The sequence below is a fragment of the Myodes glareolus genome, chromosome 1 (genome assembly GCF_982192425.1).
Source record: "Myodes glareolus chromosome 1, mMyoGla1.1, whole genome shotgun sequence".
NCBI lineage: Eukaryota > Metazoa > Chordata > Mammalia > Rodentia > Cricetidae > Myodes > Myodes glareolus.
In genome coordinates this window covers 16650202-17204043 of record NC_142026.1, presented here as the reverse complement: position 1 = coordinate 17204043, position 553842 = coordinate 16650202, and the positions used below count along the sequence as shown (strand labels likewise).

The following is a 553842-nucleotide window of genomic DNA, read 5'->3' as shown; positions in this document are numbered from 1 at the left end:
GGGGGGGGTCCTGCATGTGTATGTGAGGGAGCTGAATATACTGGAACTTGAGTTACAGACAGTTGTGAGCTGCCATGTGGGTGCTGGGAATTGAACCTGAGTCCTCTGGAAGAACACCTGATGTTCTCAACCACTGAGCCATCTCTCCAGCCCCAACAGGTATAATTTTTAAGAATGGGAGATCTTTGTTGAATGGGTTAGGGTGCCTTGGTAAAGGAGATAGAGGTGAGGAAGAAGGAGAAGGAGACAAGGGAAAGGAGACAAGGATATTTGTCCCAAGGGGACAAAGGACTGCCTCTGGATAGAGAGGAGACAGACGTGTTGCATAAGCAAATGGCGGTTTATAAAGGTAAAGGGGGAACTATCTTAGGATGAGGTGTTTAATTTTAATTGGATATGTTAATTAGGTGAACCAAAGTGGGCTTCTGATTATTGGACAACTTTGGTTGTCAGCCTCAGGAGGAGGAAGTGGTCATGTAAGGGAATAGTCCTTGGTGGCTAGCTTTAGAAATCGAATCTGATGGTTTTTAGAAAGGCAGAGAGAATGGGGGAGAAGGGCCAGACCTGCCAGAGCCATATTTGTCATGATCAAGCTGGCCAGAGCTCCTTCAGGAAGGTCTTTCCTGATATGATTCTGCACGAGAGGAACCTTGGCAGGTGGGGTCTAAACCATGACAGATGAGAGCCCACAGCAGGTGAGGGACAGGCATGTCATATAGTGGGAGTTTCATTGATATAAAGGAGGGGGGGGGAGAGAGAGAGGGATCAGAGAGCAGCTTGCTTCTTTATTCATAACATTGGGAAGAGAGTGAGAATGGGCAGAGCTTGTCTTTTTTTTTAAGATTTATTTATTTATTATGTATACAACATTCTGCCTCCATGTATGCCCACATGCCAGAAGAGGACACCAGATCTCATTACAGATGGCTGTGAGCCATTATGTGGTTGCTGGGAATTGAACTCAGGACCTCTGGAAGAGCAGCCAGTACTCTTAACCACTGAGCCATCTCTCCAGCCCCAGAGCTTGTCTTTTAAAGGGACCTTTTGCACTGACCTACAGACTAGGAAACGTGAGGTAGCAGCCTTAGGACCCTGGTACTGCCTGAGTGCATCCTGCCAAGTGACAGGGGCCAGCATAACACCTGAATCCTAACATTTCCATCTTCTAGTGTCTTCTTAAAGTTTCCATTGTACAGATCTTCCTTTGGAGAGGCTCTTTGTTTTCCAATTGTCTTTCTGGTATCCTTTAAAAACATTGGATTTCAGTAGGTGCGTGGGTTATCTAGGTCTTCTATTCAGTTCCATTGAGCTACATTGGTTTTCAATAGGTACATGGGTTATCTAGGTCTTCTATTCAGTTCCATTGAGCTACATTGGGTTTCAGTGGATTCATGGGTTATCTAGGTCTTCTATTCAGTTCCATTGAACTATGTGTTTATTTTTGTGTCAGTATCAGGCTATTTTTGTTACTTACTATTTACTCAAGCCAGACACACGACAGAGTTATTGTGATTATGAGCACTTTTGTTTTGTTTTGTTTTGGAGACAGGGTTTCTCAATGTAGCCTTTGCTGCCCTGGAACTCACTCTGTAGACCAGGCTGGCCTCTAACTCACAGAGATCCACCTGCCTCTGCCTCCCGAGTGCTGGGATTAAAGGTGTGCACCACCACTGCCCAGCGAGCACTTTCTTTCCAGACCTCAGCTCTACTACCTGGGTGATTCTTCCACTCTTCAGTGCAGGGTTCTCAACCTTCCTAATGCTGTGACTCTTTAATACAGTTCTCCATGTTGTAGAGACCCCAAACAACCTGTTACTTCATAGCTGAAATTTTGCTACTATTATGAATCGAAATGTAAATATTTGATATTTAGGGTATCTTATATGCAACCTCTAAAGGGGTTTCGACACACAGGTTGAGAACCACTGCTTCAGGGCAAGGAAAGCTGGCTGTCAATAATTCAGTGGTTTGTGGGGCTTATTCCTCTCTCTACCTCATTCTACATCTGAGCCTCAATTTTTACAAAGAACTATTATTGTTCTCTGCTGTGGCATCCCATTTCTGAAGAGAAATAATGTTTAAAACCTGAGACTGCTCCCCTGCAGAGATCTACAGTCTAACTCCTCCCTGTGCTATATTTAATAAACAAGCTGAGTTTCCAGGGTGTGGTGTAGTCTCTATCAGAGCCAGCAGTCCATATGACTCCAATTTTTCTGTCCGTGTCACTGCATGTCTTTCTTTCCCTTACTTGCCACAGTCGGGTCAAAGTGCCAAGAAACGACACGCCATATTCCAGCCATTGCATCCTTCATGGTTTGACCCATGATGGAAGAGACACTGGGAGAATTACTACCCTCTACTACTTAGGGATGAGGTTTTCTATCTTTTGGCTTGGAGTATTTTGTTTTTGAGTCAGGGTCCTATAATCCTAGTTGGTCTAAAACTCTCTACATAGACCAAAATGGACTTGAACCTGCTGTGATCTTCCTGCCTCTACCTCTGATAGGATTATAGGCGCGTACCACAAAGCCCAGGTAGGCTACCTATCTTGAAACAAAAGAATTCACTAGAACAAGAGGTACTGTCTGGGAAGTTGAGGAAGCCCTGAGTGGCTGTGTATTGTTGACAAGGGCACAGCCATATTAAGGACCCAGTGCCTCAGACACATGGGAATGGCAAAGCTGTCCCTGTACAGATGAGGTTCAGAAGGGTTCAACAGCCTTCCTCTAGTCCAAGTGTAAATGTTCACAGTATGTGAAAATACTAGTGTTTAAGAATGACTCATCAGTGTGTGCAAGAACTAGCAACTACAGCTTCCTCCTTATGGATGTTTTCAGCTGGAGACTGCTCCCCTGCAGAGATCTACAGAGACTATCTCCTCTCCCTGTACACACAAAGTGAACAAGCTGGGTTTCACTAGAGTGGTGAGTCCTGGTGCTCTCTTAGTGCCAGCACGGCTCACACCACAACCCCAGCCTTTTTGTGTCACTGTGCGTCTGTCCTTCATCCCTCACTCACCAGTCAGGTCCAAGTGTCAAGCACCTATGGATGCAGAGACGATGGAAATAGCACAGCTTCATTAAATAAAATGTTGACGTTTCAATAAGAGACGAAAGCAAGTCATAAAACCCTTTTAGCACTCTCTCACGACTGGAAGGATACATAGAATGGTGATAAGTCATATACATTTTATTTTCTTTACATTGCCTGGTATGTTTAAATGAATTGTTTTAGAATAAGAAAAAATTCCTAACACTAAAGTACATGGAGCATGGAGTCTCTGTCAACTTTACTTGTGATGAATTAATATCTAGAATACATAAAAAACTTTTTAAATCAAATACCAACATCCCCAGTCAGCCGATCAATGGGCAAATAAACTGAACAGACAGTTCTCAAAAATAATTACAAATAGTTGCACTAACACTTAATTTAAAAAAATTACTAATGGCCAACTGTTCAACATTCTTAACAATCAGAGAAATACAAATTAAAAGACTATGATGAGATTGCATTTCACCCGCTCAGACTGGCTATCATTAAGACAACAAATGCCATTGAAAATGTGGGGGAAGAGGAACATGACACGCTGTGGGTAGGATGTATTAAGTGCAGTCGCTATGGAAATAAGTATGGTGTTTCCTCAGCGAAAACAACTACCTAACTATACTCCTCATGGGGAGACACCCAGAGGAATCTAAACACACAGCAGAGAGACCTGCGAATTACAGCGGAGCCAGTCACCACAGCCAGACAGGCCCATCAGCAGACACACAATGGCATTTTACTCATCCACACAAAATGTACCTGTGTCATCATCTGCAGGAAAATGGATGGAGCAGGAGACCATGATGCTAAAACAAAATCAAAGCTGGGTGTGGCACACACTTGTAATTCTAGTACTGATTAAGCCGGGAGGATTGCTTCAAACTCAAGGCCAGTCTGGGCTACAAAACCAAACCAAACCAAAGCCATAAAGAGCTTCCAAGATGGAAGGGATGGCTCAGTGGTTAAAAACTGTTGCAGAGAACCCTAGCTGGTCCTGAATACCCACATCGGGTGGCTCAGAACTGCCTGTAACTCCAGCTCCAAAGGAATCTAACCTCTTGGGCCTCTGAAGGCATCTGCACTTTATGTATACACACACAAATTAAATAAATGTATTTTTTCTTAAAAAAAATCTTTCCACAAACACCGTTTTCTCACTCAGTGTAGCCTTTATTCAAAGCACACACACACACACACACACACACACACACACACACACACAGAGCAACTATCAGTGAAGAGGAAAGAGACCAGAAGGGGAGCAGAGGGCCATGGGAGATAAATATATATGATGAAAATGTTATAACAAAACCCATCATTTCCTAACACAAATAAACTAGTAATAAAAGGAATGAAGTGTTGCCTTGTTTGACAAAGTGAACGTTGAACTCATGCTAAGTCAGATAAGCCAGATACAAAAGATCACAATTCTATTTATGTAAAACATCCAGAATGGGTTACCCTATAACAAGACAAAGATTGGTGATTCCTATGGGCAGGGGGAAAGGGGAGTGGAGGAGGAGCAACTGCTTAATGGCACAGTCTGCTTTCAAGTAGAAAAATATTCTAGAACCAGGGGAAGTGAAAGTTGTCCAATATTATACTACTGAAATGTACACTTAGAATGCTAAAATTTAACACATCAACTTCATTTTACAAGATGCTGTTTACAGATGCACAAGTCTTACATACACAACTCAGTAGGTTTTAGCAAGCACGCCATCCACAAAACCAAAACCCATGTTGTAGGTAGCATTGTTATCAACCCACAAGGTTCCTTCTTTACCATTGTTATAAAGGTAACCACTGCTGCTTTCAGCATCCACGGCTGAGTTCCCCTCCAAATTTCAGTTACCTGTATATATTATGTCTTCCTATGTCTGGCTTCTCTCAATGCTTTGGGTCACAGGTAGATATCCTGTCTTTATAAATTACTTCAAGGATTTAATTGTGATCAACATCTTATGCTCACACAAGTCACATATGTAAGTTGCAATGGCTTTACCCATTCCAATTGGTCACAGCCCTACCTTTCAATCTTAGCTGTATTCCTGTTACTTCCTTGTGACCACGGTTTTAATGTCTATACCTCATGAAATGGGAGTGTGTGTGTGTGTGTGAGTATGCGCATGTGTGCTGTTTTTTAACCAGCTTTGGGCCAAGGAGTATGGCTCAGCAGTACAGCCCTTGTCTAGCACTGTATGAGACCTTGGGTTGGATATGCAGCACTGAAAAATAAGGAAAAAAAAATTTTAAAGGAAAGAATATCAACTTTATTTACTTAACATATATACTCATTTCAACTGTACAATTTTGATGTCTGCCAACTATATAAAGTTATGACAACCACAATTAAGACAAAGAATATTCCAATGTAGCTCTTTCCATCCCTCAAGCCCTCAGTCATATACAGGCAATCCCCAGGCAAGCCCTGCTTTCTATGATGCTCATCTCCTTTTCTAGAATGGAATCAGGAAGCATACACACTTGTTTCTGACTTCTTTCATGTATCCCAGTTTTTCCTCTTATGTCTAAACTGTATATATTGAACAGATGTGCTCACCTATTCTTTTCTGGCCACATGAGATGTTCTAGAACCAAGCTGGCAATCAATGAACCTGTGCATCCTTGCCGACAATACAGGCATTTCTACTGATGACTGCATTTCCGGGCAGGGGCATTTCAGTATTTGAGCCTATTAGTGCAAGTTTTACTTGTGCCCCTGGCAGCTGATAGGGCTCTCAACTTTCAAGCTAATTATCTTGGTCAAATCCACAGCTCTCATCTCCCATGGACAGAATCAAAGCGAGTTCTTCAGTCCATGTGGGGGTTGGTTCTAGGACCTCCCAGTATTCAAAGCACATACGTTTCAATCCCTTAGGAAAATGGAGAACCATTTGCCACATTTAACCTGTGCACATCTCTGGTGGACTTCAAATGGTGCCTAGATTATTATCATACTCAGTACAATGCAAATGTTAAACAGGTGTACTGTTTAGAAGCACTGACAAAACAAACAGGTCGGGCCCTGTCGGACACAGATACCACAGGCCCGAGAACATTTGCTAAGCTGTCACAGATCTGCCCTGAAACCCCTGCTACTGCTGCTGCTACTCCAAGGATATGGCTTGAGGAGCATCGATATTTTAGGAGTTATTTGAAATCTGCACTGTGAGGCATTTTTTCTTTAGATGTCTTACACTCAATCCCCATAACTACATCCAAGAGATTGATATACCTGGTAACTAAACTGAAATTCAGAAGATAGAGAAACATTTCAAATGTTGGCTCCAGTGGTAATAATCCCTGGTATTCCCAATTTCTGCACATCTGCTGGCTAAGGCACAAATGGGTCTTAGAATGCCACATTGCTGCCGACCCTGCTGTGATCTCTCCATAAGAAATCCACTAAGACCGACCTAAGACCGTTTGCTGCTCCCACTGATCTGAAGCTGATGGAGGGAGGTCAAGTGAGTCCACACAGGTCCCAGGTATTAGAGGAATGTTCAAGGCTAAGTGTTGCTGGAGAGGCTGGATCAAAATCCCAAGTGACAAAATACAGCTCTCTGAAAGTCACTGTTTCCAGGCCCAAAGCAAACACGAGCAGTAATCAGAGAGAACCTTCAGCACTAACAAGAAGCCAACAGGGGATGCTCCCTAGCAGCCTCTCATCACCTTATTCCAGGTGACGAATTCTGATGCAGGACATGGAAACCGCTGTGTGTGGATTAATCTTCAATTCAGTCGTGCTGAACTGCCGCAGACACCACCAAGAATGTTTTTTGGCTATGGTGATGGGAAGTCACCTTCAGCAAAATAGATGCCATCCTGAGAATGGACCTGAAGTGACACCATCCCGACAGCGTTGCTAGATCCACGCAGCAACTCTCTGGTTCCTATTGACTCAGGTCTTCTGTGCTGTTTGTCTTAGACACTTGGTACTCACTCACTCACTCTTATTATTCTTTGCCAATCAAGGGGTGCTTGGGATAACCAAATTACCAATTCATACACATGCTGTAAAGATTAAACCGGCCAAGAGATTCCCATGGGAATAATGAAAATTGTGCTTTGATGAGCACTAGGTGAAGAGCAGCGAGGGTCTAGAAACCATTCTGGCCTCTTCTAGGATAGCTCTGTAGCTGTGCCCCTTCCTTCAAGGAAAAGCTTACTGGTCTGCCTTTGCTTCCAATGTGCTGAGATTAAGGGAATGAGCCACCATGCCATTTCAAGGGGAGATTTTTACATTTCTTGCACAGACTAATTCTCGGTCCTTTTGTTTGCTTAGTTTTTTCACAACCCTGCAGGGTAGGTCTCACATTCACACTACAATGAAAAAGACTGTGTCATTCCTTGACTCGGGAGCATGGGTAAGTTCTTACCTTGGGAAAACAACTGATGCATTCTGATAATTCTGATGTATTTATTCAACTACACTCCCTCAGTTCAACTGAACGATATCCATTGTTAACCAGTCAGTGCTAAAATATGCAGTGAAATAATTTACCAAGATTTCACTCTCTTGAGAATGTAAGGAAGATACAATACAGTGTGTGGCTGGGCACAACAATGCACAGACTATCCTAGCATTTGTGAGGCAAGCCTGGGTCACAAAGTGAGGCCTTTCCTCAGAACACAAAACAGAAACTGCCAGTATACTGCTGTCTCATCAGGAGCTCCCCAAGTCCCTCCCCCTGGTGGGCCCCAGTCTGCTGCAATGCTGGTCCTTCTATGCAGTTGTGGGGTTGGACACTGACTGTTAGTGGGAACCAAGGAAAGTTCACTTTCAAGAAATAAACTGGCTCAATCAGGCCTCTGCCCAGAGACATGCATTAGGCACAATGCGGCTGAGTGGAGGCCTGTTTTCTCTTTGTCACGTGTACATTAGAATACTGTAACCAGGAGGACAAGAGGGTGGTGGCTATTGATATCAGACTTTCCAGAACTCTCCCTCCCACTGTGGACCGATTTTGCAGTCTTTATCATTGAACAGAAAGTACTGAGGACTTTGCTATCCAGCTTTCTTCACAACTGTCAACACAGCCTTAGGACTGACAGTCACTTCTACCTACTCTGTAACCTTGAACCCAGTCATGTATCTCATATCTTTCCAGGTTCTGAGCCAATTGTCCACAGGACTCCAGGACCCATGAAGAAAGAAGTTTCCCTCTTTCCAAAACTCAAAAGAATGAGTATAAGATCAAGGTGAGACTGAGTTGATGGGCTTCCCACCCGGTGTGCAAAGGGCAGACATGGGGCCAATTGGCTTCTTACGTGCTCCACTGCTAGAAGAACTAGAGAGACTGTAGGTCCCGGGAGGAGGAGTGCTAGGCTAAGGAAGACCACAGTTTAGTGAACCTCTTCCCACCGTGGGCTTCCTTGGGCTCTACTTGTCCACAGTGGGGAGAACAGTAGTGCTTCTGGCTCAGAGGCCAGTGTCCTTGGAGAGTTGTATGCACAGTTCAGTCAGTGTTTATTTGGTGCTCAGTGTTTACTGAGTCCAGAAGGGAGGTAGATTTAGCTGAATATTAACTGTCAGAGATGAGAAGTCTGTCCACAAAAATGATTGTGCTAAAACCTGGCTGCCAAGGCACCAAACCCTGCTCAAAGCAATACTGACTAGAAGACTTGCTATGTTGAGAAGAAAACAGCCATTCCACCTGCTCTACAGAATCACAACTAAAATATCTAGGCTCCTTCTCTGGAGCGCTGTGAGAGTTGCAGATGACAGAGGGCCCCTTACTGGGTGGAACCTTAACTGGAGATATGTTATGGAGGTCACCTCAAGACCAGAATGCAGGAAATGGGTGCAGCCTGTCATGGTTTCCCTGCTTGTCTTCGAAGACTGGGAGTTTCTAAAAATGGCTCTTCAAGACAAAGATGTGTAGGGAACAAAAGACCTAAGGAAATCAAGACCTTCAAGGAATCCCTCTCAATCACAGAAGAGACTTCTGTCTGTTTAGCACGTTTTCTCCTCGTGAGCAACACTCAAGCCCTGCACGAGGGCCTCAAATAAATCACACATGGCTCTCAGAGTAGAAACCAAACCCTGCTTTATAAGGCTGCTTGGCCATCACCGGCATCTCTACTGAGATATGAGGCGCCAGGCAGGCAGTGAGGTGACAGAGGGTGAACCTTCCTCACCTTCTCCCCATCACCACCACCCCTCCAGCCCTCCAGATGCCCATATCTACAATAGAACCACTTCAAAAAATACTCTGATGAGGGGCAAAGTGGAGGGGAGAGAGGCTTAGGCTGGTCAGCAGGTCGGTTCCCTTGAGGTAGCTGAGTGCTCCCATGTAGGAGACCAGTCATGGGCTCACAGCAGTCTGGAGGGAGTCACCGGCTGACTGGGAAGCGGAGGAAGCAGAAAGTCTGGAATTCTGCCCAGAGTACTTGAGTACAGGTAACACCTGGGTAGAGTGGGCAGGCTGTTTGCTGATGTCCTCACTGTTCTTTGAGGATGAAGTCTTCCTGGATATGCGGGAAAGGCCAGCTTGACTCTTCTTGGGCTTAGATGTTGTCCCATCTTCAGAGGATGACATGTTTCCCTCAGAGCAGCTTTGCTTTCTGAAGGAAAAAACATTGCTGACACTAAGTCTAACATGTAATTTATGCCCCTCAAGTCCAAGGCAAGCACCCACAATGTTATGGATATATTAGTAGCCATAAAATATATTTTATTACTGTGGCAGTGAGATCTCAAGTGCAAGGGTCAATTGGAGGAAAGGGTAAGAGGCCAGGACTTCCTACAAGGGCATAGCTGAAAAGTGTGCTTCTGCAGTTGGGAAGAAAACAGTGCGGCAGTATATTCTGACACTCCTACCAGTCCCTAGGTGGAGAATCCTTTCACTGTCACAGTCTGGGGAAAGAGGAAAGAAACTCTAGCCCCCCAATTCAATAGGCCTCCCTTGTTGAAGTAGCACTCACCTTGACTTGATGCGTTCTGATTTGCTGCTGGCACTGGGTGTCCCATCACCCTTTGAGGCAGTCGTGAGTGATGTTGGCAGAGACCACTAGGAACAAAGACAGCAATGAGGGCCAGTTGAGTCCAAGAGGGAATGCTCAAGATCTCAGGGTTGTTTTGCTTTGTTCAAGACCAGTTTCTCTGTAGCATTTTGGAGCCTGTTCTGGAAGGCTCTGCAGACCAGGCTGACCTTGAACTCATAAAGATCCACACCTGCCTCTGCTTCCCAAGTGCTGAGATTAAAGGCATGTGGTATCTGTTACCACTGCCCGCCCGGCAGATCTTAGGGTTCTTGTTCAGCTCTGCCACTCTGTAAACACAGGGCTCCACCTGCCCTACCCTATACATCATGAGCTCATAACTCTTAGTTCTCTCCCAAAAGAGATAGAAAGTTAAGGCTACAGCTGACTTTTTTGATCCTTCAAAGACAGGCATCCGGTGCATTTTGCAAATAACTACATCCTTAAAAGGAGTCAAAGGGGTGGGGCCTAAGAGGGAAGAAGCGAGGGGTAGTTACCCACATATCCACAAGCCAACCATAAGGCATTTAGAAGCTTGAGAAGAAGCTACGCTCTACACTGGTACACTCACCAGTGGAGCTGAGTCAGAGACGATCCCCGTGTGGAAGCCTTTGTAGCACCAATTCCGGAGCAGATCTACTCCTAGAACAACATGAGCAGAGGTTGGGACTTAACAGAGAAGAATCAATTGCTTACCTCCTTTCCAAAGAAACCTATTTCTTGGCCTAATGAGATTTAATCTTCTATTAAATATGGCCTCCCATGAGTCAGAAAGGTATATTACCTTTGATCTTGTTTCCATGGTACTTCTGTTCCCACTGGGTGGTGAGAATGTTGAAATATCGTGGCTGCTCAAAAAAACGAAGATAACGAGAAGAGATTCGAGAAGGAAAAATTCTTTCAAATTGACCACGACGAGAAAACTCATCTTCCATCTCAACCAGAACCCGAACATCATCTGGTGTCAAGACATCCAGCACAGATGCATAGAAGTCCTGTGGCCCAAGGAACAGGAAGAAAGGCAATGTGACAGTGTGAGCCAGACACTGAAGCAAGCAGCTGGGGTCGGGAACAGAGCTCTAGGGTGCTAGGGCTCCAGGACTCCCACAGAACTCCCACAGCTGCCTCATCTGAGGTGTGCCAGATCTTCGCCTTATCTCTTCCTAAATCCAATGGGCTGAGCTCCTGGAGGAAGGCACTCTTGGCTAGGGCCAAGGAACCATTTGGGCTGAGGTAAAAGAGTGTGTTGCTGAGTCAAGGCTAGTGCCCAACAACTCAGATACGGCAGCCAATGCCGACCTTTCTCACATCCAGACCCCACATTTACTCGAGATGCTCAGACCTCCTGGGTCTTGCGATGGCTCTTAGGGGAAGAAGTCCATAGGATAAATGTGAGCTAAGATAGCACAGTGCTAAGGGCCTGGTGACAACCATCCACTTTCCTAGAAAGATATAGGTGCCAACAAATCTCTGTGTATCACAAGATCCTACTTCTTGGTAAGAGACTCTGATCTAGACAGGAAAGCTGATATTCCTAGAGTCTTCAATGTTTGACTGAGGGCTGTTGGTAACTGGAGGGAAGATAAATCTCTTACCTGGTCAGGAACTTTCTGGGTCAAGTAATAAGCTTTCTTCATCTTCTGTGCAGTAAAATGCTCTGGAGTCATTTGACATTTGTCCCTAGGAGAGCTTGGCAGGCTAAGACAGGTGGACAAAAAGTAACAGGCAGGTCAGCAGCTTCTTGTGCAAGAAAACACAGAGAAAGGATCCAGTGCAAGACTCCTTCCCAAGCACAGATGAAGACACATGGAGATGCTTGTCCCTTGAATAGATTACTCTAAAGTATACTCCATTCAAAGAGCTTGTCGTCCACAACCAAGTACCACGGGATAACTGGAAAAGGCAGGCACACCAATTTGACAAAAAGAAGCCTGGAGTAAGCCTAACTACAGGATGCTTTAGTTAACACTCACCACAAATCAAGCTCTGCCCTATTGGCTGGGGAACCCTGGGCAAAACACTTTATCTCTGGTACTTCAGTTTCATTATGACTTTTTTAACTTTTTGAGACAGAGACTAACTCTGGAACTCAGGATGGCCAGGAACTCACTATGTAGTCCAAAGCTAGCCTTGAATTCATGTCAATCCTCCTGCCTTCTTATTTATGGGATTATAGACACGGGCCACTACTTGGCTATGGTCACCTTTCCGATAGTCCTTTTCCTAAAGGGGCTTGAAGGAAGTTCCTACGTGATAAAGAAGCAGTCCATGCCAGCCTCTAGGCTCGCTCAGTCCCTGCTCACAAGCCCGACCCCAGCTCACAAGCTCCCTTTCTCCCATTCCCACGTAACCCTAGAAAAAAAACCTCATTTCTCTCGGTTTTCCCTAGGAGAGAGCCTTGGCAGCTCAGAGTAAACTTCCCTTCCACCCAGAGCGGTTTTGTTTACTGAGCCTAATTTTCATTCTTCTGGTGCTGAAACCCCAGGAATGGCATAAATGAGCACCCTTCCAAGGAACTTGGCTACCCCGAACCAAGATGCTGATCTGACTTTCCTAAGGTATGAATACAGATCAATTGTTTCTACTGTCTTTTGCCACCCACCATATTTGGCCTCATTCCAAATTTTGTCTTGGTCTCTCTAGCGGGTTAAGTGTCACCCTGGAGCAGCATGCTTTGTTTACTATTACTACAAAAGGCACACCAGAGTGCCAGGAAGCTCTTCCCCTGCCCGCCCCCCTCGCCTTGGGCTCACTCACAAGGACAAGGGACACCTCTCCTCTGTGTTTTGAAACATTTCTCTTTGACAAATTTCGCATTCTGCTTGGAGACATGCCAGATGGAAATTCTTGTCACAATGACACTTTATCCACCTCAGTTCAGCTAGTGTTCTCTCGCCTTCCTCTAGGAACTGCAATTCTGCCTGGGCTCCCACTGCCTGTTCTGTTCTATCTCTTCCTTTAAGCCCTCCTAGGTAGTTCCCTCCTCGAGCAGAGCTCTCCCCACAGGCAGCACAGCCTGCTTACTCCCGTTACAGAACATTTGTTTACACTGTGAAGATGTATCTTTGCCAAGGCACCTCCTGATTGGTTTAAAAAGGAGCTGAATATCCAAAAGCTAGGCTGGCAGTCCAAAGATAGTTCAACAAGAAAACTTGCTATATATGACGCCCAATGTGGCCATATATATCCAAGAAAAGCCCGAAAAGGCTTTAAAAAAAAAAGTTATCAAACATGGCCTCCTGGCAACCACGGTATCTTGGGTAGGCTCAGCATGCAGAGGCACGGCTCTTCTAAGAGACCTGCTGTGCAGCAGAGTACCTGAGCAGTCAGCCCACTCAGTAAAGATGCCCGCCACATCAGCACATTTCTAGAGCTGGGACAGTAACCAAGGCTCCCACTGACACAAGCTGACATGAGGTCAGGTTCTCACAGAACTAAGGAGGGCAGAGCAAGGCCACCAGAGCTGCAGGTAGCAGCCTAGCCATTTAAGGTTTGTCTCCCAGTCAGAGAAGGCTGCAGATGCACAGTAAAATGGTCCAGAGGCCACCCAGGTCCACAGGATGAATTCCAGGACAGCCAGGGCTGTTACACATAGAAATCCTGTCTTAAAAAACAAAACAAAAACAAAGAAAAGAAAGAGAAATGTCTTAGCTTCAAAATGAAAGTTGGGAAATTTGTTACATTGAAGGAGAGGTTAGAAAACAAAAAAATTATGGTTCTATTCAAAATTAATAAAGATCAGATTGATTGGGAGAGACCTGAAAAATCTTGGCTACAGACATGTTAAAACAAAAACAAAACAGAACTGCCAGGCGGTGGTGGCACATGCCTTTAATCCCAGCTCTTGGGAGGCAGAGACAGGTGGATCTCTGTGAGTTTGAGGTCAGCCTGGTCTACAAGAGCTAGTTCCAGGACTGGCTCTAAAGCTACAGAGAAACCCTATCTCAAAAAACAACAAAATAAAACAAACAAACAAAAAGACTACAGGACAGGCAACATATACACTGAACCCTCTGCTATGGGAACAGCTGAGATTGGAGACCGGATGAAACATAATAAATCTTGTTGGCTACAGAGTCCTTATGCCAGTTTGGTTATACAGTCTAAATGGACTTACAAAGTTTACAGGTGCTTTTTACCTCCTCAAACACAGAACAACAAAAAAAATCATCTTAAGCTGACTTGTGCACAGTGCGCATTCCATTCTTGTATTAATGCAGATAATGTACCTGTAAAAGTTTGTGTTTTCAAAGAAAGGGCCAGACGCAATAAAGACAAGATGATAGCTGAGAAGGTCTAGCCTCACAGACTACCCAGAGAAGACTTACACAGAGAATAAACTAAAAATAATAGAGCTAGTTCTCCCAGGACTTGACCATTATTGCAATTTTCTCAGGGTCCCCTTAAGATGCTGGATCCCCCAGACAACAAAAAGCAGTCTAGAAAACACGACCTCCCATATTCCCAAGAGGTGGGGTGGATGATTTTTGGTTGTTTGGTGAGTTATAGATGTTTGTCATCATCTGGAGGTGGGGAGTTGGTTGTAAATTATCACTGGTCATGGTAAGGGAAGAAACTTAAGCAAGAGAGGTTAGATTCAAGAACTTCTTTCTGTAAAAAAGGGGGGAGATATAGGAATGCTAGGATATAAAGTAGATTATTGAATCTAAACTAAAAGGCAACTATTAATCGCAAATATTTTACATTATTATTGATTTTTATTTGTTGATACAAACTTATTTTTGTTAGAAAATACATGTTTTGGGCTGGAGAGATGGCTCAGAGGTTAAGAGCATTGCCTGCTCTTCCAAAGGTCCTGAGTTCAATTCCCAGCAACCACATGGTGGCTCACAACTATCTGTAATGAGATCTGGTGCCCTCTTCTGGCCTGCAGGCATACATGCAGACAGAACACTGTGTACATAATAGATAAATAAAGATTTATTTGAAAAAAAAAGAAAATACATGTTTCTACTTTTGCTTAAGATAATTCTGTATATTGGTATAAATTTTATTTTCATTATGTGTGTGTGCTTCAATTTTTTAAAAAAGATTTACTTTTTATGTATACAGTGTTCTTCCCTCATGTATGCCTGTAAGTCAGAAGAGGGCACCAGATCTCATTGTTTATGGTAGTGAGCTACCATGTGGTTGCTGGGAATTAACTCAGAACCTCTGAAAGAGCAGCCAATGCTCTTAACCTCTGAGCCATCTGTTCATCCCCTACATGTTTCTACTTTTGTTTTGTTTAAGGTATTGTACCTATGCAACTCATTTAACAATGTAATGTAAATTTCTAGTCCTTGAAATTTATCATAATAAACTATTCAGGGTAAAGTAACAATCAAATTTGTGACCATGTTAAGTATATTTTCAAGGTCAAACAGATATTATTTTTATATAGACAGATGGTCTTCAAACACTTCAGAGACTTACATAATATGGCATTTAAGATGTTTTAAAACCCTAAGGCTTTTCATGATAGTATGACACATCTGCTCCTGGTAGCATCAATTTACTTAAAAAAAAAAAAAGATGATGGACATCAAAGAACCTCCATATAGAGTTTGCTTTTATTGTGGCAAAGTTGGCCACTGGGCAAGAAAATGCCCTTGCCTTGACAGCTGACAGTATGCTGTCCAAATTGGACATGCAGGACAAAAAAAGTGACTGCTGAACTTTAACAAGACAAAACTTTCTTGTTTCACAAAAAGTCTGTCAGAGGGCTAGTGGATGGCTCAGAGGTTAAGAGCACTGGGCTGCTCTTCCAGAGGTCCTGAGTTCAATTCCCACCAACCACGTGGTGGCTCACAACCAATTATGATGAGAAGTTGCACTTTTCTGGTGTATACTCAAACAAGCAGGCAGAACACTGTACACATAATAAATAAATCTTAAAGTCAGATATTCTAGATCTATAGGCCCCAACATTGCAAAGGAACCTTGGGTGACTGTCTAGGCAATCAGCTGTTTCACTTCTATAGTCTGGAAGTTATTTGTTCTGTACTTCCTATTACTCAGGTAATAAATACATCCTTCTAAAGTGTCGGATGGCATTAAAAACTAGATAGAAACTCATAAAAAAGGCATAAAGTATATTAAGGTTGAGAAACAAAAACTTGTTTAGCTAAGAAAAGGGTTTATTTTGTTGTTTTGTTATTTTGTTTTGTTTTGAAGACCAGGCTTCTCTGTGTAATAGCCCTAGTTGTCCTGGAATTAGCTCTGTAGACCAGGCTGGCTAAGAAAAGGTTCTAAGGTCTAAAAAGATACTTTTAGGATAGTAATACAAGTTATGATAGCAAATGGTTTAGGTATAAGACTTTGAACTCACTAAGGTAGGATACATAATACAATACTTTCTCTGAATTTGCCAAATACAATGGACAGGACATTGTGAATGTAATTCTTACCTGATACTTATCCTTATTGTATATAGTTAAACCCTTCCCTTTTTATTTAGACTGTAAGACTTTAAGACAATTCTGAAGCCATTTCTGACAATTCTGAACCCTCTCAACCTTCGTGCCTCAGTGCTTCCCCTCCTCCCCTGGGAACCAAGGACCTAACAGCTACACATGCACGTACTCAGTTCCTGAACAATTACCCATACACGTATGTTTTGACTCAGTCCCCTGGGAAACAGGGTCAAAATGACCTCTTACCTCATCTGATCTGACAATAGCTCTCCAGCCAATTATTGGTATTAACCCTTTTCGAATAAGCCAATCATAATGGTCAAAGAACAACCCCCCTTGTTTCTATGGCCTTCTCCTTTAAAAGTAGACTGTACCAGCTATTCGAGGTCTCTCAGCTTCCCAAATGCTGAGGGATCCTGTCATGACAGAATTAATAAAATCCTCATGCTTTTGCATTGGCTGTGGTATGTGAAGTGGTGTCTGGGGGCGACTCTTTCTTGGTGTTTGGACACTAGAGTCCAACAAGACAAGACTTGATAACTGTTCTTATTGTATATAATTTAACTGTGTTAGAGTTAAATCTTATCCTTTTTATTTAGACAAAAAGGGGGAAATGTTGTGGAACATTTGTTTATAATGTGAAGATGTGTCTTTGCCAAGGTGCCCTCTGATTGGTTTAAAAAGGAGCTGAATGGCCAGAAGGTGGTGGCACACACCTTTAATCCCAACACTTGTGAGGTAGTGACAGGTGGATCTGTTTGAGTTTGAGGCCAGCCTGGTCTACAAGAGTTAGTTCCAGGACAGGTCCCAAAGCTACACAGAAACCCTATCTTGAAAAACCAAAAAAAGAGATGAATGTCCAATAGCTAGGCAGGAAGAGGTAAGGTGGACTTCCAGGGCATTGAGAAGTCTGGGAAGAAGAAAGGTGAAGTCAGGGAGAGTAGACAGGAAGTGAAAGATGGAAGACTTAAAAAAATGTGTTAATTTAAATTATGGTTGAGGCTGGGTAGTGGTGCCGCACGCCTTTAATCCCACCACTCAGGAGGCAGAGGCAGGTGAATCTCTGTGAGTTCGAGGCCAACCTGGTCTACAAGAGCTAGTTCCAGGGCAGGCTCCAAAGCTACAGAGGAACCCTGTCTCAAAAGACAAACAAAACAAAACAAAACAAAACAAAACACGACCTAGTTGAGATGAGCCTAAACTAAAGGTCAAACTTTCATAACTAATGGTAAGTCTCTCTCTGGGGGTCCAAAGAACGCTTGCTACACTCCCCTCCTGTGGAATATCATTTTATACCCACCCCCAGCTCATCTTGGCCTCAATACAGATCAATGGCCAAAGATTGTATACTTGCTTTTCATATGGCAACAACATTTGCTACCGCACAAGTGATCCCCAAATCACTTATATCTAAACTTGCTCTGCTCTACACTTCCAAGTCTCTTATCTTTAAGGTTTTTCTACTTCCCAGCTAAAAATCTTTATTTCTATGATTTCTCTATGTTCTGCTCTCAAAAAAATTTTAAGACTGCTGTAAACTCTCAAGATTTTTAAGTTCATTGGTCAGGGCTAAAAAAAAAAAAAGATAAAAATCTTTATCCAAATTTGGCTTAAAACATAAAGGCTTATAGGCTTATAGCTAAAAAAAAAAATCTTACGTGGGTAATCTTAATTTCCTACAATTTATTACACATGTAACTTGGATTCAACTCTTGTTTAAAAACATGGACCTACCAAAACAATAACAACAAAAAACGGTATTTTAAATAGTAACTACATGTTTGGCAGCCATCTTTACTAAGGTTAAAGGATAGATGCCACATGACTTCACCATTTTAAGATGACTACTAAGGCAACACCTATAGAACCTCTTAGTCCTACTGAGCCTTTGGTTTATCACTGTATCTCCTTTTAGACTAAGGAAGCAACAGCAAGTCTCTAAAATATTTTGAATTAGTACGAATTTTTGTACGACTAGAAATTACTATAGTTATAAAAGTATACTCAAGGGCTGGAGAGATGGCTCAGTGGTTAAGAGCATTGCCTGCTCTTCCAGAGGTCCTGAGTTCAATTCCCGGCAACCACATGGTGGCTCACAACCATCTGTAATGAGGTCTGGTGCCCTCTTCTGGTCTGCAGACATACACACATAAAGAATAGTGTATACATAATAAATAAATATTTTAAAAAAAAGTATACTCAAGTTAACATGACTTAGAAATATAAGTCTAACCCCTTATGTCTGCTAACTCTGTTCAACCTCAGACTTCTAAATAAATAAGGAACAACATAGGTATGTTTGATAAATAAGGCTTATAAATTCCTATCGTCTACTCAAGTTCTCAGTAATATATGTTTAACCTCTTTGTCTTTGTTAACTTTGTTAAGCTTCAAATATTTGGATAAACTGAGTCATACAAGAAACTATGATATTCTATAATGGTTTACAATAAAAGGCTAACTTGTAAAGATTATATAATTCATTTAGTGACACACTTTATTTAGCCTGCTGTATATGTTTAAAGCAAGTAACTTAAAACAAGTTTGTTTAAATTAGGTATACTTAATAGATGATGGTCCTCAAACTCTTCAGAGATCTACTGAATATGGCATTTTAAATTTTCAATAAAATAACTTCCCAAGATAAGATATAAACACCAGCTACTAGTAGGAACCCTGAGATATCCAAGACAGATAGGGCATGACTCCACTTGATTTGTGGCAACACTAATCTCTGGGCACAACTTCTCCACGCCTCACTTGCCACCAGAGTATGGACACTGCTGGGCTGACTGCTCTACTCAAAGTAGCGTCGGTCCCACAAGTTCGGCTACAGAAAAATCTCTCAGACCTGGGTTTGGTAGCGAAAGGCTGATGCTACTCTATTTTGTAGCTGAAGATTTAATGCTGTCCTGTATGGAAGTCAAAAGCAGACCACTGCCCCAAAATGAAGCCACTGGAACCTAGGGCAACCTTCTAGGTAGTCGATAAGTTTCTATCACTTTAACTGATATGTAGGCCATTTGGATTATATTTCCTGCTATAATTTATGCCTCTCAGATCTCTGGAATATTGACTGACTAACTGTATTTTTAACAGCAAGCTTCTTCCCCAAGGCTACAGCTTCTCCTCATATGTACAACTCAGGTCTCAGGCCTGGCTTTCCTAGAGTTACTAGGTCTCCAGCTGAGGAGGACAGATGACCTTGATCCCAGACTCGGAAAGGAATAAACTCACAAGTGCTTATAACACAAAATCATTTTTGTTTCCAAAGTTTTTACTTGACTCAAAGCCATGAGTCTATCTATAGCTTTCTCTCCAAAGTGGATTTCTCTACAGATAATGATCAGTGGTAGATAACGCTAACACACATAAAACTTTTCTTTTTGTAAACTTAAAATGTTCTTGTAAGCTTCAGGAAGTCCACTTGGATCTACCTCTCATAGGTCAGACAGAGAGAACTGACTCCCTTGTGGCACATGGAATAACTCAGATAACTGCAGAACAGGGCCAAGTACACCTCCAGAAATACACGGTGGGTAAAGTAGGTCAGTCACCAAGAATATCACCATTTTTTTATTTTTTGTGTTTTAAGTTTCACAAACTAATCTCTAACATGCATACGCTACCCTGCCCTGCACCTCCTGCTGGGATCACAGGTGGGAAATAGCTGCTGGAAGTCAGCACTCTACCCCCTCACTCTCTTGGGCTGAATGGCCCTGGATTGATTACTGCTATAGGATCTTCAGTGTCCTTATCTATAAACTACAATACTAATATGAGCCCTACAGAGTTGAGTAGACATACTGTATTTCCTTAACTATCCCAGGTACTTACTAAATATTAGTTTCCTCTCCTCAAGAATAGTTTCAAAGCTTTGGAGGTATGAAGGAAAAACTCCAAATTGAGGTACTTCATAAAGACATCTAGAACTAGGCTTTGATGGATAGGCAATCTGGATGAGGGGCATCTTTAGAATCTCAATCCTTGAGGATCTGCCAAGGCACCAGAATCAGGCAGAATAGAAACAAACACCCAGGAAAAGTAGCTGGAGCCTCCAATGTCCGAGTAAGGAGGTTGGATTTGATCTTTGGTCCCCGTGGAGATTTCTGAATAGAAGTAAAGTAATCAGACTTACTTTCAGTGTACTGATGTGGCAGTGGTGTGTGGATGGACAGCAGAGGAAGTTTGAGTCATAAAGACCAAGCAGGAGAGAGGTTCCCAAACACATTCCCTTCCCAAATCACAATGGGCTGCTCATGCTGCCATCCCAACCTAGGGAAGCTGAGAGGCAGACCTTGTGCTAGAGCCGCTGGAGCTGCTGGGGCTGCTGGAACTGGAGAGGATATCCTCCATGTTGGGCAGAACAAAGCCTGCCAGGTTCAGTAGATCTCGGATCATCTGGCCTTTGATGCTGATGTCCAGGGGAGAATTGGAGTGGAGGCTGCAGGGGTAGAATGCAAAACAGGGTCAAAGCAGCATTCCAGAAAGATTCTGGATCCTTCATCCAAATGAGGGCTTCTTAAAATACCCACACGTGTGAGCATCTTCAACAAATATGCTCAGCTGGGAGATGGTGGCGCACACTTTTAATCCCAGCACTTGGGAGGCAGTAGCAGGTGGATCTCTGTGAGTTCAAGGCCGCCTGATCTACATAGTGAGTTCTGGGACAGCCAGAGCAACAATAGAGAAACCCTGTCTCAAACGAACAAAAAACAAACAACAAGACAAATACCCTCAAAGACAACAAATAACCTCATGAAGCTTGATGAATCTGCCCATGCCCTTGGTTTGCTAGAAAATGGTAGGGATCAATAACTTTTAATAACCCCTCTCTAGTCTTAAAGATCCTAAGTAACAGCAAAGAATCAGTGAGTAAGTAAATACAGACCATGACAAGAAAAAAGTGAAGGAAGACTTTCCCAGGTCAAAAAGACAACAATGACAGGGATCCTGAGGATGAAAGACGGGCTCTACTCTGAGGAACACCACCACCTACCTTGGCGAAATGTTGACTTCGAGGACCCAGGGTTTTAGGTTCTCATCAAGCATGATGTCAAAACCAAAGAGTTCATGACAGCTGTAAGGGCGCCGCACATACAACTTCAGTAGGTTGGTCACGTAGGGCTCTGACCTGACAGTGGGATATCTAGAATTAGGAGGGCAGAAGCAACTTTCTCTTTAAAAGTGCCTCCTCAGAGTCAGCATGGGAATACATGCATGCAATCCCCATGTAAAAAACAGAGGAAAGTAGAAGCAGGGAAGTTAGAGGTTCAAGGCCAACCTTGGCAACATCAGACCATCTCACGATGGTCAATATCACGAACACCATCCCTCCCCACCCCGAAACAGTGGCTCTTAAGGGATGTGCCTGATCTGGGCCATCACCTTGATGAAGTTTGGTAAAATGAGCAGTGTGGTGGTTTGAATGAGAACAGTTTTCCATAGGCTCATATATTTGAACAGCTGGTTCCCAGTTGGTTAACTGTTAGGGAAAGATGCCTTGTTGGAGAAGGTGTGTCACTTGTGGTGGGCTTTGAGGTTTCAAAAGTCCAAGTCATTCCCAGTTCTCTCTGCCTTGTGCTAGCTCCCTGGAATCCTAGATCCCAAATTAAATGCTTCTATAAATTGCCTTGGCCAAGGTGTTTATCACAGCAACAGAAGAGAGACTAAGACAGCAGAATTTAACTCTGCTTCTTCCTATCTCCTATCCTCCAAACTGAAACAGAAAATGGGCACATCTTAGAGCACAGGAAAGAGGCAAAGAGAAAACATGAGGGTTCATGGCACACCCAACAGCAAAGTAGCACTGAAACTCACGAGATGATGGTTTTGACAACAACATCCTTTATCTTCTCCCAGATGGCATCACTATTAATTCCCTTCTGGCTCAGATAATTCCACAAAGCTTTCAGTGCCCTGAAGGGGAGAAGGAAGTATTTGGGGTTATGTCCTAGAAATGAGTGACAAGAGAAAAAATAAGGAGTAAGAAGCTAAAGATACCTTCTTTGTATCTCCCCAATGATATTTTTAAATAAGAAAGAGATGCATCTACATGCAAACAAACCAATTCTGAAGTGACAAGTCACTATACTCCTCAACTACAGACCCAAACCTCCCAAAGGCAAAGCCCTACCTAGGTTCAAGACAGAGTTTTGATAGAGACACACTGCCCTCAGTACCATTTGTGGCCCTGGCAGGCTGTCTCATCAGCATTGGCCTGGTATTCCGCATTCTTTTTATTGACACTGTAGTTGGTCAGGTGCATGAACTTGTTGCTAAGACTCTTCATGGAAGGGGAATACCTGGAAGTGAGAAGAATGGCAGAGGCAAGATGGTAAGAGCAGATGGAAACCAGGCAGCTATATCCCCAGGAAGGAGATAAAGGACAAGTGCACAGATTTGTTCTGCTCCTGAGGTCTAGAACAGCACAGCTAATCTACTTGGTAACCTCAGTACGTCAGGTACTCTTTCCTCATTTCCCACCCTCCCACCTTCCTTACTAATGAAAACCACCAAGATATCTGTGCCTTTTCTGCTCAGAGTCCTCATACCAACCAAAGAAAGAAAATCATCCAGTGTCAGGGGGAATGCCTCACCACCAGCACATACTTGCAACTGGCAAAGCGGACGAGTCCATCCGAAAAGAGGTAAATCCGTAGAGGATCATAAGAAGTAACGTAAACATAGATCCGAAGATCAAATTTGCTGCCACTAATGAGGTAGGGCTTGTGTAGATACCTGCAGAGAGGAAAGGCTAACTTTACACCCAGCCAGATGAATGAGCAAGCTGTGGTGAAAACTCTCAGCAGTTGACTAAGGAAGGTCTTTGGCTGGGAGGTCACAAGGAAAAACACTCTAAGGTAATTCAGAAACCAAGAAGACAGGAAGATGGAGAGAGGAGTGTGAGCTACACAGGCTCACCTCTGTACCAGGAGGGGCCTGCGCTTGGGGAGCTGACTCCATTTGTGAATGACCTGAATGCCAATGCCTCGAGCAGATGCTGGCTAGAAGTCAAAGGGGAAGGAAATGAGATTCGCTGTTTTCCCACCTTTGTCCCGTCATCCACTTCTCCCTTTGCCCCACTCACTGGCTTTACAATCCACTTCTGGCGGCTGCTGCTCTCCCATGCTTTGCGCAGGAGCTTGGCATCCTGGGGCAGGATAAAGGACTGGGGGAAAAAACTGAACTCTTTCTTGCCAAAACGGCTCTGCATGCGAGACAGGTTCCGCCACAGCCGGTCCTTCCTCCCAATCTGGAAGGAGCCTGGAAAGTGGTTTAGCTACAGAAGGGACAAGAGGCAAGCAGAGGGAAAGGGCAGAGGTGAGACCAAGAGAAACAAGATAAGCCCCATCCCATCATTCCAACATTCCCTGCAAAACAAAATTCACGTTCCTTTCTAGCTTTTCTTCTGCCATCTAGACACAAACTAGAGTCACCTGAGAAGAGTGAACTAATTAAAGAATTGCCTGCACCCGACTAGCCTGTGCAGTTTCTTGATTAACTACTGATGTGAGGCTCACCTTGGGCAGGGCTATCCCTCAGTAAGTGGTTCTGGGTTATATGAGAAAGCAAGCTGAGCAAACCCTGGAGAATGAGCAAGGCTTCTCCAGAGTCTCTGCTCAGTTCCTGCCTCAGCTTCCCTCAGTGATGGACTGTAAGCTGTAAGCCAAAGTAACCCTTGCCTCCCCAGATTGCTTTTGGCCAGTCTTCACCAGTGAGAGAGGCAGACTAGGACAGTCATGACAGTCACCTTGAGTACAATAGGAAAGCTATCACCATTTTCTCGTGACAGCATGTGAGACAAGGAGAGGAAAGCACCAGGCCATGGGGAGTCTAGGGGCACAGTGTTCCAACAGAACCACAGAATCCTCTCTACATAAATGTAGTTTGCAGAGAAGAAGCAGTTAGCGGTGGTAACGGGAAACTTATCAACTAAAAACAGACAAGGCCTCTCAAGACATGGAGTGAAAAGCACCTGGGCAGCAACAGGACTGGGGTGGGAGACACTTTGTTGAGACCCACACTGTGCTCTCTAGAACACTCCTCTGTAACTGTCCTCACCTGAATGCCCTTCCAACACTCCCTCCACTGCCCCAACAACACTCTCATCCTGGCCTGGTCAGTGGGACAAACAACTTGGAAAGGACCCACCTTCTGATGCTCTTTAATGGATCGAAAACCAGGAGACTTCATGTGGTGACCCCAGCAGCCCAGCCAGTCATCATTCCCTGCAGAAAGCAATCAGGAAGTCAGTCTCACTTAACAGCTCAGGCAGACTCTGGGACGGAACAAGGCCTCACCACTGAACTCAGAGTTACCATGGAGCTGCCCTACATGAGGCTTCAGGACCAGAGCCAAAACAATGATCTCCTGCCTCCCAATTCTGAACAACTGGCTCAGCCCAGAGGACTTTCAGAGCTAGGAGGTTGGAAGCTCCAAGACAGGGTCCCCACATACAACAGGGGGTCTCTAAGGCTCTCCTCCTGTCCAAAACCCATCTGGCAGGGCACACAGTTCAGAGGAACTCACTCTTACTGATCTTGAAGTGTGACCGTCCAATGGTCTGCTTGACAATGTTAGGAGTCACTGTGCTCATCTTCCACCGGAGCAGCTTCCTCTGTTCCCAGGGAAGTTTCTCCACTGGGGAAAGGCAAGGGCAGAGGGTCATAGTGAGGCGATGAAAAAGACGGCGGTGGTGCCCATTCTTTCCTAGACAGACAAATCACTACAAATTGCTTCAGATCAGGTTTAGAGAACTGCCCTTTATGGAAAGGGGGCTGTGCAGGAGTGAAGAGCAAAGCAAAGGCTGAAGCAGAAAAAAACCAAATAGAGGCCATGTGCTAAGCCAGAGATTATGAGACTGAGAAAGGTCAAAGGACAGACAAGTAAAGTTCACAATAGAACCTACATCCTGTGGAAACCGAGCACAAAAAAAGCCATTCTGGAAGAGCTCTCCCATCTTGTCCCCTCCACCCAGGTTAGCTGGTATCCTCTTGTGAGTTCCTCTGGACTGTGTCCCTTGGTTACAATTACCTCTTTCATCCCGAGTTCCAAAGTAGATGGTAGGGGACACATTGGGGAAGAGACTGTAGATGAGGGCTGGCCGCACAACCTTCTCATGATTGGAAAGGGATTTGGACATTAAATCCACACAGCTCCTGTGATGAGGAACAAACAGAATGAGAAAGGGACAGCTCTGAGGTTTTAACAGGATTGCATGTGATTCTGAAAAGACAAGTGTTTGACAGTCATGCTGCAAGCATGAACTCATACAGTGCTAGAGCTAATCTACCTATAGATTTGTATATCATTAAAAGCTACCATCAAGAGTCAAAGAGCCCAACGCCCTGATAGCACATCTCCAATATCCTGTGATAAACTTCCCCACCATGGTCAGGGAAGACCCAGAAAGGGTTCTGGAAGAGGAAGTGGACACTAGAAGACTGCTATACTACAACAAAGAGAGGAGGAGAAAAAGGACGGCAGGGGAACTGAAAGGAAGACACAGAAATGTTTTTGTTTCTGTTTTGTGTTTTGGTTTCTTCAAGACAGGGTTGTTCTATGTAGCTTTGGCAGTCATGGAACTTGCTCTGTAGACAAAGCTGGCCTCAAACTGATAAAGATCCATCTGCCTCTGCTTCCCAAGTGCTGGGATTAAAGGTGTGCACTGCCACCACTCAGCCCATAATATTTTAAGTGAGAAAAGAGCAAAAGAAAGAAAAGCAACAGTGAAACTTCTGACCTGTTCTATGCTTTAGTTCATGTGATGACAGACAGCCCACAAATGAAAACACAGCCACTCTTGTATGTGAAAAGGTAGGACTCATTACGTCTATGCATCTTTCTCTTACGGCAAATGGAGGTACTTAATTGGTATCCAGTATCTGCAACCAGAACCAGCTTCACTTTTATAAAACCAAGATAGGGTGGGCTTAAAAAGACAAATTATGCAACAGACTGGGAACATATTCCAGGATTTCTGTTCCCATCATAGAAAGATTTATTTCTTTTGTTTTCCAGATACCTCTGCCTTCATCTTCCTGGCTTGATATTTTAGAGTCAATAAAGCTGCTGCCACACCATCATATTTACAGACATGGGCAGCTTTGTTCATGCTAACCCAGACACAGAGGGTCTTCTCAGCTACAGGTAAAGCAGAGCAGACACACAGAAAGTAGCCAGTGTCAAAGTATGCTGGCAAGCCTCGATAAACAAGGCTAGATTTTAATTAAAAATGAGAACAGATATTTTTGCATTAAACACAAAATTCGAATTTTTTGTTCATTGAGTTTATTTTACTTTTCTAATTTTTTAAAAATATTTTTATGGTTTATTTAACTTTATGTGCATTGGTGTGAAGGTGTCAGATCCTCTGCAACTGGATCTTCAGACAGTTGTGAGCTGCCATGTGGGTGCTGGGAATTGAACCCGGGTCCTCTGGAAGAGCAGTCCGTGATCTTAACCACTGAGCCATCTCTCCAGCCCCTACTTTTCTAATTTTTTACATTTACTATGGTGTGTGTGTGTGTGTGTATGTGTGTGTGTGTATACATGATTGCCAGTGTCATTCACATCAGGGGGACAGTTGAGGGAGTTGCTTCTCTCTTTCATGTGAATTCTGGGGCTTGAACTCAGTCATCAGGTGTAGTAGCAAGTGCCTTTACAAGCTGAGCCCCCTTGTTACCCTTAATTTTCCATTCCTTTGTATTTTTAGAACAGAAAAACCTTCAATATTCAATAATTCAGGAGTTCTTTTTATTTTTTAAACAAATAATAAAGAGTTTAGTTAATTAATGAAGACAAAGCCTAATTCTGAGACAAGGTTGGAAGGGAAACAAAAAAGATTATGATGGAGGATGAGATTTATTCTGTTTTTTGTTTGGTTGGGTTTTTTTGTTTTTGTTTTTTGTTGTTGTTGTTGTTTTCGAGACAGGGTTCTGGCCTGGAACTAGCTCTTGTAGACCAGGCTGGCCTCGAACTCACAGAGATCCACCTGCCTCTGCCTCCCAAGTGCTAGGATTAAAGGCGTTTGTCACCACCATCCGGCTTTATTCTTTATTTTTTGGGCTAGTATTTTGTATAGGCTGGCCTCAAATTTACAGTATTTATCCAGCATCAAATTCTGGAGTACTGAGACTAATGCCATGGCACCTAGAACCAAAAGAGTCTCATTTGGGGCTAGAGAAATGGTTTCAGCTTTGCAATAGATCTGAGTTCAATTCTAGCATCCATATCAGGCAACTCATAACTGTTTATAGCCTGATCTCCAGGTAATATAACACCTTCATCGGGACTCTAAAGCCACCTGCACTGACTTACACTAAGCAAGTCAGGAGGAAGGAGCCAGGTAAGACATGTTCCTCCAAGGCTTCTGTTTAAGTTTGTGCCTTGAGCTCCTGTTTTGACTTCCCTTCATGATGGACTGTGATATATAATTGTGAACTGACATGACGTAAATCCCTTTCTCCCCAAGTGACCTAACAAGTGCCTTTTTGCTTTAGTTTTAATTTTTATAACTTATTTACTTGTGTATGTGTGTGCACATGTGTATGTGAATGTGCTGAGGGGTGCACACATGCTACAGTGTATATATAGATAACAGAAGACAACTTTTTTTAAAAAAAATTTATCTATTGGGGGCTGGAGAGATGGCTCAGAGGTTAGGAGCGCTGCCTGCTCTTCCAGAGGTCCTGAGTTCAATTCCCAGCAACCACATGGTGGCTCACAACCATCTATAATGAGATCTGGTGCCCTCTTCTGGTCTGATGGCATACATGCAGACAGAACACTGTATACATAATAAATAAATCTTAAAAAAAAGATTTATCTATCTATCTACTTATTTATTTATTTATTTATTAAGTATGCAGCATTCTGTCTGCATGGATGTCTGCAGGTCAGAAAAGGGCACAAGATCTCATTACAGATGGTTGTGAGCCACCATGTGGTTGCTGGGAATTGAACTCAGGACCTTTGGAAGAGCAGGCAATGCTCTTAACCTCTGAGCCATCTCTCCAGCCCCAGAAGACAACTTTTGGGGGAGGAGATTGGTCCGCTTCTCCCAGCATGTGGGTTCCAGGGATTAAACTCCAGTTCAGGCTTGGAAGCAAGCACTTTTACATTCTGTTTGGTCTAAATGTGTTTTAAATAAGAGTCCTTAAACAAGTTCTAAAAGCCTTTTACAGAATAACATGCTTTAAAAAAAAAATGCTTCCAGTATCTCTTGACATAGCATTCCAAAAGTATTTGTTCTACAAAGGACTTAAATAAATGGAAAGGCATAATGGTGTACATTACTGATCAAAGCACTCAGGCAGGTCTCTGAGTATATAGCTAAGACCAGCCTTATCTATACAGGGAGGTCTATGACAGCCAGGGCTATGTAGAGACCCTGTCTCAAAAAAAAAAAAAATCAAAACAAACACTTCTTAAACTACAGTTACATATAAAAACAAATAAGAAACTTGATGAGAATGAATTAGGGTTCTCAGGGCCAGTTAGGATAATGTCATTACAACCTTCAAGCATCTGCCAATGATCTGCATAGCACTCACCGAGATATTATTGCCACCGACTCACTGGGGGAGACGATACTTAAGGAAGAGCACTCTGAGTCTCCTGTAGAAGAAGAACAGAGAAATCCTCACTAGAAGATGGTGCTGCATGTGTACCCTCACCAAGCCCAGGCAACTATGTCTGTAACATCCTGGGTTCTGCAATGAGCACCACCTCTGCTCTGCAATGCATTCCTCGAACTTTGCAGGAGAGGAGGCAAGAGCAGTGGGACAGAGGGGCTAGGGACCAAAGCCCCTCACAAACTCCTAAGTTAGGCCCCCACAGCAGTGACTGCTGCAGGATGTGAGTCAAGCCTGGCACACACTGTTATCCCCCTTCCCTAGTGGATGGTGACTAAACCCCACAGTTAGAGGCAAAAGGATTCCTTACCCTCCTCTTCTTCATTTTCATCATGGCTGCAGCTATCTTCCAAATCTAGTTCATCTTCTGTATCTTCAGGCTCCACCTGGTTTGGCCGGAGGTCAGTAGCTGAACTGAAAGAAAAGAGTCATGCCTCCACCCAAGCCAGCTCCATAAAAGAAGCCACATTGGAGTCTCATTCCTTCACTGTTTCCCAGCAACAAGCAACAGTCTCCTCATCACTATCTGTTATCTCTTGTCTGGACCACATAAACTATTTCTCATGTCCTCAGAATTTAGGTCCAGCCACAGTTCCTCAGCTTTACATTCCTTATCTGCACATCATTTTCTCTGAAGTCTGCTTACAGTATGTAAGTTTAAAATTCTGCATACAAAAAGCATCAGTAAGTATCTGGTAATTTAATGTCCTTGGGATGTTCACTGGGAACTCAGACGGCCTTGGTGGATCGAGGTTCTGGAACAGTAATAAGACACAAGAGAAGGAATCAACTATGTCTGTCTTCAACTCTGAATGGCTGTCATACCAGGAATGCATGAGAATGCAATCTAGTTTGTAGTAAGTTGAAAAGTCATAGACCCTAAGATGTGGTGTCTGGAATTCTTACTTCTCCCCTGGTAATAACCTAAAACAGAGATGGGCAAATTCTCCAAAGGAACTATCAGTAAATATGTTCAGTTTTATACGTCGTTCCATCAGAACTTTCCAACTCTACTGTTGTAGCAAGAAAGCAGTTAAAGACAACAGTAAAAAAAAAAAAAAGGACAAAGTTGCATCCAATAAAACTTTATTTGTAAAAGCAAGGTTTAGTCTACAGGTTAGTTTTCTTTCCCCACCTTAAAATGAATCCCTACGTTAGAGTGAAAACTAAAACTTGTAGGACAGCTAAAAAATAAAGCCAACTATTAGAGATAGAAAGCAGCAGTGTGCCCAGATTATGGTGTAACTACTGTTCTGTTCTAAAGGAACCAAAGACAGGGTGCAACTTACTGGCTATCCGTAGCACATGAGCTCAGCTCCTTGGCTTCTTCAGATTCCTTCCCAGGCTGGCCAAGATGGACAGAAGAAAGGCGAGTGGCCACTTCAGCTACACCTAGAGGCTGGAGGGAAGAAGGGGGAACAGGAGCTCGGTCTTCTCCAAGTAATTGGGGGTCAATTACAGACCCACAGGTAGGGCTGGGGTTGAGCCCATGGACATGCGAGGCAAGGAGGTGAATGCTGATCCTTTTGGTACAAAAGACTGTACTGTCCAACCCCAAGGTGTCTGAGGCACCAGGAAGGATCCCACTGTCTAATCCAATGTCCTCCTGAGGAAACCGCTGGCCCATCAGAGGTTTCCACCGCCTGCTTCTATTGAGAAGACCCCACTGGAAGCTGGGGTTCACAAAACAAGCCTGTTCAAACTGGTAGCCTTGCCGTGGCATCTTCTCAAAGCCTTTTGCAGTCAACTTCCTCACAGCCTCAGTGAAGTGTACCTCTTTAGCAGCGCTCTGGGAATCCGAGTTCTCATCCAGGTCACAGGGATGTGCCTCCATCCTAAAGTTACTCTGACTGCACTGGGAAGAGGTAACACTGGCTGTGGATATGTTGAGTGTACTAGGGGTAGATAGGGTGGTAGAGGCAGTGGCATCATCTAAGACAGTGCCAATGCTTTGGGGCCCCTTATGGTCACCAGGCTGGGGTACACAGTCTCCAGTACCCCCTGAATGATGCCAGGAGACAGGTTGGATCTTGGGTGAGGATACTGGCTTCAGGCCATCTGTGGCTTGTGATAAGGGCACTTTAGTGCTATTTGGCCTCATGAAGGAGTTGTTGTTCAGCATGGGCTTGTAGGACAGTGGAGGAGATGCAATCTTCCCTGAGATAGCTGAGGAAAAGCTCTTCCTTGAAGGATTTTCCCCAGCGGCTGCCAGTGAGAGGTATGGATCAGTGGGTGAAGACGCCATGGGCTGGGCCATGGGGAAGACTGTAGAAGATGTGGCTTTATTGGCAGTGACACTGACAGGGAGACCCTTTTGGGGGAGAGAAAATGACCTTTTCTCTGATGGGCTGGAACGCACGCAGAAAGATTCCAGTTGCTGGTACGGTTTCTGCCTCACGTTGGTGCGGCGGTACAGCAGAGTATTGCTGAACAAGTCAGGGAGAGACTGCAGGCAACAGGGACTGCTGTGGCCTGCAATGACAGCTGTGGTTCCAGAGCTACATAAAGTGCTAGGGCAAAAGAAATAGGCTGGCTGGGGTGGGACTCCCAAGAAACTGGTGCCCAGCCCTGCTGACAGCGTGCCTACGTGCTTCCTTTCCAGCTTCCAGATTGGCTTCACCTGCTGATGGGCCTGAGACCAGACTTTGACCTCTGAGGGTTTCTCAGGTGGTGAAGCAGACACTGTGCCTGAGGGACGTCTCTGCTTGAAGCTGTTTCCTCGGCGCAGGCCAATATGGTAGTGTTCTGTTCCTGCTGAGGCCATGAGGGGCCCACATCATGGCAACATGGCCTCATGGCCTGGCTCAGGTAAGCTGCCACACACCTCTAGCACCAGCTGCATCCTTGTATCCGTCAGCCTGCGGGGAGAAAAATGATTGGAAATGCTGCCAGCTTGTAAGGATAGGTGCTATACTATGTAAGTAATAGGATCTTGCTTCCGTTTTAGTGACCAGTCTTAGTCATCATTTGGGGCCCTGAGAGAAGAACACATTTCCAGGGAGCTTGCAGAGGCCTTTCTGAGGCCTTCGTAGGATCAAATCTGGCTTTCTCAAGGATTAAGACTTTAAGGGTCTGCCAGTGCGAGGCTGCTCATGTATCCACATTCTCAGAAAGCTTGCCTCTCTCCAAAGAGAAGTAGTTGTTGAGTAGATATGATCAAGAGACACACACATATAAATATGGAACTGTCAAAGAAAAAAGTTGAAGCATGTTATTTTTTGTTTAAAAGCATCCTGGACTGCGGCTGAATGGCTGCCTTCTCTACCTAATATGGCAGGTCTGAAAGTGGCAAAGGTCAGACTGCACCCCCTCTCAACTCACTCAGAAAGCATTTGCTCTATTGTTCTTGCTCCACCTCAACATTTTTTAATCCTTAAAAAAAAAAAAAACAAAAACAAAGCAACAAACAAACAAAAACCAAAACAAGGCAAATTGAGAAAGAAACAAAAAATTTCCCAGCTCACTCTGAAATCTGAGCAGAGACAGCAATTTCATCTCTTCAAGAATCTTGTCAACCATTCAGGCTAAAATTCCAACCTACATATTGAAAACACGGAAGCTGAAACGAAACCCCAACACTATCTTTATCCTCAGCAGCCATAATGGAACAGAGGACTGAGAAAGCAGCAGAGGGGGGCAGGAGAGACTTCCATTCCAGGACCCAGACTGCAGTTTGGCTGCTCTCTGGGGTGGAGAACTTGTCTTGTAAGTCTTCTCTTCCAAATTTTTCTATAAAGCAGTATGTGCCTCGTCTTGTCTCACAATTTCTTCAGCATGCTCACTGTCTAAATAGAACTCACAAATCACTCTAATTTTTGTAGCTGTGGGAAAAGATGGATCTGCCTACATGACTACACCCAGAGGGAAATAACACCTATCTATGCACCTCAGAAAATGACATCCTGATACCCCTATCAAGAGAGCTAGAGAGAAGGAATTAGCAGGGAGAATTTTGTTCAAGTTGCATTTATGATATAAAAATAGGAAGAGATTTTACATTTTGATCAGAGTATTGTCCAAGACCCCCGTCTACAATTATCAGAGGGAAGGTGCCAAAGAACCTGACGAAGTCATGCAGCATTGCCCTCCTTTCCTACAAATGCTGACCTACAGGGTTTTTGTATCCTTTTCAAGAATACAAAAACATAACAACATAACAAAACAATAATGAGCTAAAAACAGTTTAAGTGCTATAAACAGTATTGAGGTCAGTATCCTCAAAAAGAAGAGACAAAATTCCACTCAAGACCAAACGGCAGAAATCACGTTTAAGAGACAATTACTCTGTACAGGTTCAATAAAGACTAACACTGAAAGAGCCAAGCCCATGGCCAGGCGGTGGTGGCGCACGCCTTTAATCCCAGCTCTCGGGAGGCAGAGGCAGGCGGATCTCTGTGAGTTTGAGGCCAGCCTGGTCTACAAGAGCTAGTTCCAGGACAGGCTCCAAAGCAACAGAAAAACTCTGTCTCGAAAAAACCAAAGAGTCAAGCCCTACCAATGACTTTGTAAAATATAGCACATGTGTATGTATAAAAGAGTGCTGGGTATACTCAAAACTCATAACTCAGCTCAGTCCTCTTCAGGAAGCCACATCTTGCCCTACCAATGCAACACAACAGATACCCCAAAGCAATAGAACAAAAGAGCTAAGGAAATAAAGCCAGAGATCCCTTGAAAAGCAATTCCACTAATGGTTCCCTATCCACTTCCATGCTTTTGTAAGTTCTGGTCCAAGCCTTCATAGGTGAAGTGTCTAAACGCATGCCATAGATTTCTCACCTAGATCAGAGACAGTCCCACTTTTCCCCACTGCATAATACCTCAGAACTAGACAACCCAAAGAAGAGATCCTTCCTTCTGCACATACTACTCACATTTTCTTCTCCGCAGCCCACCAGGTATTCCTCTGTGTCATGACACACAGACACCAACTAGTTTGATCTTTGTTTTTTGACAGGGTCTTACTATACAGTTTTGATGAGCCTAAAACTCAATAATATAAACCAGGATAACTTCCAGCTCACAGATTTTTGCTTGCCTCTGCTTCCCAAGATCTGGAATTAAAGGCATGTGCCACTACAATTGACTGGCTTGCCTTTTAATACAACTAAGGAAGAAAGAGTCTAAAGATTAAAATCCCATCCTCTTCAAAGGCTAAAGGCAGTTTGCTCCCATATGATGTCAAGCTGGCAAGTTGAATTAGCTCCAACGAAGGTGAATTCTTTTCTCACTGATGAGATACTCATGTCTCTGAGACAATCATTTCCACTCCTCTGTTCTCTTGTAAGTCCCATGGTGTGTAGGGTAACAAACTAGAGGAAGGCCTTTGTCTTTAACAAGAGTGTCTGTATGTAAGGTCCAGGGAGGTAAGATGGTTTCTTTAACTACGACAAAGAGTTCCACAGCTCATAACAGACATCCAGGGTTGGCTAGCATGGCGGTGTCAAGCAAAGACAAACCTGTGTCATATACTCTGTTGACAGTGGCTCCAAGAACACAAAGTGAACAATACCACTCCACAACAGAACTGCATAGAGGTGCCTCAACTCTGTTTTAGTGCAGAAGTAGTTTCTGGTTCAAACAAGGAAATGATGTTTGCTAAAAGCAACTTCTTTTTCTTTGTGGAAATCCCTAATGAAATCAAAGCTCAGTGTCCTGGGAAGCAGAGATTTAGTGACTATTCAAGTAGCCTGTGACCTTACCACTGCCACAGGTCACAGTTACCTGTGTGATGCCCAGTGCCTACAGCAATGTGAGTGTGAAGCTTAAAAAAGGTTTGAAAGGGTTCAAATTCTAAGAATTTGAGGAAATAAGCTAACACTAAGAATGGTGAGTTCTCATAGGCATAGTGGCTCAAGTCTTTAATCCCAGCAATGGGGGTGTGCGGGAGGCAGAGGCAGGCTTGAGGTCAGCCTGGTCTATAGAGTGAGTTCTAGGACAGCCAGGGCTACACAGGGAAACTGTCTCCAAACGAAACAGAACGAGAAAAAGTGCTGAGCTCTACTATCAAGTCAAAGTCACAGAGGCAAATACTGCCTGGCACCCAGATACCCTCACAAGGCAGCTTCCTGCTGGGTCAAGCCCATCCCCTTAAGTTTTCTCTTTATTTCACACACAAGCTTTTTCCCAGCGCCCCCCCCCCCCTTAAATTCGTAAGTGTATGCCTTTAGGATCCAAGGAACAGATTGCCCTTCTCCCAAGCAAAACGTTAGGATGAGTCAGCTGGGGAAAGAGAACAGGGAGAAAAGATATTAACTAGTATATGTGGAAGGCCATGCACAGACCATTGGTTTGGTAGAAGTCTTTCTTCACAAATACCCAAGTTGGCCAGGCGTGTTAGTGCACGCCTTTAATCCCTGCATTCAGGAAGCAGGTGGCTCTCTATGAGTTCAAGGCTAGACTGGTCTACACAGTGAGTTCTAGGCCAGTAAGATCCTGTCTGAGAGCAAACAAAGACAAATACCCATTTTAGCCAGTCATGGTGGCACATGTCTTTAATCCCAGCTTTCGGGAAGCAGAGCCAAGTGGAGCTCTGTAAATTCCAGGCCAGCCTGGTCTACATACTGAGTTCCAAGTCAACTGGCACTACATAGTGGGACCCTCTCTCGAGATAAAGAAAGAAAACCAAAATCCCCACAACTTAGCATGCAAACGGTGTGCATATAAACATATACTGTAAGATTTTAGACAATTCTGAAGCCATTTCTGACAATTCCAAACCCTCTCAGCCTCTGTGCCTCAGTGCTTCCCCTCCTCCCCTGGGAACCAAGGACCTAACAGCTACACATGCACGTACTCAGTTCCTGAACAATTACCCATACACGTATGTTTTGACTCAGTCCTCTGGGAAACGGGGTCAAAATGACCTCTTACTTCATCTGATCTGGCAATAGTTCTCCAGTCAATTATTGGTTTTAGCCCTTTTCAAATAAGCCAATCATAATGGTCAAGGAACAATCCCTCTTGTTTCTATGGGGCCTTCTCCTTTAAAAGTAGACTGTACCAGCTATTAGAGGTCTCTCGGCTTCCCGAATGCTGAGGGACCCTGTCATGACAGAATTAATAAAATCCTCATGCTTTTGCATCGGCTGTGGTATGTGAGGTGGTCTCTGGGGCGACTCCTTCTCGGGTTGGACACTAGAGTCCAACAATACATGTAAACAAAGTCATATACATAAAACAAAAATATTTAAAAGTAGTCAACTTAAATCAAATTTCACCAAAGCAATTGATTAATTAAGCAAATTAAAATAAAATTTTCTGAGGGTGGAGAGGCGGTTCAGTGGTTAAAATGTACTGGTTTGCTCTTCCAGAGGACCAAGGTTCAATTCCCAATACCCAAACGGCAGCTCACAACCATCGGTAACTCCAGTTCCAGGGGATCTGTTGCCTTCTGGTTCCACAGGTGCCAGGCACATATGGAAAAACATGTAGGCAAAACAGCCATACACATAAAATAAAATTTTTAAAAGATAATTTTCCACAAACTCTATTATTTAATTTATATACTTAAAACACACATACCTTAAAGAAAGCAAAGGCATTTGTACTTATTGTCTCTGCCAATAACAAAATGACCCAGCACTTCCTGAACCTTCAAAGAACTTAGAGAGCCAACAAACTGAACACACCTGGAAAACAGCAGTTTGAATAATCTAATGTCTTACCGAGTCAGTGAAATTATATGATTCCTGTCCCTATATATTATCCCCGAGGAACAAGGAGATCTAAGAGGAATAGGGTGTACTCACTAAGCTACTGCCTGTAGAGTTCAGGATTAAAAGAATACAAGGCTAAGTTCCACCATTTAGGCCTAAACAGGAAACTGCCCAGCAGAAAGGAAAGTAAAAGTTAATTAAGAGCACAGTAGAAGTTGAAAAGGGAATTCTTGGAAAGTATTTCTGGAAAACTTTCAGGGCATCTATTTGTGTAAAGACAAAGGGCTGGAAAAATACACACCCCACTGTTAGTGGAGTCATCCTGAGCAGAGGGATGGAATAAAGGATCAGACAGGGGAAGGTGAGGGGGATATCTGATAATTTACTTCAAGACACCTGCATTATTTTTTGACATTTCAAACAAAAATACGCATTACTTGTGCGAAGTTTTCCAAGAGTCTCCAGGGTACTCTTCCCAGCCACACTGCATTAGCAGCACCACCTCCCAGGAGCTCCTGCCCAGCAGAGCTCTGGTGGGCAGTTCATCACATTCAGTACTCAGCAATTAGTCACTTTCAGTGCTGGGCCTCTCAGCTGCAGTATTCTGGAAAAGCAGGAGAGAGGAAATAACCATAACCCTACTAAGAGTTAAGAAACCAAATTTTAAAATTCACATAAGGCACAGAAGCATGGTATATCAATGGGCACGATAGCACACCCATAACCATAGAATAGGCAGAAGGTTGTGAATTTTAGACCATCACAGTTCCTGATCCACAATACACTGACTGGCCACATTGTCATTGATACCTGCCCTGTTTTTATTTGATTTTTTTTTTTAAGATTTATTTATTTATTGTGTACACAGTGTTCAGCCTCCTTGTATGCCTGCAGGCCAGAAGAGGGCACCATATCTCATTACAGATGGTTGTGAGCCACCATGTGGTTGCTGGGAATTGAACCCTGAACCCAGGACATCCGGAAGATCAGCCAGTGCTCCTAACCTCTGAGCCATCTCTCCAGCCCTATTTGCTTGATTTTGTCTTTTGTCAGCTTGACCCAAGTTAAAGTCATCTATCAAGACGGACCCTAAATTGAGAAAATGCCCATAAGACTGGCCTATTGGCAAGTCTGTGGGGCATTTTCTTGATTAATGATTGGTGGGAGGATCCAGCCCATGGTGGGCAGGTGGTCCTGGGGGTTGTGTAAGGAAGGTAGCTGGGCAAATCATGGAGCACAAGCCAGTAAAATAACACTCCTCTACGGTCTCTGCTTCATCTCCCGTCTCCAGGTTTCTGACCTGAGTTCTTGTCCTGACTTCCCTTCAGGATGGACTACAACTGTAAAACGAAATAAACCCTATGGTCCCTAAGTTGTTTTTGATCATGGTGTTTTATCACATCAATCAAAAGCTAACTGGGGCAGTACTCAAAGACCCTATCTTTCCCCTCGTTCTTTTTATAATCTGCTATGAAAGAAGAAAAATAGAAGGAACAAATGATTGTTCTACCAAGAATTTCAATTTTAACTAGGACAAGCAATGTTCTCTTATACAGACATCACTGGAGCAAGGCAGAGTAGCTCAGGCCCATAATCCTAGCACGTGGGAGGCTGAAGTAGGAGGACTGCCTCGAGTTCTAGGACAATCTGGGCTATGCAGTGAGTTCCAGGTGAGTCTAAGCTACAAAGGGAGACACTGAACAAACAAAAAGACATAACAGCTCTTCGGGAGCTTTTGTGACATTTACTACCAGTATTATACTACTAGTACTTAAATTCTTTAGCTAGAATATGATTTCCCATTAAAACATACCAGAAAGGTCACATAGCTCAGTAAATAAAGGTGTTTGCCTCCACGACGAATGACAAGTTCGTCCACAACTTGGACGAACAACTTGGTCGTACAAGTTCCAACCACAGTACCCACATGAAGAAACAATTTCAAGTTGTCCTCTGACCTTCTCATATTCATCTCATATTGACATGGATGGGTGGGTGGACGGACAGAGAGAGAGAGAGAGAGAGAGAGAGAGAGAGAGAGAGAGAGATGTAAACTTAAAAATTAAAGACAATCATGCCAGGAGGTATGTGGTAAACTAAACCCCTTTCTGTTCTCTTGCTTCTGGGTCTTACTGGCTTTTACATAAAAGCTTTTACAGGCTTTATGATTTCTGACACCGCATGAAGAGTTTAAAAGTTGGGCTAGAGAGATGGCTCAGAGGTTAAGAGCACTCACTGACTGCTCTTCCAAAGTTCCTGAGTTCAATTCCCAGCAACCGCATGGTGGCTCACAACCATCTGTAATGAAACCTGGTGCCCTCTTCTGGCCTGCAGGCATACATAAAGACAGAATACTGAGAATACTGTACACAAATCTTTAAAAAAAAAGTTTAAAAGTTTTTACTCAACCACTTCCTAGACTCTGTTTTCTAAATGCCATTTGTTAATAAGTTAATAAAAAGAGACAGAGTCATCTTAAAGTGGATGATTCCAGGTCTGGGGTTAAAAAAAAAAAAACCAGGAGATAGGCCTTTAATATTTGCTGTCACCAAAAAAAAAGGGAAAGAAAATGGTAACCCCAAAAATGGTACTGTTCTATAGCTAAGAGGGACATCAAAAGATCCCCAAAATAATAGTGAGACAATGGGTGCCTTCCCAACAGCACTAGGAAGGAGGCAAGGATGGCCATTTATCAGTGTTAGTCAACTCTGTGCTGGAAGGCAAAAGGAAACCAAGGAACCAGGTGGTAGAGGCACACTCCTAATTCCAGTGCTTGGGAGGAAGTGGCAGGTGTATCTCTATGAGTTTGAGGCCAGTTTGGTCTACAGGGCTGTAGTTGGAATTTTCTTTGGGCTGCCAACCAGCTCCCAAATAAAGACACAGGGAATTATTAATTATGAATGCTTGGTCTTACCTTAGGTTTGACCCACTAGTTCTCTTAATTTAACTTGTTTCTATTCATCTACATTTTGTGTAGGTGTTTTTTACCTTTCTTTCACTCTGTGTGTCCTACTTTCCTACTTCCTCCATGTCTGTCTGTCTGGCCCCTGGCATCTTTTTTTTCCTTCCCCCAGTCTAAATTCCTCCTCTTACTTATTCTCCCTGCCCAGAAGTTCACCCTATACTTCTCTTTCTTTCTTCTTCCTTCGCCATTGGCCTTTCATATTAGGCAAATCAGGTGCCTTATGCAGGCAAGGTAAAACAGCAACACATCTTTATATAATTAAACAAATATTACACAACATAAACAAAAGCAACACATCTTTGCATAATTAAACAAATACTCTGCAACAGAGTAAGTTCCAAGACAGACAAGGCTACCCGAGAAACCCTGGCAAGAAACCAAAAGGAGGGGAAAAGAGGAAGGAAGAAAGGAAGGGAGGGAGGGAGGGAGGAAGGAGGGAGGGAGGAAGGAGGGAGGGAGGATGGAAGGAGAAAAAAATGGAAAAGAGACAAATAAGAATTTTTGTTTGTTTGTTCGTTATTCCCAAGCAGAAATAGAAACCCTAAGAAATTAGGCCAACAAGATGGCTCAGTCAGTGGGTTAAGGCTCTTGCTGTCTGTCAAGCTAGAAACCACTCAAGTTCAATATCAAAATACACACAGGCGAGAATCATCTCCCACAAATTGTCCTCTGATCTCCACGCATGCACTAAACATGCTCACTTATGAATACACACACACAAAATAAACGTTTAAAAAATTTAAATTCATAGCTGGGCATGGTGGCACATGCCTTTAATCCAACACTCAGGAAGCAATCTCAACCATATCTCTGTGAGTCCAAGGCCAGCCTGGTTTATAAAGCAAGTTCCAGGACAGCCAAGAATGTTACAAGGAGAAACCTTATCTTGAAGAAGGAAGGAAGGAAAGAAGGAAGGAAGGAAAAATTTCTAAGAAATCAATAAAATTCCAAGAAGTCTACCAAAAAAACCCTATTAGAATGAAAAAACAAGTTTAGTAAGGCTATAGGGTACAAGACTGATACACAAAAACAACTAAAAGTTTTTAATTCATCTTTTGTGTATGCATGTGTAGGTCGGCTTCAACCTTGTTTAAAACAAGAGCTGGATTTTTTTTTTTTTTTTTTTTTTTTTGCTATTTATGCCAGGCAGAGGCATGCGGATCTCTGGTAGTTGGAGGCCAGCCAAGACTGTTACATTGAGAAAGCCTGTAGGGTCAGGGGCAAAGAAAACCCAACAAAAACCATCAAACTTTCTTTGAAGCTGGCATTACTTGTTGATTGAGTGGAAGAGAAGGTCAGCGGAGGTAAGGCTCAAGTCCTCATTACTGCTGACAGGTTGTAATTTTCTTTGCCAAACAGATTTCTGTTCTGGGGCTGGAGACCCTCTCTTTCCCTTAGATTTTCTTTTTTTTTTTTTAGAGAGTGGGTCATTCATGTAGCCCAGGCCTCAAACTTATGCTCCTCCTGCCTTAGACTTAAGAGTGCTGAAATTTTGCATCATTGCCTCCATTCCTGGTTTTGATTTTTGGTATATTAAAGTCATAATAGAGAATATCATGATTTTGGAATATCAGCCTCTTTCCTGCCCCTGATACTAATTAAAGTTTAATTGGGCAGGGAGGAGGATTGATTCATTAGTGTCGTTAGTACTCCTCTCTTGTCCTCTAATGTGACTTCCCAAACATTTGGCATTCCCATCTACTTTCAAAAAGATTAAAAGATAATTTGTTTCCTCTTGAATGACAGTGGCTATAGAAACTCTTGAGTTTCTTCCCACAGTGCCTCCCTTGTTTCATTAGCACTAGAGACCCTATCTCAGCCTCTTAGGTTCCTGTTTCTCAGCTGAGTGTAGACAGCATCTAGCATCTCTGCTGAGAACAAGACTTGGGTTTTGTGGGCAGTGAGGTGTCTGTAGTGAATCAGGTTTTAATGGCATTCTTCAGGCAACGGCACCCCCGTAGCTTGTTGATTGGCACCAGAAAGTGCTTTGTTAAGCTTCATCTGCCAGGCCCTGGTGTTTGTCTCCTCCTCTAAGTTGGGAACCAGAGTTTGCAAGTTTACTGGCAGGCGGATTTAAAACAACTACATTTAAGACTTCTCATTTGGACATGTGACTTTGCTCTGTACTTTAGAGCGTGGCAGGTGGGTTCCTGTAGGTAGTGGAGTGTGCATGAGCATCCTGTTGCATCAATATCATTTGTTAAAAAGATGAACCCTTTATGTAATTGCCGAGGCAACTTTTAATTGGTCAGAACGTGGTTTATTTCTGGACTCTGTTGTGCCCCATTGGCCTACATGTCTATTCTTAACACTAGACTCATAGCCTTGTTCTAAATTGTGAAATTAAGCAGAGTAAGTCTCCTAGCTGGTATGTCTCCTGTTCTAGATCTCTTTGTATATAGATTTTCATATCCACTTGTCAGTTTCTTCAGAAAAGCTCCCAGGTGCTGACATTAAAGGCGTGCAGCGGGCTCAAAGTAAGTTTGCTACTTAACTGTCCCCTATCTGCAGTCACTACCTTAACCAAGCAAGCCACCATCATCTGCCACCAGTTGAATTCTCTACTTCTACATTTACCCCTCCTTAGAATCTCCTCCATTTCTTTTTTGTGTTAGACTAAAACCATCAGATGCTCCTGAGCCTGCCAGGCCTGACAGTGTAGACCTGTAATTCTAATTACTGAAGGATGATCGTGATGATCATGGGTTCAAGGCTTTTAGGAGCTACAGAATGAATTCAAGACCAGCTTGGCCAACTTAGTGAAAGACTGCTCAAAATAAAAGGTAAGATATAGCCGGTCAGTGGTGGCACACACCTTTAATCCTTGCACTCAGAAGACGAAAGCCAGGAAGATCTCTATGCATTTCAGATTAGTCTAGGCTACACAGAGAAATTCAAAATAAAATAAAAATAAACCACCTTTAAACTGGGCAGTGGTGGCACACGCCTTTAATCCCAGCACTCGGGAAGCAGAGGCAGGCGGAGGATCTCTGTGAGTTCAAGGCCAGCCTGGTCTATAAGAGCTAGTTCCAGGACAGACTCCAAAGCTAAAGAGAAACTTTTGTCTCAAAAACTTAAAAAAAAAAAAAAGTGTTGGGATATAGCCTAGAACAGAGCGGTTGGTTAGTTGCCTGGGCATGCGCAAGGTCCTAGGTTCAATCCCAAATCATATTCTCTTTCACACACACACACACACACACACACACACACACAGAGAGAAAGAGAGAGAGAGAGAGAGAGAGAGAGAGAGAGAGAGAGAGAGAGAGAGAGAATGTGTGTTTCAGAGTCTACTCTGTTCTGTCCAATCTGCAGGGATACTTTTGCTCTGTTTCCTTAAGCAAGTGAGAACAATTAGTAGCCTATGATGCCAAAGAACCTACCTATGCTGTCTCAAAACAACCAAGTCTCTAGGGGCCAGACCCAGATAAACTTGAACAAGCACCTATTTCTACAGAAAGCAATTATTCATTATGCACTGATTAAATCATTATCTTGGATAACTGCTGAGATCTGTAGTTTCTTCCACCTAGGTGTTTCTGTAGGTCACCTGGGGGAATTTGGAACACTGGAAAAGGTTCATCATCTACATACAATCTACAAGGTCCCTGATAGGATCCCTTGCTGTAAGTAACTCACCTGGCAATGGACAGGGTTGAGTGACTGAATCAAGCCCACTTCCTCTGACATGATAATCCCAAGTTCTAGCTACCCAAAGTAAATTGAAGAAGCCATTTATTTGATTTCCCATTATGAGTATGTGTGTACTCATAGTATTAGTAGATATGTGCACATCGGTGCAGGGACTCTCAGAGGCTCCTGGAGCCAGAATTACAGGCAGTTGTCAGTGACCCAGTATGGGTGCTGAGAACTGAAGGTAGGACCTTGCTTGCAGTAATAAGCTCTCAAGACACTGAGTCGTCTCTCTTGGCCCAAGAAAATGGATTTCTAGAAGTCACACGGAAGTCAAACTCCAGTTTTTATAAAACGGAAGGTCAGGAGCCAGGCGGTGGTGGCAGAGGCAGGTGGATCTCTGTGAGTTCGAGGTCAGCCTGGTCTACAAGAGCTAGTTCCAGGATAGGCTCCAAAGTTACAGAGAAACCCTGTCTCAAAAAACAAAAAACAAAACAAAACAAAAAGGTAAGGTCAGTATCACTACAAGCGAAGGTAAGTGAAGTCTCGGGTAGTTTGCCAGAGCACAGTGCAGGACTACAAACTGAAAGAGTAAACCAACAAAAAAATACAGTTCCCAACAGCTAGACCCAAGAGGGTAAAGCTACAGATTACTGACAAGTGAAACCAGCCAAAGTTTCATATGACCAGGTGAAGTTCTGAAAGTTCTGATTTTTATCAGTTTCCACAGACACCTTCTTCCTCAGGTAAACAGCAGTCTTCAGAGCATGGTTCACAGAACCTGAGGGAGCCCTGAGACTCTCTTGGAGGTTCTGCTAGGTCAGAACTATTTAGATCAGAAAGAAGAGGGTATCTGCCTTTTCCACTGTGATGGGGCAAGGAAAACAGCAATGGGTAAAGTCACTGCCACCCTGGCCCAACGCAAGACAGCAGCAGCTTAGCTTCTCCCACAGGATGTGTTAACCCGCAACACACTGGAAGACTGCCAATTTTACTTCATAGTACTGCAATACATTTTTTTAAAGGTTTTAAATATTCTATGTGACAAAACAGGCAGGATCTGAGGGTACAGCTCTTGGACAACACTTGCCCAGCAAGATGAAGGTCTACTTTCCAACCCCAGCACCTGATGAGATGGTGAACAAGAGCACTTAAGATACACCTGGGGGGCACGGTGGCACAAGTCTGTAATCCTAGCACTCCCAAGGTGGAGGCAGAGGTTTAAGGCCATTCTCAACCACATGGTGACTTCCAGGCCAGCCTGGTCTACATGAGACCCTTTCTCAAACAAAACAACACCACTTAAGCTGCATACAGATGACTGTCTCTAACCAAAGCACTTGTGTGACTAACTGCCAGATTTTTCTGTGGAACACCATGTTCACTTGAAAGAATGAATGACATAAGTGACAAAGTCCTTCAGACTTTGGTATCTGGCAGACACTTCTGGAAACTGAAACAAAGTGAAGCCTGTCACTTCAAGTAAAACAGCTGACAGTAGTTGGTGCCAATGAGAAAATTTGAGCTTCCAAGAGAAAAATCAAAATTTTGGCAAAACTGTATCCACCACTTGAAGCATGACTGCTTTTCTAAAAATTGTGATGCTGATACAAATGACTTCTATTTTACTTTATATAAACTTTTTAGGATTTATGTATTTGTGAGTATGTGTAGATTTAAGAGTCACAGTATAATGTGGAGGCCGGAGACAACATTCATAATTCTCTCTTTCCATTAGGAGGGTTCCAAGGATTGAACCCAGGTCATATGGCTTGGTAGCAAGTGCCTTTAGCTGATGAGACTTTCAATGGCCCATTTTTGGTGTCTTCAGACTAGGTCTTGCTATGTAGCACGTTTGGTCAAATGCTGGATTTAATAGGCCTAGTGGTGCCATCATGCCTCCTTTCAAATTACAGTTTTAATTCTGTGTAAGAAAACATGACAGCATTTGGAAGAGTCGTATAACTCAATCAGTGCCTACCACGTGAAGTCATGGAGTCAAGAATACAAACTGGTGTGGTGGTTATTCTACACTTGTGAGACTGATGCAATAAAATCTTACAATTCTAGAAAAATCTGAGCTACCCAGCGAAACTTCAACTCTGAACAACCAAATAACAAAGCCCTACCAACCAAAAGTTGATCATTCTTTTATACAATACCAAAGTATAATACCCACAAACTCCTTGTGTTTCAGCCCTTTTAACCATTTGAGGGCAAATTTTCTTCTCATATATATATTCCCCCAAGACATGGTTTCTCTGTAGCATTGGAGCCTGTCCTAGAACTAGCTCTTGTAGACCAGGCTGTCCTCGAACTCACAGAGATCCACCTGCCTCTGCCTCCTGAGTGCTGGGATTAAAGGCCTGCGCCACCACCGCCCGGCCCTTTTTAATATTGTTGTTGTATGTGTATAAATACTCTGTCTGCATCTATGTCTGTGTACAAGGATGCAGTGCCCAAAGAGGCCAGAAAAGTCATAGTCAGCAGTAAGTCTGGTTCTCTGGAAGAGCAGTCAGTGCTTTTAACCACTAAGCCATCTCTAAATTTTCTTCCTACCTCAAAAACAAACATATCAAAATAGAATTGAATGCAGAAATAAGTATGAAAATCCAGTTATCTTCTCCTAACCTAAAAAAAAAACCCCACCCAATTCTTTCTCAAAAATGATTTAAAACATTAATTTATACTAACCATGTTAATAAAAGACCTATTAATTTTTCTAAATGAATTTCAGTTTCTATAATATGGTAAATTTGAGATATACCTCCTATGTTACAAAAACAAAAAATCAATGCCATATATAGTGGACCAAGCCTGTAATTGCAGCACTTGAGAGGTGGAAGCAGGTGGAGTAATGGCAAGTCTGGTCTACATATCAAATTCCACAGCCAGGTGTACATAAGAAGACCCTGTCTCCAAAAATCATCGTCATCTTCTTCATCATGGTCCAGGGATAAAATCAGTGGCAAACTGCCTGACTAGCATGTATAACTGATTGGGCACAATCTCTAGTACACACCCTCTCCAATAATACTGGAGCGTCAGAATACTCAAAGAGTTTTCTGGAATGCAGAAAAAAAAAAAATCAAAGGGGGGAAAACGTCTGAGAACAGCTGGTCCAGAGCAGCACTGCCAGTCCATGACATCCAGGAGGTGTCTAAATGACAAGGTTCTTTGTATTTCAGGGCCCAAGAGAAATTAGCATTTCCAGTTTCCAGCTCTCACAGAAAAAGTAAAACGTTCAGGGTATTGGAGATAAAAAAAAAAAAAACAAAACAAAAAACATCTTTCTTTGTCCTTCACTAGCAGATCAGGATATCTGATCCCAACCTAAAATCCAGGGAGATTACAATCAAGCAATTGCAAGGTCATAGAGTCTGATGGGGAAAAGGAACCCCACCTCCATATCTTAGGTATGGAACACACCCTATAGCAGATGCACTTTCTCAGTAGGGATGGCCTTCCATCCGCATGGCCACTCTTTCCTTGGTACGCACTCCTGCCTTCCTTTCCCATGCTCACCCTTCCAATGCTGCTCTTCTGAGCTCAGTCTCCTCAGTTTGCTTGGCACAGCAAAAAAAATAAAAAAAAAAAAAAATAGGGTCATTGCAATCTTCACTGCCACTCTCCCCCAACTACAGCCACTTCCTACACTCAAGAGCTTCCGCCCTTCTTCCTAGATGTTCTGGGAACAATTCTGCTCCAAAATGTAACTAAAATCTTATCCTTCACAGCTGTGTGTGGTTCTTATTACCAATTTTCTGACCCATGTGGTCACTAAAGTTGGAATCCCACATGATTTCACTTAAATCCTTGTCTTAACTTTCTACATTATTCTGCCAGCAGATTGTCAATTCTGCCAGATTTAACATCTTTCTAAGCTCTGCATTCCCATAGTGCAACCATAAACTCTTCACTATCTCTGGACTGCTATTTATTCACTGGCTCCTTATGAGACCAAAAGTTAGACAAGATTCCTTGGTAGGCAGAAAGATGGCAAATTTCCAAGATGGTCAGCTTCTTCCTTAACGTCCAGCCTTGAGAAAAAAACAAAAACAACTGCCACATCTGCTGCTGATGGACTGGCACACGCCCAAGGCCTGATTAGGACATGTCGCACTACAGTTGAGGACCAACCAACCATCCTGTCTTCCAACTGACCAGAGACTGGGTTCTCGGGGTTTCCGAGTCGCCCCTGGTTTTGCAGAGATTTTTTTCTGTGTGTCTGCTTGTGCATGATTCCGCACCCCCATAAACGCCTTCCTTTAACTGATAGTCTTTTTGTGGCGCTTAAATTTCTCTGCTGCTACCTGTTGTGCTTCAGATTTTTCCTGCCTTTTATTTCTTTAACTGGTAGAGAAATGAACCAATCAAGATTCCTAAGCTTTCTCATTTCTAGACTCTTATCACTTGGATCTAGTCTGAAATCCTTAGTCAACCTACCCAGTAGCCCTTCTGTACTTCCGACACACAACTGATGTCATTTTCCTGCTATTTACCTTTACATGGAATAATATACTTATGATTTTATTCATTTCTTCCCATAAGATTTTTTTTAATTGTGTTTTCCAAGCCAGACCCGTTAACTCGCCCACAATTACAACCCTGAACTACTTACAGTGAGTTCAAGGCCAGCCTGGGCTACTTAGATAACCCCATCTTTAAGAAATAACCAGGGGACCAGGCATTTGTGGCTCATACCTTTTGCGCACCTTTAATCCCTGCACTCAGGAAGCAGAGGCAGGCGAATCTCTGTGAGTTCTAGGCCAGCCTAGACTACAAGAGCTAGTTCTAGGACAGGCTCCAAAGCTACAGAGAAACCCTGTCTCAAAAAAAAAAAAAAATAGCCAGGGTAGAGGCAGGTGGGTCTCTGTGAGTTTGAGACCAGCCGGGTCTACAAGAGCTAGTTCCAGGACAAGCTCTAAAGCTACTGAAAAACACTGTCTCAAAAAAAAAAAAAAAAAAAAAAATAGCCAAGGCTACATAAGAGAGACTCTGTCTCAAAACCAAAACACCTCCCCTCCAAAAAAGGAAAAAGAAATCACAGCTAGGCAGTGGTGGCACACCCCTTTAACTCTAGCACTCTGAAGACAGAGGCAGATGGATCTCTGAGTTCAGTGCCAGCCTGGTCTACAGAGCAAGTTCTAAGACAGCCAGGGCTACACAGAGAAACACCATTCTGAAAATGAATGAATGATAAAACAATAAGAAAGAAAAGAAAGAAAGAAGGAAGGAAGGAAGAGAAAGAAAGTCTAGTCACGTTTAACTGTTCAGAATAGCCACAAAACAACAATCTGCACACAATCTGCACAGCAAACTGTGTCTTAGGGAAAGACAGGAAGGAATGTATCAGGGTTTAGAAGGTAGCTTAATCACTAGAGGTTTCCCTGTAATCAACAGCTCCAAAGCATTCCTAGTTTGGCATTTAAGAATTTTTTTTTTAACTTTCTCATATAAATCGTCAATATGTGAAAGATACATCCCTCCCTTTTAGGACCCTCTTTGAAAAGAGTTACCTAGAAACTGCAAGTCAGAAAATGGATTCATTTAAACTTATACGCGAAAACTTAGGCCCTAATAACCCCAGGTGCAAACCCACCGCGCTGAACAGACAGCGCTAATCTAGCAAAAAAGCCCGAATAACGTTCCTCTCGCCATCTGCTACAGAAAGCCCCCAACAAACACAACTCAGTGCTGCTTCTTTTCAGGCCTTGCTTTATCTTTTCTAAAGCTACTTTGTAACTTCAATGTCTCCCCACCTCTTGATTTCCACAGAACATCTGATAACATTTAAAGACAGGCTTAGCGTCCAGTCAGTAAGTAGCCAGTAATATTCCCGGCAACAAAGGGGATAGTTTTATGCAAAAAAAAAACAAAACAAAACAAAAAAAACAGTATTTATTGCACCAAATGAAAACATAGGATCGGATGGCATCTTCTCAAAGGGTCCTCCAGATCACTGCAGATTGGTCAAATCAATAGGCGCTGAAATTTAATTAGAGATTTGGAATATCCAACATGACTCCATAAAGGATGAGTTTCAAATAAGGATGAAAATATTTCCAAGATTCAGAACCGGAATGTAAAGACTGGAGGAGGGGTGACGTATTTTTCCAAACAAGTCTCTGTTAAGTGTTCCACTTCTACCACAGCACATACCAAGTATGGCAAATACTTACTTGATTATTTCCCCGTTCTGTAAACTCTTCGCTCATTACTTATTTGTTGATGTTTATAAAAACTGTTTGTAAATGATTAAATGAAAAATATGGCTGGATTAATGTGTTCAATTACATAGGATCACAGCTCCTGCTTGGACTCTCGGGAAGTGTCTATGGAAAACTCAGAGTGGGGTCGAGGAAAAGCAGGCCTTGAGAAGAGCCTGGGCTCCAACCCAAACCACATTTTAAACCAGAGCGCAGCGGGAAAGAGGACATGCTGTAGCCAGGACCGAGTAGGCTGCGGGGCTCGGGCCGCCCGAGAAGCCAACTAAGTTCTCCCCGCGTGGCGGCTGCCGGGGAGGACTCGAGAGCGGGCCGGGAAAGAGGCCGCAGTCCCGGCCTCACCGGAGAATGGCGAAGAGGCGAACCGGAAGCGGTGCTGGGGGCCCGTGCCAAAGGCCGGGGCAAGCGGGAACGGCTGACCAGGGTCTGGCCCCATCTCGGCGGCCACACTCACCTAGGATACCCTGCTTCACCGCGGCTTGGCACCAGCTCCGCACTGCTTCCTCGCTGCGCCTGCTGGGCGAGCGGGCGACCTCAGGTGTCCCTAGCAACCACGCTCCGCCACGCGCCCCGCGCTCCGCTGCCTCGAACAGCGCCCGCCCCTAGCGGACAGACCGAAGGCCAGGAAGGGACGGACGGGGGGCGGGCCCGAGGCAGGCGCGCCGAATCCCAGCACTTAAGCTGCCTAGAGAATTGGGGGAGGGGTGGGGTAGGTCTTTTTTTTTTTTTTTAAGTGCAAAGGATTTACGCACGCGCAGCCTTGGTGGCACGCTGGAACTCTGCGGGCAGAATTCTGGGAACTGTAGTCCTACAGTTAATGGCTCCGTTCTGGGAATCCACAATTCAATTCATTCTACCAACCGCTCTGGACTCTCTTTGACCTTGGCGCGCCCAGACTCTATTAAAGAATTTCCACTAAAATTCCACGACTTTGAGACAGATAAGAAAAGATAGCTGAAGCTACTTTGACTCACTCCAGCTCACATTTCTCTAAATTCAACCACCTAGAGGGACAGGACTAAGCCGGACATAGGTACAACGATCTGCTTTATGGGCTTCGAGTGACATCTTTAAGAACATGTGAGTCCCTATATTATCTCCCAGCACAGAAAAGATCTGCCGCCTGTTTCAGATGTCGTTGGACCTATTGAATTTTGAGAACTACAGAGACAGTTGGAGGGCAAAAGGATCTTTCTCAGACAGCAAGTTACAGAAATTTAGAGACTAGTCAATGATAAGACTAACCTAATGAAAACAACTTAGATCCATAGCAAAGATGCTCAATAAAATATTTAGGCAACAGTCATTGGTGGATGTTAAACTATTAAAGGACTAGCTACCAAGCTTAGATCAGCAAAGTGAAGGCAATTGTCCAGTTCGTGTCCTGATGTGATTTGGATTACATGGCAGTATTTGTGAAATACAGTATATTTTATAAAATGTTAATTTTTTTTAAAAAATCATCTTATTGGGTTTTTAATATTTATTTATTTATTATGTATACAATATTCTGTCTATGTGCATGCCTGAAGAGGGCACCAGGTCTCATTATAGGTAGTTGTGAGCCACCATGTGGTTGCTGGGAATTGAACTCAGGACCTTTGGAAGAGCAGGCAATGCTCTTAACCACTGAGCCCCCAAATGTTAAATTTTTTAAGATAATTTTAAAAATTGAATCGAAATCCAATCAAGCATTGGCTTTAATTTCCAGTATATAAGAACTACTGAATACTGCTATAGAGTGATACAAATGCAGAATTTAAACCAATATGCAGTATGAATGAACTTTCTTCAACAAAATGGAAGAGCTGGAAATAAAAGGGGGAAAAAAAAAACCTCATGGTTAAGAGCACGCTGCTCTTGCAGAGTACCTGAGCTCCATTCTCAAGATCCATGTTGTATGACTCACGATTGCTGTAACTCCAACTTCATGGGATCTGACACCTTCCTCTCATGCCTGAGGGCACCTGCAGTCACTTGGCCATAACTACCTGCCACACACACAGAGAGAGAGAGAGAGAGAGAGAGAGAGAGAGAGAGAGAGAGAGAGAGAGAGAGATTTTTTAGGAAAGGAAAGAAGTGTTTTAGATGATAATATGTAAAAGATCAGGTCAACTAGATGACTCAGCAGATAAAGGTGATTCCCAGCAATCCGGAAGATCTAAGTTCAAACCTTAGGACTGATATGGTGGAAAGTGAGAACAAACTTCCCAAAATTGTCCTCTGACCACCACGACTGACACATTTATAGTAACTTCCTATGAAAGTCACAGGTGACTACACCAAGTATTTCAACATTTTGGTGATTTTGGAGATATTCTTGTTTTCCAGGAAGCAAAGTAGTTCTGAGGGTATAAATGGCATAATACTAGAAGTTTACTATTGTTTTAAAAAAAACTACAGGAAGGGTAGGGGAGGTGATTCGGTCAATAAAGTGTTGAATAAGTATGAAAAACTAAGTTCAGGCTGGGCAGTGGTGTTGCACGCCTTTAATCCCAGTACTAGGGAGGCAGAGGCAGGCAGATCTCTGGGAGTTTGAGGCTAGCCTGGTCTACAGAGTTAGTTCTAGGACAGCTAGGGGCTGTTACACAGAGAAACCCTGTCAGAGAGAGAGAGAGAGAGAGAGAGAGAGAGAGAGAGAAAGAAAAACTAAATTCAAGCTAGGAGGTGGTGACACATGACTTTAATCCCAGCACTTGGAAAGCAGAAGCAGGTGGTTCTTGGTGAGTCTATGGAGTGAGTTCCAGAACAGTCAAGACTATACAGAGAGACCCTGTCTTGGAACTGCACCCCCCAAAAAAGAAAAAAAAGAGTTCATATTCCTAGCACCCACATAAAAAACTGGGCACAGGGATTGGAGAGATGGCTCAGTGGTTAAGAGCACTGACTGTTCTTCCAGAGGTTCTGAGTTCAATTCTCAGCAACCACATGGTGGCTCACAACCACCCATAATGAGATCTGGTGCCCTCTTCTGGTCTACAGGCAGGATACTCTATAAATAAATAAATATTTTATTTTTTGGTCAAATAAGACATTTACTCTTACACATCACTGACATATCCACACAGCATCAATGAAGGCCAAGATCATAAGGATGGTGAAAAAGTTTCCTATACTCTCTATTGAGAGTATAGGAAATACCTATATAAAATTATTTGAATTACAATTCAGGAAATACTCAAAATCTGTGAGCTCAGTCATATTTATATAACTGCTGGTTTAAATGAGGTGTGAGTTTTATGCATTAATTGTTCTGACTATAATTGCATGGAAAAGCTTTTTCATTCAACCTCATAACCATTTATTAAGGCACTACCATGGAATCCTCTCCGAACAGTTGCTCGATCCTGAATTCACAATCATAGCTGTCTACCTGCTTGAGGTAATCATTAACCTTCGCAACAGGCTTTAATGAAAAGCAGAATGACGCATTTTCATTATCTCAAAACATAAATCACTTGAGTATGATGCTACCAAAAGCCATAAACTCTATTGGCCAAAAATAAATGGCTTCCTTTGTTACCACGGGTGTGGTTCTAGGCCCCTGGTCCACATCTGAATCTTTTTCTCTGACTCAGACGAGCTTCTGTGCTTCTTTTCATCTGCAGCAGCCATTTATGACTGCTGGATACTGAGACACGTTTACAACTTCATTCCTTTACAGAATCTAGAAATACTTCTGTAAATCAATTAGTTCATTTATTGAATCAGTATTAGCTCTGACTATGCCTAAATAAATAAATCTTAAAAAAAAAAAAAACTAGGCACAGTTGTACAAGCCTATAATTCCACTGCTTGGAAGGTAGAGACAGGAGGATCCCTTCCATTTGCTGGACAGTTTATCTACCTTTTTGGTTGGCTGCAAGTTCAATAACAATCTGTATCTCAAAAATTAAGATTGGAAGTTATTGGAAGCCACTTCACATCAACTCCCTCGGAATGTGAACATGCACATGCATTAAATGTAAGTAACCAAATAAAATGGTATAGGAATGTCAAGGGATACAGCTCAGTGGTAAAATGATTACCTAGAGAGTATGCCCAAGGTGATGGATTCAGTTCCCCCGACAAAAAACAAACAACTGGACATAGTAGAATACACTTTTAATTCCAGAGTCAAAGGTAGGTGGTCTCTGCCAGTTCAAGGGCAGCCTGTTGGAAATAGAGAATTCTATGCTGTCAGGGACCAGCCTCAACAAAAATACTTCTCGCCAGGGTAAGGGCGTGGGGATTTAGAAATATGGTAAAGAATATGAAGACACGAATGAAAACAATAAAACGGAGAAACATACAGGATAGTATCGGGAGAGAGTTTCCATGAGTACTGAAGACACACTGCATTTAATTTCCAACTGCTTAAAATACCCCTTACCCCAAAAGGTAGGAGTAAGACTAAAGACTGCATTAACATGATACAAGGAAATAAACATACCAATTGAGAGTCACGGGCCCATAGTTAAACATTCTGTTGCTGTTGAACAGTGGTGGCACACACCTTTAATCCTAGCACTCGGGATAGCAGAGGCAGGCGGATCGCTGAGAGTTCGAGGCCAGCCTGATCTACGAGAGCTAGTTCCAGGACAGGCTCCAAAACTACAGAGAAACCCCCTGTCTTGAAAAACCAAAAAAAAAAAAAAAAAATTCTGTTGCTAGAATTTAACAAGTCACCAAGTCACACTCATGCCAGTGACCAAAACACTCTGTAGGCAAACCACTCCCTGGGTAGAATCCCAAGTTATCTCCATAAGGGGAACTGGAACTTAGTTGGATCCTTAGACTTTTGTTTGAGGTAGGAGCAGATCTGCTTCTCTCTTCCTGGAACACAGGGTCTGGCAATTAGCCACACCTGTTAGACAAAACATTGAGAGAGCAGAACTCTTGAATCAACATTTAGGTGGAGCCTTTGAGGTAGAAGCCCAATAACCTTGTAAATTCCTACTTTCTGATCTTTGGTCAGTATGGAACTAGGTTCATAATTTTGGGCCTCCACACCAGGCCAGCCAGAACTACATAGTGAGACTCTGTCTCAATAAGTAATTTAATAGGTAAATAACCAAAGCAACAACAGTAAGAAACCCCAACACCGGGTTGGAGAGATGGCTCAGCCGTTTTGGCTCACAATCAAAAATATAAGAGTTCAGTTCCCAGCACCCACAGCTGTCTCTCCAGTCACCAAAGAATTAAATTTTTAGAAAGAAAAAGAAAAAAAGAAAAAGAAACCCCAACACCTACAGAAAACACACCTTAGTAGTAAGGAATAAAATTATCATCTGTAGTGGTTTGCTCTGTCCCTTTAAGAGACAAGCCACACCCACTCCCTCCCCTGTCTGCCAAGGCAAGCTGATCTTTAGCCTCCAGCCTGAGTCTTTTCCTTTTCCATCTCTGGAAGAGGCAACTTCTGTCTCTCCTTTCTCTCCCCACTTCTTCCCCCCCCCATTTCTCTCTCTCTCTCTCTCTCTCTCTCTCTCTCTCTCTCTCTCCTCCCTCTTCCCCAATCTCCCCTTCCCTTCCATAACCCACTAAATAAATATCCAACTTCACTCTGCATGGCGTGTTTATCCATGTCTCTGTCTCTCACTTGCAATGTCTGGGACCAGCTGCCTTCAGAGACCTGCAGCATGGTCTTGTGGCGTGTCTATCCGTCTCAGTCTCTCACCCACCATGCAGCTCCCTTCCTGGGACTCGCTGCTCCTCGTGGCCTACAGGTCACTCAGGGGCTCACTGCCTGGGACCTGGCTGCCTTCGTGGCCTGTCGTGGTCTCAGAACCCACTGCCTGCTGCCACTTCAGGGACCTACACTGTTTCTGGTGCTGTGCACCGTTTCTGGTGCTGTGTCCCTTCAGGAAACTGCAGCATTTTCTTTTACCATTACATCATCTAGGTATTTCCTTATCTCCTGTTGTGGGAGTAACTTCCGCTGCCTCAACCAATAATCACTGAAGCAGGAGCCCACAGTGCAGCGGGGAGCGACTTCCGCTCCGTCAGCCAATAGCTGCTGAAATACCAGCCCACTGGGGCGTGGTATATTTCTCTTTTAAAAAGAGAAGCAGTTCCGAATAAGGCTCTCTTGGTTCCGGCTCTTGGTTCCGGTGCTCGGTCTCGGCTGCTGCTCCCGACTCCTGCTCCAGCGACTAGGCTCCCTTCCTGACGGTTTATGGTGTATGTAAGTTTTACCCTCACCAAATAAATAACCCCTTAAAACATAACTGGTGTGGGATTGATTCGCTAATAATCTCCTTTCTCTCTCTCTCTCTTTCTCTCTCTCTCTCTCTCTCTCTCTCGTTCTTCTGTTTGGTTTGGTTTGATTTGGTTTGGTTTTCTAGACTGGGTTTCTTTGTGTAGCCTTGGCTTTCCTGGAACTTACTCTGTTGATCCAGCTTGCCTTAAACTTAGAGGTCCTCTGCCTCTGCCTCTGCCTCCCAAGTGCTGGGATTAAAGATGTGTGCCACTACCTCATGCTATCATCACCCAACCCAGTCAGGTTTTAGTTTCTAATACTTCTTTCCATGAAAGGAAACCAAGCATCTTTGGAAAAGAGATTGATTCTAGGCTCCAGCAGAAAATATACGAGCCTGGATTATCTTGTCATCAGCAAAGGAAACCTTGCACACAGCCACATGCGCACATAACCTCCCACAATGGTAGGAAAGAAGTGTGTCACTGGAATTAATTGAAAGAGCTCCCAACAGACAAGGCTAAAACAAATTAAAAAGAAAGTAAAGAAATTCTACTTCCTAACCCAAATAGACATGTGTCCTTGGAATCATTTGGTACCTTGACAGAAAGAACAAATCTGAAGAGAAGAAATCTTAACTATGTAGACTCTCTATCTTGAGGGAGAGAGGAGTACTCCCTCTCCTTAATTATGGGTTATGCCTGTGTGGGGCAAAGAGATATTTTACAGTGGAGAAATCCTACAAACAGAGTAAGATGTGGAGCTGTATGCCTATTACCTCAGCACATGGGATACTGAGGTGGAAGGATTATTTGAGGCCTGCCTGGGCTGCATGGTGAGTTCTATGTTGGCCAGAGCTGCATATGAGACCATGTTGTAAGAGGGCCGCTTCTGTGTTCCCAGCTGCCCTCTGCTTGTTCGTTTCTCGGCCGCCCAAATTCCCAAAATAACCAAACAGAAACTGTATTAATTAAATCACTGCTTGGCCTATTAGCTCTAATTTCTTATTGGCTATCTTTTACATCTTAATTTAACCCATTTCCTTTATTTTATATTTTATCATGAGGCTTGTGGCCTACCGGCAAGATTCTGACATGTCTGTCTCCAGCGGTGGATTCATGGCTTCTCCCTGACTCTACCTCCTTTCTTCCAGCATTCAGTTTAGTTTTCCCCGCCTAGCTCTATTCTTTTGTCCTATCACAGGCCTAAGACAGTTTCTTTATTAACCAGAAGTATTCACAGCATACAGAGAGGGGGAATCTCATATCAAGACCATGTCTTAAAATTAAATCATGCCAAAGACTTCAGCTGATTGGCCAAGGTCAGCATCAAGACATGAATCAAGTTCATGAGTTACTTTGGAGATGTGGGCATTTTGTGCTTGCTGTCGTATGTGGCACTGGCTTCTGCTTTGTATATGTGTGTGTTTATACAGAAGTGAAAGGAAGCATCGGTGATGAAATTAGAAAGGGGATGTGATGGATCTTGGTTATCAACTTGACTGGAATCAACTAAAGTCCTTGTGCAAATGTTGAACCCTAGTGTCCAAACACCGAGAAAGAGTCTCCCCCAGAGACCACCCCTCACACCATAGCTGATGTAAAAGCATGAGGATTTTATTAATTCTGTCATGACAGGATCCCTCAGCATTCGGGAAGCCGAGAGACCTCGAATAGCTGGTATAGGCTACTTTTAAAGGAGAAGGCCACAGAAGCAAGGTGGGCTGTTCTTTGACCATCATGATTGGCTTATTTGAAAGGGCTATTATCAATAATTGGCTGGAGAGCTGTTGCCAGATCAGATGAGGTAAGAGGTCATTTTGACCCCGTTTCCCAGGGGACTGAATCAAAACATACATGTATAGGTAATTTTTCAGGAACTGAGTCAACATCTTAAAGGTTATCTTGCCCCAATTTCTGGAGAACATATGTGCATGTGTAGCTATTAGGTCCTTGGTTCCCAGGGGAGGAGAGTAAGCACTAAGGCACGGAGGCTGAGAGGGTTCAGAATTGTCAGAAATGGCTTCAGAATTGTCTTAAAGTTTTACATAGTCCTGTGAGGGACTTCCTTGACCACAAGTCTTCAATCATGAAGACCCTCCAGACCAAGGCCATGGAAGAAGGAAGCTTTTGCCTTTTCCCTGCTCATCTTCACTCTTGCTGGAGAGTTTGTGTGTCCTGTCATTACTGCACTCTTTCACTGATATTAAAGCCTGCTTCTTTGGGCTTCCAGTGTAGACTGAAAACCAACAGCTCTCCAGGAATACTCTAGACCTTCAACGCCAGATGGGGGGCTGCCAAGACATTCAGCCTCATGACTTGGACAACTATAGGATTTCAGGTTCTCTAGTGTGAGGCAGCCATTGTTAAACTACCCAGGCCATATTGTGTAAGCCAATGTAATAAGTCCCCCCTGGGCCTTCCCCCCCGCAAGACAGGGTTTCTCTGTAGCTTTGGAGCCTGTCCTGGAACTCCTTCTATAGACCAGGCTGGCCTTGAACTCACAGAGATCTGCCTGCCTCTGCCTCCTGAGTGCTGGGATTAAAGGTATGTGCCACCACCACCCGGCTAATAAGTCCCCTTTTGATACACACATTCATCCTGTCAGTTCTGTTCCTTCAGAGCAGTGGTTCTCAACCTTACTAATGCTTCAACCTGTTAATAGACTTCCTCATGTTGTGACCCTCAACCATAAAATTATTTTCGTTGCTATTTTATAACTATAGTTTTACTACTGTTATTGTAAAACTTTAAGACAATTCTGAAGCCATGTCTGAGGCCTCTCAACAGTAGTACTCCCCCATTCCCTGGGAACCAGGAATCTAACAATTACGCACACACATACTGAAATATTGAGAACTTTCCATCTCCCTGAGTCTTTGTGAATGTTTTCCAGAAATTGGGGCAAGATAACCTTTAAGATGTTGACTCAGTTCCTGATGTTTTGACTCAGTCCCTGGGAAAGGGGTCAAAATGACCCTCAGATGTTCCCCTTTACCTCATCTGATATGGCGACTGTTCTCCAACCAATTATTGATAATAGCCTTTTGAATAAGCCAATCATAATAGTTAAAGAACAACCCCCAGACACCCCCTTCCTTTTGTGGCTTTTTCCTTTAAAAGTAGCCTGTACCAGCCATTCGGGGTCTTTCGGCTTCCCAAATGCTGAAGGACCCTGTCATGACAGAATTAATAAAATCCTCATGCTTTTACATCAGCTGTGGTGTGAGAGATGGTATCTTGGGACGACTCCTCCTCAGTGATTGAACTCTAGGGTCCAACATTATAAATCATAATGTAAGCCAAAAAGAAGGAAAATCTGAGAAACTGTTTTATCCAAGAGGAGCCTGAGGTGACACCTAAATGTGTGTTGATCCTAGAACAACAATGAAAGAAAATGAAAGGATATTGGATAAAATAAATTAATAAGGTATGGAGAGATGGCTCAACAGTTAAGAGCACTGACTGCTCTTCCAGATGTCCTGAGTTCAATTCTCAGCAACCACATGGTAGCTCACAACCATCTCTAGTGGGATCTGATGCTCTCTTCTGGCTTTTAGATAGGACACTCATATACATAAAAATAAATGGGGGGATAGGAGGATAGGAAGGAGGGGAAACTGCTGTTAGAGTGTAAAATAATAAAAAGGTTTTTTTAATCTTTTTTTTTAAAATTTTTGAGACAGGGTTTCTCTGTAGTTTTTGGTGCCTGTCCTGGAACTAGCTCTTGTAGACTCATGGAGATCAGTCTGCCTTTGCCTCCCAAGTACTGGGATTAAAGGCATGCATCACCACCACCTGACTAAAATCTTTTAAAAAATACCTTTATTTAAAAAAAAAAAGCCAGGTGTGGTGGCACATGCCTTTAATCCCAGCACTTGGAAGGCAGAGGCAGGCAGATCTCTGTGAGTTCCAGGCCAGCCTGGTCTACAAAGTGAGTTCCAAGGCTGTTACAAAGAGAAACCCTGTCCCAAAAAACAAGCAACAAAAAGGCTAATAGTCAGCCAATATTATATAATACTTTGCTAAGTATTAACAAGATATAATATGCAAAATGCAATATCCTAAATAATAGAGGAAATGGGGACAGTATAAACCCACCCAATCTTTCTACAAATTGAACTCTATTCTAAAAACAAAGTATACATTTTAAAAAATCCATCAACGAAATCTGACGATATATTAACTGAGTGATCAGGAGCAACTTCATCAATAATGGCAAAGATCGAGCGGTTGGAGCTGACCCAGGATTGTTAGTGCTTTCAGACTCGCTCAGTTAAGTTTCTTCTTGCTGTGGGTATTGGTTCATGCAGACACCCATAGCTTGTCAAAATACTGAGAATAAGTGACTTCTGAGTACAAAGCCACAGATGAGGTATCTGTATCAATTCCATCCCTATCCCAGCTGCAGGGAACTTTGCAAAAGTTAGGGTAGGAAGGATGCACGAGCTGTGCCAAGTGGTGTGTGACTTTAATACCAAGACCCGGGAGGCAGATGCAGGAACAGATAGATCTCTGTGAGTCTGAAGCCAGCCTGGTCATCAAGCCAGTCAGAATTCCAGCATGATTGCTGATGGGCTCCTGAGGCCCCACCCCCACCCAAGGAGCTCTAGGCAGCTGCTGGCTGCTGAGGGAGAGTCACTTTCTTTGGGGGTGTGGTCTCTGATGTTGCCCATGGTCCAGTGGATAGCTCCACACCCTTGTCCATGTGAACAACACTAACTGGGCTCGATTGGTTACTTAAAAATAGAATAAAAAAAACCCATAAAGCTGATAAGGAGAAATGTAGGAGGGGCAAAGGGAGTTTGGGACAAGGAGCGAGTATGATCAAAATACTATGTACATGCATGACATTATCAAAGAATAAATTAGTAGGTTTTAGTTACAAAAGGAGCAGCAGGCTGCGTTCTCACCGGGATCCTGGATCCCTGGCTAGTTTACACCCGAAATAGTTACACGGAAACTGTATTCATTTAAACACTGTCTGGCCCATTAGTTCTAGCCTCTTATTGGCTAACTCTCACATCTTGACTAACCCATATCTAATAATCTGTATGCCACCACGAGGTCGTGGCTTACCAGCATGAGTCTAGCCAGTGTCCATCTCGGGAAGGGGAATCATGGCGTCCGCCTGACTCTGCTTTGTTTTTCCCAGCATTCTGGTCAGTCTACTCCACCTATCTGAATTCTGCCCTATTAGAAAGTCAAGTTTCTTCTTCTTCTTCTTCTTATTATTATTATTATGTATACAATGTTCTGTCTGCGTGTATGTCTGCAGTCCAGAAGAGGGCACCAGACGTCATTACAGATGGTTGTGAGCCATCATGTGGTTGCTGGGAATTGAACTCAGGACCTTTGGAAGAGCAGGCAATGCTCATAACCACTGGGCCATCTCTCCAGCCCGGCAGTTTCTTTATTAACCAATGAAAGTAACACATAGACCGAAGGCCCACCTACTCCAGGTTTTCTGTAGCCCGGTAATAGGTTTCTCCACCCATGCAATAAGCCAGATCGAGCCAAATTGAAAAAGTAAAAGAACAGGTTTCTTTGAACAAAGCAACTTCCAGGTGAGTTCTGCAGTCCCAGAGATTGAGGCTCGGGAAGTCTCATGCTGGAACTAAGGCGGGGAGTGCATATAGGTTGTAGGTTCAAGGTAATGATGTCTGCTGCAAGCTGGGTTTATGTCCAAGCGTGGTCAAAAGCTGACCGCTTTAGGCAGGGACTTGGGCTGCTGGCAATTTCAGGGGAGGAGCTCCTAAGGCTCCAAGAATGAGGAACTGGGTTTTTTGTTTTGGGTTTTTTTCCCCAGGAAAATAATTTATTTCATAAAAATTAATCTCATTACAAGAGGTATGCTAAAGAATCTTTACAGGTTGTTTATAGAATGAATGGGTGGGGCTTGAGCCATCCCCAGCATATTGGAATTCAGGGACAGAGCCATGTTCACACCTTTGCATCCAAGTTCCCAGCCACCTGTTCTCTAAGGGCGAGTGGAAGGGGCTGACTCAGATGCCTGGGAGCTTCACATGGGGATCAGAGTGCCCTGGGAGATCCAGGGACGAGGAGGGGCCTCATCCCTCAGGAGGTGTCTGGCCAGGGCTCAGAATCATGGGCCCCATAAGAGGACAGGAAAGGCACATAGGAGATACACTGCCTGACCCTGTGACCCAGGGAACAGCAAACTGGCATGCCCACCCCCAAGTGGATCAAGCCTGGGCAGAGAGGCCATGTCCACATGTGGGATCAGTTGTGTGCGTTCTGGAAGGGGTGTCCTGATGTGCCCAAGTTGAAAAGCACAGACACACACACACACACACACCCTGCAGGGCCCTGCAACATTAAGCTGGCCAAGAACGGGAGGAAGAGGTTTGAACTCATTGGAGGCAGGAGTGGAAAACCCAACCTAACAGTCCTGGCTCAGTCCATAGCTGGGAGATATTACCTGGGTTGCTGCTACCAAACTGTCCACTTGGAGTCCTGCCCCAGGCTCCAGCTAACTGGGACCCTCTCACCAAGTGCTCCCATTAGGGCCCAGACAGGCAGGTTTCTGAGGATGAGCAAAGGAGGGCTTACAGACCACAATCAACTTCTCTCTACTTGATTCCCTTCTGAAGCCTAGAAACGTGTGAGACCCCAAGGGGCCTCATGGAACTTCCAGGATAAAAAGGACCTTGAAGCCCAGAGAAGGCAATAATGTGCCCAAAGTCACACAGCACAGCTAGAACTTGGTTCCTGGTCTTGACTCCCACAGTGCAGATGGACAGAGGTCCCTTCTGTGCATGGGCTAACAGTGACCAGCAAGATCTTGCCCACAGGGATGGGCATCTTTGGCAAGAAGAGCTCAGAGCCACTATCTGAGGCAACATTTACCTAGGTGCCAGGGGCACATTGGTCTCAAGTCTCAGAGGCCCACCTCAGGAGTCACAGCAGAGAAGCAAGTTCACAGATGCTTGCTGGGTCTGTGATCATGAAACCTGCTTCCCTTCAAAGGCCCCAACTTTCAAAGCCCAGGACATACCCCAGAACTGTTTTGGTTTTTGGCTTTTTTTTGTTTTGTTTTGTTTTGTTTTGGTGCCTTCCCTTTGCTTGGAGATTCTCTGAGTGGGCAGGGTTTAGAGAGAGAGAGAGAGAAAGAGAGAGAGAGAGAGAGAGAGAAATGAGATCATGCAGGGTCAAGCTAGAGACTCCAGCCGAACATAAACACTATTTTTGAAGTGGCAAAAAGTGACCTGACACGGTGTACTAGGAAAACATATTACCTACCCTACATAGTGTCCCTGCCAAACTGACCAACAGAAAACAAACCTGAGAAATATCAGGTAGCCCAAACTTGACCTGTTCTCTTTGAAAGCATCAACCAATGTCATAATAGACATAATAGCCAAGGTTATTTGATGGCTTTAGGGGCTGAATAGATACGACTGGCAAAGGTAACATATGATGGATGTGGACTGAGGCAACATTTAATTATGACACATAGATTACAATATTTTAGAGATGTTAACTTCCTGAATTAAGTATACCATAGTTACATACAGAATATCCTTGCTCTTTACAAAAAAAAAATTGTACGTTATCTTGTGGGGGGTATTAAGATGGGTTTTTGTGTAACCTAGGCTGTTTCTCTTGGTTCAGTCTCTTATGTTCCGAGATTACAGTGGTTGCTATGCCTAGTGTGATGGTTATTCTTGGTTGTCAATTTGACTAGATCTGGAATGTTACAATCATGATCCAGAAATGGAGGGCACACTTGCGATTTGGGTCTTGAGGCTGGAAGGCACACACCTTTAATCCAGATCTTGAGGCAGGAAGACACACCTCTAAACTGGGCCACACCTGCTGGAAGTCTGTATAAGAACAAGAGAAGAAGGAAGGTTCATTCATTCCTTCTTCACCTGCTTGCTCTCACTTTCTCTGCACATCCATTTCTTCACTGGCATTGAAGTCTCCTTCCTTGGGATCCCAGCCTATACTGAGCAACGACTGGGTTCTTGGACTTTTCATTAACAGCTAGCCATTGCTGGACTCAGCCTGTAATCATCCCAATAATGTGTGTGTGTGTGTGTGTGTGTGTGTGTGTGTGTGTGTGTGTGTGTGTGTAGAGAGAGATTCATTTTATAACTTCCATGACTCTAGAGAACCCTGATTAATACACGTAGCTTGCACAGTTAACTATTTAAAGGTAAAGACTCTTGATATTTACAGCTCCCATACAGATCAGAAAACTATAAAACCAAATGTGACAAATTATTATTATTATTATTATTATTATTATTATTATTAGTGGGGGGTGTACAAGTGCACGCCCACCACAGCGCCCCTAGAGGAGGTTAGAGGACAACTCTCGGGAGTCAATTCTCTCCTGCCTTCTTGAGGGATTCCTGGATTGAACTCAGGTGATCAGGCCTGTGTGAGGTACCTCTGTCTGCTGCCTGCCCCTGTGACAAAATATTGTGTCGGGGAATATTATTTTAAGGTGTGTTACTTTTGTTTATGCTGCATTTGTTTAACTCTGTGAAACTGTGATTCTTTGCCTGTCTAAAACACCTGATGGTCTAATAAAGAGCTGAACAGCGATTAGCAAGGCAGGAGCAAGGATAGGCAGGGCTGGCGGGCAGAGACTATAATTAGGAGAAATGAGGAAGAAGAGGAGCAAGAGAACAAGGAGAGGATAATGTCAGGGTCAACCTCCTAGCCAGCCATAGAATAAGAGTGAAAGTAAGATTACAGAAGTAAGAAAAGGAAAAAGCCCAGAGACAAAAAGTAGATGGGTTAATTTAAGTTAGAAAAACTAGCTAGAAACAAATCAAGGTCAGGAATTCATAAGTAAAAGTAAGCCTCCATGTGTGATTTATTTGGGAGCTGGGTGGTGGGCCCTCCAAAAAGCCAAAAGAGCAAATCAGCACAAACATTTTGGTACCCAATATGGGGCTGAATTTCCATGTAGGACTTAAGAAAACTGGGGGAATGCCGGGCAGTGGTGACGCACGCCTTTAATCCCAGCACTCGGGAGGCAGAGGCAGGCGGATCTCTGTGAGTTCGGGGCCAGCCTGGTCTACAAGAGCTAGTTCCAGGACAGGACAGGCTCCAAAGCCACAGAGAAACCCTGTCTCAAAAAACAAAAACAAAAAACAAAACAAAAAACCAAACAACAACAACAGCAACAACAGAAGGACACAGTGCCGCTGTTCAGCCTGCAGCGCTAAACAGAAACTAGAAATGGCAAACTAAGTAAAAGCCACACGTGGCAACTCAGGTGCCGGTTTCCATAGCTATGAAAGTTTCAGGCTGGTCTCAGTCACGTGCCTCCGACCAGCTCTCAAGCTTTGGGCTTGGCTTTGAACCAACAGGAGAGTAAGCAGAGCCAACCTGTAGAGGAGGATCCAGGTGTAGCTTAGCAGTCTAAAGTTTTCTTATGTGATAAAAAAAAAAGGCTAAAAGAAATTCAGTAAAAGAGGTGCAGAAGGAAAAAAACCTCTAAACAGGTTCCAGCGTGTTTTACAATGTGCAGAGCGTTAAGGAAGAAAGAAAATCGGTATAGGCAGTCATAGAAAGAAATAGACTAAAAATAATAAAGTCTTTAAAGAAACTAAAAGTAATGTAAAAGAAAAAAGACACATAAAGATGAGAAACACACAGGGAGTCTGGATCCTGTGTAGTATTGTGTTGGTTTTGAATTTTTCAACTGCTGAAAAGCAAATGAAAGTTGCTAAGAGACAGGGAATTGAAAGAGGCCTGGGGAAATAAACCAATCTAGACATTTTCGGAATGGTTTAACTTTTAAAAAGTCAAAAATTGTATTTGTCAAATGGAAATCAAAAATGCTTTTGGAGAAGAGGTTTTGCTTTTGTTTCTATAGGAGACAAGAGGCTGTGGATTCATTCCAGGCTGGTTGGGATCTGGTTTGATTAGGGGAGACTTCCCGAAATGTGACAGGTGTTATCTATCAATAAAGGTTACAGCTGGTCTTCCCAGGACTTGGCCATTATCTCAAAATTTCTCTCTGAGACCCTAAAAATACTTCATAACAATGAGACACATCTGCTCATTTTACTTCACCAATTTACTTCAGGGAAGATATGAGCATTGAAGAAACTTCTTATAGAGTTTGTTTTCATTGTGGCAAGGTTACCACTGAGAAAAAAAACTGCTCTTGCCTTTGACCGCCTGTGTGTGTGCTCCCAAAGATGAGGGGCTCATTTTCTTACTGTTTCCTTTTACTCAATTATTGTTCTTTATGATAGTGTCCATCAAATTTTTATATAGCAGGTAAGATATTTCAGGCTAGTATTTAGTTAACTATCTTTCTTTTCAGTTTTTTTTTTTTTGCTTTTTTTTGTTTTTGTTTGTGTTTTTTGAGATAAGGTTTCCCTATAACTTTGGAGCTTGTCCTGGGACTAGCTCTGGTACACCAGGTTGGCTTTGAATTTACAGAGATCTCTGCCTCCCGAGTGCTGGGATTAAAGGCATGTGTCACTACTGCCCAGCTGTAGTTAACTATCTAAATAGGGGAATATTTCTTAAGTTCCTCTAGTTTATCTTTGAGGGAAAATAGGCTGCAAAATACAGTCATCAAACTGAATTGTTAGCCAAAGGGGTCCCATGGGATTCCCCCAAACAACCAAGCTGTTGCCAAGACTAGGTTTCTCTCCACAAACTGACAAGGCCTCGTTGCTGAAGACAACACTGAGGTATGAAGCTAGTACCTACATGGAGTCTTCATCCCTATGTTCCAACATCTTTGTTATAGGAAAGTGCTCCACACACTATCAAAAGAGAGAAACATAAGCACCAAGCCAACCCCAAACCCTCTGCCTACAAAGGTGTACTACCTGCAAGATATGCTAGGGCAATCATGGCACAAAGCCTGTGGGAGCAACCAACCAGTATCTGATCTGACTTAAGGCCCACTCCATGAGAAGGAACCCATACTGGACACTGCTTGGGTGACCAAGAACCTGAGACTAGATAGCCCAAGGACCTATGGCAACAAATAATAATAATAATAATAATAATAATAATAATCTAAAAAAAAGAAAGAAAAATACAGTGCCTGGTTCAACCATCATCAGAGAAGCTTCCTCCTGCAGGAGATGGGAACAAATACAGAGACCCACAGGCAGATATTATGCAAAAAGTGAGAGTCCTTGGAACGCTCAGTCCTAAATAGGATGTGACCATCAAATCCCTGCCCTAAGAGCTCAGGTAACCCTGCAGAAGAGGAGGCAGAAAGAGTGTAAGAGCCAGCGGGGATAGAGAGCACCAGTAAAACCAGACCTTCTAAGTCAGCACGAGCCAAGCTCATAGGAACTCGCGGAGACTGAGGCAGCGTGCACAGGGTGTGCATGGATCTGCACCAGGTCCTCTGTCGTTGTATTATGGCTTCCATTTAGTGACTCTATGGGGTTCCTGAGTGTGAGAAGGAGTGGGTCTCCTATTCTTGTACCTTCTCTTGGGTTCCTTTCTTTCTGTTGGATTTTCTTGTTTGGCTGTGATATGATAGTTTTCGTTTTATCTTATTTTATTTTTTAAAATATAAACCTAGCCACTAGGTTAATGGTTAATGTTATGCCCAGATCTGCAAAGTCCCCCCAAAACCAACAAGGAGACCAAGTCCTATATGTAAAAGCAAAGAGCCCTTATTTTATGTAAGTTTGCAAATTCGGTCTTTCCGTGTGTCCAACATGTTGGAATAATCGGAGAGCCCCAAGTTCAGTTAGAGTTGGGTTTTTATAGTAGTAAAGGTGGGGGTGAGTGGTTTCTGAGGATCAGGATCCCTGATTGACTGACATTTGTCTAGGGGTGTCCTGGTGAATGTGTGCTGGCAAGTGATCCTATCTCCGAGGGTTGGAACCTAAGGAATTTCCTTTGGATGGTCTGTTCTTGGGTGGTGCCTAGGTAATCTCAGTTTGTGGTCCTTCCTGCAACCAGGTATTGCCTCAGGGTAAAGTACTGAGACTCAGGCCTCCATTAAGCTTATCAGGGCTACACTGGCAGGTGATAATGGTTGGAAGTTATGAACTTCCTTTGGGTGGTCCTTCTCATGGCTGGGTCCTACAGTTAACAATGGAGTTGTCATTTATATCTGCTGGGAGAAGGCAAATCAGTTTTCTTCAATAGAATAACACTCCAGGGCATATCTAATGTTCAGTGGTAGTTGATTGATCAACAACAACAACAAAAATGGGCTCTACAGGTTTTTTATGTGCATTTTTATTTGGTTACAATTTGGTGTTTGTTTTGTCTTTTTCTTTTTGGGTGATATTATATTTTGTTTTCTAGGTTTTGAATGTTTTGCTGCAGTATTGGAATTTTGGCTTCAAATTTACAATCCTGCTCCTGTCTACCTAGAGATGGAATTACGGCGTGAGTCTCCACGCCCGGCTGCCTCTTCACCTTCGCTTTTTTGGAAACTGGCTTCCTGACAGCTCCATGGCAGGCATGGTATCAGGGCCTTTGAAATGACCGTCCTCGGTGCCTAGGTCTTTCCCTCGGATGACTGCACTGTGTACTCTACTTCCTTCAAGGGTGAGCTCAGCTGCACCTTTTAGGTAGGGGCCCACCTGACCCATTCCGCTTAGTACTTTTTCCCAATTAATTGTTTACTTGTTTTACATCCTGGCAGCATTTCCCCTCCCTCCTCTCCTCCCAGTCCCTGCCCCCTCCCTCCTTCCCTCTGCTCCCAACCCCAATCCACTCCTGCTCTGTTTCTGTTCAGGAAAGGGCTGGTCTCCCATGAGCATCAACAGGACCTGGCGTATCAACCTGCAGTAAGACTAAGCACCTCCTCAGGTATTGAGGCTGGGCAAGGTGACCCAGCATGAGGAGTAGGGTCCCAACAGACTGTAAAAGAGTCAGAGACAGGCCCTGTTCCCACTGTTTGGAGTTCCACAAGACCAACCTACACACTGTAACAAATGTGCAGAGTGCCTAGGTCAATCCCATGCAGGCTCCCTGATTTTCAGTCTCTTTGAGCCCCTATGAGCCCAGGCTAGTTGATTCTGTAAGTTTTCTTGTGTCCTTGACAACTCTGGCTCTTACAATTCTTTCTCCTCTTCTGCTCTTCTGCAAGATTCCCTTAAATCCGCCTAATGTATGGCTATGTGTCTGCATCTGCATCAGTTGCTGGATGACTCTCTCTGATGACAACTGGGCTAGGTACCAACCTGGTCACAAGAGATGGGCCAGTTCTGTCTTTGCCAGCAGTCTAAACTGGGGTCTTCCTTGTAGATTCCTGCGAGATTCCCTTGTACCAGGTTTTTATAAAACCCCGAAACGCGCCTCCCATTCCAGTAGTCCCTTTCAGTACTCCCCACGCCAACCTGGTTGCTCTTGTTCAACTTGTACAGTCACTTTGGAAATCAGTGTGGCAGTTTCTAAGGAAACTGGGAATTAGCTTACCACAAGACCCAGCTATACTGCTCTTGGGTATATACCCAAAGGATGCTCAGTCATACCACGAGGACACTTGCTCAGCTGATTCATAGCAGCTTTATTTGTAATAGCCAGAATCTTGAAAACAACCTAGATATCCTTCAGCAGAGGAATGGATAACGAAAATGTGGTATATTTACACAATGGAGTATTATTCAACTGTTAAAAACAAGGAAATTTGAAGGCAAATGATGGAACTAGGAAAAAAAAACCATCATCCTGAGTGAGGTAACTCAGATCAAGAAAGACAAACATGGTATGTACTCACTCGTGAGTCAATATTGGCTGTAAAATAAGGATAACCATGCTACTACAATCCACAGCCCAGGAGACGCTAGGCAGACACCCAGATCTCTGTGGGAAGGGGAAATTAGAGATTTTGTGAGTGGACTGAGGGCAGGTGGGGATGGGAACATGACCAGCTTGGTGATTCTTAAGCCCTTTTCTCGACCTTTTTTTTTTTTTTAATTCCAGACCATTTTAAAAATCACCTTTCTATGTAGTTTATCTATGTAGTTTATCTAATTAGCTTACTTTGTGAGACTGGCTCTTGTTATGTTGCTCAGGCTGGTCTTACACTCCTGAGACTGTGATCTTCCTGCTTCAGCCTCTTTAATGGTTGACATTCTACCCAGCTTCAGTTCACTTATTTTAATAAGTTCTGTTCTTCTGGTCAGAATGGAAACTCTGTGACAGGCACAGTATCTGGTGCACAGGACAGTGAGTGTGGTGTATATGTGTGTATGGTGTGTGTGTGTGTGTGCGTGTGTGCATGTGTGTGTGCTGAATTAAAATAATATGGAGAGCAGGAAATTAAGGAAGGTCTTAGAGAAATCCTACTTTTGCTCAAATGTAACAGTAGATAATAATAAAATTCCTTATAAAATATAGATAAGCACACTTATCTTTCATTTCTTACAAACCTTAATCAAGGAAGGACATCAAGGTACCCCTTTTCCCCCTTCCCTTTCTGCTGGGGACTGAACCCAGAACCTCATACATAAGCAGCAAACACTCACCACTGAGCCACGTCAAGAGGAGTCTCCCCATTTACTGGATGGAGAAATCAGGGCCCTGGAAGCTTGTCTCAGTTAAGCTTCCTAATACACATACTGTTAGATTCTAACTAACGCATCTGCCAAATACCATTCCTGGTAAATTGAAATGTCCTGTCAAATTTGATTTTAATTGATGGGACTGTCAAACACTCTTCTGGCAAATCCCACAGTCTCTATAAATAGCCGCTCTTCCAAAGCAGCTAGGATTCCATATACACTGACACTGCACTAAATATTAAAATGACTGTATTATCATCTCAAAGCACCCTGATTTACCTCTTTAGTCCCAGTCTTCTCTGTATCAGCTCCCCTGGCCTTGCCTGGAAAGGTATAAACAATTCTCCAAACCAGGATTTTGTGTGAACAGGGTCACAAGGCTTCCAATGACAAGAGATGCCAGAAGAGGGTCTGAGCACCCTCCCCTTACCTTGGAAGCTTCAAGTAGGATCAGGCACATTTCCAATAAGTGTTTACAAGTAGAATATATACATACATATATACACATACATACATACATATGTAATTTATACACACACATACTCCCCGCCCATGGGAGGAGTGTGGGCTAAGGGCTAAGGAACCCCTAACAACAGGGGAGATGACATTCATCTCCACAGGCTAGACCTGAGATGGAGACTGCTGTAAAGGGGCTAAATAGCTAGGCAGATCACAGGAGATTCAGAAAGGAAGAGATCCAGCAAGGCAGATATGTTTTCCTAAGGCCTGGCTGGGTGGCATGGTCCTGGGGTTAAAGGCACATTGTGGGAGAAAGACCCCTGCATGTAGACAGGACGGAATTTCCTCTGGAACCAACAGTGATGAAGTTTACTGAATCAAATCATCATGAATCTAGGGAAAGGAAAGAGCTTTAATACGAAAATCTCTTCTAGTTTCTTGCTCGCAGGGGAGTTGGCAGCTTATCATTCTCTTTCAGTCTCTTCAGCTCTCGGCTGAGTTAGTACCTCAGGTAGGAGAAGAAGGAAGATTTGACAGAATGAGGATAGTGAGCCCCAGGGATCTGGGGTCATGTGCTGTGGGTTGGCCTCAGGAGGTGGATGAGCTTCCGGCAATGTCTGGCAGAGGCAAGCTTGGCACTGCTGTTCGGCAGTAACTGATTTCCTAAAGAGAGCAAGGCTAACTTCTCACTGGCACCCAGGGACACCAGCACCTGTGGAATAGGAAATAAATGGCAGAATATGATGTAAGGGTGAGAAATGGTGGTGCTGGCACATTCTTGGCACAGTCACAAAAAGAGAAATGGGCCTTTGGGGGATTCAGGATAGACTGATTGAGACAAGAAATCTCGCAAGCTATGAATCAGTAAGACCCAGGTATTTATTTCCACTCTCTTTGGTATTGGGCATAAAATCAACACACCAAGTGATCTGGGCACTTGTTGCCAGTAAGAGGTTAAGGAAAGCAGCAGTAACTGACAGGCAGCCTGAACGTCTGCTTCCCAGAGGGTCTCTCATTTCCAACCCAGCATCCCTTTTGATGTTTCCCTACATGGACTGAGGGAAACTCTTTTAGTGCCGGCACCACCCTGTCAAATGCCATCATCCTAATGCTACCACACTGACGTACTCCACTCTGTGATCGCTCAGATGCGACCCCCCCCCCGGGTTTTTTAGAGACTCAATATCAAGCAGAGGAAGCAAAATAAGATAGTATTTGATGAGTACAGACTCTAGACCCAGACTTATGGGCTCAAAAGCCCAGTCTCACCAGGTAGCATTGTAACTTTGACAAGTCACTATTTTGCTTCGGTTTCCTAGCTTACAAAATCACGGTAATAATAGCTTAAACCAGGTAATAAAGGTCAAATGCTTAGCACAGTACAAAAACAGTTGGCATCTTCATGGTTTTCCCCCATCTCCCTCCTGTTTTGTGTCTGGAAGAGATAAGCTACAATTCTTGTGATCTCAGGTATGTCCTAGCTCAGTGGAGCCTTCCAGATACCTTCCCTTCTCCAGGGCGGCAGAGGGCAAACGAGAAACCCATCTTCAACAGACTGTCTGAGTTTCTTACACCCAGACAGGGACATATTTTGTATTTCTAGGTGTCCTAGGTCCTCACAAATTACACTAGAGAAATGCTGTGAACTGCAGGGGCCTCATGGCTCATAAGTCCCCTGACTTTACCTGATGAATACAGGGCTCTTGTCGGAGGCTACGAAGGGCAATGAGGGCGGCCTCCTTGACAGCTGGCTGAGGATCTCCACATGCCATTTCTAGGAGCCGCTGGGGTACTTGGCACTGTAACAGCTTCATTCCCAATCCTTCAAGTCCCAGATTGCCCAGAGCCGATGCAGCATTGCGCCGGATACCATCCTGAGGATCTCCAAGCAGCTGGGTCATACTGGGCACTGCAGCTGCCAGGGCAGGTCCCAAGGGACCAGCCTGGTAGGCTGCATTGCCCACAGCGAAGCTGGCACTGCGCCGCACGGCAGGGTCCTTGTCTCCCAGGCCTAGCAGCAGAAGGCTGAGCAGTCCAGCCTGGCTCTGTAGTGCCCCACGCAGGGCCATGCTGTGTTGTAACAGGTGTCCCAGAAGCCCATAAGCACGGACCCGCACAGTGTTCTCTGAGTGGCCCAGGAGGCTCCGCAATGGCCGATAGGATTCATCAGAGCCAGACAGGAGCTCTTGGATAAAGGACAAGTGGTTGGGGGACAGGACCCGAGCTGTGTGGGTCAGCAGGGACAGAAGGTCAGAGATCATAGGAGGCTGGTCACTCAGAAGAACAACAGAGAGGAATGAGATGATGGTTGTAGGAGAGGTAGTCACTGTGTCCACAAACTGTTTGAGAGAGGTAGGATCCATGAGGGCCAGGCGTGTAAGGAGACCAATGGGCAGCTCGGCTTGTAACAATGGAAGGTGGTGGCAGCAGACCTGGGAGAAAGGAAAGTTCAGGTAAAGGGGTTCAGGAGAGGGGAAGGTACATTGCAATGGGGAAGGGAAAGCCCTGAAGCTGGGCAAGAGAAATGCCAAGTCAAGGAGAGAAACACTCCTGGAAGCAGAGCAGAGCCCCATAGCAAAAGCAGGAAACTCATGTGAAGCTCAAGAGCAGGTCCTTTCTACACTTACACCTGGCTCTGCAAGGGCACAATTGCTGTCTCCAAATATCCAGGGCAAATTGTCAAAGTAATTCCTGACCAAGGAGCTGAGCTGTAGCGCCTGGCCTCCCTAGTGAGTTCCAATAGAACCAGGCAAGAGACCAGTGGACAGAGGAGACCCTTCAGGTGCATGTCTGTCTGGGTCTGAGTGCTGCCTCCTCTGCAGCACGTTGGTCAAGCTGATGCCCTCCTCTGTGAGGGCCTCGGAGAGCCCTGGAACTATTGGGATGTGAGTCAGAGGATACAACATTGGCCATCTTCCTTTCCCACCATCACACCTGAATCACCTCTCCAAGTACCTGAAGCAGGTAGACTGCAAATTCTGAGTCCCTGAGGTCAGCCAAGATGCTTACAAGGAGGTCAGCATCCACATCCAGGGCAAAAGGGAAGCAGAGCAGCTGGCACACGGAGAGTACCACAACAGGGAGAAACTTGGGCCCCTGAGGCCTAGGAAGGGAACAAAACAGGCTTACTCTTTGACGCTTCCCTCCCTCACTTCATGTTTTCTCTCCCAATCTCAGCAACTCCTTAGGTGTCCAGCCTAATCCTTACCCCACTTCTAGTAGTATAAATCAAGCTGTCGGCTACTTCTCTCCTGCCCCCACCTCCACCTCCCCTTTTGGCTCTGACTTTGAGTCTCCTGTTTCTAACTCAGACTCACGCTTGACTCAGGTGATGCAAGAAGCTGGGAGAAAGCAGGTGCTTCAGGGTCAACATGAGGATACTTCCATCCTGGGACAGATGGCTCAGGCATAGCTGGGGCTCCTGGGTGAAGATGGCCATGGCGAGGCTCAGCAAGGCTGCCATGCCTGAAAACAACAGAGAATGCACACCTAATAAAGCAAGCAAGATGACCAGATGCCACTGATCACCCAAGGATCCCAGAACTTATCTGGTCCTTTCTGTTCCCTATTGGTAAGAAAGTCCATTATAGACTCTACTACCCTCTCTGAACACAGTAGGAGCAATTATCTGTGGGCTAACCCAGTTCTAAGTTCCTCTTTTTGAAATGGGACCTCTACAAACAGAGCTATGATAAAGACACCTTGGGGTGAAATCAGTGTCCAGTCAGGCTCCAGACTGGGTGGACTTGACAGTGACAGATCGTCTTCCTGTACAGTCACCTCCTCAGGTAGCCTCAGGGCCATGGAAAAGCGGTGCCACAGGATGGTCCACACCTCAGAAGCAGCCACATCCCTGACCAGGCCAGGCTTCCCCTGTTAGAGAGGGGGTATGCACAAGTCAGGAATCCAGATTCCCTTTGTCATTTCTGTCCCTAACCATACTGGGAAATGGAGTCACTGAAATCACTCCTTCTGTCTTCCTAGATAATATTTCTGTTTTTTCCTTCCTTTCCTTTCCCATTTCCCCTTATCTTTCCTCCTTTTCTCCCCCCTCCTTCATTTTAGAAAATAGCATCTTATTATGTATTCAAGCTACCCTCAAACTTGGGATCCTCCTGCCTCAAGCTCTCAGACCCTAGGATTGTAAATCCACCACCATACCCAATTTATGTTCCTTTCCTATTATAATCTAACTCAATCTCTCAACCTCTGTATGCGCCCATGGAAAACCAGGAAATTATCCTGTTCAGATCAGCTCATGTCAAGGTCAAGTTGTGTACAAGGCTTATTTAAAAACATTTTTTTTGGTATGTTGAGACAGGAGCTTATATACCTCAGGTTAGTTTCAAACTCACTACATGGCCAAGGCTGGCCTGGAACTCCTTGATCTTCCTACGAAAAATTTCATCCAAACAACAATAATAAAAATCCACAAACCCAAACCCTAAATCCAGACTCCAGAGAAGCTCTTTTCTCCCTGGGTCCCTGGGGGATGCAGCTGAACAGCTCACTTCAAGGGTCCTGCTGAGGGTGGGCGTGAGGTTCAGGCTAGTAAGGCTAACAGCAGTGTGAGAAGACAAGCAAGCATGGGCTGCCTCCTCATTTCATCTGCCAGTGGCTTGGAAATACGCCCAGTTCCTCTCTCTGCTTCTCCCCAGCTCACAGCACACCTGTACCTGGGTAAGGAGCTGAAGCAGAAGAATGAGGAGGCCATCGTAGAAGCCACAGCTGCACGGTGGAGTCAGCCGGACCTGTTGGAGAGAGGCAAGAGGAACATAGATATTCAAGAGAGAGGAGGTAGCTCCCCAGACCAGGCTCCCAGCACTTTGGCCTGGCAGACGGGACAAGCTTTAGATTTATAAGTTTTGGTTCTTTACTATTCTTCCATCATGTTCCTAAAGACAGACAGTCTAGTAGGAGAAGCTTTTGGGTCCAAAACCAATTCCAGTTTAGGAAGATGATTGTTAAACAAGAAGTTAGCTACACAGTTGAATGTGCCATCAGTGCCTCCTAGAGGCAGAAGACGTTTTAAAGGCAGGGCTGGACGTTTACCAAGGTTGTGTCAGGCCCTGGGTTCATTCTCTAGCACTGCAAAATAAAGAAATAAGAATGTAAAGACAGAAGAGGGAAGGTGTCCTTAGAAAGGCAGGATATTCTGAGAAGTGCAGATCATAGCACACAGGAAAGCTGGTAGGCATACACGTTCATACTCAATTCTGGAAATGAATGCAACCCTTTATAGTCCATGGGTCTTAGACAGGCCGTGACAGTCTACAGCAGGGGTTCTCAACCTCCCTAACGCTGCGACCCTTTACCACAGCTCCTCATGTTGGGCTGACTCCCAAACATAAAATTATTTCATTGCTATTTCATAACTGCAATTTTGCTACTGTTGTGAATTATACTGTAAATATCTGATATGCAACCCCCAAAGGGGTTGCAATCCACAGGTTGAGAAGCTCTGGTCTACAGCCTGAACTGTTTCCTATAAGCAGTGGGAAGCCAATGAAGATTCACGCAGTAGGACTTAGGCTCCACATTAGCACTAGTTGTAAAATACCGCATCCACTGTTTTACTATCAGAATTTAGAATAGTACAAACACTCAACACACAATTCTATGTTCAAAAAGCATTGAATGAATGGAAGGCCATATTTTTCCTTTAAAGTGCTCACTCTGGTGGCCGTGAAGAAAACAAACAATAGAGGGGGAATCGTTGAGTAGCCAAGAGGACAGGACACACAAGGCACAAATAAACCCGGGCAGGTCGGTGATGGTGCCACAGAGCGACAAGACAGGATCATGGGAAGAGGAACTGGGTGAGTGTTACTGCCTTAGCTAAGGAAACAATCCCTCTGAAAGTCAGCTTTCTCAAGGACAAGCAGGCCACTATTACTACTTTTGTTGTGTCTAAGCTTCCAAGTGTGTTTGTGGGAGATGTGATACGTTACAAAGTACAATAAATTCTATATATGTAAGAATGACAATTATATGAAATCTTTCCCTTTTCCAAAATGAAGGAATTAAAAGTTCCAAATTTATGTGTGTGGAGGAGATAACTTTTGCCAGGCAGTAGTGGTGCACACCTTTAGTCCCAGCACTCAGGAAGCAGAGGCAGGTAGAGCTCAGTGAGTTCGTAGCCAGTCTGGTCTACAAATCAAGTTCCAGAACAGCTAGGATTACACAAAAAAACCCTGTCTAGAAAAGCCAAAAAAATCCGGGTGGTGGTGGCCCATGCCTTTAATCTCAGCACTTGGGAGGCAGAGCAGGCAATTTCCTGTGAGTTAGAGGCCAGCCTGGTCTACCAGAGCTAGTTCCAGGACAGCTAGGACTGTTACACAGGGAAACCCTGTCTCGAAAAACAAAACAAACAAACAAAAAGAGTTTCAAAGGGCCTGAAAAGAAAAAGCAAATCAAGAGGCCACATAATGGCCCAGGTTCCTAAAGAACAGACAGGGTATCAGCTACTTCTCCATGCTTATCAAGAAGAAAAAGCAGAAAAAGCAGAGTGAGAAGGGATAAGGTAAAAGAAAGCATCAGGAAGGACTTCAGACTCCTGGAGGGAACTGAAGCAGGCAGGGGACTCTCTCTCCTCAGGTAACTGGACAAGGGGAAGCTCTCACCTCAGATAACTGGACAGGGGGAACCTCTCGCCTCAGGTAACTGGACAGGGGAAGCTCTCACCTCAGGTAACTAGACAAGGGGGAAGCTCTTGCCTCAGGTAACTGGACAAGGGGGGAAGTTCTTACCTTAGGTAACTGGACAAGGGAAGTTCTTGCTTCAGGTAACTGGACAAAAGGGAAGCTCTTGCCTCAGGTAACTGGGCAGCTTCCTTTCTTTCCCTCCCTGCCTCCATCTTTGAAGAGGCCCTGATCAGCCCTGGCTTAGAGCAGCTCATTGTTTGGTGGCAAAGGAGAGGAAGAGGGGTTTCTTCTTCTTCTTCATTTTTTTGTTTTTGTTTTTAAAGACAGGGCTTCCTTGTAGCTTTGGAGCCTGTCCTGAAACTAGCTCTGTAGACCAGACTGGCCTCAAACTCATAGAGATCTGACTGCCTCTGCCTCCCGAGTATTGGGATTAAAGGCGTGTGCCACTACCACCCAGCTAAAGAGGGGCTTACTGGATCTGGTCTTTTCCCAGGGGGGCTGTCCTGGTGTTGGACTCAGAGGAGCCACATCTGGCCCTCCGCAGTACCTCACCTCTGCAGGGGCAGACAAGGCATGTGCAGTTGCAGCCATCCATTCCTGGGGTTGGAGGTCAAAGGTCACGCCCTGCTGACCAAGCTGTCCTAAGAGACAGGCTGCCGCATTCTGTGGGAAAGGTAGAGGAAAAGGAGGGCCATCTGAATCCGAATGGTGTTCAGGACATGACAGATGTTTGCAGAAACAGCTGCAAATAGGACAAAGGCCATCTGCTCCCAAGGGGGTCAGAGGAAGGGGTGGAAGGCGAGGGAGAAGAGCGAAAGCTCACCACGAGAGAGACGATGTGTGAGCGGGTAAAGAGCGCAGCGACCTCACTGCCTAGCTTCTCCATCCTGGAATAGAGAGACCATGGAGGGTTACAACGGGCTGGTCAGTGTCCCCCCTCGCCTGTGTACTGCACTCTCCACCCACGCTGCATCTACCCCCAGGCCCAGAGGTGATGACAATCCAGGCCTGTTCTTTGTTCTCTCTGTCTCAGCTCCTTCTAGGAAAAAGCTATGTGTCAGGGATAGCTCCTAGGGAAGAAGACTTTAGTGGAGAGGCCTGACTTTATGACTCACCCAGAAGGCAGATCTTGGAGCCGAAAGACAAGAAGGGACAGGAGATAGAGTGCCACCTCAGTGGACTCTTCCCAATCTGCTACTTGTACCTACAAAGGAAACCTGAGCTATCAGAACAACTTCTGGGAGAGATGGAGCACCATGAGATACCCAGCCGTGTCGGTATCGCTGGCTTACCTTGCCCTGGACCAGCATCAACAGTGACTCCAAGGCCAGGGGCTCTTGCCCCAGAATATGGCACAGACGCTCACTGATATAGCAGCAGGAGTAGAGAACCTAGGGAAGTTGGAAGGAGCCTGTCAGTGGACAGAACAGCCCTGCGGTCCTACAGTGGAAGGCTCAGCTGAAAAGCAGGCAAGCCTCTCAGTAGAGCTGGTGTCCACACATGGGGTTGTGACAATTTGGACAGTACTATGACTGGAGTAAGAAGGACCTAAGTAAAGCACACCTGAGTGTTTCTGTGAGGGCCTTTCCAACGCGTGGAAAACCCGTCCTGAATGAGCATATGGCAGTATCCCACAGGCTGAGGCCTGGACGTAATCAAAGGGAAAGAAAAACCAGACGCCAGTGCACCATACCTATTCTTTCTCTCTGCTTCCTGGGAGCCATCATGTGATGCTCTTCTCAATCACCCTCCCCATGGAACTTTCCTCCTCTGGAGTTCTGGCTGACTCAGAACTCACTATGTAGACCAGGCTGGCAGGCTGGTCTCTGACCCACAGAGATCAGCCTCCCCCTGCCTCCTGAGTGCTGGGATTAAAGGCCAGCATCACCATCAGTTACAGATAATCTCTTTTCTCTCTCTCTCTCCTTCCCTTCTTTCCTCCCCTCCCTCCCTTTCCTGGGAGTTAAAAGAAATCCCAGGCATTGAGGGCAGTGGGAAGAAAGTACCTTGAGAAGGTGGAGGCATAGGATATGATGCCGCAGACCAGAGACAAGGGCTGGCCTCAGTTGGCTGTTGTCTTCAGTCAGCTGATTGGCCAAATGCCATGAGACCTATGGTGACAAAATCGGCTCTATACCATCTCCCTTATTCTATCTCCATTCCTTGCACATCTTCAATTGGTCAGAAATCTCAGACTCTTGCTGGACCCTCTTAGGTTCACTAGAAACCTCAGGCCCCGTTCTATGCCCAGTCTCCATGGCCAGTGGAGAACCGAATCCTACCCAAGTTTGGCCTTAATGTAGGCAGGCCTAAAGGGAAGTGCTAGTAAGTAACAAGGTAGGGAAGCTCAATCTGTGTGACCCCTGACCCTGGAGAAACATAATGACTTCCAATTGGCTGCCCTATCACCTGGGCAGTTACTGCTGAGCCAGGTAGCCAACATATAGGAATTCTAGTCATATTATTATTATTATTATTATTATTATTATTATTATTTTATTGTTTTTATTGAGCTATATCTTTTTCTCTGCTCCCCTCCCTTCCTCTCTCCTCCCATTCTACCCCCTACCATGGTCCCCATGCTCCCAATTTACTCAGGAGAGCTTATCTTTTTCTACTTCCCATGTAGATTAGATCCATGTCTGTCTGTCTTAGGGTCCTCTTTGTTGTCTAGGTTCTCTGGGATTGTGATTTGTGGACTGGTTTTTCTCTGCTTTATGTTTCAAAGCCACTTATGAGTGAGTACATGTGATAATTGTCTTTCTGGGTCTGGGTCACCTCTCTCGAATTCAAGTCATCTGTGGCGAATAAGTGGCCCAGACCAGCAGGAGAGTGTCTGTTTTTGGAAATACTGAGCAAGGAGAAGCCCAAAGCTTAATTTTTTTCTGTTTCTCAGCAGCAAGTATGGCCAGACTCCCTGGTTCCCAAGTTGCAGAGAAGAAAGCAAGAATTTGGATCTCAGACCTGCTCCTTGGCATCCCAACAGCTCGGCAGCCCCACAGGAGCAGTACACATGGCTGCCAGGGCAGAAGAAATGGCTCCGGGTATATCTTCACACTGCTCCTGCAGTGGCTGGCTCACTTGTGGGGCTCCTATGGAGAGTGGAAAGGCATACTGGTAAGGTCTGGTTGTTTCTCATAGGCTCCCCAAGTCAACCTTTTAGGATTTTTTTGTTTTGTCTTGCTTTGCTTTTTGGCTTTTTTTTTTAAAGATTTATTTATTATGTATACAACAATCCTTCCATGGATGCTTGCATGCCAGAAGAGGGCACCAGATCTCATTATAGATGGCTGTGAGCCACCATGTGGTTGCTAGGAATTGAACTCAGGACCTCTGGAAGAGCAGTCAGTGCTCTTTACCTCTGAGCCATCTCTCCAGCCCTGCTTTTTGGCTTTTTTGAGACAGGGTCTCATTATGTCCCAGTCTGGTGTAGGAGGTCCTTCTGTTTATGTGTTGCTTTCATTGGTTAATCTGCTTGGCTTGATAGGGCAGAATTTAGGTAGGTGGAGAAGACAAAACTGAATGCTGGGAAGAAGGGCAGAGTGACAGAAGCCATGGATCTCCTGCCTGAGACAGATGCTGGTTAGAATCTTGCCGGTAAGCCACAGTCACATGGCGATACACATTAATGTAGATTGGTTAAGCTAATATGTAAGAGTTAGTCAATAAAAAGTTAGAGCTAATGGGCCAAGCAGTATTTAAATAAATATAGTTTCTGTGTGATTATTTTGGGTGTAAGCTAGCCAGGCTGCCAGGAAGGAACAAAGGGCCACCCTCCTCATGCAACACCAGTCAAGCCTTAAACTATGAAGTTGAAGATAACTTTGAACTTGATCCTCCTGCCTTTGCCTCCAGAGTGCTGGGATTACATGCATGTGCCGTCAAGGCCAGGGCTTCGTGCTAGGCAAGCACTCTACCTAACGAGCTACATCCCCAAGCCCATTTACACTTTTGTCAAGTTCCAGGCAGGCACCATTCTAGTGATGGAAGTAGGAAGGACATAGGCTGACCTATGCATGGAACAAGAAGGTCAGATCACCTGGCGGTATGTGGAAAGGAAGCTGTGGAGCTGTGAGGCCATGAAGGAGCCCATCCAACACCGCACGCTGTGTGGTCAACAGACTGGAGTAAAAGGCACTGGAGATGGCCCGGCTGTTCCCATCCACAGCTTCACACAGCGCAGCAAAGCACTGAAGGGAAAAGAGTGGAGATATCAGGGTATCAGAAACCTGAATGGTTCCAGGAAATACCCCCAGGAACCCGGGAAAAGGGTTAAGAGTCCAGGAGACAGTAGTCTAGCCTAAGAATTCTTCCCAGGGGAAAAAAAATGCACCCACAGTCTTCCTGGTTGACAAAGGAAGATTTGGGGTGAATTCTTCCCTTTCTTTTTCCCCTCCCATGGCCACTCTCTCCCTTTCTCTCTCTTTTTCTCTGTGTACTGGGATTCAACCCCTTGTACACACTTTGTTGTTGTTGTTTTGTTTTCCGAGACAGGGTTTCTCTGTAGTTTTGGAGCCTGTCCTGGAACTAGCTCTTGTAGACCAGGCTGGCCTCAAACTTACAGAGATCTGCCTGCCTCTGCCTCCCGAGTGCTGGGATTAAAGGCGGGCGCCACCACCACCCAGCTCCCTTGCACACAGTCTTACATCTGTCCAATCAACCCTTCTATTTTCTCATCAGCATCTCCCTAGATGACGTTTCTGAAAATGTGGAACAAAGGTATAATGATTCAGAAATTCAGGAGGAGGAACAATTATTTCAATAATTGTTCAGTACTCAATAACATGACAGGTGATGACTGGTAACTCCGGCGACGAACTACCGGCCAGAATTTAGTCTAGCCGTCCAAAGCTTTCTGACCTGAAAGGAAGAAGATGAAACTAGACTCTCAGGCAACAGGCTGCTAACTGGAGGCGGAAAATTATCCCACAGCTATGTTCCCAATGGCTAGTTTCAACAACAACCATACAATCGTCTTCTTTGGACATAAGTGTCTGTGTCCTCCCTGACCAGTGACAACGCAGCTATCTCTCACTCAATCCTCCACTCTCTTGTCCTTAGCTCAGGGTGTAAGGAAGAAGATTAGAGGAGCTCATGAGTCTGTTTCATAAACAAGGCTGGAGAATACTAGCTGGTCTGCAAGATGTTTCATCTTTTTTTTTGTTGCTTTTTGTTTGTTCTGATCTCCAAACAGGGTCTCACTATGTAGCCCTGGATGTCTATATGTAGACCAAGCTGGCCCTGAACTCAGAGAGCTGTCTCTGCCTCCCCCTATGCTGAGATTAAAGGTATGTGTCACTATGCCTGGCTTTTCAATTATTTATTTATTATCTATCTATCTATCTATCTATCTTTTAAGATGCTTATATTTATGGCCTCTGATATATGTTAAACTACTCAATGCCTTCACATTTTAGATATAGTGTTCTTTCTATCTAAAGTGGCCTATCACCTTCCCTGCTCCACCCAAGCTGGCAAGCTACTACTTTATTTATTTATTTATTTATTTATTTATTTATTTATATTTTTGGGGTTTTTTTGGACAGGGTTTCACTGTGTTGTGTAGTCCTGTCTGCCCTGGCTCTCACTCTGTAGACCAGGCTGACCTCAAACTCACAGAGATCCTCCTGCCTCTGCCTCCAAGTGCGCGGATTAAAGGCAAACACTGCTACTACCTGACTGCTGCTATGTGTTCTTGAAAAGCACACATGACTTCAGTCTTCATATGAGGGCTCTCCATGCAGAGCTCATGGCATCTTCCTTAGTGGTTCCTCTGCACCATGTACAAAGTTCTAATGGACTTCACTTTCCCTGCTTGGCTCTTTTTCTTTGAGACAGGGTTTCTCTATGTAGCTCTGGCTGTTCTGGAACTCACTATGTAGCTAGCCTCAAACTCAATAATCCACCTGCTTCTGCCTCCTAAGTACTAGGACTAACCAAAGGCATGTGCCACTACAACAGGTGGAGACTCTGTTATCCATGTGGCACACAGTGAGAATTCAGCATTTGTTAAATTGATACAATCACAAGAAAGGAGCTGGGAAAAAGACAGGAAAAGACAGTAAAGACAAAATTCGAAAGTGGGAGGAGATTACCATAAGGCTGTCCCTTCGAAATGCCTGTTCGGAGTCATCTGATTGGGCCAGCAGCTTCCCCAACATGTCCAAAAAGAGACTGGCAGCCTCCTGAAACACCTGCAGGCTGGGGAAGAATAAACCCACGCTATCTTTCCATCCTCCCACTAAAAGCCTGGCTATGGCATGGCAAATGGGTCAGTTCTGGAAACCTAGGAGATCTTTGCCAAAGAATACATCAGAATGTTCCTCGTTCCAACTCTGCTAACAGACACACAGACAGAGGATGGGGGGAGGGAAGGGGAGATCTCACAAACACTGCTAAAGACCCTTCTCAGCTGTTTTCACATTTGTCCTTCCATTGAGGCCCAACTGTGCTGGGTAATTGCTGACTCTTAGAATCTGACTGTCGCTGGGCAGTGGTGGTGCACACCTTTAATCCCAGCACTTGGGAGGCAGAGACAGGATCTTTGTGAGTTTGAGGCTAGCCTGGTCTACACAGCAAATTTCAGGACAGCTCCAAAGCTACACAGAGAAACCCTGTCTCAAAAAACCAAAAAAAAAGGGGGGGGGCAAAGCTGGAAGTGGTCCTTATGAGATCCACTAAATTCTGAAGGCTAGTCAGCTCGTCTCTAACCCTGTCACACAGCACCACTTCTCACTTGGTCTCCTCCTAATGAGGAGCAGAAGAAATGGAGTAGAAACTGAAGCCACACTGCCACCCTGGCCAGCGAGGCAGAAGCGTCTTTTCCCCCACCTGTCACCTGTCTGGTTCCGCTCCAGATTGAAGGCACAAGAAAAGTAGGCCTGAACCACAGCCACCAGGTCCCGTAAGAAGGCCCCATACCAAGGTTGCTGTGAAGAAAGGAGCAAAGGGCAGCGTGAGGAATGAAGACCAAAGGCAGAAAAAGCAGCAGCAAAGGCATGCAGAGCGCCAGTCAAGGGACCAGGTGGAGAGAGTCAAGCGCTGTCAAAGAGTCACAGACCATCTGCAGACGCCACTTGACTCGGGCCGCATGCTGGAGTGGGGGACAAAACTATCCTCTTAAGTTCCTTATATTTATGAGTTCAATACTTAGCAGCAGAGGACAGCATCCTAAGGGCTGCCTACCATGCCTGCATCATCTGGGGGAGGGGGAGGGGGAGCTGTCCTCTAAACTCAACCATGTCAGGGCCCAATGCAGGAAGTAGAGGTTTGGCCCCAGACACACTGAGTCTTGATCTTAGCTCTCCTACCTATCATGTGGCCATCGGCAGTGACTGCAGGGACCAATCTCTGAACATCAATGACCTGCTTTGAAAACAAGGTAACAGCCGGGTGGTGGTGGTGCACACCTTTAATCCCAGTACTCAGGAGGCAGAGGCAGGTGGATCTCTGTGAGTTCGAGGCCAGCCTGGTCTAGTCTACAAGAGCTAGTTCCAGGCCAGGCTCTAAAACTACAGAGAAACCCTGTCTCGAAAAACCAAAGAGAAAAAAAAAAGAAAAGAAAAGAAAACAAGGTAACAAAGCAGAAGTCCAACCCTCTATAGCAACTCTTCTCAATATCGAGAAATTACCCATTTAAAAAAAAAAAACTCTGGGGATTTGGAGAAATGGCTCAGTGGTTAAGAGCACTGCTTGCTTTTCCAAAGGTCCCGGGTTCAAATCCCAGCAACCACATGGTAGTTCGCAAACACCTGTAATGAGATCTTGTGCCCTCTTCTGGCCTGTAGGTATGCATTCAGGCAGACCACAGTATACTTAAATAAATAAATCTTAAAAAAAAGACACTAAAATAAATAAAATAAAAATAAAAAAACTCTGATTTTTATCTTCTGTTAGAAAACAGATTAGGTACACTGGCTTAAACTCTCACATGACGACAATGGGCTGGGGTTGAGAAGATGCCCATTTAGGTTGGGATGACTAATATGCTCCCTACTGCTTAGACAGCTGGATGCCTACCTCGTCTTCTTCACTGACTAATACTACTTGTTTAGACCCAGAAGGCATCAGAATTTGCAAGTGATGGTCTGGTAATTAGAAAAAGAAGGCTAGAAAAGAAGAGGCAGTCGGGTCAGACAGACGGCAACTCCAGAAGAAAGTAAAGAAAAGCGGCTTGTCTTCAGAGCCGCTGGGCTGGGTACCTGCTGGATACTGCTGCTCTGCTGGCTGTGCCGGAGGAGGCTAAGGGGCAGCCCGGGCAGTCCTGCCTCCTGGCAGAAGAAATACAAATGCTCAGAGTCGCTGCAGCTGGACAGGAGACTGCTCAGGACACGGAGCGCAGGAAGCAGCTGGGAAGCACCCTTTAGGATGCCTTTCAGGATCTGAGGGACATGAGAAAAAGAGACAGCAATTGGTATAATTATAGGTAAAGGAAGAAGAATCACAAATACCAAACAACTCAAAGGAGTTAGCAGAGTAGACCGATGTCTGCATTCCTACATGGAGGAGTTGAAAAGCCAGGGAGGAAGCACAGAAACACAGGGGAACTGCACCAGAGAAATAACTAGGGAAGGTCACCTGACATGGAACATCAGTGACCAAGGGGCAGGGGACCTCAAGATCTGTCCACCAGGCCCAGTACCAATATTGTTCATTTCCTCCCTTTGATGGCCCTTCACCTTAAAAACAACAATAGCAGCAAGACCACCACCACCACCACCACCACCACCACCACACACACACACACACACACACACAGAGTTTTCTGGGGGAAAAAAAAAACAGATATGAAACGATGTTATTTAACTCCAGAGAAGCAAGACATCATTCAGCTCTAGAACAAGGACTGCCCACATTTCTCATGCCAACTTTAGCCCAACATGTATCTGTATGCAGCCTGCACTCTAAGGAAAGTACCATACGTTTACATGGCTATTCTTCAAAAGAGTAACACTGATACCAAATGCCTCAGAGTTTGCTGTTCTCAATTCGGCATTTACTCTCCCATCTCACAGTGAGATGGGAGTAAAGAGAACTGCTCGTCTTAAAGACAGAGAATGGATCCATCTATACAGATCAGGGCCCTAGCATAGATCAATAGCTAGGTCTTTGTGAATTCTGATCCACAAATCAGAAATCTTATCTCAGAGGCCAAAACCTTTGTTTTCTGAGGGACGAAGGCTAGGCTGGTGAGATGGCTCAGCAGGTAAAGTGCTTGCTGCATAAGCCTGATGATCTGAGTTTGATCAGAACGCATGTAAAAGGAGAACACAGAACCAGGTCCACAAAGCTGCCTCTGAGCTGAACTCATGCACCACAGCATGTGCCCCAAATTCATTCATAATAACTGGTTAATTTTTTTTTTAAACAGAGGTTCCATTATGTTGCCTAGGTCAGTTTCATGGTTTCAATCCTTTGGGTTCAAGAAACCACCTGCACCAGGTGTGGTGATACACACCTTTAATCAAGGCGGGGTAGAGGCAGGCGGGTGGGGGGTAGATGGGGACAGGGGCAGATGGGGGCGGGGGGCATCTTGTGAATTCAAGGCTAGCCTGGTAGATACCGTCTCAAAAAAAAAAAAGAGGGATTGGGAAAGAAAGAAAAGAAACCATCTGCCTAGCCTCCCAGGTTAGAAACAGAGATTTTAGCTGGCTTTCTCACATTAGAAGTGCTCCAATAGCCGGGCATGGAGGCAAATGCATTTAATCCCAACACTCGGGAGGCAGAGGCAGGTGGCTCCCTGAATCTGAGGACAGCCTGGGCTACAGAGAGAGTTCCAGGGAAGTCGGGGGATTTACACAGAGAAGCCCTGCCTCAAAAAAACCAAAAAAGAAAGGAAGGAAGGAAGGAAGGTAAAGAAAGAAAGAAAGAAAGGAAGGAAGGAAGGAAGGAAGGAAGGAAGGTAAAGAAAGGAAGGAAGGAAGGAAGGAAGGAAGGAAGGAAGGAAAGAAGGAAGAAAGAAAGGAAAGAAAAGAAAAGAAAAAGAAAAAAGGAAAAGAAGAAAGGAAGGCAGGGTCCAATAGTAGGATGACAATTGTTAGATCCAGGAAATAAGAGCAAGGTAGCAATATAATTCAGTGGGAAAAGAATTTTTTTCAAAAACACACAAAGAGATGAACTTATTTCATGTACAAACATTAACTCAAAATGGGTCAGAGATAGAGATCTTAATGTAAAGCTAAAACTATGAGCCAGGCGGTGGTTACGCACGCCTTTAATCCCAGCATTCAGGAGGCAGAGGCAGGCAGATCTCTGTGAGTTCGAGGCCAGCCTGGCCTACAAGAGCTGGTTCCAGGACAGGCCCCAAAGCCACAGAGAAACCCTGTCTTGAAAAACCAAAAACCAAAAACAAAAAAACCGACAACAACAACAACAACAAAACAAGAAAAAAAAGCTAAAACTCTGTAATGTAATGTCTAGAAAAATCTTCAAGGCCGGGCCATGGTGTCCCACGCCCCACACCTTTGATCCCAGTACTCAGGAGGCACAGGCAGGCCGATCTCTGAGTTCTAGGACTGCTATGGGATGTCTTTCTGTATACTGTGAATATGTGTTGTTCTCATTGATTGATAAATAAAGCTGTTTTGGCCTATGGCAAAGCAAGATAGAGCCATGCAGGAAATCAAAGCAGAGATACAGTAGAAGGGTGGGGGTTGGAGAGATGGTTTACTGGTTAAGAGCACTGGCCGCTTTTCCAGAGGTCCTGAGTTCAATTCCCAACACCCACATAGTGGCTCAAGACCATCTGCAATAGAATCTGATGCCCTCTTCTGGCATGAAGGTGTACATGCAAGCACTTATACACAAAATACAAATAAATAAATAAATAAATAATAAATAAATAAATAAGGGTGGAATCTGGGAGACACAAGCCAGGCACATAGGAAGCAAGACATGGAGAAACTGAGGTAACACCAGACTACGTGTCAATACATAGATTAATAGAAATGGATTAATTTAAATGTAATAGCTAGCTAATAATAAGCCTGGGCCATCAGCCAAACACTTATAAGTAATATTAAGCCTGTGAGTGGTTATTTGGGAACTGGCAGGCATGGGAAAAACCTCTGTTAGACAGGCTCTCTGTCTCCTTAAGGTGGTGACGTCATTTCTGAAGACTGTCCCATCATCTTTCACAGAGCAGCTTGTTACCTGCTCGCCCGTCCCACGCAGCTGACTCTGGATGCGCTGGCAGAAGTCAGGATTGCACAGCAGAGTGAGGGGGGACTTCAGCTGGACGGGCACAGGCTCGGTCGTCTCTAGCAGGCACTGCCACTCGTCGTCGCTGTCTGGCTCCTGGGCGTTTGGAGTGAAGAGGTCAAGAGGAGTCACCCCAGATTAGAAACTGAGTGACTAATGGGGTAACAGCGAGCAGCCAGTGGCTCCTTCAGCATAGGAGTGTTCATAACTGCTGAGCTCAGCTTTCCAGCCCCATGATTATTCAAGTTGAAATTATTTCAAAATTTAAAAATTAGAACCCTAAAAGTGACACAAAGGTTAAGGAAGAAATACATGCTCTGATGTAGAAACAAGCCCTACGCTAGATCATATGGTAAAAGAAGCACAATGCAATAAATAAGATAAATCCAATAATGCAGAAACAGCCAAACTGCACATAAAATTATATGTGAAGTTCAGAAAATCTGAAAGGAAACAGATTAGTAATGATAGCCATCTCTGGAAGTGAGGTAAGGTTCAACAGAGACCTTCATTTTTATTTATGATTTTGTTGTTGTTTTGGTTTTGTTTGTTTGTTTAGATAAAGTTCCATTTTGTAGCCCAGGCTAGCTAGATACTCCTGGGCTCAAGAGATGCTCTCCCCTCAACCTCCCAAAACACTGGAAATAGGGAATGTGCTAACATCTACCTTAAATTTTATCTCTGTATTCTAATTTTTGAGAATTATATGTTCACATAATCTGTAATTAAAATCTATAAACCTATAACAAAGCCATTTTAACACAAAGGGAGCTTGTATTTATTGCTCATACTGTTCTAGAAAAGCACTCATCTAATGTCTCACCTCATTTTCTAGATATATTACATCAGGGCTCTGCCGGCCCATCGTCTCTGGCCTCAGCTCTGGGAACGCTTGCTCACACTCCAAGGTGATGTGGTTTTCCCTGCCAAAGCAAAGCTGGGAGTAAGATGACTTCCAGACCTGTGAGGCTTAAGGTTCATTGCCCTGTATAGCCCTCTGAGCTCAGGAGAAGGCCTAGGAGAACCAGGCAGACAAGTAGATTATGGGATGTGGTCAGTTCAGTAAGTGTTAACATCCACACACAGGTTCTCACCCTCCCAGCTAGCTCTTACTCTCAAGTAGACCTTGATTTTTCACCCGTGCCCTTCCACTCCAATTATTTTCCCTCTCAGACAGAAATGGCCCTTGTCATTTCAAAGCACAACTGAGACAGGAAGACGAAATCCTCAAGCTTCCTGATGAACTAAGAAACAATGAGAGGGCTGGCGAGACGGTGCCGGGGTTAGAGCACTGGCTGCTCTTCCAGAGGTCCAGGTTTGAGTCTCAGCACCCACACAGTAGCTCACAGTTGTCTGTAACTCCACTCCCAGGGGATTCAATGCCCTCTTTTGGCCTTTGAAGCCGCTGTACACATATGATACACAAACACACATACAGGCAAAACACCCACACATATGAAAGAAAAAGAAAAGAAAAAAGTAAACTACAAAGAATTAGAACCCAAGAACCTTGGACTCTCACTCCTAAAGCCCTATCTATGTCAGGGCAATGGCTAGTGACAGAGCCATTTTATGTTTGCTTTGATTGTAGCCAGAGTTCTACTGATAACTGTCTCCCTCCCCGACACACACAAACCACTTTACCTTTCTCCCTGAGGCGTAGGCGGTGCTTCTCCAGCCCCCCAGTCTTCCCAGTTGCTCTTCATTTCTGAGTCTAATATACTAGCCAAGAGGCTTGGTTCCTGAGGAGGAGCCTTTAGTCCAGGCACAGGGGCTGTGCTTGCTGTCACCTTGCTGGGCCTATCCTCTTGTTCAAGGGCAGGTCCTGCATCCTGTTCTTTCTAAGAGGTGGGTAGGAGACAAGAGAACTGTTTGTGCAGTGTGGATCCCATCCATAGTCTTTTGCCAATTCTCTGAAAGTCACCTCTTCCCCCGGCTCCCCCAAGTCACTAGCCTGTCTGTGTCATCGTTTCCTCTGATTCACACACCTTCTGCCTGGTTTCTTCAGCTGCGCGCCTACAGGCCTGGTGCAGGATGCGAGACTGGCTACCCTTGGGTGCCAGCCGATGGGCCTGTTCATCCTTTAGGACCTGAAGTTCTGGAGGCAGACGACTAGTAAACGGAGTGCCCAAATCTGCACCTGCTGGTTCAGTTATTACTGCAGAGGGGGAAGAGGAGAGGGCATGATTATTCTAGGGCTGTGGCCACCATGTCCTCTTGACCAGGACAACTTCAGTGTCTGTAGGCCCCTGTGGAAAGAGGCCATTTTGACAAAAAGCAGGAGTGGTAAAAGCTAGGCTACAGGAGGAAGAAGTCCGAGGTGGGGGAGGAAGGTGTATGGCATCCAGACAGTGAGGAGGGAGGAAGACTGGAGAAATGCTAAGGAAGGTCAGAGCCCTGGGAACCCTGGTGACTCACTGGTGACACGGCCCGCAATAAAGGGGTGATGCAAGAGGTCTGGCCATGACAGACGCTGCCGGGGGTCTTTGGTGAGCAGCCCTTGCAGGAAGTTCTACGAAGAGAAATAAAACTTCATCAGCCCTCCCTGCCCTTCCTCCAGGCTCCCCCTAAACACTCATTGGTGCTGGCAAGTTGACTCCTGCGTCTGTTCTTACAGCAGCTCAAACACACTTTTAAAAACTCATCCCTTAGGATTCAATCAGACCACTGCCTTCATCTGGGGGTGGGGAGACACCGGATGGGACACAACTAAACTGAATGCTGGAAAAAGAAGGCAAAGTCAAGGAGAAGCCATGTAGCCGCTGCAGGAGACAAACTCCAGATGCTAGATGGCTACAGTAGGCTACAATCACGAGGCAATGCACAGATTAATAGAGATGGGTTGATTTAAGATGTAAGGATTAGCTAGAAATATGCATAAGCTAATAGGCCAAGCACTATTGTAATAATACAGTTTCTGTGTGATTATTTCAGGTCTGGGTGGCCAGGAAACAAACAAGTGGCCTCTGACTACAAACAAATCTCCATGCCACTTTGAGGAATAGGGAGGAAAATCTGGAAGAGAAATGTCACTTCCACAGTCATCTTCAGAAAGTAAACATTCGTAGTCACAGGTTGTTTGTGGAAGGAGATGAATTGATGCATTCATGATTAAACACATACACAAACAAGCAATGGTTCAAGGATGTGTTTGGGAACACTCAGTGAATTTTCAGATGTGGGAAGGGTCAGAAAGGGTATATCTGTTAAGAAAAAACCCTTAATTAGGCCTGCAACAAGAACAGAAGGTAGGCACTGGAGAGAGAGCTCAGTGGGTAAAAGCACTTCCAAAGGACATGAGTTTGGTTCCGAGCAGCCATATCAGGAGCTCACGACTGCCTGTAATTCGAGCTTCAGGGGATCTGAGGCATCTAGCCTCTGAGAGAGCTTGCACGAACACATACACACTTAAATAAAAATAAATCTTTTAAGAAAGAATGATCTGGGGGCTGGAGAGATGGCTCAGAGGTTAAGAGCATTGCCTGCTCTTCCAAAGGTCCTGATTTCAATTCCCAGCAACCACATGGTGGCTCACAACCATCTATAATGAGGTCTGGTGCCCTCTTCTGGCCTGCAGGCATACACACAGACAGAATATTGTATACATAATAAATAAATAAATATTAAAAAAAAGAAAGAATGATCTTAAGAAGCTACTAATAGGCTATGAGCACTGTTCTAAAATGTGGTGATTGTATAACTATAGCTGTTGCTGAAGATTCCTGCAAATCTACCTAAGGAAGAAGGAAGATTCTAGGGATACAACCCTCATTTAAAGCTCCTTTAACTTTTTTGAGAATTATTTGAGCATCCCCAACTATGTAAGTTAGGGGAAATTGTGTCTCCCTTCCACTTTCGATAAGCCAAAGGGAACCTGTAATGAAATTTTATTCTGAGAGAAGACTGTATTTGAATTCTACTGAGGCCCACAACCTTGCCCTAGATAAGAACAACAAACTCCTCTTTCTCTCCCCACCAACCTGCTGGGACATAGCTACAATGAGGAGGTGCCACTTCCTGTCACCCACCCCAACCACCAGCCCCTCTAATAGCTGAAGAACACTGACACCAGTGTGACGAGCAGCGAGACTGCTCCCTACACTGCCACTAATAGTGGGTCAGTGGGACTGGGGCCACATGAAGCCCAGCTCTTCCTTGCTGGTGCCTCGACATTACTTCCTACTGTGATAGAGCATTGCCTGCCTGCATAGATTTTGAGAAAGGGGCAGAGATAGAGGAAGGCAGGTTTCTGATATAAAAGTCACCCCCTTTATCTCCTATCACCTTGAAGCAGGGACTGATGGCAGAGGGCCAGCGCACAGGGTCCTTGAGAATGAGGTTAACTAGCTGAAAGATGCTGGTGGTGTAGAAGGGAGGCGTGCCTACAGCCAGCTCATACAGGATGCAGCCTACAGACCAGAGGTCTGCCGTGTGGTCGTAGGGTCGCTCCTCCACCAGCTCTGGAGACATATAGAGTGGTGTGCCTTTGATGGACGTCAGCACCATGGTGTTAGTGCTCATGGCTCGGGCAAACCTGTGGAGGTGACAGGACTGAAATGAGAAAGATCTTCTTGACCTAGTCACAACTAGAAAATTACATCTGGGGACAGTGACTGGTGTGATTGATGGCTCAGTGGTAAAGGGACCTGCCATTATGCCTGATGACTTGAGTTCCATCCCCAGGATTCATATGGTGGAAGGAGGGAACTGATTCCTGCAAGTTGTCCTCTGATATCTACAACCATGCCATGGCATATGTGTGCCCACACCTCCACATGCACAATAAATAAACGTCATAAGAACATTTTTTAAAAGAAAATGAAACCTGACCACTTACTACCTGTTAGCATATGGGATAACCTGAACCAAAGCAGACACAGTACCTTTGACCAGTTCCAAAGACCCACTCTCCAGCTCTGGTTCTAACATGAGGCTTTGGGTAGTCTAGGGCTCCCTGAAGGAGAAGCACAGATGGAAGCTCAGAAAACCCTACCCAAAGTCACAAAGCTTGATGCCACCGCCCTTGGCGAGAAGAATGTTCTGAGGTTTCATGTCCCGGTGTAGGATGCGGTGGGAATGCAGATAGTACAGAGCAGACACCAACTGGGCAGCGATGGCCTGAACCTAGGGTCCAACAAGTGAAAGAAAGGTCAGAGGAAGGGCTGGAGAGATGGCTCAGAGGTTAAGAGCATTGCCTGCTCTTCCAAAGGTCCTGAGTTCAATTCCTGGCAACCACATGGTGGCTCATAACCACCTGTAATGAGATCTGGTGCCCTTTTCTGGCCTGCAGACATACACACAGACAGAATATTGTATACATAATAATAATTCAAAAAAAGGTCAGAGGAAGAAGCTGCTAAGCCAAGGGCTTCCAGTACTGAGGCTAATTTGACTTTCTGTTCTTTCCTTCCCTTCTAGAGTCTCCATTACACTATACCCTCCTTGGTTCTTGTTCCCCTTAATTCATCCTTTCATTTGCTCAAGGAAAATCTATTCTCTCTTATTGGCCTCATTACCATGAACAAATTATTCTGTGTTTCCCAGAGTCATCATCTATATAATGTGACAATAATGGAGCATCTACATCCCACGACTATTGCATATATTAATGGAATGAAAGCATGTAAAGAAGTGCTCAGAATGATACCTGGCATGAAGGAAATTGTGTGTGCATATTAGGTGTTTTAAATAGGGTAAAACCCCTTTTAAACAGTCACTTAAACAAGGCAGACAAAACAGTAAAATGATTACTTTTTTGTTTGCTTGTTTGAGACAAGAGTCTCATGTATCCCAGGCTGGCCTTGAATTTGCCATACAGCTGAGGATGACCTTGAATTTCTGATTCTCCTGCCTCTACCTTACCAGGGCTGAGATTATATGTATGTGCCACCAAGTCCAGTTTTATGTGGTTCTGGGAATCCATCCCAGGGTTTCATGGAAGGCAAGTACTCTTCCGAGCTATACAGCCCCAGTTTAAGGTGACTACTTGGAGCAGTGATGGCACTTCTGGGGTTGGAGAGGACCTACCTGTTGAGAGTAAAAAGAAACACCGAGAGTGAATGTAGTTGGATACTCCTCAACCAAATCCCATTGCCAGCCTCTTTGCCCTAATGGTGAGTCCTGTACAACCACAATGCTTCTCTTACTACTCTCTCTAATACTGGCCTTTTTCCTTGAAGAAATAATAACAATGACCAATACCCGCAACATCAATAACAGTTATTTATCATCCTGATGAATTAAATCATTAATCCTCAAAGAGCCTTACAAGGTAGATATTATTACTAACCTCATTTTACTGAAGAAGAAACCAAATACAAAGACATAAGAGTTATTTGTCTGTGGAGACCCAGCTAGTGAGGGGCAAGCTTTGTGCTCAAATACTGTGGTCCCGGTGTTCCGATATTTAACTCTCACACTATACTGCCTCTACATATATCTAGAGTCTTCAAAGGTGGCTGGTGAGATGACTCAGTGAGTAAAGGGACCTGATGCTAAGCCTAATGACCTGAGTTCGATCACTGGGACACTCATGGTGAAAGAGGAGAACTGACTCTGACTCCTGCAAGTTTTCCTCTCACTCCACATGTGCTCTGGTCTGCAGGTACATGCACATACCCACCTCCAACACAAAATATATAATAATTTTTTTAAAGAATTGTAAGGGTTGAGGAGACGGTTCAACTGGTGAAGTGCCCATTGCATATGCATTAGGACTTGGGAATTTGGATTCTCAGCATCTATATTAAAAGCTGGGTATGATTCTTAGACAACAGAGAAATAACTCTGAGATTCCATCTTACACCTGTCAGAATGGCCAAGATAAAAAACACTGATGACAGCTTATGCTGGAGAGGATGTGGGGTAAGGGGAACACTCCTGCTTTGCTGGTGGGAGTGCAAACTGGTACACCCACTTTAAAATCAGCATGGCGATTTCTCAGAAAATCAGGAAACAATATACCTCAAGATACAGGAATACCACTTTTGGGTATATACCCAAAGGATGCTCAACTGTACCACAAGGACATGTACTCAACTATGTTCATAGAAGCATTATTTGTAATAACCAGAACCTGGAAACAACCTAGATGCCACTCTACTGAAGAATGAATAAAAATGTGGTACATTTACACAAATGGAGTACTACTCAGCAGTAAAAAATAATACATTGAAATTTGCAAGCAAATGGATGGATCTAGAAAAAAACATATTGAGTTAGGTAATCCAGACCCAGAAAGACAAATATAATACGTACTCACTCATAAGTGGCTTTTAGACATAAAGCAAAGAAAAACCAGCCTACAGTCCACAACCCCAGAGAACCTAGACAACAAAGAGGACTCTAAGAGAGACCTACATGGATCTACATAGGAAGGAGAAAAAGATGATCTCCTGAGCAAATTGGGAGGGTGGGGGTCATGGGGCAGGGTAGAAGGGGAAAGGGAGGAAGGGAACAGAGCAGAGGAAACATGTATAGTGCAATAAAAATAAAAATTCTAGAGAAAAAAAGCTGGGTATGGCGTCACACATCTGTAGCCCTGGTGTTGGGGGAGGGGCTAAGATAGGCATATCCTTACAGCTTGTTGGCCAGAGATCCAATCCAGAGTCTGAAGGTCAATGAGAGCTCTAACATCAAAAAATAAAGGTGGAAAACAGTTGAAGAAGACATTGACCCTAACCTCTGGACTCTGCATGTATGCACATGTATGGACACATGAGCCTACACGTATTTGCACATACACAAATATGCCCTCATATATATTTTACACACACACACACACACACATGAACCTTGACGCCCTCAGCTTGCACTCCTAGCTCTTCACCCAGAGAGAGATTCAAAGCATAGGAACGTTGAGCCAGGAAGCATACCTGGTCTTCAGGAAGTTTTCCATCATCTTCCAGAATCTGAAAAAGTTCTCCCTCGGCATAGTCTGTCACCACCACCACCTGCGAGGAGAAGGCAGTGCGATACGGATGGGGCAGTCATGCACTCTGCGGTTAACAAATGTCTGGGGCCCTTGGGCTTGGAGAGAGGCCACACAACACCCTCCAAACACACCTCTTTGTCAGTCTCAAAGCTGTCGAGCATATGCACAATGTTGGGGTGCCACAGACCTCGCATGATTTCAATCTCTCGCTGCAGATTCCTTAGCTCTTTCTCTGAGCGCCCCAGTTTGGGGATGAACTTTAAGGCCACCACCTGTCAGCGGTAAAGCAAAGAACCAAGGCATAACCACACCATGGAGAAGCACAAAGAAACTCTCAGACCCAGTGAGCTGCCCAAAAGAGACATTCTCCATCCTGTCAAGGTACCTGTAAGGAGTGCGGTGCGCTCCAGGTTTTCAGTTTTCATGAGCTATCACACATGCTGGGGTGGGCTTTGTGATACTGTTGTCTTTGAGTCACTTCTGCTCCTGTAACTTCCCACTTATACTCCTTTAAGTAAACCCAATAAAACTGAAAAACTGATTCTCCTTTCTCTCTCTCTCTCTCTCTCTCTCTCTCTCTCTCTCTCTCTCTAACAGGCACACACAATGCAAATATTCCAAGCTTTATCTCAGAGCTCCACAATGCAAGATTTATACTGCTTGACCAATTCTTAGTATGAATACTAACACATGCTAACCTCCCACCTTGACTTTCCCCCAGGGTACTGTGGATTTACTGTTTGTCTACCCATCACCAGGGGGAAACAGTTACTGCCAAGTAGATCCCTCTGATGGATTCTGGGACAGGTGTTCTGACCGAAGCAAAGGACTCAAGGAGAGATTTAGGGGAAAGAGAAGGAAATGTGGGTGGAGGGAGCGAGTGCAAGTGGCTTATCTTTTCTGAGGGAATAAAAAGAACATTGACAGTTTGTGTTGTTTAGCAGGGGTCAGGCATTGGGCTAAGTAATTAAGTGTGAAACACCTTTAATGCTCAGACCTCATCTATCCTTCCCCCCCATGGTACAATTTGGGGGAAACAGAAGCATGGAGTGGTTAGGTAGTTTGTCCCTAGTTCTAAGGCTTGGATCTGACTCCAAAAAATAAAATTTCAGAGTCTAAATATCCTAGGAAATATACTGGAGTCGTGACCGAGAAATATACACTGTGAAACCCTTCTGTCCCAGGTTTCTGCTGGAGTAGGTGCACTGGATCCCACTCAGAAGGTATCTCTGTTCACTACCTGAGCACTATATTTCTTTCGGCCCTTATACACTCTGCCAAAAGAGCCTTCTCCAATCATCTCCAAAACGTGGTACTTTTCCATGGCAAGGGTTTCAGGGTCTCTCAGACGGCAGAAAGAAGACGGTGGCAACGAACTGTAGCTCCAGGGGCAGTTCCACACATCTGCGAGGCCTGACTTGGAACATGGAAGAAAGATATACGTTATCAGTCATGCCTTTTCCAACTTTTCACAATAACCCAGTCCTCAAAAACATGATTAGGATGGAAAGATGATCAGATCTTGAAATCGGAACGCCTCGAGCCTCCCACTCAGGCTAGGTGCCCACAGCCTACCGTGTCCCCTTTCCCCTCTCCACCAGCGTTGCTCACATGCTCCTTCTCTAGCTCCCGAGTTCCTGACATCCTCAGCTCCCCCAGCGCCGCTGCTCTTGACTCCCATCGCGAGCCGAGGTTCCCCAACATTCCCCCACTCTAGATACTCCAAGATTCGCAGGCCGAGGGCTGGGGGCCCCGGGCCTCTAACTGAGTCCCTACCAGCTGCCTGCTTTCCTTTTCTCCATTCCTCATTGCTGCTCTCGTTAGTTTCCCACTCTTACCAGCTGGTCAGAAGTTTAAAGGACAAAACTCTCAGAGATGTGTGACAGACACGAACCGCCCATTCGCACTTTCTAGGGCACATCTGTCGCTTGGCTATCGGGCCCCACAAAGGACCTAGAGTCTTCAGTTGCCTAGAAACGGCTCCAGCTTTCTTTACCCCGCCCCGCCCTAGTTTTCCGCCTCTAACTTCCCAAAAGGTATTTCCGGTTCCGGCTAAGAGCCGGAGAAGACATGGCGGCGTCTGCGTCGGCAGCTGCTGGGGAAGAGGACTGGTAACTTTGGGTCATAGGTTTTGACTGGCTGCCTGGATCTGGTGCTGGGAACTAGCAACAGCTTCTAATCGTCCGAACCGCGGGCATGAGGGGTGAATCAAGGGGCAAGAGGTGGCAGAAACCTTGACATCCTTTCCTAGGCGAGCTACTGGACCGGGAGCGGAAGGTGGAGGGACACTGACCTGAGAAGGGACCGGGTCTGCGCCGGGTTGGCCACTTGGGCCCACGCCTTATCGACCCAGTTGGCCCCTCCTACGGCCCTATCCCTTCCGCTTCTCCCTGATGTGACTTTCTGGGGTCTGGAGGATGGTTGCTCATCACACCTCCCGCCTCTCGGGACGGACGTCCTCCTCCACGTCGTGTCCCTCGTGCCCCTAGGATTGTGCCCTTTGGCCCAGATCATTTCTGCCTAAGCTTTCCTCACCCTCGCGTATCCCCGACAGCACTAAGAACTATTGTCAGAAGAGCCTTACTCCCCACATAAGCAAGTCCCCCTACTCTCTCTCGAGCATTCTGAAAAAGAGACCAAAGGCCTTTAAGGACTTGAGTTTGGAAGCTAAAGATGTGCTCACTTCTTATTTAATTAGCTGGATGTGATGCTGACCAGACCAGCTAGTTCCTGTGAGTCGGTGTCAGCTGTTTAAAAAAAAAAAAAAAGTGGGCGTGGCATTACTTCAGAGTAGTTGGGAGGGTCACTGTGGATTTGTAACGTTCATAAAAGCCTGCTTTTTATTAATTGTTGAAGTATAAGCCCTCAAGAGACTAGATAACCCAAAGGACGTCGGTCTAACCTAAGGCCTTATACTCTAAGTGCTAGGATAGCCCACTACCCACACACCCCTCTTCTGTCACTTACGACCTTGTCATTGTCCCAGTCTGTATCTTACATCCAAGACCCAGGTCACCTAAGGTGGTTAAAATACTGAAAGATGTCCTAACTGAGCCTGTACCTTGGTGTTACGTTGGTTCAGGGAGGCCACCCAGTAATTTCCTTTATAAAGCCATGGAGACTAGTGCTCTTTGTTCTTGGGAAGATTATGAAGGGAACACCTGAGCTAGGAGAGAGTAGCAGTGGTTGCAACAGTCTATGTCAGCCAGAATGTCCTTTTTATTTGTGAGATAATATAAGCTTTGTATTTTAAGGTTTCTGCGTAAGGCTTAAAAAGAATGCTAAAAGTAGTATAATAACCACCACTAATAAAGGCCATCCTGGGTGCCTTCCCTCTTGGTACAGGCTTCTGTATATCACCTGGGTAGAGCCGTGGACCCAGTCGCTCATCTTCAGTGCCTTTACAGCTGTTGTTGCATGTTTAAATGTTTACCCTGTACTAGACGTGATGATGGGGTTAACTATACCTCCAGTGTCATGTGTGCTCAGATTATGCCCTTCTCTTTCCTCTTAAAGGGGGAGAAAGATCACTTAAGCTACATACTGTGTCTCAGACACTTGGGCACTTTGTATAAACAAATCATTTTTAAGTCTCCCAGTAGTCCTAGTGAGTATGTTGTATTATCTCTAGGTGGTAGAGAGTGTAACTCAGGCTTCTAAGTGAGCTGACTACATGTTTCTGCCTGCGGTTCTTCTGCTGCTGTTTCGCTTTTAGGTTCCTTAAACCTGTTCATCTTGGTATAGCTTTTAGAAATGCTTAGACTGACTCGTGCTGGCAAGGTTATTGGCAGTACCCAGGGTACAGGGGACTGTGCTGAACAGTAGTGTAGGCAGACGGGAGTAGTAAACCTTGGTAACCTTGTTAGTAATGAATGAACGCCATGTATGTAGGTCAGAGAGGAGCCACCAAAGGATAAGCAGCTGTCCAGCTAGAGCAGGAAGTCAGGGCCTGGCTCTGACTGCTCCCTTTCCTCCTCCTGTCTTAAGCCTTGGTTCGTTGTTTCAACTCTGTGGGACTCTGTTTTCTCAGGTTGGCAGAGGTGAACTCTAAAATCTAATTCCCATTCTTTCTACCTGGCCAGTTGACAACTTAAAGAAACATTTCCCAATTTTACAGGGTAATTTGACAAGGGAATGTATTGAGACAGATTCCTTTTTTTGTTGTTGTTGTTTTTTGTTTTTTTAAGTCAGTCTTCATCAGCCTTGGCAGGCTTCAGCAGGCAAAGCTATAGTGGTGACTCAGTGTCCCCCTTACTCTCCAGGGTCCTTCCTTCTGAAGTTGAAGTATTAGAGTCTATCTATCTGGATGAACTACAGGTGATGAAAGGAAATGGCAGGTGCGTATTCAGTTATGGGCGGGCAGGAGTCTTAGTGATCAGACGATTCTGCACAGAATCTGGGCTTAGGGTGCTATGAGCCTTGACTCCGAGGTGATGCTCGGCATACAGACACTAGTCTCTTACTCCCCCCACACCCCGCAAAGAAGCAAGTCCAATGTGCATTCCTCTACCTGCTTTACTATCTCACCCCCCCTCCTCCCTAGCTTTCAAGCCCCTGCCCAGTCACATCCTGCGTCTCCACCTGCAGATCTTCACCATGGGAGATCTTTATCACTCTGCACCCTGCCACCGCAGAGGTCCAAGATTCTCAGTTTGTCTGCTTTACTCTGGTGCTTCAGGTCCCGGTGCAGGTGAGGCCGCTGTATGACTGTAAAGGGAGGAAGGGGAGAGTCCCCCGAGCAGTCACTATAATGACTGGGTGTTGTTTTTCTGCACTAGTACCCCCATGAGGTGCCACAGATCTCCATCCGTAACCCCCGAGGGCTTTCAGATGAGCAGATTCACAAGTAAGTTGGGATAGTTGGGGCAGGGAGAACTCAGAATTCAGCTCTACCTGTTGAAGGAAAGAAGTTTTAATATTGGCTTCATTTCTACCCTCCCAGGATCTCACAGGCACTGGGCCATGTGGCCGAGGAGGGGCTAGGCACAGCCATGCTCTATGAACTCATTGAGGTAAAATGTATGGTCCGGGAAAATGTCCTTCCTTTCAGAGCATTTTTGTAGTCAGTACATTTAGTCCTTGTTTGTTTAAGGCCTCAGTTAGAAAAAGAACTCAGTATTTAAAAACAGAACAACAACAACAAAAAAACCCTTCAAACTATAGTTGAGTAGCTTCCCTGCCTCTGCCTCCCTAGTGCTGGATTAACGGTGTGTGCCACAATGCCAAGCTAGAAACATTATTTTTATCTCCAAGTATATTAAAGGTGACTTAGTAAGAGGAGAAATAATTTACTTAGATTTTGAAACCAGGAAGGTCAAATGGGCAGGGGTGGGGGATGCATAGAGAGGGATTCTTGCAAGTAGAACATTACCAGGATAGGATTGCATAAACGATAGGTAATAAGCTGGCTTGGTGGATGTCACACCCAACCAGTCACTCCTGGGAGAAGTACATGGATTGTGTTCACAATCTTCTCTCCTTTCAGAAAGGGAAGGAAATTCTCACAGACAACAATATCCCCCATGGTCAGTGTGTCATCTGCCTCTATGGTTTCCAGGTGGGTTTCTCAGCTGGAGCTGGAGTGAGCTTGGGCAGACAGGGAAGGGCTAGTGAGTGGGCACTGATACAGAACTCCGCTTCTGTCTCCTTACAGGAAAAGGAGGCCTTTACCAAAACACCCTGTTATCACTACTTCCACTGCCACTGCCTTGCTCGATACATCCAGCACATGGAACAAGAGCTGAAGACACAAGGACAGGAACAGGAGCGACAGCATGTTGTCCCCAAACAGGTAGACATCGCCAGACCCGCTTTCTTGCTTGGTACCCTTATACCTCACATCCGTCTCCATCCCTCCAGTCTAGTGGCTTTTTGTCATTTAGAGATACCTTTGAGGCTGAATCTCACCCCTATGCAGAAAGGCATCCCTGAGTACACTGACACATTGCATGCAGCTTTGCAGTCTCTCCAGACCTTTCCTTAGGCTGCCCTGTCCTCCTCCCCCCTCATGCTGAGCAGCTAACGCTTGTGCCCTTCAGTCCCAGCCCTGCAGACTGGGCTGGCTGACAAGAAGCAGGATGTGACTTCTCCTCTTGTTTTAGAAGGCAGTCGGTGTGCAGTGTCCTGTGTGCAGGGAGCCCCTTGTGTATGATCTTGCCTCGCTGAAAGCAGCCCCTGAACCCCAACAACCCATGGTAAGGGATTTCCTTCTGGTCTAAGCCAGGCATAGTGGCATTCTAGAGAGAAATGGCATCTTGTCTGTGCTGAATTCTCTGGAGTTGGGTTTGACTTGCATAAGACTACTCTGCAAAGCCGCAACCCCCACCAGGAGCCTAAGACTTCAGAAGCCCAACTCTGAGGAAGAAAACCAAGATAGGAATGTGGCTCATTTGGTAGTACACTTGCCTAGCATACACAAAGTCCTAGTTTCGATCCCCAGAACTACATTAAAAAACCTGGTACAGTGGTACATTCATGTAATCCTGGCATCCAGGAAGTGGAGGCAGGAGGATAAGCAGTTCAAGGTCATGCTTGGTCATATGGTGAGTTTGAGGCCAATCTGGGCTATATAAAATTCTTGTCTAAAACCAAACAAAAAAACCAGGAACCTTGTGCAACTCTCCTAGGACAATCAAGTCGTCTGCTTTCTCATTTTGTTTTTTTCTCCTGTCATTCTGCTTCCTTTCCTTTAAGGAGCTTTACCAACCCAGTGCAGAGAGCTTGCGCCAACAGGAAGAGCTCAAGAGGCTGTATCAGAGGCAACAGGAGAAGGGTGGCATCATCGACCTTGAAGCTGAACGGAACCGGTACTTTATTAGCCTTCAGCAGGTGAGGAAAGGAAAGGGCTCCCCTCTTGGCCTCAATGCCTCCAGTGTTCTTATGAACACCATGGCCCTAGGGTGTGCTTCATTCTGCATGGGGAGGTTACAGATTGGTAATGGTTGGGTAGAGAGGGGTCTTCCTTGATGCATTGCCTCTCTTCTTCCCAGCCTCCTGCTGCTGTGGAACCCGAGTCAGTTGTAGATGTCTCCAGAGAGCCCCAACCACCTAATGCCCTTTCTGCAGAACAATCTACTTCCCTAGCTGCCCAATCAGCCGTTCCAACTCCTCTACCCATGGCTACCCAGTGTGTGTATGAGAAGATTCCAGGGGCTGGCCCAAATCAACAAAGGCTGGGTGAGACCAAGAAATCCATGCTAGATCCTCCACGATCTGGTCGTGGATCCTGGCGACGGTATGATCGGAGGCACCCGAAAGGAGGGGAGTGCTGTACCGCAAAAGGTACCAGTGATATCCAAGAACTGCCACCTCCTGAGAAGCCTCTCAAAGAGCCTGTGGACTTAAAACCAGAACCCCGTAACAAAGGGCTTACAGGTCTCCCTCAGGAGAAGGGGCCTGGTAGCTGGCAGGGCTCCACAGCTCGCAGGACTCGGGACTGTGCTCGCTGGGAACGCTCCAAAAGCCGTACACCAGGTTCTTCCTATTCCCACCTACCTCGGGGCCAGGGAGCATACCGGTCTGGTACTCGCAGGGAGCCCCTGGGCTTGGAATCCGAAGAAGGTTCCTAGCAGTACTGTGGGGGGACAGGGAATTGGGGGTGGGAGGGAGGCAATAAAAAGATTTGGCCTTTGCTTAACAGCACCTAGCTTGTATGGAATGGCTTTTTTTTTTTAATTATTTTTCTTTTATGTGCACTGGCGTTTTGCCTGCATGTATGTCTGTTTGAGGGTGTCAGATCACCTAGAGCTGGAGTTACTGACAGTTGCAAGGTGGGTATGGTTCTTCATAAATTGCTACAAGATTTGGGTATGAGGGCTGGAGAGATAGCTCAGAGGTTAGGAGCTATCTCTACCTAGCTACCTGAGGTCCTGAGTTAAATTCCCAGTCACCACATGGTGGCTCACAACCATCTATGAGATCTGGTGCCCTTTCCTGGCATGCAGGCAAACATGCAGACAGAACATAATAAATAAAATAAAAAAATAAAAAGATTTGGGTATGGCAGGGGGTTCTCACCTTTGCTCCTAGTCTGTTCTCCAAAAATGCCAAGGTGAGAAGGGTCTTACTTCCCTGCCAGTGTGGTCGTTTTGAGATTACGGTTGACATTTGGGCAGTACCACAGCATATAACTCCCTGTCCATACCCACATTTACAGGAGTGCACTGTTGACCTGTTGGTTGTTTGGAGATAGGGTTCCATGTAGCCCAGACTAGCTTCAAGATTTATGCAGTTGAAGAATCCCTGCTTCACGTCATGAGTGCTAGGGTTACAGCCATTGCCATCATGGCCAGTCTACGAATGCTAAGCAAGCATTCTGCCACCTGAGCTACGTCCTAAGCCCCTTGGTTGTTTTGAAGGGAAAAAAGGTCTTACTGCGTAGTTCAGGTTAGTCGTGAGCTTTTTGCAATCTTAACTACTTTAGCTCTGGAATTAAAAGTATGTGCCAAATGGCACACCTTTAATACCATCATTTGGGAGGCAGAGGCAGGTAGATTTCTGACTTCAAGGCCAGCCTGGTCTACAGAGTGAGTTCCAGGACAGCTAAGGCTACACAGAACTCTGCCTCAAAAATAAAAAAACAAAAACAAAAAACAAAACGTGTGCCACATCGGGCAACAAAGCCTCTTACTTGGGTGGCCTTTTGTGAACGCATATATTTTCCCCATTCATGTCAGTCTCTTCTTTCCCTCTCTTGCGGCCATGGCCCCATCATTTGTATATGCGTATCTTGTGGCACTACTATTGCAACCCCTGTTTTATTCTCAAGTACAAGCGCAGCAAGGGAGGGAGGAAAAGTCACATTAGTCAGATTAGTGTGATTGGTGTTTATGGATTTTTTGAGAGCAGATAGTGGCCTGGTGAATCACCTCAGAGATTCAACATTCTCAATAGCCCCCACAGGGTCATTTTTATACAGCATGAAGTAGCCTTGCACCTGGGCAGGACTAATCTGGGATGTAGCTTTAAGGACATGTTCTGCAAAGTTCTCAGCCAATGAAGGCGCTTGCCCCGGGTAGAACCTCTGGAACATCTGGGTCAGCTGCCAGTGTGAGCAGTAGCCTACATACTCCTTCAGATCTACTCGCCCAGGGCGTATCAGGGCAGGATCCAGCCTAAGAGGAAAAAGCAGAGTCACAGCCGATACTCCTGCTAGCACCCAAAAGAGACAGTCTCCTCAACACCCCCCCCACCCCGCCACACACACTCACCCAAGGCAGAGCAGTGGAGTTTTGCCTTTCTTCTTACCTGTCAATGTGGTTGGTGGTCATGAACACAATGCGAGCCTCAGTGGAGGCAACGCCATCCAAAGCATTGAGCAGTCCACTGAAGGTGAGACGACCTAGGCCTTGGTACTTTACAGGGTCTGGAGGATGACAGGAACATGAATGGGCGTATCTTAGCTAAACTCCTGCTGCAGTCCCCTCTGCAGTTACCTCCTTATCAACACCTCTTGTTGCTGACTCAGGCCTCCAAAAACTCTTTTTTTTTTTTTAAAGATTTATTTATTTATTATGTATACAACATTCTGTCTGTGTGTATGTCTGCAGGCCAGAAGAGGGCACCAGACCTCATTACAGGTGGTTGTGAGCCACCATGTGGTTGCCGGGAATTGAACTCAGGACCTTTGGAAGAGCAGGCAATGCTCGTAACCACTGAGCCATCTCTCCAGCCCCCTCCAAAAACTCTTGCTTCCCCTCTTCCTCATTTCCTTCTGACCCTCAGTATCTTAAGTACGAACTACTTTCCTGGGTCAGGGAGAAGGCTCTATGATCAAAAGTGCTAGCTGCGCAAGCCTGAAGATCCAAGTCTGGTCTCAGAATCCAGGTAAAATGCTGGATGCAGTGGCACAGATCTAAGTCTTACGGCATGTTGACATTGGAGACGGGAGTATGGCAGAACCCAGAGAGGCACTTCTTCAACAAGGTGAGAACTGACCCCACGTGCATGTGCCCACACACTAAATCAGCTAAACAAAAGAGTCCCCGTCCCCAGCATCTTCTACTTACTCTCCACGGCCAAGTCTCGACTGAGAAAAGCAGCATCCACATCCTCCAGGAGCACCAAGCTTTGCTGGGGGGCGACACTCAGCAGATGGTTGAGCCGGTCATCTGAGAGGCTAGAGTCTGTGAGGCTGAGAAGGCAGATGCTGTGCTCCAGTTCTCCAGCCAGAGCGGTTCTGTGGACAGACACACAGAAGGAGGGCCTAGGCAACCTGAAGGCTCTTTGGGACTCCCAGGAGGTCTGTGTATATCTCGTTTCCAGACCCAAGCCTCTCTCCCCACCCTATCAGGGCAGTTCTTCTGCAAAGACTGAGGTTCAGAGTCGAGAGAACTGGACTACTCACATAAAACTGCTCTTCCCACAACCAGGGGGCCCATAAAGAAGGTAGCCACGTCTGTAGGGAATGCCTAGGGACATAACCAAGACAAACAAAACCTAAAGCGAATCCTGTACTCTGGTCCAGGTGTTCATATTCCACCTCAGCTCTATTCCCTATTAGTCTGGAGGGCTTAGCATCAGAAGAAACAAGGTTTCTTCCTCTTTTTCCGGAGCTAGGATTTTCTGTCACCTCATCTGGCTACAGACTAGCCGAGATCCCAGGTGCTTCTTACCTCTGTCAATGTACCACTTGGGATTATCAATGAATTCCCGGATATCTTTGACAATTCGGTCAGCAAGACCCTGCTGCAGGACGACAGAATCGAGTGGCCTGCGGCGGCGTGGATAACCAAAGGTACGCCATTCAGAACCCACGGCTGTGTACATCACTGTCTTTCCCTCCTCCTGCTGCAGGGCTAGTGCTCGAGCTGCAAGCAAGGAAATGAGACCATAAGTCTCTTGATCACAGCTGATTCTGCAATTAAGGAGAGTTCTGTCCTGGTAACCTTCTCCCAAGTATTTGGATTCTTATTCCTCTTCTTCAAGCTGTTGATGCCCAACGGCCCCATTCCTGAAAGCCCCAGCAAAAGCCTGCACCTGCCAGTACCATCTCATACCTTCTTCCAGGATGTTGAAGAAAATCTTCCGGTCCGTGCCCAGGGCTGTGAAGGTGACGGATTCCCAAGGAGTCCCCGTTTGCAGATCTACCATCTGCATGTCTCGATTTCGTTGTACCCGGATCCATTTCCCCTGATACCTGAATAAAATTGTCAAAGTGACCCAGTTTCCTCCACCAATCTATCCTGTCTTCAGAGCCCTTCCTAGCTTCCAGTCTTACCAAATGAAGTGGTTTCCAGGGCTGGGGATAAATTCGAACTTGGTGGAGATTCGGCCACTTTCGTGCTGAAGGTATGAGGTTTCAACACTGAGGTGCTGAGTGCGGGTGCTGTGTCGGGTAAGCCAGCTAAGCAACCAGGCATAGCTTCTGTCTCTAGCAGGGACTTCCAGTGTGATCATGTAATGGCGCCGGAATGCCACTAGACCCAGCTGGGCTCCTTTCCGGGCCACAGCCAGAACTGTGCCCACACCTACCAGCCCAAATCCAGCCCCAAAGTAGGGATTATCTTTTAGGGCCAGAATAAAGTCTGTTAATGGCATCTTGAAAGGGAAAAAAACCAAAAACGACAGATGCTTACAGGCCCCGAGACACTGTCAAAACCTAGGGGTGGAGAGAAGCAGAGCTGGGAGAAAGCATAAGACTAGTTTAGAAGCCAGACCCATCAGATTTGCCCCACTTCCTCCCACAGAAGCAAGACGACAGGTCAGCAGTGTTGTGTGCTTCAGTATCCTTTCGGGGAGTAGATATGGTGTTGGAATGCCAGGGCAAACACCCCAAGCTCTCCAATCCATTTTGCTCTTCAGATAGAAGACCTTTTGCCAGAAGAACAGGTTTGGAGATTTTCTCAACTCCAAAAAGCAATGTAACCAGTTTCACATCAGGATACGAGAAAGGCAAGACTTTGGTCCCTGGCAAAAGCTGAGACAGAAAGAGTCCCCATTGGGTGGAGTCAACAAAGGTGATTTTTTCCATTGAGCTATCAGTGACCACATGCTTTACTATCAGAAATGCCCTTCGAATATCCTCTTACACCCAGTTCCTAATGAACTGTTTGAACTTTTGTTACTCCCCACCTAAGCTATTACATGCAAGTTAAATTTTAGTTCTCGAAGTGGCATTTGAATGGACCTTCAGTGCTTGCATCAGTAAGCCACCGTTCCGGGACCCTCTCCAATTCTGTCACATTTTTACTCCAGCACCCTCGGTGACTTTCTTCCATTGGATTCAAACACAACCGGATACGCAGGAACCTCCACATTAGGACAGCTATCTTTACCAGCAGTTCAACAAATATGCAAATCACTACCTACCTCTGGCCCATTCAGTTCTGTTGGTTCCGAATGCCCCCTTCTTTATTCCCGGCATTCTTATTGAGATTTCATAGGCTACTTCCTCCACGGAGCCTTTTCCAATTTCAACCCAGTAAGATGTGACTAGGCCTAACTGTAGAGCATTCCCAAAGGAAAAGGACTAATTACTTCCAGCACACCTCTCCTGCGACACTCCACCACCGCCACTTTGTCCTATGCCTGGCTCTCGGGCCACCGGTGAACTGATAGCGGTGACCTCCACTAAGGCTCGGAGCTGGGATCTAGGGTTCCAAAACACCTTTGCATAGAGAGCCACTGACGAAAGTCTTCTGGCTGCTGGTTCCCGAGCCCGACACGCAGCAGCTGTCTCCCAGACACGCCACACAACACAGCTCGGGCTTCCAGGAACGTGGTCGGGGGAAACCTGTCACTCCGCCCCCTTACTGCAATGACTCTCTGGCCCTCAGACTCGATGGTAAAACCAGGCCGCAATCGGAGGTAGCGCCGCTAGGCCCTGCCCCCGAGTTCTACAACTACTTCCCGCCACACCCACCACGAAGTCTGTGCCACTCTACCTTGTGACTCTCGGTGGTTCCGCTTTGGGCCTCCGAGCTAGGGTACTCAAGGACATAAGGGGGAAACCATAGAGTAGCATCGGGCCCCGAAGAGAGACAGAGTGACCGCCTCACGTCAGATTCCCAGAGGCGCGTGGGGCGAGGGCGGCCACACCAAAGGCCCCTTAGGAGCCGCTCCAGTAGCAGTGAGACCATAGAGATGCGGCTCCCGCCGGTCCTGGGGTAGAAGGTGAGAGAGCGGCTGTCGGCGGGAACCAGGGGAAGTGCGGGTGCTGCAAGCTGGAAGTAAAAGTTTCTCCAGCCCTAGCGTGAGTAGGGTCTGGGAAGTGGAACCCCGTGGAAGGAGGTGCTGAGGGGGAGCACGCCAACGAGAGGGACCCAGGCGCATCTTCGCGTCACCGCCCTGGGCTCCGCCCGGGTATCCGCTACCTCTCCTCAGGACCATAATCGTGACGATGCATCATTCCAAGCCTTGCAGGTTCCTAAACGCCTTTCTCCTTCGCTGGATCTCATGACTTGTCTGTCGCCGCCTCCACTTTACAGCTAGGAAAGCTGATTCCCAGAGAATCGACGCGAGTGCTTCTGTTCGAGGCCGCACGGTGAGTCAAAGCCCAGAGGCGCGTGGGAACCGAGGTGCCTTGTCCGGGGCGCCTTGTTCCCAGGCTTTCGTGTCTCTTGGTTCTCCAGTCACAAAGAAAACACGTTCCTTCTTTCTGGCACACTCCTACCTCAAGCGGTGCATCTTCTTGAGGCTGCGTGATGGAGCTGGAAAATTGGGCAGAGCAGCAATTATAAGCCGTCGGTGGAAGCTATAGGTTCCAAAGAGCCTCGCTAACCGTGGAAGTGCTCTTCCGTGTCACCTTCAAAACTTCTGTGTGCTCTTACTGGTTTGAGTGGAGGGATTCTGCAGAATAAGGAATAGTGGCCCTCACCTGGGTCTCATTCCACCTTGGTGACCCGATTTCATCAAGTAATTATTGTCATTCCGTGTTGGTTAGTTGGTTGGGTTTTTGAGGCAGGGGTTTTTCTGTGTAAAAGCTTTGACTGGCCTGGAATTCACTTTGTAATCCAGGCTGGCCTCGAACTCACAGAGATCCACCTGCCTCTGCCTACTGAGTGCTAAGAATTTAAAAAAGTATCTCACTTATTTCAGCCATGTCTAACAGGGCCTTTAGTTTAATTTGCTTCTTGGTTGTGTTAGGTTCTGGAGGCCTTGGTGAGTTCAAAAGTTACCTTGTATGTGAGGGAACACTGGTTTGACACCTTGGTTTAAAATATCTGGGTTTACTTCAATTCAGCTGGTCACTAGAATTTTTGTATGTCTGCCCTGTGTAGCTTGTTGATGCCTTGTGCTCGCTAAAGTGAGAAAGCGCCGCATCCTGTGTTGGGATATATAGTAACTCATTTGTAGAGTGCTCGCCTCGCATGCACAAAGCCCTGGGTTTGATCCCCAGCACCGCATTTTAAAAAAGAAAGGGGGGGGTGAGGTTGGAGAAATTGTCCAGTGGTTAGGAGTGAATGCTGCTCTTTCTGAGGATCTGGGTTCAGTTTCTAGCATCCATTTCCAGCGTCTGACAGTCACTCCAGCTTCAGGGGAATCCAGTACCCTCTTCTGGACTCTGCGGGCACCTGCACTCATATCAACACACATAACTAAAAATAAAATCTTAAAAACAAGTGTTGTGTACACCTGACTTCCCAGCACTCATTAGCTGCGATACTAGGTGTTCAAAGTCATCCTCAGCTGCGTACCATAGTTGAAGCTAGTTGAGCTGTACAACTAGGAAGAGAGACGGATAGGGAAAAAATAGTGCAGGATGGTTTCTGCTGGAGTTACATACAAAGGCTGTCAGGACCCCAAAGAGAGGAAATCCAGAATATTAGGAAGCAGTCACAGCAGAAATATTTTCTTAAGGAGTAGGTGTGTGTGATTGGCTAGACAAAGAGATTGAAATGCACTGAATGGAAGAGGCAAGAAAGTGGGGAGCAAACAAAACAGAATTTAACGAGTCAGAATATAGCAAGTCATCTGGTTAGGGGGGCGGGGAGGGGGTTGTCTGAGAGGCAGGGCAACAAGGACTGCAAGTGAAGCAGTGGCTTTATATCTGCACTGAGAATAATGAGATTCTCCGGCCCTGCTTAGTTTTGTTGTAGTCATCACCTAGCTAGCAAGAAACATAACCTGCAGTCTTTAATGTTGACCTCAACTTGTTGGTTCTCTACTAATACTGACTTCATTCTCATTTTATGCTCTGTGTTCAGTGTTGCTTTGAGAATATTTAGGATAATAAAGTATAGCATGTTGCCACGAATGGAAATGCCTAAATGTGTGGGCCAACTTTGGAGAAGTTGAGAGTTCTAACCATATATGTATGATTTTTTTTTTTTCCTGGCTGTTTGTCAGCAATTTAGGAGACCACAACACAGAAGTCAATGATAATGACAGACCCTGTGTTGGCATCCCAGCTGGCTAACGGCACTGGGGAGATGGATGGACTATGCTCTGAGCTATTGTTGATTCCCCCACCTCTCTCAAACCATGGAATCCTGGGCCCTGTCCAGAATACCTGTGCTTCTGGGGAGACTGCATCTTTGCCTGCTGACCCAGGCTGCCTCCTGGTAGAGGCCACAGCTACTGAAGAGAGTTCAGGGAACATGGAGATCATTGTGGAAGCAGTAACTGAAACCCTGACCCCAGGAGCTTCTGGAGACACCTCAGGTACAAACATAGTTGCTACCAGGCCAGTGGAACACAGCCTGAGATTTTGTCTGTGCTATTTTTGGTCCTTCTCTTTGAATGTGATGAGAACACAAGGTAGCATGCTATTTTTATACCCGGAGATGTTATAATTTGGTTTGCAGCTGATACATGTTGATGGAAGGCTGGCAGGGTAGCATACAGCCTTATAACAAACTTGGCAAAGTTTTCCCTCTGAGAGCTTCGTGTCTGCTAGGCAGTAATTCAGAACAGAAGACTTTCCTGACACCTGTGTCTATTCTGGCTTGATCTTGCTCTGATAGTCCTTGGGGATTCTTTATTCCATACTGACCCTAAACCAGCCAGTCATTAGGTCAGAGGCCCAACCTGATCGACCATCTTGAGTTTTGCAGGGCTTTCCAGAAGTCTCACGTGTTTCCTTGTCCTAGTTTCATGTGTATAACATACTGTACCTACCCAGGGCATGTTGTTTGTCTGAGTAGGAAGTTTCCCTTCATTCTTTCTACATCTAAAAAATCCATTTTAGGAAACGTCCTATGCTTTAACTGCTACTTTTCAGTAACAGCTGTCTTCTGACAGTATAGGATAATAGCAAAGGATGCTGGGAAAAATTAGGTCATTTGACCATGTAAGAATTATAAACTGAGCCGGGCACTGGTGGTGCATGCCTTTAGTACCAGCACTCAGGAGGCAGAAGCAGGAAGATCTCTGAGTTTGAAGCCAGCCTGGTCTACAGGACAAGTTCCAACAACCAGAGCAACACAAAGAAACCCTGTCTTTAAAAAACAAACAAACAAAAAAATCTTTAACTTCTCTCTGGTGGAACAAAACGAGAGCATGAACAGACTGTGTGTGGCGCACACTTGTAATCCCAATACTTGGGAGACAGAGGTTGACTGATAGCTGGAAATTCAAAACCAGCCAGTGCTACATGGTGAGACCCTGTGTCAGGTTAAGGGGTCTGGCAAGGTGGCTCAGTGGATAAAGGTATTTGCCACTAAACTTGATAACCTGAATTCAATCACCAGGATCCACATGGTAAAAGGAAAGAACCAACTCCTACAAGTTGTTGTCTGACCTCCAAAAATACGCATGCACATATAGACACATCTCATATAACTGAATGTTTTTAAGAAATAAAAAATAAAGACAATATTTTTAAATTTTAGAGTTCATTGTTTTTTGTTTTTTGTTTTGTTTTGTTTTTTCCTGTACACACCTCTATTTCCAGAACTGAGGAGGATTGCTAAATATTCGAAGCCAGAGTCTACATAGTGAATTCCAGGCCAGCCAGGGCTGCACAGCAGGATGCTGTCTTGAGGGGAGAGAGGGAATAAATGAATGGATATGAATTACTCTGCATGCAGTTCTTAAAGAAGAAATAAAGATAAACAATAGCCCTATGGGAAAATGCCTAATTTCACAAGATGCTATTTTTGCTTCTCAATTTTGGCCAAAACTAAGTATTTTTTTAAAAAGTTTGTAGAGTAGGCCAGTCAGTAGGCCAGTCATTGGTGGCACACATCTTTCATTCCAGCACTCAAGAAGCAGAGGCAGGCGGATCTCTACAAGTTCAAGGCCAGCCTAGTCTACAGAGTAAGCTCCAGGACAGCCAAAACTACTTCTTTCTCTGAAGAAACCCTGTCTACACCAAAAAAAAAAAAAAAAGAAAGAAAGAAAAAAAAAACACTCCTAGAGTTGGAGAAGAGGCTGTGTAAGGATATATAATATCTTGCAACTTTGGGTTTTTGCTTGTTTGTTTGTTTTTGATATGAACTCACTATGTAGCTCTGGTTGGCCTGGAACAGAGATCTGCCTGCCTCTGCCCCCGAGTTTTGGAATTAAAGGTATATGCCGCCATGCGTAGCTACTACAATCTTGCAACTTTATTGATTGATTTTATTGAGCTATACATTTTTCTTCACTCCCCTCCCTTCAACCCTCTCCCGTGGTCCCCATGCTCCCAATTTACTCAGGAAATCTTGTCTTTTTCTACTTCTCATGTAGATTAGATCCATGTATGTCTCTCTTAGGATCCTCATTGTTGTCTAGGTTCTCTGGGATTGTGATTTGTAGGCTGGTTTTCTTTGCTTTATGTTTTAAAACCACTTATGAGTGAATTCATATGATAATTGTCTTTCTGGGTCTGGGTTACCAGACCATGTTTTCATGGAGCATGTTTTCTAGCTCCATCTATTTGCCTGGAAATTTCAAGATGTCATTATTTTTTTCTGCTGTGTAGTACTCCATTGTATAAATGTACCACATTTTCCTTAGAAGAATATAAAATAATTCTTTTTTTTTTGTGTGCTGGGGTATAGAACCCAGGTTCTACATGGTAGCTAATTATTGTACTATCACCCAGCTGCATCTGCAACCTAAGTTAAGCTTTTGAAAGTCAGTTTAGTTACATAGTGAATTTGACAATAGTGCACATTCTGACGTAATAACTCCACTCCAGGAACCTCTCTTATAGGAAGACCATATATGCATATAGGGATGAGATGTATAAGGCAGCATTATTGTTTTGTTTTTATTGTTGTTAGAAATATCTTGGTCCATCAGGGCAGAATTTCAGTTTGATTTATTAGTGCTCTGAAATACCATGAATTGGTTAAAAAGATAAGGTATATTTAATAGGTAGTCACACACAAATATAACTTTGATAGGTGAGTATGCTGGTATGTGTCTGTAATCCAAGTATTCCTTTAATCTTAGTACTCAGAAAACTGAGGCAGAATGATCTAGAAATTCAAGCCTCGACTAAGCTACATAAGTCAACCTGGGTTACATATTATGACCCTGTCTCATGGGTTTATGAGATGACTCCGCAGATAAAAATGCTTGCCACGGGGCTGGAGAGATGGCTCAGAGGTTTAGAGCACTGGCTGCCCTTCCAGAGGTCCTGAGTTCAATTCCCAGCAACCACATGGTGGCTCACAACCATCTGTATAATGCATTCCGGTACCCTCTTCTGGCCTGCAATGCAGGCATACATGCAGGCGGAACACTGTATACATAATAAATTAAAAAAAAAAATCTTTAAAAAAATGTGCTTGCCATGCAACCCTAGCAACCTGAATTTTATCCTTGGAACCATGTCAAAACGACTTATAGATGCAGTAGCTTGGATCTCTAACCCAGTATTCCTTTGTGAGATGGGAGGTGCAGACAGGAGAATCAACCCATAAACTTGAGATCAGGTGAAACCGTGTATGCAGTGCCCATTGTGTGATGTTGGTACACAGCAAAAGCCCATGCCAGCCATCACCTTCATCACCATTATCACATCATAAGGATGGAAGCCATCTTACTAGTATGCAGCAGTGTATGTGTGTGCCAGAGTCAGGGATCTTCCTCAGTTGCTCCCTCCATTTTTATTTGTTTCTTTTGCATCTTATCTTACCTGTGCTGGGTGTGGGTATGGGTGTCTGTGCGTGTGAGCAAATAATTTGTGGGCTTCAGTTCTCTCCTACCATGTGGGTTCTGGGAATTAAACTCAGGTCATCAGGTTTGGTGGCAGAGGTCAATACTGGCCAAGTCATTTCGGTTTCTTATTGACCCTGGAGCTTATGAGTTTGGTTTGCCTAGGCTAACCAGCCAGTAAGCTCCAGAAACAGAAACCTGCCTGTCTTTGCACTATCCATGCTGGGGATCTGAACTCAAGTCCTCGTGCTTCCAAGGCAGGCACTTTGCTGACTGAGCCATCTCCCTAACCCCAAATTTGCTTTTTCTTAATGCTTTCTGGATTTTAGTGTTTATTGATTCATTAACACACTAAGCACACATCTTTCGCCAAATATTTTACTAGATACTAGAAATCCAGACACATTCCAGACAGGCTTTCCCTGACGTTATAGTCCAGGTACAAAGCCAAACTTGAAATCTATCTGTACTCCATGACTATAAAAAGATTTACCTACATTTCTACTAGTGACTAACTCTTTCAAGTCTTGTTCCATCTGATTCTGTGCCTCTCTCTGTCGGTCCTCTGCCTGCAGGTGTCCTGGTAAAGGTGGTGGAGGTATACTTCTGTGAGCGCTGTGAACAGAGCTTTGCAGAGCCTACTCTGCTGTCCCTGCACCAGTGCACTGAGACCCATATTCAGGCTGTGCAGGACCTCTCTAGCCCCCCGTGTTCTGTAGAGCTGCCCCCCAGCAACCTCACCCTCCATGGCCCTCTGCAGGACCCCAGCCTGCCAGATAGCCCCCTGCCATGTCCTGTATGTAGACAAGAGTTTGTCCAGCCCCAGGCCTTGAAGAGCCACTTCAAGATTCACCGGGTCACTCCCAGCACATTCTCCTGCCCAGAGTCTGGCTGTGTGTTCTCTGCTGAAGATCGCAAGGGTCTGCAGCATCACCTGAGACAGACCCACAAGGCAGTTCCTGTACCCTGTTCATTCCGGGGCTGCTCCTTGCTTTTTGGGAGCCAGCAGGGAATGGAGCTGCATCGGCAAGCCCATTACCCTTTCCACTGCAGCCATTGCAGCTTCATGGGCTCCAACGTCAAACTCTTCCGGCAGCATCAGCGGAGCCATGGAGCCAGTACACGGGGAGAACTTTCTGCTGCTCAGGGCCTTCCATCCCAGGAGCTGCTGCCAGGTAGGGGACCAGGGACCCACTAGTCTCGTGCCTAGAATGTATCCACATTTGGTCTCTTATAAGACACCCCATTTGTTTCCAGTATGACTGTTCCATGAGTATGGCTTAAGAAGATGGAATTACAGCTGGGCTGTGGGGCACAGGCCTTTAGTCCCAGCACTTAGGGGCAGAGACAGGCAGATCACTGTGAATTAAGAGGCCAGTCTGGTCTACAGAGCAAGTTCCAAGATGGCCAGGGCCACACAGAGAAACCCTGTCTTGTAAAACAAAAAATAAAAATAAAAAATAAATTAAAAGAAGATGGAAATACTGGTGATAAGGGAAAGGCTCTAGAAAACTTGAATCAATTAGAATACATGAAACAAAAGGAAGCCTTTGTAACACTGAGTAAAATTTGATTTATGCAATATGTAATCTGAAATTATTTTAACAATATCCTCTATTGATCCATTTCATCTAAGAGTGAAAGTGCCTGTTAATGACTATTGCTACTAGCAGAACATTTATAGATTGCCTTTAGAATGAATGAGATTGGAGTTAGATCAAATGGTATATGCCTGTAATCGTAGCACTTGAGAGGGTTAGAAATTCAAGGTCATCTTTAGCTATATAGCAAGTTCCAGGCCAACCTAGACTATGTGAGATCATGTGTCAAAAAAAAAACATAAATAAATCATGAGAGTGGGCAGAAAGGAATAGGATTGTGTAAAAAAGAAATCTCGCTGGGTAGTGGTAGCTCACGCCTTTAATCCCAGTACTTAGGAGACAGAGGCAAGCAAATCTTTGTGAGTTCAAAGCCAGCCTGGTCTACATAGTGAGTTCTAGGACAGTCAGAGCTACACAGAGAAATTCTGTTTTGAAAAAAACAAAAGAAAGAAATCTCAGCAAAGGTGATACTTCATCGGTTTCTCCTTTTAGTCTCAAAAATAACAAAACCAGCATGAAGTGAGTGGAGGAGCAGGGAATAGAGAACATAGTCCAGGAGAGGACAGACTTGAGAACTTGACTTACTGAGCCTCTTTCTTGTTCTTACGTCTAAAGAGAAGACTTTTCAGGGGCAAGGTATGAGCCTGAAGTACAAATTTGGCCCCTCAGTAAACTGAACAGTCAGGGTATTGTCTCTGCCTTGAACACCCAGCCTTTGGCTTTGGAGACCTGGACAAAGGAAGTACATTCTACTCTTGTCTACCTCTTAGCCCCTGCCCCCTTTCCAGTGACTTCAAACTTCTGAGCTTCAGTGGATTTGAGTTTGTTATTTTCGTAGGTTTTTAAGATAGGTTTTTACTCTTGGTCTTCAGATCTCTGCCTTGAATAAGAATACATATATTTACTTAGCATCCAAGATTCTGCTAAGAGGAGAGAAGGATAATTCTGCTTGCCAGTAAGTATAGTACCAGCATTCAGTACTGTCATTGGCCCTTGTGGACTTCAAGTTTTATGTGTCCCCAGTTCCCAAGCTGCCTCCAGGAGAGGGAGAGCCTTCTGAGGAAGCGGGTACACCTTTGCCTGGACAGGAGTCAGCCGAGGAGGACATAGAGGAAGAGGAGAGTGGCACCCAAAAGGACTCCCACAAAGTCTCAGATAAAAGCCAAGGAACTCAGCAGTTGGAAGGTAATAACATCACTGAGGCTGAAGCTCTTCATGGTAGACAGGAGTGGATAGTGGAGAGCCTGACATTTAGGCCTTAGGATTAGGTTTTCCAAGCTTTAGTTCGGATCCATGTATTCTTTCTGTTACACTTAGACTCAAAAATCAAGATCTAGGGCTAGGGAAATAACAATAGAGTGTTCCCTCAGCATTTGTGAGTCCTTGAGTTTAATCTCAAGGACTTAAAACCAACAGCAAAGTCAAATATGCAGCGATAAATAGATCAAGTAATCTATTGTACACAGAGCAGTGGTACAATACAATTTATTCTTGTAGGCAAGGTTTCTTCAGCCAGTGTCTTAGCTAGGGCTTCTGATGTCGATGAAACACCATGACTATAATAAAGCAAGTTGGGGAGGAAAGGATTTATTGGGCTTACACTTCCGTATTACTATTCATCGTTGGACGAAGTCAGGACAGGAACTCAAATGGCACCTGGAGGCAGAAGCTTATGCAGAGGCCTTTGAGGGGTGTTCCTTGCTGGTTTGTTCCCCATGACTTGCTCAGCCTGCTTTCTTATAGAACCCAACCTGGGATTGGCTCCACCCATAATGGGCTGGGCCATCCATCAATCACTAATTAAGAAAACGCCTTACAGGTTTACCCACAGCCTAATCTTAAGAGGGAGTTTCCAATTGAGATTCTTTTCTCTCTGATGACTTTAGTTTGTGTCAAGTTGACATAAAACTATCCAGTACAGTCATAGGCCTCTTTAGCAGGAAAAAGGGATTCTGTTCATAGTATAGATATCACAGGTTATTGATGACCAATCCGTTTTGTCTAGCTCCCTAAGACTTTTTTTCTGAATCTTTTGTTTCCAGTTTCAAACTCAATAGAAACACTTGAAATTCATCGTGTTTACTTATGTCTGGTGAATAATTTTTTTAAAGAAAAATCTGATTGTATTTCTTACCAGCTCTCAATTATTTTGAGCTTAGTGAGCCAGTACTTGGAAGGTTGGGGTACTTTACCTTTCTTTTGCTCACTCATTTTGAGGCTCTTTCTTTCACAACAGCCCTGCTGATCTTTCTGCTTGTCTGTATAGAGCAGGGACGGCAAGGGCATGTGGCTTCCAGTACTGAGTCCCTCTTCAAGACACACATGTGCCCAGAATGCAAACGCTGCTTTAAGAAGCGGACCCATTTGGTAGAGCACCTGCATCTCCACTTTCCAGACCCAAGCCTCCAGTGTCCTAACTGCCAGAAGTTCTTTACCAGCAAAAGCAAACTCAAGACCCATCTGCTGCGGGAGCTGGGTGAGAAGGCCCACCGATGTCCTCTGTGCCACTACAGTGCCGTCGAGAGGAATGCACTTAACCGCCACATGGCCAGCATGCATGAGGATATTTCCAACTTCTACTCAGACACCTATGCCTGTCCTGTCTGCCGTGAGGAATTCCGCCTCAGCCAAGCACTCAAAGAGCACCTCAAGAGCCACACAGCAGCAGCTGCGGCAGAGCCGTTACCCCTCCACTGCTTTCAGGAGGGCTGCACTTATGTAGCTCCCGACCGAAAGGCCTTTGTAAAGCACCTAAAGGAGACCCATGGAGTACGAGCTGTGGAATGCCGCCACCACTCATGTCCCATGCTCTTTGCTACCGCTGAAGCCATGGAAGCCCACCACAAGAGCCATTATGCTTTCCACTGTCCCCACTGTGACTTTGCCTGCTCCAATAAGCACTTGTTCCGCAAACATAAAAAACAAGGCCACCCAGGCAGTGAAGAGCTACGGTGCACCTTCTGCCCTTTTGCCACCTTCAACCCAGTAGCTTACCAGGACCACGTTGGCAAGATGCATGCTCATGAGAAGATCCACCAGTGCTCTGAGTGCAGCTTTGCCACTGCCCACAAGAGGGTGCTTATCCGACACATGCTGCTGCATACCGGTGAGATGGCTTCTATCCCTATGAGGATAGAAGTGGTGGTGAAGGTGATGGCTGGCATGAGCTTTTGCTGCAAGCATCACACAAAGGGCTTTGCATACATTGTTTCACTTGACCTCAAGTTTATGGGCACAACTCTAATATTCCAAGTTTGCAAGGATGTAAGGCAAAAGTTGAATATCATTCAACAAATAAAATAGTCAAGTTAGTGAATCCATGCACTCTGATTTTAGAACCTGTTTTCTAATACTAGAAAATTTTTTTAAAGACTATCATTCCTTACCCTTAAGTATTTGTCCAGTTCTCCCCACCCCTAGTCAAGTGCAGATGGGTGGATATCCAGCCTTTTATAGAGTGAAAACTTCCAGACCAGGACCAATAACTTCCTTTATAATTCAAATTTTGAGAGTGTTAGAGCAGGAGAAGAGAGGGTAATCAGCCTTCCCTATGCATGTGGCTTTCCTTAGAACTGAACATGGTCACATCTAGTGACTTGAAAATTGATTTGTTTTATCTTGGACTTCTAATTGGTTGCAAGCATTACTGAAGCCTTAGATGACAGCTAAGTCAGGCTTCCTACTACAGTATCATCTCTGATCTCTGCAAACGTCTATGCATTGATGAACCATAAAGCCAATTCCACAAATAGCTCTGGGTAGAAAAATAATTTTTAGATAGTTTGGTCAAAGCTATTGTTGTTCCTGTATAAATAACAGTTCATTTCTGCTCAGTTTTGTCACAGAGTGTAGTTTCTAAGGCCTTTTCCTAAAACCTGTATCTGTGTAGTGTTAACATAGTTTAAAATGTTCTTTTGTATGTATTGGCCTGTTTTGTCCTTAACAATCTTATAAGCAAGGCAGGTAAAGATAACAGACAAGAATTTAATTGAGAAGTCAAATTTAGATAGAGAGCTGTTGTGTACCCTTTGCCCTTTGCCATACAGAGGTGGCTGGAGCGGGAGGCGGTCCTGAAGGAACATGGCCACCAGCCTCTTAGTGCCAGATATTAAACAAGTCCTAGGACAGCTCATCCTTGAGTTCTTACTGTGCACCACTGGCAGCTTTGTTAGGTTGTGTTTAATACTTACACCAACCTTATGAGGTCTGTATTTTCCTGTTCCCTTTCTGGAAACAAGGAAACAGACTGCCCACCTTTTAGTAAAATGGTTTTGTGATTTCTCTGTGCTTTGATTTTCCCATCTCTAAAACAAAGATAATAATAGCACCTTATAGTGTTGTTATGAAGATTCACTGATAGGAGGCAGTTTATGCAAAGATCAGGCACATAGTGTGCATTATATAAATGTTGGCTGTTCTGGCCTTACTGTATTGGAATCTAGAGTTCCAATTCTATTTCTTCTCTTGCTCTAATCTCTACTTAGGAAATGAGAAGGGATTGAGTTACAGGTGCCAACTACCTTTTTCTAAAAATCAGAGGTAAGCTTGGCACGCACCGCACCTTTAATCCCAGCACTGGGAGACAGAGATAGGTGTATCTCTTGAGTCAAGGCCAGTCTGGTCTACAGAGCAAATTCCAGGACATCCAGGGTTACTCAGAGAAACCCTGTCTCAAAAAAAAGGCAGACTTTTAATTTTCTTTGCTTTTCCCTCCTCTTCATTGGTGTAGGAGCTGGAAGAACTGTCTGTGACAGCTATAATGTAGCCTTCTTTCTTGTGAAGTTTGCTATGTGTCTGGTGGCACATACAGCCTTTGGTCCTGTCTGGCATCATAGCAAACTTGCTGGAAGAGATGATATGGCCACTCACTCAAATCTGTATCTGACCTGTGTTCTTTCCCCTATGTATAATATAAGGAGAGAAACCTCACAAGTGTGAGCTGTGTGACTTCACCTGCCGAGACGTGAGCTACCTATCCAAGCACATGCTGACCCACTCTAACACCAAGGATTACATGTGTACTGAATGTGGCTATGTCACCAAGTGGAAGCACTACCTAAGTGTGCACATGCGGAAACATGCAGGGGATCTCAGGTACGAGCACACGTTTCCATCTCTGACCCCATTGCTTTCTCTATTCTAACATCATTCTCTGCTCCTACTATCTTAGCTCCATCACCTACAGTTGAGCCCTGTGTCTGTGGCCCATTCTGCATGGTGAGAGCATTCTGGGCCAGGAGAAGGAAAGAGATCAAAATGTCACTTGAGAGACTGAGGAAATAGCTCAGTCAGTAAAATGCTTGCCTGCAATCATGAAGGTCTGATGAGTTCAATCCTTAGAGCCCACATTTAAAGTATTACTTGAGTTCTCAGAATTTGGTCTCAGGAAAATGGATCTACATTTAATGGCACCAAGTAGTCACTTTAAGATCCAGGAACAGCTGGGCAAGTTCGCTAACCTATAGGCATATCTGCCCAGGGGCTTGCCTTGGTCTGTAGCTTTTATGTCTTCACTGGGGAATAGAACAAAGTACAGAAACCTGCTCCATGGGGCTTTCAGTTACTTAGAAGTCAAGTGGGTACTGCCACCCTGGCACACCTGCCCCACTTGGTGTAGGGGGTAACAACACGACACACACATGCAATATGAAATAGAGAGAGCCCCAGCCCTGAAGCTAAGCTGTCTCTGCCCATCACTTCCTTTGGGAATACCTTCAGGCAGACTCTTAACTTCAGTGCCTTGGACTCATCTATAAAGTGAAAATATCTACTTCACAGGATGGTAGAAGGCAGGTTAAATCAAATGGTTCACGCGCAGCACAGAGCATAAACAGGCCTACGGTATTTAATCAGTAACTGTTAACTGTTATGATTTGTTGTGATTGACTCCTCTTTGTCTTTCTCCCCAGATACCAATGCAACCAGTGCTCTTACCGCTGCCATCGGGCTGATCAGCTGAGCAGCCATAAACTGCGGCACGAAGGCAAGTCCCTCATGTGTGAGGTGTGTGCCTTTGCGTGCAAGCGCAAGTATGAGCTCCAGAAGCACATGGCTTCCCAGCATCACCCTGGCACACCTGCCCCACTCTACCCCTGCCGCTACTGCAGCTATCAGAGCCGCCACAAGCAGGCCCTGCTGAGCCATGAGAACTGCAAGCACACCCATCTCCGTGAGTTTCATTGTGCCCTCTGTGATTACCGTACCTTCAGCAACACCACACTCTTCTTCCACAAGCGTAAGGTCCATGGCTACATGCCAGGGGACCAGGTTTGGCAGTTGTGCAATGCCAACCAAGAATCAGAGGGGGCCAGACAGTGCCTGGCACCTCCATCAGACTTAGGGTCTTCTAGCCAGCTGTCAGCCCAGCCTGAGAGACAAGACCATGAACATGGGATTGTGGCAGTCTCCAGTGTGGACCAGGCTCTGCCAGAGACAAGTGATGAGGTCAGCACCAAAAAACAGGATGGTATTGAGGCTCCTCAAGGGGATAACCTGGTTGGCAGCCCCAGCCCAGGGGAGGCAGAGGAGGGTGGCTGCACACTACACTTGGAGGCCCTGAGGGTAGAGCTAGAACCTGTGGCAGAGCCACCACCCCTTGAGGAGCTTGCTGAAACAGCACCTGTGGAGTTCAGGCCTCTAGATCCCTCAGGACCACTTGAAATGGAAAGACCAGATGGGCTGGAAGAGCCGGAACTGTCCAGCTTTGAAAGTGTTGGGGTTCCTGGCTTGATTGCTGAAGAAGAGCCCATTTTGGAGAAGCTAGTCTCTGAGCCCCCCAGAAATCCTCTAATCTCTGAGGAGACCCCTAGTACATTCAAGGCAACTCTGTCTGCTGAGACTGCACCTCTGCCTCAATTTCCTGAGTCAGAGTCACTTCTTAAGGCCCTGAGGAGACAGGACAAAGAACAAGCAGAAGCCCTGGTGCTGGAGGGCCGGGTCCAGATGGTGGTGATCCAGGGAGAAGGAAGAGCCTTCCGCTGCCCACACTGCCCTTTTATCACTCGCCGAGAGAAAGCCCTGACTTTGCACTCCAAATCGGGTTGCCATAACCGCCGAGAACCACTGCTATGCCCCGAGTGTGGAGCTAGCTTTAAGCAACAACGTGGCCTCAGCACCCATATGATGAAAAAATGCCCTGTTCTTCTTAGAAAGAACAAGGCTTTGCCCAGCCCTGTTTCTCCCACGCTACATCCTCAGCTTCCAGGTAGCCAAGCCTCACAGGATGCTGAAAGCGAGAAACCCCCACCTTTACCATCAAAGGTAGAGCTTCTGCTTCCAAAAGATGTTCCTTCTGAGCTCCCTGGGGAGACAGAAGTAGAGGAACCTCATCCCACACCCTCTGACTTCCCAGCCTGTCTTACAGGAAAGTCCTTACCCACAGGGACCTCTGAGAAGTTCCACTTTGAGCAAGGCAAGTTCCACTGCAGTTCGTGCACATTCCTTTGTTCTCGGCTCTCCTCTATTACCTCTCATGTGACTGAAGGCTGCCGAGGGGAGCGCAGCCGAGGAAGAAAGCGCGGACGCCCCCAGACCCATCCTGTTGTGGCTCCCCTAAACAATGGGGACTCAGCTGTCTTGAACAGTAAAAGTACAGAGTCCAGCCCTGGGGATAGGGACACTGCTGTGGTTCAGAAACAGAAGAATGCCCTCTTCTCCTGCCCCACGTGTCCTTTTAGCTGTCAGCAGGAACGGACCCTGAGGACTCACCAGACCCAGGGCTGCCCCCTTGAGTCTGGAGATCTGCGCTGTGGTCTCTGCCCATTCATTGCTCCTGCTGCTGCTGCTCTGAGGCTCCATCAGAAGCGGAGGCACCCCACTGCAGCCCCAGCCTCTGGCCCCCGGCCCCTTCTGCAGTGTGGGGACTGTGGCTTTACTTGTAAGCAAAGCCGGTGCCTCCAGCAGCACCAACGACTCAAACATGAGGGTGTGAAGCCACATCAGTGCCCTTTCTGTGATTTTTCTACTACTAGACGGTACCGGTTAGAGGCCCACCAGTCTCGACACACGGGTGTTGGCCGCATCCCTTGCAGCTCCTGCCCACAGACATTTGGCACCAACTCAAAACTGCGCTTGCACCGACTGCGCGTACATGACAAAACACCCACCCACTTCTGTCCACTCTGTGACTACAGCGGCTATCTTCGTCATGACATCACTCGCCATGTCAACAGCTGCCACCAAGGCACCCCATCCTTTTCCTGCGCTCAGTGTGAGGCCCAGTTTAGCTCCGAAACAGCGCTGAAGCAGCACGCTCTGCGCCGCCACCCGGAACCTGCACACCCATCCCCTGGCTGTCCTGTAGAGGCCACTGAGGGCCCCTTGCACTGTTCCCACTGTGGCCTGCTCTGCCCCAGTCCTGCCAGCCTACGAGGACACACCCGCAAACAGCACCCGAGGCTGGAGTGTGGGGCCTGCCAGGAGGCCTTCCCTAGCCGGCCAGCGCTGGATGAGCATCGGAGGCAACGCCATTTCAGTCACCGCTGCCAGCTCTGCAGCTTTGCTGCCCGGGAGCGAGTAGGCCTGGTGAAGCACTACCTGGACCAGCATGAGGAGACTTCAGCGGCCACCTCGGGTGGGGATGGGGGTGCTGGCCAGCCCTCTCTTTGTTGCCCTTTTTGTGACTTTTCCTGTCGCCATCAATTGGTACTGGATCACCATGTAAAGGGACATGGAGGCACCCGGCTCTACAAGTGTACTGACTGTGCCTACAGCACCAAAAATCGGCAGAAGATCACTTGGCACAGCCGTATTCACACTGGGGAAAAGCCTTACCGCTGTCACCTCTGCTCCTATGCCTGTGCTGACCCTTCTCGCCTCAAGGTAAGGTCAATGGAGGCTCTGGATTCTGTAACTTTTGTGTGTGTGTGTGTGCGCGTGTGTGTGTGTATGTGTATACAGGAACCTGGTGCCTGTAGAGCCAGAAGAGGTGTTGGATCCTCTAAACTAGAGTTAAGGACAGTTTTGAGGGCTGCTATGCGGGTGCTGGAAGCTAAACCCTGGTTCTCTGGAAGAACAACCAGTGCTCTTAATTGCTAAGTCATCTATCAAGTATCCTGGATTCTGTAACCTTAACAATTACACATATTCACTTGTGACTCTGAATAGGTCCCTTAACTTCTCAAAACTTAAGAGAATCCTCATCTGTAAAAGGGATAATACAGGGGCTGGAGAAATGACTCAGTGGTTAAGAGCACTGACTTCTTCCAGAGGTCCTGAGTTTGGTTCCCAGCAGTCACATGGTGGCTCACAACCATCTGTAATGAGATCTGACACCCTCTTCTTACCTGCAGGCATGAACACTGTATGCATAATAGATAAATAAATCTTTAAAAAAGAGGGGGAAATAATACAACTCTATGCACTTTCGTAAAGATAAATTCCATAACTTTGCAATGTGATAAGAGTATTTAATACTTTGAGAATAATCTGGGTAGTAACTGTTAACATTTATTGACCACTTATTTTTATGCCTAGTACTGCAATTTTAATCATTTGAAAATACAACATAGGTCACTGGCTAGGGAACTCAGTAATAATAATATTTAAAATATACATATTAAGTATTAATAGTCCCCCACATCACATGCATACACACAAAGAGACAGATACTTGTACTATTACTTGTGTTACAGATTATTAAACAGAATTAGGGGTTAGCTTACCCCACAGCATAGCTAGTAAGAAACAACTGAGCCCTGTGGGAAGCTTCCTGTTATGGGGAGGAAACATTCGCATTTGCTCTTCCTTCCAGTACCACATGCGGATCCATAAGGAGGAGCGGAAGTACCTGTGCCCTGAATGTGGGTACAAGTGCAAGTGGGTCAACCAACTCAAATACCACATGACCAAGCACACAGGTAAGTGTGTGTGTCGATTCACTGTCTTGCTTAAAGGGTTTCACCAGCCCAGTGAAATGTGTTAGACATCAAAGAATGGGTAAACCTAAAGGCCTGGGCAAGTGTATTTGCAAAAGCTTTCCCGGTGATTATGATACAAGTTCACATACACAGAGACCCTCCAACTCAGTTTGAGTGACTGCTGAGAGATACTTGGTTTCTGTGTGAATGTGGTAGAATGATTATAAGTGAGGAGAAAGATGAGAGCTCCCACCCCTGCTTTTTTTAAAATGTGCATTGTGGTCTACCTGCATGTCTGTCTGTCAGGATGCCAGATACTCTGGAACTGCAGTTATAGACGCTTGTGAGCTGCCATGTGGGTGCTGGGAATGGAACCCTGAATCTCTAGAAGAGCAGTCAGTGCTCTTAACTACTGAGCCATCTTTCCAGCCCTAAGTTCCTTATTTTTATTTTTTTTTATTTTTATTTTTATAAAAGATTTATTTATTAGGTATACAACATTCCTTCCATGTATGCTTGCATGCCAGAAGAGGGCACCAGATCTCATTATAGATGGCTGTGAGCCACCATGTGGTTGCTGGGAATTGAACTCGGGACCTCTGGAAGAGCAGTCGGTGCTCTTAACCTCTGAGCCATGTCTTCAGCCCAAGTTCCTTATTTTTAATTTGTCTTTCCTCTCTAGTGTATGGAATTCACAAACCATGGGTTCTCTGTAAAAGATTAATGATTGGGTACCTTTGATTGTGGCATATGCTTCCCCCATATACGGAGGAGTATCTTTATCTCTTCTTTTTTTTTTTTTGGAACATTTTTTTCTTCGTTTTTTTTTTTTGTTTTTGTTTTTATTTTTTTTAAAAATATTTATTTATTTATTTATTTATTATTTATACAATATTCTGTCTGTGTGTATGCCTACAGGCCAGAAGAGGGCACCAGACCTCATTACAGATGGTTGTGAGCCACCATGTGGTTGCCGGGAATTGAACTCAGGACCTTTGGAAGAGCAGGCAATGCTCTTAACCACTGAGCTATCTCTCCAGCCCTGTTTTGTTTTGTTTTGAGACAGGTGTTCTGTGTATGACCCTGGCTGTCCTCAAACTCACATAATCAGCTTGCCTCTGCCTCCTAAGTGCTAGGATTAAAATCATGTGCCACCACCATCCGGTTAGTTTCTCTTATATTTTTTTAGTTTGATAAGAAAGTATATTTAATGAGCCGGGCGGTGGTAGTGCACGCCTTTAATTCCAGCACTCAGGAGGCAAAAGCAGGTGGATCTCTGTGAGTTCAAGGGCAACCTGGTCTACAAGAGCTAGTTCCAAGACAGGCACCAAAGCTATAGAGAAACCTTGTCTTGAAAAAACCAAAAAGAAGAAAAAGAAAAAAAAAGTGTATCTAGGGGACTGGAGAGATGGGTCAAGCACTATTAAGAGCACCGGCTGCTCTTCCAAAGAACCCGAGTTCAATATCCAGCACCCACATGACCTCTCACAACTGTCTGTCACTCCAGTTCCAGGGGATCTGACACCTCATACTAATGCACATAAAAGAAAGTTAAAACATTTTTTAAAAAAGTTTTAAATTTAAAAAAAAAAGTGTCCCAGTGGAGTCTTTAAGTTCTATAGTGTCATATGACCAAGGAAGTTTGGAGTTTCCCATTTAATAACCCTGTCATAACTGAGTATTCTTTACTATAAGGAAGACTAGTTGACTAGAAGTTCAGTTAGTCATCAGCATCCACTGTGACCTGTGTATCTATAAGGACTCAGTGGAGAAGGGCACCAAAATGTCAGAAAAGAATGGTCATTAGCTGTGCTGTGTTCTTTATATCCAGGTGTCAATACTGACTTTATGAGCCACAGATCCTTGTTCTTCCCTCTTCATGGTTGTGTGTATTTGTCCTATAGGACTGAAGCCATACCAGTGTCCCGAGTGTGAGTACTGCACCAACCGGGCTGATGCGCTGCGTGTACACCGGGAGACACGGCACCGAGAGGCACGGGCTTTCATGTGTGAGCAGTGTGGCAAGGCATTCAAGACGCGCTTCCTGCTGCGCACCCACCTACGCAAGCACAGTGAGGCCAAACCCTACGTTTGCAATGTTTGCCACCGTGCTTTTCGCTGGGCTGCTGGCCTACGACATCATGCCCTTACCCATACCGACCGCCACCCATTCTTCTGCCGCCTCTGCAGCTACAAAGCCAAGCAAAAGTTCCAGGTGGTCAAGCATGTGCGCAGGCACCACCCTGACCAGGCCGACCCCAGCCAGGGTGTGGGCAAAGACCCCACTACTCCCACAGTGCACCTACATGATGTGAAGCTGGAAGACCCTAGTCCTCCTGCTCCTCCTGCTCCCCCGACTGGACCTGAAGGCTGAACCCCTCCCCCATCTCTGGCTTAGGAAGAACATCAAGTCCCAGATGTGCAAACTGGGACTGTAGTAACTTAAGTCTAGGGCCTGAGGGAGCTAGTGTGGCGGGAACACACTCCCACCCTTGGAACTCTGGCCTTTAAAATTAACAGCTATAAAAAAGATAGGCTAGGACTAAAACGTTGATTTCTTGAGTAGCACTATGGTTTTAGCTTGTGCCTGGATCTCCAGCGTCTACCATTGTTGCACCAGAGCCCCTGACTATAAGGGCTCTGTTTTATTCACGCCATCATCTCTTCCTTCTTACGGTTTCAAGTCCGATTTTCTTCCAGCATTTTCTGAACATTTGTACCTAATTGCATGTGTTCCTGTGTCTAGTGCTCTGTAAGCATGTGAAACAGAAGATTACCAGTTAACAGACATGTCTGGATCCCTGTTCTGTCTTCCTAGGTTGTCATCAGGGTTTGCCCTGTCTCCTTCCAGGCCTCTCCTGTGCCCTTCCTATGCAGCACATGGAAGAGAGCCCTTGGAAACCTTGTTTCTCCACATGCTCCTCCGCGCCCCCCGCCACACACACACACTTCCCCTTCTTGCCCGACAGTGACAGACCATACATCCACCTGATTACCCAAATGCTGCCCCCACCCCCACCCCATACATCCCCTTCTTGCCTAACAATGACAGACCATACAGGAGCCAGATTGGACAGAGGAGCTCTATTTAGACCAGCTAAGGAGCAGCAGTCCAGTGGGGACTCAGGGCTATGTATTGTTCTCATAGTTCTGGGGTCAGGCATCCTTCCCCAACCTTTGGGAGCCTTGATCCTTGATTGATCCTTTCGTTGGCTCTGGATTTTGAGAGACTTGTAGGTTGGAGGGGATAATGTTTCTGTAGATTTTTCTGCTTCGAGTCCCTCCTTGTGTTTCTAGTCAGAGATGATGGGAGAAATTAACAGAAGATCTGAGGATGGGACTAAGCCTAGGGTAAGAATAAGGAGGGAATTCCAGTACAGAGTGCACAACAGTAAAGGGCAGGAAAGACTAGATGAAAGGTGGCTGGGGAGATGGCTCAATGGTTAAGAGCATTGACTGCTCTTTCAGAGGACCTAGGTTCAAATCCCAGCACCCAAATGGCAGCTTACAACTGTCCGTAACTCGGGACCAGACACCTATGGCAAAAACACCAATGCACACAAAAAGTCCTAGATTTGCTTAAGAAGGGCAAAGTATACTGGGGATAGTAGCTCATGTCTTTAATCTCAGCATTCTGGAGGCAGAGGTAGATGGATCTCTTGAGTTTGAGGCCAGCCTGGTCTACATAGTGAGTTATAGGACAGCCAGAGCTACATAGTGAGACCCTGTCTTAGGGGAAAGGGGGGGAAGGGGGCGAGGCGATTTTGTGCCTTGATGTTTGTCTACTCTTGCTGTGGAATACCCACCTCAGGATTCATCCTCCTCCTCCAAGTCTTCCCTCATGCATATATACACAAAGATGGAAGCTGGGTGGAGGCTAGTGCCATCCCTGGAGAGCAAGGATATGTGTCGGTAACCTGGAAATGGGCAGAAGGGCTGTGTTAGGAAAGGAGCCAGAGTTGGGATATTGGCCAGGAGTTCAAGGATTGCCTCACCTTGTTTCACGCAGGTCCAGGGCAGGGTGTATTGACCAATAAAGTTATTCCGGGATTTCCAGTTATAATCCTTTACCACAAAACGCAGTATAACAAGTTCAGGCACTTGGACCCGGAAACAGAATGTCTGCCCCCAGTATGGATTAAAACCTGAAGTGGAGATAGGAATTAGGCCATACTTAGTTGCTTTCCCAGAATTCTCATTTAATCTAGACTGCTAGTCGGTATTTTGCAACTGAGGACTCAGGTGTTAACACGCAGAAGCAGGGGCTAGACAAAATGACTCCGTAGTTAATAGCACTTGCTCCTTTTCCAGTGGACCTGAGTTCAGTTCCCAGAACCCACATTTGATGGATCACAGCTACCTATAACCCAGTACAGGGAATCTGATGCCCTTTTGGCCTCTGTGGACACACACAGGTGGCATGCACACACATAGGCATAATAAAAATCTTTTTAAAAGCATAAAGACTTTTCCTAATTCACAAGCCTGGAAGGGAGGACCAGGATTTCCTGGACTGCACCAAATGGAGGACAGGCTGGAGAGGAATTGGCAGTCTGGTCCCACACGTCCCATGCCCAGTCTCACCGTTGTTCTCCACATAGCTGGTTTCTTGCTGCCTTGTGTCTTCAGGAACACCAAAGAGCTCAACCTTCACCAGTGGATCCACCACGGACGTCTCTTTGGTGCTGTCCACTTTGGGGAGTCGTTGGCCACTGATGACCTGCAACCAGGGCACTGGAACTTCATGAGACCCTGCTCAGCCCAGCCTTCCCTCTCCCAGCCTCACCCTTGGGAAAACCGGACTGGCATTATAGCTTCATAGTTTGCAAAACTAACCCCTCAGAGATGGCATATTCTCTAATTTCCGACCTGAGATTTTAAGTGAGTCAAGAGGCTTGAAAGTAGGCACACCAATGACAACAGCCTCTTCTATAGCATGAGTGTGCACCAAGGGTTGTAACACTTTCAACAGGTAGTCCTCACAGCCCTGTGATGGAGGTGAGTTTACTTAGGTGACAGAGAACTTGCCTAATGTTGCACTACTAAAAGTGATTTAAAACTAGGCAGTTGACTCTGACGTCTGCAACTGAATCAGGCTAGCCTCCCTCATCTGAAAAAAAAATTATTTTATATGGCTATTTATTCATTTATTTGAGTCTGTCTCACTGTGTAGCTAAGGCCTGGGATTAAAGGTGTGTGCTATCACTCCTAGCAAAGAATTTTTAACCAATTACATGCCTGTCAACTTGAGCCAGCACAACTCCCCGTCATAGGCACACATACTCCTATTCCAGCTATTCCAGGTTCTTCCCAACAGTTTTTGTCATACCTGGACTAAGAGGACCTTGGCCTGATAAAGACTAATGGGCCTCTCAGGATCAAAGGAACTCTGGATATCACACAGGAATTCTGGCTTCAGCACGTAGCCAGAGCCACCATTCTGGCGGAAGAACCCATCACAGATATCCATGGCACTCCCTGCAGTCTGCATATTCATTGCCACTGAGAATCCCAAGAAAAAGAAAAAGTCACCTTGGGGACTGGATGTGATGCTACAGGTAGACTCAGGAGGCAGAGGCAGGAGGACTCCCATAACACCATCCTAATTTACACAGCAAGGTCTAGGCCAGCCAGGGCTACATACCATTTCTCCCCTTCCCCACTCTCTCCTCTCTCCTTCCCTCCCCACCCCATACACATGCATACACATATTCTCCTTGGCCTTCTAGCCCCTCTTTCAGGGAAATAAGAGGACAGTCAGGATGCCTGCTGGAGCTGGGTAACACTTGAAAGACTGAGGAAGGAGGACAAGGTTTGAAACCAGCTTAGGCTATAGAGCAGAGTATGATTCTCAGTCAGTGCCTGCTGGAAACACTCCAGTAGGTAGCACCATTTATCTCAACCTTTCTTACCCTAGCGCTCCTTTAAAACATCCCCCCCCCGCCCCATTTCCACTAGAGAATTTACTTCCCATCAGCTGATCCTCCACTCCCTCCCAGTCCCTTCTATCTCCTCACCCATCTGGCAGCCTGCATTCCAGAGTTCCTGGGGGTGAAAGTTTGAGGAATCTGTCCTCAAAGCACTGGGATACACACGACATAACTGCCTGGCGTTGTGCTGTACAAACTCGTTGCCTGTAAAAAGGTACAGGGAAGGAGATGGAAGTTCTGTCTCTGAGGTAAGTCTTCCCCTTCCCTGACCCCAAGGACCCTTTCAGCTTACTTTGCTCTTGTTGAAATCTGAGGCTGGCTCTAGGAAGGTAACCACCTCCCCCAAATTTTCCCCTCCTGAGAGCTTTGTGTCCACTATTCACAAATCTTTTCCTTCATGAGTTAGGGATGTAACTTAGTCAAGTGCTTGCCTAACAGGCATAAAGCCCTGGATTTGTATCACAGCACCGCACAAACTGGAAATGATGGTATACAAGGTAATCCTAGAACTTGAGCAGTAGAGACAAGAGGATCAGAAGTTCAAGGTGATCCTCAATGAAAGAACAAGTTTGACGTCAGATTAGGTTATGGGAGACTATCTCTAAAACAAAACCACCTTTCTCATTGCCTGATCTGAACAGTTTCTTAACTCCTTTATCTCTCTGTTGCTTCCTTGTTCTGTTTCTTGGGACTAGCCTGCCAAACCTGAAGCTACCTGTCCCGCTTCTCTCCTGACCTGCCTCCTTGACAAGGTGCCTGGCCTTGCTCTCGGAGAAGGATGACATATCATAGATATGATAATTTTCTTTGGAATGAGTGAAGCTGCAGAAGGGGACAGTCCTTAAGTAGACAACCAGGGCAGACAGGTCTGGGCACAAGATGGTCGTGGAATCCTGGAAAAGAAAGTGGACAGGAAGATGGGATTGAGCCTGGCGTGATCTGGAGAGACGAAGCCGGTGGCCATCCAACCTAAGCCTCTGCCCAGTGCCTCCCACTGGATTCTCCCTCCTGCCTCACCTGATCGGACAAGAAATAGGACTCAGGAGTGGTACTAGGAGCCTGGGCCAAAACGTGACCACAGATAAGCAGACAAGACACCGGACACGCCACAACCTGGGGATGAGGATGGGAATAAAGGCAGTCTGCATATACTGCTCGGATCAGTTCAGCTCTGGCTTTGGAAAGTCTTCTCTGTGCTACTTGGGTAACCAGTCTTTATTATTTTTTAACAGAGAGGCATCAGTCACCCTACCTCTCTTAAAAATAAATGAACAATAACCTTTGGTCAAAATGTATGCATGATCCTTGCATGATGGTGCATGCCTTTAATCCCAGCACTCAAGAGACAGAGGCAGGTGGGTCTCTATGAGTTTGAGCCTAGCTTGGTCTAGATAATGAGTTTCAGGTCACTCAGGGATACACATCGAGACTGCCTCAAAAACAAAAATAGTACATAAATCCAGTCAGATCATATCAAAGTATGCAGGTGGTCCCAAAATCCACACCTGTAAGGTGAGGAGCCCAGAGCATTATCTTTGGATTTATCTCCTAATTCCCATTGTCATCCCTACACATGACAACAGGTTTAAACACCACGGCCTCAGCACAGGGTAAGTCAGAAGTCAGCTGAGTAAGCCATGCAATTGCACAAGAGAAAGAAATATGGACTTCACACCTGGATCTCAGAGGTCCCACCAATGGGACCTTTCCTCACTTGGCCTCCCCATATCTGGATACTTCCAGCTCCTCCTCAAACTATCCTTTCCAAAACATGTTCTCTAACTTATCCCATTGTAGCTGAGCCTGAGGTCCCAGCTATCAATGGTCCAGTAACTTCTTATTCAGCCAATAAAATAGCTACATACACACAGAGTCAGAGATAGAGCGGGAGAGACTAACCAGTGGCCTTCAGATTTGCCTTTAAGATTTTGTGAAGAACAGAGTTGTGTCCAGAGTCATTTAGGTCCTTCATCTCCCCCTGCCTTCCTTGTCTTCTTTCTTGAACTCACCTACCTACCCATCAGGCTTGAACCACCGCATGACACTTGGACCCCAGAGAGAGCCAAGTGAGGGCTTCAACTAGAATGGTTCTACATTTATCCATTTTGAATAAGAAGCTTTGTCTAAGATTTCATGATCCAAGAAGTTGGAGAGTCATAGCAATAGCTATGTAGATGGCGATGTATCTACACATCTACACATAATGATGTGTAGATGATATAACACACAATGATGCTGCAGATGTACTTTTAGGCCTCTTTCATTGAGCGGAAAGACCATTGTTCTCCTTGGGTCTCTACCTTACCTGGCTCTAGACTCTTCAGAAGCTGGCCCTTGGTTTGTGATGCATGCAGACCAAATGCCATTACAAAGAACTAGTCCTGATTCACCTTCTTAATGTGCTTGCTCCGAGAGGTCAGTTCCTGGGACTCAGACTGAAGCAGAGCATCCAACACAGGGTAGGGGTCTGCATCCAGCTCTGACTCCTGATTGTTCTCCAGTTCTTCCTCTTCATCAATATCCTCAATATCCTCAATTGTGCTTAACTTCTTTCCTTTCACCAAGATCTTCCCGCGAAGCTGCTAGGGAACAAAAATAAAGAGACCTGTCTACTTGTCTGCTCAAGCCCCTCCCCATGTCAAACGCCAAAGGGAGTGAGCTGTCAGTAGTTTCCCAGAGGGTTTGATTCCTCCATACATATGGTGGAAAGACACTTATTCGCAAACAAACTCATAAAGACAATCACTAGGTCCTCTCTCACATTTCACACACTGAAAACCCCCTTAGGTTATTACCTATACAAAGCATAGAGGATATGGAGAGAGAGAATGCTTTCTGAATGGTCTTATCATGGAAGAACCTTTAGAAAGCATAGAATCAGGAGGCAGACCCTCAAGCCTGCAGTTCCAGCACTCTGAAGGAGGCACCCAGGACTATATGCTAAAACATGCCAAGCATGCTAGTGTATGCTGTAATCCCAGCACTCAAAAAACTCAGAGCAACAACAAGAAGCCCTTCTTTTCAACGTTTTCCATTATGAACCATCTCACTATGAACGGTTTGTGGAAACAGAGGAAAAGATAAGAGGCTGGAGATGTAATTTAGTGCGCAGAGTGCTTTCCTAGTATGCACAAGGCCCTGGGTTCAAATAGTGTCTAAACCTGGTGTGGTGGTACACACCCATCATCATCCCAGCACTCAGGAGGTAGAGGCAGGAGGATCAAGGGTTCAAAGGCAGCCTCAGCTACATGAGACCCTGTCTTGAAAAAAGAAAAAGCTGGGCAGTAGTCGCTCATTCTTTTAATCCTAGAACTTGGGAAGAAGAAGTAGGTAGGTCTCTGAGCTTGATCTACAGAGTGAGTTCCAAGACAGCCAGGCAATACTAAGAAACCCTGCTTCAAAAAAACAAAAAAGAGGAAAAGATATTTATAAAAATATACTTATGATATGAAATATGAAAATATGGGCAGTAATATCATTCACAGTTTTTCTAATATGAATATGTACATATATATGTTTATTAAGCTTAAAAAATCTATTAATGGTGCTGAAGATGTGACTTGGTTGGCAGAGTGCTTCCCTGTCACGGACAAAGCTCTGGGTTTGAGTTCCAGCATATCATAAATGGGGTGTGTGGCACATGCCTGTAATAGGAGTACTTGGGAGGTGGGGGCAGGGAAACAGAGGTTCAAGGAAAGGGCTCCTTGGCGACATAACAAGACTGAGATCAGCAGGGCTTCATAAGAACCCATCTCAAGGAGGGAAAGGAGGAAGAGAAAGATAATGAAGAGGAGGAAGTGGTTGTGGTAGACGGAGAGAACCGACTCCGATTGGCCTCTACACTCATGTTTTGCCATAGCACATGCACCATCACCACCTCCTACCTCAAAATAAACAAACAAATAAATAAATGTAATACTCTTAAAAAATCTATTGATATATACTGCCATGAAAGTGTTTGGGGGCTGGAGAGATGGCTCGGTGGTTAAGAGCAATGGCTGCTCTTCCAGAGGACCTGGGCTCAATTCCTGCATCCACATGGCAGCTCACAGCTGTCTGGAACTCCTGTTCCAGGGCACCTGATTCTGCACACAGACGTATTTGCAGGAAGCACACCAATGTATATAAAAATAAGAATAAATAACTTATTTTTTTAAAAAAATGTGTTTGGGATCATAATGGGGGAGAATTTCCATGCTCAATATTGCTTGTAAAGTCTGTACAAATTATAAACTATCAAAAACTATCAAATAACTAGGGATGGAGCTTAGTTAGTACAGTGATTGCCTAGCATGCACAATGCCCTGGGCTTGATCCCCAGAACCACAGAAATTAGGCATGTCAGTGCATGCCTATAATCAAAGTACTTGGGAGGTGAAGAAAGGAGGATCAGGAGTTGAAAGTCAGCCTTGGCTACATGAATTCTTGTTTCAAAACAAAACAAAATATCTATAGGTATCTTAAAAAGCAAGACAGCCCTTCTGAAGATAGAAGGGGACAAGAGGAATGCAGGAGCCATAGTGAGGGACTGTGAAGCCACAGTAGCGCCTGGCTGGCCACAGCATCCCTACCTCTGGAGACGGCAGCTTATCCATCAGCAGTCCATCTATGGTGGTACTCAGCAGCTGCTCCCCCAGGATCTCAGTCAGATGTTGTGCCAAGGTCTTCTGCTGCTCCCAGGTGCAGTGGTTCTCCAGAGACAGGATGAGGGGGTAGTCTGAGAGCTGGCAGAGAGAAGGGCATGGTGCCTTCAGAATTATAAGATCCTATAAGCCCCCACTCCAAATCTTGTGTTCCTAAGCCCCCATTTATGAGTATACTGATTGCTAAACTCCCCCAGCCCCATTACAGGGCTCTGTGAGAACTTGATAGCTCTCAGGTCCACTGCTTGGGACATGCCCACACCTAAGGGTCACTCATGAGACCTCAAATCTTGTAACGATACCAAATCTGGTCCAAGTCCTTCTGAGACCTTTTGAGTTTTCAGTCTCAGTGCGGATGACAGGCTATTCCCCTAGTTATGAGCTCACATTACCCTCTTATCTTTAGATCCCTATTGTCCCCCAGCCCAACTCACCACTGTCTGTTGCCCTATGCATCCTCCCCTATATAGGTAACAGAAAATTTTAGAAGTAGTTACTAGTGATTGATTATCTGTATGGATACTAATTACTAGTAACATATCCAACACTGAGTCATAGTAATCCTTTACTATTTGTCTCATGCTTCAGAGCTTTTTTTTTTTTTAAAAAAAAAACAAACTCCTTTTATTGGCTGGGTAGTGGTGGCACATGACTTTAATGTCAACACTCTGGAGGCAGAAACAGGCAGATCTCTATGAATTCGAGGCCAGCCTGGTCCACAGAGTGAGTTTAAGGACAGCCAAGTCTACACTGTAAAACTCTGTCTTGAAAAAATAAAATAAAAAAAGAAACAAAGAGCCTTCTTTTGTCTCTATCATGCCATTTGCACTGTCTCCCTGCCTCTCCACCCTCACCAGACCAAGTCAGTCACATTTCCCTCAGACCTTCTTGTGGTGTGTGTGTGTGTGTGTGTGTGTGTGTGTGTGTGTGTGTGTGTGTGTTGTTCCCAACCTGAGGCTACTACCTGGAAGGCATATTGTGCCAGTGTCGCCACGACATCTTTGAACAGGATACGAGAGGTCAAGGTATGTCCATGGTAAACAATGGGCTCTCCTCCAGGTCCATCCCATACATCCACCTCCACACAACGGCACCCCCGCTTCAAGGCTCTGCAAGAACCCCAAGCCCCCAGAGGCAGGAAAAGGTCAAGGTGCGATCTAGCTAGGGAGTCAGCTCTCGCTGCTCTGGAAAGAGCGGTGCTCACTAGCATTTGCCCATCCAGACCACTTTATGTAACATCTTCATGGAGACATCTCAGGCCACCATGACTGTAGCTCTACCTAGCCCCAGTTCATAATCCTCCCTAGCAAGTCATTACACGTTACCTCCCAATATTTCCACTGTTCTGGATGTATGTCCCAATATAGCACCTGGATCATTCAAACGCCTAGAAAATCCACCCCCACTGATGTTTGAAATGGGGTCTTTTACCAATCAGCTGGAATTTACAACCTTTGTTTATGCTGGGATTGTAGGCATGCACCTCTCTCTCCAATAGGATTAAACACAGGGCCTCATACATGCTTTGCTGAGCTACAAGTCCTTGTATCCTTCAAGCTACCTGGTCACTCAGTTGCCAATGCTATAATACTGCCTTGGCTTTTCAGTCTTGTCTTGATTAATCACAACAATGGCAACTACCACTTATAAACTACTGACTCACAGATTGTGCCCTTCGGTTTTCACAAAAACCCTGACAGAATGGGCACTGTTATCATCTCTATTTTGCAGAGAGACATACAGAGGTTTGTTAGCTCCCAGAACACCAAGTGAGCTAGAATTTGACCTAAAGTGAACTGATTCTGAAGCTTATGTTTTTTTTTTTGTTTTGTTTTGTTTTATATGAGGTTTTTTTTTTTAAGTTTATTTCTTATGTATAGAGTGTTCTGTCTGCATGTGTGCTTGCACGCCAGAAGAGGGCACCAGATCTCATTATAGATGGCTGTAAGCCATCATGTGGTTGCCAGAATTGAACTCAAGATCTCTGGAAGAGCAGTCAGTGCTCTCAACCTCTGAGCCATCTCTCCAGCACCAAGCTTATGTTTTTTAACTCTACATCCCACTGCCTTTCTTTGAAAGCAGTGGTTCTCAACTTGTGGGCCTCGACCCCTTTGGCAAACCTCTGTCTCCAAAAATATTTACACTATGATTCATAGCAGTAGCAAAGTTAGTTATGAAGTAACAAAAAAAATAACTGGTTTTTTGTTTGTTTGTTTGTTTGTTTGTTTGTTTTTGCTTTTTCAAGACAGGGTTTCTTTGTAGCTTTGGGGCATGTTCTGGAACTCGCTTTGTAGGCCAGACTAGCCTCAAACTCACAGAGATCCGCCTGCCTCTGCCTCCCAAGTGCTGGGATTAAAAGCGTATGCTGCTACCACCTGGCAACGAAAATGATTTTATGGTTGGGGTCACCATAACATGAGGAGCTGTATTAAAGGACTGCAGCATTAGGGAGGCTGAGAATCACTGCTTTAAAGAATTCCATTTACTAGCTCAAAATAGACACTAGGACCCCTGAATTCTCAGAATATCCTAGCCTGTGACAGAGAAGAATTCCGTTTATCTGTAGGATTTCATTACCATTCTGCTTATAGCCAAGATGTTCTCCGAGTCTCTCAGGTACCCAGGGAGCTGAGGTCCCAAAGCTCTGTATATCTCAGAGTCCCTGTTATCCACCCCTTAGTTCCCCACAGATAGTCCACCTCATGAGATGGACCCCTCATACTGCCACTGTACCGGATGTATCCTTCCACGCTGCTCTGGCCACAAAGCTGGTCCCTCAGTAGGTAGGTGTTGTGAGAGGAGTTGATGTAGTAGTGGCTCAGAGGCTGAGTCATATCCTGGTAGACAGGGAGGCAGTCTTGGTTGAAGATGTTCCCGTCCTTGGAGCAGAGATAGCCGAGGAAGCCGTCCTTGCTTAGCACATGCCGCAATCTGCCTAGAGTGTGGAGTGTGGACCACAGAGGGAGAAACTCTAAGTGAGAGCCTGGCATACCCATAAGCTTCTTCCCTGGTCCCCTCCTTGGGGTCCTACCCCTTAGATGCTGATTCCCAGTCTGCAGATTCCAAATTTGCCACATGTTGTACCTTAAAGCAGACCTTTCCCAGCTATCTAGCCTTTTTCTTTCTTTCTTTCTTCATTTCTTTCTTTCTTTCTTCCTTTCTTTCTTTCTTTCTTCCTTCCTTCCTTTCTTTTTCTTTCTTTCTTTCTTTCTTTCTTTCTTCCTTCCTTCCTTTCTTTCTTTCTTCCTTCCTTCCTTCCTTTCTTTTTCTTTCTTTCTTTCTTTCTTTCTTTCTTTCTTTCTTTCTTCCTTTCCTTTTTTAAAATCAGGTTCTCACCAACTAGCCCTAGCTGACCTAAAACTCTCTATGTAGACTAGGCTAGCTTCAAACACAGATAGATCCAGGTGTGATGGCACACACCTTTCATTTCATCACTCAGGAGGCAGAGGTAGGTGAATCTCTGAGTTTTAGGTCAGCCTGGTCTACATAATGAGTTTCAGGACAGTCAGAGTTACATAGTGAGATCCAGTCTTGGAAACGAAGAAAACAAAAACCAACCACACAGAGATCCTTCTGCCTCTCTTATGTGCTTCGGCTTAAAGGCGAGTGCCACAATGCCTGGCACATGCTCTCCTGCCCCCACCTGCATGCTCTCGTGCTCTCTCTCTCTTTACATTTATTACTTTCTTTGTGCATGTGTGTGATGTGTGTGTAAGGGGTACACTGCTATGATGTGTGTGTAAGGGTGCATTGCTATGATGTGTGTGATGTGTGTGTAAGGGTGCATTGCTGTGATGTGTGTGATGTGTGTGTAAGGGTGCATTGCTGTGATGTGTGTGTAAGGGGTACACTGCTATGATGTGTGTGTAAGGGGTACACTGCTGTGATGTGTGTGTAAGGGGTACACTGCTATGATGTGTGTGTAAGGGGTACACTGCTGTGATGTGTGTGTAAGGGGTACACTGCTATGATGTGTGTGTAAGGGGTACACTGCTATGATGTGTGTCTAAGGGTGCATTGCTATGATGTGTGTGATGTGTGTGTAAGGGTGCATTGCTGTGATGTGTGTGATGTGTGTGTAAGGGGTGCGTTGCTATGATGTGTAAAGGGTGCATTGCTATGGCACAGTTGTGAAAGTCAGAGGACAATTTGTAAGCATCGCTTCTCTTCTTTCACCATGTGGGTCCCCGGGCTCTAACTCAGGTCATCAGATTTGGCAGCAAGCACCTTGTCAGTCTCCACCTTAATTTTTCTGAGTGATTTTCTTTTTTAAATAAATTGTCTCTATTTATATCAATAAAAAATATTTTGTCAGGACCTGGTGGCACATACCTATAATCACATCACTTATGAGGCAGAGGCCATGGGATATTGACTTTGGGTTCAAAGCCTTGGCCACATCATAAAGTCATGTCTTAAAAAACTAACAGACCACCAGGCGGTGATGGCGCACACCTTTAATCCCAGCATTTGGGAGACAGAGGCAGGCAGATCTTTGTGAGTTTCAGGCCAGCATGGTCAAGAACTAGTTCCAGGACAGGCTCCAAAACTACAGAGAAACCCTTTCTCAAAAATCTAAAAAAAAATAAAAAGTAGAAAAACCTAACAGATCAAACATTCTAGTTCAGTGTTATCCAACACAATGGTCCACAACCATGAGAATGCTCTACTCTGCCTTGTCGGACACAGCGGCCCTAGATACACGGTCCACAACCATGAGAATGCTCTACTCTGTCTTGTCGGACACAGCAGCCCTAGATACATGTATCTATGAACACTTGAAATATGGCTTGTGTGCCTGAGACAGTAATTTTATAATTTTAGTTGATTTTGACCCATTTAAATATGCATAGTCCTTGGAGTTCACAGTTACCATAAAAGTACAGAATTCCATTCTAAGGCCTAAGTATATACCTAGAAAAGTTATCAGCAATCTGGCCAAAGTGTCCATGCTTTCTTCCTTGAGCTATGCAGCTATATGCCCAGTGCTGTGACCTGTGGTATTTAGGGGGACATGTCAACTTCTCCTTAGACTATACTCTTGCTGAGGACATGGCCCTTTGATTCCTTCAATGCACCTCACTTTTCTTAGTATGGACTTCACACAGTAACAACAGTGACTAGTAGTTATTGGGCACTTGCTCCACACAAGGACATTATGTATTGCAGCTAACTAACACAGTAGGTCAGTATTGCAATACAGCTACTTCGGCAAGTTAGACAGCTTGCCCTAAGTCACATGGCTATTTTAAGTGAAGGATCTGAAATCTGAACCCAAGTAGTCAGATGCCAGGGTCATGCCTTGGACTGCTGGCCTGTGAAGCTCACTGAGTATAACTTAGCTGCAGAGAGGCTTGGTTGGCAGGAACCCCAGTGTTCATTACCAGCTTCCTAGATCTAGGTTTGACAAATTATAGAGTGAAGAATGGCAGGAATTTGGGGAGGAAGTTTCAACTGAAGGCCCCACTTCTCGACATGATGATGCACTGTTGAGAATTCAGTTCTTAGCACATGTGTGTTAGGGGACACACTCAAGTCATGACAGATGTAATTGGTGTCATTGATCCCGCTCTGAAACGAAAGCGCTATTTTTTTCTTCAGACTTCTTCAGTCTTATTTCCTGGCCAGCATGATTGTACACACTTGCTTTTGTTTGTTTTGTTTTGTTTTTAGAAGACAGGGTTTCACTGTGTAGTCCTGGCTGTCCTGGAACTTACTCTATAGACCATGCTGGCCTTGAACTCAGAGATTCACCAGCCTCTGCCTCCAAAGTGCTGAGATTAAAGACATGTGCCATCACACCCAGCTTGAAATCCTATTTCAAATTTAAGAAAAGATTTTGTTTAGAGTTTTTTGAGGGGAGGCAAATATTTTTGTTTAGAGCAAAAAATTTTGCCTTAGAGTTCCTATTCTTCTCTGAGTACACCCATAAATCACTGATACTCTAACACACTGTTTGACTCTGAGTTGCACGAGGGCAGTGTTCCTGTCTGGTCTAGGCATCATTGTCTCTATGGTGCTTGGCCTAGGTCTTGACATATTATAGTCAATAAGAATTTCTCACTGGGTGGTGGTGGCACATGGCTTTAATCCCAGCACTCAGAGAAGCAGAGGCAGGTAGATCTCTGAGTTCAAGGCTAGCCTGGTCTACAGAGCAAGTCCCAGGGCAGCCAGGGCTACACAGTGAAACCCTGTCTCAATAAATAAATCAAATAAATACATAAATAAATAAAAGAATTCGCTAAAGTGGTGAATGAATGAATGAACGAACGAACCAATGAACGAATGAACAAGTGGGAGTGAAAGCTGAGGCCCATAAATCCTGGTCCCTTGGCCACCCCGATCATCCTAGTCTTTATTCTCATGAGAGACACTACTTGGAGGATGATCTGGGTCTGGATTCCAGTTCCACTCTCACTAGCTGCTGGCTTTCGGAAAGTTGTTTAATCTCTTTTATTTGCATTTTATTGTGTTTGTGTATGAGTGTAGTATAAGTGCGTATGTGTACAAGTGTGTGTGTGGTGTCCAGAGTCCCTCTACCATTGAGACAGGGTCTCTCACTGAAGCTGAAACTAGGCTGACAGCCAGCAAACCCTGGCGACTGCATCTCTGCCCTCAGCCCGCTGCTCTTGAGGTTACAGCCACACCTATAGCCATGCCTGGCCTTTCACATGGGTGCTAGGGTCTGAACTCGGTCCTCAGGCCTGCACAGCCTGCACTCTCCCCTGTGGAGTCACCTCTCCAGCTCCCCATTTGATTCTTTGAAGATTTGAAAATCTCTGTTTTACTATTTCTAAAACTGACTTAATAATAGAGTCTATTTTATCAGAAGGCTAGGACAAGCCAAGAGTGCAGAGATGCTGGCACATTGTGGGTTGCTCAGTGAAATCCCATTTTCCATTTTACAAAGCTGCAGTGAGGACTGAACTAAGTAAGAGTGTCAATGTGCTTTGAGGATATTTTACTATTGATATAAACTTGTCACGTGCGGATGAGAGTGGGGGCGGGGAAGTGAGTTCACTAAGAGCAAAGGAGAGGAGAGCTTAATGGTAGAGAGAGGGTGTTTTAGCTGTACCTGCCAAGAGCAGGATACTTGGCCTCATCACTGCCCCAGGCCTAGGCTGACTAGATTCCTGATTCAGGAGCTTAAGGACGTGAGCAAGATGACCTTAGAGAACTTCCTGGAATAATCAGGAAGCTAACACTTAAAAGCACAGCAGCCAGGAAACATGGGGCAAAAGACTCACTGCATGGGAGGAGGCGAGAGTGAGGCAGCCATGTTTTCTTCCCCCACTGAGGGCAAAGTTAGTGTGGTGGGGAATTCTCCAAAAGCAAAAGGATGTGGAATGTGAGCATCTCCTCCTCGGAGATGAAAATCTGTTTCTGTCTTATCTGACAGGGAATGGCTGCTCTCCAGGAGAGTGGTCCAGTGAGATGATTGGAAAGGAGGCCAGAAGAGGGGTAGACTCAACCTTCCCTACATTAGGAGAAGACTCTGTCTCTGGGTCTTTCTTTGTTTAAGCCCCCCCCCTCCCGCCTTCTCTATATCCAGCATCTATGCACCCAGGTGTCCTTACCATTCTCTGAAGGTTCATAGCGGTCAATGAATTCCAGAGCAAGGTCGGGGGCGTGGTCTTTTTCTTTCTGTTCCTCTCTAAGGAAATCCACAAATTCCAGCAGGGTCAGCTTCTGTCCATCTGATGAAAAGTTCTCAAATAGTTGCTCAACCTCAGTACGCTTAGTCAGTGCCTTATAGAACTGAACAAATTCTTCTCCATCTAGAGTATCAGACTGGGACACATTTGCTGTCTGTAAGAGATTTAACAGGGAATAGATAAACACTGGGAAATGGTATGCTCCTTTGTCCTGTAGGGTTATGGCCAACAAGTTTCAGGAATCTCTCTTTCTCTCTCTCTCTCTCTCTCTCTCTCTCTCTCTCTCTCTCTCTCGGTGTACTCCCTGACACAGACACCATGCCTGACCTTTTTACACAGATGCCAGGGTAGACCATGAGTCCTGTTCTTACATGGCAAGCACTTTACTACCAGGCCTGTAAATGGGGCATCTTAGCATGTGTTTATAAAAATCTCACAAACTCCTGACATTTCATACAAGTCACACTAGGAAATAAAAGACAAAGTTTTAGCCCTATAATTTGCTGGAGGAGAAATTTTTAACCAGAAAGGTTATATCTCTCAAAGGTCCTCGAATGGTTAGAAAAGAACTGGGAGCAATGGTACATGCCTTTAATCCCAATTTAGGATCAGGAGTTTGAGAGTGAGTTTCAGGTCAGTTTGGGCTATATTTGACCCTGACTCAAAACAAGCAATCAGCAACACCTAGTCACAATCTATCATCTCCTCTTTAGTCACATTGCAGATGGAATTTTTTTGGTTTGCTTTATTTGCTTGTTTTTCAAGACAGGGTTTCCCAGTAGCTAAGGAGTCAGAGTTCCAGGAAGCTCTGTAGACCAGGCTGGCCTTGAACTCACAGAAATCTGCCTGTCCCTGCTTCCCAAGTGCTGGGATTAAAGGTGTGCGCCACCACTTCCTGGCTTGCAGATGGAATTTTGTAGTGGGCACCTGTGACACTCTGCTTATGGATAGGAAGTCCAATAATAATATATTGGGGTTTTTGTTTTGTTTTGTATGGTTGAGACAGGGCCTCTCTATGTAGCCCTGGCTGTCCCGGAACTCTCTGTAGACCAGGCTGGTTTTGAATTTAGAGCTCCACCTGCCTCTGTCTCCCAAGTGGTGGGTTTAAAGGCGTGCGCCACCACTCGACTCCAATAACACACTGGTTTTGTTGTTTAGTTTTGCATTTTTTGGTTATTTGTTTGTTTTTTGTTGTTTTTGTTTTTTTAAGACAGGGTTTCTCTGGTAATAGTCCTGTCTACCCTGGAACTTGCTCTGTAGACCAGGCTGCCTGCGAGTGCTGGGAGTAAAGGCGTGTGCCACCAGTGCCCAATAGGTTTATTTTCTTTTCGGAGGGATTATGACTCATCCTCCCAACAAGACAGAGGGGCCAGCATCATTTCCCACACCAGTCCCACTGAGCTTATTACGGTAATAGAGTATACAGTAAAGATTCAACAATGAATGCTGGCTGCTGAGCAGGGTCAGGGGCTTTCTGACCAAGGGAAAACATGGTCTGGCTGTCTCCTGCAAATCCCCCTCAGCAAACGTACCTGAAAAAGACTGAGGGCATAGTCCTGGTCCATTTCCACGTTCATCAGGAGCAGCAGCCGCTGGGCTTCACTGAAACTCATCCTGCCGTCCTGGTTTCTGTCCCCTCGTTGGAACCACTCTCTCACCCATCCAGCTCTGAGTCAAGGCAAAAGTCCTGCGTGTGCCGTGCTGTGTGTGCTTAGCCACTGACACCTCTCCTGTCCTTGCTGCTAGTCTCCCTCCCAAGCCAATCCATCCCCTACATGACTCCTAGAATAATCCCTCCCCAGCATAAATCTATCTCGTCATTGTAGGGCTCAGGTGCCTGCAGGGACTCACCTCCCTGTGGTCTATAGAAAGAAACCTAAATTCTGACAGAGAAGTGACCCTGACCCTTGTGACCTGATCTGGCCCAGCCCAGTCCAGCCCAGCCTTCTCTGGGTATCTGCATTTGTACTTCTGCCAGTCTCAGCAACACCATCCCCCACCTGCTTCCTTCAGTTTGCTCTCTGAACCTTCACCTATGCTATCCTCTCAGACAGGAGTGCCTTTCCTTCCTCTTTCTTCAGGTTTGAATTATGCCGCTTTTCTTTCTTTCTTTGACAGGGTCACATATAGCCAAGGATGACTTTGACCTTCTGATTCTTCTGCTTCTACCTCCTGGGTATTGGAATTACTGGCACCAGTTACTATCTTAGGGTATTCGGTGTTGGGATTGATCCCAGCGCTTCTTGCATGCTCGGCAAGCACTCTTCCAACAGAGCTACATGTCCAGTCCAAATTTTAAGGACTCAACTCACATGCTACTTCTCCCCTGGCACTTTCTCAGAACACTCTTACGTAGAGTCAAGTATTCCTCTAATTTGGTACTTAAATTATTTACACGAATTGATTCTCTCCACTAAGTAAAGTAATAAATGTGGTCTCATTAATCTTGATGTTCCTAAAACTAAGCATAATGGTGGCTAGCCTGGCTAATTGGTGCCGAGTGAATATTTACATGAAGTTCTGGACAATCTAGGAACTGCTTTTCCATTTATTGGAGGGTGGGTCCTTAAGCTACTGTATGTTGAGGTCATGGGTATTAGAGGACTGGAAGTCAGTCCTCCCACTACGTGGGCTCCAGGATTGGATTCAGGCCGTCAGGGTTGGGGAAAAGCACCTTTCACTGACTGAGTCACCTCACTGGCTTCAGTCTAGGAATCTTAGGGAGCCTGCACTATGGTACTCTCTGGGAGTTGCTTTCCACACCTGGGTAGTGAACACCACTGGGGTATCTGTTCAGTTCACAGGAGCAGCACCTTGCTTGCTCCTTTTCCTCCTCTTGCTGGCCCTCCCTCCTAGCCTGGACTCGAACTCTTATTCTCAGACTCTGACTGGCAACCACTCATTTCTCTTTCAGAATCATCAGCTCTACTCCGGCCTCTGTTCCTCTCCACACCATCTGGATCCCCTGGCTTTCCTATCTCTGCACCCCTCCCCATCTTCCCCGGGTCTGTAGCATCTGGCCCCTTCAGGAACTTCTGTCCACACCCTAACTCCATCTGGCTGATACTGGTCCAGTTGCTCCTGGTGGTCCATGCTGGCAACAAGATCCACCAACAGCTGGAGTCCTCGCATCCAAATCTGGGCCTCTTCAGCACTGTCGGCTACTAGGTCCAGGTTGGGGCGGCGACCATGAAAGACAATGGTGAAGCCTTGCTCCAGGGGGAACTCTTCTATTAGATTGCGCAGCAATTCGGAATCATGGCCCTTACGTATTGTCTCCACATCAGAGATTGAAACTGTCGGAGAAGAAACAGGTGGGAGCCCTAAGGAAAGGAGCTTGACAGATAGCAGAGGATGAGGAATGACCAGAACCCCTTTCTCTATGAAGACATAGAGAGGAGAAACCTGAGCTTCTGAGGGCTGCATCCCAGGGACGTGTGGACAGGGTGCTGGAGACCCAGTGGTTCAGGAGTTGGCATGAGTCAGCATTTTCTTAATCAGCACAGCAAAGAGGTTCAGCTAGACCCGGCAAGACCTGACTCCCAGTCACCAGATGGAAGTGTGAAGACCCAAACTTAACCTCTCAGTGTCCACATCTTAAACAGTGGGTGGTCCCCATTCACCGCAGGTCTCAGTGGCTCCCACGGAAGAACTAGTGAGGAGGACAAATATATCTGTAGAATAGCTACATCAAAGAGTATAGCGGATGCCTATGTTTCCGGTTTGAAGGTTTCTTCTTTAAAGGTACATAGAAGGGAGCCGGAGAAATTCCTCCATTCCTTACCTCAGCTCGGGTGGTGTGGTTCGTGACTATTGATATGTCTCTAAACAGACTGCTTATTCTGCGATCAAGTGTTTACGGGTATAAGAGTTGGTCAACAGGATGGCCTATTAGGGTGCGCTCTATGCTCTGAAATACCGAAGTGGCTGACATTTATGAACTTTGCCCAGGTTTCAGATCTCATGTTAGATGTTTCGTAATTAGCTCATCGAGTCTCTATAATTTACAGGTAGGTGCAGGTTAACCCTCATTTTGTAGATGAGTCCAAATAAGAAATTTGTCCAAAGCTACTCACCAAGAAAGTGGCAGAGCCAGGGTTTTAATCTAGATAGTGTGATCACAGTCATGACCCTAATAAATAACCTATTATTTATAGAGATTTATCACATGCCAGGGCTCTTCTAAGCCTTCTATGTGTAATAACTAATTTAATCCTCATTATAGGCTTGTTTGTCATCTTGTATAGAGCCACACAAGCAGGCCTGCACAAGAGACCACTATCACAGGATCCTGGTCCTCCCCCTGCCCTCAGACTTCTGGATTCCTCCGAGACCTTTCCGCCCATATGCCCACACACAGCTATTAAGGTCACTCACAAGTGGGCTTGGCTTCGCCATCGGCTTGCCGTGCATGCCAGACTGTCATGCCGTCATTCTGAAGTCTGAAGAATCTTAGCTTCTTCCAGAATTTGGTCCTCACCTTGCGCATCATCGTGCCTTCTTGCATCAGCAGCAGGTCCTGGTCAGTGGTCAGTCCTGAGCCAGGAAAAGCAGGGCTCAGTTAGCCAGCGGAGAGGCTGGAGGGCCCCGAGCAGCTCTGTAAGCAGCACCGAACCTCCTTCATTCCCCAGGTTTCCCCCCAAGACCTACCCTCCTGCAGGGGTACTCACGGTCTTGAATCTGAGATGCCATCACCCACTGCTCCACCAGCTGGTGCCAAAGTCACCTAAAGGAACAAGGAGGAGCCAAGGGCTTTGGGTGAGTCCTAGAGATTAAAAGAACAAAAGAAGGAACTCAGGGTTTCCTTAGTGGCATGTATCAGGTACTTCATCTAGTCTGTAGCTATCTGTACTTCTGCATTTGCTGACTCTGAGGCTTAGCTAGGTGAAGAAACCTGTCTCAATTCATGCACAGATTAGAATTTAAGATACACAGTCCTATCTTTGTTAGCTAGTTCCCATAGCTATCTCCAGAGAGGGCTAAAGCAAGACATGTTCCAAACCACTCTCTTGCTACCTACACTCAATAGGTAGTGTTACTCCACATCTTGCTCATCCCCCGTGTTTTTATTATTATGGTCTGCCATCCTGTAGCCAACAGTTATCAGAACCTTGAATCTGTCCACACCCTAGCTGTCTCTCCTTCAGGTAGGATTATCCCAGCTTTTTCCTTCCTGGATCCCTGTCTACATTCTCATCTATATTGTGTCAAATTCCTAAAGAGCTAAGGCAAACTCTTTTATTCATTCTTTCTTTGAGCAGAGTCTCATGTAGCCAAAGACAGGTCTTGAATTCCTGATCATCTTGTTCCCACCTACGGAGTGCTGGGGTCACAGATGGGAATCACCATGCCCAGCATCACCTAAAAGACAGTCAGTCCTTCCTATAAATGTTGGCTTCCACCTTGTGGGCCTTGGGCTTTGAAGAAGACAGAATTACCTTCTCTGTTCCTGTGTCCAGGAGCCTTACATGTCCTGGAACATGGGAAGCCTGAGAACAGAGCCCAGGAGCCAGAACAGTTTCCCAAACCAGCCTTGGAAAACCACTTTGCCATTTTCCCCCATCCAACCATTCCAGAGCGATGGTTTTAACATGTAGCTATGTGATATATGGTCAAGAGAATGCCAGCAGCACCTCAGGGAGCCACAGCATGTGAGACCTGAGTTTCATGGAGGAGACTGGAGGCCAGGAAGATTGGCTGTCCTGCCAGAGTCAGTACAACTGCAGTAGAAAGCAGGTCTGTCTATGACCAGTGCAGAGCTCACCAACGCCTCCCTTAGAAAGAGCCTCCTCCAGAAGGCAGGTTGAAGGAAGGCCAGGAATCAGTGAGGGACGCTGGTGATCTCTCTCTCCTCTCTATCATCTTCTGGGTCCCCTACATCCCACCAAACAAGTTCCTTTTCTTCCCATTTTCTTGACTTCATGCCTGACCTCTTTCTTTTCCTTTCTTCCTAGCTCACTCTTTTCTCTCTCACAATCCTCTCTGTGCACTCAAGTCATGCTTTCTGTGTTCTCTTCTTGTCCTTCTCCTCATCCTTTTCCCCATCACCTTTTCCTGCCATTCTCCTCCTTTATCTCCACTAATTCCCAATAGCTCCGATTCTCAACTCCTTTACGGATTTTGCATCTAGAGTCCAGGAGAGAGAACACGTTGGTCTGGACACTCAGTAACATGCCCCTCCTCTCAGTCTCACTTTTCCCTGTATCCTAGGAGACTGACTAAACAAAGTACCCAAAGAATGTGTTAGAACCTAAATGTTCTAGGGCTTGGTGTCTCCGCTGGTGTCTGAAAGGGAGGATGGTTACAATGGATGCAGGTGCAGTGGGGTGAGAAGAAACAAGGGGTTTGGGAGAGGGGCCACCAGTAAGGACACAGAGGGTAAAATCTCAAAGTAAGAGGGATTGGGCCAGCTAGACACGATGGGAATCTTAACACTTGGGAGGTTAGAAGTGGAAGAATCGGGTGTTCAAGGTTATCCTTGGCTACATAGGAAGTTTAAGGGCAGCCTGTGTTCAGAGAGAGAGTAGAGACAGTAACACATATACGTCTATTTGGAATCTTTGAAGATACAGATAATAACTTCTGTAATAAAGACACAAACTTTCCTAGTACTAGTGGCCCAGTATTACAGAGCAAGCAATATTTGATCCTCTCCCTCCAGGCAATGTTGTATCACCTACAGATGGGGTTCAGAAGTGTCAACATATATGCCAATAACATTACAGTAACATTCAGGGTATCTCAAATGTCTTTCTGAGGGGCAGGAAGTAAGAGAACTATTTTATCTAGTTCCTCCCTTCTAAGAGTCTCTTAGAATTTGTCAGATCAAAATTTCCAAGGATAAGGTGTGAGGATATTTAGTGGGCATCTTAACAAGCACTCCTGGTACAAAGGCAAGTCTGGGAAGCCCTAAGTTCCCCCATTACAGATCCAGAAGCTGTCTGCGGTCTGAAGTCCCATAGCACACAGCAGGCTGGCGTACCAAGAACTTGCCCTGGCTCATTAAGCAGGCAAGGAACAAAGCACAGAACTCAAATCCTGGCTCTTTCCAAGGATGTCTTAAAATTGTCTCCCTACTGCCAGGAGTTCTGATGTCTTGTGGGTTTTGGACAGTCCTTATTTGATAACCCTCAACAGTCTATTAATACATCTTTATTGATGAGTAGCTACTCTTATTCTGCCTCTTCTCCTATTGCGGTGGTTTTACCTCTGAGAAGTGGCTAGCGTCAGCACTCATGGCCCTGGACAGATAAGAGTTTTCTCTATAAAAGGGTTGTTGAAGCCGGGTGGTGGTGGTGCATGCCTTTAATCCTAGCACTCGGGAGGCAGAGGCAGGAGGATAGCTGTGAGTTCAAGACCAGCCAGGTCTACAGGCTCCAAAACTACAGAGAAACCCTGTTTCAAAAAACCAAAAACCAAAAACAAACAAACAAAAAAAAAGTAACTGATACAGCCAGAAATAAAACTGTTTAAGCCTGGCGGTGGTAGCAGCACATGCCTTTAACCCCAGCATTTGGGAAATAGAGGCAGGTGGATCTTTAAATTCAGCCTGGTCTACAGAATGAGTTCTAGGACAGTCAGGGCTACCCAGAGAAACCCTGTCTCGAGAAACCAGAGCAAACAAACAAAACTGAGTCAGAGGATAAATAGAAGGGAACCAGGGGGAGGGAGAGAGCCTGGTGGAGCCTCAGGGTGAAAGAAGGAGCCTAGTTTAACCTAATCAAGATGGGTATGCACCTGTAGCGCTGAGTTAGGACTCAGGCAGGCGTGGATAGAGGTTGGTTAGAGCTCCAGGGCCCTTACCGCGGGTAAGATTGTAGCGATCCTGTCTTCGAGCAATGCCTCCGGAGCTCTGCAGTGCTTTCCACGGAGACCGGGAAGGCTCAGCCTGGCTCCTCTTCTCCTTTGCACTTGACTGCTTCCACCTTGACTGCAGTCTTCAACTGCAGTTTGCTGCCCTGACTGGCAGAGTTACAGCCAAGGAGGAGGAGTGGGGAGAGGTGGGAGCGCTTTCCTCAGTCCAGCCTATCTAACTCTTAAAGGCCCAGGACACTGGTCAACGTGAGGAGTTGTGGGGGTGGGGTGGCAAAGAAGTATTAAGGGAATGGATTGAGGTTGACAGGCAACACATCTCCAGGGAGAAGGCGCCTGGCTGTCTTTTATCTTGTTGCCTCTCTACCGGTACCCCTTACTGACTGACCCCAATCCCGCAATTGCTCTCAAAGAGAAACCCAAGGCTGTCTATTGCAGCTTTGTGAATCACGGCTTTTCATTCTGGTCAGCGTCTGTGTGGAATACCACTGTCTTTGCCCTCATTTCCTCTGGCTGCTTTCCACAGCGCCTCTTTCTGCCAGCTTGCTCCTGTGTTTCTGCATCCTGTCTTGCAGGGCAATCAGTCTAAGCGTGTAAAGATACAGGAACAGGGCAAGGCGGGGAGAAGGGAAGAGATCAGTTTGAAGGACAGTTTCTATGCACTTGTTACACAGATCAGATCGTTTATATGATTGATGGGTGGTTATTTTGTTTTATTGGGGGAAGGCTTTTTTTTTTTGGCACAAACTAACCTTGAACTTAATATGTACTTGAATTTGGGTGTAGCTGGGGATGACCTTGGACTCTAGATCCTCCTGCTCCCACCTTTTGAGTGCCGAGATTCATGTGTGGACCACTATGTCCGGTTTAAGGGGTAGCGAAGATGAAACCCAGGTCTTCTCAGATACTGTGCAAGCACTGTGCTGACTGAACTACATCCTCAGGCCCCTCTTTCCTTTTGTAATCATTTATTCAATGCTAGGGTATTTATTTATTTTTGAGATGGGAGTCTTGCTATTTAGCCAAGCTGGCCTTGAACTCACAACCTCCTGCCTCACTGGCCTGAGTGTTAGGATTAAGGACAAAAGCCACCATGCCTGGCCATGCGTAACAAAGGTATAGAAATAAAGTAAGGTATTAGGGAAGCCCACACCCATGCGCCTATATTTTTTGTTTGTTTGTTTTGTTTTTTGTTTTGTTTTGTTTTTTGAGATAGGGTTTCTCTGTGTAACAGCCCTGGCTGCCCTGGAAGACACTTTGTAGACCAGGCTGGCCTCGAACTCACAGAGATCTGCCTGGGATTAAAGGTGTGCACCACCACCGCCCGGCCCAGGTATTTTTCTTACTGAGCACCTTTCTATTTTGTACTTAAAAATCACTGTTAAAAACATTTCTTGGGGCTGGAGAGATGGCTCAGTGGTTAAGAGCACTGCTGTTCTTCCAGAGGTCCTGAGTTCGATTCCCAGCAACCACATGGTGGCTCACAACCATCTGTAATGAGATCTGGCGCCCTCTTCTGGCGTGCAGGCATACATAGAGGAAGAATGTTGTATACATAATAAATAAATTATGAAGTCCAACTTTGCTAAAAACAAAACAAAGCCCAGACGGTGGTGGCGCATGCCTTTAATCCCAGCACTCGGAAGGCAGAAGCAGGTGGACCTCTGTGAGTTTGAGGCCAGCCTGGTCTACAAGAGCTAGACAGGCTCCAAAGCTACAGAGAAACCCTGTCTTGAAAAACAAAAAACAAAAAAAAAACCCAAACCAAACCAAAACAAAGAACAGTAGAGTGGAGCTGGAAGGACACTCATAAAGGAGCAAGCTCCTTCCGAAGATGGATGATAGCTAGCGGGCACATAAATCAAGATGGAGGAAAGGGAGCCAAATTAGGTGAGGATGTTATACTTCATGGATGAAAACTAAGGTCCTGGAAGTTTCTAGATGAAACACTGAAGACAGCTGGCCCTCACACATCCCCAAGCACTGCAGCTAGGCTCCGCTTTTGCCTTGCCTTGGGAAGACTGCGACATGTGGTTTTCTGGACCAGCTGATGACAGGCAAGGCAGTTATGTGTACAGGACACATATATGGAACTCCTATGAGGTTCTTTTTCAGTGGTGTATTTTAGTCATGGGCACAGAGGGAGCTGGCTTTGTGAAATGGTATGATTTTTAGTGTACAGAGTTCTGACTGCCTCTCCTAGTTCCCTCAAATACCTCTCAACTGCCTAAGAGCCTGCCATTAGTGGTTATTTATAGCTAAATTTTAAGTTCCATTAAAATAAAACCCTCCTAAGTGATGACTACAAAAGCCAGGATGTCGATTACTTTAGGAAAGAGTTGTGGCAGAATGGGTGCATAGCTGGGCAAGGTCTATTTTTAGTCCTGAGTACAAACAGGAGTCTTCATTTTATAGTAATTCACTCAGTCATTTATTTTCTTTTTGTAGTTCTATATTGCTTCTGTTATATTTTACAATGAAAGAGATTTAAACTTCGGCGATTAATTTTTTTTTTGTAAAATGGGAATCTCCTTATGTTGCTCGGGCTGGTCTTGAACTTGTGGTCTCAGGTGGGCCCCCCACCCTCATCTCAGCCTTCAAAACAGCTAGGACAAGGCACGTACGAATGCCAGTGCCTCCTTGCAATCTCTGAAGCCTTAGTAGTTTTACTTGATTTATCCAGATAATGGATTGACTATTTATTGATTTATTTTACTGACAGCAGGCAGGTTTGTTTGTGGCCATTTTGTTTTGTTTTTGAGACAGGGTTTCTCTGTGTAGCCCTGGCTATCTTGGAACTTACTTTGTAGACCAAGCTAGCCTTGAACTCACAGAGAGCCACCTGCCTCTGCCTCCCAAAGTTCTGGGATTAAAGGCGTGCACCACCACCACCCCAATCTTTTTTTTTTTTTTAAAAGACAGGACTGATTGTAGTGTAGCCAAGGCTGTCCTTGGCTGGGGATGACTTTGAACTCCAGAACCTCCTGCTTCCACTCCCAAGTGCTCCGCGGACTGCTCTCCTTGTTTGAGAATTGGCTTTGGTAGCCGAAAGCATAGTCCAAAGGGAAGATAGACATTAAAAGGGAAGTTGTTCTTGGGGAGTAGGAAAAGTAAGGACATCAAAATTAAACACCAATTTTAGATTTGACACTTGACTTAGCAGAGGTTCCACCTCAGTGTGACACACCTGTCCTGCTCTCCCAGTCCCACTTGCCTGTCATTATAATCTTCTCCTTTCACAGCCCCCTCTTCCATAATTCCTCTTGTTACCCCAGGTCTATATACCTTTTGCCTCTTTCTCATCAGCTCAGTGTTACCCCAGCTCCTGGGTGATGTAGGAAAAAGGGTGTTACTACAACTAGATTTCCTGGGAGACAGTAGGTTCCAAATATTCTCCTCCTGTGTTCTCGTCAACACAGCCCTACTTCTTAACCTTCTCAACCTCTGGGTTCTGATTTGGGGGTTGAGTTCATAAGTGATTTCCCAAGATCAGTTTAGCTCCTGAAAATGCTGGGAAGGAGCTTGGTGAGGGATGGCTCAGTGGAGAAAGGCACTTTCTGCCAAGCCCGGCTACTTTTTTCTTTTCTTCTGTTGTTGTTTTTCAAGACAGGGTCTCTCTGTGTAAAAGCTCTGGTTGTTCTGGAACTCACTTTGTAGACCAGGCTGGTCTCGAGCTCACAGAGATCTGCCTGCTTCTGCCTCCCGAGCGCTGGGTCTAAAGGTGTGCACCACCACCACCCGACTTCACAGTTGTATTTGCTATCCAAGACCCACATGGTGGTAGGTGAGAACTAACTTCTAAAGTTGATTTCAAACACACACACACACACACACACACACACAAATGGATAAATGCAAAATAAACAGAAAGAGTTCTCTTAGAGAGAGCTTGGGACTTTGTATAGATCCAGAAGGCAGCAGACGGGGCTTTGGCACAGGAACTGTCCAGCTGCTTTGGTAATTCCCATGTCTGCAAAGATCCTGGCCCTTCCCCCACACTTGTCTATTATTAACAGATCCAGAAACCTGATCGGGGCAGCTGCAGAGGGACTTTCTGGGAACCATGCCCAGGAAAGGCCTAGAAGCCCTAAATTGAAATGAAGTAGCAGGTGGCAGAGGGAGACCCAAACATCATACCCTTAGTCTTCCATCTATGCCTGGCTGAACTCCTCTCTTGGCACTCGGGCCAAGACTTCCATACCTAAACACTGCTCAGGACATTCAGGTTGGGGAACTTGAGTCTCCTTCCCCAACCTCCTCAATGAACTCCAATTTCTAAGATAAAGCATCTGTTTGTACTCAAAAGACAACGCAAGATATTAGACCGCAGGGTTGGGAGACGGCTCGCTCAGTCAGTAAGGCGCTCGCTGGGAAAGCACGAGTACCTGAGTTCAGAACGCCAGAATCCACAAACAAGCCAGACTGGGGAACAGGCTTGCAACCTCAGTGCTAGGGACATGGAGACCCGGCGATCTCTGTGGCTTGCTGGGCAGCTAGTCTATCCAATTCAATGAGCTCTAGGATCCGTGAGAGACCTTATTTAAAAAAAAAAAAAAAAAGGTGGAGTCTGGGAAAGGGCCCTAGGATAAAGCACTTGACTTAAAAGCTGGCGACCTGAGTTTGAATCCCCAGAACTCATGTATAATTTGGTAAAAGTAGTGAGTATTTAATCCCGTGCTTCAGTGGTGGCATAGGAGGTGGAGGGAGGATCTGCAGACGCTCGTGGGTCAGCTAGCCCGGTGTACACAGAAGCAAACAACAACAAAGATGTGTCTTAAGAAGCTGGCTGGTGAGAATGGACACCAGAGATGGTTCTCTTCCCCTCACACCTGTGCTTATACTCCCATACATGAATCTTCACACACACACACACACACACACACACACACACGCACACACGCACGCACGCACGCACGCACGGAGAGGTTTGGGAAGTGGTACCATTGGTAAAGTGCTTTTAATGAGGACCTGTATCCACATCCCCTAGTACCCTTGGGAAAGCAGGCATGCTAGCCCACCTTGTAAGCCTACAGCCGTGGAAGCAGAGACAGCGGATTCTTGGTTTAGTGAGAGGCTGTCTCAAAGGACAAAGTGGACTGGCAAAATGACTCTGGAGTAATGCCACTTGCTGCCATGACTGACAGTGAGCTGGGCACCTAGAAACCTACACAGCGAAAGAGAATCAATGTCCACCATTGCCGCAAGTGTCCATACACATTCTCACACAGACACACATGCACAATTTTTTAAAAACCATGGTGGAGAGTGCTTGAGGAAGACATCAAATATTAACCTCTGACTCCCACAGCCACAATCACATACAAACATGCACACCTACTGTACAACTGGGTGTGTGTGCCTGCGTGCCACACGTTGGGGGGGCGGAGACTGAGATTCCATCTGAGAAATCGCTGTGAAGACTACCTACCTGTAAAAACCAGTATACATAACTTCAGAAGACCAGGAACAACTGTTCCTCTACTCCAGCAAAACTATGTCTTGGCACTATCATTTTATTACGTGGAGGGTGGGAAGCTGCAGGAGGTATGAAAAATAAAAACCCCAGGGCCCCAGATGATTGCTAATAAAATAAACAGTATGTGCTGTAAGATTCCAAACTGATCCAAAACTTCAGAAAAGACCATTAAAATAAGATATGCACGTGCTATTTTTATGATGTCCTGTTTACAAAAGGTTAAAGAGACCTGCAAGTAAAAACGCTAATTTCATTTTTAGTCAAAATTTCCTTGGCTGTTTGGGTAAAATTTCAGAATCAGCTTCTCAGTTTTCACAATAATAAGCCTGGTGTGATTTTCCTTTGAACTGAGTTGAACCAGCAAGCAGGTCAACTTGAGGTAATTGACATCCTTACTCTGTTGTTCTTCAACACACGGATGCTATGTGTTTTCTTCCATTTGTCTTTCTTATTTTAAAATAATTTATTTTTATTTTATGTGCATTGGTGTTTTGCTTGTATGTGTGTGTCTGTATGAGGATGTCAGATCTCCTGGAACTGGAGTTACAGACCATTGAGAGCTGCCATGTGGGTGCTGGGAATTGAACCCTGGTCCTCTAGAAGAGGAGTCAGTGCTCTTAATCTGCTGATTCATTTCTCCAACACCCCCAGTCATCTCAAAGAATGTTCACTATTAGTGTAAAAGCTCTCTGCACCATTTGGTGTCCTTGTTAGTCTATTTCTTTCCTAATTATTTTTAAACATTTTAAAAGATTTATTATCTTAAATTATGTATAGAATCCTAATTATGTGGAGCATTTGAACCCCTAGAGCTTGAATTAAGGATGTTTGTGAGCTGCCCTGTGCGTGTGGGAGTCAAACCCAGGTCCTCTGCAAGAGTAATGACTATTCTCTTTCTTCCTGTTTCATGTTTTTGGAAATTTTATTTTTATTTTCTGAACATAGTTCTTCACTTGAATGTATGTTTGTGTGAGGGTGTCGAGTCTCATGGAACTGGAGTTGCAGACAGTTGTGAGCTGCCATGTGGGTGCTGGGAATTGAATCCGGGTCCATTTGGGAGAACAGTCAGTGCTCTTAACCTTGGAGCCATCTCTCCAGCCCCTCTTTTTTTCTTAAAAAATGTATTATTTTAGTTGGGCATGGTAGCACTTTAATCCTAGCACTCCAGAGATAAAGGCAGGCGAAGCTCTGAATTTGAGGCCAGTGTGGTCTACAAATCAAGTTCCAGGATATCCAGGGCTACACAGAGAAACTTTCTCGGAAAACCACACACACACACACACATTTTAATTTTATTGGTGCCCCAGGATGTCAGTTCTCCTGGAACTGGAGTTACAGATGGCTGTGGGACAACACATGCAAGGGTGCTGGGGGTCGAATCCAGGTCCTTTGGAAGACCAATCAGTGATCTTATCGGCTCAGTCTTCTCTCCATCCTGCAGCACATACGCTTAACTGCTGGGCCGACTTTCTAATGCCATTTATTTACTTTTGAGATATGGTTGCTCATATTTGAGGGTGACTGAGAACTTGATTCTCCTGCCTCTGTTCCTTGTAAGCTAAGTTTACAGGTGTGTGCCACCACATCCAGCTTATTGTACATATAATTCTTGTAGCCACAATTTTATTTTATGCACGTCAATGTTCTGTCTGCACATATGTCTACCATGTGCATGCCTGTGCCCTAGGTCTGAAGAGGGCATTGTATATCCTGGAATGGAGTTATGAGCACTTGTGAGCCACCATGTAGGTGCTAGGAACTGAACCCACGTCCTCTGGAGGTGTAGTCAGGAACCTTAACTACTGAGTCATCTCTCCAAAGCCATAATATAATGTTTTGTTTTTTTTTCCAGACAGGGTTTTTCTGTGTAACAGTTCTGGCTGTCCTGGAACGTGCTTTGTAGACCAGGCTGACCTCGAACTCACAGAGATCCACCTGCCTGTCTCCCGAGAACTGGGATTAAACCTATATTTTTAAAGTTTCATTTTGTCTGTATTATGAAAAAACACCAATTATTTTATTAACCTTGCCTTCTATGATCTTCTAAATTCGCATGATTGTAAGCATTTGTGGAGTTCCTTTTGGTTTATTTCTACCCATTATTGTTTTGTCTGCGTATATGGAGGTCTTTCTCCTATACGCCACCCCCCTCCCCATAAACCACACTGGTTAGGAACTAATAATGGAGGTATGAGACTGGACATCCTTGTTTTTCTTCATCTCAGGGAAAATAGCTTTATTTCTTTTTAGACAGGGTCTCATGTAATAGAGGAGGGCTCTTGGAGCTCCTGCCTCTGTCTCCCTAACGTTGGGATCATAGGCATGTACTTGGTTTATGGAAAATAATTTCAACATTTTTTTGAGATTTGTTGTAGGTTCTTTGTTGATGCTTTTTTTAAATTAGATTAAAGATTGCTTTATAACCTAGGTTTTTTTTTTCTTTTATGTGCATTATGTGTGAAGGTGTCAGATCCCCTGCAACTGGATCTTCAGTTGTGAGTTACCACGTGGGTGCTGGGAATTGAACCCGGGTCCTCTGGAAGAGCAAGCAGTCAGTGCTCTTAACCACTGAACCGAGGTGTTCTGTTCTTCTTTTAACTCTTCTTTGTGTAGTGCTGGGGATAGGACTCAATGCCTTACGCATGCTAAGAACATGCTCTATCACTAAGCTATATCCCCTAGCTCTAACCTCAAACTCTGTAAGTATCAAGGATGACCTTGAACTTCAGAACTTCCTGCCACCATTGTTTGAATGGTGAGATTACAAATGTGTGCAACTCCACCTGTTTCTTTAAAAAAAAAATTATTTTTGAGATAGGTTCTCATTAGGTACCCAAGGCTGGCTTTGAACTTAGGCATCTGCCTGCCCTTGCCTCATGAGTGATGAAATTAAAGGCATGTGGTAGACAAAATTAAAAAAAAATCATGTTAGGTATTTTTTGTTCATCTAAGTGATTGGTTTTTTTCCTGTTGTGAACCACACTGACTGGCTCTCACAGATTGAATCAACCTGGAATTTTTTTTTAACAACTACTAATCTGATACATTATTATTTATTTACTTAGGTTTTCCCGGGCAGGGTTTCTCAGTAGCTGTGGAGCCAGCTCTGGAATTCGCTACTGACCAGGCTGGCCTTGAACTCAGAGATTGGCCTGCCTTTGCCTCCCCTAGTGCTGGGACTAAAGGTGGATGCCACCACTACTCAGCCTGATCCATTATTTTTACACACTGCTAGATTTGATTATTTTGTAGGGAAATTTCTGTGGTGCCATAGCTCAAATTTAAGATCTCAAGTATGTGCTTTATCACTAAGATATACCCCTTGCTTCCTCATTTTTCAGTTAAAAAAAAACATTTATTTTTATGTATATGGGTGATTTGCTTGCATGTATGTCTGCACTAATTGCATGCCTATGCCTGTAGAGGCCAGAAGTGGGTGTCAGACCTCCTGATCTACATCCAGACAGTCGAAAGCTGCTCTGCGGGTGCTGGGAATCAAATCCAGGTCCTTCAAAGAGCAGTCAGTGCTCTTAACCACTAAGCCATCTCTCCAGCCTTATTGCTGTTCTTGAGACAAGGTGTCTGTAGCTAACACAATCTAGAACCTGTGAAGACATGGCTGCTTGACCTCTCAACAGTCACTGTCTCAGCTCCCAGCTGGCATTACAGGTGTGAGACACCTCACCCAGTTTCTTATTTTCATTTAAAGACACTGGTCCTCACCACTGTGTACAGTCGCACACGCCTCTAATCCCAGACTTTGGGAAGCTGGGGCAGGAGAATCACAAATTGAGGACTAGACTGAGCTCCATGAATTTTGTCTACATTCATGGCAGAAGTTGGTCCCTAACACTCCCTGCAATGTCCTTAACAGACTTTGGTGGATGGGTGCTGCTGCTTCAAAATGTATTGAGGGGCTGGAGAGATGGCTCAGAGGTTAAGAGCATCGCCTGCTCTTCCAAAGGTCCTGAGTTCAATTCCCAGCAACCACACGGTGGCTCACAACCATCTGTAATGAGGTCTGGTGCCCTCTTCTGGCCTGCAGGCATGCACACAGACAGAATATTGTATACATGATAAATAAATAAATATTTTTAAAAAATGCATTGAGATCCATCTATCCCTTTGTAACATTTACCCCATTGGCGATTCTAAGATATGAACGGGTCATGTGTAGGCTGATGTTTGGGGAACTTTTTCTCTCTCCTTTTTAAAATACTGTGTATATGTTTGTGTGGGTACATATGCCATAATCTGTTTGTGAAGCCTACAGGACAAATCTGTGTTCTTTTCTTCTACCTTCTACATGGATTCTGGGAATCAAACTTGGGTCATCTCACCAGCTCCAGCTTACTTTTTGAGCAGGTTCTACCACTGAACCTGGAGTTCAATATTTTGGCTAAACTAGCTGACCAGGAAGGCCCCAGAATCCATCTGTCTCTGGCACATAGTGCTAGAGTTACACATACACACTGTCAAAAGTTTTTATGTGCATCTAGGTTTGTGTAGTGTGTTGGCTGGGTACGTGGTATTAAAACACACACACACCAGGCAAGCCAATTAGTGTTCTTCCACAACTTTTGCTTCAGTTCCTGACTCAAGGTTCCTTCCCTTGAAGATAGACTATAATCTGTAAGGGTTAAGCCCCTTTCTCCCCAGTTGGTTTGGTCATGGTCTTACCATGAAACAAAACTAAAACAGAGCAAGCACTTGGCCTCCTGAGCCATCTCCCAAGCCCCAGTGCAAACTTTCATCCCATATCGAAAGCCATGTATTAAAAAAAAATTCTGATTAGTCTTTAAGGGGTTAAATTCAGTAGTGTTTTCAAAGTATATTTTAGTTTGTAGCACCCCGCCCTTTTGCTGTTATTTTTTTTAAGATTTATTATGCATACAATATTTCTGCCTCCATGTATGCCTGCATGCCAGATCTCATTACAGATGGTTGTGAGCCACCATGTGGTTGCTGGGAATTGAACTCAGGACCTCTGGAAGAGCAGCCAGTGCTCTTAACCACTGAGCCATCTCTCCAGCCCTTGCTTTTATTCTTATTGAGTTTGCCAGTCTCCATATGAACATGAAGCTAGTGATTTTTAGTTGTGATGTGTGAACTGGATGCTATATATTTCATTACATTATTTGTGTGTATGTGTGGATATGTACAGACCACAGTGCCCCAGTTGAGGTTAAAGGATTCCTTGCTGGAGTTAGTCCATGATGTGGGTTCTAGGGATCGAAGTCATTAGGCTTGGTGGCAAGCTCCTCCAATGAGCTTTTCACTTGCCCATTATGTTTTGGGTTTTTTGTTTGTTTATTTTGGTTTTTCCCAGACAGGGTCTCACTATGTATCTCTGACTGTCCTGGAACTATGTAGACCAATCAGGCTGGCCTCAAACTCAGAGATCCTCCTGTCTCTGCCTTCCAAGTGCTGGGATTAAAGACATGTGCTGCCACTACCACCACCACCACCACCTGGCAACATTGGTCATCTTTTATTTTTTTCCACTTTATTTTTTTTTAAATTTCTGAATGACTTTTTTTTCTTATAATATTTATTTATTATGAATACAATATTCTGTCTGCGTGTACGCCTATAGGCCGGCCAGAAGAGGACACCAGACCTTATGACAGATGGTTGTGAGTCACCATGTGGTTGCTGGGAATTGAACTCAGGACCTTTGGAAGAACAGGCAATGCTCTTAACTGCTGAGCCACCTCTCCAGCCCCCTCCACTTTATTTTTTAAAGATAGGGTTGCTATGTATTGTGGCTGGCCTAGAACTCACAATGTGACTATCTGTACTAAACTGGCCTTAAACTCACAGATTCACCCGCCTCTGCCTCCTAAATGCACTACCATGCCTGGCTTCCATCTTAACTTTTTTGAGCCAGAGTCTCACTTAACCCAAAGACTGCTGGACAACAAACCCCTAGCATCTTCCTGTCAGTTGGGATTACAGGTGTGCTGCTATACCCAGCTTTTGATAGGGAATCTGAACTCAGGCTCCCATGCTTGCATGACAAACACTTTAACCAATGAACCATCCATATTCCCAGCCCTTCTATGGGTTTTTGGTAACAGCTTTGTTCTCTTTTTCTGGGCTTTAGAGCAGCATCAGTAGCAAGTAGGGAAATTCTATATAGAAGAAAGGCCTTCTCTGAAGCCTGCAGATGCCTCTCCACCCTGTCTACTAGAACAGTACAGTTCTAGTAGTAGTTTTCTAAAAACCTTGAAAATAGCTGGAAATGGGCTGGTTGTATCCTATTAAGCCAGGCACAATATCAATTCTAAAGATGTCCTGAACTCCACAGCTGACATTTAAAGCCCCTAATAAATGTAAATACTGCAGAAAAAATTTAAGTACTACCTCTTTACTTACAGAAATCTCTCCTACCCAGGCACGCAAGCCAGGAGTGAGGTTCTGCCTGTGCAAGAGACACTATCAGGTAAGGGCCACCATCCCAGACCCCCAAATAGCTTTCATGATCAGTTGTAGCTTTCTGGCCACCTAAAAATCTTCCCACAAATGAACTATTGTTGTCCTCTTAGCAGGGCAGTCTGTGTGTGTAAGCAGACATGGTAGAGGTAGGTCCAATAACGATCACCAGATTATATTTAAAGTGCTTAGATATCTCTATACTGACAGAATAAATTTCCCATTAAAAGAAAATTTTTTTAAAAAACCAGAGCATGTTTTATTTCAATCCTGATGAGGGAAAGGGATGGAAAACACATAATAAGGGGAGGGGTCTCTTTATATAACACATACAACATGAGGGCCAATCATAGGGAATGAGACCTACTGCACCCTCCCCGTCCAACTCCTACGCAGGTTCTGAAGCCAGCTGAGGATAGATGGGGCATAAACTAAGACACTTGGCACAGTAACATGGCCAATGCACCAAAAGATGGAGAGACTGTCCTAGGGAGCAAGGCCCCAGGCCTCAGCTGCTCCCCTAGTGGAGAGGAATGAGAAACTTTGGCTCAGCAGGAAGGCAGATTTCAAAAATCAGGGTACCCTTGTTAAACTTTACAGATCAAAAATTGGAATGAGTCCAAACATCTATCAAGTTGATGCAGTTTCTGTTTTCTCTAAGACCTTTCCCCTTCAGACCCAAGTTCACGGTCTCCTCTTCAATTGGAAGGCAGGGGAGTAAGTGCTTATTCTAACCTTCCTAAATCTAGGCTACTTAATTACTACTTTCTTGGCTCTAGAGACAGAAGCCAACTAACAAGGCCGACTCCCTTTGTGAAAGCCGGCTTAAAGAGCCCTTGGGTTGGCTCAACTGCCCCTAAAAAGGTTTCTATGAGCATCCATCCCTTTATACTACTTCCACAAACTCGGTACAGACATCTTCAAGCATGAGAGACATGGGCTGAAGACTTGGTCTCTAGAGTTGGAGCAATAATCCCATCTTTGGAGATAAGGATGAGAGAGAAAGAGCAAGTGCTGAAAATGGGAAAGGTCACAGAAATAAAGGCAGTTTACAATAGGTTATAGATTCAAGCCCATGGAGATGAAAGGGGAACTCTGACACATTATCAACAAGTAAAAATATTTTAGTGGCAACCCTGTAGTTTCCATAGACCATTAAAAAAAAATGTGTTAGAAGGGGGAGAGGAGACTGAGCCAGCAGAATCCAGCCATTCATCTTAAATCTGGAGAAACTCATTCAGCTAATACTGTTTCAAGTATAATCATGAGTAGAGATGGCGTTGTTGAAAGGGATCACAGCTGACGACCTGGACCCAGGGGTTTGCCTCCCTCGAGAAGACACTGAAAATTGTCTTTGAAGACCTGGATCTGAAGACTGCCATCCCTCCTGCCCCAGTACAACACTTTTAGGAAGGTTGGGAAGTTGGGTAAATTAAGACATCTGCTTTAAGTTTAAGTGGTTAGAAGAAGGGGAAAGCGCTGAGATTTGGAAAAGCTAGCAGCTAAAGTCAGAACCAAGGTTAAGGTTCTCACGGCAGCCAGGCTTGGAGGCTGAGAGAACGGGAACAGAGGGGAACAGGTGGAGAGCTCCTACTTGTCCTTTGGCTTTCCTCTTCCCCTGCCTCCCATTCCACCCGACAGCCTGATGCAGCTCTCCATCTGCCAGAGGGGATGCAATGCCCAGACCAACTTTTTATTGAGCTTATGCAGCTAACAGACTTGTAAACAGTGCCAATTGACAAAGTTTTGCTGAAAACCACAGCTTGTGTCCATTAAACACACCCCTCTCTAGATTAAAAACAACAAAAAAACCCAAAGTAAACAAATACTGAGAGAATTAAAAGACACATCTTGAGTCTTCCAGGAAGGCAAAGTTAAAAAAAAAAAAAAAGCGCCACATGGCTTGTGGTCCCAGGCGCTCACCATGCCTAGAGTGTTGCTGCTATTACCATGTCTCCTCTCTGCCAGTGGCTAGGTAGAGGTTCAGGAGCGGGGTCATCTTGGGCATGCTGCAAATACAGCATTTGCTGGTGTTGACATCCTCCTGGGGCTGTGGTGGCAGACTGCTGTGTCAGGAGCCCAATTCCTGGGAGCAGCAGGGGGATCCAGGACCTCCAGTCAGCCCACACACCTCAGTGGGGTACCTTGCCCTTTCTCTCCAGTGCAATTCAGCATTGAGGTTGTCTACTCCCAGTCGGCAATAAAACCTGAGCTGTTTTCCTCATAGGTTCCACCCCACTCCCCAACTTATGGGAGTAGTGGGACGGAATAGAGAGGATCACTGAGGGGGCAGGGGAATTCCCCGGGGATCTGTGACCTGGCCCTCTTGCAGATTCTTCACCAGTTGTGCAAGCCAGCGTTTCGTGGTGGTGTCATCTTTTAGCACCTGGGCAAAGGTTGTGTCCTTCAGCTGGTCAGGGAGGCACTGTCTGAGTGCTTCACGTGCCCTACATCAGAAACAAACAAACCAACCAGGGAGACAACAAATAAACCCACATTTTGGGGCTTGGAAGAGCCCCTTTCTTAGATATAAATATACAGCTTCCTAGGTAGGAATCTATGCTCTGTTAAAATAATCAAGAATCTACTAGAATCCCTTAAAGCAGGTCTTATGCATACGTTCAGAACGTGTAGTCCACAAATATTTTCAAATACCCCAGTGCAGAATTTAATGCAAAATGGAATAAAACAGTGCAATAGTTTACTTCACTCCAAATTTTGTTTTGATTTATTATAATAAATACTGTCAAAAAATCATTAAGCATAGTTTATGGTAAGTGAAATTAAAAATTGTACACCGACAGCAGACATGACCTCATTTGTATGATAAATCAATTGATTTTAATTCTACACCAACATCAGTTATGTCTTTAAGGAAACACTTCAGTTTTGTATTTGAAAACCTTAATAAGAGACGAATAGTAAAAACTATGGCAACATTAGTACCTAGAAGCCTGAAAAGGGCAAATGCCAACTCCAGACAGGCTGTTCAGAACAGTTACAGCTCCGATACTCAAACAGGAAGAATTTCTAAGAAGTATATTGCAAACTTGGGAGAAAATAGGAATTACTGAAAAATAGGACAACTTATAATCAAATAGCTAGGGCTTGAATAACCTAGTGGCTACAGACTGAATTCACATTAAGTTACCTGATTCCTAGGAACTCAGAAAGCACTCCATTATGTGGCTTGGCAGAATCTGAGCATGTAGCTTTCAGCATAAATTATGGATTGATAGGACAAAAGGTCAAACATTTCTGAAGTGCGTTACATCTACAAAGTGCATGATGCTGGCAGATATCTTGATCACACCAAGAAAAAGCAATAAGCTCTACACCTTACAGGAAGCGGAGAACTGCAAGAGTAAGTAAAGAGCCTCCGGGCTACCGAGCTTTGCAACTATACTTATCTTTCTGATTACTTGGAGTAGTCATAGAAAGCCCACACAAACCACATGATATGGCCTCACTTGAAACTGTCTAGGCTTTCTGGAATTTCAGGGTAGGACAATGGGAAGATCTAGCTAGGGGATATTCAAAGTAAGAACCTTTGATTTTAATAGGAAAGTCCATCTTAGATAAACTAAGACACAGGACCTGAGCCACGAGACTATTTCATTTAAGTCCTGAGTCCTGCAAATCTTTACCTGGGATTATCTGAGAGTCGAAGGTAACATCTTACTACATGCTTCAGCAGACGGGCAGATGGTTCTTTGGATAGCTGCAGGACCATTTTACCCTGTTTTACCCAAAACAAAGGTGGGAGGGAAAACCAAAAATAATGTTAATTGACACCAGAAATCAGATCATCTAAGAATCATTAAAGAAGTTTCCAATATTTTTATTTTTTCCTTTTTTAGACAGGGTCTATGTGGCCTTGACTAGCCTAGCACTCACTATATAAATCAGGACTCAAACTCACAGAGATCTATCTTCCTCTGCTTCTAGAGTTCAGAGATTAAAGGCACTTATTATTATGCCAGATAGTATTTTAAAAGATTTATTTATTTATTTATTATGTACACAGTGTTCAGCCTCCACGCCTGCAGGCCAGAAGAGGACACCAGATCTCATTACAGGTGGTTGTGAGCCACCATGTGGTTGCTGGGAATTGAACTCAGGACCTCCGGAAGAACAGTCAGTGCTCTTAACCTCTGAGCCATCTCTCCAGCCCCCAGATAGTATTTTTGAGACAGGGTATATTATTTCTTCACCTGGCTGGTATGGAACTCTTGCTGGCCTTAAGCCTGCAGTGATCCTCTTGCCTCTCTGTCTTATAAACACTGGGATGACAGGCATGGGACACCATGGCTACAACAGTAATTTCTAGTTAGAAGACTAAGTTTTCAGCCAGTTACAAAGGGACTAAGTTATGTGATCGGCAGTTGTAAAGAGAGTAAAGAAAAGAACTCACCAAGATCATGGCAACATGGGAAAAGCGCTCATACGTCTGACATATATAAGCCAAACCAGTGTCATCTAAGAGAATCTTCTGGAGGATGAATGTGGCAACCTAGAGCAAAAAGAACAAATACTATCACACTGAGCAATTACTGTATGTCAGATTTTTTTCTAAAGGCTATTTATAGGCCTTATTTTTCCTATTGAACCCATCAAGTATATACACCATGATTTTCATTTTACATAAAAGGGAAAATCCTAGATGATTATTAGAATTGCCTAAAATTTCAGGCCAGTCTGAGGTACTTAGTGAGGATCAAACCAGCTCAGAATGGACTTAAAACAAAACAAAACAAAAAAACCACAAAAACCAATGACTACACCCGCCAAACCAAACATCCTAATTTAAATCAGACAATCATTGTGGAGAAAAAGTTTGAGACAGAATCTGTAGCCATGGCTAGCTAGCCTCAAACTCACAGTAATGCTCTTGTCTCAGCCTAGTAAATGTTGGGACTACAGTCAAGAGTCACAATGCTTGCTCGCAAAGGATTAGGATGATGATTATCTTTCTTTGGTGTCATCAGAACTATTGTTACTGTTTTACTGAGGTATGCCACTGCGAGGGGCCAAATAATATGCCTCCATAAAAACAGCCAGTGCTTGTAATCACTGAACCATCTCTCCAACTCCATCCTTGTATTTTAAAAATACTTTCCAGGTTATTATATTATTTATAATAGCTTTGACCAAGAACCTTTATTTCAAAGTGTGCCTACTATGAGCAAGGTGTTATAAGTGCTATACAAAGAAAGCTAAATATAAAGCCTAGTATGGTGGTGCACGTCAATAATCCAGTCCTCAGGAACCTGAGGTAGAAGGATTATTCCAATTATTCCAAATTTGAGGTCTGCCTGTGCTATACAGTATAGGACAGTAAAGGCTACACAGCAAGACCCTGTCTCAGAGAGCAAAGGTAGAAAGACAAGAGAAGCTATTAAGTAAAAAAAGATATCTGTGAGAACTACTCTTGTTGAAGCATAAAAGCCAATAGAAACCTAGAGACAGGAATGAGTTAGTTCTAGTTTTGGACACTTGGAAGTAGGGGGTTCTTGAAATTGGGACTAATCAAGTTGACTATAAAATTATTTATAAAAATAAATAAATCTTATCTAAAAAAGGTTAAATTCTGTAATCCTACTATTGTGAAAAATTATTATAATCTGAGGCATAAATTCCTCCAGATATATTCTTCAATATAAAAATGTAGTGGTAATAGTTAATTAGACTGGCAGGCACTTCACCTAAATGTTTTCACATCAAACAAAAGATGTGTGTGTGTGTATACATATACATACAAGCACTCACCCCAGACTGGTGAACTGTAAAGAAATGTAACAGGATGTAAAATACTTGACTTAAAGTTCATACTTTTCCCTACATTTCTTTCAACGAACCTCAATCCTTTATAGAACTATTCCATATAGAAATGGAAAAGAACTCCAAAATATTAAAAACAACAACAACAACAACAAAACAATAAAATGGGCTGGAGAGTATGCTCAGTGGTTAAGAGCATTTACTGCTCTAGTAGAGGACCTTAATACAATTGTCAGGACTCCAGCTGGGCAGCTTATAGCCTCTTGTTCAAGGGATCCAACACCCTCAGTTCTGACCTCAAAGGGCATCTGCATACATGCAGCACACACAGACAGAATCATGCATGAACACATAGACATACACTATCTCACCCCCCCCTCAAAAAGCAGAATATGAGTATAAGAAAAAATAGACATGAAAGACAGACAATACAGCATAACTAAAGTTAATGAAACAAGAGGCTAGAACAGATAAAAGAAAAATATAAAAAGGAGAGTCATGGACAAAAGAAAAAGATAGACTTTAACTTTACTACAACATTCAATGTCAGAACACAAAAAGGGCTTTGGCAACAGAATTTTCAGCAGGAAAAAATGAGGTAAGAATTTTATACAGTCATTGTCTTGCTGAAGCTCGAGTACACATGCCACACTCACAAGATAGAAAACCAGAAATAATGTATTTGACCTGAAGATGGCACAGTGGGCAAAATTCTTGCTGTACCAGCTTATACTGACCCAAGTTTGGATCCCCAACACCCAGTAAATGCTGATGTGACATTGTATCTGCAATAGCAAAACAGTGAGTTCCAAAGACAGAAACATAGGAGAGCAGTAACGAAGACACCTGACAGTGATCACTAGCCTCTACATGGACATCTTCCCAAATACTTTTTTTTAAAGGTTTATTTATTTATTATGTACACAGTGCTTTGCCTGCACGTATGCCTGCAGGCCAGAAGAGGGCACCAGATCTCATTACAGATGGTTGTGAGCCACCATGTGGTTGCTGGGAATTGAACTCAGGTCCTCTGGAAGAGAAGCCAGTGCTCTTAACCACTGAGCCATCTCTCCAGCCCCCACAAATACTTTTTATATAATATTTTTATATTGAAGAACATGTCTGGAGGACTTTATGCCTCAGATTATAGTACGTGTATTCACATGTATGGGCAAGCACACACACAAAGGAATTAACTATTAACCTGACATTCTTCTGAAAGGTCTGTTTTGTTTTGTTTTTAAAATATTTTTTATTTATTGCGCATACAATACTCTGTCTGCATGAATGCCTGGAGGCCAGAAGAAGAAGGCACCAGATCTCATTACAGATGGTTGTGAGCCACCATGTGGTTGCTGGGAATTGAACTCAGGACCTTTGGAAGAGCAGGCAATGCTCTTAAACGCTGAGCCATCTCTCCATCCCAAAGGTCTGGGGTTTTAATGCCTGTCTTTTGAGACAGTGTCTTGCTATCAGCTCAATTTGGCCATGAACTTGTGATCTTTCTGCCTCAGTTTCCAAGGTTTGTGATTTTTAATGATCATCTGATAGTTTTTACATGAAAGAGGAAAATATACAGGGACCCCAGAGACTGTTCAGCAGACAAAAGCAATAAAGCAGTAGTGTGTGTACTGACTAGTTTATGTCAACCCGAGAGGAGGAAAACTCAATTGAGAGAATGTTTCCATAAGACTGGGTTGTAGGCAAGCCTGTAAAAAAAATTTCTTAATTAATAATGATTGATGTAGGAGGCCCCAGCATGTCATGTCTATCTTTTTTCTTATATCCTTACAATCATTTTCCTTTCCTTTCTGGGGAAGAGGAGAAAGTGTGTGAATTTATGTGCACTGTATGTGTACATGTGTCTTTTGAGGCCAGAAGAGGAGGTGGTCATGGGTGCTGTAAGAGAGAAGTTGAGCAAGCTACATGGAGCAAGCCAGTAAGGAGCATTCCTCCACGACCTCTGCATCAGTGCTTGCCTTGACTTTCTGCTCTGACTTCCCTGGATAACAGACTACAAGCTGTAAGAGGAGATAAACACTTTCACCCCCAAGTTGCTTTTGGTCACAGTATATTATTACAGCAACAGAAACCTTAACGAAGACACCGTGTAACCCTGATGACCCAAGTTTGACTCCTAGAACCCACATAAAAAGCCAGATGTGGTGGCATGCATCTGTAATCTCAACACTTGTATAGTGAGATGGGAAACTGCCCAGAAGCTGGTGGACTAGCTCACTCACAGCAGTAGAAACAAGGTAGACAGTGAGCACCAACTCCCCAAAGCTGTCGTGTTCATAGGTGTCCTATGGCTCAGTCACTCACACCCACACAAGTACATACATTTCAAAAGAAAAAAACTATTTCTAAAGGTAAAATGTCTGGAGAGGCAGAAAATGATTCTAGAGCCACAAAGCAGTAGCTCAAGAGCTAAAACAATGCTGAATCTCACTTAAAAGCACGCACCGTTTTAGAAAGCTCACTTCCAGATTCCATGATGCGCAAACACAAAGGGATGATTTCTGTTGTCAATAAAAAGTTGATTACTTCTTGTTCGTCTGTTTTAACCAAGGCCCCTAAAGAAAATATGGACAAATAAAATTACTTTAGAGAAATGATTTCTAGTTACATTTACTCTGCAAGTTAAGGAATTAAAGTAATATGATATACAGACTGCAGTTTCTGCGTCAAGCAATCAGTTTCATATCTACTTGAACAAAAACAACAATAATCATGAGTGTAATTCCAGTATTGGGAAGGCTAAAGCAGGGAGATGTTGTTGAGTTCCAGATCAGTCTGGGCAACTTAAAGAAACATTGTGTCAAAGTTTAAAAAATAAAAATAAAGCAAATGGGGAAAGTGCTCAGTGTTAAGAACACTAGCCTAATACAAGGCTCTGAGTTATTTAACTAAATTCATTCAACTTAGTTAAAATCAAATTATTCTTTATTCCTTTATAATTTGATGCTAAAGACAGATCTTGATTACATTTCTTTTTCATTCTTTTTTCTTTTAGTTTTCCGTAGCTTTGGAGCCTGTACTGGCCTTGAACTAACAGAGATCTGCCTGCCTCTGCTAGGATCAGATCTTGATTATTGATCCTCACCTTTGTTATCAGCAACATTGAGAATGGTGCTTGATATATTTGCAAGCACTTACTAATAAATGAGATGATGTCAAAGACAAAAAATAAATAAGCTGGAAGAAGATGAACAAAACTTATTAACTTAGACCACTATTGTCTGTAAGAATTTCAGGCTTACAAAATGTCCCTAATAACTTACCTAGTCAGTGTGTTTCAGTTGGTAGAGTGCTTGCCTAGCATGTACAAAAACCTGGGTTTGACCCCTAGCATTGCATTAAGTATGGTGATGTATATCTATAATCCCAGCACTTGGGAGATGGGTGTTAAAGGAAAAAAACAATTTTAAATAAAAAATTTAAGAGTATACTCAGGTACATAGCAAGCCTGAGGCTAGCCTATGATATACAAGACCCTGTCTCAATAAAAACAAAACAAAAATAATAAAATCACTTACCAATAACTCCAAGGCTGGTGAGCCGAAGATACTCAAAGGGACGAGTTTTGCTGACTGTGTGCAAAAAGGGGTACAAAAAAAGTGGGATGTGTGCTGCAAGAAAAGCCGACCTAAAAGAAAAAACAGTCACATTTAGAACCCAGAGTTGACTTCTAACCACCAAGCCTGAAACAATATGTGAGTTTGCCAGAGTAAGGAATCTTAAGAAAAGAAATTTATTGGCTTTTTAGTCTTGACCAACGTTCTGAAATGTGTAATTTTGTACACTAGGAGATGTGTCAATGTTTGGAGATATATTTGATTGTCAGAAGTAAGAAATGTTGAGGGCTATCAGCATACAATTACAGAGGCCAGAGATGTCTACAGCTTAGAATAGTATCCTCCTGCCCTCACTGACACATTATATACACTCAGCTCAAGGCATCAATACGCAACATCCACCCAGGCGAGGGTGATTAAGGCAACACAATCTACCTCAGTATGTACCAGATATCTTAAAAACTGTATAGTCGAGTAAGTACTCAATTATAGGTTAAAAAGAGGATCAAGTCATAAGTGTTAAAGCCAATGTGTTGCTGCACACCTAGATAGAATCCCATTATTCAGGGGCCTGCCTAAATTAGGAGAATCATGGGTTTGGGGCCAGCCTGGAGACACTGTCTCCAAAAGAAGAAAAGAAAGAAAAGAGAGGAGGGGAGAAGAGAGGAGAGCAGAGCAGAGAGAAGGGGAGGGGAGGAGAGAAGAGGCTATATCAGTGCTAAAGAGATTTTTCCAGGAGGCTGCAAAGATGACTCTCGGTGGTTAAGAGTATTTCTTGGGACCTGAGCTGAGGTTCCAACACCCATATCAGGTATTCGACAACTGACTCTGGAAGCCAGAACTGCAGGGGATCTGATGTTTTCTAGTCTCTGTAAGCACCCAGAAAGAGGTGGTAGACAAGCATGTGTGTTTGCCCTCTAGCACATGCATGCACACACATTAATGCCAGGTGTGGTGGTGTGCACTTTTAATCCTAGCACTTGGGAGGCAGAGGCAGGTGGATCTCTGTGAGTTGGAGGCCAGCCTCGTTTGTTTACAAAGAGTGTTCAAAAATGGGGGAAGGGGTCTTTTTAGATCAAACTTCACTGCTGTAAGGTGACTCCGATTTAATTAAACATAAAATAATTACTTTTTTTTTTTTGAAACAGGGCCTTACTCTGTAGCAAGCCTCTTGTTTTTGCTTCCTGAATACTAGAATTACAGGTATGAACTACCATGTCAAGCTTAAAGCTCTGATTTCCTATTTGGGATTAAATCACTGCAAGAAAATACTTTTAAGGTAAAACTAAGCAAATCTTTCCTCTTTTCTATTTTTATTTTTTTATAATTTATTTAACTTCAGCACTTGGGAGGCAGAGGCAGGTGGATCTCTGTGAGTTCGAGACCAGCCTGGTCTACAAGAGCTAGTTCCAGGACAGGCTCTAAAGCCAGAGAAACCCTGTCCCCCCCCCAAAAAAACCAAAATAAATAAATAAATAAATAATTTATTTAACTTTATTTTATGTGCACTGGTGTGAAGGTGTCAGATCCCCTGGAACTGGAGTTACAGACAGTTGTTAGCTGTCATTGTGGGTGCTGGGAATTGAACCTGGATCCTCTGGAAGAGCAGTTAGTGCTCTTAACCACTGAGCCATGTTTCCAGCCCGCAAATCTTTCCTCTTAGAACATAACAAATTACTAAACTTGTTGATCTGCTTATGTTCAGAGTGTTTACTACTATTTTGAAAACTGTTCCTATGATGTTCAAAGTATGGAATTGTATTCCACTTTATTTTAAAACATATTACTCTTCCCTCAATCTGTAGCCAGAGACTAAAAATAGCCATCAAACTTAACATCATAAAAATATATATGTCAACTGTCAAAGAAAAAAAAAGAGAAAAATGTGCATGGCGATATACAACCATAATCCTAGCAGCACTTGGCAGCATACGTAGTAGGATTAAGAGTTTGAAGCCAGCCTCAGCTATAAAAACCAAAGCAAAAACAAACAACCCTAACCACAAATAACCACAAGGAACTCCAAAACCAGCCAAAAAAAAAAAAAAAAGAGTTCTGAAGACTCACATCCACACGCCACATTGCATGCCCTTTCTCTGATTACTCAGCAAGGGTATCTAAGTTCCTTGGAACACTAATCTGCCCCCATTAACTGTACCAACACGCTCACAGCACTTACCTGGTCTCTGGGTGTGAGGCCACACACTGCAGCAATGCTAAAGCATTGCAAACTCTATTAGACTGGTGTGCTGTCAAAGTTGGAGGGTTGATAGACGGATAAATATTTACAATTTCCTGAAAAAATGCAAAGAATCCCAGAGAGCAATTAATCACAAAATTATATCACAATGTCACAGCATAGTAACTTTAAAAGACCACTTTATTTCCTGCAGAAATTGAATTATCCTTTTATCACAAGCATACAGGAATACCTAGGCAAGACCTTTCTCATGTGTCTCTAGGAATACTGCTATGGCAACAAATGGGTCTCCTCCACTTCCTCCTAGATTTTGTGTTGATGTTTTGTCTGCATGTATGTCTGTGCACCATGTGTATGCAATGCTCACAGAGACCAGAAAGAAGGTCTTGAGTCATAGCTGGTTGTAAGCCACAAGGTAATCATATCCAGGACTTCTGAAAGAGCAGCCAATATTCTTTACCATTCAGCCATCTCTCCAGCTCCCATAGCTAGTCTTTTAAATTGAGTGACCCTTATATAACATTTTAACTTTAACTAATATTCTACTTTATAAAGACGAAACCCATACCGAACACAATAATTTAGTTTAGCTGCAAATCCTTCCACAACACCAATAGATTCTTGGCTACAAGTGTTGAATTTCCTGAACAGATTTGAAAGACTATTAGTAATTTGGGGAGGAACTTTATAGGATGATTATTTTATTATCTTGATACCTTGAGATAGTTTCATTTTAATTTAATTTATTTTCCACCTATAACCACTTTGGCCTGATTCGAATTTTCAGTTATTTACTCTTGGTCTTAACTTTGTTTGTGTGGTGTGTGTGCACATCACAGTACAGATGTGGAAGTCAGAGGACAACCTGCAGGATCCAGACCTCTCCTTGTACTGTGTTAATCCCAGGGGTCAAACTCAGGTTGTTAGGCTTGGCAGCAACCAAATGCATTTACCCATAAGCCACCTCACCAGATGCAGTGTTTAGTTTTTAAAAACACAAAGATATCCGCTTTTAATGCGATAGCTGATACACCTTTATCTCAATATTTTCTTTCCTCAGCCACATCTATGTGGTCCTTATGCTATTTCTATGTTCTTCCCTGCTATACAGATCAACCCGTTGTACATCTAAAAGCTGTGTCAAACACAGATTTTAAGGTCCACCTCTCAAACCAGCTAAATTCAATCTTCAAATTCAATCTCCAAAATATGCATTTTAACAAATACTTCTGCTTTTAAAAAATGGATTGTTACAAATGCTAATATTTAAACAATCACTGGGCGGTGGTGGTCCACACCCTTAATCCCAGCACTTGAGAGGTGGAGGCTGAGGCAGGTTCAAAGGCAGCCTGATCTACAAAGCAAGTTCCAGGACAGCCAGGGCTACAAATAGAAAACCTGCCTCAACAAATAAACAAAAATTTAAACAATCATTCTTCTAAAGTCTTCAAAAAAATCATGAGTCAAGGAAGAAGAAAACACACAAAGTGAGAAATACAACTTAACTCCTACCTGTGAATACACACCCACCTGTAAAAGTGCTGCAATAGTACCGAATGAATGCCAGAGCATGGGTGCAAGGTCAGGGACAGATTCTCGCTTCTTGCTTAGCTCCAGCAAAGCATTTTCCCTTGTTTCAGGACTGGACAGTTCATTGATCCACTGGTAGATCTTCTCTCTGTCCACTTGGGCCAGTGCAGTTGGCACAGGCTTCAGGGGAAAACAAGAAAACAAATGTCAACTTATTACAGTTAAACCAAGTCTTATCCTGCAGTAGTGCTTTAGAAAATCTATTTTCTAAATAGTAGGACCTTTAATAAATTCATATATTTGATGTAAAGCAACTCAATCTGTTTCGCAGTTAATGAGCCCTTTAGGAGTTTGTTAAAGGTGTATTTGGGCTGCACTGAAAATATAGCAGTATGCTTACTACTAAGATGTCTTAAGACAGAAAACTAACAAACAGATTTCAATAAGACATGACTTAAATATATCTTGGTGCATCTTCATATTGGAATATTATGTGGCTCCTTATGAAAAGACATAGCTCAATATAGATCACATTACATAAAAATATAAAAGCATGCAAAATACATTTCCATAAAAAGTAAGGATACATGTTTAGGTCATTAGATCACCTTTAAAAAACTAATGAAAACAGGTACATTTACATTTTAGCTTTAAGTCCTTTGCCTAGCTCTCATAGAAAAAGTACTAACAAAACTAAATAAAATAAAATAAAATAACCAGTAAACCAAACTACCTTCACAAGTCACAACAATTCAGTTTAGTCATTTATAGAGTTGTGTGGCCTAGGGTAAGCCATTCAATTTTGTCATGGTTAAAGTGGAGCTACTGTACTAACTACCAGTTTCTAAAAAAACTACCAGTTCAAGAATATCTTAGAAATTATTTAGATTGTTGTAAGAGGGAAGCATCAATTTTATATAAGTATATTTCTCATACAGTAAACGCACACCATGTTAAGTAAACATTGCAATGTGACCGTCCTAACAATTATGATATAGATTACTTCTATTATCCAAAGTTATCCCCAAAAGTTCTCCAGGGCCTCTTTCAGTAACCCTATGTAACCTGGTCTAGACAACACAAGTATTTTCTGCTACTGCAGAGAAGCTTATGCTGTCTAGGAATTACTATTAGAAGGTAAGGCTTCCTCACTTTATCCTCTAAGCTAAAAAAGAGGTTAATAAAGGTTTAACAATATCAATGTCAAACAGTGACTGTACGGCCGAGTTCAATTTACCTAACAGCACTTCCTAGAATCAGTGTCCGCACGTAGTCTATACAATTGAAATCACAAACGTCCCTCTCCAAGCTGAAGAAATTATTTCTTACAACTAACAGAACTTTCTACAGTCTATTACAGTACAGTTCATTAATAGTTGGATTTGTATAGAGTTGAACTATTAATATATACACAATATCATCTGAGAAGTTTAATTTAGAATATTAAATACTGTCTGGAGAGATGGTTTAGCGGTTAAGGGCATTAGCTGTTCTTCCAGGGGATCCAGGTTCAATTCCCAGCACATGGCAGCTCACAACTGTCTTCAACCCCAGTTAAAGGGACTCTGACACCCTCACACAGACAAACATGCAGGCTAAACACCAATATACATAAAATAAAAATAAACCTTAAAAAAATTCATTTAAAGGGCTGGAGAGGTTATGAGTTCAATTCCCAGCAACCACATGGTGGCTCATAAACATCTATAGTGGGATCTGATGCCCTCTTCTGGCATAACAGTATAGAGGCAGATAGAACACTCATACATAAAATAAACAAATGAATAAACCTAAAAAAAATTAATTTAAAAACAGTCAGGCAATGGTAGCACATACCTTTAATTCTAGTACTCAGGAGGCAGAGGCAGGAGGATCTCTGTGAGTTCAAGGCCAGCCTGGTCTACAAAGTGAGTTCCAGGACAGCCAGGGCTGTTATACAGAGAAGCTCTGTCTCAAAAACAAACAAACAAAAAAACCAAAACCAACAACAACAACAAAAAGAAGAGTATTAATTACTTAATAGTCAGACCAAGATTAAAACAGGGCTCTGTTCTGGTGCATATTATATCATTCCTTGTAGCTCACTAAAGACAATAGTCTTTCCTTTTAATAAATGCATTTAAAATATTATCAAACTATATCAAACTAGCAGAAAGCTGTTCTCCCTTTTGTGCTGAATGTTTTGTATGCATAAAATATATTTCAAATTAATTTTTTCTTTCAAGATAGTCACCGAAGTAAGCCATCAATAGCTAACTATAATTATCACAAACCCAATGTAAAGAATCGAAAGACATTTATAAATTATTTTAAATAAACAGTAAATTGTAAAAATAATTTTTCTCCTTTGGTAAACTGAAAATCTGATGTTGATGATTTCTTAAAGAGAAAACAGCTTTATGTTAGGGTCAACATGGCTTACTGTCTTCCTGATACGACAGTGAATGGGGTTAGATTTAACAGATTACATTTCAAAATTAGGTGGCTCACCATGGACTTTCATTTAACTCCCTATACATGTCAACCCTGCCTTGAACTCACAGAAATCTTCCTGCCTCGTCCTCTTGAATGCTAAAATTACAGACTGACTACACTAGGCAACGTACCTCTGAGTATTAACATAAAGAAATATGATTTAAAAAACTTTATAAATCACACTGAAAGTACTGTCTATCCTTATGAGGACCCTATTTTTTTAAACAAAATTTGTAAGTTAGGCTTTCATTATATAGACCAGATTGGAACTTGTAGTGATCTTTCTTTTTTTGTAAAGATTTATTTATTAATCATGTATACAGTATCTGCCTGCATGTATCCCTACGGGTCAGAAGAGGGCACCAGATCTCATTATAGATGGTTGTGAGTCACCATGTGGTTGCTGGAAATTGAACTCAGGACCTCTGGAAGAACAGTCAGTGCTCTTAACCTCTGAGCCATCTCGCAGCCTCCCTTGGTGATCTTTCTATATCTGTCTCCTATGTCTTGGGGTTATAGGTTTATGTCAGCTTCAAAGTGACTTTAAAAAAAAAAATCAAAGTAGGTCCAGTGGGATGACTAGCTGGTTAGGCGTGCTTGCCATCAAGACTGACTCTCTGAGTTTCACCATCAGGACTCAACATGGTAGGAGAGAGCTGATGTGTCTGTCTGTCTGTCTTTCTCTCACACTAAACAAATAAATGAAGTTAACCAGTAAAGAGAAGCTACATTCTTTGCCCTGAGATTAAATAGGAGGTTTAGCAGCAGTGAACCAATTTTATTTGAGTACATTCCTGCCAAGTGTAGGGCATCTGGGAGTCAATTAGTTTAAACACAAAGATAATAAAATGGGCCAGGAAAATGATTCAGTATGTGCCTATAGCTCAAATCATGAGGACCTGAGTATGAACCCCTAGCATCCAAAAGCTAGCTAGACATGCAGACACACTACCTTGGGACCAACTCACAGGTGGAAGACTTGTTGATCAGCTAGTCTAACTGAAATGGGCGGCTCCAGGTTCAGTGAGAGAACCTCTTTCAAAAAGAAACAAGAGGGCTGGAGAGATGGCTCAGCAGTTAAGAGCACCTGTGGCTCTAACAGAGAACCCGGGTTTAAGCCTCCATGGTAACTCAAAATCATCTGTAATTCCAGTTACAAGGAATTACAGAATCCTTTTCTGACCTACAAGGTCAACAGGAATGCATATGGTGCATATACATACATGCAGGCAAAAGAGTCATACACATAAAATCCAAAAAAAAAAAAAAAACAAAAAAAAACAAGGTGGAGGTCTGGGAAGACGGCTCAGTCAGTACAGTACTTGTCACACAGAGGGGCAGATATTGGGATCTCCAGGACCCATATAAAAAGCCCTGCAAGTGTGGTTGCCTAAAACCTAGCATTCAGGAAGCAGAGATAGAAAATCCCAGGGGGAAGCCAGTCTAAATGTTGTCACAAGCTCTGGGTTTAAGAGAGAGGCCAAAAAGATATCTGATGTCAAGTTCAGGCCTAAACACAGACACCTGAACTTGTACCTGCACACTTTGAACTTACCATACATAAAAGAAAACATCTGAACTTTATTTTTTTAATATTTATTTATTTATTATGTATATAATATTCTGTGTGTATGCCCACCCGCCAGAAGAGGGCACCAGACCTCATTACAGAGGGTTGTGAGCCACCATGTGGTTGCTGGGAATTGAACTCAGGACCTCTGGAAGAGCAGGCACTTGAACTTTAAAAAGCGGACAATCACAGAGGAAGACATGACGCTGACCTCTGGCTGCCACACATGCACCAACAGTCAACTCATATGCATACAAACACACAGAGTAATTCAAGTGTTCAGAGATGTTAAAATTACCAGTTGAAATCAGTAAAGAATTTTTTATTAAAGGTTTCTCTAATACCTCTCCTAAAAGTTTACTTCAGCTGTTTTATGACCAAATAGCTACTACAGAAAACTCAATGCCATACTTCCACTAATCTAAGTAACCCTTGGGTCTATAGAAAAGTAATCTTACTTTATTAAAACAGAAATACGTTTTTTAGCTAGTATATGAACGCAGCCAACGAACAACTACTTAAGTTTTTTTCCCACTCACTTATTTAGTGTATGTGTCACGGGACACGTGTGAGCTGAGAAAAGAACCCGTGGGAGTCACTTCTCTTTTCCCACCATGTGGGTCTGGGGACAACCTAGATCATAAAGCTCGGAGGCAAGCATCTTTACCTCCTGACCCACCAACTCACCTGGCTAAATATATTTTTTCTCACATTATTAGCATCCTACTTTTTTACATAGTGTGTGCAGGACAGAGGTGTGCACAGAGACCTCCTCAATCATTCTTGGTCCTATTTCTTCGAGGCAGGGCCTTTCACTGAGATCTGTGCTAGGCTGTCAGTTAGCAACCTCTAACTTCTATCTCTAACTCCAGAGTTCTGGGTTACAGACATGAAGTCACAGCTGGCTTTTTATGTGAATACTGAGGATCTGTCCTCAGGTTCTCATGCTTGAGCAGTGAGTGCTCCTACCTGCTCAGCCACCTACCTTTATCCCCTTACATTTTCTAATTTTGTGAACAACTCTTCAGTGTTTACTGTCCACAATAAAAAAAAAAAACAACAAAAAACCAAAACCAAATTTTGTTTTGAAGATAACGGAGATGTTAGAATATATTCCATAATGACGAGAGCACAGTATAATACATTTCAACTACTTCAGTGTCTTTTGTTACTATCTCTCCAGTAAATAAGACCTGCATTCATTGTCCTTTAATAGTACTTCCTATCTTCCTAGCTATAGTATGGTTTCTTTGCTATATATTAAAAAAAGAGAGCCGGGTGGTGGTGCACGCCTTTAATCCCAGCACTCAGGAGGCAGGCGTATCTCTGTGAATTAAAGGCCAGCTTGGTCTAAAGAGCTAGTTCCAGGACAGGCACCAAAGCTACAGAGAAACTCTGTCTCGAAAAAAAACCCAAATAAATAAAATAAAAAAAGAGAAAGATAGACCCTATCTCAAGTACCACTCCAGAGGCACAACTTCCAAAGTTGACTCTGGTCTCCTCACATGCACACACTCAATATGAACACATAGAAGTTTCATTATTAAGCAAAAACCAAGTGTCTTTTCAATAGACTTAGGCTATTGTGGGCATTGCTGCATGTAATTTTCCTCTCAATTTCTAGTAAATAGCATGTCATTGTTTTCTGCCCAGATCAAAATAACGTAAGTAGTTTGGATTATGGGAATAAGGGATTGTGAAGGATTTGGCTCAAATTTTTATTCTTAAATCTTGTCACCAACCAAATAGCTTACTTAATGGTGAGTGGTACAAAAGAACCTGTCAGAGCTGTCATGTGGGTCACACAGTATAACAGATGTTCAAGTTTTTAAATTTATGTAAAGCACTGTAAATATAATTGAAGAAATACCTTTTCTTTTCGGTTTTTCGAGAAAGGGTTTCTCTGTGTAGCTCAGGCTGTCCTGAATTTGCTCTGTAGACTAGGCTGGCCTCGAACTCAGAGATTCGCCTGCTTTTGCTTCCCAAGTGTTGGAATTAAAGGCGTGCACCACCACCACACAGCTTGGAAGTGTTCTTTAACTATCCTGCTTCCCATATGGTTGAGTGGCTATTCAGTCAGCATTATTTAAGAGCTTACCTTGTAATAGGAACTGTCCTATCAGTGGAGAAACCAAGTAAACAGGATTCACAACAACACCAATATACATATAAACTAATATAGATATTATACAGATATAACACATTGTGTGTGTATATGTATATATATAAAAATCTGCCCCTGATCTCGAGAGGAAGACAAACAACCCACAAGTTAAAAAATAAAAAATTAATTTCCTACATACTAGGAAATGAATACTCTACAAGAGAAAATGTTGGGGTTACAAGCTACTGTGAACATAGTCTGAAAGTTACTGAGGCAGACTTGTATTTATGGAGGTAGTCCTATGAAGGTAAATTCCAGGTAACCAGAGATCTGTTTCTTGCAGCGAAAAAGTGATGTACTTTTTGTCGGAGCTTAAGGAGCAAGTGACAAAAACCGAGTCCATAAACATGACTAAGAACCTCATCATACCGGGTTTGTAGGCCTAGAGTCTACTTTCTCTAAACGTAACCGAAAAACACAGTATGACTTCAGGGAGGTGTAAAACGTGATTAGCTTTTCTTGTTCAAAGATAAAATGAGATTTGCGAGGAAGGATTCAAACGCAGAGAACTCTAAGTCAGATGCAATCATCCTGAACTTCGGGTCTCTGGATTTCTACATGTAAAGCAAGTAGATTGAGTTAGAAGCCATTTCCTTCCCACTGAGATGCCCCTAGGCGAGGGGTTCCAGGAGTAAGGAACCAGAGCGAATGGCCACGGAATTATCCTCAACCCCGCCGACGCCCAGCACACAACCGGCGTCCAGAAACTGACGCCGAGCTCCAATGAATCAATGAATGGCCTACTTGGGGCCCGCCGCGCGGGACCAGGCCTCGGCGCCGGAAAAGAACGCAAGAGGCCGCGCGCCAGGCCAGGAGGGGAGCCGGAGGAGACGGGGATAGCTGGGGGTCCGACTCCGCCAAGGTCGGGGCGCGGTGTGGAGATCCCGGACCTCCGGCTAGGGGAAGGAGCTGGACTCGGGGCCCGGCTCTGGGAGCTAGGAAGACTGGTATCCGGGCGCAGCCACTCACCGCTGCCGTCGCCAGGCTGTGCATGTTGGGAGCGGCCGCCGCTCTCCTCCCGCCGGACACGCCGAACCCACGTCTCTGCTTTAGCGGCTGTGCAGCCCGAGATGAAGAGCCGCCATCCGCCTCCGGTTCGCTCCTCCCCCTTCGCAGCCCTCTGACCTCTCACCTCTGACCTTCCACTCACAGAGCACTTTCCCGCCTCCTGGCCCTCGACCTAGCTAATAGTTCCAGAGTGTGTTCTCTGACACTTAAGATACAGGATCAAAATGACGCCTGCAACCTACTGGTCCTCGTATTCCCCTGGCATCGCAGGTATATTCCCAGAGGAGCGTGAACTCCGACTTTTCCCCCGCTAAAGCCAGAGAAGGGCGGGAAAAGGCCGGCCGTATTGGAAAGATACCAATTGCGCATGCTCAGCCAGGTTGAGCTAGAGGGAAAATGGTGGGAGGTCCGAAGTCGGTACAACGGAGAGTGCGCATGTGTACTACCAGGTTGTCACGGCAGGGGGCGGGCCGCCCGGCTGAGAGGCAGGGCGTGGCGAGGGGCGGAACGAATGTCGGCGGGGCGGGGCTTGGGTGTTGACGCGCACGCGCCCAGACTGGTTGCGTCGAGAGTACGTGCGTGCGTACGTGTTTGCGTGTAGTCACAGTTCCCGCCATCAGCGGGTTCAGGTGTGTAGGAGAGAGCACGGTGTCGCCTTCTGGGGCCGGGAGCGCCCCTTCCCTTTGAGCCCCTCGGTTCCTCCCCCTCCGCGGGAACTGGGTGCTACCGGCAGGTTCGTCCCGGGCTCGGATCCTCTGGCACAGGTAAGCGGGCCGGGACAACTCCGGAGTCGAGCCGTTTTCTCCAGCCTCACCCCCCCACCCCCCGTGTGGTCCGCCCACTCGGCGTCCACTCCAGAGTTCGCCCGGCTGCTACTCAGCCTGCACCGGGTCCCCGGACGCGTCCTGTGCCTTACAGGTGCCCCGCTCGAGTGTTTCCCCCTCCGTTTTCCCTCTCCTTGAACGCGGAGCGTATTGTCACTCCCTTTCCGCATCCTCAACCTGCCCCCGCTTTGCTCGGGTTGTGGTGGTCTTGGCTTGCCTCCTAACGAGGCCTGATGTCTCTCCAGGTGACTCCCGATGCCACACAGCCCTCAGACCTTGGGTGCGATACTCATTCGCTCTCATGGCCATTCTTTACTTTCCTCCTCCTCTTAAACAGTGCTCACGAGAAAAGTCTGAGAGTTGATTTTTTTTGTCGTGCATTTGGTTGCTATCCGTATCTAGCCACTCCTGTTAAGCCCAAATCCGTGGGTCCCCACAAAAGCCAACAAAGGAGACCGAGTCCCATACGTAAAAGCAAAGAGCCTTTATTTTAATCAAGTTTGCAAACTCAAACTCTCCGCATGTCCAACATACTGACTGGAATATCCGAAGAGCCCCGAGCTCAGTTAGAATTGGGTTTTTATAGTAGTAAAGGTGGGGGTGAGGGGTCTCAGAGGTTCAGGACCCCTGATTGGCTGACATTTGTCTAGGAGTGTCCTGGTGAACTGCTGGCAGGTGTTTCTATTTACAGTGCTTCGAATGCCAGGAATTTCCCTTGACTGTTCTGCTCTTGGGTGGGGGTCAGGTAATCTTGACCTGCCAGGCATTGTCTCAGGATAAACTATTGAGACTCCAGACTCCATTTAAATTTATTGATGGCCAGAGTCCCAGGTGATAATGGTTGGAAGTAAAGAAACTTCCTTTGGATGACCTGCCCAGACTTAGCTTATCATGGCTGGCCCTCATACTCCGACGATGTCCAATTTACCAATTTTAAATCAAGATCTGGTTTTAAAAAAAAAAAAGAAATGGTAAGTGGTAATAAAAGTTCCGTGTCTTTGGAGAGTTGTACTATAGTGTTTTTCGGGTATTCTTTTGGCGAGTTGCAGTATCTAATGAATCTCCAGCTGAAAGAGATAATCTAAGAGAATGTTGAGGTGGTAAGGAGACATTTGGGTTTATTGAATTACAGATTAGAGGAGGGTTTTGGGCCACACATATAGATAGATACATATGTGTTTGTATGTTATGTGTGTCATTTGCCTTGTGTAAATTTGGAGCCATGTGTATATATGACATTGCCTAAAGAAGAGTACAATGCTAGAGAAGGGTACTTAGGTAGCATTGAGATGCTTGGCGTTTAATAGCGAGTGGAGGAGGGACTAAAGAGACGAAAGTCGTTGCATACTGGCAAAAGTAAATGAGGGACTGAAAAACCCGCCACAAACGTAATCATTTGTCTTGGTGAGAAATTTAGGCAGGGTAAAATGATTCCGATTCGGGCTGGGGTTCTCTTCTGTTGCCGTTCCATTCCTCTCTAAGTTTTAAATTTCACTATATATTGATAATTTGAGAATTTTTATTTTCAGCCCCCATATTCAAACGGCTGTCTGCTTAACATCTCAACTTAATTTCCCCAACTTAGGAATTTCAAATGTAACACCTCTAAAACCAGAGGTTTATGTTGTTGTTGTTTAGTTTTTTCTGTTTTGCTTTTGGAGAGTTTCTCTGTGTAGCCCTGGCTGTCCTGGAACTGCCTCTGTAGACCAGGCTGGCCTCAAACTCACAGAAAACCGCTTGCCTCCTTTCCCTGTGCTGAAATTAAAGGTGCCACTGTGGCTGCCCCGCCTTTTCTTTCTTTCTTTCTTTCTTTTTTAATCTTTTACTTTGAGACAGGGTTTCTTTGTATAACAACTCTGGTAGCCCTGGAACTTGTTTTGTAGACCAGGCTGGCCTTGAAAGCTCAGTGGTCCACCTGCCTCTGCCTCCCAAGTGCTGGGATTAAAGATGTGAAATAAAACCATAGTGTTGATCTTTTTCTCTATACCCAAATTCTGACACTTCCAGTGTCTGTGTCCATAAGGCATGTCCATTTGTTCAGTTACACTGGGTAGAAGCTTTAGAGGCATTCTTGATTTCTTCATCCTGTATGTTCGTATCCTCCCCAAGTTTTATTTTACTTCCAGTATATGTCTTGCATCTGCTTCTGACCATCTTCACTTTTACTTTTCTAGTTTAAACCACAGTTCTTTTTCATGTGGGCTTGATCTCTCTGGCTCCTGTTCTCACCTGTAAAATGTAATAGGAGTTCTCACCTGTGGATTGTTATAAGTGCTATAAACTTGATAAAGTATTAACATACAAAAATTTGCAGGTAAGAATTAATTGTTATTGTAATTATGAATTAAACAACACTACTTTCCTATCTGATCTTCCTTTTTTCTTTTCTTTTTTTTTTAACTCATTTTCTCTGCTTCCCAAACTCTACTTCTCCATTCATTCAAAAATAACGTATAATTTCTTTGCTTGAAATCCTTCAGTGACTTTCCCATTGCCACGGTGCTTATTACTTTAAGAAAAAATTTAAAAGTCCTGTTCTGGGTAATGGTTCAGATGCTGAAATGCTTGCCTAGCATGCCCAAATCCCTGTGTTTGAAGCCCCAGTGTCATATAAAGCAGGAAAGACAGAATCAGGAACTCAGAGTCCCCCTCAGATAAACCAGCTTAGGCTACAAGACATTCTTGATGTGTGTGTGTGTGGGGGGGGAGTTGATTGAAATTCTACATAACCTGGTTTTTGCCTACTTTATTAGATTTAGCTTTATCTTCTGACCTCTTCCTTTTTTCTTAATTAACCTTCAGCCACACTGATTTAATTTGTGTTGACATACAACATTTCTAGCTTAGACCTTTCACACACACTATTCTGTTTATCTGAATTGTTTAATCCTTCAATCAAATAAACCTTCATTTTCAGCTTAAGAAATACTTTCTGAGTAAAGCCTTCTCTGGTTTTTTTCCTCCTCTACTCTGAACCCCCAGGTTGGATAAAAGCTACTTTAGGCAGAACCCAGTCCTGCAAATATATCTGATCTCTTACACACACACACACACACACACACACACACACACACACACAATGTAAAAAAAAATAAAAAATAAAGCAACTCACTTTCATTTTCATTTCTCAAGAACTGGTTAAATGAATCAAATTGGAAATTGCCGTTAACTTATAGAGATGTGAGATGATTTAAGAGCCGTCTTGTTTGAAAGCATAAGTTTTCTGATACTCCCATTAGAACAGACACCCCATTCTGCAAAGGAAAACAGATGGAGTATGCCTCGGCTGTAGGGTGCTCACTTACCATGCTGGAAGCCTGGATTCTAGCCATGGAAATTTGAAAATGAGCAGGGGACAAACAGCAACAAAGGGTTTAGGATATTTTTACTTATTCCTGTGTTATCAAATCATTTTCATTTTTTTTTCCTATTCGTTTTTTGAGGCAAGATTTTTCTGTGTAGATTTTGGTGCCTATTCTGGAACTTGCTCTGTAGACCAGGCTGGTCTTGAACTCACCAAGATCCACCTGCCTCTGCCTCCTAAGTGCTGGAATTAAATGTGTGTATCACTCTCTCCACCTCCCCCACCTCCACCAAATCATTCAGATTTTAGACAGTCTAATGGAAAGAAATCTTTTCTTTTGTAGATTAGAGATAAATCTTACTTAGATCAAATTTCTTCTTTCCTTTATAACAGTAACTTTATCTTATTTGTGTATTTGTTTTATGAACTTTAAAAATATTGTATTATTTGTGTGGTGTCCGTGTACATGTCCATCACACGGTTGGGTGGGTTGGGTGGGTTGGGTGCATGTGTGCCGGCGTGGTTAGAGGAAGTATTCGGTTCGTTCTCTTCACTTCGGGTCCAGGGATCGCACTCATGCCATCAGGCTTGGGTAGCTAGTGCCTTTACCTGCTGGGCCATTCTTATAGTCTCTGTTTTATGATTTTTTTTTTTTGGTTACAAAAGAAAGTCATTGAAAGTCAACAGAGTGGTTTGTTTATTTATTTTAGCAACAGGTTAAATTGAGACTAGTAAAAATGAGGTTTCTACAAATAAATAAAATAGTTTTTGCTAGGTAAGGAAGTCAATTTTAAAATTTAATGACATGTTTTAAGACTTAAAGAGTTTATACTGAAAACAATAAATAAAGTGTATAGATGTCAAAATTTTTATTTTCTAGTTCATAGTGAAGAAGTTAAAATGTTTATAATGGAGTTAGCAGTATTAATAGCAAGTACTTAGAACTTAATGTTTATTTTGCTGGAATATATCAGAAGTTTACCTAAGTTCTTGTGTCTGATTAGGGAGAAAGCTGTGAAAACAACTAGTGTCACTTTAGTTCCTAAGGAGGGTGAGGGGTAGGAAATGGTTCCTAGAAGACTATTGTAGAAAAGGATTTATTGATGGGAAAATCCTCGGAGAGTGGTGGCTGGAAAGTGAATCATACAATGCTGAGTATGCACTGTGGTAGTGGTTATAAATTTTGGTTCCAGCCTGGTGTAGTGGTGTATGCCTATAATCCTAGCACTTTAAGAGTGGAATTAGAAGGAACAGTAGTTCAAGATCTGCCTCTGCCTACATAGTTCAAAACCAGCCTAGGCTACATGAAATCCTGTTTCAAAAAACAAAGTAGGGAAAAGGTTTTGAGTTTGGGCATAGTTTTGTCTTTTGGTGACTCAATATTAATTTCTTTTCCTTTTTAAAAGATTGGTTTACTTTTATGTGTGTTTTTCCTGTATGGAGTATGTTTATATGTATGTATACCACATCTGTGCCTATTGCCTGTGGAGGTCAGAAGAGAGTGTCTTTCTCCAGAACTGGAGTTATGGATAGTTGTGAGCCATCACGTGGTGTTGGGAATCAAGACCAGGTCTTTTGTAAGAACAAGTGATCTTGACTACTAAGCTAACTCTTTAGCCCTGAGGATGTGGATGTCCTGTATATGTGTTGCTTTTATTGATTGATGGATAAAACTGTTTTGGCCAATGACTTAGTAGAGTAAAGCCGGGCAGGAAATCCAAACAGAGATAGAGAGAGTAGGCAGAGTCAAGGAGATGCCATGTAGCTGCTGAAGGAGAAAGATGCTGGAACATTACTGGTAAGCTACAGTCTTGAGACGATACATAAATTAATAGAAATGTGTTAATTTAAAATGTAAGAACTAGCTAGGAATAAGCCTGATTATTCGGGTCTGGGTGGCCAGGAAATGAAAATCCAGTTTCTGTTTACACCCCCTGCATAATTTCTTAATTTCTGAAAGCCTCAGTTTCCTTTATGTGTAAGATACAGTGATAAAACCTGTCCTCTAAGATTATTAATATTAAATCAATAATGTTTGATACTTAGCACTTTGTTTAGTAAATATATAATATTTATTGGGTGAGGTGATGATTTAAAGAAGTGAGTTTTTAATGAGTTAACTTATTTATTTTTGAGACAGCCTCTCATGTAGCCTAAGATGGCTTTGAAACTCACTACATAGCTGAAGATGAACCTTGAATTCCTACTTCACCTCCCAAGTGTTGGGATAGAGGCACACCAGTTAATCTTTTGCTGACAATGAATTCCAGGGTTTCATGCATGGTAGACAAGCACCCTACCAATGGAGCCACATCCCTATCCCAAAGTATGAGTTTCTGAATTAGGGAAGTACTTTTTGTTTTTTTGAGACAGGATTTCTCTGTGGCTTTAGAGCCTGTCCTGGAACTAGCTCTTGTAGACCAGGCTGGCCTTGAACTCACAGAGATCTTCCTGCCTCTGCTTCCCAAGTAAGCTACCACTGCCCAGTTTATAAATCATTTTTCTAAATGAACAGAGTTAAAAGTTGATGTTGTATTCAAAATTGTGGTAGAATTCCAGAGAAAGGTTTAGAAAAACCTAAAATTAAGAAATTTTTGTTGTTCATTTTTTAAAGAACTTTCTGAAAGGTGGTAAGGATAGCCGTTCCCCAGCTTTTAAAAACTACAGATCGACACAACTTAATATTTTCCAGCTTTAAAAACTATAGATCGACACAATTTACAAGCCATCTTTTAGATGGTTATGATGCAACAATGTTTCTAAAGTCAACAAAGGATGTACTTTTTCACTGACTTAGTTTCAAAATCTAAGAGCAGTACATAAAAGCAAGACACCAGGTGATGGACTTTCAGACTCTTCCTGAGTTCCTCATTCTGTGTTGTATTTTAATATTTTCAGTAAGAGTGATCTTTAAATGAGTCTTTTTGACATACACGATTCATTTTTTTCTTTTAATTTCATATGCTGTAATTTCTTAAAGCACACTTCTGTTTTCTTTAGCTGAATTGATAACTGACTCCTGGAAGGATCACTGATAGATCTGGAGAATATGTATAGTTTCTCAAGAAAAGTACATTGCTTTTGGCACAAGAAACAGAATAAAGGAGAATTGTTATTTTGTGGAATTTTTCAGTAAAAGTCACTGAAAAGTAAGTATTGGTTTTGTTTTGGTTCTGTAAATAGGCTAGAATTGACAGTTTATTATACATTTGTGTTTTAGCATAATTTCTTTACCACAGAATGCCTGATATATATGCATTTAAGTAAATGACTACAAAAAGCCACCTTGTTTGCAATATGAGCTTGCATGGAATCTCAAACTTGGATAGTCAGAGTTCAAGGAATCTTTATCTTCTGTTTATAGGAAGTTTAACTAATGCTGGGCATAATGACTCACGCCTGTAATCCCAGCACTGGTGTGTGTGTGTTGGCTAAAACAGGAGCATTGCTATGAGTTTGAAGCCAGCCTGTAATATACAGTGATTTCTAGACCAACCTGGGCTACAGTGTAAGACCATGTCTTTAAAAAAAAAAAAAAAAGTTTTTGGTTTTTTTTTTAATTGTTTCTGTATGTACTTCATATTGAAAAAGAAACTTTTTATCTTCAGCAAGTAGGGCAAGCTCAGGAGTGGTTACTGTTCATTCATTTAGTACAAAAGAAATATTGAATGTTTTTATTGTATTCTCTAGTTTTATGTTCTGTATCTTTCAGTTTTTTCATTAGAAGAAAACAAAGCTGGTAGTTGAAATGGATAAGAAAATGTTCAACATATGAAGTCATGAAGTAAAATTTTATACTCGTAATCAAAAGTTGTGTTTAGAATTAGATAGAAATAAGATTTTTAAATATCTAGCAGCTTGAGCCGTGGCTCAGCGGCTAGTAGCGCCAAACGCTCCGCTCTAATGCCAGGGGACACGGGTTCGAATCCCACCTGGTGATGATATCGATAATCAATCAATCAATAGGTCGTTATCAATCAATAAATCGGAAAAAAAGATTTTTAAATATCTTGTATACTTTAGTAGATGTGAAATTTCATTTCTAAGTTTTATTTAATAATGATATTCTAAATAACACCAAGATAATGGTGTTTTATAGTCTCATAATGAGCTGTAGAGAAAGAAGAAAACATTTAATAAGACATAAAACTTTTCAGGGAGAGGTAGATGGAAAGATGAAAAAACTGATAAGACATAAAATCTTTCTTGAGATAGACTTACTATGTATGTTTGATATGATACTTGTTATATAGGTTAGACTGACCTTAAACCCACAGTAATCTTCATTCCTCTGCCTCCCAAGTGCTGGTGTTAAAGGTGTGTGCTACCATCTCAGCTTGTTCATCCTTCTTGAACAGTGATGCTTATTGAGATTAAAGAACACATTCCCCGTCTTCAAATAATACAGGTAGAAACAAAGGAATAAATAACATTTGTAATAGTGTCATGTGTCTATAAGCACAAAGTACAACAGGAATATGGAGAAGGATTTAAATAGCCTCAAGGGGTTGGAGAAGTGGCTCAGCGGTTAAGAGCACTGAAGCTCTTGCAGAGGACCTGGGTTCAATTCCCAACGCCCACATGGCAGCTCACAACTCTGTAACTCCAGTTCCAGGGGACCTGACACCCTCACACAGACGTATGTGCAGGCAAAACACTAATGTTCATAAAATAAAAATTAAAAAAATTAAATAGCCTCAGAGTGTGAGTATGAGGAAGAGAACCAGTGAAAAGTAGTCAGGAAAGCTTCTTAAAGACAGTGACATCTAAGTTGAGCTTTGATTTTAGAACCAACAGAAGGAATTACGGCAGGTCAGGAAGGGAGAATACATGAAAACTTATAGACATGACCACAGTGTGTAAAGATTCATTGTCATGAGAATACATGGGTTTGGGAATTCTTTTTTAGTTGAGATGACTGGATTGAGGGGATGCTTACGTTGCCGTACAAGAATTCCACAATAGCCTGAAATGGAGTATAACAAAGGTTTATTTTCTGGGATAAACTCACAGAAAGAGTAGTGATCCTCATCCTCTGTGTGCACTGGGAACTGGGACTGAATCCAGCAGCCAAGAGGCCTGCTCGTGCTTCTCATCTGCACTTCCAGTACATGAGACCATCCCAAAGTGGGCCAGTGTCTTAAAGGCTGTTTGACTGAAGGAGTTCCCACAGCACACTTAATTGAGAATAGATAATGAGGGCCTGAGGCCTTGATATCATGTTAATGAGTTTGTATTTTATTGTAAAGACATTTAAAAACCATTGAGTAATACTGAGATGGAGAGTAAATCTATTTGATTTGTAGTTTCCTTAGAAAAATACCTGAAGGCATATGAAGTTAAGAATTCACAGAATTCTAACCTCCCTTTCTAGTCCAACCCCAAAATATATAAGAAGGTCAAAGCTACTTCTAATGATTCTGGCTTGGGAAATGGGTGTAGAAGAGAAACAATATATTCTTTCCAATCCTGATAGACAGAAAGGAAAGAAATGTCAAGGACTTGTGCAAACAATAGAGCCACAAATAATAGCTAAAATATATTACAAGTGCAGGTGGCTTATTCAAGTTTCTGTAGGGTTACTAGTTTGAGCAAAATGTCACATGAATAGGCATAGTAATAAATAATAAACTTTATTGTTTTTAATTTATATGTCCAGTAAATTGCTGATTTTTAAATGTGACCACAGTTGGCTCTCAGAAAATTTTGAGGGTGTGAATAAATAGTAATGAAGAACTTAAGATGCATAAGAGCATTGAACTCTCAAAGTGTTTTTAAATGTTTTCTTTGATTCCTAGTTACTTTCCATGCAGTAACTATAGGCTTTAAACTCGAGGACCCCAGACTTAACACCTCCTTCCTATAGGTGAGTTTTGTTTGATGGCTTTTAAAAATAAATTTGAATTTATTGCTTACAATATAAAATGAGTAATTTTATATGAAGTTCATTTTTGTGAAAAACAAACAAGAAAAAAAGGTGAACTGGCAAATCAAGGTTCATATGCTAGCAGTTCACTAGATTTGATTGCACCTGAACATATTTTATTTGCCTCAGTCATTTCTCTTACCTGGCTGACCTTATAGGAGTTAACTCCTGTTAACATCTGATTTATTGAGGTCTTTGAAAAAAGGGATATTATGTAGAAGGAATAATTTAATTTATAGCACATGGTTGCTAACTCCATCAATGTTAATAGTACTATCTGCTGAATATATGTTATTTCATCCCCCAACATGTCATTGTCGCATTGTATGATTGACAGCACTAATATCAGAGAAAGAAGTTACAAGTTAGTGACAAGATTGGCTCCTAATTTCTAGACCTAATATCCATTTTATACTATCTTTTCTAGATTTTCCAACCAAACCATCTAGGCAGAAATTATGTTATAAGCTTATCAGCAAGAATACTTATAATTCCTACAAGTATTAGAAGATGAAAATACATAAAAAATCTGGTTTAGCGATTTTAGATATTTGCACCTTTATATATATGTAATACTATTTGCTAACATCTATTACTATCATTTTATTTGCAAGTCTAGTTGAGTGGTGTTAGGTATCTTATCCTATTATTGATTGTTATAAATCATTTATAAGTATTAGAAGTTCATTCAAGAGGTTGGGAAGATGACTCAGTGGATATAGTACTCAGTTACCAAGCGTGATGACCTGAATCTAATCTCCAGAACCCACATAAAAGCTGGACAGAATACATACATGTCTAGAATCACTGGAAGCTTATAGGTACACTAGCCTGGTTAATGCAGCAGTGAGCAGAAGGAACCTTGTCTCAAACTGTTCAATGTGTGTGCCTCACTAATACACACACATTATACACATACTCACCAAAGAAAAGAATATTGTTTATTCTGGAATCTTGAATAAATTTGAATATTGAAGTTTAAGTTAAATTGCTTTTTGGAAATGGTAATGCTGAATATGGATGTATTTTAGAGAAGGGTAAGTTTTTTTTCTTTAGAGAGTAAATGATTTTTTTCCCCAAATGGAGAAAGATATAAGATGATTTATTAAGTATCCTCTTTAAAATTCTGTTTTTAATCACTTGTAACTTGTTGTATTTTTCTTCTTTAGAATCTGTCAGGTGAACATATATTTTTGCTTTTTAATTTCATTAAAAGCAATTTATTTTTAAAGAAAATATGTCTCCTCTGAAGATAAATGGTCCTATCAGAGTTCGAAGTATGCAGACTGGAATTACAAAGTGGAAAGAAGGATCCTTTGAAATTGTGGAAAAAGACAATAAAGTCAGCCTAGTTGTTCACTACAACACTGGAGGAATTCCAAGAATGTTTCAGGTATAACATATTTTGATTTGGAGTGGTTCTTTAGTGAGATCCTTTACTCAATAGCCACACTGTGTCATAGTTTCATAGTTGTAGTAAAGTGACCCTGAAAGGTTTAGTACTTCTATGTGTTGTTTTATAAATTACTCAGTAGTATTGTTAGGTTTAATAAAGAATAGGAAACAGTCACCATTGTTGCAAAGAAAACTAGTGGGAAAGAACTTAGAGAGGTTTGGGTACCATATATTTAAGCTATTTCAAAAGCCACATTAACATTCGTGAACAGTGATGCGTATCTGTAATCCTAACACTTGAGAGGTAGAGGAAGGAAGATCAGCAGTTCAATGTTATCTTGAGTCACAAAGCAAGTTTGAGGCCAGCCTGAGCTATATGAAATCCTGTCTCAAAATATAACGTGGAGCTATAAACTGAAATCCACCCCCCCCCAAGGGAAAAAAAAGTGATAACAACAACAAAACCCCATTAGGCCAGATTTTGAAGATACACTCCTATGATCCCAGCACTTTAGAGGCTAAGTCGGTAGTAGTTGTAATACACGTACAATCCGAGCTACCTGGTCAGAATTTTTTCAGATGAGATTAAGATACATATCACAGAGTGATAGGGCCATGAAGGCCTGTCTGGGAAAATGTGGGATTGAATATGAGCTAAGTGGTAGCACTTGCCTAATGTGCTCAGAACCTGGGGTTCAGTCTCTGACAACACACACACACACAAATTAGATAATCTTAGCTCATCTTTTTTTTTTTTCTTTGAAGTAATTGCTAGAGTCATTTAATGGATTTTTTTTAGTGCCTTCTAAAAGTAAGCATCTATGTCCTAAATAATCCTGCCATATGTCATGGTCTTTAATGGATGATTGTTCAGGTCATCTTTATAGCTATCTTCCTCTAACTGTAAAAACTTGTCACTATCTTTAAAAGAATATTGCTATTTGGCCGGCAAGATGGCTCAGTAGATTAAGACACCTGTCACAAAACTTGGTGATCTGAGTTTGTTTCTTAGGACCCATAAGGTGGAAGGAGAGTATCAATTCCGACAAATTGTCTTCTGACCTACACACACATACTGTGACATGATACACCATATACACACACATATATATGCACATAAAATATAACAAAAATTTAAATAGTTAATTTTCCCCTTTTGTACTACTATTGTGGACCTAAGAACTGCTAATCTTTGTGGGAGTTGAATTTAAGAACATAGCTATGCGTGGTAACACATTCCTATAATTCCAGTATTTGGGAATCTCATACAAGAGTGTTATAACATCAGGCCTAGCCTGGTCTGCATAGTGAATTTGAGGCCAGTTTGGGGTGCATAGTGAGACTGTCTTGGGAGGGAAAAAAATCAAGGTCTGGAGACTAAAGGTCTCAGTGACTAAAGAAACTATGTGTACCTTTAAAAGATCTGTATTCATCAGACCTTGAGAGATTGCCTGACAGTTAAGAGCACTGGGTGCTGTTGAGAGGATGTGGGTTCAATTCCCAGCACCCAAATGGTAGCTCATAACTGTCTTAACTTCAGTTCCAGGGAATCCAATACCTTTTTCTGGTTTCTGAGGGCACCAGGCAAGAAATATACATGAAGACAGAATACCGATGCACATAAAAAATAAATTTAACAGCCAGAGATACACAGAGATGCCCTGGCTTGAAACAAACAAATAAACAAACCAAATAAATAAATTTACCTGGAAGGTGGTGGTGCACGCCTTTAATCCCAGTACTTGGGAGGTAGAGGCAGGAAAACCTCTCTAAGTTCTAGGACAGCCAAGGCTACAGAAAGAAATCTTATCTTGAAAAATAAAAATAAAATTTTCTATTTATTAGTTTTTCAAGAAATATATTTTAAACTTTATGCTTGTATGATTGAAATAAACTTTCCAATTGTTTATACTTTTGAACTGTGAAAGTAAGTTGCTGACGCTTTTGTATATCACATACATTCTACTATTATGGTGTAGTGGTTCGTGCTTGTAATTCCAGCACTGGGGAGCTAGAGACTGGAAAAAGAGAGGCAATACTGGACTACTGGACTTCATTATGTAGTGTGTTCAAGGCTAGCCTAAGTTATACATAAGATTGTCAGACAAAACAGAGGTCAAAGAGGTGGTTGAAAAGGTGAAAGAATAGATCACATGGTGGAGGGAAAACCAGTTACCACAGGTTGTCTTCTGACCTCCATTGACATTCTGTGGCAGCGCCCCCAATACTCATAAATTGATAAAATGTAGTAAAATGCTGGTTTTAAAAGCTAAATGTTAATTGGGCATGGAGACACATTTAATTCCAGCACTCAGGACGCAGAGGCTTTGTAGTTAAGGGCAGTGTGAGTTTAGAGGCCAGTCTGAAATACATAGTGAGTTCTAGATCAAGTAGACTCTATAGTGGGACCTAATCTTTAAAAAAAAAAAAAAAAGAAAGAAAAGAAAAAAAGTGATTTAGCAGTTAAAAGCACATACTTATTTTTGCAAAGGGCCCAGGTAAATTCCCAGTATTCATGTGGAATAGCTCATGACTGCCTATAACTCTAGCTTCAGAGAACACAATGTCTTCTGACTTCCATAAGTGCTACTACCTAACCACATTTAGATATGCATGCATCCATATAATGAAACATGGAAATAAATCTTTTCGCAAAGGTTATATATTTGAGTAAAATTTATCAAGAAAGAAGAAGAAAGAAATGGAAATGGAAATGTATGAAATTCAGCAATTTTTAGACAGCTTAATTATACTTTGTTGTGTATTTTGGGTGAAAAGATAATTTTTTTCTTCTTTTAGCTAAGTCATAACATTAAAAATGTGGTACTACGTCCCAGTGGAACAAAACAAAGTCGCCTAATGTTGACTTTACAAGATAACAGCTTCTTGTCTATTGACAAAGTACCAAGTAAGGAAGCAGAGGAAATGAGGTTGTTTCTAGATGCAGTCCATCAAAACAGACTTCATGCAGGTAAGTACTAATCATCTCATGAGTCTGACATTAATAGGTCTTAAAGAACATGATGACTGAGGGTGGGGGGTGTGGCTCATTTGGTAGAGCCTACAGTCTGCAGGAGATTGTGGAGTCCCTAACAGATCAGCACACAGAAGCCAGGCATGGTGGGCATACGTATAATTCTGGCACTCAAATAGAGGCAGGAGATCAAAGTTCAATGTTTTTCTTTTTTTTTTCCCGATTGATTGATCGATCGATAGCATATTGATCACTGATTGATCGATCGCTAGCAGCGCCAAAGGGACTCGAACCCGGGTCCGCTGGCACTAGAGCAGAGCGTTAGGCGCTCCTAGCCGCTGAGCCACAGCTCAAGCTGCTGAAGTTCAAGGCCAGCCTGAGCTATATGAGGCAAAAAAATATGATGGCTGTATACCAATTTTCCTGATGAACACTGATGGGGAAATCCTCAACAAAATACTGTTGGGCTAAGTTAAGTCTCACCATACAAGAATTATGCTAAATTTATTTCTGGAATGTAAAACTAGTGCAGCATGAAGATCAGTCTATATAATGCACCACAATAAAAGACTGAAGGACAAAGCCACGTAATCATCTTGTGAAAACAAATGACAAGTTTAATATTCTCTCACAATAAGTACTCTAAATAGACTAGGGAGTAGAAGAAAACTATGTCAGCGTGATAAAGGCTGTGCATGTTATGCCTACACTGGAACACTTGGTTACAAAAATCTGGAAGCCTTTTCTATAAAATCAATGAGATGATTGAGTAATGAAGAAATAAAAGGTGTTCAATTGAAAAGGAGGAAGTAAATATCTCTGTTCCCTGATAACTTTTATCTGAGTTTTTTTGAAGTTAAATATAACACAAACAGACTGGAGTTGTAGCTCTAATAGAGCAGGTACTTAGCATGCACAAGGTCTTGTACACGAAGATGTGGTAGTATGAATTTTCTTATGTTTACTTGATATATTACACCATTCTTACAAATTAATAGCTAGCTATTCGTATGTTTATGCTACCAGTCTTGAATTACGTTGACTTGAGTATTAGCAGTACTGAATGCAAACAAATGGGGCATAATGGCAAATGCCTGCTGTCCCGCAGCTAGGAAGCTAAGGCTAGGGGACTGTTTAAAGCCACTCTGTTTGTCCAACCCTGTTGAGAAAAGGACAGGAGAGAGAACAGGGGAAGGAGGTGTACAATAGTGGCACATATACTTGAACTGTAGCACTTGACACTTGAGAGGCTAATGGCAGTAGGATTTTGAGTTTGAAGCCAACCTGGGCTAGATAGCAAAACCCTGTCTCAAAAAAGCATTTGAATATATCACTTTTTCAAATCTTAAACAATGGTATTGAATCTATATTTCTTTCCTATTTTTTTAAGTCTACCGTAGCCATCAGGTTTATTAATTAATTAAATAACAGGCCCTTCTCCCACCTTGAGACAGTGTTTCTCTATATAACAGCCTTAGCTGTCCTGAACTAGCTTTGTAGACAATGCTGTCTTTAACTCACAGAGATCTACCTGCCTCTGCTTCCCAAGTGCTGGGATTAAAGGCATGTGCCACCACTGCCTGGTTTAGAAAATAATACTTTTTAAATAAAAAGTTTACTTGTTACTATATCTGATGTTTTCTTGACATTGGTATAAGTATTCATGTCCTAGATACAGTGATTTACTTTTCCATACTACTAATTATAAAATACCTTCCGTCTTGTAAATTTTTATGCTAGTAAGTGGCTACCTCTTGTGTTACTTATTCTTTTATTGGAGCTCTTTTCCCTAAATATTACTGTGTATCTCAGTTGCACAATCTGTCAGAGAGAATTGGCTATTACTTCCATTTCTGTATTGTTTAACAACAATGATGATGAATATTTTTATTAAGCGGTTTGTTCATTTTTGTCTACCAGCTATGAAACCTTCTCAAGGGTCTGGTAGTTTTGGAGCTGTTCTGGGCAGCAGGGCCTCTCAAAAGGAAACTAACAGACACCTTTCTTACTCAGACAGTCAGGTATGTTCATTTGAATCTCTGGCTTCTTAAAAACGCATTTAGCATAGATGCATTAAGTAGTTACATGGTGTGGAATTTAGATAACGATCTCTAATGTAGCAATATCACAGTGGTGCTTCGACATAGCTGATCTTTGTCCTTTTGGCTACCTCTACCTCTTTGTTTTTCTAAAAACAGTTTCTAAGTATTATCGCAGTTTTACCTTTTTTCTCTCTCTTCGTTATTTTCCAGACACAGTTTTTCTGTGTTAGCCCTTGCTGTCCTAAGCCGTTCTCAGAGATCTGCCTGCCTCTGCCTCCCACGTGCCTGGGATTAAAGGTATACACCAAAACTAATTTCTGTCTTATATTTCAATTTTACCTTTTTACATAGTTTTACTTAACCTTTACTTGATGGTCCCATGATCATCAGAATGAACCATAGTAGTTTTTAGAACCAAAGATGTCTTGTTATAAAATCAAGCAAGAAAAGCTGGGCAATGATGGTGCATGCCTTTAATCTCAGCACTCAGGAGGCAGAGGCAGGCAGATCTCTGAGTTCAAGACCAGCCTGGTCTTCAAGAGCAAGTTCCAGGACAGCCAGGGCTGTTATACAGAGAAACCTTGTCTTCAAAACAAAACAAAAAAAAGCCAGAATGTAGTACTGCCACTTAGAGACATGGGTCATTGATTGGTGAAGCTCAAGTTTCCTGACAGCACCAACATCTTCTGAGATAGTACCACATAAAAGGGGCTGCTGGCTGTGTGCTGTAGTACTAGAAACAGCTTCAGAATGTTTGCTGCTATTTCTTTTGATGCCTTTGCATCTGTTGTGCATGAACTTTGGCTTTACACTATATGATACCAAACTATTTTAGTGATATCTTCCCTTTGCTTTGAAAAAAGTTTTTATTCATAATATTGAGCAAGCTGAGAGACTTGGTGTACACAAGTAAATAATCTTATTGCAGTTTAGCAATTGTTGTCTCTTTTAATTGGTTTGCGAAGGAAGACTAGGTATAAAATCAGAAACTTCAAAGTTCTGTAAATATATTTGTACAGAGAGGTGATTGCTTAGGTAATACTTACTTGATTGAACGATAATTAAGATCTAAATGACTTTTCAATTCTTTCCATGGTTTTGCTTTCATAGTAACTTTTTTTACATTTGTGTATGTGTATTTGTGTGCAGCTGCATGCATGCCACAGAGCATGTATAGACGTCAGAAAAAAATTTTGTAGCGTTTGTTCTCTTCTTCACTTTTGCATGCTTCTCGGAATTGGTTCAGATCATCAGGCTAACTTGGCAAGTGCTTTTAGTCCCCTAAATCATCTCATCAGCCCCAAGAGTTTCAAGTTTATAAGAATGCTATGGGAGAGTTAGATGTGATTGTATATCTCTATAATCCCATCACTTAAGGCTGAGGCACAAAAAGTGGTGTGATTTAGGCTAGCTGGGACTGCAAAGCAAGATTCTTTCTCAAAAATCGTGGATGGATGGATGGATGGATGGATAGATGCTACAAGAAAAGAGAGATACTACAAACTCAATTTCTCACACTTGAGTATATCAGATTCTTCTGGAGAGGTATTTTATTTTGTTTGTTTTTTGCTTTTCATTTTGCATACTACTCCCAGTTGCCACCCTCCTGGAGAACTTTCTTAATCCCTCCATAAGAATTGGTGGTTTAATTGGCTGGAGAGATGGTTCAGTGGTTATGAGCCCTGGCTGCTCTTCAGAGGACCCAGATTTAATTCCCAGCACCCACATGACAGCTCACAAGTGTCAGTAACTCCAGTTACATGTGATCTGACACTCTTACACAGACATAATTGCAGGTAAAACACCAACTCACAGGAAATAAAATAAATTTTAAAAAATCTTATTTATAATTGTACTGGGGACGTAGCTCAGTTGGTAGTAGGCTTGTCTGGAATGCTTGAAACCTAGTGTTTGGTCCTTCAAACCTCATAAGCCAGACATAGTGATGCATGTTTTTAACCTTAGCACTTAAGATGTGATGGCTGGAAGACCAGTTCTATCTAGATAGGTTATCCTCTGTCCTTAGTAAGTTTGAGGCCATCCTGAAGTTTATATGTGATACTCTCTCAAACAAAATGTGTTTTCACTTCAAAGATTTAACTGTCTTACATTTTATTTTTACAGGCCTCTTCAAAAAGAGGAAGTTTAGAAACTAAAGATGATATTCCATTTCGAAAAGTTCTTGGCAGCCCCAGTAGAGGATCAATTAAGACAGTAGCCGGAAGTGGAATGGCTGTTAGCCGGACAATTCCTTCTTTGTCGCTGACATCAACACCTCTTAGATCAGGATTATTAGAAAACCGGTAGGAAAAACTGAACCTGTTTGTAATTGTCTTTTTGGACTTTTAGGAATTCAAGGAGAGAAAAAGTAGCAAATATAAAGTGTACTTTTCATGTATAATTAATTACAAAGATTTATCTTCAGTTTATGTCAGTGACATGTGTTGAACATGTGGACAAACCAGTATATTAAGTAGAATGTAAAGAATCAGGCTGTTATAGTCTTATTTCCTATCTTTGAGTAGGTTTTTAATTTTTTATCTAGGTGTGGATGGAAGTGCATGTATAAATGTGTGTGTGTGTGTGTGTGTGTGTGTAGGCCACAGGACAACTTTGGGGGTCATTTCTCAGATGCTGTGTACCCCTTTTGAGAAAGGGTTTCTCACTGGATTAGAACTTACTCTGAAGCCCCAGGGACCTTCCCAGCATGGAATTGTAGGTGCACATTACCACATCCAGCTTTTCGTGTGATTCCCAGGGTTCAAACTCAGATCTTGTGCTTGCAAATCAAGCACTTTACTGATTTTAGTTTCTTCCTAGCCCTGGTTTATGATTTTTGATGGTATGAATTATGGCTTTTTAAAAGTAGTCCTTATTTTTGTTTGTTTGTTTAAATCTGTTCTCCATAGCACTGAAAAGAGGAAAAGAATGTTATCTGGCTCAGAGCTAACTGAAGATTATCCTAAGGAAAATGATTCGTCATCGTAAGTTGCTTTAAGAGTCTTTGTGGCACTTGACCAGTACTTTTTACATCAATTGTTCAATATTCAATTGCAACAATATTCAATTTGTGATAATTCCAATTATAGAAGACTAGAATTTAAGATGTGTTGGTGTCACTAGAGCAGAGACTTCATCGGGTACTCCAGATCTTGTCATTCTGTTGCACAACTCCTATCCTGCCTGTTGTTGCGGCACTGAGAGGAAGGATGAGTTGAAGAACTGGAAATAAATAGTTCTTTTGTTCTTTGGGAGTTTTGTTGTTCGTTTTTGTTTTTTGAGACAAGATCTTGAAAGGTATGTACTGGCCTTGAACTCATCAGCCTCCTGTGTGCTGATATTACAAGTGTATACCACTGTCCAGCTCAGCAAATGTTTCTTGTTGGTCTTCTGGGTTAGTGTGAACCTTCCTCCCTTTCTTTCTGGTAAGTGAGTGAAAGAGATCAAGAACCTTTTCTCTACCTCCAAATTATTTGTTGAAGACATCATCCCAAAGTTGGGTTCGAAACTAGACTCTTTTGGAATTAGATAAGGTTAATAAAGTGGAGCTCTGACCCAGAAGGACTGAGACTAGGAATCCACACTGTCCATATGATGACATAGTGAGAAGGCAGCTCCATCCATAAGCCATGAGGAGGGGTCTCACCAAAAACTAAAATTACTGACACTGTGATCCTGTATTAAAGCATCCATACTGAGAAAAATCAACTGGCGTAGTAGCCAATCTGTGGTGTTTCATTGCAGCAATCGAAGTAGGCCGATACAGACTGTTTGATTTTTCCTTTGGTTTATTTTCCAGAGACAATGCTAAATTTCTGGGACTGTTCTAAAAATCATTGTAAACTTGGCCAAAAGTTAACCATCATTTATTCCTTCACAGTTCAGGTCATCACACTTTATCCACCAAGTGATCTCTGACTCATTTGTTGTCTTTTTCTAGGGTGGAAGTAATTTGCTAAAATCATTTACAACCAAATGAAGACTTGGTTTCATAGGAGGCTAAATCAGAGCTCAGCACCAGTCTGTGCTGTTGGCCATTCAGATCACTATAGCAGTAGCCAAGCTTAGATGAGGGGAAAGCTATACTATAGGTTCTATCTCTGCCACTATAGCTGTTTTAATTGGACCTCTGGTGAAAAAATCGCTAAGGACAGATTTGCTGACAAGTTATCCTTCTGATTGTTGGCTGTTTTCCTGGTGAAAATTAGCATATGACTCAGATCTTTGTCCTTTATACACTTATCCATATAGTTCCTTTGTACATCATCGTTTCTTCCTGATCTTCCAACACCTGATCATTCATCTAAACCCTTTGCTGCCAGCTAATAGGTAGTTGTGACCTTCTTTCTCTATCCACCCAGAGCCAGTGGTGAGATACTTTCCTTAGAACTCTTCCTCTCTTGTCTTTTAACATAGTCCTTTACTAGGGTTGTAGTTGATTTTCACTTTGTGCTAGTGTCCAGACTGGTCCGGGTTAATTATTACTCTTTCAGTTGGTCTTAGAGAGTCATTGGCCCAATCTTATATATTTAATTCCAGGTACAGTTGTTTGTGGCTATGCCCCTTTGAGCTTAAAGCTGTATGGTGTGATAGCACCAGTTCTTGATGCTCCTGGTAACATAGTTCCTTAATGACTGCTCATCCTCTTTGAAGGCCTTTTCTTACAAGAGTAGTATACCATACTTCATAAATAATTTATAGTTTTCATTTGCAGACAGAATGGTGTTGCTCTACAATCCTAAGGCACCTGCTACATTCTGCTGGTCTTAGCTAAACCTATGTTCTCTCTCAAACAGATCAGTACTTATAGTAACAGAAAGCCGGTTCTGTCTTCTTTATGGTTATATTTTACCTCACATCCTTGTAGCACTTACCTATTATTGTATAACACATTACTCCATATAGTGACTTTAAATTTAAAAATATTGCTGCACAGGCATGCATGGTGGTGCACATCTTTAATCCCAGCACTTGGGAGGCAGAACTTTGCAGACCTCTGTGAGTTCAAGGCCAGCCTGGTCTACAAGTGTTTTTCTAAGACAACAGAGCTGCATAGAGCCTGTCTCCAAACAAATAAACAAAAAAAACAAAAAAAAAAATCAACAACAAAAGTATTACTTGAATTATAGTGACTCGCGTACTTCAGTTTATCTGAACTTGGCTTAATCAGTTATACCTAGATCCTTTGATCTTTTTTTTTTCCTCCCAATAATCTGTGGTCAGTATAGAGGGTTGAGAATCTGTGAATAGTCTCACTCATGGCTGCTCCTGGAGTTGCTATCAGCTGGGGTAATTAGGCCATGTATCTTCCAACATCTAACAAGCTAGCGTAGAATTATTTATATATCAGTGGTAGAATTTCGCGGAATTGGAAATCTCAAAGACATTTTTAGGCTTGGAATCAAAACTCACAAACACTTCTGTTAAGTTTTTTCAGGAAAAGAAAATTAGTTAAAGGGACAAACTCGTTAAAGGTTGGAGAGAGGGAGACACAAAATCTTACACAGTCCAGTCTGATATCAAATTTACTATGTAGCCCAGACTGGCCTTGAGCTCTTGCCTCCACCTCCAGAGTGCTAGGATTAGTTATATTTAATTTTGATTTTTGAGATATGGTTTGTCTGTATAGCCCTGCCCATCCTAGAATTCACTCAGTAGACCAGATTGGCCTCAAACTCACAGAGATCCACCTGCCTGTGCCTCTTGAGTGCTGGGATTAAAGGTGTGCACTACCACCTCCAGGCTTAGCTATATTTCTTAAAGAGAGGCTATAGAGTGAAGATGTAAAGCAAAGGACACAAAAAAAATATTGGCAACGCAATAGCATTGTCTACTACAAGCTTAATTTATGGTGATTCCCCTAAATTAGTAATTTCAATCTAAACTTGGAGATTTTATCTTTGTGGACCTTCTTCCTTTAGTACTTGGAAATAAAAGGGAGGAATTTCGCCTGGTGTAATGGCGAATACCTTTAATCCCAGCCTACAAGAGGCAGAGGCAGGTGGATCTCTGTGAGTAGTACACAGCTACTTCTGGGACAACCAGGACTATATAGAGAGACCCCATATAAAAAGAAAGAAAGATATATTAGCTTTGTATTCCTGAACTTAAACTAGTAAAGATTACAAGTTGAATTGGAGCCTATCCTGGAACTTGTTTGTAGACCAGGCTGGCCTTGAACTCACAGAGATCCACTTCTCTCTGCCTCCCGGAGTGCTGGGATTAAAGGCATATGCCACCAACTCCTCAGCTGAAATGTGTGTATTTTCTAAGTAGCATTTAAATTATATGTGACATAAAAGTATTTTGGATCTTATTTTTGAAAACTGCAAAGTATCAATACTCACTGAATAGTTTTCATCTTTAACTGATTGTTTTTGTCTCGTAAATAATTTTAAATTTTATTACTGTGTGTGTGTGCGTGTGTATACCACAGTTTAGAGGTCACAGGACAACTTGCAGGAGTTCGTTTTCTACCTCACTGTGGTATTCTGACATCATACTTAGATCATTGGTTCTTCATGGAAAGCACTTTTGCTTACATGAGCTGTCTGGCTAGCCCCTGATATTGCTTTTGGTTAAAAAAAAAATCTATTATCTTGTGTCTCTTTTTGACTTTCTTAAAAGAAAGTATTTTTTATTTTGCTTTATTTCCTAGAGTCGTCTCTCTGTGTGTGTGTGTGTGTGTGTATTGGTTCTTGGCTTAATGAAAGGTTATTTTCATTGTTCTTATTTCACTGAGAATTAAGAATATCTTCATACATTCATTTTATTGATTTAAAATTGTTAACTATAGGAACAACAAAGCTATGACAGACCCTTCAAGAAAATATTTAACCAGCAGTAGAGAAAAGCAGCTGAGTTTGAAACAGGCAGAAGAAAATCGAACATCAGGTAAGTTTTAGTCTTTAATTAGGGCCTCATTTGTTTACATAATATACTATATTAAACTAGCACATGACTGTATAATGTTCCAGAATAGTGGATAATCTAGTGTTAGTCTTTAGTCACCAACTTGTACCCAGTAATTGACTCGAGTGTTTTAAAGAGGGCCACCAAGCCTGAAGACCTGAATTTGATCTCAGTGACCCACGTGGTAAAAGGAGAAAACTCACTTTAGAAAGTAATCCTCTAACTTCCACATGTGTTCTGTGGTATACACACACAATGTGTGTGTGTGTGTGTGTGTGTGTATGGAAAGTTATCCAAGAATAATGGTACATACTTATAATCTCAGCACTCAGGATGTAGAAGCAAGAGAGAAGTGGGTTCAAGACTAAACTCAGTTACATAGTGAATTTGACACCAGCTGGGGGCTACATGAGACTGTCTCTCAAAAAAACAGCAATAGACAGCATGGTGACTTACACCTTAATTCCAGCATTGGGAAGACAGAGGTAGCTGTATTGTTTGAGGTCAGCTAGGAATACATAGTGAGGTGTGTGTGTGTGTGTGTGTGTGTGTGTGTGAGTGTGTATGTGAACTTATTTTTATATTTTGTTTTTCTCTAAAAAATCCAGCATTTAACCAAGTGTGACACATGCTTTTAATCCCAACATTTGGGTAGCAGAGGTAGGAGGGTCTTTGAGAGTTCTAAGACAACTGATGCTACAGAGAGAGACCCTGTCTTAAAACAAACAAATCCAGAATTTACCTTCTTTTTTTCTCTATTTCAATGTGTAGAAATAATCTAGTGTTAAAGTACCATGACCATAGACTGATGCTGGGCAGTGGTAACGCATACCTTTAATCCAAGGGCTTGGGAGAGAGAGTCAGACAACTCAGTAAGTGTGAGGGCCAGCCTTGCTCTACAAAGCAAGTTCTAGGACAACCAGGACTGTTAAGAGAAAAACCCTATCCCGAAACAAACAAAAAGACCATAGACTGAATCAGAAGTTACTGCGGTTGAAATTAATGTTCATCAGTATTGCTCATCATCACTTAGACCACATTAATAGGATTTGTTGTTTGAAGACCATCTTAACAGCACTTATTTTAAGCAATTATAACTAACCAGCAATTAGCAAACAGAAATAGTAAATACATTATAGCCATCTCATTACTATGCAAATTGCTGTTTTTAATAAATGGTAAAATGTATATACTAAAAATTGTTTTTAAAATTTATTAGTGACTTACTATTAGTAATTGGTTATTTTAACTATAGTTCTAAAAAATTGCTGTAGCAAATTGGAAGGTTTAATAACTTCTGGTATGTAAGACAAAAAACTAAGCTGTAGAAACCAGTTAGACTAAACTCTGGGCCATACCCAAAGAAGACATGAGTGTAAGAGGGACACTTCTTGGTAAGAAGGAGGATTTGGGCAGGAGAGGTAAGAGATGAGAGAGGGGAATTGGGAATAAAATTACTTCATTGTATGCATATATAAAACCACTCTTGAAGAATAAAAAAGTAGGGGGAAAGGGATTAGAAGCTAGAAAAGGACCTTTAACAGTTTGCTGGCAGAGGAACAATGCTTTGCTATTATAACTTTTCCCACAGTATTGATATTTTTAATGGACATGTATTAAGAATAGAATTAAATACAAGCAGATCCAATTGTGTAATATTATTAGGTGAGTTTGAATGGTTAGTCATTAAGTTTTCTTTCATGTGTTTTATAGGGCTTTTGCCTTTGCAGTCATCCTCATTTTATGGGAGCAGAGCTGGATCCAAGGACTACGCTTCAGGTGGCACTAACCTAGACAGGTATGAATTAGTTGTAGAATTATAAATGTAGAAGTTGAAGGGCTCTCTTTTTTCATAATCTTGAGTGATGAAACTGGCTATTCTTTATACTCTTAGCTAATGCCCTAGTTTAAACACGGCAGAGTCAATTCCAATCATAACGTCATGATACTTTAGTTAGGAAGCAGTCTAGAGCTATTTTAATTTCATCTATTTTGAAATGTGTCTAACAGTGAATAAACTGAGATTTGGAAAGATTTATATCAATGTTACCCATGTTGACTGGCATCATTAGAGTCTGTCAAACACTGCATTTCCCATCCTCTCAAGCATGGGCACATTAAAGACTAAGGGCATTTTTACATTGCCTTTGTTTTCTATGCAGTTACTAGACTAACTTGCAAAAATTAACAGATTTTTTTTTTCTTTTAAAATCTAAAGCCTCATACAAATATCTTTCATTGGAAAAGTTTTTCAGACATTTAACTTCTAGCCAGGTATGAGTGCATGTTTTTAACCCCAGGAGGCAAGTAGAAAGTAGAATTAACACAAATTCAAAGCTGATATGGTCTACAAAGTGAGTTACAAGGTTAGCTATGGGTACATAGCAATACTTTCTAAAAGTGTGGTTGTGGGAGTTGGAGAGATTGCTCAGTGGTTAAGAATACGGACTGCTCTTGCAGAATGCTGAATTTCAATTCCCAGCACCCCACATGGTGGTCCACAGCCATCTATAACTCCAGTTTCAGGAAATCTAACACCTTCTTTTGACATTCATGAGTACGAAGCATGCACATGTTGCACAAAGGTGTGTTTGTGTAGGCTTCTCAGAACATTAGACACTGTATGAAGCTGGTTTCTAGAAAAGCCATATTTAAGCCAAGGCAAACATTCTTATAAAGCTTCCAGGAGTTGGAATGATTGATGTGTTCTTCCTGGGGTTTGTTGAGTAGAGAGCAAGGATACAGACCAGTGTTACCTGCTCTCATTTCACTTGATTTGGAAGATTTACAAGGGCTGGTGAGATGGCTTGGTGGGTAAAGGCATTTTCTCCCAAGCCCTATTTTCAGTTCGATCCCTAGCACCCACCTGGTAGAAAGAGAACTAACTTCTGCAGATTGTCCTTTGACCTCCAAATGAGTGCCTGTATACACACATGTTATGCACACATGTACATACATTCACACACACAAATATTTTTTAAAAGTGAATTAAGAATCTGTAATATAAAATCCTCTGCAAAAGTTCAGGACCAGAGGGGGAAGTAGTATAACACTTGGCAATAAGGAACATCATAGAATACAGCAGTGAGGTAATATTAATTGTAAATGCAACTAAGAAACTTAGTTTGGGAATACCCTATGTCAGTATAGAACTTTAAGAGAAAAGAAGAATAGATTCAAGGATATTGTAAATGAAATAGTGGATGAAAATGCTGAAACTCCTCACATTGAAAAGCTTCAACAAATGCCAAACAGCAAGTAATATTTAAAGACCCATATGGGAGCCAGTTGTTCTGGCAAATACCTTTAATCCCGGTAGTCTGGAGGCAGAGGCAGGTGCAGCTACAAGTTCAAGGCCATCCACGTCTGAAAAGCAAGTTCCAAGGCAGCAATAGAGAAACCCAACAACAAAACAAAAAGGTCCACATGGGTAAAATAGCATTTTGAAGCTATGAGAAAGAAAATAAATAAGATATAAAAATAAAGCAGATTGACATTTGCAACAAGAGAAACAGATGTAACAGAATAAAGCATAAAAGATACTGTACACGAGTAAATTATAATCTAGGAATATATACAAAGAATGTTATTTTTATCCAGGATGATGGCACACATCTGCAATCTGAGCATCCAATATGGTGGGCATATTTCAGTGAGTTCTAGACCAGTCTGATCTACATAGAGAGTTTAGGCTAGTCAGGGATCCATAGTGAGTCCCTGTCTCAAAAGAAAGGAAAGAAAAGGGAAAAAAAAAAACACATAAGAATATGAAAGACCATTTCAGAGAAATATACAGTACAGAAATATGTTCAGCTTCAAGTATAATTAGAGATGCAAGTTAAAATAGCATTGAAGTCATGCTACCAGACTAGTAAAAGTTAATACTTGTGATGATAAATAATAGAAATATGAGGAGATGGAAATTCATTCAGGGAAGTGACACTTGCTTTAACCTTTTTGGAAAGCAATAATATATAGAAAAATTAAAAATGCCCCTTCTGTTTACACCTTCAAACAAACATTTAGTACCTTTCTTTAAAGAAATTAAGAAATTGTCTATGTGATTTGAAGTGAAGAATATACTAACTTTGTCCATAACTAGGTAAACTGATGTGGCATCCATAAAGTGTATGAAAATGAAATAAAAAGTGAAGCTGTATAGCCTTTCTGAATCCATAAGCTTGGATTGTGTAGTTTGTAGATGAAATATGTAAACTTCTTAAGCCTTCTGTTTTGTTTTTGTTTCTCTATTAACAGTTAAACTTGAGGTTTTCTTTTAAGTGACTGTTATTATTATACTAATATTTCCCTTAAGTCTAAGACTGTTTTTCCCTTTGACATTGATTTCTCTGAATCTACTACAGAAAAAAGGTGGTAGTAGTAAAAATTTTTATTTCATTTTTTTGTTTTTAGGAGTAATGTTTCAAGCCAGACTCCTTCTGCCAAAAGAAGCTTGGGGTTTCTTCCTCAACCAGCTCCTCTATCTGTTAAAAAACTGAGGTGTAACCAGGATTACACAGGCTGGAACAAACCTAGAGTGCCCCTTTCCTCTCATCAACAGCAGCTGCAGGGGTTGGTAAACTTGCTTTCTTACAGAGTGATTCAACTGAGTTATTCTTCATTTGTTATGGATATTAATATAATGTTACATAATATTAATAGAAATTTTATATGTAATGCATCATATATAAATATATATATAATGTTGTTGTTGTAAAATATTTAGAAATTGGGTCACTTATTAAAGATTTGTCGTAGCTATAAACAATAAGTCCATTGTCTGGTCTCCAAACAGTTTTCAGACCTTGACAGTGTTTCTACTGTGGGATGATCTTTCTGTACACTATGAATATGTATTCCTCTCATTGGTTGATAATAAAAGCTGTTTGACCAATAGCCAGGCATGATAAAGTTAGGCAGAACAATCAGACTGAGAACTCAGATGAGGGAGATGCCAACCAGCCGCCAGATGAACAAGATGTATTAAAGCACAGGTAAAGCCACAAGACACAGGACAGAACATAGATTAATAGAAGAGGGTTAATTTAAAAGTCAAAACGCTTTAGTAATAAGCTTGAGAAATAGGCCAAATAGTTTGTAATTAATATTAAGATTCTGTGTGATTATTTGGGACTGCGCGGTCAGGATACAAAGCTCTGCCTCTGTTTACATGTTTCTATCTGTCTATCTGTCTTTCTAATATCATCTTAAAGGAGAAATGAGTATTCTCTAACTCCATTTATTTTGGCCGACTCTTCAGGTGCTTTCAACATTTTTTTATATATTTTCTTAACACAGAAATGAAATTATAGTGGCAGTAATAATAGTAGGCGCTCAGAATTAAACCCAGGTACTTTCTAGAAGCTGCCTGGTGCTCTTGACTACTGAGCCAGCACTTCTCAAGGCTCCTTTTTGTTTTGAGATAGGATTTTGTATAGTTAAGGATGACCTTGAACTCCTGATCCTCCTGTTTCCAGTTCTCAAATGCTAGGATTATAGGTATGTACCATAATATTTTATTATTCTTGTAATGTTTCATGAATTTCTTTTAGGATGAAGTCTTGGCAGAATTGTTAACACTGAGGCTAAGAATTGGGTCCAGGTCTTCTGGAAGAGCAACCAGCCACCCCCCACCCCCACCCCCGGCCTCCCTTGGTTTTTCAAGACAGTGTTTCTCTGTGTAGCCCTGGCTATCCTTCCTCGGTGTACTCACTCTGTAGTCCAGGCTAGCCTCAAACTCAGAGATTCACCTGCCTCTGCCTCCCAGGTCCAAGGATTAAAGGCATCACCACCGCTGCCAGGCAGATAACATTTTACCTGTCTTATTTTGAGGCCATCTTACCTTTCTCTTCATTGATCTTTGTCTCCTTTCCATATTGTCTCCTCTTACGTTCTTTACTTTACTGGTCTGTGCTTCTCTATTGACAGTCTCATGAGTTGCCCATTTTGACACTCTAGATTCCTCTGGTGTTTTTTCATTCCTGCATAATATATGTACCTATCTCTAGAAATAAATCTTCTTTTCAGAACTCTTTCAGAGATTACAGAATTTTAGGTTGTATTACTCACGTCCCAAGACTCCTCTAAGGGGTGGAGCACATGTAAAAAGAAACTTTGGAAGACTCGAGGGTAATATAGGCTACCTGATTCTATTGTTTGTCATGAATCCTCTAAAACAGGCACGCACACGCACACACACACACACACACACACACACACACACACACAGAGAGAGAGAGAGAGAGAGAGAGAGAGAGAGAGAGAGAAGAAATTCAAAGAAATACAGCTGTGCTTCAGCTCTGCTGGGAGACATATGTTTAATACATTTCTAAGTGTACGGGCAAACCCATTTCCTTCAACGTTTCTGTTTTCCATTGTCTAAACTGTGGATGCTCAGAGTTGGGACAATAGGCTTATATGAAAACTAATATGTGTAAGGGGTGATAAAACATTAGAAAAAGAAAAAAGTCACTTCCAGAAAGTCTTAAGTACCAGGATAAGGCTTTTGCCAAAGTGAAAGGAAAGCAAGACTTGCTTGCTCCTCTTCCTCCCCTCCCACTGTCACCACTACTATGATGGTACATTGAAGAGATTTCACCTTACTAAACTAACATGACAGGACGAAATCCTCTCCACAAACAAAATTGGAATATAAGAAAGACGACTACTTCCTTGCAGAACAGTAGTAAGACAAACATTAAGAAAATTATTAATTAAGAAAAAAATTAACTAAAATGTTTTAGCAGATAAAGATTCTCTCAAAAGCAGCCATAAACATAACTGAACTAGTGGTTTATTGTCAATAAACTTGAACTATAATTAAACATTCTCAAACAAGGCTTTGGAAATAGTACAAAAAGTACCATGAGTCAAGATTTTAAATTATAGTAAAAATCAAAGACCCTGTCTCATTCATAAATAAACTACTGATATGTATGTAGGCAGACCAGTAGAATAGAAGAGAAAATCCTAGTTGTAATGAAGACGCACTTTTAAAAGAAATTATAATATCCAATTTTGAAAAAGATAAGTTCATTATTAAATGTGTACAAGAATAATTCTAATAGAATCAGAGAAACCTGTTGTAGAAATTTTTTTAAGTCTGGGCTAAAGAGATGACTCTGCCATTGTAAGCACATGCTGCTCTTGCAGAGAACCTGAATTCAGTTCCCAGGACCTTCATTTAGCCCCCTTACAACTTGCTGTAACTCCAGCTTCAGGGAATCTAATGGCCTCAAAGGGGGGGTACCTGTATTTGAGTACACATACTCAAACACAGACACACATGTGTATAATTAAAAATAAATTTTAAAATCTTTAACCTCTTCAGATACCAGATGTTATGGGTAAATTTTTCTATTAACTTTCATGTAGGGAGAGGCTTTATAAGTTTGGTTCAAAATCAAGATGCAATATAAGAGTGATAAATTTGAGTAATGCTAAATTTTGCATAGGTAAGCACCAAAAAAAAGGGCCAGTGAAATATTGGAAGTAAAATTTTACTGCATATAAATAAAAGGATGGTACTTTTATTATACAAAGAAGATAAATTGGAGGAAGTGGAGGGTAATAACAAAATAATGCGAAATGATTCCTTTTTAGTTTGTCTTGTAAAGTTATAATTGTTTTTAAAGCAGTTTCTCCAGGTCAGCAGCAGCTGATGGCTTGTTAGAAATGTGTGTTTCCCTGCACCCCTGTTTTCCATACCTACTGAATCAGAAACGGGGTCCAGTAGTATGTAGTTTAACAAACCATCCAGGTGGTTTTGAAACCTTTATGCATGCTGAACATCAGACACTTCTTTCCTTTCCAGATTCTCCAACTTGGGAAATACATGCTATATGAATGCTATCTTACAATCTCTGTTTTCACTCCAGTCATTTGCAAATGATTTGCTTAAACAAAGTATTCCATGGAAGAAAATTCCACTCAATGCACTTATCAGGTAATGCTAATATATTTTACTGAATAACCTCAGTGTTTTTTAAATAATAGGATTGGGGCAGTTACATAATTATGTATTGTTGTTAGTAATTAGTCATTAAAATATGCCATCAAATGTTTTTAAAATTTGCTAACCTGTCTCTTTTATTTATCAGACGCTTTGCAAACCTGCTTATTAAAAAAGATAGTTCTAATTCAGAGACCAAAAAAGAACTACTCAAAAAGGTTAAAAATGCTATTTCAACTACTGCAGAAAGATTCTCTGGCTATGTGCAAAATGTAAGTGTTAATTAATTTTAAATGTTTTATATACAGAAAATTGAAATTAGTTTTTCACCTAATTTTCATTTTAAAATGTTACCTGTGTAATGTCACTTTGGATGGTAAAATCTAAGGAGTTATCGTAACTTTTAATATGATTCCTGTGCGTTTTATCCTGTTTGGATTTTGTTTTGTTTTGTTTTTGAGTCAGTGTCTCATGTAACCTAGGCCAGATTTAAGCATGATATATGTGTGTATGATTTATAGCCAAGAGTGACTTTGAAACTCTGGTCCTGCTGCCTCCACCTCCCAGATGCTTGATTACAAGTGTTATCACTATGTTTGGTTTATGTAGTATTATGGATTGAACCAAAAGCTTTATATATTCTAGGCAAGCACTCTACCATCTGACCTACATCCTCAGCCTCCCTCCTTTTTTGAAACAGGTTCATGCTGTGTAGTTCAGACTGGTCTAGGACTCTCCTTCGCAAGAGGAGAGATTATAGGCTTATTCTACCATGTCTAGCTTTAGCATACTTAATTTATAGATGCAGGTTGCCTGTGAAAAATAACTGGAAAATTTTATCTTTTATTTATTTGTTTGTTTATCCATTTATTTATCTATTTATCTATTATTCGTTTTTCGAAAGAGGGTTTCTCTGTACCCTTGGAACCTCTCCTGGAACTAGCTTTTGTACACCAGGCTGGCCTCAAGCTCACAGAGATTTGCCTATCTCTGTCTCCTGAGTGCTGGAGACATGTGCCACCACCTCCCAGTCCAAAAAAAAAATCTTTTTTAAAGAAAGAGTTGTTTCTTTATTTATGACAATACAATTGAATAGTTAAAAATTTCAATTCTAAAGACTGGAAGCTGGCTTAGCGGTTAAGGGTACACTTACTGCTCTTAAAGGGGACCCAAATTTTGTTCTCAGGACCCATATCAGATATTCAACAATTGCCTATAATTCTAACTCTAGGGGATCCAACACCTCAGACTATAAGTGCTTGTAGTGCATTCATAACGCACATAACCCCTGCCACATACACACACTAAATCTTATATACATACTAAATCTTAAACGTTACAGTTTTCCGTGGTTTGTTAAGGTTTCTTATTAGTCGGGTTGGTTTGGGTGTGTGTTGTTGTTGTTTTGTTTGTTTTATTGTTTTCTTGTTACTGTTTGGTTTGTCAGGGAGAGTTGGTGCTGGGTTTTGAACCCTAGGACTCAAACATGCTAGGCAATTAATTGTTCTTCCACTGAGCTAAATCTCTAAACTTGTACTTTTTCAAAAGCTATAAATACTCGAAATCTTATCAGAATAAGACTGACCCTGTTCAGGTATCTCTTGACTTTTAGGTGCTTTAGTTTTATAAATATTTTGATAAGCTATGATGAGAAATGATTTGCTCTGATGACAGATATTATCATCTTTTTAGGATGCTCATGAATTTTTAAGCCAGTGCTTAGATCAGCTGAAGGAGGATATGGAAAAACTGAATAAAACTTGGAAGACAGAACCTATCCTTGGAGAAGAAAATCCACCAGATGCTTCAGCTACTAAAGTGTTCACTTGCCCTGTTATTGCAAACTTGGAGTTTGAGGTTCAGCACTCCATTATCTGTAAAGCGTATGTAATTTCTAAGCAAACTTTTAACCCTTCTTAGTCCTGTATGGCAAGTGGCTAAAACTTTCCTTGTCACATATCAAGACTTATTTTTTGATTCTTTTGTTTCCCCAGGAAAAATACAAATCCACAAATACTATCAGAACTTTCTTTTCTTTCAGTCTTTCAATTCTTTTGGGTTCGGGATTTTGAAACAGAATCTTACTATGTAATGTAGCTCAAGCTGTCCTAGAACTTGGCATATTCATTTCGCAGCCACCCATTGCTGACGGACAGTGCAGACGTGATTTACACCTGTTGTTCTTTTCTTTTTGCTTCATTTTATTCATTATTGATGGAAACAGGCAGAGGACAGTTTTTTAGGTTTTTCTTTTTGTTTTGTTTTTGTTGTTTTTTAAAATATCTATCTATCTATCTAGATATCTATCTATCTATCTATCTATCTATCTATCTATCTATCTATCAATCTATCATGTATGCAATATTCTGCCTGTGTATTTGTCTGCAGGTCTGAAGAGGGCACCAGACCTCATTACAGATGGTTATGAGCCACCATGTGGTTGCCGGGAATTGAACTCAGGACTTTTGGAAGAGCAGGCATTGCTCTTAACCACTGAGCCATCTCTCCAGCCCTTGTTTTTTGAGACAGAATTTCTCTGTATAACAACCCAGGCTGTCCTGGAACTGTTTTGTGGATCATGCTGCCTGGAACTCACAGAGATCTCACCACACCATGCTTGGTTATTAGACTTTTTTTTTTTTTCAGCAGTCTCTTTTACCACTGATTCATCTTCCTTGATCACTATTTTTATAACAGTGCTTAACAAAGTAATAGCCAAAGATAATTGAAACAGTTCTTGATACACTTTTTGTTGTTTGTCTTATGACCTATATGTCATACCATATAGGTCAGGGTAACCTTAAGTAACAGATCTGCCTGCCTTTATTTGCAAATCCTGAGATTAAAGGATTACTTATCACAACCAACTGTGATACACTTTTTTTCTAACTCAATAGTTAGTGGTTGATTTGTGGGTTGCTTTTTGTTTGATTTTCTGAGGCAGAGTGTCTCTTTGTTGTCCTGGCTGGCTTAGTTCGTTATGTAGACCATGCTGGCCTCAAATTTGCAGATATCCTCCTACCTCTGCCTCCTAAGTGCTGGAATTAAAGTGTGCACCATCACACCTGGCTGATTTTTTTTTTTTTCCCAAGGCAGGATGTTACTATGTTGCCTCAAACTTGTGGTCCTGCTGGCTCAATTTTTAAGTGCTAGAGTTACTGGTGTTAGCTACCATACTTGACTGGAAACAGTTTTTTGGTTGGTTGGTTACTCTTTGTTTGAGGTTTACTTATTTTATGTATATGTGTATTTTTCCTGCATGTTTGTATATGCAGAGTTCAGAAAAGGGTATCACATCCCCTAGAACTAGACTGTGAATGGATGGTTGTAAGCTACCTTATGGGTGTTAGGAATAAAATCTGAGTTCTGTGTAAGAACTGAGCTCATTCTTCAATCATTAGAAACAATTTTTTTAAAGGCTATAAGAATATATTTTACTAAGATTCTCTCACAGGCAGAATTCTAAGGTGATCTTCCGCCTTTGTATGATTCTGTATTCTGAGTATGTAAAGTCCACGGTGATTCTGAGCTGTCACTCCTGTGTGGTGAGACGTTATCTAGCTGTAAAAGTTTTGCTTATATGATCAAGACTACTACTCTTACCCTTGAGTTACTATTATTACTTTTTGTAAGAGATAATCTTTATGGGCCAGAGCAGATCACACTAGCTGTTTAAATCTGGATCTAGAGGTCGAAACAGGACATTTTAGTAGAAGTCAGAGGTGTGCTTCTGTATGGAAGAAAATTATTAACTTTGTAGTGTGGAAACCAGAAAGAAGGTTCTGAGATTAAGAGCACTGGCTGCTCTCTTCTTGAGGTCCTGAGTTCATTTCCCAGCTACCACATGGTAGCTCACAACCATCTATAATGAGATCTGGTGCCCTCTTCTGGCACGCAGGCATACATGCAAGTAGAACACTGTATATAATTTATAAATCTTTTTTTAAAAAGATTGATTCATGCTATTCGTGTATATTGGACCTTAAGCTCTATAGAGGAAGAAGGTATGAACTATAGTTTTCTTTATCTATGGATTTTTATTTGTATGTATATAAATATGTACATATTTATAGGTATGTATTTTTATAGTTCCAATTTTACACTAATCTCATCTCATCCTTACAGGTGTGGAGAGATTATTCCCAAAAGAGAACAGTTTAATGATCTCTCCATTGACCTTCCTCGGAGGAAAAAACCTCTCCCTCCTCGTTCAATTCAAGATTCTCTTGATCTTTTCTTTAGGGTAATATCTTTGATATATTCATATAACTCAGTTTTATATTTATAGATGTTTTCTTTAAGACAGAGTTTGACTAAATTATTTGCAGAGAAAATTAATGAAAGTATTTATAAATAATGATAAACTTGGTTAAAGCTGCTAAAGAAGAAAACTGGCTTCCTAAATAGATTGAATGTTTAGCTAAATGCTGCTTATTTTAAGGAACCTTAAAAAGGCTGTTTCTTGTTGGGCACTGGTGGCACACGCCTTTAATCCCAGCATTTGGGAGGCAGAGTCAGGAGGATCTTTGTGAATTCGAGACTAGCCTGGTCTACAGAGCAAGTTCCAGGACAGACTCCAAAACTGCAGAGAAACCCAGTCTCAAAACACATACACACACGCAAGCTGTTTCTTACTTGTAAACAAATATGAATGCAAAGCATTTGAAATGATCTTTTGTCAAATTTGGCAACATGAATTAAGTTTGGAGATACAATATGAGTTGTTATGAGAGCTGAGGAATGAAAAGATACTCTTTTCTTAGGTTGTGTGTCCTAGTAGGAACAAGAAGGGAGAATCAGGTGTGTGTGTGTGTGTGTGTGTGTGTGAGAGAGAGAGAGAGAGAGAGAGAGAGAGAGAGAGAGATTCAGAAAGTTTCTCGGGGGGCATAGTCAGTGTGACCTTAGAACTGGTGGGAATTTGCTAAGATTTCTTCTTCATCTGTATTGGTGGTCCTTTTTTGTTGTAGCAAATTGGCAGGGTTTTCTTCCTGTAGCTTAATAAAAATTCTGTTCTTTAAATGGTGACTGTTGAATTTCCTCAGCAGATGGCTGCTCTGTCTCTTGCTGTTGTTTTACTCATTCTCTACTATTCCTGTCATTATCTCACACTGAAGATTTTCTTGTGTGTCTTTATCCCTCTTTTAAGGATTTCTTGTTTCAGTTTTCTCTAGGTAATGATATCCACCCCAAACTTTGGTCCTTTTAGAGCAGTTGTTCTTAGTGGGCTGTCACCAGAAGATTGAGTTCCATTGTAAGAAAGGGGTAGAGTTACACCTAACAGACCAGGAACTCCGCCTAACCTGAAGGTGATCTTATCCCTGCTATAGCCAACTGTTAAAATCTGGATATACTCTTGGCAGCCATTCTTGTGTATCCATGGGGAAAAATTAAGATCTGCTTCATTAGAGTCTAGTTACTATCATAAATTGAGATGTTTCCTTGGTAAAGAAGGAATTAGGAATTCTGAAAATAGGAGCCATGATATCATAAATAAGTATTTTAAAGATTAGGTCTTAACTTTGTATTTCTGTGGTTCCACGCATAGCATTTAAAACTGGTTCAGAGTTGTCATCCCACTGAACTAGTGAAACTAAAGATTATTTGCATTTAGTGGATTAATGCCAATTCAACTTCATCCTTATTTTTCTCTTTTATCTTTATAGGCAGAAGAGCTTGAGTATTCTTGTGAAAAGTGTGGTGGAAAGTGTGCTCTTGTCCGACACAAATTTAACAGACTTCCCAGGTAAATTTGTTGCCTTTTTAGAAGTGTATATCTCTAATTCACTGGGAATATAGTTTGGGAGTATACAGTGTTTACCTACTATGTACAAAGCCCTAGATTTGATCCCTAAACTCAATAAACAAACAGACAAACTTAACATTATGAATTCATAAGGATCTTGAAAACTTGTGTATAAAAGGAAGATGGACTAGAGAGACAGCTCAATAGTTAGGAGCTTTAGCTACTTACTCTTGCAAAGGACCTGGATTCATTTCCCAACACCCATTTGTTGGCTTACAATCATCTATAACTTTCAGTTTCTAGGGAATCAATGCCTAGATATACATGCAGGCAAAACACCCATATACATATATATATATATATGAAGGAATAAAAAGAGAATTTTGAATACTTTAGGGAAAGTAGTCTTTGAGTCTCTGGAAAATGATAAAAGAGGATGCAGTTAGTAACACTGGCTCTAAAGTTTTCTTTTGATAATATTGTAACAGTTGTATAGCTTAAGGATCCCTTCTGGAATACTCACGCCAGAAACTTTTTGTATTTTGTAATATGCATCATGAAATTCAGGGTTGGAGTGTGTGCAGGTCTAAACACTAATGTTCATTTATATGTACATTATGCATAGTCTAAAGAAAATTTTATATAGTATTTTCAGTGTCCCTGCTGTTTTTGTTTTGTTTTTTTGAGACAAGGTTTCTCTTGTGTAACAGGCCTACTGTCCTGGAACTCACTTTGTTGACCAGATCCTCCTGCCTCTTGCCTGGTATTAAAGATGTGCACTGCCACTGCCTGACATGTTCCTGCTTTTTGCCTGCCTCTTTTCACATAAAATAGGTAGAGAATTTCTCACTATAGAATTATTTAAGTTCTCTAAGTTTCAGATTTGGGAGCCTATTTGATTTTGAATTTTTTGCATTAGGGATGTCATTTGTTTTTGCTATAGTCTCCTTCTCTTATCCATCAGGAAAAAAAAGTGCCGCAGACACAGTATGGACATAGGAGAAGCAACTTCCTACATTTTGCGAATTCCTTTTTCAAAGGATCTTAAAAAGTTATTAGATTTCCTGTAATCATAGAAGAATTTTCTGCCTTGGATAAAATTGATTTACATTGTGTTAGTGCTGTACATGAAATGAAGCTAGGTGCAGAAATTATGATGTGGTTATAAGATACCTGTTAGTGCTTCCCAGGATTAGAGCTCTCTACCACACACAAGATGATTGTTACCATTAAATATTTATGTGGCGCTCTGCCTGTACCAGAGAGCTTTAGTTTCTTTTATTAGCTTCAAATTTTCTGTAAATGTATCCTTTCTGGAATCTAGGCTCCAGGAAAAAGTTCTTTTGCATTCTGTAATCCATTCCTTTCTAGAAAATAAGTTTTCAGAGAAATTACTTTTCAAGTCATAGCAGTATTATCATTTTTTTGTGTTTTTAAAAGATTATATTTATTAATGTTATGAGGCAATAAGGGAAGAAGAAATTTGAAGACAAAAGATTAATCACTAACTTTATGAAGTTGAAAATACTGAGGTGGTTCTGGAGAGATGGTTCAGCAGAGTACTGGGTGTTCTGCTAGATGGTCTAGGTTCAATTCCCAGCACCCACTTTTGTGGGTTTTTTTGGTTTTTTTTGTTTTTTTGAGATAGAGTTTCTCTACATAGCTCTTCCTGTCCTGGGACTCGCTATGTAGACCAGGATACCCTTGAACTTAAAAGATCTACCTGCCTCTGAGTCCTGGGATTAAAAACACGGGCCACTGTACCCAGCCCACATGGTGACTTAAAACTGTCTGTAGCTCCATTCTCAGAAGATCTATTTTTTTTTTTCATTTTAAAGTTTTTTAAAGTTTCCCCTTCGTCCTCTCCTCCTGTCCCCTCCTCTCACATCAGATCCCCTCCCCCCATCTTCTCCCCCTGTCTCCATTCATAAAAGGGCAGGCCTCCCATGGGAATCAACAACTGATTCCTCCTGCACCAGGCACACGGTGGTGCACAGAACACAACGTGTAGAGAAAACATGCATGCATATAAAATTAAAAAATTTCAAATAGTGTAAATAAAATACTAAGTAAAAGAGATATATTTCCCTCTAGTAGTGTACTTGTATTAAGTGTCAGTTTGTTCTAAACTTGTTATATGAAATAGATGCCTCTGAATCTTAAACACTAATTATTAGTCCTCCAAGCCACTGTCTTCTTTTGCCCTGCATGTTTTGGAACTCACTGTGTAGCCCAAGATGACCTTCAATTTGCAGTAATCTTTTGCTTTTATCTCCTAAATCCTGGGATTACAGCTGTGCACCACTAGGTCTAATTCTACATCTGTTTTATATTTTGGATCTTTCTAGTACTGGAGTTGAAAGCATGGCCTCTCACAAGCCAGTCAAGCCTATGCCACCAGGCCACTTCTCAGCCCTCTGCTTTATCATTGAAAGGCCTAACACCTTTATCAAGACTTACTTTTTTATTCTGCCTCAACTGGATCATATCCTTTTACATTGTAAATTAGGAGGCCACGAGTTGAAAAAAAAATTCTTTTTGGTGTTGGAGGCCTAGCCCAGGGTCTCATGCATGTAAGACAAATATTCTACCTATGAGCTATAGCCGAAGACTTTTTAAGTTTTTGTAGTGTTTTCCTAAGTCACTAAGATGGACCTTGAACTCGTAATTCTTCTGCTTCAGCCTTCTGAGTTCTAGAATTAGAGTCCTATCCCACATAAAGAGAAATATAATCATTAATTTCAGCTTGCAAATATTTTGAGTTTGTGGTTTTTTGAGTTTGTGGCTTCTGTGATAGAGGCCTGTGCAGAATGAACACACAGAGTTTTCTAAGGCGAGACAGTTTTTTGCCAAAACTGAAGCTTAAATCTGATAAAATTTTTTAGTTTCAAATTTAGAAGTTCTTATGAGCTATGAAATGTATTTAATCTATCAGGCAGAAATTAGGTGAAATTAGATGACAGCTTACAGTAGTAATAACAAAAAGGAATAAGAAGAACTAAATGGGGGCTGGCGAGATGGCTCAGAGGTTAAGAGCATTGCCTGCTCTTCCAAAGGTCCTGAGTTCAATTCCCAGCAACCACATGGTGGCTCACAACCATCTGAAATGAGATCTGATGCCCTCTTCTGGCCTGCAGGCAGACACATAGACAGAATATTGTATACATAATAAAATAAAATAAATATTTAAAAAAAAGAACTAAACGTCGTTTTAGATTCAGACAAGAGTCAACATGCAAATGATTTACATAATGCTTTTGTTAGTGGGTAAAGTTTTCTGGTTTTTCTCTTAGTTTTCTCTAGAGACAGTGCTTCTAAAATAAGACAATTAGGTCCAGTAAAATGGCTCAAAGGATAAAGGTGCTTGCTGCCAAGCCAGTGATTTGAGTTCAGTTCCCCAGGACCCACTTGGTAGGAGAGAAGTGGCTCACAGAGAGTCTGATTTCCGCATGGATACCATGACCCACATTCTTATACAAAGCAAATAAATATTTTTATGATTTTTTTTAAAAAAAATGCTGCAAGATCCCCAGCAGCAGTAGGCAGCAAAAATGCTGTAGGTCCCAAATGGTGGTAGTGGGCCATGTGGCGGCAGACAGCGGGACCCTGGGAACAGCCAGTCCCAGGCAGAGACGGCTGCTGGTTCCAGAGCGGTGGCCCAAGCAGTGGTGGCAGCGGGCCATGTGGCAGCAGGCAGTGGGCTCTGGGAGCGGCCAGTCCCCGATCAATGGCTGGTCCCAGGCAGGGAGACACATGATGGGTATGCAGGAGACAGAGACATGGATAGACACGACATGCAGAGTGAGATTGAATATTTATTCAGGAGGTTATGGATATTTATTCAGGAGGTTACGGAGGGGGAAGGGGGAGGAGAGAGAGAGAGAGAGAGACAGAGACAGAGAGGGGAGGAGGGGGAGGAGGGGGAGGAGAAAGAAACAGAGAAGGGGGAAAGCGGAGAAGTGGGGAAAGAGGCAGAAGCAAAGCTGCCTTCCAAGAGGAAAAAAGAGTGTGAGCTCAGGCTGGAAGCTGAAGATCAGCCTGCCTCAGGGGATGGGGGAGGGAGTGGGCATGGCTTGTCTCTTAAAGAGACAGAGCAACCATTACAAGTATAGTAAAATAAGAATAATCTCAATGGCTAGAAAATTAGCTTCATTGAGAAAATGCTTGAAAGGTTTCCCAAAGTGCAGGAAACCTTTTAGGTTCAATCCCAGTTCCCACAAAACCTGTCTTTGTGACTAGTGTCTGCTATCCCAGCTCTCTTAACACTTGAAGGTAGAGGTTGGAGGACTGAAAGTTCAAGGTCATCCTTAGTTTGTAGCCAGCCTGGACTGCCAGAGACTCTAGCTCTAGATTAAATAAAAATAATTAATCTTGAAATACCAGAGAGTTGGCTGACGTCTTAATCATAGCACTTGGGAATCTAGGAGGGTTACTATGAGTTCAAAGCCAGCCTGGTTTGCATTGAAACTTCCAGACAAGCCAGAGTTAAAGATTACTTGTTAAGGCTCTATCCAAGACAGTGAAGGAGTAGAAGGGTGGAGGGGGCAGGCCTTAGATGGGAAGTAGCAAGGACTGGGAGGTGAGGAGGGTGGAGAAACTAATTGATATGTAAAATAAATGGAAAAAAAGTTAGTTTAAGAAAAAGGCTGGTGATAGTGGTGCACGCCTTTAATCCCAGCACTGGGGTGCAGAGACAGGTGGGTCTCTGAGTTCAAGGCCTGGTGTACAAGTGCTAAACAACAACAAAATAATCCCAACCCCAAAAAGAAAAATCTTGAAATAATGTTGGTCCCATTATGCATAAGGGCTACTATATAATATTCAGTCTAATAGACATTTTGCCTTATGATCATATATGACCTATTTTAAATATATAACACTTGAATAAATAATGTTAACCAAAACCCAATTGACACATCTAAAAATTTAGTTCTTTGGTCTATTGTGTGTTTATGGTGGGAGGGTTTCCTAGAAACATTAGATGTACTTTATCTAAACTTCATTAATCACTGGATCTAAGGTTTTTATATCTATCCACACCTTTGTACATGGCAAATATTTAGTAAAAATTTCTTAAAGTACGTTTAGTTTGGCTAAGTGTGTGGGCTTGGGTTGAGAGCGGATGTTTGAAGCAGTTTCTTGTTATATAGCCTTAGCTAATTTGGAAAGCTTTGTGTGACCAGGCTGGCCTTGAGTTTATAGAGAACCACCTGCCTCTGCCTCACAGGTGCTAGGAGTAAAGGTGTGGTCACCACCACCCAGCGTGACCAGCTCTATCTCTCAGTCGGATTCGACTTGAGTGTACCTGTGTTCCATATGAATTAGCAGAGCCATTCTCTTGTTTTCCAGGGTCCTCATTCTTCATTTGAAACGGTACAGCTTCAATGTAGCTCTTTCACTTAACAACAAGATAGGACAGCAAGTCATTATTCCAAGATATCTGACCCTGTCATCTCATTGCACTGAAAATACAAAGCCACCTTTTACTCTTGGATGGAGTGCACACATGGCAATGTAAGAGACAATGCTTTTTACCTTTACTTTTGAAATGGGTTTTAATATTTCAGAGATTGGCCAAACTAGATAACAACTATCAGGAAAGATAATCAAAGGAGATTTAAATTCTGCATTATTTTAGAATTTTAGTATTAAACTTCTGTCGGATAGAAGTAATTAAAGAAAAATGCTTACACAAAATTCTTCCAGATTTAATAAATGCCTGTTATAATACAGTACTTTTTTGAAAGAGTGTTGCTACTCTTTTAGAACAGCAAAAAAATAAAATAAAAGACCAATTGACATACTTGGAAATATAACTGAAATGTGGTAATCTAGACACTTAAAGTATTTATTTCTGTGTTCATCTCTAGATGTTCTACTTCAGGATCTGAATGGGGCTTGGGAATCAGTGTTCTTAACAAACACCTCAGTGCTTTGGGATATGCAGATTTGAGAAATCAGATATTAAACTAGAGCTCCCCTCCCAGAAAGACTGATCGTTCTATAAGTAGGCATTATGCCCAATGTGAATAACAGCAGAGACTCCTAGAAATGTTTCAGAGAAAAAGAAGTCCTCTTGGCTTTAGATTTTGCTTTGTCATCATGGATGCTGGAACCTTTGGCCTCCTGAATGCCATTCTCTTCTCCGTGCATGTTTAACGTGGAGCCCTATGCTGCAGTTCTTTTTCATACAGTCATAAAGTCCTGAAGCTGTAGTAGTGAAACGAATTTTTGAAAATTCTGTCCAAATTCTTAATTTTACCAAGAGATTGATTTTACTGTTAGTAATAAAAAGGCCCTAGTCTTGTCAGGTATGGTAACACATGCCTGTAATTCCAGTCTAAAGCAGAAGGATGCTTCAAGAACAGTTTAGGCTATGTAGAATGTTTGAGGCCACCCTGGGTTAAATAATAATACTCTGTCTCCAAAATGAACAAGGAAGGATAGTGTCTTGGCTTTTAAAGTAGTGTTACAAAAAATAAACAAACATTTCCCAAAATTAATTGATACAATTTATAAGCTATATTTATCTTTGGATTTATAAAGTACATCATGTAAGTTTGCACTAATGTCCTCATGGGTTTACTATAACAAAGCCTGTGCCCAGAGAGTTTTTAGTGTATGTAATTGTTTTGTTTTTTTGTTGTTTGTTTTTTCTGTTCTTATTTGAAGAGAATGTTTTTACTTGGTGTAAACTGCCCTCTACTGGTAGAGCTGTTAGTGCCTCTGACGACTGTATTTCTTTTCTTTGTGACCACTGACCTTAAGTGCAGCTGTCTGACTACATTTTAATGCAATTTTAGGCTTTACAACCTTGGAAAGTTTGACTTCTCTGTGGGAAAATAAGATTGTTGTAACCATTAAGTACGGTAGTACATACAGTGCTTGCCATCTAGGAGAGCTATTATTATTTTATTGCTCAAAAATAAATGAGATAGTTTTCCCCCAGGTTCTTGTCATATGTGTTCCACTTGACTTCTTTGTAAAGCTGTTTATTTCAATTAGATCAAGAAGAGCCAGAGATAATTAATTTTTCCTCTGGGATTTTATGGTTATTTTAAACTATTGATTGCTTTTCAAGAGGATATAAGAGATTTACAGTATAGAATAATTAACTTTACCAGTTAAATATCTACCTTTAATGATGCAATTGTATATATTACATATTCTCTAATTTTCTAATAGTTCTAGACCATTGAAAGCCTCTCAAATGGTGAATTCCTGCATCACCAGCCCTTCTACACCTTCAAAGTGAGTTCTATTTCTTATGTACCCAAATTTTGTCTAAGGATTTGGCTCACCCTAATCTCTAAAGTTACTCACTCCCCTTTTCTTTATCATTTCTTTTTGCATGCCAGTTGCTCAGTATTACTCATACTTGGAAATGTTCTTGAGTCTGGCTTAGATATGATCTAGGGCTTTTTTTTTTTTTTTTTTTTTTTTTAGCAATCAAAAAAGGTTCCAGGATTATTTTGTTTTTAAATTTCTTAAAAGATCTTTGCTGATAGCATTATTTTCATCCTAAAACTTAAGAATTGACTCTAAGGTTTAAAGAAATAAAACAACTCCTGTCTAGATACCCTTCCTCGTAGATAGGCACAGGACCCCACCTATTGTTGCATGTCTCCTTGACACTGACAGGAAGAATTCTGAGAGGAAACAAGAAACAAACAAGCACTAGAATGCAGCTATTTTGCAAAATACTTGACATTTTTAAAGACCAGAAGCTTAAGGAGGGAAACTCGCTCTCTTTTTTTTTTTCACTTTTTAAAATTGTGCTTCCTAAGAGGTCACCAGAATTTCTGATTAGACCCATCTTTTAAAATTAGACCATTTAAATTGACTTAGTTGTCAGTTCACTTCAAAATGCAAAGAGAGCAACATGAAGCAAATTTGATGTCCCAAAGTCCTTTTAAAAAAAAGCACAGTTTTATTCTTTAAGTGCTTGTTTGGAATTTTAGTATCCATAAGACAACATTTAGGAACAACTGTTTTCTTTTTCTCCCGTCATTTTTCAGTGCAATAAAACAAGATAATTAACTTGACTAGAAATCTGAGTTGTATCAATATGAATCTTCTTGACTGCTTAGAAAGTGAACAAGTGATGAATTTAAGGACAAACCTTTTTCACTGCTACAGGAAGCTGCCTTCTGTAAACATTGTCCTTACTCATGGATATGCACAAATCACAGTGGTTCCAAGAAACAAATTATTTCATTGTATATTATTGTACGTTGACATAGCCATTTTTTCTTTGGGGTCTAATGGGATTAGAATTTGAAAGTTGGCTAATAAAAGGTGATTAGGGCCTTTAAAACCCAACACGCAGATCAGATTTAAAAGAGGCTAAATTCTAAACTAGGCACCATTGATTCCTCTATAATATTCTTTGTCACATTTGACTGTGGTTAAACATAGCTAGGTATCACCCCTTTAACAAAGTATGTACCTGATAAAAAAAAAATAGTTGAGGTTTGCCTGATGCACATGAAGTCAAAAATTAGGAATCAAGAAAGTTAATTAAAGCTGGGTGTGGTGGCATACATCTTTAGTCAATCCCAGCACCTGAGAGATAAAGGCAGGAGGCTCAGGAATTGAAGACCATCCATCTTCATAAATAGCAAGTTTGAGGCCAGGCTGGGCTATATGAGATGATCCCAAAACCATTGGTGGGGAACTGATTTGGCGATTTTTAAGTTACCCTGGAAACTTTATAAACTTGTTATAGGCAGTTATTCAAGTATATGGGCTTGATATCTGGCTTGGCATCCAATCCACTTTTCAGGTGTCTTCAGTCTTCACACTGGTCTCTGGCCTCTTTTCTTTCTTTTTTTTTTTTTAAGATTTTTTTTTTATTATGTATACAGTATTCTCAGTATTCTGTCTGCATGTATGCCTGCAGGCCAGAAGATGGCATCAGATCTCTTTACAGATGGTTGTGAACCACCATGCGGCTGCTGGGATTTGAACTCAGAACCTTTGGAAGAGCAGGAAATACTCTTAGCCACTGAGCCATCTCTTCAGCCCCATCTTTTCTTTATCTTTGTTTCTATGCTATCCTCTCTTCATGCCATGCCTACTTATTTACAGTTTTCACATTTAAATCACTTATATTTTTCAGATTTTCATTTTTTTTAACTATTACTTATGAATTTATTTTAACATCCATCAAAGGAAGTTCTTGTTCTTTGATCTTTGCTACTTCCTCCTTTAATGCGGTAGCACTTTATCTGGTATCAATAAAATTGTTTCATATAGATAAATTTTAATACAGCTAAAGCTTGCCTTTTAAAGCATTTATCTCTTAACATTTTAACCATATTAGATGAAATTTTTCTAAAATGTGTTAATGCTGTTCTCTATTTATTCATTTTGGTTTTTGATGTTGTTTCTCTTTGTAGCTTTGACTGTCCTGGAACTCGCTCTGTAGACCAGGCTGGCCTCAAACTCAGCTCCGCATGTCTGCCTCCCAGGTGCTGATATTAAAGACATGTGTCACCATGCTCAGTATGTTGTGCTATTCTTATATACTTTGATACAGTTGCATATTTCTTAATGATTTAAAATTTGCATTATGGGACTGGAAAGATGGCTCAATGGTTAAAAGTACTTGTTGCTCTTCCAGAGCATTGAAATTCAGATCACCACACCCATGTCCACTGGCTTACAACCAGGATCTGATACTCTCTTCTCAAGGCCTCAGCACTTACACACCTGTGGCATACCAGACACGTGGCATTCTGACACATAGACATCCATACATATTTGTACAGAAGGAAAGTAAATCCACATTCTAAGTATCAGTATTGCATTGGGTTTTGCTTGTTTGTAGTTTTGTGTTTTGTTTTCAGGTAAAATCTTGCTATATAATTCAGTCTGCTCTCAAATCTGCAGTTTTATTGCCTCAATCCCCCTAGTGCTGCCTGTATAAATGTATCATGCCAGCTTCACTGTTTTTTAATATTAGTATTATTTGCCTTACATTAAACAACTTTTAGTTCTTTCTTTTTCTCCCCCTTTGTGATTATCCGCCCTCATTTCATAGCTCTCATCTCTCATGAAATTGCTATATTGAAAATACATCATGTCCTATTACTGTGTTGGGATTTAGAACTGCCTTCTCAGATTTTTTTTTTTCCCCTTAATTTGGAATGTCCCTTCTGGAAGGTAGAGAGGTTGCCAGAAGTCTGACCTCGAAATAATAAAACAAGTGGATTGTTGCTATCAGTTTTAAAGTGCATAGAATTTTAAAGGTCAAAAATTAGCCCTTATTTACTTTTGTCAAAAATAGTGATTTGTAGCCGGAAATGGTAATGCATGCCTTTAATCCCAGCACTTTAATCTCTGTGAGTTCGAGGACAGCCAGGGCTATGTAGAAAGACTCTGTCTCCAAAAAAACACCACCATCACCACCACAAACTGATTAATTGCTTGCTATACCTTCATGGACTCAATAGAGTAATTGCTTTATAAAGACAGAAACAAACTACATTTTGAATTAGTCATTTAAAAAAAGGCACAAAGTTTACTGGTAATAAACAATAGCTAAGTATTTTCAAACCATGACTTTTTAGGAGGTCATTAAAAGTAATGCTTAAGTATACTTCTTTTGATACATATATTCCCTCTGTTAAATAATTTCCCATAATGGAAAAACTTTTTGGTGTTTATACATCAAAAATAAGCAAATTAAATAGACTTTATTTATGTATATATATAATTACAGGAAATTCACCTTCAAATCCAAAAGCTCCTTCACTTCATGCCTTGATTCTGACAGTGAGGATGAACTGAAACGCTCTGTGGCCCTCAGCCAGAGGCTTTGTGATATGTCAGGCAATGAACAGCAGCAGGAAGATGTGGAAAAAGTAAGTAATGGTTCATCAGAATATCTGACAATATTCTGTTTAGTTTAGCTATCCAAACAAATGCCTCAGCAAATTAAAGAAATTCACAACATAGATCTCAAAATTAATGTCTCTGTTTGAGACACTGGTTTTAGAGAGTGCTTTTTCTAGATAAACAAAGAAAAAACAAAACCCAACAGTCTTGTCTGAGCAGAATGGTATAGGTTTATTGTCCCAGCACAAAGAAGACTGAGGCAGAATTCTAGGTTCAAGGCCAGCCTGGTCTACATGGCAAGACACTGTCTCCAAAAAAAGCAGTTTGTTTTAAAAACAAGTGAATGCTACTGGGGATTTGGCCTAGTGATGAAGTACTTGACTAGCATGTGTGAGGTTCTGGCTTCAATTCCTAGTTCCTCATGCAAGGGTGGATGACACCAGGACTACTTACACATTCTAAGTTTCTTCTCTTTGATTATAGGATAGCTATTGTTTATAGGAGGAAATCATAGTAAGTATTTTATATCAACAGAGCAACTGGGTAATTTCATTTGTTAAATACAGTGATGAAGACACAACTGCATCTATTACAATCCTCAATAATTAATACTTCAAAAAAAGTAAGCTTTTCCAGGTGTTTGCATCATTCTATAGAGCTATAGCAGTTACTTGTGTTCTGAGTTGTCCCATCTTACAGTAAAGCTGAAGGAAGTTTGTGGTTGCTTCCCGTAAATATGAAAATAAAGTCGGAAATTCTCCTAGAATAAAAGTTACTCAGAAAATATATCTTTATTTACAGAATCTTGTGTGACCTTTATTTTTCTCATTTAAGACTAGACAACATTGCTAGATGATGTATGCCTTTAATCCCAGTACTCAGGAGACAGAATCTGGTGGATGTCTGTGAATCTGGTCACATGGTAACCTAGTTCCAGGCCCAGGAAAGTCCACTATACTAAGTTCCAGGCAAGTCAGGGCTGTATAATTGTACTCTGCCTCAATTTAAAAAAAAAAAAAAAAGACTAGCCAGCATTTAAAATTGAATATGAACAAAATGTTTATAGTATACTTGATATATATCTGAACCAAAATTCTTAAGACTTATTATCTCTGACTAATCTTTTTTTTTTTTTTAAAGACAGAATCTCATGTTATAGCCTAGGCTAGCCTAGAACTTACAGCAGTTTTCTTGCCTCTGCCTACTAACTACTAGGGTTACAAGCATGCACTATCATGCCCATTGACTTACTGTTTTAAGTAATGTACTTTAGCAGTGTTTATCTTCCAAATTTTTATAGAGGGTATGCTTTGCACCTGTCATAATCAAGAAACACTGTTCGGCTTGGAGTTGTGGCTCAGTTGGTAAAATGCTTGCCTAGCATGCAAAATCTGTGAATGTGAGCTCCAGCACAAAATAAACCAGGTGTGGTAACACACAAATTTAATTCCACATTCATATTTTTTAATTGTGTGGGGGAAGTGGGGATTTGCTCTTGAAAGCCAGAGAGAACCAGGCTTGGGAACTGAGAACAGAACTTGATCCGCTGCAAGAGTATTATGTGCTCCTGACTGCTGAGCCATCTTCCAACCTCCAAATTCCCACTTTAAACTCTGGGGTATATTAAATATAGTGTTCAACATTAGCTGTATTAATTGACATCCATATTGGTAGACATTAGCTATATTAATAGATACTTTGGCTTCTTGTAAAAGCAGTTCTCTTCTTCAGGATTCAAAATTGGAGAACTCAGGATTTGACAGAATGAGTGAGGAAGAGGTGCTGGCAGCTGTGTTAGAGATAAGTAGGAGAGAAGCTTTGCCCGTGCTCTGCCGTGAAGATGATGATAAGCCAACCAGCAGCCCCGACACTGGATTTGCAGAAGATGATGTTCAAGAAATGCCTGAAAATCCAGATGCTATGGAGGCTGAGAAACCCAAAACCATCGCTGAGCCAGGTCGGTTTCATCAAGATAAGTGTCTGTTATACAAAATGTTGTTCTAGAGCCTTTATTGATATGTGTCTTCTAAATAGTGCAAGCCCTCAGGTTTATAAATGGAAGTCATAGCAGAATGTCACAAGATTGTTTTCTAGATTTGTAGAGTCAGAGCCTCTTGACTTATTTTACATGCAAGTAAAATAATAATTAGTTCATCCTCAATTTAGCAAGAAACCAAAATCTGATGAGGTTCTTATGAGGTCTTTATCCCTCTTAGTTATGTATCCCCTGTTGTTATTAGTCACTGTTTAATAAATATCACTTGTTCATATTAATCCTTTGTTTTCAGAACTATTACTGTGGATCAGTGCTTCTAAGTCAGGGTCTTTCTCCCCTGCCCTGAAATATTGTACATTTTTGGTTGTCAGAAGTAGAGAGAAGTGGGGTTAAGGATTTAGCTCAGTGGCAGCAAACACAAGACTCTGTGTTTGCTCAGCTGGAAAGGGGTGGGGACGACAAAAACTAAGGTAACAAGTAGAAAGAGCTACAGACTTCTGGCATCAGCACTCCCATATCCATAATTGAGAGGGATCTTTAATTCCTGTCAGGTGACTCAGTTAAAGCTCTCCTATCCCTGGTAGAGTCTGGGGATCCTGCTAAAATTCACAGCATACACCCCTCTCCATTTTCCCCTTCCCAAAGGCCTTACTTGTATCCCAGTCAAATTATTAGTGGAGCTGAATCTGAGAAATTCCAGTATAGATGTGAAAAGATGAATGTTTGGTCCCCAAAGGTTGTAAGCAAGGGCTGGGAGTATTCCTTGTTTAGTAACAGGCATGCCTACCATGCACAAAGCCCTGAGTTTGATCCCCAGCACCTCATAAAACCAAGCATAATGGTGCATACCAGTAATTCACACAAGGAGTTGGAAGTGGAAGGTCAGGGTCAAGGTCATCCTCAGCTACTTATCAAGTTCTAGGCCTTAGACCCTAAAGTGTTAGGCAAGAGCAGGGCAAATTACTCTCTCAACAGTACGTGTCACTAGAGTTCACCAAAATTCAGGTGTTTTGGTTTTTTTTTTCCCCCAAAATAATATTCTGCTTCTTTAGATCCTGCTAGTTTTTCTGAGATAACGAAAGACTGTGACGAGAATAAAGAAAACAAAACTCCAGAAGGCTCTCAGGGAGAAGTTGATTGGCTCCAGCAGTATGACATGGAGCGTGAAAGAGAAGAGCAGGAACTGCAGCAAGCACTGGCTCAGAGCCTTCAAGAACAAGTAAGACACTCTGTTACTGCTTTCTCTGTTCTTCTCAAACAGCAAGTCAGTTACTAATGTGTTAAGCATGTATTGTGTGTCGGGCATTGCTCCTGAGTATTTATGTGCAGTTAGTTATTGAGGGGGAAAAGGAAAAACTGTTTGGGCTTGCTTTAGACTTGAATGAACAGTTAAACTAGTAGATTTTTTATTATTAAAATGTTATTAGTCATGCTATATGCTGTAGTTGATTGCATTTTAAAGCAAAATGACATGTTAAAGGTTGTTCCATGTTAGCTTTATTCTGCAAGGTGTCAGCACATCCCTCAGCATGATTTTATGAGATATATCAAGGCAGTATACTTGCTTGGTTATTTTCTTACAATATATCTTTTATATATTATTTGATAACAAATTTCTCAGAAATATCCAAAATCTATCAGCTCATTATATATAGCAAGTCTGTACACAAGTGTTTGTTGTAGTACTGGGGACCAGACATAACATTGACTACTCTAGGTTATATCCCTAGTTCTCAATTTTTACTTTAAAGATTTACTTTATTTTATGTGAGTGCACATTTTGTCTGCGTGTATATGTGAACCATGTGACTGTCTAATGCCCACAGAGGCCAGAAAGCATCAGGTTCTCTGTGATTGGAAATTACAGATAGTTGTGAGCCAACATGTGGGTGCTGGGAATTGAAGCTGTGTCTCTGCAAGAGCAGAAAGTGCTCTTAACTTTCTAAGCCACTGAGCCATCCCTCTGAATCCCCAATTTTTACTTTTGTTTGTTTGTTTTTTGGTTGGTTTGGTTGAGACAGGGTTTCTCTGTTTAACAGCCCAGGCTGTCCTAGATCTCACTGTGTAGACCAGGCTGGCCTTGAACCCACAGAGATCCACCTGCCTCTGCCTCTGCCTCCCAGGTGCTGAGATTAAAGGCGGGTGCCACCACTGTCAGGCTCGATTTTTACTTCTTTATATTAGTTGATTTGACCTGTTGTATCGTCTAAGATACTTGACTTATACAGTTAAACTAGTAGATTTTTTATTATTAAAATATTATTGGTCATGCTATATGCTGTAGTTGATTGCACGTTAAAGCAAAATGGTTTCATGGTTGTCTGATATAAGATAATCCAAATCATGCTAATGAAAATTTCATGAGACTGGAAATGTAGATCACCAGTAAAGCACTTGCATGGCATTATGCACGGTCTTCGGTTCCATCCCTCGCAATGAAAAACAAACAAAAGTTATTAAGACTCCTTAGAATGAATTCTTGGGTTTGGTTTGGTTTGGTTTTTTAAGAGGCCAGTTTTGAAAAAGAAACAAGCTTCCACTCCACCTTCCTTCCTCATAGGTTGTAGTTCAAATCTCTGTAAAGCTAGAGAAAGCATGGTAAGCAAATGCTCCCAGAGACTTTTGTTTTCCCTTAATCAGTTGTGTCTAAGGAGTACCCCTTTAAATACGTTAGTTTCATTCTTTTCTCTTTAGGAGGCTTGGGAACAGAAAGAGGATGATGACCTCAAAAGGGCTACCGAGTTAAGTCTTCAAGGTATGGAGATTATTTTAATTACGTTTTTAAATGGAAAAGTATATTAATACATAGAAGACATTTTAACTGTATTGATTTTAGACAAAATCTCATTTCGCCTAAGCTTTGGAACTCTCTCCATAGCCAAGGATGGCATTGAACTCCTCCTGAGCCTCTGCCTTCTGAATGGTGAGGTTACAGGTATACACTAACTGGTTTATGCAATGTGGGGATCACATGTGAGGCCTTATGTGTGCTAAACACTCAGTCAACTGAGCTATATATCCCTAGCCCTAAAGTGTTTTAGTTTCTTTGTTTCTTTGTTTTAATATAGTAATAAATATGAACACTTCCCAGGTATAGAGAAAGAATCTTGGAAGTTACATATGTATCTCTTTTCTCTCTCTCAGAGAAAATCGCTGTTGTAATACTTCCTTTAGCTTTATTTTTGTATATTTACATTATACAATATATATTATTACATGTCATATATTAATATGCATATGATATATTGTATATAATAAAATACAGTTATATATTATACTATGTTTCTATTATACTAATATGAAATGAGTGTGTGTGTGTGTATTTTTATAACTGGGGCTCAAGAGATAACTCAGTGATTAAGAGAAACAGTTGCTCTTCAGAGATCCCAGGTTTGATTCCCAGCACCCATATAATATCTTACAACCATCTGTTACTCCAGTTCCACAGGAAATAATGCCCCTTCTCACCTCCATGGGACCAGGCATGCACATAGTATACATAAACACATGCAGGCAAAATACCCATATAACAAGTAAAAAAAAAGTATATACGTATTTTTAAGTTATTTTATTATTGTCTGTATCAGAATAATTTTTAATCTAAAAACAGCAACACAAAATACTTAAAGATTTATAGTGCCATTTCTAAGATTTCTACAAAAATAGATGGCTTCAATTTTCCAGTTGATTTTCCAACTGCTCATTCTCAGGAAGTCAGTTGGCAGAGCCAGGAATGAGGACACAGTAGCAGAAGATTCACACACGGGGGTGGAGGGACAAACAAGAATAGTTCCGTGAGTAAGAACAACTTGGTGCATAAGCATAAGTTTGAATCCCTGCACCAAGTTAAATAAAAACATCCAGGCCTTCTCACACAAGTGCTTGTGATCCTAGTACCATGGGGTGGGGAGGAGAGATGCAAACTGGACTGACTGGAGCTTGCTGCCCTGCCACCCTACTTCGAGTTGGTGAGGGAGATCTACCTCACGGGAATAGGTGCAGAATGACAGAGTCGGATACATACACAAATCATACAGCAGAATTAATATGTGAGCCAAGTACTGGACATTCACGGAGATTTGACTAGCTCTTCAGCTATATTTCTAAAATGCCTTTGGTTTTCCTCCTGTCCTTAGAAATAGAACACTTGGGTAGTATGAAGTGAGTGTTCTGGCTGATCTGAAAAGCAGAATCCAGAAGAGAGAGTAAAAATTTTGCCAACACTATAGTTAGGATAAAGGCATAGACAATAAGCTAGGTTTCTCAGGCATTCTCTCTTCAGGACAAGCTGGGTATGGGTATCCACACCTATAATCCCAGCCCTTGGGAGATGGAGCCAGGAAGATCCAAAACGGGGGTTAATCATCGGTTCCATAGATAATTTGAGACTAGTCTGACCTATATGAGAACCTGTCTCAAGAAAATAAAAATAACTCTCGCCAGGTGTCCTCGTTAGAGTGACATCATCTTTAAACTCTGCGTGGCAATCCCTGACTCACCGCCGTGATGCCCAGGGAAGACAGGGGACCTGAAAGTCCAACTACTTCCTTTAGATCATCCAACTTTTGGATAATTATCCAAAATGCTTCATTGTGGGAGCAGACAGTGTGGGCTCCAAGCAGATGCGGCAGATCCGCATGTCCATGCGAGGGAAGGCTGTGGTGCTGATGGGCAAGAACACCATGATGCGGAAGGCCATCTGGGGGCACCCAGAGAACAACCCAGCTCTGGAGAAACTGCTGCCTCATATCCGGGGGAATGTGGGCTTTGTGTTCACCAAGGAGAACCTCACTGAGATTAGGGACATGTTGCTGGCCAATAAGGTGCCAGCTGGTGCCATCACCCCATGCGAGGTTACTGTCCCAAAACACTGGTCTGTGGCCCGAGAAGACCTTTTTTTCCCAGGCTTTAGGCATCACCACTAAAATCTCCAGGGGCACCCTTGAAATTCTGAGTGATGTGCAGCTGATAAAAACTGGAGACAAAGTGGGAGCCAGTGAAGCCACGCTGCTGAACATGAACATCTCCCCCTTCTCCTTTGGGCTAATCATCCAGCAGGTGTTTGACAATGGCAGCTTTTACAACCCAGAAGTGCTTGACATCACAGAGCAGGCTCTGCTCTCTCGCTTCCTAGAGGATGTCCGGAATGTTGCCAGTGTTTGTCTGAAGATTGGTTACCCGACTGTTGCCCCAATGCCACACTCTATCATCAATGGGTCCAAGCGGGTTCTGGCTCTGTCAGTGGAGACTGAGTACACCTTCCCACTTGCTGAAAAGGTCAAAGCCTTCTTGGCTGATCCATCTGCATTTGTGGCTACTGCCACCGCTGCTGCTGCTGCTGCTGCTGCTGCTGCTGCTGCTGCTGCTGCTGCTGCTGCTGCTGCAACAGCAGCCCCAGTGAAGACTAAAGGAAGAGTCAGGGGAATCAGATGAAGATATGGGATTTGGTTTCTTTGACTAACCCTCTCAAAGCAACCAATTCAGACAACTTAATCCAAGAAACATGGAAATAAAAACTTGTTTCTGTTAAAAAAGAAAAGAAAAGAAAAGAAAGATAATACATTGGTGGCAGTGATGGCTCTCTCAGGTTACATTATCACAATCTGGACTGCCTGCCTTCTAACCATGTACAGATTCTGTGAGATCTCCCAGCTACCACCTTCTTCCTAAAAGTCTCCCTATCTTTATTTTCTTTTTTTTATTTATATATTATGTATACAATATTCTGTCTGTGTGGATGTCTGCAGGCCTGAAGAGGGCACCAGACCTCATTACAGATGGTTGTGAGCCACCATGTGGTTGCCGGGAATGGAACTCAGGACCTTTGGAAGAGCAGGCAATGCTCTTAACCACTGAGCCATCTCTCTAGCCCCCTCCCTATCTGTTTTCTTTATTGAGATAAGGTATCATATAGCATGACCAACCTTAAATTCTTAACCCTCCTGCCTCCCCGTCCCAAATGCTGGAATTACAGGCAAGTAGCACCGTGGCCTACTCTCTTTTCTGTCTTTGAACCTTTTGTTATCCAGGAGCTGGGCTAGCCCATTCCTCACCTCTTCTACGTCTGGGTATTTTCATCATTTCCTGTGCTGTCAGGAAGCTCTCCAGCCTCGTGTAACTCCAAACTTCTGAGTTTTTGTTTCTGTCATGTCTGTTTGACTGTCAAGAGATGTTTTGTGCTCTTTTATGCCTTATTTTCACTTGTTTCACAGAAGTACTATCTGAACTGTGAGGCCATACATACAGTTAATTGGCTTGATGGTTTCTCTCCTGAGTAGACTTGTTTGCTTTAGATTGGTATCTGATGTGTTTGGTCTGCATAGTCCTTGTTAAAAGCTTGTTCATATACTAATTATTACTGTTCATAATGAAAACAAGGGAGCTAAAGTGATGATTGGAACCTGTAAGTATATGAATAGGTCAAATTTAAACCAACTTTAAGTCTCACTCTAAATCAGACTAGCCTTGAGCTCACAGTTATCAACTTGCATCACTATCCCAAATGCTGGAATTACAGGTGTGAACCACTGCTGCAACTTTGAGTGCTCATGAGTGTTAAAGTTCCTGAAGAATTTCAAATCTCTTACCTTTGTTCTAAAGAGTTCCAAGAGTCTTAAATATAGTAACAGCTGGAGGTGTGAGTCACTTACATCATTCAGTTCACAAACTAGCATCTGTCATGAATGACCTCATCCATGCTTCACATCCCTTAAACTAGAGACTGTTTAGTCTCTTCAAAGAATAGAGGTCTAAAATTCTGTCACTGTTTAGTTGGGCTAAATGGTATGTTTTCTTTTTCCATTTTTTTTCCATTCTTGGGTGTTCCTGTCTTAAATATCTTTCAGCTATGATTTTTTAATTTGTCATAAACAAAGAACTATTTAGAGATAGCATCCCATTATATAGCCCTGACTGGCCTGAAACTGTAGGAACAGTTTGACCTTGAACTCACAAAGTTCTGTCTGCTTCTGCCTCCTGAGTGCTGAGGTTAGATGCCTGCCAGGTTTGCTCTCTTTTGTGGGGGATAAGTAAACTTGGGTTATCTATATAATTATGTATTATTTTTTTCGGTTCATTATTTCTTATGGTTAGATACCTTCAAGTGTGTATGAAAGTTTTGCTTATATATGTGTGTGTATGTGCATGTATGTACGCACACTATGTGTGTACCTGTGGAGGTCAGAAAAACTAGAATTATTGACTATTGTGAGTTGCCATGTAGGTGCTGGAAACTGAACCTGGGTCCTCTGCAAGTGCTCTTGAAGATTGGGCCATCTCTCCAGTCCCAAGATACCTTTAAAGAAAACTCTTGCTTGCTATACAAACTTGAGAACCTGAGTTTAATCTCCAGCACCCACCTAAAAAGCAAGGTGTGGTGATACATGCTTGTTTTGTTTAATATGATATTCTTAGTAATTCTTTGATAATTTTATGCATTCATACAATGTATCTTATTCATATTCCAACCCTCCTCTTTATTCTTCTCAGATCTACCATGTCCCTACAGCACCCACCCCAACTTCATATTTTTCTATATAACCAATCAAGTCCAAATGTCTACCCTTATATTACTGAGTGTAAGATCATTCGCTAGAATATGATCAACATACCAGAGACCATACTTTTAAAGAAAATTGACTCTCCCTCCCCAAGAAGCGATAAACTTTTCATAAATCCTCTTTTAGGAGTGGTGCCTCATAAGCCCCTTCCCCTTGTGATAGTTACTTTTCTGTGGTTGTGATAAAATACCATCACCAAAGCAACTTATAAAAGAAAACATTTAGTTTGGCTGAGTGTAGCTAGAGGCCGCTTGTTTGTTTTCCAATCACCCAGACCCGAAATAATCACACAGAAACTATATTAATTGCAACACTGCTTGGCCAATGACTAGCATATTCCTAGCTAGCTCTTACATCTTAAATTAGTCCATTTCTATTAATCTGTGCATCGCCACATGGTTGTAGCCTATCTGTCCGGCATCAGGATGTCTATCTCTTAAAGCAACTACATGACTTCTCTTTTTTATTCCACCTACTCTCTCCTCCTCTGTCTTCTTGGAATCTCTGCCTTGCCCTGTTTTGCGCTGCAATAGGCCCAAATCAACTTATTAACCAGTGATATTCACAGCATACAGAGGGAAATCCCACATCAGCTGAGCATTATGGAGTGTTGGTATCCATGGTGGTGGAGCAAAGACATGACAGCAGGACCAGTTGAAAGCTCACATCTTGATCCACAAACATGAGGCAGAGAGCAAGCAATACACTGAGAATGGCACCTCAAAACCAAGTTCTAGTGACACAATCCTCCAACAAGGCCACACCTCCTAATCCTTCCCATACAGTTTCACCAACTAGGGACCAAGTATTTAAACACATGAGCCTGTGTATGGCTGTCCATTCTCATTTAAACCACCACATCACTCCATGCTAAATTGTTGATTGTCTTAATCTTGGGCAAACAATCATAGCTATGGTGAATTCCTAAGTAGAGCAGCCTGACATGTCCAAAGATAACTATTTCACTCCAGTCTTCCTGACCTTTGACTCTTAGGCTTTCCATCCTTTTTCTGTGGTGGTCCCTGAGCCTTGGGAGCAGGTGGTATGTTATCAATGTCCAATTTGTGGCTGAACACTCCACAGACTCTTTGAGTGGTTGTTAGTTTCTATGTTAACCACTGTCTACTGCACACAGAAAGTTCTCTGATGAGGACTGATAGCTACACTAACTAAAGAGCATACAAATTTAGAGGACAGTTTGATACTATGTCCATTTAGCAAAATAATAGTAGTAAGTTTACCCCATGGGCAGATAAGCTCCCCAACCATTGGTTCTTGGTCAGATTTATGGTACCTAGTGTGAGTTTCCTAGGTCTTAAACCAGTTAAAAAGCAGATGCCACCTTACCATTCATGCCACTATTGCACCCATTGGCATGGCTTGCCATGTCAGTTGTTACTATAGTTTCAGTTCACAGCTGGGTAAAACTGTTGGCGCCTGTTTTTTCCCTCAGCAGCCTCTGGTAAGCTAGGTAAAGTATACTTGTAATCACAGCGCCAGGGAGGTACAGTCTCACCAGAGCCTGTGAGAGACCTAGTCTTAAAAATCCAGGTAGAGGGGTTGGAGGAATGGCTAAATGGTTAAGGACACTGCTATTCTTCCAGAAGACCCAGGTTCAATTACCAGTACGCACATGGCAGTTTACAACCATGTGTAACTCTAATTCCAGGCTATCCGTCACCTTCTTGTGTCTGAGGGCACTAGGCATGCATGTGGTGCACAGAAAATACATAGAGACAAAATATCCATGCATATAAAAGCTATTTTTTTTTTTAGGCCAGGCAGTGGTGGCAACACCTTTAATCCCAGCACTGGAGAAGAAGAGGCAGGTGAATCTCTGTGAGTTCAAGGCTGGCCTCTTCTACAAGAGCTAGTTCAGGACAGGCTTCAGAGCTACAGAGAAACCCTGTCTTTGAGGGGGGGGAGTAGAAGGCTTCTAAGGAACAACCCTAGAAGTTTACCTCTAGAAGTTTACCTCTACCGACATACACTTGCATGTTCAACTGAATGTACATGGACATACAGAAAACAAGGAACACTTCTTTCATAGATGCCTACATATACAGTTACTTCCTAAGGTGCCTAAGTTAATTGGAACCCTGTTAATAAAATATTTATGTCTTGGGATGTTGAAATGAGTACTTCAAACTGGGTTTTTGGTTTGTTTCGGTTTGGGTCTTCTGAGATAGGTTTTGTTTGGTAGTCCATAGTGTCCTCAGACTAGCTACCTTCGTACTTCCATCTCTGGTGTTAGCATTGCAGGTGTGCGTCCTCATAGCTAGCTCTACTATTTTATCTTCTCGGTCATCTTATGTCTATTTTAAGAACTTTTACCAGGCCCATCTTTCTGTTCTTCAGAGTTGAACAACCCTTTTCTGGATTCCCTGGGCTCAGATGAAGACTCTGGAAATGAGGATATTTTTGATATGGAATACACAGAAGCTGAAGCCGAGGAACTGAAAAGAAATGCTGAGGTGAGCCTGTCAGTGTCCCTTCTGCTCCTTCTCTTTAGAGACTCCTTCAGTGTGGTACAGCTTCAGTTCTGCCCTCAGCTGCTGCCAGGGCACCTTCATTTTCTCTTAGCTATCTTTTGTTCTTCATCTCTTATTTCTATCTTTCTTTTTTGTTTGTTTGTTTGTTTTTTTCAAGACAATCTCTTTGTGAAGCCTTGGCTGGCCTGGAACTCACTCTGTAGACCAGACTGGTCTCGAATTCACAGAGATCCACCTGTCTTTGCCTCCAAGTGCTGGAATTAAAGGCATGTGCTACCACTGCCCAGCTTCTTCATTTATTTCAAATAAAACAGAAATACATCCTGATTGTTCTTGCTAGATAACAATATATATGTTCATATAAAGGCATAAATATATTAAATCATCTTTAGTTCTACCAAGTAACTACTATCTTTATATTTAGTGAAGACCATTCAGTTGATTCTGTAATAGTGAACACATTGGTACATTGGTATCATTTCCTTCGCGCGCTCGCTCGCGCTCTCTCTCTCTCTTTCTCTTTCTCTTCTTGAGTTTTCAAAACAGGGTTTCTCTGTGTAGCCCTGGCTGTCCTAGAACTCACTCTGTAGACCCCAGACTGACTTCAGACTTAGAGATCCCTCTGCCTCTGCTTCTTGAGTGTTGGAATTAAAGGCGTGTGCCACCACAATGTCTGACATCCTTCTCTCTTCGTAAATAATTGCTTTCCCCCCAAAAAATACTACTTGGGATTCTATTCTTTTAGCGCACAACTATTATTAGAAACTATTAATGTATTATTTTGTCATTCCCCCTTCACATGTGCTTAAAAATGTTATAACCTAACCAGGCGGTGGTTATTACTTAAGGAGAGTTTTTATTCTGCTGCTAAAGACTATTAGCTGGACACAGTGGCTTATGCCTGTAATCTCAGGATTTGGAAGGCTGCGACAAGGCCAGCATACACTACAGTGTAACAAAAGAAAAAAAATATTATTTACAAGTTTTTTTGTTTAATTTTATTTTTTAAATGAAGTCTCCTTTAGCTCAGACTGACCAGGAACCAGCTTTGTAACCAAGAATGACCTGATCCTATCATGTGTCCCTCCCAAGTGTTGGAATTTTGTTTTTTGAGACAGGGTCTTGCTATGTAGTCAAGTTAGCCTAGAATTCAGACCTTTCTGCTAAGTACTGGGGTTACAGTGATGCTTCCCCATACAACTTCAGTTTTTATTATAATAAATAATGTGTTGAGCACCTTATGATTATAGTGTTTTCCACATTTTGAATTTTCTACTTAAACTTCCTAAGGTAAACTACTTCATCAAAATTTATGAACATGCTAATGGTTTTTTATTTTCTTAAAGCTATACTCCTCTTTGGGTTTCATTTTATTATAAAGTATGTATATGAATATTACTTATTTTTTTATTAACTATTTTAATTAGTATTTAAAATATAGAAATCTATCCGTAACTATTGCAGTAACACAGCAGCTTTCCTTTTCATTCTGTTGTTTAGTAAGTAACTGATCATAACTGTTTCTATAGGGCTGTAGTTATTATGTGTGCTCATGTGGATCTGAAAAATAAGCTAAGAGAGGACTGGAGAGATGGCTCAGTGGTTAAGAGCATTGCCTGCTCTTCCAAAGATCCTGAGTTCCATTTCCGGCAACCACATGGTGACTCACAACCACCTGTAATGATGTCTGGTGCCCTCTTCTGGCCTGCAGACATCCACACAGACAGAATATTGTATACATAATAAATAAATATTTTTTTAAAAAAACAAGCTAAGATGGGCAGTGGTGAAACAGGCCTTTAATCCCAGCACTGGGAGGCCTAGGCAGGCAGAGCTCTGTGAGTTCAAGGCCAGCCTGGTGTCTACAAGAGCTGGTTCCAGAACAGCTAGGACTACTACACAGAGAAACTCTTGCTGTAGCATTTCATTTGTATTTTAATAAATAAAAGCTTGTCTGAAGATCAGAGAGTAAAACAGCCCCACTGGTCAGCCTTACAGACCGAGCAATGATAACACACACCTTTAATCCCAGTAGTCACATTAGTTGCCATAGAAACCAGGACATGCATGCTCTCACAGTCTCATTCTGAGATTCATGGAGTCAGGATCGCCATTGCAGACTGAGGTAGAGGTGAGAGCCAGTGGCTGGCTGTTTTGCTTTTCTGACCTTCAAGTTGAATCCCAGTTTTTCTCTCTGAGTTTTTATTAATCATGCTTCAACCCTGTCTCAAAAAAACAAAAAAAAAAAAAGAAAGAAAAACAAGCTAATATGTTGCTAATGGATATAATTTTTCTAATTTTCTATAAAGCTAAATAATATATATAATTGCTCTACTGCTAATCAGTCAACTCTTACTGAATATATTTTAACATCATTATAATGTTACAGTGAATATATAATTTATATTTATATATTTGTTTTGTTTTGTTTTTCAAGACAGGGTTTCTCTGTGTAGCTTTGGTGCCTGTCCTGGAACTAGCCCTTGTACACCAGGCTGGCCTCGAATTCACAGAGATCGCCTGCCTCTGCCTCCCAAGTGTTGGAGTTAAGGTATGCGTCACCACCGCCTGACTGTAAAGTATACTTCTTTTTAAGACTTATTTTTGTGTTGGGTGTGTGTGTGTCTGTGTTCATGAAGGCCAGAAGAGGGCTTCAGATCCCCCGGAGCTAGAATTTTATAGGTTGTGATGCCTATGTAGGTGCTGGGAACTGAAGTTGGTTCCTCTGTAAGTATTAAGAAGGACTCTTTTCTGCTGAGCCATCTCTCTAGTCATACGTTTATTCCTTTCTTTTAAATTATTTTCGTAGGATAGTTCCTGGAGATAGAGTTTATACATGAAAACTTGCGTAGGGCTTATAAGCAGTGTGACCACTAAGGTTTGTTCTGACTCGTACCACACTATGCACTGAAGATTCTGTCACCTTTGACTAATAAATTTAAATTCAGCATTTTACTTTTATTCAAATGAAGAGCTATACACCTTCTGTTTTCAGACCGGAAATCTTCCTCATTCCTATCGGCTCATCAGTGTTGTCAGTCACATCGGGAGTACCTCTTCCTCAGGTAAATGGACATCGTGATCTCAGCATTTGTTAACAAAGTAGCTACCATTTGCCCTTTTTGTTATTATTTGTCTATCTTTGTTAGGTGTAGGTTGACTACATTAAGAAAAATTTAAGAGGCTAGGGATGTAATTGATAAAGTGCTTGTCTCCTAGGTTTTATCGCCACCACTGCATAAACTGGACAGTGAGGTACACATTCATGGAGTGGAGGTAGCAAAATCAGGAATTCAGAGCCAGTCTGGGCTACATGAGACTCAATCTAGAAAAACAAAACAACAACAAAAAGCTTAAAATTTCTCCCTTTAATAAACACTGAATTATACAAGTCAGGGTAACTGTTTTCATAAATCATGAAAATTCCTCTGAGCAAATACATTTATAAAAAGTTGTCTTGGCCTGGAGAAATGATCAGTGGATAAAGTACTTGCCCTCTAAGCATGAGGGCTAGAATTTTATTCCAGCACTTCCATAAGAATCCAGTGACCAGTCTGGAATCACAGCCTCAGAGGAAGCAGACATAGAGATTCCCCAGGGGAAATCCAGCTAGCTAGGTCAGTGAAAGCTCAGGGTTCAGTAAGACTGGACCCAGCCACAGTAAATAAAGTGGGAAGTGATTGAAGAAGACACATGCATGCCATACATGGAAAAAAATAAAGTAAAAAGTTACTTCTCTCAGTTTGGTATATTTCTGTAATGTTCCAGACACTGAGAGGAGAGGCAGAAGCAGCATGGTAGAAAAAACTCAAGACTTTATAGGTGAGTTCAAGATAACTTAATTTCAGATTTTATCTGTTTCAGGTCATTACATTAGTGATGTATATGACATTAAGAAACAGGCATGGTTCACATACAATGATCTGGAGGTCTCTAAAATCCAAGAGTCCTCCGTGCAGAGTGACCGAGATCGGAGCGGCTACATCTTCTTCTACATGCACAAGTAAGAAACCAGCCCACCAGGTAGTTACCACCAGCTAAAATTACCCAGACTTTCTTGAGAACAAGATACTTCCATCATTTTATTATAATTCCAGAATATTCCCTCTGTTAACTCCACATTATCATCTCAGAAATATCTGGGAATTACACTTAGGGCACTTTGTTCTGGGGTAGAACCTGTCCTATCATGGTTTGGTCTTCTGGTTGTCAGTGAGGTCTGCTCATGTGAAGGGAACTGCACAGCATTTTTATAAAGCTAACTGCTGTCTCTTCCTTGTTCTCAGAATTAGCTTCCAGTGTTATGATGCTCAAACAAGTAAACGGCTAATTTAGTGAAATTTAGGTGCCAAGTAGGATTTTGCAAGTTTTATCAGTATCCATTTCCTGTCTGCACCCCCTCACCTTGCCTCTTCTCATTGAGTTCTGTTTATTTTTTGTTTATTTTAAGGGAGATCTTTGATGAGTTGCTGGAGACAGAAAAGACCTCTCAGGCACTTAGCATGGAAGTGGGGAAAACTACCCTTCAGACCTCGTGAGGAGCAAAGGGCTGGCAACATGAACTGCAATTCTCTCACTGCCACCCACCTCACCTTTCCTCTGCCCGAAGAGAATTTGGAATTCTCCTTGATTCAGGAGCAACAAACAGCTCAGGGCCAAACCAAAAGACAAAATTCCATCATGTGCAACTCTCCATGCTGTTTTATGGGAACCTTGGTCTCATCTAAGCTGATTAGCCTTTTTCTCCTACAAGAGTGACGCTTCCTTTTGTCTTAAGAATACATGCTGTAAATATATATATGTACATACCCACACATTTTATGGAATGACTGGAGCCTTAAAGCACTAGGATGAGCCACCAGGAGTAGTATGTCTGCTCATAGTGAATACCACAGCTGTTTGGAGGAAGGCGGGAAGTGTGGAGGTGCACATATCATTTGGCTTGAACTTTTGTGTTTTGAGTGACTTAACTCAAGTTCAACCTTTCATGTTTCTTATGAGTAAAGTTCACTGGAAAGCCAGTTATACTAATAATAGTTTGTTCTCCCTGGAAGAGACATTTCTGTAGCCTGATTTGAGTTTTATTTTTACTTTGATTTTATGACTCTTATGCTGTTTACATGCAGTTTCCAAAAAAATGGATTGTTGGTGCTTTGGAATGTTATAGTCCTGCACTTGCTATTTATTATGGACTTGACGTTTTCTCTCAGAGATGCCGCTACGCAGTGTGTTCATCATACTCTTCCCATATTGTGGTGGTGAAGCTAGAAGCTTATATTTTCTTTTGTATCATTTTCCCATGGAGCAGGCATGATCCCAATGGATTAAAACCTCAGTTATAAAAGGTTCAAAGACCAGTATTGTTGCACAAGGAGAGCAGTGCGCGGGGGGGCTTTGTTTGTCCCGGCAGCCCGACTAGCTTACACCTGAAGTAATCACACAGAAACTGTATTCATTTAAACACTGCCTGGCCCACTAGCTCTAACTTCTTATTGGCTAACTCTTACATAGTAGTTTAACCCATCTCCATTAATGTGTATCGCCACGTGACTGTGGCTTACCAGCAAGATTCTAACCAGCGTCCGTCTCAGGCAGGAGAACCATGGCGTCTGCCACTCTGCCCTTCTTTCTAGCATTCAGTTCTGTCTGTTCCACCTACCTAAGTTCTGCCCTATCAAAAGGCCAAGGCAGTTCCTTTATATCACCAATGAAAGCAACACATAAACAGAAGGACCTCCTATACAATTTCCCCTTTTCTGTTTAATCAAAAAAAAGGCTTTCACTTTAACATAGTAAAATTACATATAACAGGTATCGAGCAAGAATTACAGTTATAATATTTTATCTTTTATCATAACAAGGGAAAACGATAGCTATCTTATATATTCTTCAACTCCATCAAAGACTCCAGGAGGATAGAATAATACCTAAGTAAACAAGAAGTAAGCAACTTCCAAAACTCTAGAAATGACAGAGACATCTCGTGGCCTATACAGTCACCCAAAGTTCTTTTGTACCGTTGGCACATCCATCTTCAGCATACAGGCCCATAGTATCCAGCAGACATTTTGATCATTTTGATTTTTTTTTTTTTTTTTTTTTTTTTTTTTTTTTTTGTATTTCGAGACAGGGTTTTCTCTGCTTTGGAGCCTGTCCTGGAACTAGCTCTTGTAGACCAGGCTGGCCTCGAACTCACAAAAATCTGCTTCTGCCTCCCAAGTGCTGGGATTAAAGGTGTGTGCCACCACCACCTGACCTGAAGCAGAAAATTTTAAAGACAGTTTAGTCACTTTCTTTTGTGTCCTGTAGAAAGTCTCACGGACTCTTTTATGAGACAGGAGCCCCGAAGGACCATCTCACCTTTAGGCAAGTTTAGCAGTCCTCTCTACAGATTTTTTTTATGTCCAGTTTATGCAACAGTCCAGGCAAGAACAGTTTCTTGCCCAAATAGCTAACCAACTCCATAAGGAGCCTCTTCAATGCCCATCTTCCTCTTGAAGTAGCTTGGTGCTGCCAGGAGCAGACGTGTCTCATTGTCATGAAAAGTCCTAAGTTATTAAAACATCTTAAATGCCATATTCTGTAATCTTTAAAAGATATGAAGAATGCCTATTTATTTGAAATATATATATATGTATATATATAATCTAGCTAACATGACTACAAGCTTGACTTATTGATGATTGTCCATTAACAGCCTATATTTCCTAATTATACATTACATTTTTAAATGAACTACAAAATCACATTACCTTAAGATCAGAAATACATATATATAACAAGATTGACCTTAAATTTATATCAATAAAGCAAAATCCATACCAATGGTAATTATTTATATCGATATTATATCCTTTAAATGTAAAAGATTTATAAACAATATTTAGGAATATGGACATAGTCATTTCTCCCCAAACTTATTCCTGCTGTATGGGGGCGCTGTTAATCGGGTCCTTTATGGTATATCCTGTGTGCTAGGTTCATCTCAGGAGTTGAGTGAAATAATTTTCTGAGGGTGTTTACGGCACCCTTTAAGGAGGGCATGGTCTACCATACCATAGTGGTCTAGAAGCAATCCACAGTGTCTCATCCTCTGGAAACAAAAAGAACCTCTTTTCGAAAGCATTATATCCTTATACCCAAATTTTGAAGTCATAATACCTTTATAATATACATGCTGGTTTAGCTTAGCAGCCCACCCAATGAAATGTCTCTCTGAACTTAGCTCCTTACAGTCAAAAAATTTAAGGAAAACACAATAATATACAGAATCCAGACTCTGTGAATTTAAAGTATTAACTTCATGACTATACTCTTTATTTTTTTCTCTCAAGTCTATGTACATTTATTTAACACTGTGACCCATTTAGAGGTCTTTTATGCCTGAATATGTCATGTGTATCTGTAATATTTTACTGTCTAGGAACACTTTTGCTTTGCGCTTTTAAAATGCTAAGCACTTTAAGAATCTAAGTTGCGACGATCCTAGGTCAAATACAGGTACTGCCTGCTTGCCCCACCCACTCCAGCATGGTGGAGCTGCTTGTGCTTCTGAGTCATTGTGCCTCTGAGCCGTGTGCAGTGCCCCCCTTCTAAGCACACAGCGAGTCCAGTTGCCATCAAACAAACCACCATAAGCATTTTACTCACAAACTCCATCCAAATACTCCATCTCCCAAAAGAGTCAGAATTCATAATGGTGGCACAGCCCAGAAAGCCAGTATTTTAAAACCGCCACTTTTTTCCTGTTCTGGTTACTGAGTGAGGAAATTTTTTTCTGCAGCACCCTGCCAGCAAACAGCAAAAAGTTGTGTTAAACTCTATTTGTGTCTTTTAAAGCCCTCTCAGGTTTTAGGTTGAGTCAGTTTACCATGTTGGAGCACCAAACTGTTGCATGAGAAGAGGGTGGGGGCTTTGTTTGTCCCGGCTGCCCGACTAGCTTACACCTGAAGTAATCACACAGAAACTGTATTCATTTAAACACTGCCTGGCCCATTAGCTCTAACTTCTTATTGGCTAACTCTTACATATTAGTTTAACCCATCTCCATTAATGTGTATCACCACGTGACTGTGGCTTACTGGCAAGATTCTAACCAGCGTCCGTCTCAGGCAGGAGAACCATGGCGTCTGCCACTCTGCCCTTCTTTCTAGCATTCAATTCTGTCTACTCTGCCTACCTAAGTTTTTTATTTAACCAATAAATGCAACACATAAACAGAAGGACCTCCTACACCACAGTATTGCTTCAACTATAACTCCTTGACAGGGATGCTTAGAGCAGGGAAGAATGCTATTTTCTTTGTCTCCCAGGCAGAAAAAGGCAAGAGGCATGCTGCTTTTTACACTGCAAACTGAACCACTAAAGCTAAACACTGTTGCAAAGGCAGAGCTAAGTAGTAGGGTGAGAATTGGGAGAATAGCTGTAGGTAATTTCAGGAGCTATCAAAGGTGCACAGTACATCTCTTACTTTTTAGGTGCTCTGAGTTGGGACCAAGTGGGGATGCGGAGGCAAGTGCTGCATGAATCACTCGGCCAACATTACCTGCCTGGCTAAGCAGCTGTTGAAACCATGAAAAGAATGAGCTTGAGGGAATTGTCAGCTCGACTGTTGTTAGGATTGCACAGGCTTTAGCAAAGTGAAGCCTGTATTCATTTCCTTCCCTGTTTTTTCTTGTTTTTACTATTAATGGGAGGGTTACTCTGCATTCTGAGATATGTATGAGACCATGTCCGATTTTCAGGGGATGTTAAAACCCCTGAAAAGAAGATACATCTTTTCTAGAAGATTGCATTCAGAGAGCTCCAGCCAGACTCTTGCAATCTGGGTGCATTCTTACATGATCACCTCTTCTAAAGGTCTGAATCATTGAGGTGTAATGGCCTCAGTGCTTTGTTTGACTACTGATAAACGCTTTGACTCTTACCATCTACTGCACACCTTGTAGTGAATGTTCCAAAGGGCACAGGTAGGGTATGCGGTAGTTTACACCAGAAAAATATTTGTTTTTGCAACTAACTTTAAATTGTGTTGTTTCACTTCTACCAGGAGCCTCGTTTTGTTGTTTTGCTTGAAAGTAACTGATTATCTCAAGTGGAGTGGTGAATGTGTGCTTTAGCATTGTCCGCTCCCGTCTTGCATTGGAGAACTTTGAACTGTTGAATGATTATGTTCCATGTGAGCTCTGCGGTACACCATGGAGGAAAACAGAAATAATACCCTTAGCAGCCAAATTGGAGTTGTTTTTATGGCTTATGTGCATGTTGGCCTAGAAGTGCATGTGGTACAGAACCTGGTTGGTTTGACCTTCATGTCTTGGGCAGGACTTGTTAGTTGAAAATAAGTTACTACGTACAACTTAGGACTTGAATTTCACATTCTGTCCATACTGTGGCCTTGTTAGCCTTTCCCTTCTCCCTTCATTCTTTTTATTTTCCCATTTTACTCCAAATGGCAATTTCACCTAGACTGTATTGATTTAACCATGATCCCAGAGTTATATTGAGAGCAGTTAGCATTTTGGGCTAGAAGGGACAAGTTACTAGAGCAGAGGTGTCTGTTCCCTTCAGTCTACGTAGTAACCTTCCATATAAAATGCCAAGTGTGTGGTTACATTCAATGACTGACCTGGAATTCCATGGCAATTAATACTCTATGCAATCTTTGGATCTTAGCCAAAACTCTCTGGATGAGAAAATAAACTAAAGTTTTGGGGTTTTTTTTGGGGGGGGGTAGCCCTGTATTATACAGAGTTAAAAAGCTCGGTGTGGATATTGTTTATTTTAGTAGCAAAGACTATCATTTAGACCTATGGGGAGGCTGGACTCTTGTTTTGTAGGTATAGATGTGTATACACATGCTCATAAGTTATGGCCCAGCAGGAAGAATAAGTAAATCCATGAATTGTTGGTTTATATTCTGATTCCAAGTTGATTGCCTACTTTCTATGATCGGGCTTAACCTAAACAGCTCAGTAGCAGACACAGCAGGTGTAGATGTATTTACATTTTAAGATGTAGTACTTACAGGTTGGTTAACTCTGGGTGCTAATATTAAATTATACATTTTTCTCTCTCCTTGATGAAGTAAAAGACTCTTAGCAAAAGCTCTAATAGTGAAAACCTCAACAAAGTAACTGATTGTCATCATGGGAGTTTTGTAACAGGATTATTCTCTGTCACCGAAGTAGACTCAGTTTGTGTTTTGCTTTGGTTACTAGATTTAAGGACGTCTCATTCATACATGACTGATACTTTGTTTCCTTTCTGTGTGCTATGTATCTAAGGTTTAGAGGTTTTAATTGTAGGTGTGCCTGTATGAATGAACACTTTAGTGACAATGTACTTAAAAGTTACAGACAGTCCCTTAGGTCTAAGAGAAAGGTGGATGAGAGTCTGGGTCAGGATTCAGGTGTGTCAAGACAGATACAAGAACAAAGAAGGGCAGTTGTCTGAACAGACCTGTTGAATAAGTGGGCAAGGGGGAGACTGCCATGGTGTATGCATCTGTCCCCTAGCTTCCTCTCCTTTTCCCATTTGCTCCTCACTCTTCCCTAGCCTCTTGGTGGCAGTTCTTCCTTCCTGGGAGAGGAAAACAGAAGCAAGGTTCCTGGACTTTGGTGATTGAGGCACTCCCAGGTTTGTTGGCAGCTTTGGTCACATTATTTGTGAGGTGGCTTTTTTGTGTTCAGAGTGACTTCTGGTTCTGATTATTGATGTTTGTATGGAACGGCACTTTATCTGTGTTTTAGCAGAACAGTTCCTCTGTATCCTTTATGATTTTCCCATGTTTTTTGCTTCCTTTTTAAATTATATAGTTTGGTTTTTTTGTTTTGTTTTTTTGGTGAGTGTGAGAGACATTAAAGCCTTTATTAACCTTATGTTATTTTGACTTATTTCTTTAAAGGGACACATTGTTGGGGCATTGAATAACCAGTTGTTTTAATTGGAAATCACCTTCTGTTGGCTTCTGATTGGACTTCTTGTAGTAAACCCATGTTCCTGATGTCATCTGAGGAGTCTGAAGCTTTGCAGAAACTTCTGGGTAACAACATTCAAGCCCAGAGTTGTCCTTCAGCTAAGCTTTGCCTTGGTCCTATTAAAATGTGAAGGAGGAAATGACACCTGCCTCTCGTACTTCCCTGTAGGTGTCCAGCCTAGCACTGAGGAGGATCTGGCTGCTCCTCTAAGGAAAGCAAACGCTAGAACAAGACTCCATGGGGATGTTGCATCTTTCTCAAGGAGTGAATAGATCACTATTATAAACAAAAGGGACTATCACATTGTGGCTCACGGATACAATTGGACATTTTCAGCTGGCATAGGATTTAAAACCAATAATGGCAGAACACAGCCTTCACAGGCAGGGTCGGGACTGCTGAACAGCCAGAGCCGTGACTCTCAAAATAGTCCTTTTTCTTTCTTGAGGTTTTGTTGCTTCCATCGAGGTAGAGCAGAGAAGGCAGCTGGAGTCATCCCCAAGGCCTTAGTGAAATCTTCAAGGGACAGGTGCTCCTAGGAGAGGACCAGAGGGCAAAGGTCACAGTCTTCCCCTTTGCTCGGATGACTCATACAGATGTGACATATGATCAAACAAAGGAGGAACAAAAGCTAACACTCAGGAGCCAGGAGGGGGAAGGAGGAAGTGCCGCATGAATAAAAGGCCGCATAGTCAGCCAGGCTTCTGCCGTGCTAGTCTTGAAGTCAGATCTCAGATCGCGACTCCTACTCTATGGTAGGAGTCGAGATAGTCCATGATCAGGTTGGGCCTGAACCCCCTGCTACCAGGCAGTTCTTATGCTGCTGGGTTCAAACCCAGGGCTGTATTCTTAGCCCCAAATGGAAGATATTTCTTTCTTTGAAATAGGGTCTCACTCTGTAGACTTGGCTGGTCTAGAACTTACTATGAAGACCAGGCTGGCCTTGAACTCTTAGAGGTAAAACTGCTTCTGCCTCCTGAGCAGTGTGATTAAAAGTGTGTACCACCACACCTGGCTAGGAGTGTGTGTGCGTGTGTGCGTGTTGTAGAGTTTTTTGTTGGTTTTTTTTTTTTTTTTGGTTTTTTTGAGGCAGGGTTTCTCTGTGTAACATGTATAACAGCCTTAGCTGCCCTGGAACTCGCTTCATAGACCAGGCTGGCCTCAAAGTCCAAGACCTGCCTGTCTCTGCCTCCCAAGTACTCAGGTGCTGGGATTAAAGGCATGAGCCATTTATGGGAGAGGGGTGTCACACAAGAAAGTATTCATGAGGCTAATTTAGAATGATCTTCTAAAGAGGATAGGCGTTTGGTTCCCAGTACCCACATGGGACAGTCATTCACAACTGTCTATAATGAGCTCTGGAGAGCGGTTCTCATCTTGGGGGTCATATATCAGATATCCTAAGTATCAAATTTGTACATTATAATTCATAGCAGCAAAGTTAGTTAGGAAATAGCAATGATAATTTTATGGTTGGGGGTCACCGCAACATGAAGAACAGTATTAAAGGGTCACATTAGGAAGATTGAGAACCATTACTTTAGAGGCTCCTACATCACCTTCTGACCTCTGGACACGCACATACACGTCATAAACTCATTTACACATACATATACACATATTTCAAAATTTCATAAATTCAAAAATATGTGGGGGCTGGCAAGGTGGCTCAGTGGGTAAAGATGCCTGCTTGCTATGCCTCAGGACCTTAATTTGATTCTGGAACCCACCTGGTGAAGTAGGAAATGACACCCTGAAGTTGTCCTTTGAGCACCATACATATGTGCTGTGGCACCCACACACATGTTTTAAAAAATTACATGGTTCATCAAATAGTAGTTCCAAATCTAGACTCAAGCAAGCAGTGTCTGCCGTGCATGAGTAGATCAAGCTTCCAATACTGTCATGGGGCTCAAGGCCCTTCTAGCAACAGGTTTATCCCCCCCCCCCACCTCTCACTTTGTTTTTTGTTGTTGTTTGCTTGTTTGTTTGTTTGTTTTTGTTTTGTTTTCTGAGACATGCTATCTCTGTATAATAATAGCCCTGACTGTCCTGGAACTTGCTTTGTACACCAAGCTGACCTCGATCTAACAGAGATACACCTGCCTTCTGAGTGCTAGAATTAAAGGCATGCACCATCACCTCCCGGCTTCTTAACCATGCTTTGGAAGCAGGTCTTGATGTAGTCCTAATGAACAGGGCAAGCAACAATCAAACATATACACTGCAATAGCAGTCTGGGGCCTTGGGGCAAGCCAGGAGCCTTCCCCTTCCTCAGGGAACGGATGGTTTAATGTAAGTGGGAGGATGCATGAGTGTCATAAACAAATGGGAAAAAAAGCTACTGCAGGTCAGATGGTGGCATCCTATGTCTTTAGTCCCAGCACTTGGGAGGCAGAGGCAGATGGATCTCTGTGAGTTCGAGGCCAGACTGGTCTACAGGGCGAGTTCCAGGACAGCCAGAGATACATAGAGAAATCGTCTTGAAGAAAAAAATCCCCCCCCCTTTTTTTAAGCCTGACTAGGTCTGGAGAGATGGCTCAGCACTCTGGTATCTGCTGCTCTTTTGGAAGACTGATTTCAGTTCCTAGCACCTCTATTGGGCAGGTCACAGCTACCTATGACTCTAGTCCCAGGACATCCAGTGCCCTATGCTGGCCTCTGCAGGCGCCTGCACACAACACACATTATTATTATTACTTTACTTTTCTTTCTGGTTTTTTAAGACAGTTTCTCTGTGTCACTCTTAACTCCCTCTGTAGACCAAGCTGCTCTCCAACTCAGAGATCTGCTTGCCTTTGCCTCCTAAGTGCCTAACTTGATACATGCTTTTAATTTCAACCTTCAAGTGTTTAAGGCCTGTCTAGTCTATACACAGTGAGTTGAATTCCAAGACAGTCAAGGCTGCATAGTGAGACCCTTTACCCCCCCCCTAAAAAAAATTGGGGATCTGGCATTGCAACACATGCCTTTAACTCTAGCACTCCAGAGACAGAGGCAAGCAGGTCTGAGTTCCAGACCAATGTATTTCCAAGTGGCCTGGAAATAGTAAGACTATGTCTATAAATAGATGATTAGATAGATAGATAGATAGATAGATTGATAGATAGATTGATAGATGATGGATGGATAGATGGATGATATACATACATATATAAAAACAGAATGGAGAGGACTCAGTGGTTAAGAGCACTTGGTCTTGCAGAGGACCCAGGTTCAGTTCTCAGCACCCATATGGCCGCTTACAACCATCTATAACTCTAGTTCCAGTAGATCCAGGACACCCTCTTTTGGCTTACATGCACATGGTACACAGACATGCATTCAAGCAAAACACCCTTACACATAAATATTAAATCTTTAAAAATAAATAATAAGCCGGGTGGTGGTAGTGCATGCCTTTAATCCCAGCACTCAGGAGACAGAGCAAGTGGATCTCTGTGAGTTCAAGGCCAGCCTGGTCTACAAGAACTAGTTCCAGGATAGGCTCCAAAGCTATAAAGAAACCCTGTCTCAAAAAAACAATAAGTAGGGGCTGGAGAGATGGCTCAGCGGTTAAGAGCATTGCCTGCCCTTCCAAAGGTCCTGAGTTCAGTTCCCAGCAACCACATGGTGGCTCAAAATCATCTGTAATGAGGTCTGGTGCCCTCTTCTGGCCTTCAGGCATACATGCAGACAGAATATTGTATACATAATAAATAAATATAAAAATAAATACATAAATAAATAATAAAAATTAACAAGTTGAAATTCAAAAGGCTGGGGAAAGCAATGTGGTGGCACACTTCTGTAACCCAGAGCTTGCAAGGTATAGGCTGTATGGTATGTGCAAGGCTTAATGTAAGTCTTTGGCTGTTCTCAAGTGTAGTTGCCCTAGGGGATCTCCGACTCCAGAGTGACTGCATTGGGAAGTGTCTTAGCAAACACTGTAGATGCCTTTCAGGCTCAGGCGGGTGTCACATCCCCTGTCCCTACCCTGCCCTTAGGCTTGCCTCCCAGGCTCAGCAAACCTTCCCAGTCCCCAGGTAGGGCAGTAGAGCACCTTGATTTGGGATGGAGTAACTAAGGGTAGTGGGTAGGAGCAGCTGCCTGAGACCAGGTCTGCTACTGGAATCCCTTCCCCTACTTTATCACAACTGCAGCTGCTCAGTCAGCTCTGCCTATAGATCCACAGCCCTCCCAGGCCCCAGAAGGCTAATTCTCAGCTATGACAAGACTGCTGGACTCTGACCCCAGCTAGATGGCAGGGACTGCCCATCCCAGTGAACTTGTGTCTTTCATAGGTCCTGCTCTTGAACTCTGGAGGCCTGCCAGCTGATTTCCAGCCTCATTCATGCCCATATCTGCCTCTCTGAGGTTGATTCATCAACATTTCCATTACCCTATTGCTGCCGCCTTCATTGAGACCCACCACTCCACTCTTTTTTTTTTTTTTTTTTTTCAAGACAAGGTTTCTCTAGGTAACAGTCCTGGCTGTCCTGGAATTAACTCTTGTAGACCGGGCTGGCCTTGAACTGAGATCCACCTACCTCTGCCTCCCAAGTGCTGGGATTAAAGAAATGGGCCACCACCTCCCCATAAGGTCTGAAATCTTACTCTCCCCTTTCTCACAAGATGCATGTTGTATCCATGATTTAAAAAAAAAGAAATATTCACGCCTTTCAGTCTAGCACTTGGGAGGCAGAGGCAGGCAGATCTCTGAGTTTGAGGCCAGCCTGGTCTACAGAGCACATTCCAGGACAGCCACAAAGCTACACAGAGAAGCCCTGTCTCAGAAAAATAAAAATCAAGAGCTGGAGAGATGGCTCAGAAGTTAAGAGCACCTGCTGATCTTGCAGAGGACATAAGATCATTTCCCAGAACCTACATGTCATAGCTTACAACAATCTGTAGCTCATCCCAGGGAATCTGATGCTGCCTTCTGACATCCGCATACAACAGATATGCATGTGGCACACATACAAACATGTAGGCAAAACATAAATACATAAATCTAAAAATAGAAATTTAACCTAAAAAGCAAAGCAACAAAAACTATCCCAGCACTTGGGAGGCAGAAGCAGATGGATCTCTATGAATTTGAGGCCAGCCTAAACTGCATAATGCGGCCCTGTCTATTAAAACAAAAATCTTAAAAATTAATCAGCTGCTGACAACTGATTTTAAATAAATCTGAGTCTTCTTGAACTACTTGGAGAACCATGGGCTATACTGATCCTGTCCTCTTCAGAGTTAGCCCTCCATTTCAGCCTGTCTACTCCAACAGCATGCTGCCCCACCCCTCAGAAGTGCATCTGTTATGGCACACGCACTAACCCTCAAGACCTGGTCCCCACCCCTGCTCGCTGCCCTGACCCTAATGCTGACAGTGCAACTGGCTCATTAACCTCAGGAAAGTTACTTCCCATCTCTGGGCCTTAGTTTTCTGGGATTGGAAGGCGGATATTTTTGGCACACTGTGTGAGGTCATGTATGTGCAGGTTCCTGTGTATTTAGAGAACAACCTTAGGGGCCGTCCACCTTGTTTTTTGAGGCAGTTTCTTACTAGCCTGGAACTCACTAATTAGGTTAGGCTGGCTAGCCAGCAAGCTTCAGGTGTCCACTTCACCAGAACTGGGAGTACAAGCGAGAGTCACCATGCATGACTTTTTTTTTTCTTTTTCTTAGATTTACTTGTGTGTGTTTTGCCTGCATGTATGTACGTGCACATTCATGCAGTGCCTGCAAACGTTAGAAGAGGGCATCAGATCCCCTGGAACTGGAATTATGGGTGGTTGGCAACCACCTTGTGGGTGCTGGGAGCAAGGCCTGGGTCCTCTGGTGCCATTTCTCCAGCCCCATGCATGGCATTTGATATGGGTACCGGGGATGGCACTTGGGTCCTGGGGTTTCACAGCAAGTGCTAATGGACTGAGCCATTTTTCCCGGTTTTCCAGATAATAGTTTTCTTGACTGTAAAATGGTATGGTCGATATAGATTTGAGTCTCAGACCCAAGCTGATCTTGAATTCACGAAGTAGCCCAGGCTACGCTCAAACTAGCAATGTTCCTCCTGCCCCAGCTTCCCAAGGGCTGAGGTCATAGGTGTGTTGTCACCATGCCCACTGTTTTAAGACTTTTCTGTACACCAGAGATCAGATAAGCTTCTGCCTCTTGTGAGAGCATCCTAGCGCTACAGTAAGGACATAGTGTCTCCATGCTTTCCAAAGCCTCACAGGGAGAAACCAGGGGAGCATGTACGAAGGAGCCCCCTGAGACAAAAGGCAGGAAGGACTTCAAATTGTGCAGCCCAAGCTGGCTTCAGATTTAGGATGGCCCTCCTCCCTCAGCCTCCTAGGACTTGAATTACAGGCACCTAGGTATAAGCCACCATGCCCAGCTCATAATATGACTTTTGGCATATGTGCATATGTATGTATGACATATGTGCATGTATGTGTGGATGCTGGGCACTAGCACCTGTGAAGGTGTGTGTGACAGAGGCCAACCTCGGGCCTCAGTCCTAATCTTCCACCCTTATTGTAGACAGGGTGTCTTACTGTTCACTGCTGTGTACACCAGGAATGCTGACCTTGGGCTTCCAGGCAGTATCCTGTCTCTGCCTTCTATCTTGATGTAGAGCAATGAGATCACAAGCACATGCCCGCCCTGCTCCAGGGGATCCCGTGCCTCCAGCCTCCACGGGCGCCTCCACCCACATCCGCACCCATGCGAGAGCACACACGCATGCTCACACAAAAGTAAAATCTGTTTTGAAATAACAAGAACAATACAGGCGTGGTGACGGCGCTCACGAGGCAGAGGCAGGAGATCTCTCTAAGTTCAAGGCTAGAGAAACCCTGTCTCAAATAAATAAGTAAAGTAATTAATTAGTTACAAGAACAAAAACAAAAAAAAAAGCAGACTTAGTTGTGCCTGCTATAGGCAGTGGCAGGAGGATCACTGCGGGTTCACGGCCAGCTTGGTCCAGCTCAGCCAAGGCTACATAGTGCGACCCTTAAAAGATGCCTATCTGACCTCCACTGCTTCAGCCAGCGTAGGTCCCCGAAGGCATGCCCCTGCCTCTCTCCCCAGTGTCTGTGCTCCTGTGCTTCCTCCCTGGGCCTCTTGCCTTCACAGTTTCTGCTGCTCCTCCAGGACAAACTCACTTTGCCCCCATAACTTGGGTTCCTGTCACCTTTTAGAAGGTGACCTCTGACTCATAATGCTCCTGATGCCCACACAGGAGGCTTGTGTGCCTTGGCGTGAGTGGTAATTGGGCTTCTCTGCCCTGTTCCAGGGGTGTGTAAGGCTGCCATGAAGGCGTGTGCACCAATTTGCTGCAGAGCACAGTCTGGAGTCGATTAGGTTTTCAAATGAAATGAACCGGCCCTCATCCTGCTGAACGTGGCCCACTCACCTCCTTCCTGCTGGGGTCCACACCCTCAGGGAGCTCCTCCACGGGCTTGTTCACCAGCTGCTCCAAGGGGAAGATGGGCAGGGGCCCAGAACTGAGGGTGGTGCTGGCAGTGAACACATCCATTTGGGGGTTCATGACATCCTAGGAAACAAGAAAAACACACGTCAGCAGCCGCGGGGCTGCATCCTACATTCTAGGGTACCTTCTTCAGGAGACCTCTCCTAGTCCTCCCCCTCCTCTGTTATACACACACACACACACACACACACACAGAGAGAGAGAAAGAGAGAGAGAGAGAGAGAGAGAGAGTAAAACACATTAAATACATCTCCCTGGGTTGGACCCAGAAGCTAGTAGAATAACCTAGCACCCTGCATCTGACCTAAACTAGTTGGTACAGGATGATTGTTCAATGACTAACCTTTCGTTGGCTTCCTCTGGAGTATGACATCTACTCTTCCCTGGACGTTTATGACCCTTTCTCTCATATCTGTTGTAAAACTGTCATTTATGAATTCACTCAGCCTTGACCTCACTTTTCTTTTTAAACACTGTGCTGTCCACCAGAAAGGGCTAATGAACCACCATAGTGTTCTGGACCTGTGACTGGAGGAGGTGGGAATGCCCTCGCTGATTACCCTCTTGAGTAATCAGAGGCTAAGTTGCTCTCAGGTTCTGATTGTGTGAGAGAGCTAGCTCTGCCTTGTTTCTTCTGTGGGCCTGTGACCTTCTCAAAGGAAGGCTTTGAGTTCACAGCCTTACCTCCCGAGCTTACAGGCTAGACACACCTCTGACAAGTGACAGAAAGACAGAAAGAGTCACAATCGTTCTGCCGGGAGAAGTGCCCCAAGGGTGATGGTGCCTACGGATGTCACTGTTTCCCCAGGTGGTACACCAGACTACCTCAGACTTTCATTTAAAGCATGCCGAATCTGGGGCTGAGGAGATGGCTCAATGGATAGAGACAGCACTTGCATTGCAAGGATGAGGACTGGCTTTTGGGTCCCTGGCACCCACATGAGAGACAGGCACGGTGGCAGCATACTTTGACAGCATACTCCAGAAGCAAAGACCAGGGATCCCAGAGGTAAGCCAGTTACTATACCAGCTGACCTGGAGAACTCGGACTTGCAAGAAGACCTTGCCTCAGTAATAAAGTGGAGAGCGATCGGGAAGACACTTGCATTGGCCTCTGACTTCCACACGCATGTGAACACACATGCACACACACATGTACACACATCTCATGCACATGAACGAACAAAACCTTGTTACCCCTGAGAGCCAACTCAAAATATTTTGGAATGGAGCCTCAAAATTTACTAATTTTGTTTCTGGGTGTTTTTGTTTATTTTGAGTCTGGGTATTTCTACATTCTCCTGTCTCAGCCTCCTTAGTTCTGCAACTATAGTCATACATCACTAGGCCAGGGGGAAAATCTGCATTTTAATATGCTGTCTCATGGGTGGTAAAAAAAAAAAATGGAGCCAGGTGGTGGTAGCACAAGCCTTTAGTCCCAGTACTCGAGGCCAGCCTATCTACAAGACCCAGTTCCAGGACAGCCAGAACTGTTACACAGAAACCCTGCCTTGAAAAAAAAAGTGCAGGCCATTTTACTAGGAAATGGAGAGAGACATGGGTGTCACACAAAGACAAGAAAAGGACTTTCACATAAAGAGGGAGGAGGTGGAGGTGGGGTGCAAGACACTGATATCGTCTCCCAACATTCCCAGCTCCCGTGGATATGACCACCTCCAGGCCGTCAGAGCTAGCCATGTCACCCCCAGACTCACATCAGCAATCTGGCTCCAGTCCCCAGAGTTTCCGAGCTCTGCCTTCAGGTCGTCATAGGACTTGGCGTTCTGCAAACAAAGCAAACGACAGATCAGACCCCATCTCAGCGGAGGAATTAAAGGTGGAAAAAAGGTTGACCTGAGATGAAGTGGGGAGAGGGGCAGGAAGTGGCTCAGAGTGAGTGATGGAGAGAAGACAGCCAAAGGGGCTAATATCGGGAAAGAGCAGGGCAAGGTGGGTGATCTGTCCCTGCTCGGCTGGACAAGACAATAGAGAAGAATATGTGCTTCCCTGACCCCTTATGGGGGTCAGGGAAATATGCAAATAGCCACAGGCATTATTGTCATCCTACCCACAAGGGATGGTCTCTGGGAAACTCAGGGCCTGGGGCACTTAAGGGGAGCCCCAACAGAGGACAAGGAAGGGAGAGACTGTTTTAGGACCCTCCTCCTTACACAAGACCCAGGGCCTAACACCCAGAATGACACATCAGGGCTCCCTAAGTGAATTATGTTTGCTGAGTGAATGAATGAGGTCGGGAAAAGCACAAACGGGAGGAGGGAAAGTCCACCTGGACTGTCGGGTTGGGGGTTGGCGTGACTGTGAGGCCAGGAATCCACGCCGCTGCCCTCAGATTTGCTTAACCTGAGGTTGGGGCGATGGCTAGGTGGGTAAAGGCGCTTGCCTCCCAAGCGTGAGGAATGGGATGCAGAGCCGCAGCTCTCGCAGAAAAAAGCTGGGTGGATGTAACAGCTTCTCTGTATGTAACCACAGCCTCTTAGCCTCCCAGAAAGTGGAGACGGGGGACCCCGAACTCCAGGGACTAGCTGACTAGCGAGACGAGATGAACCTCTGAGCTCTGGGTTCAAAAGGAAACCCCACCTCAGTAGACAAAGTAGAGAATGGTCAAGACACTTGATATGAACTTGATATCGGGCCTCCACGTACATGCATGCACATATACACATGTGCTTGTATGTCCAGGCACACATACCACACACACGTGGGGTCGGGAGAAGATGAAACAGCCCCTCAACAAGAGTCAAGAGAAAAGAAAAGGCAGGGAGGAGGGGGCAACAAACTTGAGGAAATTAAGCTCTCTGGCCCTAAATCAATCTGTTCTGGCAATTTAAAACATTCAGAGCCACAAGCCTTGGGTGGGGGCAGAGCAGGTACCCCTGGAGGCCTGACACACTGTCCCCCAGTAAGAGTACATATGCAACCCACTCTGCTTAGACTTTAGAGCCAGGGGAGTCTGTCTGTCCTCTAGAGTAGAGGGTCAGCCCTGAAGGGGTTCTTGTGAAGGGGCGTCCTTTGCTGTGTGTCGCATGTGGCTGATCCTGAGCACGACTGTGCCCAGTCAAGAACTGAGTCTTGAATTTTCTTCCATTCTAATCAGTTTCCCACAGCTTTGTGCAGCACAAAGGCAGGACACTATAACTTCGCTGTTGTGGGTTATTTGGTTTTGGTTTGTGTTTTGACAAATGAAATTTGCCTGGAGATCAGAGGACGGAGCCGCTAGTTAACAGAAGCCAGGCAGTGGTGGCACACGCCTTTCATCCCAGCATTTGGGAGGTCAAGACTGGATTTCAGTTTTTTTTTTGTTTTTTTTTGGACTGAAGAACAAAGAGGAAGAAAGCAATGGGTGGCGGCTTCTCTGTTCACTGACTATCCAGGTTTATTTTTTAATTTCTTTTTATGATTTATTTATCTTTATTTTATGTGCATTGGTGTGAAGATGTCAGATCCCCTGGAACTGGATTTTCAGACAGTTGTGAGCCACCATGTGGGTGCTGGGAATTGAACCCAGGTCCTCTGGAAGAGCAGTCAGTGCTCTTAACCACTGAGCCATTTCTCCAGTCCAACTGCCCAGGTTTTTCCCCCTTATCTGCCTCTGGGTTTTTATTGATTAAGATTAATTAACGCTTCACTCCACCGCCCCTCCCCCATGTGTGCATGCTGCCAGGGCTTTGTCCCTGCTGGGCAAGTGCTCTGTCACTAAACTCAACTCACAGCCTTTTTTGTTTTATTTTGTTTTGTTTTTGCTATGTCATTCAGACTGGTTTTGAACTTGAAACCCTCCTGTTTCCGTTTTCAGGTCCTAGGAACACAGGCATGCCTCATCTGCTGTGTCCACAAGCCTTAGGTATTTTGTTTTGCTGGTAGGTTGTTATTAAAACAGGGTCTCAACTAGCTCAGGCTATCTCCCTTCATGCCAGGTAGCCAAGGATAGTCCTAAACTTCTGACCCTCCAGCTTGTACCTCCCAAACATTGGGATCATAGGCTTATATCATCATGCCTGACTAGTATATGCCATGAAGTCACCTGGAGGGAGGGTAGGCTGAGCCATGAGGACTTGCTGGGATACTCACAGACCACTTGAAGGGATCCCAAGCCAGGAACCAGCCTGTGAAGGTGGGGGGCTCGTTTCCTTGCTTCACCACAATGATGGGGGTGTCAGGGTCTCGGTTTCCGGGGTGGGTCTTGAGGTATTCCTGTACAGTGGTGGCTGCGGCTTTCTTCTCTTCCTCGTTGGCATGTTTCCCTATCCAGAAGAAGACCTGTGGAGAGTGGTCCCTCAGTCGTTGGTGCGTGACGAGCAACATGGGCCTTCCTCATGTCCACAGGCTCTGCCTTGGCTCAGGAAGACCTGTCACTACTCAGCTAATGACCTTAAGCAAGGCCTGTCTGGGCCTTGACTTTACATCTGTGTTGTAAATGAGGTTGCCCAGACGCTCTGTAGATAGCCTGTGGCTATGTGGCACTCTGCTTCCCCAGAGCCCAAGATCCCTAGCAACCTTCCTTCTTCCTTCCATGGGAAATAAAGAAGTTGTGAGGTGATCAGGGCATGTCCCTTTCTTTTCCCCCTCTCCAGGAGGAAGAATCAGGGCCCCCAGACCTTGACGGTTCCCTACAATAAAGCCCCTGGGGCCTCTTGGTGCTGGGGACCAAGGTGGGGAAAGTTAGTTTTTAGACCTCACCCTACCTGGTCCCAGACATCCAGCAGGAACACATCATCCTCCTCCAGGTCATCCTGACTGAAGTCAAAGATCTCTGTGGCCATAAAGCGCCCGGTCTGGTTGGAGCATTCGAAGAGTCGAGGGTTGATGACTTGGGTTTCCTCCTGCAGCCTGTAGGGTGGGCAGATGCAGGTGCGGAGCAGAGACTTGAGGAACACAAGGACTGAAGGGTTAAAAGGGCTCTTACATGGAAAGCCTGGCTTCTCACCAAATCCCTGCTTTTGACTGACGAAAGGTCCCCTCTCCTTTCAACAGTAATTCAAGAGACAAATCCCCTGCTTTTCTGGACATGTCTTCCAGGAGCTGATCTACAGTCCTGGAGAAAGTTCTTCCTGCTATCCTCCCACTGTCTCTCTCCCAGTGTGACTACAGTGTAGGCCTTTTGCCTTTGAATATTCTTTAGAAAGTAACCTTTGGAAGAGGGCTTGTGCTGTTGTCCCACAGCATTCTGGGGCCTGTGTCAGTCTCTAGGGGCAAGGCCTGGGCTCTGGCACTTGCTTCCTCAAGTTCAAGCAGATACCTCTGCCTTCTTGAAAACCCGCTTTCTAGAGAAAGGCCCATGCCCAGCCCTAAGCACTGTGCAGTGAGCAGTATGGACGTTTCTTATGTGTACACTGTCCTGAATTCATCCCGGGGAGCCTGGCACACAGCCCCTGTGTGAGCCTGCTAGGGGTCATTGGGGGTGAGAAGAGATGCCAGGACGTTACCGCTTGGTGTTGGCGTAGGGCGCCTTCCCGCCTAGGGCCATCCAGAAGTTGGCTGGCTCCTGCCCCTCCACAACCACTTGTTTCTCCGTCCGAGAGATAGTATCAGCGACCATCTTGGCCATCTCACGCTCATCACCGCTACATCCCTGGGGAAAGAGGGAGGTCGTTCTCGTGCGGGAGACCAACCTGGGTGCCACCCACCTCCTCGCTCTCCTGCTCCGTTCTGCCAGAGCTCCTGGGTCTGAGAGGGTCCTTCTGGATCAGGATGCCAAGCACACCCACGAGGAACAGTTCTTACTTTCCTCCATCCTTAACAGTCTAAAGAATGGCAGAAGGGAGCTGGAGAGATGGCTCAGAGGTTAAGAGCATTGCCTGCTCTTCCAAAGGTTCTGAGTTCAATTCCCAGCAACCACATGGTGGCTCACAACCATCTGTAATGAGGTCTGGTGCTCTCTTCTGGCCTTCAGGCATACAGACAGAATACAGTATACATAATAAATAAAATCAATATTTAAAAAAAAAAGAATGGCAGGGCGGATGAGGAAATGCACCTCATTCAGAGGAAGAGACACAACACAAGAGACAAGGCAGGGAGAGAGATGAGACAGGAGTGCTACCCATGAGAGAGGTGAGAAAGACTGATTCTGACAGAGAATCGGAGAGGCACACAGAGACCAGAGCTACACAAAGAAGACTCTCAGCCGACCGCAGCAGACCTGTGAGTGGGACCTGGTCACCTGACAGCCTCCCACCTTTGCCCTGATCTGCTCTGTGACTGAGGGGTTCCCAGGACGCCCTGCGTATCCTGGTGTCATGGACAGGAGAAGGAGGCCTGTGGTCCCTCACGCACCTTCCCACACCACAGGTAGCAGCAGGATGGAGTCTTGAGTATGAAGACATCATTGGAGTTGAGTGAGGTGGCCCGGGCTGTAACCTCAAAAGCCTTGGTGTTATTGGCACTGGTTCCCCGGACCTGGAACAGCCTTGTGGAGGGCACAGGCTCCGTGTTGTTCTCTCGGGAAGTGCCTCCCTGCGGGCGTAAGGGGAAGGCAGGAAGACAGGGACAAGGCTGCAGGTGACATGTGAGCACAAAGAACATCCAGAGAGGGCTGAGGGCGAGGGGCCAGCCCCGACACAGCTTTGGTCTTTACACTCCGCTGTTCCCAAGGTTTCAGTGGCTCTCCACTGCATTTGTGTCAAATGCAGGTCCTCTGCTGGCCCTTAGAAGCCCATGAAAATTTGACATGAAGACGAACTGCCTTTGTGTTCTTTCTCTCCTTCCATAAATCCCCAGGGTGGAGGCCCCCGGCCTTACTGTGCCCCTGTGCAGTAAGACCTCATTCTAGCTCCATAGAGCTCTTGAGCTTCCCCCTAAAATGCCTACAAGTCCTCTGTATTCTTTCCCTCCTTGAATTCTTTGCTTGCTCCCCGCTTACTACATCTCTGCACCTCTGCCTCTTGTTGAAGTCAACTTCTGTAGCTGGCATTTAACTACACATTGCTTTGAGCTGGGAGCTGACGGCTTAGAAGAGAGCCACACGGTCGTCCCCTCCCAACAAATGTTCTCTGTCAAGTCTCGCTTCACTTCCTGAGTTGCAAAGGACTTTGTGTCTACAAGTTTCACCATAAACAGATTATTGCTTAAACAGCTGCAGGAGATGCCTGGATCATTTTGTTGGGCAGGAACAGCAAATATAGCCCCCTCCCCCCCAAAAAAAAAACCCTTTTTCATGCAGCAAAGATCGAGAAGGGGAAATAACATTTGTACACAGTGCGGGTTTTCCCTACAGCTCTAAAGAAAGCTTGCTGGTTTCTGTCACCAAGTTAATACATGACAAGGGACCTCTCCTATAAGGAGCAAGCTTCTCCCCAGCCTCATGCCCACTGGACATCCCTTTCCCCATCTCCTTGATGTCTGCTGTCAGTTCAGTAGCTTCACCTGGTAAACCACCATGCGCCCCTTGAAGATGGACATGAGGTGAGGTGGCTCCTTGCCCATTGTGACTCGGATCTGCACTGGCTCGTCGTTGTACTTCTGGTCCAGGATGACAGCTTGATACGCCGAGGCTGCAATTTCGTCCTGGCTGGCCTGGCTGCCCTGGGAATAAGCAAGGAGAAGGGAGAGGGTCCCGAGTTTGACCTCCGCTACATTCCAACCCAGTTTTAAGGATATCAAGAGTGGTGTGTGTGTGTGTGTGTGTGTGTGTGTGTGTGTGTGTGTGTGTTTACATGGATGGGCATGGGCTGGCTATGGTGGCACACAACTTTAATCCCAGCACTCAAGAGGCAAGGGCAGGTGGATCTCTGTGAGTTCAAAGCCAGAATGATCCATATAGCAAGTTCCAGGACAGCTAGAGTCAAACAATAGGCCCTTTTGACTTTTGAGAATAGAGGGAGAGAAAGAGAGAGAGAGCTACACATGCCATGGTGCAAACCTAGAAGTCAAAGACTTGAAGGAGTCATTCTCTCCTCCCACTGTGTATGTATGTATGTATGTATGTATGTATGTATGTATGTATGTGGGTTCTAGGGATGGAACTCACAACGTCAGACTTGGCAGCAAACTCCTTTACCCACTGAGTCATCTCTCTGACCACCCACTTTTTTTTATGTTTTTTCTTTTGAGACAGAGTCTTACTGTTTATCCCTGGATGGCTGGCCCTTGCTATGTCCAGCAGTCAAGTATGGGATTCATAGAGATCTACCTGCCACTGCATCGTGTGCGTTCGGACTAACAATGTGTACCACTGCACTAGGCCTCACCCGTTTTTGGTTTGTTTTTCACTACAGGGTTATTCTGTGTAAGGGTCCTTGATCCCCTGGAACTTGCTTCCGAGGTAGACCAAGCTGACCTTGACTTTACAGAGATCCGCCTGCCTCTGACTCCCAAGTGCTGAGATTAAAGGTGTGCACTACCACTGCCTGTCCCCCCTTTTTTCTTTTTTAGGCTGGGTCTTATGTATCCCAGGCTGGCCTAGAATGTGCTTTATAGACTAGGATGGCCTTGAACTCCTGATCTTCCTCCCTCCACCTCCTGAGTGCTGAGATTATAAGTATTTGCTACCACGCCAGGTTAGATACAAGGCTGGGGACTGAACCTAGGCTTTGTGTATGTTAGGCAAGCACTCCACCAACGGAGCTACATCCCCAAATATGGCCTGACTGGACCCATGGCCTCCCCATCAAGCCTACACTGAACACAACCCAAGCCTAACCCCAATAGACTGTGTTTTTTTCTGACCCTAGCCCCAGCTCTAATCCTTTCTCAGTCTAGTCCCGACTCACCTCAGACCCATGGCTGACCCCAAACATGTTCTACATGTTCTATTCTTCCCACTCCATCCTTAGAAAAATATCACACAACTCACTCCCTGCACTCAGGCGTCTGGCACAGAGTCCCCATGCAGTGGGTGACAAGAATTAGAATCGACACTCTCTGAACCAAAAGGAAAGAGCTCTGAATGGGGAGACCCAATGGAAACAATCTTAGAGCTAAAGCCACCCGAGAATGGGAAAAGTTGCCTCTGGAGAAAGTGAGTTTCTCACCTCCAGGGGTATTCAACACATGGGTGATAGCAGGGATTGGGGAGACTGAGCAGCTGTGCTGCAGGTGGGCTGGGGAGACTGAGCAGCTGTGCTGCAGGTGTGCTGGGGAGACTGAGCAGCTGTGCTGCAGGTGGAATGGGGAGACTGAGCAGCTGTGCTGCAGGTGTGCTGGGGAGACTGAGCAGCTGTGCTGCAGGTGGGCTGGGAGACAGCAGCTGTGCTGCAGGTGGGATGAGGCTGTTGAGCAGCTGTGTTGCAGATGAGATGGGCTGAGGAGACTGAGCAGCTGTGCTGCCAGTGGGGCGGGCAGGGCCTCACCTGCCAGATATACAACAAGTAGTGTTCCTTCTCGCCTATGAGGTAGGTGTAGAGCAGCAGGTAGCAGTCGCCACCATAGAAATGGCCCAGCCACTTGGAATCCACAGGCACCAGCTCTAAGTTCTCGATACGCCACACCTGGGAGCAGAATCAGACCTGTATGAGGTCCAGCCTGGGTTACCCCTTTCCCACCAGCCTATCCTCCTCCCCTCACTCACCTGCACCTCCCCACTCCCATCGTCCACCATCTTCTGCTGGGCAGCCACTTGAGGCTGTACATGCATGGACGTAGCATCAAACTTCACCTGTTCCACCTTGGCTGGAGAGATGAGGACACAAACTGTCACGAGGTGAGGTCCCCACACCCTCTCTACAGTCCTGAGTGCTGGGATTTGTAGACCAATACGATAGACGAAGAAACTAAAGCCAGACAGATTTAACTACCTATCTAAAGTCACACAAACGGAGAGCGGGGCAGCTAAGTGACCGCTCCATGCCCCTAAGGCACTGACCTTGACCTAATCAGGGAAGCAGGATCAGGAAGCAGGCTCAAGAGCAGAGCTCTGTTTGGTCTGACTCCCTGGTAGCTTTCAGACTTCAAGCACCGCCTTACCCTCACCCCCACCCCCCAGCTTGTCAGGGAAACTACGGTGATGGAGGCTACAAGCCGTCCTTTCCTTTGGCTTCCTCCCCCAATGTCTCAGCAAATACAGTCTGGTGAGAAGGGTTTGGTTCCCAGTGAAGCTCAACCCCGTTCCTCGGCAAGTTATGTTAGCTCCCTTTCTGGTGGTAGCTCTTGAGCTTCTTTAGTCCCCGGGGCTCTCGGTATCCCCCAGGGAGCTGAGGGGGCGTGGCTTCTCACCCACGGAGCCCACTGTGTATGTTTTGCCCAGGCCTGTGGTCTGATTGGGCACGGTCCACTTCTGGAAGAGCTGCTGAAAGATGGCTGACTCCGCCCCGTCGTTCTGCACCTCCACCTGGGTGCTCGGTGGGTACTGCTTGGCTTTGATGAAGTTCTGGGAAAATAAAGGGGTCGTTGGAGGCTAGCGCCTCCTGTCCGTAGTCTCCACAACCCCAAGCAAGCCAAAGCCAGATCCACCTGGCCCCAACCCTGAACGTGCCCAGCCCCGACCCCAATGCTGACCCCAAAGTTAACCCTACTAACCTACTCCAATCAAGGCTACACCTGATAGTGTCTCAAACTCTAACCTCAGCCCTGAATCTAATATTGACCCCACACCTAACTCTGATCCCAACAGATCTGACCCCTAGCTTAATTATATCTCCTCAATTCTAATTCGAGCACCCTGGCCCCATGCCCACTCAACCCTTTTTGGAGAAAGGCTAGCCATTCCCTTCTTGAAGCCAAGCTCTTGCATGGGGCATGACACTCAATACTCAGGGAGGCCCAGGATTGGCTGGTGGTCGTCTTGTTCATACGCTGAGGACCAGGACGCTGGTGACCTTATGGTCCTCAGCCCTCAACAACTGTGTCCATCCATCCCCACTCCCAGTCCTGCCCTCCCCAAATCTTCCTTGGACTCTGCCTGGTGTTATGGCCTGTCTAAGTCCTTCTCTTCTTCCTTTGCTGCTGCTAGACCAGGAATTCTCAACCTGTGGATTACAACCCTTTTGGGGTTGCGGAGCAGATATCCTACATATCAAATATGTATATTCTGATTCATAACAGTAGCAAAACTACAGTTATGATGTGGCGATGGAATAAATTTTATGCTCGGGGGTCAGCACAACATGAGGAACTGTACTAAAGAGTCACAGTATTAGGAAATTTGAGAACCACTGGGCCAGACCCTTTCCTTACCAGGGCCTGGTTCATGGCCCCGCTCCTCTCCTGCTCATTGGCTTTTTTCCCCTTCCACACGAAGATCTTCAGACCTCCCTGGTCCAGGATATAACAGTCCTAGAGTCAGTAGAGAAAAAACTAAATGAGCCTGTGGTGTTGGGAGAGGAAGGAGGGCTAGGTTTTCCCCCTATATGTGCCTTAGCACTTTATAGGTGTCCCTTGCTTGGGGTCCTCCAGACCCTTCTCACCTCATGGTTAAGCAAGTCCTGTGTGAGCGGCCGAGTAGCAACTTCCCTAACCACCAGTTTTCCTTCCGAGTCAGACACACTGCAAGACAAAGCAAGGCATGCATAGGAGGTGCCACAGTCAGAACACCCTACCCAGGAAGACCTGGCACCCAGGAAGGCCTGGTACCCAGGAAGGCCCACACCCAGGAAGGCCCCGGTCCAGAACTCACTGGTACAGCTTGAGTGAGGCCTTAACCGCCGGATCCACCACTGTGTCAGGAATTGCTGCCTTCAGTTCCTTGCGCTGGCCCAGCACGTGGTTCATAATTGCCATCAGCTCCGGGGTGTCCCCTTCCTTCTCCCCTTCCACCACACCCACGTAGGTGCGTCCACCCCGTTCCTGGTCTCGGATCTCTTTGGCCAAGGTCATGCCCTGCAGGAAGGTCACGGATGACCTTTGAAGGTCAGCAGCAGCAGACAGGGCAGTACTGTTCACCACCCTGGACTCTGCAGGGCAAACCCCACTCCACCTTGCAGATTTACAAAGGGTGGAGTCACGGCTTGTTAGGTGTGTGAGGAGACAGTAGGAAGCCCTGAGAAAGAGGATTTCCTCAAAGATGGACAAGGCTTCTTGGGGGAGCGGGACAGGGAAGCTAGACCTTTAGTTCTGACATTGTTGGGAATCTGTGATTTCCTTTCATGGTTTTGTACAAAAGCTGACCCTCAAAGATGTTAATACTATATTCAGTCTACCCAAAACACCCACGCTCACAGTACACACGCAAATTCACACATACACAGCTCAGTTTCATGAAAGTTTACACAAGCATGCATATACATACATAGGCCCCCGGGTGCCTGCACACTGTAGCGTGCTGTTCTTTAGCTCAAAGCCCCTCCTTTCATGGGTGGCTCTGGAGTTCCTTGGCCCTTGGGAATAGTCAGTCTCATGCTTCTGTCTCCAGCTTAGCTCTCGGCTCTCCTCCTTAAGACAGCCCCTCTTCAGATAGCCAAAAGGGCCCTCTGTGTCTCCCTGAGATCTTCCCCATCTCAGGACCAGGCCCTCCACAGTCCCTACTGCTCTCAAGCACAAGGCTTTGGGTCCTCATCCCGTACACAGTGAAGTCCAGACTCCAACTGGTCCCCTCCCCAGCCCATTTCTACTCAGAAATCAGATAAGCTCTATTAGCTGGATGTCCCAACCAAAAAACTTAACATTTTTTTCCCAGCCTGCTGGCCACACATCCTGTCTGTGAGACCTGCTGGCAGCTCATCATATTCCTACTGGCCTGAAGGGCTCCCTACCGACCCACCTTCTTGCCCAGGGCCTTTGCCAAGGCTCCATCTAGTCCCCAAAGCTTCCCTAGTATCATTCCTGCTGCAGTGATTCCTCTGGTTCCCCTTTTCCATTCTGGTTTCTTGACAGGATGGCCAGTTTCCGGGCAGAGCAAGGCCAAGGCTCTGCCCACTTCATCCATCCCTGAATACCCAAGGCTGAACATGGGGTCTGCCACACTCCAGAGACCTATTCCACCTTAAGGATTAGTATAATAATTATAATTATACTGGCCTGCCCCGTCACCTGGGTGCCCTGCCCTGTCCCTTTAAGAGACACGCTCTGCCCGCTCCCAATCTCCCTCTTCCTTCTGAAGCAAGGTGATCTTGCCTCTCTTCCTTTCTCTCTCTGTACTTCTTCTGAAGAGGCAGCAGCCCCCTACCTCCCTCCTCCCCTCTTTCCTCTCTCTCTCTCTCTCTCTCTCTCTCTCTCTCTCTCTCTCTCTCAATATCTCTCTCTCCTACATACCTCCTGCCTTCCCATATCCTCCCAATATCCACTAAATAAATTCTCCGTACCCAAGCTCTCTCCACATGGCATATCTGTCTGTCTCTCACCTGCTATGGGACCTGATGGGGTCACCTGTGCCGTAGATCATAAGTTACTCATTAGCCTAATACAGTCACACAGCAGCATAGCCTCTCTGTCTACTTTCACGGGGGCGGGGGGTGGGGAGGACAGTGCTGCCGAGGCTGCTAAAGCATGTGAGGTCTGCTGCATTACAGAGATGAGGTGCCCTGTCAGGGTTACCCGAAGTCTCTCCATGCGGTTGCTCTCCGGCCCATTCCACTGGATGATGAGTTTCCCGAGGTCCAGCAGGAAGACATCTCCTCTGTTGAAGCTCTTCCAGGACATCTCCACCTGAAGGGCACAGGGAGGTCCAGCGCCCACTGAGAGCCTTTTACCTCTGGCCACCCTCATTTCACTCAGCCCTGCTCAGTTGCCAGCCAGTGTCCTGGCTGGGCCTGCCCACCTCTCCAGCCAGCACATTCCTCTTGCCCTTGACGTGCAATAGTCGCTGAACGTCGCTGGAATTCGTTTCCACGTGCTTCATGCCAGAAGCCACTCCCCCTTTCTGGATCCTGAGAGAGAAAGAAAGGAAAGCTGACTCAAGGGTATTGAGTCAGGAGATATGCCAAGGTCCTGAGCTGCCTGCGCCCCTCTGAGTCTCCGACTGGGACAGGCTCAGGCAAAGGAAATACTTAAGGTTCAAACATCAAAGTTACACTCGTCATCAGTGTCCTGCAAATGCTTGGTTAGCCTGGAGCATGCACCTGACCCTGCAATGTAGGCCTTCCTGCCCCTTGCCTTAGCTCCCCGCCCTGCAGAAGGGTCTGCAATGATAATCAATCGTGGTGAGATCTGGAGAGAAGAAAACGGGAATAAGGCCAGGGCGCCAGACACAGGGCGCTGAGGAGGAAGAAGGGAGAGAGGCCACTCGAATGCCCAGAGGCTATCGAGCTTTGGCATCCTACAAGGAAAAGACAACACAGCTCTGGAGAAGCAGATGTTTCCATGAGGAAAGGCAGCCAGACAGAACTTCAGACTTTTCTAGAGTTGTTAGTGAAAGGCCTGTTTAGAGAAGAGAAAGCAGCCACCTGTGAGTTGGCCTGAGAGAGTGGGGTTTGATGTGATAGCCTGAGGGGTGGGGTTTGAGGGGGGGTGCTCAGGCAATGAGCAATCCACCACACCTAGACAGGAACGAAGACAGAATTCATCGGCCCTAGTCATGGGATCTTAGAAGAGCCCAAGGGATAAATCAAGTGAAAGCAGACTCAGAGGGACAGGGCCTGGGTCAGGGCAACAGCAGAAATAAGGGTGAGGAGTAGAAAGGTGGAGAAAAATCAGCAAAGGCCGCAGGAGCTTCCCACAACCTCCAGAGCTTCATCCAGGCTTTCTTCCTAGCCCAGGTCACCTCCCATTGCCCAGAGTCTCAGTGTCCCTTCTCTTTAGCCCAGCCCTCCATGTCCTAATCCCCACCTCAGTGACCAATCTTGGCGTCCTCCCCAGCCCCACCACACCCCTCCCTACACAAGGCCTTGCTTGAAGTAGCTTCGGAAAGTCTCGCTCTCGTTGCCTTGAACCTCACGGTGCTGGACAGCCCGGCCCTTGAGGTAGTCATCCATCTGTGTCGTGTAGATGGCAGCTGCCCCCTGCTCATCCTGGGATGAATTCTGGCCGATCCAGTAGTGGATATCGTAGGTCAAGGTGCTGCTGGTCTTGTGGATCTGGGGGAGCGGGCATCTGGATAGTGAGACCTGGGGTCCCACAGCTCCCTCTCCCATTCTGCATGCATGGTCTCCCACGTACTTAGACCCAAGGAGGCCTCTGGCCTGTTGTCAGAAGCCCTGAGTTGTGGCCCAGCTCAGTCACTGACTCTACTGGTAGAAAACACGACGTGGCCCTCCCTTCTCTGGATCTTGTTCTCATCTTGAAAATAACTCACGTGGATTGATGGGTGTGGGCTATCAGAGACCAGTAAGATGACTATAAGGGCAAACAAATGCATTGTCCCTCATGGTCTGTGAGGGACAGGATCCTACGGGAACTCTATACATGGTATGTGATGTTTGCATGGGATCTGCAAAATCCTCTTATGCTTAAAAATTGTGTGTGTGTGTGTGTGTGTGTGCACGCACACACATGTGCATATTCACATAGGTGTGTTTAAGCACAGTTATAGGCATGCTCGGAGTGGGGGTAGAGGTCAGAGGACAACCTTTGGGAGTTGGTTCTCTCCTACTGCACTGAGAGGTTTTGAACTCAGGAGGTCAGACACCTATCCTTGCTGAACCATCTCCCTGGCTGGAGAATCAGCTTTGTTGCCATTGTTTTGTTGTTGTTGTTGTTGTTGTTGTTGTTGTTGTTGTTGATACAGGGTTTCATGTAGCCCACACTGGGCAGGAATATTCTGGACTGAAGGATGCCCTCCCATGATTTCTCCTTCTACCTCAGGGTTGCTGGGATTACTGGCCTGTATGCCAAGGCACCTATTGTGCAGGGGTAGGGATCAAACTCAGGTCCCCCTGGATGATAGGTCGGTACTCTACCATTGAGCTACACCCCAGGCATCTCTTAGACCTTACATCATCTCTAGACAAGTCCTAATTCCTAAACCCAGGCAGGTGGCGGTCAGAATGGTTGCCACACTGTACTGTGTATGAAATAGTGACGAGAAAAATATCTATGTAATCATTCACTACATATTCCATTAGATTGATGTGTATGTGGATTTGCGCACATCAGATTCCCCTGGAGGTGGAGTTAAAAGCAGTTGTAGCCAACCTACATAGGTGCTGTGCAGGGAACCAAACTCAGCTTCTCTGCAAGAGCAGCATCCACTCTTAACTGAGCTGCCATCTCACCAGGCCCTCGCATGCAACTTTTCTAAATATCTTTGATCCATAGTTAGGTGGAATCCATAGATATCCCGTGGACACAAATACCTTCTGCGAACGTCGTGATTGTGTAAATACACCATAGCTGTTTTTGATCTGTGACATGTGGCTCCGCTTTTCACTTACAGTAAGAATGTGGTGAATTGTTAAATATGTATCTTCAAAGTTTAGAAGCAGAGCAAGCAAGAGAACTCTGTGGGTCAAGGCACTTGCAACCAGGCTCGGCAACCTGAGTTTGATCCCTGGGACCCACGTGACAGAAAAAGGCACTGACTCCTGCGAATCATCCTGCGGCAGCATGTGCATCTCGCCTGGCACGTGTGCAGCCGCCCTATGCATGCACACATACACGCACAGATTCACAAAATAAATAAATGCGTAAGGCAGTGTAATTTTGAAAAACTTTAAAAATCAGAAGCAACTCAATATAAGAAAAGCACAAATGTCCTTAGTCGTGCTGGTGGTGCCAGGGAGTGCGGACATCATGAAGGGCTGTGAAGACGCCTGTGGGTTTAGAGAGGTGGGGCCAGGGCCGCTGAACCGGCTCAGCAGGTACCTGCCGCTGTAGCTGATGATTTGAGGTCAGTCTCTGGGACCCACATAGTAGAAGCAGAGAACTGACTCCCGCAAGGTGTCCTCTGAAATTCACATCCTCTCCATGGCATTGCATAAACACACACACGCCAAAAAATACAATAACAATAAAGGGTGGACTAACTCAGAAGGTCCCCCAAGGCTCAATGAGTTCATGGCTCCGAGCTAGAGGAGGGCTCTACAAACCATCTCTGAGCCCTCTGGAGCCCCACAGTTGGGCACCTGTTTACTCTTGTAAACAATGGTTTGATGTGGGAAGTCCTTCCCTATATGTGTTGCTCGGATTGGTTAATGAATAAAGCCGCTTTGGTCTATGGCAGGGCAGAATATAGCCAGGCTGGAAGAGATATAGAAACAGAGTAGGTGGAGTCAGAGAGATGCCAAGCAGCTGCTGAAGGAGGCAGCTGCCATGTAGCTGCCCAAGAAGCAAGACTAACAAACCACGAGCCTTGTGGTAAAATATAAAATAATAAAAATAAAATTTAAGATGTAAGACCTAGATAGAAATATGCCTAAGACAGCGGCCAAACAATGTTGTAATTAATACAGTTTCTGTGTGATTACTTGGGTCTGGGTGGCCGGGAACGAACAAGCAGTCTCCACTTAAACTGGTTGCTGAAGCCAGACCACCCCTCAGCACAGCCCCCAGCCTCTAGTTTCTGCCCTGATACCCAGTAGACTTTGCTCTCTGCTCAGCCCCCTCTGGCCTGACCCACTTACAGCCAGGACTACATAGCAGTCACCATCGAAGAAGCTTCCAAAGGTGCTGGAAGAAACAGGTACCATCTGCATAGCCTGGAGAGAGAAAGGTCACAATGGACGTGGTGGCAAACGTGTAGTCCCGCCTACCCAGGAGACCAAAGCTACAGGACTGCCTGAGTCTAGTCCTTCTAGGCTGTTGTGTGTTGTGCCAATCATGTGGCTGCACTAAGTTTGGGTTCAATACAGTGGCCTCCAAAGAACAGGACACCATCACCCAAGGAGGAGTGATCTGATCCAGGATAGAAAGAGGTCATAGGTGCTACCAGAACCACCAGGTAAGGAAGCTGACTAGATGTGTAGGAGGATGGGAGTTGAGAATGCAGGGTCTAACAAGGTTTGGGTGTTGCTTAGTTATAGAGTCCTTACTAGGTTTGACCCTCGGTTCCGACTTCAGCACCACAAGATACCCCAAATCAAAAAGATCAGTGCCCAGAAATGAAAGGTGGGGGAAATCTTGGTAAGCTTTAGGACAGTGGAAGACCCTGTCTGGGAAAGGGACAAGGGGAGAAAGCAGAACAGAGACGTATGGGGCTAATGGGGACAAGGAAGTGGAAGAAGGAGAAGGCAGATGAGGAAGAGATGGAGAAAAGAGGAGGGGGTGGCAGGGGTGGCACCAGCAGCTCCCTGCAGTGTGCAGGACCTGGCTGGAGGAGACTGGGCAATGCCAGCCTTCTTCCACCCTCCGGAATCCCTGAACTCCCTTCCAGACAAGACTCACCTCGATCCTCCATATCTGTATTCCCGGAGTGGTGATGTTGAGAGAACTTTTGACTTGAGAAGTCAATTTGGTCATGGTGGGTGAGCCTAGAGGAGAAGGCATGTGAAAGCCACGGCCATCGAGTTAGGAGTACCCCAGTCTCAGGTAGAGGTCAAAGACTTGATGACTAGAGGAAGGGAAGCTGGCTCCCCACTAGGGGTCTTAATCCCTAGAACCTAGCCTCCAGCTTTCCCACCCAGCTTTGATGAAGCCCTGCTCTTATCCAAATACCTACATTAGCTCCCTTAGTATAAGTTACATAACCCAGCACTTGAAAGACACCCCTCTCTCCATGCTTTTGAGACAAGGTCTTGCTATGTAGCCCAGGCTGCCCTGTGAGCCACCACACCCACTTTAAGCCTCTTCTGTAGCTTCAATCTCCCTGTTCTGTAGGATTTTTGAGACGAGGTCTCCTGTAGCCCAGGCTGGCCTTGAACTCACTATTTCAGATTGCAGATATGCAACACTAAGCCCAATTTTTTTTTTAAGCATAGAAAAATCAAACCAAACAAAACACAAGAAGGGCCAGGGAGATTGTTCAGTTGATAAAGTGCTTGTCCTATCCGCAGGACTCATGTGAAGAGCTGAGTTCAATCCCTGGAATCCACATGGTATAAGGAGAAAACTTCAACAAATGGCCCTCTGACCTACGCATGTGCACTATGGTATGCGTGCACCCCCACCCCCATTCACACTCACACACACACACACACCAAATATAATATTTAAAGATTCTAAAAATGGGTGCTACCTGAGTTTGCTCCCTGGCCTCCACACACAGGTACTCACATGTGTACACACAAACACACGTGCACACACGCACACACACACACACACACACACACACACACACACACACAAAGGAAAAAGAAAGAAAAGAAAATTGTTCTTGAAGTTCACAGCGGCTCTATTCACAAGCAGACCCTGTCTCAAAAAGAGAGGGGGTGTGAGGGAGAGCGGTGGTGGTAGTAGTGGGGGAGGGACCACAAATGTCCATCAGTAAACGAAACAGGAAGTAGTGTATCCATACGAAGGAACACTATGAAGCTGTAAGACGAAGTCCAGTAATGACACACGCCCCCAACGCAAACTGTGCTAAGAGAAAGTCGCCAGTCGTAAAAGCATACATAATAAATCATTCCATTTACATGACCTAGTCATGCATGCAAATCTGTAGGGGCAGAGGCTGTGGTTACTAGGTTTGGGCAGGAGGAACAGGGCATTAGTGGGCACAGAAAGTGCTGGAACTGGAGAGTGGAGAGCGCTGCATAGCGTTGGGAATGTGTTAAATATCCCAGAATCGCCTGGATAAAGTGGGGACTGGGGCTGTAGCTCTCTGGCAGAGAGCTTGTTAAGCATGCCCTGGCCTGGAGTCCCACCCCCAGCTCCTAAATAAAGAATAGAATAAAATGAGTGGGGTGTTGATGAACACCTGTAATCCCAGCACTGGGGTGAAGGTAATTTAGAGTCAAACTAGCCTGGGCTATTCCATACATAGATGGAAGACGGATGGATGGATGGGTGAATGGATGGATGACATCTTCTGAGTAATTTACCATAATAATAGAGGAGCGCATGCCTGTCCCTCACCAGGCCCCACCAACATCCTCCAATCACTGCAATTCTTGCCCAGAACATTTTAAGCTTTATTTATTTTATTTTATGTATATGACCATTTTGCCTATAGACATATGCATATCCCCTGGAACTGGAGTTGCAGACAGTTATGAGCTGCCATGCAACACTGAGAATTAAACCTGGGTCCTCTAGAGAAGCAGCCAGTGCTCTTAAGCACTGAGTCATCTCTCTGGTCTCCCAGAATATCTTTTGTTTGCTTGTTTTGTTTGTTTGTTTGTTTGGGGGGAAACGGTCTCTCTGTATAGCCCTGGATGTCTTAGACCTCACTCTGTAGTCCAGGCTGAAGTTGAACTCAGAGATCTGCCTCCCTCTGTCTCCCAAGAGTTTGGGATTAAAGGCGTGCACCACCATGCCCAACTGTCGCCTAGAAGTTCCTGCAAGGGCAGAGACCATTTCTGTCTGCTCAGTACTAAATCCCCAGCATTAAATTGGGTGTGGTGTAATCCTAGTACTCAGGCGGAGACAGGAAAAGCCGGAGCTAAAGGTCATCCTTGGCTACACAGCAAGTTTGAGGCCAGCTTGGGCTACATAAGACACTTTCCAACAATAATTAGGTGCTAGGAAATGGTTCAAATGGAATGACAGAAACAACAACCAAAATTTATTCTCTGACTGCCGCATGTGTGCTGTGGCGTGCACATGCCTATACACATACGCAATCAAGCAATCAGTCAATGTGATTTTAAAAAATAAATTAAGTCTCCAGCATTTAGTACAAGACCAATTCTCTGTTAGATGCATGAATGAGTGAGGAAAAGCAGGGAAAGAGTAAGGAGAAAGAGAGGGTTTAGATGGATGGATGGGTGGGTGACTGGATGGGTGGATGGGTGAGCAGGTGGGTGGGTGGATGGGTGAGTGGGTGGGTGGATGGGTGAGTGGGTGGGTGGATGGGTGAGTGGGTGGGTGGATGGGTGAGTGGGTGGATGGGTGGATGGGTGGATGAGTGAGTGGGTGACAAGCATAGAGAAACTGCCACTACGGTTAAGCACCCTCCATCCACCAGGCTTGAAGAACCCCCCCTTGCCAAGCTGTACCTAGCATTGCCTGTTTCTGTTTGGACCCTGTAGCTGTGTTTGTTCCAGCTGCTGATCAGAGTCGCCTGGGAGCTTTTTAAAAATACTGATGCTCCTGAGCTCAGAGCCTGCATCCCTAGGGATTCTGATTTAATTAGGCCAGAATGAGGCTTAGGGCTTAGATACTTTATTTCTGCCAGAGATGAGGCCTGAGTCCTTTGAACACTAGCCAGGATTCCTGTCGTGAGCCACAGTGAGAACCACTCATGCCTGGTTTTTCTCCTGCCATTTTTCAACCCTCTCCACCAGTATGACGGCTACCCATGCTTCACAGGCCTGCCCCAAAGGGAGCAGGAGGAGTCAGTGACCCTCCGTGACTGTCCTTTGGCCTAGTGACTAAGAAGAGAAAGGTCAAGTGCCCTACATGACAGCCCCATCTCTCCAGCTAATCTCTCCGTGCACTTTGGTTTTGAGTCACATCTTGGATAATAAATGGCTTGGCCTTTACCTCTTGTAGACTCCCTCTTCTCAGTCCTGCAGGCTGACTTATCTTGGGTTCTGCTCACTCTGGTCAACCTGCCCCTTGGTGATCTGGGCCACCTGTCCATCTTGGGAAGCTTGCTGTGTTTGCAAAAGCTCCATGGGCCTGACTCCACCTGATACCCCTGTTGGCATGACTGCAAACATCACATATTCCTTAGCATGAAGGGTTTTACACACACACACACACACACACATACACACACACATACACACACACACACGTACAATCCTTTTGGTTCAGCAAGACAAATTGGAGTACAGAGGACAGTATTTTCTGTTTTATTCCCGCCATCTCTGTTTCAATTACCCTTTCTCTAAGACTCTCTTCTGTACTCTCTGGGTGAGGGAGTGGGTCATGGGTGAGCTAGGAGCAGAGGTCCTGAAGTAAATTGGCAGCAGAATGAACTAATGATAGACACGGGGGTGTCTGTTGTCACCGGGGAGGGAATAAAGACTCACTGCCTCTCCCTGAAGAGAAGTGAGATTGGGACCCTCCTACCCACCTCTGTGCCAAAACGGCCTAAACAGAGAAGGAACAGCCTCCTTAGGGCCAAGTGGTGATGACTGGTTCTGAGACGTGGCCAGTCCAACCCCGTCAGCACCTCCAGCTGCTTCTGTACCTACCATCTTGGTCAGAGCAAACACCTCTCCCTGATCCCAGATGAGCCCTTCAGCTCCCCCTAAACTTCAGGGAGGACTGAATGGCCCTCATCCCCCAACCCATCAGCAAGGAACTTGGGATGGATATTTCCTCAACTTGAACTCACTGACTTACCCCGGTCCGCACGCTTCTATGGCCCTAGCCCTAGGAGGACACTTGCCACCCAGAGAACCAAAAGTCTGTGTAGAATCTCAGACACCTTCCCTTCCTTCCATTCTGTCCCAACAGTCTGCCCCCTAACAGTCTGTCTACCCACACTCTCTTCTGCCACCCTGACTTCTAGAATCCTAGCCTGGCTGCCACCTTGGTGCCCGGGCTACACCTATCTCTGCTTTTCCACCTCTTCTGGACTCAATTAGGACACACTTCCTACAGGAAGCCTTCCCAGAATTCTGAGGCTGGCAGGGAGTCCTTTCTCAGGGTCCCTCTGTGTCTCAGACTGATGGCTTTCTCAGTCCTGACCACACAGTGACAAAAAAACCTTTTTGTAAGTCTGAAGTCCCCAGGCTCCACGACCTATGCAGGTGAGATTTTTTTTGATGGTAGCAGTTTCTTATTTTGTTTTTTGAGACAAAAATCTTACTCTATAGCCCAGGCTAGCCTCAACCATATAGCAATCCTCCTGCTTCAGCCTCCCAAGTGCTCAGATTACACACAGGAATAATCACAGATGTTTGTAGCTGCCAGTTCATTGTCTATAGTAGGTACACAACTGGCCCTCACACAGCTGAAACTGACCTAGGAAGAAGTTCCTCACTGGGCTTTAGACAGATTTACAGTCGTGTCTCCAGCCACCCATCCTTCCTTATCTGCTGTCCTATTATTCTTGGGGTGCAACTTTAGGGAACCCTAGTGTGCTGCTATGAGTCTTAGTTCCCAGTACACAGCTCTTAACTGGACAGGAGTGTAGTCACAGTGGGCTAGGTCACTCCTCCTTATACAAAGGATACACTCCTCCTACCCAGGGCCTGGGAGCCCCCCAGAAGCAGATACTCCCAGCCTCCAAGTGACAGGAAGATTCCTGGACAGATGGCCTTGGTCAGAGTAAATCCCAAAATTCTAGGCAAGCTAGGCTTTCCTGCCCAGCTCAGGTAAAACAGACCAAGGTGACTGAGGAAACAGAGGGGCCACTTCTAGGGCAGGAGTGATGTCCAGGCCCGAAAAGGCCTACACGGCCCTGTAGCCTCCTACTCCTGCCTCTTCCCTTCCTCTGGGCTCAATCACTGGATTCCTGGTGGCCGTAGTTTACACCTGAGGTCCCAGGAGTGTCAGAAAATGGTGACACAAAGAAAAAAACCATTTCAGATAAAGAAGAAGTGGACCAAGAAATGAGCAGGAAGAGAGAATGACTCCAGGCAATGAGACCGATAATCCCAGCTTTCTCAGGACTGTTCTGATTTCAGTTCTAGAAATCCTAGCCCTAAGGATCCACCTTAGCCCCGGGCAACCTGCATGAATGGCACCCGAAGTGCTGCAGAAAGGGTGAGGTACCAGGTAGGGGCCTGTGAGCTTCCTTCACTGAAGGCCCAGGACAGCATGCTGCCTTCTTACTTCTTCCAGAACCTCAGAATACCTTACCTCATTCCCCAAACCTGCACCAACGTGCTACAGACAGTTCAGGCAGCCAGAGAGAAGCAAGGACCCTGTCTCTCTCAATCACCTGTGGTCCCCATGCGTCCCTACCCAATTGCCTTACCTGTCTGGAAGAGGCAGCCACCACCTGGGAGATCTTAGGAAGTTGTGGCAAGCTGGCTGCAGGAGAACAACCTTTGTCCTCACCCCCCCCCTCCTAGGAACTTCCTTCACCATATAAGGGAAGATAGGGCCCCAGAGAGAGAGAGAGAATAGATGAGGGGGTGGGGTAGTAAGTGCCCAGGTCCCTGGGAACCTAGATGCCAACAACAGCCTGACAGTCAGAGCTGATGTGTGCCCCACCCTTGGCTCCAGAGCTGCGGGGATGGGGCACACTTCCGCTCAGGACCTGGGCACTCCCTGCAGATGGACAACCCCTACCAGGGCAGGCTACAGGTGTCTGGACCATTCTTTCTTCCTACCAGGAAGGAAACTCAGCTGTCCACTCTCCTGCCCTAGAGAGATGGCGGGGGTAGGAGGGTGGGGAGCACTACGACACACAGACTCCAGGGGCCTTGCAGCTGGAACTTAGGCACACAGGCCAGGGTCCCCTTGGGGACAGGTTGGGCCCCTGGCACCCCTACAGGCCTCATCTACTCAGCATGACCCTCGTTCAGTGGGCACAAGGACCCTTCCAGTCCTCCCCCTCTGCGAGCCACAGACTCCACCTGGAGGTTTTATGAGTTACCATAAACCATGCCTTTGAACCCTGCTCCGCTGTCTTCTCCCAGGAGCCAAGGGCCTCCACCTCCCTGCCCTGGACCTGGGGATCTGCCTCGCTGCCCTTTCACTTGGCCAGCTTCAAGGATGAACTGGAAACGGTGACCTCGTTCTGCTGCCTGTAGAACTGCTGTCACCTCGAATCTCGGTCCTTTAGGAGGGCAAGAGGAAGAGGGTGGGATGAGGGAAGCCAGCCCCTTGACTTTCCCAAGAGCTCTGGAGACTGAATCGAGTCTCTCTCTCTCTCTCTCTCTCTCTCTCTCTGTGTGTGTGTGTGTGTGTGTGTGTGATGTGTGTGTGTATATGCACACCTGCGCATGAGAGCCCATGCACAGTCAGTGAAGAAAGTAAACACATAGCAGGTGCTGCTGTTTTGTTTTGAAATAATGTAGTGTCCTTTCTTGTGAATGGAAAGGATGTATGTTCGCTTAGTTATAAGCAAAACGGAAAGGAAAACCTCCAGGATGGACATTTCCCCATGAGTCAGGGCTCACAGTCTGTTCTGAAGTATCTCAGACCCTTTTCCAGTGTGTGTGCGGTGCACATCTACTGTATGTGTCTTCTATCAGCCTGTGTGAGTGTACTTTTTACCCATACATACACCTTTTAGGTTTCTTTCTTTCTTTTTATGTGTATGGGTGTTTTGTCTATGTACTTGTGAGGAGCCTGTGGAGGCCTAAAGAGGGTGTGGGATTCTCTGGAACTGGAGTTAGGGATGCTTGCTAGCTACCGTATCGGTGCTGGGATGGGAACCTGGATCCTCAGCAAGAGCAGCGGTGCTTTTGGCAGCTGAGCCATCTCTCCAGTCCCACACACAGCTTTCAAAGCAATTAATTAGTTATTACTATTCTCATCATAATTATTATTTTGTATGTGGAAGTCAGAGAACAACTTTCGGGGCTGGGCTCTCTCTTTCCACTGAGGGTTCCAGGACCAGACATCAGGTTCAAGCGTGTGCGATGTCTTTGCCCACTGAGCCATCTTTACTGCCCACATTTGTCACCATCTGCATTTCCAGCCTCCCCACAGTGTATCCTCCTGACAGCAACGTTCCTGTTAGCAAATAGCTCAGGACGGGGTCTCCAGCTGTCAGCAAATAGCTCAGGACGGGGTCTCCAGACTATCCAGCTGTGCTCATTGCCTGCCGTCTACATCCACTCTCACTGCGGGTGTGGGTTCAGTGATACAACTCACACTGTATGGGCCCGGGCTCAGTTCTCATATTACACCAAAAAAGTGGAGAATTCCTAAAAGCACCTGTTGTGGTGGCCCATGCCAGTAGGGTTTGCTAAAGGAGGTGGAGGCAGGAGGATCACCAAGTCAAGGCCTTCCTGGGCCGGGTAGTGGTGGTACACATACACCACCACAGACACAAGCAGGTCTCTGTGAGTTCAAGGCCAGCCTGGTCTACAGAGAGAGTTCCAGAACAGCCAGAGTACACAGAGAAACCCTGTCTTGAAAAATAAAACCAACCAAACAAACAAAAAAACTCCAAAATAATCACAGGGCCATGCTCCATAGCTCAGCTGGCCTGCAATTTCTAATCCCTACATACTCTCAAGTACCAGAGATGTAGCCATGTGCAACCAGATCCAATGGAGAATATGTGTGTTGATTTTTTTGGGTTTTTTTTTTTTTTTGCTTGTTTGGTTTTTTTTGGGGGGAGGTTGTTTTGTTTTGGGTTTTGGTTTTTCAAGACAGGGTTTCTCTGTGTAACAGCCCTAGCTGTCCTGGAACTAGCTCTTACAGACCAAGCTGTCTTTGAACTCACAGAGATCCACCTACCTCCGCCTCCCAAGTGCTGGGATTAAAGGCGTGTGCCACCACCACCGGGCAAATACGTGTTTTTAAAAAATCGTTTTATGCCCGGAGAAATGGCCCAGTGGTTAAAAACACTGGCCGCTCTTGCAGAGGACTCTGACGGGATTCCCAGCGCACAGAGAACAGCTCACAAACCTCTGTGATGTCATTTGCAGAGGAACTGATGCTCTTTTCTGACTTCTGGGGGTGCCAGCCACATGCATGATGCACATACATACACACAGACCAAACCTCCTGCCTCATACACACAAAATAAATAACTCTAGAACAAACTGTTTCAAAGTGTTGGAGATGTAACTCAGTGACTAACCGTGGGCTTGAATACAAAAAGCCTTGAGTGCAATGCTCGGCCTCCAAATAAATACATGAATTTCTAATTTCTTGTTATGATAAACATCAACCACACAGAAAAGCAGAAACAAGTGTGACAACCATCCGTGGATTAAGGAGCTAGCATATTCGCCATGTGTTTATGATGTGTGTAAACGTATGTTTGAAAGGAAGTTTCATGAAATACTGTTCCTTTGCTGCCAGTGTCTGTCCCTTTCTGCTCCGCAGCTCCAGTACGATCTTCATAACTGAAAGTGTGCGCCAGTATTTAGCACACCGCCCGCTCTCCAGTCCACAGTCCACCGGTTATCTCCACCCTGACCTTATCAGCCTTTATGTGTGGAGTCAGATCAGGAACAAGGATCTCCTTCGGCTGTCACGTCTTCTCAGCGTTTTTTAATCTAGAAAAGTCCCTCCCCTTTCCCCATGACCTTGGACAAGAGAACCATCTTACAGGGTGTCTGCCTTATGGGTAAGCCCCAATTTTCCTTTATAGTATTATTTATTCACGCTTTAAAAACAATAATAACAAAAACCCAAACACACAAGGTCTCATGTAACCCAAACTGGCCTCAGACTTGCTTTGTAAAGCCAAGAATGACCTGGAACTTCTGATCCTCTGGCCTCTACCTCCCCAGTGCTGGGATCATGGGAGTGCACCCCCCCTTTTTTTTTTTTTAAGGAGGTGCTGTGATTGAACTTGAGGCTCTGTGCATGCCAGGCAAGCACTATATTAACTGAGCTACCTCCCCAAGTCTTACGATGCTTTTTTCCTAGGGTCAAAATTCAGATTTATTTATTATTTTATAGAGACAGAAACTCACCCAGTAGCTGCACTGACTTTGGACCCATAATCCTCATGTGTCAGCCACAAAACATGTGCCAGCTTGCGTTTAAAAAAATGTTATGTCCTTATATTGAGTGTGATGGTGCATGCTTGTAATCTTAGCACTTTGGAGGTAGAAGCAGAAAAATCAGAAGTTCAAGACCATCCCCAGCTGCATAGTGAGTTCAAGGCCAGCTTGGGCTATATGAGATCCTGTCAAAACAAACAAAACATTAAATTTTAGGCATTGTATTATTATTGTTTTGTTGTTATTCTCCTACCATTTCTTAAAGCTTGAAGTAGATTCCAATTAGACACTTTCCTCAGACATACTTGAGAGGCGTGCCTTCTCAAAGAAAACCCGTCATTAAGTATCATTGGGGAATCTTCCTAAGGCAAGATAACAATCTACAGGTCAGGGGTGGGGCCAGAGGTTCCCTGGAGATGCTGATACTGCTGGTCCTTGAATGAGTCCATTCTTTCAGCACAAGGTCAAAGGTCACCACACTGAATTACATCAGAGGACACTGGTGTCAAGTTATTCCAGCGTAAGCAATGTAAAGTCTGAGGCCTCGCTTACATCAGCAGGCCCCACTTTCTATTGGACTCATCCTGGTCCAGAGTGTGTGCCTGTGTTCCCAGCCACTTAAGCAGCAGAAGCAGGGGAATTGTGTGAGCCCTAGAGTTCAAGGCCAGCCTGGGTAACACGGGAGACCGCATCTCAAAAACCAAAGAAATAATAGACCTACCACCACAACAAGAACAAAAAGTCACAGTTATGATAGGTTGAGACTAACACACAAAGTCTTTGATTTCTCACTTTGTATGTCTTTAGCAGTTGTCATTTTGTTATTAATTTTTAATTGGTTAATTTTAAATTGCAGGGCCGATGATTAAATGTGCTTTGTGTACAGTTGGCGGATGCTGAACTACCCCTCTCTCAGATCTGTTCTTCCTCCCTCCCTTCTTTTTTGCTAGACGTAAAAAAAAAAATGTGTATGATGTTCCAGTTTGTAAATTCCTGTCCTAAGCTGGGCAATGGTAGCACACGCACCATTTAGTCCCAGCACTCAGGAGGCGGAGGCAGGCAGGTTTGGTCCCTACACTGACAAGGCAGCTCAAAACCACCTGTAACTCCAATTCTAGGGGCTCCAATACCCTCTTTTGTCCTCTACAAACACAGCATACATGTGATACACAAGCATGTAGGAAAAACATTCATATATACATAAAAATTATTTAATAAATAAAGCTTAGAAGAAGTTCATGGTCACTTTGGCTACATAGTGAATACGAAGCCAACCAAGGCTACATAGTGAGACACAGTCTCAAAAATAAACAAAAAACCCAAACCAGGGCCAGTGAGTTGCTTCAGTGGGTAAAGGCTTTGTTGCTAAGTTGAGGACCTGAGTTCACTCCCTGAAACTTATCCGGTAGGAGGAGACCTCTGCAAGGTGTTCTCTGGACTCTACATATAACCACTTGGGCACTACACTAAATTAACTAAAAACAAATAAAAGACAAAAAAAAAACATTTTTCTCTGATATTCCTGGTTCATCTTCCAAGGTTTTACCGTTTTATACTACTGACACCAGTATTGTACCAAGTGTGTTTGCTGCAGTGTGTGTGTGTGTGTGTGTGTGTGTGTGTGTGTGTGGTTTGTGTGTTTGTGTGTAACAAGCATAGTTATCTGCTCCAAGCCACACAGTTAGTGGTATCTTCACTGCTGTGTCTCTACAGCTGGATACGGTCACTCCCCTCCTTCTTCACCCCTGCCCAGAAGCAGCTCAGTCACACTTCCTGCCCAGGTCATTTATCGACTCCCACATCTGTCCTGCCTAGCTGGTCACTCTGCCATCGCCACAGTTCAGGCCTATTCCCCTCCTCCAGGACTGTGACTGTGTCCTCCTGGTAGAGTCTTACTGCCCCTCACTTAGTTCCCAGTGCGCAGGTGACAGGTGTGTCCACATCCATCTTAGTTCCCAGTGCGCAGGTGACAGGTGTGTCCACACCCATCTTAATTGTTTCCAGTGTGCAGGTGACAGGTGTTTTTACACACCTTTCCCGCTTATGGGATCTTCACGCCCCCTCGGTTGTACCCCATGTCTATTAAAATAACGAGGGACACTTTCACTAGACCTGGTACAAGACTGTAATCCCAGGACCTTAGGAGGGTGAGGTAGGCATATTGTCTTGAATTCAAGGTGAGCCTGGATTACATATCAAGACCTCATCTCAAAAATTAATAAATGAATGGAAAAAGAAAAAAGAGCTCGCAAGGTAGCTCAGCTGGGAGAGTGCTTGCTTAGAATGCATGAAGCCCCAAGTTGAATCCCCAGAAACTCATAAATCCAGCTTGGTGGCCTATGCCTATAATCCTATTACTGGAGAGGGGCAGGCAGGAGGATCAGGAGTTCAAGACCATCTTTATACAGTAAGTTACATAGTAAATGTGGTTAGCCTGATCTACATGAGATCTGTCTGTAAGTAAATAAATTAAAACACAAAGAAAATAAAAATAAAGCTGGGTGGTGGTGGCGTACGCCATTAATCCCAGCACTCGGGAGGCAGAGGCAGGCGGATCTCTATCAGTTCGAGGCCAGCCTGGTCTACAAGAGCTAGTTCCAGGACAGGCTCCAAAGCTACAGAGAAACCCTGTCTCAAAAACAAAAAACAAAAAACAGGGGGCTGGAGAGATGGCTCAGAGGTTAAGAGCACTGACTGTTCTTCTAGAGGTCCTGAGTTCAATTCCCAGCAACCACGTGGTGGCTCACAGCCACCTATGAGATCTGGCGCCCTCTTCTGGCATGCAAGCATACATGGAAGGAATGTTGTATACATAATAAATAAATAAATAAATAAGAAAGAAAGAAAGAAAGGAAGGAAGGAAGGAAGGAAGGAAGGAAGGAAGGAAGGAAGGAAGGAAGGAAGGAAGAAAAAAAGAAGGAAAAGAAAAGGCAAGACAAGAAAAGTCAGATGTGGTAAACACCTTTAATCCCAGCACCGGGGAGGCAGAGGCAACCCTGAGTTCAAGGCCAACCCTGGTCTACAGAATGAATTCTAGGACAGCAAAGGCTACACACACATGAAAAAAAAAAAAAAAAACAAAAAACCAAGCAACAAACAAACAAATAAATAAAATATGAGAGGTCACCCCTTAATCTACAGCTCCTTTCCTATCGTCCTCCACATGGGTGCCAGTCCAACAGTCTTGTCTTTTGCTATACTCCCCGCTACAGCCAGCTCTGAGGCCTTGCTCAGGAGCTCACCCTCCTCACTCCAGCCATCTTGCCTGCCCTTCTTCTTCATGCCTCACTCCAGCACGGAATTGCTGCTCAATCCCCTGGGGCTGCCCTCGAATGGTGAGGGATCCATGCGCCCTCCAACCTCCCAAGCTCCTCACAGGCGTTCCCAGCACTGAGTGCCGAGGTCATTTGTCTGATCCCAGTGTCTCTTTCTCACTGGGTGATATGATGAGCTCTATTCTGGTGAGTGGCAGGGAGTCAGTATTCTGGTTATAATAGGTGTGACTTGTGGGGCTCCCCCATGACAAGGTGGCTAGAGGCCTGAGTTTCGAATTTCCCTAAGGCAACATCTGGTTCCAAGAAAGGCCACCCAGGAACAGACCATCCAAGGGGAAAGTACCTACTGTTCCAAAGGAAATTCCTACCATTCAATCCATTGTAGATAGGATGTACCTTAGCCCAGTACACACCTATCCCTTTCCACCAAGACACCCCTAGACAAAAGTCAGCCAATTAGGGGTCCTGAACCTTAGAAATCCCTTAGAAATTCTGCTTTGATTAAAAACCCCACTCCAACTGAGCTCGAGACTCTCTGGTCGTGTCATTGCGTTGGACATACGGAGAGTTTAAGTTCGCACTTGAATAAAGACTCTTTGCTTTTTGACACATGGGACTCGGTCTGTTGTAGTTAAGTCACAGGACCGCCAAAGAAGACCACCACAGAGCTCGTATCTGATGCACACACACTGGGGTTTATCCGTAATCCAACACACGGCCCCGCAGCAGGTAGGGGAGAATGCCCCGAGGCTTCAGGGTAAGGGGCTTTTCAAGACAAAAACTGCAAGGCAGGGTGGCACAAGCCTTGGCGTTTCGGGATTGGGTAAAAGTATACAACTTTTGAATTTGTTGGTTGGAGTAAAGGGGAATTTCACAACAGCCGCTAATCAGATACCTACAAGGACATTTGAAGCAGGCAGATGTAAACAGATGTTCTCTGGACACCCTAGTGGGTGTCCTGGTCACTTTGACCAGGGTTGGCACAGTTTCATGGGAGTGTTTATGACTTTGCTGGGCTGCATTCACCCCCCCCCCCACTTTGTTGGGTCTTGTGTAAAATGGAGTTCTTTTTCAAAATGGAGTTTGTTCTGCTCCTTCAGATCTCCTTGTGGGTTTTTGGGGAACTCCACAATCTGGACATAACAGTACTAACTACATTTTGAGCTTTCTCTAGCAAGATGGAGCTGAGACAAGTGTCTGGTGCTAGATGTTAGCTACCTGGATGAAGGTATCCCCTGACACAAATGTGATTGGTGGCCACCTGGTGTGGGAAGCCCTTCTGTATGTGTGTTGCTTTAATTGGTTAATGAATAAAGAAGCTGCTTTCGGCCAACGGCTTAACAGAATATAGCCAGGCTGGAAGAGATAAATAGAGAGAGAGTAGGCGGAGTCAGAGACGCCACGTAGCCACTGGCAGGACAGCTGTGCCAGAACCTTACCCATAAGCGCTGGTAAGCCACAGCCACACGGCGATACACAGATGAATAGAAATGGGTTAATTTAAGATATAAGAGTAAGCCAGAAATACACTTAAGCTATTGGCCAAACAGTACTGCAAATAATATAGTTTCTGTGTGATTATTTTGGGTCTGGGCAGCTAGGAATGAACTAACAGCCTTCTGCCTACAGCCACCAGAACTTTTTCCTCCTAAACTGATGTCTAGAGCTGGGTGTGGGGCATTCCTGTAACCCCACTACTTGGGAGTTGGAGGCTCAGACGGTCAAGGTTATCCTTAGCAACATTGTCGAGTTTGAGGCCAGTCTGGGTGACATGAGACCCTGTCTAAAACAAACTAACACAGCAAAATTCCTATCTGGAAGCTAAGATAGTATTCAGGATAACATTTCTAAGTCCCAGTATCTTCAGCCTGTCACTTGAAACATCTCACTTGACTCCGATCTGCAAGTATTGACTCTGCCGGCACTGGCCAGTGGAAGCATCGCCTGGTGAGAAGTCTTTGCTTCGCTACCGCTGACTTGACAACACCGCAGACCCTCTTTGTGTCATTTTGGATGTCATGGTCTCCCTGACCATTTGGACAATTTATTCTATGGAAATGAGATGTTTTGTTCATCTTAAGACCGCAACATGATTTTCAAACTTGCTTTTGTTTAATCTTACTTCTGCTTTGTGTGTTGCAATAAGCAATTCCAAGGTCATCTCATCTCACGTGGCACATCCTTTGACTCTGAGCCCGTCCTCCCCGTGGTGGAATTAGGACCATTTTGGTTAGATTACCACTGATTGTCTAGTTGAGAAACTTGACAGCCTTGTTGGTCCCACAAAACAAACAGGCAAAGCCCAGGGGCTTTTGCTTAAAAATCTTTTTGTTTTTTGTTATATTGAGGCACAGCTTTTCTCCTCCCCCCTTTTTATTGATTTTTGTTGAGCTCTGTATTTTTCTCTGCTCCCCTCCCCGCATCTCCCCTCCCCTTTAACCCTCTCCCAAGGTCCCCACATGAGGCACGGCTTTTCTACATGGCCCAGCCTAGCCTTCAATTTCCTATCCTCCTGCCTTAGCCTCTTGAGTGCTGGGATTATAGGTGTGTGCATCTCCATTCCCAACCCTGCTTAAGTTTTTCTCATTGTAAGGTTTATTGTTTTTATTAAGGAGAGATGTGTGTGTGTTCCCCTGGAGATGGGGTTAGAGCTGGTTGTGAGCTGCTGCTATGGGAACTGAACTCGGAGCCTCTGAGCCATCTCCGGCCCCCTTTGTTTATCTTGTTTATTGTCAAAGTTTTGACTGAACTAAACAGAGTTCTGTGCTCTCTAGTATGAGGAAGTCTCCACATTTCTGACCTTGGTGACATGCATCTGTCTTCTCAGCTCTTGGAAAGTGAGGCAGGAGGAGCGCTTGGACTTCATAACAAGGCCCTAACAAGGTTTCTAAGCTTTCTCAATAATTGACTTCCCTGAGGGTTATGCAATCAGGTAAGGCAGCTTTTTCCAAGCTTTCTCACCATTCGTGCTTACGCTAAGTACTGAAACTCAGTACTCAGTCAGTACTGGGTTTACATGGCTGCACAATGCTGGGACTCCTCATTGCCCTAGTGCCTGGATTAGGGCTGGAATGTAGCTCAGTGGTAGAGCACTTGTCTAGCATGTATGAGTCCCTTAGTTCAATTCCCAGCATTCAAAACAAAAAACAAACCAACAAAAAAACACCATCAAGGGGGCCAGGAGGATCTGGAGACCCTAATCAACTGGTGGAGAACGCCATTCACTGCCAAGGAAACGGACCCCAGTGAGTAATTTGTGAGTGTTTCTGATTTACTATCAGATTTTTTTTCAGTACTGGGGATTAAATTCCAGCCCTCAGGCATGCTAGGCAAGTACTCAAGAGGCTAGTGAGTTAGACCTTAACCCCTGCTGGTAGAGATTTTAACAACGATCAAAGACCAAGTTATGATATGGTTTCTATAGAAACTCTTTTTTTTCTTTTCCCCTGAGACAGGACTTCTGTGTAGCTCTGGCTCTTCTGGAACTCATTCTATAGACCAGGCTGGCCTCGAACTCACAGAGATCCACCTGCCTCTGCCTCCCCGAGCCGAGGTTAAATGCGTAAGCTAGCACTGCCTGGCTGAGAAACTCTTATCTTACCTCTTTTCCTTAAATTATTGGTTGCGTTCACACCTGTGCTTTGATATGACTAAAACTTTCTTTTTCTCTTTTCCAGACTTACTTTTAATTAATTAATTATGCTTTAATTTTGGAACTATTCCCAATCGGCCCCTGAGGGATTTACACTCAGAGGCGTCTCTGGAGTCACTAACTCCAAAGAAAATTTAAGGATGTTCAAAAGTAGTCTCATCTGATCCTGGAGAAAGAATACTCGTATTTAAAAAATACTATGTATCCCTCCGAAATTAATGGCATTTTTCTTCTTTAGTCTTATGTGTGTTCTGCCTGCACTTAACGCGCACCACATGCCTACAGTGCCCGAACAGGCCAGAAGAGGGCACCAGATCTCTTGGGACTAGAGTAGTGTACGTTTCTGAGTCACCATGTGGGTGCTGGAAGTTGACCCCGGATCATTTGAAAGAGCAGTCAGTGCTCTTAACTGCTGAGCCGTCGTTTCCAGCTCCAGGAATTAATGTTACTTGCACTGGGACGAATTCCTTGAGAGCAGAAGCAAACCTGACACTGACTGGTGCTGACAAGGAAGTGCCCACACATGCGGTTGAGTTTAACTGCGTGGGCAGAGGGTGTGTGGTTGCTGGGTTGGGGAGTTTGACTGTGGGTCTCAATGGAAGCTGGTGCTCTGCTTGTCTGGCCTCTGGGAATGCAAATTTGAGGCGACTACTGTTTGCATACAGAGCAGGAAACCAAGCCAGAGCCTGAATGAGGGCGGACGGAGGTCAGGGCAGGATATAAATCTTGCAAAAGGTACTCTTGGTCCACACAGCTCCTGGTCCACAGAGCTGATTCCAGGGTAGGCTACTCGGGTGGAAGTTTCTTGGCTCTTTTCTATCAGGTAAAGTAGTAGGGTGGGGTAGGGTAGGCAGAATGTGGTGAGGGACCATTTTCACACCTATTGCAGACAGACAGACAGACAGACAGACAGACAGACAGACACACACACACACACACACACACACACACACACCCCTGAAGCAAAGGCGATTCGGAGCTAAATTCTTGGTAAAGAGGCATGGGTGGCCTTGGGAAGGTGGAGCTAGGGGATGGGGATCAACATTTGGGAGGGGTATATCCCCCCCTTTCTCTACTCTGTGTGGTGGGGAATGGCTGAGCTCCACACGTTCAGAGGAGGGCTGATTGAGGCAAGCTCCGAACCATCTAGACGTGGGGTACTCTAGGCCGGGGAGTGCCAGGATTGCGAGCCCGGGAGGCCCCTAGCGGCAGGCGTCGGCTTTGGCCTGGCACTTCCTGCCCCGCCCAGGCGGGGTTTGCGGAAGACGAATTTGGCTGGAGGGGCGTGGCCAGCGCTGGCCGTAGGCCGCAAGGCCGGATCAGGGCACGGCCAATGTGTGCAGGAGGCCTCCGGGCGCCCTGGCGTCCGCCCCACCCAGTCCCCTCCCTGCTGGCCCCACTGCCCGGAAGGCTGTAGACCGAGAGCAGCCTGTGTCTGCCTGGCTTTCCGCCTCCCGCCCCGGGCAGGCCCCGCCCCGCATTCCAGCGGTGGGGGCACCGTGGGGTTTGCGTATTCTTTTATTTATTTAGTGTGTGTGTATATACGTGGGGGCGAGCTCGTGCCATGGTACGTGTAGGGAGGTCAGAGAACAACTTGAGGCGGTTCGTTTTCTCTTTCCATCACGTGGGTTCTGGCAACCGAACTCAGATCGACCAGATGCCCAGACGGTCCCCTCCCGGCCAATTTCTTCTTGCCCAACAAGGTTCTGAAAAGCAGTCGCAGGTGTAGGCCATTCACGCACTGCGAGTCCCCTTCCCCAAAAACCACAGAGACAGGATCGGAAGGGGTCTAGCTTTCTCTTTAGTTATCACACTGAGGTGCTGGTCAGAGAGAAGGCACTTAATTGGGAAGAAGTCATCCGATTCAGGCCAACCACACCCTCTCGCCCTTCACTAACTCCCTTGGCACTTGTGTGTGGATCCCCTTAACCCTCATACTCTGGGGAGAGAGAGACTTGAACTCTAGACTCAGCAGGGGTGGGGCGGGGCTGTAGAAATATAAGTCAGTTGGCAGAGTGACCTGGGAGCTGCCCCCAGCCAGCAGGGGGCCATGGGGGGGAGGCTGCGGGGAGTGAGGTGGGGGATGAGTTGGCACTGGACGTGTGGGGACAGCTTAGTAAGTTTTCTTGGAGACTTCCCGAAGCCCACCAGAAGGTTCCACTTCCCGCAGATACTCTGAAGGCACCAGTAAACTCTGAGGTTTTGGGGTGAGACACGGATGAAGCAGACCCCCTCCCACTCAGCTGGCCGGACTAGCTCACTGCTGGGCACAGGAGGTACTCAATACATGTTTTTTGGATGAACAGAATAAAAGGGCTGCGACAGCCAGAAGACCGGGCCTGTGACCCTTCACGGCCCAGCTTGTTCCATTTAGAAAACAGTAGTTTTAAAAATGTACAAATCCTTGCCCTCCCTCCCCCAATTTCTGGGCCCAGGGAAGGGGTGAGGGAGGAGTGTCTATTCCCACCCTCTCCTCGCCCCTTCCCTTAAGAATCTATATACACATATACACATTTATATGGCACCACGGGGGAGGCCTGCCAAGCCCCAGGCTTTGGGGATATTGGGGGCTCAGATGATACAGGGTGCAGCCATCAGCCTTGGACAAGCTGAACTGGGAGTGTTCCCTAAGGAAGGTCCCCTCTTTTACAAATGATAATAGACTTTCTCCCTCTCCTCCCCTTGCAGAAACTGCTGGGGCACCATCATCCCAGGGAGGAAGAGGGAAGAGGAGAGGCTGGTTCCTCCCAGGTCAGCCTAGATCTGAGAAAAGCTGATCAGCAAAGAGGGTTCTATGCAAGGCACTTGGTGTCCAGTTCCCAGACTGGGGGTGGGGGCAATCCAAGGCATGGGGCAGCAGAAACCTTGCCCCTACCCCCAAAGCAGAACTGGGGCTATGACACCCAATTTGGCAGCAGAGAAACATGGCAGCATGGGGAAGAGACAACAGAAGGGGGGGGCAACAGGCAGGGCCTCCCCCTAGGTCCCCTGAAAAGAGGGGAAAAAGTTTGAAGGCACTGATACAGGGGGCCAAGGGCTCTCTGTCCTCCACGCAGCCTGGCAGGGGAGACACCCTCTTCCCCAGGGCCATGGATATGGCATAGCCCATGTGGTTTCGTTAACAGCACAGGCAGGCTCCCACAGTCTGACGGGAAGAGGCTTGGGCCTCGGTGAGGGGCAGATCCTGGCCCCAAGACACCTCACTAGCTCCCGGGCCTAGGCTGCCTGAGCACTGAGTAGACGTCGTCCACACGGCTGAGTTGCTCGAAGAAGGGTAAGAGATCGTGTAGCTCAGTGTCGCTCATGTTGTCAAACCAGGAGGCGACTGGGACCTGGGGGGATGACAGGGAAGTGGGGAGGGCTGGTGTCCAGGGGGCCCCATGGCTGGCCCAACCCCTGCCCACACAGCACACGCGTAGATACCACTAAGCCGTGTTCTCATAGAGACTTAGACTGGCTGTGCTTCCTGTGGTTAGGATCCCAGCTGGGACACACTCTATCCATTCTGTCCATTCAGGCCATGATTGGCAGCTTGGAAACTGCCAGATGGGGACCCCAGTCAGAAGTGAGTACCCCCCACAGGCACAGAGTGAACTATGTGAGCAGGCAGCCCCCCCCCCCCCCTGCGTAGGGCCGGGGAGGCCACTCCGGCACATCCCATGCTCCCGTCCTCTGTCTCAGGCCCGGGGTTCTGCGTGTACTCACGGCATTGTCTGGATGGAAGACGTAGGAAGCGGGGGAGTTGTCTAAGATGAGCACCCGCCGCAGGTCGCGGCCCAGCCTGCTCAGGTCCTTTACATAGTTCCCCCGATGGAAGACGCACGACTCTCGAAACAGCCGGGCACGGAAGGCTCCCCATTTGTCCAGCAGGTCAGCTACAGGGTCTGCGTACTGGGGGTAGGAGGTAAGTCATTCTCCCGAGCGAGCAGCGAGCCCAGGACTGCATCTGGTGGCATGCTGGCGGTGGGTGGGAGGGCATGGTTGCCCGACCCCGGGCAAGGCTCACCTTGGCAAGGCTGGCAGTGAATAGTACACACTCAAAGAGCTCGCCCATTCGCTGGAGGAACTCATCCACGTGGGGCCGCTTCAGCACGTAGACCTGGGGAATGAGCCAGTGAGGGAACTGTTGGCCGACAGGCTCGGGGGGGGGGGGGGGTGGTAAACAGTAAGGGGCTGGAACAGTAGAAGAGGCGGGGAGTCCATGGAGGCTCCCCTAAAGTCTGCGAACTGCCCAACCACCCCCCTTCCTGAAGAGGATGGAATGTCATTCCAGGGGTCCCACCTCACCTAGTGGGAGTCACTAATCCCCAGACCCTTTTCAACCTTGGTCTTATTTATCCAAATACAGGAGCCCAGGTTAGCCCTCTCACCCCAAGGCTGCAGGGCACCGGCCCCCGAGCCAAGTAATGGAGAACAGGCTGGCCAGCACCACAACCTATCCTGAATTACTTGAACTGGGTCCCGGGCAGTGGGGGCAAGAGGGGCAAGAGGACCCCACAATTCTGCAGGTCTGGAAGTCTGGCTCCATCCCCGGGATACCAAATAGCCCTGGGTTTCACATTCTCTTTGAGCCTTGGGCATTCCCCATCTATCAAAGTTCCATTTGGGAAGTACCTGGGGTGCAGAGTGCAGACACCAATCCCCCCCACCTCCCTCTGCCCCTCACCTGGTGAACTACCCCATCAATCTCCACGGGGATGATGAAGTCAGCATTGCTCACTGGCTGTGAGGAGAGAAGAATTGCTGGAGGGGGAGAAGGGGGGAATCCCAGGGGTGGAAGTCCAGCAGAGACCTCCCTCCCTGACCAGGGTAGGCCCCCCTGAGACCGCAGGCTGAGGGCTGCTGGGCAGGGCCCACCTTGAAAGAGCTGTGCACTAGGGTCTCGTCGAGGTCGATGACCACGCAGATCTTGTCCGAGTCCTGGGCTTTGGCCTCAGGAAGCAGGTACTGGACTGGGGTTTGCTGTGGGGAGGGTCTGGGCTCAGTGGGGTGCCTCCTACACAGGCCTCCCTCACCAGCTCTCTACCTGAGGACCCAACCAGATCTTCCACCCTCCTCCTCAGCTTGGACCTTGCCAACTTTGGACCAGGGGTAGGCTATATGGATCCCTCTTCCTCAGAAAGTTCCCATTTATACGGGATATAGACTCAGCTGTTGGCAGGGGGTGGGGTTTGACAAAGGCAGGACCTAGAGGGAAGGTGCCTCCCTTTTCTGACCCTTTTTAAGGCCAGCAGGTGTGTCAGGAAAAGTTCAGCCTAGACCCCCTTCTGCCACATTCACTGCCAGCTAGGCCCAGGTGAGTCTGCGGTTCCCTCCTGGCCACCACACACCTTAGGGATGGCGCCATTTTCCTCCACCAGCAGGGGAGCCCCACTGTGGGCAGGCCGAGGCTCCCCATCATCTCGGCAGACACAGCAGAAGAGCGAGTGGAAGATGCCCCGACTCCGGGGCTTCTGGGAAGCTGCTGACTTCTGGTCACCTGAAGCAAGGAGTGAACGTGGGCACACTGGCCTGCATGCAGAGGCTCCACGCACGCACTCGGGTCTCAGCCCCTGAGCACAGAGAACGTGGGCACTCCCCCTCCATCAATGTCACACCAGGGTGCCCCTGGCTCTCTAGGAAATGCCCCTTTCCAGGGGCCCCTGCAACTCTTCGACATAAGGAAATCTGGTGTGGCCAAGAAGGCAGCCACTTTAAGGAATAGGTGGCCTAAAGGAGGGGACAGATGGGGGGGGCTGCTTTCTCTTTTTCCTAGGGTTGATTTTCAATCACCTGACCCCACACCTTACCTGGGCAGCCCCTGCTCATGAACGTCAGGGCTCGGGGCCCCACCGTCCACTCCCACTCTCCCTCCATTCTGTCTACCCCATGAGTCCAAAGTTCTCAGTAGAGCCTGGGCCCAGAGGCCAGTGTCCCAGGGCTGTCAGCCCCGCCTCCTCCACCCCGCCCCGTCTCAACCTTAGACTTGTGCGAGGCACAGGCCTTCAAACTAACAGACACATCCCAGCCCGCCCCCCCCCCGCCCCGCGCCCACTTTTCTAATCCTTTCTGCCTCCAGCCCCCAGAGAAGCTGGGACTGGACCGTGGACAGACCCAGACGACTCCCCGATCTTGAAGTTCACACAGGGGAGAAAGGGTGATCCCCACCCAGGCCAGCTCCAGGGGCTCCGCCTGCCCTTACAGGGTCGGTGCGAGTGTGCACAGGCCCGAAGCCAACTGGCCTGGCCTGCTGCAGCCGGGGTGCCCCGTGCCCTGCTGGACACAAGGCTCGCAAGTCTTGTCTTGCACTCTCAGGGGCTCTGTGCCTCCGAGGGCGTCGTCCGCACCTCCACGCGAGACGCCCGAGTTTGTGGGAACGTGGTTGTGTGTTGGCGGGAGATCCCTGCAAGACTACCCAGCCCGCTGTCACCTCAGCACCCCTTCCAGACCTCAGCCTGGAGGGGGCGGAGCCTCAACGGGTGGCCAGGCGGCCGCCTCACCCCCACCTTCCAGTCCAATTGGCGCCAAACTGGGGGAGGGGGCGACGCCCGGGAACCGCCAGCCTACTAACCCCTCGCGTGCCTCCTGCCTCAGTTTCCCTACCAGAAGCACACCGAGCGCTCTAGCGGCGCCAGGCCCCGCCCAGCGCTTCAGACTCTCGCGGAGTTCAAACTCTCCCCGGCCCCGCTGGCGGGGGCTCGGGCTGGGCCGAGGCGCGCGCCCGGGGCAGTGGCAGCGGCTGTGGCGCGGAGACAGCCCTGAGCCCCGACCTCCCCTCTCGCCGCCCGTGTACCTTTGCCCCGCAGCGGGCCCCGCGCCTCCTCCTTGCTGATCTGAGTAATGACGGCCGAGCTGTCCATGGGGCCCGGCGCGCTCCACTCCGGCCGGACTCTGGCCCCGGCGCCCGGCCTCCCCCCCGGCTCGGGCCGGAATCGGGGCGCGGGGGGGAGGGGAGGGTGGGAGGGAGGGATCCCCGCGAGCTTCGGAGGGGAGGGGAGCCAGGTTCTCGGGGGGAGGGGGAGGGAGGGGGCGCGGAGGAAACTTTGTTACAACATGGAGTTTCCTCCCCGCGAGGCGGATGCAAACATGGAACCCGGGCGCCGTTTCAAGGCTCCCCCTTAAAAGGGCAACGGCTTCGGCGCGACCGGGGCTCGGCCGCCGCTTTCATCACTTCTGGGACCCGGCGGATTGGGAGGCGGGCCCGGTTCCTGCGGAGATCCAGGGGGCGTCGCCTCTCTTCCTGCGGCGTTCTGGCGGGACCAAGCCTCTGCGGCTGCGTGGCAGGGCGGCCAGCGGTAACCGGCCGCGGCAAACTAGGGAGCCCCGCGCCTAAGGCCCGCCCCAAGCGCCCGACCGGAGTGCCCGAAGGCGACGCAGCCCCACCTCTGCGCATTCCAAGGGGCTGACATAGGCTGCCTCCGTTTACTCCTCTGGAAAATGGGATGATGCTAATTTTTAGGAAATGCTAATTTCCTCTGTAAATTGGGTGCTTAATTTTTTTGTGTGGTCCTTCGAGACAAAGTTTTTCTGTAGCTTTGGGGTCTGTCCTGGAACTCGCTCTGTAGACCAAGCTGGCCTCAAACTCACAGAGACCTGCCTGGCTCTGCTCCCGAGTGCTGGGATTAAAGGCATACGCCTCCACCATCAGGCTATTTTTTTTTTTTTTTTGAGACAGGATTTCTCTGTAGCTTTGGAAGCTGTCCTGGAACTTGCTCTTGTAGACCAGGCTGGCCTCGAACTCACAAAGATCCCCATGCCTCTGCCTCCAGAGTGCTGGGATTAAAGGCGTGCGCCACCACCGCCCGGCGCTATTTTTTTTTTAATTTTTAAAATATCGTTTATTTGTGTATGGCCTGCAAATGTGTACGTGTACCACGTACGTGCAGTACAGTTCAGCGGCCAGAAGGAGGCATCGATTTTACCTAGAACTGGAGTTAACAGAGGGTTGTAATATATGGATCCTAGGAACTGACACCCTGTCCTTTCAAGAGTAGCGAATGCCCTTGAGCCATCTTTCCAGTCCCCCCCCCCCCAAGAAAACAAACTTAAAAATTACACTTATTTGTGTATGGGAGGGATGCGCGCCCCACGAGTGGAGATCAGAAGTTCTCTTCTTCCACCAGGGGATGGCTAGATCAAACTCCGGTGGTCAGGCTCACCAGCAGACACCTATACCCACTAAGCCTTCTCGCCTGCCCTAGTGGGTATTGTCTAACGTTGTGGCTATCGTGAGTGGGGAAAAAGGCACTCTTTGCTAGTTCCAGTTATGCAAGCTCATCAAATTATGGAATCCTAGAAAGATGCTTACTTCTGTGCATGTGTATGTATGCCAGAGCCTACGGTGGCCAGAAGAGGGCATCAGATTCCCTAGAGCTGGAGTTAGCGGATCCGCCCCCCCCGGGGGGGGGGCAGTTGTTAGCCGCCCTGTGCAGGCAACCCAACTGCCAGGGCTGAGCCATCTCTTCAGTCGCGAATTATGTTCTTGATCCACCTATAACTCAGCACCCACCGCAGTCTCGGGGGCATCACAGGATGTGAAAAATTCCACTTCCGTGCCTAGCTTTACCACTGACCTGTGGCAAATCTAGCCCTCTACCCCTGTCAAGCCATTCAGCGTTTTCCCCGGCAAAAACTGAACCTCCGTAGTGCAGGGCCTTGTTTCTTGTACACGCTGTTCCTTCGGCTTGGAACGTGCCTCCTCGTCCTTGGCAGAGCCAAATCCCATCGAACTAGAAGAAAAATCACCTTGTTTAGAGGCCCCTCACCCCCACCCCGCCGTCCCTATCTGTGATTATTAGAGAGGCCAGTTCTAGGGCTGGCTGTGTTCCCAAGTGCCCAGGGGACGCCCGCGGAGGGAGCGCCCAGAATTCGCCCTTGGGCGCCTGAGGCTGCAACTATTCAGATTTTAAACACCCGTGTCACCGGATCTGTGGTGACACACCCCAGCCATTGCCTGGGTCTGCGTTTGCATTCAGGGTCTTCTCGCAGGAAGCGCCCAGTTGTGCCCTTCGAAGGAGGCGGTTCGTTTATTTTTATTTTTCCTGTTTTACAAAGTTCCTTTCATTCGTCGTAATTTTAAAAATACAAACGCCAAGCCTTGACATGCACGCCTCGCCACTTCCTCCCGCAGGCACTGGGGCGGAGCTGGGCGGGCGCGCCTGTCGCCTGTCGCCGCAGCGGGTCAGAAAGCGGGTTGGGGGCCTGGCAGGCGCGCCAGCTCTGTACCCGGGATCAGCGGGGAATGTGGGACTCTGATCTCCGACCCCTGCGTCTGCTCTCCGGGAGTCCAGGACTGCCATCCTTACACTCCTTACCTACCACGTATTGGCGCCCTGGGTCGCCAGTCCTAAATTTTACTCCGGATCTCGCGGACTCCTTGGAACGATACCCTTCTTGCGTTTTCGGCAGAAGAGCAAACAGCTTGGAAAGGTGAAGGCACAAACCCAGACTTCTCCAGGCTCTCTTCGGAGACCTCCTTCTTGGCCAGGTGCACCCTGGGTGCCTCAGCTTTCTCAGCCAGGCCCTCACTGTCCCCAAAAGGAAATGTGTAACCCAAGGTTGAATGACGGACGGCTGGCTGCCTTTCATTCCCGTTGTTCCCTAACCCGCTACCCTGAACACTCACAAACCCTCCACCTAAATTCACGTCAGTCCTCAGGAGCTAACCCTCCCCCCCAAACAAAGGAAGGACAGCCCAAATGGGCTCACTTCTTCAGGAAGCTCTGTAGCTCTCCGTGCTCCGGTGCTGGGTGCTGTACCGTGAGATTCGCAGCCCCAGTCCGGAGGGTAGAGGCGTTTTCTTGTTTCCTCCGAAGGGGAGCATGGCTCCATCTCTGCTACTGTTTACTCTCCCCCAGCAGTTGGGGAGGGGGGCTTTACCCACACAGTCTATTATGATTATTAATTTAATGGTTGCATACCCAAGAAAAACAATAGTGTGGGCTGCTAGCCCGGCGGGGGCGGGGGGGAGGGGGCGACAGGACTCAGCAGAATCCTGCAGGGCAACTGAGACAAGATTCCCTCCATCCAGCACCTAGGTTTCCCTCCTGCTCCCATTTACAGATGGGGCAGGCGGCAGACCAACCCCACCCAGGGCCTAGGGAGCTTCTAGTGAAACTCTAAGGTAGTCCTCCTCGGTCTTCAAATTCAATGAGAGTTTTCACCAGGTCTGCCACGGAGATGGTGGTTACACTAACCAGTGGCCTCTGACCGGAAACAGTTGACCTTGCCCTGACCTCATCTCTGACCCTGGGCCTACGCTGTCTCTCCTCATCTTTTAAAAAGGAGTTTTAAAAATCAGGGGGAAAAAAATCAACCCAGTGCTGATGGTGTCGCATCGCATCATCCCAGCACTTGGGAGGCAGAGGCAGAGGCAGTTGGAGCTCTGTGAGTTTGAGGCCAGGCTGGTCTACAGAGTGAGTTTCAGGGGCTGGAGAGATGGCTCAGTGGTTAAGAGCATTGCCTGCTCTTCCAAAGGTCCTGAGTTCAATTCCCAGTAACCACATGGTGACTCACAACCATCTCTAATGAGATCTGGCACCCTCGTCTGGCCTGCAGGTATACACACAGAAAGAATACTGTATACAGAGTGAGTTTCAGTACAGCCAAGGTTACACACAGAGAAACCCTGTTTCGGGGGTGGGGGGATTGCAGGGGAGGAGAAGAAAAAGAAAACAAAAAAAAGTTTAAAAAAAATCACTATATTTTATTTCTTTCTGTGTGAACACATGCCACAATACATGTGTGGAGTCAGAGAATCCACACACGTGGGGCCCAAAGTCTGTGCTTTGGTCCTCAGGAACGGTGACTGGAACCTTTACCTGCTGAGCCGTCTCACTGGGCCCAAGACTTATTTTCATTATTATAATTATTGATATTTTGAGATAGAGTCTCACTGTGTGACTTTTACTGGCCTGGAACTTGCTACTGAGACCAAGCAGGCCTGCCTCGAATGTGTGGAGATCCACCTGCTTCTGCCTCCAGAGCTCTGATGTTGAGGTGTGTGCCACAGTGCCCGAGGGAGACTTATTTTCATGTATGTTAGCGTATGCCGCCAGTGTTAGGAAGCCTCTAGAGGCTAGAAGAATGCCACTTTCCCCTGGAGCTGGAGTTCCCGGCTGTTGTGAGCTGCCGGTGCTGGAAGGAAGTCATCTGAGCCAAATTTACCTTCTCGGCGCCCAATTCTAAATCCTAGACTTACTTAATTCCTATGATCAGCCTTCCCATCCTTCTGGGTCCCCCAGCTCTATTCCACAGCATCTGAGAACTGTGTACTCCGGACACGCTCACGGACAGCCCTTTCTTACTCAACTTTCAGAATCGTGTGCTCCGTGGCCTTCTCCCTGAACTCACTGGGTCAGCTGTCCGGCCTCCTCCTGTCCCTGTTCTTGTTTATTTAGCCCCACCCCCACTCCTTCCCGTGAGAGCTCTTTGACAGCTGACATCCTCTTCAATTCGGGACTTCACCTCTCTTCCACTGCTAGCACAGGGCCTACTACAAAAAAGTCGCCCAATTAACGCCAAGTGAATTCCCAGGATGTGCAGCAAGTTGAGGAGAAGGGGAATCCGGGAGAAGCGTTCTTCAATAGCTCCCTACCCCTCTTCGCTATCTCAGGTCCCATCTTCTCCAGGGGCAAGCACCAAGGCATGGGGAGGTACTCTTGCCCGGGCACCCTCTCTGGCAGCTGTTGGGGTTGCGCCAGATCTGTCCCTTCGCCGCTCCTTTCGGGGGCCCCCACTCTTCTCGTTGCCCTTTTAAGAAAGAGGAAATTCTTTTCATAAACAAGCGCCCCAATCTGAGCGTCCAGGCGGCAGCCACCCCAGCTGGGTTCCGGGTAATGGGCGCTACTTCCAGACAGCGAACCTCCCACAGGCTCAACCCTGGGAAAAGGCTCGGTGGACGCCCCTTCCTCGGTGCTGCTCCGGGCTGCTCTAGGCTAGGGTACGAGGAACCCGAGGAGTCCGGAGGAGGGACTTAGGGGAGCCTAGAAACTGTCTAGGGAGCGTCTGCAAAGTGCTATCTCTACACAGGGCGAAGGGTGCCGGACCGCTCGCTGCGGAGGACGGGGTTCCCTGCCCACATTAGTACTACAGCCCTCCGAGAGCACCCGCCTGCTCACTTGAGTTCCGCTTGCCCCTGAGGGACCGCAGGGCTTAGGCCGGAGTGTGGGCGCTCGGGAGAGTCCCTGCCCCCAGGGGGAGCTGAGTGGCTAGTGCAGGAAACCCTAATAGCACAGCGTGGGAGTCAGGTCAGCCTTGTCCCCTGGGGAGACGGCAAGTGAACTGGGCCTTGAAGGCGCAGACTTTTGATTTTTTTATGACCTGGTTCCTGAAAGAGAAGGATTCGTTTCTAGGTTTTACTGCCTGGGAAATGAGTTGCCGGAAGAACAGAAGAGGAGAAGATAATCAGATGTTTGAGCGCAGGGCGGCTTGGGAGTGGTGGTGTGTGATTTGACGTTTCCATTTTTCCAGCGCTTTTGGAACAGAGGGGAGCTGCCGTTCAGTCGTCGGACTATTTTTTAAGTTTCCTCCGATTCCCCCCACCCCAAAGCTTCTAAGCTCATCAGGTTGATGCTGCTGCGCTTCTCCTCCCCTCTTCCACCTTCCCTCCTCCTTTTCCTTCTTGAGACAGGCTCTCCTGTAGCCCAGGCTGGCCTTGGACTATACAGCAAGAGAATGATCTAGAACTCCTTAAGCCTCCGGCCTCTGCCTTCCAAATGAGACAATAGAGTTGCTTTGTTTTGATGGGGTGGTCTGACTGTCTACTACCTCAGTATAGGAGGATTAGAAGATTGCGTGGAATAGGTTTTGGATATCTTTTTGGAACCAAGCATCACACACGGTTTTGTTTTTAAGTAAGTTTTATGTATATGGGTGCTTTGCCTGAATGTTTGTCTGTGCGCCTTGTGCAGACAGTGCCATTGTAGGAGGCCAGAAGAGGGCGTTGGATGACCTGGAACTGGAGTTACAGTCACTTGAGAGCCACCACATTGGTGACGAAAGAGCAGCCAGTGTTCTTAACTGCTGAGCCATCTCTCTAGCCCCGGGCACTGTGTTTTTAAGTCCTTTAGGTTGGTGGTTAGATGGGTGTGGTCCCTAGCACAGCCGCGGACACTTAACTCAGAGGCAAAGCCCTCCTCTAAACAGGAAACCTGTAATCCAGTGAGCCGGGCTGCCGACCTCCAATTGCCTTGCTGTATCTCACGGCCTTGCTTGCTGGATCCAGTGTGCTGCTCACCCAAAGCTCTCCCTGTCTTCCTGCTCCTCTTTAGGGAGCCCGTATAGGAAGTGCTGGTGGGAGCTGTGAGTCAGAAAGGTGGCTCCGTGGGCGATGCAACAGGTCCAGGCCTGGGAAAGGACCACGAATGGGGGAGGGGCCAGAGCTCTGCAGAAGCCCCGCCTCTCTCCCTCTCCCCCCCCCCCCCCCCCCCCCCGCCTCCCTGAACCCTTGGCAGCCCCCGTACCAGATAGGCAGTCAGGCCCAAGTAGCCCACAGCCAGCAGAGCTACAAGGCCAAAGAAGGCAGGGTGCGGGAGGCTGGGCAGGTAGCTGACCACAAAGTAGAGGTTGATGGCGCAGATGAGGGCCATGATGCAGGAGGTGATGACTTTGCTCAACCTGGGGGACGGAAGGATCCTGAGGGCTGGCTGGATGCCGTGAACCACCTGGACCATCTCCCCAAGCATCCCAACCACCAGGAGCTTCGGCTAGCTCAGAAGTGGGGACAGGGACGCAAGACACCGTCTTCTCTGACCTGTGTGGTCTAGAGCAGACAGACCCCATTGGCTACTTGGGGACCCTTCAGGCTCCGCACTGGTAGGATTTGGCAAGAGGTATGCTAAAGAACGAGCCCCACCAAGTCCTGGTTTCCATAGTGAGTAGCTGTGAGACACTGGGCAAGTTCTTTAAGGTCTTGGGGCCTTGGTTTCATGGGATGGTGGCGAGCGAGGACAGCAGTTCCTGCCTCTGCGTGGCTGAGTGCCCAGGGCAGTTCCAGGGTCTGGTTCCGGAGGGGAGTACTCACAGGCCGTTGGCAAACTCTTGCATGACGGCTGGCATGCTGGTGAAAGTCAAAATGGGCAGCACAGCGAAGGGCAGCTGTGGAGAGAAGTGGAGGCTGAGGGCCCTGCCTTGGTACAGCGGGGAGTGGCAGCAGGGAGCTGCATCTCCTGGCGGGGAGTCTTTGGGGAAATTCCCTAAGAGCCCTGGGCTGTGTTCCCATCTTTGATCCTTTCAAAGCAGGAGGAAGTGTGGAGGGCTTTGGCTTCAGGCTGCTGGGGTTTGAAAGCCAGCTCAGGCTCCAGTCAACTAACTACATTCCTCAGTTTTTCCGTCTGTGGAATGGGGAAGTGGGGACTCTTGCTCCTTAGGGTAGCTATAGAACCCTGTAAGGGTCTAGGCTCTTTGGGGGTGGAGGGGTGGGCTGCTGTGCTCCCAGTTAGATCATGGTTCTCACCAGCAGACTCTGCAGAACGTTGAGTAGATCGTTGAGGCCTGAGAGGTCCCTCAGGTCTCGGAAGACAGCCACAAGCACAGTGGGCAGGATGGCACAAGAGCGAGTGAGGAGGACACGTGCAAAGCGGGACCAACGCAGCTTCAGGAAGCCCTGAGTGGGAGCCAGCACCCTGATGGGGCCCGTTCGGCCTCGGTTGTCCCAGGCCCCGCCCCCTCCCACGTTTGTCCATTTTGGAAACGGGCAGCTCTGAACCTTGCTGGTGGGCAGAAGATGAGTTCCGGGAAAGGGAGGATTCCCATAACTGGTTGCTGAATATGGAACAACTTGGGGGATTCTGTCTGTCATCTCGCCCCCTCTGCCACTCAGAAAATCCCATAGTCCAAGCCTCCCGCAGTGAGGCTGCTGCCCTTGGCCAGTGCCCACCTCCATCACGAACTGTCCTGCATAGGTGCCCGTCATAGTAGAACTCTGCCCCGCTGCCAGAAGACCCACTGCCCAGATGTAGAGGGCTGCAGGGCCAAAGAGACAGCCTAGGATCACGCCCTGGAGGGAGAAGGTGTGGTCAGGCAGATGCCCCGCCCAGTAGAGGCCCCGCCCTCGATAAGGCGTGACCAGGCGAGGGGCACTTACTCCTTGGTAAATGTCCACCGACACTGTGTGATTGTCCCTAGGGAAGATCTTAGCGTAGCTGTGGAGGCTGCTGTTGGCACAGATGTTAAACTGCAGACAGGAATCAGTAGGAGGGAGGTGGGAAAACACAAACTTACTTTCGGGAAATCAGGACCCCAGGCCTTGGCCAACTTTAAACCTAAGGCCCTGCAAGACGTACTTTCCTAATAATGGATTTCTTTCTTTCTTTCTTTCTTCCTTCCTTTTTTTTTTTTTTTTTGCCAAAGTATCTCTATGTAACCCTGTGGATCTTGGAACTCCCCGTGTGGACCAGGCTGGCCTTGAGTTCACAGAGATCTGTCTGCCTCTGCCTTCAGAGTTCTGGATTCAAAGGCTTGAGCTACCACTCCCAGCTTGTTTTTATTTCTCTTCCTATGAATTTGTTGTTAGTATTTAAAATGCAGCTTCACATCGGAGCTGGGCATCCAGTCTCTGAGATCAGTAAGAGCTGGCACAGCCACTACATTTCCTCAAAGAGCCCTGCAGTCACGTGAACTAGAAAATAGACACTTGTGTTTAACCCCAGCATTCTAGACTAAAGAGGCAAATGGATCTCTGTGAGTTCAAGACCAGCCTGATCTACAGAGTGAATTCCTGAAGTCCCCCCATAGAGTCCGCTCCCCTTATGCTAGGCTGTCCAGTGACATTCACGGTGGGGGGCAGGGGAGTGCACCCTCACACACTCAGGACTCGCAGCAAGACCTTCCATGTGCAAGGATTAGGGAATTCCAGCAGCTCGCTGCCACTGCCCCACCTCTCCCCCCACCTCCCTCACAAAAAGGGCTCCACCCTTAGCAAGTACATAGCACTGACTGGGAGGTGACAGTCCCGTAAGAGAGGATTTACTCCTAGAGGGTGACAGACCTAAATCTAGACCCAAGGAGGAGCTGGTCAGCTCCTGCTTCCAGAGGTCATTTCAGGGGACCCTCCCCAGCCTGGTCTCGGTCATTGTGTATCCCCCGCTTCCCTGCGCTGCTTCAACTCTGAACTTCCCTGAGCACCCATGGGTGGGCAGCTGGCTTCCTGTCCCTCCACATCATCCCTGGGTGTGGTACACAGAGCGCAAGGTGCAGGACTCCTTGCTTGCTCTCCCCTGTGACTCTCGGGTGATGCCCGGAACTAAAGCAACAGCTCCGTCACGGTTACCAAGTGCTTGACACCTGTCTCCTCGGAGTTGAGATGGTGAGGAGAGAGGACCCTAGAGCCCAGAGTCCAGCAGAGGCTCTGGGAGATGTGGCCACGGGGCCTGAAACGCTGGCCACGGGGCCTGAAACGCTGGCCACGGGGCCTGAAACCCGTGGCCAAGCTGGAGGGCAAATGGGATGGCGGGAGCGACACAGACACAGCTGGTCATAGGAATCGTGAGGCTCACCGCTTCCTCATTGGTCTGCTGGTAGAAGGCCTGACCAAAAACAGCCATAACAAAGAGGTTGATGATGAAGGACACAGACAGGGCAATGGTGGCTTCAATCAGGAAGTACATGTTGGCTTCGCGAATGTCCACCCGGCGGGTTCTGTCTACCTCTCTAGACTAGGAGAGTCAGAGGTGGAGGGAAGGGTCAAAGTCTCTGAGAGGCTCCCGATGGCCTCTACCCCCACGTTTATACTGTGTTCCCTCTGAGTCACAGCTCCTTGAAGGTCCCCTATGTGGTGTCTGGTTCAGGTCCCGGTCAACTGCCCCTCTTACATCTTTCCCCTTACCAGAGGTCTGGTGGCAGTGACAGGCTATCTGAGTGAAGGAAGGGACCTGACCTTTGAGGTCCCTCTCTAACTCAGCCCAGATGTGTCCTGCCCCCTCCATCCAACACGCTTCGTTTTTTATCGCATCTGGTTCGTTTCTGCCTCAGGACCTTTGCGTTTTCCATTCTCCCTGTTTGCAACGGCATCTCCCGTCCTCCGGTGTTCTCTCCCAGACTTTTTCAGTTGTTTCTTTGTGAGTACCGTTTGCCGTGCACAATTCCTTCCCTGGTTTGCTTTGTCCTCGTCTGCATCCCCCACACTAGGAGGCAGATGTTTCTAGAGGCCAAGGCCTTGACAGATCTACACTCCGCTCCCAGTTCCCAGCTCCCTGCTCCTGGCACACTTCAGACTCGTTATTACAGGTGGGCTGAGCAGCAGGGAATGAGTCCATCTATCTAGGATGCTCTGGGAGGGCGTCAGTGGCCGGGGTCCAGGATCAGACACGGGATTCCCATGCCTCCCTCCCTTCCCCCTGCTCACCTTGACCAAGGCTGAGTGCAGGTAGATGTTGTGGGGCATGATGATGGCTCCAACAATGCCCACTGCCTGCAACAGCTCAGGCTGACCGCAGCCCGGACAGGAGGGCAGGAACAGGCCCTGAAGAAGCGCTCCCTGGGATGGACGCGCTACCACGTACTGTTGGAAGGAACTTGGTCAGCCCGTTACAACCACCCTCCTTTCAACCCCATCCCAAAGGCAGGCAGGTAGTGTGACTAAGGGCTGTCTCCCTAGACCCCCAGGAAGGGAAGGGCGTGGTCTTGAGGAAAGGGTGTATCTCTGATTTCTTTCCCACCTCATAACCGAAGGTCAACGCCATAATAGTAATAAGAAATCCAAAGAACGCTTCCAGCTTGCGCAATCCTAGGGGCACGGCAAAGGAGTGTAAGAAACAGACTCCAAACCCCTGCCCCATAAACACTCGTGAGTGGCTGTTTTGAGCACTTTGTCCCGGGCACTGGGCCAAGGGCTTAATATATATTTTCCCCATTGAAACTTCACCACAGCCCTCTGACGTCTGGGCTGTTCTTTCTCGTGTTACAGAAGATGAAACCGGAAGCCCTTGCTCAAGACATACAACTGGAGTAAAGGGGAACCCATGGCCCTGGGAAGAGCCAAGGCTCCGTGAGGGCAGCCCTACCCACTCTCATCCCCTAAGAAGAGGGACCATAGTTATCTCACCATAGTTATCCAGGAAGAGGAAGAAGAACGTGTCCGCGATGGTGATCAGGACGCCTCCCCACAGCGGGATGCTGAAACCACATAAGTCAGGTCAGCCCAGAATGGGCCAGGTCTGGAGTTCCAACCCTCTGTGGGGAGTCAGGACCCCGAGTGGCCTGGACAGCTAGGGTGAGGGAGTGTAGGGTGTGCCGGAACCTGCGTAGACACTCAGGAAGGGCCAAACCAGGTAGGGGGATCAGGACTGGTAGGGAGCCCTGGCCTGGGCTATCTGGCTCACATGTGTGTGACTTTACACGCGTCACCTCACATTCTGAGAGACAGATTCATACCAGCCCTACATGTAAGGAATGAGGGCGATAAAGAAGACACAGGGAGGTCCTTGACATGGGAGGGAGACAGCAGCTCCCTCCAGCCTTGGACTGAGGTGGGCTCGCTAGTGGTACCGTCCAGCTGAGAGCAGGTTGAAGGAGATGGCTGTGCCGATGACTTCCTGCATGTCTGAGCCCACAATGGCTAGCTCGATGGTCAGCCAGAGGAGGGTGCGGGGCACCTACGGGGAGGAGAGGTTGCTTCCTTAAAAGAAGGCTAACTGTTCGGCATTTCTTTCTTCACTTGCCTTGTGGTCCTCTGCGCTAAGCTATGGAGCTGGAAGCCTGCAGGCTTTTACGCTCGTCGGCTGGCTTGATAAGACAGCTGGGCAGTGTGGCTCGCGCCTTTAATCCCAGCAATGCTCGGGAGGCAGAGGCAGGTGAATTGCCGAGTCTACAGAGTGAGTTCCAGGCCAGCCAGGGCTACACAGAGACACCCTCTCTCGAAAAACAGAAATAACGAAACAAGGCACACTTAAAGGACTTTGCTGTGGTATTTTTACGTCTCGTGAGGGTTTGTGGGCTGGAAGCTTGGTCTCGTGTTGAGATGTGGTAGAGCCCTTTCGAGCAGAAGACAGACAGAAGGTGACACAGGCTTGACGACCCAGAAACCAAAGCAGGAGGAAGAGGACAGCCTGGGGCAGCTGGGTAGGAACACGTCTCAAAATAATGGTGAAGAGAGCTGAGGACAGAGCTCAGGGTGGTAGTGCTTGACGTGGACTGATGAGTCCTAGGTCCAATTGTCTGTATCCACTCCTAAACAAAGCCAAGCAGAAATTGGCACCTTGAACATGTAGAAGTGTGAGCTAATCAGACTTTTGTCTTTTTTTTTTTATTCCAATTTAGTTAAATCTGGAGATTCAGCTCAGGCTTTGTGCATGCTGGGCGCATGCTCAATCACTGTGTTACACCCCAGCCTAATCTTTTTCTTTCTTTTTTTGGGGTGGGGTAGGGTGGGGTAGAAGACAGGATCTCTTTAAGTAGCCCTGATGCCCTAGAGCTCACTATATAGACCTGGCTGACCTCAAACAGAGAGCCACCTGCCTCTGCCTCCTGAGTCCTGAGATTAAAGGGGTGTGCTATTACCAAACTTGGCCCTTTAACTATATGTATGTGTATGGAGTATATATATATATGTATATTCCATAGAAAACTCCATACACACACACACACACACTCATACACATATACATACTAAATTATTCTGCCAGACATGATGGTGCACACCTTTAATCCCAGCAGTCTGGAGGTAGAGGCATAAGAGTCTCTCTGAGTTCCAGGCCAGCCAGGGCTACACAGAGAAACTGCCTCTGAATAAATGAGTGAAAATAAAATAAACCACCCTGCTTCGTGGACTCTGTTTTAGCGACGGTACAGACTATTTCCGGTAGATGCTGAGAGAAACGCTCCTGGTGGCCTTTTTGGCAGTGGCACCAGTGGGGACCTAGACTTCAGTGGTTCTTGTGGTTATTTAGGCCTGGCTGCAAGCTTCTAGAAGCAAATGACTGCTTTGGGTGGGGGGGCATGGTTGTCAGCTTTAGTGATACCTTCTGCCCTTGAGCCTTCAGCCCTTCTGACTCCTGAAAGGGTTAAATTTGAAAAGGGCTAGCGATACAACTCAGTGGGAAATTGCTCATCTTAGCATTAGGAGCTCCTGGGTTTAATCTCTAGTTGTGAAAAAAAAAATAACCAGATGAATGAATAAAACAAAAACCCCTTTGAAATCCCTAATGGTATAACTTTAGTGGTTCCCCAGCCTGGCAGTGACTAGGCCTGAGCTGCGTGACTATGAACTGAATTGTGCTTTCCTTTGCCGACTGGAACTGTGAAGCCCGGGAGCTGATGACGTATTGATTTTAAATGAAAGCTATAAGAAGCTGCTCAGGGTTTGAGACCTGTAGGTGTTGCCCGTCCACGACTCCTCTGCCTCTTCCTGGCTTACCTTAGGGTAGTAGAGATGGCAGACTTCACCCAAGTCCTTGCCTGTCACCACGCCTAGCCGGGCAGCCAGCCTCTGGCAGAGCAGGCCCAACACAGTGGCCCAGAGCAGCACCCAGAGCAGCTGTGAGGGAGCAAAGGAGACCCTCAGTCAAAACAGCGCCTCCCGGACAGAGACTAGGTGGGGTGGAAAGACCCCCCCCTACAGTACAGTCTTCTTTCTGGAGGGGCTTCCCTGGGGACATCCCCCCAACTCCCCCCAAGCGCATGCGCTTGACACTTGAACTTAATCCCTATTCCCAGGCAAACCACCCATGCAGCTCGCCATGGTCTTAACCAAGATGCTGCTGCCCTCCCCACAGAGCCAGCACAGAGGCCCAGCTTCAGTACTTTAAATCCAGCCGCAGCACCGGTTTGAAGGTCTGACTCAATGTTCCCTGGGTCAAGGAAAGCGATGCTCATGAGGAAGCCAGGCCCGGTGAAAGCCCACAGTTTCCTCAGGCTGAATGTACCCTGCGGGAACAAGCAGAATCAGGCCATCTCAGATGTGGGGATGGTGGAGGCTAGCCTTGGCACATTCAGCCCAGGCTGGCTGTCCCTGTCCTCCATCACCACACAGTGCTGCCCTCCACCCTGAGGAACCAATGGGATGTGCTGAGTCACTGTGGCTCTGCCTTTTGGATGGGTCACGTTCTGCAGCTGGCCTGCATGCGATTTGCCTGCCTCTCGCATGCTTGTCATACAGACCTCAGAGTCCTGAGAGAGGGACCTTGTTGTAGTTAAACCTCCCGGTTCCAGAACCTCCTCCCCGAGCCTTTCTCATACCACAGGCACTGATCTCTGGGGACCACTGAGGTCCCAGTCACTCAACCCTGTCTCTGGGTTTGACCTGTCGGGTTAGGAATCTGCTTAGAAGGTGGCAGCAGAGACTGATCCAGTGCCCAGAGGGTAAAAGCACTTGCCACCAAACTTGGAACCCACATAGTAGAAGGAAAGAACTAGCTCCCTCAAGTTGTCCTCTGACCTCCACATACATGCAATAGCATGGATGCACCTACACATGCACACACATGCATGCAATAGCAAGGACACACCTACACACGCACACACATGCATGCAATAGCAAGGACACACCTACACACGCACACACATGCACACACATGCATGCAATAGCATGGATGCGCCTACACACACATACACAAATGCACAAAAATAAATGATGTGATCCATTTTAAAAAGAAAGATTGTGGCAAAACTGGCTAGCAGCATCCTAGAATCAGCCGGATGCTTCTCTTTTACCCCATGCTCTCCCCTGGGTGGTTCCTTCCTCCAGTGCTAAAATAGTCACAGGCTCTTTCCCCTCACGGGAAATCTGAGGTTCTCTTGAGAACCATGTGATTATTTTTCAGATAACTCCAGAGTACCCAGTTAGTCACTGCTGCGGGCCACAGGACATGCCCCCTTCCCGAATTGCAAGACCTCAGAGGATCTGGTAGACCCTGGAAGATCTCAGCATGTTCCCAAAATTCCTACCTGCTCTGTGCTGGGGATGGGAATCTTCTCACTCAAGTAGGTCTTCTGGGAAGGTACTTGCTGAGGTGCTGGGCCTGGCAGACTGGAAATAGAGCCATAGCTAGGCCTGCTCAGCCTCTGGGGGCTCTTGTCACCTGCAATGGACCCCAGGATGCTAAGCGGGTGTGACTTTCTTCCAAGAACCTAGGATCCCAGCTACCTGCCTCCTCCACCACCTCCACCCCCTCGACTGGCCATTTCATCCGTGTGTCAAGTAGAGGTTTCCAGAATCACTTCCCTCCCAGTGAGCACAGAACTTCTCCAATCTAAATCTCCTGAGTCAGGAGATTTGTGAGACATGAGGCCCAGAGAAGGGCAAGCGGAGGCCCCCAGCTCAGCTGCTCAGGCCCCATGCTCTGCCTTCCCTCTCAGCTTTAATCCTCAGAACTGCCTGACTCCAGTGTGTCTGGCAGACTAGAGCCCCCACAGAGACCATAAGTCCTTCTTGCTGCCTCAAATCTCCTCCAGACTTGGTCTCCTCATTCACCCTCCCCCACTCTAATTACACTAGGTCCCTAGAGGTCACCACTCACAAATCATGAGGACGCAGGTGTCTGACACAGTCTGTGTATGATCAGCAGGCCCAGCAGCGTCTCAATCTGTCCCCTTCTATGGGTGCTGGTACAAGTGAGTAAGAGTGGGGGAACCCGCACCCTTCCCATCCTTGCCAGACTCCCACCTCCACATCACCAAGTGCATGCCCACAATTTCACACACTTGGTGTTTCGAAACACCAAACACACAGAAGTGGCCAGAGGTGGCGGAAGGAGCTGGTAACCCACAGCTTTGCCACTTCTTCCTCTCCTGGCCACCCTGTGCTCCATTATATATCTGGTCTTGTTCCCGGTACCCCCAGATTACCTCTGATTTCAGGTACTTCTGGCCTTTTGGGGTATTAGTGGTCACATCTCATGGTAGCCACTCACCCACTACACAGAGAGAGAAAGAGACACATTCTCACATACACACACACTCACACACATACATACACACTCACACATACATACACTCACATACACATACACACACTCTCACACACACTCACACACACATACTCACACACACATACACACACTCACACACACACACTCACACATACATACACTCACACACATACACACATACTCACACACACACACTCACATACTCACACACATACACACACTCACACATACTCACACACACATACACTCATACACACATTCACACACACACTCACATACACACATTCACACACACACACACACACACACTCCCTCCCTCTTTCTCTCTCAGGCCTTTCATCTCAGTCTGGAGCTCCAGAGCCATGAGTTGACCTACTGTGAAGGAGGGAGGAAGGTAGAGAGTCCGTCTGCCCTGTGCACCCATGAGGGTCTCAGAAGAAAAGATTTCCCAGGTCCTGTCATGGGCGGATGCTGCGTCCATGCCGCAGAATGAACTTCTGGGCATTTACCCCAGAGAAATTAAACATATGTCCAAACAAAAACCTGCACACGAAGCTATAGCAAAGTATTTGTAGTAGCCCAAAGCTGGAATTACCCCAGCTGTCCATCAACAGGTGAATCACTTCTTGGCAACAAAGGAAACAAAGTGCTGCCACATATAATAACGTAGATAAATCTTCAGAAAATCACACAGGAAGAGAAGTTCAAACCCTTGGGGGCTGGGGAGATGGATCAGCAGTTAAGAGCATTGGCTAATCTTCCAGAATTGAGTTCAATTCCCAGCAGCCACGTGGTGGCTCACAACCATCTATAGTGAGATCTGTCGCCCTCTTCTGGCCTGTGGTGAGAACACTGTATATACCATAAATTTAATTTTTTTTTTTTCGGTTTTTCGAGACAGGGTTTCTCTTTGTTGCTTTGGGCTTTGGTGCCTGTACTGGAACTGGAGCCCACTCTGTAGCGCAGGCTGGCCTCGAACTCACAGAGATCCACCTGTTTCTGCCTCCAGAGTGCTGGATTAAAGGCATGTGCCACCACCGCCCAGCTAAAAAACTTTTTTTTCTGGTTTTTTCGAGACAGGGTTTTTCTGTAGTTTTGGAGCCTGTTCTGGAACTACCTCTTGTAGACCAGGCTGGCCTCAAACTCACAGAGATCTGCCTGCCTCTGCTTACTGAGTGCTGGGATTAAAGCCACCACTGGGCTTAATAATAAACCTTTTTTTTAAAAATGTAACTCCTTCTATTCTTTTTTTTAAATTTATTTATTTATTATGTATATAATGTTTTGCCTGGGTGTATGCTTGTACACCAGAAGAGGGTACCAGATCTCATTGCAGATGGTTGTGAGCCACCATGTGGTTGCTGGGAATTGAACTCAGGACCTCTGGAAGAATAGTCAGTGTTCTTAACCTTTGAACCATCTCTCCAGCCCCAATAATAAATCTTTTTAAAAATATATAAAGTTCAAAGCTTGCCTGTGCTGTCGACTGAGTGCCGGGTTCCAACAATTTAGTGAAACCCTATCTCAAAATGCAAAGTAAAGCCACAGTAGGGAAGTAGTTTAGTAGCAGAATGCTGGCATAGCACATACTTAGGTTTTAAAAAAAAGTCACATTCAAAAGCTTACCTATTAGTTCAACATGACAGCACCACGTCTCCATCCCAAGTACGCCAGAGGCTTACACAGAATAGAGCTCCAAGGGAGCCTTGCACACCTCAGGTAACTGTTCTGCCATTGACCTGTGGCTTCAGTCCTTGATTTTCAAGACAGAGTCTGTGTGGTGCAGACTGGCTTCAAACTCACAATCCTCTTGCCTCTGTATCCTGAGTACTGAGATTATAGGTATGTGCCTTCTCTCTCTCTCTCTCTCTCTCTCTCTCTCTCTCTGTGTGTGTGTGTGTGTGTGTGTGTGTGTGTGTGCTGAGAGAAAGAGAGCACCTTGGGGATGGTGTGTGTGTATGTGTGTATATATGTGTGGTATATGTAAGTGTGTGACTGTGCACTGTTGCACGCTCATACAGAGCCCAGAACAATGTATCCAGTGTTTTCCTTGCTCACCCTCTGTCTTACCCTGAGTGGTAGAACGCTGGCATAGCATACGCCTCTGAAACAGGAGTGAACCGTTTTGTCAAGCTGGCTGGCCTCAGGATCCACCTGTCTCCAAACTCCAGCTTTGTAGCCACGCCTCAGGTCCTCATGCGGGCAGAGCAAATGCTCTTGCCCTCGGAGTCATCTCCCCGGCCCTCGTCCTCCCATTTAAATAGTCCTTTTACAACAACAACATCCTAGAAAGGAAGACCAGCTCTGCGGTTGCCCCAGGTTAGGGATAGATCAGGTGGAGGATGGATGTGGTTGTAAACGTGACTTGTGGTGCTGCGATGTGGTAGATATGGAACCCACATGTGAACCAACTGCACGGGACTTAATATACCCACAAGTCTGTGCACCCTTTCACAGCGAATGAGTCTAAGAGAGTGAGGACATTATGGCCCAGGATAATGGTCATTGTCAGTATTCCAACTATAGTAAAAGCAGAAATGCAAACATGTTTGAACACCGGCTCCTAGCAACATTATTTACATTAGCCCAGGAGGGGAAAATATCCACATGCATGTCCTGCACATGGATAGATATCATATAGTAGAGATATGTAATAGAATATGACTTGAAATTAAAACATCATGGAATTCTGATGCTTTAGATACTATAGATAACCCCCAAAACATCATGTCGACTGGGTATAGTGTTATGTGCCTGCCCTTATGGGACTTGAGCAGAGGATACAGGAGGATTACTAATGGCGAATCAATCCCACACCAGTTAGGTTTTAAAGGGGTATTTATTTTGGGGGGTAAACTTACGTACACATAAACTGTCAGGAAAGGAGCCTAGTCGCTGGAGCAGGTGCCAGAACCAAGAGGCCGAGCTGAGGCTTGCTGCTCTTCTTTTAAAGAGAAATATACCACGCCCCAGTGGGCTGGTATTTCAGCGGCTATTGGCTGACGGAGCGGAAGGCGCTCCTGCAGCACCGTGGGCTTGTACTTCAGTGACTATTGGCTGAAGGGGCGGAAGGTACTCCCACAGCACCTCCCCCTTTTGTTTAAGTAAGAGAGTTATAAGCCTATCTTTTTTGTTTAAACAGAAAAAGAGGAAATGATGGAGGAGGGTTAACTGTCTATGTGTTACTTTCATTGGTTAATAAAGAAACTGCCTTGGCCTTTGATAGGACAGAAAATTAGGTAGGCGGAGTAAACAGAACAGAACTCTGGGAGGAAGAAGGCAGTGAGGCAGTCGCCATGACTCTCCTCTCTGAGACAGACGCAGGTTAGGATCTTACCTGGTAAGCCACCACCTCGTGGTGCTACACAGATTACTAAATATGGGTTAAAGCAAGATGTGAGAATTAGCCAATAAGAGGCTAAAACTAATGAGCCAGGCAGTGTTTAAAAGAATACAGTTTCTGTGTAATTATTTTTGGGGCCCGCTGCTCCTTCTACAGATTACTACAAGTTCAAGGTCAGCCTGGACAACAAAGAGACGTTAGAACTGGCCTGAACTGATGTGGGATTCCCTTCTGTATGCTGTGAATGTGTTTTATTACCATTGGTTAATAAAGAAGCTACTTTGGCTTATGGCAGGGCAGAATATAGCCAGGCTGGGAGAGATATAGAGAGAGTAGGCGGAGTCAGAGACTCCATGTAGCTGCCAAAGGAGAAGGATGCCCACCAGAACCCTACCGGTAGGCCGCAGCCTCATGGTGATACATAGATTAATAGAAATGGGTTAATTTAAGATGTAAGAGCCAGCTAATAAAAAGCCTGAGCTAAAAGATCAAGTAGTATTGTAATTAATATAGTCTCTGTGTGACTATTCGGGTCTGGGCAGCCGGGAACAAAAAAAACAGCCTTCTTCTGCACTGGACTCTAACTGAGGGGATTGACATCAGTTCTTTGGGTTTTTTTGTTTTGTTTTGTTTTGTTTTGTTTTTAGATTTATTTATTTAAGTATACAGTGGTATGCCTGCATGCATGCCTACAGACCAGAAGAGGGCACCAGATCTCATTACAGGTGGTTGTGAACCACCATGTGGTTGCTGGGAATCGAACTCAGGACCTTTGGAAGAGCAAGCAGTGCTCTTAACCACTGAGCCATCTCTCCAGCCCCCGACATCAGTTCTTTGGAATGCCATCAGGTTTCCTATAGGCAACTTTTTGTTTTGTTTTGTTTTTTTGAGGCAGGGTTTCTCTGTCCTGGAACTCGCTCTGTAGACAGCTGGCCTCAAACTCACAGAGATCCACCTACCTGTGCCTCCCGAGAGTGCTGGGATTAAAGGCATGTGTCACCACTGCCCGGCGGTTCTTTGGAACTCCAAATGTCATGAACACTGATGCTCACAGTGGCTCATCATTACCGTCTGAATGTCGTGACCCCACAACATTTGTGTGTGAAATCACTACTGAGGTGATGAGGGCAGTAGGAGGCAGGACCCCTGGGGGTGTTATAGGTCACATGGGTTCTACTTTAAAAAATGGGATTACTGCCCTTATAACGAGAGGTTTGGGGGGCTAGCAGAGGAAATAGCTCATTCAATAGAGTGCCTGCCCCTACAGTGGGTTCCATCCCCAGCATGAACAGAGTGGTGATGTACACCTGAATACAGTAGGCAGAGGAAAGGTAGTTAGCCTATGAGTCCCTGTCTCAGCACCCCCCTCAAACAAACAAACAAAAACAGAAAACAAAAAAGCAAGCAAGCAAACTAACAAGCAAGTAGACCCGGTCTGGAGAGATGACTCAGCAGTTAAGAGCATGCACTGCTTTTACAGAGGACCCAAGTCCTGTTCCTAATACCCAGTCAGGCACTTGCAGCCGCCTGGAACTCCAGCTTCAGAGGATCTGATCCTCTTCTGGACACTGGGGGCTTTGCACACTCATATGTAAACGTACACACGTAATAAATAGATCACGGTGCATACCACCATGCCTGGCTAAATTTCTGTTTCTGTTGCTTATAGGTTTCACGGTTTAGATATTTTGTTTTCATTTTCTTGTGTGTGTGTGTGTGTGTGTGTGTAGATAGGGTTTCCATTCATCGACAGGCTGACCTTAAACTCAAGATTCTCCTGCCTCAGCCTCCCAAGTGCCGGTATTACAGGTATGTGCCACCACACTGGGCTCGAGGCATTTTCTTTTCTTTTTTAATGTTTTAGATTTATTTTATTCATATGAGTGCCTTGCCTGCATGCATGTCTGTGTACCACATGCATGCCTGGTGCCTGAAAAAGAGACAAGCCTTCATATGGGTGCTGGGAATCAAATCTGGGTCCTTTGAAAGAACAAGGGCCCTTAATGACTAAACCAACTCTCCAGCCCCGGGGTATTTTCTCATATGAGTCTTGATAGACTAAGTCAGTCAGCAAAACCTTTTCGTGGTCCTGGAACTCCTTCTGAATAGAGTTCCTAACTGAACTACGGGTTATGTGCGGTGATTAAACAGTAGAGCATTTCAGAAGGAGCCGTCCCAATTAAGCAGGAGTTGGTTCCATCATGGTGATGGTTGCCAGGAAACATGAGATTTAGTCAAAGGATTGGTAAAGGAAAGCCCCACAGAGGACTACTCTGCACCTACATAAGGATGAACAGCCTGGGTTTGTTCGTTGTTGGTTTTCAGTACTAGGTCCTCAACGGTAGTAGCTATGCGCTCTACCACTGAGTTATGTCCCCAACTTACCCCTCTCCTTTTTTTTTTTTTTTTTTTTAACTTCTTGTTTTGGGACAAGACCTAACTAAATTGCTCAGGCTGATCTGGAATTTACTCTGTAAGTCCAAACAATCCTTGACTTTGTCATTCTTCTGCTTCCATCTCTTAAGCAGCCCGGGTTACAGGACCACGCTGCCTGGCTCGGTAGAAAGCTGTGTTGGCTGTATCCGCTTCCGATTTGCTTTTGCTCAGGTCCCTTCCTCTTCCTGAAATGCCCATGAACCCTTGACAAAAGCAGTGCTGAAGTCCAATATGCAATATGACAAAAGCCTTCAGAACAATTTCAATAATTCCATTAGTTGGAACGAATTTTTAAGGACGTAACCTCCCACCCAGGTATGGTGGGAGGCAGAGTCAGACAAAACTCTGTGATTTTGAGTTTTAAAACAAACAAGCCCCACCCCCCCACACTCCCGCCACCCAGAAAAAAAGGGCCAAAGAACAACAAGGCTGTACCTAGCTCAGTAGACCATGCTATACTTGAATTCATACATCCTGCCTCTGCCTCCCGAGTGCTGGGATTAAAGGTGTGCACCACCACCAACTGGCTTGTGAATGCATTTATTTTCAATAACGGAGGGGGAAAACGACATAAAAAAAATTTGCAAGGCTCTCCAGGTGGTGGTGGAACACACCTTTAAGCCCAGTACTTGGGAGGGAGGCAGAGGCAGGTAAATCTGTGAGTTCAAGGCCAGCCTGGTCTATAAAGCTAGTTCTGGGACAACTAGGGTTGTTACACAGAGACACCATGAAAAACAAAAGTAAATAAATAGAAATATTTTTTTTTTTTGGCAAGGCTAAAGTGGCAGCTCTCTCTGAAGTCTTCTGAAGCGATTCCTCTGAGAGACAGACACTGCCCTCCTCCCTTAATATTCCCCAGCCTTGCCAGTCATTCATTATCCCTCCAGGCTCTCTCAGAGGCCTTAATGGAGGCGCAGTGCCTGCACCCCAACTACCCGCTGCCTCAGAAGACCTGTCTACCACCACCCAGTCCACAGTCACTGGGCCAGAACTGGGGGCAAGCAAGGGACCTAGGGGTAGTGATGAGTACCTGTCTGTTCTTTTTGTCTTCCCTATGGGCGACTGAGGAGCCCTGCACAGTCTGGGGGAGTCTCATAAGTACTGACTGGCTGGTGGTGGAGGAACGGAAGCCTTAAGAAGCTGATCAGGGCAAGGGTGTGTGTTCCATGGCTCTGTTCACATTTCTGCATTCTTTCCAGGCATTCTTTCCGAGGTGGTGGTGATTGTGTTTGGATTCAGGGTGCTGCTGCTGGCTTTCATGGCCAACTCCAGGCTAAAATCCTGCTCTCCTGTCTATAGGGTCCTACCCCCACAGGACTCAAACACACTTCCTCACCCCATCTTCTCTTAATTTTTAATTTAATTTTGAGACAGGGCCTTGCCGTGTGGCCCCTAGCTTGCCACCAGCTCTCTGCATTCCTGTATCAGCCTCCTGAGCGCTGGCTATAGGTGTGTGTGTTAACACATCTGACTACAGGCTTTAATTTTGGATCCTCTGAACCGATCACAACCGTGAAAACAGCATCTAGGAAGAAAAGATGAAACTCACTGGGTAAACAAAGTTAAAGCTTTTAACAAGAGGGGCTGGCCAGAGACAGTCCCTGCTGGTGGCAGAGTAGCACGGGGGGGGGGGGGGGAGTGGGGGGGGACGAACGACACACCACACACACACACACACACACACACACACACACACACACACACACGCTGCTATCTCCCACTGAACCCGCAGCCAGCATCTTGACAGTCCCAGCGTCTCGCTCCCAGCCGTCTACCTAGTCATTTTCCAGATCCAAACTCTGTTTGTCCAGATTCAAATCCTGGCTGTCGTCGTCATTCTCGTCGCCTTCGTCGTTGTCTTCATCCTTGCCGTTGTCGCTTTCTACATCGTTGACGATATCGTTGAAGATATCGTCGAGGTCGTCGACATCGTCGTTGTCTTCATTGTTGTCTTCATCGTAATAGACATCATCGTCAGCGTACAAGTAGTCGCCATCCTCGTATTCCTCCTCGTATTCCTCCTCGTATTCCTCCTCGTATTCCTCCTCATATTCCTCCTCGTATTCCTCCTCGTATTCCTCCTCTTCCTCCTCTTCTTCCTCCTCTTCTTCTTCTTCCTCCTCCTGCTCCTGCTCCTCCTCCTCCTCCTCCTCGAACTCCAGTGGTCGGAAAGGGCTGGGCCGGTGTGAGGAACGCAGGGCAGGGATCGGCGGGCTCAGCATAGCGAAGGATCCGAAGTGCTCGGCGGCAAAGGTGACCACGTCCTCCGGCCGGCGGAGCAGCAGGAAAAGCAGGAAGTCGGAGATCAGCGCTTGGGCCTCGGGGTGCTGCCGCAGATAACTGGTGTGGCTGAGGCGCAGCTGCTCCTGGCGGGGCATGGGGCGGTCACCCACCAGAGCTAAGCACCACCGCGGTTAGCCAGGAGCGCCTGGACTGGGACCCCTTACCTCCCAGACAAGTGCATTCCGCTCTCCCCGTCCATAGTAGGAAAGCAGGTGGACCCCTAGGCTGGTTGCAGCCACGTCTCACCTTCCGGTTCAGGAATTTCGAGTATAACTCCAGGTCTTCCTCCCATACCAGGGGCTTCTTATCAAACTGGGGCGGAGGCTCAATCACATCTAAGTGGAGTGAGCAAGAGAACTGTGTACCCATCCCTCGCGTACACAGCGGGGATCCCAGGAACTCTCAAGTACGGGCTTTGTTCTGAGAGGTACTCGTGGCAGAGGTCCTTCTTAACCCTCTGAGGCTGAAGGGCTGCCGCCTCTCCACCTGATTGAAGGACCCTGTCCCACTCCTAGCGCTGGAACCTTCCCAAACAAGAGAGAGGCCAGGTTCCTCCCACCTTCCCCTCACTGTCCCGCCCTGTCCCCAATCACTTACCCTCTTCCCTCAAGAGGGGCATCTTAGTGATGATACAACACCCTGGGGAGCCCACCTGGACTCTCTTAGCCAGGTGCCTGCAGGGCAATACAGAATAAGTTGGGGACAGTCTCCTGTACCACCGGCTGGTGACAGAATGGTGCTGAGGGTAATGAATTGTGGCACCTACCCACCTACCCCACAGTGTGATGGGAGCCTTCTGGGAGTTGACTAAGGTCAAATGGCAGGGCTCTAGTCAGAGGATTGGCATCCTCCTAACAGAAAGAGAGAGCAGAGAGAGCTGTCTACCCACTGGCTCAGAGAGTGGTGGCAGCCGCCAGAAATCTCACCAGGAACCAACCCTACTGGCCATTGTTTAAGCCATCCAGTGATTTTTGTTTTAAGCGTTAATTTATCCTGTGTGTGTGTGACCAGGCAGGCACATGCTTGTGTGGAGGTCAGGTGCAACTTTTTTTTTTTTTGAGACAGGGTTTCTCTGTAGCTTTGAAGTCTGTCCTGGAACTAGCTCTTGTAGACCAGACTGACCTCGAACTCCCAGAGATCCACCTGCCTCTGCCTCCCAAGTACTGAGTTAAAGATTTAAAGGCGTGCGCCACCACCACCCGGCCAGGTGACAAGTTGTAGTAGTTGGTTCTCTTCTACCCTGTGGTTTCCAGGAATTGAACTCAGGTCATCAGACTTGGTAGGAAGCTCCCTCACTGCCTTCCCAGCTGAGCCACCCTTAACTTGGGCCTGCCTGTTTTGGAGCTCTTACTACTGTAGACAGCCCTCAAACTTAGGACCATCCTCCTGTCTCAGCTTCCCAAGGGCTGGGATGACAGGCGTGAACACCTGCTTCCGGCTCATCTTGTGGTGTTTTGTCTTGGCAGCTGAGTTACCTGCTGAGTTACTACGGTATCCCCAAGAGAGCTGCCTAGAGGCCCCTGTTTAATCTGCTTCCTCTTCTTATCTTTGTAGTCTTGGGTCCTGTCCCAGACAATGGCAAGCATTTAAGGCCTTGCCTTAAAAGATAACACACATTTATAGTCCCAGGATCTAGGGTACTAAAGCGGGAAGACTGAGATTTGAGGCTCACCTGGGCTCACTTTTTTTTTTAAGCGAATGAGATGGACAAAGCAAAGGTACACCCAGACCTCAATGACACATTTTCCAGGCAGTATCACGGGAATAATAGTGACCCCTGTGCCCCACTCCATCCCATGAATGTCCTTTCTTTTTTTCTTTGTTTGTTTGCTTTTTTCAAAATAGGGTTTCTCTGTCGCTTTGGAGCTTGTCCTGGAACTAGCTCTTGTAGACCAGACTGGCCTCGAACTCACAGAGATCTGCCTTTCTCTACTTCCCGAGTGCTGGGGTTAAAGGTGTGAGCTACTACCGCCCAGCCTTTCTTCGTGGTCAAAGCACTCATACTTTATGTGAAACTGTCACCTTGGTCCTCCCCACCAGTGGCTCACCCATCAGAGAGCAAGTAGAATTGACAGGAGAAGGGGATGTCCTCTTCAGAGTGGATGGTTTGTTCCACGATGAACATCTCAGCCTGCTGGTGGCCCAGTTGGATTGTCTGGAAGCCTAGGGATTGCTGCAGCAACCAAAGTGGGGGCTATGGTGAGGTGGTTGCCCACCATGGTGACCCTGTCTCCTCAAGCCCTGCCCTTCTCCTCATTCCTGCTCACCAGCGAGAAGTCGTACTTGGCATTTCAGTTCCTCACGCGCCACAAAGTTTGAGTTGCATTCTCTAGTTGGGGATTCTTCACAGTCAGTTCTAGCCACCCGCTGCCCCCCCACCCCCGCCCAAGCCATCTCAATGGAGGAGTGCTGCTAGCTGGCTTATTTTGTTACAGGGACAAGCATCAGGGTGGAGAGGAAGGTGCTGCCCAATGAGAGGGCCTGTCTCACCAGGCAGACAGTGCTTTAGAAAAAATCCTGAGCCAGGCAGGCATCTTTAATCCCAGCTCTTGAAAGGCAGAAGCAGGCAAATCTCTGAGTTCAAGGCCAGCCTGGTCTACAGAGCTAGTTCCAGGACAACCAGGGCTACACAGAGAGACCCTATCTCAAAAACCAAAAGAAGGAGAGAAACAAAGGAAGGAAGGAAGAAAGGAAGGAAGGAAGGAAGGAAGAAACACCTGCATTGACCACTGTCCTTCACCTGCACAAACCTGCATGTACATTTGTGCTAGTGTACACACACACACACACACACACACACACACACACACATATACACAGAAAGTCAGGTGTGCCATCAGGTGTACACACATGCAATTGAAATCCCAGAATTTGGGAGGTTAATGTGGGAGGATTGAGAAAATAAAGCCAGTTTGGACCACACACATGCACACACGTGCGCGTGCATGCACACACACACACACAAAACTTGTTGAAAAGAAAGGTATATCTTTGGACTGAGGTGAAGCATTTGCCTAGCACTTTCAAACCCCAGATAATGTATGACTTTTGCTGTTGAGACAGGATCTCATGTAGCACAGGCTAGCCTAGTAATAAATAGATAGCTAACGATGACTTTGAACTCCTTGATCTTCCGTCTTCCGTCTCTACTTCCTAAGTACTGGGATTATAGGTACATGACTGGCTTTAGATGCTGTATTGTGTGTGTGTGTGTGTGTGTGTGTGTGTGTGTACATGTTTGTGCATGCCTGCAGGTATAGACGTGCTTGTGTGCCTGTGTGTGTGTGTATACATGTTAGTGCATGCCTGAAGGTATATATGTGCTTGTGCTCGTGTGTGTGTGTGTGTGTGTATACATGTTCATGAATGCCTGCAGGTATATATGTGCTCATGGGTCCATATGTGTATAGGTGTTTGGCATGCATGCATGTCTGTGTGTGACTGAGAACAACTTCAGGTGTTGTTTCTCAGGAGTTGTCCACCTTGTTTTATTTACTTTTAAATATCTTTTATGTATATGAATGTTTTGCCTACACACACATACATGTATGTGTACCTATTGCGTGTGTGTGCCTTGTGCCCTCAGAGCTCAGAGGACAGAGGAGGGCATTAGATCCCCTGTAACGCGGATTACAGAAGGTTGTGAGCTCCCATGTGGGTGCTGGGAACTGACCCTGGGTCTTCTGCAAGACCAGTAAGTGCTCTTAACCACTGAGTCCTCTCTCTACCTCCACCTTGTTTTTTGGAAACAGAGTCTCACTGGGACCCTGAGATCGCCTGATCCAGCCAGGCTGTGTTCACCTCTCCAGTTCTGGGGTTATAAGTGTGCACCCACATATATGGTTTTGAGGGTCAAACTCAGGTCCACATGCTTCATCACTGAGCTATCTCTCCAGCCCTAGAGGATTCATATTTCGAAAGCAGAATAACTTTATGTTTCTTTCTTCTGTATTGAAGCCCATGCAAAGAAGGTTGCTTCCCATTCCCCACTAATCCCACCTGCTGCATCCTCAACCTTCCTTCTGTTAAGTGTAGTTCTTAGTTGCCGTTGCCCTGGCTTATGGCGTTCTACTCTCAAGACTTAAAACCCCCCGCCTTGGTAGCTGCTCGTTCCATGTTTACATCAGTCTTTCCCACCTCCGTGGTCTTTGTGATCCTTCTAGTTTGCCCAGCTCTTCCTTTTGTTCTTTTTTGAGACAGTCTCAAAGCCGGACTGACCTCAGACTTGACATGCAGCCGAGGATGACTTTGAACCCCTGATCCCCCTGCTTTCCCCTCCCAAGTATACTGGACCACTATGTCAGGCCAGTTCCCTTGCCCAGAGAGAGTACTCACGTAGGTGCAATGGCACAGTTTGCCCTCCGTGTCCAAGGCCAGGAAGCGAGCTCCGCTGGGCACTGACTGCTGCCAAGCCATCACCCTCAGAAGCACCAGATTGGCGGCTCTGGAGACAAAGCCCTTAAGTGATTGGCAGGGGAAGACGGAGACTCCAGTCTTAGTTTCCTGTTGGGGCAGATCCGAGTCAGAGACGGAGCTCAGAAGGGGCAGGAGGTGTTTGAGCAGGGTGTTGAGTGTGGATTTCGTCTCACACAAGCTTGTCCCCGCTGTGGTTCTAAGGATGTGGAAGGTGCTTCCCACTTGGCTTCCACTCTTACCTCACCCTCCTTGACACTTCTGGTCACAACCATCTGGTCATCCTGCTTCAGGATACTCATCTTCCGTTCCATGGGGAGGATGGGAAACTGAAGGCCAGAGCACATGGGTGAGCTGAGCGCTCACCTTTAAGAGGCCAGTGCCCACTCTTTCTTCTGTTTGTTTGTATTTTGTTTTTCTGAGACAAAGAGGCTCAGAATAACCTGGAACTCCCTATGTAGCCCAGGAGAGTTTTGTACTTGCAGCAATTCTCCTGCCTCAACCTCCCAAGCACCCAAGCACTGATAAATACAGTCAGTCTTGGGTTTTTTTTTTTTTTTGTTGTTGTTGTTGTTGTTTTTTTTTTTTTTTAGACAGGGTTTCTCTGTAGCTTTGGAGCCTGTCCTGGAACTAGCTCTTGTAGACCAGGCTGATCTTAAACTCACAGAGATCTGCCTGCCTCTGCTCCCAAGTGCTGGGATTAAAGGCGTGCACCACCACCACCCAGTTTCACTGTGTGCCCCTGGTTGTACTTGAACTCACTCTGTAGACCAGGCTAGCCTTGAACTCACAAAGATCTGCCAGCCTCTACTTCCTGGAGTGCTGGATCAAAGGTGTGTGCACCGGCACCCAGCTTCAGTCTTATTCTTTATAGAAGACAAAATAGAAGTGTAAAGACTTGGATCTAAAATAAAAATGATAAGCAGGGCCAGCAAGGTGTCTCAGTGGTCTCAGTGGGTGACTGACAACTTGAGCTGGAGTCTGGCTCCACATCTCTGGTGGAAGGAGAGAACCAGCTCCCAACTGCTGCCCTCTGACTGGCTTCCACATTTGTGTCCTCCCCCAATAAGAAAAGTTGTAAAATGAGAAACAGCTGTCCACGGTGATGTACTTTCTATAATCATAGCACTTGAGAGACTGAGGCAGGAGGATTAAGCTGGAACCCAACCTTGTCTATCTACAATCCTTGTCTCAATAAAGCAAAAAGCTTAAAAATAAGACAAACGGATGAAAAGTCTCAAAGCCTGGTGTAGTGGTCCAGCACTGGAAGGGGAAAAGGAGGAGGATCAGGGGTTCAAAGTCATTCTCAGCTATATGTCAAGTTTGAGGTCAGTCCGGCTATGAGACTATCAGAAGAAGAAGAAGGAGGAGGAGGAGGAGGAGGAGGAGGAGGAGGAGGAGGAGGAAGAGGAAGAAGAAGAAGAAGAAGAAGAAGAAGAAGAAGAAGAAGAAGAAGAAGAAGAAGAAGAAGAAGAAGAAGAAGAAGAAAGAGCTGGGTGGTAATATTGCACGCCTTTATTCCCAGCACTGGGTAGGCAGAGGCAGGTGGATCTTTGATGCCAGCCTGGTCTGCAGAGTGAGTTCCAGGACACAGAGAAACTTTATCTTGAAAAACAAAAAAACAACAAAAAAAAAAGGAAGGAAGGATGAAGTCTTCTGTTTATGGTGGCGGTCAGGAGTAAGGACCTATCCTATGCGATAGGAAAGCAAACAGTGATACACCTCAGAACAGCACACAGGCTTGAAGCTGGGAACAGGTTCTCTGAGAAGCCCGGAAGGCCCAGGTCATCTTCCATGTTTAGCTAGGTCATGGCCCCATAGAGGAAGTTACTGAAGAGCTGGGTGAGGGATCTCGAGCCGGGACACTGACAGGGTATGAGGTGACAGGCTCCAGGGAATAGCCAGGCTCTGGGAAAGGCCAGGCTACATGGCCCTGGGAAGTGGACAGGCTTTCAGGCCGGAGGAGGCCCCGGTGGGCTGGGCTCTGTTTGTGACTCTGTAGAACATTGACAGCAGTAATGGAGGTAGCTGGTCATCCAGCTGTGTGTGATAGAGGGGCAGATGGGTGGGTGACAGTAGTGTGATACTTTCCTGGGGTTCCTCCCACCCGCAAAGGGTCTGTGTTCTTGCTTACCCTCAACCCGGAAGCAAGGCGAGGGGAGGCTGGGAGTGAGTACCTTAATGAACTCTTGACTGTGTTGCTCCATTAGCTCCAGCTTATTGGTTAGGTAGCCTGGGGTACAGGGAGGCAAGTGCTGACGTCACAGGAGACAGGCGTCTGAAATGGACCCTAGGGAAGGCTGGCCCAGGCTGGTGCAATGTGGCCGTGGGAAAACGGCGGGGGTGGGGGATCAGTGAATCAGCCTTGCTCTGTCCTCCCCGCCATGTCTTGCCCTAGTATCCGCCTAAGTCAAAGGCTGCAGGTCCTGACTGAGGACACATGAATTGGGGTGGGGGCTGCGGAGGGAGGATGTGGTACAGGGCAGCTAAACTCTACCTAGGAGGGAGCTTCCGCACGGAGATTTATCGATGAAGCCTCGGCTAGAGGCGTGAACCATTAGACAGTGGGTCAGGATGCCCTGGTCATCCCTGTACTTCCCTTTCTGCACCTCGATGGTCAGCTCTCCCTGAGGCTCTCCTGTGTCTGAGACGATGGCCAGAGTCTCAGGGAAGAAGAGCAGCAGTTTCTCCAGCCCTGTTTGGTGAGAGAAGCTCTCTCTGGGTCCAGCCTCCAGACCCCAAAGCACCCACTGACCCCTTGCCATGTCTGCCATCTCCTTGCCAGCCTTGTGACCGCTCCCCGTCATCAGCAGGTACCAACTGGTGACCCACCCCCCAGAGTCTTGTCCCTCCACAAACACGAGCAAATCCAGTGGAGAGAGACAGGGCTGAGTCTCTCTTCCTTCTTCTTCAGACTCACAGCTCTCCCCATGCCCACCCCACCATCTGGCTCACGGAAGGAGTCGAGGAAGTTGATGGCTTCAGCATTGGCCTCTGGGAATGGCTGTTGCTCCTGCTGCTGTTGCTGCTGCTGCTGCAGCGGCTGACTTGCATTGTGGTTGTTCTTGGCTCTGGAGCCTACAAGAGGAAGGAGAAGATAAGATATCAGATCCTGGGGAAAAGGGCAGGGTACGCAGGGCACCCTAGTTCTGATCCCTGTCCCCAGGAGCTTAATTTCCACCCACAGAACAACAGCCCACTCCCCACCTGTGGGGAAAACTTTGGAAGACATGCTGGCTGACTGAAGCCAGTCAGTCTGTGGCTAGTTGTCTCCATGGCAACCAGAAGCTAGGTACTGCCCCTTAAAGGGCAATCAACCTTTACTTTACTGAACCTAGATTTGTCAGTCTTTGGGGCTCAGCCCAAGCTTTAGAGGTTGTCCAGCAGAGGGAGCCTTTGACATTCTTAAGAGGCAAGGAGAAACGGGTTATTAATACTTTCTTGGGCTGGAGAGATAGCTCTGCTGTTGAGAACACTGGCTCCTTTTCCAGAGGACCTGAGTTTGAATCCAAGCACCCAGATGATAGCTCACAACTGTCTGCAGTTCTGTGGGATCCAGTTCCCTCTTCTGTGGGCATTCAGCAAAACACCCAAATACATAAAATAAAACAATAATAAAAAGAAGCAGCGGACTCATGCCTGACTCCAAGGAAGGACGATCAGGAGTTTAAAGCCAGACCCAGGCTCACACACAGAATCTACGTCTAGGTTGTGTGAGATTATCTTTGTGAGCTATAGTCCTAATATGGATAGTCTCCAACCGCCAGTGGCTCAACCTCCCATTCATTCATCACCTTTATGATGATGGGAAAGCCATGCAATCCAATAGAAACTATATTTCTAGTTCCTGGGCCCACCACATGCTGTTCATCTTTCCCGCAAGCTGCAGCCTTCAGCCAGTCTGGCCAACTGCTCTGCAGAGCAGGCTACGTACGCAGGCTACGTACGTACGTTTTGCCGAGGACTGTGTGGCTCACCAAGCTTGCTCTTTTCACCTTACTACACTGCCATCTTGTGGCAAGTTCAAAGAGGTCTAACCCTTCGGAAACAGAGGAGCGTAATGATGATGGCACTGAGAGGCATTGCAAACTCTTGGGTTGGTTGGCTGGTTTTATGGTGCTTGTTTTGGGAACAGGGTCTCTCTATATAGCCATTGCTATCCTGGAACTCACTATGTAGAACAGGCTGGTCTCGAACTCATAGAGATCCACCTGTTTCTGCTTCCCGAGCGCTGAGATGAAAGACGTGTGCCACCACACTCAGCCTTACAACAAACACTTAAACCACATCTGTCCTCAATCAGACCCGGTTTTCAAGGCATTTATGGACATTATCTCATTTGTCACACTAGCCTGGCCCAAATACTTTCCTTGTTTTGTTTTGTTGTTTTGAGACAGGGTTTTTCTGTGTAACTTTGGAGTCTGTCTTGAAACTTGCTCTGTAGACCAGGCTTCTGCTTCCCAAGTGCTGGGATTAAAGGTGCACGCCACCACACCTGGCTAAATTTATTTATTTTATTTTTATTTTACATGAGTGTTTTGCTTGCACATGTGTCTGTGTACCCTGTGCATGGCTCGTGCCTGTGGAAGCCAGAAGAGGGCATTGGGTCTTCAGGAACAACTGGAGTTACAAATGCTTGTGAGCCATGCAGGTGCTGGAAATAGACCTGGTTTCTCTGTGAGAACAGCAAGTACTTTTAAACATTGAGTCATCTCTCAAGTCTATTTTGCTTTTGTATTTTTGTTTGTTTGTGTTTTGTTTTTCAAGACGAGGTTTCTCTGTGTAGCTTTGGAGCCTGTCCTGGAACTTGCTGTCTAGACCAAGCTAGCCTTGAACTCACAGAAATCTGCCTCCCTCTCCTTCCTGAGTGTGGAGATTAAAGGCATATGCCACCACTGCCTGGCTGTTTTTGTTTTGGTTGTTTTGGTTTTTTTTTGTTGTTGTTGTTGTTTGTCTTTTTTTTTCAACAGAATTTCTCTGTAGCTTTGGAGCCTGTCCTGAAACTCAGTCTGTAGATCAGTCTGCCTCAAACTCACAGAGATCTGCCTGCGTCTGCTTCCCAAGTGCTGGGATTAAAGGTGTGCGCCACCACCACCCGGTTTTTTTTTAAACAGTTTTTCTTCATCATTATTGTGTGATACTCCTTGAACCAGCGTGAACATATATTAAAGCAAGAGAACAAGCTAGCTGGATGGAAATTGGGGGTATTGGGTGGGACACACAGGCTCTGGCCACTGAGCAGCTTCTACTGACCTGGAGAAAATGCTGTGTCCTGGGTTCCGTAAGTATTAACACATTCAGCGCTCACAGTAAGCTTCTTGTCTTGGTACCATTATCATCCCCATTGACAGATGACAAACCCAGGTTTAGAAAGGCCACCTGCCCATGAAAGGGAACTTCAGACTCTAACCTACCTGGGGTTCCAGAGTCTTTATCTATCTTTCTGTCTGTGTGTTTGAGATATGGCCTCACTACATAGCCCTAGCTGGCTTGGAACTTCCTGTGTAGACAAGTCTGACCTCAAAATCATAGAGCTCCCCCAGCCTCTGCCTCCCAAGTACAGGATTACAGGCATATGCTATCACATCTGGCCATAGCTCTTGTCCTTGAACACTTTGTTCTAGTGTCCAGTGGACTGGCCCTGGGCTTATTACAATTTTGGTTGAAGGAGACATTGCTTCTTGGCTGAAAGACACTGTGCATCTCTTGCAGTTCTAACCAGTCTGCAAAACTCAGTGACAGTCACCCATCCTGGGTTGCAAGCAGTCAATCAGAGGCAGGACCCATCTTTGTATTCAGATCAACCCAGCTTCAAATCCTCTCTTATTCAGCTTGAACTTGGAATGTATAAACTTTCAAGACCAGGTTCTAATCCAATTTCTTCTTCCTTCCTTTCTTATTTATTTATTTACTAATTAATTAAAGACAGATTTCCCAGTCGGGCAGTGGTTATTCAAACTCCTTTGGGGTCAGTCCACATGTTTACCACGAGTTACCTCCTACGAGCCCCGGAAATCTGAGGTGGCCCTTTTCAAAGTGGCTGTGTATGCCTCTCCCTCCCAGTGCTCCCCATCGGGCTCCAGTGGAGGTTGGTGGAAGCTTATGCTTAGGTTGTTGGGCATTGTTTCTATTGTCAATCACCTGCTGGGTGGAATTCTCCTTTTTTCAGTTCAGTGTGTTAATGTTGGAACTGATAGAGCCTATCCTTGATCGTATGACCCAAGATGGACCAATAGAACCCCACTCCTGGAACTAAAGGAGATTCTGCTGGGCTTGATGAACTGGCAGACTGAGGCTGAAATTTCTAGAGACCATGTATGTCTTGCAAGGAGAAAATCAGACAGGGGAAGAAATGAATACAGAAGAAAGTAGTGCTGGGATTAAAGGAGTGCATCACCATCTATTACTTTTGTGGTTAAAAAGACTTTTTTTTTCAAGACAGGATTTCTCTGTGTAACAGCCCTGGCTATCCTGGACTAGACCAAGCTGACCTTGAACGCACAGAGATCTGACTGTCTTTATGGGATTAAAGGCATGCGCCACCACTGCCCAGTGTCTTTTGGTTTTCTTGTTGTTGCTTCTTTGTTGAGACAGAGTAGACCAGAGCTACCTCCATGTAGCCCAAGTGAGTCTCCAGTTCACTATGTAGCCCAGGCTGGCTTTGGCCTCCTGCCTCTCCTGCCTCTGTCTGCTAAGTGCTGGGATAACGGTGTGTGGTAGCACGCTGGTACTGCTGTTGTTATGAGACAGAGTCTTGGGATCCAGTCCAGTCTGGCCTCAAACCTTGCAGTCCTCCTCCATCTGTCCCTAGTGAAGATACTCTGAATCCCTGGCTCTGTCGGTGCCTGAAGTCTGTAGGATGTGACTTGAAGTATATCAATTTCAGGTTGCCTACCCAACCCATGGAGATACAGTCCCTTATAGCCTCTTAAGGAAGTAAGACAGGGAAATTACTTGCCCAAGACATTGCCAAGCAGGACAGAGCTGGGACTGATTCCCAGGGGTCTAAGACTGATGGCACCCACAATCCTATGAGCAAAAAATTCAGGCTGTTTGGGAAGCACTAGTTGCAGATGTACATGCTCATCTGTCATTCAAAGTGGACAGTCAGGTGGGAGGATCCCCAAGGCCCATGGAAGTGCTTCCCCAGCCCTAGAACTATCCATGAGAGCTTCTTCCACTGAGGATGCCCAGAACGACCTGTATGGTCCAGGACCTGGGGCTCACCCACCAGGACAGCAGTGAGTCAAACTCCTTATAGAGCTCGCCTGCACGAGGAAGGTGAGGGCGGCAGCCCATCCCCATGCCTAAGAGGGTGGGAGAACCGTTCTCGCCTGGTCTGGTATGATACTGTGCCAGTATGTGCTGGTCTTCAGCCACACAAGGCCACCCCACAGCTAGGGGGTCACTCTACTTCATGGTGTCCTAATTTAATAAATATCTTGAGAAACCCTAACGGAACCCCCATCCACCCACCCAAATAGTGCATGTTTCAGGCTGGAAAGATGGTTCAGTGGCTAAGAGCACTGGCTGCTCTTCCAGAGGACCTGGGTTCAATTCCCAGCACCCAGACGGTGGCTCATAGATGTCTGTAATTCCAGTTCCAGGGGATCTGGTGCTGTCATGACACATATGACACACATGTAGCCAAAACAGCAACACACATAAAATAATATAAACAAATCATTTTAAAATGCTTTTTAAAAAGAAATATCTTTAATTACCTTCACGAACTAAAAACCAGTCTCCCTCACTAAAAACAAGAATCTACAAAAAGATAAATTCAATGAGATAAAGCAAGACATAAACAGGACTCCAGCTTGGGTTTTGTTTATTGTGGTTTTTTGTTGTTGTTGTTGTTTTGAGACAGGGTTTCTCTTGTAGACTTGCTGTCCTGAAAATCTCTTTGTAGACCAGGTTGATCTAGAACTCACAGAGATTCACCAGTCTCTGCCTCGAGTGCTGTGATTAAAGCCCTGTGCCGTGATGTGCAGCTGCAGCTGTAGCTCTCTCTCTCTCTCTCTCTCTCTCTCTCTCTCTCTCTCTCCCTCCCTCCCTCCCTTCCTCCCTTCCTTTCTGATGTGCTAAGACAAGTTAGAGGGGAAAAAAGCCTTCCGGGTGTGGTGGTGGCCCACCTTTAATCCCAGTACTCAGGAGGTAAAGACAGGTGGATCTCTGAGTTTGAGGTCAGCCCGGTCTATAGAGCCAGTTCCAGGACAGCCAGGACTACATGGATCCTTTCTCGAAAAGCCAAATAAAGAGAAAGAGACAGGCTGGAGGCATGATTGTGCTCCTGAAGGGCTCTTTATTACTGGACTGTAGCTAGTGGTGTCCTGTGTGTCTCAAGCTGAGGGAAAGACAAGGGTACCCACACATGGGCTATGGAAGGAACATGTGGAGGGCGTTGTTCCTGGGCTGTTCTGATGCTCCTGGGGACTGAACCCAGGACACAGTACCTGATAGGCTGCCCAAAGCTCTCCCCATGTAGTGACCCTCAGTGACCCCCAGACAACAGTGAGCAGGCTCTCTACCTATGTAGCAGCACAGATAAACCATTGAGTTAAATCATTCATTCAACATTTATTGAGCGCCTACTGTGTGCCAGGCACCGTGCTAGGCGCAGAATACAGAGATGCATAAGATACAGTCCATGCCCTTAAGGGTTCACAGTCTAGAAGGGGAGGCAAACTTGTAAACAAGTAAAGTATGGTATGATGGGTGCCACTAGAAGCATTTACAGGGTGCAGAGGTAGCCTGGAGGATGGGTGAGGGACGCCTTCCTGGGGGGGGAGGGGCCTGGGAGAGGCTAATATAGGCGTTTGCCAGGCAGAGGAGGCAGGAGCGGGAAGGCATTCCGGCTGAAGAAAGAGCGTGAGCGAAGGCACAGAGGCGTGGAACTGCGTGTGTCTTTGGGGCAGGGAAGGCTAACTAGTCTGGTGATATTGCTAGAGTGTTTTCCAAAGGCTGGGGCTGGCGAGGGCAGCCGAGGCCAGATGACAGGAGAACTGAGGGCAGGGGCATCTGGGAGGATCAGCAGAGGGCACTGCGCATCCCAAGGGGAGGCTCTGACCCAGAAAGATGTGGCTCCTAGCTAACCCGAGTGTGCTTGCTAAACGACCACAGCGGTCCTCAAGGTGGCCCAAGAGGGACCTTGACCTGAGACCCGAGGACAAGCAGAGTGGGAGGAGGGATGAGCAGTGGGTAGACTTAAGCCTGGGTCCTGGAAGCTGGCACTCAATTGAGCTCCCTGCTCCCAGACCTCGGCTTTCTGTATACTGCCAGCAGGGGCCTGGAATCCAATGGGAAATCACGTGGAGATGGAAGGTTTTTTTCCTTATTTTTTTGAGAACTGTAAGGAGCCAGATGAGTCCAGGACTGAAAGAATCAGTCTTTAATGATGTCACGAAGAAAAGAGGTGATGATAAAGCAAAAGATGTTAAGGAAGACAGATGGCAGGCAGGAATTCCTAAGAACAAGAGCCCCAAGGGGAAAGCAGGATCTCCAAGGCAGACCACAGCTCACTCTCCCCTGGGAAGACAGGCCCTTGTGGCCTGGGGCAGGAGCAGAGGCCAGTGGCAGACCCAGGACAGACGTGTGGTGCATGGCTCTGTATCCCAGCGTCTTGTGTCTCCTTGGCCTGAGGCAGAAGATTCCTTGGCAATCGGGAAACTTTCCCTCTGGCCTTCAGGGGATTCATTGAGGCAGGGATTGGCCAGAGCCAGGCTTCCAGCCCCTGTGTGTTCTTAGGAACCGCTCTGCCAGGCGATGTCTTAGCAGGGTAGGTAAGGTGGGGCTTAGAGTCTCAGTCACCTAGGGTCTGGCTGCCCCTGCTGGTGACCACTCCTCCCAGGCACCACACCTCACTGTTTTCAGGGTGAGCTTCTCCGACAACCCTGAAGGGGAAAAGTGGAGGATGGACTAGCCTGGTCAGTGCTCCGCTCTCCTGGGTTCTAGGGCTCCAGTGGGGGTGAGGCCTCTGGAAGGGGAGCCAACAGCAGCCTTTCACCATCTGGCTATTGGTCTACGAGTGGGGGAAGGGAGGCAGACCCTCCAAGGCAGTAAAATCTAGAGATGTCCCAGGTGCTGCCTTCTTAAACACCCAGCCGCATTGGCCTGCTGCTGCCTCCTCCTCTAGGTCCCACTGCTGGACTGTGCACTCCCTGAACAGTCCGGAGGAAATGGTGCTGCCTAGGGCACCACGGGCGGTGGTGGCATTAGTGATGAAGAGGATGGTGAAGTGTGGATGATGAGCGGCTTCCCCTCTACGGGGACAGCCGGGACCGGGGGCGGGGGGGGGGGGCTGGGGGTATCACTTGCTCTTGTGCATGTCCTTCAGCCGGCGCAGCTCCTCCAGGAGCTGGGCCCGGGAGTAGCCATCGTCACTGGTGGGGCCTGGCCCCGGTCCCAGAGCTTCCTGTAATGCCAGGCAATGGGTTCTCAGGAATGGGTTGTAGGTGCGCTCCTCTCCCAGGGTGGATGGGCACTGCAGAGCAAGAGGCACAGGGATAAGTGGAGAGAACCTGGGAGAAGGACCCTACCCTCCCAGGGTACGAGGCCAGAGCTCTGGAAAGCACTCGCGGGCCCAGGCCGGGCAGCGACAGCCTTGGCTAGACAGTGGCCAAGCTCCCCATCGCACCCCATCCCATTCCCCAGGCCTCACTGTGCTCTTGCGTTCCATCCGCTGCCTCTGCACCCACTGCATCTTCCTCTCCCGGGCCAGGTTCTCAGGCTCCACCACACCTGCGAAGCCCAGGTTCTCTTCCGCATATTCATGTCCTAGCAGGGCAAAGAGAGGCTGGTGGTGAGATCAGAAGTCGGTCCTACTCCAAGGCCCCAGGCCCACAGCTACCCAGCCAGCAGAGGGGAGAGTGCGGGGTGGGGGGGGCTCTTGGAAAACCCCCAAACCAAAGTTGCTTTTCCAACCAAAGGCACTGTTGCGGGGGTGGGGGGAGCTGCAGAGGCAGTTTGGGCAGCGGTTTGGCCTCATGGGAAAAATCACTCACTCTGGAGCTGAGAGGCCACAGCTGGCCCCTTACCTCGCTCAGCATGACCTCACTGATGACCTCCCTAAGCCACAGTTTTCTAATTTGGCAAGTGGAGAAGAGAATAACATTGAGAGAAAAAAAATAAAAAGTTGGATGGGTAAGGAGGGGGGAGAGCTGGGAGGAGTTGGTGTGTGTGTGTGTGTGTGTGTGTGTGTGTGTGAAGCCCAGCTATCACTGTGGTTTGCCCAGTGCATACGACAGAGCCTGACAGATGACAGCTGCATGCAGTATCCATTACACAAATGAGCATCAAATGGGTACCCGTGGACCGGATTTACTGTTCTCTCAGATAAGCAAAGGCCACTTTCTGTTCGGACTGTGACCATAATCATCTGAACAATTAGGTATCTCTCCCGGACTCCCAAGAGGCCAAGGGCTGATGGGGGAGGGGCAGCAGCATGAAAGGCATGGCTATCTGTCGGGGATCTCCCCGGAGCTGCCCTCTCCAGACCCTGCCCAAAGAAAGCCCACCAAGGGTCAGCTCCTCGAGCTGAGATGCTCAAGACCACACCGACAGGACATTTAAGGCTTGCCACGTGGTTCTCCCTCGTGGTTTCTCCTCTTCTAGGACCACCTGGGAATGCTTGGCTCAGATTAAAACCTGAACTTTAATTTGGTTTTATCTGATTTATTGCATCGGCAGAGAGACTTAATATCGGGGTACAATTTTTTTCAATATCACATAGCCAGTATTACACTCCTGGAAGGAGGGCAGGGTCTGCTCCCACCCCAGAGGGTTGGCTGTGCTGCCTCTGGGCCCATGAACTGAGCTTGCCGGTCTCTAAGAAAGCGAGGGGCTGGGAGGGCCCTGGTACCAGGCAAAGCATGGGGCTGGAAGGAGGGAGAGGGGGCACCTCACCAGGCCACAGCAGGGTGTCATCCCCCAGGTCTAATACGGTGTCCAGGGAGCTCAGCATGGTCTCTGCTGTGCCTTCAAAGGTCCGTCCTGCGTGGGGTCAAAAGTGAAAGGGTGACACGGTGTGGTCTAAGGTACAGAGGGGTGGGGTGGGACCTCGGCCTCTGGTCCTTCAGCTGAGTCCTGCCCCGCCATCCCCAGGCATCTACTCCCTCCTTACAGGAGAGCTGGTGTGAAGCCACACACACACACACACACACACACACACACACACACGTGGAGGGCAAGGCTGCTGAGTCTCCAGCCTGGCCTCTTGTGGTCCAGGCTTGGTGGGTAGAAACGATCCTCTCACTAAGAGAGTCTTAGACTTGGCTGCCCTCGGGGACTCTGCAGTCTAGGACTTGGGTTCCTCACCCACCCACAGTGCTTCCTTCTTATTTAAGTATCCTCAACTTTCCATGGTTTCTTCCTGGTCACTATCTTGGGGAAACAGGTCCCACCCAGTGGAAATCAGTGCTCTATGGGGTGTTTACTTAAAGGGTGGGGTCTTCGTCATAGGCCTATCCCCTGTGAGGATCTTGAGAACATAAACAATCGGACATCACGAGTGGCAGTGACTGATAATAGCCAATGGGATGCTGGGAACCAGCATTTCTAAATGGGATGTGGGAGAGTGGCTGCTCTGGCCGGTCTCTCCCTCCTCTTCCCCCTCCAATCTCTTTGACAGAAACTCACCACAGCCAGAGAGGAAGAGCAGGTCACCGGAGAAGAGGCAGGAAGGACCTTTGTAGGGCTCCCCATCCAGCAGGTAGACCAGGTGGCCTTGAGTGTGGCCAGGGGTAGCCAGGGCCCGGATCTGAAGCCGTCCCACACTGACCACATCTTGATGACACAGTGGGCTAGGGCAGAAAACAATAAGGAAGAGAGGAAATTCAAGCTACGTCGTGCTGATCCCAGACTAAAGGGCCGGGTGCCTTACAGGAGGGTGGCTTCTACAGTAGGGTGAAGGCACAGGTGCCCAGAGCTCAGAGTAAAGCCTTTCTCTCCTGATTATGATTATGACATCTTGGCCAAACAGGGCCACTTTTTACATGAATTCCGGCCAGTTTTCTACATAGATTCCACTTAGCTGTCTAAGAGGTAGGCAGAGTGTCACCAAAGATACAGTTGCTGACACCCTGGCAGGCTGAAGGCAGGAGGTAGGAGATGCCCACCCACGTCTGGGTCAGGCACTTACTGGGTGAGGTAGGGGATACCATCCTGAGGGCTCCCGTACACACGACAGTCCTTGTGCCGCCGGCTGAGGTCGCGGTTCCCTCCACTGTGGTCCCTGTGGAATGGCAGAGATGAACACAGGGGACTCTCCCTCCCCTAAGGTGCCTCCTGGCTCCTGTCCAAGCCATTTCCCTGCTTAAGTCCCCAACTTGCTATGCTCCCACGACCAGTCCCCTCTCGTCTTCCTGGACTCTCCCGCTCAGCTCCAGCGGCCATCCTCACACTCTCCCAAGTGGATCTGACCACACCCCCTAACATTCCAGCCTCTGTGCCCTGTGCCACCTGCCAACTAACAGCTGTTCATTCTCTGGGCACCTGCTGCATGCCCATGAATGGAACCCAGCAGTTCCTGCCCTCCTCTGAGGCTCCAAGCTGTTGAGTGCCATGATAAGGGGTCCAGTCCCTTCCTCTCTGCCTCTGCTGGTGCCTGAGTGACTTCATGAGAAAGTGGGTCCTACCCATGCCTCACCCAGCTCCTCAAGCCCAACCCGTGAAGATAAAGCTGCCGGCAGCCCCAGCCCCAGCATCTCCAGCCCCTTACCAGTGCTTGTGGGTGCAGAGGATGGCAACCAAGTTAACTCTTTCCTTTTCAATGGTAGCCTGGAGGAGAGAAGAGGTACTGAGGGTGGGAGGGGATGCAGAGGAAGGCACACTGAAAGTTTAGTTTGGGGTGGGTGGGAAAGACAGCTGGAGAGATGAAAGGCAGGAGACAGGCTAGCGAATGCTAAGCTGGCAAAGGGGACAGGGAAGAGCAGAGACCCAGTGTGGGGTGCAGCAGAGAGGGGGAAGGAGGCATCAGGAGTTGACACTGATACACTCACATTGAAAAATAACACTAGACCCTGGGTTCTATTCCCAGTACCACGCAACACACACACACACACACACACACACACACACACACACATGGAGGGAGGCAGGGAGAGATAGAATATAAACATGAAGGGGAAGGCAGAGGGTCAGATGCTGCAGAGGTCAAAAAAGAAAGAGGGTCTGGGGCTGGTGAGATGGGTCAGTAGGTAAATTCCAACACCAGAACCTTCAATAAAGGTGGAAAGAAATAACCACAGGGTGTCCTCTGACCTCCACATGCATGCCATGGCACACACATACACACACACCATGCACACATGCACACACACCATGCACACATATACACACACACACGCACACCATGCACATAAAATGCTATACCAGGCATGGTGATACATGCCTTTAATCCTAGCACTGGGGAGGAGGAAAGGGGCAGATCTCTGTGAGTTCAAGGCCAGTCTGGTCAACACACAGAGTTCCAGTCTAGCTAAAGCTACATGGTGAGATCCTGTCTGGGGGGAAGAGGGGTGAAGAGAAGAAAAAAAAAGGAAAAAAAAAAAAGAAGACAAACAACCCCCAAAGCACCCAAACAGTAAATAAATAGATGAATAAAAATGGAAAAAAAAGAATATCCACCAAGGGAACAAAGAGGGTAAGGGACAGACTGGAAACTGCCAGGATTCACAGTCCCAGGCCAGAACCCTCACCCTCTGGCTCTATGCTCTATACAGAAGGGGGTGTTCTTGTGTGAGGATGCCCACCCATATGCAGGAACAGATCCCATAGTCAGGGGAATGCAGGCTAGGCCCCGTCTGGCAAGAGCGGCTGGCAGTGCTCACAGCGACTCCCAGCACTCCAGCCCCTCACCTGCACAGCCCTCGGGTCTGAGGGGTCCACGGCCACAGCCAGCCCGGCCTGGGTGTCGATGATGAGGTAGCTGTAGTTGTCTGAGAGGACGGGGATAGGAAGCACCTTCACTCCTAGGGAAGGCAGACAGAAAGGCCGGGGTCGGGCAAGTGGGAGGAGAAGGGCAGTAGCCAAGGAGGTAAGCTTGGGGAGTAGGGTGGGGTGCTGGCCAGGGGCTGCTAGAGCTTACCATTGAAGAGGCGGGGCTGAGTTTTGGAATGGCCTTTGGGGTAGCGATTCCGAGCCCTCCGAAGCTGCTGCCGGTAGAAGAGGTACCCGAGCCAGGTTCGGGTGTACAGGCTATACCTGCAGGGCAGACAGGCTGGGGTCAGATCAGCCCTCTTCCACGACTCAGGCCCCACGTAGCTGGCACCTCTGCCACCTCAGCCACCCTTCGTCAGGCTCTTTGCCATCACCACTTTCTGTGCGTTTGTTTTGTTCTTTTTTAGTCTCATGTGACCTAGGCTACCACCAGACTCACTCTGTAGTCGAGGATGACCAGGTACTCATCCTCCTGACTCTGCTTCTACCCCTCAAAGGCTGGGATCAAAGCTGTGGCTCACCACGTCCGGTTCCTGTGGAGCTGGGGACGGAACTTATGGCTTCACGCTCACTAAGCAGACTCTATCGACTGAGTTACATCTCCAACCCTGGAGCTGCCACTTTAGGAGCTGCTGCTGGCCTAGAGACCAACTGTGAGAGGCACTCGGGTAGACGAAGGAACAGGATAAGGCCCAGGGCGGCAGGCAGCAGGGTTTGCTCAAGGAAGTACAGTTATATGGCTTCTTGGCAGATAGAGGGGCAGGCAGGGGTGAGGCTGGAAGGGTTTGACCACCCACCCCAGTCTCACTGCCACCACAGCTGTAAGTAGCTCAGGAAACTGGACCAGGAGGCCGGAGTTTTCCAAACAAATGTGAGACCTGTGAGGTCGCCTAGGGCCCAGTTCAGAAGGGCCTCTTGGGCTCAGTGCTCTGAGGTTACTACCTTGAGTTGACCTTTGAAAGTATTTTCTAAAAAAATTTTATGAGACAGGTCTTGTTATATTGCTATATCCGGAAGGTGGATACCTGTCTCAAATCTTAAAAATAGATAATAAATAAATAAAAGGTGGGAGATGTCATTTAGTGGCAGGTCACTCACCTAGCACGTATTTAGTGGCAGGTCATTCACCTAGCGTGTATTTAGTGGCAAGTTACTCACCTAGCGTGTATTTAGTGGCAGGTTACTCACCTAGCGTGTATTTAGTGGGAGGTCACTCACCGAGCGTGCATTTAGTGGCAGGTCACTCACTGAGCACATATTTAGTGGCAGGTCACTCACCGAGCACATATTTAGTGACAGGTCACTCACCTAGCACGTATTTAGTGGCAGGTCACTCACTGAGCACGTATTTAGTGGCAGGTCACTCACTGAGCACGTATTTAGTGGCAGGTCACTCACTGAGCACGTATTTAGTGGCAGGTCACTCACTGAGCACATATTTAGTGGCAGGTCACTCACTGAGCACATTTTTAGTGGCAGGTCACTCACCTAGCACGTATTTAGTGGCAGGTCACTCACCTAGCACGTATTTAGTGGCAGGTCACTCACCTAGCACGTATTTAGTGGCAGGTCACTCACCTAGCACGTATTTAGTGGCAGGTCACTCACTGAGCACGTATTTAGTGGCAGGTCACTCACTTAGCATGTTTTTAGTGGCAGGTCACTCACCGAGTACGTATTTAGTGGCAGGTCACTCACTGAGCACATACAAGTACTGTGTTCAGTCCTCAGTACCCCAAACAAACAAGACTGATATGGTACAATATAAAAATGAATGGAAAATCCTTGCTCTGTATTTAAATTTTCCTTTTCTTTCTTTCTTCTTTCTTTTTTTCTTTTTGGTGAGACAGGCCTTGCTAGCCTGGCCAGAATTCCGTAAGTACACCACCACTATGTAGCCTTGAACTAACTGGCGGTGGTTCTCCGACATCTGCCTCCCAGATGTTGGAATCATAGCCATAGTGTCACCATGCTGGCTTTATTTAGAATGACATTAAATAGCAAATTGAAAACACTACAAGTCAAAAGAAAGATGGAATAATGGAAACACTTTATAGTTTATCGCTTTTCCCCTCCCCACCCCTCTCTCTCTCGTCAGAATCTGGCTATATAGCTCAAGGTGGCTTCAAACTTAAGATCCTCTTGCCTTTGCCTCTTTAGTGCTGGGACTGTAAGTACACAATCAAGCCAGGCTTATTACTTTGTACCTTGAATAATACATTTTTCCTATTGTTTGAACAAGGAGTTTTGTTTTAATTAATTAATTATCTTTTTATTTATGTACTACTGTTTGTTTAAGACAGGTTCTTGTAGCTGGGCGGTGATGGTGCCCTTTAATCCTAGCACTCGGGAGGCAGAGGCAGATGGATCTCTGTGAGTTTGAGGCCAGCTTGGTCTACAAGAGCTAGTTCCAGGACAGGTTCCAAGCTACAGAGAAACCCTGTCTCAAAAAACCAAAAAATGAAATAAAATAAATTTAAAAAGACAGATTCAGGTTCTTGTGTAGCCCAGACTATCCTCAAACTTGCTATGCTGCCAGTAATAATCCTGAATTCATGATCCCCCTGCCTTCATCTCCCAAGTGCTAGGACCACAGGTCTGTATCAACCACCTTGTATCTGAAGTTGGCATTACACTAGGCAGTACAAATTATGTATCTACCCTTCAGTATGGGAAGGAGCTGGCTTGGGTTCTGGCTGCGCAGGAAACAGACTAGGGCAGTTGGTACGGGAAAATTGTTTGTATTTTGTCAATCACGTTTCAAATAAAGCACTGATTGGCCAGGCAGGAGATGTAGGCGGGAAAACCAGACAAAAAATGGAAATGATGCAAGGAGAACAGGAGAATTCTGGGGAGGTGGAAGTTGATTCCTCCCACTCCTGCCCAGACCACCGAAGCAGCAGGATGTGATCTGCCCCACTGAAAAGGTACAGAGCCATATGGCTAAAATAGATCAAAATAATGGGTTAAGATAAGTCATAAAAACTAATAAGTAGCCTGACCTAATGGGCCAATCAGCTTTATAATTTATGGAGACCTATGTGTGATTTTTCTCTGGGACTACACAGCTGGGGGGCCGGGCAGGACAGAAACCCCAACAAGCAGGCCCCTCCATGTTACAGGCAGGCACATGGTGAAGAGGCAGTCAGTGCTTGGGGAATCTATCAAGCCAGTCAGAGTATAGAAGCCACTCTAAGCTTGAAAAGTTGAGATGGCATGGAGGGCTGACCCTAAGTCTCTCAGTGTGTATGAAGAAGGATAGCCCCTCAGAGAAATACTGGCTGCTTTATCTGCAACCAGTTTGGACAAACCAAGTTGATCCTGGACAGTTTGGCTGTAAAAGGCTCAGCTGCAGCCTAGCCAGCTCTGCACCCTTCACCTGCCCTGGCAATTCTGGCATTGCCAAGAGAGGTTCTGCATTCTGCATCGGGTGCCTAGCTTTATATAGGTCCTTTGCTTTTGGTTTCATTTGCAACTCAGCTTTAATCCTTTAGACTTTCACGTTTTCGGCCACGCTGACTGACCCCTGGCTACTGGCCACGTGCTGGGTACACTGCACATGACCGCCATCGCTCCCTGACGCTGACCTTCTAGAAGGGATACAGTGATGAAGTAAGGAAGATGAGCAGCCGAAAGCAGAGGAAAGACAACACGACAGGGCTGCTGTTTCAGATACAGACCTGGCCCACAAGATGGCTTTGCCAGGAAGGACGCTTGAGGCCAAGCCTGACTCCTGAGCTCAACCCTCAGGAACCCCGACAGTGGAAGCAGGAAACTGACTTCTGCAAGTTGGCCTCCGAGCTCTACCCAGGAACCACAGCACAAGTGCACACGCAGAGAAGAAACAAAAACGCCACAGATACAGTAGACCAGGAAAACAGACCTCCTGGGTCACACGTTCAGAGGGGTGGCCAAGTAGGAGCGCGAGGGAAGTAGACTTGAAACTGAGCTCCCATCAACTCAGGGCTAATTCTTTGTGTGTTCTGTTGTAATAGCAACTGGCTGGTGCAAGAGAGACATCCACTTAGGGGTTGTGAGGGGACATTGAATACAACCGAGACAGCCACGGATAGACTGCAGGAAGAAGAACTATAGGTTTCTAAATAGCTGAACAATGCATAGACCTTTTCTTGTTGAAAAGGGTGATTACATAGTTAGATACTTCTACTGGGAAAAGACCAGGGTCATTGAAAGCGGCTCCTGGTGGTGAAAACACCAGTGTTTCTTTCTTCTTCGTGCGACGGCATGAAGTGCCGCACTCCCAGTTCCTCCTCAGGGACTTCCTTGCTTGTGTATATTTTAATATTTGGTGGTAAATATGCTATGAATTTGAAGAAGGAAGGAGAGAGAGAGAAACTTAGATTCAAAGATTCTAAAAGAATCCTGTGGTGGGGCTGGAGAGATGGTTCAGGGGTTAAGAGCACTGGCTGTTCTTCCAGAGGTCCTGAGTTCAGTTCCCAGCAACCTCATGGTGGCTCACAACCATCTATAATGAAATGTGGTGGCCTCTTCTGGTCTGCAGGCGTGGAGGCTGAACACTGTATAGACAATAAATATATAAAATTCTTTTTTTTTAAAAAAAAGAATCCCATGGTTCAGAAATAAGCTCCCCCACACACTCATATTGTTGGATATATACATTTATTTTACTTTCCTTTTTTTTAAATCAACAAGCATAAAAATTACTACCTGAAAATACACATGCAAAAAGGGGAAGAAACTAATTTGAAACATAAAAGACTAGACACATAGCTTCAAGATATATTAAGATTGCAAATCTAATCCAGAAAACACGCAGAGTCCCTTTGAGCAGTTCTCTTAGAGAGGACGGGCTACAGCGGACTGAGACAGTTGGGAGTAGGTGCCAGATGGGTAACATCTGTACCAGTAGAGAGCAAGGTTAGTTTCCTGCAGGCCTGGCCTCAGTGACTCTGGCAGTGCCTGGCTGCCGACAGGAGGGGAAACAGACTGCCCTCTGGGGTGACCACGGAGGGTGTGTCATCCTGAAGGTCATTCAGCAAACACTTTTCCTTTCTTAAACTCGGTAAAGGGCTGAACTCAGGATGAACCTGTGCCAGCTGCCGAATGCCAAGCCAGTGGTTCTGAGTTCAAGCTGGTGCACAGTGCGGAAAGTAGGGCAGTGGGGTGGGGGATGTCTGGAACGGGGGGGGAGGGGCTGCACTGAATCCATCCTACCTCTCTTGGGCAGGTCTCTCACCTGGGATGTTCTTCCCTCTGCTGCTCTAGACTCTGCACCTTCTCCAAGAATGTCCCCCGACCTCGCACCCCCCTCTCACCTCGGTTTCATTCACCATGCAACCCCACCTGCAGTTTCTAAGGCAGCTCAGGAGTGCAACCTGATACCTGAACGCTGGGCAAATCACCAAGCACAATCGGAGAGAGATTTGCATAGTCTCAAACTGACTGCTTCACCAGAGACTAATTAGTCACTGGAGAAACTGGCTCACTGCACTAGAAACCGATGAGGAAAGATAATGTCAGGCCCGAGGGCTCAGTCAGCAGCAGGGCTCTTGCCTAGCACCCATATGCACTTGGGTTCCAGCCCCAACACTCACAGAAGAGGAAACAGATGCTAATTTCAGCAGTAACAATATATTTTTGACCACGGAGGAAGGCACAACTTCCCTTCTGTGGCCTTCATGCCCGAAATGCACAACCATAATTTATTCATAAGAAAAACCTCAGACAAACCCAGATGGAGGGACCCGCTGTAAAACACCTGACCAGTACTCAACATCAGAGAGGCCTCGAGGAGGCTGAACAGTGCAGGATCCTTAATCGGAGTCAGGACCAAGAAAGGGGCATTAGTGGGTCAGCTGGCAATCTTTAAATACGGTCTGACAGTGTTAATAGTCTCTTGCTGAACCGAATTTGTCGCTTTTGAGAGTTTTATTGTGGTCACGAAACATTAACATCCAGCAGGCCTGGGCTAGGTATACAGGAATCTGTTTGTGTGCTGTTGTGACCCATCTACAACTATTTCAAACTGAAACATAAAACAACATTAACGCAACACAACCACCCTCTCCTCCACAGAGTGATAGTCTTGCCCAAGCCCTCTCCCGTCATGTCTTCCCTTGTCACTCGTGGGAAGGGCAGCACTTAGGATTCCTCCTGCAGCTTGGCTCCTCCTGCTCTATGTCCTTGGCCCGGGAGATAAAGTTCTCCATCCTTAGTACAGAGGTGCCCTGGCAGAACCACATAAAGGTTAAGTGGCACCAAGTAGAAGAACACATGGGAAGCACCCAGTCATAGCTGGATGGTGGAGAGGGTTTCAAAATTGCCACTTCCTTTCCAAATTCTGCCAGAAGCTGACCCAGCTGCTGGGACAGGTGGCCTGCACCTGGGAGCGCCTGAGAAATGTCCTTGCCTTCCTTGTCCAATGCTAATGTGTGTGCTGGGATTTTGAGATGCTAACAAAAGGCACAATTTGGCGAGGCAGTGCTGGTGCGCACCTTTAATCCCAGCAGCAGGCATGGGATTGGGACGTGAAGGCAAGAGGATCTCTGTGAGTTCAAGGCCAGCCTGGTCAGCAGAGCAAGCTCCAGGTGAGCCAGGACTACAGAGAGGAACCTTGTCTTTAAAAAGCAAAAAGACAAAGAGGAAGAGGAGGAAAAATAAGGCAAATCTGTGACTTTAGATGCCACTCTCTTGGGCTCATTTCTCTTGGAAAATATTCGCGGTGCTTGCTGGACATGGTGGGAATAGCACAGAACAAAGCCAAAGGCTCCTTGCCTTGGGGATAATCAGGTTGTAATAAAAAAAAATAGCAGAACTCACACACATTAAACTGGAAAACAGATGGATCATTAACTACCAACTAACTGCAGCTGGCTCAGAGTCACTGGAAGGAAAGGGGCTTGACCGCATGCAGAATCAAAGCCTCTCCTCTTAGCCGGGAGACGGCAGTGGGACACTGATGGAGCCTGTAGTCAACTGTTTTGGGTTACACGGAGCCAAAGGTTGGGCACGGGGAAATGTGGCATGTTTTAGGAGCTTGGCCCAGAGGCCTCAAAGTCTTGGCAGGGGCAAAGTGCCAGAGCAGGAGCCAGTGAGTGGGAAGGGAGAGACCATTGAGAGAGCAAGCGGGAAGAAGATGGTGGCGAAGACGGTGGGGCTAAGGAGGAAGCAACAGGCAGAAGGGTGCCCTGCATTTGACCCAAGGGGAAGGGAGACTGTGGTATCAAGTGCACTAGGTTTGGAGAAGCAGGGCCTGGGCTGCGAGTGGGCTGAGGTTCTAGCTGTACCCTATCCCTGTACCCCCCACTCCTGCCCTAGCCCTGATCACCACAGTGACTTTACATGGCTCTACAGTTAGCTTTGGCCATGCCACAGTCACAGGCTTATGGACCTCTCCTCTTTAGCCCTCTCTCTCAAATGAGGATCTTTCTCAGTTGCTTCTGTCACTCTGGATGGCTCATCAGGGGACAAGCCCACAGGGCTCATCCCTAGGTCTTTTGTTTTGTTTTGTTTTTCGAATCAGGGTTTCTCTGTAGCTTTGGAGCCTGTCCTGAAACTAGCACTTGTAGACCAGGCTGGCCTCGAACTCACAAAGATCCACCTGCCTCTGCCTCCTGAGTGCTGGGATTAAAGGTGTGCGCCACCAACACTCAGCCATCATCTCTGTGTCTTAAAAGGGTCTCCTTCACCTAGATTTTGGCTTCTAGTCTAAACTACAGACAAGGCTCAAGCTCCCAGTGCACCACTTCTGCTGAGTCCTGTTCCTGCTCGAAGCCTGCTATGGCTCCCAGCACTCACAAGAGAATCTTACTTCCTGCTTTGACCCTCCACCAGTCTCTGCCTCCTCCCTTCCCACTGAGTCCAGAGAATATCCTGAGCTCCCCAGAGTGAAACAGTGGAAACCCCCTACGTATCCATCAACAGCAAAATATAAAAATAAACCAGGCCATACCCAGAATGTGGGAAACTACCCAGCCAGCAAAACAAATGCTCAAAACCAGGACTTAACATGCACATAGTCCAAACACATATCATTAAGCTAAAAGACATGGTGCCAAGAAAACAACCTGACATTTATTGAAATGCCAATGCAGGCAGAAACCATCCCGGCATCCCATTCAGGATGCAGACATGTGGTGAAGGATGGAGCTGTGGAAGATGGCCGCCACCCTAGCCAGCAGCACTGCTCAGTGCTGGGGCTGTGAGCCTTCCGCCCTGTCTGTAATGTTCTATTTAAGCGGGGGAGTGGAGCTTGGAGTGCTATGTTATCTAGTGGTTTTAAAGATGCCTAAAGTAACTCACTAAAATTAGGATTAGGCTCAGGAGAAGAGCACTTGCCTAGCACATCTGAGGCTCTGGGTTCAAACCTCTGTGCATCCCCTCCCCCCACCAAAAATACAACTCTAGGCCTGTGAGGTTGTGCACATGTGGACACCTCTAATCCCAGCACTTGGGCGACAAAGGCCGATGGATCTTTGTGAATGAGAAGCCAGCCTGGTCTATATAGCAAGACCCAGGATAGCCAGGGCTACATAATGAGACCCTGTCTCAACAACAAAATAGAAAAAAGAAAAAGCAAAGAAAACAAACAACTTCAAAACTGTCCTGCTTGTTGGGCAAGGTGGCTCACTGTTGTAAGACCAATACATTAAATTGCTGAGGCAGAAGGACCAAGAATTTATCTTGGGTAGTGTCATACCTGGACATGGGTTCTATAAGAAAGCAGGCTGAAGCCAGGCGGTGGTGGCGCATGCCTTTAATCCCAGCACTCAGGAGGCAGAGGCAGGCGGATCTCTGGGAGTTCGAGGCCAGTCTGGTCTACAGAGTGAGTTCCAGGACAGGCTCCATAGCTACAGAGAAACCCAGTCTTGGAAAAAAAAAAGTCCCCTGACCTCTACCAGAGTACTGTGGTCTGTGACCTGTGCGTGTATGTGTGAGAGACACACACAGGAACATGGAATGGGGGCATTGAGATGATTCCATGGATAAAATGCTTGCTGGCAAGTCTTATTCCTGGGACTCCATACAGTGGAAGGAGAGAACTGCTGCCCTCTGAGCATATGTGTGCTTGGAACACACATGACCCTTCCCCACAAAGGAGCCAAAAAGCTCTCAAAACAAAAAGAAAACTCTCCTCAAAACAGAAAAAAAAAGAAAGAAAGAAAGGAAGGAAGGAAGAAAGAAAGAAAGAAAGAAAGAGAGAAAGAAAGAAAGAAAAGGGAAAAAAAAGGAAAAAGTTTGGCGGTGGTGGCACACACTTTTAGTTCCAGCATTTGGGAGGCAGAGGCGGGCGGATCTCCTGTGAGTTCAAGACCAGCCTGGTCTACAGAGTTCCAGGACAGGCTCCAAAGCTACACAGAGAAACCCTGTCTCGAAAAACCAAAAAGAAGAGAGAGAGAGAAGGAGAAGAAAAAGCTCTGGGCTCCCTACCTCTGTTCTGTAGCTTCCTAGGCCTGAAATACCCTTTCTTTTTGTCCCTAGGCTTCTGTACTTCCCGAAGTCCTAACCATGTTCAGGACTTAGTTCACTCTTATTAGGAAATGTAGCCACTGACAACGCCATCCGAGAACTCCCCTCTGCTCCATCTGAAACAGCTGGGCCCTCGAGCACAGCCCTGGTATCCTCCTTGGGCAGTACCTTCCCACTGGTCCTTGTGTGGCTCCCTCGGTTTCCCCTCCACCCCCAGAAACCCCTACACTGGCCCAGAACAGCATGTGGCATTCAAGAAAGGCTGGCTAGCGATTAGCAGAGGTTGGGGAGGGGCTGGGCATGTGCATGGCTCAGTGCCTGGCCAGAATGGATCCAGGCAAGGCCAGGGCTGCTAGACCCGGTAAGCCTAATGGCAGTGACTTGCCCAACTGAAGTCCTCTTCACCCTTACTCCCTCCTCTTGCCCCACTGCCCCCACAGACCTGGACAAGCAGGATATTCTCTGCCAAGCAGGTCACCCAGATTCAAGGGCACGGGTGGGGCTGTGACGCTCGGACGTAAAAATCCTAATGCTGTTTGCCATGTAGGCTGCATCTAGGGCCTCAGAGCCAGGGAGAAGGAAGAGAGAACACAGGACAGAAGTTCACAAGAGGTCCCCAGGCCCCACTCTACTCCAGCCCATAAAGTTGGGGTCAAGGCTCCTCCCTGGAGCTCATTGCCACATCTTTAACAATTTTCAGTACCACAGCTTTTCTTCCCTGAGCCTGTGAGCAAGCTCTGACTGAGCCCAGTGCCTCCTCCCATGGATTATCTCAAGTCCTCCTCTCAAGTCTGGGGCAGGTACCACACTCCCATCTTACAGACAGGAAACAGCCTGGACAGGAAGACACACCTCCTTAGAAGCCTGACCTGGAACCCTAAAGTCCTCCCCAGACCCCGAGTCAGGAGTAGGACTCCTGAGTGGCCCTGAACGATTAGAGGGCTACCCCAATTCCTCTGAAGGGCTTTTTGGGGAAAAACGATAACTCAGGGTGGCTACAGACCTGGCACGTAGCCCAGGATCTGACCTCCGAGACCTTCAGGTCTGGTAACTGCTATGCTTCTCAGTCCTGAGCAAGCCCATGACATTCGCAAGCATTTTGCACTCAACCTCAGAGAGGGCAGGGAGGTCTAGTGGTGTCAGGGTGGGACCCTTGGCCCAAGCACTTTTGAAAGCCCTTGTGAAATTAAGGCTCGTTTGATTCGTGCAGGGGTGTTGGCCGTCACTGGTTTCATGGATGCCCTGGGAGCCAGAGAGAGAGGAGAACTGAGGAAAAGGGGCAGAGACTGGAGGGGAAATGTGAGGGGTCACTGTAGATGCTGTGGCCTGTGGCCAACCCATACCCACCTGACTGGGATGCCACAGCTCCGTGCAAAGGCTTGACGGTGGAGCCCAGCCTGTGGGCCTTGATTTCTTCAGTTATTACCTGATACACTGCCTCTGTTCTCCTATTGCTGGGCGCATGGAGCAGGGACTTATTCCCCAGCCTGCTTTCCTTTTTCTTCAATTCTTCTAAAAATTCATGTGATCAGTAAGGGTGGCACTGAAGCCACACTCTGCGTGGGGTCCCCAGGCAGGGCCAGCAGGCCGGGATCTGGGACAGCACTCACAGTACATCAGAACAACCTACTAGAGCTGGGTGTCCAGGACACATTAAGATTTTGATCTCTTGATCCAGGTGTGGTGGCCTTTACTGCCAGCACTCGGAAGCCAGAGGCAGATGGATTTCTATGAGTTCCGAGCTGGCCAGAGTGAGACCCTGTCTCAAAACCACTACCACGCAACCACCAAATTACCACAAACAACACAACAACAACAACAGGAAGGAAGATTTGGACTCCTTCTATCCCCTCCTAGAGTCTTCAGTGCTAGAGACGGAACCGGGGGCCTGGCACATGCGTGGGCATGCGCACTCCCGCTAAAGCGCACTCCCCCCACCCCCCACCCCCACCCCCCACCCCCCCCCACCCCCCCCCCCCCCGGCCCTGAAGTCTGACTCAGCATTTCTACAGCCCGGAACAGTCTTTCTACCCCCCATAACCACACGAGAAAGAAACTAAAGTCTCTTAACTGGTCCCCCGGGACCCAGTGGGAGAAAGTATGGGGCTGAGGTGGGAACAGCCCGGGCGGAGCTACAAGCCATCTCAGAGCCCTGCCTGAACTTAGGACAGTGAACGAGTACCAGGCCACTAGTTTGGGCTCACAGTGCACCATTCCTCACCTCAGTGAGCCACCGCTTCACTGGTATCCGAGGCCCGGCCTAAGCTCCATGAGAAGCCATGAGGACAGCTGACAGTGAGGGTGACATTCCCCCTCCCCCAGCCCCCTTCTGCTGCACAGTAGAAAGCACACAATGCTGGTTCTTCTTCCCCTTCCCCTCCTCCCCAGGGCAGCCCTGAAAGAAGCTGGAGGGCTGTCAAGTGACTGCCTCAGCTGGGCCCAGAGTCCCATCTCTGGCCAGTATGGGGCAGAAGGGAGCAGGATGAACCTACGGTGGTCCCAGCTTAGGTACTCCATAAGTGTGGGTTCCCTAAGTAAAATGAGACCTGAGACATAACTGTAGCCCAACAGGCAGGCTCAGGGCAGTGAGACAGGCCCTGGGTGGTGAGGCTGGTGGTCATGGGTATTTTTGGCCGAGACTCAGCTTGTCCAGGCTTGCATATGACCAGTGATGGGACACACCTAATAACAAACTTGGACTGGCTGTCTGAGGGCTGAGGGATCAACCTAGGAGGGTCACAGGTCACAGGGTTCTATTGAGCAGGCCTGGCTCAAGGCCCTTAGGAACAGTCATTTCCTAGTGTGTGCTTTCTTGGGAAGAAACAAGCTAAGGAGGCAGCCAAACAGGCCCTTAGGCGAGTGAGGCTTTCCTGCAGCCTCTGGCATGCCTGGAAGTCACTTGCCCTGTGCCTAGGAGATGCCAGGGCATGCAAGGTCAGTGTCTCCTGCCTGTGTTTCCCTCGTCTTCTCAGTCTCTGCAGCCCTCAGAGGGAGGAAGTGTGACTGCTAGAAACATTAGAACTGGCAGCCCCTCCAGTGAGCCGCACCTTAGCCAGAAGGCCAGAGCCTAGGCCACTCATTTCCTTTGGGTCTCTCTTCTCTTATTCATTTTTAGCACAGGCCCTTGTGACAGAAATTTGTTCCCTAGGCAGGCCCATGGGAGTCATCTGGGAAGCCAGACCTGTGGCAGCCTGAGTCCAGAAGAGGAAAACACACTGAAGGTTCTAAGCCGGGTATTGGTGGCCAGGTCCAGGAGACACAAAGGTGATTTGGACTAAGGAGGTTAAGCCAACTTCATGGAGGAGGACATGGCACCTGGGCCAAGGCTGACCGCCCATTCTTCCCTCCCTCCCTCCATTCAAAAACATTTGATAAGGGTTGACGGCACGCCAGGCATTGCTCTGGAAGCTGAGGTACGGTAGGAACAAAGTTTTGCGCCTTGTGTGGCCATACTCAGGTGGGAGGAGAAAAGCAGGAGACAGAAAAGTTAATACACACAGCGCACTGGGTGCTGTCACAGACTATTGGGGATACAGCTGGGTGAGGGGAGTGGAAGGCAGGCATGGGGACAGGGCTGTGTGCAGGTGAGGCGGTCACAACACAGGGCAGGGCTCTGGAACAAGAGGATCTGGCAGAGGGAATGGTGGGGAGGAAGGACTGGCTGGCAGTGTTCGACAAACAGTAAAGTAGTTCCTGTGGCTGAGGGGTAGGCAGGGCACAGAGAGCCAGCTCCACCTTCGTGTGTGCGCGCGTGTGTGTGTGTGTGTGGGGGGGAGACAGGGAGACAGAGACACAGAGAGCCAGCTCCACCTTCGTGTGCGCGTGTGTGCGTGCGTGTGTGTGTATGTGTGCGTGTGTGTGTGTGTGTGCGCGTGTATGTGTGCGTGTGCGTGTGTGTGTGTGTATGTGTGTGAGAGAGAGAGGGGGGGAGACAGGGAGACAGAGACACAGAGAGAAAGAGAGAGAGACAAAGGGAGCGGGAGGAAAGGAGATACCACTAGAGGGGTCTGAGAAGAAAAGCGACATGTTTCTGATTATATGTAACTTCTGCTTATTACATTTGTTGTGCGTGGTCTGCTCCTGTGTGGAGCTCAGAGGACGACTTGTAGGAGTCACAAACTCCAGGTATGAGACTTGAAATCTTGCTCACTGGCTTATCTCAGTGGACCCTGTTTCTGATTTAAATCAGCAGCTTCAATTGAGAATACTTAGGGACACTGCAAGCCATGTCTCCCACAGCACAGCTCACAGTGCCTGACCTTCATCTAGGCCACAAACAAGGGGTTCTTTATTCAAGGATCCTCATGTCGGGGTTTTCACCACCCTTGACATTGGGTCGGTGGACCCTATTGGCCCAGACAAGAGGTTTCCTCTTTCAGAAATGGTAAAGTTCACCAAGGCACAGTTGATTCGGTCACATGGTTGGGACAAGGGTCAAGAAAAGATCTCCTGGGGGCTGGAAAGATGGCTCAGTGGCTAAGAGTGCTTGCTGCTTGTCTAGAAGACTGGAGTTCAGGTGAATCACAGTCATCAAACACCCAAAAAGAAAGAAAATGAATGGTCTCTTGTGTATAAGCATGAACAGGGGCTCGGTCAGCTAAGATCCATCGGCGAAGGTCAGTTCGGCTCTGCAGGACACAAGAGCCCAGCCTCATGTTCCACCCGCCTCCCCTCAACAGGCAGGTTCTCCAAATAGCTCTGCCAAACCCTCTCTACTACCACCGAGGAGGCAAAGGGGCAAAAGGGAAACTGAGGCTGATGCAGGGTGCCCACGTGAGGGAGTATTAATTCTCCTGACCACCCCTGGGAGCTTGCTGTGCCTGACCCCTGCCCGTTTGACCTGGCTCACTTCTGTTCACATGGTCTGTCTCCCAACCTTCTGGGCAGTGGGGTGCTAAGCCTTGCATATACTACACAAGCACCCCTGCTAAGCTGCAGACTTAGCCTAGGAGGTCTTTCTCTGTCTTGTTTTTACACTGTAAATATTTTTTTTTTGATTTTTTGAGACAGGGTTTCTCCGTAGTTTTTGGTGCCTGTCCTGGAACTAGCTCTTGTAGACCAGGTTGGCCTCGAACTCACAGGGATCTGCCTGCCTCTGCCTCCTGAGTGCTGGGATTAAAGGCGTGCGCCACCACCGCCCGGCTTACACTGTAAATTTTAAAACTTTTTATGTGCTTTGGTGTTTTGCCTGCATGAGGGTGCCAGATACCCTAGAACTAGAGTTACAGACTGATGTGAGCTGTCATGTGGGTGCTGGGAATTGAACCCAGGTCCTCTGGAAGAACAGCCAGTGCTCTTAACCACTGAGCCATCTCTCCAGCCCCCCCCATCTTTCTCTTTTCTTAAAAGGTACTTTTGAAAAAAAAATTTAAATTTATGTGTGTGTGTGTGTGTTTAAGCGCATAGTTACTCAAGGAGGCCAGAAGAAAGTGTCATATCCCCTGCTGCTGGAGTTACAGACACAGCCACTCTACCGCCTCACCCCGAAGGTCAGCCATGGAGAACACTGGCCACATGCTTTTCCCCAGTGTGACCACCCAGTCCTGACCTGGGGCAGCTCGGTGTTATGGGATGAGAGAGAGAGAGAGAGAGAGAGAGAGAGAGAGAGAGAGAGAGAGAGAGAGAGACGCAGCATTTCCTGGCAGTGGTTGGGTAAACTTAGAAGACAGTTGTGAGAGAACCTGAGGAGGGCATGCGTCCTCCCTCTTTCCCATCCCAGGGCACCACACAAGCAATGGCTACCACTTCCTGATCACTTATATGTGGGCCCGTCCAGTCTTCACAGGCGCCCCAGAAGGCAGACATTTACACCATTCCCCATTCTGCAGGTGCAAACAGGCCAGGCTCGGAAAGGTTATGTGTCCAGTGTCACATGGTCAACATGCAGCAGAGCCAGGATACAAACGCTGACCTGTGCAGCCACCCCTTCGACTACACGCTATATGCTTAGCGCCTCTCCACCCTGTTTCCCGTAGTCCCCAGTGCACGTGCCCAATGTCAGCCCACGTCTGGCGGCCCTATCCTCCGTTGAGCCTAGTTATTCTCATTCCCAGATAACGGTGGCTACTGAGGAAGGCCTTTGCTAAAGTTATCACGACTACTGAGAGCCATTGCTTAGGACTGCCATTGTCTGCTTTCCAGCCCCAACGAAATGCTATGAGATTAGTGGTCCTCACCAACCTCCAGTTTAGGGAGTGCCTATGGACTCCTCCTCCATGTCCATCCTTCCTGCAGGCCTGGAGGCACCTCGAAACAACACCTACACACTTGCCACATGTTTCCTGCCCCACTCTGAAGGTTAGCAGTGTCTCCCCCCAAGGGACTGGGCTGATTGTTTCCCAGACCACAGGGCAGCAGGGTCTGGAAATCCTATCCCAGGCACACCCTTCTGCTCTGCAAAACTGGAAAACTGAATCCACTGCAATCTGGAAATCCAGACAAAGGGAAAACTCATAGAACTACTGAATTCTTAAAAAAAAATTTTTTGTTTATTTTTCAAGACAGGGTTTCTCTGAAGCTTTGGAGCCTGTCCTGGAACTCACCTTGTAAACCAGGCTGGCCTTGAAATCACAGAGATCTGCCTGCCTCTGCCTCTGGAGTGCTGGGATTAAAGGTGTGTGCCACCACCACCTGGCTTTAAAATTTTTTTTGAAGATTTTGTGTGTGTGTGTGTGTGTGTGTGTGTGTGTGTATGGGTGTTTTGCCTGCATGTGTACCTGTGTACTATGTTTGTGTCTGGTACTATGTTTGTGACCCTCAGAAGAGGTCAGAAGTGGGTGTTGGAGCCTCTGGAATTGTAGTTATGGGAAGTTGTGAGCCATCATGTGGGTTCTGGGAACTGAGCCTGGGTTCTCTGCAAGAGGAGTCAGGGCTTTAAACAGCTGAGCCATCACTACAGCCAGAACCACTTAATTCTAGTGTGGTGAGGTAATTGTAATTGAGCATGGGGCTGAGGCAGGATGGCTGCAAAGTCTGAAGCCTGGGACATAGCAAGATCCTAGCTTAACCCCTAAAACTCCCCCTCCCCAAAAAAAGAATTATGAAGAAGCTCCCCAAAGGAAAAAAAAAATTAAGGGATTTGAAAAACTCCCAAATCCCAAGTTTAGAAATACTCAAATTTAGCAAGGTGGTGCTGGCGCACACCTTTAATCCCAGCCCTCGGGAGGCATAGGCAGATGGATCTCTGTGAGTTCAAGGCAAGCCTGGTCTATAGAGCTAGTTCCAGGACAGCTAGGGCTGTTTGTTACTCAGAGAACCTTATCTCAAAAAAAAAAAAAAAAAAAAAAAAAAAAGAAAAAAAAGAAAAAGAAAAGAAAAAGAAAAAGAAAAAAAAGAAAAGAAAAAGAAAGAAATATCCAAACTCTCATAGTTGTGATTATTGGCATTCTGATGTTAAGAATTCTGATTCTAGTTCCTCATGGAACCTCTCCCATTTATCCATTTTCTCAGGTCATTTGTATGACTTCGGGCTTACCAATTTTGGATGCTAAAAGTAGATTTAAAATCCTTTCTCCTAATAGAGCTACAGAATTCCTAGGAATGTTGTGAAGAAAACTAAGAAACCAAACCAAAGCAAATGCATGCACACACACGCACATATACGCACACACGTACACAAGTGTGTACACAGCCCCCAAATCTAGTGACTAGAAATATAGAGATCAGTGGTAGAGTAAGTTTAGCATTCCTGAGGTTCAATCTGCAGCACCAACCAAATGACAAACTGACCAAACAAAATAAAACCTCACCTCCCCACCCCCCAGAATCTAGATACAAAATACAGTCAGACAGTCACAAACCTTGGCCTGTACACACCTATAAGGATAGCACCTGTAATGTGGCTAGAGGATCAGAAGTTCAAGACCAGTCTGGAATACTAGGGAGGCTGTCCTACCAAGCTAACCAGCTAAACAAGCAAAACCCCTGCCACCTCATTACTTTAATGCTTTTAACAAAGTAATGGCAAATTAGTCAGAGCACTATCTAGAATCTGCTCTACAGCCCACGGGGGTTTTTATATCTCTACTCTAGAGACTGTGAATGGAGCTCTAGGTCTGTAGTTTGGGGTGGTAGTCTGAGGAGAGAGGAAGAGTGTCTTCTTAGGTTTAGGCCCTCCCAGATATCTGAGCACAGACCTCTATTCCCATCCAGACATTACTGTCCCTAAACTGTGGTTTGAGGTCCTGCCGATAGACAGGAAGCTTGTCTTCGGGTTTCTTCCCTGCTGCTGACTGCTGAGAAACCGTGATTATTATCACTTTTGTCATGGTCCCTTAAAGGAAGTGGCAAAGAGAAGGAGGAGAGTTGGCTGGGGAAAGTTGCTAGAGGCTGGTGGCTGGCTGTTGGGTCAAATTTCACAGCCGGGGGGCTCTGGAAGCCAGTAAAAGGGGGTAAAGGGAAAAAGCCAGGTTGACCTACAGACCCTGAACCCTGCCAGACAACAGTCTGCCTAGAGTTGGGGAGAGCCGGATTATAGGCAGAAGGACAGTGGCACACTGAGAAAAGTTGGACAGTCCGAGGCATGCTTTTACCCTTGACCTGCCAGGGAGTCCGATTTGCTGACCTCTGCCCCGCAGTCAGGTGCACGCTCTTCTGCACTCCCCTCTTTCCCGGCTCCTTGAATTCCCGCGTCTAACTTGGCTCTAGTCTCCCCGAGGCCTCTGGTTCCCCTACCCTGCCTACTCTTATCTGCGCCGCTTTTCCCAGCCCGCCCATCCCAATTCTTCTGTCTTCCAACTCTTTCCTTTCCTCACTCAGCACGAACTCAGGAGCTTCTCCAGCCCGTTTCTCTATCCTTCTGCTCCGGTTTAGGACCCCCTAGTCCAAGCCATCCTAGAACCCCCGTATCCCTTTCGCGTCCCCTCTCCCAGCGTGCCCACCCGCATTCCGGAGCTTGCACGGATCAGAGCCGGGGCACTAACCCGATTCGGAAGAGCAGCCGCTGGCTGCGCGTCATTAGCAGGCCGCGGAAGCCCCGCCGCGCTTGGCAGCCGCGGGGACTCAGGAGCAGCGCGAAGGCGAAGAACAGCAGCCCACAGCCGGAGACCCACAGCCAGGGCGCGGGCCAACTCTGCCAAGCCATGCTGGGGGCCGGGGCCGGGGGCGGGGCTGAGCGTTGCTAGGCGACTGCCCCGCCCCGGCTCCACGCGCAGAAGGGCGGGGCTCCCGGCACCTGCGCGCTGGGGGCCGCAGGGCACTTGGCTCCTCCCATTACTTCGCATTCTGACCCGCCCCCTCGCCAGCTGTGGCCTGGCACGCGCTTTGAATCCCTAGATTAAGACAGAATGGGCGATCCTCCCTTTACTGGCCAGTTCGGAGGCGGAGCTAGAGTCGCCTTAACCCTGTGCTAATTAGGGTCCACTGAGGCCAAGAGTCCTGCGGGAGGACAGAAGCCAATCCCGCCCTCTTCCCTTGCAGGGGACTCTGGGAGAGGCCTTGGTGTGGTCCTCCTGGCGTGGAACCTTAAACTCTTAAACTTTATCAACTGGAAGGATCGCGGGAGTTCATTGCATCTTCTGCCGTTCATTTATTCATTCACTAACTTAAAGGCATTGTGCCAGGTTTTGAGGTAGTCAAAAGACATAAAGGCCAAAGAGGGCTCAGCGGATAAAGATACGCTGCCGAACCTGACGACCTGAGTTTGGTTTGAACCCTTGGACCCGCTCCTCGGTGGAAGGAGAGAACCACTCCCACCAGCTGCCTGCTAACCTTCCCAGGAGTGCCATGGTGCTTGAGCCCACACAAATACACAATATCCAGGCCAGGGCAGTAGTTTGGTGGTGTAGCATGTGCCAGCCTCTGGGTTTAATCCCCAACAGGGAGGGTGGGAGCATTCCTGGAGTCTAAACTCTGGAATACAGCGATGAGACTAAATTGGAGAACAGATACAATTGCATGGTGCGTATGTAATCATAAACATATAGATAGATGTGATGAGAAACTGGTGCTTACAAGGAAGCAAATGGGGACATAAATGATAGGGGGCATGGAGGCCAAACTTAGATAGGGAGGGCATGTGGCATTTCACCCATGTCTCCGAGATGAAAAGAGGCCACGGTCCACAGAGACTTCATCAAGGTTATGCAGCCATGGGTGGCAGAGCCAGGTCTAGCAGCTAGACACCTTCAGGTCCATGCCCCGTCTGATTTCCACATCTCCTCACCCTGTTGCTGCTGCCTTCCTAATGAGTTCTAGAAGCTGCTCTGCTCAATGGGGTGGAGGTGGGCGTGAGAGCGAGCCTGCTGCAATGTACAAGCTGACGCTCAAAGGAGCCAGGGCTGGGCCTTCTGGATGCGGTCTTGCCTAGCTCTCTGCCGGAAGGGAAGGAAATGCTGCAAATTCAAGCTCCCCATCGCTCCCACTGGGAGAGGAGCGGAGGGAAGCAGGTGAGGCAACACTCTTGTTTTGCTCCCTGCTTCCTGTGCTCAGCCCGAGAGCCCCAGATAACCAGACCTCACACCACATTTTCCATCGCCCTCTGTGATCTGGCAGCCAGTCAGTGCCCACTGTGCAACTGAAGGGTCCTGTGTACAATGGTACCTCGACCTCCTTTACCTGCTCCCCACCAAAAAGCCGATGGGGGGGGTGGTAAACTGTTCCCAAACTGCCTTGTAATTCACCCAATCCTTGCTTTAATCTGGAAGCCCCAGACATTCGGAGTTTCTTTTCTGTGGGACCATCTTGAGAGACACGATTTGTAGACACACCCTCCCTGTCTCTCGCCTGCAGTTCTACTTCTTGGTGCCCTGGCACAGGAAGGGTTGAAGCTGCCAAGGGCTGGGGAGAGATGAAGACCAATAAGCAAATTCACAGAAGGCATGTCCAGTGCCAGAGAGTTCGTGTCTCTGTGTCTGCACATGCAAAACTGACGGATTGTGGGTCATTGTGAACATACCCTGCTGTGGGGAAGGTGCTGTGGACAGTATTATATGGAGAAAATAAAGCACAGTCCCTGTAAGCTAAAACAGGAAATGCAGGCTCAGGCACGAAAACACAAACAATGGAATCTTAAACCTCCAGAATCTTAAATCTTGCACCCCTCCCATACCCTCGTTAACAAATGCATAGCTAATAAACTCAAGACACTGTTTATGGAATCCTTGGAGTCACAGCAAGGCTGGGGGTAGGGAGCAAAGGGGAGCGGGAGCGTTGGTCAGAACTCACGCAGGCTCAGGGAGCCATCCTTTCCCACTCTGGACTATTTAGGAAGACATGATGGCTCCAAACCTGCGGCAGTTCTCGCTCCTGTCCATGAGAATCTGCTGTCTAGCAAGCTAGATGCTGCTCGCCCTCTCCTGCATTCCACCTCTCCTACATTCCGCCCTCTCCTGCATTCTGCCCTCTCCTGCATTCCCTGCAGCAGCGAACCACTCAGCCACTAGAATTCACCACACTCCTTCGTTCCCCCACACTTTTGCATGCACTATATTTTCTGCCGGGGGAACCATTCCTTCTCTGGTCCATAGATTCAGACCTCTTGTGCTTTCCCGAACAAGCACACACGTGTGTAGACAAGAACCCTTTAGTAAGATACCAATGCCATACCTTTCTGTTTGCTGACGATATCAGAATGTAGCCTCAGGGTGGAAACCATAATTTAATGTATTCATCTGTAGCTTGCCAGTGTCTGGCGTGGTGCCATGTACATATTAAATACTTACTAAATGTTCTTTGAAATGTCAAGGTCCCATCACAGCCCACAGGGCCTAGCTGCTGGATAGCTGAGCTTGTCTTCAGCCTCCTCAAATGGCATCCTTCCCTCATCACTTTGTGCCAGCTACTTGCCCCTGAAGTGTACCAAGGTCATTGCCACCGCAGGCCCTGTCAAGTTAATCTCTATTGTCGATTTGATGAGTTCTAGACTCACCTGGGAGGTGGGCCTCTGACCTGTGGGGGATCGCTTTCATTAGGGTAATAGAGGTGAGATGACCTGCCCTCTCTGGACTACATGTGGATGGCACCCTTCCCTGGGCCGCAATCCTGACTGTAGAAAAGGGAGAACAGGCCTCCACCACCTTCTGCTTCCTAATGAGGGACGCATGTGACCAGTTGCTTGCAGACCTCTGCTATCTTAACTTCCTCGCCAGGACGGACTGCACATCTTAACTGGGAGGTAACATGACACCCTCCCTTTTAGACTTGGCATGGCCATACACTGTTTTGATCCCAGTCCTCAGAAGGTAGAGACAGTCAGATCTCTGAGTTCGAGGCCAGCATGGGCTCCATACTGAGGTCCAGGCCAAGCCAGAGCTACACAGTTGAGACCTTGTTGCAAAACCAAAACAAACCTTTCTCCCTTGAGTTGCTTTTCTTGGAGCGTTTTTATCACAGCGACTAGAAGAGAAACCATGGCAGGTCCTCTGCACACGCTCCTTCCATTTGGAAGCTGAGCAGCAAGCTGCATCTTAGGGATGGCTACACCCTGTCTACCAGGGCTCCCGGCTGCACCTACGTGGAGAGGGTGCTATAGCATCTAGAAGTAGAGGCTCCAGGTCCTTGTAAAGTCTTGTAATGCCTAGGATAAGCTTACCACAAAGACTTGTGTGCCCCAAGATGGCTATAACACAGAGCCTGAGAGAGGGCATCTGCAAATGTAAACTTACTAAGGTGTAAGGTACACACAGAAGAAGAGTCCTCTCAGAGGCCTCTGCTGGGCCCCCAACCCTGTCATACCACTTACATTATTGTGGTGGTTCTCATGAGAATGGCCCCATAGGCTCATACGTTTGAATGTTTGACCCCCAATTGGTGGTACTGTTTGGGAAGGATTAGGAGGTGTGGCCTTGTTGGAGGAGGCGTGTCACTGGGGGTGGGCTTTGAGGATTCAAAAGCCCACCCCATCCGCAGTTACATCCACATGTAAGCTCTCAGCTGTCACTCCAAGCCCACGCCTGTCTGCCTACTGCCGTGCTCTCCAACCATGACGGTCATGGACTAATTCGCTGAAATTTTAAGATAAACTCTTTCTTTTGTTAAGTTGCTCTGGTCATGGTGTCTCCTCACAGCAATAGAAAAGTAACCAAGATAATTACTCGCCCATTTCCTTCACCTTCAAGACAGTTTTCACAACTGGACATTGTCTTGTGATTCCCACTATCATGCCCACTGGAATGGAAGCCCCATCAGCCCCACGGGTTGGTGGTATGTACAGTGCTGGCCCAGAGAAGGCGTAAGTCAAGCATGTGATGGATGAATGAATGACAGAAGCAAAGAATGGCTGAATGGCAGTTTACTGCTGCTGAGCACTGTAGCAGTCAGGAGACTGGAACTCTCTTGTTCTCACCAGTGGGTTTGGTCCCTGCAGGACAGTCGTGTGAAAGATTCTGCCTTCCATACACAACAATCCATATCAGGAAGCTGCCAGAGAGCTGTCTCTGAGGCACTCACACATCCGGGCCTTCAGCCACACGATCTTTCCTCTTGGAGCAGCTCAGAGGCACTGCCAAGGTTAAAGGTTGCCTCTGTGACTCTCCAAAAGAAGTCCATTAGTAATGTACAGCACAGCCATGTGAGATAGTGCATGCTTGTAAGTTCAGCAATGGGAAGGCTGAGGCACAAGGTTCATGAGTTCAAGGCCAGTCTGGGCTACATAGTGAGTAAGACCCTGTCTCAAAAGCAAACAACAAATGCATGTCCCAAACAGCAACAGCCTAAGGTATCCAGGTGTGGAAGAACACCTCTGTAATCCCAGCACTAGGAAGTCTGAAGTAGGAGGAAGGAGGATTGTGAATTCACAGACTAACTGTGATTCGAGGCTAGCCAGTCTACATATAAAGACCCTGCCTCAAAAAGAAAAAAAACAAAACAAAACTGGGCGGTGGTGGTGCACACCTTTAATCCCAGCACTTGGGAGGCAGAAGCACATAGATCTCTGTGAGTCTGAGGCCAGCCTGATCTACAGGGTGAGTTCTAGGACAGTCAAGGCAACACAAAGAAACTCTGTCTCAAAAACAAAAAACCAACCAAACAAATAAAACTGAGAGCCACAAAACATAACTGGAGAGATGACTCAATAGTCAAGAGCACTGGCTGCTCTTCCGGAGGATCAGAGTTGGATTCCCAGCACCCACGGCTCATTCTGTAACTGGAGTCTGTAACTCCAGCCCCAGGAGACCCAACACACTCTTCCAGCCTCTCCAGACTCTAGACCTGAAAGTAGTACACAGACATAACTGCAAACAGTACACTCATATGCAACAACAACAACAACAACAACAACAACACATACACACACAAATAGGCAACCTCTCTTCCAGGTTCCAGGAATAGAGACAGATGTTCTCGTGTCCATTCTTATTCCAGCTGTCAGCCAAAGCTGTGTCACTTGGAGGGACAGCCTGACTTCACCTTCGCATTACGGCTCTAGCTGGATGCCTGGTGCATAGCTGACTTACAGGATGTCATTGGTGATGGTGGTGATGATGGTGATGATGCTGATGACAATGATGACGTCAGTAGCACCATTGTGGAGGAGCTATAGTAGATGGAGCTGTGACAATGTTAAAGAATAGAGGTATTAGCGGGATAATAGATAATAGATAATCTCAGGTTTACAGGATATTTTTTGAAAAGTACAGGAAATCCTGTACCTGTCGCCCTCTTTTCTAAAACTTCCACATTTTTCTTAACTATAAATTAAGTCCATAGCTGGGCAGTGGTGGTGCGTGCCTTTAATCCCAGCCCTCAGGAGGCAGAGACAGATGGATCTCTGTGAGTTCGAGGTCAGCCTGGTCTACAAGAGCGAGTTCCAGGACAGGCTAATAGAAAAATATAGTGGCACACCCTTTCATCCCAGCACTCAGGAGGCCAGCCTGGTCTACAGAGTGAGTTTCAGGACAGCTAGAGCTGTTACACAGAGAAACCCCATCTCAAAAACAAAGCAAAAGAATAGGGATATCTTATTGGACCAGGTGGCAAAGTCAATTTTGTTTAGAAATGTTGACTCATTGCAAAAATGGCGGCTGGAAATCTGGGCAGCTGCACTGGACACCTGGGCAGCCCCACTGGACACCTGGACAGCCCCTACTGGACACCTGGACAGCCCCACTGGACACCTGGGCAGCCCCACTGGACATCTGGCCAGCCCCACTGGATATCTGGGCAACTGTACTGGACATCTGGCCAGCCCCACTGGACATCTGGGCAGCCCCACTAGACACCTAGCCAGCCCCACTGTACATCTGGGCAACCCCACTGGACACCTGGGCAGCCCCACTGGACATTTGGGCAGCCCCCTGGACATCTGGGCAGCCCCACTGGACATTTGGGCAGCCCCCTAGACATCTGGGCAGCCCCACTGGACACCTGGCCAGCCACACTGGACATCTGGGCAGCCCCACTGGACACCTGGCCAGCCCCATTGGACATCTGGGCAGCCCCACTGGACATACGGGCAGCCCCACTGGAAATCTGGCCAGTCCCACTGGAAATCTGGGCAGCTGTACTGGACATCTGGCCAGCCCCACTGGATACCTGGGCAGCCCCACTGGACATCTGGGCAGCCCCACTGGACATCTGGGCAGCCCCACTGGACACCTGGGCAGCCCCACTGCCATATTGTCGTCAAAGAGCTCACTGTGCCCACAGTGACCTTCCCTCTGAGCCATTGTGCTGCACATTCTGAACACATGGTTTGCTTGGAGGGATTTCCATGCCACTTCTCAATGCCCTGTCTTAACTTAATCTGTTTTCTACTTCTTTCCTGCCTTCGTCAGGGGAACCTGTAGCTTCCGCCTTGCCCTAGCTCTGGGCTGGGCATGGCTGCCCTATTCCTCATCAACACTAAGACTTTGACTTGCTCCCTTTCCAACCTGGTTCCCTTCACACCTTCATAGGCAACCTCGTGGTCCAGGTGCCAGCAGATCACCATGCTAAGACTAAACTTGGTACACACACCTAATCAGCAGAACACACTACAGCCCAGAGCTCCGGAAGTCAAGCTGTTCTCCTGCTTCAGCCTCCTGAGTAGCTTGGACTTTGGGTATGCATATCAGATCTGGCTTTTAAGCACCTATTTTATTATTTTTGTTTGATTTATGCCCCTAGATGACTAACTGCCATAACTCACTTAGTATCTGAACTCAGCAGATCTGGAGCTCTGGGGAGCCTATGATCCACTTCAAATGCTTGAAAAACCGCAGAGTCCTGCTGCCTCCCATCACTGACATTCACTACTGTAGGTCTACGGGGCCCAACACCCTGCGTTTTGCACTGGTGATCCAGAACTCAGCCTTAGCCTCTGTCCCTGACCTCAATACCAAGGTTTCTGTGTAGTTCGGCAAGGGTGTGCTCACGGGTCACACCTTCCATTGATCTGGGCCACTCTGACTCTGACAAAGCTCAACTCTAGTGTTCTCGTCCCTGGTCCCTCATCCCTGTACAATGTCCTCCAGCTCCTTGAACCACTCAGTTCCTCCCAGCCATTCAGTGCACATTGGATTTCTTCCCTCCCAACAGTTTGTTGTTGTTGTTTGTTTGTCAGTACTGGGGGTGGAACCCAAAACCAGGGGCTTGCTAAGCAAGCACTCTGTCACTGAGCCACACCCATATCCCCCTTATCTGGCCTGAGGCTCGGCCCCTTGAAGCATTTACCCCTATTCCGTCCAGCACTAGCCTGCTAGATTCCTAACCCCCCTGTACAAACCTAGCTTCTAGCTTCCTACGGCACAGCACAGGAGCCTACTGTCTCCTGTAAGTCGGGACAACTTTGATTCAGGCCCTATTGGAACCCCAACATCAGTGCTGAGTCGTATTTGCATCTTGCTGGGGTCCCGTCTTGATGGGGCACTTTGTAGTCTGTATTAGAAAGGCACACTTGTACCCCGTATGCTACAGAGGAATCAGCATGTGCATGTCGCTCCCAGTTTAGCACGCTGCTCTATGAATGGTTTGTTCGTTCTACATTATTCCCAGTCTAGATGCCTGGAGGAGTACAAGGTTGATATCAGAAGAAGCTACCGTGACTCCGAGATTCAGGCGCCTGAGCCCAAACAAGCACAACAAACAGAACAACACAACAAAACCCTAACAGCCACGTTCCTTCTCTGTGTAGAGTCTGCTACTGGGGTGCAAGGGTGACCGTTTTTCAGGCTGCTATCAGATGGCTGGCTCTCCGAATCAAAGCACAGTGCTCAAGAGCCTATTCCTGCCTCCCCTCGGTGACATCTGCAGAGGTTCGGCAGCACAGTCTCCCTACCCACAGCTGTCCTTCTGCTCCTCAGGCCCCACTTCCTTTCCTTTGCTGAAAAATTGCAGCACTCAGGAAGTTGAGGCAGGAGGATTCCCCCCACACCCAGGATTTAAGTTCAGTGGTAGAGCCTAACATATACAAGGCCTAAGGTTCAGACACTAGTGCTATATATACATACATGCATGCATCAATTCATTAATTAAAAATAGGACTTTGGAGATGCCTTAGCCTGTGTACACATGCGCACATGCACCTGTACAGACACATAAACATACCACACAGATACACAAAATGAGAAAGAAAAAAATGGCAGACTGGGGGCATAGCCCAGTGGCAAGATCGTGTATGCCTAGGATGGGCAAGGTCTAGACTCTGTCCCCAGAAATAAACAGATGAGAGAGAAGAAGAGAGAGAGAGAGAGACTAATGACAGACTAATTCTGTTCAGTGGGGTCTTCCCCAAAGGCAGATTTTTATTATTTATTTATTTATTGGTTTTTCAAGACAGGGTTTCTCTGTAGCATTGGTGCCTGCCCTGGAACTAGCTCTTGTAGACCAGGCTGGCCTCGAACTCACAGAGATCCACCTGCCTCTGCCTCTTGAGGGCTGGGATTAAAGGCCTGCACCACCACTACCCAGCTATGGACTTAATTTATAGTTAAGAAAAATGTGGAAGTTTTAGAAAAGAGGACGACAGGTACAGGATCTCCTGTACTTTTTCAAAAATATTCTGTAAACCTGAGATTATCTCAAAGCAAAGAGTTAAAAAAAAACTGGAATATACACAAATAGAATTGTGTTCACATGTTGAAATAGGTTGGCTTTTCTTTTCTTTCTTTTTTTAAATTTTTGCTTTGTTTTGTTTTTCTTTTTTTAATTGATATTTATTGAGCTATACATTTTTCTCTGTTCCCCTCCCTGCCTCTCCCCTCCCCGCTTCAAACCTCCCCCCTTCAACGCTCCCCCAATGTCCCCAAGCTCCCAATTTACTCAGGAGATCTTGTCTTTTTCTACTTTCTACTTCCCATGTAGATTAGATCTATGTAAGTTTCTCTTAGTGTCCTCATTGTTGTCTAAGTTCTCTGGGATTGTGGTTTGTAGGCTGGCTTTCTTTGCTTTATGTTTAAAAACTACCTATGAGTGAGTACATGTGATAATTGTCTTTCTGTGTCTGGGTTACCTCACTCAAAATAATGTTTTCTAGTTCCATCCATTTTCCTGCAAAATTCAAGCTGTCATTATTTTTTTCTGCTGTGTAGTACTCCTTTGTGTAAATATACCACATTTTTTTTTATCCATTCTTTGATCAAGGAGCATTTAGGTTGTTTCCAGGTTCTGGCTATGACAAACAAAGCTGCTATGAACATAGTTGAGCACATGTCTTTGTGGCACGATTGACCATCCTTTGGATATATACCTAAAAGTGGTATTATTGGGTCTTGAGGAAGGTTGTTTCCTAATTTTCTGAGAAATCGCCACACTGACATCCAAAGGGGTGTACCAGCTTGTATTCCCACCAGCAATGCAGAAGTGTTCCCTTTTCCCCACAACCTCTCCAGCAAAACTTGTCATCAGTGTTTATAATCTTGGCCATTCTTACAGGTATAAGATGGAATCTCATAGTTGTTTTGATTTGCATTTCTCTGATGACTAAGGATGTTGAATATTTCCTTAAGTGTCTTTCAGTCAATTTAGATTCCTCTGTTAAGAGTTCTCTGTTTAGGTCTGTACTCCATTTTTTTATTGGATTATGTGATCTTTTGGTGTCCAATTTCTTGAGTTCTTTGTATATTTTGGAGATCAGACCTCTGTCTGATGTGGGGTTAGTGAAGATCTTTTCCCATTCTGTGGGCTGTTGTTTTGTCTTGTTGACCGTGTCCTTTGCTTTACAGAAGCTTTTCAGTTTCAGGAGGTCCCATTTATTAATTGTTTCTCTCAGTGTCTGGGCTGCTGGGGTTATATTTAGGAAGTGGTTCCCTGTGCCAGTGTGTTCAAGTGTGCTTCCCACTTTCTCTTCTATAAGGTTCAGTGTGGCTGGCTTTATGTTGAGGTCTTTGATCTATATGGACTTGAGTTTTGTGCATGGTGATAGATATGGGTCTATTTTCATTCTTCTACATGTTGATATCCAGTTATGCCAGCACCACTTGTTAAATATGCTCTTTTTTTCCATTTGATATTTTTTGCTTCTTTATCAAAGATCAAGTATTCAAAGATGTGTGGATTGATATCCGGGTCTTCTATTCGGTTCCACTGATTCTCCTGTCTGTTCTTATGCCAGTACCAGGCTATTTTCAGTATTGTAGCTCTGTAGTAGAGTTTGAAGTCAGGGATTGTGATGCCTCCAGATGTTCTTTTATTGTACAGAATTGTTTTGGCTCTCCTGGGTTTTTTTTTTCTCTTCCAAATGAAGTTGAGTACCATTCTTTTGAGGTCTTTGAAGAATTTTTCTGGGATTGTGATGGGCATAATTTTTGCTTTTTGAGATAGTGTTTCTCTGAGTGATAGTCTTGGTTGTCCAGGAACTCACTCTCTAGACCTCAGACTCACTGATACTTGCCTGCCTCTGCCTCCCAAGTGCTGGGATTACAGAAAGGCAAGCACCACCACTGCCCAGCTTTTATTATTTTTTTTAACATGGACCTGGGCGGTGTAGGAGGTTCTTCTATCTATGTGTTGCTTTCATTGATTAATTAATAAAGAAACTGCTTGGCCTGATAGGCCAGAACATAGGTAGGTGGGGTAGACAGAACTGAATTCTGGGAGGAAGAAAGCCATGAAGCTGCCAGATCAGACATGCTGAATCTTTCCCGGTAAGCCACAAGCTTGTGGTAACATACAGATTACTAGAAATGGGTTGAATCAAGATGTGAGAGTTAGCCAATAAGAGGCTAGAACTAATGGGCCAGGCAGTGTTTAAATGAATACAATTTGTGTGTTGTTATTTCGGGGTATAAGCTAGCCAAGTGGCCTGGAGCCGGGCAGCAGGAAGTGGTCTGCAGCTCTCTTTACAACACCTGGCAGATTCTGTTGGCTGATTAACGGCCATTCCCTAACCACTCTCCATTTTTTCTCATTAACTTCTACTTTGCCCATTCTCCTTTCAGCAGCTCAGCCCTTAGTTCTTCTCCAACCTGGTGGGTAGGTCTTGATTGGTCTAAGCCAATTGGTACCCTGCCAACCATTGGTTAGACCAGGAATATGATACAGTTCCTGCCATGAGATAATAATAGCAAAAATTTATATAGCACACAGCATGTGCCCGGCACTGTTCTCAGCACTTGAAATAGAAGAACCCTTGGCTCTCACATGACCCTATCAATCAAATACTGAGAGATCAATTCGGTGGCTCCAGGTCAGAGCTGGTGAGAGGACGAGAGAGTATGATGGGGACCTTCTTAACAAGTGTTTGGTGCTCCCAGCCAATCCCAGGCTCCTTTGCATGCTAGGCATGCTCTCTACCACTGAGACACATCCCATTCCTACCGGCAGCTTTTGTTGTTTGTTTATGACAGGCTCCCATGTGGTTCAAGCTGACCTCTTAATTTGCACCTGAGTCTGACCCCAAACTCCTGACCTTCCTGCCTCCCCTTTCCCTGGGACTACAAGTGCTCCCCACCTAGCACAGCTTTGCCTTCTCAAATGTCCCCTCCCCTTCTAGAAAGAAGCCATCTTTACTGCTCCAGCATGCTGTCATCTGCTGGTAGTGTCTGGTGCCCCAGCAGCCCTTTTGGTGCTATCACAAAGGATGGCTTTAAGAGGATGGATATTCCAGGATGGCCAGGATGGCTCAGCTGGTAAAAGCACTTGCAGGACCAACCTGAATTCAATTTCAGGATCCCAGAGTGGAAGGAGAAAACTGACTCCCAAAAGTTGTCCTCTGACCTACACATGTGCATTCAGACTCCCAAACACATCACACACACGCATGTGCGCGCGCGCGCGCACACACACACACACACACACACACACACGCCGCCACCATCACCACTAACATGTTCCAGAACACTGCAGCTGACAGAGAATAAATGGAGCAAGGACCTTTATCTCTGAAGACCTCATGGAAAAGTGGGCATGGTGGCTCACACCTGCTATCCGAGCATCTGGGAAGATGAGGCAGATGAGGCGGAAGTGCTAAGAATTGTAGTCTAGCCTGGGCTACACAGACTCAGTCAGTTGCAAACAAATAGCCAAGTCTTGAAGTAACCAGTCCTGGAGTTTCTAGCCAGGTGTTTCCCTCTGCCTTTTCGTGTGTGTGTGTGTGTGTGTGTTTCTGCCACAAGACAAACCTTGAACATAATCCTCATGAACAATTTCCACCTCCTTTGAAACATGGTCTCTCAGGGGCCGAGAGTTCCTTCCTTCCTTGACTTTCCCATAGTAATAGAACCTATAACCTGAACCTGTTCTCCCCTAAGATGCTTTTATTTTGTTTTTCTTGCTTTTGTTTTTGTTTGTCGTTGTTCTTGTTGACTCTTGAGACAGGGTTTCTCTGTGTAACCCTGGCTGTCCTAGAATTCCTTTTGATGATTAGGCTGGCCTCAAACTCACGGAGATCCACTTGCCTCTGGGTGCTGGGGATTAAAGGTGTGCACCACCACTGCCCGGCTCGCTAAATTGCTTTCTGTCAGAGTATTGTATATCAACCACAGACACGAAACTAGGACAGAGACTTTGTCCTTGTGCTTTTGGGCATCACTTCCTGTTTCTTGTACCTTCTAAATCTCCTGCAACCTTCTACGGTGTGACTTCTACTTTTTCCTCCACTTATTCTCAGCTCATCATCTGGGCATTGCTGTCACCTCTCCATCCCAACAGCCTGTGTTCCTTGAAGGTCAAACCCACTTGTATTGTTCAGTCCTTGTCCTGAGCCCCCGGGAGCAACTGTGGCAGGGGAGCATGCCGTAATCCCTTCTTGTCCCGTCCTGCCAGGCTACTGTGGCTCTCCTCTCACACATATGACCAAAGGCCTCTGCCTCTTAAGTCTGGGATGGGATTACAGGAATAGGCTGCCATGTCTGACTGCCCCCTTTCTGTCTAGTTTTTGCTTTCCCCAGATTTCAAGTTCTGCCTGTATGCTCATTGCTCCAAAGAGATATGTTCACGGACCCCCCTCGCGAGTGGTCAATCTCAGTGCTCCCCTTTGTGCTGGTCCCCTTCATGTAGATGACCCAGGGGCTTTTCCACATCATCTGTCCACAGCTGACCTCATGCTCTTATCTCACCCCACCTGTTTCTTCGCTGTCCTTGTGATGTTTAATACTGACTTTGTCGACGTTACAGGACCCAAAATGAATCAGGAGATGAACCTTTGGCCAGGTCTGTGAGGGAATTTCTACACTGGGCTGAGAGAAGAGGGAAGTGCCAACTGGAGTTTGAGGCAGGAAGAAAAGAAAAAGCAAGGACGGGGCGCGGTATACACACCTTTAATCCCAGCCCTGGAGAGGTGAAAGCAGGCAAATCTCTGTGAATTTGAGGCCAACATGGGGCTGTACAGGAAGTCTCATGCCAGCCAAAGTTACACGGTGAGACCCTCGTGTGTGTGTGTGTGTGTGTGTGTGTGTGTGTGTGTGTGGTCAGAGAACAGCCTCAGGTGCTGGTCCTCTCCTTTTGTTTTTTTGTTTGTTTGTTTGTTTGGTTGGTTGGTTGGTTGGTTGGTTTTGGTTTCTGAGACAGGATTTTGCAGTAGTTTTAGAGACTGTCCTAGAACTTGCTTTGTAGACCAGGCTGGCCTCAAACTCAGAGATCCACCTGCCTCTGCCTCCCAAGTGCTGGGATTCAAGGCTGCGCCACCGCTTCTATCTCGTTTGAGACAAGGTCTCTCCTGCTCTCCTGCTGTTTGCTGCTGCTTACGCCAGTCTTCCATCTCCCCACAGGGGCATTGCCCCTAGTGTTTACATGAGTTCTGGGGGTTGAACCTGTGCTCTCAGGCTTGCTGGAGGAGGCTTTCCCCACTGAGCCACCTCTTAGCCACCAGGCCCAGCTTCTACCATAATTGTGAAATCAACCTCTGGTCCTCACCGGTGCTCAAATACAAGGAAAGAATTATCAGGGTGTGATCCTTCCGTTCCGTTCCTCACTGCCAGCACCACAAATCAGATCCTCAGAATGTCATGTCTGTCCCACTGCAGGCCCCTTCACACCGTCCACCTCAAGTAGTAGAGAAGCCTTGCCGAGAGCCCACACGCTCTGCCTGAAGCCAGTGTCTGTAGGACCCAGTGTCCATCCCTTGCCTTAGCACTAAGGTCTCAAGTCAGTTTTCTAACGCTCTGTGTCCCCACGCGCTGTGTGTCAACCCGCACTGCTTGCTGCCCCGTGTCTTCTGCCCACAACTTCAGGAGAAGTCTTTGTTTTGTTTGAGGCAGGCGCTAATGTAGCCTCAAACCCCTTATGTAGCTGATAATGACCTTGAACTCTTGATCCTCCAGCCTCCCCTTCCCAAGGGCTGGGAGCCCAGGAGCGGCCACCTTGCCCATCTGAGAAAACTTTCAAAGGAAATTTCTTCAGCTCTCAGGTGCCTCCTGCCCAGCCCACCCTTGGGACCTGCTGTACATCCAGGGGAAATTAAAACTAATTAAAGCTCCAGCTTCCAATCTGGGGAGTTTGTGTGTGTGTGTGTGTGTGTGTGTGAGTCCTCAGGGAAGCTGATCTGCCTCTCCTTTCAGTATCCGTGCAGCTGAAAACTTCATCTGCCTGAGGATGCCGCTCAGCCAGCAGCGGCACACTTGCCTGACATAAACACCCTCTGGATTTGATCCCCCAGCATTGCAAAGTAAATAATAAATTCAACGTCCTTCTTGAAGGTATTTCTGATCACAAGTGTTTAGCCAGTACTTCATCTCCACCCGTGTTTGGCCAAAACTTCGTCATCCTGCCCCCTCCCCCCGGGAAAGTGCCATGGAACAGTACGAAGTGAACTGTTTGAAAAGTTGCTACTTTTGTTCTTGAGGTTCTGAGGGAGTTGAATGGAGCCACTGTTTCCTAAGTTTGGACTCTATAGGCAGGGACGATGCTGCCTGCTTCCTTCCTGGTTCTCTGCCCCACCTCCACTCCGCCCCACAGCCCTTAGCTGACTCGTTGGAGTGTAGACTATGCTAAGTGGAAGACCTTCATGAAACTCCATGCTATTCACCATAAGGCAACTCTGAAAGGAAGGAAATGGCAGCCTCTTTTAGGGAGATGAGCAAGCTGAATCTCAGACAGGCTAAATGACTTATTCCATCACATGTTAGTAAGTGAGGGGACCAGAATTCAGTTCTGGTCTTACTGGACCCAAAATCTGTACCGCCCACTCTCACTATGCTGGTGTGTGTGTGTGTGTGTGTGTGTGTGTGTGTGTGTGTGTGTGAAGAGATGACTCGGATTAAGAGCATTTGTTGCTCTTGCAGGGGACCCAGGTTTGGTTCCCAGCACACACATGGTGGCTCATAATTACCCCAGTTCTAGAGGATCCAATGCCTTCTTTTGACTTCTCTGGGTATCTGGCATACATGGGGTGCAATACATGCATGCAGGCAAAACACTCATGTACCTCAAATTAAAGAAATAAATCTAAACAAATGAATAAAAAACATAAAAAAATCTCCATACAACCCCAAAATAAAAATTAAAGCACAAGAGAAGGGGGCTGGAGAGATGGCGTAGAGGTTAAGAGCACTGGTTGTTCCTGAGTTCAATTTCTAGCTTCCACATGGTGGCTCACAACCATCTGTAATGAGATCTGGTGCCCTCTTCTGGCATGCAAGCACACACGCAGGCAGAATACTGTGTACATAATCAATCAATCAATCAATCAATCAATCAAGTACAAGAGAAGACAGAGCTGCGTGGAGACAGCACTTGCCAGGGGACTGTACCTTTGGATGAAGCAAGCTGTCTACAGTGTCTCTTCAGGGGACAGGAAGGACAATGGGATTCTCCAGTGTCCACACCCATTGAGGGCTGGAGGACCAAGTGGCCACTGAGTCTGTGTGGACCAGCTCCAAGCACAGTGGAGAAGGGCAGAGAGGGTGTGACCAATGGATGAAAGGACTGAGTGGCTTGCAATGACAGTGGACATGCTTTGACTCTTGGGGCTGGCGGCCACTGCCCTTTGACCTGTGATGGTCCAGATACTGATTTCATGTTCTCAGACTCTAGTCCCCACCCCACATTCACAGCTTAGAATGGCTTTGCCCAAGGTGGCCCCATGTTTATGTTCCCCCTCACGGAAACCCATGAGGTCCAGAGACCTGGCCCTAGCCACCTCCCCAGTCTCTTTAGGCCATGCCTAGGGCCCAAACCTCTCTTTGAAATTTCTAGAACACTCAGAGGTTGTCCAGGTTCCGGGTTGTCTCCATCACCTTCACATATCCTGTTCCCTCACTATCACCTTCAAGAATGGGGATCTCAAGCTCACTTTTGTTCAAGTGTGAACACAGAGATCACCCCACCCCACCCCCACTTCTTCTCCACTCTCAGGTTACCCTTATATGCTATCCTGTGTTAGCTTTCCCTGAGAAGCCCATCTAGATGAGCTCCCTCTCTTAGCAAATGTCCCTTCTCTTAGCGTATGTCCATTTTCCTTCAGTTTCTTTTCAAACTAACGTTTTCTCATGGAGGTTTTTTCCCTCTCTAAAGCCAGGACTCACTACAGGTGGCCCTGACTGACCTAGAACATGATTTGAAGATCAAACTGATTTTCAGTTTACAGAGATTCACTGGCCTCTGCATCCTTGGCGCTGAGATTAAGGTGTGTGTGCCCATACCCAGTGGAGAACTTATTCTAAAGACAGGCTCTCACGGGAAGTTTCACACTTTCAGCAATCCTCCTGTCCTAGACTCCCATGTTGTGTGTACAGTGCTGTGTCCCACTAGTGTCATGTGTGCAGTGCTGTGTGTGCTAGTGTTGTGTGTGCAGTGCTGTGTCTGCTAGTGTTGTGTGTGCAGTGCTATGACTGCTAGTGTTGTGTGTGCAGCGCTGTGTCTGCTAGTGTTGCGTGTGCAGCGCTGTGTCTTCTACTGTTGTGTGTGCAGTGCTGTGCCCGCTAGTGTCATGTGTGCAGTGCTGTGTGTGCAGCGCTGTGTCTTCTACTGTTGTGTGTGCAGTGTTGTGCCCGCTAATGTCATGTGTGCAGTGCTGTGTCCTGCTAGTATCGTGTGTGCAGCGTTGTGCCCGCTAGTGTTGTGTGTGCAGCGCTGTCCTGCTAATGTTGTGTGTGCAGCGCTGTGTCCTGCTAATGTTGTGTGTGCAGCGCTGTCCTGCTAGTGTTGTGTGTGCAGTGCTGTGTCCTGCTAATGTTGTGTGTGCAGCGCTGTGTCCTGCTAATGTTGTGCGTGCAGTACTGTGTCCTGTTAGTATGTTGACTCCTCCACCCCATGCCCTCCAGAATTTAAAGCAGCTAAAACAGTAAGAAGTCATGACTGGTGACAAAGATCTATGACTCCATCTTCTGGGGAAGCAGAGGCACGAAGATTGCATGTTCAAGGCCCATGTGGCTTACAGATGAGTTCAAGGCCATTCTGGGTAACTCAGCGAGATCACATCTCAAAATAATGTAAACGAAGAAGGAGGAGAAGGAGGAGGAGGAGGAGGAGGAGAAAAGAAGAAGAAGAAGAAGAAGAAGAAGAAGAAGAAGAAGAAGAAGAAGAAGAAGAAGAAGAAGAAGAGCTAATATTTCCCCCATCTGATGCCCGTCCTGTGGGCATCTCTGAGGGACATTTTCTTGATTGCTAATTGATGTAGAAGACCCCAGCCCACTGTGGGCAGTGCCATCCTTGGGCAGGTGGGCCTGGAGTGTATAAGCAAGGTGGCTGACTTTTCTGAGCCTTGATCTTTCTGAGCGGAGTTGGTAAAGTGAGCAGAATTCTTCCCTGGTCTCTGCTCCAGTTCGTAGCCAGGTTCCTGCCTTGATGGTCCTTTCCTCCCCAGGTTGCTTTTGGTCATTAACAACAGAACAAGCAGGGAAGAAACTGAACAGGCTTTCATATGCCCGTCACCTAGCTTCAAAGCCTCTTCTGCAACTAAGAGCTCGTAGTGATTTTCTAACTTTTTGGTCATGGGATCTCAATAACATAATTTTATAGGCTATCCTCCTCCCCTCTCCTCCCAACAGCTTTAATTAAAAATTAACTAATTTCAGCCAGGAGAGGGGAGGTGGGCATGCAATCCCACCCTAGCTGAGGAGCTACTGGCAGCTGAGAGAGGGACGGTCCATGTTCTTTCAGAGTGTAGCTCCTGGTAGACCGGCCATACTCCAGTGGATGGCCATGCATCTAAGAGAATACGGGCAGCACAAACTGGACTTGATGGGTTAAGGGGGGGGGGGAGGCTGGAAAGATGGCTCAGAGGTTAAGAGTATTGACTGCTCTTCTAGAGGTCCTGAGTTCAGTTTCCAGCAACCACATGGTGGCTCACAACATTCTGTAACGAGATCTGGTGCCCTCTTCTGGCCTGCAAATGTGCATGAAGGTGGAACACTGCATAATAAACAAACAAATAAGTTGTTTTGCTTTGTTTTTTTTTTTAAAAAAAAGAGAAAACCAATTTGGCTAGGTAGGGAAGTGGGGATGAATCTGGGAGAAGTGGGATGGATAAAAATGATCAAAACACATTCTATGAAATTCTCAAAGAACTAATAAAAAAGAGAGAGAGAGAAACCTATTTAGTGTGTGTGTGTGTGTTTGAGTGTGAGACCGGTTCTCCCACGGAGACCAGAGGACAGTGTACGTGAGCCAGTTCTCTTCTTCCAGCATGTGATTCTCGGGATCGAACCTTGGTCGAGGCTGGCAGCAAGCCCCTTGTAGCTTTTTAGTACGTATCTCCTCCCAATACGATGTGCTGACAAAGTATGGACTGAAGGGGAAAATTACATTTTACACTCAGATCCACATACTAGACATACAGAATAAATAAACTAGAAACAAGTTACCCTGAGATATATTCCCACTTTACTTTGTCTGCTTTATTATATTTGTTAATTCTGGCTGGGATTCCCTAATTGATGCTGGACACAGCGTCAAAAGCACTGAGTTAATGTTCTTCCACCTGTGTTTCTGCAAAGTTGTGGGAGCCTGCTTCTCATCCAGCATTGCAAGCCAGACTACGCCATCTAGTGGTCATGCCCGGGATTTGACAGCGCCTTTCTCTTACCTAGATGGGTGTGTGTGTGTGTGTGTGTGTGTGTGTGTGTGTGTGTGTGTGTGTGTGTAGGGGGTGCTTGTGGGAAAGAAAACAAATTTAGTGAAAAGTACACTACAGGCAGGGTTGATCTAGGGAGCTCATGATTGTAATCCTAGAACTTGGGAGGCAAAAGGAGGATGAAGAACTCAAGGCTATAGTGTGTTCAAGGCCAGCCTGCGCTACAGGAGACTCTGTCTCAAAAACTAAAACCTATTGGTTCATGTCTTTCTTTGGCCAAAGACAAACCCTGGCCCCCAGAGCTGTTCTGTATGGTAGCTAGTAACCGCTTATGACTACCAAGACTTGTTAGTATAAAGCCAATTTTTGCTCTATTTTTTATCTCATTACAGATCAAATGATTTTTTTGAGGGTCAAGGAAGAGGTGCTGGGGTCATGGTATAGCTGCACAGTAGAGCACTTGCCTATGTGAGAGCCTGGCTTTAATCCCAGGCTTCAGTCCCCAGAACGGGGAAAATGTGCTAAGATCAATCCATCGCTGATTCTCATGTGGTCACAGAATTGTCAGAGGCAAACTGGGCGGTAGTGGTGCACACCTTTAATCTCAGCACTTGGAAGGCAGAGGCAGGTGGATCTCTGTGAGTTCGAGGCCACCCTGGTCTACAAGAGCTAGCTCCGGCCTGGAGGGATGGCTCAGCCGTTAAAGGCTAGGCTCACAACCAAAAATGTAAGAGTTCAGTTCCCAGCACCCACGGCTGTTCCTCCAGGTTCTTAAAATAAATAAATAAATAAATAAATAAATAAATAAATAAATAAAATAAAAGTGTGGAGGGCTGGGAGATGATGGTAGAAACTTGGGACAGTTGGAACACGGAGCAGATCTGGTAGCTACACACCCACCAGGCTGGGGATGAAAACCAAGCAAATGTTGGCTCTTCTCGGAGAGCAAATTTCTTAGATATACAAGAAGAACGTGAGAGGGAGGTGGGGGAGAAGTAGGAGGTGGAGGAGTTCATCCACAGCATAGGGGCAGGGGAAGGGGTATATGGTGGGTGGGGAACCAGATGGTGAACTCTCCAAACAGGCCAGGTGGCTCAAGAGGCCAAGGTGCAAGGTAGCATTGGGCAGGGTATAAGGTCAGTGTGATCCTGGCCCTGCTGAGAATCCTGGCCTGGACAAATTCATCCCAACGGGTCCTCTTCATTACTGAAACACCAAGCTGAGTTCAAGTTCATCTCTGGGTCACTGGGCTTCTGGCTCCTAACCTGTAATGGTCTTCCTAAACTTTTATAAAGTGAATTTATTCAAAATACAATAATTTTCCAGTTAGTGGGTATGCACATTTTCTTATTTGTGTTTTGTTGTTGTTGTTGTTGTTGTTGTTGTTTTTTGAGGCAGGGTTTCTCTGTAGCATTGGTGCCTGTCCTGGAACTAGCTCTTGTAGACCAGGCTGGCCTCGAACTCACAGAAATCCACCTGCCTCTGCCTCCTGAGTGCTGGGATTATAGGTATGCGCCACCACCAGGCTGTATGCACGTTTTTTAAAAGATTTTTTTCATTATGTATAGTGTTCTACCTGAATGGATGACTACACACCAGAAGAGGGCGCTACAGATTGTTGTGAGCCTCCGTGTAGTTGCTGGGAACTCAGGACCTCTGAAAGAGCAGCCAGAGCTCTTAACCTCTGAATCATCTCTCCAACCCCAGGTTTTTTAGCTTTGCCCCAAGTACTGACAACTACTGTTTTTAATCCTTACAAACATATTCTATTATTACCTTCCTTGTAAGACTCAGAGTTGTTAAAGACTATCTCCAGGGTCCCACAGCCAGGAGTGATTTGAACTTGAAGTTGCTAGAGACTCTCTCCTGGGGCCTCAGCTTACAGCTGGCTTCCAGGTCTGGAGGGAAATAGCCTCCCGGGGGGGATCTGGGCTTCTTTTCACAAGCACCACAGATGAATTCAATGTTCGGAGGAGATGGATGGGGTGCCATCGCCCTGATGACTGTGCCTTGATGATACCAAACGGGTTCCAGCTTCCTCATTCTGTAACTCACTTCCACTTCCAGTTGGGTCTGGGTTACACAGCACCACAGGACTGTTCATAAAGTCTGTTGTATAAATGGAATTACCCAAAGTTTCAAGTAACCAGAGGTGGCAAAAGCAGAAGGTAGGGGAAGGGGAGCCAGGCCAACAGCCCTGCAGGCTGGCCTGGGTCATAAAGACTTCTCCCTCCTGGGAGGAAACTCTCCAGTCTTCCCAGTCCCTGCTCTCACCATCTCTCTTGCTCCTCTCTGCTCCTCTCTTTTCTTCTCCCCTCCCTTCCCCACCTCTCTTTTGAGACAGGGTCCCAGGTAACCCACACTACACCTCTAAGTAGCCAAGGATGACCTTGAATTATGGATCCGGAACCTGGGGCTTCTAGCACTAGGTAACCAACAGAGCCACATTCTCCATGCTTCCCTTCTTCAGAGTCTCAGAGACGCAGGCTGACTTTGAACTTTTGATCCTCCTGCCTCAGCAATCCCTAGGACTGTCAGTATGTGCGGTCTACTATTTTGTTAGAAAACTGTTAAGTAAAGTTTATTAACAAAAATGTTAGTTTTTTTGTGGTTGTTGTTTTTAGAGACAGGGTCTCTTGTTTTGTAGATCTGACTGTCCTGGAACTAAACCTGTAGACCAGGTTGGCCTTGGCCTTGTCCTTGAACTTGTAGAGGTCTGCCTGTCTCTGCCTCCCAAGCATACAATAATGTTAATTATTATTAACATTATTATATAACATTAATTATATAATTAATGTTAATTTCTAATGTCAATTTCTAACTTACAATCAATGCATCTTAAATTTTAAATTCAATGAAATTTTTAATTTTTTCAGACAAGGTCTCAACAGGTAGCCTTGACTAACCTGTAATCTAGGCTGGCCTTGAACTGATAGGGCTCCCTCTATCTCTGCTGCTTCCTGTACAAGGATTAAAGGCGTGCCCCACTATACCCAGCAAAGCTCAGTATTTTATTAACAGAATTTTCCCCCTTTTCTGTTTAACACAGAACAATCTCTGTCAATCAGTTTTGACATCTGATGCCTGTTGTTTCCTTGCTAAGATGCACATTTTCACCTGATTGCCACCTGATGTTCAAACCCAGAAACACTGCCTGGAACATATAATTGCTCAATAAACATATTTTTCTTTTTCCTCACCTCCCCCCACAGGGTTTCTCTGTGCAGCCCTGGCTGTCCTAGAACTTGCTTTGTAGACCAAGCTGACCTCAAACTCAGATCTGCCTCTGCCAGGATCAAAGGTATTTGTGTGTGTGTTTGTGTGTGTGTGTGTGTGTGTGTGAAGTAAAACACAAGGCTAATTTGTAGGAGGAAGACCCTCAGAGTCCCCACTGCCCCGTCTCTCCTCTCCTCCCGTCTTATTCACGCTTGTGGCCTTCCCCACCCCTCTAAGAGCCGCTGGACATTCCCTGTCCCCCAGGTAATGGGGCAGGGCCAGCGGGGTAGAGGAGTCGACTTTGTCTCTCACGGGGTAGAGGAGTCGACTTTGTCTCTCGGGGAGAAAGTGGAAGAAGGTTTTCCCCATTCGATAACTACAAAGCTGTCTTTGAAAGAAGAAAAGCATCTTTTCTGAGGAAGTAGATATAAATATCAAAAATCTTACAGGGGTGGTAAACTCAGTGAAAGCTGCCTAGGTAACCACAAAGCTGTGGTGGGCAGATTCGCAGAGAGACCCTCCCTCCTGTTCCTTACTCACTCCCTCGAGGCTCCCTGGGCTCTCCCTCCCCAGCAACCTTTTGGCTTCAGGAAATAAACTTCAGCCTGCTATCTTTCACTCTCCGCCCCTTCCTGACTTTCTGTTCCAGTAGGATTGTAGGGTTGCCAGAGAAATGCCAGACTGGGGTGAGCTGCAATTTCAGATAAACAATGAATACTATTTTTAGGGTAAGTATTCCAAAATGTTGCCTGGGACAATGGAGGCATACTTTCACAAAATGGAATTATTTGTTATTTTTGAGTCTTTGTCAGTTTTTTTGGTTGGTTTTTTATCATTTTGTTTTGAGATAGTTTGATAGTTTGATAGGTAACCCAGTCTAGCTTGAACAAGCTTTGTAGTATAGGGTGACCTTGAACTCCTAGACTTTTCTGTCTCTATCTGCTGGGTTTACAGATGTAGGTCACCTACCTAGTTTTCCAACAATGTAACCAAGAGTCTTGCTTTTCCAAAGCCTGCAGCCCTGCAGCCTTGTCACTGGGCACAGTGAAAGCCCCACTAGTTTCCTTACATGCTGAGGCATACACACACACACACACACACACACACACACACACACACACACACACTGCCTGCCAAACCCTGCAGCTGCCAAACTCACGTAGGCTCCTACCCCTGTAGCAAAGAAAGACCAAAACTAAGCAAAAGAACTGTGCTTTTTCTGGTGAGTTCTTTTTAAGAGAGGAGACTTCCTAAAAAGAGGTCTACAGGCAATGGGAACTTGGGGTACAACGAAAGGTCGGGGTTGTCAGTGGAACTAGACCAGTCCTCCTATATACTTTCCTATATATAATTTCCATCTAAATTATACCTCGCTATACAAATAATATGCATACTTCATGTGTGAGTGGTGTGTTCATTAAATGTATTTTATTGTGTGTGGCGTATGCATGTGTGTGTTGGGGTGGGGTGCACTTACCTCTGGGTTGATGTCCAGTGTCTTCCTCTGCTACTTCCCCCAGACAGACAGACAGACAGACAGACACACACACACGTTTTGGAGACTGGTTTCATTGTTTTGGCCCGACTCCACATAACCAGCCATGGATTTACAGGCATGTAGCACGCCATGGATTTACAGGCATGTAGCACGCCATGGATTTACAGGCAGGTAGCACGCCATGGATTTACAGGCATGTAGCACGCCATGGATTTACAGGCAGGTAGCACGCCATGGATTTACAGGCATGTAGCACGCCATGGATTTACAGGCATGTAGCACGCCATGGATTTACAGGCATGTAGCACCACAGCTGGCTTTCACGGGAGCTGCTGATCTAAACGCAGCTCTCAGGCCTGTGCAGGAAAAAAACCCTATGGTGGGCTTTTAAAGGTGACTCCAGCGGTGGGAAGACGGCACGGCTGGTACAGTGTTTGCTACGCAAGTAAGTGCTGGAGAGGTGGAGACAGGCCCTTGGGACTAGCGGCTTTGCAGCCTAGCCTAGTGCTGGGGTCAGGAGCTACTCCTGGGGTTCAGCCTCTCCCTCACCTGGTGTCTAGCTGTGCTTTTTCACTGTCAAGGCGGTGGCACATACCTGTAATCCCAGCACTCAGCACTCGGGAGGGGAGGCAGGAGGACCGTGAATCCTGGAAACCAGGGGAGGTGGCATGTGGCAAGCATTCACCCACACACATGCACAATACACACAAATAGATGTAATTAAAAACAATTCAAAGACAGTTGAATCATATGGTGGTGGTGTGCACCTTTAACCCAGCACTCGGGAGGCAGAGGCAGGTGGATCTCTGTGAGTTTGAGGCCAGCCTGGTCTGCAGAGCTAGTTCCAGGACAGCCAGAGTTATACAGTGAGGTCCTGTCTCAGGAAGAAAAAAAAAACAACAAAACAAAACAAAGAAAATCCAAAGGGGAAAGTGTCAACAAGCTGTGAAAAACACTTCCAGGTGAGTTAATGAGCAGCTATTAGCACGAGATAAGCACTTTAAACAGAGGTGCTCTCCTACCCAGCAGCCGTTGGGCTAGCAGGAAGTGGACTTTGGAACCACACAAACCCAGGCAGCTGCTCCTGGAATGGAATACTACTGAGTGATTTGATTTTGTTTTCTTTTGATGAGATAAGGGTCTCACTGTGTAGCTCTGGCTGACCCAGGGCTTGCTCTGTCTCCTGAATGCTTGGAACTAAGGTGTACATCACCATACCTGGCTAGCTGAACTTGAAACCCTCTTCAAATCGCAGTAATTAACTGATTTGTTGCCGGAGGTCAACTTGCAGTCTGTTCTCCTTCCTATAAATGGGTTCAGGGGACTGATCTCAGGTAGTCAGGCTTGGTGGCAAGTACCTTTACCCTCAGCGTCATCTTGCCACCCCCCTCCCAGTGTTTTTTTTTTGTTTGTTTGTTTTGTTTTGTTTTGTTTTCCCGTAAGACTGAGTCTCAAATACTGCCTTTGGGGTGCAGGGATTTGGGTGTATGCCGCTCAGTCTACTTTCTGCTGAGTTTCTCGTGAGTAATAAGGGTGGGACAGGAGGAGCTAAATCCCCAACCTAGCAATCAAAATGTAACTGCCCTGTGGGATTAAGACTTCACACCCTTAACCTGGCAGTGGTGGTGCACACCTGCAGAGGCAGGTGGATCTCTGGGAGTTCGAGGCTAGCCTGGTCTACAAAGTGAGTTCTAGGATAGTCACAGCTGTCACACAGAGAAACCATGTCTCAAAAAAACAAGAAAAACGAAACCAAACGACTCTACCCCTTTCTGAAGTGCAGCCATGCACCACAGAATGAGGTCTAACGGGGACTGGATATACGGTGTGGGCCCAGAAAATCATTGCTTATTTGGGGGGGGCTTTATAGCCCAGGCTGGCCTCAGACTTGCTGTGTTGCTGAGAAAATCCTGATCCTTCTGCTTCCCCTTCTCCGGAATGAAAGTTCCTAGAAAGAAATTCCACATTCACCAGATCTTTGAGCAGGCTAATTAACTGACTAGAACTTCAGGAATGTGTAGAGGCTGGAAAGCTGCCAGCCCAGAGCCTAATCACAACTTCTCTGGTTTCATCTTCAGCCCCCTAAGTAGCCCATCCCTTGTTATCTCTGTGTCTGATCTAACAATAAACCCTCCTACCAACTCAAAGGCTGAGTGTAATCAGATAGGCTCGGAGGCTTATAGACAGCTGAGGTGTCTACATTTGCCTTAACTGCCTACTTACTTTTTCCCACAATGCATTTGAAAAATGCCTTAACTTGGGGCCTTTTTGGGTTCTACCAGTATAAAAACTCCACCAAGTTTTGTGTGATACACTGTTATTCACAGCACTCACGAGGCAGATGCAGGCGGGTCTACATGAGTTCTACAGATTGCATTCCAAGCCGACCAGAGTTACATGGTGAGACTCTCAGAACAAAAATCAATCCTCCCCACAAAAAACTTCATCAGACCGTTACCATGTTGAAACACGGAATTTTGATATCCTAAATCTGTGTTCCTTGACCATGGTCACATATTTGGCTCCTCTTAACCCCTTTGAGGTAATAGTTATTTTAGTGTTGACATTCCCAAAATATCTGATATTACAGGCTTACCCTACTCCACACTGTTTATGCAGAGGTGGGGGTAGAACCCAGGGCTTCTTACATCCTAAACTGAAGTAAGACTATTTTTATTCCCAGTGACACAGTGATCTGTTAGTGTAACTACCTCATGAGGATTGCGCAATAACGAAATTCCCTACCCTAACGTGTCTGCCATTAAGTGACACGTGACTGATTCCGAGCAGAGCTTTTGAATCTCATGTCTGTTTGTATATTTAAAGTTTCAAACTTGAAAAGGAATTTAGCTTAAAAGCACTTAATTGTCAGATAATTATTACAGATTTTCTATGACCAAAAATGCTCGTGTAGGATGAAATTGAAGTAAACGTAACACAGCTGTGTGATACAATACTATGCATCACTGAAACTATTCTTTTTGTTTTGAGTTTCCAAGGCAGATTCTCCCAGTAGCAATGGAGCCAGTCCTGGAACTCACTCCGGAACTCACCAGGCTGGCCTTGAACTCACAGAAATCTGCCCGCCTCTGCCTTCCGAGTGCTGAGATTAAAGTCCTGCGCCACTACCGACCCGAGAAACTTTTCTTTGTTGTTTGTTTTTGCTATGCTGGGAGAATGAAACCCTTGTCAGCTATGCCCCTGACCCTAAAGTTGTGCTGAAGCACCGGTTAGTGACAAAAAATAAAACAAAAAACAAACAAAACCACACACACACACACACACACACACACACACACACACACACACAAAGTGAAATCAGGGTGAGTAATTGGAACATTCGGGCTGAGGCAGGGTGACAAAGCGCTGGAGGCCAGCCTGAGGTACTTAGCTAGATCGCCCTTTCCCCCAGAATTAAAACAAAAACAAAACAAACAAAAAAAGCAATACTTTTAAGACAAGACTCGCTCTAAAGCCCCTAGCGCTCCGCGCTGTTACACAGACACTGGCGACGACGCTTAACTCGCTCTTCCTCCTGGGGTGAGGTCTGAAATTGGTGGAAAGAAGTTATTTTCTTCCAGTGAGTTTGGGTTTTGTCCACAGCCGCGAGCAGGCGTCGTTTCCAGTAAATGGGAACCACCCACACCTGGCTGGCGGCTGGGGTCGGGGCGGACCCCCGGGCTCCCTCGGCCTCTGGGTAGGGCGGCTCCTCCCCACTGGGCGGCCGAGGGAGGCGGGGCGGGGCACGGAGTCCTAGTGCTGCCTGGCTCAGCCCAGTCCTCGCAGCCTCCGGGGCCCAGGCGGATCTCACGGTTCCGAACAGCGAAGGCAAGTCAGGGGACTGCGGCCGGCAGAGGTGGGGACCCGGGACCGGCGGGGACTGGAAGCGGACTGGGGCGACGCTGCACCGGGGCGCCCAAACTTTTCTGGCACGCGCGGCCGGCCCGCCCGCTCCGGTCGTGAGCCCGAGCCAGAATGGGTTCTTTTCGTTCTGTCATTGCGAGTTCGCTTTCCCTGTGCGCCTGGGCAGGACATATGGCCCGAACGTACGGCGCTGCCGCGTGCGGTGCGCAGCCGAGTGCTGACCAGCGTCTTGCAGGGTGCCCCTCAGTGGCTGAGAGGCCTGTCTGTCGCAGGGCGTGTCCCCCACTCCGGGGCCCCAGAGTGGTTGTGCTGCGAGTGAGATGGGGGCTGTCTTGGCCCTCAGCTGGGAAGAGGGAGGGCGGAAGCCAGCCCGGGGCCTGGCACCCACCTGGAGCTGTTTCTGTGTATCGTGGCACCGCCAGGCTGGACACGGCCAGGTGACGAGGATCTCAGCTGGGAGTGGGAGGAGGAAGCCCTAGCACAGTGGTTAGGGTGGAAGCCAGTGGGCCAAGCCTTAGGTCTAGAGATGAGTTCATCCCTACCCAAGCATGCCCTGCCTCCCAGCCCTGCTCTCTTGTTCTGTGGTTCAGGAGCCACCCAGGAAGTACTTTGACACTCATGAACTTGTGTGTGTGTGTGTGTGTGTGTAAGTGTGTGTGTTTCACTCAGTCCAGTGTAGCCTTGAACTTGTACCTCAGATTCTTAAGTGCTGGAGTAATACAAGTGAAAGCAGTATTGACTCTCATGACCTCTTTAGGTCTGAGTAAAAACAAAAGGGGGAAATTGGAAAAGGGACCTCAGGGTGGGGAAGTCCTGGGAGTGAGCCAGAACAAGAGAGAGGGAAGGAAGGCTTCCCTTGCCACTCACTCCACTGTGACTGTGCATGGTATCAATGAGGCTGGGGGTCAACCCGAGTACCCTCAACACAGGCTAAGTGGGGAGAGCTGTAATGGATGGCCTGTTAGGTGTCTGGTTCTCTGGGACTCTAAAATATTTATCTCAGTGCTGAGCTTTGGTTTCAAAGCCGGTGCCTTTGGCCTGGTCAGTGGTGGCCTGCCGGGCAAGCCAGCTGCTTCTTTGGGCTGCAGTGTCTGCCATGAGAGGCCACCGCACTTCCTCGCCGCACGCTGTTCTCACCTCTCCAGTCATGGCGACCTGGTCTTGGTTCACAGTTTCAAAGGAAGTGAAACCAATGCTTCAAGGGCCCTGATTTCCTGTCTGACTTCAGGCCCGCTGTTGTAAAACTGGGCAGATCAGAGAGGTAATGACAGGTTAGTTGGCAAGCACTCGGAGAAGTGCCTGTCATGAGCTAGGGTAATAGGCACTTTGGCTCAGCCTTCTCCTTAAGAATGGGGACCTCGGCTAGAGGCCATCTTCAGCACAGCACCTCCAACCCCAAGACCTCTTGTGGGGGCGGGGCGAGGCTAAGAAAGAGCAGAAGCACCGGGGGTGAATGTGTGGTACCTCCTGTGCCAGGGATGGAAGCGAGAGTGGTGGGTTCCAGACCAGCTGAGGCTACAGGGGAAGATCCTGCTTCATAAAGCAGCAGCAAAGCACTGAGGCATGGCGCCTCATACCGCTTAGACTAAGGCAGAAGAAGGACCGCAAGCCGGGCTCTGGGCTCCAGAGGGAGACCTCGTCTCAACCAGCCACAGTGAGGTGACATACATTATCCTTAGAATGCCTTCAGTTCTCTTGGAGATGCTAAAGAAGAGCTGACCTTTACAGACCCTTCCAGCCCTAGCCTGAGCTGTGGGGACCGGTTTTGAAGTAGGAGCAAGATGCAGAAGTCCACAGGTCTCTACTTGTCGTAGATGTGGATTTAATGCATCAGTTAGGGAGGAAGGTGAGGCTTCCTTATGTAGAATGACTGGTGCGCTTCTATGACACAGTGATGTGTGGGGATGCTCCTTTCCTTGTCCTGTGCTGGCTAGACACATTTTTCCTCCATGGAAAAAATCCCTGGGGCTGGAGAGATGGCTCAGAGGGTAAGAGCATTGCCTGCTGTTCCAAAGGTCCTGAGTTCAATTCCCAGCAGCCACATGGTGGCCCACAACCATCTGTAACGGGGTCTGGTGCCCTCTTCTGGCCTGCAGGCATACGCACAGACAGAAATATTGTATGCATAATAAATAAATAAATAAATATTTTTAAAAATCTCCCCACGGAGGTTCCAGGAGCAGCTGTAACTAAGGGGCGGGGAGGACCCTCCAGAGGATCTAGCCTAGCACTCAGCTAATTCCTTGAGAACTGGTCCCCTTACCCTCAACTTCCTGTGGCCCTAGTCTTGGACTTGCCAGCCCAGTGCTAGGATTACAGGTGCACACTACTCTGCCTACGCTCATGTGTGGTTCTTTGTGTGTGGAAGTGAGTGCCTGCGTGTGGAGAGGACGGCTTGCAAGACTTGGTCCTTTCCTTTGGCAGCAGGTGCCTGTACCTGCTGATCCGCTTAGACCCGCCTCGTGCTCAGGAGCGGGCCGGTGGGAGCATAGGGGTTTAAGAGGTGGGAGAGGGAGACAGTTTTTCTTAGGGTTGGGTCTCTGTGATAAACAGGTGGCCTGGGTCAGCATCACGCAGGTTGTGAAGAGGGAGGGCCTTATGGGAGCAATTTAGGAGAGAGAGAGTTAATGGCCTAGAACTTGCTATTTGCCTCTGCCTCTGTACAGGTCTCACACGCTTCTAGGGGCATCCGGTATGTAGATTCCTGGGGTGAGGGTATGCCATTCTGCCCTGAAGCTTCCTATTCTGTTTAGCCTGTTTATACAGAATTTAACTGGCAGGACTGAAGTGGGTTTTGATTTTCAGCCCAGGATAATACCCACCTAACAGATGTAAAAATGGAGTCTGGAAGTGGGAAGTGACATACCCAACTCATGTAGTGGAGTCAGTGCCAACCCTGCTCCCAGCATGGAGACTTAGGCAAAGATGGGAAAAGGAATCCGTATCCACTGTGCACACGATCTTCACTACCTCACCCTTGGCCCTGTGTGCCCCCACCAGGTGAGGGGGCCTCAGATGTCTTCCCCAGCAGTTGTAAAAGCACCCCAAATCAGACAAGTTCAGATCATCTCTGCCGTTTGCCTTTCTTGAGCCTTTAGATTCTAACACCACTCCCCCCACCCTGCAAATTTCATTTTTTTTTTTTTTTTTGAGATAGGCTCTTGCTATGTAGCTCAGGCTGGCTTTGAACTTGAAACAATCCTGCTTTAGATTTCCTGAGTGCGTGCCACCATTCCTGGCTTGCAAATTTAGCATTTTTTTTTATTGGCAAAGTAATTTGGGGTGTGGGGGGGTCGAGACTGGGTTTCTCTGTAGCTTTGGAGCCTGTCCTGGAACTAGCTCTTGTACACCAGGCTGGCCCCGACCTCAGAGATCCTTCTGCCTCTGCCTCCTGAGTGCTGGGATTAAAGGTGTGCGCACCACTACCCGGCTGGCAGAGTGATCTTTTGTGAGCATCAAGAGGTAGCTTAGTTGCATTTGGCTTAGTTGCTTAGTAAGTACTGACCTTACCACTCTTAGGTGGTTCTTTTCCTTCCCCATCCCTCTGTGATTTTCCACCATGGTCTGTTTAATAGTCCTATTCTTCTGCTTTCCTCCCTCCCCCCCAACCTGGAGACAGGAGAGACACAAATGGGGTAGGTAGGGTAGGTAACTCTCTCTTATGTAAGAAATGACAGCAGCCCTGTTAATGGCTTCCTCTTTTTTTTGTTTTGTTTCTCGCTATATATCTCTAGCTGTCCTGGTACTCCCTCTGTAGACCAGGCTACCTTGAACTCAGAAATTTGCCTGCCTCTGTCTCCCAAGTGCTGAACCACTTCCGCCTGGCCCCCTTTCCTTATCTGTGTACCCTGGCCACTCTGACTGGTGACGAGGCTGGGGCCTCTGAGATTACAATCCTGTGACATAAGATGAGGGTGGCAATGAGCCACAGGACTGGGCCTTCCCTCACTTTCCAGGACTCAGACTTCTGTTTCTGTGGATCCAGACAGAGGAATTCTAGAGGTGGGACCTAAGCAGTGGCCTGGAGCCTAGGAGGGAAGACATGGGTTGGGCAGCATGAACAGGAAGTCAGGAGGGAACTGGGGAAGGGTGGATTGTTCTGGGTCAAGCTAGGAAGGGAAGTTCTAAAGTACTTAATTTTTTTCCCCCTGAGATAGCAACTCACTAACATTTCCTGGCTGGCCTGGAACTTGCTGCGTGGATCAGGCTGGCCTTGAATTCACAGAAACTAGCCTGCCTCTGCTAGAATTAAAGGCAAGAAGCCCCATACCTGGCCTTAGAAGTTCCAAATTCTTGGCCAAGAGGGCCTGTCATGGGCTGGAGCGCTTAAATTTCCTGGTTCCAGCTGACACTTCAATGTTTGGACCCCTCTACTTCACCTCTTAGTCCCTAGGCCAGGGAACCCTAAGAGTATGAAATTGATTCTGGGTTCCTTTTCCGAATAATCCAGCGTGATGGCTGGCTTAGATGCTCTTGGTCACTTCCTTTTGCTTCCTTTTCTTCTGTGTCCCGGTGGCTCTATGCTGGGGTGGGAGGTGTTCTCTTGGGAAGAAGGAGGGAAGATGCTAGGCATGGAGACCTGGGGTGGGGGTGGGGCTTCCTGAGATGCTCGCTGAGCAATTCTTTCCATTCTGGTCTGGGCATGAGTTCCTGGCATTCAGGAGGGCACGCTGCCTGGTCCAGTCAGCTGCTCTTCTCTGCCCTTCCCTCCAACACACACTCTGTGCTGTAACCCCAGTAGGTCAGCCTTCTTTCTACAGATTCCAGAGTCTTAACATTTCATAGGGCCCAGCAGAGCCAGAGCCAGAATCTGACCTCAGTAGGCCAGGTACGGAGTCGGCCCCAGACACAACCTGGGGGCGAGTGGGGATCAGCGCCTCCAAATTCTACATTGAAAACCTTGGCCACCAACAAATCCTGCTGTTGGGGCCCATTACACACTCCTGCGGCCACCATGACTGAGTCAGGGAGAAGCTCTGGTACTTTCCTGAGATGGGATGGATTACCTGCGAGAGACACATCTGAGACATGGAACTGCCAGGATGGGACAAAGTCTGGACACATGGATCACAAGCCGGCGTTTATTCACAGAGAAGCTGGGTGCCTAACTTAGGTGAATGTTGGCAGGTCTCTGTAGCCCTCACAGCCCCTGGATGAGCTCAGAAGACCTGAGTGCTTAGCTTCCGGCCTCCTCGGCTCTTCTATCCTTGTCCTTCCTCCCACCCTTTGTTCTTTTCTGGTCCCCTTGCCTCAGTTTGGCGAGGACAGTGGCTGGCTACTTCCCTAGGGTGATGCTAGCTCAGACCTCAGCCCCAGTGGAAGCTTTGGTGGTTGGCTCCTCATGGAGGCAGGGCAGGAGCTGGGGCCTGCATAGAAGCCAAATTGGGGGTTCTGGGTGTCCAGAGGTTGTTGCTGATCTGACAGGTGTTGTCCTTGCCATGACTCTGAGTGTGGCGGAGGCTGACAACTTCCGGGCTGGTCCTAACAGAAAGGGTTGACTCTCCTGCACCCAAGGTCAGACAGCCAGGATTGTGTTGTAGCCTAGGATCAGCTTGTCCTAAGTGGATGAGTGTCCTAGATTCTGACATTTTGAGTTTCCTCCCTTGTGCTGATGAATGAGACTGGAGCCCACTGTGGGGAAGGTGAAGGTTGGGTATCCATTTCTGCATAAGCCTGCTGTTGTCACTGCTGATGAGAGGTTGGGATAGACAGACTATCCAAACAGAAGGGCACCAGAGTTGGCCTTGGGCAAGCCTTGACTTCCTCATACCCAGTGGGGTATCCTGGCCAGCCCCTCTTTACTCTCCTAAGCCTCAGAGTCTTTATTTGTAATGATAGTGCTCACCTGCTGGGCTACTTTAAGGAGTTAGTGAGGCTGCAGCTGAAAACAGCCAGAAGGACCCTTGCTGGGCATTGTTCTGAGAGTTCTTTTCATTTTTACAGTTCTTTGGGAGGCACCTGCACAGGTGTTGAACCCATTTTCCAGGGGAGGATACTGATGCATAGCAAAATCTCTGGTTCAAAGGGGCAGGTAGCTAAGGACTCAGACAATTAATTATACTCGGATCAGCCAGGTCCACTGGCAAATTCCTCTGACCACAAACATACAGGGCAGGGCTAGGGAGGGCAGAAGGGAGACCATGAGTCAGCAGCTGAGCTACTCTAGACCCTGGAGCCCCGTCTCAGGCAGTGAGTCACACTTCACCCCCAGATCACTGCTGCCCCTTGCTCTGGGAAGTGGGAAGGGCAGCTGTCTGCCCAGCACAAAGGGCAAGCCCTGAATAGTCTGTTTCCCAAGGTCACAGACAGGGCTCCTAGAGCTGTCTTGGAGCTCACTGAACCACCCCATTTCACATATACCTTGTGAAGGGCCAGGTCATTGTGACATATTGGCTTGGTGGCACTGTTGGGACTCTGATGACAGGGCCTCTCATGGCAGTGCCTCTTGGCTGTGTAGCCATCAGCCTGCACCACCACCCCAATGGTGGATGTCAGATAGACCAGAGATGAGGGCCAGAATAAAATGACAGACACATCTGCACCAAAGGTAACCTTTGTCCTCTTCCTCCCACTAGGATGCCCTGCTCTCTGTGGAGTCAGAAAGGGGAGGGAGTAGTGGCTAGGGGAAGAAGCCTTTTGCTCCAGAGGATGGGACAGGAAAGACCCTGCTTCTTTTATCTTGTTTGTGATTATTCTGTCCTTCCATAGCCTCGGACCTCTCCCAACCAATGGCTGGGTTCTAAGTTCACTCTTCATTCCTGGTAGCCATTTCCCCAGGGCTCTGCCCTGCTCGCTGCCTGGCTCCCTTCTCATACTTTGTCAAGAAGGGCTTTCTTCTCTCTGGCTTACACATTCTTGCTCTGGGGAGATGAAGAACAGCCTTCCCCAGTGTGACCAGCTCTTGGAGACCTGGCCTGTTACTCGACACTGACCACGTTCCCCTGTGAATAACTCCTGTTGTCCTGAGAGATGAAGTGAGGCCCTCTCTCTATCTGATCTCTGAGCTGCACCTGGTGCCCTGAAAGGAGAAGCCGGGACTGCTGTGCTTCCAGCAGCACCCTCAGAGCTTTGGGGGGGTCTTCCCTGTAAGGCAGGGGTGACTCTGTCATGGGGCACAGACAGGAACGGGTGGTTCAATGACGGAAATAAGGACAGCTCGTCCTTAGCTTGCCTGTGTCCTCATCTCTACCGTCTCAGAGGCCCCACAGGCTGTGAAGAACGTGACCGAGGCCTAAAGAGTAGCAGCACACACGAAGGACATATACCAAGACCTCAAAATGCTCCATTCAGGGTGTGCTCCTAAACTGTACATCTATACAGTGGGACACTTCACTATGGTAGGCCTTGGGGCTCACTTGAAGTAAGCATAGCATCTGGAGAGACCTGCTCCCTGACTACAAGTCTCCTGTCAGAAGCAGTCCCTCCTCAGATGGCTCTTCTGGACCCTGCCGCTGCTGCAGAGAAAAGCCCAGAGACACCCTTTCCAGGGAGCTCTGGAGCAGTGTCTACTCCCAGACCAGGCCAGTGAAGGGAGCAGCAGGCACAGGCTGCCACATGCCTCTGTGGCAGGAACCTGAAAGTCCTGTCTCCTGCCTGCCCCGGTCTGGCACAGTGGCAGGCTTGTTTTCCTCCTCTTTCCTGCTCAGCTCCTAGCCTGGCTCCACCCCGTGTCTGGCGCTCAGCCGGCTGCCCCAGCCAGCTGCTGTGGGGGCTGGGCTGACCCCTCCAGAGGGTCCCAGCTGGCCAGCACTGACTCACCAGGAAGCTCTGCCAGGGCCCATTCAGCTTCTTCCCTGGTTCTGCTGTCAAGCCACCGCGGCAAGATTTCCTTAAAGGAGAACAGGGAGTTCCCCCGTGGGGCCGTTTTCATCTGTGGTTCTGATGCTTAGCAGTGACGCTGGGTGTCTGACTAATCCCCACTCCCACTTCACTGTGGCCGGGGAACAAGCAGGGCAGGGCAGGATAAAGGCTGCTGTGAGAGAGTAGAAAAGCTAGGGGCTGGCCCAGTGGGGCGGTGGCCTGTGGGCAGTGAGTGGCATGTGTGACCTAGAGACACAGCCTGTAAGGGAGCAAGGGTGGAGTGAGTGACCAAGAACTCATGACTGCTTGCTTGTTTCCTATTGCAGGTCCCAGAAACTGGGGTTTTCCCTCAGCCCTTGAGTGGCCATGTCCAATCCCACTGCCCCGCCTCCCTATGAGGACCGCAACCCCCTGTACCCTGGCCCTCCACCTCCTGGGGGCTACGGGCAGCCATCTGTCCTGGCAGGTGGATACCCTGCCTACCCCGCCTACCCCCAGCCTGGTTACGGTCACCCTGCTGGCTACCCACAGCCGATGCCTCCCATCCATCCAATGCCCATGAACTACGGTGAGTCCTGGAGGGTAGCTGGGGGTGGATGGGACAAGATGGGCTTGGGGCCCAAGGAGCCCTTACATTCCCTTCCTCCTACCATCCCCTTTGATACCCCTTTCCTCTGCCTGTCCCACCTTCCCCTTGGCCTCCTGTTCTTCCCTCCAGCCACTTGCTGACCTATGTATTCAGTAAGGACACTGAGGCCATAAGACATATACCAGAACTTACCCCCGGGAAGATAGCTGGGTGAATTAATGGCTTCTAAGTGGTTGCCTAAGGAACCACTTCTGTTTCTCAACAAGGCTGTTGCCACTGTGTGTGGGTACCATGTCTTCCTTAGGAACCCTAAGCACTTTTTTTTAATATCCTAGGGCTGACATCTTCATCCTTTATATACACTCTGATTTTTGTCAACAGCCAAAATGTCATGGCTGGTCAGTGAAGGTGAGGTTAGACTATAGTAGCCTCTTTTTGGGGTCGGGGGGGGTGGATTTTGCATTTCTTTTTGGTATGGGAGATTGAATTCAAGATCATTACAGGCTAAGCATGTATTCTGCGTATGAGCTGTACCCCACCTCATTCTGGGTAGATTTTGGAAGCAGTTCCCAAAGAGGCATCCATGGAATGTTGGTGGCTTGCAGTAGCCTCAGTGTCCCAGAGCCAGTGTGTGGCCAGCTCCTGACTGGACACTTGTTCTGAGGCAGACTTACAGGTGACAGTTGCATGTACATATGTACACTGTGACCCTGCTACAGACCAAGACCTTGACTCCTGTGCCCACTGTCTGTGTACGTCTCCCCTCCTCTTCTCTGGCCCTCTACCCCAAGGCCACTGCTCTGCCATCCAGTTCTACTCCCTAGATGCCAGCTGCTTCCCTAGATGGTGATGCCACTTTCCCGCCCCCAGTGATGGGGGCTGGGCACAGAGCCTGCAGCAGATGCCTGCTGACAGGACAGCTCTTCCTCACCCTAGCCCAGCTGGGGTTACTCTGAGGGGCCCAGAGAACTCTAGCTTGATGAAGGAATCTGTGAGTTACAAATGTGTCTTCTGAACAGAGGTCAGGGGTACTTTGAGATGGAGGCTACCTGTCCTAGGTCCCCAGTTGGTTGACATGATCTGTGTCTGGTCCCAGGCCATGACTACGGTGGGGAGGAGAGAGCAGTAAGTGACAACTTTGGCCATGGAGAATGGGATGACCGGAAAGTCCGACATAACTTCATCCGAAAGGTGAGATGGGGCTGGAGCTTCGGGGGGAGGGGGACTAGGCACAGGCACACATTCCCACATAAACACCTCAGTTACCTGCCTCCTTGTAGGTCTGTACCCCTCCTCAGAGAGGGATCCTCCTCTTTATGATCCCCTTTGGGATGCTGGAGTCCACCCGGCAAAGTCTACTTGTATTCTCCTCTCCCCTCTCTGCCCACTGTTCTGGTAGACAGCAAGCAGCTGGGAACTGAATGAGCATGCTGCCTCTAAGCCACCATGCATCCCTTCTTTCAGCCCTTGAACAGAGAACCACTCTCAGTACCAGAGCAGGCAAGGCGAGAGAGCAGTAAACTCTAAACTTACAATAAACTAGCTAGATGTTAGATAGGAGAAAAGGGACCAACAAACAGCTGGAGAGGCCAGTCTGCAATCAGGGAAGAGTCTTTGAGGGCTCAAAAAGTGGAGTCTTCCAAATCACAGTTATTCCTTTCTTTTCAAGACAGATTTTATTTTTAATTAAGGTGTATATGTGTGTGTGGTGTGTGTGTGTGTGTGTGTAGTATCCAAGGAGTCCAGAAGAGAGCATCAGATCCTCTGGAGCTAGAGGTACAGGTAGTTGTGAGCTGCCTGATGTTGCTGGGAACTGAACTCAGATCCATGAGCAATATATGCTCTTAACCACAGAGCCCTCTCCCCAGCCAGAGCCTTCTAAACTAAAAAGAGATCCTGCCCTACAGAACAGGGATGGGTTGGTAGGTGGGGCAGGAGCCTTGGCACTATCTATGCTCCAGGGAGAGGCCAGTATGAGATGTGAGTTCTATCCCTGGTTGTCTGTTCTAGGTCTATTCCATCATTTCCGTTCAGCTGCTCATCACGGTGGCCATCATTGCTATCTTCACCTTTGTGTGAGTCTCTCCTTTTCTCAGCCTGGGTTACCAGCTAGGCTGTCCATGGAGGGGTGGCTCTCAGCTGGAGGCAGACAATCCATGGTAAGACTTCCTCTTGGCATCCTGTTTCACAGGGAACCAGTCAGTGCGTTCGTGAGGAGGAATGTGGCTGTGTACTACGTGTCCTAGTGAGTGCACGGTGATGGTGTTGCTGCTGCGAGGGAGGTGGGGGCAGGAGACTGACCAGCTCTGTTCAGGGCAGGGGTTAATATGTTATAGGAGAGGCCTTCCCAGAAGCTGGTGCCAGTGTCTAGGCGGCAGGGGCTGGGGGAGGTCACCTGAAAAGGAGTAACATCACAGAATGCTAGAACAGGGCCAGAGCCATGTGTGGTGGTGACATGTGGGTACAGGTGGTACAGGCTCTCCTACCCACTGTCTATGATCACCCTATACTTCCTTCTGGTCCAAACCCTGTTCCAGGCTTCTCGATGCCCTGGCTGAGAATCTTGCCCTTACTTTCTACAAAGAAAGTTTGTCAAGAAGCCTAGGCTGCTGAGAGCTGCCCATAGAGGGCTAGAAGCAGGCCCAGGGTGGCTTGGCCTAGAGCTATGTCCCATTTCTTCCCCCAGTGCTGTCTTCATCGTTACCTACCTGACCCTTGCCTGCTGCCAGGGACCCAGGTGAGTGCTGGGGACCCAGACAAGAGGAGGCAGAGACTGGGACAGGTGTAAAGTATCTCGAGAGGAAAAGGGTTCATGCAGTGGCAAGAGACCTGGGTACGAGGAGGAAGTGGTCACGGTTAGAGCAGTGTGTGACACCTACCTAGCTATCTACCGTCCTCACAGGAGATGTAAGAATCATACAAACAAGATACACAGCACTTCGAGCATTTAACAGGAAAGACAAAAAGGGAGGAGGCAAATGGCTCAATAGGCAAAGGTACTTTCCACCATGCCTGAAGAGCAGAGATTGAGGCCCAAGACCCACATGTTGCAAAGGAGTGACTCCTCCACGTGTCCTGTGATGCATGTGTGTACACACCCATGTAATAAAATACAAAAGGGGAAGTTCTTCTGTCAGGAAGAGCTCAAGGTGCAGAGACTGAGGAGCTGTCAGTCACAGGCTGCGTGCATGCGTGCTCTGACAAGTCCAGGCCTTGCTGGCTCCTCAGGCGGGTCTGTCCCAGGTTAGCCTGTGTAAACACTTGGGGACTCTCCCTAAGGGAAAGGCTCACTCCCCAGGAACTTCCTTCTGCTGAAGGAACTGCTAAGATTGATGGGCCCAAGGCAGGTTAACCAGGGTCTCTCTCTCTCTCTCTCTCTCTCTCTCTCTCTCTCTCTCTCTCTCTAGGCGCCGGTTCCCATGGAACATCATCCTGCTGACCCTCTTTGTGAGTATAGAAGGGGAGGGGAGGCCTCTCTCAGAGAGGAGTTGGGGGCACCTTGTAGAAAGATGTCCCTGTAGAAAGTTGTCTATTCCCTTTACCCGGCCCTGTCCTTGTTTTCCTTTTTCCTATCCCCAGCTCTGGCAGGGCCATAGTGGCCAGTGTTGGGGCTGGACTTCAGAACCTGACACTTGCTCTTCTTAACTCCTGGCCTTGTTTCTCTCCTTCCCTCAGACTCTGGCTTTGGGCTTTATGACAGGCACCATTTCCAGGTATGTTCAGGATACTCCCCCATACTCTTGGGAAGGGAGTATTGTGACAGGTTGGGTGGACTGTGGGCACGATCCCGGACATTGGGTCTCTGCATTCACGGCTTACGATTCTGTGCCATTTCAACTCTTCCCTCTCCCCAGTATGTACCAAACCAAAGCCGTCATCATAGCGATGATCATCACTGCTGTGGTATCCATTTCTGTCACCATCTTCTGCTTCCAGACTAAGGTGAGGATGGAGAAGGCCTTCCCTGGCCACCCTGCCCTTTATACACACACCTTTGGGTTTGGCACTTGGGCAGGCCTGGGAGGGTCCAGAACCTTGTGGGCCAGGGGTTTCCCTAGTCTAATGCTGAGCTCTCATGTGTGACCTGGCAAGCTGTCTCTTGTATTTGTCCTTAGCATGTCACTGTCACTGCCGTGTCCCGAGGAGCAGTGCTGACTCCCCGACTACAGGTCTTCCTCCTCCCTTTCTTCCAGGTGGACTTCACCTCGTGTACAGGCCTCTTCTGTGTCCTGGGGATTGTGCTGATGGTCACTGGGATTGTCACTAGCATTGTGCTGGTATTCAAATATGTGAGTGTCCTGCCACGAGGGCAGGCAGTGAACCCAGCCAGCAGACTTCCTGTAGTGCAGGGTGGGCTCTGGCTCCCACGCCCCTCCATTGGCTAGTGCCAGCACCAACACAGTACCGTCCTTTTGGGTTTTTCTCTCAGGCAGATGGTAAGCCATAGCCCTCTGGGCCCTAGATAGCACCCCTGAATTCTACAGGAAAGGGTAGGTCAGCTGAGACCAGGTCCTGCGATGCAAAGCTAAGGGACCAAGTCAGGCCTGGATGTAGGCTTTGGGATCACTAGTTCTGATATCTTCTCTGCTTCCAATCAGTCAAAGGGAGTGCATGGGGCTGGAGGGGAAGTGTCAGGATGGGGGGTGCTACCTGCCCCACCATGGCTGCTCCTGGCCTATGTATGCACAGGCATTTGGCAGTGGTATTGAGCAAGTTTGCTGAGGGGCCTCTCTAAGCTGTCCGTAAGTGGATTGCAGGAGCGGTGAGCTGCTTTGCTGAGCCTGCTCCTCCTGAGCTCACTCTGCTCAGCTGCCGTGGTTTCAAACACTCCTGTGCTCCGACTAGCTTTCAGGTGGGCTGAAAGGTGCCGTGACTAGTTTTATATGGATATTGTGGCACAGCCTCTGCTCTCTCTGGCAAATAAGTCATATTCTAAGTTTCTCCCAGGATCTAGAGGCAGTACCGGTAGGGGACCCTGGAGAGGTAGCTTCCCTGATCTCTCTGCTCAGCTGCTGGAGTTCCGGGGTCAGCTGGGTCTTGAGGGCCTGCTTTCGTTGTGCTTAGCTTGGCTTCCTAATGCTGTACCGTGCTATTTCACAGATTTACTGGCTCCACATGGTCTATGCCGCTCTGGGGGCCATCTGCTTCACTCTGGTAAGTTTGGTCCCTGTTCTGGGAGGGGAAGCTGGAAGGGTAGAGATGGAATTTAGGCAGCTTGGAAGGTGGGGCGGGGCCCTGGACAATTGTTCTTTCCTATTTAGAGCTTCTAGGAGTTTCTGGCATCCCTTTGTCTTTTGTTCACACTCCCTGCTGTGTAACCAGTGTGTCAGCCTTAGATAGAGAAGTGAACAGCTCAAGGGCAGAGACTGTGTCACACTACTTCTTAGTGAGTCCACTAGCAAGCAGGATGGACAGCTCAGCTCTCAGGACATTCTGCTGACCAGAGATTAACTCTGTACTCTGAGGTCCTGGGCACTCATGTCTGATTTCCCTGCAGTTCCTGGCTTACGATACACAGCTGGTCCTGGGAAACCGGAAGCACACCATCAGCCCAGAGGACTACATCACAGGTGCCCTGCAGATCTACACTGATATAGTCTACATCTTCACTTTCGTGCTCCAGCTGGTGGGGAGTCGAGACTGAGAGCTATCCCCTTCACTGGCCTGGGTCTCACCCTTTCCTATTGGGCTGGGCCCAGGTCCCTTCTCCCCTCAAGTAATCTGCCCAGTTTCCTCTCTGTCCTGGGGATGGGAGGGCCTCTGGCTGTATTATGTGAGAACCAAGGGCGCTGGAGTCACTGGCTACTCTTGCCCTTGGTGGACTTGGTAAGGGGACCAGACTGAAGTAGTATCTCCTCCCCTTGACCCACAATGAACATACACCAAACTTTCAGTGTGTGGGTGGGTAGAGTGGGGAGCCTGTGAACACAGGAGCTTCAAGGTGAAGAGGCTCGCACCCAACCTCGGCCGCAGGGGTCTAGGCTAGGGAGCTGGAGCTGTTCCCTTCCTGGATCCAATAAAGCCAGATGCTTCGCCCCCAGCTCCATTCCTCATCGGCCACTTACTCCGTCTGAACTCTTTAGGCTTGGCGTCTCTTAGCTCTGGAAGGAAGCTAGGAGAGCTCTGTGCCCTACAGTTTCCCTGCTCCAACCCCACCCTCCAGTAACATGTACAGTTTATTTATCTGGGCTAGGGGAAGACAGTGAGCAAAGTTTATTCAGTCTGGGGCTGAGAATGGCATCAGCTGGCTGGTACTCCACTCAGACACTCAGAAGACGGTGGGAGGCGAAGGTCAGCAAGTGAGGTGCTTTGTAGGATCCTGAGTGGCTGGAAGGAGTCTAGAAGAGACGGGTGGGGACATGGAAAGTGCCTTGGGTTCCCTCTCTGGTCTGAGAAACACTAAAGCCCACTCTGGTACCTAGTGACCGTCCCTTCTAACACCAGCTCAGTCTGTTCTCAACTCCTGCTGGGAGGTTTTAGACTAGAACCCCCTCTCCAAGCCAGCTACCACTTTCTGGAGAATCCAAGCGCCTCCAGCTGGTACTGATCACGGTGGAGACAGAAGCCAGTTAGCTTATTAGGTGAGGTGGGAACCTTACTAGCCCAAGGACATAATGAGAGCTGTTCGGTATTTGATTCTGAATATATTCCAAAGGGACACAACTAGAAATGTAATAAAGTTTTATGTTTGGCATTGAGAACCTGTGTAGCTGTGGCTTTCTTCACTGTAAGGTGGTGGCTTTGGGCAAAGTGTTCACTTCCTTTGCATCTCAGGCTGAGTCTCCAGCCAGTTCTACGGAACCAAGCAAATTTCGTGGAACAGTTCTTGGTGATGGGAGAGACAGGCTGCTGAAATGACAAAAGCTGGCTGGGGGAAGGGGCTCAAATCTGCACATCTGTGTCGTGAACCCTCTGTAAAAGCTCCCTAGCTTTAACTTCCCCAGGAAGCTATGTCTTTATATAACATTATTTTTTCCAGGCAGGAAAGGGACTAAACCACGGGTTTGGAATTTCTCTTGAAAACTAGTTTCTCTTACAAATGAGAAAAATGAAGACCAGAGTGGCTGACATATTTGGATGCGTTTTCATCCGTGCCCTGAATGCAGCCTTTGATTTTTGTCTTGTTTTGTTTTTTTGAGACAAGGTCTCTTTATTCTGTTGTTCTGGCTGTCTTGGAACTATGCAGCCCACCATGGACTCATACTCAAGAGATCCACCTGCCTCTTCTTACTGAGTGTTGAGATTAAAGATGTCCATGCCTGACTGATTTGAACTAGTTTAAGGCTACATGGGAACCTGCCTTCCTGACCAGTGGCTCTGAAGGCTTGGGTCTCCACAGCCTGTACCTAAGCTTGTTGCACTTAAGTCTGGTTATTTCACCACCCAGCTGGGAACACAGGTCTTCTTTGAGAGAACAGGGATGAGCAGCCATGAGCAGCCAGCCCCACTCTGCCCCTCCCCTCCCTGGGGCTTAAAAATTCAGTCTTGCTTCCTTTCCACGCCAGTACTTAATAACTTTATTTGCCTTTGGCTGGTTCTTCTGTGTGGGAAGAGGCGGGTGCTGGCAGCAGCTTGAGCATCATGCGCCCTCTGGCGGGCCTCGGGAAATGACCACAATTAGCCACACAGAACTCCAGTCAACAGTCTAGTGCAAGGTTGCAGTGATCCTCACTCAGTTCTGTACACCAGACCCAACTTCAGGGAACTGGGCTTGTTGGGAGGAAACCCTGAATCTCTGGCTCTCATACTCGCCCGTGTTGGAAACCCGCATGTTCTGCCGAGCCTTCATCTGCTTCAAACGGTCCTTGTCCACTTCCTGCTTGGTGAGGACGAAGAAGAGGATACCACAGGGGAAGCCGATGGCCCTAGGGATGGGGAGATGTGCAGCGGGTTTGGGCAGGGACTGAGCCAGAGGAGCTGGAAGAATCAGTCCAACTTTGCCAAGTGTACAAACGCCGTGGTGATAGCTGTCCTGCTGGCCTCTGCTGGCTGCTGCAGGGACCCCACTGATTCGATCCTGCTGCTGTCTGCTTAAGACACTGTAATAGCTCTCTATTGTATCCATGCCAACTCTAGGCATGGCACTCAAGGCCCTGTGTGATCCTGCCTATCTCTTTGTTCCTCTTTATGGCTGATATTCATGGGCCTCTTCACTCCTGCTAACCGCTGATGTGTGATAGTGTAAGTAGCCCTCTGTGAGTCTGCAAAGGTCCCCTCTGCCTAAACTGCCTCACATCCCTTCCCAGACCCCTTTTTTCTTTTTGGTGCTGCAGATTGAATTTAGGATTTCAAGGGTGCTAAGCATGTCTTAACCTCTAAGGTATATCAACCAAGTCTTTCTCTTAATCTGAGCAACTACAACTGAAAGGGAGGGTCTTGGTAAGGGTCAAAAGAACATGAAGTCATGACCTAGTGAGAATCCCAGCTGGGAGCCTCAGTTCCCTCCCTGGTGAGATGGAAGTGCAATGTTTACCTCAGAAAGCTTAAAAAACACTTATATGGCAAAGTACTGTCACACCTCAGGCACTTGCTGGGAAAAAAAAATGTTAGTTTTCCTTTAATGTTGACCAATAATATGTATTAAAGCAAATAAATCCAAAGCAAATAAATTCACAGAACCATTTCTAGCTTCTACACAACATATTCAAACACAATTTTAATTACTAAGACTTACCCCAGCTCCCAATAGGAAGGATGAAGCCAATGACCCAAATTCAAACCACATCAGCTCAACTTGCTTCACAGTAAAGTCACTGTCTCCCCAATGTTACATATTGTCCCATTCCCATCTTCCCTACCCACTTTGAGATTCCACCTCTTGAACCCAGAGATGCTCTTCCTTTCCCTTGGCCTCAGCTCACCATCTGCATGCAACTCAAGTGTCTAGGTCCCGACACCCCTCCAGTGCACGCCCCACTGCTAGGCAGAGGGGCAGTTAAAACTCACCAGGCTAGTCCCACAGCTTTCATGGGGTTCTTGCCCCTCTTTCTGGGAATGTATTCCAGCTCAGGAGAGAGGGGGGGCTCAGGCTCCTCCTTGCTCTCCGGTGAGCTGTGGCTCTGCAGTGCTCTGGTCCTGTTCTGGGAAGCCTTGTTAGCTGTGGCTCCAGAGAGAATCCCTGTGAATGAAAGAAAGGCAGCTCAGTATAGGATGAGGGAGGGGAGAGACTGCAGTCTGGAGTAACAAGTGCCATGAAGAATCCAAACAGAAATGGGAAAATCGCCATCGAAGTGACACCTCTGGAAGCTACTTCCACGTCACTGCGGGCTCCTCACCCTGGTGCCAGGACAGCGAGCTTCGCTGCTGTTCTTTCTATTCAGAAGATAGGTTGGGAAGGATGGGAAGGACTGCAGAGAGACTCACCGGAGACCTACGTATGAAGGAAATCCGGGGAACTCTATTAAAACTGCAGGACCTTAGCTATCCTAAAGGATAGCTATCCTAAAGGATAGCTAACTCCATCCCCTCGTACTATAGAAGAGGAATCTGAAGCCCCAAAAGACGAGCTGCTCCGCACAAGGTCAAACCGCTAATTACCCAGTGCTAGAACTCAAGCCTCCAGAAGCCCAGCGCTCTTTCCTCTGCACTGCGGTGAGTATGAAACCCCTGGAACGCGGGAGACTAAAGGCTCCTTCGGAACTCCCTCTAGCAGCAAGACCCTAGACATGCTGTGTAACCTGAACGCAGGGGTTAGATTGGGTGACCTCTAGAGCACCTTTCACCCCCAGACTCTCTAAGATCCTGCAGAGAGGTGTGGACAGCAATTAGCAGCCTGATTTCCTGCTGTCGTGCCGGGTAAGATGTGAAGGGAATGAGATCTTTTAGCGCCCTGCCCTCCCGGGGGTCCCTCTCCTTACCCCGGAGGACGCGGGCATTTCTCGCCCCACGGCCCTTCAGCGCCGTAGCAGCTACCACCGCCGCCATGTTCAGGTCCCACCCCCTTCACTGCGCTCCCCGCCGGGAATTGTAGTTTGCGTAAGGGGCCTCCCCCGCGCCTTCCGTCCTGCCTACAGATCAGAAACTACATTTCCCAGAAGTCCGCGTAGCGGACCCGGGAGAACTACTCCTCCCAGGAGACCCCGGAGGCGCGCACGCTCGCTTGTTTCCCTCCAGCTGGGGGCGGAGTCATGTCGGGCGGAGCTTGGGTTCTCCCGCCACGCCCCGGCCTGGTCATCCCAGTTTTGCCTTGTGATTGGCGGCTCTGTCAGTCCACCTCTGTCGCTATTGGTCCGGATTCCGTCGCTCTTTCGGCTGGGAGTCACCTACGCCTACTTCCTCCCGGGAGGAGGGGCTCGAGTTCCGCGTCGTCGCGCAGAGCTGACTCTGGGAGGCGTTTGGGCCCAGAGAAGTGGATCGGGAGGTTTCGCCGCATGGAGTCCGAATCAGAGAGCGGAGCGGCCGCTGACACCCCGCCGCTGGAGACTCTAAGCTTCCACGGAGATGAAGAGATCATTGAGGTGGTAGAGCTGGATCCAGGCCCGCCCGACCCGGGTGAGAACTGTCGCTCCTGAGGCCATGGGACAGGAGGCGCTCACCCCTGGCCTCTGACCCCTGCTTTTCCCCCTCCCCCCTTTCCTACCGGTCGTTCCTACCGACATTTCTTTCCCAACCCTCCTTCCCTACCCCCACACTAGTTTCGAGGCCTGGCTGGGTGGGGGTTCCCTGACGCCTCCCCTGGCCCTTCCCCTCACACACCCCCTTCCCATCATGCCCTCTGTCCTCTCTACCCACACGGTCGCTGGCCAACGCCAGGTCCTCAGACCTAGCCTCTCTCCCCTTCTCAGCCCCCCAAGCGCTCTGCTTCTGCTCGGTACGTGTGGGACGACGCCTTCACCTTTGGCCACACCACCCATCCCCAGCGTCGCTCTATTCTCTCTTCACCCCTCACCCCTTTCCTCTTAGATCTTTCGAGATCCATCTTTTAACGCTTTTCCCAAAACAGATGATCTGGCCCAGGAGATGGAAGACGTGGACTTTGAGGAAGAGGAAGAAGAGGAAGAGGGCAATGATGAGGGCTGGGTCCTGGAACCCCAGGAAGGGGTGGTCGGCAGCATGGAGGGCCCGGATGATAGCGAGGTCACCTTTGCATTGCACTCAGGTAGGGCTTTGAGGGGAATCACCTCAGGTCAGTGCAGATGGACGTTTGAGTATGATCCGTTGACCATAGGCAGGGTATTATGAGAGACAAATGGGAAAGCCTGCTGGAAATTCATAGGAAGGGCCAAAGGGATTAGGCTTTGCAGTGGGGCTAAGTGCGACACCAAGGTTCAAATCCTACCTCTGCTGTTTAGCAGTTTATCGCCTTTGTTAGCTTTCTGGATCTTGGTGTTCTTTTTTTTTTTTTTTAAAGCCATCTTGGAAGCTTTAATCCCAGCACTTGGGGAGGCAGAGGCAGGCAGATCTCTAAGTTCGAGGCCAACCTGGTCTACAGGACAGCTAGGGCCACACAGAGAAACCCTGTCTCAAAAAACAAAACCAAAAAAGTTGTCTTGCATGAAAGTGACCAGAAGTAGCCCTAGTGGAAATGAAGGCAGTGACATTCCAAATGAGCATTAACAGCAGACTTCTCAGGAGCTGGCTCTTAGTAAGCCCGCCCCACGATGCTCTCATCCCTTCATTCATCCCCAGCCTGGTGGTAGGTATCCTGTGCTGTTAGCTGTGCACATGGACCCACCTCTTGACCTGTACCTCAGAGTGGGATGGTGAAGGGAACGGAACAGCAGGGGGACATACTCTGGAGGACGACTTGAGGATTTCTCTAACACCCTAATGCTTCAAACAAGAACTGGATATAACCTTTCCAGGAGAGAATACCTATGGCTTTGGGGGAAGGGGTTGCACTGAAAGACAGGATTCTAGGTGAGAGCCCAGTTCCATCCCCTTTCTCGTGGACTATCTCTTGGGACAGCATCCGTGTTTTGTGTGAGCCTGGACCCCAAAACCAACACCTTGGCAGTGACCGGGGGTGAAGATGACAAGGCCTTCGTGTGGAGGCTCAGCGACGGGGAGCTGCTCTTCGAGTGTGCAGGTGAGAGGCTGGGCATCTTGGCAGATGGCTTGCATGAACACCTGGCAGCTGTTTACTAGCCTCTGTCTCATGCCGGATCCTGGAAGCCACTAATGTTCTTCCTCTTCTGCCACTTTCTGCTCTTTAAGGTTATATAGTTTGGGTTGGCCTTGGATTTACTACGTAGCCAAGGCTGGCTTCGAACTCGCTACACCTCTCGGGCAAATTTGAACTCAAAATCTGCCTGTTTCTTTTTGCAGGCCATAAGGACTCTGTGACGTGTGCTGGTTTCTGCCATGACTCCACCCTCGTGGCCACGGGGGACATGAGTGGTCTTTTGAAAGTATGGCAGGTCGACACCAAGGAAGAAGTCTGGTCCTTTGAAGCAGGAGACCTGGAGGTGAGATCCTTGGAGTGGGCTTCAACTCTGGGGGACCCCAAGTAGAGATGAGCACTGCTGGGAGGGGCAAGCCTAGCTCTCCTGGAGACACTCGCCTTGAACCACAGCACGCCAGCTCCAGCAATGTATCTGTTCACCTGTAATGTTCGCGCTAGCCTTAGAAGCAGGGACACCAGGGTGGGGTTCATGGACTCTTAGACAGGCTGGGTAACAGACTTTGCTTACTGAGCCTTCCTCTCTGCCCAGTGGATGGAGTGGCACCCTCGGGCACCTGTCCTGTTAGCGGGCACTGCTGACGGCAACACTTGGATGTGGAAGGTGCCAAATGGTGACTGTAAGACCTTCCAGGGCCCCAACTGCCCTGCAACCTGTGGCCGTGTCCTCCCTGATGGTGAGAGAGCTGTCTCTTCTTGGGGGTAGAGGTGAATCCAGTGACTTGGGGGTACTCCAGTCATCCCAGCCTCTGCCTGCCCCATACTAGGACTTCCCTTGACTTGAGGGGGAATTTGGGTACCCCCTACTCTATTCTCCCTGCTCAGTGTACCCTCTGTGTTTTGGTCATTCATGCCTTGGTCCTTAGGGAAGAGAGCTGTGGTAGGATATGAAGATGGAACCATCAGGATTTGGGACCTCAAGCAGGGAAGCCCCATCCATGTACTGAAAGGTATCAGAGGAGGAGGGTGTTGAGTTTCGCTTGGGGAGCCTGAGAGCCTGTGCAGGACTCAGCCTATGTATCCCTGCTCTGTCCTAGGGACTGAGGGTCACCAGGGCCCTCTGACCTGTGTTGCCACCAACCAGGATGGCAGCCTAATCCTCACTGGCTCTGTGGACTGCCAGGCCAAGTTAGTCAGTGCTACCACTGGCAAGGTAAGTAGCCTGTCTGAACCTTCTGCCCCTCCCCTGCCCTTTTCCTCTTAAGTTACAGGACCTGGAACTCAGTTCCGTGACCCTCTTCTCTTACCTGTAGGTGGTGGGTGTGTTCAGGCCTGAGACAGTCGCCTCCCAGCCCAGCCTGGGCGAGGGAGAGGAGAGTGAGTCCAACTCCGTGGAGTCCTTGGGCTTCTGCAGTGTGTGAGTGTGAGCAGAGTCTTGGCCTGGAAACCGGAGGCGGAGGGAGGAGGTGGCTTTGCAGAGGGACCCAGTCATTAGGACCAGGGAGGAGGGAAGGAAGGTACATAAATCCCGAGCCTCGAGAGCCTTCCTTGTTCTTCTGCTTCCAAGGATGCCTCTGGCTGCTGTTGGCTATCTGGATGGAACCTTGGCTATCTACGACCTGTCCACGCAGACACTCCGGCACCAGTGTCAGCACCAGGTATGGTGTCTGGGGCTTTGTTTCTACTCAGCGGGCTGTTGTGCTGGCTAAGAGGCAGTCTGTCCTCTGTGGCCCTGTGCCCCGCTCTTTCTGAGCGTGGGGACAGTGTCTTCTCCTCTCCGTCCTGACTTTTGCCCTACTCTGTTACTGTGTCACATTCCGGGACAGTCGGGCATTGTTCAGCTGCTGTGGGAGGCTGGCACTGCTGTGGTATACACCTGTAGCCTGGATGGCATTGTTCGTCTCTGGGATGCCCGGACTGGCCGCCTCCTTACTGACTACCGGGGCCACACTGCTGAGATCTTGGACTTTGCCCTCAGCAAGTAAGCATAATGGGCTGGCAGCTCTAGAAAGTGGGTCTGGTGTGGGGTAGCACAGGTTTTTGGGGAACAGGAGACGATTTCTAAGGGAAATCAGACCCAATGCCTGGTTTCTTCCTTTGAAGAAGGAATGAATGCCAGGTCACCTGTGCAGTCACAGTCCTGAGATCTTCTATCCCCACCCATTGTGGGGCAGGGTGCTGAGGATGAACCTGTTCCCCTTGGATCTGTCTTGTTCCCATACTAGGGGTTTCCTTCATGGATTCTCTTGCAGTTTCCATAGACATAGTCAGGTCAGTTCCCTGGCTTTGGGGGGAGGGCTTGAGAACCAGGTGCAGACTCAGCTGGGGCCCTGGAGTGGACGCGGTGCTGGAGCAGCTGCCCTAGGATCTCTGGGGCATGGGCCTCAGGTTCTTCGGTAATTTCACCCGTTTTCTGTCCACAGAGATGCCTCCCTGGTGGTGACAACATCAGGAGACCACAAAGCGAAAGTGTTTTGTGTCCAGAGACCTGACCGTTAGCTGCGGCTCTGGCATGGTGTCTGGTGTTGAGGGGTAAAGGGAAACCCCTGCCCTCTCTTCCCCCAGCAGAGGTGCAGGGTGCAGAGGGAAAAGGAGGGGAGGGCGTTGGACTGCTTTCCAATCCCTTCAGCTGACCTGCCCACTCCTTGTCCTTTTTTCCCCTGGAAACCCACCTTACCAGGCCCTCCCTCTCCTGTCCAGCCCTGGGGCCCTTTAGGGGGCCCATGTTTCTTTCACTTTGATTTGCTGGTGTGAGCCATGGGGTGCGTCTTTGTATGTCGGGGGGGGGTAGGTCTTTGAGGTTCCCGTTCTTTCCCTTCCCAACTCTCTGGGGAAGGAAAGGAGGAAGAGAGACTAGTTACAGATTTTAAAAATGTAAATAAAATATACTTCCCAGAGGCAGTGTCTGTGTGCATTTTGTGGCGGCTGGACAGAACAGTGCTTAGTTGGAGGTGAAATCTCTTTGGTACTCAGTCCGTCTCTGGGTCCGTCTAAGGCAGTCAACCTGCCTCTCTCCCTTACTGAGATATGGAAGGAGATAACTTGAAATGGTAGCCAGAGATTTATTTGGTCAGGGTGAGGTCTCGTGGAGCAAGGGCTCCAACTCAGAGAAGTAGGGCATAAGAGATGGATGAATGCTCCTGGGGGGCAGCAGTAGCTCTGCTTCCCTAGTTCAAGTTCAGGTCCATGCTGCTTTGGCTGCTGGGGTGGTAGGCAGTGGTGCCGGGGCCTGGACTGTCCCTCTTGGCCCTTCCTCGAAGCACTTGCAGCCACCTTTGGGCAGCTGCCCTCCATGGGGCTGTGTAGCGCTGATCGCCCAGACCCATGGCCACAGGCACAGCTGCAGCACTGGCACTGCCCAGTGAGATGAGAGCTAGCAGAGTTCCCGGCCCTAGTGGTGGACGCCGCTCATAGGCCAGCACTGACAGGAGCAGTGTGGCCACATAGGGTCCCCAACACAGCAAAAAGAGCAACGTGGCTCCTGCCTGCGCCCTAGCCTGCCTCCAGGTGAGAGTCCTGGCCAGGGTTGAGGGAGTATCACGGCACACTGCCCGCTCCAGTCGGCAGATATCCTGCAGCTGGCGGTAGGCAGTAGCCAACACTCGGACAGACAGAAGGGCAGCAGCTCCCACAGCAGGCAAAAGGAGCCCATAGACTTCGAGGTAGAGGTAGGGGGCTGGGAAGACAGCTTGGGAGCTGCAGTTGGCACCAGGACTCCAATGGTTCCAGCCCAGAGCAGGCAGGCTGGCAAAAAGCAGGGGGCTGGCCCAGGTGAGGAGCAGGGCTAGCCGCATACTCCCATGGGGCCGGAGTGGCTGCAACACCGCCACGTATCGCTCCCCATGCACTAGCAGCAGGTTGGCAAGCAGGGAGAGGAAAGAGAAGTTGGGGGCCAAGTGGAGAAAGAGACAGGACCAGTAGCCCCGGTGGCTCCTGCTCCACAGCCCAGGGAGCATGGGTAGTGCCAGCCCTGTGAATAGCCCGGCCAGTAGCAGGCTCAGGAAGAAGCAACCAGCAGGTGGGCTGCGCAGGTGGCGGTCCAGGGCGATGCCTAGGGCTAGGAGCAGGTTGGCAACAACGATGAAACTTGACAGGGCCAGGGAAATCCCCAGTACCCCCTTGGGAATGGAGCTGGCCACCTCCCCAGTGTTGTTGGGTGTCATCATGGGCCTTGGCATATGGAAGGCCTGAAGCTGCAGTCAGCATGCCTGTATGGAAGAGTGGCCAGAGTTAGGTTGGAGCTGCAGTCACTTCCTGGGGGGAGGTGGGGACGGGACAGCACATTAACATAGAGGCTGGAGACTCAGACGGGCCATACCCTGTTTGCTGATACTCTGATACTGATTTTCTCAGAGACGTAAACAATTATATAGGGAAGTCATGCTTTTGGTTTTGCTTGGAAAATCAATTCTAGCAAGAGTTCCCTGTATGGTATCTTAGAGGCTGCCCTTCAGGCAATAACCACCTTTGGGCAGCTTCACCTATTTCTGTCATCCTCCAGCCTCAGGGCAGCTGTGTTTACAAGTCTGTCTGGATTGGAAGGCAACCTACCCAAAGCATGTCAACCTCTACCAGCACACATTGGGGTGCCAAGAGAGGACAGTAGCCGGCCAGACAGCCATGGTGTGAGAGGCTCCTGAAGGCACAGAGTGCCCTGTCCCTGCACCCCCACCCTGTTACACTTGGAGCCTGTTACAGCTCAGTGAACAGCCTCCGGGTAGGACTTCCAGCCCATAAACTTGACTCGTTCACTCCACACTAGCAACAGGCCCTTCCTGGGAACTAGAGGGAAGTGTGGGGAGATGCTTGGCAAGGAGTTGGGGGTGCTAAGAACAGAGAGGACCCCCCCCCCACCTCTAAACATAGGCTGAGCCCAGGGCACAAGGCAGAGCCTCCAAATTGACCCTGTTGCTTTCTTTCACTTGGCTGCCTAGTCTTAGCCCCAGGCCACATGCAAGGGCCAGTGGGAGGGGTCCTGGATCCTGTCAACAGGGGAGCATCTGCTGTTGCTAGGATCAAAGTCAATACGGAAGGATTCTGCCCTCCCATCCTGTGGCCTCTCCCAGGACCTGCATCAGCTCTATGGTTACCTTGGCTGAGAGATGCTCTCCTATCCCAACAGCTCCCAAAACTGCACTCCTGATCTTTTCCCTCCCTTGGCCTTACTCTTTTATCAGTCTCCCCCAAAGGCCCTCTAGTTTGTTCCCCTTCCTCCCTACACCGTCCACTTCTGTTAAACTACTGAGACCTAGCTCGCAGCCCTTTAGTCCCTCACCGGCCTCCCTCAGAGTAAAGAAAGCTAGAGATCTACAGCCAGTGTTAGTGACCTGGTGGGGTGGGAATGGTGTCTCCCGAGTACTCCAGTGGCTTTCACCACTGCACTGACTTCTTCAGGATGGGACCGGAGGGGCTGGGGTGTAGCTACTCACATGGCTCTTAGGAACAGGTGGTGCTTGCTAGCTGGGCCTTCCTCTGAGGATCAGAGTCACAGCAGCCACTCTTCAGGGCTTCAGGTCATGCCTGGTGTCCTGGCCCATGACTGCCTGTTGCTCCTATGCTGGGGAAGGCAGGAACCAGGCTCAGGCTCTGCTCTGGTCTGGATTCCTGAAAGGATGGAGGAGTCAGGGCTGGAGGGCCTCAGTCTTGGCTCCGCCTCCGGGGTGGGACTTGGCACGTCCTGTCTGCTTTTACTGAGAGACCTCCTCTTCTGTCTCGTGAACCCTTCCCTAGCAGTCTGCCACATCATGAAACCTAGGTGTTTTCCTCACCGCTGAGAACCTTCTTGCTGTCATTGCCAGGCTCATCTGGGGAATACGTTCCCAGCCAATGAACGACTGACACATAACACCTCCCCGCAGCACCCCCAGCTAATAGAGCTGGTTAGGTATCTTAAACCCTGGATGGCCACAGCAGCCCACAGCCAGCTACATACACCAAAGAATAGTGTGCATACAAGATGGGGGTCGGGTGGCGGTTGGGGCTGGGACCTGAGAATCTTCACTGATGAGCCTTTTATTTTTATATTTTTTATTCATTTTTGTTGTTTTTTGGTTTTGGTTTTTTTGAGACAGGCTTTCTCTGCAACAGTCCTAGCTGTCCTGGAACTCACTTTGTAGACCACGTTGACCTTGAACTCACAGAGATTTGCCTGCCTCTGTAGGGCTGAGGTTAAAGGCACGTGCCACCATTGCCAGGCTTAGATGAGGTTTGTAGTTTAGAAATCCAGCCTTGTCTTCCTTAGTCTGGGAGTCATGCTGCATACCTCTCAACCTGTTTTGTTGTGAGACAGGGTCTCATATTGCCCTGACTGATCTCAAATTCCTAAGTGGTATCGCTTTGAACTTCTGATCCTTTTGCCTTCACCCCCAAGTACTAAGGTTATAGCTTTGTCACTGTGTCTGCGAACCATACTACAGACAGGTTATAGAACTCACAGACTCATTCATTAGGTTAGTACTCTTATCAACTCAGTTACATCCCTGGTCCTCAACTGTTTTCTCGGTCAAATTTTGGGTTATGCATAAGGCACAAGTGGATACGGTGTAGAGGTTCAAGCCCGTAAATCCCAACACTTGGGAGGCTGATCAGGGGAGATCAGTGTAGTTTGAGGCTAGCCTGGGTTACAGTGAGCCTATTTCAATGCTGTCAATCCCCCCCCCCCAAAGTAAAAGCCACATATTGGAGTTGTAGTAGGGAATGTCATGGGGTAACAGAGGACCTGTGGATACAATGCTTGACGGTACTGAGGGGAGGTCAGCTCAAATGACTGATTTTTTTTCCTCCATGGGCTGGGAGGCATACACTGTGGTCGGCACGGCAGGGCTGGCGGTTGTCCTGTTGCTTTAGCTGTGCAAACCTGGGCAAATGGTTGAAGTTCTCTCAACTTAGTTTTGCTCTTCTTTCTCTCTCTTTTTTGTTTTATTTTTGGTTTTTTGAGACAGAGTTTCTCTGTAGCTTTGGAGCCTGTACTGGAACTAGCTCTTAGCTCTTGTAGACCAGAATGGCCTTGAACTCACAGAAATCTACCTCCCTCTTGCTGGGATTAAAGTCATGTGCCACCACCACCCGGCTCTTTAAATCTATTTATTTATTTATTTATTTATTTATTTTGAGGCAGGGTGTCTCTGTGTAACAGCTCTGACTCTGACTGTCCTGGAATTCACTTTGTAGTTCAGGCTGTTCTCAAATTCACCGAGATTCACCTGCCTCTGCCTCCTGAGTGCTGGGATTACCGGTGTGCGCCACCACGGCCAGACAGAATTTTGTTTATCTGCATAGTGGACCTCAAAATTGTACTTCCCTACACCAGGTTTGTAATCCTAGCTCTGGTGCTGAGACATGGTTGCAGCCAGCTTCAGAAACATAGTGAAACCTTGTTTCAAACCAACAAACCAAACCAAACAAACAAAAGAAAAAAGAGCCGCCCCCTCCAGCAAAGGCGGTAACAGGAACCAGAGCAAACCCTTGGCTCTTGAGTACTTCATTCCTGTAAATGCTAACATCATCAGGATTTCTGCTCCTCTCTGCACCTATCCCTTCCACACAAGCACTCTGAGAAAGGCAGACAGGGAGCCTAGGAAATCAAAGGAATGGGCTTTTTTGATCTATAGGAAAACCGAGGAAATTAAGTATAGGGAGAGAAGGTCATGTTCACAGCATGGAAGCCAAGCGCTCTGTGTCTGTGTCTGATTTGCACTTGGACAGCTTTAGGCGTGAGGGGAGGACAGGAGCCCAGCTGAACTCCTTAAGGACTGCAACAGACACAGACTGTAGCAAGACAGCCGGAAAGGAGAAGAGACCAACCTCCTTCCAGAGAAGAACTTCAGTTCCCTTGGAGAAATGCAGCCCCAAAGGCTAGAGGTTTGAGAACTCTGGCACTGTTTGCCCTACAGCACACATTCCTGGGTCCTGCGGAGGTGGGGCTACTGCTGGGAGACTAAGCAGAGCAGACTCAAACCCATCCTCCAGGAGCCGGCCCAGTCTCAGGCCCCCGCAGTGGCAGTGGGGCGTGAGTCAGGCTCTGGGAGAGTTGTCTGGGGCTGTACTGAAGTGGTGCAAGACCCCTTGGATGCAGGGCTGCCAGGAATAAACAGTCTTCCGTTCCCAGCCTCCTTCCCCAGAGATTCAGATGTCTGTTTCTTCTCTGCTCTATCTAAACACTGTGTGTGGCATGACGTGTAACGGGGACAGCACAGGCAGTGGGAGCTGGAGAGCCTGGGTTCTGTCTGGTGCTCAGCTCAGCTTCTCCTTCACCAACTCATCTGCTTCCTCTATGTCAATCCCTTGGCCATGATGGTTTCTTTTGCCCTTCCCACCCCACAGGAGGAGGGAGGGTGCAAGTATTCAGATGCCCCACCTGCGGCCTGTGGCCCTGACTGCTGTCCTCCTGACAGAGAACATGTGCTGGGGTAGACAATCCAGACTGTCCCAGAAGCCTCACAGACCTCCCTGGTCCACTTTTGCAGTTACTCTGGACCAGCGAGGCTGATGAAGCTTCCCGTACTCTGAATTGCTTTCCCAGCTACTACTTAACCCCACCACCAAGCATACACCAATGAGACAGTAGCCCAGGCTAACCTTGAACTCCTGACCCTCCTACCTCAGACTCCCAAGTGCTGGGATCACTGGTTTGCATGATCATACCCAGCTGGCCAGCACTTAAAGCTGATATGGTTATGTACCTTCTAGACAGTGGTCCTCAACCTTCCCAATGCCTCGACCCTTTAATACAATTCCTGGTGTTGTAGTGACCATAAAACTACTTTTTGTTGCTACTCATAATTGTCATTTTGCTACTGTTATGAATTATAAATGTCTACGTTTCTAATTGTCTCAGTAATCTCTGTGAAAGTGGTCGCAACCTATATATATATTGAGAATCATTGTTCTAGATATTGTAACAGGCTTGCCAGGTCACTGGCTAACCCTGAACTCCTGACCTCCTGCCTCAGACTCCCAAGTGCTGGGATCACTGGTTTGCACTACCATACCCAGCTGGCCCACACTTTAAAGCGGATGTGGATATATACCTTCTAGACAGTGTAAGACTGGTCAGGAAGCTGGCTTTGAGAACCCCCTACTCAGCCGCGGAGGCAGAAGAAACTGTCCTTAAACCTGGATGGCTGGATTAGCCCACAACAGTAACCAGTTGAGCACTGGCGTATCCTGTGCGAGATCCTTGAATCCCAGCAGTCCAAACACATCCTCTCTCACTCTCCCTCAGCTTGGGTTTTGGGGAGGACTGAACAAGCAGGGGTGTGTCAGCGAGCCCTAGGCAGATGGCAACTGATGTCAACTGCCACAGACGACCATCTACAAGGACTTATGTAGCAGTTAGGTCAGGGTTTTCTCCTGTATCTAACAGCTCCTCTGCTGCGTACTGCAATGCCATTTCCTTTCCTGCTAAACATGTTTCATTCAGATCTGGAGAGCCCTACCCTCCTACCCGATAAAGAAAGGGGAAGAGTACAACCATTTTAGGGAAGGTCTGGAAAGCCCGAGACATAAAGAAGCTTGACTTTTCCCACTTATCCAACAGTCCTTTTCAGCCCTCCAGGTGTATAAAGGGGTGTGTGTGTGTGGGGGGGAGGTAAGGTAAGGTAAGGTAAGGTAAGGTAAGGTAAGGTAAGGTAAGATAAGGTAAGGGGAAGAGATCGTAGAGATGTTGACAGTACATACTGCTATTGCAGAGGACCCAAGTTTGGCTCCCAGCATTCATGCTGGGCGACTCATAACTTTCTGTAACTCCAGATTCAGGGACATCCGATGCTTCTGGTCTCCACGGGAACCTGTACTCATGTACACTTACCCACACACATAATTTAAAATTTAAAAGAGAACATGGCTGTTACAGATCTACAGCATAGCTCAGTTGTGGCTGAGTACACCACTAGATGTCAGTCTAGCACACGAGGCTTTGGAGTCCATCCCTAGCACTGGGTGGGGGAGGACTCTATCCAAACACATATCTGTGCCTATATGCATTAGAGATGCCTATGCTATATGACATGCACTTATGTGTTCATTCCCCATCAATTTAAAACTGGAGTACTTGGATTACAAGTGTGAGTCACTATGTCCAATTCAAAGTGTATTTTCTTTCCCATTTAGTATGCACTAATTATATATGTCCCATCACATTTTCCTACAGGCATGCAACATATAACCATACTTATTTGGTACCCTATCCCAATAAGCCTGCTGACTCCTGTCCTCTTCCCAGCTGTCCTTTTCCTTTTTTAAAGGATTCAGTGAATTCATCAGAGCTGTTTACAGGAGCATTAACACCTTACCAGTGGCTAAATTACTAAGAAAACGTCTCTTCCTCATCCAGTCAGCATGGATTCAGGATGTTGGCAAAATATTGTAGAATTGGACAGAATTTACTATTACAAAAATGTTTAATGCCATTATACTTTTCTCCTACAATTTCTTTCTTTTGAAACAGGGTTTCTCTATGTAACCACCCTGGCTGTCCTGAACTCACTTTGTTGACCAGGTTGACCTCAAACTCAGAGATCAATTTGCCTCTACCTCCCACGTGCTGGGATTAAAGGTGTGCACCACCATGCCCGGCTCCTATAATACTTCTTTAAATCTCTCTAATGCCTCAGAGACCCCCAAAGAATAGAGGTTATTGCTATTATTATTGATTACCTGCCAGAACTATATGGTAAGAACCTACTGGGGTTTTGTTTGAGACAAGGTCATACCACACAAGGCCTGGAATTCACAGAAACCCACCTGATTTTATTTCCTGAGGACTGTGTGTTTGTGTGTGGACGCAGGTCCCTGCTGAGGGTAAAAGACTGGATACCCTGGAGCTGGAGTTAGAGGCAGTTGTGAGCTGCCTGCCTAATGTGGGTGCTAGGAATCCAAGTCCTGTCCTCTGAAAGAGCAGTACACGCTTTCACTATGTATGTATGTATGTACCAATCGATTTATTTGCTTATTTACTTTTGGTTGTCCTGAAACTCACTCTATAGACCAGGCTGGCCTAGAACTCACAGATATTCACCTGCCTCTGCCTCCTGAGTGCTGAGATTAAAGGTGTGAGTCACTACTACACGGCTTTTAATCTTTATGTTCTTTCAAGTCCTGACCCTACACTGAAGACTACAGGCTTTGTTTAAAGCACACAGAAAAACCGAGGAACTAAGCCAGCATGATCTTACCCAGCTAAAGACCAGTATGCTACAGTACTGAACCACAAGAAAGATCTGGGACACCACTAACAGTGACATTGAGTACTGTGGGGGTAACCAGCTGCTTTGTGATTGGCTACACAAAGTAGCCTGGTAACATAAACCTGACGGCTTAACAGGGTGACACACCATGGTTGTTTCCCTCTAATTGAGTATGTTTTTTTTTTAAGATTTATTTATTTATTATGTACACAACATTCCTTCCATGTATGCTTGCATGCCAGAAGAGGGCACCAGATCTCATTATATGGCTGTGAGCCACCATGTGGTTGCTGGGAATTGAACTCAGGACCTCTGGAAGAGCAGTCAGTGCTCTTAACCTCTGAGCCATCTCTCCAGCCCCATCTAATTGAGTATGTTGTCAAACTGTTTTCTAAAATATTCATACCCACAGGCTATTCAGCTCTCAGCTGGGGGCAAGGAAGCTCATTTTTGTAGAGTGTGATGGTTAATACAGAGGCTTGATTCTGGCCAAAACATTTAGAGTAAGTGATTGATAAGTCATATCAATCTCTGCCTCCTTCTTGCAGCCAAAGCTGGGGAGCATCATAAAAGATGAGGTAGTTGGAATGAAAATGGTCCCCATAGGCTCATAGGGAATGACATTTTTTTTAAAGTATTAGGACATGTGGCTCTGTTGGAGTAGGTGTGGCCTAATTGGAGGAAGTGTGTCACTGGGGGTGGGTGGGCTTGGAGGTTTTAGAAGCTCAAGCAAAGCCCAGTGTGGCTCTCTCTCTTCTCCTGATTCCTGATACCAGATATAGAACTCTAAGCTACCTCTCCAGCACCATGTCTGCCTGTACGCCACCACACTTCCTGCCATGACAACAGTGGACTAAACCTCTGAAGTGTAAGTCAGCCTCAATCATATGCTTTCTTTTAGAAGAGTTGCTATGATCAAGGTGTCTCTTCAAAGCATTAGAAACCCTAAGGCAGAAGAAGTTAAGGCAAACAGAATCCAAGACCTATAAGATGGGGAAGGGTATCACAAAACACTGACATTCAGGTATGGCACTGCTGTAGAACCATAAACACATAGCAGTTGCATAAGAATGGGCCTCCATCCCTTTTGTGGACACGGGAAGCACCCATGAAGTTCCATCCCTTCCTTAAGGAGCTAGCGACTTAGTAGTTCTGGGAGAGATGGTATTGCCTCAATGGTAACAAAGAAAGGGACACCAAGGGAAGTGGTGTGTGTATGTATGAGAACAATCTTTAAAAACAAAACAAAAAGCAAGTTAGTTTCACTACTGCCAAGAACGCATAGGGAGATCCAGAGTTCTTGTTCTAAAATTGGCAAAAAGGAAAAAAGGGGGGAAAAAAATCAGCAAAAAGGCAAATGCTAGCCAGAGCTGGGTGGAGCGAATCTGTCACCTCAGAACTTGAAGGCCAAGGCAGGACGACTGATCTGAGTTTGAGACCAGCCTGAGCAGAGTGAAGCTCTGCCAGAAACCTAAACAAAACAAAAGAGAATGGAATGAAATTAAAGTAGTTGGTCATGGTGGTGAATACCTGTAATCCCAGCACCTGAGAGGCAGAGGCCAGCCTGGTTTAGATAACAGGACCCTGTCACAAAACCAACAAGAACAAAAACTCTAACAAAACTACCTTTGAAACTCTCTCAAATTATTTCTCAAGATACTTTTTTTTTTTTTAAACTTCCCAAAAGGAGGAGACCAAGAGAACCTACAGGTCCCTAGAAACCATTTCAATTAAATCTAATGATGGAACAATCTGCAATATTTAAAACTTGACAACGGATCTCCAACTCTGTCCTGGTGCTCATGTATGAAAAAAGTCAAAAAGTCCCCAATCAATACTATGTGTGATTCAGTAACTGCTCTGATCTACATTATCCCACTTTCAAAACGAACACTGGTGTTCAGAAAGCTATCCAAGCGAGAAAATGCACAGATACAACAACAAAGGCACAAACAATGCTGAATAACTGGTTAAATGTGAAGAAAGTGGACACAAAACATATCACTTTGCTGGTGTGGTACTGGGCTACAATCACTCAAGCTGTCTCCACCGGGAAGTGACAGGCCCTTGCTTTTTGATGTCCAACATGCATGCAAACAAACACATCACTGAAAAACAACCTTGTAGAAGATAAAAGGGCTGTCACATACCGTCATGGTGGCTGTGACTGTCAAACTAGTTCGAGACACAGTGCCTGAAATGGAGACAAAAGAATAGCCTTCAAATCACCCCAGACACCCTCAAATTCTCAGGACAAAGCCTTACCAAACATATTTTATTTTTGGCCCCAATATCTTGTTAGGGGACAGCACGCTCTACTAGGTTCCCAGCTATCTATTCAACATGCTCCTCCTATAGTGGGCTTTGTGGAACACATCAATCTGTTGGAATGTGTGAGGGAGTGTGGCCAGTCAGTAGGCATTAGCTCCACACTGGAACACCCACCAATGTCCTGCAGAACCTCATTTCAGGCAATGCCCTTTATTATTGATTGAAGAACAAGCAGTTTTAGTTTCTGTGCTCACTGAGAAGCAGAGACAGGTGGATCTGAGTGAGGGCAGCTGGACTACACAATGAGCCCCTATTTTAAAACCAACCCCCACCCAAATCTCAATCTTTTATATATACACAAATGCACCACGCACAGCCCAGACAGAAAGCATTTTTTTTGAAAGGGTGTCTCACTTGTAGCTCAGATTGGCTTTAAATGCATGTACAGCTGAGGATAACCTTGAACTTCTGATCCTCCTGCCCCCTCAAAGTGGTAAGAATAAAAGGTGTGTGTCAGATGGAGGGTGGCTTACTGGTTAGCACTGGTTGCTTCTTCAGGGGTTAGGTTGGCTCCAGGACCCACAGAGCAGCTCCAAATCAGCTGTGACTCCAATGGCAGAAGATATGATCAACCTTTCCTTGCCTGGTGCACACACTCACACAAACACATGCATATACTAATGTGTAAATATGCAAAACATTTATACACATGCTTTTTTTTCCCTCCCCCAAGACAGGGTTTCTCTATAGCTTTGGAGTCTGTTCTGGAACTCACTCTGTAGACCAGGCTGACCTCGAACTCACAGAGGCCTACTCTGCCTCCCAAGTGCTGAGATTAAAGGTGTGCACCACCACTACCTGATAAAATAAAAATATTTAAAGGTGTGCACCACCAAACCTAGTTTATATGGTGCTGGGGATTGAACCAAGGGATTCGTGAAAGGTTAGGCAAGCATTCTATCAACTGAAGCACATTCCCCTGCCCCAGAAAACATTTTAATTTGTCTGGCACTCTAAGGGAGTTTCAGCTAGGTAGTATCAGCAACCAAGCTTTACAATGCAGGAAGCATGTTCAAATAAACAACAACAAAACAAAGGTGGCTCATTCTTAAAATCCCAGAACTCAGAGAGCTGAAGCATGCTGGAGAGGTCGAGGCCAACATGGGCTACAAAAGTGAGACCAATAAAATGAAACACAAACAAGTTTACGGTTTACCAACCAGCCCTTCCTTCCTGTAGTGAAGACAGGCTCCAAACTATGTGGGCTTGCTGGTTCAAGGGCATCGCAGCGCCACCCTTTTCTCTTTTGGACTCAGTCCAGAAACCCAGCAAATTCTCAAATAAGATAGAAAGATTTTCTTTATTAATGACCCCAACCGTATTTCTTTAGATACAGGAGTTTTGAACTCAAATACTTAGAAGAAAACAAGTTAAGATTGCATTATCTGCAACTCATTACCAGTAATATATTGCAAAGCAAACAGCTTGGAAAAGGGGAAAAGGAAGGGGAGTGAGGGAGGGAAAAATAAAAGAAGGGAATTAAGTTGATCAAGTGGAAATTTTTTTCTTTTCTTAAATTCTTGGGAACTATGAAGTCCTTGCAAGCACAGCTCGTTTCTGCAGGTTATTTGCCAAACTCGTACAAAATGGAACCCAAACGGAGAATCCCTTAAGAACCTGGAGAGGTGCAACATGAAGGGCTACGATTATCCAGTAGCAAGCGGTCCAGCCTTCCATCAACAGAGCTTCCTCCTCAGTTCCCAAGCATTAGCGGGACGAAAATGTCTTCCCCCTTCAAAAGCAGAGACAGTGTAAAGATCTGTTCCAGATGTCCTTTCCTTCCAAACCCTACACTCTAGACCTGGGGTGGAATGCCCAAGGGATGCCAAGTAACTACAAGGGAATGGAGAGTCTTCAATCAAAGGTGCTGATGCCACAGGTCTCAGTCAGGATCCAGCTTTCACAGAATGGCTTCACTACTTCTGACTCAATACTAAATAACACCATGCAAAAGCCCTTAAGGGCACCATTGGATGCTGCCAGCAGATGGAAAAATTGTATTTTTTTTTTAAAAAGATGGTGTCTCATTATGTGGCCCTGAATGGCCTAGAACTAGCTATGCACACTAGGTCTGCCTCTGCCTCCTGAGTGCCAGGTAAAACACGCCCACTTTCCTCTAGCTTTCAGATAGCTTAGGTGGACCTTGTTGACCTCACTGAGATAACAATTTCTTAACCTTTCAATAGGAGGTAGGAAATTCAAAGCCATCTTAAAAAACTTAAAAACATTAGCCAGGTGTGGTAGTATATGCTTTTAATCCCAGCACCTAGGAGGCAGAGGAAGGTGGATCTCTGTAAATTCCAGGCTAGCCAAGAGTGCAACTGTCTCAAAAAACCCAATTTCAAAAGTTAAAGGTTAAAGACGTTTCTTCTGCTGTCATGTTCTAAGTTACACTCTGGCTCAGAGAACACTTGGCTGGTTCTGGGTTTCTGAGCTATGGTGTCCTCTTCTACATAGTAAATCCCCAGAGGGATACTAGATGCCCAAAGAGCCTGCAAATGGTACCTACCCCAAGGGTATTCGGTGAACTAGCCTGGAAAACTACAGAAAAGAGCAAAAGCAGCTCTCCATGTTTACTGTCTGTCCTCAATCAAACTATCTGATGGTCCTTTCCCCACAAGACAAGCAGAGTATTGACTCCAGACAACTCCTAGCTCAGGACCGTACCTACAGCAGGCCTCCATTAATCTGTCCACATTTAGCAGGCTTTTGAACAACTGAACTTATTCCTGTAAAGGACCCATCTTTCCTTAGGTTCCTCATCAGGGCAGGGATCAATTCCTGCCCCTTTCTGTCCAATCTGGCAGCAACCACCTGCTAGCCACAGAACAGTGATGAAGGGGCAGTTAATCAATCAGGTGATGCAAGCAGTCCCAGACTATTTTAACACACCACTCTTTGACATTTCTGTCTGGTTTTGTTTTTCTTTGCTTACTTTGTATCTGTGTCTCTGTGTAAAGGCCAGAAGTCAGCAATGGGTATTTTCTTCAACTGGGCACTTTCTTTTATTTTTTGGAGGCAAGGTCCCATTCCACAGCTCTGAATGGTCTGGAACTTGTGATGCAAACCAGGTTGGCCTTGAAATCACTGAGGCCATACCTCTGCCTTCCAAGGGAGTCCTGGGATTAAAGGTGTGTGCCACCATGCCTGGTTCTTCATCTTATTTTTTGAAACAGGGATTCTCATTGAACCTGGAACTCACTGACTGGTTAGACTGGCTGGCCCGAGAGTTCCTACAATCCACTTGTAGTAGGGTTACAAGCATGTGACACCATGCCTAGTTCATACATGGATGACGGATATCCACATTCAAGTCCTCATGCTTGCACAGCAGCCATTTCACAAACTAAGCCACCTCCCAGCCCTCCTGTTTGAATCTGGAGACAAGATCTTGCTAATGTTACTCAGGCCAGCCTCAAACTCCTGGGTTCAGCTTTTCCACTTGCTTTAGTCCACAGCAGCCTCAGTAACTGGGACTACAGGTTCATGCCACAGGTGGTTCTGACACACCACCAGAGCAAGTCTGCCTTCTGTTCCAGGTCACACAATGGCGCTGGTGGAAAGGAGGGATAGGAAAAACTGCAGACCTCTCTGGGCATAACCTTACTTGTCCATCTCTTTATTGTTTAGATATGCCATGCAGCTGTCATACCATGACATGGCATCTGATGTGAGGTCAGATAGAGCATAAACCTTTAGACTGTAGGTGGCAGCATAGAAAGTCAGAAGAGACTTCCCACCAAGCATACAGAAGCCTGATGCTCCCGTCACTGAAAAACGCTTACCATTTCTCAGTATTCAGTTGAACCTTCAAATGTCAATGGAGTCTAAGTTGGTACAGCAGCACACGCCAGAAGGCGCTGAAGGTGTTCAGATTGCCACCCACACTAGAGTGAGCTCTCTAGGTCTTATGCCATGTTGGTCTTTGGAGCATAGCCACACTGCTTACTGCTCTGCTTGTCATCTTTCTCCCTGTACAGCCTTGACCCTGTACACCTTTTCTGCTGAGAGCAGACCAGCAGAAAGAATACTAGGTGTTGGCTCCAGGCCCTTTCAGATACTAAATGTCCTGAAGTGGCTGACTCTACTTTTCCAGGTTTTCCAGGAATACGGAAGAAGAGATTCGCCTTTGAAAATTTAAGCCCATAGAGAACATATTTAATAACAACAAAAGTCCTTTGTTTTGCTTCTCTGTCATTCTTGTTGCTCACAAAGACTGTGGAATAGACGAACTCTTCCTGATCCCATGTACTCTAACCCTTTTTGTTTCCCTTTCACTTTGGTAGCTGTAGACCTGGCCCTGTTGGCCTTTTCAGTCACCTGGCTGCAGGTATCAAGACCTGTTACTTCTTGCTGAGCTGAGGTGGGAAGGTGGTTCTAACTACTTACGTGATTGTTTTCATTTCTTTTTTCTCGGCATCTGGGCGCGCACGGTTGAGCACCTTAAGGAAGTCAGATGTTTTTGCTCGCATTCGTGTATGAATATAGGCCTAAGAGCAAACACAGGAGGAACTGAAATAGGTTCATGTTCTAGAAAAATAGCTTTGCATTAATTGAGATAAGCCATGGGGTATGTTGGGGAGCATGTAAGGGAGGGTGAGGGTGGGTTAGGCAATAATATGAGATACAGACTTACCCTTCTATTACAGGCAGGATGAGGAGAAGGGGAGAGAGTCATTGCTCACGTTCTCTCTCTCTCTCTCTCTCTCTCTCTCTCTCTCTCTCTCTCTCTCTCTCTCTCTGAGACAGGGTTTTCCTGTAGCATTGGAGCCTGTCCTGGAACTAGCTCTTGTAGACCAGGCTGGCCTCAAACTCACAGAGATCCATCTGCCTCTGCCTCCTGAGTGCTGGGATTAAAAGTGTGCACCACCACTGCCTGGCCCATTTCTCTCTTACTGTGGGGGCAAACTGGTGTGTGGAACATGCGAGGCAAGCGCTCTACTACTGGCTATACCAAGAGATACCCAGAGATGATTTCTTAAGACCTCTGGAACTTTTAAAAGATTTAAAAAAAAAATTTAGTATACACGTGCCTGCATGAATTTATGCACATATGTATGTATCCACAGAGGCCAGAAGGATCCTTGGGAGCTAGAGTTACATATGGCTGTGAGCTGACATGGGCAATGGAAACTAAACCTGGGTCCTTTGAAAGAGCAGTAAGTACTCTTAATTGCTGAGTGCTCCCCCACCCCCCACCCCCAGCCCCATGTGTAAGTGTCTACTGAGAGTTAACCAATAGCCTGGTAGAGATGCTGGTGCCTCCTCACCTTAGAGCACTTAATGTGGTAGTGCAGATAGTCCCGGAACGTGTGGATCAGGTTGATGGTGTTGTCTCGAGCAGTGGCATTGGTGTGGCGAGGGAAGAGCACTGAGCAGGACAAACGAACAAGGCATTAGAGGTGGTATGTGTGCTTCCACCATCACAGACAACACAGTCAAGGGAGTGCCAGTGAGTGCAAATAGTGAAGCTCAAGGCACAAAAACCAGGTTATGACCCTGGGCATCATCCGATCTGGACTCCATACTGAACTCTAGATCCCACCTTTGTTTAGGAACAAAGCTGCTTGTCCTGGGTCTGTGGTGAGCAAAACTAGGTTCCAAAGCATACACATCTCCTGACTATGGAAACCAAGCATGTGGCAGGTCCAGCAGGGTAAGCTGCTTTCCACCAACAGCTCAGACTGCTGCACTGGCACAGACCCACCTTTGGGTTCCAGTTCTTACCATACTTGTTTCACTAACACCAAGAGCCCTGAGTTCTATCAACTGTGCCAAAAAGGAAAGGCTGATAAGAAAGGTAGGACTCTGGTTCTCAGTTTACCCTGGCTTGAAGGAAGAAAGAAAAAAAAAAAAAAGTGAACATCAGGCTAAGAAATGCATTGTTTACCAAGTTTACCACGTACCATAAAGAAAATATTGCTGTCCATGAAACTGACATGCCACAACTGTAGGATACACCTCAAGTTCAAGAATAACGTATAAGAAAAACATATTTACCAGCAACAGACAGCTATACCTTTAGCTTAAAGGTGAATTAAAGGAGACATCTTTGCAGCTTTGCAGCATGGGAATGAGCTGTCAGCTGTCATGATCAGCCAACTCATAAGGCTGACACAGTGAAGCTTGGTATCTTTAGTGGAAATGAAGAGTCAGCCAATCATGACTGAACTCAGGCATCAGAAGCAAAACTGAAGCATTGCCACATGCTGTTCTGTGCAGCGCTGAGGACTGAACACAGGGTCATGCGTGTCCAGGCAAGCACTCTATCACTGAACTACTTCTCCAGCCTCACCGAAGGTGATGTAGCCAATGTTGTCACCCACGGCAGCATCTGTGTCTTTCAGCTCTAGAGGAGGTTCTCTGTGGCTAAAAAGGACCTGGGGGGCTGTGTGGCTGGCTCTTCGTCCTTCTTTGAACTCCTGTGGAGATACAGTGAGAGAAAATTCACATGAGTTGAGTGGCACTTTAGCCATACTATGTGCTCAGACCTTCGTGTCCTCTGGACCAGTGGTTAACTAAAAATGAACTGTCAAACCTCAGCTACAGGCCCAGTGTTGGTGAGACACGTCTTTAATCCCAGCCTCAGGAGGCAGAGGCAGGCAGATCTCTGTCAGTGCCAAGTCATCCTGGTCTACAAAGTGAGTTTCAAGACAGCCAGAGCTGTTACACAGAGAAACACTGTCTCGAAAAACCAAACCAAACCAACAACAACAAAACCACCTCAGCTACAACAACAGCAACAACCACAAAGCCACCTCAGCTACAAGTGTCAGCTGCTCCCAAAGCACTCAAGATTCAAAAGGAGACTACAGAGAAGTGGACACCATGTCTTCAACTTTGGTACAAAGTACTGCAGTGCAAGTCCTTTCCTTTTCTTTTTTTTTTTTGGACCGTTGAACACAGCAAGAGTTCTTGAGTTCAAGGCCTGTCAGGGCAGAGCGGGAAGACTGCTTCAGAAGACAAAACACAAAACTTAAGCACTGCTGCTTACCAGCCCCTCATGTATAATGTGAAAAAAATATTTTTTTAAAAAAGAAATCTTTCCAGTTTCATGGTGACAAGTACCAGGGTTTAGCTGGAGTTTTAAATTCTATACGCACAGAGAAAACTCTTTACAAATCGAACAATTTCCCACCGCTCCCTTGATTGTCTCTTCTTTCCAGTTTCTTCCTTTCCTTTTCCCCATGATCCTTCATCCCACCATGAGACAGGGCTTCACGTAGCCAGGCTGGTTTTAAACTCACTAAATAGATAAGAAAGACTTTTGGTTATGAGACTAGCCTTTACCGGCTAAGCCATATCTTCAGTTCGTGAGGAGGACTTTTAACTCCTGATCATCTAGCCCCAATAACCTCACACACCCACACCTGATCTCTTACTTCCAATTTCATGAATGTCATGTTTTTACTGGGTGCTAGGCCTTTAATTGTACTGTTTAAGAGATCTTTTATCTGTTATTATTTAGAATTCATCAATCAAAACTTTAAAGCAAATTTAACCCCTCCCTGAGGGCTAAAGATGACAGAATAAAAGAAGCTGGGTAGGGCAGGAGAATCAAGTTAGGCTAGCATGGATTACATGCCCCCCAAAACAAACCCTAACAAAACTCTAGTAAACCAGGAGTACTGCCACATGCTCATAATCTCAGAACACAGAAGGTGGAGACAAAAGGATCAAGAGTTCACGGTCATCCCTGGCAGTTCCAGCCTAGTCCCAGTTTATAGGCTGTCTCAAAAAATCAAACCAAATAACCTTCTCAAAATAAAAGAGCTCATGGTCCTTAACAAAAGCACAGTGCTTATCAAACTATATATATAAAGGATGAGAGTATAAAAAACAAAACAGGCCATACCTCTTATGCTTAATCCCCAGGTCCCCTTGCTGTCCTATACAAACAATGAGTGAATATGACATTCTTCTCCTTAGAGTTCATTCCCAGCAATGACAACAATACAATGTAAGGCCTTGAATTCACTCTTTAGAAACCCCTCCCTTAAAAAACAAAAAAGACCAAATAAAAAACAAAAAAGATCCAATGCGTAGACTGAGTGGGTCTTCTGAATCAGGGCAGCTGCACAGAGCTAAGGACACTGAAAGCATGGTCACACAGCCATATAATCGGAAGTGTGGCTGCTGTTGCTGCTCACATACTGCCTCTTCTATAGTCAGTCTCCAACAGTCGGGACTACTGGCTGCTCTGGGAGCTACCATCTCTTCTCCTCAAGCATTTCTAGGACACATCACTATTCATTAGGGCACCTGGATCCCCTGCCAGGCGGAGTTCCTCAGGCCAAAGATTCAGCTTTATTCCTGTTTCTTCTTCTCTTTCCTTCAAAGACAGCATAGTACTCCCGAGAAAAGAAAACAACCCAGCTCCTGCTGATGCAGATCCACTGTAATGAGAGGGCAGGGATAGGGACTATGCTTTCATTTGCAAGTAGGAAGAACCCACACCTTGTGGTGGCTTGAATAAAAATGGACCCCACAGGCTCACAGGGAGCAGCACTATTGGGAAATGTGTCACTGGGGGAGGGCTTTGGAGTCTCAGAAGCTCAAGCCAGGCCCAGCAGCTCACTCTCTTTCCCTTCTGACACCTGATACAGAGATAGGAACTCTTAGCTACCTGCCTGTCATTAATGGATTAATCTCCAAACTGTAAGCCAGTCCCAATTAAATGGTTTCCTTTATAAGAGTTGTGTGGTCGTGGTGTCTCTTAACAGCAATAAAACCCAGTCAGGACACACTGATTATCAAATCCCAAGCAAAATACAGATCATGTGGGACTCTTGTTTTATACACTGCCTCTGAAGATAACCCTGCCTGGCTGTTTGTTACAGGGTTATGGAGTAGAGAAAGGGTTTCAATGTGTTAGGTTAGCTCCCTTCCCAACATACCTTATTCCCTAAAGGAAAAGGTACTTGGAGACAGGGTACATGCCTGTAAAGTCAGCACTTCGGAAAAAAATCAAGAATTCATGATCAGCCTGGTGTGGTGGTGCAGACCTTTAATCCAAGCACCCAAGATTCTCTGAGTTTGAGGTCAGTTGGTCTGCATAAAGAGTTCCAGAACAGTCAGGGTTACATAGTAAGACCATGTCTCAAAAAACATCCCACAAAGAAAACAAAACTGAAAAACAACAACAACAACAACAACAAAAACCAAAGAATTCAAGATCATCCTTGGCTACATAAGACACCTTCTCTTCCTCTTTGACATTCCCCATATTTGGTCAACACTGTTTCTGCAGTGGGAAATAGTCTTTAGATAACTTGGTGTCTTTGACTCTCCATTGCTTTCTCTTGAAATAGCAACAACAAACAGCTCCCTGTCTTTATTACTATCTGTCACACAGAAACCAACCAGATTGTTTCCCTTTCTTCTCTCTGATAGGATGTCTGCTGAACACCAGCACAATATTTCTTTTTAGGAAATATTTATTACATTTTATTTACTCTGTGCCACTGCACATGTGTGGAGTCAGAGGACAACTTCAGGAAGTTGGTTCTTTCCTTCCATTATGTAGGAAGTTGGGATGGAACTCAAATCAGGCCACTGAGCTTGGTGGCAAGTGACTTTAACTGCTAAGCCCAACAGCACTGTTTCTTTCTTCCAACTAAGTACATTATCCTGGGGATAAACTGTATATGATGAAGGGAGCATCTTAAATCAGGGTGTACGTCAAGTTGGGCATAGTGGTATACACACCAGTAATGCCAGAACTCAGAAGACTAAGGTAGGAGGATCACAAGTTACTGCCGGCCTAGGCTGCATAGTGAGGCAGTCTAAAAACAGGAGTGCTCACCTGAGTGTACATACACTAAAACTGGAACACACAGAGAAGATCAGCATGGCCCATGTGCAAGGATAACATGGAAATTCCTAGAGTGTTCCATTTTTTTCTTATTGCACCCACTGCAATGCAGTGTGTACCTTAACACAAGCATTTACTAGTTGTGATGGCAGACCCTGTAATTCCAGCACATGGGAGGTAGGGGAAAGGGACTGCTCCAAATGTGAAGACAGCCCTGTAAACACAGTTCTGGGCTAGCCTGGGCTACATGGTGAGAAGTTGCCCGTTTTAAGAAAACAAAACAAAACAAAACAAAAAAAAAAGCAAAACAAAACTAACTTTTCTTGGACACAGGAAAAATCTTGGGTGATTTATTTTGGTCTCTATGGTTATTGAACATAAATTACCCTAGCCTCTGATCTGGAGAAGGTAGCAGAGAAGATGGGCTGCACATCATGGAATACTCATTTAGAAACACTGGGAGAATCACAAACAAAAGCCACTACAACAGGCTTGTCTTTCCATGTAGGTAAGTGCCTTGCCACATGCACTTTGAAGGAATCGTCTAAATTCATAACCCCTTCACAAAAAAAGAGCCTCTACAAAACCTTACAGAGCAGACTTGCAGTACTCTAGGAGGAAAGATTTGTTTAAAATATTAAAAACAAGTTGGGATATTCCTAGAACAAGAGGAACAAAACTTTTTAAAAAGTTTATATACACACAATCCCTAAATCAGCCAAATCTATATTTATACTTGAAATTTATATTTATAGCTTTTAAGATTAGTATGCTAGCCTGGATTTCGTCTAATTTCTTAATGACTGCATTTAATTCTCATTAATTCTGCAGAAAAATATTAGGAAATGTCTGTCTAAGGGCTAACTTTTAAGAGTCATACATGCATACCCTCTTTTTCTTCATGAAGTCCAGTACTATCAAATGCCAAAGTGTCAACATTCCTCTTTTTCACAAGGGGACCCCAAGTTAGAGTTTCTGATTGGTCAGTTCCAATTCAAAGCCATTAATAAGGATGGCATTTTGAAGTTTTCCCTTTCTTGGTAGAAGGCTTGTACACAAAGCCTCACTGTGGTAAGCACAGTAGTATTTCAAGTCTATTCTGAAAGGATGGAAGGAAGGAAGGAAGGAAGGAAGGAAGGAAGGAAGGAAGGAAAAAGGATTCTGCTTTAAAATTTTCTTTAAAAGAAAAAAAAAACTTGAGGTAAGGTCTTACTCTGTAGCCTAGGCCATCCTGCAGCAATCTTCTTGCCTCAGGCGTCTAAGTGGTTGGATTAGAGGCTAGGCCACAAGCCTGGCTGCTTACGAATTAAAAACCAAAACAAAACAATACTCATCATTCTACCAGGGAACAGGAAAATGTATTAAAGCTTTACATTACATTCTGGCTGTTGATCCACTTCAGAAGGCAGCAGCCTGAATACCTCCTGATCGATAAACTCATGTCCGAGAGCCAGTGACTGGCCAGCAGCCAAAAGGACACAGCCACAACAGTCTACAATATGCTGAGTCCCACTGTACCAGAATCCCAATGACAAAATGTTCTTCTAAGTCCCATTACCCTTCCAAGCAGGAGGTGACTCATTCAAACTGTGGCAGGCCTCTCCTGCCAGTCAACCACAACTCCAGCTCCTGCATGTTATCCCTACTCTGCAATTCATTATACACCATTCTGAAGACAGGGACCCAAACCAAAGCCAAGAGCAGACCTTGTTACAAAACTGAGGAAACACAAGAGATAAGGAAATGAGAGCACACTTTAGATCAAGGACTCTGTCATAGGAAGGGAGGATAGTTAATATTCGGTCAAAACTAATGCTCCCTCTTGCCTTGTCCTGAAAAACGGAAGAACCATCAAGAAGAAACAGAACATTCATGTAAGCTTGGTGGGGGCCATACTGTTTAGTTTTGTCAACTTGACACAAAGCTAGACATATCTGAGAAGAAGGAACCTCAACCGAGAAATTGCCTCCATTAGACTGTCCTTTGGGCATGGCTATGGGGCATTTTCCTGATTAATGATTGATGTGAGGACCCAGCTCACTGTGCGTGGTGTCACCCCGGGTCCTGGGTTGTATAAGGAAGCAGCAGGTCAAGCAAGCCACGGGGAACAAGCCAGTAAGCAACGCTCCTCCATGGTTTCTGCTTTACTTCTGCTCTCAGGTTCTTGAGCTCCTGGACTTCCTTCACTGATGAACTGTGACCTGGAAGACTAAGGTGAAATAAACCCTTTCCTCTTTGAGATGTCTTTGGCCACAGTGTTTTATCATAACAACAAAGAAGCAAACTAAGACAGGGTTGTTTGTTACATCTTCAAGTTCCAACATTAACAGAACTTTGTCTTCCCTATGCTATGGTGTACATGTATGTTGTTCTGTTACCATCTTCCCAGGTACTGGGGATTGAACCAGGGACCTTGTACATATTAGGCAAATGCTCTACTACTGAACTACATACAACCCTACTCCATATGGTGGCTATGTACACCGTGTGTAGATTTAACTTCCTGCCGCACAACTTCCCCTGAAGACTTCTGATCCATACCTGCATGAAGACCTTTCCAATGACCACATCGTCGTCATCCTTAAACACCGTGCTGAAGACTACTGTGACTCTGTCTTTTTTAGATTCAACATACCTGAGGGAAACAAATTCAGGAGTAAGTACAGCATCAGAAGATTCTGTCACTAACTTTATCTGCAAGGGAAGTGGAAGGGTAAAGTCCAAAGTCTCAATCTCAATAAAACAAAGGTGTGCCAGAGAGTAGTCAAGAAAGTCAGGGTAGTGAATGCATTCCCAAGAAGGAAGTGTTAACAAAACTAGATTTTTAAATCTTGTATATAAGGCATAACATAGTATCTTAAGTTAGTGACTCATTTATAAAAAGTTTCTTTACATATGATAGGATCCATACATAGTACACAGATAACTTAAGAGTTGCAGTAACAGCCGGGTAGGGGTAGCATAAGCCTTTAATCCCTATGAGTTCAAGGCCAGCCTGGACAGGACAGGGCCAAAAGTTCCAAAGAAACCCTGCCTCCAAAAACCAAAACCAAAACAAAACAAAAAAAAAACCAACCAACCAAAAAACAAAAAAGGGGGGGGGGGAGTTGCAGTAACAGCATTTATGCTCAGCCTCTATACAGGTGTTTTGTTTATATGTGTACCTGTGCATACACATACACATGTGTGCTTGGTGCCCAAAGAGGAAATCAGATGCCCTGGATTGGAATTACAGACAATCGTGAGTTGCCAAGTGGGTTGAGAACTGAACTTAGATCCTCTGGAAAAGTAGTAAGTAGTCTGAAGGGCCGAGTTATCTCCCTAGCCCATGGGAACTTCCTTTAAGAGAACTCAGAAAAGTAGTGCCTTGGGCCTGCAGAGATGACTCACTGGTTAAGGGCACTGGCTACTTGCTCTTCCAGAGGGCATGGTTCAATTCCCATTCTACAAAACTCACAATCATAAAATACACACATAAAGTAATTAGTAATCCTAAAAAATAAAAACATAAACACCTCAAAAGATCAGTGCCTTAAAGGATAGCACAAGATTTCTTTTCATCTGGTAGACACTGTCTCTCTTAGTCAGTGGTGTATAAAGGCTGAAAAGTTTAAATTCCCCTGGTAGCAACAACATCACCAACGTATTAAGTTAATCAGGCCGAATTAGTAAATCCAGGTTTAATCTGAGCAGAGCAAAGCAACTCCTAAATGACCCTGGGGAAGGCAGGGGAGGAATCACCTGGCAAATATGGTAGCCTGTAGTGCAGTCTTGAGCAGCCTCAGCGAGGGGCTGATTTTTGGTAGGTTTTCTCAGGGGAGGAGGGTTAGAATGAGGTCCCTAGCTGGAGATCCCCAACATCTCAACATTTTTGGGTATATATGGATGGTGGTAGGGCTTCCACCTAAACAGAAGTCACCCTCAGCCTGGAGCTGAAGTCCACGCTTACATGGTCTCATCGTCCCGGTAATGGATAACCGCTCTGTTCTCTCCTTCCTTGCCCTCTTCTTGGAACTGAAAGTATTTCTCAAAGACAGAGGCAAAGCAATTTCGCTTCAACATGCCAGCCTGATGCACAATAGAATCCTTGGATGCAGGCAGATTTTCAAGGTCATATAGCAAAGAAACATTGTATCCTGGTGGGAGAGAAAAAAAAATCACCCATCAGTTATATGAAAAGACAAACAAAAAACCAAATCAAACCTATATCTTCCAAGTAAACAGTGTAGAGGCAACTTCCTATCTCTACCCTATACCAAATTATGTAAATATTTATAGACAGTTTTAGGGTCCTAGAGACAGTTGTATATGACTCAAGCTGTATAAGACACATATTTCCTCCAATGGTTTAATATGCGCCCACATGGTCAGCAGGTGCAAGCTTTCTGGGAAGAAAATCTGATCCCCCCACACCACTGCAAACCCTCGTGGGGGGGGGCAGGGTAGAAATCCGCTTCTTAATACACATACTTCCCCAATAGTGTCTATCTGAATAACTGTATATTTCCAGTGTTTTCAGAATTCTACTTCATTTGACCCCTCCATGCGTTTCTTTGAAGATGTCAGGACAGGTAAGTTTATCCTCATTTAGAATGGAAAAGTGGCTCAGAGAAGCAGCGCCTTGCTGAATATGGCACGACACATAGGTATGGAGTCCTCTATCTTGAATTAAACAGAAGTGAGTTCAAATGCTGGCCTCACTATGTAACCTTGGAAAACTGCCCAATCTCTACAATGCCCTCATCTGTGTAGGAGGAAAGGTGTGGGGAGCCTGGGGTGGTGCTGAAGCTGTAGCAGGTAGAGGGAAGAGATTAAACTAGGCACAAGTACAGTATTTAAGTTAGGCATGGTGATGTAGGCCTGCCAAGCCAGCACTCAAGAGACCAAGGTGGATGTCTTGACTTCCAGGACAGCCTGGGCTATAAAACAAAACTATCTCTAAAACATGCACAGACTTTATGGACCAGGTCATCAGTAAGTGGGACAGAACAAGGAATGAGAATCATGTCTACCGAACTCTAAGGTACCCTGCCTTCTTCTATGAATGCCAGGAAAAGGGCTAATTAAGTCATTAATGGTACTTCAAAGACTATACATGTTTCCTCAAGAATACCTTTAAACCACTGGGAATCATTTAAAAACAGTAATTGATGGGAATATGTTACCAAAACCATATGGATCTCACATCCCCAAATACCTCTAACCTTTACATTATTTATTACTACTAATAAAGTTATTCCCTGGGCCCTATTTTCCCTATTTACCTCCTTGAGAAGAAAGGTTGTTTAAATCTTAATTTTTGTTATGCTAATATTAAAAATATTAACAATCACTATTCAAGTTTAAGAAATCTGAAAAACAACAACAAAGAGTTGAGACTTGCTGTTTCTCAGAGCCCACATCTAAAGCAAAGTATAGCTAATGTCTGACCTCAAGTGAGACTTCAGAGAGGAACAGAACATCCTGAGGATGCACAGTAAGAATAAGGGCCAGTGAGACAGCTAAGGCTGAAATGTTTGCTATAAACCCTGTGACAGCTTCACTTTGTCCCAGAACCTCCACACAGGTGAAAGGAGAGAACTTACAATAAGCTGTCCTCTGGCTTCCATAAGCACGGTATGGTGCACACTCCACGCACACACATACACAGTAACATTTTTTAAAAATTAAAAACAAGAACAATCAATGCCATGTGGCTGGCTGTGCTTTCCAAAGCTGCCCAAATAAGCTAATAAATGTATAAACTTTTACATGGTTTATGCTGTTACTAGGCGCTATTGAGTGGGAACCAATGCTTGTCCATTTATTTGTTTGTGTGTGTATGAATGGAAACGAGGGTGCAATATGAGGTGTTTCCACAGAAGCTGTTCATCTTTTTTTTTTCTTAAACAAAATTTTAAAAAGTAATCACTGTTTTTTTAATTTTAATTTGAGATTACAAATGATAGTGAATTGCCATGCTGGTGCTGAGAACTGAAACCTGGGACCCCTGGAAAAGCAATCAGTGTTCTTAACCACTAAATCAACCCCTGCCTGTATCTCTCATTGAGATCTAGGGCTCACCAGTTAGACTAGATTGACTACAAGCAAACTCTATGCTCACCGGTCATCTCCCCAGAACTGGGATTACAACTGTATATATTTTTTTTAAACCAGGCAATGGTGTTCAAACTTAGGCCCTCATGCTTTTGAGACAACTGCTTTACAAACGGAGCAACATCTCCAGTGCCCCTAGAGCATTTTATGAGTAAATTCAAAGGGCACTTGCTCAAACAAAGGAGGTTCCTCTGGCTAAAAGATTAGAAGAAACATTTTGGGGTGTTAATAACACACTTACTGATTTTTAAGACATTGTGTATCACACTGAAAAAGGTAGAACCCTTTAACAGCTACTTATATAGAGGGGATTTACTCAAGAACTGGGCTCCTTCAGATATGTTTTACAGAATAATTCAAACCAAATCCTCTAGCTAAAAAAGCCCTGATACAAGCAAGACATGGTTTGTCATCATTCCATAGCCACTAGTATTTCTACATACCTGATTCTGGGTTTACCAAGAAACTCCCGTATACTCTCTTTAATAACTGGAGAGGGGAAAAAAAAAAGTTAATCCAAAATCCACAGCAATTTCATTATTTTTGAAACACACAGTACTTGTGATAAACTCTTCCTAAACCAATATGTTTAATTTTCACTTGGTGGGTTACAAACAAGGTGGGAAAGTGAATTCATCAAGTGACTAAATAGATCTCTCACAGAATTGGATTATAATCTAAAGGTTAGTTCTGGAGTTGTTTCTCAAAGACCTGAGCACACCTCTCCCGTTTTTTCTCTTTTCAGATTCTACACTGCGCTCAAGTCTTTCTTTTTTGAGAGTAGAGAGATGCAGCTATGACAAAAGACTGTATCAATTATCAACTAAGCATGGGCTGGAACCCTAACCCAGGAAAATGAAAAGGTAAAAACCAATTTCTGGGCTCTGACTTCTGTCAGTGTGTTAATCCTGTATGCTTTAAACTAACTTAGCTCATAGTTATGTCTTGCAAAGGACAATGGATAACAGAATCAGTCGGCTAGTAATACCAGAGTGCCCAAACAACGGTGTCCTAGCCAACTGGATTTCACCATCCAACACCTTACTCTGCTGATTACTTTCCAGCTTTTGGAAGCAGAGCACAAACAAAAGCACCTTTACACTTCCCTCATTTTTCTCTGCCAGAGTGACTATCTACCAGCTAAAATCTCCCTCAACTGACATCCTACTTAGGAAGGAACCAGGTTTACTTAAGTGTGTAAGGAGCACATTAAGTAGTGGGAAGAAGATATGTAAAGACAGAAACAAAGTATGTAGTAAAATCACAAGCAATCTGAGAAGCTTTTCAAGGCTTAGCAGATGTTTAATAGTTGGAACACGAACATGGGGCAGCTTGTAATCTCAATAAGGCTGAAGCACAATCTCCAGTTTTGAGATCAGCCTGGGCTACACTGGAGACTGTTTCAAAACGAAAATGCCAAAGTCTCAAACCTCTAAAAATAAAACAGAAGTAACCCCCTAAGACACAAAATTCCAAACTGGACTCATTTACTAACCTTCACTAAACACTTTATTGCTCCACAGCCAGTAAAAAATACACTTAAAACCTAGCAGTGCAGAAAAGAAACAAGACTTCTCTTTTGTGGAGATAAGGCATCATGTAGCTCAGGCTAGTTCGGATTTTATTATGTGGTTTAGGAGGATCCTCCTGTCTCCACCTCCCAAGTTTGCAGATTCCAGGTATGTGCCCAGGAAAACACAAATTCTGTTCTAAGTTCTAAGGCTAACCACAAAGAACTCTTTAATAGTTTACAGTATCTCAGAGTATCAGCTACACTGTCATCAAATTACAATGGCAAAACTAGTTTTTGTCTTGTTGGTTTAAGAGTTACACATGCCGTTTAAAAGAATTTCAGGGTAGAGTTGGAGAGACAGTTCAGTGGTTAGGAGCACTGGTTGTTCTAGAGGATCCCAGTTCAATTCCCAGTATCTACAAAGTGGCTTACAACCTTCTGAACCTCCAGTTCCAGGGGATCTAACGCCCTCTCCTTAAACATGGTGCACAGATAGACATGCAGACAAAATACTCATACACATAACTTAAACTTAAAAAAAGAAAAGAAAAACAGAGTTTTTGTAGCTAGGCACTAGGGCCCAGCTCCAGAATGGTTGGCAGGATTTGCCAGGCTTACTGCTGTATTCAGAGTGAGAACCACCCTGTATACAGAGACATTCAATGGCTGTCCAAAAAAGGTATATGAACGTTCTTTTTCATCTTATATTTAGTGAACTTTTTACATAGTAAAAAATAAAGAAAAACTAACAACAAATCATGTCTATATTCTATTCAAATCTCCCCCAAACAAACAAACAAACAAACAAACCAAAAACCAGAGGCTATTCACTCCCAAACCTTTTCTTGGTGATGCCAGAGACCAAATCTAGGGCTTTATGCATGCTTAGTAAATACTTCACCATGGAGCTGTGCCCCCCTCTAGGAGCAGTGACTCAAATATTCTTTAGAAATATTTTAAGGCCTGGAAATAGTTCACTGAGTAATTTTCTAATGTTCCTACACTTGATCACTTTAGAAATTCCTCATCTACAGAATTTGGTAAGAGTGTAAATTCACTATCACACTCATTTACATGAAGGGAAAAACAAGCATTGCCAGGTACAGTTCCTAGTGGGTGAGCACACAGCACAAGAGGAACTGCAAGGAAAGAAAGGGCTCAAGGTCACAGTTTATTGGTGGCACATGGAGTTCTGACCTTCAGGTGTTCCCTGTACCACTTCTCCTAAGAGCCTGGTATGCTCCCTGAGCTATAATCCTAAAGGATTAAAACCTGAAGAAAGGGAGTATCAGACATGGGGGGAAATCAAAGCCCTTCAGTTTAGTTTAGCTCCAGTTTTACCAAGTGAATATTTCTGAAATCTATGAAGAATTTACAGCCATGTTTATACCACTTTTAATTCCTTTGCTTTTTCTTTTTAAATTTTTTTTATTTATTATTATTATCATGTGTGTGAGTGTTAGTGCCAGTGGGGAGGTCAGAAGACAACTTTTGGAACTCAAGTTCTCTCCTTCCACCACGGCCCCAGGGACTGAACTCAGAGCATCAGGTTTGCACGCCAATTGCTTTTACCCATGGAGCCACTTTGAAGGCCCTTCTCCGTTCTTGAACCCTTGAACATTTTTCTGCTATTTCATTAGGATTTGCTTTTGTATGTATGCGTCTGAGACCAATCTCACTGTGTAATCCACATTGGCCTTGAACTCTTGATCCTTCTGCCTCCACCTCACCATTGCTGGGATCATAGTTGTGTGCCACTGTATCACACAGTTCCCTTACACCTCCAATTATGATTCACTTTTAAATTTGTGCCTCTTTTTGACCATCCAGAGAATAGAGGCAATCCGTCTACTTTTAACTATCAGATCTGCCTACCTGAACACCAGATTGGTCTGCCTTTAAAAAGGGCCTGTGAAAAAACAAGCTTCCTGAGGTTATCACAGGTTGGTCACTGTTTAACCCACCTAGGGAGTCATTTACTGCTTACTCCGCGCCCACACTGGAAATGTTACTTCCTCCACCCACTTGAGCTCTTTGGCCTGTGTGGCAGCTATGAAAACTGCAGTGTGTTCCGGAACTCCACCAGCAGGCCAAGGACAAGATGGAAGAGTCAGCAGACCAGCCCCCCCTTCTGATGACATTACTTCACATTCCCTACTTTCCTCTCTTCCCTGAGCAAATCAAAAGCACCTGAACCATAAGAGAACTCCCTACAGTTCTTACTATTCTGTTCATTAAGTCTGATTTTAGAGCAAAAATTTACAGTTTTGGATCAGATTTCTTGACAAAACGGCCTTTTATTACAGAAATCTGATGTTCAAAAGCCATCACTTTTCAGAAAGAGACAGAAATGGTTGTACCTTCACGCTGCAGATAAGGGAGAGCCTACTTTGTTAAAACTAAGCTATTTGAAAACTGATTCAGGAACTGAGTCATACTTCCTGCTTTGAGACGCAACCACAATGTGCATGCTGGTGTAACAGCGTTTTTTCTCTTCCATAAATGGCTCTACCCAGAGCAACTGCAGTTCAACAGGAACCCAACCTCCTACTCTAGCTGCCCAAAGTCAGGGCACAAGGCCTGGACATTTCTTTTTACTTCCCCTAGTCATAAAGAAGAGATGCTTAGAAAGGTCAGCTCTAAAATACTAACAACAACAAAAACAAACAAAAAACCTGTAAGGCAGTTACTTATGCGTCAACCTTCAAAACGAAAACCAAGATTATGAGGTTTAGTAAGCCCCAAATTACAAGCCTGTCTTGATTAAGATTCTAAATATGGAACAGAACCTGTCTTATTGATTGTTACCATAACTATTTTTGTACTAGTTAAGAAAATATTCTCTGTTGTTTCTAGAGGATTAGCTGTTCTGTTTTCATTATTTGTAAAACTTGGGTATCCTAAATAATGGTGAAAAGAACAAAATCCTGAGTTGGCTGTGGTGGTACAAGTCTGTAATCCTAGCACTTGGAAGGCGAGGATCAGGAATTTGAGGCCTTCCTCAAATATGTAAAGAGTTTAAGGTCAGCCTGATCTACATGAGACCCTTAAAAACAAAACAAAACATGAAGAACTTTTAAAATTTGCTTAGAGAACAAACATCATTATTTCTCCAAGATAAAAGCAAAGAAGCAAAAAGCCAAAATCTTCTCTGAAAAACATTTTTTCACTTCATTGTGGGAAATGCAGCCCTCGGTTAACTGTGTAAAGTAGCCTCTATCACTAAGAGTGGTTCGGCCCACTCTCTGGGTGGCAAGGGGCCAACAGAAGGTGACAAAGAAAAATAAGAGTCCCAAGGAAACCAATATGGAACTTACCTCATCAGCACCATGTGCCTGAAGTTCTTTGTAGAATTTCAAAGAAATACTGACCATCACTTTTGTTTTGTCTCCATTAGGATTTGAAATATGATAAAGGACACCATCAAAATCTGTGAAAAAAGCAAGAAGATTGCTTACTCTGGAAACGGGAGGAGTCGCCTAGCACCTACCACAGGACTGGCCATAAGACCTTTGGTAAGAGAGCAAGCAACTAAATGATGTGCATTTTGATTTCACTAGGAAGTCAACAGACAAAATGCTATGGAATTAATTGCTCAGCGGCCCTCTCTTTGGTCCTACTTAAAATTACAAAGCTATTTTTGCCATAACCACAGTTTGTGCTAAAACAACCTAAAAAAAATTTCATTGTGACACATTTTCAAGAGAAGTAGTCATCAACAAACTCATATTCATCTATGCAGTATGAACACTGATTGGCACATGGCCCTTCTTTCAGAACATACTTGCCCCTACCCCAATTCACTACAAAGCAATCCCAGATGCACCATTTGATCCACATATACTTCAGAATACATCTTTGGGAGATAAAACTCCTTTAATCTCTTGGCCTCTCCTCTTTTTAGGTTCTCTCTTCCTGCACAAAGTGAGCTGAGCGCATCTGTATAGTGCATTGCTGAAGCTGTACAGGAACCACAAGAACCATGAGGACTAAGCACTGCTAGTGACTAGGAGGCACAGCTTAGGCTGCAAAGTCTTCTCAGATCATCTAGTCAAACACTTGCCTTTCTAGATGGTACTTAGATGTAAAATACATCTCTAAGTCACATATGAATAGCCAATTTCTCTTTTTCCCCTTTTTCTTTCATTTTTTTTTTTTTTTTTAAAAAAACAGGGTTCACTATGTAGCTCTGTCTATTCTGGAACTCATATGTAGACCAACCTGACCACAAACTCAGAGATCCACCTACCTTTGCCTCCTGAGTGCAGGGACTAAAGACTTGTACCACAATGCCTGGCCAGCAGGGAGTGGAAAGAAGCTCTAGCACCTTTCTATGTCACCTCTCCCAAATGCTAGGCAAATTTACATGATGGCTACTAGACTATAAGTCTGTAGATTTCCAAAGTAGAAAGGTGGTTCTCTGTGTATAAAACAGAACCCAAACTTCTAAAATATGAAGTGCCCTACCCACTAGGATATGTATGGTAGTTTTACTTAGTTTACCTAACTCCAAAGTCAGTTAGCAATGTTACAGATACATGAAATAGACCCTGAAGGCTTCAAAAACAAAAACACTTGACAATCAAAACTTTTCTTTTCAGGGATGGAGATTTGGCTCAGTGTTTAAGAGAACTGGCTGTTCTTCTAGAGGACCCAGGTTCAATCCCTAGCAGCTGTATGACAGCTCACAATATTCTGCAACTCTAGTTCCAGGAGAGCTGATGCTCCATGGGATTAGGCACACCCATAAATAATAAATAAATAAATAAATAAATATTTCTCCCCTATTATACCCTCTCTTAAAAGGGAGGAGATTAAGATACTTACCTGCAAATGTTACTTCTACAGCTTCTGGTTTGTTTCTGTAAAACGACAAAAAGGCCCTTGGTAAGATAAATTTAGGACGGTTTAGTGCATGGGGGTACTTGCCAGCTAAGCCTGATGACCTCAGACCTGAGCTGGATCCCAAGGGTGAAGGGAGAGAGCTGACTCACGTTGTTGTCTGGCCTCCACATACAAGCTGGGCATGCACATCCACACAAATACACAAACAGATGAAATGTAATTGGGACAATTAATTGTACTGTTGCTTTCTTTTAGGGGGACTTGGAAAGGCGCCCGATTTTTACTTAAAACTGATGCATTCTATATAAACTCAAGGCTTCATTCTTTCATAGGCCTGAACCTTTAGATTTTCTTAAATCTAAAGTAGAGGATTAGACAAAGGAACCTATAGCTTGTGTTTTCTAATTGTTGTTCACCAGCTTACCACAGCTGGTGCTCACTCTGGTTAAAGACCCTGCCCACAGGACAGTACCTATAGAAGTAAATTTTAGATAGGAAAACAGCTAAGTATTAATAATGTAGAACGGTTCTACTGTTTAAGGTGAAAGAATGACTTGACATCAACAAACAGTAAGTGCTGCTCCTTCCAAAGATCACTTTTAAGCCTTTCTCACATCATCTAAATACCTGCCACACCCCATCAAGCCTGTTTTGGTTCTATCTTAATTTTGTTATATCTCAGGTCTTACACAGAAGCGTGGCACAAAATAACACTGGAAAAAAAAATCACCAAGTAGAGTCAAAGAACTTGTTTTCTACTTTTATCTTTTTCACTAAGCTTATGCTCCGGGATAAGTAAGAATTCTTATATCCTTTTTCTCATTTCCTCATTTATAAAATGGGAGAACAAAAACAATTTCACCAACATTGCAGAACTACTACAAACAGTAAAACAGCCTGAGAAGACCTTCTTCTGGTATGCAACAGCTAATTGTTTGAGTTAAGTAAATCAAACTAAATTAGTTAAACAAAGTTGTATTACATCCTTCTCTGCAATACCAATGGCAGAAAACTCTACTGCCTTAACAGTTTAGCTTGCTGGCAGTTAATTCAAATGATCCTAGTTTGTTTCACATTTAGCAGACAAGATATCCACACTGCCATGTTTTACCCCTTGCTTAAAATCTCATGAGAATCTTCTTAAGAAATGTATTTACACATGAAGGTATGTACACCACATATATGCAAGAACCTTTGAAGGGGAGAAGACGGCATCAGGCCGGACGGTGGTGGTACATGCCTTTAATCCTAGCACTCGGCTAGATAGTTTATCACTTGGGAGGTGGTTACAAAATGATTAGAATTCAGTCAATCATCGGTGGCTGAATATTGAGACGGAGGTAGATACTGTCTCAACAAATGAATACCCCTTCCAAAAAAAGAGAAAGCTTAAATTGCTCCTGGGCTTTTATTTTCAAACTATAGCCAAGAAACAAAGGTAATGAACGACAATAAACCATTTCTTACCTCTAAAACACAAGAGTATGTATAATCATATATAAGACCATTGGAAAAAACAAGAAGACGCCCCAGGTAGAGGAAGCATGCAAACACATTCTCTTAGAGGGACTCCTGGTTGTCCTGGAGTCAGGGACCAAGTTGCTTGACTTAACTGGGGTGGGGTATTTGGGAGTGTTATTTTCCCCTTAACCCTTAGGTTTAAACTCAGTCAGGAAAGATGGAGTTCCTCACTTTACTACTTCATCAACAGACCTGAGAAAAATCAACTTAAGAAGAACCTTAACAGTCTAAGTCATAAACACTGAAGGTTTGAGTTTCTAGGCATAAAAGCACCCTGAACATGTATCTCCACTGGGAAAATTTCTAAGATCCATTCTAAGTAGCTTGCTGTATGATTTGGGAATAGCTATCAAATCACTGCCATAAATATTTTAGTTCATTCTTCAAGGCTGCACAAAAGATTTAGAGGAGAAAGGCTTCTAAAGCATTGGGCTAGAGAACAGGAGAACAAGGGCAGTGGTGCCCCATGCCTTTAATCCCAGCACTCAAGAGAAGGAGGCAGAGGCACAGATCTGAGTTCAAGGCCAGCATGGTCTACAAAGAACGTTCTAGGACAGATAGGGTTACAAAGAGATACCCTGTCTTGAAAAAATAAAAACAACAACAAAAAGAATGAGAACATATCGAGGAGCTGGAGGTTTGTAAGCTCTGTGTACCAACAAGGAGAATGTTGTTACACACTGTAACAGTCATTACTTAACCAAACAGGTATTCATTACTGTGTACACACACACACACACACACACACACACACACACACACACACACACACACAGAGAGAGAGAGAGAGAGAGAGAGAGAGAGAGAGAGAGAGAGAGAGGAGTTCTGTTTGAGACAAGGTTTTTGTGTAGCTCTTGCTGTCCTGGAACTCTGAGATCTGCATACCTTTGCCTCCATCATTACTATATTTTAGTTAATTAGTTTTTGAGACAGAAATCTCATGAATCCGAGGCTGGCTTCACACATATTATGTAGTTGAGGCTGGGTTTGAACTACAAATGATCCTTCTGCTTCTACCTCCCACATGCTGGGGTTAGGAGGGCACCGCACATCTATTTTGTTCTGCTTTTTTATGGTTTAAAATCATGGTAGTTGAAGGGTCCACTTAATAGACCAAAAAGACGAAGCATTTACTGATTTACCATCTGCTCAAACTTCAGGTTCAAGAAAGTTTAAAGAAAAGGCAAGTCTTGGGGGCTGACAAAATGGCTCAGTGAGTAAAGGCACTGACTGCTACCAAGCCTAAGGACTGAGTTCACTCACTGGAGGCCTCATGATGGAAGGGGAGAATTGAATCCTGTGTAAGTGAATGTGCACAGACACATGCAAATTAGTCCTCTGGAGCAAAGTGTTAAGCTCTCTCAGATGTGGCTGTCTCTCAAGTTCCTCTTTTATAAACCGGGGATAAAAGACCCATATTACAAGAATGTCATGAAGCTTAACTGAGATGATACAGTACAGACACACACCCCATATTTCCCAACAACTGTTTCATGACTAAATTACAGATATGTTGAGATAATGGTGCCTATGGTTCTCACAGTAGTGCGTGGCAGAATCTTAATAAATGTGCCACACAAATACCACTATGTTCTGTTTATCCCACATGATAAACCTCCACAATCACAGCGGTGGAAATCAAGCACAGTACTCAGCACACAACAGTCTACCAGTTCCCCAATCCCCAAGACATAGAAGTCAGCCTATAGGCTGCTCCTGGATTCCCTAGATTCTTCTTCTTTTTTTTTGGTTTTGGTTTCGTTTTTCCAGAGGGGATTTTTCTGTATATAACAGCACTGCTTTTTTTGGAACTCACTTTGTAGACCAAGCCAGCCTTGAACTCAGATATTTGCCTGCCTCTGCCTCCCAAATGCTGGGATTAAAGGCATGCATCACCCACCAGTTTGCTCCCAGATTCTTAAAACCCTGAGTTTTCTCAATGCTAATCTGTCACATGGGGACATTTTGAAATTAAATGAAATTGTGTTAAAACACATAGGTAGTGAATGTATATGCAAACACACATACTACAAAAGACAGTGCAATACCTGGCTTACACAAGACAATCTAAAATGAGGCTTTTCTTCCAGATGGAATTAGAAAGGCCCAAATTTGAAGTTGTGGCTGAAAGAGTTTTAGGAATTGTGAAGCTATCAAGATCAGGAACTATTTACCAGTTCTAGGAGAAATAGGATTCCTATTAGCATCAGACTGTTAAAATGACTGGAATTTGTGACTAAGACAGCTGGATGGTCCTTAGGGTTATTGATTGTCAGCCTAAGACACTGAAACATTACCCAATTCACTGAGATGATGAGATTTCTTTCTTTTTTTTTAAATTTTTTATGATTTATTTATCTTTTATTTTATGTGCATTGGTGTGAAGGTGTCAGGTCCCCTGGAAGTGGATTTTCAGACAGTTATGAGCTGCCATGTGGGTGCTGGGAATTGAACCTGGGTCCTCTGGAAGAGCAGTCAGTGCTCTTAACCGCTGAGCCATTTCTCCAGCCCCAAGATTTCTTTTTTTTAAAAGACAAGATTCTGTAGCCTAAGCCGGATTGTCCTTATGTATCCTAGGCTGCTCACAAACTCTTGGCAATTCTCCTGCCTCAGCTTTTCAAGTTCTGGTATTACAGGCATGAGGTACCACATTTGACTTTAAGAGATATTCTTAAATTTTCATAAAAAGGTGCTGGAGAGGAGGATCACCAGTTAAAGAGCATTGGTTGCTCTTCCAGAGGACTTGAGTTCCCAGTACCCAAATGCCATCTCACACTGTAACCCCAGTTCCAGGGGATCAAACGTCTGACTTCCACAGGCACTAGGCTTGTATGGACATATAGGCAAACACTCATAAATATAAAGTAAAAAATAAATCTTAAAAGAAGTCCATCAGCAAAGTCTTTTAACAATTTATTTTTATTTATATGCGTGTGTGTCTATGCTAAGTGTATATTTGTGTGGGGGTGCCTGAGGTGGCCAAAAGAAGACATCAGATCCTTTGGAGCTGGAGTTAGCAGGTGTTTGTGAGTTACCTGAAGTGGGCTTGGAACTGTTCAGTACCCTGTAAGAACAGTAAGTGCTCTTAAACTGATGAGCCATCTCTTTTGCACCCAAAATATTTTCTTCAAACTGGGTGTGGTAGTTCTATACTTTTCAAAGGAAGATTCTAGAATGTCAACAGTCAGTTAAATACTACTATCAACTATATTATTCCGTGTGTGTGTGTGTGTGTGTGTGTGTATATGTGTGTGTGTAAGAGAGAGAGAAGAGAGAGAGACAGAAAGCAAGGTCTTTGGAGTTTTTACTCCCAAATGCACCCTGGAAACAGTTTTCCACTGTGGCATTTGTGACCCTCTTCTGGTTATCCCTTCCCTTCCAAGTCCTGAATTATTTTGTTGTGCTCACTAAAGATTTTCTGATTACTTTCTTTAAATCCTCTACAAGGTTCTCATCATTCTTTCTGAGTAAAGCCCACGAAACAGATCGTATTAGGTAAAAGATGATCATTTTCTTTGCTAAACCATCTCTCAAAATACAGAGAATAAGAAGACATAGAAATTGACACACCTTCTTAGAAAAGTGATAACAAGCTGGGTATGGCAGGATATATAGGAAGTTGAGGCAGGAGAAACACCATGAGTTTGAAGCCAGCATGGGCTACAGTGTGCGAGCCTGTCTCAGAACAACAAAAATGCTTGAGAGATGGTTCAGTGGGTAAGAGTACTTGCTGGGAAAGCAAGAGGATCTGAATTAGAATCCCCAGCACCCACAGAAAAAGCCTGCAACCTCAGCTGAGACAGACAGGATAACTGGGGCTTGCTGATTGCCAGCCTAATTTCAGGTTCAGTAAGAGATCCTATTTCAAGAGAAAAAGACAAAAAGTGATACCATAAATACCCAATAGAGGCTTCTGGCCTCTGCATGTACATGTGTATATGTGTGTGTGTGTTAAAAGAAAAAGGGATAAACTTCTAAAGAAACCAAGAATCATTTTATCTTCATTAATTCCTTCAAGATGCTATTTACTGAGCTGAACATTCTCCCTCCCTCGCTCTGAAGAGTCTGAGGAAACAAAGACGGCTGAAATGTTAGTCCCAGCCCTCAATCTAGTCCTGTGTAGCCCTGGCGCTTCACATGCCAAAGACAATGCAAAGAGGCCAGAGGACAGGTAGCAGCGTGTCAACTATAATGCCCTAATGTTAAGGCATCTAATCAACTAGATCTTAACAATCAGAAAGTACATTCCACTGCATCTACAGGCCTAAGCAATGTCCTAATTCTGAATCTCTTCAAGCCAGCCTGCCTCTCTGAGGAAATATGTGGCATATTTGGGAATGAGAACAAGGTATCAGCAAGACTTAATTTATTCCTTTTTCGAATTTCTCCTCCCACAGTCCTCGCCCACCCCACTCAGTGCTGCTACTTGCTTACTGAGTTCTTCTCCCCCTCACAGAACTACAGCTTCCCACAATATGCACAGGCTGTGGTAAAGAGCCAGAAGGCACTTTAAATCAACAGAAGCTCGCATCTGACAGCATTTCCTCAGTTCTGGACTGCATAACTGCAAAGTTGACAGGCCTTGCTTCTGAGGATGAAAGGTTCTTGGTATGCATGTAGTAACAAAAGAATTCAATTAATTTTTCAGATAACTTCTGCTTTAATTGTGATCAGGGCAAGAATTCCTAAATGAAAAGGCAATGGTGTAGTAAGACCTGTGCAGGACATTATTTACAGAGTTGGGCATCGCTTTTTAATTAGTCATAGTTTGGAGACTCTCAAAAAGGTGCTTTTCTGTATCTCTTTGTGAAGACACACAGACAGATCCAATAAGCCGTTGCTAAGGGGTATGGCTGGAAAAAGTGGGAAACTTTGTTAACATTGCCTTTAAATTACAAGATGACTGTGGCCAACTGTGTACTTAAAGAATTTGTCTTACAGAACTCTCATCCAGATGCAAATTTATTTAAACTTTCAGTCTGATACTACAAGCAAAAATATCCAACAAGATGACCCAAGAGATCATTAAAAATAAATAAACTAAAAGTAAACAAAATGAAAAGGAAAGCTAATGCAACTTTATTCTAGAGCATATACTAAAACACTACTTTGAAGAATACCTCATGAGGGCTGGGAAGTAGTGCAATGAGAGTCCTTACCTAGTATGTCCAAGGTTCTCAACTCCCGCCCCTCAAACTAAACCATCTCATGCTTTCATTTTCAGTAGGCAGAACAGTACTGCCCAACAGCACTGTCTGCAGTAATGGCCATGTATACTGTGCAAACACTGCACAAGGGGCAATGGAGCCCTAAAAATGCTACACAGCCAGTTCAGCTCAGGAAACCAACTGCAGTTTTATTTCACCTTTTTACTTAAATCTAACAAGCTATGTGTAGTGAGTAGCTATGGTACAGGACACTGCAGAACAGAAAGATTCACTTTGGCTACCATGAACACAATTTCCCTGATTCATTTGTTCTGAGAAGTGTCAAGCACAGGAGAGAGCTGTGTTCCCCAGGTTTCCACACTGCACACTTTTCACCTCTCCAGGGGCTCTCCTCTGGGCTATTTGTTATCTTCTCCCAACACAGCTATCCACCAGTTCCTCCCTAACTTTGCTAACAGGCTCTCTTGAAATTCCTCTGTAGACCAGGCTTGCCTCAAATTGAGATTTGCCTGCCTCTGCCTCCTGAGTGATCAAAGGTGTGCATGAACATCACTGAGCTAGCTAGCTTTCTTTCTTTCTTTCTTTCTTTCTTTTTTTGAGTAAGAGTCTCACTATACAGCCCTGGCTGCACTCAAACGTGTGCTAATTCTTCTGTCTCAGTTTCCCAAGTGCTAAGATTATAGGAGGGTACCACCACACCCTGCAGAAACTTACAATCTCACGGAAACCCTGTTTTTTTTTTTCACTAGTTTCTCCTTCAGAGACTTTCCCAAGTATTTTAAACAAAATGTTTTGAGCATAACTGTTAAGATACAACTCCAAGGATGAGTGAGGATAAGACAAAACATATTGCCTCCTCAAACATTATACCTGGCTACAGTGAGCATCTTAAAAAAAAAAAAAAGTCTTAGAAATTCCAATGCATGTCCTCCAGATTTAAACATCTACTTGAATCTCTCTGAAAGGGTAAACTTCTTATTTGCAACAAGATAGCCCAGCTGGCCTGCTTTCACCTTTCAAGTGCTGTGATTACAGGCACACACCACACCCAGGTAGCTTTTTTTTTCTCTCTGATACAAGTTTGCTTATCCTGCCCCATGCTCCTGAAAGCTGGAGTTACAGTTGAATGTGCTTGGACTACTAGCATGTACCACCAACCCTAGCATTCTTTGAGAAAAGTTTTCTAAAAAGACAAAGGACTAAATAAAGTTCTGAATAACATGTCACATTTTGGAATGACAAGCTATTAATACACAAACGTGGATGTCCTCCAGCATTAAAAGGCATGCCACCACTTGAACACACACAGCCATTTATCTTGTAGATCAGCTTCTAACCACCTGGGTCTCATTCTTTGCCAGTCTAGACTTGAGAATGTATGTATTGAGATCAGTTGTGAAAATGCAGAAGTTACTTTAACTTCCTCCTTTGTGCTACACTACTTAAAAAAAAAGTACACACTCATCACCCACAGCAAGGCCGTGGGTTGATTCATTTCAAAACTTAAAATGCAAAGAACTGGTATGGGAGGCTGAAGACAAGAAGCAAGCAAGTTGTACATGTATCAACTGCAGCTCTGAGCAGGAAACAATGCTCACTGAATGCACCAATTCAAGGAAAGTCCTGTTTCGTTCCGCAGATAAAACCTGTGACCTTACAAAAGAGACAGGACAGACTATATATTGGATGTGAGTAATGGGTTCATGCTTTTTCGACCTCTGTGAGCCACAAGTTCCTTATGAATGCTTAGAATTCCCCTCTCCCAGTCTCTTTCCTTCTGTGGACCTACAAGCACTTACTCTCTATTTCAAGTTCCCAGTTCACAGAAAACAGCCTGCACTTATTTCCTAACTGTAAAACCAAAATGTGAAGCCCCATCCTCACCAATGAGGAAATGAGGCAAAGGAATGGCCACAGGCCACCATAAATTAGAACCTAAAACCCAATTCCTCTGCTCAGGTTTTAAATATACTAGACAGGCAAAGCAGCTTTGGGGGAGGAGTTTGTCTTTTTGTATTTGACAGAGAAGCCTCGAAAATCCGTCCCGTATATTAAGATGCCGATGTTTAAAAAAGGTTATCCAAGAACTTCATGGATTCTGGGAGTAGAAGCAGTTATTAATCCGGTCGGCATTACCACTGAAGAAAATCAAAGACCAAGGGTTTTGGATAAGGATTTAAGACACATAAGCAGATAAAAGCTGGTCTCAAGAGAGCTAAGGAGGGTGTGGATGGAGGACTGTGGGCTTTGCCTGGGGAAAATGGCTAATTTCTCTCACAGGTTAGAGAGGAAGCTAGAGATCACTGTCCCCCCCCCCCCCCCGAGACTGGGTCTACTTTCAGTCTTGCTTCTCCTGGGGGAGAGATGGGGGTGGGGAAGCAGAAGGCCGGCGGCAATCTGGGCCTGCATGTTCTTCCCACCTCGCCCTGGGAATTCCTGAAAACTCCATTCAATCCCGCTTTCCCAAAGGGGTCTCTCTGGGCTCGGAACAATGACGGAGAATACAGAGAGAAGAGGGTCCCTCCCCTGCCTCCCACAGGGCAGGGGGCTCTCAGGCGTGAGTTCTGGCCTTGGTTGCCCTCACGTCCCACAGGTCTCCTGTTCTCCCGCACGCTTTGCTCCCGTCCTCTTGCTGCTTCCGCATCCCTCCCAGCCTCTCCCCACGCATCTCAGGCCGTCGGTCCACCGCGCCCCATGGCCTCCCAACGTCCACCCTGCCAGTGAAGCTCCGAAGTCGCGCCAGGTTCCCGATCTTTCCCCTCCAAGGTTTGGGAACAGGACGCCACCCAGGATGAGCTAGGGTCAAGTCGGCCTCCTCCCGGTGTGTGCTCACCCGGCGGCCGCGTTCTCGAACTTGAGAGCGAGCGTCTCCTCGATGATGCGGTTGTTCACCTCCAGCAGGATCATGGCGGCGGCTGCCCCGGGCAGGGGAAGGAGAAACAAGGGCGGTGAGGGTGGGCAAGCGAGGACAGGACGGAGGGAGCGGCCCCGCTGCCCCTGACGAGGGGGGCTGGGTGCGGTAGGTGAAGGGAGAAGGGGACGGGGAGCGGGGCGGGGAGAGGCGGACACGCACGCTGGTCCGGCACGCGCTGCCTGTTGGAGGCAGCCACCACCCGACCGACCTGGCCCCTGAAGCTTCAACCCGCCTGCCGAGCCGCCGCCGCCTCCGCCGCCGCCTCCGCCGCCGCCTCACCGACGATCCCGGTCCCCGCCCAGCCCCCGGCTCCAGCCGGCCACTTCCGCTCTCACACCCACTTCCGCTCGCCGCCCGGACGCGCGGCCCCGCGGCGCCATTTCCGCTTCAGCCCCGCGTGCACGCGCCCGCAAGCGCGTCCTGGTGAGGAAGCAGGCAGAGGGCACGCGTGCGCATGCGCGGCACGCCGCCCCGCCTCTCCTGCCCATTAGAGGCCCGCACTTACCTGTCATTTCTTCAGATTGACCTTACAGTCCTGTTGCTCCTTCCCCGCGTACGCCAGAGGCCCGACTCCACCCTTCCGGTGCCATTTCAGAGGCCCCTTAAGAAGCTTCCTTTTGCCGGTCGTTGGTGGAGCACGCTTTTAATCCTAGCACTCAGAACGAGTTCCAGTACAGCTAGGGCTATACAAGAAAACCCTGTCTTGAACCGTCCCGCCTCCCCCCCAAAATAAGAAACTTCCCCTAGGGGAATTCCTAACTCCCAGCTTGTGGCTGCCCATTGCTCATTCCGTACAGAGCTCCTCTCCAGCACCCTCCTGCCTTCTTTTCGCCAGATCTGCCCTCCTAAAGCTTATGGTCTGATAAAGAAAACACAATAAATTCTCAAGAACTACACATTATTACAGGGCAATAAGGGAAAGGAATGTGTGGCCAGGAAAGTTCACAGGAATCTAGATGGGCCTTCCTGGATTCCTGTCATACCTCCATTTGCGGGCGGAGGAGCCACCGCAGGTGATCCTCACTATGGCAGTGCCTTTGCCAGAATCGGAATTTATCACTGTACTCCACCTATCCTTTCTGCCTAGGTGCCTTGTTTCTATTTTTCCCTCTTCCAGGGACAATATAGCAAATTTAATTAAGTTCCTTTTCTATTCAATGAAAGGTTTCTTTCTGTTTGATATTGAGAAATAATAATAATTTATTATTATTATTATTTTTCTGAGACAGAGTTTCTCTGTGTAACAGTCCTGGCCGTCCTGAAACTCATTCTGTAGACCAGGCTGACCTCGAACACACAGAGATCTGCCTGCCTCTGCTTTCCAAGTGCCTCTATCTCCCAAGTGCTGGCTGGGATTAAAGGTGTAAGCCACCAAAACTCCAGGTTCTGGCTTGGTTTTAATTGACTTTAAAAGTCATTTTTTTTTTTTTTTTTGCTGTGTGTGATGAGGCATACATTTAATTCCAGCCCTTGAGAGGCAGAGAGACAGGAAGTATCTGTGAGTTCGAAGCCAGTGTGGTCTACATAGCAAGTTCCAGGTCAGCCAGGACTGCAAAGTGAGACCTTGTTTCCTGCCTCAAAACAAATGAATACATTTTTAGAATTGAAAAAAAAAGAAAGAAAACATTTATTTTTACAGTTTATTATTATTAGAGAAAGAAAGTATGTGTTCACTATGGTGCTTGAGCAGAAGCAGAGTAGAGCTTTTGGACACTGGTTATCGCCTTCCACTGTGGAAACCTGGGATTGAACTCAGGTTATCAGACTTCCCTAGCAAGTACTTTTACCTGCTGAACCATCTCTCGAGTCCCAAAGCACCAGTTTTAAGGGTCTGTACATGCTAGGCAATAGGTTATTAGAGTCCCACTAGCTTTGCTACAGATGACAGCTATGGTATAAGGGTTTGGTAATCTTTGCTCAAGGTAATTTTTCCAGGAAGTTGAAGGCAGCATCCGTCTATCTCAAACTGAGATCATAGACCCCTTAGGCTTAGGCAAGTGTCTGACAGCTGACCTGTGGCCCACAGAGGAATACAACTCCACCCTTAGAAGATATTTGCACTGCCCTTTCCTGAGCATGCACACTCTGAAGAGCCACTGTTTGGTTTGGGAAGCGCAGACTGCTGGTTTGTACTTGCTTTCCCTTGCTTTAGTCACCTTTGCCTAATCCTTAGACTATTTCTGTCATTATCATATAAATATTCCCGAATCCTGTGCTCAGAACAGTGGGTTTTAGATTCCTCTTCTGGTCTTTATGCTGGGCTGCCCAAGGAACAGCTTTTGGGAAAAATAAACACACACACATACACGCTCACACATTGAAATTAGCAAAATGGACCCAGTTTGGTCAGAACATGTGCAAACTTTGCATGTATCACCTTACCAAGCAAACATCCCATTACACAACACAACTCTTTGTAGAAATAAAAATCCTTAAAGATGGACTTGGTGACTCATGTCTGGGTCTTCAGAAACTGAGCAGGAGGATCACTGTGAGTTTGAGACTAACCTGGACTAAGTTGTAAGTTCGCGACAGCCTGGACTGCAGTGTGAGAATCTGTCTTGAATCAGTAACAATAAACAAATATTTTAATTATATAATTTGGCAGGCGTGCACACACACACACACACACAAATATACGTATAATATATTTGAGATAGTTTTCAGAGGTGCCTTTCAAAGTAACAGAAAGGAATGAGAAGTGTGTACATGTGCCAGTGTATGAATAAATGATTCACAGGCCTATATGCCTGCATGTACATCACACACGTGCCTATTGGATTCTCTAGAACTGGGGTTACAGATGGTTGTGAGCTATCGTGGGGTGCTGGGAATTCAATCCTGGTCTTCTGCAAGAACAACAAGTGCTCTTGCTACTGAGACATCTCTCCAGGCCTCCAAATCAGATTTCTCTCTTTAAAAATATTTTTTTTAACTTTATTTTAAGTGCATTGGTGTGAGGGCATCAGATTCCCTGGAACTGGACTGACAGACAGTGTGAGCCACCATGTGGTTGCTGGGACTTGAACCTTGGTCCTCTAGAAGAGCAACCAGTGCTCTTAAACCTTGAGCCATCTCTCCATTCCCCAATCTTTCTCTCTCGCTTTTTAAAAAAATGATCTTATGAACAGTGAACTTCAAGTTATTACAGACATTCTCTACTACAATATCCCATTGTTTAAACATTAATGTTTTGGAACATATACAGTTCAAAGGGTGTATATGGGAGAGAGGGATATAGTTCTGACATAGATATAGTGTGCTTTCCTAACATTCTCTCGACCCTGGATTCACCTCAGCACTGGGCACGGTGGCAGTAACTGTACTCTTAGCACTGAGGCGGTTGAGGCACGAGGACAGAGGCTTTAGGATACCCGTACAGCTATACACACTATGTAGCAACTTTGAAGCTAGTTTGGACTATATTCTGACATTCGGTTTGTAGTTATGCTGGATATTGGAGTGTGAAAGGGATTGTCAGTATCATTTTGAAGATATCCGTCCTCTTCACATTTGCAGGGTTATATTTTTAAAAAGTGTGACTCCTCTTCCAGATCCTTTGTATGTCTCATCCCCCCATCTCTGGAAGCATTAAGAGCTTCTCTTTAACCAGGGGCTTGGAGCCTTGCTTAATACTTTCTAACGCTTTGTACTGAGCACTCACTGAGAATGGAAAGTGATACTTCCGCTTTAGGTGGTTTCATTCGTTTACACAATGGAGCCATAAAAAAATTATGACATCTTGAAATCTGCAGGTAAATGGACGGAACTAGAAAAAAAAAAAACCGTACTGAGTGAGGTAACCCAGACCCAGAAATACAAATACAATATGTATTCACTCATAAGTGGATATTAGACATAAAGCAAAGGATACCAGCCTATAGTCCACAACCCCAGAGAACCTAGACAACTTAAGAGAGACATACATGGATCCACTTAGGAAGGAGAAAAAGGCAAGATCTCCTGAGTAAATTGGGAACGGGGGAGGGGAGTGTCACAGAAGAGGGTAGAAGGGGAGAGGGCAGGACGGAAGGGGAGTGGGGAAAATGTATAGCACAATGAAAACAATAAAAAAATTAATCAAAAGTTTCCATTAACATTCTCTCTCACTTATTTCCTGCGTTGATATTCTAAATTTCTATTTTTAAACAAATTCTTAATTTTAGAAAGATTTCTATTTATTTTATGTATATGAATATTTGCTGGTATGCATGTGTATGCAACACAAGTGTGCCTGGTTCCTTCCCAGGTGGGAAGAGGGCGTGGTACTGGGGTTACAGACAACTGTAAGCCACAATGTATGTGATGGCAAATGAGTCTGAGTCCCCTGTAAGAGCAGCAAGTGTTCTTCATTTCTGAGCCGTCTCCCCAGCATTAGTAGAAAAATAACAAAGAAGAGGTACACATACATAAATATAAACATTCATACAAGTAAAATGGATTCCCAAGTCAAATGTGGAAAAAGGAAAAACCAACTCCTAAAGGTTGTTCTCCATACCTGTGCCCTCCCCCACAGGAGTAAATAAATGTAATGATATTAATAGTAGCTTATTGAAACCCATACTTTAGATCCTTAAAACCTAAATTGATATTTAAAATTAATATTTATTTTTGAGCCAAATGTGGTGACACATGCCCTTAATCCCTGCACTCGGGAGATAGAGGCAGGAGAATTTCTGTGAGTTTGGAAACAGCCTAGTCTATGTAGAAAATTCCAGGACAGCCAGGACTAAATAGAGAGACCCTGTCTGAAAAAACAAAACAACAAAAAGAAAGTATTTTTGGTGCTATGGATGGGTTCTAGGATCCCACACATATACCATTGAGATACATCCTCAATTTCACACCTACAGATTAAGACTATGTACTTAAGTGCACAGTGTTATATAAGCCTAGGATTTGGGAGAGGCTCAAGCAAGAGGATACATACATGGTATGTAAGGCTAGACTGGGGACCTAAGGGGGTGTAGAAATGACTTAGTGTCTAAGAGCACATGTTGTTCTTTCAGAAGACCAGAGTCCAGTTCCCAGCACCCAGCTTGGGTGACGCACAACCATCTGAAACTCCAGTTACAGGGCATTCAGTGTCTTCTTCCGGCCTCATCAGGCACTACCAATCATAAACATACACACACACAAGCATAGACATACGTTTTTTTAAAATATGAAAAAACAACCAAGTAAAAACAATTTGCATTTGAACAAAATTCAATAATATGTTTTCTTCAGTTAAAAAAAATACTTTAAAACAAAAACTTGGGAGCTGGAGAGACAGCTTGGTGGTTGAGAGCACTGGCTGCTCTTGCAGAAGACCCACGTTCAGTTTCCAGAACACACATGGTGACTCAGAACCATTGGTAACTCTAGTGTCAAGGGATCTGACACCCTCTTCTTGCATCTGTGGGCACCAGGCACCTATGTGGTGCACAGATATATGCGAAGGCAAAACACTCATCAAATAAATCTATGAAAAGTTCCTTAAATTAAAAAAAAAATCGTGAGCGTATGTGCATTTGTGTGTGTGTGTGTGTGTGTGTGTGTGTGTGTGTGTGTGTGTGTAAATGCTACAGCATGCACGTAGAGGTCAAAGGACCTCCACTTTTGGGAGTCAGTTTCCTCCTTTCACTGTCTGCTCCACTTTTGGGAGTCAGTTTCCTCCTTTCACTGTCTGCTCCTGGCGTCAAGGCCAGCTTGTCAGGTTTACATGGCCGTCACCTCTACCCACCGAAACACCACCCATCTACGTCAGTGTTCTGTTGCTGTGAAGAGACCCCGTGACTACGGCAACCCTTAGAAAGGAAAACATCTAATTGGCGCTCAGAATTGTGTCATTATGGCAGGAAGCATGGCAGTGTGCAGGCAGACATGGTGCTGGAGAGTAGCTGAGAGTTCTACATCCGGATCCACTGGCGGGGGGGTGGGGGGGGTGGGGGGGGGTGGGGGGGTGGGGGGACGACGGACGACTGGTAAGCCTAGCTTGGGCTTTTGAAACCTCAAAGCCTACCTCCCCAGTGACACACTTCCGCCAACAAGGTCCCACCTCCAAAACCCTCCTAAACAGTACCCCTCTGATAAACAAGCATTCAAATATGTAAGCCTATGAGGGCCGTTCTTATTTAACCCCCTTTAAGAACCCTTTTAGTTTTTAATACTTGCTTACATTTCAGTTAAAAATTCTTAAATTTTTTTACTTTGTAGTTTTCTGTTAACTAGAAAGGTCTTGATTAGGTTTAAAATACAAAAGCAGATGAAATGAGATTCAATTTTTCTTTGAATATTTATAGTACTATTGTAGTACCTATTTTTTTGTTTATTTTTTTATTTTTTGGTTGGATTATTAGATGTACTGTAGAGTACTACAGACGTGTTCTGAAGCATGCAGCTCTGAAAGGATTGAAGTACTCCCACTTGGATGTCTTTCACTTCCTTAAGTGTCCTGTGAAGGACTGAGTGCGGAGCTCTGCTTGGACGGACCGGACGGCGCCCTGGGTCTGATTCCCAGCATCACATTGAAACCGCTCTTGTGGCACGCGCGTGTAATCCCAACAGTTGGGAGGTACGAGCTGCGAGACTTGAAAAGTTCAAGGTCATATGGGCTGCAAGAAACCCTAAAAAAAACCAACCAACCCACAAAAGGACAAAAAAAAAAAATCATGTGACATGAAGCACGTGGGGGACAGACCCATGATTACCTCACTCCAGAGTTAGAGGCTAAAGGATCAGGAGTTGAAGGTCATCCTCAGCTCCTTAGTATATTTGAGGTCAGCCTGGACTACATGCAACCCCATCTCAAAAAACAAACCCAGCAGACTCCTGTGAATAGCAGCCTATTCCATTTTTGAGAAGTGCAGGATTAATGGGCTTTTTGCTGTATTGTGCGCTGATCACGTTCCCCATGTTGAGAGTCAGCATGGAGCGTTGAGAGTCACCAGGAGACTATTTGAGGCTTAGACACTGGAGTGTTTGCTGAGGACGAGAGAATGCTTTGAGCCCCAGCAGCTTGTGCCTCCCTCTGGGCTATGGTCTATAGACAAAAAAATCTCCAGGGGTGGGGGTGGAGGAAGGGGTGGGGTGGAATGGGTGGCTGGGACAGAGCCTACTCACAGCTTGGAGACCAAGAATTGTAAAGGCTTTTAATACTGACTTTTAGCCAGCCTTCCCACGCCCTGTGTCTTGCTTTTGGTCTATTTAAATTTATGATTAAGAGAACAAATATTTTTGTACTTATCACCCAGCTTTCTTGACATTCATAAAGTTGTTTTGGGTCTTTTTTTAAAGCAATGAAATCTAGATGAAGTCTTTTGTCAGCCCCACCTAAATATATTCCTTTCTCTCCTTCTTTCTGGAAATCTCTCTGAAAATAAAACCATAAAAGGCATTTGGTATTTACCTTTCCCATGCATGTTTTTTCATTTGTTCTCTTATTCTATATGCACGTGCCTATGAACAGTGTACAAAACTGAGCATGTTAACACACACCTGTAAACCCAGTGAAGGCAGGAGAATTAAGAGTTCAATCAAGGCCAGTTTCAGTTCAATAGCTAATTCTAGGCCGTTCTGGGACAAAGAGTCTGTTTCAACAAACAAATAAGCAAGCAGCAATAAAAAGGACAGCAACAAAAAGAAAAAAAAAAAACAAAAGCCCAACTCTCTTCAAAGCAAAAACACCAAAAACACGTTTTTCATGATTGTAAGCTTGTTAGTATCAAACTATATATTTCTACTTGAACATTGTTTCTTTTAAAATTTTTCATTTAAATATTTTAATATTTATTTTTTACTCATTTTTTTGTATATGTGTGTGTGTGCCTGAAAGTACATATGTGTACCACATGAATACAGGAGTCCTTGGAGGTCAGAAGAGTGTGCCAATCCCCCCGGGAACTGGAATTGCAGATGGTGGTAAGCTAACATGGGTTCTAGGAACCAAATCTGAAAGAGTAGTGTATGTGCTTTTAAGCACTGAGTCATCTGTCCAGCCCTTGAGCCTGCCTCTTGCTGGCATTTGATGCTGTCATACTTTGAAATGGATCAATATGATAAAGTGTTTGGTTGTTTTAAAAATAGCAATTAGCTAGGCAGCTAGAGAAGCATGTATGAACCTATAGGGAAAAAAAGCAAAGCATGACGTCATCCAGGAAGGGACTCAGACTAGTAATAGGTAATGCCGCAGGTGAAAGTGTCAGTGGGGCATCTGGGAACATGAGGGTAGCTAATACACAGAGGTTGAAGGCAGCCTCTGCTGGCTGCTGTTTCAAGTGCTTTCCCTCTCCTGCTTAAATCCCTGTGACAAGCAGATGCTCCTATACCTCATCTTGTAGTTAATGCACTGAGGTGCCAAGAGCCAGAAGAGTACAACTACAGTGTAACATGTAACTAGTTGTTGAGCTTGGAGGACACTATGTAACACAGGCATCCGATACAGAACTGGATAGTCCTGTATTTTAAAGTATGATAAAACTGGAATGTTAAAAAAAAAAAAAAACAACCCTGTCATTATCTTCCTAAAAATAATGTCAAGACCTAGCTGAAGAGCTACAGGCAATTAATGGTTACTGGGAAGGCAGAGTAACTTTCTTTTTTTAAATGTGTTTTGGACCAGGCGGTGGTGGTACATGTCTTTAATCCCAGTATTTGGGAGGCAGAGGCAGGCAGATCTCTGTGAGTTCGAGGCCAGCCTGGTCTATAAAGCAAGTTCTAGGACAGCCAGAGCTACACAGAGATACTTTGTTTCGAGAAAACAAAACAGCAACAAAAAGGGATTTTATGTATGTATGTATGTATGGATGGATGGATGTGTATGTGGGAACTGCAGCCCCGAGTTACATATCCCTGCCCCCATTTGAGGTGCTTATCTGCAAAGAAAACAATAAATTCCCTATGCTCCTGGAGTTGGGAAAGGAATTTTGAGTACATGGTGACCGTTCCTTGATCCCTGCTGAGGTCAAGTTACAGTCCCTTCGCAGCCCCCTCCTCATTTGGTGCCATGATATAAAAGCTAGCCCCAGCAGAACAATAAAAAAGCTGTTCCACCTCAACCTCGTGCTCTGTGCATTCACTCAACCTGGACTCCCTCTGCCAAGATTCTTGGTTCCAGCCCGCGCTGGCGCGGCAGTGTGTATGTACTATGTCTTGGTGTGTGTGTGTGTGTGTGTGTGTGTGTGTGTGTGTGTGTGTCACTGATGGAGAATCTCATTGAGTTTATACACAGATATATTTACATTTATGCTAGTGCACCATCTATTATGTGTAGGTGTGTGTCTAATTGCGCGTATGTGTGTGCCAGTGCGCTATCAAGTCTGGCTATCTAGCTTACTCTGGGGACCCTGTTTTGCCTTGTAAAGGCTGGAATCATGAACTGACCTGACAAGCACCTAGCATTTATATATGTTTCAGGGATCTGAATGCTAATCCTCCCGCTTCCACGGCAAGCACTTTAACAGATTTCTTTCTTTTCATCATTCTTCTTCTTCTTCCTTTTTCAAAGACAGCATATCTCATTACCTTGGAGCTTGCCAGTGAGCCCCAGGGATTTGCCTGTTTCTGCCTCCAAGCAGAAGCATGTGTTGGCTATACTTGGCTTTTAAAGGACATAGATTCGGGGATTAAACTCAGGTGCTTACAAGGCAAACACTTTCAACCTCAGTTACCTTTCCAACTCTCTGTTTTAATGGTAGATCACTTGCAAGGCAGAGGCAGATGATTCTCTGTGAGTTCGAGGCCAGCCTGGTCTACAGAGGGAGTTCCAGAACAGCCAAGGCTACATAGAGTGACCCTGTCTCAAAAACAAACAAACAAAAGTTGTAAGATGACCAAGAGAAGATCTTGAAATTAGTAAGAGATGGCTGATGTGATTCACTTTATAGAGGGAGCCTCAGGAAGAATTAACAACTAATTTCTCATCTGAAACCACAGGGGTCAGAGGGCAGTAGGTGGATGACATCTTTAAGAAGATGAAAGAGAAACTGTCAATCAGAGCATTATATCTAATAGAATCACCCTCAGGAAACTAAGGTGAGATTAGGACAGACCCAGACAAACCAAGACTGAGGTCGTTCATCACTAGCAGCCCAATGAGAATTTGAGTAGAAATCGTGTAGAACGAAGCAAACCACAGGCCACATAGAGTCGCACGCTGAAACTGGATAAACAAAGAAAACCAAAAAAGTGATCATAAGTAACATAAAATTTAGTATAATTCATTTTAATATCATGCCTCTATTTCTTATATGAGTCAAAGCATAAGTGCATAAAATAATTATGAATCTGCTATATGATATAAAAAGATGTAATTTGGGTCAACAATATCAGAAAGGAGTGGATGGTGCTGGGGTAGCTGCAGAGATAATGCTTGCTATTGAACTAAGTTGGTATCAATTCAAACTGAATTTCTCCAAGTTTGGGAAGCCAGCTGTAATCCCCATGGCAACCACTAAGAAAATAAGTTAAAATATACAAAGGAAAAGGAGATACAGAAGCAACAGAAATTGTAACATTTCAGAGCTGGATGTGGTGGCACACACATGTAATCCGGCCCTCAGGAAATGAAGGGTGGAGAATCAGAAACTCAAGGTAATTCTCAGGTATATAGCAAGCTCAAAGTCAGCCTGGATTACACGAATCTTAATAAGAAAAAGGCATTACACATTAGAAAAATTAAACACAAGGGGCTGCAAAGAATGCTCAGTGGTTAGAAGCAGTGTCTAGTCTTCCATAGGACCTGAATTTGATTCCCAGCACCCACGAGGAGGCTCACGATCTTCTGAAACTTGAGTTCCAGGGGACCCTAAACCTTTTCCTAGGCAACCCAGGCACCAGAAATGCAAAATGGTGCGCGCACGTGCGCGTGTGCACACACACACGCACACACACAATCACACACACGTGCACACACACAAACATACACACACATGCACACATGCATGAACACACACACACAAGAATGAACACACACATGCACACAACACAAACACACACACGCACACACACACAGACACACACACGTACAAACACACACATACACATGCACAAACACACACGCAGAAGCACACACGCACACACATGTACACATACGCACAAACACACACACGCACAAACACACACATGCACAGACACACACACGCACAAACACATGCATACACATGCACAAACACACGCATGCACTAACACACACACGCACGCACACACACACACAACACACACACACATCAGGCAAAATATCCATACATGTGAAAGAAAATAAAACAATCTTCACAAAAAATTAAACACAAGGCAAAATATGGTGTGTGCCTATAATCTTAATACTTGGGAGGCTAAAGTAGGAGGATTCTAAGTTTGAGGTGATCCTAGTCCACACAGTAAGTTTCCAGGCCAGAAAATAGTAAACTGTACCCAAAAGAATAAATTAGGAATACATTTAAATAAGTAGACGGAAAACTCCTGCACTAAATCTATAAAGCACTGGTGAGAGACATTGAAAAAGACCTTCACAAATGGAATGACACCCATGTTCACAGACTGGAACAGTTAACATCACTAAGCTATTTTATTAGTTAAAGTAATTTATAGCTTTCAGTGCCATCATTATCAAACTTGCAATGGCTTTTTTTTTCTTTTGCAAAAATTGAAGCTGACTTTCAAACTTATATGGAGGTGTCGGGACCTCTGAGGAGCCAAAACTGTAACATGGAGGGCTGTCCTGTTGGAGTTTCTGTCCCGCCCGATACCCCACAGCTGGCAAGCCCCAAAGAAAATCACACAGAGTCTACATTAGGTTATAAACTGATTGGCCCATTAGCTCAGGCTATTTATTAGCTCTTATAACTTATGTTAGCCCATTATTTTTATCTATGTTAGCCACATGGCTCAGTACCTTTCTCAGTGGGGCAGCTTACATCTTGTCTCTCCAGTGGTCTGGGCAGAACTGCAGAGGGAGCTTCCTGCTTCCCAGAATACTCCTGTTCTCATTGCCCTGCTTCCTGTCTGGTTGACCTACCTATACTTCCTGCCTGGCCAATCAGCGTTTATTTAAAGCATGATTGACAGAATACAGACAATTCTCCTGCACCACAAAACAATATTGAGAAATAAAAATAAAATCAGAGAGTTCACACTTTCTGGTTTCTTATGGATGGTGATCAAGACAGTGGCATGAAATTAGACATTTATAGAACAATGTAGTAGGTCTGAGAATCTAGTGACAAAGCAAAAAATTTGAAAGTGATTGATTTTTGACAAAAGTGCCATTTAATGGACATAAAAACCAATCTCTTCAACAAACTGTGGATAATTAATAAAAAGGATAACAAAAGAATGAGATTGGACCTTGCCTCAGTGTCCTGTTCTCTTCTTCATTGCTTGTGCTAGGACTCGAACCCAGGGCCTCATGGATGCTATGTAAGTGTTCGCTGACTGGGCCACACATCCTTCCTTATTCTATATATAAACACCGATCCATACTGAATCAATGCCCTAAATGTAAATGCTCTAAACTGTAGCATTATTAGATGACAACATAAGGGCAAATGTTCGTGACCTCAGAGCTTACGCATAAACACCAAATAAAAGATAAGCTGCTCTTCATCAAAATTAAAAACTTATGATTGGCATACAAGCTCTCCTTCCACACCCCACATGAGTCCCTCAAGAACTACCCTTTCCTACAGCCAGCTGAGCATCTGCAATGAGCCGAGTTTACTGGAAAAAGAGATTTATCAATTTGTTGTGTAAACATTAAGAGTCTTAATGTGCCTTCCAGGAAGCTGTCTACTTTGCAAAAATCACAAGTATCGAACGTCTCATTTTGGCATAGAAGTAGACGCATACTCCTTTTTATTAATAGACTATCAAAAGCTCCCATTTCTACTGAAAGGAAGGCATGCCAGATTATTGGTTTGCCTGGGGGGCTCTGCATCTTGGCTCAATTCTGTGAGAAGAGGCAGAAATCCATAGTATATTCAGTTTGTCTGGGTGCAAGGTGATGTCAGCTTGCTCTGGGTAGAGTGGTGGTGATGGACAGATGTGCATTTGTGTTTGTGTGTGTGTGTGTGTGTGGTGTATACATGCATGTGTGTATTCATGTTCAAATATGTATGGGTACTCATGTGTATGATTTCATATGCACATGTGTGATCCTGTGTGTGTATGTAAAGATCAGAGATTGACATCAAATGTCTTCCTCAATTGCTTCATTTTATTTACATTACTGCTTTATGTATGCATGTAAACATAATGTATGTATGTATGTATGTATGTAGTTTTTATGTCTGTCTGTCTGTTTCCCTGTCTGTATATGTATATCTGTCTGACTGGCCTTGAACTTGTGACCCTCTTGCTTCAGAGTACTAGGGCTGCAGATATGAGGAGCCACCATACCTGCTTTGGGGAGGACATTGAGCTCAGTCATCCTGTGTTCTCAGATAAACCCAGAGATTACCTATTTGGCTAGCCTTAGCCAGCCAGCTTGCTTCAAGGACCTCCTGTCCCTGCCTCCTGACTGGTAGGACTACAGTTGGATGGGCTTCCTTGTCTGCCTGGGGATCCAAATTGCACTGTGGCAAGTATTTTACACACTGAGCCATCTCCCCAGTCCCAGAAGTGGATTGAAAAAAGATGAATTCATTTTTATTTTATGCATATGGATGTTTTGACTGCATGCATGTCTGTGCACTGTGTGCACGCAGAGCCCTTGGAGGTCAGAGCAGGACATCATTTCCTCTGCAGTTGGAGTTACAGATGCTGAGGCCCCTGCCAGAGCAGTAAGTGCCTAACGACTGAGCCCTCTTCCCAGCCCCCAGAAAGCTATTTTAAGAGCTTCTTTGATGAACTGGATAGGTGCTGCGCTAGTTTCCCATGTGGAATAAAAAGCTACCACAATTCAGATCCCGAAACACCGTTTGCTATCTCACAGTGTCTGTGGTTTAGGCGTCAGACGCAGCATGTCTGGGTTCCTGCTCCGGGTCCCACCAGATTTTAATACAGTTGTTGACCGAGTCTGTGGTTAATCCCAGTCTCAACCGGGGTAACACTCTGTTTCTAAGCTTCCTCAAGATGTTGGTAAAATTCTCTCTGTTGTAACATGTTAGTCTTTGACGAACATGGCAGCATACTTCTTCAAAGCCTGCGAAGGGGTGGGGCTGCAGCTCACTTGCAGGTTCGATCCCCAGCACCAAGGCAGGAGGATTAGAAATTCAAGGCCATCACAGAGTGTTTGGGCCTAGCCTGGGCTACACGAGACTCTGACTCGGTAACAAACAAAAACAAGTTCAAGGGAGTCTTGTTCCAGTCTTCAAGAGATCGACTTCCTGTTAGCCTTAACACACACCTAAGGGGGCTGACATCTATCTTCCGGCAGCTGTTACAGTGATCTGACAGCTGTCAGACTGACGAGAAGGAAGTCACAGGTTCTGCTGTGTGTGTGTGTGTGTGTGTGTGTGTGTGTGTGTGTGTGTGGTGTAGCCCTCGTAGGCTGTATTATTCAGATTTCTGGTATGAATGCAGATAGAAATTGTGCTTTTTATTGAGATAAAAATATGGAAGAGTTTTTTTTAAATTACCTTTTATTTTGGCTTATTGAGACAGGGACTCTCTACATAGCCATGACTGTCCTGGAATTCACTATCTAGACCAGGCTGGCCTCAAACTCACAGAGATCCGCCTGCCTCTGTCTCTCAAGTGTTGGTATTAAAGGCATGTGACACCTCACCTGGCTCTTTGTGTTATTTTTAATATTTTAAAAATTTAGGTTTTTGGCTTGTTTCATTTTTTAAAGGCGTATTTAATTATTTTACGGGCATGCATGGTATCTGTGTCACATGTGTGAATGTCACATGTGTGCAGTGCCTGTGGACTCCATGGGAGGGCATCAGATCCCGTGGAGCCGAAGTTACAGGGTGTGGTGAGCCACTTGACATGGGTGTTGGAAACTGAACTCCAGTCTTTGGCAAGAGCAGTGACACCTGTAACAATGAGCCATCTCCCCATCCTCTGCTTCTTAAAAAATATTTATTTTTTTAAAATTTTAAACCATGTGTATGTGTTGCCTACGTGTGGGAATGTTCCCATGAGTTCAGGTGCCCTTTCAGGCCAGACCACCCTGGAGCTGGAGTTACACGTGGTTGTGAGTTGTTGGACATGGATGCTAGGAAATGAATTTGGGTCTTCTGGAAGAGCAAGTCTTCTGAACCCCATCTTTTCCACCACTATCTTTTTATAAAATGAAGTAGAGTTAGGGTTTAATAAAGATTCTGTATTATAGGTTTAAGTATGAAGAAAGGCACACCTGAGAGCAGGGACATGGGCTTCTCAAAGAGCTGAATAAAATATAACCCATGCTCAAGTGAAGGTATAGGCTTCACAAGAGAGAAGACAGAGTCCAGACTGTGTAACCAATGCATGTACACACACACACACACACACACACACACACACACACGTATATGTATGGCCTCTGAGGTCATTGCACATATGTGGTGCACAGACATACATGAAGTCAATGCAACCATACACAAACAATACTAATAGAATAAAATAAATGATAGATAAAAGAGAAGAGGAATCAGGGGATAGGAAGGATGAAAGAAAAAAATGTGCAAAACTCCAAGTTTGATTCCTAGTACACGCGCGCGTGCACACATACACACACATTCAAACACACACACACACACACACACTACATATGCTTTTGTCAGTTCTGTCTTGGTGCTCACAACATCTATCTCGTTAACTAATTTAACCAAATCCTTATTAACTAGCAGTCCTTATGATCCACCACAAGGATGGGCTCTGCCCTCCTCTCTGAGTTAGAAAGGTCTAGCTATTATTTTTTCTTCTCATCTGTTCTGGTCAGAGCCTAGGTACGCTTTTCCTGATGTCTTCAGCTTCCTTACCCTTTCTCTAACACTCACCGTCTCCCTGTTTGCTGGCTTAAATGGCATGCCCTCCCCACCTTCTCTTCTCTGTTCTCCTCTGGGCAGCTGCTAAGATTTACAGCTTGCCTGCCCTGGGGGTTTTCTCTTAGACTCTAACAGAATTGTCTTTGCGCTTAATAAATAAACAAAACCCCACACTAATGGGCATCTAGGCTGTTTTTAACTTTCCCAGCTCCTATTTTTCCTCCTTGAGTTGGTGGTGGTTGTTGACTGAACCCAGGGCCTGGTACTTCCAGGGCAAACACTATACCACCGAGCCACACCTCCTGCTCCATTTCCAGCCTTTCAATACGATGACCATTTCTGTTCAGACAGCTTGGCACACCTGTACCATTATTTTCTTAAACTAAATTCCCCAGGGATCCCAAGGTGCATAACGTGCACACTCATTTCAGATTTGGACACTTTGCTTTTAAATGACCATCCAAAAGCTGCATCAATTTAGGCTTCCTTCACAGAGCAAAGGGACCCCTGTTTTCTCCCTCCCTTGCCAACAACCAGCTAGACCCTTTTAATCCTATCTATCAAAAGAAAATGGGTACTTTACTTTAATTTGCTTCTCTGTAATTATCAGTGAGATTAAATGTCTCAAATGTGAATTTTGGCCTGTGGCATGTCTTTATTTTTATTTATGTTTTTTTAGATTTATTTATGTGTTATATGCATGGGTATTGTGCCTATGGGTATGTCGGGGTACCACATGTGTGTCTGGTGCTCATGGAGGCCAGAGTTGGAGTCTCTAACTGGAGTTATCAACAGTTGTGAGCCACGATGAGGGTGCTGGGAATTAAGTGCTCTTAACTGCTGAGCTGTCTCTTCAACTCCTGCAGCATCTTTCTTTCTTTTCCTCCTTCCTTTAAAAAAATTACATTATTATTATTATTATTTTGAGCCAGGGTCTCGCAATGTAGCTCTGGCTGTCCTGGAACTTTCTCTGTAGACCAGGCACCTGCCCCTGCCTCCCGAGTGCTGGGATGCGTTACCACCTCCTGGCTCAGCATTTATTTTCAATGGTGCTTTTCATACCCTTTACTGCTATGGGACTGAGACTGTAATTTTCTTAGGTATTTCAAAATAATAATATCACAATTTAAAAATAATTCTTCTGTGACTTTTCTTCTACCTAGTGGTTTGATTATTTTGCTCGTGTCTGTGTGTGATGTGCATTCATGCATGTAGGCATGTTTGCATGTGTGTGGGTGTATATATCTATGTGCGGGTCGGTGTATGTGTGTGTGTGTGTGTGTGTGTGTGTGTGTGTGTGTGTGTGTGTATGTGTGTCTAGTCCAGAGGCTGACAGTCGGTATCTCCTTCCATCAATCCTACTTTCTTCATTGAGGCAGAGTTTGGAGTTCAACTCTTTCCAGCACTAAAGTGAGTTCTGGGTATCTGAACTGAGGTCCTTACTCTTGCACGGGGAGCATGTTAGCTGCTGAGCCATCTGCCCAGTAGTATGGTTAAATTAAACAACAGAAAACCAACTTATTCTTCTGTGCTTACTTTTAATCAGATGGCTCAGATCAGCTTCATCAAACTGAGGACCGACTAGAGAAAGAAGAGAAAGGAACAGTGGACGGACAGCTGTCACACCTCTCTACAGGCATGTGTGGGTGTGGACTCAGGGAGAGAGTAGAGATGGGGACCATATGGCTCCAGAGAGAACGCTGCCGCAGAAGCGACAGCAGGCACTCAGCTCCAGTCTCACAGGGACAAGATGTCCTTCAAGGCCTGGGTTAAGGCAGGAGGCAGCTTGCCTGCTCTGTGTCTTTCTGTCTTTTAAAAATAGGGTAGAACTCTCTAAGTAAACCAAGCTAGCCTTGAGTTCACAGAGATCTGCCTGCCCCTGCTCCTGAGTGCTGGGATTAAAGGCATATGACACCACTCCTGGCCTGTGCCCTGCTCCTTATGCAGGCACAGTGCGGACGGATTGAGGGATGTCATCAGCCGTCGTGCGAACCCCAGCCCATGCTGTGCAGGACATCACGTCTAGTCGGTGTCTCCTCCCCTCTTGGAGCGTGAGTTCCAGCCTCCCTTCCAGAGGATGGATCTGTTATCTCCTGTACTCATCACCTGGGCCTTGGAAAACATAGGGTGCTGTCTACCATGTGGAAGCAGAGTTCTTGGCTCAAACTCCCTAAAGATAGGCAATAGGAAGCTTCTTTGTTACCTTGTAACTTGAATCTATGTCTATTGTTCCCCTAAGATACTTACAAAAGCTATCTTCCTCTCTCTCTCTCTCTCTCTCTTTCTCTCTCTCTCTCTCTCTCTCTCTCTCTCTCTCTCTCTCTCTCTCTCTCTCCCTCTCTCTTTGGCCCTGGAGTCATTCATAAAGAACTTCTGTAGCATGAGGCTGGAGAGATGGCTCAGCAGTTAAGAACACTGACGGTTCTGGAGGACCCAGGTTCAATTCTCAACACCCACATGACAGTTCACAACTCTCTGTAACTCCAGTTCCGGGGGAACCTGGCACCCTCACACAGACATAAATACAAGCAAAACAGGAATGTACATAAAAATCTAAAAATAGAAAAAATGAATTTTCTGCATCTGACCCTTGCAATGTACACTATGTGGTATGCCAGAGAGACCTCTGCCTGGAAGCCCCGAAGGAAGGAATCTGAACAGACAGGCCTCTCTGGCTTCGCCACTCAAACCATTAGCAGTTCTATCAGAGCAATGACATCTCCATAAACACCTCAGATGACAGACTTTGGGGGACTTCTGGAGAGCTGAAGGCTGGGAGGTCCCTGGAGGGCAAGCCTTCCTCCACATTCCCTTTCTCTTTTCCCCCTGTTGTGGGGATGGAACCTGGGCTCCATGCAGGTTAGGCAAACATGCTAGTAATGAGCTATGCCCCCACCTCTTTATGCACAACTTTCTCTGTCTCCTATATCTTCTCTGATATATTATAATACTATAACACAAACAGTACACCCCTAACTCCCGGAAGTCACTCGAGAAAATTAATCAGGCTCAAACTGGGGACTGTTAGAGACTCTAACGTGAAGTCAGTCTTTTAGGACTGCAAGTGACAGGGTTCCTGTCTGGTATCTGCAGGGGAGCCTATTCTGGAGACAGAGCCCCAGCCTGGGGATCCCAACCTTATCCCCAAGCAGGTAATATGGGGATAGGAAGACTTCCAGTGGCTTTTCCTGCTTCTGAATCTGTTCTTTGTTTATCAAAGTTACGGTGAGTGGTCCAGGGGTGCAGTGTTTGCCTGACAAACCCAGAGCCCTGGGTTTGATGGTTCATACTGAAGAACATGGAGGTGAAGGTCAGGAGTTAGAAGGTTAGCCTTGGCTACAGAGTAAGCTTGTGGCCAGCCGGGGCTGCACGAGACTGTCTGGAAAATAAAGAAGTGGTCTCTGTTTCAAGAGTACTGTAGGAAGAACAGTCTGAGTGTGGATTTAAAAACTAGTTATTTAGATTCTGTATCCTTGGGCTCATCTGGGTAGCTCTCATTATTTCTACAGGAGCAGGTCGTATTTACATATCTAGAAAAATACATACATATTACATAATATATAATAAATAAAAACACACATGTATTTATGTGTGTGTATATATATATATTCATATGTAACAGTAATTAAAGAAAAGGAGGTCGTGAATGTGCAAGAGAGCAGGGAGATACACGGAAGCATCTCAAAGAATGACAGAGGAAGGGGGAAATGATATAATTATATTATAATCTCAAAAGTTATTATTAAAAAGTGAAAGAAACACATATGTATTTCTTTATCCCATGTGCCTGCAGAAGACACATGTATCAGAGGAGACCTTTAGGTGGGTGGCCTCCTTGTTCCCTTGAAACAAGATCTCTTTAGACTGTCAGCAAGCCTCAGTGGTCCCTCTGTCTCTGCCCGGATAGCCTGGGGTATAGGCACCCGAGTGGTTGTATTCAGCTTTTTACAGGGGTGTTGGGGTCTGAACTAAGGGCCTCATGCTTACTCAGGTGCTCTTAGTAGCTGAGCCATCTCCCCTGCCTGAGTTTGGACTTTCAGAACATATATTTAAAATTTTTAATTTTTATTGATTCCTATATAAAGGCACATCGGTGAAGGTTCGAGAACAACTTTTGGGAGTCAGTTTTCTGCTTCTACCATGTGGTTGGGGGGGGGTGTAGAACTCGGATCATCGGGCTTGGTGGCAGTCACTTTTACGCCTGAGCCATCTTTCTGGCTTTAGTTTGAACTTTGGCTCTGTTGCTTTTTCCATATCCTAGGTACAAGTATCATCGTACTCCTTCCAGAGACTTAGGTAGCAGTGTTCACACATAGGCGTGCACTATAGAGCAAACGCGTGTGCTAAGCGGCACTTGGGGAGCAAAGCCGAAGGACAGGGCGGGGCTGGAGAGAGAGAAACTGGACAGCTCAGCATTGTGGAGCGAGCTTGTGGTCCCAGCATTCCTGAGGCAGGGGCAGGAGGATCAAAGGTCAAGGATTGTCTAGCTATACAGTGAGACTGAATGCACCCCCCACTTTTCAAGACATGGTTTCTCTGTGTAGCCCTGGCTGTACTGGAACTTACTCTATAGACCAGGCTGAACTTGGACTCAGAGATCTGCTTGCCTCTGCTTCTCCGGTGCTGGGAAAAAAGACATGTGCCATCACCGCCTGGCCATCCCTGGATCTTTAAATATTTTTTTTTTTTTAAAAAAGAAATCTTTTTTAATTATTTATTTTTATTTCATGTTCATTCGTGTTTTTTGCCTGCATATATATCTATATAAGGTTGTCAGATCCCCTGGAACTGGAGTTACAGACAGTAGTATGTTGCCATGTGGGTGCTGGGAATTAAACCTGCGTCCTCTGGAAGAGCAACCAGTGCTCTTAACCATTGAGCCATCTCCCAAGCCCTCCAAAACAATTTCCTTCCTTCCTTCCTTCCTTCCTTCCTTCCTTCCTTCCTTCCTTCCTTCCTTCCTTTTTTTTCAAGACAGAATTTCTCTGTGTTACATCTCTGGCTATCATGGAACTCACTTTGTAGAGCAGGCAGGCCTCAAACTCACAGTGATCTGCTTGCCTCTGCCTCCCGAGTGCTGGGATTAAAGGCATACACACTACCGCCCAGTTTGAGATTGAATCTCAAAATAAAACAAAACAACAACAAGATGAGGGGGTGAAGACAGAGTGACTGAGCTCAGAAGCATGGAAACCCAGGGCTGACTGGATGTCTCTTGAACTCGCTGTATGTAGTGAAGATGAACAGCCAGAAACACACACGGAGGCTGCCAGAGCCTAAACTAGGTTTCTGACTGGGACCTTAGATATTCTTACCCCCTCCCCCGTTTTTATTGAGACAAGGTTTCTCTGTGTAGCCCTGACTGTCCTGGAACTCACTCTGTAGACCAGGCTGGCCTTGAACTCAGAGATCTATCTGCCTCTGCCTCCTGAGTGCTGGAATTTAAAATTGTTAGCCACCACTGCTGGGCTCTACTACCACATTAAAATGGGTCCCCTCCTCCTTGAAAGCAGGATCTCACCTAACCCAGTGTGGCCTTACACACCCTATATAGCTACGGATGACCCTGAACTAATATTCTTCCTGGCTCCACCTCCCGAGTGCCAGAATTATAGGTATACAGTATAGGGTTTAAACCTAGGGCTTGTGTATGCTAGGCAAGTATTCTGTTTTACTGGCTACATGCAGTACCGGGGGTTGCATATGTTAAGCAGGTATTCTATTTTGCTAACAGAACGGTATCCCCAGCCCAAACGATTACTATTTTTCACAACTTAAAATGTTTTTTTACACTAAAATGTACAATGAGAACTATGCCAGTTCATCTAAAAATATTAAAAGCCACTAAGGAGTCAGCTACAGTGGCACACGTCTGCAGATATTATCACTTGGGAGGGGGAAACAAGGAGATCATGATGAACTGCAGAGCAGCCTGGGGTACAAAGTACACCCTGTGTCATCCCCCCAAAGCAGCTATTAATGAGCAGTCTCCCCCACCTGTCTCCCATCTGCCCGGTTCCCAGCTCCAGCCCTCCGCCCCCAGCAACCATTTGTGTGGTTTATTTTTACTGCAACCAAGGAGACCGCTTTGACAGTCATTCTGTCAGTCAGAATGTTGACTTTGCTGGTTGGGACACACAGGGCAGAACCTGGTGCTGTTGGGAGCCTGTAAGAGGAAATAAGCAAGCCTACATCAGAGACGTAAATGTTCATTAGGATTCTCTGGAACCTCACCGATATGCAAAACCCTGCCCACAGAGAAGGATGCAAAACCCTGCCCACAGAGAAGGAAATGATTCTAACCAGACTGCTATGGTGCCATGTGGTGTGTGTCACAGAATGGATGTCTGTGTCCTCCCTAGAGTAGTGCAAAGGAATGGGACTACCTCTTGGAATGGTTTATTTTGGGTTGTGAGTCTTGTCTTTAAGGACTTAGCCACCTCTCCAACCCCTCTGGAAATAGTTTAGACCTGTGGGTCAAGACCCCTTTCTCAGGGGTTACCTAAAACCATTGGAAAACACAGATATTTACATTAGAATTCATAACAGTAGAAAATTACAGTTATGAAGTAGCAATGAAAATAATTTTATGATTGGGGGTCACCACAATGTAAGGGACTATATTAAACTATAACAACATTAGGAGGGTTAAGAACCATTGGCTTAGACCAAGAGGAAGCCCAAATTTGAATTCTCCACTCCCCTCCCTGTGTCTTCTATTACTTTGTAGTTTGCTGTTGTTGGGAGCGGGGCCTTTTGTTTGTCCTGACCATCCAGCTAGCTTACACCCAAAATAATCACACAGAAACTGTATTAATTAAATTACTGCCTGGCCCATTATTTCTAGCCTCTTATTGGCTAACTCTCACATCTTGATCTAACCCATTTCTTTTAATCTGTGTTCACCCTGAGGTCGTGGTTTACCAGCATGGGTCTAACTAACACCAATGTCTGTCTTGGGCAGGAGAATCATGACGTCGTCTGCCTGTCTGTCCTTCTTCCCAGCGTCCAGTTCTGTCTTCCCCACCTACCTGAGTTCCGCCCTATCAACTAGACCAAGGCAGATTTTTTTTAATAACACAAATTTTTTTTAATAACACAAAATTTTTTAATAATAACAAATAACCTCCTACACCAGTTTCTTTTCTTTGACCTGACTGTAGCCCGTCTGTTGTGCATGCTTGATCTGTCCATCCCTTTGCCTCTCTGCTGTGTTTCTGGTATCTTACCTATTACCTGTCCTTAACAAAGGGCCTTGTCCTGTATTGATCACACAGGAACCACGGTACAGGAGAAGAATGAGAAATTCTTATGCCCATAAATCTTTAATAGAGTTTTACAAGGAAAAGCTCTCTGTTGGTTTCAACTGACTCAAAACTGCACACAGTGGACTGGAGAGACAGCTTGGTGGTTAAGAACACTGGATGCTGGGTGGTGGTGGTGCATGCCCATAATCCCAGCACTCAGGAGGCAGAGACTGGCTGGTCTCTGTGAGTTCTAGGCAAGCCTGGTCTACAGAGCGAGTTCCAAAACAGGCTCTAGAGCTACTCAGAGAAACCCTGCCTCAAGAAATCAACCAACCAACCAATCAACCAAAACAAAACAAGCAAATAAACATAAACAAAACAAATAAAAACCCCAAACAAAACAACAACAACAACACAACTGACTGTTCTAGACGACCCGGGATAGATTCCCAGTATCCACATGGTAGCTCATAACATTCTGTAACAGGTTCCAAGGAATCCGATGCCACCTTCTGACCTTCTTGGGTCCCAATGACATAGACATACAAGCTGATAAAACACCCATTAGCATAACATAAAATAAAAACCTATTTTTTTTAAAGCTGCAGAGTTTACCAACTAGTATCCACACATGCTGCTTCCAACATTTATGGGATATTTGTTTTGTTTAAGAATGCTTTCAACCTCTTAGCTGCCGTCAGCAAATGACTTCCACAACACACACACATATGCAAACACATTCTTCTGGGTCAGGGGTTTAGAAGAATCACAATGTAAGATTAAAGCTATGCATTCCCTTAAGTTGGAAAAGCTGATTGTTATGGGGACATCAAGACACAGTTGCTTCCAACGTTGTTCTCTCTCTCTCTCTCTCTCTCTCTCTCTCTGTTTTGAGACAGGCATTTGCTCTGTAGATCAGGCTGGCCTTGCACTCAGAGATCTGCCTGCCTCTTCCTCCTGAGTGCTGGAATTAATGGTGTGTGCCATCACCACTGGCCAGTGGGAGGCATTTTCTTCATTGAGGTTCCCTTCTCTCAAGTGACGTTAGTTTGTGTCACATTGACATGAAACTACCCAGCATACATTGTTTTTCTGAAAGTTCAGTCTCTTCAGAAGAAAGAGGTATTTTCAGAAAAAGGTGTTGCCACATCCAAATACTCCAAATATGCCAATGTGGTGGCGTTTGGAGGAAGGAGCTTTGAGTGGACATTGGATTTTATGACAGTCAGTCTTTTAGGAGATGCTATAGTCTTCTGATGTATAAGCTGGGTGTTGGGGATTGAATCCAGTGTACCCCAGACAAGTATTGTATCCTGGAGGTGCATCTCCAGCACTTGAGAAGGTTCATCGAGATTGATAATTTGATTGATCCGTAAATGCCGCCAGAGTTGGTTGTCAAGGTGTTTCCAGAGAGGATTAACTAAGTGGGAAGGCTGCCCTGAGAGAAGCAGGTATCATCCGATAAAATGAATAAAAGGGAAAGGGGGGGTCAGCTGTATCTAGGTCACCATGCTGTGCTCCACTGGGCACTTCTGAAACTGGGTGTAAGCTTTTCCTCTAAGATGGTTTCAACAGGTATTGTGTCCTAGCGACAAAGGGAGTGTGGCCTGTCATGGGATCAATATGCTTTGTACAAGGAGGACAGGGCTGGGGAGGGTGGTGGGCGCTGGTAGTCCTAGCTCGGGAGGCTGAGGCAGAGCATTGCAGAAGCCCTGGCATCCAAGGGCAGCCTGGGCCCCACAGCAAGGCTTCCAGGTCTTTTGGGGCAGAGAGGATGCAGGAGCTAGAGCTTTGAACACTTCCAGCTCCAACCCTGATTTGTAAAAAAGAAAAATATAGATCAGAAGGGGGAAAACCAGAGCTCCCTTCCCCTCTGAAGGCAAACAATCAGGAAGGCAGCCTCCTCTTGAAGCCACACAGGAAGCTAGCTCCCTGGTGATGGAACCCAGGACTTTATACATGCAAAACAAGCACTCTACCACCCGAGCCCTGTCCCCAGTCCTGAAGCTTGATTTCTGTGCAGCTTTTAATTGCTTTGATGAAGAAGAAAGTAGGGTAAGCCAAAGGCTGAGAACCTTCTGGAGAAAAGGCTTGGGGATGCCAGAAGGAGCCGACCTTTGTTGTGTTTGAATCCCATGACAACAATTTTAGTAGCTCCTGTGCACATGGGGACGGTAGCTACACAACTCACACTCTGTTCACCGCTAAAAACTTGTATGGGAGAACTTAGAGGGAAATGAACGGATGTCAAAGAATTTCAAGCCTTAAATGGTGGCTTTCGGTTCCCTCGGGGTCATCAGATCATGGCAGTTACGTGACTTGCTTTGAAGACAATGTTGCTCTCTACTGGTCGAGCCTTGAAACTACATCCTCCGACCTTCAGTAGTAGATTTCTTTTCTTTTTCTTTTCTTCGTCTTCGTCTTCGTCTTCTTCTTCTTCTTCTTCTTCTTCTTCTTCTTCTTCTTCTTCTTCTTCTTCTTCTTCTTCTTCTCCTTCTCCTTCTCCTTCTCCTTCTCCTTCCCCTTCCCCTTCCCCTTCCCCTTCCCCTTCCCCTTCTCCTTCTTCTTCTTTTCCTTTTTCTTCTTTTTCTTTTTTCCTGCCTGCTTGATCTGAGGCATTTCTGAAACACCCCACCTTGCTAATTCATTTCCTACCGACACATTGCCTGAACTTCCCTGTAGTGTGACTTTCCAGAGCCTAGGGTCAAGAAAAACACAGGGTAAAATCATTGGGTTCTCCCTGTCTTTTTGTTTGTTTGTTTTTGAGATAGTCTGAAGTAGTTCAGGAAAACCTGGAATTTGTGGTCTGTCCTCCACCTGCCAAATGCTGGGATTATTGGTTACACACCAGGTGGCCTCTCCTAGTTTTTAGAATACATCATCTTTTTGTGGAGTTTAATTCTGTGACATTTATTTCTCCCTCTACTTGCCAAACTACCTCCAATGATCAAAACACAAAAGGAGCCTGGTGGTGGTGGTGGCGCGTGCTTTTATTTCTAGCACTCCGAAGGCAGAGACAGGCAGATCTCTGTGAGTTTGAGGCCAGCCTGGTCTACAGAGTGAGTTCCAGTACAGCCAGAACTACACAGAGAACTCTCTCGACAAACAAACAAACACTAAGGAAAAATATCTCACGGACGGATCCAGGTCTTCCTGACGCTTACAGTCTCAAGAGGGTGGAAATCAGCAGTAAACCACATGATAAACAAGTCAGGTGTGCAATTCCTGAGTGGTCAGTGGGAAAGGACATCAGGAAGGCCTGGGGAGCTATAAACCGGTGGACAGGAATGGATTAAGTTCCAGGCTGCAAGCTTGGGGCAAGCAAGGGCTTTACATCCCAGTTGAAGCAGGCAGGGCTTTCTGGACAGAGAAAACAAAACAGTAGGTCAGTGGCTAAACACAGAAGCAGTACCCCAGGGTCAAAGTCAGAGGTTATGGCAGATGGCTTCTAGATGGCTGGCGGAACTGTGTTGCTGCCTTACAAAGTCCTACGTCCAAGACCTCACCCTTAGGACATCAGAATGTGACCTCATTTGGAATTAGGGTGTTGAGGATGGAGTTAGTTCCCCTAAGGATAGTAAAGAAGTCCTTATCAAAATGGGTTATGCGCCTAGGAACCCATGAACAGGGTCACACCTGAGGGTGAATGGGGTCATAATTGCAGAGTCTGGGTTATGCTTCTACAGGCAAGGAATTTCACCTTTTCCCAGCAAACCACAGGGCCCGGAACTGTGTATGGGATAGATTAGCACACCTTGGACTGCCCTCAGGGGAACACATCCTGCTGACATCTCTATGTTTGGATGTCCAGCCTCAGAAACCACGATACAGTTAGGGTCTAGTGTTTAAATTCCTTGGCTAAGGCAGTCTGTGCAAGCAACTAGGGAGGAGTAAGAAGGGGAGGAAGGCACAGAGAGTGAGAGAATGAATCTTCAAGGGCCATTTGTGGGGCTGGTTTTATGTCAACTTGATACAGCTAGACATTTGGGAAGAGAGAACTTGAATTGAGAAAACATCTGCACCAGACTGGCCCGTGGTACATTATTACAATTATGATCGATGTGGGAAGGCCCTGCCCAATGCATATGATGTTACCTCTAGACTGGTGGTCCTGGGATTCTCTAAGAGAGCAGACTTAGCAAGCCATGGGGAGCAAGCCGGTAAGCAGCACTCCTCCATGGCCTCTGCACCAGCTCCTGCCTGCAGGTTCCTGCCCTGCTTGAGTTCCTGCCCCTGACTTAGCCTCTTTGATGGACTGTGCTGTGGAACTGTAAGCTGAAATACACCCTTTCCTTTCCAAGTTGCTTCTGGTCAGCAATAGAAAACCTAACAAAGAAAACACCATTTAAGGGCTTCAGCTTTTATTCCGTTCTTTTTATTTAAGAAATGAAACTTGTTCTAAAAGTTCAAGCCTCTTACAGCATTAGGAAACTACCAACACAAGCCGCTTACTAATCCATTTTGAGGGAAACTATCATATAATTATCTATACAATGACCAAAATTCAAAACCCATTCTTTTGGTGTTGTTGTTGTTGTTTTGAGACAGGGTTTCTCTGGATCTTTGGAGCCTATCCTGGATCTAGCTCATGTAGACCAGGTTGGCCTCAAGCTCACAGAGATCTGCCTGCCTCTACCTCCCAAGTGCTGGGATTAAAGGCATGTGCCACCACCACCTAGCCTCAAAACCCATTCTTGATTAGAAAGATAAGTTCAAAATAGGAACAGCTTGAAAACCAACTATTTAAACCAGCTGGGTGACTCACACCTGTAACACTAGCACTTGCAAGGCTAGGGAAGAGGAGCACCACAAGTTTGAAACTTGCCTGGGCACAGAGCAACTCTGTCTTTAAAAACATTTTGTGCCAGGCAGTGGTGGCACACACCTTTAATCCCAGCCTTCAGGAGTCAGAGGCAGGCGGATCTCTGTGATTTTGAGGCCAACCTGCTTTACAGAGCGAGTTCCAGGACTGTCATGGCTACACAGAGAAACCCTACCTCAAAAAGCCAAAATGAATAAATCAAGGTTTTGTTTAGGGTTTTCATTGCTGTGATGAAACACCATGACCAACGGGGAGAAAATGGTTTATTTAGTGTAAGCTTCAGCAGCACTGTTCATCACTGAAGGAAGTCAGGACAGAACTCAGAGAGGGACCTGGAGGCAGGAGCCGATGCAGAGCCTGTGGAGGGAAGCTGCTTACTGGCTTGCTCCTCATGGCTTGCTCAGCCTGCTTTCCTATGGAACCCGGCACCACCAGCCCAGGGATGGCACCACCCACAATAGGTTTTTTTTTCCAGATGACTCTGTTGAGTTAACATAAAACTTACTAAGTACAAAGCTCTTCTTCAAAAAACCCCAATTACCTAAACTCCATTGTTGATTTAGATTTACCCAATGCTTCCATGAGCATCTCTTTCTGATTCCAAATTGATTAGGGTGTCAGTCAGCGTGGCTGTCGGTTCTCTTTAGGTTCTTGGACTCTGTGACTATATCACTTAGGTATTTTCTAATATTTTCATGACCTTACAGTCTTCAGAAACATCAGTCAAGTTTCTTATAAAAGCTTTCCCAACCTGGACTTGTCTGGTGTGCTTCTCATGATTAGATTGTGATTTTGTCACTTTATATCCAGGGGACATGGAATCCACATACCAGATACAGTGAAATTAGCCCGAAGGCTCTCATGACTTAAGGTAGTACTTACCAGATTCAATGCTGTAAAGTTTTTAAAAATATACTAAAATTTTTTTAGATTTATTTTCTGTGTATGAGTATTTTGTCTGTATGCATGAATGCATATCACATGCATATCTGGTACCTTCAGAGGTCAGAAGAGGGCATCAGATACCCAGAGACTGGAGTTACTGACAGTTGTGAGCCACCATGTGTGTGCTGGGGATCAAACCTGGGTCCTCTGCAAGAGGATCAAGTGCTCTTAACTGCGGAGCCATTTCTCTAGCCCAATGCTTAATAATTTTTTTTTCAGTTCTAACAAGAGCAATCAGGCCAAAGAAAGAAGAGAGAGAGAGAGAGAGAGAGAGAGAGAGAGAGAGAGAGAGAGGGAACCTACTTCAGAAAGGAAGATATTCAATTGCCAGTCTTTGCAAATGACATGATCTTATACAGAAAATCTCAAAGACTCCACCAAAAGTCTTAGAACAACAACAGATGACAACAGGTTACAAAAATCAACACACACAAATTATTTTTTAATGGCTTATTTATTTTTATTTGATATACATTGATTGATGTTTTGTCTGCATCTATGTCTGTGTGAAGGTGTCAGATCCCCTGGAACTTGAGTTACAGACAGTTGTGAACTGCCATGTGGGTGCTAAGATTTGTACTTGGATCCTCTAGAAGAGCAGCCAGTGCTCTTAACCACTGAGCCATCTCTCCAAACCACACACAAATTCTTAACACTAAGCTAGGCGTGGTGATACCTACCTGTCATTCCAGCACTGGGAGGCTGAAGTGGGAGAGTCATATATATGAGGTCAGCAAAGCAGTCTTAAAAACAAAACAAAACCCGAAAATCATTGTTAGTAGCTGTATACACCAAGAGGCTGTGAAGACGCCCCATCTGTAAAGTGTTCGCTGTAGACATGATCACCTGATCTGGACCCCAGAACCTCTGTAGAAGCCGGGAGTGGTAGTGCGTATTTGTAATCTCAGCTCTGGGGAAGCAGAGACAGAATTCCTGGGGATGGTTTGGCTAGCTCGTCTGGTTGAGTCAGTAAGTTCCAGGTTCAGCAGAAGAACGTAGTAGTTGGACTTTTCTTTGGGCCGCCAGCTCACTGAAAAACAACCTGGAGACAACTTCTTTTTCTTCTTCTTCTTCTTTTTCTTCTTCTTCTTCTTCTTCTTCTTCTTCTTCTTCTTCTTCTTCTTCTTCTTCTTCTTCTTCTTCTTCTTCTCTCCTCCTCCTCCTCCTCCTCCTCCTCCTCCTCCTCCTCCTCCTCCTCCTCCTCCTCCTCCTTCTTTTGTTTGTTTGTTTGTTTTTTTTTCGAGACAAGGTTTCTCAGTGCAGTTTTGGAGCCTGTCCTGGAACTCATTCTGTAGACCAGGCTGGCCTCGAACTCACAGAGATCCTCCTATCTCTGCCTCCTGAGTGCTGGGATTAAGGGTGTGCACCACCACCACCTGACTGAGATGTCTTATTAATTATGAAAGTTTGACCTTAGCTTAGGTTTGTGTGTAACTAGCTCTTATAACTTAAACGAACCCATTTCTATTAATCTATGCGTGTCCTCGTGGCTTGTGGCTTTTACTGCTCTTCCTGCGTGTCCTGTGTTCTCTACTTCCAGCTGGCAACTCTGCCTGTCTTCCTTCCAGAGCTCTCTGTGTCCAAAAGTCCCTTTTATACCTCCTGCTTAGTTACTGGCCATTTAACTTTTATTAAACCAATCACAGTGACGGATCTTTGCACAATGTAATCAAATATCTTGCAACACCCTGTCTCAAATATTAAGGGGGATGGGCTGGAGGGATGGCTCCTTGCTCTTCCAGAAGATCTGGGTTCAGTCCCCAATATCCATGTTAGATAGCTCACAACAGTCTACAACTCCAGCTCCAGGGGATCCAACATCCTTTGCTGGCCTTTGAGAGCTCTGAACTCATGTGCACACACATAATTAAAAATAAAATAAAAATAAAATCTCAAAAAAATAAGGTGGGGAGGGATTGAGGACGACACTCAATATCAATCTCTGTCCTCCATATACAAATCTGCATGTCCACATGTATGTATACCTGCACACAGGAACACATATACACAGGGAAGAGAGAATGTACAAATGACTAAGAGTTACATGAAAAAGTACTCAACATCACCAGTCATAAAAGAAATGCAAATAAAACCACAGTGAGCTGAGGGTGGTGCCATACTCTTATTATCAGCACTTGGGAGGCAAAGAATGGCAGATCACTGTGAGTTCAAGTCCACTCTGGTCTACAAAGTGAATTCCAAGCCAGGCAATGAGACTGTATCTCAAAACAAAACAACCTACAAAAACCCTGACAATGAGACATTAGCCCAGTTAGAATGCTTGTTGGTAAAAAGATAAAAGGCAGTGTTGGTCAGGGTGTGGGGAAAGGGAACCCCTTCACCTCGTTGTGGGGGTGCAAATCGGTGTAGTCATTATGGAAAACACCACGGAAGTCCCTTGACTAATTAAAAACAGAAGCGTCATGTGATTCGGTCTTCCATCACTGTGTCTGGATCCAAGGAAATGAAACCAGTCTGTCGGTGAGACAGCTCATTGCTGCTCTATTTACAACAGCCAGGAGATGGACGTTGGTATCCGTCTACTGAGGAGTGGATAAGAAAATATAGTATGTGCACACCATGGAATCCTGTCCTTTGAGATGACTTGGATGAAACAGGAGAACATTGTATTCAATGAAATGAAGTCAGGCACCAAGAGGCAAATCCTTCTTGACCTCATTCATCTGGAATCTAGGGGAAAAAAAAAGCAAAAAACAATAGCGGTGTAATGAAAACTAAGTGTCTAGGGGAGAGGGGAGGGAGGAAAGGAGGATGAGGTGGCAAGCGGCTACTAAGTCTGGGCAAGACAGAAGAAGTAAATTTTGGTGATCTGTTACTCATTAGGGTGCTGTGGATAACGGTCACGTGGTCTATGTTTCAGGAAAGATTAGAAGAATTTTGAATGTTTTCATCACAGAAATGACTGCTGAGGAGGTAGATGCCCTAACTCTGAATTAAACATTCCATAGAATATACATGAACGAAAACCATCTCCTAGCACCCAGAAGTATGCATGATTTTAAAATGCCAGTTAAAATCCAGTTAGGGCTGGGGATGTAGCCTGGCAGCAGAGTGGTTGCCTAGCAAGTGAAAGGGCCCCGAGGATTGGTTCCTAGTATCATAAGAAGAGGTGATGGGGCTGGAGAGATGGCTCGGAGGGTAAGAGCACTGACTGTTCTTCCAGAGGTCCTGAGTTCAATTCCCAGCAACCACATGGTGGCTCACGGCCATCTATAATGAGATCTGGTGCCCTCTTCTGGCATGCAAGCATACATGGAAGGGATACTGTATGCATAATAAATAAATAAATCTTTAAAAAAAAAACAAAAAAAACCAAAAAAAAGAAGAGGTGATGATATGTATCTGTATACATTGGTTTTTGTAAAGTTTAAGGATTTTTGTTGTTGTTTACAGAGTAAACATTGAATCACTAAGAAAAAATGAGAAAGAACTATTAGGACCTCATCTTGCTTTTTAAGACAAAGTCCTACTGTGTAGCCCTGGCTGGTCTGGCACTTGTTACGTAGATCAGACTGCCCTTGAGTGCTCAGAGATCTGCCTGAGTTCCTTCTGCCTCTGCCTCTCTAGTGAGTTCTGAGATTAAAGGCAAATGCTGCCACCACCAGTGGTATATGCTTTTTAAAAAGTTATTTATTATTTGCCCCCAGACAAGGTTTCACTGTGGAGTATAATCAGTGATTCTCCTGCCTCAGCATCTGAAGTGCTGAAATTACAGATGCACACCACCACACTCAGCTTGATATATATATATATATATATATATATATACACACATATACATATATAGTGTATTATACACACACACACACACACACACACACACACACACATATATATATATATATATATATTGTGTGCATGTGTCCATATATTCGTACAGAGACCAGAGGATAACTTTGGGTGTCATTCCTCAGTCACTATCCATCAGCTTTTGAGGCAGGGCCTCTCACTGGCTTGCAACTTGACAAATAGGCTGACTGAGCACTGAGCCCCAGGGATCCATCTCGCTCCACCTTCTCAGCACTGGAACTAAGCATGCAACACTGTGACCCGCTATTTTTTGTTTTTGGACAGGGACTCACTATGTAGCTCTGGCTGTTCTTGAATTCTGTATGTTGATGGTGTTGAACTCTCAGAATTTTGCCCGCCTCTGCCTCCCAAGTGCTGGGATTAAAGGTGTGCGCTACTACGTCTGGGTTATGTCAACTTTCTTTCTCTCTCTCTCTCCCTTCCTTTCTTCTTTAATATTTTATAATACTTTATTTTATTTTTTAATTGACGTGTATTGTTGTTCCACCTCTACCTCTCATCATAGTCTGGACTCTGCTCTCCTCTTAGATAGCTTTTGCATTCTCAAACACCGGCTCTACTGGGACATGATTGTAGCTGCCCAGAACAGACAACTCAACATGAACTGGTCCTGTGTGTGTATGTGCATGCAAATTATCTGTGTGTGTGGTGTGTGTGTATAATCACCTTTCTTGACACAGAGTTTCACACTGGCCTGTAACTTGCCATGTAGACTTGGCTGGCTATTGCGGCCAAGGGCTATGCTTGCCTTTGCTGGTGCTGGATTACAAGTGTAAACATGTGTCACTATGCTAGGTGTATGTGTGTGTGTTGTGTGCGTGTGTGGAGAGGTGGAGTCTGGGGCTCAAACTCAGATCCTTATTCTTGTAAGAAAAGTGTTTTTACCAACTGAGCTCTCCCCAGCTCCCGAACTGGTTTGAATTGCATAAAGAATATATCGGCTCATGTAACAGCAAACTGCAGAGAAAAGATGGTCCTGGGCAAGGTTTGTGAAGAACCTTGGCTCTATTTTATTATTATTATTATTATTATTATTATTATTATTATTATTGTCTCAGATCTCCTTCTGTCTGTGTGTGTTTGTTTGGGTCATTGGACAATACTGTTATTTGTGGTAACAAAATGTCCATCTGTTACCGCAAGATAGCATGACATACTTTGCATTGAGCAAACACCCTGGTCTTCACTTTGATTGGCTCATCTCAGGTCACATACTTGCCCTCTACCCTTATTGCTGTGGCCACGGGGATGTCACAGGGAGAGGAGAGAAACACTCTTTCACTTTGACCTCCAGATCGAAGTGGATTCTTCTGGAAGGATGTGAACAGATGTTTATGTGTTAAATGTGTTAAATACACAACAGGCAACCCAGAGCCCTACTGTGCGGCAATCTGTCTTGTAGAGAAGTCCTTGAGTTTAAGACAGAGTGGTAGCTGGGCAGTGGTGGCACAGGCCATTAATCCCAGCATTTAGAAGGCAGAGGCAGGCACATCTCTCTGAGTTCAAGGCCAGCATGGTCTACAGAGCGAGTTTCAGGATAGCTAGGGCTGTTCCACAGAGAAACCCTGTCTCGGAAATAAATTAATGAGTAAATAAATAAAGACAGAGTAGTATGGGCGGTATCACAGAGACTCCTGCACATAGCATATTGCCAGTTGCCTGGCATCTGCCAGGCTGCATATGTTACAGTCATCTTTGTGGCACTGAGTGTTCTCCTAGAATACAGTACTTCCCTGTTGGGAGCACTTGCTGGGTATACACAGGAGTACTCGCTGGGTATACATAGGAGGGATTGCTGGGTATACACAAGAGTGCTTGTTTGATATACACAGGAGGGATTGCTGGGTATACACAGGAACATTTGTTCAGTATACACAGGAACACTTGCTGAGTATACACAGGAGCACTTGCTAGGTATACACAGGAGCACTTGCTAGGTATACACAGGAGCACTTGCTAGGTATACACAGGAGCACTTGTTAGGTATACACAGGAGCACTTGCTGAGTATACACAGGAGCACTTGCTAGGTATACACAGGAGCACTTGCTGGGTATACACAGGAGCACTTGCTGGGTATACACAGGAGCACTGTGAGCTGGAAATGGAGTGCAGAGGATGCACTTGGGCTGGTGCCCTTTTGAGTGGGAAAGCTTTATTTCCCTCTGTATCTTCCTGCCTTTCCTTTCCTGGAGCTGAGAGATGCTTCTGACCTTCATCCTCCAGCTCCATCTTCCTGAAAAGGATGCTGCCTTCACCATACGTATTCAGAGGACCGGTTCCCCTTTGTTGCTGAGCTGCGGGGCAGATCTTGCCCTTCCCCAATCTCTCTGTGATTCATTAAAATTCACAAGAATGGCAAACTGGCTTTACAGAGGGCTTAGGGAGAGCAGGTGGGAACTATATTCAAAGAACTTGAAACCAGATCTCATTTAGTTTAAATTTTATTATGTTATGTACATTGGTATTTTGCCCATGTGCATGTCTGTGCACTCCTTTGCCTGAGATGCCCTTAGAAGCCAGATCTCCTGAAACTAGATTTACAAACTGTTGTAATTTGCTCAGTGTGGGTGCTGGAAACTGAATCTGGGTGTCCTGCAAGAGCAGCAAGTGCTCTTAACAGCTGAGTCATCTCTCCATCTGTTTGTTTGCTTATTTACATATTCTTTTGGTCTTTTGAGACAGGGTCTTTCTATGTAGCCCAGGCTAGCCTCAAACTTGAGATGATCCTTCTGCCTCTGCCTCCTGAATGTTGGGATTATAGGTGTGCGCCATCATACTTGATTTAAAACAGAATCTTAGACAGGACTTGACTTGGATCCTCCCCTCTTTTCCAGTGCCTCCCTTGTAGGTACCTCACGGTCCACTGACTGCTGCCCTCTAGTGGTGAAAATTCTCTCTTCCTAGCGGTTCCACTTGCTCTCAGGGTTTTGTTTTCAGAGAGAAAGTAGATTTATTACAGAGAAAGGAACTCCAAGAGTAGGTGGTCTCTATGGGAGGGGTGCTTTCTTGAGGTGTTTAGGTTCCACAGTTTCGTCTTGGCTCCCTAGTCAGTGTTTTCTGCCTCGGGAGCTGCCTTCTCTTTAGAAGACTGGTGGGGATGTGCCTTCCTGTCCCTACCCCATTTCAAGCCTAGTCCAGACATCAGAGCCCAACAGGCCAAGGTTAGGGACTCCAGGGCAATTGTCTCCTTATAGTTTCTACAACTTTCTTTTTTGAGACAGGGTATCGGGCACCCCAGGCTGGACTTGAATTCCATCTGTGGTTGAGGATGACTTTAGATATTAGGGATGTACCATCACGACCAGATTTTGAGTTTATGTGTAGGGTTAGTGTATGTGTATGTGGTGTATGTACATGTATGTGTTTGAGTGTGCACACACACAGGTGTGTATAGAGGCCAAATGAAGACACTGGAGGATACTGGATCCTGCTCTTGTTATTCTACACCTTACTCTCCCAAGAGACAGGGTCTCTCACTGAACCTGGAGGTAGGATGGTGGCCACCAAGTCATAGAAATTTTGCTGTCTCTGCATCCCACACTCTGGTGCTAGAATTGTCAGAGGGCACTTGGTCATGCCTGGATTTACATGGGTTCTAAGGATTCGAACTCATGTTCTTATGCAGCAAGTAATCTTACCTGCTGAGCCATCTTCCCAGCCTCCTATGCCAAGTTTTATGCCATGCTGGGTATTGAACCCAGGCCTTCCTAAATGTTAGGCAAACATTGTAGCAACTGAACTACAGCCCCATGCTTCCTGCCACTATAAATGCACAAGAAGAATCCTGGAGACCATCACACTTGCCATTGTCACTATGATGGACACCAGTGGTACGGAAAATTGACATTTATGGGAGGGGCAGATCGGCTGCCCTGACAGAAGCAATGGCGGCCAGGAAGACCAGCCCCACTGCATGGAAGTGAAGCTCTCTGACATACCTCAGGTGTGAGTATGTGACCGTACGTCTAGGCCTTCTTATCATCACGCTGTGCACTCCATGAGTCATACGAGAAACACCGTTTCTCTTATAACCCTTGGCAATCACTTACTATGCTCCCTGGCAGAGGACAGATCAAAAGATAAATTGGAAAGGGAATCTTTGTTCTCTCGCTGCTCACGGTGAAAACAGGAACCTCCTGTGCAAGCATAGGGGAGTTCATGTGATAATGGGGGAGGGTTTAAACACACTCAGCTTCATCTCTGCTGCGGCGATAGAAGACTGTGACTGAAAACAATTTAGGGGAGCAAAGGACCTGTTCCACCTCGTAGGTCACCGTCCAACCCTGAGGGAATTCGGGACAGGACCTCAAGCAGGACTCGGGAGCAGAAACTCCAGAGGAATGCTGCTTGTTGGCTCACTCACAGACTCATGCTTTCATTTAATTTTTTTTTAATTTTCAGAACCTGAAGATTTTATTTTTATTTGGAAAAGAAGAATTATAGTGTGAAATGCACAGATGATAACAGAGCCCAATTAATTTGCTGTGTGAATTATAAGCATGAATTCAGAAAAGGAATCAAGTAGGAAAATATTGCATTTTAAATGCAATTCTTTGTTAACTACTTTCAGGGGAAAAAGTTCATCTTGGCACATAGACAGGCAATTTTGTCTATATGGGTGTTGTGCTTGAGTGTATGGCTGAGCACCATGTGCATGCAGTACCCTCAGAGGCCAGAAGAGGGCATGGGAGTCTCCTGAGACTGGAGTGACAGACCCTTTGGAGCCACAGTGTGGGTGTTGAGAACCAAACTTGAGTCTTCTAGAAGAGCAGTCAGTGTTCTTAACCATCGAGCCTGTTCTCCTTCCCCACCTAGTTTTCTTTTTTTTTTAAATTTTTTTTTAAGATTTATTTTTCTTTATTTTATGTTCATTGGTGTGAAGGTGTCAGATGCCCTGGAACTGGATTTTCAGAAAGTTATGAGCTGCCATGTGGGTGCTGGAAATTGAACCCAGGTCCTTTGGAAGAGCAGTCAGTGCTCTTAACCGCTGAGCCATTTCTCCAGCCCACCGCCCCCCACACCTAGTTTTCTTATACAGACCAGGACCACCTGATCTATTTAGGGATGGTGCCTCCCACAGTGAGCTGGACCCTCCTTCATCAATTAGTGATCAAGACAATCTCCTACAGATATGCCCACAGGTCAGATCGATCTGGGACATCCCTCACTGGGGTTCCCTTCTCAAATGACTGTAGGCTCTGTCACGATGACAGTTAAAGCTGATCAGGACATCGAACTAAAGGAATGACATCAGGGAGTCAGCTGTGAACTGCTCAGGGGCCTCTCAGGCAGCTTTCCAGAGGAGCTGTCCTGTAGTACCAAATGGGGAGCAGCAATTACATCACCCTCAGCTGGTCCTTCACTGATATCCCAAGCCCTAGTGATCTCTAATCTCCAGCTAGACTCTAGGGAAGGAGTGGTCATGCCCCAAACCTCATCGCTACTCTAACCAAACAATAACTGGAAATGGTTGTGTAAAAGGGAGGTTAGTTTTTCTTCCAAAATCTCTACCACAAAGCCTCTAAAGATGTCTATGCTATAAATGAAATGCGGTGCTTGTAGCTGGGCATGGTGGTGAACACCTTTAGTTATAAAATTTGGGAGATAGTTGAAGGTTCATGGTTACCAGCTATGTAGAGTTCAAGGCCAATTTGGGCTATGAGAGACTCTGCCTCAAAACAAAACCAGACCAGAAAACAAGCATTGGGGCTTCAGATGCAGCTCAGTGGTAGGATACTTGCTCCAGCATGTTCTGGCCCTGGGTTCTATTTCAGCACCAACATAAGCCGTCCAAACACAGCTTAAGTAAAGACCTTCTCACACTCTCTAAGCTATCTCCTAAGTTCTCCTTATAGACTCCCCCAAGTCTTTCCCACAATGGACTTCTGAAACTTCCACTGTAGAAAGTTAAACCCCCTTCTCTTTTATTCTCCCTGGGGAAGTTGGAAGCTTCCCAAGGTTCTATTAGGGAACTCGGGGATAGCACATGAGGGTAAATTCAAGAACCCGAAGATGAAGAAAGTGACCATCTATGGAGGGAGGAATTTGGAGAGCACATCCTCAAGTGCAGCTTCACCCGGCTAGCCCTGCTGAGCCCATGGGACTGCTGATGCCGTTGGGTCCCATGACCTAATCTGCACCCAAATGCAGACGTGGGTGGGACTCTGAGGGGAGGGATGGTCTGGTGTGGTTTCTCTCCTTTTTCTTTACTCATCCAGGTCCTTCAGCTGTTCAGTCATTCTGGTCTCTGAGCTGCAGACTCCTGCACACACAGAATATTCTCAGCTGGTGCCTCAGGTAGGAAGCCACCCTTGTGTATCACACACTTGTTGGGGTAAGAAGGCTTGATTTGATTTGATTTTAGAAAATGCACTGGTTTCTGTAGAATGCAGGAATTTCTGAAAAACTATTTCCTTTTTCTTTTTTGGGTTTGTTTTTTGAGACAGGGTTTCTCTCCTGTGACCCTGACTGTCCTGGAACTCACTTTGTAGACCAGGATGGCCTTGAACTCAAAGATCCACCTGCCTCTACCTCTTCAGTAATGGGATTAAAAGTGTGCAGTACCACTGCCCAGCTTCTAAGGTGTTTCCCATCTACTCACAAGGAGTAAGTTCTCAGCTCTGATATCCTAAGCGGTTGTGGTCACAGTCCCCTCATCCTTTGCTTTAATTCCTCTCCTGTTATGTGGCTGAGATGGGTAATTCCCCAATTCAGTGTGATTGTTCCTGATAAGCTTTCATCTTCTGTAAAGATACAAACACTGACAGGGAGAGAGCATCCCAAGGTGCAGGGATGTAAATGCATCTGCCGTGGAGCCCAAGGCCTGGGAGCCAGGGAGAGCATCTCCATCTCCCCCCGCTCCCGCCCCGCATTTGCAGATGACAAATGGAACTCTGAGGGATTAAAGACCCTCAAGCCTAGTCAAGGCTACCACAGAGAGGGGGGGCATTCGATAACAGGTAACAGTCCCCTCATTTCTAACCTGGTTAACTGCTAAGTGCTTCCAGATTAGAGAACCCTCAGTTGGGTAGAGGCTTATTTATTTGTGTGTGTGAGTGTGTGTGTGTATGTGTGTGTGTGTGTGTGTATGTGTGTGTGTGTGTGCAGGAATATATGTATGTATGTATACACACACACACACACACAGACACACACACATATAATCAGGGGATGATTTCAAGGTGTTGGTTCCCCTGTCCATCAAAGGTTCTGGGAGTAAACTCAAGCTGTCAGGCTTGTATTATAAGCTCCTTTGCCTGCTGAGCTATCTCACCAACTCTTACGTGTATTTGAAATTTTTTCTTTTTCACAGCTAGTGTGTGTGTACGGTTTGAGTGTGGAGACAGAGGATAACCTGCAGGAGATGGCTCTTTCCTTCTACTTTGTGGTTTCTGAGGCTCAAATTCACGTGGTTACACTGGGCAGCACCTTTGTTCACTGAACTACCTCATTGGCGCCCCCTATACATATTTTTGACGTGATGTTTACGACTATAAAAGCTAGACATAAGCTCATCGTAAGTCAAGGCACACTGAACAGTTTAATATAATCTGTCTCTCTCACTTCTTTCTCCAGGTAGAGTTCATGAAAGGCCAAAAAGGACCTGGAGAGATACTCAGTAGTTAAGAGCACGAATTGTTCTTTTTTTCCTATTAAAAAAATTATTCTGTGTCTTTTACATCATTTATCATTTTTTTTAGAACTTTTTATGATTTATTTAACTTTATTTTATGTGCATTGGTGTGAAGGTGTCAGGTCCCCTGGAAGTGGATTTACAGACAGTTGTGAACTGCCATGTGGGTGCTGGGAACTGAACCTGGGTCCTCTAGAAGAGTAGTCAGTGCTCTTAACTACCAAGCCATCTCTCCAGCTCATGTCATGTATCTTGATCCCATTCATTTCTCCTTCCCTTCACATCTACCCTCCACCCTGCACCCCCCAATAAAACAAAATTTAAGAGAAAAAGGGAAAAAAAAACAGGAGAAAAATTAAAAATCTCCTTACAGAAGCCGCAGTGTGACACAGTGAGTCACACACTAAACCCCTTTGTCCATATGTCTTTATTTGCAAATGTTCGTTGCAAAGAGTCGTTGGTCTGGCTCGAGGCCTCTGGTTTCTATTACACTCTCGATGCTGGGCCTCACTGGGACCCTTCTTGGCTCCTGTGTTGTTTCCATGTGTTGTGAAAATTCTGTCAGAGCACAGATTGTTCTTGAGGGTTTGTTTCCCAGCACACCCCTTGGGCAGTTCACAACTCCCAGTAGCTCCAGTTCCAAGGGATCTGATACCTTCTTCTGGTCTCTGCATACAGACATACAGACTCACATGCATGTATACACACATAAGTAAATGCCACGAGAAATAACACTTCTTTTTTTGAAAAGGGCAAACAATCACGAGGGGCACATATACAAAATAATGCTGGGAGGGACACCCAGATACACCGCACCTCCTTCTGTTTTGCTGCGTGCTGGCTCTTTCCTGAGTGTATAAGAGCGATCTGGTGGCTGCATCTGAATGTAGGGGCATGGGTGAGGACAAAGATGGTTAAAAGAAGACAAAGTAGTTGGAGATAGAGTTGAGAATGATAGAGCCAACTGAAGGCAAAAGTATCTTCCATGAGTTTTATTTTATCCCATACTCAGACTGAGTCTCCAAGAACTTTGACAGCATTAGAAATCCAACTTCTAGGGGGCTGGAGAGATGGCTCAGTGGTTAAGAGCAATGGCAGCTCTTCCGGAGGACCTGAGTTCAATTCCCAGCACCCACATGGCAGCTCACAACTGTCTGTAACTCCAGTTCCAGGGGATTCGACATGCTCATACAACATACATGCAGGCAAAAAAATCCAGTGCACATAAAATAAAATAAAAAAAAAAGAAATCCAACTTCTATAGAAGTTCATATTGAAGGCCAAGGAAGTGAACTCTGGTTGTCAAAGCAACAGAGAAGCCAATAATACTATCCCATAAACATTTATGATGCTGGAATTTGGTTACTAAATCATATCTCTGTCTTAACCTTTCACCTAGATCGAACATGGCCAAGGCTGACTACTTCTGGGCTGTTACGGATAATACGACGTGGGATGACTTTGAGAAAGAATTTGGAAATAGCACCGGAATTCCCACTGGAGATGATTTCAGCCCTTGTAAGAGAGTCCCAATAACCAACACGTGGGCTCTGGTTGCCGTTTATGCACTGGTGTCCCTGCTGAGCTTGCTGGGAAACTCCCTGGTGATGCTGGTCATCTCATACAGGCGAAGGAGCTGCTCTGTCACCGACGTCTACGTGCTGAACCTCGCCGTTGCCGACCTGCTCTTTTCATTGACCCTGCCCTTCTGGGCTGTCTCCAAATTGAAAGGTTGGATTTTTGGCACACCCCTGTGTAAGATGGTCTCACTCCTGAAGGAAGTCAACTTCTTCAGTGGTATCCTGCTACTGGCCTGCATCAGTGTGGACCGATACCTGGCCATCGTCCATGCCACGCGCACGCTGACCCAAAAGCGCCACTTGGTTAAGTTCATATGTCTAGGACTCTGGAGTCTATCTTTGATTCTGTCCCTGCCCTTTGCCATCTTCCGCCAGGCCTATAAACCATACGGTTCTGGAACAATCTGCTACGAGGTCCTGGGTAAAGCCACAACAAATTTTCGGATAATGTTGCGGGGCCTGTCCCACACGTTTGGCTTCCTCCTGCCGCTGCTGGTCATGTTGTTCTGCTACGGGTCCACACTGCGCACGCTCTTTAAGGCCCGCATGGCGCAGAAGCGCCGGGCCATGTGGGTCATCTTTGCGGTTGTGCTTGTCTTCCTGATCTGCTGGCTGCCCCACAACCTGGCCCTGCTCTCAGACACCCTCTTAGACACCCACTTGATTGAGGACACCTGCCAGCGCCGCAGTGACATCGACCAGGCCCTGTATATCACTGAGTTCCTGGCCTTTTCTCACAGCTGCCTCAACCCCATCATCTATGCCTTCGTTGGGCAAAATTTTCGTCGTGCGTTCCTCAAGATCCTTGCGAACTGTGGCCTGGTTCGCAAGGAGGTTTTGACACCGCGTCGTGCTGCCTTTCACACATCTCTTACTGTCCGCTAAACCTCTGAAAATTACCAGAGAGGATAACTATCGTGCTGATGTGAGGTGCCATGCTGCGTGTGCGCGTGAGTGTGAACAGCACAGCTATGGACAGATAGTACCTGGTCTGGGGAGGGAGGTGACAGGATCAGAAGTTAGTGACTACTGTCTCTAGAGCCCACGCCTACTTTCTGAGGAGGCCCTAGTGGTCCTCCAAGGACTGCCTTTACACTTCCACGGGAACAAATGTCACCATTTCTGCTGAATACCTGCATCTATGATTTGTAATCTGGGTGATTATCATGGTCACATCTGCAGCCTAACGCCATTCGAACCAAGAACTGGAGCTTGCATCTGACATTAGCCTCACGGACTGGGCTCTCTCCTTGGAACACCACCCTGACTGCTCAGCACATTCCAGCAGGCTGTCTAGTAACTCTACATCCTGTGATCTGAGTTCATGAGACCGTTTTCCCATCTTGGGGAATGTTGCAATGTCTGCTGAGGACATCGGTCAGGTGCTGCTGAGGCACCCAGCCACCAGGCAGCCTTGTGACGAAGCTGAAGACTATCTTCCCTTTAGGTGTCCTGGGTGGACAAAGGGTGTTTGGGAAACTAGGCCTGAGAATCCCCTTTGCCTCGTGACCAGCATCACAGAGGGGGATGAGTGTGTTGGGTACCAGCTGAGCCAACGATGGAGCAAGACTGGCAGCTGTAACTTTTGCTGTCTTGGAACTTCCGGTTTGACAGGGAACAATAACAACTTTCTAAATCCAAATATAGCTGTCAATCAACTGGACAAGCAGCTATTTCCAATAAAATTTCTGCCCAATCCAATGTTTGTCCTTGTGAAAGTATCTTGAGCGTGCCACATAGTAAAAGGTGTGGATGGGGCGGCTGTGGTTCCTATTGTATATTGGGGTGAGCGCTCCTCACTGCCTGTGGGCTAGTGGATTTACCCCCTCTAGAGCTGCCTTTGCAGGCACAGCCTCGTGCTCATCATCACAGCTCACAATCAGGAGGGTCCCTTGTTCCTCCTAAGTGTGAGCTCAGCCTTACGTCTAGGGATAGCCGTGGTCTCCTGCACGTGGTCTGTCTCCTTTAATTTATATTCAGTGGCTTCCTCATCTCCACATGACCCCAAGAAATTGTGTTTGAGACTGGAGAGGAGGCTTAGTGGTTAAGAGCACTTGTTGCTTTTTCAGAGGACCCAATTTGATTCCCAGCATCTACGTAGTGGTTCACAACCATCTGTAACTTAGGTCCCAGAGGATCCAATACCCTCTTCTGACTTCTGTGGGCCTTAGCTATGCACAGTAGAAGCAGAAACTCACAGTAGCTTAAGGCGAAAATGGAGAAGGTACTGGCCTGTGTGCAGGAGGGGAGGGACCAGGATGGCCTGAGGCTGAGCTTCCGGGTGGGGCTGCAGTGAAGGCTGAGACCGGGATCAGGGACCAAAGCTGGAGTAAGGCTAAGGGTGGGTACAGGCCTGGGGGACAGCTAGGCATAAGGTAAGGTAAGGTAAGGTCAGAAGAGAGCAGTTATCAGTAATAGGGAAAAAAAAATCCAGCCATGGGGAGACTGGGAGTGAGAGACTTAGGGACCTGCTGACGGTTGGAGGCAAGGAGTCCAGCTAGGGCCTGGACCAGGTCAGGACTGGAGGATGGTGTATGTCTTCCAGAAATGGATTGAGTGCCAGGGATGACTGAGACTAAAGACTTCATAGGTAGGGTCATCATCCTCTTTGGAATATTGTCTCGGACACACATTCAGAGTCAGGACAGAGTTATCCTTGGAGGTCGTGAAGGAGTCAGGGGCTCGAGCCCATGGAGAGAGAACTGAGTCAGGAGAGAGGATGTGTTAGCTGTGTTTTCCTACAATACTTGCACTCTATTGCCTATAGCAATAATTCCAGTTGATATGTGGCATATTCATTTATGTCAGGAACTGTGCTGAATGAGTTACTATTAGGAACAGCTGCAGCTGGGTTGGGGAGATGTAAGAAATTCTGAGGAGTCTAAGCAAAGGTAGGACACACACACACACACACACACACACACACACACACACAGAGCCTGGGCCAGCAGGCCAAGCCTCAGAGGGCATGGAGGGCTTCGGTAAACCTTACACGATAGCTTGTGTCCAGTCCTGGTTGAGCCCAAAGCTTATGTAATGAAGTCAGGTGGCTTCCTTGAGCGGACTGTAGTGAGCTTAGAGACAGGCCCTGGGATCCTGTTAGGAAGTGGAAGCAGAAACGGGGAGGGCATGGACAAGCTTGTGACCCTGTGGTGGAAGGAGAGCGAGAACTCACGAGTGTTGAGGGGCAGAGACTCAAAGACCATTCAGCATGATCAAAATTCGAACTGAGAGTCTGTAGTAAGTCAACCTGCAGCTGTGTGGAGAGAAACACTCCTCACGGAGCAGCTGGGATGCACATTTCAGGGAGATCCTCCCCACCCCCAGCAGGAGGAAGCAAGCAAGCAATTTTACAAGAGCAAAGACTACACAGTTAGATGGGGCGTTTCAAGCCTGAGTTTCTAGAACAGGGTTGGGGACTTTTCCACGGGACTTTTCAGGGTAGGAGGCAGGAAAAAAAATAGGGGCCAGTTTCAGTTTAAACCAAAGATGGCTTCAGCTGAAACAAGATAGAGAAACCTTTAGACCTGTTACAAGGAGATCTTCGAGGGGAGACCAGTAGGACCCAGCTATCAGTTGAGGAGAAGCAGTGAAAGGGATTCAACCTCTAGCCTGGATAACAACTGGGAGGGGACATGTTGTGACTGGGTAGGTAGTGTATACATTTAATCCTAGAATTTAGGAGGCAGAGGCAGGGAGGAATCTCTGTGAGTCTGAGGCCAGCCAGGGCTGTGTGGAAAGACCTTGCTGAAAAAGAAAAAAAAAGCAGTAAGAGGCTGCTTTTTGATCCGTGGGGTACAAGCAGATATACCTAATTACATGGAACACGCTAGCTCTGAAGGTCTGGGAAGGATTTGGCTAGCTTGGACTCACATTATTGGAATCCCTTCTCATCGAGGTGGCAGATTGTGAAAGCTATCTGAGAGGGCAAAAACCAACAGAGCTGAAAAGAGAGTGCGGAGAACATCGGTATCCAAGGGGCTGAAATAGGAAGGGGAGCCTTCCAAAAAGACTGAAAGGGGGCTGGGATGTGACTCAACTGGTCGGGTGGCAGCCTAGCATGAATGAAGCCCCGTGTTCAGTTCTTAGCACTGTATAAACCAGACATGGTGGGACATATCTACAATCCCAGCATCTGGGTGGTGGAGGCAGGAGCATGAGGGGTTCAAGTTCATCCTCAGCTGCATGGCACTCATCACCTCTTGATATACATTTATGCTTAGCTGTTTGCTGTTAGCACCGTGTATAGCTCAGAAAGAGGCTTCATATCTGCTGGGACCGCATCCTCAGCATCAAGCAATGATGAGTTTAGCAATATGTTTCACACACGTGCACACACGTGCACACACACACACACACACAATGTTGACAATAAATATATTTGGCATGCTAGATCTTAGATTTATTAGCTTGCAGGCTGTCTCCTGACAGAGGGACCAAATCTGGTAGTTGCTCAGTCCAGGAGGTGGATGTCTCGGAGGTCCCAGTCTGGTGCTGGAGTCCCAGGAAATTCCTAGAGAGCTGCCGGTCTTCAGTCTACATTGGAATCCCAAAGAAGTAGGTGCTGACACCAGCGAAGGAATGACTCAGCAACAGGGTAGATGAACTCTCAGGCAAAAAGCAAATGTCCTCTTCCATGTGATTTTCACATGGACTGCCACCAGAGGGTGTGACCCAGATTGACGTCGGCTTCCCACCTCAAATGATCCAATCAGAAAACCTCGGTTGATTTCAGGCAGTGTCAAGTTGACAACCAAGTTTAGCCCTGAGAGCTTCTCAAACCGAATCTTTATATTCTTTCATTCAGAGTCCAGTTCTATATTTATCCTGACGAAACAATCAAGGTGACCCAACGTAGCTCAGTGAGTGGAATGCTTGCCTAACACACATGAAGCCCTGGGTTTCATGTCCAGTGCCACATAAACAAGGCAAGGTGGCCTGTGCCTGTTGTCCCGGCATCCAAGTGGGTGACACTTTTTCTTGCTTTCAGGTTCTGTTGAAGAAAACATGTCTGCTCTTCATGAAGTCTTCACCTTCTAAATGTTCATCTCCAGCCCCCCCCCCTTGTGGCAGTGGAGTATTCAGATAGCCAGACAGACCAAGTGTCATTTAACTCACCACCGCATCATTAGGTCTGAACCTTTAAACTGTGGCGTCTGCACTAACTTCGGCTGTCAAAATTGAACTGAACTGTTGGATACCCAGTTCATGCCTGGGGAGACGGAGAATCGGTTGGTATGGGAAGAGACCCCCATATAGCTGGTGTTGAAGTGTTTGTGGCAAGTACACATCACACCAAAGTAGAGCACCATCATATGGTATCACAGTCGCTGCTTCCCCTGGGGCTTTCCTAGTTTTGAGCTGTGCCGAGCAATGCGGCCATTAGCATTCAGATATGTCTTTGGGTAACTTTTGAGGAACTAGGGAGATGGCTCAGTTGATACAGTGCTTGCCTTGTATGTATGAGGATCTGAGTTTGAACCCCACACAGAGAGCTGGGCATGGGGATGTACTTTGTAACCCAGTGCTAGGGAAGGAGAGCAAACCCCCGGGGCTATGGCCGGCCAGCCAGTCTAGACTACTCGTAAGCTCCAGGTCAGGGAGATACCTTGTTTCAGAAAACAAAGTGGTGAGCTAATACAGATACACTGTTGCAGGTAACTTCCATTCAGGAGACATTTTGGAAATTACTTTGCTTAATTTTGTTTTGTTATTTTGAGTCAGGTCCAGCCGAGACTGGCCTCAAATTCTCTATGCAACTAAGAATGGTCTTAAACTTTTGATCTTCTTGCTTCCACCCACTGACTGCTGGGATAACAGGCATACACCTTCATACCTAGTTTAAAGACTAGGTCAAAATAGTGAACCAGAGGCCCAGAGTTCCAGTGAGTAAGTGTCTTATCCTCTTGGAATATTGTTCTTTTTCAGGATGGGCCCTAAAAGTTAGAGGAAGCCAGGCACTGACATCCAGGCACTCAGGAGGCTGAGGCAAGAGTATTTCAAACTGCAGGCCAACTAGTACTTATCTTAAACAAATAAACAAACACCCGAGACAGATCAAGGCTGGGTAGTATGTACCTGAGATCTCAGGATTTGGGAGGTGGAGACAGAGGATCAGGTCATAGTTCTCTACATAATAAGTTCAAGGCCAGCTTGGGCTGCTTGAGACCATGTCTCAAAACCCGCTCTCCACACCACTGCCACACAAAGGTAATAAATAAGGATACATCAAGAGCCTATACACATCAGAAATGATCTTAGGATGGCTTTTTCTTGGTGAGGCTGGAAGTGTAGCTTAGATGCAGAGAGTTTATCTAAGATGAGTGAGGTCTTGGGTTCCAATCTCAGTACTGGAAAGGAAAGGCATAAATTATTCCTTTGAACAAAAATAGACATGATCAAGCCTTGACTGGTTTAGTAATATTTAGAGGTTTTTTTTTTTTTTTTGCAGTTTTAACTATTTAAAATAGTATGACTGAGAATGTTCTTCGAGTAAAACCTATGTGATTATAGTGTGAACTGTCTGCTCTTTGTCTCTCTGTTAAGACAATTTTGTTATAGCAACATTTCTTAGGAATATCATGCCTTTACAACAAGACAGGCTGTATTGAAGAAGACAAGGGTGGGAAAGATGGCTCAGAGGTCAAGAGCACTTGTTCAAGTTTGGTTCCCAGCACACATGGCAGATAGCTCGCAACCTCCTGTAGCTTCGGCTCCAGGGGATCCAGTGCCCTCTTCTGGCTTCCTTGGACACTCGTACACACTTGGCATACATTCACAAAACAACCTCATATACACATTAATACATAGAAAAATTAAAACAGCAGAGAAAAAACCAGGCCAGGCTACAAAGCATTGTCTCTTGTTTTGTTTCCTTAAAAAGTACTCAAGAGGTAGAGACAGGGGGATTTCTTTGAGTTTGACACCAGCCTGGTCTACATAGTGAGTTCCAGGACAGTCAAGGTTACACAAAGGCACTATGTCTCAAAAATAAACAAATGTGAATGTGCATATATTATGGGACTTGTGGGGAAGCCAGAGGGCAACTTTTGGGTTGTCAACAGGCTTTGGGCAAACACCTTTGCCATGGTTTAGTCACAGCCTGGGTTCAGGGCCTTAGAGGAGGCAGGGACAGCGGCCTGAAGAAATGAATTGTCTGACCACCAGATGAGTTTCATGCAAGTGGCTAGCTCCAAATAGCTTCAAAATCTAGACATCAAAACAAATATATTTTTCCACACTAACAAACAAGTTTTTCCCATCCTCCAACATTAGCCTCCGGCCAAAACAAGTATGTCAAATGTGTTTTTATTTTAACCAACTTTTACATCAAAACATCTTTAAACCAAAAACAACACTTAACCATTTTGTTAGCTTGGCCAAATATAGAGCCAGGAACATCCTGTCTTGACAAAGCTAAAAGGTGATTGACATAGACACACATTTCCAAGAACAACAATCCCTTTCAAAACATATTTACAGAAACACGGGTGATCTGCCTCCGATCCTGTCAGCACTGAGTCAGCACAGCTTCCAGGTCTGGAGTGACAGCTGCATCCTCAGACAAAAAAATCGAGCAGCATCAGCTCCCAAAGAACTTTAGGGGAAGATATTTGAGGAAAAAAAATGGCATTTCCAAGAACAATCACATCTGTCCCATGCATGATTGACAAAATGACATCAAAACCACCAAGAGAGGGCTGGAGAGATGGATCAGTGGTTAAGAGCATTGCCTGCTCTTCCAAAGGTCCTGAGTTCAATTCCCAGCAACCGCATGGTGGTTCACAACCATCTGTAAAGAGATCTGATACCCTTTTCTGGCCTGCAGGCACACATGCAGAAAGAATACTGAGAACACTGTATACATAATAAATAAATCTTTAAAAAAAAAACAAAACCACCAAGAGAAGACACCATCATCAGTCATTATAAGAGAGAAGAGAGTGTGCAGTTACTCGGTTCCAACAGTGTTCTTGCTGTCCCCAAAGTCCCCTGGCCCTTGTCCAGTGAGACTCTCCCTATGGGCTTTGCCTCATCTGGAGACTCGTTGGACAAACACTTCAAAACTGGTCCAAAATTAGGCCACACAGCTCCCAACATACCTTTATCCTGTGAACCATCTAATTTGTGTCTATCTTGAATCTTTTTTTTTTTAAGATGTATTTTTTTTTTAAAAAAGTATGTGTATAGTTGTTTGCCTACATGTATGTCTATGCACCGGGCACGTGCAGTGTCCAGGGAGACCAGAAGAGGACATCAGGTCCCCGGGAACTGGTATTACAGATAGCTGTCAGCTACCAGCCACGTGGGTGCTAGCAATAGAACCACAGGAATAGGCACCTACTCATAGCTACTGAATTATCTGCTCCCTGCAAGCCCCAGTCTCAACAGATGCTTCTCAGGTTGCCATGTTTTCAAGGAGACAGGGCTATAAGAAACTAAGTAACTTGTTCAAGTTGACTCAGCAAGGACAGACCAAGACAGCATCCCACTCCACCAGGGTGTCTACCACAGGGCAGTATCAGGTAGCCACTTGCCTGCATTACTGTGAGTGCAACCTTTGATCTGGTTTGGTCTTATTAATAAGGGTAACAATAACTCCCACCAGAAGGTCTTGGTGAGTATCAAATGAGATAAAAAATGTTTTTCACAGTGCTGTGCCGGGTTTGTGGTAAGACACATTGTTACTCCAAACAAAGATTATATCCGTTGGTTAATATAAAAGGAAACCCCTTGCATATATAAGGATTGAGAAAGGCCTTTTTTAAATTATAAAACATAGAGTGTAACTTGAGGAATAATGTGACATTTTCACAAAGCAGAGCCAGCTTATCTTTGGTTCCTATTCAACAACTCCTTTTCCCCTTTGCCCAGAACCCACAGAACCCATTTGTCTTCTCTTTCTCTCACCTTCCAGGTGTAATGATCACTCTGACTTTCTTCTGTGTGGTTCTTGATATTGAACTTTTACTTGCTAGATAGGTGCTCTGCCACAGAGCTAAACCTCTAGCCCACAGACAGCCCTGCTTTGATCATTACCTGTGATGAAAATGTATCATTAGGAGAATGGACCGCATAAAGATGTACAAATATTACAGGTCAAAATAGAGTCTAAAGGGCTGTTCTAAAGTCCAAAGTAGAACCAGGTAAGTGAGCTCCAACACATTGCTATTGAGACCTTAAGCTGGCATACTGGACCACGGTTTTTCAGTTCAGTTATGACCTTGAAGCTTCAGAATAAAGAGGATATTGTTTTTTTTTTATTGTGGCATTTTCAAAATCAGGTAACCCTTTCTTGGTTTTATTTTTTTTATATTTATTGAGCTCTACATTTTTTTTCTGCTCTCCTCCCTGCCTCTCCTCTCCCTCCTTCAACCCTCCCCCAAGGTTATCATGCTCCCAATTTACTCAGGAGATCTTGTCTTTTTCTACTTTCTACTTCCTATGTAGATTAGATCTATGTAAGTCTCTCTTAGTGTCTTCATTGTTGTCTAAATTCTCTGGGATTGCAGTTTGTAGACTGGCTTTCTTTGCTTTATGTCTAAAAACCACCTATGAGTGAGTACATGTGATAATTGTCTTTCTGTGTCTGGGTTACCTCACTCAAAATAATGTTTTCTAGCTCCATCCATTTTCCTGCAAAATTCAAGCTGTCGTTAATTTTTTCCGCTGTGTAGTACTCCATTGTGTAAATATACCACATTTTCCTTATCCATTCTTCCTTCGAGGGTCATTTAGATTGTTTCCAGATACTGGCTATGACAAATGAAGCTAGTATGAACATACTTGAGCACATGTCTTTGTGGCATGATTGAACATCCTTTGGATATATACCCAAAAGTGGTATTACTGGGTCTTGAGGAAGGTCGTTTCCTAATTTTCTGAGAAATCGCCACACTGACATTCAAGGTTTTGTACCAGCTTGCATTCCTACCAGCAATGTAGCAGTGTTCCTTTTACCCCACATCCTCTCCAGCATAAATTGTCATCAATGTTTTTGATCCTGGCCATTCTTACAGGTGTAAGATGGAAACTCAGAGTTGTTTTGATTTGCATTTCTCTGATGACTAAGGATGTTGAACATTTCCTTAAGTGTCTTTCAGAAGTTTTAGATTCCTCTGTTGAAAGTTCTCTGTTTAGGTCTGTACTCATTATTTTTATTGGATTATGTTATCTTTGGGTGTCCAATTTCTTGAGTTCTTTGTATATTTTGGAGATCAGACCTCTGTCTGATGTGGGGTTAGTGAAGATCTTTTCCCATTCTGTAGGCTGTCATTTTGTCTTGTTGACCGTGTCCTTTGCATTACAGAAGTTTTTCAGTTTCAGGAGGTCCCATTTATTAATTGTTTCTCTCAGTGTCTGTGCTGCTGGGGTTATATTTAGGAAGTGGTTCCCTGTGCCAGTGTGTTCAAGTGTACTTCCCACTTTCTCTTCTATAAAGTTCAGTGTGGCTGGCTTTATGTTGAGGTCTTTGATCCATTTGGACTTGAGTTTTGTGCATGGTGATATATATGGGTCTACTTTCATTCTTCTACATGTTGATATCCAGTTATGCCAGCACCACTTGTTAAATCTGCTTTCTTTTTTCCATTTGATATTTTTTGCTTCTTTATCAAAGATCAGGTGTTCGAAGATGTGTGGATTGATATCTGGGCCTTCTATTTGGTTCCATTGGTCCTCCTGTCTGTTCTTAAGCCAATACCAGGCTGTTTTCAGTACTGTAGCTGTGTAGTACAGTTTGAAATCAGGGTTTGTGATGCCTCCAGAAGTTCTTTTATTGTACAGTATTGTTTTGGCTATTCTGGGTTTTTTGCTTTTCCAAATGAAGTTGAGTACCATTCTTTTGAGATCTTTGAAGAATTTTGCTGGGCATTGTGTTGAATCTGTAGATTGCTTTTGGTAAGATTGCCATTTTTACTATGTTAATTCTGCCTACCCAAGAGCATGGGAGTCTTTCTACTTTTTGGTGTCTTATTCAATGTTTATCTTCAAAGATTTAAAGTTAAAGAGGATATTGTATGCAAGAGAAAAGTTTCAAAAACCATTCTCAGTGTTCTCAGTATTTGTTATCCCAGTATTTGAAAGGCTGAGGCAGGAAGAGGGCCATGAACTTGAGGAGAGCCTAGGGCTACTTAAAGTTTCAGGATAGCTTGACTTAATGCCATCCTATCTAAAAACGATCTCCTTCCAAGCTTAATGACAAAAAAAGAGAATCATTCCCCAACCCAGAGCTGCTTGCCCTTTCCCAAGGGGCCTCTCTATCCTGAAGCAAGGAACTTCTGACACTTAGGAAAGAGAGTATGGGAAAGGGAGGAAGAGAGAAAAGGGGTGGGGTGGGGGAAAATCTTCTCCTGTCAGATTTGCCTGGAAACCACATACTAAGAAGTGGCCTCCCTGGGGCACCTAGCCACTGACAACCAGGGTCTGAGGAAAGGCACATGCCTCTCAAGTCCTGTTGGTGCGGCTGTGCAGTCTCGGCTTTGGAGCCTGACACTTCACTAGAACTGGAGGAGACGCTGTTTGACCAGACCGCAGTTCGTGGAAGAGAAAATGGACGTTCAAAGTTTGAAGGGAATAGTTAAGCAACAGCTCCCGAGTCTTTCTGTTTATTCTCCCTTATTGAATTAGACGCGTTTTCTTAAACCTCTTGGTACAGATGGCAGGGCACAAGGACCCAGAAACAGATGTCCCTGTCCCAGCCACCCCACAGGGAGTTTTGTGGATCCTCATGTGTCCTCTATTTGTCAGATTTCTTTGTCCTCCTAAATGCCATTTCCATAAGGCATGACTGCACTTTTGAGGACCACACACAGCAGTGGGTGAATGTAGGCCTTTGTTATATAAACACGCAGCCAATTGGCTCTCGTTTGTGTTGTTTGCTCGCTTCTTAAATTTTTTTTCTCCATTTCCTTTCCTTCCTCCACCCTTCCCATATACCTGACCTTGCTATCTTTCAAATTCATGGCCTCTTTTCTCATTGTTGTTCCACACATGTATGTAGGTATATATGTATACATAAGCATATATATTCTTAAAATCATAAATGCAGCCTGCTCAATCGGTATAAGTATGTATGTTTTCAGGGCTGACTCTTTGGCACTGGAAGCCAACTGTGTGCTCTTCCTTGGGGAAGACTGTTTTTCTTGCTCTCAGCATTCCTTGGTTGCCTGTAGTTCTTTGTGTCGGCCTGAGGCCTCATTGACTTTCCTCCTTTGATTTTTGGATTCAAGGGAGGTTTCATGTAGCTCAAGTTGGCTTCGAACTTTTGTCATTTGGCGCAGGATGACCCTGAGTCGTGCTGTCTCTACCTCCCAGATGCTGGGGTTACTGGGGTGTAGACCACACAAGGTTTAAGTTTTACTTATTGACATGTGGGAATACGTTGAGCAGAAGGCCTCCTGAGCTCAGTACTCTCTGCATTCCAGATAAGAGGGACACTCAATGCTGGCGACAAAGTGGGGAGCCCTGCACTACATGCCTGAGGTCACGCTCAGTCGCCCCACACCCACGACACCTTCAGTGTTGGAGCCATGCCAGCTCTTTCAGGAAGACAGTCTTGTTTACAGAATGGGAACTGAGGGAGAGGTACGGATGTGGTCTCTTAGGTTTCAGTTGAGCAACAGCCTTCTTCCCCACGTCGGAAGTGACTGGATTTCTTCAGAGGCCTCTCCCTACTTACCTTGTAGATCTTCTTGCTTCTTCTACTCACCCTACATTAAACCTGGTTGAAGAGTAGGGTGGGAAAACATGGTGTCTCTCTTCCTTAGCGTACACATACCCCACGCATGCGCATGTGACGTATATTAACGTGACAGGCTACCTAGAAATACGGTCAACGCATCCTTCAGGCTGACCTTTGCTTTTAGTGCTGAGGGTTGAGCCCAGGGCGCTGGACATGCTCTACAGGCACTCTACTACTAAACCTATTGCCCAGGCCAACATTTCAATTCTCTGGGAGAAAGTTTTAACAATGCTGATAATTATGGAAAAAAAAAAAGGAATGGGAGGGGAAATCTGTTTAATTTGCTTTGAAAATCTTATGGATTCCCAGTCAGGATGATGGGGCTAGGAGACAGAGAAGAACACCCCCCGCACACATACTCACCCCAACACTCATGAACACATTCAACACATGCGCAAATACAACAACTGTGAAAATGAACAACACATTCACATCTCTGAAACACACAACACAAATAGCATATATACATGTGCACACACAAGACATGCATATGCATGACACACAAATTATGTAACACACAATGTTCAACACACACACACGTGCACATATGGTGCATATACACAGGTAACACACACATATGTAGTTTGCACTTATATAACACACATATATACCACACACCACATATGCACATTCTCACTCTACTGCAGTGCTAGATCATGCACATTTAAAAATCTAAACCTGCAAATGTCCTTTAAGTTTGGCCTAAATCCTTTCCCAAACATAACCCTGAGGTTTTTGGAACTCTCACAGGCAAGACTACAAACTTTGTTTACAGTAAGAGTTCACCTCAACTCCCTTGGGTAATCCTTGTGACTGATATTTTCATTATATCAGTGGTACAGCTGTCCAGTGCTCGCCAGGAACAACCGTAGGATCTCATGTAAGTTCCTCTGCAGTTGTCTGAGATGTAGCGGCAGAAGCTGCCGAAACAGTATGTATGGCTAGTATAAAGACACTTGAGAACAGTTCTCTGACAAACCCTACACCCACACTATGGTCTCTCTTTTTCCTAAACATTTCTCCTCCTCCTTTATACCCCGGTGTTTAAATTTATGTTACGATCTCTGCTTTAAAAACTCCAGCTGTGCTTCAGACCGACTCATCTTGAAATTCTTTTCTGCAGAAAAGGAAAAGATCCCAGCTTCTCTTCTGAGTATTCCTCTGAGAGGAATACCTCAAGCTGCTGCAGACAGCATCGTGGAGCTGCCATCAGCTGTAAATGTCATTTATTTATTTATTTATTTATTTTTCAGACAGGGTTTTGCTGCCTTGGAATTGGTAGCAATCCTCCTGCCTCTGCGTCCTGAGATTTAGAGCAGATAACTGTTTTACAGAACCCAAACTTCCAGCATACCAGTTTCTCAACAAAGCATGTCATTGTGTATTTCAAAGCTAAGGATCAAGAGAACAATGCAAAACACCCTAAGAGAAAATTCAGCCTCACACCAAGACTTGTACATTAGAATAAAGTAAAAAACCTGGACCGTAACAGCTGAAGGTGGAAGAAAGCGGGAAGACTTCTACAGGATTCTAAGAAAACAGATTCTAATGAGAACTCAGTACTTGGACAAACATCAACCCAGTGTCAAAGTAAAGACAATTTTGGAAATGAAAGGGTTCAAAAGTTATTGCTTATATACCCTTTCTCAGCAAAACCCAGGAACCCAGCAAAACAACAACAACAAAACAAACAAACAAACAAACAACAACAACAAAAAGAATAAAGTCAAAGACTGGTGGGTGTTGATGCTGCACTAGACCCTACGGTGTGTTGGCTATTCTCTTAAATGCCATCTGTGTGTGCACATGTACATATATGCCTTTATCTTAGTCCTCGTAGCATTCAGTCCAGCTTTATTTCTGGTCACATTGTTCAAGGACATAGAGGGAAGTTCATTCTTCTGTAATCAGAAAGTTGGAAGCAGTAGAATTGCCTGTAAGCAACAATAACCAGATTGTGTGATCCCAGAGATGAGTTCCTGCAGAGAAAGAGAGAATCAACACCCACCAGTGATTTGAATATTTAACATTCTCAACTGCGGTGGTGGTGAATGCATTTAATCCCAGCACTAGGGAAGCAGAGTTAGGTGATCTACAGAGTGAGTTCCAGGACAACCAGGGCTACACAGCGAAGCACTGTCTCAAAAAACAATAAACAGATAAACAAAAACACAAACCAAAATAGAAAATTTAACGTCCTCAGCAAGCTAGGACTAACAATAACTTCCTCGGTCCCCCCAAAAGCCTCTCTGAAATCATTGGCATCTCATTTGTTAAAGGTTAAGATTGAGGCCCACACGAGTTGGGCACAGTGGCACACGTCTGCAATTTCAGCACTTGGGGGCCTGAGACAGGAGGATGGAGAGTTAGAGGCCGGTCTACATAACATAACTAACTAGACCTTGTGGGCGGCGAGCCTGAAGCAAGGCAGGATGTTTGATCTCAATGCTCGTCAACATTATGCTCAGCTTTCTTCTTCTCAGTGAAGTAAGACAGGAAAAAGAATGAACGATAAGAAGAAATTCCAGGAGTAATTCTGGTTTTCTTCTCAGATCTGCATACGTATGGACTTCAAAAGTGGTGTTTAAAAAACTTTACTAGGGCTGGAGAGATGGCTCAGTGGTTAAGAGCATTGCCTGTTCTTCCAAAGGTCCTGAGTTCAATTCCCAGCAACCACATGGTGGCTCACAACCATCTGTAATGATAACTGGTGCCCTCTTCTGGCCTGCAGACATACACACAGACAGAATATTGTATACATAATAAATAAATAAATATTTAAAAAAACTCTACTAAAACCAGTTAGTAAATTTCTGTGGCCTCACATTACAAAATCTACTGTTTTCCATACATTGATAACAAAAATCTGAAAATAAGACTTTTTCAAAAATATCATTATAGTAGCTCACCCTCCAAACCTATAAAATACTTAGGAATAAGCTTAACAGTGTATCTATATGAATTGTGGACCCCAAACAGTGAAGCACTCTTTGTAAAGAAACAAAAGAGACTCAAACAAATGGAGGAAAATATGTTTACAGACTAGGAGACATCTCGAGAGATGTCAATTTCCTCCTAACTGAGCAGCGGATTCAACACAATCAAAATGAAAATCCCAAGTGGAAATGTTGTTGAAATCTTCAAACAGATTCAGAATTCATCTGGAAGTGTAATCACAACTATGCAGAGAACAGGAACAGTCCTGGGAGTGACCAGTCCAGGCTGAAACAAGACCATGGAGGCCCCCGGGAGAGAGGTCTCCTGGAAAGTTATCACATTCCCCAATGAACATGACCGTATAGAGACAGATGAGACAAATGCAGTGATAAATATGTGGAAAACCTTAACTCCAAGGACAACAAAATAGGTCCACAGACAGGAATGTAAACACTTGAACAATTGTTTATATGGTCATTATTATAAAAGCATTGGACCAAAAAGTGGTATCTGTGTCCAGGGAGAATATTTGGTTGGGTATGGTTGAAAGGAGAGAGGCTGAGAACATTAAATTCTCCATTGCCACAGTAGACAGTCAATAGGAAATCTTTAATTGTGGGTCATGTGCATGTCAGGAATTTTCTGGATAAATATGGTACCGAGAAATGTACAGACCATTATTAGATAATAGGATTTTTGAATTCACTGTCTTTACCGTTGATTATGAGGATTAGGGCTGGAGGGCTGTTGGCTGTCATCAGAAGTCATTTCATGGCTCAATCATAGTTGGCTTAAAAATTAAAAGATAGCCAAAGCTACCCTGAGAAATCCTGTCTCGAAAAACAGCAACAACAACAATAAATAAATAAGTAGAAAATTTACTGAATGAAAATGGATAAACAATAAACCTGAACTTAGGTGATGCATCGGAGGCTGTCCTAAGAGGTAAGTTCATTGTACTAAGTGCCTACGTAAAAAACTGGAGCAGTTTCATGCTATCAACTCAACAGAACCCCTGAAAGTTCCAAACAAAAGGAAGTAAGAACACCCAAGAGAAGTAGACTGTGAGAAATAATCAAACTCAGGACCGAAATCAATAAAGTAGGAACAAGCAAAAATACAAATAGCCAATGAAACAAAGAGCTTGTTCTTTGAGAAAATCACTAAACTGACAAATTCCTATCAAAATTAACTAGGAGGAGAAAGGATATCTAAATTAACAAAATTAGAGACATAAAAGGGAATATAACAGACACTGAAGAAACCTAGAGAATCATTAGGTCATACTTCAAATGTCTACTCCACCAAATTGGAAAATATAAAAGAAATGAATAATTTTCTCAACACATACCATTTACCAAAGTTGTAGATGAAGACTGAATAAACAATTTAAACATACTTCTAACCCCCAGTGAAATAGAAGCAGTCATTGAAGGACTCCCAACTAGCTGGGCGTGTTGGTGTATGCCTTTAATCCCAGCACTGGGGTGGCAGAGGCAGGTAGATCTCTGAGTTCAAGGCCAACTTTGTCTATAGAACTAGTTCCAAATCAACCAAGGCTACACAGAGAAAAACTAAAAATCAAAAAAGTATAAAATAAGAGTTAATTCCAATACTTCTCAAATTATTCCATGAAATACAAACAGAAGGGATATTGCCCAATGCATCTTATGAGGCCCCAGTTACCCTGATAGCCAAAACCACATGAAGACCCAACAAAGAAAGAGAATTACTTACAAACTGAATCCAAGAACATATCAAAACATCCATCTACCATAATCAAGTAGATTTCATCCTAGAGATGCAGGGGTAATTCAGCATATGTAAATCTGTAGACGAAAGTTTTTGTCCCTCCCAGTTCCACAGCTGTCCAGTCCCAAAGAAACATACAGGGGCTTATATTAATAATAAACTGTTTGGCCTATTAGTTTGGGATTATTATTAACAAGCTCTTACAACTTAAATTAACCCATAATTCTTGTCTATGTTTAACCATATGACTTGGTACCTTTTCTCAGTAAGGCATTCTCACTTTGCTTTCTCTGCTTCTGGATGATGATTGTGTCTCTGCCTTTCCTCTTCACAGAATTCTCTTAGTCTGGTTACCCTGTGTATACTTCCTGCCTGGCTACTGGCCAATCAGTGTTTTATTAAACTAATATGAGTGACAAATCTTTACAGTATAGAAGAGTATTATCCCACAGCATAAATCAATAGCTGTAATCCATCATACAAACAAACTGAAAGGCAAAAACCACATGAACATCTCATTAGATGCAGAACAGGCCTTTGACAAAAATCTAATACCTCTTCCTGATAAAAAATTCTGGAGAATTAGGGATACAAGGGACATACTTCAACATAATAATGGCAGTTTACAGCAAGCCCTTAGTCAGCATCAACTTGAATGGAGAGAAACTCAAAGCATTCTACTAAAATCAGGAACAATACAAGGTTGTTCACTCTCTCCATACCTATTCAATATAGTACTTGAAGCCTTAGCTAGAGCAATAAGATAACTGTAGGAGATCAAGGGGATACAAATTGAAAAGGAAGAAGTCAAAGTATCTTTAGTTGCAGATGATATGATAGTAGACATAAGTGATCTGAAAAAAAATCTATCAGGAAAATCCTACAACTGATAAACACTTTCAGCAAAGTAGTTGGATACAAAATTAATTCACATCAGTAGCCTCCTATATACAAATGACAAACGATCTGAGAGAGAAATCATGGAAACACTTTTACAATGTCTCACATAATACAAAATGTCTTGGGGTATCTCTAACCAAGTAAGTGAAAGACTTGATTGATAAAAACTTCAAGTCATTGAAGAAAGAAACTGAAGAAGACATCAGAAGATGGAAAGATCACCCATGCTCTTGGATTGGTAGGATTAGTATAGTAAAAATGTCCACTTTATCAAAAGCAATATACAGATTTAATCAGTCCCCATCAAAATTCCAACACAATTCTTCACAGATCTTGAAAGAATTAGTTTCAGCTTCATATGGAAATACAAAAACGTAGAATAGCTAAAACAGTCTTGAATAATAAAAGACCTGCTGGAGGTATCATCAATACCAATTTCAAGTTGTACTACAGAGCTATAGTAATAAAAACTGCATGGTATTGGCATAAAAAAATACTTGTTGATCAATGAAATCAAATTGAAGACCAGGACATAAATCTATACACCAATGGACACCTGATTTTTTATATAAAAAGTTAGAAATACATACTGGAAAAAAGACTTCATCTTCAACAAAGGGTACTGGTAGAACTGGATGGCTATATGTAGAAGAATCCAAATAGATCTTTACTTATCACCCTGTACAAAATCCAACTCCAAATGGATCAAATGCCTCAACCTAAAACCAGATACACTGAACCTGATATAAGAGAAAGTGGGGAATAGTCTTGAACTCATTGGCTCAGAGAAAGACTTTCTTAACTGTTAGTGCAGAAACTAAGATCAACAATTAATAAACAGGACCTCATGAAAATGAGAAGGTTCTGTGTGGCAAAGGACACTGTCATTTGGAAAAAAACAGCAGCCTACAGAATGAGAAAAGGTATTTACCAATTACACAGCTAATAGAGGGCTTATATCCAAAATATATAAAGAATTCAAGAAACTAGATATCAAGAAAACAAATAACTTAGTTAAAAAATGGGATACAGATCTAAACAGAGAATTCTCAACAAAAGAAACTCAAATGACTGAGAAACAGTTAAAGAAATGTTCAACATGATTAGTCATCAGGGAAATGCAAATCAAAACTACTTTGAGACTTCATCGTCTACCTGTCAGAATGACTAAAATCAAGTAAACAAGTGACAGCTCATTCTGGAGAGAATGTGGAGTAATCTTGCTCATGCACTGCTAGTGGGAAGGCAACCTGTACAGACACTATGGAAATCAGTGCAGCAGTTCATGAGGAAGATGGGAACTGGTCTACCTCAAGATCCAGTATACCACTCTTGGGCATATACCCAAAGGTCGTTCCATCATACCACAGAAATACTTGCTCAATCATGGTCATTGTTGCTCTATTCATAATAGCCAATAATTGAAAGCAACCTAGATGTGTCTCAACAGAAGAATGGATAAGGAAAAATGTGGTAGATTTATGCAATGGAGTATTATTCAGCCTTTTAAAAAATGACATCATAAAATGTGCAGGCAAATAGATGGAACTAGAAAAAAAATCATCTTGAGTGAGGTATCCTAGACTCAGAAGGATGAATATGATATGGTATGAATTCACTTATGTGTGGATATTAGCTGTGAAGTCATTGATAACCGAGCCATAATATAGAACCATAGAGGGTAGGTATAGAGTAAGGAACTAGAAGGAACAGATAGATCTCTTTAGGAAAGGGAAATAGAACAGATAGTTAGGGATGGATGTGAGGGGCTGGAATAGGAGGATCAAATAGAGAGGGGGTGGAGAGAGGGGATTATGGAGGGAACACAGGGAGAGACAACTAAAATTTAGGAACATTTGAGTGGGTAGTATGGAAACCTAACACAGTAGAAACTTCCTAAAGTATGTACATATATGAAGGCAATCTAAATGAAATCGTAAAATAATGTGGAAGACAGAGTTTCAATTGGCTATCTCTTGTTGCCAAAAACAGCTTCCATATTGGAATGGTTTAAAAAAAGAAAAATAAAGTAGTGATAAAGTAACTCCTGATGATGTTCTGCTTTGCTCACCCATCACCAGAGAAGCTTCCTCCTGCAGCAGATGGGAACAAGCATGAGATCATCAAATCCCTCCCCTCAGAGCTCAGAGAACCTCATGGAAGAGGAAGCAGAAAGACTGTAAGACCCAGAGGGGGTGGAAGACACCAAGAAAACAAGCCCCCCATCACATATGCAAAGCTCACATTGCTGGGAAACCTCCTTCAGTCAATGACCTTTGAGATGCTGGACCAGGTTGGGCATGGCCTTGGGCATCAAAAACATGTGCACTCATGCACCTGCTCTCTTGGCCGCTGGATTCGGTTCCTGTTCCCAATGCAAGCAGAGGACTGTGACCTGTGAGTCTGCCCCCCCGCAATAAAGAACCCTTTACTATACTCAATTCTGAACTAGTGTGGGACTACTTTATTTGCATTCATCTACATCTGGCGCCCAACATGGGGCATGAGCTCACACCTACAGGGACTGGCTCAAAAGGTCCGCACTTGCCTTTTTCCCACACTGCACTCCCTGGCCTACCAGCCCAGGCATACTTTCTGCTGCTGCAGCCTCTCCAACCTGCACCCAGACTGCCCTGCTCACAGCAAGCTACTGCAACCTATCCAGCCACCCGTTTTTTCTTCCACCACGATCCCCACAGCAACATGTTCGCCAGCCATGCCCAGGCCTTATTTGTGGTTCTCGACTGCTGGCAAGCTTTGGGTTCCTTGATATTTTGGCCAACTCAATCCTCTGTGTATAAATGCACTGTTCTTAATTAATTGATTAAGCCCCAGGTGATTTAGGTACTGGAACTTGCCTTCCACTGCCGGTTGTGTGCACCTTGCAACTACAACACCTGCTGCCCAATAAAGATTATTACACCTATAACAATTTACTGAAATCTCCAAATGGAGATAAGTATAAATAAAATAATTATCTAGAAAGGATCACTGAGAAAATAGAAATATGACTGTTGGGGGAGGCCGCTTGTTCATTCCTGACAGCTTAGACCCGAAATAATCACACAGAAACTATATTATTTACAATACCATTTGACTAATGGCTTAAGTGTATTTTTGGCTAACTCTTGTATCCTAAACTAATCCATCTCCATTAATCTGTGAATTGCCACATGGCTATGGTTTACAGGCTAAAGTTCCATCTCTGGCATCTGTCTCTGGTAGGGCTACAAGGCATCTCCTTGACTCTGCCTACTCTCTCATCTATCTCCTTGGAACTCCTACCTTGCCCTATTCTGCTAAGCCACTGGCCAAAACAGATTTATTCATTAACCAATAAAAGCAACACATAGACACAAGGACTTCCCATACCATTTCCTCTTTTCTGCTTAAATAAAAAGGAAGGCTTTAACTTTAACATAGTAAAATTATATATAACATGACAGGTATTAAGCAAGAATTACTGTTACAACATTTATATCTACTTTATCTTTTATCATAACAAAGGAAAACTATAATTATAACTACCTATTCTTCAACTCCATCAACGACCCCAGAAGGACATAATATTTCCTAAGTAAGCAGGAAGTACATTGTAAGCAACTTTCAAAACTCTAGAATTTACAGAGACATCTTGCTGCCTAAACAATCACCCAAAGTTCTTCTGTAACATTGCAGGCACCCATCTTCAGCCTACTGACCCATAGTATCCAGCAGACTTTTCCATGAAGCAGGAAATTTCAAAGACAGTTCCACCTATATTGGCAGTTTGTCAATCACTTTCTTCTGTGTTCTTCAGAATGTCTGGCAAACTCTTTCATGAAGCAGGGACCCTGAAGGATCATCTCACCTTTAGGCAACTTAAGTAGCCATTTTTCTGTGGGTCCTGCATGTCCAGTTCATACAACATAACATCAAACAGTCCAGGCAAGAGCAGTTTCTTGCCCAAATGGCTAGCAAACTCCATAAGGAGCCTCATCGGTGCCCATCTTCCTCTTGAAGTAGATTGGTGCTACCAGGAGCAGATGAGTCTCATTGTCATAAAAAGTCCCAAGATCTTAAAATATTTTAAATGCCATATTCTGTAGGTCTTTGAAAGGTTTGAAGATTATCTATGTAACTGAAATATATCTCTATATATTTAGAAAATCTAACTAACATGGCTACATTACTATAGATTGCTATCTATTAACCTTTATTACTTAATTATACATTACATTTTTAAATGAACTGCACAAATACAATACCTTAAATAAGAGCAGAAATATACATATAACAAAATTGACCTTAAATGCAAATCTTTATAGCATATGACGTATGAGGACAGATCATCTGCAGGGTAAAATATCATTACCTGAATATATCCCAGTATAATAATAGTCACAACTCACTTAAAAATCAAAGCTGGTTTTGGCGTTGGACAATGACTGTCCTTCTCTAAATTCAAGCGTGTTGTTAAAAGAAAAATTCAGAGTTTCTGTCTTATGTCAGGAGTCATCTGGTATGGGACAGAAAGAAGAAAGAATTGAGGAAAAATATTACTTTTCTCCATACCTATTTTTGTCTATATTGTCCCTTTCTTAAATATATGTCTAATGCTTAAGTTTTCCACAATGGACAATACATTTTCCTGTTGTAATCTTTGAAGTTTCCAGGAAGAAGATGGGGCCCCACAATAACGACTCCACCTGGTTGATATGAAGTTATGATGTTGATAGCGCTACTATAAGACCTGTTTTGGGTACCAGCTGCTCAAGATGGTTCCAACTTGTTTATCTGAAATGGTGTACCTTCTTATAACATTCTGACCAGAACTCCAAGTAAGAACTTCAGAAAAACCCTATCAACTACTCAGAGTCTATTTGCAATTGTACCAGACAGTAATCTCAAATTTTAACCATCATTTTAATTTTACATAATCCCATAAAAATAACATCGCCCACATGACAGCTGGAAGTAACTCTAGAAGATGACGTCCCCTTTTCCAACAAAGTTTGTCCTCAGGGTTAGGGATATCATTTAGGAGTTGATTATAGCTGGTATAGAGTTTGGGGTTGGGGTAGAAATTTTGTAGGCTAAGAGATATCATTTGAAAAAAAAAAGAAAATTGAATGAGATAATAGGGTAGATTAGTGTGAGCTTACTTACATTAATAATAATAGTGAGCAATAGAGTGAATTTTTGTGAACTATTATTTATAGACAATTTCTTTGGTATATATTCTGGTATATTAATACAAATTCAAATTTTATTTGTTATATTGAATTTGATATTTCTGTTTACAATGTTTTATAACAGTATTTTGTTTGTATACCTATGCAGTTATTTTGTCATATTGTATGCATGCATGTTTAACCTCTACTTATGATATTTTGTATATTGTATTTTGTATATTGATACAATTTTAAGATATATTCATCATATTGCACTATACATTTCTATCTCTGATCATGACACTTATATATTGTTTACATTTTGAGATCATTTCCTCATTTGCTACACAGTTGTTTAAAGATTGTTTAATATTCTAATATAAAGTCTTAGTCTTTAAGCTATATAGGTATTAAGTACTATAGGTCACACAGTTGTTTAAAGATTGTTTAATATTCTAATATAAAGTCTTAGTCTTTAAGCTATATAGGTATTAAGTACTATAGGTCAATAGTCATCCATGTTCATCATACTTAGACTAATCAGGCTTTTTAAATACATAGAGATGGTATTCCACATAGATAGGCAATCTTCAACCACTTCAAAGAACTGTAGAATATGGCATTTAAATAACTTAGGATTTGCCGGCGTGAGACACAGTTGCTCCTGGTAGCACCGATCTAATCCAAAGAGAATGTTGAACACTGAAGACACTCCACCTGGAGCTTGTTTTCTTCTTGGCAAAACTGGCCCTTGGGCGGGGAACTGCCCATGCCTCAACCACTGACCAAATGCACAATGTCCAGACTGGACAAGCAGAATACAATAAAAAAGACAGCCAAACCTTAGCAAGACAGGGTAAGACAGTTTTAAAATTTCCCTGCCTCTAAAAATGTTCTGTCAGCTACTTTAGGCCTTAGCCAAAGTTGATTGCTCCAATGTTGCAAATGAGACTTTGGGTGATTGCCCAGGTAGCTAGTTGTCTCTGTCATTTGTTGCACATTTTGGAAGCTGCTTGATTGCACTTCCTGTATACTCAAATAATATTAACTCCCTACTCAGGTCTTCAGTGGGGTTAAAGACCAGATAGTTGTAGTTACTTTCCTCCCACGACTTGGTCAAGCCATTTCTAAACTTAAACTCTTAAGACTTAAACTCTTAAGGATAGAATTAAATTAAAACATTTATCATATGTTTCTTACTTAATACTGTTTATGTTGGTTGTAATCCTAATTTTTATACTTGATATCTGTTCTTATTGTATATAGTTTTGTATTGGGTTTGAAAGTCTCTTATTTAGATAAAAAGGGGTAGGATTTGGGGAACCTCCTTCACTCAATGTCCTTTGAGATGCTGGATCAGGTTAGGTGTGGCCTTGGGTACCAAAAATGTGCACACTTGCACTCTCTCTTGGCCACTACATTTGGTTCCTGTTTCCACTCGTGCAGGGGACTGTGATCTGTGAGTCTGTCCCCCTAAATAGAGAACCCTTTATTATACTCAATTCTGAGCTAGTGTGGGATTACTCTATTCATGTTCACCTACATCGTATGAACTCACAGAGACTGAAGCAGCAATGCACAGGGCCTGCATGGATCTGCATCAGGTCTTCTGTGTATATAGTATGTCTTTCAGATTAGTGTTTTTAATGGAATTCTTGAGTGTGCAAACAAATGAGTCTTTGATTCTTGTGCCTTCTCTTGGGCTCTTTCCCTTCTGTTTGTCTGTCTTGTCTAAGTTCAATGTGATAGCTTTGCTTTATCTTATTATATTTTATTTTGTAATATTTAAAAAATAAATAAATGAATGACTAGCCTGAGCTACATAGTTAGATCTCCTCTCAATCAACTGCACTGTTGTTTGCGTAAATATTTTTACACTGCACCACAAAATGTGATTCTTTACCTATAGCGCAAAACATATACAACTTGGATTTCAGACTTAGAAAACTTTTATTACATGTATTTAGTGTGTGTACGTGGAAGTCAGGTGATAACTTGAAGGAATTAGTTCTCTCTTTCCGCCATGTGGGACCCAGAGATCAAACTCAGTTGTCAGGCTTGGTGGCAAGAGTGACCCTCTTCGGTCACTAGATATACAAAGAGCAGCAAGCCTAGTTTGTTGATGTTGGATTCTGAATCTGGATTTGTAGGGCAGCAGCTTTATGTCTAGTTAAATTTTTAAAACATTTATTTATATATTTGTATATGTGTGTAGAGATTTGTGTTTGGGAGTCAGAGGTCAGTTTGCAGGAGTCGGTTGTCTCCTTCCTTCCACCTTGCTTATGAGGAAGGTCTCACTTGTTTCTGTTGCTATGATACTTATTTATACGTCTGGCTTGTCTGCTTCCCATTTCACTATAGGACTGTAGTAGTGTTAGGATTACAGACAAGAGCTATTGTATTGGGCAAGGAAAGAAAAGAAAGGAAGGAAGAAAGAAAAAAGGAAAGAGGGGAGAAGAAAGGGAGAGGGAGAGGGAGGGAGGGAAGGAAGGAAGGAAGGAAGGAAAGAAGGAAGGAGGGAAAGAAAGAGGGAAGGAAGGAAGGAAGGAAGGAAAGAAGGAAGGAGGGAAAGAAAGAGGGAAGGAAGGAAGGAAGGAAGGAAGGGAGGGAGGGAGGAAGGGAGGGAGGGAGAAAAAGTCCCAGAATCAAACTCAGGCCATCAGGTTTGTGTAGTCAACACTTTTACCTGCTGAGCCAACTCAGCACCCTGAGGTCTTAGCTGAGTTTAATTGGCCATGCCGTTCCTACAGTGCTGCTTGGGTTTGTTTGTTTTCCCAACAGCATCCTGGTCTTCTGCTTTTAAGTTAAATATCAGGAAGGACAGGCATCAGGAAGCCAAACAAGGACTGAGCCTTGGTCTCCATTCTGAGGACCTTCTGAGAAGGTCGGTTTCAGAGGCTGGCCTGAGTTGGCTCTCACAATCTTTTTCTGGCTCGGGTCCACAGCAGCCTTGGTGTGGGTAAGATATATCCACAGTTTGACACCTGTAACCTTAAGAGTTGAGGTATTTGGCATATTTGGTGAGGATTTGGGATGCCTTGTATAGTGCCAGTCAAGTCTTTCAAGAACCGCTGGAATCAAAAGTGTGCCCATACTCTTTAGAGGGCTTCTGAGTCCTTTCAGAACAGTGGAAGTGGGTGGACAAATGTGATCTCAAAGCTATCCCCTCCCCAGCCTTTTAATATTGTGCTTTTGTTGTTTGTTTGAGTCAGAGTCTCATTAGCCCAGGGTGGGCTTGAATTCACTATATAACCAAAATGTTCTTGTATTCCTATTTTTTCTGTATCCACCTCACTGATGCTTCCATTACAGGCATGTGCCAGTACATTTAGCCTCATCTTCTATTTAATTTATTTAGACTTTTTTCGAGATAGAGTCTCAGTATGTAGCCCTGGCTGGCCTAGAACTTACTATAGAATCAGTAGAACAACTGGTCTACAGACCGGGCTGGACTCACTCATAGAGACTCTCTTGCCTCTGTCCCTAGAGTGCTAGGATTAAAATTGTATACCACTATGCCCTATCCCTCCCTTTTAAAACACAATTATTTTATTTTATTCCCATATTAAAAGTTACTAGTGTGGCAGGAAGACTTTTTATATGTTTATCTGTCATTTGTAGCTCACTAGACCCTACCTGGACCCTCATTTACTCCTGAAATACTGATGGAGTTATCTTTTGGGTGACTTACCCTTTAGGAGCAAGATGGATGCCAAGAAAATAATTAGAGAGATGTGTTTGGGGGCAATTGCAGAAGGACAAAGAGTAAAAGAAGCCAAACTTAAGACAGACCACCTGAAAGGAACCAAGGCTTCAGCCTGCCACTGGGTCAGCTTGGCACAGAGCAAGTTTGGAGGGGAAGCTGGCCCAGCTGTGGATGGCCAGGGGAACATGTTTGACATCACACTTTGCAAGACCCTGTTGAGAAATCAGTACTGTATACGGCATTCTTTTCTCTGGGAAGGTAACTTGCACAGAGTTGCTGGGGGAAGGGCCTGAGCTGAGGCTGTGATTGCTTCTCTATACCACTGCCACCCTTCCACAGCTGCTCTCCCTTGGGCCGCTGGAGTGGTCAGGGAGGTTTCCAATCTTCAAATGGCTAGAGCCAGCAGGAGTTGGGGGGGGTTAGAGACTGGAGAGGTTAGAGACTGGAGATTGCAATGAGAGAGGGCGCAGGATACATAGTGAAAGTGTCGCTCCACATACACTCTAAGAGGATGTTTCTTGTCTGTTGCAAAGGAGATCCTTCAAGCCAGACTGCTGCCATTGTCATCAGGTCATCTGTACCCACTTGCAAAGATCATTACTGCTGTGTTTGTTGACTGTTGACCTTCCTTCATAGAAGGAGTAGACGGGAGGGTCATGGGCCCCCTTCTAATACGTTGTATGCAATTCTGCCTAATTGAACATAGCCCCAGAGAAAGGCTAAAATATACAGGCAGGGAAGGACTAGGGGAGGAGGTTCCATCTACATAGTCATAGGAGAATCTTCATCAACACTGGGTGTAAACCTTCCGGTGTGTCTGCTTTAAGGTCACCTATGTTCCTGCACATAATCCCTCACCCCTGCTGTGTAAGTAATGGACTCATAGGTTCCCCAGAGTGAACTTTAGTGGAATCTACCTCTGTTTGTCACTGAGACCCTAGAAGGAAGGGTAGAGATTGCTTATGTCTCCCTCAGGGAGGAGTGTTGTGGGATATTTGTACACTGTGTGGAGATGTATTGCTGTGATTCGTGTAATAAAGAGATGAACGGCCAACAGCTAGGTAGAAAAGATTAGGTAGGATTTCTGGGAAGAGAGAGAACTCTGGGGGGGGGGAGCCAATAAGACGCTAAACAAAGTCGGATGTACAGCGTTGTGGAAAGATAACCAAACCATGCGGCAGAATGTAGGTTAATATAAATGGGTTAATTTAAGTTATAAGAACTAGTTGAGGGCAAGCCTAAGCTAAGGTTGATTGCTCATAATTAATAATAAGTTTCTGTGTCATTATTTGTGAGCTGGAGGTACAAAGGGAAGTTCGACTACAGAGGAATTTTAGCAACCGTAGTTCTTTCTCCATTGCTTTTGGTCTGTGAGTTTTAAACTTGAGTCTAGATCCTAGAGCTTCATGATCATTTTATTACATTTTTTATTCATCTATTTATTGTGTGCGTTTGTGTATGTGTGCGCACACCCACATGGGTGCACAGTTGGCGTGTGCAGGTTGTGTGGAACATGTGGAGGTCAGAGGACAACTTGAAGCAGTTAGTTCTCTCCTTCCACCATGTAGGCTCTGGGATCGCTCTCAGGTCATCAGGTTGGAGGGTAAGTCCTTTTACCCACCGTGACCGGTGATTGGCCTGTGATGGTTAACACCGTCACCTTTACAGGACAGGGAATCACTAGCAGACAAGCCTCTGAGCACGCTGTAAAGATTATGTTGATTGGGTTAACTGAGATGGGAAGACTCTACATAAAAGTTGGCAATGCTGTTCCCCGGGTTTGGATTCTGGACCTCACAGGAAGGAGAGAGCCAGCTGAGCGGGAGCACTCATTCCTCTGTGCTTCCTGACTGCGGGTACGATGTGACCAACTCCTTCAAGTTCCTGCAGCCCTGACTTCCCCATCGCGGTGGACTGGACCGTCAAACTTTAAGCTAAAACAATCCTTTTCTCTTCTAGGTTGCTTTTCCTCAGGCCATTTTGGCACCAGGAAAGTCGTTAAAATAGTTTTGAAACTCAGCACCATGAAAAACAAGAGAAAAGGCTCGTCATTTGTGTTTGCAGTCACTCTTGTTCGGGTATCCTGCCTCCTGTCACAGGCAGACACCCATACATTTGCTGTTCCGTAGATTTGCCTTCTCTGGACATTTTCTTTAAAAAAGAATCACATAAGTACATCATCTTCTGTTCTAGAGTCTTTCATTTGGCAAACCCTCCCCCAGCCCAGGCTAGCCTAAAACTCACTGTGTAGGTCAAGATGGCATGAAACTCCCAAGTGTTAGGACTGGAAGATATGAGCTCCCAGGACTGGTTGCGTGTTGTCTTCAGTCTTGTTCATAAGCCAGCACATTCAAGGCATCCCACAGTGTGGATATACATACGTTCATAGCTTTCCTGGTCATGTCCCTGGAGCTTGGTTGTTTCCAAGCTTTGGCGTCTACACACAATGCCGTGACAAACCCTCCCCGCGGAAATTTTGTGAGCATGTCTGCCGGACAGAGTTCTAGAAGTGTGATTCCTGGACTAGAGAGCACATGTGTTAAAATAGAAATCGGTCATCAGCCAGGTGTGGAAGTACACACCTGCTGTTCCAGTGCTCAAGAGGCTGAGGCAGAAGATTGCAAGTTCAAGACTGACCTGGTTTACATAGCGAGACAGGAAGCTGTCTTGATTTGCTGAATATAGGAGCTCATCCTGTAGAGACAGGGAATGAACATGGAGAGGCATGATCAACTCAGAGGGAGACTGACTGGGATCAGGACAGAGGTGTTATTGTAAGTAGAGGAACACAGTACAGAAGCCAGAGAAGCAAGTTCATAGTAGGTAGATCTAAGCCAGGATGGGGGACCTTAGACAGTCGAGGCACAGAAAGCAGCAAGGAAGAGAAGAATCAGCAGAGCAAAGGCAGCTCTGGATTTGCCCTTTTCCTGGTGATGCTCTGACTGGTAAAGACTTTGTGCCAAGACTGTTCACACGAGGTGATTGTGGGGGATTGGCAACATTCACATCAGTGCGATTCAATCTCGGCTTCTTTTGTGCTGGGTTTTTGGTTCCTCCTGTTTTCTGTGCACAGTGGCATTCCCAGGCCTTGTTGGAGGAGCAGAGAGCACAGACCTAGAACAAAGGTGAGCCTGCACTTGGCCTCCTCTCTTTGACGGTCATCTTGAGGACCCGTCTGACCAGACACTGGGCTTAGGCAGAACAGCACCTGTCCCCTCTGGCAACGATATGTGTTCTTCAGCATTTCCATCCTGCTGAATCAGAGGCACAGCTGAGTCACGCTTGTTTCTTGTTCCTGATTCTGAGTTCAGCGCAGGGTCTGGCACTGGATGGGCATAGGGTAGGGACCGTGATGTTGGTTTACTAACTATTGCCTGAACATTTTCGTGAATGAACACTGTCTACTCTGGAGCCTCCTTATACTCTCCTGCTCAACCTCGGTGAACTATAGGGTTCAGTCTCTTTCCTGTGCCCATAATAGGCTGCTTAGAGACAGGTCCCCTCTGACAAACCCTTCAGAGACAAACCCTGTTTGTTTGATGGGCTGCTGTGTCCCAATCCCCCCAGGAGGTCTGTCAGTCACTGTATACTGAGGAAACAATGATTTTAGGGCTGAGGATACAGCTCAGTTGGTAGTGTGTTTGGCAAGCATGTACCAAATCCTGGGTTCAAGCCCAGCACCATATAAACCAGGCATGGTGGTGCGCCTCTGTAATCCTAGCACTTGGGAGGATACTTTGATCAAGTTCATGTCCAGTTATATAGGAAGTTTCAGACCAATCTGGGATAGGTGAGACAGTCTCAAAACCCAACCCCACCCAAGCTCACCCCTCCCTGCAAGGAAACAAGAATGACTCAAATCCTTTGTCTACTCCGATAGGTGACAAATGACTTCTCCACTCTGAACTCGTGCCTGCTTGGCAGCCTTGGATGAGGATGGGTGTTGGCAAGGGGAGGGGACGGGGGGGGGGAAGAACTCTCAGTGAAATCTGCTGCAGGAGCTCCTGTGGTCTCCTGGCCTCCCTGCTTCTCCAAGGAGATGAGCTGGTGACTTCCGACCCGTGTCTTCTAAACCTGTTCCTGAGGCTTTTGAGGGTCATTCCATCCAAGGACCTAGGAACACTGGAGGAAGAATCCGGTGCACTTCCCCCCCTGGTGATCCATGTTCAGCCAACGCAGGCTAGGATGAGCACAAAGGGGCAGCCAGACAGGGACAGACGGGGGGGGGGGGTCTGTCTTCATCTTCTCACTCAGGGGAGAGTGAGATGGCTCAGCCAGTAAGGACCCTTGCCACCAAGTCTGATGACCTGAGTTTGTTCCTCAGAAGCCACGTGGTGGAGGGGGACTAGATTTGACAAGTTGTCCTCTGACCTACACACACACACACACACACACACACACACACACACACACGAGACAGAGAGAGAGAGAAGTCCTGAGATAGATACTCAACTCCAAGTGATTTATATAGTTTTAAAAAGGCATTTAATGATCACACTTTATAAGAAATTATAATGTACATAGTTCTGCATTCGTTCAGTGGTTAAAGTAGACTTAGATTTTTTTTTTGATAAACTGACGTAAAACATATATAACAAAAATGACCATTTTAGCTCCCCCGCCCCGCACTGGTTGAGGCCCTAGAGTTCAAGCCTGAGTTCACAGAAACGTTAAGTAAGCACTCCATCAGTAAACAATACCTAGCTTTCATTTTAACTTTTTTCTTTTAATGCAATGGCAGTGAGCACTTCCACACTGCTGCACAGGAGCCAGGGCTCTCCTGTCGCCCCAGACTGGAGCTGTGCCATCCAACACAAGTGCCCCACCCTCCATCACCCAGCCCCAAGTCTTCACTATCTGATTACTCTTGGCACTTTTTAAGTGTGAACGTACAACGTTTGTCTTTGGGGTCTTGTTATTCCACGTGGAAGCATGTTTTCAAGGCTCATCCATGAGGTAATATGGGTCAGTTTCTTGTTCCTTCTCACTGTGGGATGGTCTCCTGCTGTGTGCACACACCATGTGTAATTTACCCATTTATTTGTGGGCCGTCATTTTAGTTGTTTTGACTTTTGAGTCTTTTGAATAATGCTGCTGTTAGTATCAACCTACAAACATCTGAGCCCTTGCTTCCAATTCTTTCGGGTATCTACTTAGAGGTGAATTTGATGGATTATGTGATAGTTCTATATTTAATGTCTTAAGGAAAGTGATATGCTGTGTCCCACTGTGCTGGGATACCATTCAGGTCTACCAGTAAGGCAAACACTTTCCCTTTCTCTACTTCCTTAATAACACTTGCTATTTTCTCTTCTTCTCCTCTACCTCTTCCTTTTACAGGTAAGGACTCTGATGGGTAGGAGGAAGTATCTCACTCTAACTCTAATTTGTGCTTCTTAGAAAAGATTATTTGGGGTCCAGTGTTAGGATGGACCAAATGTATCATTAGGCATACAATATGGAGGGAGTGAACAGCCAGGGTAGGGGTTCTAAACTTTGCAGTGGGGGCTCTGGTAAAAATGTGGCCTCTGTCTCCCTGTACCTTTGAAATGTGTGTGGGTGATTCAATTCAGATACCACAGTCTGCGTACATGAGCCATGCTGGTGGACAAGAAAGAACCCTGAATGGCTACAGTTTAGGTGGACAGACTTAGAGAGTAGTGGAGGTGTTCCCTGAAGAAGAGCCAACAAATGAAGGCCTGCCCTCCTTGGGTAAGAACTTCTTGCTGATAAGGCCGTGAGTAGCCATGATCTTGAGGAGTCCATAGCGAAACTTCTGGCCAATAAACGCATAGATGATGGGGTTAAGGCAGCTGTGCAGGTAGCCAAGGATTTCGGTAGCATTCAAGGCCCTGTCAATGTCATTGCGGCGCTCGCAAGTCTCCTGGATCTGCTTGGTCCTCATGAGGGTGTCTGCGAACAGGACCAGATTGTGGGGCAGCCAGCAAAGCAGGAACACAAGCACAACGGCAAAGATGACCCGCATGGCCCGGTGCTTCTGCCCCATGTGGGCCTTAAAGAGCGTGCGCAGTGTGAACCCGTAGCAGAACAACATGATCAGCAGCGGCAGGAGGAAGCCGAAGGTCTGAGGCAGGAAGCGCAATACCATCCTCAACTTGGTTGTGTTGTTACCTGCATCTTCGTAGCAGACTAGGGTTAAGGAGTTCGTCATGACGGTACTACGCAGAATTAAGGTGGGCAGGGACACAAATATGGACAGTATCCACATGGTTATGCATACGAACTTGACCAAGTGCCTCTTCTGGATCAGTGTGCTTGTGGCATGGACGATGGCCAGGTAGCGGTCCATGCTGATACAGGCTAGTAACAGGACACTACTGTAGAAGGTGACTTCCTTCACGAATGAGAATATCTTGCACATGGGTATGCCGAAAGTCCAGCCCTTCACCTTGGACGCAGCCCAGACAGGCAAGGTCAGAGCAAAGAGCAGGTCGGCAATGGCCAGGTTCAGCAGGTAGACGTCGGTGACAGAGCAGGAACTCCGGTTGTATAAGATGACCAGCATCACCAGGGAGTTTCCCAGAAGGCTCAGCAGGGTTACCAGGACATATACGATAACCACGGCATATTTGTTGATTTCTAGGCTCTCTGGGTCGCGGCATGGGGCAGCATCTGGCAGAATGGGGGGCAGGTCAGAGCTATAATTGTAATTCTCAATCTCGCCACTGAAGAAATATTCAATGTTGAAATTCTCCACATTGAATTCTCCCATTTTGAGGTCAACTTAATCCTGTCAATAGAGGAGAGATGATGGTTACTACATAGCAAAGTGACCCTGTTTCCTGTCTTTCCAACCAAGGAACTAGGATATAAGGATTTGTTACATTGGATTGCACAGTACAAGGAAGATGTTTGTTTCCCTTCAAATTTTCAAATAATAGAAGTAAGCATTTGAGACAAAATAGTAGACTCTTTTTTTTGGGGGGGGGGTAAAGACTACAGTTCTCTTCAAGACTTTTTTTTTCTTGAAGTAGGGTCTTGGTTGGCCTTAAACTTACTGTGTAGCCAAGGATGCACAAATGCATTATGTACATGGGTGAAAATGTTATAATTAAACTCACTGTTGTGAATAAATAAAATACACTAATAAAACGTTAAATATAAAAGGTTAATTGGAGAGCACACCGTTTTACAAAATAAATACATATTTCATTTTAAATAAAATAACTACATATATTTATTTTAATACTTATAAAGATAGATTAAAACGATAACAATAAGAATAACAAAAAATGGGGGCTGGAGAGCCAGCTCAGTGGTGAAGAGCAGTGGCTGCTCTTGCAGAAGACTCAGGTTTGGTTTTCAGCACACACCTGATAGCCAGCAACCACTTGTAACTCCAGTTCCAAGGGATCAGACAATCTCTTCTGGTCTCCTCAGATACTGGGCATGCACATGGTACACATACATACTTGCAGTTGAAACACCCATACACATAAAAAATTTTTTAAAAGTCAGCTTTAAAAAGAATAACAAATACGGGTTGGAGGCGGAGCTCAGTGGATAGAATGCTTGCCTGGCAAACACACAGTCCTAGGTTGGATTCCCAGAACTCAATAAAAACTGAATAAATTGTGTGAGGGCACGTGCCTGTAATACCAGCACTCCGCGTTCAGGAGGTAGACAAAGGAAAATCAGAACTTTAAAGTCATCTTTGACTGCAAAGTAAATTCAAGTCTAGCCTAGACCTTATGAGAGCCTGTCCAAAACAACAACAATAACAACAGCAAAAATCAAAACAAAACAACAGGTTGGGGAAGTGGTTTATTGAGTAAAAATGCTTGCTCCTCAACTTGACCACCTGATTTTGGTAGGTGGCTAGATCTTGGAAACCAGGGAATCAGCAGGGCTGTGAGCCGCTCCCACGCCCAGGCAGCAAGGGCAGGCTCGATGTTCCATAAGCAGACCATGAAGGCGGGATGCTAGGCAGACAGTCAGAGGAGAGGGCCAGGAGGGACTACCAACACACAGCCACGGGCAAAGGGACGAGAGGGCTGTTTGTGTCTTAACGTGCTCATTTTGAGAAGGGATGCGTTAGTGGCTGAAGGGGCAAAGGGAAGGGTGGGAGATGACAGTTGAGATCTGCTTTGTGTGAGGTTACCCTTGGTCCTTACTAGTGGCATAATTAGCCCCTGTTTCCTGGGGGGAGGGGAGCAGATGAGGCCCCGAGAGGCTCAGGAACCAGGGTTGTCCTGGGGCTGCTGGATTACAACTCTGCAATGCTTCCAGTCTAACACTGGAAGATCATACCTCTGACATTAGGTACACTCAACGCCTAAGCATTTTGCTTTATTATTCCTCCCGAGGGTTGGCCCTGTATGGTAAGCACATACTCTACCCTAGAGCCACGACTTCATATATACATAAAAATTCTTTATATATTATATTCTTTATATATATAAATATATATTTATATATTATAAATCAAACACACATATATGTATTTACACATATAATATATATGTATATTACATACATAATATATTATATAAAATACATAGTATTTACATATATAATATATAACACATGTGTATATATACACATGTGTATATATACCTATATTATATATAATAATACATATTTATATATAATTATATTTATATATTATAAATTAAATACTCACATATATATTCTATATATATATATATATATATATATAAATTCTTGAATTGTCTTTCAGAAAGTGTGGGCACAGTCCCCTCTTACTGCTTAGAAACTTGGGTATCACCATCTTTTGCTACTTCTTAGGTTGCAAATTAACAAAAAAGCTATCACTGGAATGGTAGCCAAACATCTTCAGCTGAGTGCCCTATCGTGGCCTCCGGGATGCAGTAGGAACTGCTGGATTGAATGGAAGTACCAGCTCCTTGAAATGCACACTAGCCCAGAAATTCCATGGGTGGGATGAGTTAGGGAGGTGCACGATAAAACTCAAGCATGAGGGAACTTTTCGGGCCCTGAACATTCAGCTAATCTTTTCAATGAGATAAACCAGTCATTTTACTACAACTCCGATCCTCATTCTCTTGAGAAACACTGTCCATAAATGCTGCAGGGGTGTGGGAGGCCTCAGTGCCAGGTGCATCTCCACACCCAGCTGGAGCCCAGGCAAGGACGGTAGACAGATTTGGGAAGACTGCAGGTAGGGGCTGGGCTGCAGGTAGTTCTAAGTAGTTTTTGGAGGATGTAGGAAGGGGGTCAGGAGTTCTTCCTCTATGGTAAGGAGACCTAATGTTTAGGGGTCCATCCACAGAGGGGGAAATACCCAGGGTCAGGCTAGGCATAGAGGGACAAAGAGAGAAATTCTAGATAGTAATTCAAGGTGTTCCAGACTCACCAGGATGCTAACTTTTCTCCTGCGGGGACACCTGAGCTAGGCAGCTGTGACCTGTGAAGAGTGGCAGTAGTGAGAACTGTCTAGAGGAAGTGTGGGGTGGATTAGATTGCTCAAGCAGGGGAGGAACTCCTGAGGGTGTGGGACACGTTTGATGGTTTGAATATGAATCCCCAGCCTGGCCCACAGATGGAGTCATCTTATGGGTTTAGAGAGTTCATAATGGGAAGTGACCCAATAAAGTTTTCTAGCCCGTCTCCCCAGGTTTCAGTGGGGAGGAAATAGGCCCAGATAAAGGAAGAGGTTTGCTCAGGACCTCACCTCCCTCTGCTAGGATCTCAAAGGATTTCCTGCAGCCAGGGTCCGACTCTCCCTACTCCAGAGGCTCCAAGTGGGTCTACCTTACCATTCAGCTGTTTTAAGCAGGGCAGTTCAACCAGGCAGCAGAGCTGGACACTGGACGCCGCCCCAGGGAATAATGAAATGATCTTGGGCCAGTGGACTCTAAAGCCTGGTAGTGCAAGGATAGTTACCCATGGGTTAGTGGCAGATGCGTGTGACACACACACACACACACACACACACACACACACACACACAAGGACACATACATGGATGTGAATATATGCACACACAAAACAGCGCTAGCTTGTCCTGTGACTCTTAGAATGGAGGTAGAGTTTCTATGGATGGTTATTCTTTTCCATCCCACCTCAGTCAAGGTCCGGGAGAGGAGCAAGCCCACCTCGTTTTCAGGACCAAGTCCTGGGAGCAACTTCACATGCTCTGACCTGGACAACAGCCGTCGTGTTAGCTGTAATCTGGATGACTGACTGGCTTGCAGCCTCCCAGGCAGAGGGCTTCTCACCATTTATTTTATAATTCATCCCTCTCGTTAGTCTATGCAGTCGGCACGTTCTGGGTGAGGAAACCAAGTCCCAGGAGGTGAAGCAATTCACCTCAAGTGACACAGCTGGACTGGGCTGTGGACGTTTTTAAGTGGATTTTAAAATTCACTCTTAAATGTTCTTTTACCAAATGCCACAAGGAGCAGGCTCCCAGCCTCAGCCAGCCTCAGGTTTCTGCAGGTCCTGCTCTTTTCAGACAATCAAACACCATTAGTGTGGAAAAGGAGCCCAGATTGGACATTTCTTAATCACCCACTTCTGGTTTTTTTTTTTCCTCCTCCTATGTTGCCTAGGCTGGGCTATGTGAGACCCTGTATCAAAGTTTTATTTTGTTTTGTTTTTAAAAAGAATTCTAATCTTTGTCCCACCCTCAAGGGTCAGGGCAAGAACATTGTCTGTCCCTGGGCCACCGTGTTCTCCTGGAAGACGCTAGGCTGTTCCAAGTCTTCTCTGTCCAGAATTGTAGCCATAGCTCATTTAACTCTAAATGAAAAGTAATTACAATAGAGTAGAATTTACCTCACCAGCAGTTGGGGAGATGATTCTGTCAGCAAAAGCACTCGACGCTTGTCAGATGATCTGACTTGGATCCCTAGATAACCCGTGTGAAGAAACGATTTCACAAAGTTGCCCTCTGGCCTCCACACATATTCCATGGTACACACACATACACACAATAACTTTAGAAAAAATAATTTACTTAATTGACCACTATAGCTACACTTTGAAGGCTCGGTAGACACGGGTGACCAGTGGCTTCCGTATTAGCCAGTGCAGATATGGTGTTTGCCTCTTGTAGAAAGAGCTTTGACATAGCCTCGGCTAACTGAACATGGAGATTGCAGCTCTAAGGTTATACAATGCAGTGCGCCAGTTCCCAGGGCTCCAGGAAAGGCAGAGTTTCCAGGTCCCTTCTACCCGAAGTACATTCCCAGTCAGTGACCCATCAGCTCTCCTACCTGCAATTGCTCCACAACGCTGTCCTGAGCGGAGCCGCCCGGGCCTCCCTGTGCCTCAAGGCTTGGAAGCAATCGGGGCTGTTGTACTGGCAGCAAGTGAGGCAGCTGTGATGGGGAAGCTTCTGACCTGGGCTACCAATGGGGAAGTTCTGGAGGCCCTTTGGACCAAATGTCCCACCCCCAAGGGAGGTGTCCTACAGAGGAGTAGGTAATCTGTTCTAGGACTCCGACTTCAGGCTCAGGGTCTAACTGGGGATTCTGCCGGGAGCTTTGGGCTTTTCATGTCTTCTGATGGTTTCTGGAGGAGACTGCCAATCTGAAGGCAGAAGTCAGTTTCCTTCCCAGACTATGCCTCTCTTTTAACAAGGAAGATGTGGGCACCCCTAGACCCCACTGGTGGACTTGGCTGAACTTGCACCCACACTTCCTTCCTTGCTTCCTTCCCTCCTCTCAGAGTCAGCAAGAGAACGGGCCCTTCTGTTTCTCGTGAGCCCCTGCCCTGGCTGGGGGACCCGATGCCGTCTCCCCGCTGAGAATCTGCCTTCTGGCACCACAATTGACTCTCCCCTTCAGCCCGAATTTAGTTCTTTTCACTCTTGTCTCAGAACCCTTTGCCTCTGTTACGCCACCTTCCTTTCCACAGTTGCTCTCCGTACTTCCCCGCCTCTTACATGCTGCACCACAAACATGCTTCAGAGGGTTTCTTTCCCTACTCTGTGAATGGGGACCAGTAATGTATGGGCTGGCGGGTGGGGAGGGTGTCCGGCAACCTTTTTTTTTTTTTTAGTTAAATTGTTCTCATTTTTGCAAAAGAGTATCTCAAGACAAGCAGACTGGAAACGAGACAAGCAATACACAAGCACATACATAGAACCTGGAACTTTCTCTTAACTCATCTTTTCCCATGGTAACCACCGTCCACATTGTTGAGACCAAGCTATATTCTATCTTAAGCTACTCCATATTGTGCAAAAAACACATGCATGTAACTATTTTGTCTTTATATATGTATGTGCACCACATGCATGCCTTCCTGTGCCCTGGGAGGTAAGGATGTTGGATTCCTGGACACTGGAGTCATGTTGTGAGTCACCAGGTAGGTGCTAGGAATTGAACTTAGGTTCTTTCCAAGAACAAGTGTTTTTAACTGATAAGCCCCATGACATATATCTTTGTTTGTATATCTTTCCATATTTTTTCCATATAAATACAAATGTGTTTTTTCTTTCCTTCTTTCCTCAATAAAGATGATATTTTATTAGTTGTATTGTCTTGCACCTTCACGAAGTGTCATGGACAAATCCTATATCAGTATATAAGGGCTCGTATCTTTTCAGTGACTGTTCAGATCTTATCATCTTTGATTCCTGTATCATTTGACTTGTTCTTTTCTCATTTACCCCGACTTTCTCTGGGTGTCATTTGCTGCTTAAAAGTTGCCCCAGATGGTTGTTCTTGGATGTCTTACCTGGACCTTCTTGTCTTTCTCTATCAGCTCTCTGTGGCGAGTCCACCTGCCTCTGTGGCTTCAGTGAGGACCACCGGTCAACGTCATCAGCACCTGCATTCCCAGCATCTCTTCCAAGTCCCAACATTGTGTGTGATGGTTACCTGCAGTCTCCCTTAAGCTCCCCAGATGCTGCAGACTCAGTATGTACAACACCCTAGAGCAGTGGTTCTCAGCTTTTCTAGTGCTGAGACCCTTTAGTACAGTTACTGGCGCTGCGGGGACCTCAACCATAAAATTATTTTGTTGCTACTTTATAACTGTTATGAATCATCGTGTAAATATTTGACGTGAAGGCTATCTGATAAGTCACCTCCCAGGGGTGACGGTCCACGGTTTGAGAACTGCTGCTCTTGCTCTACCACGCTCTCTCCTGACACCCGTTATGTTACCTGAGCCTCTGCCCCAGCTGGTGACGTGTGTGCCCTCATCTCTTCTTCCCCTTCCCTCTTGACTATCTTCTCTAAACCACCTTGGCGGACAGGGTTAGGCAACACTTCATCCTCTCTCCTAAACTACATCAGTAGTTATGCAACAGTTGTGGGTTCCAGAGCTGGGGTGGTTGAGTGGAATCCCCTAACTGGCTAAAAACTCACAGCAAGCAATTTGATCTCACTCGGCCTTAGTTTTGTCCTTTATGTAATGGGCACAATGAGAACTCCTACTGCACATGGCTGGTACAGGGACCAGAGGAGTCTCTACGAAGCATTTAGAATGATGGTCAGCACCTCCTCCTCTGTCTCCTTCCTTCCTACATGACGACTGCCTCAAGTCTTTCCCTTCAACCCACCATACACTCTGCTGCCAGAAAGACCTTTCTAGAAGGTAAATATACTCAGTTCATATGCCTCTTAAAAAAACTTTGAGAACCTTCAACAGCCTCAAATGAAGTCAGTCCTGATGTGGACACTTGATACCCTTGTTGCTGACCCCTATTACTTCTGGTTATACCTTGAATTCCAACCTCTGAGAACCCTGTGCAGCTCCTTAGGGGTTGTTCTATTTTTATGGGGGCCTTGGTATGCACTCCCTTTCCTTGGATACTCTTCAAGCCCTCTGATTGGACTCTCCTTTTTGTGTCCACATTTGGTCCAGGTTTTGTGGTCAGACATCTGCCTGTTTAATCCCTTTTGATGTGGGATATCCTTCTGTATATGTGTTGCTATTATTGGCTAATGAATAAAGCTGTTTTGGCCAATAGATTAGCAGAGTAAAGTCAGGTGGGAAATCCAAACAGAGATATTTTAGAGAGAGTAGGTGGAGTCAAAGAGACACCATGTAGCTGCTGAAGGAGACAGACTCCAGCCAGAACCTTACCTGGCAAACCACAGCCTTGTGCTGATACACACATTAATAGAAGTGGGTTAATTCAAGATGTAAGAGCTAGCTAGAAATATGCCTGAGCTATTGGCCAAACAGTATTGCAATTAATATAGTTTCTGTGTGATAATTTGGGTCAGGGAGGCCAGGAACTTAATGGGCAGTCTCCACCTACAACATGGCACCAACATGGACAACTACATCCACATAAAACCTGAGAGAGCTTGGGAAGGAATTCTAGACACAAAAGAACAGAGTTAAGCACAGTTTTTTGGTAGCAGCATATTTTCAGACAGGTTCTGTTTGCTGGTGTCAAAGTGGCTCCTTTAAGAGATTTCCTGACTCTGCTTTAGTGGAAAAAATGGCAGACTTCTTTACGGGAAGGCTTCCTGGTTCATGCTGGCAGCATGAGCTCTGGTTCTCTCAGGAGGTCCTGCACTTAAGCAGAATTTGTGAATGGCATGCTACTGGTTGCTTAATGGTGACATAGACCTGCCATGTCCCTGGAGCTAGGGCAGTGCGCATGGTTCACAGAGCTGGTGGTGAATGTACCTCCACCATATTTGACTGGGCAGGGTCAAAAGGAAAAGCAGCCTCAGTCCTAACCATGCCACTTATTTTACAAAGCACTCCTGGTCAGAAAATGATTACAGATATGCAATAAAGACAGTTTCAGATGAAAAATACCTCTGAACGGGTCACAGTGTTGGATACATGTACGTAGGCTTGAGGAAAAAGAGTATAGACAGTTATGAAAAGAAGTAAAGTCTTTAGAGAGACAATAAAAGTACAGACAGTCATAGATTAAAGGAGTAAAGAAAAATAAGCCATGTAAAGATGGAAAATACACAGAGAATCTGGATTACGCATATTATTGTGTTTTCTTTGAATTTTTTGACTACAGAGAGACATTTGTTTCTGTGGGCTGCTAAGATAAACCAACACATATATTTTAAAGGTATCGTGACTTCAAAATTTGGGTCTAAGGATATGTTATTTTAGAAAAGAGGTTCTATTTTTGTTCCCATAGAAGATGAGAATGTATGGATTCCTTCCAGGCTAATGTGGTATGATAGAACAAGACCTCCCAAAAGATCTCTGTAAACCCTAAAAATCCTTTGTCTGACAAACAGCAGGAAGCAGTTTGGAGAAAATAGTGCCCAAATTCCCAAAATGATTGTTTATAAATGTTTGTTTTCATTTAAAGTGGGTTAATTATAAGTGATTAATGGTCACAATCAATTTCTAAAAATAAATAAGGGGGATATGATATAGAAATAAATACATTGATATGAACTTTGGTTTATTGATACAAATTTAAGGTCAATTTTGTTATACTATGTATATATATATACATATATATATTTCTACTTTTGTTTAAGGTATTACGTTTATGTAGCTCATTTAAAAATGTAATGTATAGTTAAGAAATGTAGACTAATAGTTATCTGTAATGACCAAACTTTAAATTATGTTAGCTAGGTTTTCTAGATACACAGAGATATATTTCAGTTAGATAGATAATCTTAAAGCACTCCAAAGACCTACAGAATATGGCATTTAAAATGTTATAAGAACTTAGGTTTTTCTTCATAATGAGACATGTCTGTTTCTGGCAGCATCAATACTTCAGAGAGGTTGATGGGCATTGAAGAAACCCATTATGGAATTTGCTTTCAATGTGACAAGGTTAGCCATTTGCGTAAGAAACTGCTTTTGCCTGGACTGCTTGAGGGTATGCTGTATGAACTGGACATGCCAGATCCACAGAAAAATGATTGCTGAACTTGCCAAAAGAAGGTGAGACAGTACTTCAGGGTTCCTGCTCCACCAAAGAGACTGCCAGACATTCTACAGAACAAAAAAGAAAGTGACTGACAAACTGCCAATATAGGAAGAACAGATCTTCAAATTTCCTGCTTTATGGAAAAGTCTGCTGGATAACATGGACCTGTAGGCTGAAGATGGATGCCCCAACATTACAAAAGAACTTTGGGTGACTGTCCAGGCAGTGAGAGGTCTCTGTCAATTTCAGAGTTTTGGATGTTGCCTTGCACTTCCTGTTCACTTAGGTAATAGTATATCCTTATGGGGTCTTTGAAGAGTTGAAGACCAATAGTTAAAGTTTTCCTTAGTTATGATAAAAGATAAATTAGATATGAAACTTCAGTCTCACAAAGACAAAATAGATAATAGAATATTTTCTTTAATTTTACCAGATACAAATAGACTAAATATTGTAACTGTAATTTTTGCTTGATACTTGTTTTGTTATATATATTTTTACTATGTTAAAGTTAAAGCCTTACTTTTTATTTAGACAGAAAAGGGAGATAATGTGGGATGTCCTTTTGTATATGTGTTGCTTTTATAGGCTAATGAATAAAACTGTTAATGGCTTAGCAGAGTAAAGCCAGGTGGGAAATCCAAATATATATATTAGGCAGAGTCAAAGAGATGCCATGTAGCTGCCCAAGGAGACAGATGCTGGATCCTTATCAGTAAGCCACAGCCTTGTGCCGATATACATATTAATAGAAATGGGTTAATTTAAGATGTAAGAGTTAGTTGATAAGAAGCCTGAGCTAATAGGCCAAGCAGTGTTGTAATTTATATAGTTTCTGTCTATTCAGGTCTGGGTGGCCGGGAATGAATGAGCAGTCTCTTTTTATACCCTTTGCATCTGGAAAGCAGGGATTTTCGAGTTTGTCTCTGGCTCCCCAAATTGATCATAGTATGATGATGTCACAAGTGCTTCATTTTGGGTGGACACTGCTAAACTGATAAAGTTTACAGGGGAACCGATCGACAGGTGATCATCCCAAGGTTTGGAGAACTATGCCCAAACCACTCAGAGCCTCTCTAGCTTGGCAGCAGAAATGAAGTCACATCAAAAGTGACAATGCTGACCTCATTGGCTCAGAAACCGTGCTCAGGCAGGGCTCTGGCCCCTGTGGGGTGCTTCTCAGTGATATGGGAGACTCACTGGAGGTGAGTGCCCCTGTGGGTGTGGCTGTGGATGGGCATGGTCCTTAAATCCAGTGCTGGAGTACTGCTATCCTTGCAAGGCCATGCTCTTGGGGTGGTCTATAGTGACCACTGTGGAGCTCTCCTTTAAAAGGGTCTCCAAAGTCTGGGAAGACTTTTTTGTTTTTCTTCAGCTCCTTTGCTAAGGAGATTGGTGGGCTGTTCCAAAAAGTGTTGGCCCGGAGGGCAGAACTCAGCATTAGTCTTCCTTTGCCCAAACATGGGAGATCAGGCTCAATCTTGTCATTCTTTTGCCTTTGAATCCTTCCTGGAGAGTCCTGGCCATCATTTTGTGACTGCATTTGCTGAGGGTAAGTTTTGACCAGTGCATTGGAATAGAAGTTCCTGTTGCTAAACCCTGACTCCATGCAAAGACTAGGATGCAATGCCAGGCAGCCAAGACCCTCAGAGGCTGTCTCCAGGCTCTGGTCAGTGCCACAGCATTGCTCAAGTATGGCAGATGCTCCAACTGAGTGGATGGGGACCGTGTGAATGCTGGTCTAGAGTTCGTCGTGTTTTCTAGAAGCTGGATTGGGCAGCTAATTGCCTTGTTCTAGAGCGAGCCCACGTCTCTTCTCTAACAGGTTTCTCAGAAATGCCCCAGTTAGTACCTAGTGAATGAGCAGCACAGTTTGCATAAGCTTTCTCAGAGGCGTCCGGGGGAAAATGATGTTACTCAAGGTCAACTCATCTCCTGTCTTTATCAGAGTCTCACTAAGAGAGCTCCAAAGCTGAGTCACCTGGACCGAGCCCCTCCCTCCTTCCAAGTACTCAGAGTGTGGGGCCCATCCAGTCACCATAACAATCGAAAGGGAAGGACCTATGCCTCTTTTGCCCACCAAACCCAGATGCCCCGGAGAGCACCTGGGATCCTCACATGCAGATGGAGGGATAGTAAAATACAAACCTCTTGGGAAACTACAGGAGCCCCTGCCACCCGCATCCATGGGGGCTGTGCCCATGGTTTCTCATTCGCAGATTCAGCTGACTGCAGGTTGAAAGTAAATTTGAAAAATTATGTCTCCGCTGGACACGTTCAGACTTTTTCTTGTCCTCGTTCCCCACAGAACATAAAACACCGTTTACATGGCATTTATACCGCCTTTCAGTAACCTGGAACTGAAGTTTAAAGTCTGTGAGATGCTTGCATTGGTTTGCATTTATGGGACTTGAGAGTCTGAGTGAATGCCACCTGCAGAGATTTGGTACCTGCTGGGACTCTTAGAGCCAATTCCCTGAAGACACTGAGAGACGACTGTTGATTTATCAGCTTTTGGAGAGTTAAACGTCCTTTGACTTGAGCATCTCCAGGTGCATTTCACCCCCCAAGGCCTCGGGTGCCAAGCATTTCATCCCTAGGTATTTTCTAGGAGAAATAAAAGTATAGATCTACCAATGCCTGTGCCTGAAGCTTACAGGCACCCCCAGGCAATAACTGGCAACTAGAAAGCACTCAAATCTGAAACAATGGGTAAATGTGTGAGTAAATCCTGTTAGTGGGATAACTGACAGGAATAGAGCCACAGGGCCTGGTGAGAAGGCGCAGAGGGTGCAGGCTCTTAACTGCTAAACTTGATGGTGCAAGTTGGTTGATGCTTGGTTCTTGGGACCCACATGGCAGAAGGAAAAAGGCTTCTCCAACAAGTTGTCCTCTGACCGCCACATGAATCAGGAATGCTGCATGCATTACACACACACACACACACACACACACACACACACACACACACACACACACACACACACATTGTCGGAAAGAACTGCAGGGATATGCACCACCTAGACAAAGCTCAAACCAGTTATGACAAGTAAAGGCAGCAATAAAAAGTGAGCCGTACAATTTCAATTCTGCAAATTTCTAGAAAGTGCCTATGCTTCCTGGTGACATGAGACGGGGTCAGGGATTGCCTCAGCATGGAGGCAGGGGTTGAGGGAGGGTGAGGAAGCTTTGTAGCCGATGTCTGTGCAGAGAGATGGCCTCATAAATGTATATTAAAGAAAACTCAACTCATCAAATTTATGCAATGTTTATTGTACGTCAACAGTACCCCTATAAATCTATGAAAAATGAAACAAACCAAAGATCCCTGAAGTAGATCGGAGGGGGAGATTGCAAAGCCCAGTGTATTTGGGCTTCACTTCCTGTGAGGGATTTGGGGGAGGGAAGTATGGATAGGAAACAGCTGGGCTTGGGCTGTTCTTATTCATGGTCACGGACTCACTGTTCCTCTAAGAACTTTACGAAGGGTTCATAGCCTGTCTTCCTCGCATCAAACGGAAGCTTCTAGAGCTGAGGCATGTTCCACTCAGTCCTTTCCACAGGAAGGCAGAGCTAAGTCTGTCTGTGGACGGCCAGCGCTAAGTCTGCCTGTGGACGGCCAGTGGTTCTCTCCCACCCCTCACAGCTGTGCTGGTGCCTCGGCTCACCAGCTTGCAGAAGAAAAGCGTGGTCATACTTCAGGGAGGGAGTGAACTGAGAGGGTGGAGGGGGTAGCTGTCTTAGGCTCCTCTTGTGATTTTGGTCAGCTGATCTGGATTTCTTCCCGCTGGGCACAGGCTGGGCAGCAGTGTTCTCTCTTCTTGTAGTCTGCAGAGCAGGCATGGCAAACCAGGCCTCCACAAAGCCTGGGGAGCAGAGACAGGGAAGCCTGAGCTGGCTTCTAGGGGGGCATCTGCCAATGCTCATGGTCCAGCAGGACAGCCTTTGATTAGCTCAGGATGCTTCCCTTTTCCCACGAGAGCATCTAACTCAGGTGGCAGCTTCTCCTGATGGTTTGTTTCCTTCTCCTGCTCTTCCCCATGATGTCAGTGGAGCAGGGAATGGGGGTGGGGGATGGGGAATGAGCATCTGTGCAGATGCTGTCTTTCTGTACAGAGGTGCTGGGATCCTCTCCCTAGACAGAAGCCCAGCAGGGCATTCTGGGAGGCTACTGGCCTCATCTTCTAGGACCTTCCCTCCTTTGTGGCCCTACCCACTGTTTTCTTTCAGGGGTCTACTTAGCAGCAGTAGCCAGATGGGGTGACACACATGGACACGGCTCTTTATAAGCACCCATTTCTCACGCCCTGGCATGGCGGTGAACATCTGTAAAGTCATCGTGCAGGACTGGCTGAGTCAGGAGGATCAAAAGTTTGAGTTCCTTCTGGGTCACATAATGAGTTACAGGCCAGCCTGGGGTACATCAAGAGAACCTGCCTCAAAATAGCCAGCGAAACCAGGGCTGATGAGATGGCTCAGTGGCACTTGCTGCTGTCTGAAATGACCTGAGTTCGATCCCTGGAACACACATGGTAGAAGAGGACCAATTTCTGCAAGTTGTTCTCTGTTTTCTACACATGTGCTGTGGCACACATGTGCATGCAAACGCGCGTGCGCACATGCGCACGCACATACACACACACACACACACACACACATACACACACACACACACCACACTGAAATAAATGTTAAAAAGAAAGATCTTAAAAGCTGAACAAATCAAACAAAACTAGGCATTTCCCTTGGTCCTTCCTTCCCCGGGTAGACAAGGGGCTGTGGATTTCCTAGACTCTGTGCCTTCCTGGTACCTGCAGGGATACCGACGAGACAGACGCCTGAAGACCTTGTTGCAGTCCACACAGTGTCCGGCGGCCACGGCAGACAGCTGCTGGAGTCTCTGCCACTGGTGGTCCTTCTCGCTGATGGGTAGGGTGGAGGGGGAGACAGAGAGAGAGACAGAGAGAGAGAGAGAGAGAGAGAGAGAGAGAGAGAGAGAGAGAGAGAGAGACAAGGAGGTGGTGATGGAGGAGACAGGGCCTCACATTGGCCTGAAACTTGCCAGGTAGGTGGGGCTGACTAGCCACTGAGTCCCATAGATCTGTCTGCCTTTGCTTCCTTAGCACTGAGATTGGTTGAATGAGTCCTCATGTTTGCACAGCAAGCACCTTACTGACTGACCTAGCTCCCTAGCCCTCTTCTGTGGTGAGTGTGTATGTGCGTGTCTGTTATTGTTTGTCTGCATACATGCAGACAAACACACACACATATGTGTATGTATGTATGTATACACACACACACACACACACACACACACACACACACACACACACACATATATATATAACTCAAATAGGTGCTTGTGAGATTGCTCAGTGGGTAAAAGTACTTGCTGCTCAAACCTGGTGACCTCGATCTGCTTGCTGGAATCCTTCCAAAGGTGGAAAGGAGAGGGTGGACTACACAAAGTTGTCCTCTGACACACATGCCCCCACCATGCATGTGTATACAAACGCACAAGAATAAATAAAAGTGTTTAAGTAAAAATCAGACTGTACCGAGGGTTTATAAAAGCCTAGCCACCCTCCTCCTTCCCTCTCCTTCTCCAGTGACAAACTGTTTCTCCTTGGTATTAGTCAAGGTAAATACTCCTCTGCAGCCGCTTCTCCCTGGTATTCCTTCCACATTTGAGTAACAGGCTCACATGCTTCCTTCGACAGAGGTTGTTCTCTATGGAGTTCCTTCCCTTGATCGTAGAGGAGTCATCTCTCTGTTACCATGCCCACCAGCTTCTCCTTCCTCCCACTGTGGTCCGGTCCCTAGGCTGGGTTCCTCGGCCAGTAACTCTGCTCAATTCGCAGGATATAATTCTGTATCCTCTTTCTGTTACCCACAAGCTATACCCTATAACTTCCATTCTGCAAGCCTCCTGTTCCTTCAGGCCCCCCACCCCCAACATGTCACCTGCTAAAGCAACCACTGTGGAAGCCACTAGCCACGAGTCTGCTTTGATATAAATCAAATAAGAGGAAAACTTCAGTTGCTCAATATCTCAAGTTTGCAACTTCTTCATGAGATTAGTAACAATCGTATCACAAACCACAAAGCACTCATCTTCACAGAATATGCAATTTGAATATGTTCTTTTGGGGGGGGGTTGGGTTTTTCTGTGTAACAACCCAACTGTCCTGGAATTAGTTCTTGTAGACCAGGCTGGCTTTGAACTCACAGAGATCCGCCTGCCTCTGCCTCCCAAGTGCTGGGATTAAAGGTGTGCATCACCACCTGGCGAGTTGAATCTTTTCTATATTTAATATTACATTCACATTCCATGTTGTGCACGTGTGTGTTCATCTGTGGTGGATATGTACATATGTCTGCATATGCGCATGTATGTGAAGGCCAAAAGTTGCCCTCCACCCTTTTTGAAGTCAGGTTTCTCACTGAGTCTGGAGCTCTCTGATTGGGCTGCAAAGGCTGGCTAATGAGCTCTGGGGATTTCTGCGTTTGCCTTCCCCGGTGCTGAGGTTATAGGTGCACACTGGTGTATCTAGCTTTAATGCTGGGTGCTAGGGGAATCGCAAGTTAGGTCCTCACGCTTTCGTGGCAAGTATTTTATGTACTGGCCATCTCCCCAGGTTCTACATTCTTTTTTTTTTTTTTTTTATTCCAATTGTCTTTTTTTTTTTTTTTTTAGATAGGGTTTCTCTATGTAGCCCTGACTTGCTTAGCACCAGTACTGGATTCAATTCCCAGTATTGCAGAAGCCATACAAAATGAATAAGACAAATGAATAGTATTTATATTATTAGATAATATTTATGTTTCCTAAATAACTTGTGCTTTTAAAATTATATTGGTGTATTTATTGTACTCTGTGGGTATGAGCACATACACACTACCATGTACACAGGAGACCAGAGGACTCTCTGGACTCGGTTCTCTACTCCCACCTTGTAGGTCCCACAAATCAAACTTGGCAGCAAGCGCTTTTCCTGCTGAGCCCGCTTGCCAGCTTCTTTCTTGAAAGTCAGGGAGACTGGATCTCTGACTGCGGCCCAGGCTGTCCTTGAGCCAATTGGCTTCTGCTTCAGTGTCTGAGTACTAGAGTTAGTGTAAGCCACACTCTGGGCCTTTCTGGAAGTTCCTTATTGTCTTTCTTTTCATTTTATTTTTAGTTTTATTATTATTTTATCTGTATGCGTGTTTTGCCTTCATGTATGTCTGTGTACACATACATGCAGGGTCTAAGGGGACTAGAAGAAGGTGGCTCATTCTCTGAGACAGGAGTTATAAACAGTTCTGAGCCGCCTTTTGGGTGCGGGGAATCGAACCTGGGTCTTCTAGAAGAGTAACCAATTCTCTCAACCTCTGAGCCACCTCTCCGGCTCTCTGAGTGTCTTTCTGGACTCACTGCATTTTCTGCTTTAACATATGATTTCCCTCCATCATCATCATCATCATCATCATCATCATCATCATCATCATTACTACTACCATTATCATTGTAGTTGACAGGTTGTTTTTATGTAGGCCAGGCTAGCCTTGAACATGCGATTTTCCTCCCTCAGTTTTCCTCATACTGGTAGTTCAGGCGTGTACCCACTGTGCCCCACTTCCCCTGAATCCCATCTTGGTGACTCCCTTTCCTTTCTCCTAGCTGGAACTGTTGCTCCCAGAATTACACCTTCTCCTTTCTTGGCTTACTTCCTTTTTTTTTCTCTGGAGCACATCCTCAACAAGCTTCTTAAGAAAGGCTATGTGGGAGTTGAATTTTCTGAGACCTGTCTTATTCATGTCTGTGGCCATCACCTTCATCATTTAATCTGGTTTATCCGGACTTTTCTGAGAACTTGAGAATTATTGCGTCATAGATGTCGACACATGGTGAGCCCTCCTATCCTTAAGCGTTTTAAGACAATTTGAAAATCATATTTCTCTTTGCTTTTCTAAAGCTTCACAATGCTGTATCTAGGTATGAACAACACATTTTCCCTTTTGTTCATTCTGCTGAGAATTTAGTGAGATCTAAAGACTGATGTCCATCAGAGCCTGCATTTTTAATCTTTGCAATACCTTATTTGATAACCTACTTAATTTTAGCTCTTTTCTTTTTGAAACCTCTGCCAGTTGGAGAGGGTATTGGGACTCCTAGACTGGTGTGTGTGTGTGCGTGTGTGCGTGCGTGTGTGTGTGTATACATATGGTCATGCGTGTTCACATGGAAGTCAGGGGTTGACACTGGGCGTCTTCCTCAGTTACTTTCCACCTTGTCTTTTGAGACAGTGTCTCTCAGTGAGCCTAAAGCTCAACCATTGGGCTAGATTAGCTGGCTAGCGAGCCCTAGGGATCCTTTCACGTTCCTCTCCCTAGCACTGGGTTTATTACCACTGGCGTTTAGCGTAAATGTTAGGGATTCTAACTCTGTTCCTCATGATTACATAGCCATTTACCTACTGAGCCATCTTCCTAACCCCCAACCTC

At 45.4% G+C, this 553842-nt stretch overlaps 20 protein-coding genes, 1 non-coding gene and 1 pseudogene across 66 annotated transcripts in view; 8 read left to right on the top strand and 14 right to left on the bottom strand.

Annotated features, from left to right (window-relative positions):
* Positions 1 to 9084: 9084 nt before the first annotated feature.
* On the bottom strand, positions 9085 to 50179 carry Ttll4 (tubulin tyrosine ligase like 4). 4 transcript variants are annotated; one of them, XM_048459369.3, is made up of 20 exons: positions 50024 to 50179; positions 30864 to 31947; positions 30379 to 30488; positions 29400 to 29503; positions 29009 to 29072; positions 25488 to 25612; positions 24984 to 25094; positions 24606 to 24682; positions 23542 to 23733; positions 23376 to 23458; positions 23064 to 23192; positions 22634 to 22756; positions 22272 to 22370; positions 21451 to 21585; positions 20749 to 20895; positions 11631 to 11733; positions 10820 to 11030; positions 10607 to 10677; positions 9979 to 10064; positions 9085 to 9618 (listed from the first exon to the last, which is right to left on the bottom strand). In XM_048459369.3, the coding sequence occupies exons 2-20, from the start codon at positions 31851 to 31853 to the stop codon at positions 9360 to 9362; spliced, it is 3219 nt and encodes a 1072-aa protein (XP_048315326.1). In that variant the 5' UTR covers positions 31854 to 31947; positions 50024 to 50179; the 3' UTR covers positions 9085 to 9359. The 4 variants fall into 4 exon arrangements, with proteins under 4 accessions (XP_048315326.1, XP_048315324.1, XP_087760572.1 ...); XM_048459367.3 differs by having other exon boundaries at positions 30379 to 31947; XM_087904446.1 differs by having other exon boundaries at positions 24990 to 25094; positions 30379 to 31947.
* A 19036-nt stretch (positions 50180 to 69215) lies between these two features.
* Stk36 (serine/threonine kinase 36) lies at positions 69216 to 98475 on the bottom strand. Of its 3 annotated transcripts, none has more exons than XM_048459003.3 (27): positions 98306 to 98475; positions 97708 to 97884; positions 96599 to 96739; positions 96409 to 96486; positions 93528 to 93658; positions 92819 to 93068; positions 90953 to 91046; positions 90523 to 90692; positions 90179 to 90375; positions 89358 to 89457; positions 88487 to 88630; positions 85537 to 85716; positions 84167 to 84264; positions 83431 to 83536; positions 81375 to 81525; positions 80300 to 80427; positions 79342 to 79446; positions 78628 to 78726; positions 78451 to 78539; positions 78159 to 78222; positions 77888 to 77998; positions 75368 to 75442; positions 74393 to 74564; positions 74009 to 74156; positions 73647 to 73794; positions 72377 to 73123; positions 69216 to 71403 (listed from the first exon to the last, which is right to left on the bottom strand). In XM_048459003.3, exons 2-27 carry the CDS (start codon positions 97789 to 97791, stop codon positions 71260 to 71262), a joined length of 3954 nt encoding a protein of 1317 aa, XP_048314960.3. In that variant the 5' UTR covers positions 97792 to 97884; positions 98306 to 98475; the 3' UTR covers positions 69216 to 71259. The 3 variants fall into 3 exon arrangements, with proteins under 3 accessions (XP_048314960.3, XP_048314961.3, XP_087760456.1); XM_048459004.3 differs by having other exon boundaries at positions 97708 to 97880; XM_087904330.1 differs by lacking the exons at positions 97708 to 97884; positions 98306 to 98475 and adding an exon at positions 96853 to 96977.
* Positions 98463 to 104077, top strand: Rnf25 (ring finger protein 25). 3 transcript variants are annotated; one of them, XM_048459028.3, is made up of 10 exons: positions 98463 to 98578; positions 100730 to 100804; positions 101055 to 101157; positions 101246 to 101313; positions 101410 to 101479; positions 101953 to 102024; positions 102121 to 102258; positions 102572 to 102661; positions 103161 to 103295; positions 103457 to 104076. In XM_048459028.3, the coding sequence occupies exons 1-10, from the start codon at positions 98538 to 98540 to the stop codon at positions 104033 to 104035; spliced, it is 1371 nt and encodes a 456-aa protein (XP_048314985.1). In that variant the 5' UTR covers positions 98463 to 98537; the 3' UTR covers positions 104036 to 104076. The 3 variants fall into 3 exon arrangements, with proteins under 3 accessions (XP_048314985.1, XP_048314984.1, XP_048314986.1); XM_048459027.3 differs by having other exon boundaries at positions 102569 to 102661; positions 103457 to 104075; XM_048459029.3 differs by lacking the exon at positions 102572 to 102661 and having other exon boundaries at positions 103457 to 104077.
* Positions 104078 to 105277: 1200 nt separating this feature from the next.
* Positions 105278 to 109250, bottom strand: Bcs1l (BCS1 ubiquinol-cytochrome c reductase complex chaperone). Of its 2 annotated transcripts, none has more exons than XM_048459031.3 (8): positions 108777 to 109250; positions 107686 to 108088; positions 107465 to 107604; positions 107081 to 107275; positions 106813 to 106876; positions 106475 to 106644; positions 105714 to 105831; positions 105278 to 105580 (listed from the first exon to the last, which is right to left on the bottom strand). In XM_048459031.3, the coding sequence occupies exons 2-8, from the start codon at positions 108003 to 108005 to the stop codon at positions 105331 to 105333; spliced, it is 1257 nt and encodes a 418-aa protein (XP_048314988.1). In that variant the 5' UTR covers positions 108006 to 108088; positions 108777 to 109250; the 3' UTR covers positions 105278 to 105330. The 2 variants fall into 2 exon arrangements, with proteins under 2 accessions (XP_048314988.1, XP_048314990.1); XM_048459033.3 differs by having other exon boundaries at positions 107686 to 108066.
* Positions 109251 to 109336: 86 nt separating this feature from the next.
* Positions 109337 to 129744, top strand: Znf142 (zinc finger protein 142). Of its 9 annotated transcripts, none has more exons than XM_087904313.1 (10): positions 109337 to 109580; positions 109830 to 109950; positions 111756 to 112070; positions 116072 to 116671; positions 118121 to 118282; positions 119364 to 120203; positions 122014 to 122191; positions 123007 to 125917; positions 126849 to 126954; positions 128859 to 129744. In XM_087904313.1, the coding sequence occupies exons 3-10, from the start codon at positions 111785 to 111787 to the stop codon at positions 129326 to 129328; spliced, it is 5553 nt and encodes a 1850-aa protein (XP_087760439.1). In that variant the 5' UTR covers positions 109337 to 109580; positions 109830 to 109950; positions 111756 to 111784; the 3' UTR covers positions 129329 to 129744. The 9 variants fall into 9 exon arrangements, with proteins under 9 accessions (XP_087760439.1, XP_048314955.2, XP_048314953.2 ...); XM_048458998.3 differs by having other exon boundaries at positions 109822 to 109950; XM_048458996.3 differs by having other exon boundaries at positions 109791 to 109950.
* A 275-nt stretch (positions 129745 to 130019) lies between these two features.
* On the bottom strand, positions 130020 to 153467 carry Plcd4 (phospholipase C delta 4). Of its 9 annotated transcripts, XM_085698268.2 has the most exons (18): positions 152986 to 153456; positions 149853 to 149947; positions 149560 to 149718; positions 148250 to 148478; positions 146715 to 146844; positions 145105 to 145336; positions 140261 to 140462; positions 138492 to 138636; positions 137456 to 137608; positions 135275 to 135466; positions 133902 to 133997; positions 133621 to 133777; positions 132972 to 133088; positions 132284 to 132456; positions 131539 to 131674; positions 130950 to 131099; positions 130761 to 130871; positions 130020 to 130247 (listed from the first exon to the last, which is right to left on the bottom strand). In XM_085698268.2, exons 2-17 carry the CDS (start codon positions 149872 to 149874, stop codon positions 130762 to 130764), a joined length of 2403 nt encoding a protein of 800 aa, XP_085554394.2. In that variant the 5' UTR covers positions 149875 to 149947; positions 152986 to 153456; the 3' UTR covers positions 130020 to 130247; position 130761. The 9 variants fall into 9 exon arrangements, 8 of the variants coding, with proteins under 8 accessions (XP_085554394.2, XP_085554388.2, XP_048314978.3 ...); XM_085698262.2 differs by having other exon boundaries at positions 130761 to 131099; positions 135275 to 135463; positions 152986 to 153464; XM_048459021.3 differs by having other exon boundaries at positions 130761 to 131099; positions 149853 to 149908; positions 152986 to 153461.
* An 11400-nt stretch (positions 153468 to 164867) lies between these two features.
* On the top strand, positions 164868 to 256051 carry Usp37 (ubiquitin specific peptidase 37). 9 transcript variants are annotated; one of them, XM_048459007.3, is made up of 27 exons: positions 185805 to 185975; positions 192340 to 192488; positions 193643 to 193747; positions 195138 to 195205; positions 196435 to 196658; positions 199460 to 199631; positions 201555 to 201655; positions 203801 to 203979; positions 204586 to 204660; positions 208473 to 208570; positions 210302 to 210386; positions 213002 to 213160; positions 216402 to 216533; positions 216688 to 216811; positions 218232 to 218422; positions 220665 to 220782; positions 222203 to 222282; positions 227632 to 227796; positions 229468 to 229533; positions 233009 to 233150; positions 234856 to 235081; positions 236173 to 236339; positions 237815 to 237875; positions 245038 to 245153; positions 248167 to 248236; positions 249036 to 249174; positions 249622 to 256051. In XM_048459007.3, exons 5-27 carry the CDS (start codon positions 196503 to 196505, stop codon positions 249707 to 249709), a joined length of 2910 nt encoding a protein of 969 aa, XP_048314964.2. In that variant the 5' UTR covers positions 185805 to 185975; positions 192340 to 192488; positions 193643 to 193747; positions 195138 to 195205; positions 196435 to 196502; the 3' UTR covers positions 249710 to 256051. The 9 variants fall into 9 exon arrangements, with proteins under 9 accessions (XP_048314967.2, XP_048314965.2, XP_085554360.2 ...); XM_048459010.3 differs by lacking the exons at positions 185805 to 185975; positions 193643 to 193747 and adding an exon at positions 164868 to 164915; XM_048459008.3 differs by lacking the exons at positions 185805 to 185975; positions 193643 to 193747 and adding an exon at positions 185360 to 185481.
* Cnot9 (CCR4-NOT transcription complex subunit 9) lies at positions 166578 to 185304 on the bottom strand. Its single transcript, XM_048459037.3, has 8 exons — positions 185173 to 185304; positions 177995 to 178174; positions 176444 to 176559; positions 174226 to 174335; positions 173153 to 173262; positions 169320 to 169418; positions 168553 to 168644; positions 166578 to 167352 (listed from the first exon to the last, which is right to left on the bottom strand). The coding sequence occupies exons 1-8, from the start codon at positions 185194 to 185196 to the stop codon at positions 167184 to 167186; spliced, it is 900 nt and encodes a 299-aa protein (XP_048314994.1). The 5' UTR covers positions 185197 to 185304; the 3' UTR covers positions 166578 to 167183.
* LOC146896166 (large ribosomal subunit protein uL10 pseudogene) lies at positions 237889 to 244449 on the top strand (annotated as a pseudogene).
* Positions 256022 to 287520, bottom strand: Vil1 (villin 1). Of its 2 annotated transcripts, none has more exons than XM_087904381.1 (20): positions 287365 to 287520; positions 281775 to 281860; positions 281015 to 281089; positions 278334 to 278530; positions 277276 to 277384; positions 277053 to 277163; positions 275197 to 275399; positions 274988 to 275066; positions 274758 to 274856; positions 273798 to 273951; positions 273154 to 273254; positions 272936 to 273073; positions 271011 to 271169; positions 269922 to 270101; positions 269072 to 269217; positions 268331 to 268475; positions 267717 to 267905; positions 265343 to 265411; positions 263550 to 263690; positions 256022 to 256685 (listed from the first exon to the last, which is right to left on the bottom strand). In XM_087904381.1, exons 2-20 carry the CDS (start codon positions 281847 to 281849, stop codon positions 256572 to 256574), a joined length of 2484 nt encoding a protein of 827 aa, XP_087760507.1. In that variant the 5' UTR covers positions 281850 to 281860; positions 287365 to 287520; the 3' UTR covers positions 256022 to 256571. The 2 variants fall into 2 exon arrangements, with proteins under 2 accessions (XP_087760507.1, XP_087760508.1); XM_087904382.1 differs by lacking the exon at positions 287365 to 287520 and adding an exon at positions 287247 to 287266.
* Positions 287521 to 299733: 12213 nt separating this feature from the next.
* Ctdsp1 (CTD small phosphatase 1) lies at positions 299734 to 305124 on the bottom strand. 2 transcript variants are annotated; one of them, XM_087904279.1, is made up of 7 exons: positions 304725 to 305124; positions 303283 to 303431; positions 302810 to 302914; positions 302619 to 302675; positions 301959 to 302051; positions 301658 to 301843; positions 299734 to 301284 (listed from the first exon to the last, which is right to left on the bottom strand). In XM_087904279.1, exons 1-7 carry the CDS (start codon positions 304789 to 304791, stop codon positions 301156 to 301158), a joined length of 786 nt encoding a protein of 261 aa, XP_087760405.1. In that variant the 5' UTR covers positions 304792 to 305124; the 3' UTR covers positions 299734 to 301155. The 2 variants fall into 2 exon arrangements, with proteins under 2 accessions (XP_087760405.1, XP_087760408.1); XM_087904282.1 differs by lacking the exon at positions 304725 to 305124 and adding an exon at positions 303742 to 303876.
* A 5649-nt stretch (positions 305125 to 310773) lies between these two features.
* Positions 310774 to 320547, bottom strand: Slc11a1 (solute carrier family 11 member 1). The gene is made up of 15 exons (XM_087904274.1): positions 320386 to 320547; positions 319814 to 319947; positions 318671 to 318793; positions 318285 to 318404; positions 316418 to 316524; positions 315975 to 316045; positions 315589 to 315656; positions 315276 to 315431; positions 314428 to 314586; positions 313017 to 313106; positions 312810 to 312929; positions 312387 to 312536; positions 311955 to 312028; positions 311395 to 311548; positions 310774 to 311278 (listed from the first exon to the last, which is right to left on the bottom strand). Exons 1-15 carry the CDS (start codon positions 320390 to 320392, stop codon positions 311165 to 311167), a joined length of 1647 nt encoding a protein of 548 aa, XP_087760400.1. The 5' UTR covers positions 320393 to 320547; the 3' UTR covers positions 310774 to 311164.
* Positions 320548 to 327903: 7356 nt separating this feature from the next.
* Catip (ciliogenesis associated TTC17 interacting protein) lies at positions 327904 to 336543 on the bottom strand. The gene is made up of 11 exons (XM_048459213.3): positions 336479 to 336543; positions 336227 to 336349; positions 335769 to 335966; positions 335449 to 335504; positions 333514 to 333600; positions 333194 to 333361; positions 330907 to 331031; positions 329456 to 329532; positions 329105 to 329193; positions 328351 to 328941; positions 327904 to 328100 (listed from the first exon to the last, which is right to left on the bottom strand). Exons 1-10 carry the CDS (start codon positions 336501 to 336503, stop codon positions 328351 to 328353), a joined length of 1539 nt encoding a protein of 512 aa, XP_048315170.3. The 5' UTR covers positions 336504 to 336543; the 3' UTR covers positions 327904 to 328100.
* Positions 336544 to 341831: 5288 nt separating this feature from the next.
* Pnkd (PNKD metallo-beta-lactamase domain containing) lies at positions 341832 to 412930 on the bottom strand. 2 transcript variants are annotated; one of them, XM_087904241.1, is made up of 10 exons: positions 412789 to 412930; positions 411878 to 412049; positions 348357 to 348472; positions 348128 to 348240; positions 346989 to 347047; positions 346410 to 346502; positions 345908 to 346071; positions 345176 to 345262; positions 343932 to 344047; positions 341832 to 343754 (listed from the first exon to the last, which is right to left on the bottom strand). In XM_087904241.1, the coding sequence occupies exons 1-10, from the start codon at positions 412853 to 412855 to the stop codon at positions 343581 to 343583; spliced, it is 1161 nt and encodes a 386-aa protein (XP_087760367.1). In that variant the 5' UTR covers positions 412856 to 412930; the 3' UTR covers positions 341832 to 343580. The 2 variants fall into 2 exon arrangements, with proteins under 2 accessions (XP_087760367.1, XP_087760374.1); XM_087904248.1 differs by lacking the exons at positions 411878 to 412049; positions 412789 to 412930 and adding an exon at positions 366580 to 366763.
* Positions 394384 to 409632, top strand: Tmbim1 (transmembrane BAX inhibitor motif containing 1). 2 transcript variants are annotated; one of them, XM_048458875.3, is made up of 12 exons: positions 394384 to 394506; positions 402669 to 402910; positions 404028 to 404122; positions 404942 to 405006; positions 405123 to 405176; positions 405618 to 405668; positions 406339 to 406378; positions 406607 to 406644; positions 406786 to 406873; positions 407125 to 407220; positions 408032 to 408085; positions 408429 to 409632. In XM_048458875.3, the coding sequence occupies exons 2-12, from the start codon at positions 402709 to 402711 to the stop codon at positions 408573 to 408575; spliced, it is 930 nt and encodes a 309-aa protein (XP_048314832.3). In that variant the 5' UTR covers positions 394384 to 394506; positions 402669 to 402708; the 3' UTR covers positions 408576 to 409632. The 2 variants fall into 2 exon arrangements, with proteins under 2 accessions (XP_048314832.3, XP_048314833.3); XM_048458876.3 differs by having other exon boundaries at positions 394437 to 394534.
* A 113-nt stretch (positions 412931 to 413043) lies between the features above and the next one.
* On the top strand, positions 413044 to 417889 carry Aamp (angio associated migratory cell protein). Its single transcript, XM_048458870.2, has 11 exons — positions 413044 to 413422; positions 413874 to 414029; positions 414840 to 414959; positions 415199 to 415338; positions 415585 to 415729; positions 415919 to 416002; positions 416090 to 416205; positions 416306 to 416409; positions 416560 to 416650; positions 416819 to 416973; positions 417416 to 417889. Exons 1-11 carry the CDS (start codon positions 413059 to 413061, stop codon positions 417489 to 417491), a joined length of 1551 nt encoding a protein of 516 aa, XP_048314827.2. The 5' UTR covers positions 413044 to 413058; the 3' UTR covers positions 417492 to 417889.
* Positions 417890 to 418040: 151 nt separating this feature from the next.
* Gpbar1 (G protein-coupled bile acid receptor 1) lies at positions 418041 to 429638 on the bottom strand. Of its 3 annotated transcripts, XM_048458872.3 has the most exons (4): positions 428983 to 429638; positions 428329 to 428372; positions 420422 to 420596; positions 418041 to 419200 (listed from the first exon to the last, which is right to left on the bottom strand). In XM_048458872.3, the coding sequence occupies exon 4, from the start codon at positions 419168 to 419170 to the stop codon at positions 418160 to 418162; it is 1011 nt and encodes a 336-aa protein (XP_048314829.2). In that variant the 5' UTR covers positions 419171 to 419200; positions 420422 to 420596; positions 428329 to 428372; positions 428983 to 429638; the 3' UTR covers positions 418041 to 418159. The 3 variants fall into 3 exon arrangements, with proteins under 3 accessions (XP_048314829.2, XP_048314831.2, XP_048314830.2); XM_048458874.3 differs by lacking the exon at positions 428329 to 428372; XM_048458873.3 differs by lacking the exons at positions 428329 to 428372; positions 428983 to 429638 and having other exon boundaries at positions 420422 to 428322.
* A 152-nt stretch (positions 429639 to 429790) lies between these two features.
* On the bottom strand, positions 429791 to 460604 carry Arpc2 (actin related protein 2/3 complex subunit 2). The gene is made up of 11 exons (XM_087904270.1): positions 460589 to 460604; positions 460300 to 460381; positions 450760 to 450794; positions 449250 to 449362; positions 444863 to 444908; positions 442273 to 442459; positions 440865 to 440958; positions 434805 to 434931; positions 433780 to 433880; positions 432899 to 432999; positions 429791 to 430241 (listed from the first exon to the last, which is right to left on the bottom strand). Exons 2-11 carry the CDS (start codon positions 460371 to 460373, stop codon positions 430217 to 430219), a joined length of 903 nt encoding a protein of 300 aa, XP_087760396.1. The 5' UTR covers positions 460374 to 460381; positions 460589 to 460604; the 3' UTR covers positions 429791 to 430216.
* Positions 438307 to 438411, top strand: LOC125416495 (U6 spliceosomal RNA). The gene has a single exon (XR_007236909.3). It is a non-coding gene; the product is annotated as a U6 spliceosomal RNA (small nuclear RNA).
* A 38680-nt stretch (positions 460605 to 499284) lies between the features above and the next one.
* LOC125416300 (C-X-C chemokine receptor type 1-like) lies at positions 499285 to 504034 on the top strand. Its single transcript, XM_048459218.3, has 2 exons — positions 499285 to 499417; positions 502153 to 504034. Exon 2 carries the CDS (start codon positions 502160 to 502162, stop codon positions 503216 to 503218), a length of 1059 nt encoding a protein of 352 aa, XP_048315175.3. The 5' UTR covers positions 499285 to 499417; positions 502153 to 502159; the 3' UTR covers positions 503219 to 504034.
* A 29951-nt stretch (positions 504035 to 533985) lies between these two features.
* Cxcr2 (C-X-C motif chemokine receptor 2) lies at positions 533986 to 541098 on the bottom strand. 5 transcript variants are annotated; one of them, XM_048459257.3, is made up of 4 exons: positions 540746 to 541098; positions 539200 to 539389; positions 538882 to 538932; positions 533986 to 536274 (listed from the first exon to the last, which is right to left on the bottom strand). In XM_048459257.3, the coding sequence occupies exon 4, from the start codon at positions 536254 to 536256 to the stop codon at positions 535174 to 535176; it is 1083 nt and encodes a 360-aa protein (XP_048315214.1). In that variant the 5' UTR covers positions 536257 to 536274; positions 538882 to 538932; positions 539200 to 539389; positions 540746 to 541098; the 3' UTR covers positions 533986 to 535173. The 5 variants fall into 5 exon arrangements, with proteins under 5 accessions (XP_048315214.1, XP_048315219.1, XP_048315215.1 ...); XM_048459262.3 differs by lacking the exons at positions 538882 to 538932; positions 539200 to 539389 and adding an exon at positions 540306 to 540378; XM_048459258.3 differs by lacking the exon at positions 538882 to 538932.
* A 7512-nt stretch (positions 541099 to 548610) lies between these two features.
* The window catches only part of Rufy4 (RUN and FYVE domain containing 4), a 21726-nt gene continuing 16494 nt past the window's right edge, over positions 548611 to 553842 (bottom strand). For all 4 annotated transcript variants that reach the window (XM_087904191.1, XM_087904199.1, XM_087904194.1 and 1 more), the window contains 2 exons: positions 550170 to 550280; positions 548611 to 549224 (listed from right to left, as the gene is read on the bottom strand). In XM_087904191.1, the coding sequence (XP_087760317.1) occupies positions 549122 to 549224; positions 550170 to 550280 (214 nt within the window). In that variant the 3' untranslated portion in view covers positions 548611 to 549121. The remainder of the gene's footprint in view (positions 549225 to 550169; positions 550281 to 553842) is intronic.

Bases quoted from the DNA above. Each gene is read 5' to 3' on its own strand.
- Ttll4 (XM_048459367.3), bottom strand. From the start codon at position 31,853: ATGGCCTCAGCAGGAACAGAACACTACCATATTGGCCTGCGCCGAGGA. The intron at 29,504-30,378 runs GTAAGTTGCACC...CTTTTCTTTCAG, and splicing joins TCATGTGCTACGGATAGCCA to TTCAGCTACTGACCTCCGGC. The intron at 11,734-20,748 runs GTCTGCCTCTCA...CACCTGTCTTAG, and splicing joins TCCAGCGGCTCTAGCACAAG to CCTGCCAAGCTCTCCTAGGG.
- Stk36 (XM_048459003.3), bottom strand. From the start codon at position 97,791: ATGGAAAAGTACCACGTTTTGGAGATGATTGGAGAAGGCTCTTTTGGC. The intron at 90,693-90,952 runs GTGAGTCACCAG...CCCCCTCTGCAG, and splicing joins TATTGCGGGCCGTGTCACCA to TAATAACTGAACCAGCAGGT. The intron at 73,795-74,008 runs GTGAGTCTGAGT...TTCCCTTCCTAG, and splicing joins TTGCATCACCTGAGTCAAGC to GCCTCAGGGGCCCAAGTTTC.
- Rnf25 (XM_048459027.3), top strand. From the start codon at position 98,538: ATGGCGGCGTCTGCGTCGGCAGCTGCTGGGGAAGAGGACTG. The intron at 101,158-101,245 runs GTGAGGCCGCTG...TTTCTGCACTAG, and splicing joins TGCTTCAGGTCCCGGTGCAG to TACCCCCATGAGGTGCCACA. The intron at 101,314-101,409 runs GTAAGTTGGGAT...CTACCCTCCCAG, and splicing joins TCAGATGAGCAGATTCACAA to GATCTCACAGGCACTGGGCC.
- Bcs1l (XM_048459031.3), bottom strand. From the start codon at position 108,005: ATGCCATTAACAGACTTTATTCTGGCCCTAAAAGATAATCCCTACTTT. The intron at 107,276-107,464 runs GTATGAGATGGT...CCTTGCTTGCAG, and splicing joins CTTCAACATCCTGGAAGAAG to CTCGAGCACTAGCCCTGCAG. The intron at 106,877-107,080 runs GTAAGAAGCACC...TTATGTCCCTAG, and splicing joins CAAGTGGTACATTGACAGAG to GCATTCCCTACAGACGTGGC.
- Znf142 (XM_087904313.1), top strand. From the start codon at position 111,785: ATGATAATGACAGACCCTGTGTTGGCATCCCAGCTGGCTAACGGCACT. The intron at 112,071-116,071 runs GTACAAACATAG...CTCTGCCTGCAG, and splicing joins AGCTTCTGGAGACACCTCAG to GTGTCCTGGTAAAGGTGGTG. The intron at 120,204-122,013 runs GTGAGATGGCTT...GTATAATATAAG, and splicing joins ACACATGCTGCTGCATACCG to GAGAGAAACCTCACAAGTGT.
- Plcd4 (XM_048459021.3), bottom strand. From the start codon at position 149,874: ATGGCATCTCAGATTCAAGACC. The intron at 140,463-145,104 runs GTAAGGACACCT...TCCACACTCTAG, and splicing joins CTATGAACCTTCAGAGAATG to GCAGATTGCGGCATGTGCTA. The intron at 138,637-140,260 runs GTACAGTGGCAG...GGGTTCTTGCAG, and splicing joins AGCGTGGAAGGATACATCCG to AGCCTTGAAGCGGGGGTGCC.
- Cnot9 (XM_048459037.3), bottom strand. From the start codon at position 185,196: ATGCACAGCCTGGCGACGGCAGCG. The intron at 178,175-185,172 runs GTGAGTGGCTGC...TTTCCCCTGAAG, and splicing joins ACAGCCTGGCGACGGCAGCG to CCTGTGCCAACTGCACTGGC. The intron at 176,560-177,994 runs GTGGGTGTGTAT...GCATTTTTTCAG, and splicing joins CTATTGCAGCACTTTTACAG to GAAATTGTAAATATTTATCC.
- Usp37 (XM_048459010.3), top strand. From the start codon at position 196,503: ATGTCTCCTCTGAAGATAAATGGTCCTATCAGAGTTCGAAGTATGCAG. The intron at 204,661-208,472 runs GTAAGTTGCTTT...TGTTAACTATAG, and splicing joins AAGGAAAATGATTCGTCATC to GAACAACAAAGCTATGACAG. The intron at 235,082-236,172 runs GTCGGTTTCATC...CTGCTTCTTTAG, and splicing joins CAAAACCATCGCTGAGCCAG to ATCCTGCTAGTTTTTCTGAG.
- Vil1 (XM_087904381.1), bottom strand. From the start codon at position 281,849: ATGACCAAATTGACTTCTCAAGTCAAAAGTTCTCTCAACATCACCACT. The intron at 274,857-274,987 runs GTGAGAAGGGTC...TACTGACTCTAG, and splicing joins AGGACTTGCTTAACCATGAG to GACTGTTATATCCTGGACCA. The intron at 263,691-265,342 runs GTGAGTCTGGGG...CTTGTTTCCTAG, and splicing joins ACTGGAGCCAGATTGCTGAT to GATGTCATGAACCCCCAAAT.
- Ctdsp1 (XM_087904279.1), bottom strand. From the start codon at position 304,791: ATGGACAGCTCGGCCGTCATTACTCAGATCAGCAAGGAGGAGGCGCGG. The intron at 302,052-302,618 runs GTGAGGGGCAGA...CTCATTCCCCAG, and splicing joins TTGATGGGGTAGTTCACCAG to GTCTACGTGCTGAAGCGGCC. The intron at 301,285-301,657 runs GTGAGTACACGC...TCATCCCCCCAG, and splicing joins TCTTCCATCCAGACAATGCC to GTCCCAGTCGCCTCCTGGTT.
- Slc11a1 (XM_087904274.1), bottom strand. The intron at 316,525-318,284 runs GTAAGCCAGGAA...TCCTCCCCGTAG, and splicing joins GCCATCTCTACTACCCTAAG to GTGCCCCGCACCCTCCTCTG. The intron at 311,279-311,394 runs GTACGGGGGCTG...GTCCTTTCCCAG, and splicing joins TGGGCCTGACTGCCTATCTG to GCCTGGACCTGTTGCATCGC.
- Catip (XM_048459213.3), bottom strand. From the start codon at position 336,503: ATGTCTTCCAAAGTTTTCCCCACAG. The intron at 335,505-335,768 runs GTAGAGTTTAGC...CCTGTACCCCAG, and splicing joins GTGCGGAAGCTCCCTCCTAG to GCTACCTAACCAATAAGCTG. The intron at 333,362-333,513 runs GTAAGAGTGGAA...CTGCCCCAACAG, and splicing joins GAAGTGTCAAGGAGGGTGAG to GAAACTAAGACTGGAGTCTC.
- Tmbim1 (XM_048458875.3), top strand. From the start codon at position 402,709: ATGTCCAATCCCACTGCCCCGCCTCCCTATGAGGACCGCAACCCCCTG. The intron at 402,911-404,027 runs GTGAGTCCTGGA...GTCTGGTCCCAG, and splicing joins TCCAATGCCCATGAACTACG to GCCATGACTACGGTGGGGAG. The intron at 404,123-404,941 runs GTGAGATGGGGC...TGTCTGTTCTAG, and splicing joins GACATAACTTCATCCGAAAG to GTCTATTCCATCATTTCCGT.
- Pnkd (XM_087904241.1), bottom strand. From the start codon at position 412,855: ATGGCGGCGGTGGTAGCTGCTACGGCGCTGAAGGGCCGTGGGGCGAGA. The intron at 348,241-348,356 runs GTAAGCTCTAGC...TGCCTTCCCTAG, and splicing joins TCAGCCCCGCCTCTTCAATG to GAGTGAAGGTGCTTCCTATC. The intron at 346,072-346,409 runs GTAAGTGCCTGA...TTTCTGCCCTAG, and splicing joins GGTATCCCCTACCTCACCCA to CCCACTGTGTCATCAAGATG.
- Aamp (XM_048458870.2), top strand. From the start codon at position 413,059: ATGTCGGGCGGAGCTTGGGTTCTCCCGCCACGCCCCGGCCTGGTCATC. The intron at 416,410-416,559 runs GTGAGTGTGAGC...TCTGCTTCCAAG, and splicing joins TCCTTGGGCTTCTGCAGTGT to GATGCCTCTGGCTGCTGTTG. The intron at 416,974-417,415 runs GTAAGCATAATG...TTCTGTCCACAG, and splicing joins TTGGACTTTGCCCTCAGCAA to AGATGCCTCCCTGGTGGTGA.
- Gpbar1 (XM_048458872.3), bottom strand. From the start codon at position 419,170: ATGCCAAGGCCCATGATGACACCCAACAACACTGGGGAGGTGGCCAGC.
- Arpc2 (XM_087904270.1), bottom strand. From the start codon at position 460,373: ATGATCCTGCTGGAGGTGAACAACCGCATCATCGAGGAGACGCTCGCT. The intron at 449,363-450,759 runs GTAAGTATCTTA...CTTTTTTCACAG, and splicing joins TGTAGAAGTAACATTTGCAG to ATTTTGATGGTGTCCTTTAT. The intron at 442,460-444,862 runs GTATGTAGAAAT...CTCTCCCACCAG, and splicing joins CTTGGTAAACCCAGAATCAG to GATACAATGTTTCTTTGCTA.
- LOC125416300 (XM_048459218.3), top strand. From the start codon at position 502,160: ATGGCCAAGGCTGACTACTTCTGGGCTGTTACGGATAATACGACGTGG.
- Cxcr2 (XM_048459262.3), bottom strand. From the start codon at position 536,256: ATGGGAGAATTCAATGTGGAGAATTTCAACATTGAATATTTCTTCAGT.